The sequence below is a fragment of the Coturnix japonica genome, chromosome 1 (assembly GCF_001577835.2).
Source record: "Coturnix japonica isolate 7356 chromosome 1, Coturnix japonica 2.1, whole genome shotgun sequence".
NCBI lineage: Eukaryota > Metazoa > Chordata > Aves > Galliformes > Phasianidae > Coturnix > Coturnix japonica.
Window position 1 is genome coordinate 6,018,048 of NC_029516.1, and position 576,716 is coordinate 6,594,763.

Here is a 576,716-nt window from a genome sequence, read left to right on the forward strand (position 1 = left end):
AAATCTGAATGCCTTCAAAAACCAGTGGCAAAACTCCCAGTGCTTTAAGTAAAGGTGTACTGTGACAAGGTGTGAAGCCTAAACTGCATTCCAGTTCCTGGCTCTTGTGGCCGGCAGACCCACATTTCAATCAGCACGGAACCCATGGATGTCTGCTTTGTGGGACTATAAGAGAACACAGGTGTTCACACAAGCGGGACAAACAAGATTAGGAACCCAAAAGAAAAAGATCTCATAAGACAAAACTACAGTGTGTAGTCAGGGGGCAATATATAGGCATGATGAAGGGACAACAGCAGCAGCTTTGACAGCACACATCTCTTTACCGCAATAAAAATCAGACCTTTGACTCCTGATCTATGGTAAAACTCTTAGTCACAGCTAATCAGTCTATGCAGATACACCTTTGCAATCCAGAGCCAATCAGGAACCCAATACATCTTCATCTGTTTCAAAATACAAGTCCCATCACAGAGATAAGGCCAAACGCTGCCCACGTCAGTTATGACACACACCTGTTGTAACGCAGCTGTTTCTTCCTGGCCCACGTGCTGAACAGCATCTTATGCAAAAGTGTCTTTCACGTCTGAAAAAAAGAATAAACCAAAAAGGATGTGTGGTTAGTAACACTGCTGTGCTGATATAGGAGCTTGAAAACTAAGATGCTTTCATAGATATATAAACACATGTACAATATATACATGCATACATTGTGCATTTTTAAACTAGAATAGTTCAAGCTTCAGAAGCCCATCTCCCTGTGCTCTGATTGCAATTATTCCTTGTTAATTATTGTTTTTCTTGCTGCACAAGCCAGTGTTGTTGCATAGTGCCAGCAGCGTTAGCAACTCCCTTGTTACTGGGTCACCCTGTTACATCACATCCTGGTGTGAGTGCGGAGACCTCATCCAACTGGGCACAGGGCAATGGGTGGTTGGGGTGACCGCCCTTCGTTTGTACCATCACATTAATACAGTCCACGACCACACACGTGCTTTGATACAATAAAAGATGGATTTCAGGCATTGCCACCACTGTGACACACAACAAGACTGCTGCATTCACTCTCTGAACGAGTATCATGAACCTATGAGAAGAAACAAGGAGAGTCTCTTTGTTAAGATAACCGACGATGACATTTGTATCTTTATTAAAACCAATGGCATTTAACAGCAGCTGCGTCTTCGCAAAGTATTTTTTAGTGCTATGTCTGTCAGTTTACCAAGTTTTATAGGAGGTTTTTATACGGCTGTTTTGCATTTGGCTTTTAGCTTTAATGTTTTCACTTCATTAAATCACAAAACTAATAAAAATGAAACAATCAAGATTTCTACGGCGGTACCGAGACGGGTCTAATGCACAGCATTGTAACTTAATAAGCATCTCAACTGACTATTAAAATCCACACTAAGATCAGAACTATAATTCCAAAGATGAGGTCTTCTGAAAGCCTAGTTTACTGCAGTGGGAAGTGGCAGCTGCCGCAATTCAACTAAATGAGCCTTCTCAACTTAGACGTGAAGGAAAACAGATGTAGATTTGGTGTTGCTGTCTCATCTACCACCGACACATAAGTTCACTTTTCATTGTCAGAAGCTTCATGAAGGGCTTTTGTATACGCATTAGCAGGAGAAGGGAGACAAAGGAAAACATAGACCCTGTACAGAATAACTAGAAGGAGGCTATTAGAAAAAGGGCATGGAAAAAGTCAAGGGACTTGGTACCCTTCCTGCCTTGGACACTGCTGGTATGGTCTGTCCTCTGGGGCTTATGTATATGATGCACAAGGAAAGGCTGAGAAAATAGTTCACTTGGAAAAAGAGAAGGCTGCAGAGAGACCCTACAGTTGTCTGCAGGTACTTACTATGGGATAGAGAGAAGAAAGACAAACGCTTTCTGAAGATATGCAATAAAGCTAAGAGACAATAGGCACAAACCACAGCAAAAATTCCTATTAGATTTAAGGAGCAAAGTATGCAGAATGGGAATGGTCAAATACTATAACAGGGGGTATGGAGAGAATGAGAAATGACAATGACTGGAGATATTTCACTGCACACAGGCCAACATGACAAACAAGAGCTCAAAACAGCATAGGCTGAAAAGACAGCATCAGCTTCAACACATCTTAGGCAATCACACAGAATCACACACACAGGCAATAGAAGGAAACAACACTACCTTCTACAGAAGCAACGTCCTGCCTTCAGATCCTGGCTCCAGCTGAAACTTCAAGCTTAGGGCAACCCCTACCCACACACCGAGGCACTGCAGCCCAGCATCTCAAGTGTGAGAAATACACCCAGGATTACAGCTGGCCCCAACTTCTGCACTGTGGGTGGGCACCCATGCACACTAACTTCCATATCTCCTAAGCAGAAAACAGTTGGTCAGTCCTCAATTAACAGCAAAAATTCTGTTCTAAAGAATACCTTAAAAATCCAACTTCATGTGACATGACAGATAGTTTTGGTGTCTTATATTCCCCTTATGCAGGAGAAAAAGGAAAAGCTGAGGAAACCAACATGATAGAGGTTGTAACAGACACTAGTCTCTACAAATACATGCTACTTATCAATCCTGCTGTTCAGACCAGTCAGTTTTCCACCTATTAAAATTCTTCCTTCTTATTCTCTCCTGCTCTCACAGCTTCCACGGAGCTTTACAAGTTGCCTTCTCATCACGACTGCTATGGAAGTTGCAGATACCTGTGTACATAAATAAAAGCACATTACATTTCTGTGACTGCACAAAGCCAAACACTGGAGTTCTACTTCTCACATTGTTTTGATACCCGAATCTCAAAAAGCCCTATTTAAAAGGGTATCAAAGCACTGGAAGCATCTACTGATCGTTTAAAGCATTGAACTTGCTAGCCCTCTTCATATGCAGTACTACATATCACCCTATAGCTCAGGCCTGACTGTCTTTTATGTAGCAAACAAAAGTTCTTACACAAATCACAGCAGTCCTTATCTGATAAAGCGATGATAGCACAACACTTGGAACACATTATCATTCACTCTGAATTGACACATTCAGAAATACTCATATCGGCTCTGACTAGAGATAACACCACATCTCAGCTGCCCAGAGCAAGGAAGAACTTTAACATGCAAGTTCCTGCCATCAGAAAACAGAGAAGCTTTGGCTGGCATTTCACCTGGAAGAGCTTTTGCTCACAGCTGGATTCAACAGCTGCAATGTGAAGTTTCCTCAGAACATCCAGAAAACGCCCTGAAAAGGTTTTAGTAATACAAGAACTCGATTGATGTGAATGTTCGCTTACCTTGCTCGTGAAGCAGCCCTCCTCCACGCACCCTTCACCCCTGCAGATGAGCTTCAAAGCCATTCAAAGCATGTTTATAAGAAGAGTTGGTTTCACACCTGGTTGATTGCAATTTATCAACATAACGAGTGAAAAGCAGTTGTCTAACAACCAGTCCATTTTCCTGCCCAGTACATGCTTCTAATACATACCCAGCACCTGCTTAAAATACAGCCAGTCTTTGTAACAAATGCTTCCACACAGCACTGACCGCTCTGTACACATTTAACTCTTTAAATCTTATCAAGTAATGCATATAGTGACAGCCTTTCCCTCCATCACAAACAGAAAGCCCGACGTGACTTTATATCAGAATACAGAACTTCATAAAACCACAGGGGGATAAAAAATAATGACTTTTTTTTTGCATAGATAGCCAGTTTTGATGCTTTATTTTGGTGCTCAGAACTGCTGTGAGAACTCTCAAGTTATTGTCCTAGAGCAGCAAAGTCAAAAACTCAGTTACTGCTTCGAGGCCGTTGTGAACATCAAACTTACAGACCTGTTTTCCAGGAAAAGAAGAGTGATGTTTTAATTGCTTCACATTACCCACAAAAGGAAAAGACAATTCTAATTCTTTACAAGGTGTCTGTTGAGAATATAACTCAATGGAAAAAGATGAGCCAAGTTTTGCCCCAGGTGTCAACCATGATCAAGACTAGAAATGTAAGCCTTGCTTGATGCACAAGACAGATTCACCTGCAGTGAGTCATTATTCATAGATAGGAGCCCTCGTTATTCATGCTGGTAGCGGTATTGATTACCAAAGGTTTTCTTCTTCCTGGTTTGAATATCAAGGAGATCATTCCACAATCTGGGAAACTTTGTAAAAGAGCTGCTTCTGTGAAATGCACTCAGTTCCATCATGCTGCAGAATTGCATGGGTTGCTTTGGCTCCTGTGGGCTGGCAGAGCAGAGTTAGCAGTGAATGTGCTACAACAAACCCTCAGAGGAAGGATGGGTTTGGCACTCACTCCATTCACAGGGCTGCTCACCAACTCTTGCTTAGGTTAGAGGAGGCACAGCCAGGAGACTTGCAGAGGACACAATCCAAAATCATTGCATATTCTGTGCTGACAACCAAAATAACCAAAACGAAGTGGACAACAGACTTGGAAATAACCTGTCTGCCCCCAGTCCTGACATGCAGGAGATATTCTAGATTACCATGGGACGTCACAGCTTGCAGAATCAAGCAAAGGAGTAATAGCAACAATCAGTATCATTACACTCGCAATAATATACAAAAGTAAGGAGGATTTCTCCTCTTTCCAGTCTGTAATTCAGGCAGGAATCAAAAAAGTTCATGCTTTTATACAAGAGCAATAAAAAAAAATTAAATATTTATTTTGAATAACAAGCTAAAGTTCAAGCTGCAATGTTGGCAATGTAGATTTTAAACACAGATCACAGAAGCGTGCACAAAAATGTATTTGAGCAAAGAACAAAATAATACTAAGAATTATACTAAAACAGCTGCTGATTTTAAAGGAACAAAAAAGGCTTGTAATCACTATACAAAATATAAAATGTATTAAACACTACCATCCACAGAACAGAGGTTTATTTTAGCTTGATTATATTTAAAAATTATTTGTGAAGTTATTTATATAGTGAATTGTAAATGAATATTATACAGTAACCTCCTTTTGGTCTGCAAAACCTTTGTTGCACTATAGCACATCCAATCACATTGCAAAAAAAAAAAAGATTTTTTTTTTCCTTACCATCAATAAAGAAAATCATTGATAATACAGTAAATGTTGTCAGGTCTACAAATAATGAGATTAAAAAATGACTCCTTCGACTCTGAAGCTATTTCCATGCAAAGTCAGCACTTGATCGTTTCAACAGAGTGCACTACACCAAGCAATGTCCAGGGTCATCGATGCTCTTGGTAAGACTAAACCTTATAAAATAAAAACAAAAATCAAAGATTGAATGTAGTCATGCAACCCTCTCACTACTGGGTATACCCCCACTGTGTCGCTTATCAAATTTATTGCCTTTCTGGAATATCACTCAAGGCATCCGAATTAGACTTATGATAAATATACACATAATGAAAGGACACAAAATGCTATTTGACACTACTACTGGTAATGTCTGTGCTACGTGAAAGCACCTTTAAAAAGAGCCTATGCGGCAAGAGATAAGTGTCTAAAGATTCAAAATGAATCAACAGTATTGGATAACAATATAATTCTCAACTCAGAAGCTGCCTCAAGATTAGGTGCATCTTCAGTTAATGTAACAGGAAAAAAAGGCAATGGATTTTATTTCATTAATTGTATCCACTCATAAACTGACCTAAGGCCACCAGATGTGCAGACACAACAAATTTTCTTTTTTCTTTTTTTTTACAGTTCTTTAAGTTGTAGCATGATAAAGGAATAGATCTATTTAAAAACAAACAGCTATTTCATCTCTATTAAGAGGTGGCACCAGGCGTCGGGTTCACGTTCTGAGTGGCCACCTGTGGTGCAACTTCAATGATTCGCGGTTTGTCTATGATTCTGGCCGTGCGGTTGCCCTTCTCTACAATGCCAATAATCCATGCTTGGTGACCTTCGCCGTACTTTGGAGACTTGATCTCGGCACAGAAACGGGCTGCCTGTTCTCGTGGTAAACAGATGAGCAGACCTCCTGCAAAGAAAAAAAAAGCAGCGCCTTTAATGCCTGGTTGCAAGGAATTTCAACCTTCGTCTGCCAAACTCCTACTCAGACAAGCACTCGGTGACTTCTGTCCGACTGCAGGACTCCAAGAAAGGCCGTGGTGGATGTCTGTGAGCTTTTGCTTTACAGAAACAAGTTTGTTCCTGAGTTCTGTGTTTGGCGCGTATGTAAACCCAAGTACACACAAATGATGCTGGCAAAAAGACACCACGCTGATGCCAACAAATGACATCAACACCAGCACTGTAAACTTCCAACAGAGGACTGCAAAGTGCCTCTATAGGAAGCACACACAGAAGTGTTTTGGATAAAGGTCATATTCAGATACCTGTAACCACACACTGGCAGCAGCTGATTCTGCAAACATTCCTATTGCCTTTGATGACATCGTTCATCAAAATAGAGACTGTTACAACAGAGTGTAAAAGGCAGAAAATCAAACCCAGGCTTGATCCAGAGCCCTCTGACAGTCAGTCCCTTTGACCCCTTTTTAGAGAGTTCCCCTCCAACCTTTTTTAGCCTTTCCCATAAAATCTTTTCTTACAGAGACAACAGAAATATATCGATTTACAAATGCTTCTCAGAAGCAGCACAACTGGTTAGAAAAGCTGCTATTCAGTTAGTAAAGCAAAGAACCTCTGCGTTCTGAAATTCCCAAAGCACTGATGATTTTGCAAGTTAAGTATCACAGAATGACTTGGGTTGGAAGGGACAACGCTTCACCAAGGTCACAGCCACCAACATCCACATTTAGTACCAGACCAGGCTGGCCAGGGCCCCATCCAACCTGGCCTTCAACACCTCCACAGACAGGGCACCCGCAACCTCTCTGGGCAGCCTGTTCCAACACCTCACCACTCTCATAGTAAAGAAAACCCCCCTGATATCCAACCTAAATCTTCCCTCCTTCAACTTAAAACCATTTCCCCTTGTCCTGCTGCATGTACTAGAGTTTTGATGTCGGCTCTAGCACAGATTTGCGGCAGGTTCTGATCAAGTCATTAAATATTTTGGTGTCATCCTCTACTAAAAACGTTATATATTTTCTGTATTGCTTACCTTTCTTGCCATTTATGCTGCATTGCAAATTTATGAAGAACTGCAACACAGAGCTTCAAATTCATCTACTGGTGCCTAGTTAAACCTCCAAGATGCAGCCAATGTCTGTACAGTGCTGCATTCCAAGAGACAGCAGCCTCTTTAAGGAACATCTGATGCTTGGAGAATACAGACAACAGCTTGGATTCACCCAGTCAGGAATTTGGGCACATGCTACAACTTGCTTACTCTTAAAAACAGTGATATCACCAGAGTGCCTGTGAGCTATTTGACAGCCTTGTCCTGATGAAGGGCAGCGGATCAGCAGCACAAATCGTGCCAGCAAGCTGAGCCAATCCTGGGCACAAAGTGCCACACGCTGAGTCAGCCAGTCTGGGCTCGGTGCCACCACCTCCTCCCCTGCAGTCTTGTGCCTCAGTGGCTCTTGTCAGCAGCTCAGCACCCTGGGCACCTTTACATTTGCCTTTCCAAGCTATGGGGAAGCAGCAATTACTGAACAAGAGAATTTATAAGGATACACGGATGTGTGAAAGTTATTCTTTTGGTTCTGTAGGAAACAAATGAGGGTGCCATCGAGAAAAATACCTACCTCTCTCACAGAGATTTCTGAACCTAACATCCAGTAACAGCAAAGAGCAGAAACAGCATAGCATCACTCCATAGGTAACAGAGAAATCAATTGCAAAGAAATTATGTGTCATCCCAATGATAGGCTCTAAATCAAATTGAAGAGCGACTTCTGCCAACTTTTGCTGCAGGCAAATCAGGGAAGAGATTTATAAGTTTATAAGGGTTTATAAGCACGGTGTGCTAAGCAGTCAGAATGGAGTGGTGGAAGTATAGTGAGATAGTACCAAGAAAGAGCATGAGGATAATCTTTGTTACCTCTTTCCCATGCAGGCTTTTCTGCAATTTTGAATTGCTTGTACAACCACCCTGTTAACATTCTATGGTAAGACCAGGAAAATATACTTAATTCCAGTTGCCAGCTGTAACAGATACCTCCAATCCGCTGGCTACCCCTCACACTGATCTATATATATATATACCCCTCTGATCTATAACCCTTAAGAATGGGCCTATTAGCAGTAGGACTCTTGCCTGTAGCAACTGTAATTACTTCTCTGGCAGGCTGACCTGTCCCTATAACCCTTTGGTTAAGTTCTAAGAGCTTCCACTACATGACTGGTGCTTCCAGCTGCTTTAAGTGCTTTTTGTCCCATACAAAACTACAAGAAGCCTTCACCTGTGCAACATGAGAGCCACCAGGAGTTTAAGCTGCTGCAACACAGCTGTGGACAATGAAGCAGAGGTGCTGCTGTGCACTGAAGCATGCAGCATTTCAGGTTGTACCAGCTTTCAGAGCTCTGCATTCACCGCTCCTGAAGACAAAGCAAACGCAGACCGAACGAACAAATGGCTGCAGTGGTTTGAGAGTTCACTGCAAGCTTCTTTTTGGGAGATGGAAAGGATGGAGATACTTACTTGTTCTACTTTACCTTTCTACAAGTGTAAGGGTTTTTTTTTTGCTTGATTTTTTGCTAAGTTTTGAATATTGTTATTTTTAAACTGTTGCACTGCAAGCAGAGAACGGCCCAGAGGAAGAAAAAGGACAGACTAGACAAAGCCTTGCAATTAAGAGATGATTTATAAACAGCTCATAAATCAAAATCAAAGTTTCCTTGCTTCTGTTAACAGCTCTCTCATCGTGACACAGCCCTTTTTTTTCTACCCATTTATGTTCACAAGATGCATGGAAAGACTGCATTGTTGAGATACCTCTGCTACACTAAAAATGCTGTCTGACACCTGATACCGGCTCCAACAGCAAAACAGGACTGGCAAAAATACACACATGCCAAGAGTATCCCATGCAGAATGTTTTTCTAACTTATTTCTGCGAGCAGTCAGTCTGATAAACAGAATTAGGCTCTTTAAAATAATCACCTGACTGCAACTTTAACCATTAGCAAAGAGTTACCTAAAAGAGAGCACAAAAAACTCATGTAAAACTGGCATTTTCAGAAAGCAAACCCTAAGCCTGGAGGATAGAACTCATGACACGAGATCTTTCCATCACTGACTTTTGTCAACAGGTGCCCAGCAAATGTGCACTGGGAAAAAACCACCAAAACAACAGTCTTAAAATCCATTCAAATTGTTTTCCAGCACATTTCTCATTGCCTGCTCACTCTGCTGAAAAACAGCTGTTCACAAATGAAAAAGCTACAGCATTTCTGGAAGTTTAAGACAAGAGAACAAAAATGTACATTATATACTTCGGTATGAGCAGCCCCCCTAAAAGGCATACGGGTACAACTGGGCATAAGGGTACAAGTGGGCACACACTTGCCTCCATGAACATCAACCCCAGGACAGAAAGTATGCAACCGTGTTGGACCATCTGGAGTTAAGCACAAAGCCGACATATGCTGCATTGCCTTCAGGACACAGCTATCGAGTCCAGCTCTTATTTGGCTGACACCACCCTGTAAGAAATCCCCACAGTAATTTTTAATGTAGAAACGCGGTGCTATGATGAAATCAATAGACATGTTCTTTCGAGGTACCCAATGCTCACAAATAACCAGATGTGTCTCACTGTTTTATTCATCACCATCTATCTCTGTTGAAAGGTTAAGCCAATTCAGAGTTTCAAAGGCACCTCGTGCTCTCACTCCCAAGAAGGATTTGGAAGTTGGCTGTTTTCCTCTTCTGAGCGCTCTTGCAGCAGTGCATACATCTGCATTGGTTTTATAGTCTAGTGAAATGACAGCCTTGTCCCCACAGTGCAAACAAGTCACCACTCTTAAGATTCAGGCACTCAGTTTGCAGCTGAACGATTCCATGCCAACTGCCATTTAGCCAAAAGAGCATCTTGACTTTCCACTTCTGTGCCTAAGCTACTTTTTAACCTCTTTGTAACTGGTAACAAATGCCCTGTATCCAGGACAAGAGGCAGCATCACTTGCACACCAGTTACATGGGTTTGCAGGTAGTAAGAACCTGTGTGGTGGTACCACCTGTATTTACAGCTTGCCAAGCAGCCATCAGATATTTCTGGCCTCAGCTGACTGAAGCTGGATTAGAACTCTTCAAAGGGTTCACGTCCCATCTCCTATTACACATCATTCGAGCCACACACCCTCTGTAGGACAGAGCATCTGTTATAAACACAGATGGCTAAGGAACAATGCAGCAGATCACAGTAAGTCATGTATTCACTGGGGGAAAAGTTTATGGCTCTCGCTGTGATGCCTCTTTCCAGATCTTCAGACTGTTTTGCTTCAAGGGGCCCCCTCTGTTGTGTACTGCACAGAACTTGGATAATACTTTTGGAGAGCAGGAAGAGGGTGGGGAAAGGAGATAAGAGAAAAGACATTTGTTACTGTATCTTCTTCATTTCCCAAAGTGAACAAATAAAACTGAAGAAGAAAAACAAATGGAACAGAAGATTTGAGGTGAAAACGAAATACAGAGATGTCCAGAAGAAGAAAGTGATTATTCCACTAGGCAAAGTGGCCTACACTTACTAAGAAGACAGCATTCAAACACAGCATCAGGAGTTTTTAATAACCTGAAGACTTCAAATGAACTCGACGTTCATAGCCTGAATTTCATTTTGTCTGTATTCACTGCCACTGCCAAATGTCAGCTTTATTTAACAGAAAACTCAAGAACTGAATGGGTCAGAGACTAAATTCTTTTCTTGCTTCTGCTCACAGTCCCTAACATCAGGTTTTCTAAGCTTAAGGGCAAAACATCTGTATTCTTGATGATCATGGACTGAGGAGGCCTCCCTCAGCCTCTGAGACTGGCCCACTCAGCACTCAACTTCACACATTCATAATGAGAAACAAAAATACAACTCATTTCATGAGGAAACCTACTGCACGTGGCTTGGCTTTTTCAGAACACCATGCCAGCTGTGCTGAGATGCTCAAGCATTCACTGTTCTGGAGTTAATAATTACGAGAAAAATAGGTATCAAAAGAATTCAGAACCATCATTGACTTTCAGCTGTAAAGAGTTCCAGATGCCAAACACAGCAATGGTTTCTTTAACAGTGTTTCATAAGAACAGGATGGCAGTTTGGAAGTCTGGCTGAAGAACTTGATTATGAACAGTTCCACGACCAATACTCTTTAACTTGACTAAAACTCAAACGCAAAATACAGCATTTAAACATTTGAAATGTTCTCATATTCTAACATGGATTTAAAAGGAAAAGGGTGATATAACTGTCACCTACCTGAAGTCTCTGGACAAGTCCCATGCATAAGGCCAAACATATTGCCACAAGCCTTACTGACAGCAGCCATCTTAGCCAGAACAGGAAGGTTATGAATAACAAAGGACACCTCATTTCGTTGCTGCTTGGCAAGGTTTTGTGCATGTCCCAGGATTCCAAATCCTGTGATGTCCGTAGCTGCGTGTGCATTGAAAGTGTGCATAAGTCCAGCAGCTGCAAAAGAGGGAGAAAAAAACAAGCAAATCAGCAAAAAAGTATCAAGGAAAGCAACGTTTCAACAACTATGCAGTTTCAATGTATACCTTCAATGTGAATCAGTTCTGCTTGCTGTTGAAATAAACTATATGGGTCTCAAAATAAAAAGACCCCAAAACTGTTTGTGAAAGGAACTGGAATTTCAGCAAAACAACACGCAGCCCTTAAGAAAATTCAGTTTGCATTTAAGATATTAAATGATGCTGAAAATTCAATAAGGCAGTTATATTTATGAGCGTGCCCTATTAGACATGCTTGATGAGTTTATATTAGCAGTCCATGGTAAAGGGCTTTGCTCCAGTTTTAAGCTTTTCCAAACTGAGGGTGAGAAGTTCCAAGCTCAGCTTTGCCCTAAAGGCACGGACAAGGTTCATCTCGCATCAGTTTCCCACATCTGCATTCCCTGACAGACCAAGGAAAAAGAAATAAATCACAGCAGAACTTAAAGTTCTGGACTCTTAGCTGAAGAGCTTAACAACTCCAGAAGGTTACAAGGGAAGGAAGGGGAGCTGGTGGATGGACAGGCAGCACGAAGCCCCAGCCTCCCCACCTACACAGCCCTGGGTACCAGCAAGGCACCTCAGCAGGCAGGACAGCAGCTCCAGTTCTCAATATTTAAGCACTGTTAAAAGGGCCTGATAGAGGGGAGGGGAGAAAAACAAAACCAGGAACATTTTGCCTGTCCCAATACACGAGCAGGACTGAATGATCTTCCATAAGACAATGCTGGTTATTTATTATTCCTGGAAGATTTTGTGAAAGAATGAAAGACCAGTGGGGTGATGTAATAAATACCAAATGAAATCTGAATAAATAGAAGATAGATTTAACTATCCCCATTCGTTCAACTGAGAAGGAAACATCTAATTTTGTTCTTGGTTCATCTGAAGATACTTTGAACAAAGGGAAATCTTGCCTTAGAATCTCTATGGTAAAATATGACTCCTATCAAAATTAAAAGGAAAAAAAAAATGGTGCTACATATTCTACACTTTGGGAAACACATAATATGGCAGAGTTCCTCATCTAAAACATTAAATTGAAGCATACAATAATTAAGAGCTTTTCCTTTTTTTTTTAATTCCATTTCCATTTATTTTAAACCAACCAGGTCCTCCTGAGTTCTCTGGGCACAAAACCCAAAAATGAACAAATCCAACATAATTTCTAATTCGCTCCGATGTTACCCACAACACTCATATGAGTCAGAATCATCTCCAGCAGCATTTGTGATTTTGCTGCATAATTAAAAGAGGGCGTTTGATTTTAATTTCCTTGCTTCACAAACACTGAACAGCAGAAAGACGTGGCAGAAGGAAGGGAGAACACAGTTGTGTCACATTTCCCCCATGGCTGTAAAATGAAATTAAGTATGGAATTGGAAAAAGAAAAAGGAACAAAAAAACCCCTCCACAATCCTCCCCCTCCCACCAGACGCGTTTCTTCTTACCTGTTCGATTCAGCCTTGCCATATTCATCATTGCTTCCTGGTACGCTAGTTCTACATCTTCCTGTGTTACCACTAGTTTGATTTTGTTCCACTTTTCTGGCTAATGGATGAAACAGTGAGACAATTTTCTTAGGTTTTTTTGTCTATGTATTTTAAAACACATTCTTATCATTGAAAATTCTAATCCAAAATGCACTTTTTTTTTTTTTTTTTTAAAACCTCAGCTTAATAATACAGTGTATAAGAATAATACAGTGTTTTACTCAGTGATGCTGAAGCCCCCTTATGTGCTTTACCCTGCTTGTACCCATGTGAAGTTCATCTCAAGTTCTATGAAGCACCAAAGCACCTCAAAGATTGCTCTCACTTGCAGATTGGAGTGGAATAACCCACCCTATGCAAACAACTCCTTCAGCACAGCTCTCTGGCTTGAACTCTGCAACCAAAAAGAAACTCTTTTTGCTGGGCGTTGAAATTCTTCATCTCTCTTAAAGTTCTTCATTTCACATCTGGACCCTTTGATAAGGAAAGGACAATGATACCCTGAAGTCTATTTCTCAAGGATGTACACTGGGGCAGGATGCAATCACTCCAGTGAATTAGGATTAAGTTAGTTTCATAGCATTTATTTGCAGTTTACTATCAACACATCCTTCTGCCCCTTCTCAAATCTCACGTGGATTCATGCCTTCATCACATACTAAGCAACACTTTCTCGTCCCAAAAGGCTCTTCTGATAATTTAGGAAACGGTACCTTATAAAGAACAACCGTTTTGTTCAAAGCTGAAGTAATTCCAGAACCAGAAGGAAACAAAGCAATCATTTCACTGTTTAGATCAACACCTCACACTGGTTTGATTTCCTTCTTTTTGCAACTAAAATCAAATTAAAGGGAACCGAAATAAAAGATTTTTTTCCTACAGCCATAAAGCCTACACTGCTATTGCAAAGCATAAATGCATAAAAAATGTCTTACTTAACCAAAGGTGGAAAAACTGCTGAGAATTGTTGTATGACGCTGCACTGGCATCAAAAGAGGCTTGTCAAAGAGGATCTTATCCTTAACAAATGAGAACTGACTTCCAATGATGTAAGAAGGAATCCAGAAATGGAAAGAAGGGAAAGAGGCTGGTCAACCAAAACAAATCATGGTGGTTTTTTTAAAGACCAAGGAAGAACAGAAGTAAGATCAGGATATCTGAAATTAGGTTGAACTTGGTTTGACCAAGTAAGTAAGAAATGCATTACTATTACACACAGGACAGAATTAAGATTATTCTTACTTCTGTTAGACTGAAAAACCCAAACAGCCATTCTTTATTAGTTTTTAAAGTATGTTTTTGAGGCTGATCATGGAATGGGAACAGGTCAGGTAAGAATGGCAATCACAAATGTGGTGAAAGCAGGTAGTGACTGAACCTGAGCAACTTAGGAGCCAAATTCACAAAGCTCCATCACCTCCAGCACATCCCCGACTGTGGTCCCCCCTATGGAGCCCAGCTCCCTGCAGCCTCTTCACAGCTTCTTTCCTTTGCATCCCACCACAGCTGTTGCCAGCAACGTATCCGGGGCTTGACTGCAGCAATGCTGCCAGTAACCAAATACAGAGGAAAAGAATTTGCCCCTGTTTGGATCATGCTTCCATTAAAGCAGCTATTGCACGGTTGTTGCCATAAATCATCCTTTAACTAGTCATCAGGAACTCACTCACTCTGTGTTTATTTTTCATTCTTTCCCCTCCAAATTTGTTCTGCAACCACGTATCTGGAACAGGCTGCACAGGGGGGTTGTGGAGTCTCCTTCTCTGGAGATATTCAAGACCCGCCTGGACACCTACCTGTGTGACATGGTGTAGGGAGCCTGTTTTGGCAGGGGGGTTGGACTCGATGATCTCTAGAGGTCCCTTCCAACCGCTACAATTCTGTGATTCTATCTCCAAACGTTATTTTCCCTTCTTGGCCTGGGCATAAGCTTGCAGTACTACGTACCCTCTCTAACATACTTTTCAATACGAAGTCAAATTCCGTTCTGAAGCTTGATTTACAGGTGAGTTTGAGATGGGTAAGTCTAGTTTTATTTTCTTTACTCTTTCACAAGACAAAGCCAAAGAAAGGGCAGCAACGATACTCAGAAATTTTTCACTACAACAAAGATATATGCTGTTTACTGTAATAAGAGAATTGATTTCCTTCTGTCCCCATTTTTCAGACCAGAAAGTGCTTCTGGTTGACAGTCAAGGAAATTACAAGTACTTGAAATATGTGGAAATTCAGAGTATTGTTAATTTGCAAGTCTGTTTGTCAGTAAAATAACAGATATGTAAAGGAGTGAGATTATGGCCAGAAAACAGGCTATAAAACATGTGTCTTGCTTCATTTGATTTTCCTATCAAGATTATCTGAGGCCTTGATGCTTGTGTCTGACTGGAAAATGTAGGATTTTGCAGAGGCCAAGAAGTCAGGGCCGCACCCTGTGTATTTTAGGGGAAACATTATTTATCTGGTTGCTCACACTTCAGATTCCAGCGAAGGGTGAAGCTGGTTCTCTCCCACTTTTGCTCACACAGGCTTTGGAATTAAAATTCAGGCTAAACTGATTTCAGCTCACTCCTCTGCCTGTCTATTGGCTCAGCAGTCCCAAAAGCAGAAAAGATGCATCTTTTAAAAACATAAACTGAGCAGCTATAATTCGGAAGACATACACTGGGAGCCAGACAACATAAGCAGATGCCAATTTTGCAGTCACATTTCAGTTCAATAGTTACATTTTTGCCTGAAGTAACAGATGGAAATATGTCTGCATACATAACGCAGCTAGTATTACTCCTACTGAATGCACAGGATAATACATGTGAAAGGTGGAGATATTTCCACGTACAGAAGCAGAAAGTCTATGAACCCAGACAGCAGTCTTGGCCTAACTGACATCAATCAGCTTTTGCCAACTACTTTGGCATGTGGAATAGGGCATAATTTTACCCAGGGTGCTAATCTGTTGTACTGTTAGTCACTGACTCTGTTTGTTACAGCAATGCCAGAGAACTAGCTAAGAATTAGACCCAATTAAGATCACTAAACACAAAACGCTAAGCTGTCTCGGTTCCAAAAGAGTTTTGCACGTAAGAAGATAAGGCTGACATAACAAGGAGGAAGAAGAGGAATTAATTTCTATACGATTCCTGGCTGAGCACTCAATATACTTTTCAGTGTGAAGAGTATACGCTGCAGCTTTTCCTTCTGAGGTTTTGAGGGAATGGGGAAGGTCACCTTTACCTCCTGCCTCTTTCCCTTAATTTTGGTTTTGGCAGTGTACTCACAATATCCAGCCACTGGTGGACGGCTACAGCCACTTGTGTTCCCAAGGGTTTAGTTAATACAAGCACATCTCCTGGCACTGCATTGTCTGGCCTGAAAGCAAAGAATTCATATATTAATTACAGAGCGAGAGTCACATGTTATTAGGAATAAGTGCTGATAATTAGATTTTCACAGACCCATGTATCTTATTGTGCAGATTAAAAAAAGACTAATAGCTGAATTACCCTTTGGGATTCATTGCCAAGGGGTATCACTGAGCAAAAGCGCTGTAAACTTACTTAAAAGTACGAATCCTTTCTTGGAATAGAACAACATTTGCAATCAGACAAACAGAAAATTGCACCCTTTCTTTCAATCTACTGAAGATATAGAATAGAATAATGGAGAGAAACAAAACCACCCAAACTATTTTGCTTACTCAGGATATAAAATAAGCATCACTAGGATCACAAATTCCTTCATACAGTGTGGCATGCCACAGTGGAACATTCAAGATCAGCTACAGTTAATCAGCCAGAATGAGTAAACACAGCAATTCTCCATTTCTCTACAGCAATTAGCAGGTTAATTGGGAGGTATTGCATTTTAAACTCTGACAGAAATTTGTATCCCACAACTATCTTGAAAACGTGTAAAGGTTAGAAGCTTAACTGTCCTGTCTAAAGGAGAAGAGCAAAAGATATCAGGAGAAAAGTAAAAGCACATGCTGTTTTAAAAAGCAAAGAATGGACAGAAGAGATGTGGCAACTGCTCTGTGCTAAGGACAAATGCAAACAGGAGAAGGCACTGCTTTACTCATCAGAAGACAGATCACAACACGGTATTTAAAGGACTTTTACTGTATCCCGTCAGACCAATGCCTTTGATTGTCGAGTGATTTAACTTACATTATAAATTCATTAGGCTGACAGACTGTTGTGGCCACTCCTCCTAAAACAATCCAGGGATTTAACACTGTTTGACCACCAGTAACTGATGTTCCTGCCTCTTCTGCTGCGTCTTTGAAACCCTGGATTATTAGAGGTATCACTTTGTCTCTTTCCTAGAGATCAAAACAGAAGTCAGAGTTCCATCCACAGCAGTGCTAGTCATTTCAAGACAGGGTTATGGCTTTAATCACTCAAGTCAAATTCCCTCATGGCAAAAAGCTAATGACAGTCAGCCTGCAGAAACCACGTTATCCCATAAAGCTATGGCTTTACAGTTCCTTGTAAAATGCTGAAGAAACATTCTCCGAAAGGTCACATATAAAAGTAGAAAATTCAGAGAGTTCTGCAAACTCAGAACAACTATTCTGCTATTGTAATCAAGTACAGCCAGAAGCACAGTGCAATAAGGCAAAGTTAAATCAAGCTGAGTTCGGCCTCCACTAAACCTGTACCATTTCAACTAAGTTTCTTTTAAGAATGAACAAACCTTTTTTTTGCTAGAGAAAACAATCATACGTGCTGGTAAATTCCATCAAAAAGAAAAAAAAATAATTAAGAAAAAAGAACCTAGTTCAATTTCCTCTGCTTCAAAGAGATGCAACAAAGCTGGCATGAGGAAACCAAAAGTATCTATCCGAATTAATACATCAATTGCTAATCAAATCCTGCTTCAAAGCACAGTAAACAGGAGCAGAGACTCCATTTTTGTGGGGATCACAAAACAGAAGCAAATTATGATGCCACAGAAGACTGAAGATTTAGTGAATAATCTCACAGAGTTTATGAGGCAAGACTTGCACTATGAACTGAGGAACTGACTGAGCCATCTCTTCTTTAAAAAGACTCAAAATTTGAGGAGAAAATACACTAAAGCTGCATATGTTCTAAGTATGTATAGAGTACGTATAGTTGTTTGGGACCTTACTTCAGAAGCAAGTACCCCAAATCTTACCCTGTCTGTCATTTTATTGCTGACTCCGAGGAGCATCAACATGTTGTCACATTCTGTGACCCCCATGGCATAAAGGTCACTTAAGACATTGGCACATGCTATCCGTCCCTGAAAAAGAAAGAAGAAAGAAAGAAATCTGCATAAGTTCAGACAAACACCTGCCACACACACACAAAAATGCTTTTTTTGCATGAGTTTTGATTCAAACAGCTGCCTGTTCCACAGGTTGCTCAGCTCCTGAAATCCACCCATAGGCATGGCATGATCCATCACATGCAAAGCATCCATCTAGAAATGCAGATGGCAGCTCCTCTGACAGGAAAGAACTCATCCCAGCTGTTACACTGCATTAATTTACAGCTGTAAGGAAGCTCATCTGAGAAGTGAGAACTAGCTGCTTCAGAATTGGAGTGCACAGAAGACAGGGAGCTGGATGAGAAAGCTGTTCCCCTGCACCACCCCTGAGGCCACACTTACTCTCCAGTTTTTCTTCTTTCCAGACACATCCTGCTGGTAGCACACAGGGCCACTCAGGTGCTTTTCCTGTTAGGATGTCACTAATGAGCTGCCTACAGAAGGCACACATGGTTCAGGTCTCCCATACGTGGCCCTGACACCACTTAGGAGCATGCACAGCTGTTGAGGTGATACACCTGTCTGTCCTCCATCACTTGGATGGTGTGAGACATGCCCCTCCTCTGTTCTTTCTTCAAGCAACAGGATAATGCTGAATTTCGCTACAGCAAATATGCTTGTATTAACTTCCCTATGAGCACACATCACTAACAAAACTTTATTCAAGAGACCTTGCCTTCTGTCAAACATTGCTCTAATAAACACTGACAGGACTGAGAAGGGTTCACTTGGGTGACATGAGCTTAACTACTCTTATTTTGCTAAATTAATGGATCTGAGTTTCTCAGCGAGTCAGGTTTTGTTGAGTATAAACCCAGTAAAAATGAGACATCAAGTGTCCCGATGAAGACATAACTTTCCAACACAGGATATGTCTTCAGGGATGGGAAATGATTTTAAAACCCAAATTCTGTTTTGTTCATCTGGAAAGCTCCAAGCATTTTGTTTTAAAAGCTTTAGCTTCCCAGCTGCAAAACTGTAATTGACATCTGGTTCTACGATCTTAAACCTGTGTTTTTCATAAAGTTCAGAGGCAATGTCATCATGATAAAAGCAATGTGCTTATTCAACACTGTTTGGACTACAGAAATACACTTTAGTTGAAGACATATTTATGGAGCAGAGGGAGAAAAAGAAGAAAGACATTTAGACACATTTCTACCATCTCCAAGACATTCAAACCTAATCACACATCCAGAGTTCTCTGCAGTAATTGGTATTAGCAGGTTTCTGATGACATGAAATAACACCTCCAAATCACAATTAAACATAATCCGGTTTTCTATAAATTCAAGAGCTTCCAATGGCATCAAGGGACTCCCTTGTATACTCAGAATATGTTTTAATTTATATCTCATACCATTAAGAGAATAAGAATGAGCAGTGGACCACATAGTTTGATGGATATTTGCTATTATGCTGTTGGATGTTTACCAATATCAGAGCCCATCATTTTCCTTTTCTGGAAGGGGACTATGAAACCATCCTTCACTATTTTCAGTACTTATCAAGCCAACTGCTGGTTTACACCTTGTTAAGGAATGACAGATAAGTTTCTAAAACCACACTGACAACAGCTCTCTATTCCAGTAGTCCAAGGTCAGCACAATGTTGCTTTTGCCAGTTGGCAATGCCATTAAGGCAACACACTTGGAGAGTGCAAGTCACAAGTCTGAAGCAGCAAAGGGAACTCAATGTGGCTTATGAAACCCAATAAATGGAATGGGATTCACAGATGGGTCAGCCTAGCTGTGTCCCAAACCTCACCTAGGCTCATGACTCATTGAAACATAAGAATCCGCTGGTAATAGTGAAAACTTGAAGGCCAAAATATGGAATATCAGTCCCCTGTCCACAGTGTTCAGTGAAGGTTCTTAAAAGAGCACCAAAAGGTCCCTGTAAGAGAGAGAACCAGCCAGTTCTCTGTTCCTGTAAACCAAAATGCCTCTCCATGTACCACAAAGGGGGCCAGTACCAGCTCTACTACTGGAATCTTTCTACCACTATGCCTGGTTTCCATGGCTGTCAACTCTTCCAGCCTCAAATCACGTAAACTGAAAAGCCCCATGGGGGATACAAATTTTACAGGCATACATTGTAGTGATACTTCAGACAACACACATCAGGTGTCCTCAAGAACAGAGCTAAAGAAAAGGGGTTGGGAGAGATCTAGGAGGAGAAAGGAAGGGATCTGGGAGGGAAAGCAGCAGCTGGATGGATAGGAGGAGCCCGTCCTGAAAAGCACAGATGTGTCCAGAGCACACGGCTTTATGCAGCATGAACATGAATCATAACTCCTGATTCTCACTATTCCTCAGCTCATACAATTTGCTAAGGGCTCTATGGAAAGCTGTATTCGCCTCTCCTTCAAATCATATTGGTCTAGAAAAGAAAAAAAGCCATCATAATGAAATTAACACTGAAGAGTTAGGAAATATTGAAGTTATAGCTGATGGTGCCTGGGGATCACAGTGCAGACTGACTCACGTGCAATCACAGAAGCTGGATTAAGACCAAATTTACATTCCACTCCGATCACACTGGCCTAAACCTCGTCTGTATATAGACCCATGTCTCTACTACATCACCTCAACCCCTTTGTATCCCTGAAGGAAACAATCCATGTCCTTCACTGCAACCTTCTTATACCATCCCTTATAAATCTTCGTTACGAGGTGAGAAAAGCTTCTCAGCATGATTCAAACCTACTGAACAGGTCTAAAGAACAACCAACGAAACAACAAGAGAACATGCAAACATATAAATAGCAATAGAAACATCGTCTAGTGCAAAGAATCAAACTCAAATTACAGAAAACACATCTCTTAATGGAGATGAGACTACTCTCTTAGTAGACACTTGTTGGAGAGCTCCTTGCAGCTTTTCTAGAGCCCTTTTAAACATACACTTGTTTTCTCACTATCTTCTGTTCAAGTCAGTGCTGATCACTACCCACACCACCACAAAGGAACAAACTGCAATGAATTAAATGAAACACAGACACAGAAGGAACCAAAGTCAAACAGCATGTGACTTCTGGCAAGTAATTCAAACACATTCATCTGCAAATGGAGAGAGTACAGTGGGAAAACCAGAGTTCACAAAGCACTCTGAAGTTGCCAGGTGCTATTACCAACTCCTGTCATTGAGGCTTTTCCAGTTATAACGTTGCCAGTTAATTCAGAAGCTCAAAAAAGGCAAACTACTGCGCGGTTCTCCTAAGCGGAGCTTCTTGTCTGCTGCTCTGTAGCTCCCCTTTAGGGCTTTTTAGAGCCAAATCTTACAGAAGAGATGGAGGGAGATTTAAATTCAGCTTTCATCTACAGCAAAAGCACTGCAGCACTCGTGGCTGACATGGAAACGACTGCAGGATCAAACATCGCCCTTCCCTTTTCACTTGCATTTGGGAAAGACCCTGTATGCAGTTATCAAACAGCTACTGCTGCACATCTAGGAAAAAAAAGGTCAAAAATGCCATCAGATAAGTGAGATCAAACTGAATCAACAATATATTTAACTAACAATTCAATTTAGCCAACTTACCATCATATAAGGATCATCCACAATAGGATAAATATAATCTGTTGTCTGAACCAACGACAAACCTCCGTGTCTTAATGGAATAACACAAGTGTCCATCCCAATTCCTGCAAAGAGAGAAATTCAGCACTGAGGTGAGTGACTTTATCCTCAGTTGTCTGTTGGTCCTTACAAGAGACCTTACAGAACACTGCCGGGAAATACAGCTCTCAGTTCTGCCTGGGGAGAGGCAACAAATCCCTTCCTTGGGAAAGCAAATCACACAAGTGAGGAAGAACAGGCAAAGAATGAGAACTGACCAAAGCAGAGGTGCAAATAACTACAAGCAACAACAAAACTACAACATTTTTCAGTTTGTTGCATTACAATGAAGTACACTCCTTTTAAGAACGCCTGTGCTTGTATATTTATGTTAAAAGCCAAGAGGAACTCCGTAAATCAATGTTGACAAAAGTAAATAGGGTTTCCTGTCACTCCTAACTCAACAAAAACACGGTGATGGTTTTAAAAGGGCACAGTCTCACTTAAGGAGCACTTCCTCACTTCAGGTGAAACAAACAGCGCCGCAAACCCCACCTGCAGGCCTTGGTCAAAGAGGATTCGCCCACTTGGAGATCCTGCAATAGCGTTCCCCCTCCTTACTTCTGGGAGGCAGCAAACTCATCTGCTAGACTGGGAAACACTGGGGGAAAACAGCAATACCACAAATGCAGCCTTCTCTAACTGCAGATACTTCAAACAGAATAAGCAATATGAAAACCTCCAGGCATTTACTGTGATGCAGAAGTGTGTACAGAAGCGGCTGGTCACAAAGCAAAGCACACTAGCTGCCCATGACCCCTGTTGATTATCTCCAGCCTTGAGGCAGCAGCAGGTAGCCTGCCTCCTTCCTAGGCTGACAACAAACTGCTTGGCACCACTTTGTATACCCAACAGGGCAGGGCTCCTCAAAACAAGCACTCTTCAGGGAGCAGATGTCACACAGCAATTTTCCCCCAGGTACAAACAAAACACATTCCTACCAAGAACTACAAGCCAGCATTTGGCAGAGTCCTGCCCAGGAACACTCAGCCGCTGTCATCTGAGCTCCTGCTGAGGACACGGAGCAGAAGGCCTGAGGCAGAGGCTATAAAGGCAGAGAGCTACGGAGGCACAAGGTCTTGCCTCAGAAGAGAAGGGATACTCATAAGCAGTCATAGGGGGCTGTTCATCCTCTGCTTAAGCCAGCAAGCTGCTATGCAAAATGCTCAGCCCCTCCAGAGAAGTACATAGGAGCAGTTAAAGAGGACGGGCTCACACACAGAGGCCTCAGCTCACCTATTCATGTCATAACATTGCATGATTGACCCTTTGTTGTTTCTGACACTCAGGCACCACGGGCTTACTGAGGCTACGTTTAAGTTCCATGCAAGAAAACCCAAACAAACAAACACAACAAGAAGGGCTGATTGTAAATAAGTAACTATTCAAAGAGATGACTGGAAGCGACCTGAAGGTCTGTAACAGCTCAGGGAATTCCTACCAACCTGTAGTTTCTTACTCATGGATATAACCACAGACACAGGGTAAGGCTCTTCTGGGTATGTCCTCCTATGAGGACAGGCTGAGGGACTTGGGTTTGTTCAGCCTGGAGAAGAGAAGGTTGCGGGGTGACCTCATTGCAGCCTTTCAATACCTGAAGGGAACTTACACCCAGGAGGGGAGTAAACTCTTGGAAAGGGCTGACAATAGCAGGACACGGGGAAATGGTTTTAAGTTAAAAGAGGGAAGATTTAGGTTGGATGTTAGGGGGAAGTTCTTCACTAGGAGAGTGGTTAGGTCCTGGAACAGGCTGCCCAGGGAGGTTGTGGATGCCCCGATGTTCAAGACCAGGTTGGACGGGGCCCTGGGCAACCTGATCTAGTAAAGGTGTATGTTTGGTGGCCCTGCCAGGCAGGGGGGTTGGAACTCCATGATCCTTGAGGTCCCTTCCAACCCGGCTCATTCTGTGACTCTGTGTGTGATTCTGTGGGTAGCACCACTTGTGAAAGTGAGGGATGCTGAGCCTGGAAGGGGTAATTTCCCTTTTGACTGCATCTTAAAAGAACTGTGCATACCACAAAGGCTGTAAGGTTACCTGTCTATCCCTTTTAAGCATGAGAGGTAATTAACACCTAACTTATCTAAAGACAAACTTATTAAAGGGATTCTGTCACTGGAAGCACATATTTAAGAGATGTGATTTCTCCACTTTCCACCCTATCAGTAATTCCATTATGTAAGAGCCTTTAAGCTTATAAGGAAAAAAAGCCACAAAATTAAACCAAACTATTACTGAAATTAGAAACTTGCCAAAATGAAATGTTGCTGCAAATAACATTTAATTTAGAGAAAACACACATAAATAGCAGATTAGGAATAAAACAAACAAGAAGTGTCCCTCGTTAGGGTATATTAAATTGTAGTGCCATCCCGGTCTGACACACAATTACTGCTTATGTATTTCATACAAAGATTGCTATTGTCTAAGTAAGAGCATGGGCTCCTTACTGATCTCTTGTTGAATTCAATACTGGAATAACAGCTTGCAACCTGTTACTCTGCTAATAGATAATTAGCCATATTAAAATAATTTCAAATAATGCTGTTGGATACTAAATCGATAATTAATCAACTTCAGAATAAATACTAAACCAATATTCCTAAGCTGATGAAAAAATCCACCCTGCATTGCAAAGTGGAGATGTCCACGCAGGGCACAGTAAACATGAGGGACATGGTTTAGTGGGAGCTATTGGTAATACGTGAACGGTTGGACTGGATGATCTTTGAGGTCTTTTCCAACCTTGGTGATTCTATGATTCTAAATAAGCAAACAGAATAGAAAACGCCATTAAACACGTTACATTCATGTCTCTACATCAATATTAGGTACAGTAGCTGGTGTCAAAATACCTACATTTGCCCTGTTCCCCACGTAGGTAGCTTGTGTATATTGTTTTCCCTTATTGCTTGCATCATTGTGCAAATACCAAAGAGAAAGTGAAGGTGGCAAGAACACACATCTTGGGAAGAGCCCTTCCCTGGTGAGCAAAAGTTAAGAGTGGGGTATTACGAGAGGACTGAAAAGAATCACAGCTATGAACCAGTCTGCTCCCAGTCCCTCATGTTCTCTGCCCCAGGAATAAGGGGAAGGGAAAGGAGAAGGGAACTTCACCTTTAAGTCAGCTAAGGTCTATTCATTGCGCTACTTTAATGCTCTGGATGACAACTGATACAATTTCAGCTTGGAAAGCATCTACTGGGAAGAGGGAGGAGACCAATTCCTAAGCGTGTCCCTGTCACTCTGGCCATTCCTGACCATTTTTTGTTCATAGTTGAATGCACTGCAGGATGTTAAACAATATTGTTCTCATATCCTCGATGCCAACCAAATTAACTCTTCAGATGTCTGGGTGATGCACGCGCATTACACAGTGTACAATTCTCAAACATTAAACAAATAGCCACCACGCAGACAAAACAGATCACACACAACTAGAGGAGCAACTACTCACCCAGCCTGGGCATAACTGCCCCAAGGAACTGTTCATCTTCCTGAAAATGGTTTTCTTGTAGAGATTCGAGCAGCTTCTGTAAGACATCCTGAGGCACTTTACAGCCTGTGCCCTTCAGCTCCGTGAAGCGGGTCAAGCGGAAGCTCTTGTCCAGTTCATAGCTCTCTGGGTTAAACGTCTCTCGAACAGACATGGTTCTCTCCCACAGAGCGCTGGCCTTTCCCTCCCCAGAACAATGGTATTGGTCTCCCTGCTGATCAGTCTAATTGGAAAAAAAAAAATGGGAATGTTAGAAAGTCCCGGGGCCTGCAGTACAACGGGTTTTCCATATAGTTATAAAGAGAAAAGTGCAAGAAATGACAGTTCTCAGAGCAATGGAGTGGATTTCCAAAAGGAAACACAGCCCTCATACTGCAACACACCCAGCAGAGACATCTATTTGTACTTAACACAGTGTAGGGCCACACTTTCAGCCATTTATGTATTAATCGTGTAAGTCTTTTCAAAGCTCAGCTTCAGATGTAAGAAGCTGAAGCTCCAAAATACACTTGTTCTCCATGGGGGAAAACAGCTCTGGTGTTATGTTGGTACAGGTAGTGGAGGAACAAAGGCTGTATATAATCAGCCTTACAGACATAAGAACACTGAAATCTTCCCGGCCCCACCAGCCCTTTCTTACTTATCCAAGGATACAGAGAACACACAGAGAATTGGCCATTTGGATGGTAATGTAAAAAAGACACTGATGCAACTCATTTAATAAAATTCTTAACAATGCACGGCTAATTTTAGAACGTTTTTCCACTCTGACTCACGTACAAGCACAGTCCAAAACTAATAGAGGCCTAACAGAAAGGCTGACTTCTAAACAGCAAAGGATGGGATACAACACCATCCGTCTGCCCTGCAGAAAAAGCTTTCAAGAATCTCAAAAAGCAACCTGTGCGCTGTGGTTTCCTAGAAAGCAACGATCCTGCCTCATAACAGCAAGAGGAAGAGAGACGGTATCACAGAGAGATGATTGTGCTGATGAGCTTAAGCTGAAAGGGAGAAACTGACAGCGCTATCAGCGAGAAGGGAAGGGAGGGAAGGGAGGGAAGGGAGGGAAGGGAGGGAAGGGAGGGAAGGGAGAAGTAAACCTGCCAGCTGTGCAACCAGCTCACCCTATCCACCACTTATTACTGATTATATCACAGAATGAGCCAGGTTGGAGGGGACCTCAAGGATCATGTAGTTCCAACCCCCCTGCCTAGCAGGGCCACCAAACTTCCACATTTACTACATCAGGTTGCCCAGGGAATCACTTAGATATACCTTGAAGTCTACTAGTTTGCTGAATATGTTTTGTATGTTTGAGGTATGGAGCCCTGTGCAGGGTTTTCCCTCCTCTGAGAGGCGCGTTGCTTCGTTACAACAAATCCCACAGCCTGGGCTCGGCTGGGATCCAAACTCAGTTACCCGGACGTGTCTTGGAAGAGCAATGAGTTCAGCTCATAATTGGAAGGCAGCAGCATGAGGCACTGAGCACTTGCAATTAAAAAAAAAAAGAAAGAAAAAAAAGAAGATATACAAGCTGAAAAACAACAGAAAGCAGAGACAAGGGCTTTTCAAGTAGGGTTTTGAGTTGTGTGGGGTTTTTTTTTTTTGTTGTTTTTAAACACACCGTTCCAATGAATTCCAGCAGTGCACAAGCAGCAGCAACGTATGCATTACCCCCATAGGAAACCTCACCCCAACATTTCTGTGCTCAGCGACCCCTGCCCGCTTTCACAGGGAAGCAGCCACGTAAGGTTTGAAAGCCCACTGAGATCATCTAGTTCAACCATCTGCCAACCCCAACCACGTCCACTAATGACATCTCTGTGTCACTGCTTTCTTTGAACGCCTCCAGGGATGGTGACTCCACCAGCCCCCTGGGCAGCCTGTGCCAACACCTCACTGCTCTTCCTGAGAATTTATTCCTATTATTCAACTGGAACCTCCCCTGGTACAACTTGAGGCCCTTCCCCCTCATCCTATTGCTATTACCTGGGTGCCCCCAGCTCATCACAACCTCCTTTTAGGCAGTTGTAGAGACCAATAAGATCTTCTCCAGACTGAACAACCCCAGTTCCCTCAGCCACTCCCCATTAGACTTGTGATCCGGCTTCATTGCCTTTCTCCGGACACACTCCATTGCCTTTCACATAGAGAGGAGCCCAAACCTGAGCACAGCCCTGAGGTGCGGCCTAAACTCTCACAGCCCACCAGCAACTTCTGGCAGTCCCACAAAGATTGTGAAACCGCAAGTGAAGCTCCCCTATCTGAAAGCAAAGAGCGAATGAGCTGAGTTTATTGAAAGATTCCACGGTAAGTTTTTATTGAAGACCTGTGGAAAGCCACACGGAGCGATGCCACGGCTCCATGCAGGACCGATCTCATGGTGCAGCCCCTCCAGCACGGCTCTACACATTCATTATCATCATTCTACCTTCATTAACCCCTCGCTTCCCTATAGAGCAGAGCGGAGCCACACGGAGCGCCTCGTACCTACCGCTAAACGGGCGCCAGGCACCGAGAGAGGCCGGGGCCGGCCGGGTCCCATCGGCGGGGTCACCGCTCGGCCGAGCCCTACGGCGGGACATGGCTGAGGGATCCCTCAACCCCACGGCCGGCAGGACGAGGAGAGCGGGGCCTTCTTTGTGACGGAGGAGGAGCAGAACGAAACGCTTCTCCCCTCCGTTCAGCCCCTCGGGAGCGCGCACAACGCGGCCAAGCAAAGCGGGGAGGGGAGGGAGGGGAAATAAAAATGTCGGCGGGTGAAACGATTTAACCCATCCGCTGCCGGATCAGCTCGGATCATCCACCGCAACGCTCTGTCCCCTCAGGGCTGAGGGAAGGAGGGAGAGCGCAGGGCCCGGCGCTGCGCACCTCAGGACCCGGCCGTACGGCACCGAGCGCGGCGGAGGCGAATTCCCCTTTAAATCTCCCCCCCTTCCTTCACTCCTTCCCTCCCTCCCTCCCCAGGTCTCCCTCTTACCGGTTCTCCTCCTCCTCCTCACCCTCCTCCTCCTCCTCCCGCAAACGGGACTCCCGGCCCTTAGTCCCACAATGCACCGGGCGCCGGGCTCCCTCAGCGCCGCCTGAATAGAAATGCCGCCACCCGCCGCCGGGCACGAAGGGGTTAAACCGCCCCCCCCACAGCGGGAACGCGCCTCACCGCGAGAGCGCGCACGGCGCGCCCCCAGAGTTACAGAACGAGCCGGGTTGGAAGAGACCTCAAGGATCATGGAGTTCCAACCCCCCTGCCTGGCAGGGCCACCGAACATACACCTTTACTAGATCAGGTTGCCCAGGGCCCCGTCCAACCTGGTCTTGAACACTTCCAAGGACGGGGCATCCACAACCTGTTCCAGGAAGTAACCACCAGAACTTCCCCCTAACATCCAACCTAAATCTTCCCTCTTTTAACTTAAAACCATTTCCCCTAGTCCTGCTATTATCAGCCCTTTCGAAGAGTTTACTCCCCTCCTGGGAGTAAGTTCCCTTCAGGTATTGAAAGGCTGCAATGAGGTCACCCCGCAACCTTCTCTTCTCTAGGCTGAACAAGCCCAACTCCCTCAGCCTGTCCTCATAGGGGAGGTGCTCCAGCCCCCTGATCATCTTTGTGGCCCTCCTCTGGACCCTTTCCAAAATCTCCATGTCTTTTTTGTACTGAGGGCTCTACACCTGGACACAGTACTCCAGATGGGGCCTCACAAGAGCAGAGTAGAGAGGGACGATCACCTACCTCCCTATCCCTGCTGACCACCCCTCTCCTGATGGAGCCCAGGATCCCATTTGCTTTCCATGCTGTCATTGCACACTGCTGGCTCATGTTGAGTCTCTCGTCCATCAGGACCCCCATGTCTTTCTCTGCCCAGCTGCTCTCAAGGACCCCCCCAACCTTCCCGCTCAGCCTGACCGCGCATGCGCCTTAGCGCCCCGTGTGGTAACTGGGCGCGTATTGTGTGGAGCCAGTGTTGGGCTGTATTGTGTGGAGCTGTCATGGTTTAATGACATGGGTTAATAAATCCAGGAGTTGGGTTCTTAGAATTGAATGAGCTCTACTCAGCTCTTGTGAGGCCCCATATGGAGTTTTGTGTCCCCCCAGCACGAGAAGGATGTGGAGCTGTTGGAGCTGAGATGGTCAGAGGGCTGGAGCAGCTCTCCTGTGAGGGAAGGTTGAGGGAAATGGGCTTGTTTAGCTTGGAGAAGGCTCTGGGGAGACATCATTGCAGCCTTGAACATATTACAACATACTAATTAACATATATTAACATACGTGTTATATATATATACTCCATATTAACATATTACAACATATTAATTAACATATACAACAGGAGGGGGAATGGCTGTTTACAATGGTGGATAGTGATAGGACAAGGGGGAACGGTTTTAAACTGAGACAGGGAGGTTTAGGTGAGATATTAGGAGGAATATTTCACTCAGAGGGTGGTGATGCACTGGAACACGTTGCCCAAGGAGGCTGTGGATGCCCCATCCCTGCAGGCATTCAAGGCCAGGCTGGATGTGGCTCTGGGCAGCCTGGTCTGGTGGCTGGTTACGCTACACACAGCAGGAGGGTTGAAACTGGATGATCATTGTGGTCCTTTTCAACCCAGGCCATTCTATGATTATCATTAGTTTTTTCTTTCCCCTCCTTGAAATATTGTCGTTGTGAGGGTTTTTTTTTTGGCATACAGCTCTGCAGAAATTCCACAGTCTGGAGCGGTTGGGTCCATTGCCATGAGAACAGTCTGCTCTGTGCACCTGAGGAAGTGCAGCAAAGCACAGAAAACAAAGAAAAGGAGATAAAGAGCCCTCTGTGCTCCAAGGCGCTGCATGATGCTGTCACACCACAGCCAGCCAAGCACAGGACACCCTTTCAGCTGTACAGGTGCAGCAGATCGGCCTCTTCCCTTTGATGGCTCGAGCAAGGGCTCTGAGCAGCTCCAATGTCTTTGCACAAGTGCTGCACGAGTTAAATCTGAGCAGTGCTTCTGACTGCTGGAGGCTTCAGGTTTGGTTCTGCAGTGCCTTGCCAGATGAGCAGCACTTGAACTCTTCCCCCTTCCGTCCCTTAAATGTCAGCAGGAGTGTGTTTCAATGGAACAATACAATCTCCTCATCCATAGTTTGTAAATAAGAAACTGCGGCAGCGCAAGAGCATGAGAGAATGGAGCTGATTAAAAGCAGGGTAAGAAACAACAGCAGAAATTTCCTATTTCGCTGTAACATTGGTGGTTGAACCCCACTTGTGCTGAGCTCAATGTATTGGAGACTTGATGTGCAATGCTGGGTGTATGTTTAAACATATGCTTAACGTTGACAGAAACGAGGCCTTGACGTGTTAAACCATCTCCTAGTCTGAATGGGAATCGCTATGTTATGTGTTTATTTTTCCTGGGAGAACTTTAGCCCTGTAGCGATGACTGCGTTTCTCATGTTGGAGAACACATTTCACAACACGTCTCCTCGCCGTCGTCCCTGTTTTGACAAAGCAAAGTTGGTGCTGCTGTCAGCTCGCCTCCCTGCGCTCCTTCCTGCGTCTTATTAATATGCAGACGGCATTAAATCGTAATGATGTCAGCAGTGCTCTCTGCTGTGCCTCAGTGCTTCCTCCTCCGTGCTCCGAGGAGCAGATGTTTGTCACGTCTTTTGTTTTCTGTCGTCCAACAGGGACTTTGTCCCATTAATCTTCAATAAGGTGCTTTCATAGTCTCTGGTGGGAGCTTTTATTAAAAGGATTTGGAAAATCCGAATGAATGATAACCCTCCCGGCAGGTTTTATTTCCCATCCTGTTTAATGAATGCACAAGGAAGTGCCATTTCCTTCGTGTCGCCGTGTCCCTGCAGTCAGTATGTGTCCAATGGTGCCATCTCCCAAATCCCATTCCCAGCAGCCACATTGCAGCAGATGCTGGATTCAGAGACAAGCATTGAAACTTCCAGAACCTGATTGAGGTTCACCACAGCCTGTTTGTGAGCTGAGCACAGCGTGGTGACCATGAGGGCCAGGCTCTGCAGAACAGGATGCTCCACCTCGTGTTGATGGTGGCTTCAAGCAGCAAGTGAAGTCCCAGTAACTGCTGATATGAGGTGGGGCCTATACCCATGTGGATCATGACCTCTGAGCACGTGATCTAACTATAGATGCCCCTATTCATTGCAGGGGAGTTGGACTAGATGGTCTTTGAGGTCCCTTCCAACTCGATTCTATGAGCTATGATTCTGTGGTTCTATGAATGACAACACCGAAGGGTAAGTAGTCGTACTTTAGAAAGCATTGGAGCAGCTTTATAGAGAAGCGTCATTGCAGCTCCCATCTCATCCTGATTGCTTTTACTGTATTCCATGCCTGCACGTGGTCCTTAAATGCATTAGGTCAAGTGTTCCCAGCTTTTACTATCTTCCATTTGCTTGGTGTCACGTCTCTACTTGAACAAGGGTTGGTCCATTTGGGCCATGCAATGAAACCTTCTTTCATTTCCTCAGATGCTCCAGAAATGTACCATCCTCCCCACCACCTCCCAAGAGGTTTGGCACAGGCTCCAGCACAAAGTGGCCATCACCATCTTGGACTTCACCCTTCTTAGACCTCACTGCAGGATCCTTTTCCCTTCAAATCACGAATCCTGCAGAGCAGAGGATGTGACATCAGCTCCCGATGTGCTGGATGGCTTGGGCTCAACCCCAGCTGCTCAGGGCGCTGCTGTTTCCAAGGTGCCACACACTTGGGATGCATCCAACAATCTTGCATTGTTGTCAGCTGAAGCAGAGCTGGATTCCACTCTTGATTTTTGCCAAACTCGGGCACTTGGTTTGTACATTACGTTTCTCCAATGGGAAAGAGAGGAGATGCCAGCAAAGAGCCCATCTAGGAGTGCCCTGAAAGATGGGATGTTTATTTGATGTAACAGCTCATCTCCAAGGGAATCGGTGCTGTGTGTTGAAATATTTCGTTGTTTCATTGAAGAAAGCAAGCCCAGATTTCAAGGAGTTTTCAAGTGCATACGCAGGGTTAGGTGGTTTGCTATCCTTGAGGGGCTGAAGCTGAGCATGTTGCCATAACAATCCCACAGCACAGTGATCAGCACAAACTGAAGCATGTCTCTTGCATCCAGCTGGGTCTGCACACAGCAAGGTTTGCTGAGCCCCGGGAATTACTGGCAGGTGCCTGCTTTGAGTGCAGGAGGGATGCTAACGCTGCTTAAGGAGCTGCAATCCTCTGGTAGGGCTGGGATGTGGAAAGCACTGTAACACAGTGACACGCAACCTCCTGAAGGGCTTTGTCCTGTGCTGGGAAAGCAATGACCGCACAATGACTCCCTTCCATTTCTCCATCTCTTTCCCAATTCCCCTGCATCTGCTGGCCCCTTCTCTCCCAGTGCAGTGACTTCTGGGTGTATTTTCTCCCAGCTGCATCCAGGTAAATAACTTCTCCGATGCCTTTGCAGTACCCTACAGAGCAGCAAAAGCAGAAATCTGCTGATGGCCCCAGAAACAGGCAGCGTGGTGGGGACGGATGCTTTGATTTCCAGCAATGCAATTAACGCTGTCCCTAACAAAAATTAATCGAGTGAGATCCCTGCATGGGAGAGCAAACCTGTAGGGGAGAGATGCTGTTCCAAAAGGAAGGTGTTGCTCCTCACTGGAGCAGTTTTAATGCAGTTATCTGAACCCGCCCCGCAGAGCCAAACCTTACCATCCCAGTATTCCTTATCTGCAGCGTAACGAAAGGGTTGTGGAACAGAACTGGGATCAAGCAGATGCTTTGGTCTCTGGTTCTGGTGGCTGTGCTGTCACGTCTGTGAGTAATGCAGGGCACCAATGGGCCACGGGGTGGAGCGGAGTGGGGAAGCGCAGATTCTTCTTGCCCTGTTTGATGCAGCTCCAAAGTCCTTTGGTTGCTGTTAGAGGCAAAGATCAGCTGTTAGAGGTGGTTTCCTTGAACACGCAGCGCTATTCTGGTGGAAGACACAGCGAGGAGGCAGAGTTCAGGATGGAAAATTGCTTTTAAGTTCCGTCATTTAAGAAATCAGAGAGTTTTGCTTCTGAAACGAACCGAGCGAGAGCAGGAATCACCTCACCCACCCACACTCACTAAATATTTAGTCATTTTTAACAAGTTAAACAAAGCCCTTTGATTGGATTTATGCTAATGGCTCCTCTATAGGCTTTCTCTCTTTTTTTTTTCTGATTCATTTCCATTTCATTTTCAAACGCTGCTGCTTCTCCCCGGCACCATTAGCAGATGAAAGGAACAAGCAGCAGGTCACGGGCGCCACAAGATGGCAATAGTTGAAGAGCAATTTGTTTCTAGAGGGAGAGATCCGGATTCCCCAGCAAACCCTCGCTTGGCAAAGGGCACGGCGCAGGGTGTGCATTAACCTTTGCACTCGCGTAGCGCTGCCTGTCGGACGACAGCAAAATGATTTCCCTGTGTGTGAGGCTTCAACCTTCCACCTGCAGATGGAGAAGGATGGAGAAAATGCCAGGTTGCCCAAGGTCGCCCAGCGCCGTCCTTCTTCCTTCAGCAAATCTTGCAGTGTGAAGCATGGGTGAAACAGAAACTGGATGCAGCACTGCAGATGGGGCCTCATAAGGGCAGAGCAGAGGGGGACAATCCCCTCCCTCTCCTTGCTGCCACCCCTCTGTTGATGCAGCCCACGATCCAGTTGGCCTTCCAGGTTGCAGGAGCACAGAGCTGGCTCATGTCCTTCTTTTCATCCACCAGAACCCCAAGTCCTTCTCATAGGGCTGCTCTCTACGAGATCTGTGGACAAATCTGAGATTGCTCTAACCCAAATGCAATGCTTGGCCTTGTTATACCTCATTAGGTTCTGATGTGCCCACTCTCTGAGCCTGTCCTCTGTTTGGCATCCTTCTATTGTGTCCCTTGCATCACTCAGCTTGATGTCATCAGTATGTTTACTGAGGGTGCACTCAATCCCACTGTTTATGACATTGATAAAGATAAAGAGCACTGGTCCCCAAACAGACCCTTGGGGGACACCACTCATGACTGGACTCCGCCTGAACATGGAGCCATTGACAACAACTCTCTGGCTACCAGTTCAACCAATTCTTTATCCCCTTTATACATCTTTATGTCCTCCAGGTCTCACTGATATCCTCTTGAGCATCTCCAGCTCCCCAGTGATGGCTGTAACCAGGTACTGTTGGACAGGCTGAGGTTCCTGCCCCATCACCACTCCCATCTCCCCTGGTTGTCCTGTTTGATTTTCTGATGACTGCAGAAAGAAACGCAGTGCTTTGGCTCAGAACAGGAAGGGCGAAAAACCCTGGCCATAAAATGGGACTTTACACTTTAATATCATCAAGCAGAGTCATCAGAACTCTCCAGAAGCAGTCAGCAGCTTTAAGAGATTTTATTTCAGAGGAAGCATGCAACTGTGTTGGGTTACAGTTACAATGGATGCTGGATTTCATGGAGAATCCTATAGTGTGAGAGGAGGTTGGTGGCTTGTCTGGCTCAATTGGGATGGGAGAACAGGGGATGCTGAAGGCCTCCATCATCCCTGCCCACTCCTCTTCTACCCCAACAGATCCCAGTCTTGGAACCATTGCTGCTTTGCCCATAGAATGGCAAAGGGTTCATCCAAGAGAAAGAATTGCAGAGCTCTGATGTGGGGCACCAGGACACGCTAACACAGGAATAGTCTGTGACCTGGCTGTGGGATCCCCATCATCAGAGGCTGTTGAGAACTGACCAGCAGGGAGGTGTTGGCTCAGCTTGTTCTGACTTGGTGCCTTCAGAAGTGCTGGTTCTTACGGCCTTTGGAGCCACAGGATGCTCTGAACAAATTTTATGATCTCTATCTTGCAAGTGACTTGGCTTAGATCTAAATTAATTGGGCTCAGCATCCTCACTCTGATCCTGGTTATATTTTGATGTCTCGGCTCGGTCATCGCTGCCTCTGTGTCTTTTAATCTTGCAGCAACTTGGCCACAGCCATTGCAACCTCTGGCACCAGGACATGATTCTGGCTGGGAATCCCACTCTGCTGCCTCCATCCCATTGGATGCAAAAGATCTGGATTTAGGGTGCTGAGGTGGGTTTTGCTGGACATCAGTGAGAGCTCTCTTCATTCTCACCAGCCTAAAAGCAGGTGGGATGCAGGGCCCAGCACCACCTCAATGCAGCAGCAGGAGAAGGAATGGAAGCATCAGGTCAAGCTGGGGTCAAACTGCTTGTGCAATTTATCAAGAAAAGGGAAACAAGTCGGGAGCAGAGCAGAACAGAGCAGCTCACACACAGCCCCTGTGCCACAATGAATGGAGACATGAGATATAGTCAGTGAATCCTGAAATCTCTCGGGATTAAATGATTACATTAATCTTTGCTTTCTCTAAACTGCGGTAACAGCAACAGCCACACGCTGGTGCCAGCCCAGATCTCTATGCTGACTTCACTGTGCCTGGATGGGGACTTTGCACACCCCCCGTACCCCAAGGCCACTGTTTTCCATCCATCCATCCATTTCCAAACTCCCCAGCTATCCTTTGCCCCTGTTATGTCATACCTAACACCATATTCAAGCAGGAGAAAGAGCTGATGAAATCATTTCTTTTCTTTCCAAACCCAGTATCAATGTTTACACAACCGAGCTAAATTATTTATACACATAACGTTATAGGTTTCACATCAGTGGCTTTTATTAGCATTCAGAGGATGAGAAGTCATACCTGACCTACTTGTAGAAACTCCACTTGTCTCTCTGTGATGCAGCCGGCGGTGGGGAAGGGGTGAAGGTGCCTAATGTTAGATCTGGGGGAGGATGCGTACAAGTGCGTTGGTTCGCAAAGTCTCATGAGATGGCAGCTATAGGAGGACATGGCAGTGGGGTAGGACACCAGGACACCCCGCATCCATTAGGGCCAGCATTCCCCAAACAGAGACGGTACAACGTCGTGTGCTTCCCTGCCAGCTGCTTCTCAACTGACATGTCACAGGCACTTCAGATGACTTTCTTCTTTGCCTTGCAATTAATGCATTTTTTATAAAGCCCGGGCTTCAGTTTCCTTTCATGTCACCAGGAGGAGGATATCCTTTTCCTGTTAAGCTTTAGAAGGATATTTTATTTTCAACCAAAGCATTAATCTCTGGTGCCCTGTAAATAGGACGGGCTGCTGAAGCTCCCGGTCTTGGAGCTGCTTTAACAGATGGAGCAGCACTGCTGCAACCCGGGCAAGATTTGCTGCGTTGTGGTTCCTTGCAACGTGCAAATGAAATGATTGCTGGACTTTTCCCTATCAAGTGCTCCCCAGTGCTCCATGCTGAAACCAGAAGAGGGGCAGCAAGGCACTATTCTGCTCCACCAGCTCCTTGTAATTGCCAGGAACGTGTATCGTAATGAAACACTTTCTGAGGCTACACAACATTTGATGAGGGCTTGATAACAAATGACCAAGTGTATATCTTTGCAGGTACTCCAAATTATGAGTAGAGGTTCATCCTTCCTATGTGTTGTTTCCATAGAAGCAGAGCTTAACCTTTTAAATGAAGATTGTAAAGGCACCTAATTCAATTAAAATTAGGCTTCAAGCATATCAGCACTTAATGCTCTCACGTTATGTGATTGGATATAGCCGCTGTTCTGACTGACAGGCAGTCGTTGCCAGCAGCAGCAGAGAAATAGCATTGTGGTAGCAAACTGGGGGTTTCCACGTATTTTCTTGTATGGTCCATGACTTGGTGGGTCATTGCTTTGTGACGGGACAAGGGGAAGTGGTTTCAAACTGAAAGAGGAGAGATTTAGATTGGATATAAGGACAGAGTTGTTTTAACAACAAGGGTGAGGAGGCTACAGGTTGCCCCAAGAATGGATGCCCCATCCCCAGAGACACTCAAGGTCAGGCTGGATGGGCTCTGGGCACCTGATGGAGCTGTAGGGTTCATTGCCAATGGACCAGATGGCCTTTAAGGGTCCCTTCCAACTCAAATGATCCTACAGTTCAGTGAAGTAGGGAATCCAGCACAGAACACAGAGAGGCACGTTCAGTTAAAGTCATTTATTGTAGGGTGGTGGTTGGTTCTTTTTTGTTTCTGGATTGACAAAGAGGGTTTCCCAGAGATCGATAACACAACACGACGTTATACACCAGTTCACAACTAGTCCCTTGTCGCTTTATTAAGAACATAGTCATTTAAAAATATCTAAATATTTACATATTAATAAAACTTATATACAGAAGATTGAGACTTTTTTTTTTTACCTAAATATGGAATGATTTATTATTATTTTTTTTTCCTTTTCTAATAAACCCTATAAAAAGATTTCTGAAGAAAGTCTGCACAGTAGTCACAGTTAAGTAAACACAAACGCAATCGTACAAAAACTCAGATTCCATTGCCCAAGTGTTACGATACAGACACGACGGGGCACCAAAACCCCCCCACCCAATGCACACAACTCCAAGCCATGATGAAGGAAAGACTCCGTTAAGGTTCGCAGTGCACATTCAATATATTCCACAGTTTATTAGAGAAGACACGGCCATTCCTAAAAGGACATCATTGCGGGTGGGGAGGGCTGGGAGCCTGGCTTCTCGGGTGCTGGGAGAACGCATCACAGTGTTGTTTGTGGGCATTCAGCAGCTATGGAGAAACAGACTTAAGGGTTTCGTTACGAGAGAAAGAAATCTTTTAAATACTTTAAAAGAAAACAAACCAAAAAGCAAATTAAAAACCCAGCAACTCTGTAATAGCACTTCAGTTGAAACACTCAAAGGCCAAATAGTTTCAAAGGAGGGAAGAAAAGATGCGCCTAAAATACACAAAGGAAAATGAAACGCGATGATGAAGGCTATAGCAATCTCTCCCTCGAATCGCAGGGAACGCACTGCAATTCTCTGCTGGTCGCCAAAGACCTTTTTTGACTTTTTTTTCCCTACGATTTTAAAGTGAATTTAGTGCTGTTGAAAGGTGCAGAAGCAGCAGTTCGCACGGAGGGCTGTGTAAGATTTTAGCTTCGCCCCAACCTGAAAGGATGAACGCTTTCCACGTCTAAGAGGGCAGTGCAATTTCTTCATTGATTCAGTGATCTTGACTACCGAGATATCAACAGAGTGCCAGTCTGCAACTAGGATGTATCTGTTCTGAAATGGGTGAATAGTGTCCCAGAGGGCAGCAGTTGAAAAATCACAGTGTGCAGATTCCCTTCCTGGAAATCAGTGAAGTAGAACATGTTGAGGTTGAGGCTGTAGGGAAAGATGGTGGAGAAAGGAGGAGAGAATGGTTTCCTCCGGTAATCTGCACTACAAAACCACTCAAGAGCAACTGGGACCAACACAGGGGAACTCCAGCTTGCTTGAGGTACGACTTCTCCCTGCTGTGCACCCAGAAATGGATGCCGATGATACAGATCCTGCTCTTTTTGGTCCTAAATCCAACCGTGCCCGTTTGAATTACAGGTATATATGACTGGCCATTTGTACCACAGGTTTCTAAATGGAGAAACAGCAGACAGAAAGGAAAAGTGGGTCTGCATATGCACAAGAGCAAAGTGCTTCACCTCTTAAGTGCTCATCAAGCCCCTTGGGTTTGGGAAGGAGAGAGATGCCACCACGGTCCCAAGGGTGGAGAAGAGTCATCCAACTGTGTTTATTCACCTCTGCATAGCTTAAGATGAAACACTGCTGGCAAGCATACAGCCATGTGGAATGGTACGACGGCAAAGGGAAAACAAAGGCAAGAGAATGACTTCAGTTAGAGCGGGTACCGCACCAATTAACTAATGCATGATATGGAGAGAAATCATCTTTAATTAAGATGAAAAACAGTGAAACAATCTGGCGGTTTTGTTATTTGAAAAGACAGGGGAAAACGTGTGAGACAACACAAACGTGAAGGGAGAACGACATGGATGTCCGTGTGCTGCAGGATGCCGACGTCCCCACGCCGACCTCGCACCAACATTAGTTAAATGAGAAGAGGTTCGGATCTGCTGAAACCACTGGAGCAGGATGTACAGTTTAAACAGGAAAATCGAGGCTCGCATCTATCAGGCTGTCTGTTGTGGTGTCGAACAGGTTACCTGGAGGAAGGGAGGAAGAGTTTGAAGCAATTAGATTAAAAGTAAATACAGGTTTAATGTCGTTCATTTAAAAGCTAAGCGAAAGACAGAAATGATATATATGAATTCTAACTAGAATGCCTCCGGGGATGGGGCATCCACAACCTCCTTGGGCAACCTGTTCCAGTGCTTCACCACCCTCTGGGTGAAAAACTTCCTCCTAATATCCAACCTAAACCTCCTGTCTCAGTTTAGAACCATTCCCCCTTGTCCTATCACTGTCCACCCTAATAAACAACCATTCCCCCTCCTGTTTAAAAGCTCCCTTCAAGTACTAGAAGGCCACAATGAGATTTCTCTTCTCCAAGCTAAACAAGCCCAGTTCCCTCAACCTTTCCTCATAGGAGAGGTTCTCCAGCCCTCTGACCATCTCAGTGACCCTCCTCCAAGAGCTCCACATCCTTCCCGTACTGATGGCCCCAGGCCTGGATGCAGTACTGCAGATGGGGCCCCACAAGAGCTGAGCAGAGGGGAACATCACCTCCCTCTCCCTGCTGGCTGCCCCTTTTTACATCTGCAGTGGGGCTGAACAGACAGCGACTGCTCAACTCCTTCCAGAGTAGAACCCGACCGCCTAAGGAAAGCAAACCGAATGGGCTTCTTTGAATACCGAGCAACGTTTTGCCACTGCAAATACAGCACAGCCCACTTCAGACGTGAAGCGCTGCATTAGGCCGCGACGCAAACCACACCGCAATGCTTCCCACTTTGAAGTTACGTTTCCGAAGGGGTGAAAAAAGCACTGCATGAATTTTAAACCCGCAGTGAGTATTTCTGGATGTTCTTTGGGGAAAACAAAAAGAAAAATGAGGAAAAAAAAACAACCAAGGCCCAACAAAAAAAGCCCCCAGCACAGCAGTCCAAATGCATATGGCAGAAGGAAAGAAAAGCAGGTGCGCTGTGCGATTATAACCCATCTTTTTGATACGGCTTTAAGGATGTGTTTCTCTTTCTAAACAGAACAATGAAAGACGGACTGAAGAATTGCAACTCCGGTGCTGAGAACACAGGGCAAACAGGAGACAGACATCAATCAGCCTGAGAGGCAAATACAGCCCGGTGAAAAAGGAGCGACTTGCACAATCATGCATTGAAAGGATAAAGACTTATATTACAATAAAGGATTTATATTTGAGGTTTCAAAAAGGTGGCTTTTTTATTTTTTTTTTTGGGGGGGGAGGGAAGCTTCGTTTTCTTGATATTGTATTTCGAGAGAAAAGGAGACAACCTACATAGAATTGGATCACTGCTATTTTCTTATCATTGGTTTCTTTACCAAGAGATTGTTATCATCTTTTCACAAAGCCGTATCACCTCTGGCCCTGAGGATTGCAATGTTACTGTCTCTCATTCTTTTAGGGATATCAAAAGTATTTCTCATCTTGAAATTAACCCCAATGTGGAGAATCCATACAAAACCTTCGGCACAGCTGCAGCCCAGAAGATGGGTGTAAGGAAGCTCGTGGACTTGGGCCGCATATCTATTGCATATCTATTCCAAATGTGATTTTCAAGATGAGAGTTGATGGAAGGGGTGCTACAGCTGCCTTAAATTGGTTCCCACGTGCAGAACTCACGGTTATGCCTTTTTATTTTAACATGAAATCCAGATGCTCGATGTAAATCGCAGACCAAAAGAAGATGAGCTTTGTTTTTGCAATGACAGCTGATGCAGATGGATTCTAAAAGCCATCACATCTTCAGCCTGATAAAGAGATATCTCACACCTTCCAGGTCCCCACATCACTGAGAAGCTCATCAGTCTTCCAGTTAAACGCAGCGATACTGGGAGATGTCTGATCCACCTCAGCTCAGGTTTGGACATAGACTTCAGCTTAAGCAATAGCTGTGTCAGTATGTGCAAATGCTGGAGCTGTGGGAGACCTGAGCTTTCAGAAGGTTTGTTAGAGACAAATTCTTCTGGTATTTTCTTGAGATTTATCTGTTATTCAGCCAAAGTTCCCAGCAAGTTTCACTGCCACTGTTCTTCCAGTTTTCTTTAAACACCCTTCAATCATCAGCCTTCAAAGCAAAGGCACTCTTAGCATCTCTAGTGATTTTAAAAGGGGAGCACGATTCCTGCTCTGAAGTGCTAAAACATAATTGGGCACAAACACCTTCCCTGGTTTTGTGAGAATGCACCAGCTGTGTTTTTTACAGGGATTTCAAGTTTCAAAGGACAGTTTTGTAAACACCTCTCCCCAGAGCCCACAACTTTGCCACCTATGGGCCCAGAGGGAGCGCATTCAAAGCTGGCTATAGGCACCTGCATAAATTAACTGCATTCAGAGCACAGTCCTCCCGGTGCCAAAGCAGAGTCATTTACTTCCAAATACAAACTTAGCTCATCTGGACTTACTCCTTTCCCTACCAGCTACGAAGAGAGATGAGAACAAGCAGACTTTCAACTCCAAGTGCCAGCCATGGGCTGTGATCTGCAAACATGTGGGTTGAAGAATTGCAACACCAATAGCCCATGTATACCCAGATCCTTCTTAGAATGTTGCTGGGGTCACGGGCAGTGTTGACTGAGCAAAAAAGACAGATGAAAGACAGCCTCTTTTTCTGCACCAGCAGTTCCCATTGATTCAGTTCACACAAGGTGCTTTCACTTCACATGTTTGTCCAGTTCTTGAAGGCCAAGAGAACAAACAGACTCTTTAGCTGGGTCTGTTGTGATAGGAAAAGGGGAAATTGATTCAAACTAAAAGAGGAGAGATTTAGACTGAGTTATTAAGAAAAAGTTCTTTTCCTTAAGGGTGATGAGGTACTGGAACAGGTTGCCCAGAGAGGCGCTGGATGTCCCATCCCTGGAGGCAATCATGGTCAGGCTGGATGGGGCTCTGAGCACCCAATGGAGCTGTGGGTGTCCCATTTTACTGCAGGGGAGCTGGGCTAGAAGACCTTTAAACGTCCCTTCCAAATCAATTCCATGAGTCAAGACCACCTGATGTCTGTCACAAGCAGCCCCAACACCTCACCATTTCTCCCACTCCCTCCTTGTGCAAAACTCTCTTTGAGCAATCCGATTCAGTCTGCTTTCACCATACCACCACACCACATTAACCACTGCTTGTTCCTGATTTGTCTCATAGTAGTTCCTGGAGATGTCAACTATCAGAGCAGCCACTGCACAAACACACAAACTCTTCCCCAAAGAGTTTTCAAGCCAAACAGAGAAGTCAGCTTGAATACCTCACATTAAAGCTCTCTTTTAACGCTCTGCCAGTAACATCCTCTATAAAACCAGCTGTACTAAGACAGGGAAAGACCTCTGTAAAAGTTACATTTCACCTCTTACGTGACACTCCTAGATAGAAAGCATCTGTATTTTGGCTCTCCACTGTAATTACCACCATTAGGCTGTCTGTATATCACTTTAAATCACTTGCTTCCAAGAACAGTGTGATATTACACGGATATGTACTATAAAGAGACACTTGCACACATATAATAATGGGTGTGAGTCAAATGCCTGGCGTGCAGCCTGTGAGCATCGCCTCCCCCACCAACACGAACGGCAGTGTGGTTTATTTAGGCATGCTTCCACAGATAGTATGAAGACATAAACATGCAGAGGGACACTGCAGCTCAAGCACTGTGTGTGCACAGATGCTTAAAGGTGTATGAGCGATCAGACTGATAGCACAGTGGAAAGAGAGTCATCTTCTCGGCCACAACCATCCCATCACGCCCATTCCATTGATAGCATCAGATGCAAGTAGTAGCTACAGAAGCTGCCTCCAAAGAAAAGCACAACAATCCAATAATTCTGCTCTTTTACACGATTACACCAGCAATGAAAAGATAACGCTACGTAGCTCTACTGAGCTTTATTAGGGTTCTCTTTCAATGGAATTGCTTCCCTCCCTGATAAAAGAAACAAACAGGATGTCACTTGGAAGAGACCTTTCAAACTAGAGCTTCCTCTGTCTATGATCGCAATAGTACCCTGAAATATTCAGTGGCTGGCCAAGAAAGCAGCACGGCAGCTCACAGCGAGCGTGTGCTCCCAGCCCCCACTGGGTCTCTGCCAGCACAAGACTATAGCTGCTTGTCCTCACCACTGCTTCGCTGGTCCTATTCCTTAGTAACTGCACGTGCTCTGACAGCAGGATTTCAAGCGGCCGCGCTGGGCGGCTGGCAGCTGCTGCTCTGGCCCCAGCACGCAGCAGTGGTGGATGAAAGCTCCTTCTCCTGCCCTTATGTAAGAGAGATTAGGAAGCGATCCTGCTGAGGCAGATGCTGCACTGCTGCTCTCCCAACCACTCTGAGCCTCCGGGTCCTACGCCCTGCGCTCAGCAGCCCGATGCCAGTCACGTTCTGATCGTCACACAAATGGCACAGCTGATCTCCAGCCACCCTTTGTTGTTACACTTTCGGAATAAGATTATAATGAACTGCGATCCTTGGCCCTATTCATCTGCTAAAGGTCTTGCAGCATCTGTAGCATCTGCTGTAGCATCCCTCCTTTTTTCTTGGCTTTGTCAGCATTAAGCTGCACGCTGGTGAAATGACAGGGAAGCGATCATCTCCTTAAGACACTGCTTCCAATCAGTTCTGGGAGCTCATCTACCACCAGGGCACCTATTAATGAACTGACTCTTAATGAGAGGGTGGTTCAGATTTCAACCTCAGTGCAAAAATATTTACTCCCAAGGCCACTGCTTTTAATAACTGTCAGGCTTAGAGGCGGTGCGAACGCTCTTCAAGAAGAAGTAAAACAACACTTACCCACCATTGAATTGCCTTTGCGATCCTTCCGTAAACCTAAGATATTATTGCTAATACCATGCACAAGTGAACGGATGCTTCAACAGAAATCACTGTATCTGTCCCTACCAACACCATTAAGAATTAAAGCAAACTCACAGAAATATCAGGGGTGAGCACAAGTCCCTGTTTACAATAAGCATGGCAACTTACCGTCCTTATTAGCTTCGCTGCTATCACGAACCTTGAGGTTTTATGAATAGGAAACAGAGGGGGGAAATTGTAAGATTCTGCTGCATTTGTTTCTTAACACATGGCATTGAAAACTCAAGATAGCTGGGTCCTCTGTGCAATTACCTGACGGTCTGCGGCATGCCAGGATTATTGAAAAATGCTGCCGTGCAATAAACAAACACACGCATTGGAAGCTGATAAAAATTTTAATGCATTTTACCTGCTTGTAGTAAAGAAATGTCCGGCTTCTCATCATAGTCAATCACCTCTGCAGATTACAAAATATAAACAAGAAATCTCATTACTTTTACTGAATACAGGAACGCGATTAAAAAAGCTACACAGTATAGAATGATTTTGCATTTTCTATCTACTTTCCTCAGCTTCAATTTGCTATTGCTCAGTTAAAAACTCACCGCTTGGAGAAAAAGGTCATAAAATAAAAATGCAAACTTAGAAGAGGGAGTTTGGTATTAATAAGCAGCTGTGCCAGAAATAGGCTGGAGCAACACTGGCTTGTTTTAAGGTTTCAGGACATAAGAGGAGTTGCAATCCTTTCATAAAAGCACAGAAGTCTGTTTGTTAAGCAAACCCCAGCAGCCCTTGGAAGAAGAGCCCCCAAGGCCGGTGCTCGATCCTCCTGCAGCTGCCATCATCAGATTCCTAAGGGAAAAGTGTGAATATTCTCATTTCTGCAGCCAAACTTCCTGTGACCACAGGCAAGCTTGTTTTAGCAGGAACAGATGTGCCAGGGCAAAATGACTTCAAAGCAGGAACCCAGCATGCTTACAAAATGTAGCCATGGAGGTACACAGGCAATTACAGTGTATGCATACACACACGCTTTTAATCCATAGCTTATGCAAAAAAATGACTTAATTTAGCCCACAGTAAAAGAAGGCTAAAAGCTTAATTTGTTCATCTCATATTTGTCACTGACCAAAGCTATGCATAAGGATAGTTCAATTGGCCCGGCAGATGTGCAGCAACTTGTTAGACTGCAGTATTCTAGTGAGTGTTTGAACCCAGGGCAAATTACAGGCATCCGCCAGGAGTTAGGAGTCAAATGTACACAAGTTCTATTCTAAATCCTGTTACCTTTGTCTTTTGACAACTTACCATGATATTTTATGCCTTTAAAACATAAGGAGATTTTCAAAAGCACTTCAGCAACCCAGTGATAGTCATAAAGAAGAAGTTCTTGACATTGTACATGATCACTGTGGTGGATATACATCTTTTCACATCCATTCATTGCACATTATTCATTGACATCAGGTTTCAACCAAGGCTATACATGCACCGAGCAACTTAGTTTAGCTCCCACTTAAAACTAAGCTAACTGTCCTAGGCATCTTTATTATAGCTATACAAAAGGATATCAAGTTGTTGCTGTTATGAGGATATCATAATAAGAACTAATCTAACTGCTGAGCTACATTAGAGCTCCTTTCCTTCTGCCACCCTTTCTCACTTGTATGGATGCCAGTTTAGTTTTTAGCTATATGCCCTTTACTCAGTTCCACAAAATTAGTTGAATTACAGAATCAAAGAACCACCTGGGTTGGAAAAGATCTTCAACATCATCAAATCCCATCATCAACCTATTTGTTTGCATGTGGACTGGACTAAAAGTGATGGATGAGCATGAAAGGAGACAGTGTGGTGAACAGCTGAGAAAGGACAGGATGTATCTGACTGCAGTGGCATTCTGAGCCCAGCTTCTTGCTGTGTGATGAAGAAGCACCTGCACCAAGCAGTTCTGCAGCACGGTTACTCAGCATACAAGAGATTAAAAAACAGCACAAATGTTCATACAATCACAGAGGTCAGAACTAGTTAAAAACTGACAGTACAGCTGAATGAATGCTTTTGCCAGTGCCAGAAAGGGAGTGGAAACAAGACAGAAACACTGAGAACCTACTTAATCTCCTCAGTAGCTGTCTGCATTTGTTTTATGAAACTGGATATGTAACCACAGCTTCAAGCAAAGTATGATCAGTAAAGCTCCTGCTCACAAACGCACAACAAACACCCTGACCGCCTAACATGGATGTAAACCAGCGTCTTCTCACATTGCATTGCAAGCAGGAAAGGTTTGCCTTCAACAACCACACCCAGAGACTGCCAGCCAAAACTCAAGTGTCTTCAGCCAGCTTGCAAGACAAGGCAAGCAGGAATAGACAATTCTGAGACTCCTTTCTGTCCTCTGCATGGCCAGAGCTCAGAGGCTCCTGCAATACAATCACAGTACTTATTTCCTTAGAGGTCTTTTATTTTCTTCCCCCAAATTGTTTAGATGTACATGTCCATTAGTTGTATACTTGCTGTTTTGCTCCTTGCACTAAAGTACGTGCATGCCCAGGGCTGGAAAGATTATCAGCGCAGTAATTTATCTTTATATTGCTATCTTGACTTGAGATACTGGCCACAAAAGCACCGTACCACATCTTGGACTCACATCTGACATCCTTCCTGGTCCTGTGTCTATTGCTAAGCAAACAATCGGCGTGATCTTCCAATACAGAGATATTATATCTAAACCACAAAGCAGGGAAATCAGAAGGATGAAGGGAGATGGCAGACAAAACAAAACAGAACCCTCATACAAGGCAATGGAAGCAGCAATTTGAACAAGGATTTGGGAGAAAAGACACATTTCTTGAGTGTAAGCACTTTTTTTCTCCCTTTGTTCCTACTGTTTTACATTGCAACAAGGTAATGCTGATTCTAAACAACAGTTCAAGGATGAAATGTCATGGAATGCAATTTATTTAAATTAATTCTGCCTGAAAAGTTTCAGCATGTTTTCCAACAGTGCTAGGCTTTCCTTTATTGAGTACGGCAATCAAAAGCTTCCAGGTTGAGCACAGTGTAATCACTTTGCATGAACAGCTCTTACCCTCAGTTTCAGGAGCATTAGTCATACAACATCAGCTTTCCTGGCTATGCAATGGACAGACATTACAGCATAATGGCTTCTACTCTTCAGAACATAAAAAGGGAGGAAGAACTGACTGTAAGAGATGTGCTGCCCCTGACCTACTGCTTATTAATGGATGAAGAGTTTAGTAATCAAAAGGCTTGGATACTACGTCTGGCACAGAGCGACATGAACAGCAAGTCAGTTCCCTCTGATTCTGCCCTTAGATCTTTATGCTAATGGTCGCCTGTCTCTGCACTGACACTGGCAAGGCCACCAGTCCCCTACCCATATTCTCTCTGCAGGTGGAAAGACCACACAGTGGGAAACACACAGCGTAAATTACAAGGCAATTTGCACAGTCATTCACACTGCTTTCAAAGAGGAAATATTACACACGTGGCTTCCTTTGACTTCTTCCCTTCCAGGGCCACTTTGCATCCGATCCCAGAAGCCAAACAGGCTCAGCTTCTGTGCTGGGAGGAGACAGACGTGGCACCATGAAGCGGTGCCCCAGTAGGTTGTGCTGTTGGCGTGATATGGGCCTGATAATCAGGGCTGAAGAATATTATCATACTATTCAATTTTAATTATAACATCTGTTTGTAACATTAACCTCACAGTCTCTTCTCCCCTTTGTGACAGCCAACTTGTGAAATCTTGAACAGACTGAACAAGGCCAATAAAAATTTAATGGTAGTGACAGCTTTATTCTCAGATCTAACAAATAGAAGAAAAAAAAATCCCTACCCAAAGCCTCAGATCTCAGGCGATAACCTAAAAGAACTGAGAAAAAACCAAAGCAAAATAAATAAATTAGAAAATAATATTTCCAGCTATGAAAAATACTGTCACTGATTTAGATCTTAAATGAATTTTTATTTGCCTTAGGATAACAGCCTTGCAGAATTTACACTGGGGAACCATTTTCTAGAAAGCACAATTTTTAAGTGTTTTTTTTTTCTTTTTCCTTTATTAGCTTTTCCTGTCCCTAATTCTAGGACATGAGCAAAACATGATAAATAAGGTTGAAGCTGGACAGCATCTATCATCCAGTGATCGTGATTCCGTTTAATTTGGGAATACTCAAGAGAATATACCCTAGAGAAAGAGATACAAGAAGCAGATCCACCACACTCATTGCTAGAAAGCTAGAGCAGGACTTATGTTATCAGGCTGAAATAATGTTTCACAGGATAAAGCAGAGAGGGCTGCTCATGAATGCAGGGTCTTACTGTGTGGCTTGAAATGAAAAACTCATCAGACGACGGACTAAATGGCTCAGGGGAAGGCAAACAGAATAGAAAGGCTGTCTCTTGTCTCTTCTGCTGTCCAAATTTAGCCCAACTCGGTGCTGACTAAAAAGTTGTTTTGTGGATTCTGGGAGGTAAATAGACAAAACTGAACTTTTTCAGGTAAAACTTGTGCATCAAAACAAACTAGAAACAGATTTTGAGTCGGCTTAGAAAGTCTCATATTAATGCTGGCTCAGAATTGTTCTTCAGGCACCTGAGCCCACATCAAGTTCAGAGGGTAGGTTTCAATAAGTGAAAACAGAACAGAGAGGATGATTTGAGAGTAGGACACTTGCGTGGGCTGAAGTATCAGCTTCTACCCCACTCTCTGGTAAGACTGAAATTCTTACTTAACCCCTCAGTATTTCCCAACACTTCATTTATGGGTCTGGTTCTCAGTGATTGCTCTCCATATGTTTACTACTCATTCCCATAATGGTTGATGTGTTAGTTTCCCTCTGCAGGGATTGGAGCCTATCTTACTCAGTTCCACTGAACTCAGCTTTGTTTATTATTCTTCACAGTCTTGCTAACTTGGAGACAATATCCTTCACTTAGATGCTCCCATCCCAGGGAAGGACCAGAGCTGGAAATGCCATTTGAAAGGTAAAAGCAGAACACCACTGCCATTTTAATGAATATCCTACAGAGGCATCGAGAAGTACAAAAAAAAAAAAAAAAAAGGATGGAAGAAAATAAAAATCTAAACAAAATTAGGTCAATCCTCTTTCCTGAGGGTCTTCTGCAGGCAATCCAAAGACCCTCTATTTCCCACATCCCACACTGTGCTTTTCAGCTATCAGAGCCTAACACTGTCATGCCCAGCCATGGAAGGGGCAGAAGGCAGTTAAGTTGTACAGTATCAGTAATCTGACACTGTCTTTAACAAGGTTATCTTGTATCCCTCTCTCCTCCCTCCCCCAACATACACAAGAAACCCCTTGTTAAAGCTAGTGGTGGTTTGCTGCTTTACTCAGGGAAGCTTATGCTACTGAATAACCTGCATTTTCCTCCCAGTACTGTATCAATTCTGAAAATGCTGACTCTGACACACAGAGCTGGAGAAAAACATCCTTCTGTTTTCCTGTGCTCTAACTCACCTCTCTGTAGCCCACCATAGACCACTGGCATCCCCTGCTAAGCCACTGGGTTTTCCATTCCTTAAGCTCACAGATGCTAACAGGTGTCAGATGCTCCAAAGGAGAGATGGGCAGGAAATACGACCACAGGAGAGCCTTAAGAAACACTAGAAGGGCAAAGTGATCTACTGCCTGATTTAGTAGTTGGCAATCCTGCCCATGGCACAGGGATTGGAAGTACCTCTGAGCTCCCCTCCAACCCAAACCATTCTATGATTCTATGAAAAGTAAGTGAATGCAAAGGAAGTCCCTCATAGGATAGGAAGCATGAAGATGAGAATGAGGCTAGTTAAGCTTTATAAAGTAATTACACATCTCTTAATCAGTGATATTGCTTTCAGGTTCCTATGAACTCCACAAGGGATTTGGAGACTGCACGCTGCTGTTTGTCAGCTCACGGGCAAAGTGCTGGAACTGCAGCCCTGCTGAGCTAACAGTGCTGGGCTAGTCCCACAATCAAGTATGTACACTGTCCTACAAAGCTAAGTAACTGCTGCAAATCCCTGCTGAAATTACTTGTTACCACTAGCAAGCTCACTCCTATGCTTTGATAGATCCTCATAAACACAGTCGGTGTGGGTCATTCTTTTTTTCCTACAGTTATGTTAATTCTTTCACAAGGAATGTGAGAAAACTCATCTGTCCATCCAGACACACATAGTTATAGGGGAAAGGTAATTTAGGTTATGTCCTAACAGTACAGTAAGTGGCTTGTCAGGCCAAGTAACACAGAACTTAAAACCCTCTCCATGAAACCTGGCTGGAGGAGCTAGTTTACAACTCAGATTCCATAGAACACTAAGAAGAATGCTCTTAACTTTCAGGCTGCCCTGAGAATCAGGCATTGAACACAATAACCTTCATGGGTCCCTTCCACTGCAGGATATTCTGTGATTCTAAGAAGTTTTGGGTTGTTAATAGAAGGTGGTTGGAGACAACATTTGAGAAAGACTCTAAGCTAACCTGGCTGCCAAAGCAGCTCCTCAGCTCATTACCCTGTGCTTGACACAGAAATCTGCTACATCTGAGAGATCAAATGCAACAATTACATTTAACAAGAAAAACAATTCCGTGGACAGAAAGGCTGTAAGGTTTTAAGTTTACCCTCATATGTTTTTCCTAATACATTTATACATACCTGAGCCTCTTTTTAATCGTCTTCTTGCCAGTTTAATTTGATCCTGAAGAATCTGGACCCAGTCCCTAGGACCAGGAAGCTTATCCACATGGTTCGCAGTGCAGTATCTTTCTGTGAAGACTGAAATAAAAAGATACCGTCTTTTTTAGAAGTGCCACCACAATCGAAAAACGGAGGCTGAAGAAGATTACAAAGAAAACATATCAAAATATTGACTTAACAAAGTTAAATTGCCAAATCTGGACAATTGTGTATATAACTATCATAGTTATTACTCACAAAAGCCTATCCTAAAGAAACAGCCTATACCATCCATGTGACATCCATGAATTTCACACTAAAATATCACAAAAAATAACCCTGTACTTTGAACTGAGACTCAAGATGTGGCAGGCACTTCTAACTGCTGTTTTCCATATGGTGTAAATGGAGAACTGAGATCCACCGGACCACTTGGTGGTCTCTTAGTCTCATTTCTAAGTCTGCAGTCAAACTGATGGAAGGCACAAGTCCTACCATGGCAGAAATCTCCGCAGTTGTTGCTCTCAGACTGTGGAATAGCATTTTTATAAAGCTACTACAAGAAAGACTTTAATGAGAAAAACACCATCCATCCTACAATTGAGAGGTGTGTGAAAAGTCAACAAGAGCAAAAATACAAAGAATATTACTACTGCTAGCACTGCTATTGCAGGCTTGCTCATGGTTCTCAGAACCAACTGTCTACTACAACCAGCAGATAAAGAAAACTGGTTTCAGCTGAAGGAATCTTTAATCCTTGGGGATAAATGTTGCACAAATGGGATGAGGGAACATGTAGCAAACGTTGACCATTTGGTATCTTTTTGTACACAGACTTTTGACACAGTGCTGGCTGGTAATCACAAAGGAGTCTGAAGTAATTGCACTCTCCAAATTCTTTTCGCATTAACAATTTGACAAAATCATTGCATGAAAAGCATTAACAATACTCTTCTCTGTAGTCTGCTCAGATGAAGAATCAGCTAAGGAGCTCAGAGAAGTCAGTACAGCCTCGCATGTTGCCAGCATTCAATCTTAGAGGCTCTTTGAAGGCAGAAATGATCTTTCCCTTCTGAATCCATGTGGTCCTTAACACAATGGGAGCCTGACTGATGTCCTAAGTCTTGTACTTCAAATGTGTGACAGCAGCTTATGTTTGTGACCATGGCCTGGGGGTCGTCCTGTGATAACAGGCCACAGCCAGGTTGTCAGCTGCATGTTCCTATGGTGGAATTACAAATTTGCTTGCTGTAGTCTGCATGGGAAACTAAATCACAGCAGCCTGGGAGAGCCTGTACATCGCTTTGCTAGTTCTTCTCTTTAATGAAATTCAGAATAGCTTTGGTTGCTTGATGCGTGGTTATGAAAGCATGAGGATTGGAAAAAACTAAGTTGGAATGTAGTAGGAAGAAGGCAGAAGCGGGATCTCATCGTTCCAGTTCATCTGAGCTGTACTGGGATAACCACCCGTGCCATAAATCAGACCAAATCCCCAGCAGATCTGAAGTCGGCTCACTGACTTCTGCAGGGATGGACCTTCATGCAGAGCTGGATTTCTTGTCAAGAACGTAATGAAAAAAGCAACTACCTCTGATCTTTCTTCTCTCCCTCGCCACTCCTCTGAGATGTAAGTGAAAACTGAGGCAGTTCACAAGAGAAACTGATTGGTCAGAAGAAATGGTGCAACTGATTCAACAAGTGCCACTGAATATCCAAAGCCAGACAGAAGAATTTCTCCCTGGCTCATCATTCTGTTGCATCAGTATCAAACTACTCGTAAAGATGGCAGTGATAACGTTTCCAGACAAGGAGAATTTTCAAGCCAACAGCCTCTCCTTTAAGTTCTTTGCTCATGTCTGTCATGAATGCAGCCTTTTCTCCACTCTTGTATCTCTGTCATGGGGAAGGACTGAAGCGCCACTAAAGGATATCTTGAACACGTGGCAGAGGAAGTCCTAATGAAATAATGCAAACAACATGTTGTTGTTCTCATGGAGATTTCATACTGACTCAGTCATTTCTTGGAACAAATGAAACCACAGTGTCCGATAGCCCAAGGAAAAAGAGTGCTATTGGAGCCAGGCTGAGTAAAGATCCACAGCACATCAGCCCTTGGCATTGTATTCCATCACAGCTTTTAGGAACAGGCTCCCCTATCACAGATCATGAACTAGAGTTTGGGCTAAACTGTAAATACCAGTGGAAATTGTTATTACAGTGGTGCCCAGTAGTACCACCACAAGCGATTTTTATCAGTCAAAACTCCAACTCCTTCCTTTCTTCCCCAGTGTCACCAAGGGAAGAGGTTGAACCAGACTTGAATACCGTCTTGACTTGAACCTTCTGAATACCATCCGGAATGGAGATCCTGCAGCCCCTCTGAGCTTCTGGTCCACTGTCTGATTACTCTCACATTAAAAAAGCTTCTTAGATCAGGTTGAAATTCTCCATGTGCCCAATGCTTCTTGTGCCTCTAAAATCTGGCTCCACCTTCTCTATGTCATTCCTCTATGCAGTAATGGACCGCAATATGGTTTCTCCCGAGCATTCTCTTCTCCAGGCTGACCGATCCCAGTTCTCTCATCCTCTTCTCACAAGTCAATTCATGCACATATATCACCACTTAACTACTTCATTCCTGCAGCAGTCTTGGTGGCCATCCACTGGACTCAGTCCATATATGTCAGTGGCTTTCTTGCTTGGGGAGAGGGGGCAAAACTACACACAGCAGTGGCTGCAAAAAGTTTCCCTTTCTCTTTTAGCTGCCAATGTGCTTATGCAGGAGTTCTTCTCGTTGCTTTATGCCACCTAGGTTAGCTTGTCCTGTACCTCAGGACAAGTCAGGGGCCCTACAATAATCATGGAATCAGAGTGGTTTGGGTTGGAAGGGACCCTTAAGATCATCTAATTTTAACCCATCTGCTATAGACAAGGACCAGCTCCCACAGGACCAGGTTGTTCAAAGCCCCGTCCAGCCTGGCCTTGAATGCTTCCAGGGATGGGGCATCCACAGCCTCACTGGGGAACCTGTTCCATTGTCTCACTACCCTCACAGTAAAGAATTTCTTTCTAATTTCTAGTCTAAATCTACCACCTTTCAATTCAAAGCCATTTTCTCTCATCCTGTCTCTACATGCCCTTATAGAAAGTTCCTCCCCAGCTTATCTGTAGTCTCCCTTCTGGAAGAAGGCCTTCTCTTCTCCAGGCTGTTGGGCCCTTACTCTCTTGGCCTGTCCTGATAGGGGTGCTGCTCCAACCCTCTGATCATCTTTGTGGCCCTCCCCTGGACCCACTCCAACAGCTAGATGTCCTTCCAGTGTTGGGAGCTCCAGAACTGGATGCAATATTCCAGGTGGGGTTTCATGAGAGCAGAGCAGAGGGGCTGAATCACCTCCTTTGACCTCCCGGTCACACTTCTCTTGATGCAACCCAGAATATGGTTGGCCATCTGGGCTGCAAGCACACATTGCCAGCTATTGTTGAGGTTTTTTTTATCAGTGGACACCCCCAAATCCTTCTCAGGGCTTCTTTCAAGCCATCCTCCGTCCAGCCTGCATTTGATCTTGATCAGCCTGTATTTGTGCTTGGTCAGCTCTGCTTTGCAGTGCAGCCTGTCTTTTTATAACTTGTGTATTTTTTCTGCCATATGAGATTTCAAAACTGCAGAATCCAATTCAGAATCTCCCATGTAATGCCAGCCAGCTCTTTATATGTTGTGATCACAGTGTTTGATGGTAGATGTGTTATTCTGGAACCTGGAAAGTAGTGATCACTAGCAAAAAACCAAGCAACATAAGAAACACCCAACTAAGAAATCTGCTTCCATTAAAGGTGAACCAGCACAGTTTTTATGAGCAACAAACTCATCTCCTGGTCCCAGTAAAATCTTCCACCACATCTCCCCCATTCAGCCACCAAGTACTGAACTATTTACAGAGCAGACACGGTCAGATATAGAGCAAGCCTCAGAATTTTGATTAAAGAGGATCAGTTACAATGTCATTATGTTTTCAAGATCTCTTTGTGCCTCTGATATCCAGAAAAAAAGAAAAGAATTAACTTAAAAGAACATTGAGATTCTAACCTAAGAGCCTGACTTCAGAAACCGGAATCACTGGCTTAAACTTAACACAAGCTGTCCCTGTAGAATCTATTTTTAACACGTGAATGAAAGAGAATAAAAATAAGACTGCATATTTTAATAGACCTAATGCACGTCAGAAATTCTAATCCCTTCACGTTGTCCTCAGCTGAGAGGAGTTACACGTTCTAGTTACACGTAGGAAAGAAAGTAAAAACATACCTTTTATTGCACCCACAATGTTTTGGTCTAGTCCTTTCCGGTTGTCATTGAGCCCTCTTTTCCTTTTGCCATTTGGTAAAGAGTTTGCCAAAGTCTGGTCATCAAAAAATGCACAAACCAGCTTCCTAAATAGCAGACTTCCTGAGCGAGTATAGTTTGATAATATAGAGTCCAGCTGAGATTTCGGCATGAAGACATCAAAGCCTTCTGCAAGTTGCACGTCTGGCTACCAAAAGAACACAAATGTTTTAATTAAAATGGCATTCAAACACATTATTTTACTTCAATCATGCACCTGGTGAGATTTCTCAATCACTTAAATAATCAAACCACGAATCTTTTTCCAGCTATTCAATACCACAGCAGCCTACTTCATTGAAATCAAACTCCATCAGTGAACAAGGACTTCAAAAGGTAAATCAAATAATCATACTTACATCCAGCCACTGTAATAGTTAACAATCACTGACATTATTTCAAGGCATACAACTAACAAAAAGAAAAGAGATACCTTTCAATATTGGATAACAATTACAAACCAGATGATCGTCCTAGAGCGATATTCCTGCACAAAGCTTTTGAGCCATTTGTCTAATCATTTTTATGGACCTGTTTCCTTGGCAAACGATGCTGATTAACATGTTGTGGGGCAGCCAGGTATTTCCAGGAAGGACAACTGCTGGGCCAACAGACCCATTCCATGCAACTTCCCATGAGGGCTCTCAGTGCAAATACCATCTATATGAAATGAAGCAGAGGATGACTTGGAGGTTGTCTCTTCGCCAGGCCTTGCTGATCAGCTACTTTTCCCTTGGTTTCACATTCCCAAAATGCATCCTCAGAACAGGATGATGTTACACACATGGCTTATTTCAGCACAAAAAACATCTCAGTGGCAAATCACTTCCAGAAAGGGAGATGGAGGAGCAGAAGAGGTAAAAAAAAAACATCTTGCATTTCATTAGACTTGTTTCAAGTGCTCCATGGGCCAAAGCAGACAAAGGCCTTCAAAGAAGTCCACTTTGGGTTTTTTTGCTGCCCCTGTCTGTACAAATCAGAAATTACACAAACAATATTTACAGCATTTTCTTCTTTCCACGTCCATCACCACAAAATGCTCATACAAGGCACCTGCGTGGAATATTTATTTATACAGCTTGAAGATGCATCAAGAAAAGACGGTGCTTTTTTAAGATACTATCTGGAAGTTGGAAAGGAATAAAAGAAGAAACGCCAACAAATCTGTGGTTGTGATATGAGAAAATAAAGTAACGTTACAGCCTCGTTTTTTCCCCCCCATATGAAAATACATTCACCAGTGATGGTGCATCTTTGAAAATGTTTACAGAGCAAGAGCAAATGCCAGCCTACATCAAATCACCTGCACATTTATTGAGTCTAGCTGTAGGAAAGGGCTGCCAACTGTAGGAGGATTTGGCTGCATAACTCTTTTCCCATGGATTTTTAAGATCAATACCAAGAAAGTTACAGCAAGAAGTATCTTCAAAGCACACACTATGACTGAACATGCATGTTTACTGGGTGATGGGCACACAGAAAGTAAAGACCACGATGCTTCTGGAAGCCGGAATGAAGATTCGTTAAATATACAGATAGTAATAAAAAAATAATAAGCTGAAAAACACATTTACTTCAGTTTCTTTTGGATAAAAAGTTGTTTTTTCTGTACTGTGAGAACTGTAAAAATGCTGGATCCAGTAAAACAGAGTCACTCTGATCGACATTTGACAAACTTCTGATGTAAACAGGCTTTTAATATTTTACTTCTAAGTTTCTGGTGACAGCAACATTTTCAAATGTAAATAAATATGGGCCAAATTTACTATTTGGGAAAGAAAATCTACTTCATGTTACTCAAAAAACAGAATGTAGCTGTCACGGTGTCATAAGTATCCCATTCTGTTTTGCTTCTTTGGTCTTAAGATAGTCATCTAAGATGACCTCAATGATACAAACAGACTAGGACAGACGAATCATTCTCACTAACACAGCTATAAAATGAAACCTCACCTGCACATCAGCATGGAGAAGTCAATATTATTTTAGTTTTGAATTCCTCATATTAAATATTTTAATCAATTTCTATATCGGCTGAAGGAAAAATACTGATCTATACTTGCTCTCCTTTAGCTGAGAATTATTCTTCCATCAAAGACAATCAGTACCCAATTGAACTTTATGATCAATCTGAATGCGATTTCTCAAAAGGAAAAGCATTTGTTAACAGCTAATGATCCTGGCATAAGGAACCGGTGAGTAAACTACTCCTTTACAATGAAATAAATAAGACCTGAATGCCAAAGGTTTGCGCTGTGCTAAAATTAACAGGCGGTGAATTAATCCTAAACATTTCAGTAGGCTGCCCCGCTTAGATTAGAAATGATTAGATTATAAATGAAACATTACAACAGTAAAACAAACACAAGAAGATTTAACTAAAAGTAACAGATAATTACATTAAAAAACTGGGTTATCTGACCCAAGGCCCAGATTAAGAGTTGGTCGCACTGAGCTGAACAAAGGCTTCTTCCATGTTCATAAGCAGCACTATTTCATCTTAGCAAATCTGTATTAATTGCATTGGTTTGGGTTATGTAGCTCTAATTTTCCATAAATGAAACTGAGATCCTCAGCAGAGATGTCAATGGTGAGTTGAACATCAGTCAGCAGTGTGCCCTGGAGCCAAAAAGGCCGACAGTACCTTAGGGTGCACCAGGCCCAGCACTGCCACTGGGCAAGGAAAGGGACTGTCCCACCCTGCTCTGTGCTGTGTGGCCTCACCTCCTGGCACTGGGTGCAGTCTGGGCACCAGAGCACAAAAAGGACAGCTAACTATTAGAGGGCTACAAAGATGGTGAGGGGTCCGGGGGATAAGGTGCATTGGAGTGGTTGAGGTCTCTTGGTTTGTTCAGCCCAAAGAAGACAGAGGGGAGGACTCACAGGGCAGACACTGAGCCCTGCTCTCTGTGACAGCAACAGGACCTGAGGGAACAGCATGGAGCTGTCAGGGGAGGGGCAGGGGGTGTTAGGGAAGGGTCTGCATCAGAGGGCAGTGTGCATGGAACAGCCTGACCAGGGCAGCAGGCACAGCCCTGAGCTGAGTTCAAGGAGTGTTTGGCCAATGCTTTCAGACACTGGGTTGGGATTTGGGGTGGTTTGTGTTGAGCCGGGACTCAGTGATACTTCAAACCCATGATATCTTCCAACTCAGATTATTCTACGACCTTAAAGTTCACTGAACACTGGGAAAACTACAGTGGCAGCAGTACTGTGTATGACCCCACGACCCATGCAATATCGTAAAGAGAACATTAAATTACAGCGCTATGCAAAATGTCTTCCAGTTTCCTTAGGCACTCAGACATGCTGGTAGTGAGCACACAAGAAATCCTTATGACTAAACAGAAAAAGATAATACTGCCATTCATTCAGAAAGAAATGACTTTATTTAGCTTGCTCAAAACGTTTAAGGTCACATTTTATTTTCACTGTTAAATATATCTCTTTTCAGAACTCAATGATTTTATTTCCAAAGGCAAAACAAAAGTCAATTTGTTTGTCTTGGAGTTCTGTAACTATTCAAACAACTACTGTGGCACATGCAGTCTGAAGCACGGGAGGGCAGATGAAGATCTGATTTATGAAGCGCACGTTTGCTGTTCTTTCTTAAGTTCAAATTGGCATCTACAAAGGACTGTGCCCAGCAATGAAACACATTCATAATGTCAAATTAAATTCCATTGCAAGCACAAAACAAAAGCACTGCTTTCAAAACTATGTTTCAAGCTGAAAAGAGTGCCACGAGCAAAGACAAAGTGCAAGCAGGAAAAACACACTGGTGATAAATAATTGGCCTCACCCCAGAACATTCCCTCAAACATTGGGAAGTATCATACTACAAAAGGAACTCTGAGAAAGCCCAGTGAATGCATGGAACTAGTTACCTCGTATCACTACAGAGACCCTATGGCATCAGACTGCAACCTAATTAGTGGTGTGGCTTGCATCTGTATGACTGAATTATCACCACTGCTCTCTTACATTAGTAGCTCCCCCTTTCAGAAAGGTAGAACATTATCTGCAGAATTGTTTTCATTTACGCTTACTGATGCTGAATTTAATTACACTTTTCTATCTCACGGTATTTACAAAATTGGAAATTACCTCCTCAAAATTAAAAATATATTAGAGTAATTAATGATGGGTTTACTCATCAGTGAACTGTTCAGACAACATCTGTCTGGTCATTAAACAAGGCAAATCAGCCACCTAACACATGAAGTTTCTATTGATGCATACATGTTATGTGAATTAATAAAGCAGGCTTAGTGCAGTTTTACATGTGACAAGTACATGTTTTAAAAGCAAGAAATTTTGGCTCTTTTAGTTACAGTGAAATTATCAACAGTGCCAAGGCACTTATCTAGCAACCACAACACTGAAGACTAAAGGACCCAGTTCAGCAGACTCAGCTATGAGTTTTATGGGTGTGAGAAGACCTCTGAAGCCAGCAGAACCAGCCAGTCATAAAATAAAGTGTATGACTACATGCCAGTAGGGTAAGGGCATACAAGTGAACTACCTGAATTAGTCAATAAATGACAGAGGTTTGGAACTGGTTATACACGTAGAACTTTCCTGATCTCATGGTGGCTCTTGGGACCAGGAAAGATGAAGAACAAATTTCCATTGCAAGCTCAGACAACAGGAAGCTTTGAATTAAGACTGAACTTCATGTTTGAGAAAGCTGGAGAACAAGAACAAAACTATCCAAACTGAGGCACCTGTCTCCATTCCAACCTACCCAAGGTTTTCTTGTTTATTCAGCATGAAGACGGGATACATTTCAAGCTGACATGCGTACATGTTTTCCCAGATCAGTGCTTTAAAAACCTGTGATTCAATGTATTGAAATATAACTTACATCTGATGAAGCTGATTCAAGGATAATTCCAAATCCCGTAAGAGGGGTTTCTATGTTGAGAGAGGGTTCAATTGCTTGTAGACTGGAACTTTCAGGGGTCGCTGACAGCTTCTTATCATTCTCAGCAGCACTGGTTTTCTTATTCATAGTAAATGGCTCACCAGTTTTGAGGGGTAGTTTTTTCTTTTTATTTCTCTTTCTTGATATTGTCGACTTCTGAGCACAAATCAGAGGAACAGGAGGTTGTTGTCTGTTTTGAGTCCCAACTGAATGAGAAAAAAAGTAATGAATTGAATTTATAGACAAAGAAACGTGTATAACCACACAGACACACCATTAAACTACAGGCACACTGAACTCATCCTCTGGATAAATGGTGTAGTTTTCAGTGCTGTTTGTGCATGTGGAATAGTTACATTTTATCTCCTTTGCATAATTTTCCTGTCTGTACAATGGAGATAATGACACCGAGCTCCAGTATGAGGTATTGAAAGACACACTGATGAAAATTAGAAATACACGGCTCTTCTTCCTTCTGACCACTGGATGGTCAGTGACATGGAGGGCTTAAGTAACAATTAATTTGTATGCTCTCTTGAATGACTGAAAATCTCACTGTCTTTTGAGCATCTTCTCCAAAACAGCACAAGTGTGAATGCAATTAGTTATTTTTCTGAGCATAGTCACCAAGTTAATTAGTTCAGCAAGAACATTTCAAATATTATTATGTCAAGAATGAGTGAAAACACTTTTCAATAGTTTAATTTTTAGGAAGGAAGTCACACAGTTCTATCAGATGGGTTTTTTTTGCTCATACACAGAAGCTGACAGCTCACATCTTACAATTGAAACCTAAGTGATCATATTTTATATTTATCAATGTTTCACATTTTCTGGTACCCACCATCCACAGTCATTTGTACACATTAAGGCACCAGTCCTGAACCCACACCAATGTGACAGAACACCGCAGACACAATGACTTGTCTCCTTGAATCAGTTAATAAGATTAAAGGCAAAATGAAAAAGAAATCTGAAGCGCTATACATCTTTGTTTTACCACACTCAAATCGTTCCGAACTACAAGTGAAATACTAAACTGTCCTCATCTGCAAAGACTGAGGAAAAAAAGAAACCTTATTGCACTGGTTATTGAATGATTTCTTGCGCACTTCATTTCCAATAACAACTTACAATGCTTCAATTTTTCATTTAGCATTTGGACAGAAGGCCTTCTGAATACCAAAGGAAGCTACTACACCTTCACATACATGTTTGCATTTTTCTTTTTGTTTTTTCTATTACCAACAAAAAAGACCAAACATTTTCTTTTCTCTACAAAGCTATTTTTCCATATGTATCAGAAAATATGAACTACACCCTGGCCTTTGCATTAAGAGATTCACAAACTGTTTACAGGGTAGATATATAGTAAATCAGAACTGCTTTTGCTATCAAGGAACCAGCTCTTCAGGCTTAAAGTCCAGTCTGTACCTCTCACTCACAAGTCATTTTTAATCAGGCCCATAATATCAGTGCAATCAGTGTGCAAAGAATTCCCTGCCCCAGCCAGGACTGTAATACTGGGCCTTCGTGTCCTTTTTTTTTTGTAAATGTTTGACTTTTTGAAAGGCATTTCCAGTTGTATCAAGCGATGTTACAAAATCTGCCTGATCCTTCTCTTGGCTCACTATGATAAGCCCTTCACTCCACCCATTTCTGTGTAATTAGTCCACATTCCCTATTCTTACAGAGCTGGTACTGTACAGTTACCATAAGAGAAAAATCCCCATAGCTCCACTCCCCATCATTCACAATGGACGACAAAACCGTTGTGAATAACAGCTGACAGAGCCTCCAATCTAACTCCTCATTAATATCTACGCTAATTTTTATGAAGCACAGGGGCTGTAACTTCATTGCAGCCCGCAATGAACCACCTAATTCCCAACTGCCACAGTTTCATTATCTTAGAATCACAGAACCACACAGGTCGGAAAAGATCATCTGGTCCAACCGTCCACCAACCACCAATATTTCCCCACAAAACCACGTCCCTCAGCACAACATCTAAACATTTCTTGAACATCTGGTTCTAATGCTCTTCTGGCACTGCACAGCTCCGAACCCAACAGAAACCCAGCCCACAGAATGTTCCCCAATGAACAGATGTTCGCTAGCTCCATTAGAAGCTGAACATAGCTCAACAGAGGAGCTGATAAACCAGCCTGAAAAATGGGACATCGCATTTCCATAGAGCCTGTGCAAATTTCACTTTGAACAATTAAAGCAGGAAACAACTCAGGTTTTTCTGAGCCTCCAGGCTGACTTGTTTCTACCAGACCATTTCTCTGAACAAGGAGATGCTAATCATGGACAGGCATGGGACTGGTCATTGTACCTGACTGAATCTGGATCAGTTTCCTCATGGTCTTGAGCTCCTGAAGAATAGCCTGTAGAGTTGACTGGCAATTACATGTACAGCAGTTTGGTCCAATTGGTGAATTCACCATTGGGATTTCTCCTGAAAGAGAGAGGAAAGAAATACGGGAGAGATTATGGAATCCACAATAAAAATAAAAATGATGCACAAGCATTTGAAACTGTTATCAATACACTTGATCATGAAATTAGATCTAAAGCAAATAATTTTCTATGTGGCCCTTTAAGAGGAAGAGGTTGCTAGGCTTTATCCAATTGCTAGTATGTGCAATTATATACAGTAGGGGATGGCTCAGAGCCTGAATACAATGCACTCTTCACAGCAGGGCTCTCTATTGTCAGGCTAGTTCATCCTGAATAACAATAGCACCAAACCTCATTATAAACATACTCACTTTATCACGCACAAAAAAGCCCATCTCTCAGAACAGTCCTACAAAGAATGAAGACAGGCTGTGTAATAAAGGTTTATACTGCACATTCAATGAGGGCCTTAGAATTTTTAAACTGCTTGAATGTTACGTGTGACTCTTTACCACATGAAGAATTGAGAATGAAAATAAAATCTTCTATTCAGAGAAAAATAAAGAAAAAAAATTAAAAAAAAAGCACCACATGCAAAGAAATCTTTGAGATTTTCTCCTCTGTCGCCAATGTGGAATTGTTTCTAATGGCGCGTTTTCCATTACTGCAACCTACAAGATGGGTTTTCTGTAGCTTCTCTTTGATGATTCACATTGTGGTTGAACAGCTTCTCCTTTTGTAGTAGCTTTTACTAGTGTTTAACTGAATTTACACAGTTCTATCTCTCTGCAATGATATTGTTACTACGTTGGCTTCCAGATGTTTTGCACAGTAGGTCCTCAATTAGGACAGGCTGTAACAGCTCCAAGTTTTCAAGCTTTACCTGAACAGTTGAATCCTGTGCTTTAGCTTAAGATAACACTATCCCTGGCTTTAATATTGCAACAAACAAACAAATCCAAAATACAATGTAACTCCTAGCAATACCTGCTTGAAACTGAGGCCAGATGGACTGTACCTCCCTTCATTTCAGAACGTGCTTAGCATCATTTAAATTGATGGCTATTTTACTGCTCGTCAAAGCATGCAAGAGGAGGGATGATCACTTTATGAAGACACACAGGAATGGATGGAACAAAAATCATCTCACTTGGTGTCACATGTGGTCGACTTCAGAGGGTGTAATTCCCTTTTTCTTCCATATCCTGACAGTTATCAGGAGCCCTTTAATCATTTCTTAGCTAAAGTGAACATAAGCAACTCATTTAATCTTTGCTCATAAATCCTTCCATTTTTCATTATTACTTTTGCTTTCCTCTGAAGCCAAACCAGTTATTAATACCTTTTTAGGTTTGGTTTGCATGCTTTTCATCAGTGCTCCACTGATGTCAGACCTGCACACATTCTCTGACTTCAATTTTCATTCGCAATGGCTAATGGCAATTAGCCACAGCTGAACTGATACAACCCTTTCTCAGGTCTTCCAGTGTGCCCTATAATCCTCAAAACACCCCTTCCAGATTCTTGTTCTCTATCCACTTTCATTCAGACTGAATTTGCCTAATGCAAAGTCCATCACACCTGAGAAAAGTGATGTTTTCTCTCCCAGAAACGGGTTACTTGTGGAACTAAATATGGAAGACTCCTACTAAAACAAAACCAGATTACTGACTCAGCACAGCCCTGCCTTGTTTGAACTCTTTTTCATCAGAATCGAGTATTCACACTGGACTCTGGAAATAGTATCTGCTAGACCATAGTGGGAGACGAGGCTAATGGCTTTTGTTTTCTTCTTAACAAAAACTCTACATTGTGGTGAATTACTTGTAAAATTGGACAAAGCAAATTCCACCACTAAATACCTGTACATCTTCCTTGTCGCAATATAATACAACCCTAATGAAAGCACGCAAGCAGCCAGGCTCCCAATGGAAAACCAAAAGGTCTATTTTCCCATTGAGGAATGGAGGATTTACATTATAATCCCCATTAGCATTGATAGGAATTACCCATGTAAATCTACCATAGATACTGGAAATGGGAAAAAAGAGACCGCCAATATTTCAAATCAAAGAAGGGTTCTACTGACTTCATACATATTCATGGGGGTTTTTTATTTTATTTCTACCCTCCCTCTTCAGATCAGCTGCTGTTTTGTGAGAAACATCTTGTAGAGTGTTCTCAGTCATTGTTCTAAGCACTACCTTTATCATTTTTAGAGGACAAAAGCAACCCTTTTCAACTTGTTATAAATCAATTTTTAATTTTAAAAAGAGAACAGACTTTTTATTTTTATGAAGGAGTCTTTAAAGAGCCATCTCCTTCTCTTTTGGAAACTAGCCAGAGTGTGAATTTGATACTGGCTCGTATGATTGAGACAAGACAGAAATACATCACAGACTACACTGCTTCCCCTGTGTGAGCAGCAAGTAGCCCAGGACAGTGGTTCTTACAGCTGGATCTGCTGAGAGTAAATTCATTTAGGTTAATACTGCTGTGCAAGTTTATCTTTGAAAAGCATTCAAATGAAATCCATTGCAAACAGTCTTGGTGTAACCAAAAAAAGAAATCCAGCTGCTGCATCACTGCCAGATTGACTACAGGACAGAAGAAGTGAAACTATTTCAGACAGACTCGAGTCTGCTGGCTGTAATTGGATAGGCATGCTTAGCACTGTTTATAGCCCTAAGATGCTTCTGCTAAAATCAGCGAGTCACAGACATCTACCTGACATCCCAGCCTGCAGAACTGCTGCCTTAAGTCCAGCTTGGAACCAATCACTTTGCTTTGCCTGTTCTTCCTTATGTTGCAGCAATGCATAGTCTCTTCTCATTCCTCCTTCCTTCTTTTTGTCTGTTCTTTGCCAATATTTTTTTCACAACTGCCTTCTATACCAGCACTTATTGAACATTAACTCCAGCCTTTTCCTGAAGCACCTTCACCATGCAGGTAAATAGCTATACTAGGTGGATGCATTTAGATGCCCATTACATTCAAATTTGAGTAATTCAGGCAGCCTACAGCGAATATTCTCCAGACCCCAGCTTCCCATCCAGTATATACCCAATGGACACAAGCAGTTTCTTTACTCCTGTCACCAGCTATAGGGGCCTGGACATCTCCTCAGTCATGACCTAAGCCTGACAAGCCTAGGTAACAATCCTACTTCCTGAACAGTGCTCTTCTGCACCAAAAAACTGTGCACTGGGTGAAAAGCACTTACAGAGATCACTTGCAGCTCATGTCATTAGCTTTCCTTTGACAGACCAGGCAACAGAACCCAAGCAGAGAGATTGCCCTGCAGGATCCGGAACACCCAGCTGGAGGCAGAATCTATAATCTGCCCTCAAAGAACTGGGCAAGCCACCTCTCAAAGGTGGCCAGGGGAGAGGGCCCACACCCAGCTTTATGTAACAGCCTCAAGATTACATTCCTTTCTGCAGCAGAAGAGCTGCAAGGGAGGGGTGGAAGGTGTCTCCACCCAGGCTCCTTCAGTGCACTTTCCCAACATGCGGGAGATTTGGGCATCCATCCTGCAAGGGACAGCAAGACCATTCAACACCGAGTGACTTTCTCAGAGATTATTGGAACCTGTGGGATATCAACAGTCAGCCAACAATCTCTTCTCCTCATATAGGAAATATAGAAAACTAAAGAGCTAACATTATCTTGCAGATGGGGCCAAATCCTGTCAATATGGTTTAGTTCACATGCTGAATCAAGCCCCTGAGGGAGAAAAAGGTGCTGCTCCACCTACTTTCTGGATCCAGGAACCAGGCACCTAAGCTGTGCAGGCTCAGGCACTTCTATGCGTGCTGAGAACTGTCCCTGCAGGTGCTCAGGGAGTCTCAGGTCAAAGAAGGAGCCAGGTCCTTCCACACTTCAAATCCCACCACGCCACATATAGATCGGATTTTGCATTCAAGTCTAAAACAAGCGTTAGGTCTCCCTTTGCTCCTACATCTGATTCTATGTTATACTGTATCTTTAAATAGTGGCTTTTTTTTTTCCTTTCCCTTTTTAAAAAATAAGTGTTACAAAGCAAACAAACCTAGCATGACTTACTGCAACCTCTTTCTCCATGTCACCTGGTACAAGCTGAGTGAATCATTGTCCATAAAGAAAAACAGTCCTGTAAAACTTAAGTCTGTGTATCTTTCCATGCAGAGATGACACTTCCTATAGGACAGTAGTGAGAATAACAACAGAACTTCTTTTTTGGTATGATACAAGCAATGAGAGCATGTTTGCCTTTACATAAGGACACACAACTATATGGAAAGTCTGAGTACCTTCGGAGTCAACTAGAAACTGAAAATTGATACTGTTTTCAGGTGCAATCTGACATTTATTTTTGCCATCCAGATGACAGAACTGAGGTGCTACTTTTATATGAAAATCTTTCTAAGTGCAAGGCTGAATATCTGGAGGAAAAGCCTTAATTTAGATTGTTAAAGAAGACCTTCAGGATTCTGGCAGTAAAACCTGCATTCTCACTGGGACTGATGACAGTAAGAGAAATGCATTCAAAGGACACACCTTCCCACTTACTTTAAGATACAATTCTCTGCCAGAACAAGATGGACCACTGCCTTCTAGATGCAGCACAGGTAGTCTCCATCCTACCTTCTCTCCAGTGGTGCTGTCAGAATAAAACCCTATGGCTATACTGGGATTTTGTACCTTAAGTCCAGAAAAGAGTTGTAAACCTGATTCCATCAGCTTATGACAGCCAGTAGAATCCTGCTCCACAAGTGGTGTCACAACAGTGCTACATTACTCATTGCAAAGAGGAGTGGTAGAATTTGACATTTAATTAGCTGTGAATACGAGAACAATGGCCAAAGCTGTTTTAAGAAGTACTGTAAAGAAATTAAGCCTGTACAACAGAATTGAGTAATTCTGCCCTATCACCAGGAATCCGTTTTCAAACCTAAGACAGATGGTTGCAGAATGCACTATGCCCACTTTCACACCTTTTCAAAGTGATAACTATGTGCTCATTTTGTTGACTCCCAACTATAACTGATTTCAGTGTAGCAGCACAATAAATCATCAGAACAAAGGCAGAAACTTAGTGCAGCACAAGGAAAAAAGAAAAAAGCACTATTCTTAGTATCTAGTTTAGATCATACCATTGGATGCCATGGTTCGTGTCTGATTTTGGAACGTTTTGGATCGAGTCCCATACTGCCCTGTAAAATGGTTATCTTCAGGTGATAATTCATTCCATGCGTCGCTATCGCAAGGGTGAAGGCTCTCCTCTGGCTCTGCAGGGGGATCCAGGTGCTGGGCCCAGGCCAAGTCTAAGTCATAGGGCTCCTCCTTCAGTTTTTCTCCTTCTTTGCCAACTCGCTGATAGATTCTTCCAGTGCTGTCATTCAGTAATCTTCTCATCCCTGTAATTTGTTTTTTAATTTCCCGGCTTTCATCTCCTAGTGAAAACAGAGCCACAGTTATCACCGTAAATTAGCAAAAAGAAAAAAAAGGTAATGGGTTGAGATCAGTGATTTTAGATGCCAGTATGTTTCTAGCTGCTGAAGTACGAAACTAAATAAATAAAGAGAAAGAGGTGGTTGAACAGCAGTGGGTACATCCTGGGCTATGCTTTAACACAGCAATGGTTGAGATCTTGCATGGTTAAAAGACATGCTGAACCTGGCTTTCTTCATGCTGTTTCTAAAGCTTTGATGAGCAAGATTATTTTTCTGCAGAAGGAAATAATAATAGCTAGAGCAGTTTCAAATACTCTATCCTTTTAAGAGACTGATCCTATTCAGGCACTGACATCACTGAATATTTTCTGAGTACAGCCTAAGGAATATCAGACCTTTATGTATCAGTTTGCTATATGCTTAAGGATAGATCCTACAAAATAAAGGTACAAAGCAATCATAACACGCATAGAGTATAATGCTGCATCTCTCGATTTTAATAAACAGGATCAGTTCCTTACTCCACAGAATTTAATATTACTGGATTATACAAGAATAAATTAAAAAGCAGCTAATACACGTATAACTGTATACAGCCTTAACTGCTTGATGTCTTCAAAATGCAGATTATGGGCACAAAATGAAAATATATACAAGAAAAATGTGTCTGTTACAAATAAATCCAGGACATTTAAATAATAACAATTACATACTTTAATATTCCCAGCTCCTTTTAAGTATTAATTTTATGTAGGAAACTGCTGATCGCACAATGAATATATATGTTTTGAGCAGATAGTAGCTATTTTGCTCATAAAAACATACATTACATTTTGCTAGTAATAAGGAAGTGTTCATAACCACTGTTGAAATAGGAAGCTTCTCTTTTTTAATGGTAATAGAAAAATCAAACATCCTAAGCAAACGGAATAGCAAAGATCAAGAAATGGATGGATCAACTCTTCCTACACAACATACTTTGTACAGCAATACCTGGTATCCCTGAACCAATTTACATTCCCATTTCCCAAAATAAACCTATTTTTTGGAAAAAAAGAAGTGCAGAGAATATTACAGGAGAAATAAAAACAGAAATAAAACACTCCAAAACCCCAAATGCATTGTGCAGTGGCTCCAGTACAACAACAGGGCATATGAAAGCTTGCTAATGCCAGGCATGTCAGCTATTTTATCAATTCAACAGTGCCATTTGCTTGCCTAAACTTAGGCACATGCTTAGATAGCTGGCTAAGCCAGTGGGTTAAAAAAGCAGCAGCACACGATGGCCAAGCTCAGCACGCCCAGGGACACGTAGCACCCAGAGAACAAGCTGCTGACGGGGCCTCTAAGTGATCTGTATGGTCAGAGCATGCTCGTGCTGAATCAGTGCAGCTCCCACTTGACCTGGCGCCCTGGTTCCACTTGGTGCCGAGCCAGCTGGCTCTGGCCCACCCCAACCACAGCAGGAAAAGTGGACGGTTTTCAGGAAAGCTTCTGGTCTGAAGTTAGAAAATAGCTGTCAGCCCCATGCAGAGATACTAGAATGCTGTCTTCGCTCCAGCTGAAACACTGAGAAAAAGCCATCTGCAGGGAAGTTCCACATTACGTGTATTTTGCTATTTTGTCTGCAGCTTTATGTGTGTGTATGATTTAATTAACAAATGATGCTCGTTGGACTCAAGCCAGTCAGGGGTTCACTGTTTCACTTCCCAGCCTCAGTGGGAAATGAGAGGCCTCAGAAGACCATAGGACTGCGATTACTGCCCACTCCTTGATCTGAGCTGAGGGCTGCCCTTCCCAGCCACCCCTCAGCCCCCAGTGCTCCCATAAAATCCCCAACCATCGATGCCCTTCAACAGCACGTGCTCCTCTCAGACCTTTATGTCAGCAAATCCCATTGGTCCTTAATGGCAACACGTAGGTAGTATCAAAAAAAAGCTTCCCACCCCCTTCCTTCTATTTGATTTAGTGACTATGCTCCATTGCTGGTCAGGTGACTCATTGTCTGAAAGATTAAATTTCTCTTACCCAATTACATAAAATATTAATTGAGCCTATTCTGCCCTGATTCAGGTCACATGTTTCTTTTTATAGAGGTCTTCCTCTATAGTGACATGAGCATACTTGCCTCCAAACAGCAAAAACCCTGCATATTTATCACAACAAACACAGAACTTGCTGGAAGCTCTGGTTAAGTATATCTTTGCCTTTAGGTACATCTCTACATCCCTACTTAGAATAAGTAGACTTCCCATTTACAAACTGCTTTTTCTCCTCCTAAAAACATCATCTCATTGGAAGGAAGGTCCTTGAAAACATAATAGTGAAGAGTAGGCAAAGCCTATAGAGCTCAAGTTTATAACAACACATTCATTCCACCCGGTTATGACTTCTCCATCTCTTTGTGGATTCATTTTGTATTTGTGGATTTATTTTGTCACTGCTCAGCTACTGTAGCAGTCTTACCAACACCATCTGCCTCAGTGCACACACACTGTCATTAAAACAGATTTAACTTCTTGCTCTCCCATTACCAGTGCTACACCCATTACCAATACAAGCTGGGGGATGAAAGGATTCAGCACAGTCCTGCTGAAAAGGACTTGGGGGTAGTGGTGGATAGGAAGCTGGACACAAGACAGCAACGTGCCCTCGCAGCTCAGAAAGCCAACTGTATCCTGGGCTGCATCAAAAGAAGCATGGCCAGCAGGGCAAGGGAAGTGATCCTACCCGTCTACTCTGCCCTGGTGAGGCCTCATCTGGAGTACTGTGACCAGTTCTGGACTCCCCAGTACAAAAAAGACATGGATCTCTTGGAAAGAGTCCAGCAGAGGGCCACAGAGATGACTAAAGGGCCTGGAGTGTCTTCCCTATGAAGAAAGGCTATGTGAACTGGGTCTGTTTAGCCTTGAGAAAAGAAGACTGAGAGGGGACCTGATCCAGGTCTATAAATATCTGAGGTGTGGGGGGCAAAGTGGTGAGGCCAGACTCGTTTCAGCAGTGCGTGGAGACAGGACAAGGGGAAATGGCCAGAAACTGGAGCATACGAAGTTCTGCATGAATGTGCACAAGAACTTCTTTACGGTGATGGTGACGGAGCACTGGGACAGGCTGCCCAGGGGGTGGTAGAGTCTCCTTCTCTGGAGATATTTAAGACCCGCCTGAACACCTACCTCTGTGACCTGGTGTAGGGAACCTGCTTTGGCAGGGGGGTTGGACTCAATCTCTGGAGGTCCCTTCAAACCCCGACAATTCTGTGATTCTGTGACCAGGAAGAACAGTGTTTGGAGCGTGCAGCCCAGCCCATATGCTGGAATTCAATTTCTCTTCCCTCTTTGGGACTTTTCTATCACCCTGGTGTGTATTCTAGCCTTTTTTTGGAAGCCACATGGGGATACACTGGGGACTCCACAGCACTCCTGGGGAGGTGGGAATGCAGACTGAAAGCCAAGGTTTTGCTATTTAGATTGTCCACGTAATCCCTTTGGTTTTATTTCAAAGCAATGAGTTCATTTGCAAAGTACTGCTCAAAATAGATAAGCCTGGCAAATTACAGCCCTGTTTAGGAACTTACACGTGAACACAATATTAGTAACAGAAACGTATTAGCAATTTCTTAAAAGAAATTACTACTGTAGCAATTTCTGACAGCCCCCTAAATCCAAACTGTTGGGTTTGTTTGTTTGTTTTCAGACGACCTGACTGTGATTTTATAAAACAACGAAAGACAAAAATCTTTTCATAAATTCCGAATCAATTATTCATAAAAAGTAATCTTCCCCTAAATTAAATTCAATCGCTTTCCTTACCGAAAGTACGTGCAATGCTAAAGCTGACTGCTTGCAAAGCTGCAGGTTTCAAATGCACTCATCTGAAACAAGTGTCCTTTTAACAACTGACATCTGTTAATGGGACTGTTAACAATCTTAGTTAATAAAGTATCGTTGATAATTCATTAGTTCAGTTTTTGCCCCTAGATTTCTGAACATTTGTCACTATTATGCTTATTAAATTTAATACACAAATATGGCTAAATGCCTACAAACAGATTATAGCTTTCCAAATAACTTGCCAAATACTATCAAAGTGCTTCTTACAGTGACAAAGTGACATCCAAGCACACCCATATGTTAAAACATTAATTATATTCCAGCAAAAAACAAAACAGGGGGAACTACATACGTAATTAATGAATATCTTTTGAATGGATGTATGAATGAGTGAAGGTTGGCTGATAGACTGTATAACATCTTCCCCCCCCCTCCGATATACACAAACAACAAACATTCTCTTGGCCAAAGGATTTCAATATTCTGAATTTTCCCTATTTATTTCAACACTTACGAGAAATGTTTTGGAAAACATTCATGACTGGTTGACTTCACATAAAGTCAGATTTTATTCTGTGTGCTGGCAAACACAGCTCCTAAAGAAAGCTTCCTTCCTTGGCTACATATCAGGCTGCCCACGGAAGGAACGTTGTAGCTCGGAGATTGCCACCCTTGTGTCAAACTAGGCTGGAAATCACTGAGGGTAGGAAAAGCAGCAAGAGACTGCTAGACAAACACATGTGAGGTGACACTACGTGCCTGGTTTGTAAGGAAACAGGGCTTCAGAGGTGAGGGAAAAGAACAAGGTGGTGTGTATGGCTTGGAAGTTTCAAGAGCTCAGAACTAATTGCAACAGAGCACGCAGGTTATATAATCAAATGTATTAAATGCCGGTTTGTTAGGCACCGCTTGAATGCTGCTCTGCCTGGAGCAGGGCCAGCAAAACTCAGCTGCCCGTGTTTGAAGAACTTGGAAGGGCTAATTCAGAGTTCTGCAGGGAACGGGGGAGGCAAACGCCTTCAGTGCACTAACCAAAGCACTGCTGTGAGAATCACTTGGTATTCAAATGGCTCCTTAGAGAACAGCACTTAGCTAAGGAGAAAGTTAGGTAGCCCTTCTCAGCTAAACCACACCCGAATCAAACTCCAGCTTTCAAACACAGCTCCTGGAACTGAAAAAAGTGACGTTAAGCACAGAGAAAACAGAGGAACCACGTGCGTGCTTCCTTATCAGATCAAAGGTTTTCCTAAATCATTTGTTGTGACTGCTCTGTGGATAATGTGAATTAGGCAACGGTGTGGCCAACCTGACTGGATAAGTGCACATTTCTCAAGGAAGCGATCCCTGTGTAAGCCGGCATGTAAGAGCCTACAGTGAAGCAGCACAGGCAACAACATGCTTTACGAATTAGAAACTTAACCCAAGTCAACAGGGAGAGCAGCAGTCACGAACGCTGTCAGGGGGACAGGAAAGGAACGTGAGTTATGAGATGGAGACTTCTACTACCCCTAGCAGACAGAGGGATATTTAAGCAATCCCAGTTAAGGCATCTTACCACTGCTCTGAAATGTCATCTAGAAGCATTTACTCCTCTTCATATCATCACACAAAGCACCAAAACTATATCTTCAGGTAAAGGGAAGCACCCTCAAATTAGATGCTCTCACCCTCACTCCAAAGCTAAGCATGAAACGTGGGTTTATTGATATCTCTGCCCGCTGAAAAGCCCAGGGAGTTATTAACATCCCAAACATTATCATATGCAAATTGATCTGCAGAATCAAAGTCAAGGGTCAGAACCTGGGACCATTCAAAATTTCAGGTGCTATGCATCATTGGAGGATGAATCAGAAGTGACGCAAGAACCTCCTCAACAAAATAACTCTTTGGAAGAGACTGGTCAAACTGTTTCAGCATTGCCCAGCAAGATCCAAAGCACAAGTTGCAAACTCTGTGCCACACTGTATCAGGTAAATCAGACCTCAGGAAGCTACAAGTGAGCATTTATATACCTCTGGGGTCATATAATTAAAAATATAATCATAACAGATGTGCATCAACTTCTTGGAAATATCCTGGGTCAAGATCACGCTTCAACTCCGAAGGGAAATGCTCTGCAAGGTTGGTTTATTTTATATATGTTCTCAAATGATCTTGTATGCAGTCTTAATTATAGAAGCAATTATTGCAACAATCATACTTGGGGTATAATTCTATTAAAAGTACCAAGGAACTTCACAGCGTTAAGCCAACTTCTTCCTCTACGAATAAATCGCAAAGGATATTATTTCTGGGACAGAATAAATTCTTGGAATTAGTGAGTAACTTATGCATCATTCCCCTGCTCCGAGAACACATTCTTTATTTTATCGTGACACAGTCAAGTTATTAATCTGCTGCCTTCCATTTCAACAATGTGAAATGCTGTAAAATGCACAGACACCTGCGTTATAGCACATTTCAGTTTCACTTTATATCAGTCATAAACATCTCCGCTTTGGACATCTCTCCAAAACAAATGCTCCAAGCACACTGTGTGTAGCATTCAATTTTATGAAACTATAAAAGTTCTTCACTCTTAATTACACAGACAAATGTCTCATCACACATTTGGTTACCAGGATAATATAATTAGTTTTCTACATTAACCTTTCAAAGATAGAGCCTGAATTTCAAGTTGAAAGCATTGTAAAAACATTCAGCCTGGAGGTATATTATACTTCCGCTTCTTTTTGTGTTGATAATAAAATATTATGACTGAAAAGGAAAAAAAAAAAAAAAAACAGCAAACCAACAACAAAAAACCCAGTCCAAGGTGGTATATGCAAAAAATAATCAGAGACAAGCCAGCTTTAACCAGGGCTGTCCAGAAAGCAGGTAGTACTGTCCCCTCATGGGTCAGTATCTCCAAGTCTGAGTTAGCAGCCTTGACAGAACATCAATGCTGATCACTGGTTAAAGCTGAAAACAGGTCTGTCTTAAACCTTGAATACGACGGAGATTTAAGTGCTTCACTCTCGCTTGCCTTTTCAGTTTGAGCACCCTCCTGATTTTAGACAAATAAGCCCTTCCTTCAAATCATAAAAGATGGCAGTCCTTGCCTACAAAACACAGTAGCAATACACTGACCCTAAATTTTGCAGAGGCTGTGCATCCTTTGCTTAGAAAGCTGCAAATTCTCATTTACCGTCTTATCAGAGCAAAGGATCAGAAAAGATGACAGGTCACCACATCTCCCTCAACTTCTGCATCACACCTGCAAGCTTCAATTTCATAAGCTAACCAGGCTCTATTTAAAAGTAGCTGGGCTTTACACTCTTGCAGCTAACAGAAGTTTCTTCCAGCACCACACAAGCTCCCTCGAATTCACAGCCCCATTTACACAAAGCTGTGTTTTCCCTATGCCTGCAAGAATAAAATATCATCTAGGTTCAACACAGCTTCCCAGACAAACAGAATTCTTCAACTTACTCATTTGTGTGGGAGTCAAAAGCAAAAGGCCAACCTCTATTCAGCAGTCTGTGGGGACAGGACAAGGGGAAATGACCATAAACTTAAGCATGGGAAGTTCCACACCAATATGTGAAGGAACTTCTTCACAATAAGGATGACGGAGCACCGGAACAGGCTGCCCAGGGAGGCTGTGGATTCTCCTTCTCCAGAGATATTCAACACCCACCTGGATGTCTACCTGTGCAGCCCGCTGTAGGGGGGCCTGCTTTGCAGGGCGGTTGGACTTGGTGATCTCTAGAGGTCCCTTCCAACCCCAACAACTCTGTAATCCTGTGATTTACTTTAAACTCCCCCTCTTCTCACAGGTACATCTCCTGAGCTTGCAACCAAAACATGCACATTACATTCCAGACAAAGCTTCACTGCTTCATTTGTAAAATGACATTAACATTTCCCCTTTTCTGCAGTGAATAGTTCCAGTGACATATTTTAACAGCAATTTACATACTAAAGGCTGCATCGCATTGAGGCCTCAACAGCTGTAGTCACCCCAAGGATCAGTTAAAACACCTACATCAGAGAACAAACTTGACTCTAAAGCAACAGCAGAGCAATTGTGTGGATACACTTCCAGGTTGGTTTTTGGCATAAATCATCAAAATTAAGTGAAGCGGGGATTATAACTTCAGACTCATTTGTATTTATCCTCAGAATGAATGGTAAGGTACTGCAACTGGCCTAGAGGTGTTCAAGGAAAAGGCAGACGTGGCACTGAGGGCTGTGGTTAGTGGGCATGGGCCAGTGGTTGGACTGGATGACCTTAGTGGTCTTTCCAACCTCAGTGATTATTGGGCAGCACACCAAGCTGGAGAAAGCATCTTTTTCCTCTCATTCCTAAAGCACAATGAAAAATTATCCCATGCAACATAAAATATTTGAAAGAAAAACTGAAATGCCACGTCCAGCCACCTCAGATCTCCTCTGGAAGGTGCAAGCTCAGAACCGAAGCACTGAGTGCAGTTCCTGCCACTGCTTTGCCCGCATCTCAGATCACTGCCTTTGTCATTAAGAAACTAGATAAAAGTGGCCACCAATGTAAGCTGCTGTGGACAAAGCAGAGAAGGCTACATGAGCTCTCAGTAACCTACTGAACCCAACTTCCACAGGAAAAAAAAGTCTAGTTCACAAATCCTGCACTGCTATAAGTTGTCAAAAACCAATGGAAGGTGAAAACTCGGGACATCTCTAGAATAAGTACCTGCTTTTCACAGCAGCTGAAGGTAAGCTCCAGAACTGCAGTTCTTCTTCATGACTTAGGGTTGAAGAAAAAGCATTTAAAGTAAATCAGACCACATCAAAAGCGCTTACACAACAAAAAACCAAAACATAAAGTTCAGTGGCCATCTTCACACTTCTCCTTGGAAATGGGCTTAGGGAAGTAATATTTGCTCAAAACCCAAATGGTGAAAAGCTGAGAAGGGAATTTAACACTGCTTTCATCCTTGAGTAAATATCCGAACCATCACAAGATTCCACACTGTCCAGGATGTCCCTCTTTTCTCTATTTGCTGCTGACCCCGAGAAGAGCATATGGCGCAATGAATTAAGGAGACATAGGCATTCTACCCACAGCTCGACTTCAGCTTCACATGCTCAAGCCCAGTGCTTCTCATTGACTCTAGGGGGCAACATACACAGATGGCATAAACCTTAAATCACCCTATAAATATATTTAGGTTCCCAACACAGCTAAGGAGAGTCAGACAACCCCAAATTTCTTGCTGTGAAAGCAGCTGCTTTCTCCAAAGCCTGAGCATGGCGACCAAGAGTTTGCTTTGCATGCTAAGAGTCATTATTGTAGTTCAAAACTTTGCCCCAATTCCTCTGAATTTTGCTCACTGTCCTGTCACAAAGAGGTTCAGCACCCAGAAAAGGTCCTGATGGGATGGAGGGGGGCTGGAAGCAGGAAGACACGTTCTACAGCAGAAGAGTTATGGAGGATAACAAGCACACAGGCAGGAAAGATAAAGGTTCACAGCTAACTAGTCCTATCACGCTATACTATATATCATGCTGCAGACTATATATTACTTCTCTGTTTTCTTTACACATTTTTTAACTGTTGATTTAATTTAATTTTCCCATGGCAGGATTAGCAGGCAGGCTACAGAGGTGAAAGGACATTACATTAAGACAGCACATTAATCCTCCATCCCACCCAAGGCAGAAGCAAAACCAAACAAATAGCAGCTTCCTGGAAATTGAATTTCTGTTATCCAGATGTCAAAGATGTAATACCCCAATTACACAAACTATTGCCAGTGAAGCATGCCAGCAAATATGCAATGTAAATGGGGTGAGCACAGAGCTGCAAAACTGCAGAGTCAGCATCTGGCTCTCTGACTGAGTGATAATTAGCACTGTGTGTAGACACTAATAAACATTTACGTCTGAAATTACAACTTTTAGCAGCGTTAATAAAGGATATATTGGCAATTCGTAGAATAAAAGGGTCTTGAAAAGAACGTCATATTAAACAATGGCAGGCGCTTCCAGTGCTTGCACAGAGATTTTTTTCCTCCCTAATTGCAAATGGCTACACTACGTTGCTCTGAAATTAATCAACACAAGCACATACCTAAAGAAATGGGTTCTGTTTCTTTGGTCTCCCCATTAACATCATTGCCGTAGTCAGAGATCTTATATATCTCATGATGGTAATCTGGAATGAAAAACGATAAAAAAAATTAGAACTCAAGTGATCTGGAAAAAATGAACACTGAACACATTGCTACAGTTTTACTGCATAATTTATCAATATATCTACAGTTTATCTTGCGTACATCAAATTAACCACAGAAAATGTGCTCTGTATCAGCACCTCCTAGAAAAAAAAATAATAATAAAATCAAAATAACTTTGTTCGCACTGGAGAGCTCAGATAAAATATTTCACAGATTTCAGGGAATAGCTGCGCCTGTCCTAAATTACTGTGTTCATTTTCACAGCAAATTATCCCACCAGATGCCAATTATCTGGCTTCTTGCTTTACAGACAGAAAGCAGATCCACGGCGAAAACTCCACCTTCCTAGAAGCCAAGCGAACTTCCAAACTTCATCTCAATGAGAAAATCAGCAAGATGCATCACAGGCACATCTTACAGCCATACCTCGATGTTAACAGCCTCTGAGTTCTGAGGAAAGGAGGCTTAAGGATATTTACTTATAGAAACTAACGCCTACGACAGGCATAACGATATATATTAGCATCTTATATTCTAATCTGTGTTACAGGATAGACACGAAATTAACTGTATTTCAAATGAAATAATATTTTGCTGTGAGGGTCTCTATTTTAATCACCAGCACGTGTGCAGTAAAAACAGCTTTGTTTACACATGTGTACAGAAAGAATTGTAATTACATGGAAAAAAACCCACCATCTAAGGGCAACTCTTGGATTCTATTTCTGACACTGCTACCGGCACGCACTTTGTCCTTAGGCAAGTCACTCAAGGCTGAACAATATATGCAGCGTCTTGAAATAGCTGCCTCATCACCAAGCTCCTGGAGAGCTGAAGCCCTCCCAACACTCTGTTAGTCCCCTGAAAACCAGTTCTTACGTTTACCTGCCTCACAGAAAGCCAGGTAGGGATTAACTCCTGGAAGAGCATTTTGAAGGACTCAATTAAAAGGCACGAGAGAAAGGAAGGGCAGCAGCAGCAGCTCCTCCTCTGAAGAGGAACACACCTGCCTTTCTGACCTAACAATCAGCTTCAGAATTCTAAAGGTCTCCAACAAGTCAAACATTCTTTTTGTTACACGCTGTTTATTTGTACAGTGTGACTGTCATGATGGCTCAAGAGGAGGAACAACCCAGTAAGTAAACCAGAATCAAGCATAACGCAGCACCACAAAGGAAAGAAATGTCAGCAAGTTTTGGGGGTGGGGGGGGGTGAAAAGAACATACTGAAGTCAGCAGTGAGGTGTTAATCAAGTAAGTAGCGTTGGGGTTTTCTGAACCATGAAGTGGGAGAAAAGTATATGGGCTGCCTGACGTGTATGGGGTAAAGGTGAAATACAAGCTGCAGTATTGAGGAAGTAAATGCTGTAAGTATAGAATTTATGCAGACTGCACTCAGAGCCCATTAGCTTTTCTTTACATTTCCTTCTTTGCAAGTTCTGCTAGAGAGTGCACATAGGAACTCGGAATTAGATGACTTACAGATCTGCATACCTCAGACATACAGTTTACACGTGGTTTCTCCTCCACTTCTCTCTGTGCATCCAGCTGGGCACCATCCGTTTCTGCCCTACAGCTGCAGCCTGGAAGTCACTGCTCTGCACCCCAGAGGTGCACTCCCTCTCAATCTGCTCACCACACTGATAGGGTGCTCTGAAGCTTCTGGGGACAGACTGAGCACCTTAGATGGCAGGGTTATTAACAGATTGCATTACAGACTGATCCAGCATCCCATTTTCTCTTTGGTTTCCTTCTCATGCCTCGTGTCACAGTCCAGGCGCTGTGAAATCCATATCAATTTCACAACAGTAAACACTAAACTGTGACATTACTGAGCGACTCCAGCAAGAGGCAAAGGCCAATTACAAGAGACAACTATTTATCCATAATTAGCTTCATAATCAACTGTGATAGAAAGAGGCTACGTGAGAACAGACTCACATACAAAACGTGATGCTTATGCCCCCCACCCTCCAAGTGTGAACGCAGTCCTCCAGGATGCGTTTTTCTTTCAGCATGCCTTTCTATTTGAATCCCTACACCCAAAAGCAGACCCCAGGTAAAGTAAGAACCGCTAATAATTAACCACCATAAATGAATTTATCCAATTCAAACCAAGTTAAACAGATCACCTTACGCACTGAGGAATGTTTAATCCTGTTAGGACTGAGAATCTGCACAATATTAATACATTTGCCATAGAGCACACCTTCTTTTTGCAGCACTTTGAGGAGAGAAATAAAAACCGAGGCTTCAATTTCAGTTTTGTTCGGCTGCACGTTTCACTTTCCAGCCCTGCACAAACTGCCTCGGAACATCTGATGCTAAGAAAGCTCACAAAGCAAACCTATTCCTGATAGAAATGAACCCCCTCCGGTGGCTCTGCTGATGTTTACAAAACCTCCAATGAATTTCAGACAAGTCTGACCAGTCATTGTCCTTCTATTTTGAGCAGCAGCATGTGCAATGCTCCAAACCCTACTAGAGTTAAAGCAGTTATTTCAAGCGAGCTCGTTTCCACCTTCACGTTTCTCTGCTTCTCATCTGATTCTGCCACACTCATTTAAAGACCTCACCTCCCCCATTCAGCGAGTACCAAAAGTCACCCCCCCACACACACACACACTCACCCCTAAGCGCTGTATTATCCCAAAGCAGTCACCTGCCCTGAACTTGGCATGCACGACACACACAGCATTGCTGGCAAATATTTCAGCTCAAGACTTCAAGACACGAGAGGGGAAGGGGGGGGCAAAAAGATACATAGAGAGAGGAAAAATAAGAATTCTCCCACCAAATCAATGAGGACAAAAGAGACAATCAGCTGGAGCAGCTCGACATACCCGGCCAACACCAAGCCTGGGGCTGCGAGTCCACCTGTTAAAATGACTTCCAGCAGCTGTAGCTTTGAAAGCAAGCTCACAGAGGACTGAATCAAAGAGCTGCGTTTCATTTCCCGACATGAATCCCAAACATTTTCCCCAAGGATCCCTTTTAAAACAGTCTTCTTTTATTTATTTCCCCCCCCCTTTCAAAAAGCAAACAGGCACCAAGCGAACAAGTTACATGCCAGCAATTCCTCCTCACCCACGGACGATTAATTAGCAGCGTGGATTTTAATAAAGACACCTCGGTGGGGCTTCGCTTTGAAATACGTGCGTAGAGGAGGAAAACACACACACAACAACCCACAGGAGTTGAATACTAAAGAGCTTCGGTGCTGCCCAAGTGTCATTATTTCGCCTAATTCTCCATTTCACCTTTCCTTCCCTCCAACCCCCCCCCCCACCCCCCTCCCAAAGGAGGATTTGCAATGAAACGCGATCCAACTTTATTCGGTAGGAGATCACCCTGGAAAGAAACAAAACACGTCCACCTTTTGGGGGTGGCTTTTTCCTTCTTGTTATTTTCTTCATTTTGAGGAACGCAGAACACACACACATATATATATTTTACAAGGGAGAGAGGAGGGAGGTTAAAAAAAACACGATGAAATAAAGAAGAGCTGCAACGCTTGGGAGAGTTGATTCCAGAGTTAAATAATAAATACGAGGAGGGAGAGACACAGCCGAGCTGGAGGGAAAGGAGCACGCACATTTCATAACACCCCGATCCCAAACCCGGCCCCGTTTATGCAAAAGTCCTCTTCAGGCACAAACAAACAGACCAACGGCACAAAGCCTCCCCCCCTCCCCGCCGCCACTTTACCTTCGTTGATCAGTTTAAAGCTTTGGGATTTCCTGCTTCTCTTCCTCTCCGTAAACTCCATGGTGCGGGCGGGCGGGAGGGAGGGAGGAGGAAGAAAGGAGGGAGGAAAAAGGGGAGCGAGGAGGGCGGCCGCGCGGCGGGGAGCCGCAGGACCAAGGTCCGTCTTTTTAATCAGCAAAAATAAACGCGGCCCCGGGAGCTTTCGGCTTCAACTGCAAATAAAAGGATACGGGACAAGTTCGTTCCGTCCCCCCCGCCTCCCCGCGGCGCCGCCCGCCCTCCCAGGCCGCCCCAAACTTTGAGGGGGAAGCGGGGTGAGGCGGCGGGGGGGAGCCCGGGGCGATGCCGGCCAGCGGCGCCGCCGCCTCCCCCGCCGGGTGCGCGGCCCGCAATGGCTCTGCCGGCACCGGGACCCCGCTGCCACCTGCTGGGGAAAGGCGGCGAGCCCCACCGAGCGGGCCCCGGCTTGTTTCCGCAGGCCGCCGCCCGCCCTCCTCACAGCCGGCCCGCCCGCCGCCTCACGCCAGGCCGGGGAGGCTGTTGGCCCCGCGGGCGGCCTGGCCCCGAGGCCGGAGTGTGACCGGAGGGAGAGGGGCTGAGAGGGCAGCGCCATTTTGTGTCCCCCCCCCATCCCGCCTCCCGCCCGCCCCTGCACACCCCTGCACTCAGCCGCCTGCTGGCTCCCTCTGCCGCCGCCGCTTCCTACGAGCCACGCCGCTCCCTCAGGGCTCGGGGCCCCGGCTGCGACGGAGCGGCGGCCCTCGGTGCGGCCTGTGCAGCCTCGGGGCTCCCCGAGGGCCTGCCCAGGGCCCAAGGCTCGCTCAGGGCCGGAGGGGAACTTTGGGGGTGATAGGAGGCGATCCCAGCCGGGCCCGGGCTGAGCTCTGTGGTGGTGAGCTCTGTGGTATTGAAGTTGTTGCTCCATAACTGTGCAAAATCTAGTTCAAATACCCCAGCAGCAAGGCTGGGCTGGAGCCCACGAGCTCATCACAACCATGTGCCTGTTTGCAGAGTGCTGTCTTCTAAGCCAGGCTTCACATTCAGTAGTTAAACGTGATATCCCATAGTAAAGAGTCCCAGTCTTCTGTAGGAGTGCCACCCAGCAGGTCACCACAGCCATATGGATGATCCAGACGCAGCTGAACTTAATGCTTTATCCACCAGCTGATGCTTCCAGCCACACTCCTGGCTCGCTTATTTCCCTTACGTTACACTAAGTGCATTTCTGGTGCAGTTTTAGCTTTTACAGCATAGCGTGCCTACAGAGTACCCAGACACCGTTAACCAAAACACAGCTCCCAGTCTTCATCTTGTGTTTTACATGTAGTCAGGCTGTGTCATGACAAGGAGAGGAGTAAGTGATAGATAGCTACATGGTCACACTTGAGCAGAAGCCGATCTCTTGGTCTAATGAGAGTACCCAGGAGAATTCTATTGGCTCCAGTTGTATTGACTGACCCCATCGCTTAAGGGTTAGAAAATTGCTCAGAGGAAAACGAATGTGAATGTTAACAGTAGTTAATATTAACAATAATGATAATTAATAACATTATTTGTATCGTAGTGCTGCTTACAGACACAGACCTGAACTCACCTGTGGAAGGTGCAGTCCAAGCATCACATGGAGAGAGTATCCACAGTTCCAAAAAGGCAAATGGGCTTAATGGTGAAGCAATATCAGAAAATATGCCTAATGGTAAAAATTTATTAGACTCTGGAAAATTAAATTCATGAGGGAGGTTATGGAAACCTTGCAGATTGGGTAAGGGTGTAATTTTCTATTAAATTGCTAAGTGGAAAATCCCAGAGGCAATCAATATGCTACTTTTGGAATTTTCCTAAACTTCTCTGTAAGACTTTGTGAGAGGAAACTGGGCTAACGTACTATTTAAAATCCTGCATTGCATATTTTTGGGTGAATGCTGAAGCAGCAAAGGTAGTTGGATGTCAGACGCTGTTTCCTAAATGATGTGGGTCCAATTAATCTCTGGGCGGGCGCAGTGAAGTCAGATCAGAGATCAAGAAGCACCGCGCCTGAATTTTGTGTACAAAAAGAGTTGTTGTTCTTTTTCTTTTCTCCCCCAGTCTGCTGATTCCTGTCTGCTAACTGCTAACTCTATTTACCAGGCTTAAAGCATTTGACTCTCATCTGTACTGGGACAATAGGAGTTTTATGGGACATAAGGCCTTCGTTTACTGCTCAGCTCACATGATGGGCCTTCTCCTGTGTTTGCCATTGGAATGTGCTACCATCTTGTGGTTTTCATTTAGGAAAGTCTTAGCCAGATTGGATACCAAGGCTGTGATCCCGCAATCACATTTGCATAAAAGCAAATTAGAAACTAGGACAAGGTGACTATAGGTCAAAGCCTTCTAGTTATCGACAGAATGTGTAGGAGGATCCAATAACTGCAAAACAATTGTTCCATCCTATACTGCTAATGTTGCTCAGCCATGAAGTAATAAAATAAAATACCTCAAGGACTCAAAGGCTACTGTAGTGTCCATCTGCAGTAAGTTGCAAGCCTCTTTTGGGGGTGTTTTGGGGCTGGTAACCTACAACTAGACTGAGTTGCCATGGGCCACCGTTCCAATATAGCTTTTTATGGTGAAGTATTGGCACAGGTTGCCCAGAGAGATGGTGGATGCTCCATCCCTGGGAACATTCGAGATCACACTGGATGGGGCTCTGAGCAACCTGATCTAGTTGATTCTACCATTATTGTAGCTGGAGAAACACAGGGATGAAAGTTGCCTTAATTCCTTGATGCTTTGTGTAGTTCCAGCTCTGTGGAAGCCAAGTGACTTACGATAAAGCGTACTGGATCCAGAAAGAGCAGTTCAGTCAGCTGATGGGTTCATCTTTTATTTCATTTAATGTCTCGATATTGGATTATTATCATTACATATTAAGAAACCATAGTTCATTTTCTTTGTTTTTCCTGGTGAAAATATGGGAAATTCAGCACACTTTTACATATACATAAGAATAGTCACAAAGTGTTTCCTCAATCAGATCAGCCATTGAGTAATGTGTATTTCAAAATGCCGTGAAATTAGCTAACTAAATAAAGGCTTTGTCTTGCAACATACTTCAAGTCGTCCTGATTATCCCTGGCAATTTCCTAGTTACTATTTTATTGTTACTTTCAAAATAGCCCCTCCTCATTCTGACTGATACTAGTTGTACTGACAATCAGCTGCTTTGCGTAGTTACTAATTTATTTTACGTGTAGATCAATAACCAATCAAATATAATTATTCAGTCATATTTCAGTATTAACAACAACAGCGATCCTTTACATCAGGATGCCCTAAACTATTCCTTTGATTCCAGCCTCATCTGCAGCACAGGTGTGTGCAGTTACAACGCTTTGACTATTACTCTTAAAGTGAGATTGCATAGGACAAAACTGACTGAAGAATCCTAGACCAGAGGAGAACTGTACTGCTCTCTGAAGAGATCTTTCAGCTTTTCAGCTGAAAAATATATATATATAAATACAGAAAAAAATTGTTAAAAACTTGATCAGAGGTTTTACTTCCCGTATCAAGGAATCAACATAAGGTTGAGAGGAGTGGGAAGAGTCTGATGACTGTCCTATTTGTGACGTGATTTCTACTCCTTTTGGAATCTGAGGAAGTTCAAAGTGGCCTTGGAAAGGAAGAGGAGAGTGAAGAGGTAAACTAGAGATCATAGGTGTTGCATAGTTGCATAGGTGACAGGTTAATAGGTTAGCTATGCCACTTAGTTACATTTAATGGATATTGTTGAAGATTTTATGAAACCTAGTAGCAATTTTCCCTTGCAGGTTTCCAGTGATGTTTCTGTAGCCATGTAAAATGTCTATGCATTTCTCACCTTCCAATCTAAACTGACTCATCTTGGCGTCTCACTGTCTTACTACCAACCTTCCCTTCTAGGGGGCTTTCATGTCACCATATCTGGGTCAATACAGAAGTAGGTTTTTGGATGCCCTGATGAAGTCTGAAGCATAGAAGTGTAGTTTAACTTGTTTCCTGATCCCCAGTAAGTTCTCCTTGTAACATTTCAAGTACTTGACATCTTAGCATGCCTCTATTCTTACTTTCCTTTCCTTTGGGACACTATTTTGTAACAATTTTTTGTCTGTTCACTCTCTCATTAATCTTCCTCGCATAAATTTAAAAGAAAAAGCTACAGGACGGAGCAATGTTTTTATTTGTTTGCCAGCTCAGGCAGACTAAAGCATTCCAGAACTGGTTCAACAATAAGGAATATAACTGAGCCTATGTACAAAGTGTTCTTTGTGTGCATGTTACAAGCCCTCTATGTACTTCTGTATCAGGCTGCAAAATCAATTTCAACTGTAAAGCTAGGCTTTTCCTTCCATCATTTTACATGGACCGTGGTGTAATGTTGCAAAGAAGCTCATTATAGTCTAAAAGTCAAAGTTTGACAGCCGTGGCAGGAGTTTGGAACTAGATGATCTTTAAGGTCTGTTCCAACATAGGCCAATCTATAATTCTATAATTCTATGATTCTCTACCAACTCTTCTGTAGAGCAGATCAGCTTTCAAGTCAGAATTCTGGGATTAGTGGGTAAGAAGACCAAGGTATCCAAGCCATGTATTTGGTTGGATAACAAAGAGGTCTCAATAACTTTTCATGGAAGCTAATTGTGGAAGAATGGAGAAAACAAATGCAGAATCAGCTGAAAGAACAATAGCCTTTAGAAATGTTAATCAGGTCCTTGAGGCTGCAGGCTGAAGGAGCACAGACTACAGTTGTCCTCCTCTAGGTCCTGACTGAGACTTCTGTGGGGACATCGTGCTGTGCCTCCTAGCCCAGCCTTCTTACTGTTTCCAGCTTGCCACGGGGAGATGCTCTCCGTGTCTTGATTTTGTCTTGATCCTCCTCCATTTCTCCTGCCACACACGCATTACTAAATGCACACGCACTAAAATCAATGGGAGTTTGCAAACTAAAAGTAATGTGTGCTTTGGTATGCTACTAATCCACTTATTTGGATCCTCTTACTGCTCCTCTGGGCTGCCCTGATCCCCTCTATCAGCCCACCCAGCTGCTCTGATCTGCTCTCCACACTTCCGCAGCAGCTATATTAGCATCTCTGTCAACTTGCAGGGCTGCCGCCTCGGCTCCTTCAATCCCCGCTCCCAACGAGAGTCTCTCTACTACATTCTAATCCTTGTAGCTCAGAATACTGATGTAAGCTAAAATAAATTCAAGAAAAGTTGCTGCAGCTCCTATTAAGGCGTTCGATCTCCCTAAATGTTTTCAAATAGTACTTACTTTTCAGGTGGGGGAAATAGCTGATGACATGTTTATGACTACCTGCCTGCTGAAAGACAGTCCAAAAAATCAAGTTTTATTGCAAGGCACGACGTGGTTCAAAATCTACTCACACACGCACATTTTCAAGAGCGATTATGTGAGTTTAATATCTGTGTCAGGCCAAAGATTGACAACATCTGAGGACGATGCTTTTATTCATCAGTAAGTTGTACGCAGCGGCATTTTCATTAGTGTGGCTCCCCATGGATTTACCTTCAGAGATGTGTAAATATTGAAGACTCCGTCACCTTTCAGTCCTTGACCTCTCTACTAAGGCAGCCAATATACTGGACTGGGTGTTTTGTCAGAGATGGACAAATCCTATGGGGATCAAACTGACAGCATTGAAGTTTGATCATTTAGTAACAACACTGAGAGATTTCTTACCTGGCTTGGATCGAAACGAAAGGACTCAAACTTAGAAATATAATACACTTAAAGATTCCTCTTCTATACACACAAAAATAGAAGAAAAATAGATGACTTCTGCTGTGAGTGACTGTTCTCCATGTGGTTTGCCTTGTACTGCCAAAGCGCTATCAATAAGGATGATCTGCAGAAATATACATGTAAAAAACTGCATGGCCATTATCCTTTTAGCAGTCACAAATAGTCAGTGTCTGTGTTCAACTGCAGTCAAAAGAACGAGGTCTCCCTGGTGGAGTGTTGATCTGCCAGAGGGAAGAAGAGCACTACAGAGGGACCTGGATAGACTGGATTGATGGGCCAAGGTTAATGGCAGAGTTTCAATAGGGCCAAGTGTTGGGTGCTGCATTTTGATCACAACAACCCCAGGCAACCCTACAGCCTTGGAGAGGTGTGGCTGGAAAGCTGCATGATGGAAAGGGACCTCGGTGTGCTGATGGACAGTCGGCTGAATATGAGCTAGCAGTGTGCCCAGGGGGCCAAGAGGGCCAATGGCATCCTGGCTTGTATCAGGAATGGTGTGGTGAGCAGGACTAGGGAAGTCATCCTGCCCCTGTACTTGGCACTGGTGAGGCCTCACCTCAAGTACTGTGTTCAGTTTTGGGCACCTCAGTACAAAAAGGACATTGAGTTGCTGGAGCAGGTCCAGAAAAGGGCAACGAGGTTTGTGAAGGGCTTGGAAAATCAGCCCTATGAGGAGAGGCTAAGGAAGCTGGGGCTGTTTAGTCTGGGGAAAAGGAGGCTGAGGGGAGACCTTATCGCTCTCTTCCAGTATCTGAAAGGTGCTTAGAGTGAGAGCAGGACAGGTCTCTTCTCACTGGTGACAGGTGACAAGGGGAATGGCCTCAAGTTGCCGCAAGATAAGTTTAGGTTGGACATTAGGAAACACTTCTTTACAGCCAGGGTAGTTAAACACTGGAATAGGCTCCCCACGGAGGTGTTAGAGTCACCATCCCTGGGGGGTGGCTTTTGTACATCACTTGCTGGGTTTCTTGGCTGCCTTTCTGCTTAGACATGTGTTTAAGAGCCATTTGGATGTGGTGCTCAGAGATATGATTTAGCAGAGGGTTGTTAGAGTACTATGGTTAGGCTGCAGTTGGACTTGATGATCTTCAAGGTCTTTTCCAACCTGGGTAATTCTATGACTCTATATCCTGCCTGTGGCCAGGGGGTTGAAACTTGGTGATCCTTGAGGTCCAATCCACACCATTCTATGATTCTACGAGTCTGAGACACAGATTCACTAGGGGCTCTGATGGCACAGTGCTGTAAACTGAGTGATGGGCACGGTTACCTGAAACAACAGAATTATTGTGAGATATCTCCCATACCTGCCAGCTTGGTGATAATTAGCTGTTCTTAAATGCAATGTTTTTGAGAAGCAATAATGAGTTTTTACAACACCTCAGTTTCACAGAAAATAAAATTGCTGGGATGGGAATAGTCCTTTGGACAGACTGAGAAAGAAATACTCCTTTATCAAAACCAGAGGATAGTTATCATTCAAACAGTTATTTCAAGCATGTTTCTAAAACCCATCCTAGCTTAACTAATTAGTAACATCACGGAGTCACTGCAGAAGTCTGTCCTAGCAGAGAGGGATGGTGAGGGTTCATTTGCCATAAGACCCAACCAACTGATGCTTTAACCAGTTGAACATGGGGAACTAGATAGGTTAATCCTTTCCAAAATGTTAATGGCTGCTTTAATGAGTGAATAGAAGAGTGCGACTGGACATGGATACCTATTGCCAAAGGTGAGCATACTTGGTCATGGCACAAAACCAATTGTATAAAATGTCTTTTTTTTTGTCTTTAGAAGATGAATAAAAGGAACCACATCAGACCTATCAGAACCTATCAGAGAAAGGTTCCCGCTGTTACCTGAACTCTTTTGCAGAGCTGGTCAGCTAAAAGGCATTAATTCTGCCTCCTGCGTGTGGCTGAGCTGTGGTTTTCCCCAGCATTAATATCAAATAGAGAAGTGAAACTGGACACCCATAAAATACTGAATACAACTTGAAAACAGCTGAATATAGACCAAATATAAAGCTGAATATAAGCTGGATATAACAACCGCGTACAACCGAAATCATTCTGATCGGCTTCACCACTTTGGCAAACAGATGACATCTGGGCTGTTTGAGTGAAATGATGTATTTCTGAGCTGCCTTCAATAATCCCTCTGCAAGCTGACAGTTGGCTTGCAGCAGATAAAGCTGAGCAATCAGTTAATCATCAAGAAATTGGAATGAAACACCTCATGTATGTTTTAAGCTTGTACTTCTATTACTTACAAGGCTCTTACGAATGTTCCAAGATTTTGAGTAGCTTCTAGATTTACCTTTTCAATCTCGACTTAATATGGAATGTTGTGAAGGGAATTACTTCAAAGTAGGTTGGTGGTTAAGTCTGTGGGGTTGTTCCAGAGGTCTGCGGAAACAAGGATATAGGGAAAACATTAGTAATACTATTGCTTCCAGACTGAGCTCAGCTGCAGTGAGCTCTCGAGACTCTGCAAGTGGTTTTGAGAGAGCTTAATGGCCTGGTTGCAGCCTGACAGCAAATATAACATTTATTAATCACATATGAGATAGAAATACACAGGCATCATGGTACTAAACCAGCAGCATTGCCTTGAAAAGCAAAACATGAGCGGTAGAAAATAGTCAAGCTAAATGTTGTAGCAGTGATCTAATTGAATTTAATGAGTAGAATAATGCCATGTATGATAAATGAGAAAGACACAGTTTGCAATACATCTTGGAAAAGCACCCATTTTACGTGCTAAAAATATCTGATGCGCTGATATCGTCTGAAGCATCACTGCAGGGATGAGGGACCAGCACAGTGAAGGAATCATGAGCTTTTACAACACACTGCTAAGCAGTTTTCACAGTCTTTGGTCAGGGCTCCTCAGAGCAACGGTGCTCCTGGAGTCTTGGAGAAACCTTCCCATGCAGTGAAGGAACATCATGTCCATGCCATGCTGTCTGAGGAGCCAGGCTCATGGAGTGAACTGTCCTGAGTGCCATGACTGTGACGATGGAGGTTTCAGGTACACAACAAGGTAACACATCTGAATGGAGATAGTCAAAGGATGAGAGATAGGTAACGAAGCAGTGACAATAACAAACGATGAGCACAGATATACCCTCAGGCAGGAATGTGTTCTGTCGAACAGAGGAGCTTTGGGCCAACTCCAGCCAAGACTTGATCCAACTGTTTCAGTGATTCATGTCCCACAGAAAATGTTGCCCTGAGCCTGAGGCAAAGAGGAGCCAAACAGATTTACCCTTCTGGAAATCAGAAAGCAAGCTGGGCTGGATCTCCTTGTGTGATGCTAAAGAAAGAAAAGGAAGGAAATACTTCTTATAAGACATCAGAAGAGTTTCATATCTCTTCAGGAACAGAAGTCTTGAGGAGATGGATGACAACAAGTACGTATTTTTCCTTTCATCCTTCAGGGAGGTACTAGTGCTTCCATGAGCCCAACATACATACACATTTATATAGAGAGAGCAGCTCTTTTTGGAGATGCTTTGTTTTGCAGATAGTAACTTACCTTCTCTATTGTGTCCCAACACAACTGTGGGCACACTTCCCCAGGCTGCTCTGCTGAGACCTGCTCAGCTCCTTTCACCATCAGCTGTGAGATAATTTCCATTAAGAGAGCTATGAAAAAGCGTAGGAGGGCTGCTGCCGTTTCCTCATTGCAGAGCAATTACGTTCCAGCCTGAGGTAAAGAATCACAGAATCACAGAATCACAGAATCACAGAATGACCCGGGTTGGAAGGGACCTCAAGGATCATATAGTCCCAACCCCCCTGCCTGGCAGGGCCACCAAACATACACCTTTACTAGATCAGGTTGCCCAGGGCCCCGTCCAACCTGGTCTTGAACACCTCCAAGGACGGGGCATCCACAACCTCCCTGGGCAGCCTGTTCCAGGGCCTAACCACTCTCCTAGGGAAGAACTTCCCCCTAACATCCAACCTAAATCTTCCCTCTTTTAACTTAAAACCATTTCCCCGTGTCCTGCTATTGTCAGCCCTTTCAAAGAGTTTACTCCCCTCCTGGGAGTAAGTTCCCTTCAGGTATTGAAAGGCTGCAATGAGGTCAAAGCAGGATGAGGTAAAGCAGGATTTCTAACCCATACCCCTCCAGCCTAGGCTCCAAAATACCCTTAAACTGATCAGCTGTGCTCAATGGGGGCAGTGACAGAGGGAATTGTGTCAGCAGGGTTAGGGGGCGTTGGGAAAAGGCTGCCCAGGGCTGTGGTGATGGCTCCAAACTGCTGGAGTTTAAGCAATGCTGTCAGTTTAGGATCTGGATTTGGGATGGATTTGTGCAGAGCCACGAGTTGGGTTTGAGGATGTTTGTGGGTCCCTCCCTCGCTGCCGCCACTCCGAGCCACCAGGGGGAGCTGTGAGCGCTCTTGGCCCCTGGAACAGCGGAAATGACGATTTGTTTTCCTACACCGCTTCCGACGCGGAGGTGGCGGAGGAGGCCTTAGAGATCATGGATATCCTGAAGAAGGAGATCAGCCGCAAGAGGCAGCAGCTGGAGGACAAGGAGCTGGTGGGGGTGAGGCGGGAGGGGCGGCTCGGAGGGACTGGGGGGGCTGTGGGGACACCGCGGCCTTGGGGGCACCGCGGCCTTGGGGGCGTTTGGGGTCGAGGCCTTGCAGCACCTCAGGGTCGGAGGAAAGGCTCCAGCTGGGTATTAGGAAAAGGTTTCGCACCCCAGGGTGTCGGGCCCTGGTACAGGCTTTGCAGGGCAGTGGATCCAGGGTGCTGGAGTTTAGGAAGCATTTGGAGAACGCCTTTAGACATAAGGTTTGATTTCAGGCCGCTGCTGTGTTGAAGGGTCTGGAGCACAGGCCACATGAAGGAGCTGGGAATGTTCAGAGGAGGCTCAGGGGAGACCTTATGGCTCTCTATAACTTCCTGAAGGGGGGTTGTAGTGAGCTGGGGGTTGGCCTCTTTTCTTGTGTAATCAGTGATAGAACTAGAGGGAATGGTTTTAAGCTGTGCCAGGGGAGATTCAGGCTGGACATTAGGAAATATTACTTCTCAGAGCGGGTGGTCAGGCACTGGAATGGACTGCCCAGGGAGGTGGTGGAGTCACCAACATCACCAAGTCAGGAACGCTTGTATGTTGTGTTGAGGGACATGGTTTAGTGGGAGCTATTGGTGATAGGTGAACGGTTGGACTGGATCATCTTTTAGGTCTTTTCCAACCTTGGTGATTCTATAATTCTATGAATATGATTGAAGATGTGGCTTCTCATCACAGTGTGACAGCACAGATTATTGGCAGTGAGAATGTGCTTGAAAAAAAAGGCCTGCTGAACACACTGTGCTTTCGAGCTTACATGTTGCAAAGTCACTTGGAGGTGCTGATTTTCAGAGGTGCTCCCAACTTTTTACGTGGCACATTAGCCATATCTGTGAAGGGATGACCTCATTGCGGCCTTTCAGTACCTGAAGGGAACTTACTCCCAGGAGGGGAGTAAACTCTTCAAAAGGGCTGACAATAGCAGGACACGGGGAAATGGTTTTAAGTTAAAAGAGGAAAGATTTAGGTTGGATGTTAGGGGGAAGTGCTTTACTAGGACAGTGGTTAGGCCCTGGAACAGGCTGCCCAGGGAGGTTGTGGATGCCCCGTCCTTGGAGGTGTTCAAGACCAGGTTGGACGGGGCCCTGGGCAACCTGATCTAGTAAAGGTGTATGTTTGGTGGCCCTGCCAGGCAGGGGGGTTGGAACTACATGATCCTTGAGGTCCCTTCCAACCCAGGTCATTCTGTGATTCTGTGATTCTGGATGTAGCTGAATTCACCAGGTCAAGTAAGGGGGTGTGAGCCTTTTCTGCAGAAGTATTTGAAACTTTAAAATGTTAACAGTTTTCCTATCTCTTAGGGCAATAAGAAATACTTCAAACGCAGTGAGTTAGCTAAAAAAGAAGAGGAGGCCTACTTCCAGAGATGTGGCTACAAGGTATTGTAACTCTTCTTCCAGGAACTTGGATGTTTGCTTTGAAGTCTACATTTTATGATCAACAGTATAAATGTTGTTAATGATAATTGTTGTTCTTTGTTCAATCTGTTGATGTTGTACATAAGCCTGTAAATGAGAAGCCACCTGGAGAGGTATGAGTTTCCAAAACCATTTTCAATGCAGGAAAAGATATGCATGATATACAGCTACTTACGTTTGTGTTATGCTTTGGCTTTTCCTTTTTCTTTATTTACTTATGTTGTGGAAAGCATGAAGTGGCTTGGGATCAGAGCTTGTCTCCTTTCTTTTCAGATTGTGCTTTTAGGCTTGAACAATGGATCTGATATGGCCACCTCCCCACAATGGATACATTGTCCATTCAAAACTTTGCCAAAATATCCAGAAGAAATCAGTATCCTGTGGTGCATATTAAAGAGATCTGCCAGCTGTCGTGCTGTGTGTATTTGTCCTTTTGGCCTTCAGCCATCCAGCACTGAAAGAGTGCAATGCAGCATTTATTGTCTTGCTGGCAGAATAATTGAAAACGATTGGTAACCAAAGGTGCATTTGGAAACAAATGAGTGATCTGGAAGGCTTTGCCTGCCTTGTAACAGGGAAATAGATCCTGAAATGGAAAGAATGCCATTTTCTTTGCCGTGTGTGTATGCCTGCATGCCTGGTTATTGTATGTGTATGTGAGGGGAGATGCATTCTCTTTAGAAAGACAGAGATTCACATTCTCGTTTTACTCTCCCTGGGCACAAAGTGGAACTTTGTTTTCAATTGAACTTTACCCATTCAGTGACTTATTCTGAAACCTTGATCTGTTTGTAAAATATTCAGACATCAATGCCAAACCAACTTTTGGAATGCTGTCATATAGACATAGGAATGTGGTCTGTGTGGATGTAGTCACTCCTTTGAGTGGAAGTGACTGCCTGGTGCTTTTTGAGCATTAGCCTGAATTCAGAACTATACACAGCTGTTAAAGTGGGATACATGTGCTGCTACAAAATGAGTTTTGACTGAAAATGTAACCCTGAAAATGGTTTTAAAATAAGTTGCTTTTTTTGGTATGTCTTAGAGCCTCCCAGATTTCTGCATTTGGTCTTTACTACATTCATAAGATGTGAAATACGGGCTGATTTCTTTTTCAATTGCTCTTATGCTTTGTTGGATTTAATAATTATTTGACTTGCTTGAAAAAGGAAGCACTGAAATCAAAATAACTGTGGTAAAAATATCACTTGTGACTTGGAATCCTACTGAGAGAACGGACCAAATCTTTTTCCCTAATGCTACTCTCTCTTTATGTTTGTAAGTTACAATTTGTACACATCCTTCTGCCATGAGAGTGTATTTATATTTACACGGTTCCATATTTTCTATCCCATGTTCCATATTTTCTGTTCCCTCCCCTGCACTGATGGAAGTTTATTTTTGCCCTCCCATTATGTGTAAAGCATTGATTTGGTCATCCTTTCCTTGCTTGCTCCAAACACCTGCAACTGTAGGATTGATTTCTGTGTTTGATAGCATGACGTTGCATATAGATCTGTGGCTGAATCTTGTATCTGCAGCCATCGGGGGGATCCCTGTGTGCACATGGAGCGACGCTGGCTTGGAAGAATATAAACTAATTTTAAAAGGCTGTTTAACACAGTCAGCAGATACTTCAACCTGAATACACACTGGAAATGACGACATCCTGTCCCACGTGGGGAGAATGCTGCAGATCTGTGTCGGATTAAATAGGATTATTCCCTTTTAGGAAGAACAGAAAGGAAATAAGTTCTAATCTGGATCCTAGGAAAAAAAAACATCATGTGTTTGAGCACTGGAAATGTTTCCTATTATAGGAATGTTTGCCAATGTCTGCTCCTGCTATCAGAAGTGTCAGACTTGAGCTTACAGAGGGAACATAGTTATGTGACTGCTGTCTCAAAGTCAGTTTGATCAAAGAGGACTCTGCTTGATCCCAGTACCTTCTTTTAGGTTAAAAGAAGCTGTTAATGAGATGCTTATCTTTTTGGGAAAGTAAAGTTCTCTTTTTATTCTCTCTCTTTTTTTAACCTGCAAGAAACTGAACACATTCGGCAACCCTGGTAGGAAAGTGTTACTTTAAACAAGCATCTCTCAAAGCCCATCAGAAAACTTGCATCCTTGCTGGTAGTGCTGAGCTCACTGAAGTTCTAAGTGACAGAAGATCTCAGGTTGGCTGCATGTAGCAGCTCCCTTCTTTCTCTGCTCTTAGCTTTTCATTTCTGCCCTTGTACCCCATGTACGTATTTGTGCTACTGCCTGCTGAGCTGGATGAGGAGATTAAGTGGGCTGAGGGGAGTCTTTTAGTTTTGTTTGCTGGATTATTCTCCCTTTCAATCATTTCTCCCATCTGGTTTATCACATAGCGATGCATGTACTTTTGTATAGGTAAAGAGTGTAAGGCAGGGGCAGGAGCCAACAGGCAGAGAGGGTGAGTTTGCTGTTTTTGGCACCAGTGCTGAAACGTGTTTGACAAACCTTAGCAGTTGCCCTTTCCAGTTTCAGGTTACTTCCTGCAACCTACAGAAGTCAGTCTCTGGTAAATACTGATGCTTTTGAAAGCTTTCATTGCTCTGTGAAATGGACAAGAAAAACTCTGAAACAAAGAGACTTACAGTCATATTAGAATCTGTATTCCACAGTTCCTGTATGTTTACATTGCTATTGCTATGTAGGTTTATTTTGCTGATGAGTAACTATGTCTGTTATATATAGGTGCAGCAGCAAGAAGAGGAGGAGAAACCTCTGACTTCAACAAATCCAGTGCTGGAACTTGAACTGGCAGAAGAAAAATTACCAATGACTCTTTCCAGACAAGAGGTAAAATCAGCAGCTATAAGCAAACTACTTCAGCTTGCAGAATATGCTCTGAAATTTCTTGGTAGGTTTGTTTTATGGTGAACTGTACTTTTCACGTCAGCTTGTATCAAATAAAAACATCCATTGTGCAGTCAACAATTAGGGGCTATATTTACTCATCAGGGTAAACCAAACAAATAATGGTAAGCGTAAACAGATTTAACAAGCAGTGAATGCAGTAAGGAACTGGGAAAATAAAGTTTGCTTTTCATCTTTGCCCGTAAATTGCAAATCAACCAAGGGAGGCTGTTATACCTCAGTTACAGCCAGCCTTAAAGTAATTATCACATTAGATTATGGGACTTAATATTCACCAAATGGTAAGGATGAGAATTTCCAGCCAATCTCCCAGATGTGCTGGGACAACACGCAGCCCAGTCAGGAGAGTGCTTTATTGCCCATGACAAATGAGTGCGAGTGAGATAATTGTCAAGTACTTTAAGTCGTCACTTTGGAAATGGGATTTAAGCTCTGCCGAGGGGATGATTTTGGTGTATTTGTTTAAACAGGTCAGAGCAGGAAGAAGTTGGGATATACGAAACAGTTTGGGATTTGTGCAAGATTTGGACTGGTAATATTTGGAATGACCTTTTCTTGAAATGCCATGGGAATTTTATATTTGGATAGTAAAGCATCTAGAAACGTTTTTCTGCTGCTTAAAATATTGCCATTTCCTCTCCAGTCCAGCACAGCTTGTTATTTTAAGCTAAGTAAATAAATCCAGCCTTCGGGATTTTATTTTCCTTCCTCTATGGGTCTGTGTAAAGGAATATTTGGATTCTTCTCAGGTTATCAGGAGGTTACGGGAGAGAGGTGAACCAGTCAGACTGTTTGGAGAAACAGATTATGATGCATTTCAGCGGCTGAGGAAGATAGAAATTTTGGCACCTGAAGTGAACAAGGTAAGACCAACTGGCTCCTGGTTACTTACTTGTGTGGGGGAACCAGCAAGGAGTGCTTTTAACATTCTGTTTGTGATTGCAACCCGGTAAGTCAGACAGCTCCACCATTAACCTTTTAAGCCTTTTTGCTTGACAAAGAGGCCTCCAGGTGGCAGTGAAACCCCAGACATGCAGTTACCTGCTTTGTAACCAGCAGAATAGACAGTAATTTACTGTTAAAACCAGCCTCTTTGGGTAGGTAAGGAAGAGGGGGGGATTGCATCTTGTATTTCTGATACATAAATGAATTTTCAAATCCCTCCATTCCAGAGCTATAACTTCTCACACAAACTTCACTCCCACCGCTTCCTTGTAAGGTATTAATTGACTCCAGAAATGACTAAAATGTATATACTCTATTTTACTGATGTAATCCTTCTGGCTTAACGTTAATCGATTAAGTGAGGATTTGGGGGCTTTGTTGGGATTTGCGATTGGGATTTGTTTTGTCTTTACTATTGATGAAGTTAGCTACCCAGCTAAGAGTGTGAAGCTATTAATTTCCTTCCCTAACTTGTAACAAGCTGAATAATTTGACAAAGTGTTGCTGCGTTTCCTCCCACGCTTTGTTATATATGGTGAAATTATTGATGGCAGTTGTAAGAGTTTTAGGAGGTAGCAAGGCCATAAATTGGATTGTGATGGATTTTTGCATGATACGCTTCAGTCACTGCCATTGTTATGTGGATAATTGTTACAACCAGTTTGTGGCTCAGGCATTTTTGAGCTAGTAAGTGATTGATAAAAATGTGCCAGAAAACCATGGATGATGATGGAAGAGTGGAAATAACTGTGCCTGTGCTATTCCCAGTGGAGAGACTGAATTTATCTTAGTGTGAGAAATGTCCTTCTCCTTTATAGAGCTTAACATTTTATGGTTCCTCTAAGACAAGTTTCTCTTGCCATTTAAAAGCAGCTCTTAACTTCTAGTATCAGTTTGAAACCACACATAGAATCTCATGTTTTTATGGAATTTGGCTTTTCCTAAAGACAGCAGTTGGATGCTCACCGTGACTGTTCTGAACTGGTTTTATTTGGTTATTTTTGGTATCGTTTTTTAGGAGGGGGGGGGGGGTTGATTTTTTCTTTCTCCCCCCCTTTTTTTTTTGGTAAATGAATGATTTCTTATCTTTTCTAGGGCCTGAGGAATGACCTGAAGGCTGCCTTGGATAAGATTGATCAGCAATACTTGAATGAAATTGTAGGTGGCCAAGAAGCAGGAGATGATGACTCACAGAATGACTTGAAAGTCCACGAGGAGAATACTACTATTGAAGAACTGGAGGTATGTGGTGGGTAATTGATGTGGAGATTTTCAGTATATCATACTGTTGTACTGTTGTGAGAAAGCTTCAGTATTGTTCAAAGTTACCTGGTTTACTGCATCTAGCTTAGGCAGTCTGAAAAGTCCTTAAATACGCTGTTTGGAAATGAATTTGGCTAAGGCTCGAATTGCAGTTTAAGTGCCTAGAACCACTTGGTCTTTGCTTACAGCACCTCATCAGAAATGGGGAAAGAGTAGCAGGCAAAACAGTATTCTCCCTGCAGGGAAGTAAGAATTAAATGCAAAGCTACTGCCTGATGACAAATTCTGAATCCTTTCCAAGGAGAATTTGAGAGGGTGATGAGTTTAGGGCAGATGAATTTTCCTTATACAAGAAAGATGGCTTCTCAAAAGCAGACGCAGGGAAAGAGTGTTTAATGTAAGGACTTTTGGGGCAAAGAAGTAAAAGCTAGAAGTAGGCAGTTTTATGTACTATAAAGGTACACCCCATAAACGGTGAGGGTGACTGCTGTACTTTGGAAGAACTAAAAAGTATTTGTGTGGGTGCATTCAGCACCTGGTATTTTAGGCTGGTATTTTGAAAAGCACATTAACTTGAGCTAAAGAACTTAAATCTTCAAAACTCTTTGCTGAGGTTAATCTTCTTAATGTCCCCTCAAATCAGAAGTAATCTGATTTATAACTGAGAGTTGAAATGAATACGTTGCTATTAGGAGACGGCCTTGCCTCCCTTCTTAGGGCACTGTGGGTTCTGGTGTAAAGTGATGACAGCTTTAGAGTGGATTCCAGTTGTAATAGGGCTGCTTTTACCAAACTGGTAGTTCTCAAAGTATCCCATTTTTGGGATGGCAGCTTGATTTGAACCATGAAAGCAATACTTCATTGGGAAAGTTTGTAAGTGGTGTTCTCAATTGCAAGCTTCTTTAACTGCATTCCTTTGCACAAAAAGGATGGCATTGAATGTTCCACATCTAGGAGACTTTAAAAATACAGCATAGTTTGGAAATGGGAGGACAATGGAAAGAAATTATAAATCCAAGTTTATCTACTGGAAAATGTTTCTATAAATTGATGTTAATAGTAAGAGTTTTGGCAGGAAGCTTTGGAGCACGCTGGTGTGGTTTTCTCTTTGTTTTTTTGGATTTATTCCCTCGACGTTGCAGTTAAAATTAAATGAATGCTCAAATGCATCAGAGAAATGAAATAACTTAAAAAAAAGAAAGAAATGAGAATTAAGTACATTGGAGTATTGCATTCAGTTCTGAGGTCTCCAGCACATGAAGAACATTGAGCTGTTAGAGTGGGTCCAGAGGACTCATTAACATATATGGCTGTTTCTTTCTTTCCATTTCCCACCTAATGTTTAGGTTTGCAGGTAGGACTTAGAACAGTTCACATTACCATCTGCTGTGGTGAGGGCAAGTATCTACATAACATGGAAATCTTTGTCTTTTGACTCCTATTCCAGGCTTTGGGAGAGTCCTTAGGACGGGGCGATGATCACTATGATATGGATATCATCACAAAATTCTTGAAGGTAACCCACTCTCCTAGATGAATTATTCTGTAGCTGTGACATACTTTTTACTATCATGTGAATACATTGAGCTTCCATCTGCTTGGAGAGGTAAACTTTCATTGCGCTGAATATATTTTGGCCTTTTTGTAATGTTTGATACTCCACTGCCTTGGTTAATGGAAGTAGTGACTGCTGTGAGATGTGGGCAAGGGCTCTTGGGAGAGGACAGCAGCCTTCAAAATCCAGTTCTACTTTTCCAGACATAACAGCTTTGACTTTGACTTCCATGTGATAACTGAGGCAGTTGAATGTAGTTTCTTCTATCTACCAATGCTGCATTTAAAACTCCCAAAGAGTCTCCACCTGCTTGTTCTGAAACAACTGTTATCATCTTCATACGTTCCTGCTCTTTTAATGACCCCCTCCTCCTCGGCAGCACTGATAGGTCTGTCATTGCTTCCTTGTTTTCTATGTACGCTCTTTTTTTGCTCAAACTCCCAGCTCCTCCACAAGATTTTGTGGTAGGATAGTTATTCCTATCCCCCTCTGTGCTGCTGAAAGAGGCTTTTTTTCCTCGTGGATTCGGTTTTCTCCAGTCAAACATTCATTTTTACGTGGTGGTTTAAACCACTGTTCCACCTGCTTTGGCAATGCAGTCGCTAGGTGGCACTAGGACACAAATTTGCTTCTTCCTTGTGCAGTTTCTACTTGGAGTTTGGGCGAAGGAGCTGAATGCCAGAGAGGACTATGTGAAGCGGGGAGTGCAGGGGAAGCTGAACAGTGCCACTCAGAAGCAGACAGAATCCTACCTGAGGCCTCTCTTCAGGAAACTTCGGAAAAGGGTGAGTCTCTTTTAAATGTCTCTGTCTTCTAAAGCTTGTTTTAATTGCTGCTGTCAAAGCATCCAGTCGTTAATGTCCTTCCTTAAGGTTACGTTATTCCAGCTGAAGGTGTGAGGATGAATGAGATAGTCAGGGTTTCTATGGCCAGAGCCTGTGCTTCCCAGTTTTGACCTTTTTATCTTGATGCACGAATTATTCTGCTTACCTCCCGCTTTTCCAGGTGCTGCTTCATGTATCACCTGTTCATTGGGTTGCCAACATGATAGAAAACAGGGATTGTGTTTTGCACTTTGCCACGAGCTACAAGGTGTAACCACTGCAGCTCTCTCGCTTCAGTTCCTTCATCTAAATAAAGAAGATGTTTTCCTTCATTGAAGTCCTGAAGCTAGGGAAGGTACTTTGTATAAATGCTGAGTAGGGTGATTTTCCTGTGCTGCATATTCTGATGTAAAGCTGTTTGTTCTCCTTTTCTTTTTCTCCCGTAGACGCTTCCTGCAGACATCAAAGAATCAATAACGGATATTATTAAATTCATGTTGCAAAGAGAATATGTGAAGGTACGTTTATTTGCTCTTTTCCAGCATGTTTAGGCTGGCTGCTTCTGATAGATTGAAGTTACGCATGAACATTTTCCAGGCAATCACAGAACTGTAGGGTTTGGAAAGGACCTCCAGAGATCAGTGAGTCCAACCCCATTGCCAGTGCAGGCTCCCTACAGCAGCTTGCATGGGTAGGCATCCAGATGGGTCTTTACTGTCTCCAGAGAAGGAGTAGGATGTTGATTAATTAATTAGCTATTAGGGAAATTGAGTTACTGAATATGAGACGCTGTCCCTTTCTTTGGCAGTACTCATGTTAGCTGGTCTGTTAAGATCAAGTTAAGTTAATAAAAAGGTTTTTAGACTTAAGTTTGCTTACTGAAGGAGGCACTTGAGATGAAAGGCAGCATTAGCTTTTGTTTGTAGCTGCCTGGAGAAATGGAACTCAAATAGTGACAGTGTTTATTTAAGCAACCAGTGTATGCAGAAGTTCACCTTTGTTTTGCCTTCGGTTTTCTAGTATTTCTTATTGGACTCCTGAGGACTTGGGGAATTTATCTAGTAAGCGAACAAACCTGCTTTTGTGATTGAAAAAACTTCAGATGCCCTCAGGCATGTTTAATCTAAATCATTTTAAAGTAGAACTGAAAGTGTGGGATGTCTGATAGTGGGGTTTTGTTTGGGAGCTTTGTTTTTTCTTTGGCTATCATCGTTATGTTGAAGTTCCCTTTCCAGCGCCTTCCCAACACAGCAGTGAGTGTGCAGGAATGCAGCATATCTCCTCAGTATATCAGCTCTGCTGCTGGGTCTCACAGGTGCTTGGCTGTATGTAAACATCCCAGACTGATTTAGGGGGAAGGCTGAATACACATTTGGATGTGTATTGTGTATTTGGAGCTGTCTTGTTTTGTTGTTTGTTTTTAATGAGGCTAATGAGCCTTTTGCTTTTAAAGATCCACATACCAGTTTCCGTTTTTCTTCTGAAGAGATTTGTCTCTTTCTGCATCCTGCTGTGTTGTGTGCTTATATGTCTGTTGTTTTGCAACCTACTGAATACTGTCAGCCCCAAATTGCTACTGCTTTCTTAGATGGCATTCTTTATAAACATGAGTTTTGTAATCAACTTGTGATAGCAGGTGAAGAGCGGAATGCAAGCTTCCTACTCAGCCTTAATTAACCCTTTGGTGATGTTCTTGAAAGGGTCTTTAATTGTGTGCTCTCATGTAGCGCTTCATTGTGAACCACGTGTCAGTCAGCAAACAGATCTTTGAGGCTGCTGAGACGCTGCTTTGTGTAGGTGAAGGCAAAGTCCTGTCTCTAGTCCTGTCCCTCCTTCAGGTTTGCTCCCAGCTCTCTGCACCCTACTCTGTGACATGAGGAAGCTGCACCCACTGGTCACACTTGCTACTTCTGATTGTGTAGGCTCTGAATAGGAGATGCTGAATGAACTTTTATCAGTGAGCTTTCTAACTGCTTGCTAATAGGGGACAAATATCCTGCGCCAAGTGGTTCTTGAAGCTGTGTTTCTGTGATTGCGTGTTTTTTTTTCCCCCCTTTGTTTCCTGGCTCTCGCTCTCTTTGCTATTTTAAGCTCTATCATCTGTGTCTTTCTCCCTTTCTTTGTGTTTGTCTTCCCTTCATGTTTTATTCCCTTTCTTCCTCAGGGCCCGTGTCTGCTTCAGCTCTATATTAAGAAATGGGGTCTGCTCTCTTGATGTTGAAATTGCAGATTCATTCAGTGCTGCTGTTCCGTTCATAAGCATTGTTGTAAATGTGCTTCTTTGACCCAGTTTTGTAGGGATTTGGCTCTCAGCCTCTTTGGAAGCTGGCTGCTCTCCCTCAACACTCCCTGATTTAGTCTGTAACCAAAATAGAAAAGGTGGTACAGGTGAGCACAGCAGAACCAGCTTATGGGAACCTGAACAGCCTGCACTGAAAGCATCTGATGCCCTTCCTGTTGTTGCTAAGTGTGCCTAAACTGTATTTCTTCAGGCGAATGATGCCTACCTCCAGATGGCCATTGGGAACGCGCCGTGGCCCATCGGTGTCACCATGGTTGGCATCCACGCTCGAACGGGTCGTGAGAAGATTTTCTCCAAGCACGTTGCCCACGTTCTCAATGATGAAACTCAAAGGAAATACATTCAGGTAATGAATGACTTTGGGAATCCAACTGTTTGGGCTTGGGAACTGGGGACTCTTTGACAAATGTTAGTTTTGTAGTTGTGAGTGATGTGGTTCAAGGGTCCCAGGAACAGCTGGTTGCCTTAGTTTAAGTCAGAGTACAACGTCCATTTAATAGGTGGAGCTGGGTCTGTGTGCTCTTCAGTCTCGTGGTCTTTTTCACACCTTAGTGCTTGCGATCCTCTATTAGCACCAGCTGTGAACTCATACAGGGATTGGTTGCTTCATCTCTCCCTCACACCGTGAGCTGTGTTTGCCTTTTGCCAGTTGCACGCCCTCAGACATAAGGCCCTTCTGGCTGAACTCTGAAGCCTGAGGGCGGCATCATTGAGCTGGGAGCTGTCAGGAGAGCTTTACACAAATCCTTTCCTGCTGCAGCTCAGCGACTCACACTGCAACTTCTGCAGATGCCTGTGAGCAGATGGCTTGCAAAATACAACTTCCTCCTCCGTCTCGACTCTCTGTTGGGGATACAAGTATAACTTTTGATTTCAACTGTAGTTTTTAATATCATAACCTGAAGAAATATTGTGAAGTCAGAGGGAGCTCCAGACACTTGCAGAGCCAACAGATGTGATCATCCCATTGCAGGGTGGTACGTGGATTGCGTATCTTCAGAGACAGGTTGCACTTTTTGTTACTTGCTTGGCATTATCTGATGGATGAAGTAGTTTATGTATGGTGCCTTTTGATCTCTTAACCTACCTGGAAGATGCCACTTGTATGGATTTACCCTCTGCGAAGTGGAGGGACTTCTGAAGTACAAAACTTACTGATGGGCCAGTACAAAGTTGGCTTCAACTTCTTATTCTTCTTGATTTTAAATACAAGGTCTTCTTTAGCTGGTCTGGTTCAAACTGGAGCTTGTGAAGTATTATCTCTGCTCACGGCCTTGAAATGTGGATCACGTACAGTGAACTTGCAACCATGACGTCTCAGACAATGAGTCTTTATGGTTTTAAGGTGTATTTTCCAGTTTCCTGCTGGCACTGAAAATACCAAAGCATCTTCTGTCTAATAGTTTTCCTTTACAATTAAATGTTGAAGATCCAATGACAGATGCATCGCTCTCTGCTGTTGTGGAGTTACAATGTCATTGCCAAATTATGCTACCACACAGCAGTTTTCCTTCTTCTTTGTTAGACCTCTGAGTGTGACTTAAAGAGAATTGTGATGGTATTTCTGTCATGTTGTTTTTTGGCAATCAATGTCTTGAAAGAACTGAAGGGAAAAGATCTGCCTTTGTTTTCCTCCACTGCAGTGGGATCGAGGGGGCTAATACTGTGGGAAGGGATGACACCTCTGCTCTCCAGAAATGGACTGTTTGCTTTTTCTCTCCTCAGTTATTCAGCTTGTTTTGGTGTCACAAATCGTTTTTGGCTCTTGAGAATTACTCAACATCTTCATTTTCAGGGTTGTTGTACATAAGTTTGTTGTAGTGGCATTGCTTTGTGCCTTGGTGAAGAAGAGGGCTTGAAGTATTATTGTGGTTCTTCACCGTGAATCTATCATCAAGAATGAAACCTAAAATCCCTTCAGCTAATCCACAAACTCCTTTAATATATTGGAAATGGTAGAATCTTACAACCATCTGGGATTGAAAAGACTTCCAGGAACACCACGTCCAACCATCATCCTGAATTACTGAGTCCCATCACTGCACCCTGTCCCTTGGGGTGTGTCCACACATCTCTAAAACACATCCAAGGATGGAGACCTTGGGTAGCCACCTCCCCATGCAGCCAATGCCTGACTACCCTTTCCATAAAGGAATTCTACCTGATGTCCAGGCCAGGAGCCGTTGGCCTTCTTGGCCAACTGGGCACACTGCTGGTTGTGTGCAGCTGCTGTGACTGACACCCCCAGGTCCTGTTCTACTGGGCAGCTTCCTATGACTCTTTCCCATGCCTGTATTGCTGTGTGGGGTTGGTGGGAGTTGAATGCAGCATGTGGCATTTAGCCTTGTTGAGTAGATTTGTAATCATTAGCGCTTTTTAGAGAGAATTGTCAGTAAAACTTAAAATAATGGAGTAGCGACTCAATAAAGAAACGAAATAGCAGCCATTTGCTTTTAATTCTTCTTGTTAAGCTGAAAAGTAAAAATAGGCTGTGTGGCAGCTGCAGTTTTATGAGAGATCTGTCTTTGTTTTGTTCATTCCTAGGGGCTGAAGAGGCTGATGACCATTTGCCAGAAGCACTTCCCAACAGACCCATCAAAGTGTGTGGAGTACAATGCTTTGTAAGGCTCCCAGGGACCAAACAGGCCTCACTTATTGATCTCCAGGACTCAGAGAGCACTGAAGAGATGGAGCAGTTTGTGCTTCACACCAATGGAAACTGAGGGTGGGCTTTGCCAGAAAGCATAAAGCAGAATTTCTCTACAGCTTCCTTTGAACAAAGCCCCACTTGGGTAGATTTCTTTTTAAATCCCTGCTTTACACTGAACAGATCCCATCTCCAGCACAGGGCTTTGTGCGGGTGGGATGACCATGGTCAGGGGGCACTGACCGCGACGTTCACTTCTGCTTCAGTTTGCTGTTCACAGCACCGTGTAGCCTGATCTGAAACAATCTGTTCTATATGAGAGCTGTAGGTGAGACTCAGCCCTTTGCAGAGGGCGTGTGGGGTTTGTTGGCTGCTTTCCCACTGGAGGCTGATGTGGGAAGATGATTGGAGGGGAAGAAGTCGAACTTCAGTCTTGTTATTTCTGTAAATAGAAAGATTTTAACAGCAAGTCTTTCACGTGGTATTTATTGGGGAGGAAGAAGTTGGTCTGTTGCTCAGATGAAAAATACATCCAGTTTCAGTGGGCAGAGTTTTTTGACCTTGAGTGCATCTGATTTGGCTTTTTTTCTGTTGTTTTATAATGATATTTTTAATATAAACCTCCTGGGCTCGGGAGAAGTAATGGTAGTTTGTGGTAGCAGCGGTGATGGGAGGATGGTTGAACTACATGATCCTGTAGGTCCTTTCCAACCTCATGATTCTATGATTCTAAGTAATCTTACGGCTCTTCAGGCTTCCAAATCCTGTTATTATACATCTGGAGTAAATTCCATCTGCCAGGCGTTGCAGAGAACATCATCAGGACCCCCCATGTCCAAGTATTGTAGCAGCCACAGGTCTGTTCTGTTGGATGTTGAATTTCTTCTTGAGCTGTTGGTTCCCTCGTTTGAAGGAGTTTAGATCAGGTGTTTACAGTGAGGTACAATGCTGGGGCAGCGCGCTGACCTGGCTTATCTCAAAGAGCTTCTCCAGGTTCCTCTGGAGGCTCTGCATTCTGAAGGGCTGCTTTGGGCCTATAGGTCCTTCCTTCAGTGTCTGACCCCAGCAAATATATCAAGAGCTTCAACTGTTAAGAAGCATTAAAAACAAGGTAGATAAGATGGAAGTGGAGCCTTGGGGGGAATCCTTTGGGAAACAGAGTGGGATTTGTGGGGAGAAGATGGGCAGATGTTGAGAGCGTGGAAGAGTTTCATTAACGTTGGCACCTGGGAATTTTCTCTTGTGGTGTACAGAGAACATTTCTAACACCACAACTTCATCCCCACCCAGATGATTTCCTGAGCTGTTTCTAAATCTTTACCCTGACCTTCGTTTTGAACTCTTTAAATAATCGAGATACAGTCTTGTCTTCATGTACACGAGCTATAATCTCCCTGGAAGATGTGGTGATTGCCTGGGGGTGGTTTGGGAGCACTGTAACGTTGGCTTTAGTGGGAACTGGATTCCTTGGGGCAGCCATATTAGTGTTAGATTTTCCCCTCCCGCTTTAGAGCTAATTATTGAGGAGCCATTTAATGGTACCCTGAGTACTGTTTTGAATGGGGGTGAGCCTCCTGTGGGGATGTGAGTTTGGACTTGGTATGCTTTACTCTAATCAAGCTTGAGGAATGCAATTTAAGCAGCGTGCCTCCTTGCTGACAGTCCCTGAAATACGGCCGCCTTGGCTGAATGGCTCCCATGGCGGAAGAGCTTTATCCCCTTGTAATTCATGGAATGGTGCTGCATGTGGAACCAAGAAACCAAAGTACTTTCTCACGGCATATCTGTGTAAGAGCTTCCAGCTGCCCGGCACATGAAAGCCAGCTTTGGTCCCCAGGGGGATCACAAGAGGAACAGTGTCATGGTAACTGCTTCTCAGCGTTGCTCTGAGGCTCTGTGCAGCTGGATGGCCCCACGTTACAGCTACCAGACTGCGCTCCAACCCTTAACAACGCCTCTTATCAAAACGAAGTGTGAGGATGAGTGGGTGTGGTGCAGCTGTCCAGCTGTTGGACAGGCATCACGGGGATGGCGTGTTTCAGTTTAGAGATTCAGACTTTTCCCCCCGGCCTCGTGCAGATGTTTATTTCTGATCGATCCTGCCTTAGCCGGAAATAACACGATGTGATGGCGTGGGGTGAAATCATGCCTTCACTATCAAAATGTCAGGACTCCTGGCTGTGCAGTACAGCTCCCCACCCTGTCTGATACCATGTTCTTGTTTATGCGTGGTGGTAGTTAAATGCCTTTAATTCCTTGTCTGTTCTTGGTGGGCTGCTTGACCCTTATCCTGGGGTTTGCTACAGCAGTTTGTCTCCCACTAATGATGCTGGATGAGGGTCAGCAGAGCAGCAGCTCCTGCATCCAGCCCAGCCTGCAGGCAGCCCGAGGGGTCTGAGAAGGACTGACTGTGTTTGGGGGAGCTCAGCATGGAGGGATTCCTTGGGCCGAAAGGATCATGGCGAGGTTTCATTTTGAAAATGCTTTAATAAGGAAGTGTTGACAACACCGTTCTGCAAAATGTAAAGGTAACTATACAAATTCTTAATACAAAAAGAATAAATTAAAAGCAGATCTTTTGGAATTCTGCAACTTTTTCTACACCATACATAGCTTTTCCTTGATTACAGTTGAACAGATCCAGTAAAATCATTTTACATGCTCTAAAGTCAATTTCAGGAGAGACCTAATTATTTTTCCTTCTTTTTTCTTTTGTCTTAAACTAGAGAAGTCCATTTTACACAACCGGTAATAAAACTATTGACATGAATATATATGTCAAACTTTACATCTAGTTAACTAAGCAGTAACTTGGTCATCTGATAGCACCTGAATGGGGATCGGCTACGCCTGGAACTAAAACTAAGACAGAGTGAAAACAAAATTGGACTGATTCAACATTTCCAACACTCGACTGTATTATCACGGCGCTTAAAAGAAGAAACCCGGCCTGCAGCAGAGCACAGCGCGGGGCCGTGCCGGGGCTGCTGCCCAACCACAGGGACCTGCAGACGGGGAGACTGAGAACGTAACAGTGGCTGCACGGCAGGCGGAGCCTTGAGAAGTAGAAAAGGAAAAGGAGGGGTTACGTTGGTAGTCAAGTGGTCGGATCTGACAGCAATGGATGCACCCCTCCGTGCTACGCTGAAAAGGCGTTAATCTGGTCTGATGGACATTTTATGTACACTCGCGTTTAATTGAATTGAGCTAAACAGTAAAACCTGTTTTACTTAAATCTGTCTTTACTACCAGACTGGCTGCTCACGTGGTGCCTCGATTGCAGAATAGAAAAGCAGAACACAAAGCAAAACCCAATCCAGTTCTCGGAAGCTCCTCCTCGACTCGAGCCTGTTTGCAATTCAGGCTGACTTAGAGTGTTCAGGGTTTGTTTTTCACCCCTAACTGCAGGGCTGCCACCTTTTAACCTTTGCTGCAAAACTGCAGGTCTGGCTTGGAGGAATTGCTGCTCCTGTAGTGCCCGGAGGCCCCGCAGTGCCGCTGTTGTTGAATTGTTTTTAATTAAAGGTACACAGAAAAAGAGTAATTAAAAATAAAAGCAATCAACCCAAAGCCACTTTAGTGGGGAAATTAAAAAGAAAACAGACAGTTGCTCAGAGCCCCTAAAAAAAAACAAACCTCCATGGGCTCATCTGCTGCTTAATTTGGTCCCTATTTAAATCCTTTCACTTTAGCTACGTAATCTTAGCAGCGCGTCGCTGATCAGCGCCATCTCCCATCCACCTACAAATCCAATTAGGAGTTGAAGCCAATTCCAGCGCTCAGCAGCCCAAAGCACAGGGAGGAGCGTGGCAGAGCAGCCCCACCACTGACTGCAGGCAGCAGAGCTGCAGGCGCAGGCCCGGGGCTGAAGCAAACATCCCCCCGATGCGCGATGGGGAAAGGAATTCACACGAGCAGCTCGCGTTCGTATTTAGAAACCCCACCATCTTTCCCAGTCTAATTACAAAGAACCCCTTCTCTTTTAAAGCCTGGAATGCAGTTTTCCAGCAATCCTAATGCTGAAAGGTGTGGCAGCCCCCAAGTCACGGTGTTTCATGTTGAACGTTTCGCCCTACTCGGTCTGGTAGACGCTGTTGTTATCCTTGGAACACGCACACGCACTTGCACTTCTGTTTTGTATTCAACTAAAGCTAACTCCAGTTTCTGCTTTTCACAAAGTAACCCCCTCCAGCCATTTCTGTAATGCCTTTCCCATAGGAAATCATCGTTTGCACATGCAGATGGGGAACGGCTGGGTGCCCCCCCCATCTAGTGGCAATAAAAACAGCATAGCACCGCAATGAAGACTAGACGTGCCAGCTTCAACATCCACCGAGATTGTGCACTTGTTCATTACAAAAGTGTCTTTGAGGCCTTTGAAAGTTCCATGGCTTGACGTGTGTAAAGCATTGCTCAAAGGTAAGTGTGTAAACTTGCAGCTCCTTCCATGACTCCTCCCGTCCAGTTCTTTGTGGTAGTAGCAGGCAGCTCCTGCTCACGCTGAACGCCTCGTTTGGTGATTTCTCTTTCATGTGGTTGCTTTCCATGTGAAATTCTTGCTTGGTCTGCTGCTTGCTGAGCCCAAAAGCTGCTCCCATGCTTCCTGACAGACCGGTTCTCCCAGCCAGCGTTGCACGCTGGTGATGAGCCCTTTGCTACACTGGTGCTAACGAAGGTAAGATAATTGGACAGATATGTTAATGCGGCTTTACCGTGTCAATCAGATCGTGATGTGCTTTCCCTTTGATTTGACCTCGGCGCTTTGTGCAGAGATAGGTTAGAATTCATTGGCTGCATCTCCTTGTAGAAAGGTTTTCTGGTGATTTTTATCTTCCTCAGAGTGTGAGAAAGCCAACAGCACAACCCTCAGCTCTGTGTGTTGGTAGGCAGCAGCTTTGCCAGCCGCAGAGATGCTGTGAGGAGCAGTTCTTGCCTCTGCTGTAGATAATGCCTTTGTACACCTCGTTTGTCCAGTCCGATAGTAGCTTGTAGATGCTGTGATACCAACCCAGACCTCCAGAGTGTCTTCAGTGCGTGGGGTTCTGTTTGGATGGGCTCAAAGCAAAGAAGGAAATAATGCTGCTTTGCAGGAGGTGGTTGTGTCTGCCATTGAGCTGAACAAGAGATGCTCTTGTAGCGAGGACTCGCTGAACAAACTCCTCCCATTGACACTGGTTGGGTGACTTTGGCAGCGCTGATCTGATCGCGAGACTCTTACGCGTATTTGAAGTGAGAGGATTTGACTTCTTTTTTTTTTTTTTCATAAAAGAACAACTTTCAGTAATTCTCAGCCTCTGTACCAATTTGTGTTCCAGCCCCCCCCACCAATTAATACTCTGTTGGATCAGACTGCAGGTCATGGAAATCTGACTGCCATTACATGCCACAGAACAGTAAGATCTGATGTAAGCCTGGACAGGCTCCTGTTGTTTATAAGGAAGAAAATCATTTTTTCCATTGCCAGCTGCTGAGATGGCTGCTCAACGCACCCGCTGTGCTGCAGGCTCTGCAGGGCTCTGTGCTGGGCTGGCAATGGGACGCGCTGCCGTCCTGCACGGTCATGGTGGACGTCTCGGGGCCAATGCTCTGTAATGTCATCTTGAATTGCATCGTGAGAAAAGTGCTTAGAGTTGAAGCTGGTGCTGGGTGACAGTGCATCTGGGTAAGGCAAATGAGAGGCAGTGAGGTGATCTCAGAATGGCATTGATGTGATTAACTTGAGGTCAGGGGTTCACACTAGAGTCCCAGGCTTGGCTTTTTCCTGTCCATACCACTGGACATCTGCTAATTCTGGATAGAGGGGAGAATCCAGGAAACAGCTATCATTGTAAGTCCTGCAGGAGAAAGGAAACTTTTGTTAGGATGATTAGAATTGCTGGAGAGTTCAACCACGGGCACAAAACATGGCATTACGAACAGTCCCACTCCCTGCAGCAACCTGGAGGCAGAAGGCTGAGCTCAGAAGGGATTTTCAGGATGCTGAAGAGCTCCTGGCAATAACACCCAATGGGAAGGGGGAGGGTCAGGGTGGCCTCTTGTAGCACCTCATGGACTGTCCTTGGGATTTCTGCTCTGGGCAGAGGCTCTGCATCACCAGCAGTCCTGGGGTTACGTGGCTGTCTGGGGCTGAGGCAGCAAAACCTGGTGATGTGTGAAAGGGCATCAAGTATGCTATGGAAAGGCCCATGTTTTGTCATATACAGACTGCCCTTGGGGTGTCTTCCTTGACAAGCTACAGTTTCTTTTGCTGCCTGGCTTTTTGTTTGCTTGCACTGAGCAGATGAGGGACTTGATGGGCATTTGCCATTTACCTTAAGGCTCAGGTCAGGGTCAGCTCCTGGCTCAGTCCACTGAGCTCCTTGCCAGAAGAAATCACTGAGGTGAATCTTGTTTTTTGCAAAATGGCTTCTCTATCTGCATAGCAACATTCAGAATTGATCTCTCTCTCTTTTTCATCTGACTTCCAAATTACAGACTGTTTGGAGCCCAGAAGCAGGAAATGCACTTTGCTTCCTGTGGGATTCTCTCTCCCTGCCCTCTCTCAGGACTGAGCTCACACTGATGCAGCCCAGCAGTTCCTGCCTCCTCTCTCCTGTTTTCCACCTGGTTTCCTTGGGACTGATATCTGGGAGGAACCTGAGCGAGGCCACGACCCGGCTGCACATTAAAGAGCCTTTTGTTTGCCAGCTTTCTGCTGGAATATGGAGGTTTATGGGTTATCTCTAGAAAGCCGGCCTCGAAATACTCAACAGATGCTAGTTGTGAATGGCCGTGGATTCAAATGAGAGTGTCAGGCAGTGACTGCAGTTTAATTAAAACAGAACTATTCTAAGGGTTTTTTGTTCCCTCCACCCTTCCCCCTCCGCCTTCCCACAGGAACTGGGCCAGGGTTGCTCTGCACTCCGTGAAGCCTCACTGCTTGCCGACAGCCTGCACAGCTCTGCAGCACGAATGGAGCAGCGAGGGGCACTGGGTGCCATGGCTGTAGCGCTGCTGGAGCTCTGCCCAGCTCCCCAAAGCCCCCACCCAGCCGTGCTCATCTCCCCACTGCACTCTGCCCACACTGCTTTGAGACGTCCCTGTGCCCGTTCAGCCTTTGCAGGAACGCTCACAGCAGTGGCTGGCCCCTGGCCCACTCATGCTGAGGAAGGAGTCCTCTTTCACTGGGGAAAGCACAACAGCCACAAATGTGCTGAAAAGGCACAGAGAGGGCTCCGAGCTGCGTTCCAGTTGTTATTCCAAGGACTGAAAGAAGCCTTGTTGCCAAACGGGCACACAATCACACAGCTGCTCCTCGGGGACAGTGGGATGCCGCTTATTCGCATTGTGTTTGTGGAACGTGGGACTATAGGGCAGAAGGATGAAAGAACAAAACATCCCCTTACTATACCTCTATTCATCAGTACTTTGGTGGGTTGGAGACTGAGACTCATCCATAGTGGGTGAGTTGTCTGTTGCTTCTCTGAACAAAGGAGAGCAAAAAAGGAGGAAAGAGGAGAGAGGAAATGTTAAAGAAAAGAAATGACACAGACATTGTTATGAGCTTATTAATCCAGTGGGGAAACAAGCTGATGAATCATCTTCAGAAAGAAGAGTTAGTGACACAAAAACATGTCAGGGAGAACTGTAAATCTTTTCCTTCACACAGGGAGGGAACAACCTGTTCCTGTGATGGGGGAGTTTGTGTTGTGCTGCTGATGGCAAACTTTGTCCTCCGCCTCTACCATATTTACACGAGTGCTTGGGGCTGTGCTCAGGCATGAAACAGGCACTGATTTGCTTCTAGTTCCTTCTGTGCTGGTTGTTGGTACACAGACTAAGTTCTGAATATAGATAACTTCACGTTCACCAGCTAAGAACGTGCCTTGATGGTGTTTTGCTGTGAGAGCAGAAAGTTACCTCAACTAAGAAAAGCTGGGATTTTGGAAGCAGAGTCCTCAGCTGGCTGCTCACCACTTTTACTCCTGATTATCATAGAGATACTCGGAGGATTTGGGATTGGGATGGAGACAGACACAAAGATGTGAGTCTAGATTAAAACCGTTAATAGTGGAAATTCCAGCATGCAGTCACTACAACTGCCATTTTGCCAATATTAATGATCCCTGACTTCTTGTGAAATGGACCCTGGAAAATACTAAAGCTGGAGGCAAACACAAAGACAGTGTGAGGCTGGATGTCAAACGTGTGAATTTAAAATTCAAAGAAGGCACAAGAGGTTTGTGGTTACAGTTCCCCTCATCTCCATTTCAAAGGGCAGTCGCAAATGGAGCTGGAGTACAACCAGAGGTCAGACTTGGTCATAGGTGACCAAAGAAATTAAAGAGGATGAGATTTTCCAGTGGCTGCACAGTGAGATGTTTACAGAGTTAACTCTCCCAGTCCCTACTCACAGCTCAGGGGACTGTATCTGTTTCCTTATTCCAGGGCTGATGGGATTTCGAGACCACTGGCTGGAAACTTTCTAGTGTTGTTCACCAAACCCAACTTAATTGTAAAAATCTGGGGCACGCTGAGTTAGATGGGATCTGGAAATGATCCTTATTTCGTGTGACAGGGTAGAATTACAGCAGATTGTTAGAGAATACCCAGTGGAGCTTGCAAAAGGCTTTTTGTTTGCTCCTTGAATTCCTGGCCTCACAAGGAGGTGTGCCCAAGAACCCAATTACTATATTTACATGAATAATGGCTACCTGCACATAATGACTCACTCACGCTTTGGTGAAGCACGTTAAGTTTGTGGTAGCTGAAAAAAGTTGCACTTAATAGACATTAAGTCACATTACTGGGGAAAACCTTGAGGTAAAATGTGGTTGATGCACACACGAATATGGTAGGCACCTCATCTTGCCTTGACAACCAGAGATCTTAGTCTGGACAGCTGGCATCTGGAAAGTGTTCCCTGTACCTGTGCTCTCCCTTTGCCTTGTGCTGGGAGGCTCTTCCTGAGGCTCGCAAGCTTTCAGCTTCCTGCACTGAATGAGATGAATCCTCTCACCCGATCCCAATGACACTCACCCAGTCTGCCATGCAAGAATGTGGTGGGGACTGCCCGGCGGCGTGGCTGCAAGTTCACTCGATGGTGTTGAACTCCTCTGGCTGTGAGGTAAGGCAGCTGAAAAACAATGAAAGGGTGGAGAAAAAGAGCTGGTGAGGTGAGGGCACAAGGGCCAGGGTGGTTCAGACCTTCAGCTGATCGGACCAGCAGAAACATGTCCAGCTGTGAGTAAACACAGCCAGGGAGTCAGAACTCAACCAGCTTGAATAGGAGCAGCCAGTTTGGTACTGATGCTGCTACGTGTCATGGGCTGCATCAATCTTCAGCTCTGCAGGAATGCTGTTTCAGCCCTGCCTGTGAAATACAGCATCTCTCCCAGCATGAGAGCTGACTTGTTTTGCTCCTGTCACCATTATCTGGACATTAGAACCTGTCTGTACGTCTCCATGAGACCTCAGGCCATGTCCTGCTGCCAGGGGTGTGAGAACACAGGAGATGCTCCATTTCCTGAGGAGGCAGGGCTGGTACTGGCAAGAGCCTGGACAGGTACACTGCTTCATGTGCAAAGCAGGAAGACAGCTCTGAAGATTACAAGAGCTAACACTGCCCCTCACTGTGCATTGGTAATAAAGTTAGGTTTGGCTTTGCTGACCCCAGTACTATGGGCCCTGACTTTAATGAAGCAAGAAGCGAGATGATAGACTAGAAGTCTAACTCTGGCAGTGGTTCCCAGGGGGATTCATCACTGAAGGTCCAGCAAAGAAATCCAACTCACCCATCTTCCCTTCTCATGTCTTTGCAGTATTCACTCTCCAAATTTAATACCTGCCCAGAAGTACAATCCTCTTTAAAGGACAGTGTGAAGTCCAGTAGATAACATCGACTACAAACAATCAGCTCAATGAGAGGTGTTTCTACCCGGCATCCCCTTCTGTGCTGTCCATCGTGTGCTCAAGGCTACGAGGCGCTTGGGCAGTGGTGTAAGGCAAAAGGAAAGGAAGGGAAAAGCAGCACAGATTCTGATTAACCAGCTCTCTCATCTCCACTGGGCCTGGTCCAGGTTTTTAGCGTGCCCTTGATACTTACAGATTGGACAGTCCGATGGTGACTGATGGCCAGTAACTATTTCACCTTGGTGTGTTTTGTAACTCTTCGGTTTAATTTATTTGGCTGTTTTCTTACTGTTGAATATTAACAGCACAGAGATGTGCAAAGCTCTACATGACAGATATATTACCGCACAAACTCAAGCACTGAGTTTCAGAATATTATCAGCACAGTTACTGGAATTACATGGGAAAACCACGTATCAGCAGTGCACAGAAATGTCATCGTGCAAACATTTTTGCAGGGCTGGGACACTGTCCCCACTTAACTCTTAACCTTCCTTGTGCCTTTAATGATTCACCAAGAGCACACAGTTCTCCTGGATGGCATCGAGGCCCTGTGTGCTCCATTGGTCCCCTTGCTGTGCTTACTGAGAGCGATGACACTGTGGTTTCTCTGAGTTCAACCAAAAACCCACTGCACGCAGAGGAAACGCTCAGCAAAGGCACGGGTTTGGTTTCCTCCCTGTCTTCTAGGCCTGGCATGAAAACAGGCTGCATGAAACCCCTGGCCCCTCACCCCCTCACCCAGGACTGGCTCTCACCTGATGTTGCTTTACACATCTGAGGCATTCTCGTGACCCTGCTGTGCGCCACAAAAGTGCTTTGCGAAGATGTGCTGTACTGGGAGCTGCTGTCCGAGGAAGTGGAGCTCGTGTGCGAGAGGCGGCTGTGCTCCTTGTGGGAGGCTGTGGACCGCTGGTACCAGAGCCGCAGCTCATCCGACACGGCAGTCCTACCCGAGCCCTTCTCATGGCCCTCCCTGCCCAGAGATGGAGTCCTTATGATTTGGGAGCGGGAGGGGGTGAGTCGAACAGAATCCGCTTCATCCCCATGCCAGTTCTCCTTAAACATCCCCCCCGCTGTGTAGGAGTTGGAGGTTTTGAATTGTGCTTTCACGCTGTAATGTCCCTCCTGGTCGTTCTCTAGGCTGCGCACCACCACGGGTGTGGAGCTGCCCTCGATGTACAGGGGATACTCTTTGATCCTGTACTGGGAAGAGGGTTGGCTCTGGCTGTGCAGGTAGACCCGGTGGTGCCCTGTTCCATTCCTCGCAGCCAGGTTGGGCATGCTCCCTGAATTGGAAGAGACCAGGTTGCCTGCTGATTTGTGCCTCTGCCTCTGCCTCTCTCTGGCTTTCGATGGGGAGTCCTCTGCCAGGGTGGAGTAGTTGGGGTTCATCTGAGCAGGGTAGTAATGCTCAGAGCTGGAATGGCTGGTGCAGGATGAGCAGTCGTCCATGGGGTCAGAGCCGTTACTGCTACGAGTCCTTGGGGTGTAGAAATCGGGGCTCCCTGTCTCATTTTCTGAGCCGAGGAGCTTGCCTTGTGACTCCAAACTGGAGCTCCGGTGTCTAAAGTGCTGAGCTAGGCTGTGCAGTCTGGTCGGGCTGATGTCTACTGACCTGCAGGTACCAGGAAAACATTCAAGTTGTTAAGTCACAAAGAGAAAACACTTCTCCCCTTCTGTGCACAAGTTCATTCTCACTGGAAAGGGAATTTGTGGGCATCTCCTCCAGTACTGCATGGGGCTGCTGGCTGCAGAGCAACATATTTCCCTGCTGTTGGGTTTGGGACAATTAGGTCCAGGTCCAGCTCCTATCCATTCTCCCTGCTGGTAGTATTCACTTTACAAGCCCAATTCTTCTGTGGCTTGCCAGGATGGGTAAGACCCAACACAAAGGACAAAAACTGGTGACCTCATGGTGGAGCCATGGCAGAGCTATTTGGATCAGCACCATCCTGATACTACCAGGTTTACTTTGCTCTGCCAAATCCCATCACCTCAATGGTGGGATTCCCTTACAAGTGGCACGTTAATCCCCTGCACAGGTACAATTCAACTTGTACCTTTTCTCAAATTAGTGACAGAGATAGAAGGACAGATTGCCCATATTTAGCCCAAAACACAGTAACTCCACCCTTTCAAAAAGTCACCTCTGTGAAGCAGCTACATTTTACTGGGGCCCAGCCATGGGTTACATGTATAAGACCGTCAGTGGGTGACTGCCCTTCAGGCATCCACCCAGAATCACAAATTTACAAGGCTTGATTCATGGCCAAGCCTGGGTGGTCTCAATCAAATCACCACTACGATTTGAAGTCCTTCCTGTCAACCCTGGGATAATGTCACTGTCACCTGGATCCTTGGGTGAATTGCTTTGTTTGGCCTCTCTCCGCTTGAGAGCACACACATAAAAACATTTTATATGCCACCCTGAGAGAGTACTTCTACCTAACATTCTGTATCAAAAATGAAACAGTATGTTATCTCCAGCTGCAGCCAGAAAGGACTTGACTTTACTGCAGTTTAGCACTATCATCACATCTCTTCTAAAAGTTGTGTGTGGTTTATAGGGCCTATAAACATTAAGTGGGATGAGGAGTTCCAGTAGAAGAAAACCTTCATTACTCTGAGGGGGGAGGCAAGGGGCAAGATCACGTTTAACTGAAGTGATTTCAGTATCTCGGTTTAGGAGAGATTCTCTGATAGCAAAAGGGCTCAAGCATCTGGTATGAAAAGGCCTTGTTTGTGTCCTTTCCTTAGTGGGGAATTAATGAATGTCCTGGCGAATGGATAAAGCAAAGCACAGTTATTCCAGGGCAAGCAAAGTGAGCTCATTGTGGAGCTGGGAGAACTTACCGTGTGGAGTGGACGTAGTGAGGACTGCGTACCCGTAGATCCGGTGTCGAGGGCATGCTGGACTGGGAGTTCCAGTGGGGAAGGCTCCGGATGGGGCTGTTCTGCAGGGAGCTGCTCCCTCCTGCCTCAGCACAGCTCCCAGTGCTGGGGAACCGCTTGTGATTGCTGCAGAACAAACACCTGCCTTCAGTTCCTGGGAAGGAATTTGGGGAAGGGGCTCCCTGCCTTATTCCAGGTCTCAGGCACGTGCTTGTGATCTCAGAGTGAGTGGGGGTCAGATGCTGCTCTGAGTCACGCCATGTGAATGCAGCCTGCTTTTTATCACATCTATATTACCCCCAAAGCCTGAATGTCTCCTTTTGGTAAGAGATGGTTGTGTAACGATTCACAGACATCTTAATGTCTGTGTGATAGGGACTGGAGATAGCTGGCTCACCTGGAATGACTGTGTGAAGAGCGTTTCTTGACCTTCTCATAGGGTTCATCCAAGGATGACTCGCTCCACATCTTGGGTTTGATGGGGGACTTGTCATAGTCATTGCGGTGGTAATGCATTTGGCGGAGGCCTTCCAGTGATTGTGGAGGCGGAGGCCTGTTGTGCAAGGGTGGCCGAGGTGGGAGTCCTTTGTGTGGGGACTGGAGAGGGGATATTGTGCTGGTGACCTGAGAATCCTCTGTCAAGAGAAGAAGGGAAAGAGGTGATGGCTATGTGACCTTCAGTTCTAGCCCTACTCCAGGGGACACCTTGCTCGCAGGCAAGAATGTTTTTGGTACTAGCAAGTTTGAGCGGATCATTACAAAGACCAGGCCCCCCATTTTGAGCATCAATCAGGAATTCACACATCCCTCCCCATTTCCTTCCTGCCCTCTAGAACATACAACAGCCAACATACCATCCTCAAGAACAAGGGCATCTGAGAGGGAGCTGTCTTCACTGGCAATGTTTCCTTCTGAAGAGAAGAAAAAGATGGTCAGAAGGCCACGAGAATCACATTGACCAAATAGTGAACTGTGCCATGATCTTCCTCAACCGAGTCTTGGCCTGAAGCAGTCGCCCACACCTTCCTCCTCTCAAGGCCATGAGACAATGATATTCCTACAAACAACTGCCTCAGCCCACTCAGTCTGAGGGCAGAGCTGCAGGCCAGGCCTCTTGCTAGCAGGCTGCCTTTCAAGGAGCTGCTAACTCTTTTTCAGTTAATGGGGATTAAGGCTGAGTCACAACAGTGAGCTGAGATCCCCAGCAGATGTAAAATGGCAACCAGCCAGCAGGCAGATTTGTATCTGCTGAAGATCTTGGGCCTTAAGACCCACGCTAGGTACCAGTTCTGTGTAATCTGGGGAAAAGCTTTCTGAGCATCCTCTGTAACAGCAGATGCAGAAGCTCTCATGTTTGTGGCATGCATGAGCTGCCTCCCCCATCTGTGTCCTTACAGCTGTCTGTCATCCCTGCCTGTACCATGACTTGGTACTCAGGTCAAAAATACAGCAGCTCTAATCTCAGTTCCTGCTACATAGGCACAGAGAAAGCTCCATAAGTCAAAAAGAAAGGGCAAACTCAGCAAGGGAGAAAGAACCACAACAGAAAGTTAATGGATTTCATGAAAAACTAATCAACGACCCAGTAAACCATAAAGTGCCCTGAGAAATACACTGTAAAAATATAAAAAGAAAAAAGCATTTGAACACAGCAATAACTCTGCCACCACTCTGATTTTACAGATGCCTTTCAGCTAGAGAGCTCACCCCAATCTGCTGACGTTAATTACATTTGTATAGCACTACAAAGGTGAACAAAGGAGTCACAGTCTGCTTTCCTGATATCCTTATAATCTACAGCATGACACTGTCTTGTGCTGTGAGCCAGCACATCCCTACCACACAACACAGATCCCAGATGCCCATCTGACAGCACACTGGCACAGAGAGGATAACCCAATTTCAGTGCCTTTAAGATATGAGAGACAAGAGGGGGAGCAGAAACTCATATGTCAAATATGAGAAGGAAAAAATATTGCTTCCTGACCTCCGTGTACTCCTGCAGTGCTGTGGGTGCTGCACCCCACTTACCATCTATGATCAAGGAAGCTCTCTGGGTTGGCTTCTTCCCAGATTTGATGCGATACTCATTAATGGCGTTTTCGATCTCCTGCAGTTTCTTCAGTGCATTCAGGTAGGACGTCTTCCTCTGTTTCTTCAGCTTCTTGCTGACGTTTGGGTCACTCGCCAGGCGCCGGGCAGCCTCTGTGATCTGGGACTGAATGGCAAACTCCCTCTCCAGGCGTTCCAGCTCTGCCTCCTGGGAAAAGACAAGCAGATTCTGGCTGCCACCAAACTCTTGGCTCCGCTATAGGGAAGCTCCCCCTGAGTCTGGCCGCTGGTCTCCACCGAAGGCGATCAGGAAATCATCCACCAACGGGTTGCCCCAAGAGGTGGAGGATGCCCTGACCCCAGAGACAGACAAGGTCAGGTTGGATGGGGCTCTGAGCAACCTGACCTAGCTGTAGGTGTCCCTGTTCACTGCAGGAGTGATGGACTAGATGATCTTTAGAGGTCCGTTCCATTTCAAATGATTCTATGCTTCTATGATTCTATGCTGCTTCCCTCATCCCAGGGCCTCCCTAAGCAGACCCACCTCACCTCCCTCTGCCCACATGAATGCCTGGCAGCACAGCTGGTGGAAGGCACAACCCACACACTGATGATGTGAGTGCTTCAGCCCCAGCTCTGCCGTGCTGTCTGCCTTTTCATACAGTTGGCCCAGTTCAGTAGTGCTCTACCAGTGACTAATTCAACTTTCTACATCCACCTCCTACTCATTCCCTTTCCCTATTTCCTTGCTCCATATTTGAGCCTTATTTGATAGCAGTGTTATAGCAAGCTATAAATTCAAAGGCATTTGTTTTGTGTAGTGCATTTGACTACCTTGAAGTTTTTGGTGTTCATCATCATCAGTTTTTGTGTTTGTTTGCACCATACATTGCGTAACGGGAGAAAAGCCAAGCTCTTCTACTTCCAGTGAACTGTGGGTGTTCAGATCACACTGACAGACACACAGCCATGGAGATCCCCATTACACAAACTCACATCCTTTCTCTCCATTTAGTAGCGGTGGATGCTGCAAGAACGGATGCTGTGGGAATTAATCAAACTGAAATTGTTCTCTGAAGTTTTTATTCTGGGCTTTTGGCTTGAAAACACTTCCCAGAGTCGGGAACTCCAGACCACATAGATATGTTACCAAGAACTACAGTAGAAACCTATTCTGCAGTCAGTGCTCTGATGAAGCTCTTATTTTAAAGTTATCAGGAGTTCAGTGCAAGCTGTCGTTTCAAGCCTTCACAGATTCAGTTCTAAATCATTCACCGTATCTAAGAGAAAAACAACTTAATTTTCTTCCCAGCCCTAACAGTCTATTTTTCATTCAGTGAGGCCCCTATGAATAAAGCCTCAGAAAATGTGGACTATCACCTGCTTTCAGAGGGAAGTGCCTCGCTTCAGGTCCTTGTCATAGTTGGTAATTTCAGTCTCGGATTTATGGGACTGGAGGAGAATTTCACCTTTGTTTTAAATTGAGTTTCTAGTGCTTGCGCTTGTTGAAAAGCACATGAAAATCAACACTGGCCTCTCTGAACTTTCTCAAACTGGCAGCCAAGTAAACACAGCCCAACATTATTCTTCGAGAACAGAAATTTATGGTTTTCAACACAGTCCTAAAGTTTGACAGATGAAAAAGGGGATAGAGAAAAGCTGACTTGGCGTGTTTGGATTGCTGGTGCCAAAAGGCAGAGTGCCTGCACTGGGGTGGAACTGCTTTACCTTCATGCTTTTCCCACTGCTCAGCCTAGCTTTGCACTGCAGAGATTCCTAACAGAGTGCCCCCAAAAACTGCGTAACAGAAATGAAGAACTGGGGAAATGAGGGATCAGGTTTTAACAGAGCAGCCAACAGACTGCAGGGCTTCTAGGAGGAACTGAGTTAAGCCGTGCTTCCCTTTGAAAAGCTTAATTAAATGTGCTAGTTCATGAATATTTGACTTTGGTGGAATTCCTCTCCCAGGCTCCATTGAGAACAAAACTAAAGAGCTCCAGCTGTTTATTTTTTTTTTTTCAGCAGAAGAAAAAACGCCAACAGAACGACCAACAGTTAATTCCCTGGCTGAACTGCGCCTTAAACCACACAGTAACACCAGATCCAGACTCTCCTCTTACAGAAATGAAAAAGAAACTCAAAACTGGGATATACACAAGTGTCTTGAGACAAATGTGTCCCTGCAGACAATGGCTCTTCTGTGAATCTGGGCCCGCCTTACAGCTGCTGCAGGCCTGTTTTCACAGCCACGGTTCAGGGCACTGACCCAGCGCATTGTGAGAGCAAGGGAAAAGAACAAACACTCCCTAGCAAACTTGGAAAAAAACATAAATCCAGCTCCCTATAGGTAGGGACGGAGCCTCTTTTGTTTAAGGACTGGGGAGGTAAATGCTTTTATCTTGCTATTGCAGGGCTAAGATGTGTAATTGTGATGCTTTTCTTTCCTTCTAGGGGAGATCTGAGCTCAGATCACTGCTGAAGCAGAAAGCAAGCTGCTGTTTGTGGTAACAAGGCAGGGTAGCAGCAGGGCTCAGATGGCTTTCCATGTGCTCCCTACTCACACAGGTCATTACAGTTGGTCACCATGGCTATTCCTGTTGCTTCCAGTACAGTCAATGCTGAGCCCTGAGGGTTTAACCTTTCCTCTGGACCAAGACAAGCAATCCCCTCTCTGCTTCTCTTTTCTGATGGGAATGAACAAAAAATATATATCATAGAATCACCAAGGTTGGAAAAGACCTCCAAGATCATCCAGTGCAATCATCCACCTTCTTCTCACCAGTATCTCCCAATGAACCGTGTCCCTCAGTGCCACATCTATGTGTTTCTTGAACACCTCCAGGGACAGTGACTCCACCACCTCCCTGGACAGCCCCTTTCTAGCACCTGACCACACTTTCAGAGAAGTTTTTCCTAATGTCCAACCTGAAGCTCCCATGGTGCAACTTAAGGCCATTCCCTTTTGCCCTGCCACTATTAGCTAGGCCAACCTGCACCTCACCACAGTCACACTGCAGGCAGTTGTAGAGAGCAATAAGGTCTTCCCTGAGCCTCCTCCTCCCCAGACTGAACAATTCCAGTTCCCTCAGCCACTCCCCACAAGACTTGTGCTCCAGACCCTTCACAGCTCCACTGTCTTCCTCTGAACAAGCTCCATGGCCTCCATATCTTTCTTGTAGCAAGGAGCCCCAAACTGAACACGGTACCCAAGGAGCAGCCTCACCTGAACTGAACACAGAGGGATGATCACTTCCCTGTTCCTGCTGGGAACACTGTTTCTGCTATAAGCCCTGATGCCATTGGCCCTCTTGACTACCTGGACACACTGCCAGCTCATAAAAAAGGCACTGTGACCAACTACAGGGATTTAAAACAGGAAGATTATGGCTTCTATGCCATGTACACCAGATGTGGTAGCAACCAGAAGTGGGAACACGCAGCTGGAAGAGAAGGTCAAATCTCACCTCTCCCTTAGGCAGGATTTTCTGCTCATCCAGTTTAAAGGCAGTTCCTATTCTTCTCCTCACAATGGGTGGCTCCTCCCCAGGATCCAGGGGATATTCTCGTGGCAGCTTTCCTGTGAGCTCCTGCAAGCAGAAACACTATTAGACACCTGGGAAACGCTGCAGCAGAGTCCTGGCATGTGCAAAGCACACTGCTGCTCCTGAATTGTGACTTTAAAATGACAGGCGGTCATTAACACCAGATTCAGCTCAGGCTGATAAACACACACAGCACCCAGCCCTGAGAATGTGGTCCAGGCTCTGTTGCTGAGGGTGGGGAAGTTATTTTAACCTGAGCATGAATAGAGATTCTGTGGCCTGCCCAGCACAGGTTTGTAGGTGGTGCCCAGCCCTTGGGGCTTGGGGCTGAACAGATTGCAGCACGCACACTTTCATCTCTGCTACAGGGTGAGCAGGAAAAGAAGAGCTTCTCTCTTCTGGGCTACTTCTGCAAGGGAGATGACACACCTGAAGCCTTCACTGCGCCAGCAAGTCCCAGTGGCAACAGCCATGCAGGTTATGACCTGCACAAAGAATGTTCTCACCTGATTCATGATGTGTCTGAGAGGAATGCAGCGCAAATAGTCACTAAAACCAGTGCCTGGTACCTCATTACCTGTCTGATAACACTTTATATATCAGAGATCCTTCCAAGGCCAGGTGATGTCATGGGCAGCTTTGGAGCAATATTAGATGATGCTTTGTCAGATTGATGGGTTATTTGCAAAGATTTGTTCAAAATCTGAAACAATCCACCCCTAGAACTGAGAAATACCTGGAGCACAGGAAGCCAACATGGAAGGTAATGCTTGTCATTGTGTGGTTGGTTTTTGGGGAGTACAGAATATAGTCCTGCATATCTGAATTAAAGGCATTCAAATGCCAACAGAAAAAGACAGGAGCCTCACTCTGAGAACAGCTCAACTCCTTGTACTCAAAAGTCTCCCCATGAAGAACAAAAGGCTTTTGTGTTCTTTAGCATCAGCCTTGAGAGGATCCAGCTGGCAGAGTAACCTAAATCATCTGAATCCCAAAGAACAGCAGCTGACCTCAATGTGAGAGCACAGCTCAGCCCCTGCCTGCCCTGGCCTCTCCCCCACTCCCTAATGGGGTTTTCCTTTCTACTATTTTCAGGTCACTAGGAAACAAGGGTCTGGCCTTTTCAGATCCTTCCTCTAAGCACTTCCCAGCAAAATGGGACTGTAGCACAGTTCTGTGCAGATGTGCACAGCCCCTTTTGCAAGAGGCGCTGTTGAAGCATCTCATGTGTCCCATTCTGAGTTGCCCTTTCAGCCCTGTGGAGTTCTTTCAGCTTTTCTTCTGTAATGTATTCACCCTGCTTCAATGGGGCTCTACACACTGCATCAAGACACAGATTCATGTACCTGTTCCTGAGGATATCTCCTTTATAACCCTGAACTTAATACAAAGCAGGGCAGAAGGGAAAGGGTTAATGTCTTCTGTAAAAGCAACAAAACTGGAGCAGAACAAAATGAACGTGGGCTACCACGCAGCTTCCATAAACTGAGAAGTATTCACAGGCACAGGCCTGAAATATAATCTGAATTAATAAGTAACTGGAGAGGTGATGGCCTAAGGTAACCTGATGCCACTGCTGTGAATGGCTCTGGCCATGCTTATTTGATTATGCCCCCACTTTTAACCCCTTTTTCCCCCTTGGTTCACCTCCTTCTCCCTGTGTTTGGGCCATTCCCACAGCAAAGCAGACAGGACTAAAGGCAGCCTGAGAGGAAATGCTTCCAGCTGCAGGCTGCTGATGGATGAGCTGTAGGGTTGCAAGACTGGGTCAAACCCCAAGCGTCCATCAACTGCCTCTGTCAGATCATCCAGAGAAAGAAATAACACTTTTTAACAGCTCTCAAGGCACTGACAGATGGGCTCAGGCCAACCCTATTGCAGCACACTGAGGAAATAGCTCCCTTCTGCTGGCCCTATGCCTCAGTGAGGCATGGTGTTATTGCACAGCATTTGTGGCTGCACTGAGGATGGGGCTGGGGTTAAAGTGAAGGCACTGGGCTGTGAACTCTTGTAACTGTGGCACAAGCAAACCTTCCTTTCTGTGCATGAGACCTAAGCAGTAGCTAGCTTAGGATGGTAAAGTCCTGGATGTCATCTTTCCGATGACTGCCACCTCCAAACAAAAAGCACACTATAAGAATACACAAGCAACAAGTGTTAAGAGCTATAAAAGATCCACTGCCTACCGCTTCTCGGAGACACAGTTTCTTCAGCTCTTCCAATCGTTGGCGCAGCGTCTCTTCCAAGGCTTCTTGCCTGGATTTCAGTGCAGCCAGCATGTCTTTCTTGGCAGATTGAGAACTATCCGACTCTTGGGAACCTGTCAAGAAACAATGACTTCACTATAGCAGCTGACAGCAGAACACACATCTGGGATGCCTGTAATTGTACCAAAACCTGGATGTGGTCTGTCCAAAAAGAAATCAGGCTACGATACGAAGCAGGTGTTACACAGTCATGTTTGTTTACAGCAAATTCTTAATGCTTAAACTAACAGAGTGAGACCGGACAGAGGAATAGACGAAGATGTTCGTTATCCAGAAAAAATAAAAGCTGCAAAATTATTCTTGTAGACATCCTAAAAAATAATAATCCTAAAAATCATTCCCATGAAACTTCCCACCAGCAAATAACAGCACACTTCACAAAGCCCTGGAGAAATGTTTTAGGGAAAGAAAGCCTAGGAGAAAGCATTTTACAATGCAGATGGCTTCTTTAAGGGCTGTAATTACTCTAGTAGTAAACATTTAATTCAATCCACTTAAAGAGTCTGCTTTACAAAAAGAAACAAAAACCAACAGAGTAATGGAATAAAATTAGCCAGCCAGATTCCTGTAAAAAGCACATTAAGCTGTAAAACAAAACCAAATAACAACCCTCAGGTCTTTCCAGGATAGTAGCTGCTGCTTGGGAAGAGGTAGGTCAGAATATTTGAACTGGGTGTCCAAGTGGTTTGACTCTTCTAGTGGTGATTACCCAGCAACTTCCACCAACGTCCATGTGTATCTCTTGGTGCAAATCCAGAATTAAGTCAGACTCCTGATCAGAGGTCAGAACACAATTCATAACTTCAGCTCTTTAGGGAAACTTATTAATGGGATTCCTGACTTTCCATCTGTTTGTTTGGGATGATACATCAGTTTCCTATCCAGCTTCTTGCATCTCAAAAAAGAAGGAGCTTTGGTTGCATATAGTTGTAAGTCCCCAAGTTGAGTGGCTGACCTTTTAAGATGTGGTTAGCATTTACTCTCTTTAATGCATCTCTGGGCTTGGACATGAGTTTATGATTAACTTGTGAATTTGTCTGCATATTAGGCATCTGAGGTGCCTTCCACAGGGTACGACACAAGATGTGAGACATAAACTGTTGAACTGGCAGCTGGATACTCTCATCTAAACATAGGTAAGCAAGACACCTGTGTTTAGACAGCTGGATTGTGACCAGCTCTTCAGGGACTTCTTGTGGAGGTTTGAGCCTACAGAGAAAATGTGACACAGCAATGACTTCAAGAGGGTTCCTTCAGGTCCTCAGTGTCCCCCCCCATGTCAGTACTTGGTGTCCAAGGGTGACTCTGGGGTTGTCCCCCACCTCTCTTGAGCAACGGCACAGAGAAAGCAGGAGTGAAATACAAAAGAATGATGCTACATCAAGGTCTCTGTGTAGGATGGGAGTGAAGGGTTGCGTCTAGATGCATTTGCAGCTTGGCCTCTGAGCACACAGTGAAGATGTTCAGCAAAAGCTTGCTGAGCGTTGCTGCCATTTCACAGAGCTCTGGAAGGAAAGTGGGAACAACTCTTTGTTTTGGCAGCGAACCAGTTATGAAATTTGTGCTTTCAGCTTCATCTTTCATTGCTAATATTCCAGCAGACTGTTAAAGCAAACCCAAAAGAGGTTCAAGGCAGCCCGTGCCATGAAATAGCTCTGCAATGGCCCAGTGGGAGCAGAAAACCTCACAGATCTTTTCCATCACCATTTTCTGCAGTCTTCATACAGGATGACAGCTGGCACTTATTCTGCAAAGTGCCACCTTCCATTTGTTACAACATTTATTGGGCTGTCCTGGAGCAGAAAAGGTGAAAAAGGGGTCACTGAGGGTTAGCCAGGTTGGGCATCGCTGGGCAGAGAAGAACAATTTCACAGCAATGTGTCTGTTTAGTTGCTCTGGTCACTCTCATTTCATACGGGTTTGTTTGCAGCCACAGAGCAATAAAACTGTGAATACATCTGCACTGCAATAACTTCACAGGATCTTCTAGAGGAGCCTGTATTTACACTGGCAGGGGAAGCCCACTCTAGCATTTAGTAACTCTTAATAGCAACCCTGGTGAGCAGTTCTAGCACAGTTGAACTGCTTTATTTCTTCACTTAATTGCCAACAATCTGCTGAGTCCTGGTAAAAGAAGTTGCTCATGATTCCAGCAGATGTTTCAACCTCACTTTTTTTCTCTTTTTCTTTCTTTTTCCCTTTTAGGACAACCTCAATGATCTATGTTTTCCTTTCAACTGCTCTTCCTTTTTCCTTCCTCTCTCTGCTCCCTACCTCCATACCAGGCTCCGATTTATTTTTAAAAGCTGTTCATTTTTGCACTGCTGGTTGCCAGAGCAGCTACAAAGATGCTGAAACATTTAAAAACACATGAATAGTCAAAGTGCTGCCCAGACGCCTGATTTGGGGAGTGCTGACAAGAAGGAAATGAACAGCTTCTGCCTGAGCTGGTACGGACCCAAATCAAGCACAGACAGTTCAAGGCATCTACCCCAGCTGTGCTGACCCTGCCTGAGAACCAAGCAGCCTCAACCCTGATGTGGTCAGTGGCAATGTCAACTAAATGCACATTTGGACACTTTTCCCACTGCTCCCTGAACGCAAAGGGTTTTGGGGAGATCCGGGAGTCACAGAATCATGGAATCATTAAGGCTGGAAAAGACCACTAAGATCATCCAGTCCAACCATCAACCCATCCCCACCATGCCCACTAACCATGGCCCTCAGTGCCACATCGACACGTTTCTTGAACACCACCAGACAAAGCGACTCCATCACCTCACTGGGCAGCCTGTGCCAATACCTCACCATTCTTTCTGAGAACAATTTTCTTCCTAATATCCAACCCAAACCTCCCCTGGTTACCTGGGAGAAGAGGCCAACTCCCATCTTGCTACAGAACTACTTGAAGAGAAGGCCTGGGCTGGGGTTTCTGTCTGAACAAAGTGAAGTGGTTTGGGTTGTATTATTAGATTTTTAAGGTTAGATACTCTGTTTATTCTCAAGGTAAAAACCAAGTGCCAACTTGATCAGTCAAGAGAATCAAGCCAGAGTGAGATGTCTGCAAAGACACACAGAACAGCGCTCTTTCTACCACTAGGCTGCTTACAGCTCCCAACAAAAGCTCTTCATTTATAAAAATATATTAATCCAGCCTCAAGCAAGGCTGTGACCACAGACCCACTTCTAAACCCTGTGGTAACTGACCCCAAAATGTCAGAACAAATCAGAAGACCATAAAAACAATCAAAGAAATAATTAAAGACCAGCACAAACCAAACCAACCAAGCAGATACTACCTTACATCAGCCTTATTAAATATGATGCTCACTGAGTCACAGCTCCCAGTGCAGTCCCAGGTTTTCTCCATCAATGGAGAAAAATCAGCCTGAAAAAGAACAGTCCTGTTTGTATAGCTCCTGGCTCCTCAGCACACAGGGTGGAACATAGGTCTCGGTGACTGGAACATGCATAATATCCTATTAATTTGTGGATATGCTACACAACTTTTGATAGCCACTTGGCCTCTCTACGTGACTTCTTCCAGCAACATTCAGAAGAATACAAGCTATGAAATGGGGAGAATATGGTCCTCCCTGCTCAACTCACTCCTCCAGCAGAATACACTGCTCAGTTTCTTCACTAGAGTCAATGGACTGGTATTAGGAGATTCACGGTGCCATTGACAGGGACACACACCAACTCACATACTCAGTGGGTCTGACTAAGGTCTGCTGTGCTTATCCAGGTTTGCAGAGTTAACAGGTGTCTGCTCCAAGTCAAGCTTTGCTTTATACCTTATGAAATACAAGGAGACCAGCAACATGAGGCAGAGTTTTGGAGGTTAAAGCCCTACCAGTGACTCACTGTCTCTAATTTATTCTCTAACCTATTGCAGTGGGGTGGCATCAGTTTGGAAAAGGGTAAATGTGAATGATGAAAATGAATGAGGAAGATAAACAGAATGCTGAAGAGCAGAAGGAACTGAGGCCTGGTTCTGTTATCTGTGAGGGGAAAAGGTAGCCAAGAAGCAAGGCAGGAGAACTGAGATATCTCTTTCTTATTTTGTGAGTCTCCTCCAACAAAAACACATCTAAATATGGCAATCTCTCCACGCTACATCCTGTTGGCTTCAGTTTGCTGGCATTTCATCCAGATCCCCATAGCAAGCTGTCCCCTGAGCAGGGAGCCCCTCATTTGCTCCTTGCCAGAGCCTGGGCTGACTCACCGCACCAGGATGTCAGCATGCAGCAGCCAGCAACCTCAGACGGTTACTCTCTCCCAGCTCTGCCAGACACATAGGATATCCTGTGCAGCATGCAGGAGCCCAGCTGGTGCAGCTCAGCACAGGATGTGATCTGACATCCTGCGGGCAGCTCACGGGCTGTGCTGGGGGCTGTTTGGGTGCTGGTTATCTGTTCCGACACTCATCATCAGCTCGGCACTGCTAGGACATGGTCCTGCTGGATGGAGCAGCAAGGGCCATGTCCAGTCTACATGTTGTGGCATTTGTGAATGCAAACAGGTCCACATACAGGAAACCTCTGCTGCTGCTGGAGGAGCAGGGCCCAGGGGCCTCTATCACACCTGCCTAGTTAAAGCAGAGATTTTTGTCTGTGGCTTCTCCTCAGCCCAGTGAAATGAGAGGAAAAGAGGTTAAGGCCTTAAGTTGTGTCAGGGAAGGTTCATGTTGGATATTAGGAACAATTTCTTCTCAGAAAGAGTGGTGAGACACTGGAACAGACTGCCCAGGGAGGTGGTGGGGTCACCATCCCTGGAGGTGTTCAAGAAACGTGTATATGTAGCACTGAGGGACATGGCTGGGATGGGTTGATGCTTGGACTAGATAATCACAGAGGTCATTTACAATCATGCTGATTTTATGATTCTATTTTATGAAAGAGGCAGTTTGCAGTTCAGGCCAACAATAACCCAGCAACAACAGGATTCCTTGCTAGCTAGGAGCACTGCAAAGCTCTTATTGCGTGGACTGCTTCCTGTAAGAAAAAAATCCACAGTAGACCTTGCTTGATTTCATCCCAATAATTATCTGCTGGTTTTGATCACAGCTCATGCCAGTCTGAAAGCAGAGCTTTCATTCATGAGAAAATCTTGCTTTACATTCTCAGAGATGGCTCACAAGATCCCTGAGCTAAATCCTCGCAGCTCTCTATTTTGAGCAGTCCCTTCAAAGCTGAAATAAGGATAAAACTTAGAACTACAGTGGATGATGCTGAGGGCCTGGGAAATACAGAGGAGCTCAGGCTTTCGTCCTGAATTGCTGTGATCGCAGGAAGTCACTGCTCCAGCAGAAAGCTCCATTACCTCTCTGCTGTGTCTTGAGACTGTAAGTGATGCAGGGCAGCGACTACAACGTGGTGCACAGGAAGATTTTGGCTAGTGAGTGTGACAGCTGTAAACGACAGCCATTATTTCCTTGCAGTCTTGCTGCAAATCCAGGGGAAACATGTCAACTTTGGCATGTTCCAAACAGCAGGGACATAGCAGTGACATGGCAGGGACAGCCCCTTGCTGAAAAGGAGGAGTAAGATGAAGAGAGGAAATGCCTACAAGTGATTTCCAGGAAAAAAGGGCAGAGAACAGCAGCAAAGCGCAGGCAGGAACAGCAAACAGATTCAGCTGTGCCCTGGTGATTTTAAGTCACTCAGGGTATTTATAGCATGGAAATCCACTGTGGCCACTTAATCATTCGCAGTTATTCTCTCCAACACACAGGCTGCACCACGATAACCCACCATTGTTGTGACTTTGTGCCGATAATGTCGGCACAATGGGAGGAAACACAAGGGCTGGGATGGAGCCAGTGACTGTGTCCAGCAGGACAAGCAGTGAATGCCCCATCCCATGTAGTTGGGTAGGGCTGGGTCACTCTGCCATCCAGGCTTGAGTGAAGGAGCTCCTGGAGCAGAGGGATCTGGGTGACCATCCAGGGCCTGCAATACTCTGGGATCTGCCCTCTGACGGCAGATGGCTTCTCTCTACTCTTCCCTACCTACACAAACATTCTTCCATCTCCAAAAGGCACATAGGACCTGCAAACCTTGCAGTGCTCCTTAACACTTTAGGATCCTGCCTCCACAGCTGGTAGGACCTAGGAGGCAGCTGAATATAGGACCACGAAGTGAAACATGCCTGCCTGGTTCACTGACAACACCTCAAACAAGACAAGTTTTGCACAGTCCTAGTTAAGCACTGACATAGATTGATCCACTTACACAGGTCAGAAGAAATCACTCATTTGAGCAGTGGCAAAGCTGCATCGGCCTGGTTGTTACTGCTCTTCTACTGAGTCTCAGCCAAATTGTGTTTGAGGAGAGCAAAAAAAATACAAACAATGAAAGTAAAGGTAGCTGGCCATTTGGGATTCCTGTCTGTACAGCCCTGCTCAGGTGCTGGCCTCACAAGAGCTTTTCTGGGCCTGATTTGTTGCTGCCTTTCACTTTGCTGCTGCTCTTTCCCATTGTGAGAGCAGAAGCAGACCTCCATGTTTTGTTGTGTTTTTTTTTTCCAGGAAGGTTAAAAGTTAGTGTATAAACATGAAAACAGGATTACTACCAAGCAGCTTTCACAAAATTGGGAATGGTGCCCGGGAGGCTGAGATCTTGTAAAGACCTTAAGAACTTCCTTGGGGTACTTAACATTATTTACTTTCCTCTAGGAAACCTAGAAAAAAATGCCAAAGAGCTCCAACAACCTAACACAAGTCTGGGTGCTGCTCAGCTACTTCATCGCCCCCTGAGTGATGGGAGGTACAGATGGTGAATTGTGTGCTGTGTCAGGAAGACCTAAGGAGCAGAAAGGCATCTCTGTTGGAAGGCAAGGCAAGGAATTGCACAGCAAGCAAATCCAGAGCTCAGGAGGTGTTGAGCATTTTAACCCCTTGCTTGACATTTTCCAGGCAGGAGAAGGTGGATTGGATTTTATGAGACATGAAGGATGTACAGTGATGAAAAGCTGATCTACTGCATCAAGGTGAGTGAAGTTTTAAAGTGTGTGCATTCTTAGATGGACTCTCCCCTTGGCAAGCACAGGAAGGTTATTCTTTGCTGTTACACACCTCATCACAATTGATTTCGATAACTTGATGTAACACTTAGCAAAGGACATTTAATTGACTGGAACTGTTAATTATACTGATACCAGCACCTCTGCCCTCCTGAAGAGCTTATCACCTGGGCAGTTTCAAGCGTTGTGCAAACAATCAATCTTAGAGTGTTTAGAGCTGTTCTATACACAGCTTCACCTGTTCAGACTGACTGAAAAGTCTCAAAGAAATACAGACAAGCACCTGACTCTCCTTTCTCGTTCCTTCTATTCTGATGTTCCATCTCTCTCCCTTATCAACTTCCCTTGATTTTGTTTCACTGATTATGTCCTCCTCACACAGGATGGTGCTCTAAAGCACAAAAAGAAACCTCTAGGTCCCTGGCACTAACTTGGACAGTGCTCAGGAACAACTCTTTTGGGTCTTGGGTGCCTGGCAAATCCTGCAACAGGGAGGCAAGGAAGATGTGCACTATGTGAAGAAGCCACTCTGCCCTGACAGTGCTGAGGGATGTCACCAATTCCCAGCCTCAGCTGGGTTCAGCTGCTTGACCACTTCCCCACTGCAGACTGGGAACTGCTCCATGGACACACTGGCTTCGGGCAGCAAACAGCCTGAGATGAGCTGGGTGCCACAGGGTGATAACAGAAGAGAGACCAGATCTCAGCTAGGAAATGAGAAACTTCCTCTGTCCAAAGAGGAAACGAGCAGCTGTAATGAAGGACAGCGAGGCTGTGCCCTGTGTTGAATGTGGGACAATATGCTGAGAGATGGACTTACACCTGGACAGACAGAAAGACTAAAGGGAAATAATTTCCACTTCTGCAGTACAGCTTCTGGCAGCTCCCCATCCTGTTATGACCAGAGCCCTTCCCACCATATTCCTTCCAACTACAGGATGGAGGACCTACCTGATGACAGAAGACTCCCGCTGCTGCCGCTGATAATTTTCCCTTTACTTCCCATATTGGCCAACTTCGAGGTCTTGAGCGTTCCAGTTTCGGTCAGGTCAATTGCAATCTCACTCAGGCTTCTTGCAGCATGAATCTTGGACTGGACATGGACAAAAGAGTTAGTCATGATCTAGCACTTCTAGAAGCAAAAAGTCACATCACTGTGGCAGGAAACAAACCTCCACAGCAAACTAGGATTATATTGCAAGAATGGAAGCAATCCAGAACTGTATTCAGGACTGCACTTTTTACACTCATAAATGGGTGCAATTCTGGTACCATTTCCTGTTGTTTGTTATTTTCTCTGCTTTACCATGGATATTTTTTCCTTCTCAAAGGAACTATGTATAGACTCGCTTCGTTACCAAATACAACAAGAAACCTTTGGAAATGCTACTGCATAAGCTCAATGACCACCTCTAGTATCTGAAAGAAGCCAGGAAAGGCTTTTCCAAATCTGCTAGGAGCTCTGGACCAACAAGATGAGGACATGGTTTAAATGGGCTTTCATGAGAAGCTGGAAGAAAATACCGGCAGGAAAATGTGTTCTGGTTATGGTCCAGAGTAACAAGCAGCAGACAATGCACCTGCAGTGAGAGAACTCTCCAAAGCATTAATGTTAGTCAAGTAAGAAAACAGCCAGTCCCACCTCAATAACTGGCTGTGCCAGGACGAGAAGTCAGACTTTGCCCAGCACCACAGATGTGCTGAATCTAATCATGCTCCGGGGAAAGTAAACCTGTGTAACGCAAGAAACTAACTTAGGGGAGGAAGACTTGATCTCCTTAGATGACATCATTTTTCAGTTTGTTAAGGAAGAACTTGGGACATGATGCCCTGAAAGCTCAGGTGAGATAATCCTTGAATTTCCTTTGTTGGAGCTGTGAGCTTAGATATCATTATGCCCCACAGAGCCAATGGAGGCAGAAATCTTTCAGTGCAAGGGACTGAGCAATAAAACGAGTGTAGCAGCTGGCTGCAGGGTTGGGCTCGTCTAGTCCTAGAGACTGCCTTGCCTCTGCAATACAAACCTCAGTGTTAGCAGCTTGACCATCTAATTCCAGTTCATGTTGCTGACAGCATCTTAACACGATGCTTGCTTAACATGAGGATCAAGCACACTGACTGAGGCTGCTGGGGAATGCCCTTCAGTGACAGCCCTAGCACCACTGAAAGGGTGAACTCTACATATGATGGTGTTTTGGTTCCCACAATAGTTTTCCAGACCTTTTTTTTTCTGAACAGGTGGACCTGCAGGGACAGCTTGTTCTGATGGGGTTTTCAGCATTCCTTCACATCTTCAGCAAGGAGAGATCATTTTAACTGTAACTAAAGGTGAACTGATGGCTGCATGCTCACCACTCTCGGCTCTGTTACTGATTTGCTGTGGGGCTTTGGGAAAGACACTTCAGCTTAAGTTCCTAGCTGTTCTCTGCCTCTGTTTGCACATCAGTGAAATAATAATGGAAGTAAAATGTCTCCCTGTTGCACACTGTGTTTCTGAGATTAATTTAAGACTGCAAATGAAGACAGCACTGGGAGAGCCTCATACTGAAAGCACCCATACAAGTATTATTATAATTTGGTACTGTAGGGTATTCCTAGGCTCCGTTATTACCATTCAGAGGTACCTGAATGCCTCACAAGCTTATTTCAACAACCTTAAGAACAAAGGATGTGCACCCACTCACATGAGCACGAAGGCAGAACTACTTGCCAATGTATCACAGCAGATCAGGCAACCAGTACTGACCACCTTAAACTAATGCTACAACGAGGCAGACACCTTTCATTTCCAGCAGACTCCAGACTCAGTCCAGGGAGAAGAGTAGGATGCTTTCTGCTTCCTGAACTCAGGTTTCTGGTCAGCAATGAGATGCGACAAGGTTTGTGTACTATGTTCTCCAAATGTCTCTGGAAGAGGAAAGTCACTGCTTTTATCTAACAAGATTTCCTCCTGCTGAGTTTTGATAAGGAGCCTGAGCGTGACCTGCCTCTGTCTTGTTGCAATGCCAGATCTTTGGAGGCAATGAGTCTTCAGGCTGTTCCATGCTGGTGATTTATTCTTTGTAGATGCATATATGCTGTATAATCCTATGGCTATTTAGGGTTATGTATACTTTGTGTAACCCCAGGAATAGCCATAGTGGTCAAGCCTAACTCCTTATACTGAATATTTGCAGTAGATATCTAGGAAATAGATATCTCGGGGCTATAAACCCCAAGTCTGCACAGACAGATCCGATGCTCCCACTCCATGAAGATACAGTTTTCCTGTATTTGTAGAATAATTACAGTGGGAAGTGCTGCAGTTTATTTCCACTCATTTCCAGGCTGCAAATTAGATTACACTCAGGGCCTACCTGTTTGACCAGGCACTAACCAATTTGCCAAAGGAAGGCAATGAAGCTGCTTGCTGTGGTCCTGGTTGGCAAGCCGAGCCAGCAGCAGCTGGAAATATGCCCAAAATTGGACAAATGAAATAGCAGGGTAAGACCAAAGCCTGACAACCCTGGAGCCTGGACAGAAGAAAAGCAAACCAAAAGACAGCAGATTACGGATCAGTGGGGCAGGAACCACAGAGGGTGCAGCCCAAACCTGCTGAAGCTGACGGGATGTTTTAGAGCCCTGCCACTAAGTGGGGATGGAGCATCTCCTGAAGGAAACTAGGTGAACTTTTCATGCTGCTCAATCCCTGCAGCCTTTAGCAACACCAATCAGCATCAGGTGCTCTTGTGCTTTGGACAGCTACTCATCAACGGCAGAATCAGACCAACAGCTCATTTACTACAGGCCACTGAGCAGCAGCTTGTGCAAGGCCTGTGCAAGACTTTGTACTGACAGCACAATAGCAGAAAGCTAGATTACATCCCATTAGCACTCCCTTGGGCCTTGCAGTCCCTCAAGGCAAAAAAAAATTTAAAACACTTAGTGCAAACCTGCCAAGTCTCATTTGCACAGAGAAGACAAGCTCATTCATGAGTCATCTCAAAGCACGGGGCCAAACTGATCCCCAGTGCTGTTCTGACAGGGTCAGAGGGTGAAGGAAAATCCATCAGTGAAAAGCAAGAGTAGATGGACACCAGGGATGAATTATTCCCTTCTTGCTTGCAGTGATGGGGTTTTGCTGCAGGTGTTTCAGTGAAAGCACGGGCCTATTTTCTGACAGTTCACTGAGCCAAAGAGCCCTGTGCTTGCAGGAATGTGCTACTGGAAATTTCCATAAAAGGAGATTATCAAAACTTCTGGGCCAAACGTTTGATTGACTCAATCCAGTCAACAGAGCAAAGACACGGCTTAGAGTCCTGATACATTTGTCTACTGAGAAAAAGAAAGCTGACGGGAGTTCTGCACGGTGACATGTTCACTCAGAAAGCTGGGGATCTTTTCAGACTCTGTGTTACACTTTGACTGCAGATACTGAGCCAGCAGGGAGTGAGATGCTGGGAACTTGTCAAGTTGGCAGCAGTTCAATGCAGTGTGAAGCTGCAGAGAAAGTGGGGACCTTACTTCCTTGCAAAAGGGTCAAAATGAATGTGAGATGATTTTACTTCATTTTAAAATCGAGTGAATAGACTTTTCCAGTGGATCTGTGCAGAAGATACAAATCCAGCTGGTGCCCAGTTATATGAGCATAGATTTCAAGCTTAGAAACCTAAGCACTGAAGTAAAGGCTCAGCTGAGATCAGTTCCAGCAGACTTTTTCATCTCAGTTTGTTTTTATTGTTTTTTTTTTTTTTTCCTTTTGTCAAAACTGTGTGAAACGCCAAGTTTGGACATAAAAGCGAGGAGTATCTAAGTTGGGCTTTGAAGCTGGGAATTCATCTGAAGCGCAGACTGAGATTTAAGGGGATGCAAACCCACATGACCTGAAACTCAAATAAATGTTTGCTTGAGCCCCTAAGAGTTGAAACAAAGACATTTCACATTGCCTCACACTAGCAAATGCTTTACTGGTATTCAAAAGCAAAGCACACGTATAGTGTCCTGAAGTGACCAGAGAGATGAATTGAGCACATCACTTAAAATTGATGGATCTATCAATCTTGGCAGTGTCACGTCAAAGATGAGGACAACAGACTGAAACACCAGCTCCCTTAAGAAAAAGGGACAAAAATATTTGTGTGCCTTAACTTCAAAGCCTCAGCATGACCACGGGGATTATTGTGACAAAGCACTCTGACATAGCCACGGACGTGACAGATTGACAAAGAGGGCTGGTAGGTGGTGCTGTCTGTGTGAGTGTGAGAGAGGGGAGATGAGATTGAAACACAATCTGCCAACAACAAAGGAAGTGACTGAAGGGAAGTCCTGGGCATTTAAAAGACCCGGTTTTGTACCAAAGAAATAGGAGGAGCAGGGAATCTCCTTTTGTTTACTGGTTACTAGCGACCTAAATACCTTGCAGCTAGATCTGCCAACCCATTTGGCTAAAAGTAAAAGAAAATAAACTCCAGTTTGTTTGCAGAGTTGTTTTATTGAGAGCAACAGAGGGAGTAATATATTGCTCTGGTAGTGCTGAATAGAAATAGGAGACAGAAAATCTTATCTGCTATTGGGTGAGCTTGCAATTTTGTCCATGTTCATGGACAGGTACCCATTCAACACAATATCTTATCTGTAAAGTTTTACAACAGTATGCTCATATGAAGAGGGATGTCTGCATGAGAAGTCTCTCTTCTGTCTCAAAGTGATCTTAAAGTGATCAAAGCTATCTCCTGCTGCTCTGGGTATGCCTAAAATTACTGCTGATGAAAGGAATTTGAGGAAAAACACACACTCCTTTGGTTTCAAGGTGGTTTCTTTTGTGTATTGAGCAGCCTTTTGTATAGCACCACAGCAAGACAGTAGCTTGCAAGGCCAGGCTGTCAGCATTCTGCCCCCTCATCTGCTGTGAGATTCTATGAAGAGAGAGAAATTAATAACATCCCCTACTCTTCATTTCTGGGAAAATAAAACAGTAAAAGGCAAGGGATAGCAAGGTGATTTCAGAGACAGGTGTAGTCTGAAGCTACTCTGAACGGACTTAGAGGAGTTCAAGAACCAGAAGACATTGTGGAAATCATCCAGACAGGGACACAAACCTATCTGCCTGCAAACTTTGGCTTCTCCAATTTGGCCATAGTTCAGTACAACCTTCCCCTCAAGCCTTGCTCCCACAGACATGAATTCCCTACAAATTCCTTTAGCCTAGCAAAAGACAGCATGCATTTTGAATTATTTTGCCTTGTTTTGATCTCAAGTGGAAGCAGAGGGCAGTAGAGGAGCCACTTTAACCTTGCTGAGACCATGAGGAGTAAGAACAACCCACCCATACAATATATCTGTTTCCTCACTTCCAACATGCTTACCTTGCTTTGCTTTCTGTCCAGGTAGAACTGATGTTGACTAATGGCCATAGCCCAGATAGACTTTATCAGTGCTGGACAGGCGTACCATGTATGCACAGCAATGCCACTATGCCCAAAAGTCCTTCGGGTCACAGATGCCCTAGAGAAGAGGAAAGAATGAGTTTGGGTTACAACCACAGACCTCACAGTGAAAGGTATTATCTTCACTGAATACACCCTTGCACCGAAGGGGAAAATGCTTAGAGAACAGTGGTAAACTGCTACTCAAGTCAAGACAGCCTTTACTTTAAATAGTAAAAGTTAAAATGCTCCCAAGTCCCAGCAGTAAGGATTATCCAGTTTATCTAGTTTGAATTGGAATCCCGTATTCAGATGATCTGATGCTGGCTTGTTACGTGTCCCAAGGGAGTCACTAATGCCTGGCCAAGCCAGGATGAATCCTGTGTGTCTCATCACACGCTGAGACACCTGAGGCCAAGTCCACACACCTTCCAGCACCTCTGGCCTTGGATGGTGGGTCTCAAATATTAGAACCCTGATGACAACTAAAATGCCACAGGATCAATGGCTGCTTTAGGGAATGCAGAAGAAACTCTTGAAAAAAACTTGATTTTCTCTCTTGTAAATGGCAGGAGTAGGACTTGCCATGTGGTATTGGAAGCTGTGAGGCTCGGAGAGGGTTGCTGGTGTCCTGGAATGAAGAATGCTACTCAGCGATTAGCTGAGAGAATATAAAAACAGGAAAAATAAGAGCTAAGTGTTTCCTCTTTGGGACTCCCAATTGTCCTCAAATATTAACAAAAAATACAGGTTAGGTTTCCCCATGCTTTCACAGCTGTACATAACAGCCTGATTATTCTTTCCTATCCCTCAACTCTAACCTTGCCAGCACAGTCCTTGACACCGGCATGCTGCTGGATAAATACTGCACAAGCTCACAGCATCCACCCTGGAGGCATTCAAGGCCAGGCTGGATGTAGCTCTGGGCAGCCTGGTCTAGTGGCTGGTAACCCTGCCCATGGCAGGGGGGTTGAAATTAGATGAGTCTGCTAACAAGCACTGGTTTCCCCACTACATCTGCACTGCCCACCTATTCTCAGGCATGGCTGTCCAAAACTGGAGGTGAGGGTGGAGGTAAAAAGAAGATGGGACAGAACAAAGACTGAAAGGAAAACTGCACAGTGAACTGCTGGCCAGGATCTGCTTGGGAAATCGATGAGTTCTTGCGTCAGGGACTTTTCAGTGCAGCAAAATGTCTTATTGTATCAGCTTGCAGAGCCACAAATAGGAGTGAAATTTCTCTGAGCAAACAGCCACAGCCAATGCAAGCAAGGTCTTAAGAAATCAGGATCTCACATTTCAGCACTACCCTCAGCTAAGCCCTTTCTATGCTACCCTGCACCATGCAAACACAGCAGGAAAAGTGCCATCCTGAGTAATTGCTGTGAGAAAACTCTCCATGGGTGCAGCAGGATGGAGGCTGATGGCTGTGGTGGTGAGGATGAGAGCAGGGCTGCCTCACCCCCATTGCTGGACAGCAAATGAAGGCAGTGCTGGGATGAAGTGCTTCTGGAGCTGAGGCTGGAGAGAGTATTCTTAATGCTTTGCGTTGATTGAAGGTACACACATCACTGCAGCACATTGGCATATAAGGTTCTGAGGCACTCAGGCACATAGGCTGGAGCCTTAATTCTGGTGCCATCTCTTTCAGTCCACACAGTTACTTGTTGTGAACTCTCAGAAGCATATTCTCCAAATCATTCATTTTCTCATCTTAAAAGCAGTGATTTCTGACATTCTTTTTTCTTTCTGGGATCTCTACATGTTTCCTGTCCAATCTGTGAATCCTGTTAGGAAGTCTGCATGCTTGCTCACAGATGCTGAGCTGCTTTTCGTAGCTGGCTTTTGAGAGCCTATGAGAGATGGCTCATGGGTGCTTTTTCTGTGACTTTCCTCCAGACATGCAATGGAATTAACCCTGCTGAAACTAAAATGCACAACTACCCTCCTTTAAGGGATAAGTAGCTGAGATGAAGAGAGGTTAAGCGGCTTGCACAGGACAGGAAGCCGCAGGCTCAAAAACATGCATTGTGCTGCCCAGCCTCGGCCACAACCATGGAGCTGTGCTTGCTCTCCCATGGCTGCCAGTGTGGCTTTGCTGACTCAGGCTCTGGTTTGGCTACACGGTGAGGAATGCAGAGAGCACTGTGGTGGCTATTCCTCTGCTTCCATACACCAAACAGGAGTCCGCCCCCTCAGCCAGGAGACTGATTACAACCTAAGAGCACACTGCTGCAACGTGGCTGGCTGCAAAACAGCCAGAGTAACGGCTTGACATGAATGGTGGTACTATGCCTACAAAAACTGATGGTGAGAAAGGCAGACAACAGCTCACAGAGGACAGAGCTTTGTCCTCCTGGTGTTGATTCAAGGAAACAGAGTCGTGGAATAAAAAGCAGAAGCTCTCCAGCGTCATTAGTTCCCATCACCATAATAAACACAAATGACACACAGTTGGAAAGAGAAGTTCCTCTGCGTGGTCACAGTTTATGCATGACACAGAGCTGCAAATATCATGACTTGAACGTTGTAAGGCTGATTGCTCTCTCCTGGAATTACTGCTTACAGGAAGCGGCCAGCTCAGCGTTCAGAGGCTCCTTGCTGCTCACAGCCCACGTTCCCGATGCCTCTCTGCTACATCAAGGGAAACAGAGCACACCACCCCCAGCTCCCACTGCTGGAAGGTCTCCCGGAATATTCTCAGCGTTGGGAATTCACTTTGCTAGATTTCATGCGACTGTTTACACGCTTAATATTAAGCAGATGCTTCAAGGCTCTGCTGACCTGGAGCTGCAATCTGGTTTGAGTGGTTTACTACAGTTTGTGCTTTAAGATAACACACCTATGGTATGGATACAGGCACTGTTATAGCAGTGTGATCATGTTCACAGCAGGGTAAATACATACAGAAACTGCATGTAAAATTCCCCTAACAAAAGTACAGATACTACTATACAGGAAACAGGTGAAACAGCATCACAGCCGAGCAATCAGCAAAACACACCACGACCAGCAGTGCACCAAATCATCTAAGGAAGAGAGTTTCTGTCAGTCCTTTTGCATGTCTAATTGAAAAGCGGAATGTTGACTTTAGTGACAGTAACTCACAGAGGAATTTGTACACTGGTCACTGTCTGCAGTAACCACCCAGTGACACAAATGAGTAGGTGTGCTGACTGCAGGCACTGCGTGCAGCACAGTCACTTGAACTCGCTCTCTCCCACTTTAGGTCTCCAAACTAACAAAAATAATAGGGTCCTGTGCCAAAAAGACTGATGGGCTCGCATCCAGCCTGCCCGTCAACCTCTGGTACGGTGCCATTCCGCTGAACTCCTGAATATTTATTTACGAGGGAACTTGTGAGTACAGAATCTGGCACCCATCTCCGGTAGCCACCGTAGGACCACGGCAGCCTGCTCCCTGCGGTGGGACCACAAGGGAGAGAAGGAGAAAGCACTGCTGGGCGCCGGGGAGGGGAATTGGGGGGAACACAATGGGAATGTACCCACCCGATACAGAGGGAACGTTCCCCGTCTCGCTGCCTTGCCGAAGAGCTCCAGCCTATGGCTACAAAGCGCAGCGAGCCCCAGGTGATCCCACTGAACCCCGCAGCCCCCGGCTCGGCGCAGCACGGTACGGTTCTCACCTGCGCGGATCGTGCACCTCCACTGAGAACTTCTTCTCGCGGAAATAGAGGTTCTCCAGCTGCCTCCATTGGAAGATCTGCCGGGAGAAGGAGGGGGTGAGGCTCCTCAGCTCTAAGCCCAACCCGCTCCCTGCCCTCCGCCCCGTTCTCCCTCCCGACGCCGAGCCGGGGCTGCCCCGCTCCGCCCCGTTCCGCCCCGCCCGGCTCCACCGCAACGGAGCGAAGCGGGAGGTGGGGATGGATGCGCACATCTCTGCGTTCTCAGCTTGAGCCGCACGCTTTCACTTTGCGGATTAACTACAACGTGGAAAAGTTACGGGAAAGCGGGGATTCGGGCCGCTTTCTCCTGCTTTCGAGGGTGCTCAGTCGAGCCCTCGGGCTTTTTTTGGCGTGGTGTTGTAGGGCAGCCCCTGGGGGGCTCGCACCTCTACGCTAAGAGGAGTGTGAGGACACTCGGCGCTCCGCCCTGCTTTTACCCTGGCTTGCACTGGCAATGGGAAGCAAAGCGGTGTGAGTTTATCTCGGGTGCTGACAGCGCTCGTGTTGGCGGTGCTTGTGGGCTGAGTAAGGACAGGAAGCAGCACATCGTGTTATTGTTGCCTCCCTATAGGGATCCTGCTATAGCACGGGCTCAGACTCGATCCTCAAAGGTTCCCTTCCAATCCAATCCCTTCGACACTGTGATTCCGTGCTTTTACAGGCGCATCTCAAAGCACCACGCGGCCAAAATGGGAACCGAGGGCAGGACAGCGTAGAAGCAGCGGTAGCACGCGGTGACTGCAGCCAACACGCCCACCTTACAAAGAACTGAGCCCAAATCCAAACCCTGGCTTCCAGGTTCTTCATCCACCCGCGGGCATCCCCGCATTGCCTCTCGCTTAGGGCTGGTTACCTCTGCTGGGAGCAGAGCCAGCAGAGCACTCCCTGATTTATGCTCCCTCTCCCACTACAAGCAGCTTCTGTTGAGTTCCTGTCTGACCCCCCAAGGAAGGAGCTGAGTCCTGCCACGCTGAGATAAGCCGCTTGCCAGTGTCAGCACTCTGGAGATCGGTAAACAGGAGGCGTGATTTGATTTGCACTGATTAAGCTGCTGGCGGAGGTGAAATCTAGAAAATAAAGCAAGCCACAGCAGGGATGCAAACATTTGCTCCTTGCTAATATTCCAGGGCACCAGGATTGCATATTTCTACTGCTGCTGTTGCCTTTTTCCTTTCTACGGCTGGATGGAAGGGTGGGGGCTGTGATTGCCCCTTCAGTGCTCCAGGGCTGTCCCTGTGGTCTGAGTCCAGGAGAGAAGGAGGCCAAGAGGGATGGGCAGATCGAAGGGCTGGGTTTTAAACTCCTTAGTGGACTGATTTATTCCTTGTGTAGGAAAATTAATTGTCGCATAAATGGCGTCATTAAGAAGAAACGGAACACAGAAATACCCGTTATTTTACTCACTGAGAGAGGACAGGCTTGGGGTGAAAGGGTTAAGCTGGGAACTGCTATCTGAATGCAGAGTCTGTCTCCCCTACAGGCTCTCAGCGCACTTCAGCAGAGCTTCAAAGGCAAGAAAAGGAAGTTTGGGGCCCAAACTCCCACTGACAGCAACAGGGGTCAAGCATGAGACTGCCACGTGGGCCTCCAAAAACATCCCTCTGTGCTTCCAGATGCCCGTCCGCGGGGATGGTAACACAGTGTGTGCACAGGACGTGTCTGGGAAGCGCTCAGACATGTGGAACACATAAGCATCTAAAAAGCAGCAGTTCACACCCCTTGGAAAACATCCCTCTGTCCCTGTGTCCCCTGTTGTCATTTTGGCATGGAAAAGGAATGTGAAACCCTTTTTCTAAGCTGTTGGCAGCTGTTCTGCTTGGGGAGTTTATGCAAGAAGCAACTCAGGTAGATGAGATGCCTGTGCAACCCATTCTCCTCTGTCTGGAACTGTCCCCTATGTACTTACGCTGCTTTATTCTGTCCTCTCTGCTAACGAAGCTCGCAGTGCTCAGCTCATTAAGTGCAGCTACGTTTCCCTCCCATGATTAATTCCAACTGTCCAAACACAGCAGCTCTGGGGAAGCTTTCAGCCAGCCAAGTGCAGGCGCCGATGCTGTTTCTAGTGCCCCGGGGTGCCCCATGTGGCCCTGGCTGCTGCCCCAAGAGGGTGTAAATGTGGCTTTACAGCTCAAATTTGGGTCTTTTTAAACATAGCGCTACTCTTTAGGACATATATGTGTGTTTTAACCATTGCTGTAGTTCTCCCTTTGCTGCTCAGATATTATGCTGCAGCCTCCCACTTATTTTGCCCATATTGACCTGAGAGGTCTGACCCTCTTACACACAAGGGATACAGTCTGCAAAGAAGTGAATACCCATAAGGAAGTATCTGCTTCCTTATTAGCTGATCACAACCTCTCAGGAGAAACAGCGCCTAATTTCTCTCTTCATCCAGCCTTCCTAATGTAAGCAAGCTGTTCCCTTCAACCAGTTGCCTGGCTTACGTATGGTTTCAAATTGATGTTGTTAATTCAGTGACAGATGCACAAGGTGCCATTAGCGGGTCTTAAATGGAAGCATAATTTTTACCCATCAAGATCCTTTTACCACACTGGTGCTTACAACCTTCACTGGGGAATAAGAACCACAGCAGTGAGCTGGTCATAATTTCAGCGCTGTCTTCTGGACATGCAGCTACAACAGCTACAATAGCAGGACACGGGGAAATGGTTTTAAGTTAAAAGAGGGAAGATTTAGGTTGGATGTTAGGGGGAAGTTCTTCACTAGGAGAGTGGTTAGGCCCTGGAACAGGCTGCCCAGGGAGGTTGTGGATGCCCCGTCCTTGGAGGTGTTCAAGACCAGGTTGGAGGGGGCCCTGGGCAACCTGATCTAGTAAATGTGTATGTTCGGTGGCCCTGCCAGGCAGGGGGGGTGGAACTCCATGATCCTTGAGGTCCCTTCCAACCCGGGTCATTCTGTGATTCTTTGAACAGAAACATACAGGTGTTGGAGTGCCACTTTTGGGGTTACTTCAGCCAGAGCATCCACGCTCATGGCAGATTTGCTTTTTCCTGCACAGAGGCTGAGTTTGGTTTTGTGTGGGAGTTGTATTGTTGAGATGGACAACAACAGTTCTGTGCTTGGAAGTGTATTAGGGGTGACTTCACGTTGATACGGACAACCACAGTTCTGTCCTTCACCTGACCAAAGGGACATCACGGCAGGGACAGGGACAAGAAGTCCCCAGACACAGTGGAAATGAGGCTTAGGAGAAAGCCACTCAGTAATACAAGCACAGTTCCCCTGCCCTTTAGAAGCTGCTCTCACTTGGAGCCTGCAGACAAAGGGACAATTAGTGGTGCTTGCGGCAGAGTGAGCTTCTATGATGTGGTGACTTGTCCACTGGGATCTCTTCTGAGGTCAGCAGCTCGTTTTGGATCATGCAGCACTGGGTAGCTTTCAGATGGGAACAATTTTTGCTAGTTGCCATCATTACAAGCTGCACATGAGATCATTCAGCCTTCAACAGATGCTTAAGGAAGTCTCCCTGAGATCGGCTTCAGAGCACAGCTGCACACTCATGCATACATGCGCGTGAATGGGAAAGGGACTGCTGAAGGAGAAGAAAAGCGTTACCCTTATTTCCTCCTCCTCTGAGTCAGGGAGTCTGCACTGCAGGCTCTGATTCATCCTGCCAATAGAGCCGGAACCAGATCTATCACTTGAATTTGCAAGACTGCTTATCAAACTGCTGACATGCAAGGGAAACCAGGGGAACAATTGTTCCCTGTCAGAACATACCGTTTCAAATGTTTGGAGTGGGTGGGGGGCTACGATGCAGAAAGCAGTGCCAGAAATGCTTTTCTTTTTTTGCAAAGCTGGCAGCTGAGAAAAGGAGCCAGGGGAGGGATCAGAGTGGTATACAGCGCACTGTGGAGAATTCAGGTGCAAGCTACAGGAATTCTGTCTTTGGAAACCCCTTCCAAGAGGCAGGCAAGCTCGCCAGCCACCAGATGTTTATGACTAGTTACAAAGAGCTGCAGTCAAAGCCCTTCAGACGCAAGCTTCTTTTGTGAGCACAGTTGTGGTTTGCTAGCTGCTCCCTAATTAAGCTGAGCCTGGAGGAGAGGAGGCCCAGGGATCTGCATCCGTTTCAGCCATATGAGTCTGAAGAAGTTTTTTTTTTTACCTTTTTTATTGGCTGTGGGGTGGTGTGGTGGAGTTTGCACGCAGCAGGAGGTAGGGTCATTGTGAGAGCATTTGAGGAATGCCAGAGGCTCCTGATAAAGAAGGGAGCGTGTTTTTTGAATGAGCATAGAGGAGCCTTGCTGTGTTGGTCGCTCATGTCTGGGTGACTGTGACTTTGCTGATGTGTAGGGAGCGCAGGTAATCTGTGCTAAGCAATGGGCTGTGCTCAGGAAGCCTTGTTTGCACGCTCAAAAGGGGGACCATCCATGCAGTTGGGAATTACTAGCAGTAATGAAGCTGTTGCTGGCTCCCGTGTCACCCTGTAACTCTTGATAGTAACAAAACAGAGAGCACCACCGAAGGGCAGCAAAGGTGCTTGATGCCCATTAATCATCACATCATCACAGAATGCTTAGGTTGGTGGGGGAGCAAAAAGATCATCTAGTTCTAAGACTCCTGCCATGAGCATGATTGCCAACTGCCAGCTCAGGCTGCCCAGGGCCCCATCCAGCCTGGCCCTGAGCACCTCCAGGGATGGGGCATCCACAGCTTCTCTGGGCAGCTGTGCCAGTGCCTCACCACCTTCTGAGTAAAAAATTTCATCTTAATGTCTAACTGAAATCTTCCCTCTTTTAGTTTAAAGTCATTCCCCCTTGTCCTATCACTATCAGACCATGCAACAAGTCAGTCCCACTCCTGCTTCTAAGCTCCTTCAAGGACTGGAAGGTTGCATTGAGAATCAGATGTTAATGCCCAAATATGTGGTGTCTTTTTTCCTTTTCTATGTGTATGTTTTGCCCTGAAGCACCTGAGATAAGGCAGAAGTAGTGTGGGGTTACTCAGCTTGGTAGTTTCAGATATCAAGCCTGGTAGCTGTTTCAAATCAATTCATCTGCAGAAGTCTATGGAGGATCTATCTGCTGTTTTTCTGCTCTCTTTGGTGACTAAAGGGGAGTTACTAATGAAATGGAGCCAGACATTCGTCAGAGTTCCTCAGTGGGAAGAAAAGAGGCAACAGGCAGAGTTTGTAGCAACAGAAATTCTAACCAGATATATGAAGAAAAAAGCAAAATATGGCCAGTACTGTAGAACTGTGAGTAACTTGACCTGATTTTAAAGCTGGCCTAATTCTGAGCAGGAGGTCGAGCTCTTTGTCCTATATTTTTCTTTGATTCTAAGCATTTAATAAGTGACCAACTGTGATTGCTGTTGGTCTCATATGGCATCTCCCAGCCCTTCCAGTTTCGCAGCTTCTTGAATGATTAATTCCTTGTTAAATCATAGTATGCAGAAGGAACAAACATCCCTCTTAATGCACCTAGATGACTGGGTGCTCTGAGAGGCTTCAAGGAAAGGCAAGGAAATAACGTGACATACTTTCCAACAGCCCAAATGCAACCCCTTGACTTACCTACACTATGGGCAAGAGTCACAACCCTGGATGACATCCTGATAATAAAACTGGCACTAAACAATAACCAAACAGTGGCAGTATTTTCACACAGCTTGCATGAGTGCAGTTATAGACTCCCAAGTCTTTTTGTTGTTCAGTTTAAGGATGAAACAAACACAACAAAAAAATTCCTCTGTGGATATCTGATTTCCTCCTCTGAACAAACCAGCAACCAAAATTCTAGGGGCTGAGTTATGCGGGAGGTCAGAGTGGAGGTTATAAGCAGTCTCTTTCTGGCTTTAAACTCCACGAAAATCACAGCTCCATCAAAGTCAATGGCAGTTTTGTCCCAGTTGTTTCAGTGGGGCCATGGTTTTCATGCATGGGTTTGTGTTCTGCCAAGCCAACCCTGCTCCCATCAATCATATCTCTGTCAAACTAGTTAGTTAGAAGAAGGATTTGATACAGGCAGCACTAACTCAGCTCAAACAAATGGGATCTTGTTTCAGGGACAGATTTACCAAGAGATTTCCATGGGCTGTCACCTGTGAATTAGCCTGACCCTCTGCTGAGGGTGCCCCACAGGTCATGAGATGAGGATGCTGCTGTACTGTAACTTAGCCCTCTATCCTTCCATGCCTTCCATTCATTCCTGTATTTCAATTAGTTTAGGCCTTTTTTTTTTTTCTCTTTTTCCTAGAACAAAAAAAAATTATGAGGTTTCCTGTGTGATTTGATGTGGGAAAAAAGAACCCATCAATGATCTTTCCAGAGGCTTGCTGTCCTCCCTTTCCCCATGGAATGAGAGAGTGGCTTGGCTAAGCAGGCCTTTTGGTGGTCTGTCAACAACCCCAGCTCACTATCTAATTACTTCCCCTTTGGCTGCGGGGCTCTTTTTCTGCTGAACAGTTTCTAGTTCAGTTTGAGATCATTCTTTCTGCGTGCTGTTCTCATGGGACCACACCCCACCAACAAAAGTTTCTAGCTTGACCAAACAGAAATTGCATCTGTATCTATACAGTCACCATTCTGCATTTATTTACATTATGAAGAGACAATTCCCTATTAGATTTCAAAGTGCTTTACTGGCTCAGAGAGACAGTAAAGCATCAGCTCACAGAGGGAAGAGCTGTCATTTGGACAAAACATTATTTGTCTACATAATGGAACTCAATATTTGTGTCTATAACTGTATACAGACTGGGAAACCAGACTTTGGGTTTAGATCCGTGACTGAATCCATCTTCAATGCACATATATTTGTCAAATGCTGTTAGGTATTGCATTGCTGTCAACATTCTGGGTGCCTGAAAAATTCTAAATCAATATATATGTATTTCTGATTTTTATACATTAAATTTTCTCCTTTTTCTCCTCTACAAGCAAATCAAAGTGACAGTCATTCTGCACTGAAGATTCTAACACTGTATTTCTATGTTTTACACAAAGGATGCCCAAGTTACAGCACACGAGTCAGCTATGGCTCACTATAATGATGTATGCCACCACAAACCATTCCTGCCATTTTCTTTCCTGAAGATCCTTTTGCCTGCTGTAGTGGCATGACTGAAGCACATCTATCTTTAGACCAAAACAGGAACTCCCATCCCATGCCCAGTCATGCAATGATGATGCACATGCTTGTTGGGTTGTGTGACTGAAAACGTGCCTGTGACACAGGGTGTCTGTAAATAGGGCCACACAACATGCATGCAGCTGTGGGTTGAAATGAACAACCTTCTGAGCCTGCTGCCAAGGCCACTTATTTAAAGATGCCTCATATTCATAGCCAGTGAATAGATGGGCCCTTGCTTGGTTTCATCTGCTACTAAAAATACTCAGGCTTTTGGAGTGACAAGTCCTGGAGATGGTGGGGCACATGAGAAGCCTGCCACCACTTCAAAGCCAAGCTCATGTGGTCGAGGAAGATTCAGTCTTGCTTCAAATCTCCACCCTAAATCCAGAGTGCTGAAGTCCAATTTGTTTCACTTTGTGCCGTCAGAGTGATTCATCCTTGCATCTTGTTGAAGTTGCTGCTGTGTGCTGCAGAATCGTTCAAGACTTCGCTGCTGCTTTTATAGAGAATTATCCTTTTAAAACCTGAATGCAACCCAGCACTTAGAGCAAGCGAGTTTTATTTCGATGGGACTCCTCCTGTATTTAGTGGTAGTCATGGGCTTGACTTGGCTGCATCAAGGGATAAAGTGTCATGCTGTAGCCTGTAGTGAATGTAGATTCTTGCAGAAAACCCTGGGGCTTTATGTCTAACAGTATCACCACAGTGTATCTGTAATGAACCACCCAAAATAACACAAGATTGTGATGCCCTAGACTATGTATTAGTGTTTACAGGTGTTAAAGATGAACAAGCTACTTGTTTACCTAAATAATAGATAGATGCTGAGCTTGACTATTCTGTGATTAGTTAATGCATTTTAAAAAGTTGCTTTCCCTGCATAGTCTCCTTAACTGTCCCTGTTTGGCAGAGACTCTGAACCAAGCTTTTATTAGCTTATATGTGAAAGTAAGTGGTGATTATGACCTGTATGTAGCTGTTAGTTCATTGAGATTGAACCACGGCAAAGTCCATGGAGCCAAACTCTTCCCATCTTGTTCTGAGCTGTGAAGCCCTTATCTAGTTCCACAACATTACTGTGTAGTTTAATAGAGATTTCTTTCTCTAGTTTATGTGGCTGTGATTTGTGCAGCCTGCGCCCATACTCAGCTACTACAGTTGTGCCAGTGTTGCTTACTGTAGACCAGGCAGTGAATGAGTTTCAGAATTGATCAGTGTTAAAAGCAACCAATTTCTTTTTGGCTGAGTTACACTGAGCTTTGATCACTTCTCTGGGGCAGTCTCCTTCCTGGCCACACTATTAGACCAGCGTGACTGAAGAAGAGGAGGAAGTGAACAGTGGTAGCAGGACTGGGATAGGGTAGGAGAGCGAAGGTCACTTAAGCTAGTGCTGCTGCTAGAGAAACTCAAATGAATGAATGCCTGGTGATGTGTCTGACCAAACCCTGCCTGTCTTCTGCCTCGGGGACAAAATCCTGCTTTCCATCCCAGTGTGCTCTGATCTGATTTATTCATCTGTTCACAACTATCAGGCACAGTGGGGTGCCATGGCCAGGCTGAGGCAGGTGCTGAGGGAGGAAGAAAAGGTGGGAGCAGGAAGGAAAAAGAAGAGCCTGGTGCTGGATGGTAGGCATTCCAAAGAGAGACAAGCAGCAGCAAAAAATGTTGCTACAGAGAAAATGGTTTCCTGCATAACAGGTATGGGATAAGTCCTTCTCAGCAAGGGAAGGTCTTAAAAACTATTGCTGCTCTTCAGTGGTCGCAGGTCTGGATCTTACGTAAGGAAATGGAGTGAACAGCCTCTTCCACAAGAAGAAAGAGCAGGGTAAGGAACTTCACTTTATATATGTCTCCCTCTCCAGTGTACCACATTTCCAAACACTAAACCAAGACTGAATTACTGCACTATAAAATAAGTTGAACCCGCCATGACCTGAAGACTGGTTCAGTTTACAGCCAAGTCCATAATCCAAAAAGCATGAAGGATCAGCAAAGGGAAGAGAAATAAAAGTATTGAGCAGAAAGAGTCAGCAGGTAGTCCTTAACAGTCAGCTAATCACAGTGAATAATGTATTACAGCAATGCCACTGAGACTCCGCTAGCTTTTATAAACCATTATTTCCTGGAAATGTTTTCTGCTCCTCTTGCATCGTTTGTAAACCTGAAATCTTTTATCCCTGTCTGCAATGCAAAGATATTTCCAAAGGACTTAGGAAATGATGCTGTTCCAAGAACAGCCCAATTGTGTCTAACCCCATCAGATGCTGGATGCTCTTAAGAAAGGCCAGCCTTGGCTGACTATATGCTGAGTGGCATGGCACTGGGAGGAGTGTTATGCTCCATATCTCTGACAACTGAAACCATCTTGCTGTCAAATCAAACACCCTTCATGAACGTGAGAGCTTATAACACCTCCTGAAATCCTGTCCGAATACAACTGATTCTGTGTTGTAACTATGGATGTTTCCCATACATTCTTTAAATCTTTAACCCTTCTATGCTCTTGATCTCTAATGTATGTGCGTGATCTGAGCTCCCTTTAAACCATCTGAAAATCACATTTCTTTTGCCTTTTTTACTGTCCTGATGTTCTTTTATGATCAGTCAGGATAGAGACCAATTTGTCAGCTTCCTCCTCCCCAGCATTCATTACTTTCTATAAATTTCACATCAATCCCTGCTTTATGCTTCTTTAAGTTACTGGTCTGTCATTCCTTCACCACAGGAAGCACAAGTTTAACCACTCCATCAATGCAATTACTGACTTGACAATACTTCATTATGCCCTAGAGCAGAGGGGATTGCTATTTGTTCTGCAGTAAAAAAAGCTCTTAATTAGCTTATTGCTCCTCCTGTGTAAATATCCCATTTTGCCTCTGGAACTGGGAAACTTCATTCTATCCTTCGCTGTTTGGAAAAGGCCAAGTGACATCACACAGCAATCTTTCACTTTCTGGACAAAATTAATACACTGATTACTTCATTCCTGCTGTTGACAAGTAGGTGATTTCTCTCTGATCATTTAGAGCTACTGATTTTACCTGTGCTTTGTATTTCTTGGCAGTAGGGGCTTCAACTCAGTTCTTTTTGCATGTGAAAATTGGAAGTCAAGCTGTTGGCATTGCTTTGGACTTACAATAGTACTACATATTAAATCCTTCAGTAAGGAGAGTCCACAGAGCTTTGTGGTGGTATCACAATACAGAATAAAGTATTTTCATAGCACGCTTCATTTGATCTCAGAGAAAGGATAACACTGGAAAAAGATGGCAGAAATGAATGCTTAGCTGACACAGAAAATCTTTCTCAAGCTAAATTCATGTCTGAATTTTGGGATGTCCCACATGTTTTCTTGTTTCCAAAACTATTTATTCTTCTTGGTCTCTCTTTAGTCAACTGGAGAATGAGGACCCCGGTAATGTTTATGAGCCTGAGAAAAAAAGAAGTACCCTAAGTTTCATAAACACTGTCTTTCTGAGAAAGAAAGTCGGATTAACACCAAATAGTGGCATTTCTTGCAAAGCAACCAAACATTATCAGACTTACTTTAAGGTCATTTTATTTTAGGTGATAGGTTAAACAATTTCTGTGTCTCTTTACTGGCCATAGGGAAGTCCTTTGGTTGACTTTGTTACTTTTTCATTCTTCAGCTTGGAGTTAATTGCTTACTAGCTGTTAAGCTGTGTGCACTGAAAGATGCCCTCAGGCTCTTAAATCAGTAGGAATATCTCACTAGAACAACAGAGACATGCCTAATGCTGCTACAACTGCTTGAGCATGCAGATCTCAGCTCCAGGCTACACCGCTTCTGCTTCTTGCATGGGTCCCTTCAGATAGAGTGGAGTTACATCCCTACCCACTGGTTAAAATGAATGAATACCATACAGGGACAATATAGAGGGACTGCAGTGTCCTGCTTTTTCCAACTGCTCTGCATAACAGGGAAAAAACATCAGTGATGTTTCTCTGGTCTTGGTCATAACAGCCTCGGGGGTGATAAAGCAGTGCAGGTATGTCCTTTCTGAAGAGCTGGCTCCAAAGACTATGCTTTGGATTACCATGAATTATGGAAGGTAGATGTATCTGTGTAGAACCCAGCAGGACAGTGACTCCTTTGTGATGTGCATGCCAAGTCCTCAAGGGCCTTTTTCCCTTCACAAGGAAGAGTATGTAGAAGATAAGTCATAGAGGTAGATGATAGATGTGGAAGATAAGACAGAGGTAGATGGATTCTGTCCATCTGGAAGCTGTGCACTGCTGAGTAGTTCTATAAGCTGTTAGTAAACTTCCAGCATGCCTCAGCATACTACAGGACACGCAGGACAGCATCTAGTAGCAATTTCTCTAGCAGAACAGCAGCCATCTTTCAGCAGTTGATATTCTCTTCTTTTTCAGCTGTTATGATGGGTTTTGTGAGGTCTACTCGAGGCTGAAACTTTTGCATTTATTTAATACGTAAGAATGAACTTCTATCAGATCATAACTTAATGTGGATCAAATCTGTGTTTGAACAGGTTGCCCAGCAAGGCTGTGGATGCTCACTCCCTGAAGGCGTTCAAGGCCAGGCTGGATGGGACTTTGAGCAACCTGATCTAGAGGGATGTGTTCCTGCCTATAGCAGAGGGGTTGGAACTAGGTGATCTTAAAGGTTCCTTCCAACCCAAACCATTCTATGATTGTATGATATTCAAGAAGCCTTTGGTAGTACTTACTGAATCTGAGTTAGCCCCTCAACATATAGAAGAAAGAAAGAAGGGAGAATGACTGGCCTTAGAGTGATGACTTTGGTTAGTTTTCGGGCTTCCACAGAATCAAAGCATAGGCAGGAAGAAACAAAAATAGAAGCACAGTCACACTAGGCTCTGTGGCCCAGCACAAGCTGCATTCCAGTTTAATAGCCCCACATTCCTGACTGAACCACCTCTGACTAGGTGCCAGATACCCATCTCAACTGCATCCCTGGTAATGCTAGAGGACTTATGCCTGAGTGAGAATACTGTGAGCAATATCAGGTTCTGGCCCAACGTCAGCCCCAATTCTCTTCTCTGGACTCATCCAACTTGCTGACAAACCTAGTTAGCTTTCTAGAGACACATGGCTGATTTACTCCAGCAATTTAATAACAGCATATTTTTGACTGACTGCTAATGGGATCGCCTGAGATAGGCCCAGCTGCTTAGTGTGGGTTACAGTTTTACTTGCAAACACAATAAGCTTGAAAATCTCTCTAGGATGACGTAAGAGGAAAACATTACAGTCTCCCCTATCAGACAAGCAAAGTTTTTATATGCATTTAAAATAAATGTTTTGATTTCAGCTGGTTTCTTGCTACAGTTTTCTGCTTGTGCTTCTTCTTGGGAGATTTATTTTTCCACTGCAATTTTTCAGTTTGTTTCAGGTTTTGGCAATGTGCAGGACAAAAGTAATAAATATCAGAAAAGACATAATCTCTTCCCTCCTCCCCTCTAATTTTACTTTGCAGAAAGCTCATCAATGCTTACCCCTCCCCTTTCCACAGCAGACTTGAACCAGTTCTTGCTACTGTGAAATGAACCAGACCCTATGGTAGGCTCCCAGATACCAGGGTTATCAAATGCAATTTTACAATCTAATTAGCAGAGAATTAAACATTGCATCTCACTGAGGCAATTGGATTGCACTTGCTGGAAGGGTTTTACTACACGTGGAGGGTAAAAAGTTTTTTTTACTTGGTCCACACAGGGTAAAAGCACACTACAGAGAAATAACAAAGCCTCAGTCACTCTGCTCATGTCCTATCCTTGATATAGACTGTGCATTTTGGAATAGCCTTGCCAACAGATGAGGTCTGCAAGCATCACGTCACAGAGAATTGCTCATCTAGGCTGCCTTTTCATTGATGCCGTCTCTGGATTGTGGCAATTGACAAATTCTAGCCTGGAAATTCCTACTCTCCCCTCCCACCCAACTTTCTCTGTAAGACTTATGATCTCCTAAGCCACAGAAGCCTCAGTGGTTTGTTCATTAGGCAGCATTATTCTTTGGAGCCTCCTGGATGACATACATAATTTGCTTAGATTAAAAATAAATTCCCATTAAAGAGAAAACTCTATTTTTCAGAGATATGCTTGGACAAGAAGAGCAGGAGATGCCTACAGTCCTTCTTATTCAAGAGGCAACTGTGAGAGGTGGAAATAGGGTAACAAACAGAGAGGCCAGCCAAAATGCTTTCAAGCTCTAAATCCAATGCATCAGACTAGATCACCAAGAAAAGGTGAGAAGAAAGTAGAGGAACCAAGTAAGAAGACTTGACTCTTCCAGTAGGAGTAATTGTACCCTCTCACGCAGTCAGAGAACCTGACCTTTCTTCTTTGCTCTCCACTAACCCTTTCTTACCATCAGGGCTGATAAAAATTTCTATGGCTTCTGAATGCTTGCATCCTATCATAGCAAGGTACTGTTTTCTTCCAAAGAAATATTTCTGTCATTATGATTGACTTCTGAAAGCATGTTTTAAGGTCACATTTCCCAGGGGAGTTGGCACTATTGGAGATGTGTGGGTGCAAACACCCATCTTAGGTGTGTTTTGAACTATCATGTGTGAGTATGGCTTGCCCTGCAGGTAGTGATTGATCCTGAACATATATGTCTTTTAGAGCACAGCTGCTCTGCGAAGACCCCCTTGCTTCCCTCATCCTCATTCACATCTTCATTGAATAAAAAACCCAGTGAACAGCCTTCAGTGAATAAAAGGCTAATCAGTGTACCTATAACCTCTTGCTTCTTCCTTAGCAGTCCTAACTTCCACCACAAGCTTGATTCTGGTTTATTTTAATAGAAGATGCTATCTGAGGTCCAGTTAGTGTATAGCTTGAATGTGACCGGAGGAGGTAGAAGAGAGGGAGGTAGCACACTTTGGCAACAGAGACAAGGCAAAGAGAATGTTAATCCAGCATGGAAGCATTTACACCCACACAAGAACTGCCTAGTTGCTCCAGATCATCCATCCATTTGTGCACAGTTGCCTGCAAAAAAGTCTAAGACCTTGTTTCCTGAAATCTTCATGGGTTTGCAGTACAACAAGTACTGTTGCTAACAGACTGTACATATCAGCCTGCAGGGCATGTGCTCAGAGATGAGTTTTTTTCTGTTCTGCACTGCATCCTAGGTAGCAATATCAGAACATATGAGCCTACTTGGTAGGATGAGCTCAGGGGATCAAAACCTTTCTCCTCTCAAATGAACAGGATATTTGTTCGCTGGATTTTTCAGCTGCAATTTGGAAAGACTGAGACAAATCTTGATTTTCAGATTCACTGAAAGCCTCACAAAAAATAGCAGTAAAAAGATCAGAACAGCTGACTGTCAATGAGTAAGCTCTGATTTTATGATTGGATCTTTGCATGCCATGCATTACGTTGTGAATGGTCACAACGTGAAGTTCCTAAACAAATCAGATACTGGGCTGAAACAACTTAATGCAGTTTCTTTAAGTGTATGATAAAACTTTTTACCCCGTCAGCTTGGTATTAACTCTTCATTTGCTTGTCAAATAGAATGCTACTCTGGGGAAAATGATGCAATATTTTTTCTTTTTGTAAGGCATGAAAGAAGCTTTGCTGTCTTTCCTCTCCCTTTCTCATAATTTATGGTATGACAACAGATTATGAAGGGTTAACTGAGCACCTTCAATCCCATCACAACCACTGAAAGGTCTTCAGCATCTCTCATTTATGTCCTATGAACCACAATGTAAAGAAGCATGAGGTGCAAGATTATGTGTTGCTTATTTTCCCCCCCCATACCGCAACATTTAATAAATTAAGAGCTACTTTTGTCCATTAATTCTCTGCAGACATTCAGACACATTTGGGAGAAACTTAACATCCTTCAAAATCACATGAAACAGTGCCAGCATTTGATATACATCACACCCTCAAATCAAGATATAACATGAGAGGCAAGCCTGGACCTTGACAGAAAAGCAAACACTTACCTTTCTTGGTTTCACTTTGTCGTGGTAGTCATATTGAAAAATCCCCTTATAGCTAAGTCCTAACCACCAAGGAATTCCCTGCTTGTCCTGAAAGAAATAAACATTAAAAATTAAATTGAATGGGAGGGGAAAATTGTGGAGATTTCCTGTGTTCAAGGTAAAGGTTTGTTTCTAAGCAATGTCTTTGAATGCCATGGGTGCCATTAAATTGCCCCATCTAAATTTCCTCAAGTCACTAAACTCTTTGGTGTTAAGGAGAGATCTGTTTCACTTATAGCTATAATGTATAAAACCATTTAGAATGCATCATCTGCAGTCAAGTTACTCAAAATGCTGCCAAGGGAGGTTTGACATTGGTCCCTTGTGTAGTGGTACATCCTCTTTCTCTGCCCTTTAAATTATTCAGTCCAAACACTCAGAAATCAGGGAGGAAGGAAAGAGAATCACCCAGCTGACTTGAATTATGTGAAGGGATTTTAGCATTAATCTTGAAAATGCAGCAGTAATGGGATCTGAGAGCTACAAAGTGATAAGGTCTGACAGTCTTGGACCCAACTGCTTTGTGTCTGAGTATGCAATAAAATGTCCTTATGCTGTAATGGCTGATATCTGATACCAGCCTCTCTGCAATTACTGGACTGGAGTCCTCAATGAAATTACATCTGTTCCGTTAATGTGATAGAGCAAGGCAGAGTAAAACCAGCAAAACTAAAAGCCCTACATCAGGCAGAAGCAAAAGCTGTTATATTGCTTCTGCTGCTCATTGGCACAGACTGATCATGAAGAGTTCATTGGAACAGATCTCAAGTGTTAGCAGGCTAGAACATGCAGCCCAATCCATCCAACCTTTCTTGGACTGGAGTACTCCAAGAGATCTCAATGCAAAAGCATGAGATTGGAAAATTCAGTGATAAATCACTAAACAGAAGAAATAAGTAATTTCATGAATATTTGCATGATACAGTAAGAAGTGGAGAATGGTGTGTGTGTGAGTGCGTGTGTGGTGGAAAGTTCCATCTCTAGAGTATGCACTAATGATTTGGCATTGATATTTGGCATTGTTATGCACTATATCTGTATCCATCTATCTGTATCTCAAATGAAGGTAGTTGCAGTCTGCAGATCATGGCTGGCCCTACTTAGTTGCTCATTCATCTGCAGGCTAGGAAAAATCCAATCTCCTGGAACCACAAAAAGGGGTGAAGCACAGACTTTGCCAGCAAAATGCCTGATTTGTTCCTCTGGTGCTGGTTCACTGGCTTCACCACAGTTTGCCTCTGTATATGGCCTGAACATCTCTAGTACAGCCAAAGGACTTAGTTTTATCTTGAAGAATAGCATTTTCCTCTTTGGAGCTGTATTTACCAAGCATTCACTACACTGTTGAAATAAATTTATTCTACCACAGGAAATGAAACAAAACTTCAGTAATAGTGTATTGTACTCTGAAAGCAGTACAGTTATTTTCACCCCTTCCTCTCTAAAATCAGTATAATTCAGTAAATAACCCTTTTTTTGTAGCACATACCTTTACTGCGTAATAATGCACTCCATATGTTGGGAGGGATTCTACAATACTCATGTAACTGAAAAACAACACATAAGAGAATAACACTGAGAGGATGATCTAAAAATAAATGCTTAAATATATAATAAGTAAATACATACTTAAAGCACTAGATAAGATGGGAGATATAGCTACATATTAGATTCACAGTCCAGTATAAATATTTCCTGATAAAACAAAGGTCACCAGAAGTTGCTTTTATTTCACTTACTTCACAATTGCTTGACCTCTTGTCTGGCCATTTAGTTTCTTGTAGTGTTCAATGACTCGGTCCTCGCTGAAAAGGAAGAAATGAGTTAATGGCAGTATCGTGACCAAGAAGCATGCAGAAAGAGTAATAAATGCTCTGTTAGCACAGCTACCAACAAGAGAATTAAAAGAAAGTTTTAAAGAATCTCCCATTTCTCTGGTAAATGGGTTGCAGTGCTATTTGATGTATACAATCAGGTGTCCTAGACAAGGTCACAGTATGGCAAAACATAAATCAGTGATCTCCATTCTGAGGTTCACAGTGTACTCTGATTTCAACAGCATTCCTCTCAATCTACAGCACATCACAGCCTACAGACTTGGTGCTTTCATGCTGGTCTGACTTTGGTTCTTTAACTTCCAGCAGTGTAATGCCCACAGGATCAGCTTTGCTGCATTTGTAGAGCAGAACACTCAAGACTTCATGTTGAAACCCAAATCTCTTGTTCTTTATGTTGTAACTCCAAGAATAAGGAGTCTGTTGAGTCTCTCAGAGGTACATTACAAACATTACCAGTCTAGGAGAAAGGTAACCTGAACTCCTTCCCCACCTAGTACTGCATAAGCTTCCACTTGTACCAAATGTCTGCCTAATGCTATCAGACTGCATATGGTTTAGGCCACTGTGAACTGGAATCGCTCCTTCTCTGCATTTTCTTTGTCCAGCTGAACCCTTAAAGGCAGCCACATTGTTGCCCATGATATGATAATCCTTCTTCAGGCAGAACTGAAGCTATTTTTATTTCTGGACAGTATGAAAGAGCACAGCAGTTTGGTAAGGTAGAGGACCTTGCTGCAACTGCTCAGAGATGCTCATGGTGACATCTGTGGAAAAATGCAAGGTGTTTCACTGAGCACAGCCCACCTCATATCTTCCCATTGCTGCCTTCCCTATATGCATACTTGTGCCAAAAAGAAGTTCCCCTGTCCATGCAGGGCCCACCTCTGCTGACACCACTCCTAATGCCCTCAGTGATGCTATAGGCAGTGGCCATGCATATCCTCCTGTGACACACAGGATGCTCTGTTCTGTGATGTCACAAGGAGGACATTCCACACAGTGACATGACAAACAGGATGTTCTGTGCACAGATGGGGAGTGGGGCCCTAGCACGGGGGAGCTGAGGACTGTGTGTCTGTCCCTGGTAAAGCCAGGAAGAAAGCAGAGGAACAAAAACACCAGCGCAGACACCAAAGAGTGATTCAAAGGAGACAGTCTGTCGGTTCATCTGCAGGGCCAGCTGTTCTCCCACAAGCCTGGCATTTGTCTGAGAGTAACTGCTTTCCTCACTCACCAACTCATCCTGTGAAAATAAAAAGGTTCTTATAGGGGCAGGGTGAAGAGATGTCCCACCAGCAATTACAGGGTGCTGATGGAGTCAGTGACAAATTGCATGGGTAAAGCAATGGTCATCTCTCCCATCAAATCCCTCAGAATAATTTTAATCCTTAGAAAATAGCTGTAATGAATTTCAACAGTTATAAAACCATATTTAGCCCATGGATCTCAGTAAGTACTGTGAATGTATGGGTGTGCATATGAAGGCAAAGCTCAGCTCTCCTGCTATGATTCTCATAAACAGGATTACTTTTGGAGCAATAACTGAATTACAAGAGTGTTCAGTACTGGAAGATCTCCAATAATCATCATTCTTAATTAAAAAGATGGACAGAGAGAGCTTAGAGCCCTTTGAAATTATCTTTTAAACCCATGATTGTATGTGGATGAAATTCCTCTGTCTCACACGGCAATAAATGAGGAATGACTTTGCAAAAACTAGTGGAGTTTCTTCAGCAAAATACGCTTTTAGCTTTGGTTTCCACTCTGCACATTTTATGGTATAGATCGAGCTCTAATATTAGTGCCAGTCAAGGAATAGATAAAGGCACCTGCCTAATGTGGTTCTGGCTGTGCACTGCTTTCTTACAAATGATTATTATGACAGATATATTCCTGGACCACATCCCTTGGGTATGGAAGCCAATTGATGGCCCATTTCCTTAAAAGGATAGAGTGGACTCCAAGGAGCCTTCTTGAACAGCATTAAACTTATGTTCTCAAACCATGATGTGGGATAGCCCTCAGTTTTCCTAAAGAAATACAGGTGACATTCTCTATGCCTCCACTGCACTCTTAGAATACTGAATACATTTCTTTCTGCTGTATAATATTTTGAGATCTGCAGATGTTAAGTGCAAGAAAAAACATCTACTTTCTTTTGGATAAAAAAACCAAAGCTTGAATTATCAATCAAGGCATTAATATTTTACAGTGGGACTTACTGCCTTTCACCTTCCTATAATACTGGGCCAGTCACAAGGTGGGAAGAGGTATTTCAGAGCAGTTCATCCAATCTATTTGGGTGGCTTCCCTGGGAGGATATTACTGTTGCTTCTCTCCACTGACAGAAAAGGGAGTTGAGAGCCCCCAGTTCAGATGGAGTTGTCTGCATTGAAGAAATGTTGATGACCAGATGAATCCCACCCTAGTTGCCTGACACTGGCTTCTCAAATAGTTCTTTGGATTCCTTATTCCTTCACACAGTCCTGCAAGGAGGACCATCCAGCACAGAGGTCACTTTCTGCCTCCTCCTCTGGGATGGAGGTATAAGCCCAGTACGTGCCATGGAAAACAAGCAAAATCATTCACGGGTCAGAAGGAGGATCAGCAGAGCTTAAAGACCTTCTCCCTTGTAATTTCAGCTGTTCTACTCCAAGCAGCTGCTATGCTGTTATTGACAGCTGGGAGAGTGCTAGGACACTGCCTGGACCACCAGCTGATATCTCCTCTTGCCCAGCTCTGGCTTGTTGCTTTGTCAGCAGCACAGAAACTCATTCACAGTTAATATGGAGACATGGGGGCAGCTGAAGCGCTACTGTCTGTTTGTCAGATCATAAAATGCTCCCTCCAGAGCTGTAAAAATTAATACTTGGATGATGTCCTGTAGCAAATAACTCATAAAGATCTGAAGAATTACCAGTATATCCCTCCTGTCACAGCAGCCTACAGAACTGAATGGCAGGCAATTTGCAAATAAATGCATGGCCAGATTTTCTTACTACCAGATTCAGTTTTTCAGAGGTATTTGTTTCTCCACTCTATACCCAGCAAATTGAGCTGTTTTCAATAGCTGTCCACACATTGCTGCACCCTTCTGTATTCTGTTTCCAGCCTCATCTGTCAGTTTTGATGATATTCTCAAATTTGCTAACATAATCTCTATTTGCAGTGATCCATATGATCAAATACTGCCCCACCGAAGCCAGCAGAGCATCTCTCAGGCCATCAGGACCAACAGGAGGATCAGAGCCTGTGGTCTGTCATATATTAAGGGAAACTGAATTGTGGTTTTCAGTTGATATTTTCAGAGTGGGATTTTCTGGCAATGCTGATGCTTTAGGTTGCTAAAAACAAGCTTGCACGCAAAGTCTGTTGGAACCTGGGAAAAGTCTGGCTTCCATGTAGTTCATAAAAAATCCCATTCAGGCACCTATTTTTGTGCCATTACCTTGGCTCTTTGCTTTCTTTTGCTAACCTAGTCCCGTGCTGGCTTGCTGGGAGGATCTAGATTAAGACAAAATGCAATGACAATGACTGTGAACTAACACATTCTGTCCAGTGTCCAGTGATTATTTTTGAGTTTAAAATACTGAATACTATTAGCTGTTTCCTTGTATAGACAAGATGAATCAAAATTCAGGGCCTAAGTTCCTGGACTGTGTGGGAGTACTAGAAACTCAATTTTCATTTAAAACAAACAAAAAAAAACCCATAACACCCTACGTGCTTCAATCAGTCATGCTAGGATAGGCTTGAGCACAAGATATGCAAGTAACGCTTCTTAATCTACAAAGAGCTGTAAACAGCAACATCATGATACACAAATTACAACCTTCGTCTTTGTTGTGAGGTTGACAAATCTCCAAGAAGAGGCTGGAGAGGAAAGGCTTGAAGCAAAGGTGTGTAACCAGGAGACTCCGTGAAGGTGGAGCTGGGGGCCACAAACCATCTAAACACAGACCTCACTGAATCTAAGAATCCAGGACCCATCCTACTGGTCCTACTGCATTAGATAGGAGCAACAGGTGGTGTTTTTTCATGATGTGAGTCAGCGATGCTGTATTTTTTCATGCAGATCTGTGATAGTCACTTGTTGAAGGTATTGTAGTATATACCTGAATTTTCATTTTATCACTCTTTAGTCCATTTCGGACTATTTTGATGCAGTTGCAAATATAGCATAGGACTGTTTTGTATGTTTGTTTAAAACTAACTGGAACAATTGTTTGCCCTACCCCTGATCAATGTTCCTTTGTGGAGCTAGAAGTTCACTTGCTATTATTTTGTGTTAGTACTTTAGAACTGAAGCAAAAACTGAATGCAAATAGGAAGGGACAGGATTAAATCTGTATCCAGTATGCAACCTGTGTGAGATGCATTTTGAAGCTGTACTTCTTTGTCTGATTCACCAGTGGCCTCTTCATGAGATTATTCAGCATTTCAGAAGGTGTTTTAGAAGAAGCCACTATTAAACTGAACTAACTACCTGGTTACTGCAGTGAAATTACAGGTGAGTCACAGGACTGTAGCCACTGGTTTTATTACCCTATTGGAAACAACCATCTTCCCAACCTGTGACCTGTTCTCAGTCACACAGGAACTCCCACAGAGATAAGCACAGCTGTAAGAAGTGCTGTATCTTGTGTATAACCATAAATACTTGCATTCTCAGGCTTTCACTTGGCTCTTCTTGCTCCAGGTGACTCAACATAGCCCACAGGCAAGAGAGGACAGAGGATGTCCCAGACTTCATTGGGATTTCCCAGTAGAAATAGAGTTAATATTCTCTACTACTGGAAGTGGTCTGTTTTCTTAATGTTTGTGATTAAGGGAAGCATTAGTTTGTGTGAATGTTCCTAATCTCAGCCTAGGACTGTCTCCTCTGATGTGCTTAGAAAGTGATGAGTACCTCACAGAGTAGAGGCTGACCTATAGTTTGACACAATGTACCACTAGTTCTGGTATTACAGACATGCTATTTAAACTGAATGGACATCCTGGCAAAATGAAGACTTGAGATTATATATTATAAATTGAACTTTTTTTCCCCGTCATCCTCAGATTATCAAGATAATCAAGAAATTAGGAGAAGCAGATAAAGAAGGTCACACCCATCCTGAGGTTTGTAAGTGAATACTTTAAAGACAAACACGACAGGTAAACAAACGGAAAAATCAAGTGAGAGCATCTCCCCTTTAATTCTTTCCTATCTGCACAGATAAGAGGGATGGGCGGGGTGGTACAGAAGCTATCTGTGGGGCATACAGAGTTTAACTGTGATCCTTCTCCTAACCAGCATTTCATTTTCACTGCAGTAAAAGCTACTTGTGTTGCATCAAGCAATCAGTTGGTTTCAGATCTAGAGTTAGGAGGACAAGAATACCTGTATCCCAGCATCACTCCCAGATCACTGACTGCCACAGCCAGGCCCTGGATGAAACACTATAAAGCTACTCAACAGAATGAAACATTACCAGTAAGCAAGGGAAGGATGCTCCTTCAGTGCTGGTGTTGGAAGGGCTGGCAGCTTCTTTAATTCATTCCTTACAACTTCATTGCTGAAAGAGAATTCAAAAGGAGGATCAGGCTACAAGAAAACAACCACAGTATTTGATATGACCTGACCTAGCTGGCAGGCCGCTACAGCTCTACATCTGTTCCTCCTTAACAAACGGCAGTGGGGTTTCCTTTCCCATTCTCTTTATTTATTTTATGGCAGTATGGTTAACTTTTCCCTCTATTATCAAAATTGGAGCGAAGCTCTCTCAGATGGTTATGTTGAAGCATTTCCTACCAGTGACTCTGGACACACAAGTTACCACGCTACATTGCACTGTGCAATGTCCCAAGAACACATTCATAAAGAGAAGAAGGGGAAAAGTAAAAGAAAAAAAAAGTAAAATATATATATGTATATATAAATATTTAATGCCTACAACCTGCTGCAAAAAGTAATTATTTGCTTTCCTAGCATCATAGGTTGCTCTTAGCCTCTTGCACAAGGGAACTGGCCTTTGCACATCTTCACTGATAAGACTCCAGCCTGAATTTACATCCTGCTACACAAAACCCTCGGTAGGACCAGACCAAATTACTTTGCTAGCGCTCTCCTCCCTGCAGTCTCCAGCTATAACTCCAGCCAACCAGAGCAACAAAAGTGCACACCAACGAGCAGGAAACACTCATGAAATGGCAGACCGGTTCTCACAAATGAAATCAAACCAAGGGATTTTCTTCTAGCAGCCCCAAACGCCTTCCTTTCAGCTTCCAAATACACAAGGAATTGTGAGCACACAAAAAGAAATCTCACAAAGGCCTGGGAAGGAAAGCAGTATTGCTGCTGCTTTTTAGTATCTTAGAAATACACTGCTAAGAGGGTCAGACAGGACACAGAAGTGCCAAAATATTAATATTTATTGGCTTACTTCTTAATAGCTTTCTTTTTTCCTGCCTTCTTGCACCTGGCTCTTTATCCTGCAAAAAAGTGTTGGAATTGCCTGCCCAGGGAGGTGGAGTCACCCTCCCTGACAGTGTTCAAGAGATGCCCAGATGAGGAGCTACGAGATACGGTTTAGTGGCTTGTGGTGCCAATGGTAGTGGAAGGACAATTGGACTAGATGACCTTGTAGGTCCCTTCCAACCTTGTGATTCTTTGATTCTATCCTGGAGCTGCAGTCAGACAGCTCTTCCAGTGCTCTAGATTTCCCAGCCCTGGATTGCCCTGTAGAGCGGTAGAGCCATTAAGCAGGTAGACAGGTAGTCCTGTGATCCCCAGCTGTAGATTGGCCCTCCTGACAGGACCACCTGATCATCAGAGTCCCAAAGAGCCATAGGATGTCACCCTGAGCTTTGTTCTGGCCTCTACGACATTCTATAGGGCGGCTCACAGAGATGCTGTACTACTTCAGTTGTAAACATTTTCCCACAGCATTTGCCCATTTGTGCATCCCAGCAGAAGGTTCTGCCTGGGACCTAAGTGGGTTTGTCTTAATTGGAGTCTGCAGGTTAATTAAAGGGCTGGGACACAGGTTAAACTATTAACATAAACCTTGGAGCAGACATTTTGGTGCATCTTCAGGTATTTATTATCATGGCAGTTCCCTGACAATCACTGTAGAAGTAAAACAGGACCATGACATCTAGTCAATATAAATCTATGCCAGAGATGCCCAAGTGTCAATTAGGCTCAAATTTTGCAGAAGGAATTATGTGTAGAACAGCACCTGCAAGAAATGACTAAGGCATAATATACCAAGCACATAGTAAACAACTCAGTAACGTCTCACATGCCAAGTCAAATGGCTTGGCAAGCTGTTTTGAAGACCCACTCTTGCCTAAATTTCACAGTCATCTGAACATCAGATCTTCTTTTGCAAGTGCAAATGATTGAAAACTATTCAGATGTTTCTTTCATTTACCATGCACAGGTAAATATCTGCACAAGTCTGAACAAGAAGCTGCTCTGCTCTGCGTTATCTGCTGATCTGGCCACTGTGCTGTGTTTGACAGCTCAGAAAACAAGCTGCTGCTGTTCATAGAGTTTACAGGATCTGCTCAGAGATATCTCCTCCACAGCAGTGCACACTCAGCTCTTAATGAGTACTTTGACATTATGAAAGAAATTGGGGGGGAAAAAAACACACAAAAAAACACCACCAGAAAGAAAAAAAAGAATGATAAAAAATACCAGAATGACTGGAGCACAAGCAGCAGTTCCTGCTCTCAAGTGAAGATTTTCTGAGGCTGGCTGCTTAAAGAAGGAAGTTGAGAAACTTCCAAAACTCTTCTGGGAAGATAGAGAGTGATTTCCAAACAGGGGCTTTCTGAACTCAGACAACTGTCAAGTAGGATGAGATTAGCAGTGACTAACTATCATTGAGAGTCTGGGAAAAACCCGAAGCCAGTAACAGCTCCCATGAAAGAGAGGGCTAATACCACTCAGCTCCCTCTTTCCTGCCAGCGAGGAACAAAGCCTGCACTATGATTAAAAACAAAGTCTTTTAAAAATCAGAGGAAAATACGTTTCTTGTAATATTGTTGGATGGCATCACTATTTCTGCTCAGTACCTAGAAAATATCATAAAGGTACTACACGACTTCAAAGTAACAAATGTACTTCAGGTAATAACTTCAGAACAAAAAGATATTTAATTTCCTAGTCCATATATTCACTGAGTCTTCTGGCAAGAGTCTCAAGGCAATTGAATTTAGACTCCCAAAAGGATGTCAAATCAAGCAGACAGAAAAAAAGGATGACTCACATTGCATTTGAACTGGTGGCCATGAGGTCACTTTCCTCTTGCCTCCATTAAAGCACCAAACTCTTTAATTTTTGAAATGTTTCCAGCAGGATCACAAGTGGTTTCTTACTTAACTGTGTTTCCAAATCTTTCTAATAAAAATATCTCAGTGTGTTTATTTTATTACTGTATTTAGGAAGTGTTTAATCCAGTCACTGGTGTTGCATTTATCTTACAGTCTAAAGTGTCTCGTGTACCTCCAGGATTGGTATATACAGAAGGGTGCTTTTAATTCACGTGTATTAATATACACAGTAAAAGGCTCCAAAGAAACTTCCTCCATGTCCTCCAGACCACATTAATCCTGCCCTACGGTGGAAATTATATTATTTAGGAGACTGAATGACAAGATGAAAAATGAACTGGAAAAGCCATCTCCACAGGATCCTGGCTGCTAGTTGGGCATTCAGAAATAGAGTTGACTGGCTGGGGAACGGACCTACAAAACAGGAACACCTGAGTTCCTTGGCCCCAAAAACTGCTGTCTGCATCCCTGTAATTTGTTCTACACGTGAACATAAAGGCTTACCAAGCCAATTCATAAGCATTCCATGAAAAACAGGTGGGTTTTTTTTGCAAACTGGCTGCAATAATTCTGAGCAATATCACATATGTGGTTATGTCTCAAGAAATCCATCCATCCTCCAGTATGTGTAATAACAACGAACAGTAACAAAACAAAACTGCAGGTGAAAGCTCTCAGCCCTTCTCAGCATAGCAATTAATTCAGTTGAATGAAAAAGGAAAGAAATGCAGTCTGAAGTTCTCAGATTATGCATTGCCGTTTGAGATACAGCATGCAGGATCTCCTCCGTGTGGCTGCAAGATGGAAGAGTGCAGAATGGGTTTTGTAACCACTTAATAAATTTCAGCTGCTTAAATACCAGTTGGTTACATGGAAAGAACAGTAAGCCTGAAACTATGTTAGTTGCCATCCATCCAGATGTTGACATTATTATGAAATTCTACTTAACAGCAAACTGGCTGTTTGCTTTCCTCCCTTGTTATTTCATATTTTGATGGGAGGTACTTGGAACTGACTTGAAATATCTCTTACTGTTTAAACTGCAATTTTGAAGGAGGGTCTGCCTGAAGAACTAGCTGTAGCACTTCAGGATTTTCTTTAGTTTAGTCTAAGGGACAAATGATTGGTATATGTTATTTCTACCCGCCTTGACATAGGGACTGTTTGGGGCTCATAGAATCAAAGAATCACAAGGCTGGAAAGGACCTACAAGATCATCTAGTCCAACCGTCCTCCCATTACCATTACAGCTACAAGCACTAAACCATATCTCATAGCTCCTCATCCAGGCATCTCTTGAACACTGCCAGGGACGGCAACGCCACCACCTCCCTGGGCAGCCATTCCAGTGCCTGACCACTCTCTGAGAGAAAGTTTATCCTTATGTCTGATCTAAACCTCCTCTGGTACAACTTGTGGCCATTTCCTTGGGTCCTGTTTGTTGCCTGGGAGAAGAGGCCAAACTCCTTCTCATCACAACCTCCCTTCAGGAAGTCGTAGAGTGCAATGAGGTCTCCCCTGAGCCTCCTGTGGACTAAACAATTCCAGCTCCATGAGCTGCTCCTCATAAGACTTGTGCTCCAGACCCCTCACCAGTTTTGTTGCCCTTCCCTGGATAGATTCCAGGGCCTCAATGTCTTTCTTGTAGGGAGAGGCCCAAAACTGAATACAATACTTGAGGCTGAGAAGCTGGATTCAAAATTTTTAAAACCAAAGTTGGTGTGAGCTACCCAATTATTTTGGTCTTCATCAGATGGGATTTTAAATCTGGTAGGATTAATTAGAGGGGAAAATCTCAACAACAATGTGCTATGCCCCACACCCAAATACACCAGAGCACCACAGTTCCTACATCTCTGAGGGCCTAAAGACGGTCACACCTGTAGGATTTACATTCAGCTAAAGAAATGAAACTTGAAACTGCCTATTCTCTGCCAACCAAATGTGACTTTGTTCTCATCTAGAAACAATTTTAGCTTGAGTTAATAACCTTTACATCTGTTTGCGGTCTACTAATTTAATAGCTTTACAGAACAGGTGATTCTGTGCCAGTTTTTTTTTGGTAACAAAAAGAACAGATCGAATTTGAAGCTCCCTGTTTAACTGAGAATACACAGGGATAACAGGGATACCTGATTGCCCAAAATTCAGTTTCAAATTCAGTTTGAGTAGGGCACTAAGAGCAAACACTGAGAAACGCTTTTCTGGATTCACCTGGATTGTGGATTCACCTGGATTGTGGATTCACCTGATTCAGGAGCTCCGGGTTTCTGACGGATTTATCTTTTAAATGAAGTACATATTAGAAATGGGGGGGAAAAAACCCCAAAACCTTAGCTGAAGGAGGTAGAGGCCAAATGGATCTTTCAACTTCATTCTGGAACCTTCAGCTAGCCCATTGTGATCCACCACCTGGGTGCAGTGGGATTTGGTGACTTAGGTCACTATGGACTGGTGCCAGCCCACAGTTCAAACTGTGACAAGTTGGCCTTGGCTATCCCAGAACCCAGGGTGATGAGCAACAGCTCATAAGAAGGCTCCCCTGGGAACAACTATTCTCCCATCATTACGAATGATCCAGTGAAGCCAACTTCAGCCATTCAGTCATTACATCTATCTTCATGTGCAGTTCCTTCTGCTGGCTCCTGGCTTGATTTACCTCTCAGATTTTGCACCACTGATACAAATAACCACAGCTCTCAGCGGGCAAAGTCTTGAGCACAGTGACCTCATGTTGACTTCAGTAGCATCTGGATCTCACCCAGCACATAAACCCCTGTCAGTGCACATTATGAGGGAGACACTAGACAGATATCCCTAAAGATGTTGTCTTCTAGAATATAAAGTGTCAGGGCAGGATTTTTCATCATTTCTTCAAGAACAGCCTTTAAATTCCATTAGTATAGCAGACTGCTTTGTCTCCAAAGTCCATTTAGAAGTAAAGATCCCCAGGACTGTCAGCAAGCTCTTATTATGACATCTCTACTCTGCTAGACTTGACCATAAGGATTCCCTCTTCCACTTAAAACCTGTAAGAGGTTTGTAGTGAAAAGGAATAAAAGCTGTTTTAATAGTCATAGTGATGAAGTTTACACCAGCATGGAGAAACCATGTTTTGTGACATCTTCCGCACCCTCAAGGCCTAGAAAAACGCACTGATAATCTCAACTATGCCTTTTACAAAGGACAGCAAGGATGGAGACTGAAAGATGAAGCAAAATCGGGTTTGTGCTTCCGTGTTTTGAGAAAAGATAAGGCAGAACTTGAACTTCCTTTTAGCAAGGGTTATGTTATGTCAATCTCAGATTCTTTGATGAGCAGGCAATTATTTCCAATGCTCTTTTGCTACTTTATCTGAAATTCACTGAGCTGGAAGTCTTAGTTTACCACAAGATGGAACCTGACGTGTATCCGGCCACCATCTTTTTCAATATCTTCTATGTGCTTGCAGAGTACCATTAGTGTGCATAATGCTATCAAAAAAGACACCTCTTCAGGCTTCTCCATCAATTCAGCCTCTCACTGCCCATTCACACCTTGTTTTCTCCTCTGAAATAACTTCTGTGGATATTGTGGTTCCCCACATGAACTCAGGTTCAGGTCAGCAAAAAAAATACACGGAGTGTATGAATTATTAAGCAGACGGTTCTCTTAGGCTTTAGATGAAGAACTTTCATGTTTCTCCTATGAGGCATCAAACAGCCACCTGACCTCTGGTCGCTACTGATAGATAGAGTCACCTCTTTGAATTTCTTACAGCACTTGTAAAGATTTGGCTCAAGGGATAGCAGGAGTACAACAAAACCAGTCATTTAAATTCTGATTTTGAGAGCTCGGTCCAAATTTGAGCTGAAATATTGATCAGTGATAGAATTTTAATGTTGCCTCAGGCTAGGCCTGTGATATAAAAGTGATTGTAGAGTTATTTCCTGAGTAGCTTCCTTCCAAAGACTAGTCTATTTCCTGAACTTCATGGGCATATAAAGGGATTTGTCAGCAACAACATAACAAACAATGCTATTTGCGAGGGCACAGTCTGGTTAAAGGCTGTGTTTTGTAAAGAAACATGGCGTCTATCCTTGCAATCCATTCCTGTTGCTACACAGATACAGCTGAGTCACATCACTCACACCGTGATTTCACTTGGTTCACTCTCAAAAGACATAATGACAAAAACTTCCAATGTTACCTACCTTGAAAAATCTCCCTTTGCCTCCTGCAAAACAAGGGATAAACATAAATAATCATTAAAAAAATGCACACACACAAAAAATCCATAAAACTGCTATTAAAGATTTTCCATTTGCAAAATTCATTTAGCAGCAATTTCCTGTTGTAACTGATTCCTCGTGTAATTTCTTGAACCAGTCTCTAAAGCCAAGAGCCACACCAAGTGCAGCGAGCTGGGCAGATTAACAAACAAAAGGTTTGCCTCATAACAGTGGCCAAGTGATTCATCATTCTGCTAGTGGATTCCCAAGAAGCTACAGGAAATAATGGTACTAAGTAAGTAATTATTTTGGTCGACATGGATGGTACGTTAATAGAAAACCTCTGAAGTCTCAGTGACTTTGCAGCCTCTGAGAACCTCAGGGCTCTGTTTACAATAGTTTTGCTATCTCACCTGCAGCTTCCAAGGGAATGTAACACTCAGAATTCCCTAACACCTTGCTGGGTGTTTCTGGGAGTATTTAGCTCCCTTACTAAAATATCCAGATATTTCCATTTATTAATGTCATGGACTGATGTTAAAGGATTGGGTAATATTCTAGTGCAATACTTAGATCAGTATCTGAGTCTTACTGGATATCTGTCATACCCTCAAAATCTATTGAGTTCCCTTTTCAATAGATGCAATTTGCATTTTGCATTATCCATAGGCAATATATATTTCATTCTATGCATGCTAAGCACCTTATTTGCTGACAGCTACACACAAAACACAGTGCAATAATGTGATTTGTAACTGGCCAGTAGTGTAATTTCTAAAATGAGGGAGATTCCAGATTTTGTATTCACGTCCTTGTCTCTCCACTCACCCATCCACACTCAAAACTTGTCAGCCCATGTTCAGTGGTGCTTCACTTCTGAGGCTGGGGTAAAGCACAGTGCTTTGGTAGTACTTAAATTTGTTCTGCTAACATAGCAATTTGAAATAAGGCTGCAGACTATATCACTTGTGTTCTGACAGTCCTTTAGTATCTTCCCATCTCCCCTTGAGCAAAGTGAAGGGCAGACAAGCTCTCTGGTGGTTCAGGGAAAAGAATTCTTCAACATATCATGATTATAGTACAACACAAAGCAAAACCCAAAGGGTAAACCCTGGTTTGAACAAGGATGAGTGTACTGAAGTCAGAAAACAGTTTTGTAGGGTAGGTTCTCCATACTTCAGTTCTTTGACCTCTATGCTACAGTGAGGAATAAAACAATGCTGTGTGATCCTTCTTGTTTTGCACAGATCCTGACACAAACATGGACTGGAGCAATTTCTGGTTACAGACAGCAGAGGTGTGGCTTGTTTTGACTGTTTTCATGAAGTTACACATCAAACTACTACAGGAATACACGCAATATCCTGTGTTTGTGATGAGAAACAATCCCAGCAATCAGAGTTACAGTGGCAGATCTGGATCTGGGTGTACAGTTACTAAGTGTTCAAGTTATTCATTAGGGTGAGCAGACAAGAGATTCATAACCCTATTGCTACTTCACACAATAACCCTCTTGTTTGATGTGTATTCCCCCAACAACCAATAAGCAATTTCTTTAATGTGCTTTTAATTGAGTCCCCCATCCCGACTCTCTCCATTTTTGTTACACAAAATGTTCTTAATGAAGATTCAAATCCCTACACATTAATTGCTTCCTTAACATGAAAAGTGCTATAAAAGTGCAATGTGTTATTTGTGCATTCAGATGAGATGCCTTGTCTGCTCACAAGGATCCTCACAGCTTCATGCTTGATGGGAAAATAAAACAGAATCTACACTGTAAGAAAAGGGAACAAGAATCATTTGACAGCTCTCTCTGATCTGCTCCCATAGTTATGCTTATAAAAAGCCATCTTTCATACCAACCACCTCTGCTGCCCTGAAAAGGTTCCTCTTTAGGAACAAGAGATTTACCAAACCCTGCTGGTAATCTGAACTCTGACCCTTTCCTTCTTGCTGATGAGAGAAATGACAAGACAATTTTTGTTTCTGAAGAAGTGGCTTTGGAAAGGCTTTAAGCCCTTCTGCCCACACTGGAAAATACAGACAGTTGCATATACAGAATGTTACGGAGATCATCAGAAGGGCAAGAAACACTGGTAAAACAAATGCAACTGAAGTCATTGGAGAGGAACTCTCTGGATACGTATTTCATCCAGGAAATCTCATTTATAGCTTAGAATTCTTTCTGGCTTTACATCATACTTCAAGGCCTTGGATATCCGTATTAGAGCTGATATGACATACATTTATGTAAGCAAAATGTTGTGCAGTGGCATCTGCTTCACATGCAGAGAGCTCTGGTGTAAGGTCCTTCTGTACTTATTTTGCTTTGGTATAAGTGATGAAAGCTGTGTAAATACAACTTATCTGCTGAAAAGCGAGAGATCACTTTCAGTGCAAACCTGAAAAGAAGATGAAGGTTTACATGTATCCAAATCTCAGGCACAAGTGAGGACTCTTCCCTTTGGTCCACAGGGACTCTCAGGCTCTTGTAATTTAGGGAATCCCTGCCCTTCTATACGGCCCTTTTTGATTCAGCCAGTCAAGAGATTTGATACATGAAGCAAGAAGAGGCTGGTGCTTACCTGCAAGATGTATGCAGCCAATTCAAACACCACTTCACTGTCAACCTCAATGAGTTCCTAGAAGGGTGAGGAAAACAAAAAGAATTCAGTGACTTTAAGATCCTGCAAGAAGAAAACGCATCTCCTCCTGTCTACTGCAGAGTGAAGCTCGTGGTGCCAGTTTTCTGCCCTGGCCAGGCTTCAAAGCAGTCCCTGTGCTCCTGGAGACCAAAGTGAGTCTGAACCTGCTCACTCTGATGTGGAGAAAGCCAAATATTCAGCATGATGGCCTGGCAAATGAAGCATAACTCAGTGTGGCATAAAGGGTTCCTTGGGAGGAAGGAGGAGAAGGCAGGTGGAAGGGGGAGGATCAGGGTTATTTTTATGTTCAAGCATGATTTAGTAAAAGATAGTCTGGGAAATAAAGGTTTTTTCTCCCCTGAATTCCACCCATGCTTCAGGAGAACACAGTTTTGTCCTTGGCTCACAGATGCATGGAAATGAGAGAATTTGTCTTCACTGAAGTGATATCAAAGCCCTTGCAGAACCCCTCTGGCCCTTGTCCAGGGTAAACTCACAGGAAAATGAGCCATATTGCCTCTAACAGGATGGGAGCTCTGGTTTCAGCCCCTTTGTGTCCCTGAGCATGGGGGCTGGGGGTGCTTTGAGAATAAGCTGTGAAAGCAAATCTTTCATTAGATTTTCACTGCTCTATAGAATCTGGACCCTGACAAAAGTAATTCATGAGGTGAAACTGTGAGCGTTTTGCTTAGATGCTGCAGTCACAAGGACATTGCTGGCTGCATCCGATCCTCTCAGTGTTCTTCTGCTGCATATGAGATAGTGGTCACAGGGCTATGGGGTGTGTGCACTGTTCCACACTGAATGTGTGGGATGCAGACACAGCATCAGAAATGCTTGGGAAGGGAGGCAGGAGCCTTATGGCCAAGAGTGCTTGAGTCCCAACCAGTTTTGGCTTCTGGTGACAGTGGGCTTTTGCTGAGATACAGCTTAGATCTCAGTTATGCAACTAGACCTCCCATGTGGCGACATACACACTTAGTTTACTCCTGTGTCTCTTCTGTTGTATTTATTTAAACTGCTGTTTATAATATTTTATTTAATCTGACAAGAAATGAGTTATCTAAATATAGATTGCTGCTGTGATCTGTGCTCCAGCCAAGTCAGGGCCACACCTCATTTACAAGCCACAATTGCTTTGGCTCGTCTCTGGCAAAATCAAAAACAAAGGGAACAAAACAGAGATTAAGATCCAGGTGTCCTTGATGTTCACCAGTGCCAGCTTTTTTAAATAAGCATTTCCCTCACCTCCTTCATAACAACACCCTGGGGACCAAAGACCAGCTCTGCTAAGGGCAATAAACACACCTCCCTCAGTTCAGCTAAACTGTGACTCACACTGGCACCTGCACTAACACGTACTTGTGCCAAGGGAAGCGGCTGGTGTGAGATATCCATACAGCTGTAGGCTGGAGAGCAGTCAGGAGTGTCCCCTAGCAAGGGTTGATGTAAAGAGCCTGAATACCTTTCTCTCTGTGGGCATTGCACACATGAACCAGCCTCCACAAGCCCATGTTGATGTCGTGACAAGTCTACACTAGTGGGTAGAGCGGGCCAGAAGCCACTCTCAGACCCTAAGGGTATGCAGCACAGAAAAAGTCATGACTAAACACTCTTTCTCCCTCACTCAGCCCCAAACAGAGTTACCACAACTGTACTGCCTCTCAGAAACAGGTGCTCATCTTTGAACGTGCCTCCAGCAATGCCACAGGCCAAAACCTGTACCAAAGCATGTTACTAATGAAGCAGACTGATGGACAGTACCCAATGCCAAGTCCTGCCTGGCTAATAGTACAAATGTTGTTTGACTTTTCTGGGTAATGCTGGCTGGGATGGTGCTGTGCAAAAGTTTGAGTGTTTGGGTCAATTTCAGGGCTCGTAAGAGTGGTGCAGATGACAGGCATTGAATGCCCCCCTCTACACCTAGAGATCCTTCCATCCAAACGTACTAGCTGGGTGCTCACTTTGTGTCTGATCAGAGACCAGCTTTCAAATTCAGCATCCTTTTTAATAACACGACATGGCTTACTGTGGCTGGAATCAGACGGGAAAGGACTCAGGGAAACTGGGAATCCAGCAGGGTTTATTTATGGATAGAGCTGACAGCTTGAATGTGCAAAGTAATAGTTTTAGGAGAGGTCAGACTAAAATAGATCAACTTAGATCTGTAGGCACTTTTCCCCTTCCCTCTCCCCCCCTCTTCCCCTTTTTTTTCTTATCGAGCTTTCACTGAATAAATAAATAACTATTTAAATAAATAAAGAACAACAGTATGAGCTTTTCCTGGCAACACCCCAACAAAGAACTTTTTCCCCTGTCACCAGAATGCGATGCTCTGAGCTCAGAGTTGCACAGGGCTGACTAAGCACGTCTAATTGCAGCTCTGTCAGAGAGCAGAGCTCTGCCCTGCCCTTTCTCTGGACGCTGTTAGAATAAAACCCGGGTATCTGCCGGCTTCTCCTACCTAACCCTGCATTTTTAGGACATACAGAGTTAGTCCTGCATTTTAGGACACGTGGAGATCAGGAAGTGAGGCCTAAGATTTGTTATAAACCCGTTGTCTGTGCAGGTCCCCAACCCCCCCCCCACTCCAGAAGATGGCGCCCGTCCTCATCCCGCTCTGCCGCTGCCGCCCTCTTCGGGCTGACCTCGGCTGTTGCTCGGCTACATTACATTTTGCTTCTAATAGTCATACTGTAGGTAATCAGTTCTGCAAGCCAATCCATATTGGAGATAAATAGAGATATCTACTTATCTCAGCCCACCCCGGTGCCATCCGGAGCTCTCAGAGTCCTTACCTTGTAGATGCAGGACTTGGCATTCAAGAAAAAGAGCTCTATGGTGGCGTTGTCCTTTAGATAGGAGATGCTTTCAATGTAGAACCTGAAAAGAGAAGAAGAAGAGGTGAGATATATGGCAGAACCAGGGTAGAAAGTGGAATCGTGATGAGTATGCTTGAGGATAAAGTTTCTTTGTTTATGATGAAGATGGAGTGATGGCTGCAGAGTAATTAACCAACAATATCCAAGGAGAGTTTTGCCACCATCTCAACCCTTAATTCTGTATTGTGACCCTTGGGGTAAAAATAACAAGATAAAAGTTAAGTGCCAGGTATCATCAGAGTTAACAACTGGCCATCTCACATGAGGATGTTGTGTATTGCAAGGATTCCATTACGAGCAGAGAAAGCCTGTTCAGTGCATCATCAAGGTGAATTTTAGGTTTAGTTTTTATTTTTAGTAAGAAATACATTTATCTGCCCATTTTGTTTCAGGGCGATCTTTAAATTGCAGTACAGTGGCAGCAATGTTCCTTACATAAATTCCAGTACTATCGTGCGTTGTCAGAAGCAATTAGGATAGGGAAGGTGCCAGAGAAATGCTGTCTGCATTAGGAACTTAAAAATACAGTGAGATACCTTAGAAACCTGGGTAGAGGCACAGGGTCCAGTTACAGAGAGATCTATTCCTCTCACTCCCAGTCTCCAGTGTCTATAAGGGGAGCTGTGAGCTGCTGAAACTCCTGGGGCTTCACACGAACACTAAAGGGACTGTCCGTGTTGAGCTGTTTGCAGAACAGGGGCACTTAAACGTGACCTTCTTAGGGCTGAAGGTCAGAGCTTTGCAGTGCTCCTAAGTGTCTTCTGAAGACCCTTCAAAACAGTTTATTTCCTGACCATCTACGTATTGGAGTGAAATGTTTTGAGCTCCTGTGCTGTAAGTGTTGCTGCTATCACTTTTCCTCTTCACCCTCTGGAAAAGTTCAAATGAGAACATGAAAAATAAACAAAACAAACAAAAAAGGTATCTGAATGTAGGACCATTAGGCATGAAAAAAAAAACACCAAAAAACAACACCTTTTTTCCCCTCTAGTTTTCACTGGATTTTTGTTCTTGGCAAATAAAAATACACTTGGCCTCTGAAATGCAACAAAGATGCTGCACTAAAAAGCTGCCTTCTTGCTAGATCTGCTTTCTTGAGTGCAGCTGGCTTTCCATCTGCTGAATTCAGGGAGAAAAATGGCAATTTTACACCTACTATGATCCTTGAAGAAGCTCCTCTGCTTATCAGCACTGCCAGTGCTCTCTAAGTTATGATTCTGGAATCTTTAATTTGAGGGTCAGAAGAAAGCAGGGATATGCATTCAATTTTCAAACCCAGTGAACATTTTTTTGTTTCATCAGCAGATGGAATGAGACCATCCTCATCATCACTAGAGGGCAATATTGCATTTCTTAAGGCTGCGAGGATCTTTCCCAGGGCTTTCCACAGACACGCAGATCATTTTAGGTGCAAAATCAAGTCTCTTAGAGCTCAGGGCTTGCACAGTGTATTTCACAAAGAAAACCCAGTTCTCAAGTGACCTCTGGAGTGGAGAGAGTGCTGGGGATCTACTGGCTCTCACACATGCACCCTGGCAAATATAATGCATGTGCACCAGGAAATTGGTGATACTTAAGGAAATCCTCTCTTAAATTTACAGCCAGCACTGAAGCAACAGAAAGAAGAGGGAAATATGTTTTTTTTTGCACTGATTGTAACTCTCCATCCGACCTCCTCCTCTTAGTACACTTTCCAAACATGGTGTGGGAAACGGCACTTTAATATGGCCCAGGTCAGTGCCCAAGGAGGCAGGAAGAAGAATCTAGAAATGAATGAAGCAAGAAAACTGTGTTAAATTCCTGACTGTGACACAGGTTTATTTCATGACCTTCAGCAAATCATGTAGCTGGCTGGGGCTGCTGGGCCATGTTTAGAAGATACTCCTCCCTTCTCTGACCCCCTGTGTCTGTTTTGCCCGTTAAGATTATAAACCCATTCTTACTGCATATTTCAAGATCATCAGTTTTAAGAGGTAACTATCAGCTTTCTGTTGAGGACTCCCCAGAGAACAGCATTCCTCCACGTGTTGTGAAGCTGAAATATCCAGGAACTGATGGGTTGGGCAGAGATGCAGGCAGTGCAATGTGTCTGACATATTAGCTCTGCTACTAACATCTCCTGCAATACAACCAAGAGACAGCATTGCCTCAGACAGCTCCTAAAAGAAGTTCTCTGATAGCCAGCAACAGTTGTGATGAGAAATTAGGTGTGTGTGTGAAGGGAGAAAGCCCCACAAGATTATGTGAATATAAAAACCAGAGAAATCATTTTTGAAAAGGTTTCAGAGGTAAAGAAGGAAGCTCAGCCAATGTTAATCTATTTCTGTGCTACCCATAATCTCCCCTCTGTGGTCCCAGTCACTTACAATTCATCAAATATATTTTCTAAGCATTAATTAAATGAACCAGTGAATATTGTGCTGGGTAATGAACACAAAGTGCCTATCTTGACTGCTCCCTCTCAATGGCAGGAGGTAATGAGCACTGCAGAAGGAATCTTACAAGATTTTGGAAGCTATTGCATCTGAGACATTTAAGTCTTTCAGCTGCAAGGACATGCCTTGTACTATATTAATTATATATTAAGTGTTGGTTAACTGACAACTTGCTCTGAGACAGCTTAAGCTCCTTTATGCTGTGATGAATGGCAATTCCTGTCTCAATCAGCCGAGAACAGACATTTATGCAGTGGTGCTTGTGAGAAGCAACAGTGGAAACTTCTGATCCTTGGGTGACAGGAAGTTGGCATTGCTGCAGGTTCTTCCTTGTGCTGCATGCTTGCCCACCTTTGGCTTGCAGCAGAGAGAAATGCCCAAACTTTGACTGACCATTGGGATTGCTGGCTCTTCAGGAGCTAAGAATCCCTGCTCATCGTGCCTTGTATGCAGACCCAGCAGTCTATCTGCACAAGAACAAATTCAGCACTGGTGGGAAGGGTGCATCGCTGCTCAACAAGAACATGGGCATCTGTCACGTGGGACTGACCAGGCTCTGACTGCAAATGTAGAGTTGCAGAATGAAAGATCACAAGCCAATGTGTTTCTTTCCAAGCAGAACCAGCCAAAAGTTAACAATATTTTACCATGGTCAGAATGAGTCAGTGACCTTGACTAATAACGGTGTCACAATGCCGAACTGAAAAAGAACAAAAACTCACAAACAAACAGAATAAGTATCCCAAATATCTCTTCTCTCTTCCATTGAAAAGATTTTATTTTATTTTTCTATGACAAAATGAAAATAAAGGGTAAAGCCTGATCTCATGGAAAATGTCAAAACGAAGCAAACGGATGTTGGTTTTGATGTGTTATCACCTTAACCCCATTCTTCCTCCTGCCTTGGGTGGGATATGTGCACAAACTCAAGAGAAGTGACTGAAATGGGCAGGTGATGCTCCCATGTCCTTCCCAGCTGGCTGATTCCATTGTGGTTAGGATGCATGATGGAGCTGTCATCATTGCTCCATGACTCTGTCAATAGGCTGTCTCTTATTTCATTATTACAAAACAGTGGCTAAAGGAGAAGACCCCCTTTCTGTCTCATCCATCCTGGGGTCTGGCTCATTATCCCTCACTGTGTCATTTAAAACCTCAGAGGATAATGTGAAAAATACGAGGCCATTTGCTAACCAGGAGAAGAAAAATCACATGAATCAGTATAATGAACTTAAATGCAGATGTCATTATGTCCACTGTCTCATGCTAAATGAGTATTCTGAGCAACTCAGGCAGTAAAGCTCCTTTTATGTTTCAGTCCTGTTTGCTAATAGTCATGGGTGCATACTTTATGTGCTGACACTTAAAGCAGACAATGGTCATGCTAAATAGTTGACCTGTTAAGCAATCAGCCAAGAGTGAAAATCAGAGATGCTATAAAGCCCAGTTTACCTCCCTCCTGCATTAATTTTAATTCTGATCCCATGTTCTGCTGCCTGTGCTGGTGCCATGCTCAGATCCTCTTTGTTCAGCACCAGGGATTGGATGGGATGCAGCAAGAGTCCTATGGTGATTTCTGTCTCATTGCAGGGAATCCACAAACCCTGAAAGTGAGCGTGATTCAAAGAAGATGGAGAATTCCAGCTGACAAAGCTGTGGATGTTGTTCAACCTGGGCATGTTCTATACTTATAATGCAGTGCCTAGAGTCATGGTTTAGTGGTAGACTTAGCAATGCCAGGTCAGTGGTTGGGTTTGATGACCTTAGAGATCTTCTCTGACCAAAAACTCTGTACGATTCTCTTCTCTCTCCCTTCCACACTCACTGCACTTTTCCTGCTGTCCATCCACATTTCTCCATATTTTTAAGAGAGTAGAATCATAGAATCATAGAATCACCAAGGTTGGAAAAGACCTAAAAGATCATCCAGTCCAACCGTTCACCTATTACCAATAGCTCCTATTAAACCATGTCCCTCAACACAACATCCAATTGTTCCTTGAGGAACAAACTCCTGGAAAACTCATGAGGCATTTAACCATTCTTGTGCCTCACCTTTTCCATTTGCAAAAAACTGAGGGATCTGCTTTGGAGTGTATAAGGCTCCAGCTGCTTTTTAGGCTATATATCCTGAGAATCTCTGCAAACTGAGTGCTCCTGTATCAACACAGAAAGGGAAGGGAATCAAGGCAGCAGTACAGACACGTTCCTCCCTGATGCATGGTTATAGCATCATACATCACACAAAAAGGCACTGATGTCAGTACAACGAGTCCTGTTCATGCCTCTCAGGTGCAGACCAGACCTTACAAGAACATAAAAGCAACAGCCAGCTCAATATATTATTTTGCACATTGCTTCACCCTGAAATGTCCTATGGAGCTGAGCTTGGCAGAGAAGTTCAGCTTTGTACAAAAAGGCTGTTGCAGCTCCACTTGGCTTGGAATTATGTGGCTTTTTGCCCCAAGTGTGAGGTGAGAGCAGTGATCAAATCAGAGCAATGTTCTGCTTTCTTTCCCCTCTCTCTCTCAGCCACCAGGGAATTTTCCCCACTCTCCTGAGTTCCAGCCCAGCTCTGAGTGCTCTGTGATCCTTACCAAGAGTGACATCTTGGCTAGCAGTGGCAACTTGCTGGGTGCATTTTATTGCATAACAACATTCATCCGTATCTGTGGGCCATCTTTCATTTCAGGCTCTTGAACCATTTTAGGAGTAGAAATCTCTCCAGCCATTCCACTATGTTATCAGCAGCCCACAGAGTTATGATTTGGCTGTGAAGGTTGGCATGGAGTTTACTTACTCACTGCACCTACCCTTCCAGCACTGCGTTCAATGCCACTGTGATGGAACTTCTCATAGCAGACTTCTTGCTTCACTAATGACAGCAAATCACACCCACTAGTGTAGAGTATAAATGCACAAACTGCAGTGAAAATGGAAATGATGTCTGTATGACTTCGACCCAGTTGGAGAATCGGTGTGTAGGCATTAACATAGCTGTTGCTCCTTGATCCAAATTAGGTACAAGTCTCACATTGACACTATCCATCATTTTTTGTATTGTACCTATCATGCTGTCTAAATGCTTGCCAAAATTAGACAAGACAATGCTTCCAGCATCAATGCATTCAAAATGTAGCTCAAAACAACAAATTCTTAGCATGTTGATTTTCTTCCCCCTCGGGTGGCTGCATGCAAAGGAAAAACAGCTTATTCCCTTCTCTAAACACGGCACACTTATACAAATATATTCCTAGTTAAGCAGAAAACAGAAATAATGTTATGGGACTCAAGAGCCAGACTGCTATTAAGATGTGTGTATAATGGATGGCTTAGCTGAGAGCTGTGTGCTAAGTAGCAGAACCCCATTAGTTCCCTTCCTCAAGCAAAGGTCAGACTTCACACAAGTAAATCTTCCGACTGGACAGAAGTTTCTCATATCTCTAAAGAGACTCCAAGGAGCAAAGCCTTCCCGCAGGCAATTTATTACACCTTCCCCCTGGTGAACAGAGCAGGGGGCCACCCTGAGAAGGCTGCAATAAATTGTCTGCAGGGAGCCTTGTCTTCCAGCACAAACAAGGTCTGAGCGGCTGTATTTATACACTGCAACTGGGTGGGAGGAAGGGGTTTGCAGATCTTTCCCCTCAGCATGCATACAGCTGATGCACATCAGCCAGCCAGATTAATGCTGTGCAGAAAGATCTGGCTTATGGCTCAGCTTTGCCAGACTTTTTAGACAGAAGCCCTGAAAGCAGCTTGCTTGTGCTGGGCTGGTTATACAGAGTTAAAATTCTGCCTTTTGCTACCGTTTCTACAGTATCTCAGCAATGCACTGAGCTGCAGAAATATAATGTGAGTGGGAGATGCCTCTCTTGTCTCCTCATATATAGCATAAACTGCCTGGGAGCCTGGTGCAGTGAGTGTCCCTGTGCAGGTAATGAGAGCAGGTGGGAGAGACAGCTCAAAGGGAAGAAAACATCCCAAGGGAATTAAACATCTCAGGGCAGTTCTCTGGACACACCTGGAATGATCAAACCCCTTGGCAAAATGGTGTCCATCACTACCTTCCTTGCAGCTCTCTATGCTGAGGAGGAGACCCGGGAAGAGCGAAGTAGAGCAATTTGTGTACATATGATTTTTCCTCAGCACCTTCTGCCAAGTGCTAACAGGTGAGATGGAGCGTACCCATGGGTGACAGCAAATCTTCTCACTTCTCTCCCTCTCCTCTGCCTGCAGAATTGATGTGTTTTATAATCCCTTCAAGCCTGCCTCCCCATTTCCTGGAAAACCCTGTCTCACACCAAGGGAAGGAGAGAGAGGGAGGTAATGGAGACCCACCCTCTGGTAGGGAGAATTATAGATGGAGAAACATAGGCCATTATTGCAAGACAAATAAATTGCACTGTTTAATTTGGTGTGGTCTGTTCAGCTCTTCCTACCCCAGCAGTCTGCTGTCATCACCACCCCTTAATCTGATTTCTTGGGGTCAAGTGAAGCTGGCTGGAAGTGAGTGGCACATAAAGCATTGCTGTGTGAATGAAATGGGCACATTGTGAGCAACGTGCCATGTAACAACACCCCATACATGTCTTCATGACTTCTACCCCACCTACCTCAGACCAAGGCCATGGGTGGTGCACACAGAGCTGTATTCCTTCAGGTTAAAGTAAAGGTGAGTGTCACACCCTGTGTTCCAGTGCTGGGCCTCTTAAGGCCCACTTAGTTCTCTAGTAACTGTGGTGAAATGGCAGAGGGTCTGGGTCCAATATTAAGGGATTTGAGCCCCCATGGCTCCTATGATGACTTCAGCTTAGCCAGTTTGTATGAACACGTGCCAGATGTTGCTGGACGCAGACATTCCTCAGTGGTAATACTGCGGGGCCATAGAGACAAATACACTGCCCCACAGAGTATTTGAGTACTGAGGATTTATTTAACATTCTTTTCCATGACTTTCTGGAAGAAAAGCCATTCGACATGAGAGTAGCACTGATTCAGTGTGACGGCTTCTGCAGTGAGCTCTTACTGTCTAACTGGTGGAGCTACCCTGAGAACGGGTACGTGAATTCCTGGGAGAAGAACCACCAGTGAAGTGAATTTTATTTGCTGAGCTTGTTCATATAAAGTAACAGCATGACAAACACTCAGAAGATAAAGAGATCAGACTCATGCTGATGGTTCCCTAGCTAAGGATTGCTAATCCCACAAGGCTATTGTTTGAGGATGAGAATTCACTGCAAAGCTGGGCCAACTTTGCTTTCCATGAACAAACAGCATGTCTGTGCTCCAATCCTTTCTCACTTCAAAGACTCATACAAAAGGAGAACTTCTGCCTTTCTTCTGCCCATGTGAACGAGAGCAAAATGCCTCCTTCCCTGTCTAAAGCATAGCAACCTTTATCTGAACCCCTGCTACCTCTGCTTTCCTTTGACCTCTTTGCTGCCTGGGTCTCCACTCTTTACTTAGGTTCCTGCCTTTTGCTGTGCGGCTCATGTAGTGAGGTACAATTTCACTGTCCTCTTCTGATCTCAGAACACTTCTGTAAAACCAATCAAACAATCCTTCCTTCATTGCAAAGAGGAGGCAGGGAATGAATTTCGCTCCCAGCCAAGCGACCATTGCTTTAGAAAGTCACCCAAGAAGCTAAATCAGAGATGAGAACTAACAGCACTCCCATCTCATTGTCAGTTGTCCTACCTCCCCTGCAAGACACATGGCACTCCCTCTTGCTTTCATGTATGGCTTTAAAACCATATAAATAGATATTAGCGAAGAGTCTCATAAAGTAATAGTGCACAAGGATATTGCTCAGCAATACCAAACTCCAAGGAAGTGTGTGATGAAAGACAAAGCTTCAACAGTGCTGCAGAGATTTAAGGAAGGGAGGAGAATTTCACTCTGAAAAGCTTGCGAAACTTCCTATTTGCATCAAGGTTCTTCCAAGAAAGTGCTTTTCTTGATGCAGTTCTTGAGAGATGCAGTGCAAGAAATGTACCTACAGACAGAGGTAGCTCCTTACCACTGATGCAGTAGGTTTAATGGGCACCCAGTTCCTTAAAAAATATCACATTTCATAGAATCATAGAATTACCCAGGTTGGAAAAGACCTTGAAGATCATCAAGTCCAACCACAGCCTAACCATAGTACCCTAACTCTAACAACCCTCTGCTAAATCATTATCCCTGAGCACCGCATCCAAATGGCTCTTAAACACATCCAGGGATGGTGACTCAACCACCTCCCTGAGGAGCCTATTCCAGTGTTTAACTACCCTTTCTGGAAAGAAGCAATTTCTAACTCTTTAAGGAACAGCATTACTTATCTCTGCTTTCCACTTCATGGTGGCAGGGCATTTTTGTTTATGATCTGGGCATGGATAGTTTTGTAAGCCACTGTGCATCCCTGGACTATCAAAATTGGTTGGTCTCTTAACAACATTTTCTCCAGTCCTTACATTAGTTCTGAAGCAAGAACTCAAACCATGGGGTGAAAGATATGTGAGGCTTTTCCAATCTCATCCAGCTGGCCAGGATCAATTTCTTCTCCAAGTGCCTTCTGCTCAGATCAGATCTGGGGGTGGACATGGGAACTTATTATGTTCTTGGAAGCTTTTTCAGTGTCTTTCTAGCGTCTGACATCCTCAGGGAAGGAAAAGCAGTAGAAAAAACAATTTAAGTTAATGCCCATTCCTAACTCATGAGGCATCGGGACTTCTAATCCATTAAAAAATGTAACTGTTACAATCCCATCACTACTATCAAAAATAAGAGGATAAATCCAAGCTTGGTGTGCTGTTCACACCTTCTCCTTTCAACCACTAAATGCTGACGTTTTCCCCCTATGGTTTTCTCTTACAGATTATGATCCCGAAACAGGAGAGGTCACTCATTTTCTAACTGTTGTATGGATCCATACTTCTAAGATGTCTCTTGGCTAAGGTCCCACTAGAATGACATGCCTCCATTTTGCTGCCAGCTCTCACAGAACAATACAGATGGCAATATTTATGCCCATTGAGTGGTCTTTGAAATGAATATGAGAATAGCTCCAGAGCACTGGCTTTCACACCTCACAGCTATACTCCTCAAATCTTCACTTAGCTCTCATTCATTCGGAGACTTCTCTGCTTTCCATGAGACCAGCAATGAACTCCTCAGTTTGGCCTCTAGGCAAAATGCTTGATAACAGAGCACCTATGTCCTTTTTTTTTTTTTCTACATTTGCCTATCAAATACTCTTTCAGAAGAGCACCTTCAGTTTTGTGCAGTTCTAAACACAGGTGGATTTGGATTGTATACACTAGAAACGTTCAACTCTGGATCCACTCTTATGGTTTGAAACATCCGAAATGTAATAGAGTAACCTCTTCCCATGGGACACAACAGGCCAGTTCTGGAGTCATGGGGCTCTGTGCAAAAATGGGGATATAACAGAACAAAGTCTCTCCTCCTGTGAATCCTTTGTTGTAACTGGAGTTAAATGAATGACAATCACTGTGCAGGGAAAAAAAAAGCTGCACTTGGGGGAAGAAATTCAAAAGCAAGTCTTCATTTTTTATGGGTACGATGGAATGAATGAGAGTGATGTCAGATGTAATATAATACTGGAGTGGAAAGGCTAACAGAAAAAGACACAGTAACGCTGCATTGGCTAGTTCTAGACATGAGCTATACATTAAAAGTAAGTCAAAACTCCCAGCTTAATTTTGTACATATGCCATCCCACCCCCAGCCTCTCTCGGGGTGTTTGAAAGTTTTAAGGGCAGATTTGTCTTCTCAGAAATTACCTCCCTTGAAGGCAAAGATGTCATACACAAAAGAGCAACAACCACTTTCTAGCATCACCAAACACACACAGTTGCTCCAAAATCCCCAGATGAACAGAAATTCTCCCAAACTGGCATAATTTTCATTAAAACGTTTCTACTCCGGTCCAGTCTAGTCTACAAGTATGTTCTACATACATGCAGCAGCCAAACTGGTCACTAGAGATTATTCACTACGGCACATTGCAGTTGAACCCAGAGGCCAAACAATGCTGACGCTATAAGAGGATTTATTTGGTCCCTGACATAACGCACAGATCAGGCACAGTGCAGGAGAAATAGCTGGCTTGGTGAAGAAGCGAGTGCCCTCCCTTTGGTTGGCTGTCCCAGCAGAAGGTCTTTATTCCATGGTTCTGCCCAGCTCAGACTTTCCAAAACTCATAAATAAAATCAGCAATCCATGAAAGACATAACACCTGATCTTCACTTTATACAGGTGTTGATTTTATTACTGCTAATCTACACTTGTGTCAGAGTTTACAAGGATGAGGAGATCACGAGGAGCTTCCATAAAGTGTTTACTTGTCCACAGGGGTGACAAATGGACAAACCTGCCTCCTGGCTTCGAGGAAACAGTTCATCTATACCTACATTGATACCTGCACTGGGCTCTGAGCACCTCTTTTAGCTGTAGGTGTCCCTGTTCATTGCAAGGGAGTTGGACTAGATGACCTTTAAAGATCCCTTCCAACTCAAACAATTCTATGATTCTATATCCCATGAGAAGAGTTTGCTGTCATGCACTTACCTGACACAAAAGTGCAAAACAACCGGTCCTGACTTTTTGGGGAAGTCATGTTCCAGCACCCTGCGGTCCAGCTGAAGCCAGTTCAAGTGTCCCCTGGCAAGAGAAGAGACAGATGTGAGCCCAGCACCAGAGATGCTTCTTGCTGCTCTTTGCAATGAGGTCTAAGGTGTTACAAAAAGATGAACTGGACTGCATGCTGAATGCCCTTGGCTACTGCATGATATTTGGAAAACACACAGCAAATGTTTGAGGGATGGAGGCGATAGCATCCTGGTAACATTTCAGTCTGGGAACTGAACAGCTAAAGTTCAATCTGTCAGATTGAAAGCTGGCAGCACCAACCAGGCAGGACAGCCCAAAATGTAATGAGCTTCACCTTTTTATTACAACCCCCCGGAGCAGCTGTATCATTAAAAGTCTGTCAAGTTTTTCATTAGAAATCTTTACTGTTAAGAGTTTCCACAATGCCTGCAATATTTCACTCAAGGCTAAATCTGTCTGTATACTGACACAGCCAGTTTATTTACCACCCACATGCTTGCAGTAGCCTCTCTAGGTTTGCCCAGCTTTTGCTTTTCCTCCTTCAGAGAGCTGAAAAACAGCTGCTCCTCGAAGCATTCCGGCTCCAATTACCACATGCTGCACTTCTTTTGCCTAGATGATACCTGTCGCTGTTATTTTCTCCTACAGTCTATCCATTTGTGCCTTGCAGCTGGAAGCTTTCCTGGGCAGCAGCTCTGTTCTTCATCATGTTCCATGCATTGTAAAGTGCTGTGTGCGTGTGAGCAGTATTTTGTAAACACTGTTATTTGTATTACAGGGGCATCTCAATCTCCAGCTGAGAAAAAGACCCTCTTAAATTAGGTGCTGTGGAAATACATAGGGTGAAATTCAGGACCCACTGAAGTCAGCAGGAATTGTGCTGCTGCCTTCAGTGATGCTTGGGCTGCATCCTGCAAACATTTTGCTATTGATTTCAGTCAGACCAGGTTTCACCCACAGGGAGAGGCAGCCGATGCCTGCAGCACTCTGCTGTCTAGACAAGCGAGAGGAGAGAGAATTGAAGCAATTTTGGGGAGAATCATGCAGCAAATAAAGCAGGAAATGGAATTCAGATGTCCTGAGCTCTATTCCACTGCCTGTCTGCCAGCTCATGCTAATCCTCCAGATTAATGCTTCATTCCTCCAAAATGAAAAAAAAAAACCAAAAGAGGTTTCATTAAAAAAGAAAAAGTGTTAAATGAAGTTCTAGTGATTCCACAAGTGTTAGTAACATTCCCTGTCAGCAAACACACTCAGCTTCCCCAAGGGTCTGCTCGTTGCTGCTTAGCAGCGCGTGTACTTTGGGCAGTGAGAAACACCCTTGGAAGTTAAGCAGTGACAGCCCTTTAGCAATGCAACCAGATTGCTTCTACAAAACAAAAAGGGAAAGTAGGAGGATTTTGGATCACCTGGGTTCCATCTGAATTTATGTAAGGCTGTTCTGGCTTACGCTGATGAAGAGGGTGGGCAGTGCAGGGACCAGGCAAATCTGGGCTGGAGACCACTGGGACATCACCTGTATCCTGCTTGGTGCTGCCCTGTGGAGCCTTGTGCTATGTGCTATAATAACTGTGCTATACAGTTGATAGAGTCAATACAAAAAGAATACCTGCCTATAAATCGGCATACCAGGTTACACACATGTGTGTGTCTGCTGAGTTTTTGGATTGAAGAATTTCATTACTCTCTGCTGCATGGAGCATAAATTCAAAGCTCCTTCAGAGGAGGAAGGTCACTTAAATCACTGCCAGGAGCTAATTGCTCACTGTACTCAATTACCACTTACAAGCTTTCATCACTAAGGGCTTCTGCACTGCATACTGCCACCTAACTCCTTGTTTTGTAGCGTTCATGCATGCCACATACAGAACATCGGCAGTGAACAGTCACTGGCACCTGCCTGTGAACGTGGTCTATCAGGGAGACAAACTCCAATGCTGTAAAAGCACAAAACACTTTGCTCTGGAAGCTGTCTTGCTGTCTTCAGCAAGACTATTCATGGAGCACAACCCAAGTAAGACAGGGAAAAGTATGGCATATAACCCTAGGTATGTTGTAATCCCAGCAGTTCTCATGGACCAATATAGGCAGCTTGCATTTGGATCCCATTCATACATGCCTGTGTCTAGTTGAATTTCCCTTACAGTTCAATTTAGAGCCACAAAATAGCTTTTGTTTCATTATCTCCATTGATTTGTTCTTGTAGGTATTTATGTCAATGTATTCGCAAACAATGGTGCGAACAGTTTTGCGTGACCTACGAGGAGGTTGAATATTGGAAGCCAGATCATTTTTCTCTGTTGTTTGCACTCATCTTGGCAGTTAAACTGATGTGTCAATTACAAAAACATAATTGTTTTTAGAAACAGAAACCGGGTCCATTTAGGTTATAGACTAAGTATGGATTTTGGTGCCCAAGGTTTGTATTGTCAATTGCAAGCAATAGTTTCTGTTTTCTTTTGTCAGAGCTTTCAGAAAGGAGTAGTGCAGAAGTGAATAATTTGCCTTTGTTTATAAAGGTTTGCTGGTTCACGTCCAGTTTCCTGCACAGAGAATCTATATAAATGTGTGTTGCAAAGATTATAAAGGAATAAAGACACCAACTCACCCCCCTTCAGTGTTAAACTGAACTGAATGGATGCTGAGAAAATCCAAATCAAGTAATAGAAACCATACATGCTATTTTCCATTTCCATCGGTAACTACAGAAACAAAACTCAACAGCTATAAGCTCACAGGTTTTATCATTTAAGGTCTTAATCTTTCAACAGAAATATTTTTTTCTGAAGGAGCTGCAGAGCTCGGGGAGCTACAAGAGATTAGCTATACAGATCTGGCTAAACAACAGGCTCGGTGACAATAGAAATGGTCCCATGCCAGAGCAGGATGTTATTGCAAGGGCTCCATCACCCTCTGGGCAATCTGCTCAGCCAGGACTTGGGACACCTGCTCCCTGGTTCTTGCTTTGCCGTATCACTGGAGGGTGGTAATAGGTTTTTCCCCCAAATCCTGGAGGTGTGGTGCCCTGCCGTCTCTCTTTTCATATTCTTCCCCTGGGACATAGCATCCTCAGTGGAGTAAAGGCACTCTCTGTTACCTTATCAGGTTACTGCAGTTTCTAGCACAAGTGTAACACAAATAATTAAGGGCTCAGTCCCGTTCTCTTCTGGCAAAGGAAGGACAGGCATCAGCAGAATGGTTTCAGCAGCCTTTGCCAAATGCATAGAGAGGGGGAGCTGGTAGTTTTCCGCGATGCAGGTGACATATCTAAGGAAGAACAAAGGACATGGCAAACTTGTCCCTAGCCCAGAAGGGCCTTCTGCAGTGAACAGAAGGGGAATTTGCTGTGACTTGCTCTGGCTTGCTCTCTTGGAATGCTGGAAGAGCTGGCGCCAAGGGGAAGGGCAACTAGCAGAGATTTGCACTCAGCTGAATTAGAAAAAGGCTTGTTCCCTACTTCTTTTCACTCTTAATCAACCACTGTATAGATCTTCTGGCTTCACTAGAAGCTTGGCCCCACACACTATTCAAGGACACCCTTTTGACCTGTGTTCTCTCTCAGTTAATGGCTCATGCCATATAAAGCATTCCTACAATCATTAAAATAGGAGGCGTTATTTTCTCCTCCGTTATAGTCTGACAATCTAATTTTAGTCACACTGAACACAGTAATGACCCTATATTATCACAAGAAACTATTAAGTCGCCAACGCAAAGGTTGTTCCTATTGATTTTCTTCTCAGGTTGTCATGATAGAGCACAACTAATGAATGGAAATCCCCAGTCCAAATCATTTTTAAATAAATTACTCTTATAGAGCTTTTACTCTTAAATAGAAGAATTGATTTAATACTTTAGTGGCTTTTCTTCTTCCTAAACTCACAATTGTAGCCAGCCTCAGGCTGCATTTATGAACCAGGTCTGTCCTGTTTCAGCTGGTTATAGGTCCCTTTAAAGGAAGGCAGGTGAAAACCCAGCAGAATAGGATGAGCAAAGAGAAGGAAATCCCTGAGGGCATCCCTGCGTCACAAAGCTTTCCCTTTGTGTTTCTGATCTGCATCAGGTATAAGGCTGCATTAGGTACTCTGCAAACGAACAGTAAGAGACTGTTATCCCAATTTGGAAGGAAGGAATTTCTTTTACTTCCATTACAGACAGGGCAGTCTACTTTCTGAAGGTGATGTGGGACATTCCCACATCCTAAGTACAGTCCTACATCCTATGTACATTTTTTTTTGCTGTGTTCAAATAAAACGATTGCTATTTCTTCAAAGCTTTTTTACAGCAGATGAGGAAATATTATGCATATATGATTTGTGTAAGGTTCCTCCTGCTCCTCCTTTGAGGACAAATCTCACTGATTTGTGCTGGGTTGGAGATCTACTACAGGGCTGAGCTGCTCACATCAGTGAGATGGCACCATCTCTGGGCTCTCCTGTGATTTGGGTCCTGCTTCTGCATGTGTCTTACACCGAGCATCCTTCCACACAACAAATCATGTCCCAAGTTGGCCTCAGGCTACCCAAGGCAAGTGCTTGCCAAAGGGACTGTCTCTAGAGGGGTGATTGCTGCTGAACTCTCTGTGGGTATGTCTGTGCAATTATCCAGCAGCTGGATAATTACTCAATCCAAAATAATTATTCCAGCAGATAATTTAAATTTCTCCGCCACTTCAGCAGGAGAATGGAGGTGGTTAATGAGGGTGTTACTGCCCACACATCTGCCCCAGGAACCCAACCCCATGGGCTTGACAGTCTTGCTTTTTAAGACTGCATGAGCACGTTGGTCTTTCCTCTTCATTCATCTCACAGAAAATGCTTTTGCAGACTAAGGTGGGGGACAGCAGAATTAGAGGGCACGGCTGTCATAATGAGAAAAGTCTAACCACAGACAACAGGCAGCTGGGAAAAGGAACAGAGACTGTGCATAGCACTGAGAGGTTACGGTCTAGGACCTGTCATCGCATTTGCCAGACCTCGAATGTTTATCCAGTGCTAATTTTAGACGTGCTTTTTAAACAAAGGGTAGAAATGTCTTAAGAGAAAAGCTCAGGTTTTGTTGTAAACAGCTCTGGGAGCCAGGGTTCTAGGTGAGCAACCAGCATTGCCTGAGGTGGCTGCAGTGACAGAACCCAGTTCTGTGGCTTAGCTCAGCCATAAGGCTGTTGATCAGATTCTCTTTTTTGACGGACAACTTCTAAACATACTCATGTTAGATTTGTCAATCCCTTCCTTTCCCAATCTTTTTCCTTTCTTTCTATTGAGAAACTTTAATCTGGGATCGAAAACAAAACCAACAAGAACTCTCAAAATAATTCAGCACTACTTCTAAACCTGCTTGAGAGATCAACACTTTAACTGAAGGGTTTTGCCAATGTGGCAACAGCATAGAACTAAGTGAGGGGATCTTAGAGAGCTTAAGCTTGACTTCTACCAGTGCCAAAGGACACCAACTCTTTGGAGATGGGACTAGGAAGGGATTGTTACTGCCTCTACACACCTCCAGCAATGCTGAACTCCTGCCTTCTGAAGAGGTATCATAGGACAGACTGATTAGAGATCCATGCCTCCCTAGATCTTGGGGTGTACAGGTCTTCTACTCTGGTCATTTTGTTGAGGACTAAACAATGCTGAGATTTGCTCTGATCTGTGAGTTGCCTCTGAAGTCTTTGATTCCTTGCACTTACGTTTCATCCGTGAATGCAATTCCAAAGTATTCTTTCTCCTTCAGGTTGAAATGAGATGCCACCAAGTCAAGCAACTCCTTTGCCAAAAGCTTTGGCTGGAAAACAAAAATGAAAGAAAGTGATTAATGAAGAGAACTTTGATATAAGGTGCCATGTTTCTGGACGGACGTACTATCCTTGAAGGTACTCCAGTGCTCTTGGCTTTATGTTCTCTCTGGTGTTAAGCTAAACCTTCAAGCAACATTAACTCCTCGAAACAAGCTATAGTTTCCCTCCAAGGAAAACAGAAAACAGGTGGTTCTGACCTTGCCAGTTCTCAGTGTCTCTGCAGATAGATGACCTGCTGCCTACCAGTGTTCAGATTTACCATGACTCGCTCACACATGCCTCTCTGATAACTTCAGTAGTGAAAGCTTTTTATCAAGGACCATTGCAAACAGATTTCAAACACCCACTCCCACATGCACAGCATATATACACGCTCATAACACTAACAAAATACGTAGTGCCTAAAGATAGGATGTGACAGGACCAAATGAGAAGTAAATGACAGAACAAAATAGTTTCTCATTTGTGATCCAAACAAGATGCTGTCTGTAATCCTACAGACATGTACAAGACCTGGGTCCCAGAACTGTAATGGTCACAGCAGCACTGGCACTGCCTTCCTCACAACAGCACCCAGCCCCTAGGCATTGAGTTGGGAGCAGGAGCTGGAAGCCCCAGCCTTCAGCCAACCTTTTCAATTTACAAATGCCATGAGCTGCCCCTTCATCTCTGCTGAATGAGAGCTGGATGCTGAAAAAGCCATGGTGAGATGGTTAGCATGGCATGAGTCCCCTGTCCAGCTGCTCTTAAAATCATAGAATCATTAAGGTTGGAAAAGATCACTGAGATCATCTAGCCCAACCATCAGTTCATCACCACCACCATGCCCACTGAATCATGTCCCTCTTTTCCCAGCACAGCCTGCAGTGCCAGATAAAGGAGGATAACCCTTTACCTTGCAAGATAAAGCAGAAGAACAATAGATGCAGAGCCCGCACTGGAGTGGTGCCAGCTTAGTTATTGGGCCAGCATTCCTGAAGAGGCTTACAGTGGGGAAGTTAAGCCTGGATAGACCCCTCCAAGATTACTTTCCACTCTCTTCTTAAGCTCTGCAAGGTTATTGTCCTTTCCTGTGGGATGAGTCCTGTGTCCATTCAACACAACCTAAGTCTTAGGAGGGAGGGTGGAGGCAGGTATCTTCTCCAGCTAGCAAATACACCTCAAAACAATCCCTCACAGCAAAGGTAAGGGCAGGAAAACTCAAGCAGACACAAGGCAAGCTGCAGACAGCCACCATCTCAAAGTTAGCGGTTAATCTGCTCGCTGTTCACGGTGGGATCGGCTGAGTGATGACCTCCTTTCATGTCGGCTGCACAGACAAAGAGCTCATTAGCGATGCCTGTGGCAAGTTGTTTTAATTCATTATTAATTTCTGGACTTCATTTTCCAGGGGGATATTCATTTTGCATTAATAAAACTGCCGTCACAGACACACTGAGGAAGATGGGGTCTGGTCTCAGAAAGCAGGGAAATCAATTGGAAGTGGATGCAGGGCCTTCTGCATTCTATACATCAGGAAGGTCGCAGGCCAGATTATGTATCCTACATGCATAAATCAGGAATAATGGGTGGCTTTCAAACCAGAAGCTGAACTCTGTTCTCTGTGCTGTAGAGCTGGACCAAGGCAAAGTGACAAACTACAGTGGGCAACTCTTCTATAGAGTCCAACTTGATTTGGGAGCAGCAATTCCTGCCAGTTTTCTCCCTTTCCTCTTCAAAAGTTAAGAGATCAAAGAAATTCTTATTAGGGGCTATCTCTTTATTAGTAGAATGACCCAGTGCAATGCCTGAGAGATGGATTTGAAGTGCTGTGCAATGCTCTGCATCTAAGCCTCAGCAGCAAGGAGCTCTTCCATGTGTGTCTGGGGCTCTGCAATCACTGCTCCCACAGCCTCACAGCTGCAAAATCATTCCTTCCCTCCTCTCCAGGTTAATGTAGTTTGTGACTAATAATGTCCAAGCTTTACTGGTGGTGTGGGGAGGTGAAAAGAACTGAGCCTCAGTAGCAGCTCCATGAGTTGAACCCAGACCAAGACCTCCACAGATATTGTGAGGAGGTGCATAAGGAATCACAGCTGATGGGAACACAGCTCATGCTGCCAGAGCTGCCTCCCTGCATTTCCCTGATGCTTCAGAAGGAGCTTCCCATGTATCAGGGTTGTAGGCACAATGTGTATGGGAAAGAACTGCACTGACATAACTCTGGTGCATGCGACGCACAAGCCCTGCCTTGGTCTCCTTGGATGTTTTAAGGAGCAATGACAAATTAATTTGCTTTTCTGTGCACTGCCCTTACCTGGGAGTGATAACTCCTAGGGATGTCTCTTCCCAATTAGACATGAAAGCAACTTCCCAGGATAACAACATAGTATGTCAAGCACTAAGAGCAGATGGGGAGAGGAAGGACAGCCCCAAGGAAGGGGAAATAGAAGGTGTGTGAGGTTATTTTTATTCAATATTAGAAAGAAAAGAGTATCACTGCTCTTCCTTGTAGTTATTGGAAGAGTTCTCATCAGTGTGAGCCCTCTAACATGGGCTGCTGGACCCCTAGGGCAATGGGCTGGGGTCTGAGGGCTGAAGACTTCTGCTGTGCTGGAGGGAGGAAAAGGTGTGAGGTTCTGCTACGTGAGGTGACATGATGAACTAGGATCAACGAACCCTAATATTAACTGGTGTCACATGCGCTCACTGCTAATAATGCTGCATCTTGGGCCTGTGTTAGCCACAGGATGGAAGGAGGGGGGATTGTGGGGATAGGAATCCCTCTTGTAGCTCAGGGGAAGCTTCTGGGGATGGCTCATCTCATCCTAAAGCAGGTCTAAAGTCCAGGAGAAATTGATGGATTTCCCTGCAGCTCCAGCAGCTTGTTCTGCTGGCCATTGTGGGAAATACATCAGGAATACAAGTGCTCCAGTATTAAAGATTCAATACAGTTAAAAAGCACTGTTACTGGGATTTGAGCAGCCTGAGGAGCTCCAAAGCCGTGTGTTTCCCAAAGGGAGAAGCAGACAGCCCACTTCTGGCAAAGCAGCATGTTTTTCCCTGACAGCTTCCCATTACGTTTAGAAATGAGTGAGTTATAGAGAGAGATTATCTATCCACAGTCCAGCAGTGCCATGAATAAAAAACAGATGACAGGGTACTAGCAGCTGCTGGTATGTCCCTGGAAACGTGGGCACACACAAAGTATATTTTATTGTTTTATTAACTGTCAGAAAAGCCGATCTGTTCCCCTCCCCCGTTTCATCACTTTTCCCTAATTCTCCGTGGCAGAAGGTTTCTGGGAAATGCACAGTTTCAACATATGGGTAGATGCTCTGCCCGCATCCATCCGGCATGGAGACATACTGAGCTGTGGGAACCAGGTAACCAGATCATGCTTAGTAATGCCTTGTTTCATTAGATTAAAAAAATCTGCTGCTGCCCGCTGTCTCCTTTCGCAGTGCAATACGTAATGGGACCCAGATGCTGCAATGCTAAAGGATATCTGTAGTACCAAAAGAGCTCATGCTTAGCCCTGGGTGGAGAGCTTCCAGTGCTGCAATAAACATCTTGGCCCTTCATGGCATCCTCAAAATCCACGGAGCTGAGGAAGGCATGCATATGCCAGTGTCATCTAAAATGCTGGATTTGGTTTATGGCAGCCTGGAGACAGCTGCTGGAACAAACCTGGCATTCCCAGTGATTTTCAATTGGGCTGGGAGGGATATTTTGTGCTAATAACCTCACCGTGGTCGTGCACAGGCTCTGGGGCTACCTTGAATCAGTGGTATTAAGCTGTGAGCATGGCCCAGCAGCACCTGAACTCAAGGCTCACTCCAGAGGCAGACCCAAGAGAAGTCCCATTGTTTGGGAAGAAAGGGGAGCTGACCCCCAGGAACACATCCCGACTGTGCCATGTGGCTCCTAGCCCAGTCAATGAACCCTGGCATATATTATTTATTAGCCCAGACGTAGCAGATGCTATCTGGCAACAGGCTTGGTTTCTGCAGGACATTATCTGTTCAAAACAGCTTTTTTTTGGGTGCCAACACAGTCCCATATTGCTAACATTCAAAGGTTGGGCACTTGAAAAAAAAGCCATTTGATGGCTGGGGTTGGGGGTACAGTGCAGCCAGTCCATCATCTGGAAAGGTGAGGTGGAAAAAGGAGAGATTTGCATGAATGGTTGGAGTGGATGATCTCAGCGATCTTTTCCAACCTTAATGATTCTTTGACTCTACAACTGTATGATTCTAAGGCTTGCATGCAGCAGGGTGCCGTGCTCCATCGCCAGTCATCTCGAGCCTTGGGCAGTGCAATCAGAAGGAAACAAAAGTGCAAAACGGTGACTCACACACAGTTCTTCCCGTCTGCCAACCCTAATAATTAGCTAACGAAGCAAAGTCCAGGTGCCCTGTCTGGATTAGATCATCTACTAAAAACAGGCACAAAGCAGTGCTCTAACACTGTGGAAATAAGGGTAAAGATGCCAGTATAGACCCTTTGTGTTCCTGCTCTGTCTCTTGAGCCTTTGGTTATCCAGTGTCCATCAGCCTTATCTACTAACAGCCAACGGCGCATTTATACCCCCTGCATGAGGCAGAGCATCACCCTGTGATGGTTACAGACCATAACTCCCTCTCCTCCTGCTTCTGTGTGCATGAAGCACTGAAATCTCTCATCCAGGGGCCATTGAGCTGTCACTCACTCAATATGTCTCTTCTTGTCAAATCGACTCTGCCAGCAGCTCCATCATCCAGTTCTTTAACCTATTTTATGCACTTCGAAGACAAGAAGAATCCAAAGCTGTTCCATCGTAATGTTGTGTAAATTCTAAATAATGGTCCTTTCAGCTATTTTAGCATCTGAATGTAGAGTAATAAAATTGTGCGAATCACTCAGGCTGAAGGTTTGGGAACTTAGAATCCTTCAGCTTTGAAATGCTGCTTATGGAATAGATCTGCCTCTCCTTCGTGCTGTGTTGATATACGTAGTGCACATAATTAAAACAGAATCATAGAATCCAACTAGATCAGGTTGCCCACGGCCCCATCCAACCCAGCCCTGAAAGCCTCCAAGGGATGGGGCTGCCTCCAGGGATGGGGATTCTCTGGTTTCTCTTCAGATCATATCAGACCAAAATACAGTTATGTGAAAAATCATTCATTGAAATGCAAGATGCCTGTGGAGGGAATGCCTTATTTTTGATCACAACACAGCTGAACCCCATCAGCATCAGGGAGTGGCGATGGCAGCATTACTTGCGCTGGCACGTGCAGCACCTCATTCCCAGGGCCAGCGGCTGGCTCTAAAACCTCTTACATTCATTTATGCAGGGAAATGAGACAACTTGCCTCCAGCAACCTTCCTGGGAGCCTGGAGAGCAGCAGCAGTGCACCACTGACATTTTTCTTAGAGAGTCAACCTTCACAAGTTGTGGGAATTTAGATTTATTAGAGAAACAAAGACAAAAAAAAATCTCCAGGCTTTAAAAAAGGCCCATTTGGTAAAAGGATTAGAAACACCCCACTGACAAGATGCCTTAGAAGTACTCACAGATTTCTGTGTTTCTGGGTTCTGCTAATACCTGACACTTAGTATCTTAAGTCGGAAGCCATTGCTGACAATCTCTAATTCCCCTACATACCAGCAATGTGAATCTGCTTAAATATTTTTAGAGTCAAGGGAAAACAAAGAGCATGAGTAGGCCATGCCTGCACAACAAAATTCACATTAAAGCCCCAGTAAGAAGCAGTTAGTGGGAGGAAAAAGACACTTTGGAGTCTGTAGTGTTCTTCCTCTCCTTCTTGCCCAACACAGAGGCAGCTGCACGCTTGCCCCATTCAGCTGGAGTCTTCATGGACGCTCAGTGACCCCATTCCTCTTTGTTGTTCTCTTGTGGTCCAGCAGCTCTAACAGTATTTTCAGGTGACTGCATCTGAAAAGAGCAGCCAGCTGTCACTGGTGCTGGGATGGGAAATCTACCCGTCCTCACAGCTCCCCACTCAGACCTGTCTCTCATGCATGACAAAAGCCTCAGTGCTTCTCCTTTAGTACTCTGCCTGCTCCATCTCTTCCTTGTTCCAGCTGCCAGCAGCTCATTTCTGCCTGGGGTCCCCCAAGAATCTGCATCTCTGTGCTATGGCAGTTCATATGTGCTGACTGGGTCCACATTACCCTCATAGAACATCTCGGCCAGGTATGATATCTCACAGTGTACCTCACATATCATAGGATCATAGAATGGCTGAGGTTGGAAGAGACCTTAAAGCCTATGGAGCTCCAACTCTCTGCCACAAGGCTGTCTTTCACCAGCTCTGGCTGCCCAGGGCTGCACCCAACCTGACTTTCATCACCTCCAAGGATGGGGAATCCACAGCTACTCTGGGCAGTTTTGCCAATGCCTCACTGCCCTCTCAGTGAAAAGTTTTCCTAACATCTAATCTAAATATCCCCTCTTTTAGTGATAGATCTTTCCCCTTGCTTTCATGCAACCAGCAGAGAATATGATTTGCACAGTGGATCTGACCAACAGTGTAGCCACCTTTGAGTCCTCTGCTGCTGAATACTATCCAGAAACAGGAACAGAATGAGAAGATACAGCCAAGCTCAGAAGCACTCAGATTTTATGGGCAAGCAGCTGTTTGTTTGGGTGGGTTTTTTGGGGGGGGGGAGAGGGAGAGGTGGGTTGAAGAAAGTGTGGAATTCTTTATGCTGACTGATATCAAGACTGCTTTTGTAGCACTGCCAAGGTCACTGCCAGCTCAGCTAATCAGCCATGAAAACATCACTGAAGCAAGCTAAGAAGTTGCCTCAAGTCAATTTGTGCATAAAACTCCTATTATTCTTTATTTCAAGTTTCTACGTTTGTTTTCAGATGTTTGGAGGAAACAGATCCTTCTATTATCTCTTTGGTTTTCTCCCAAAGCATGACACAACATCAAGTTTGTTTTGTCCTTTCCTAGACAATGCTGAAGACAAACCTAACTGGCTGCTTGCCCTGCTGCACGTTAACTCTATCAAACTTTGTATTTGCAGGGCACTACCATGACCATGGCCAATAGATTAGCAGAGCAGAAGGATGATACCCACAGGTATAAAGACTTTGTTGAAGACCACCGGTTTTACACAAGTGGAAGATGGAAACCATGTTTGAGCACTATTTGCTGGACAGCTTTAGCCAGGAACAGTTTCTAGTGTGGATCCATCTACATCTTTCAAGGGGAAAAGTGTTTAGATAGGTGGATACAAGCAAAGAAGTTCTGGCTTACTTCATCTTCTAGAACAGACAAAATCATTGATTATTCTTCCCCACGTGCAAAGTCAGAGAGAGGATGTTCTCAAATTGGCCATCAATTACAACCAGGTAAATATTTGTAAGTCAAAAGAGTAGGCTTACATGGTATTCAATTTTATATAGCAATGTTTTGCACAGTTTACAAGGCAGGGTTCTTAGGATGGATTGGGGTGGATTTTCATGGTATACCCCATTCTTTCTATCACCAAACCACTGCCTACAACCCAGTGTCTGTGAGTGGACAAGAAGAAAGCCAGCTAACCAGCCAAATCTTCATTCTGTCACCCTTGCAAAAGGGCAGAAGAATCTCATTTTACATCATGAAGGCATCTAACCTGTGGAACTTGCAGGTGTGATACAGGGGAGACACTGATTGAATTTTAGGTGTCATTATCAGTAATCACTTCATGCAGGCAGAGAATTTACCAACTAAGCGTATCTGATGCCTTTACTACAGAACTGGTTCTGCAGAGGGTTTTTCACCTCCTTTTGCACATGACATACAGCACTGATGGATGCAGAGACCAGATTAGTTGAAGAGCTCCAATTGGAGATTGGGGCTAAGTTAATACAAATTGAATCAGCTCAAGATGCAAATTGCACTTGCTGTGAAGTTAAGAGGGTTTATGTACAGGGCTTTGGTTCAAACTCTTGACTGAATGCAAAAGACATGGATATAACCATCTTTGCAGCCATGCGGTGTTGAAAGTTGTATGGCCTAGTTTAAGAAAGCATTTCTGACATGACAAATTTATGCAGATAATCTGGATAATAAATAGTTGGCTTAAAGAATTTTGGGTCTTCATGTGTACTTGCCTTCAAGTTTCAGGAGATCAGTATAATTTTGCATAAGAGTAGTCAGCTGCTGCAAGAAAATCAATTGCGTTTTGAGCCGCCTGACTATATCACATGTGGCAAATCAAACTTTGAGCATGAAGCGAGTTTCAGAGCCAACTTTCAGTGGCAGGAATCCATTTCATACTCAGCTGACAGCAGGGTTTGATAAGGGCTCGGTCAGTGTGAATAACCAGCTGCCTTCTATATTTATTATGATTTGGTAGCATCTGTTGAAGTTTTATATCACCGAGAGGTTGTTGGTATTCTCTTAAAGCATTAAAGCTACCTTGACAAGGTCAACAGCAATTTTTATAGAGGTCAGCATTTTTTATTTTGAAATATTTGATCATAATTCTATCAAACATTAAAGAAAGAGTTTGGTTGGGGCACATAATGAAATTGGACAGCTCACACAATCCATTTATCTTTTCAGCTGTAAACCTCTGAAGCACTCTGGTTCATACAGTTTCAAATCAAGTGTAGAAATGTCTATCTCCCTTCATCTGGCCTACGAAAATTGGTACTTGGAAATGTTCTTGCTCTCCTGTTGCTGATGTGGAAAAGGAAGAAATAAATTCCCAAGGCATACGAGCTGAACTGCATTCATAAAATCTATTTGTTTTATAAAAATCTCTCCTGAATAAGGTAATTTGTTTCCACTGTTACTCAAAGTCACTTCTTCCTTTTTGGATGTATTTAATAAATGAAATGAATATTTACTTTCATGGCACATTTTCTAAGAATGTTAAAACCATTTATCAATAAAGCAGCAAAACCTACAAGACCGCATTATGCATCGTGACAAGCTAGTTCGGATTTTAGCAAATCCAATGGCAATGAAAAATAAAATCAATAATAATGCTACATTTGAAGCATGAAGTTTGACCTTCCCATTTTATCTTACATGCCATTTGTGAGTGCAGATACTAATTAAAGAGCCGAGTCCTGATGTGCTGAGATTTGGGGAGGGGGGAATACTTTCAGAAGCCTAATGGATGCACAGGCTTTTGAGCGTTCTTAACCCTTCTATCTATGGGTTGACTCCACTGTTGGATTCCCCAAATACAGAACAATATGAGATACCCTTCACATAACAAGCTTGGAGTTGAATGTTGGTCTTCCTAGATCCTCACATCTGTTTAATCATCTGCTCTATATACAGTTACCATATTAAGAAAATACCACAATGTTCTGAAGTTTCTGGCTTAACACTCAAATATAAAACATGCCATGAAAATACTGCACATCAGGCAGACAGTTCTTCCCCTGGGAAGGTCAGGAGAAAGAAGCTGAACATCACTTGCCAGATGTTGGTTGCATTGCTTAATGCCTGATGGCAAAGCTCAGACATGATAGGGAACCGAGTGACTGGAGACCACAAGAAATGGGATAGCTAAACAGACTGCTCTAACCTCAAAGGCAAAGAAAAGAATGATGAAATGTGTGGGTCCAGCTCCCACAGCACAGTAAATCAGTGCTGCTCCACTTACATCCCCACTGATGGTAGTCTGGTCTCTAATTTCCCTTGCATGAGCATGGTCTCTGAGTTCCCCAGTGTGAGGAATAGGACCAGCCCTGTAACTATTATGGGTTACGAGGCAGGGTCTAACACACCTGTCCTGGAAGAGAGCCTAACTCTACTGTCAGTGACTTCCAAGGCAGTCTTTACTTCTTGAGCCAGCAGAAGGTGCTGATATAAGCAAGGGCAAGGCTCGTGATAAAACCATGGTTATTTCAATTGAGGAAGCCAATGTGTTGTCATTAAGACAGAACAGAACCCCCCCATCCCTTCTTCTACTCATTTTAAGCACTACCTGCTGCCTTCCCTAATATGTCCATTCATGAAGACTGTATATGGAACCCACCGTGTGTGTCCCTGAGAAGCAGCAGTTGCTGAATCCAGCATCTCTTGGTACATAGTCCAGTTGCTGACTGGGTCCTTTGGCCTGGTCCCCTCCATCATTCAAGCATCTGGCATTGCTTGAGCCAGCAGAAGATAGATGAGGCCCTTGGTGGAGGAGATGGAATTGCAATGGAGAAAGGTAGTGCACAGGAAAGCCCAGGCTCTGCTTCTAGACATTATGAATTTTCTATGGATGTACAAAACAACCCTCTAATCCTTGAGGAAAGATGCAATTAATGCTGTTTTTATGCAGCTTTAAATGTTCAATGGTGCACCTGTGTATTCTGGGATTGTTATTAGGCTACATTGGGAACTTACTGAACTTAATGAATTTCACTACTAAGGAATTTGGTACTGAACACTATTACTTTCACACGTGCAGACCAGACAGGAGAGTGGGCAGTGTTTGCTGGAAATGAGACACCACAGGGAGGATTTTTCTATTTTATGTAGATATCACACATCTATTATAAGAAACAGTGGGTTTAGGCCTCACTGCCCACCTTAAAGCTTCCCTTAGAAATCCTCATGCATCCATTCTGGGCTTTGTACAACAGACTAGTTCCTTAGAGAAAAATCTGCAAATCAGCCCATTGACCTAATTCAGTCCACATCTAACTGTTATTTCTCCCATGATACCTGCTGAATTATCACAGGGAATGCTAACTCACACGGACATCCTGGTGCTCACTTCAGTGCTGCCTTCAGCTCAGGTAGCCCCAAGCACTGCCTTGGAAGGCACAATTTGGAGATAAACATGCAGGGAATGTGTTTCTTATTTGATGCTGGTCTTCTTTTCCTGACTACAGGCTCACTGTTGTCACACAATGACCCACATAAGTAAAGGAGAAGACAGTGGACAACCGTGATAATTGGCTGTGGGTCAAAAGGAAAGCACACAACCTAATACTTGCAGACTATAGGAATTGATGGAGGATAAGAAAGGATCATTTCCCCTGATATTTGCAAAAAGAAGTGCTGGTGATAAACCAGACCCATCAAAAAGGAGGAGGGTAAAATGAATGATGCTTCTAGAGCAGTTGAGATATTGAATTTCCTTTGTTAAAAAACCAACCAACCAACCAAACCAAACAAAAACTCTGTTTTCTGCTCAGACGGAATAAAGAAGAAATAAGATGGAGTGATTAGGAGAGAACTCAGGCAGGACAAAGACTGTTAGTGACAAACAGCTACTGAGGAAATAATTGGAAAACATAAACACATACAAATGTGGGTGATGGCCCTGGGACGATAGTGGAATTAGCCAGTAAATGAAATGAACCGTGGAAGGAGAAGCCTGGAGGCTTTGTGGAGAATTGAGGAAGGTTTTTCTGAGTGGGAGGGGTAGAAAGCAAACAAAGTCGATCTGGTTTCTGGAAAGAAGTGATCCCATCACTGGTAATGATGTGTAATATCAGCTGAAGAAAGGTATCTAGGTGTGATGCTGGTTACCAGCTCCACCCCTTCTTGTGTTTGATGATGGGGGTGCCTCCAAGCCTGGAGGAAGGGACAATGGCCAGAAATGGATATACCCACTTCACATCCCATGAGCTTCCATTTCAGGTAGAGGAAATTCTTAGCTGCCTCATTTTCTGCCCTCGGTAGAATGAAGGTTGAGAACAGGATTTGCAACTGATCCTAGTGGTCTTTACCCACTGTTTTGAGACTGGTGTAGGTTTCCAATGGCTATCTGGATTCTGAACTGAAATATCATAGAATCATTGAGGTTAGAAAGGATGACCAAGATCATCTAGTCCACCTGTCAGCCCATACCCACCATGCCCATTAACCATGGCCCTCAGTGCCACATCTACCCTTTTCTTGAACACCTCCAGGGATGGTGACTCCACCCAATCCCTGGGCAGTCTGTGCCAATGCCTCACCACTCTTTCTGAGAAGAAATTGTTCCTAATATCCAATCTGATGTGCCTGTCTGGAGGCTTCACGTCCCCACATTGACACTGGGTCGTGTTCTGTTCAGGAACACTGCAGATGAGACAACAGTGGTCTGGTGGCACAGCACAAGGAATAGCTATAGCCATGGACTGAGTCAGCTGGAGCTGTGAGATATGCAACCAAAATGAGCAGTCAGCTCTCACCCAAGGACGGCACAGCTCTTTGTCTCTTAAAATACCTAAAAGCTTTCTCAGCACTGTGGGGAATAGGGAGATGACTTGGTGTGGCACTGACCCAATGCCTATGCTGCAGCCAATGCTCTCTGCTTGCATAAGGATTCACAGTGCCTCAAGCCCTGGCACATCTCTGTGTGAGCAGACCCAGGCACTGATGTCCTCCACTACAGCTGACATTGAAGCTATGCTTCCCTTGTGGACAAGACTGAGGCTGCCTGCCCTTGAGGGATGCTGAGGAAATGTCACATCTCCCTGCCAGCATCCAGAAAGCCTTTCTCTGCACCTCACCCACACATTTCCTTGCTGAGTGGTATAAGAAACTGAGACTAGACTGATTAACCCAATGGAATAAATCAGAGAAACTGTTCCCTGCTCCAAGTGTCAGGGCCAAGTCTGAAAAGCTGGGGGAGCCCAGACATCAGAGCCTTGTCATGCTGCTGGCAAAAGATGCTGCTGGGAGCATGGCTTCCAGAAAATGGTGCTGGAGATCTTGATGACCTCTGGGAACTGAAGGTATCTTTACTGATGGGACAGTGGTCACCTTGTTTGCTTGACTGTCCTCCGTTCTTCATGACTTCCTTCCAGATGGCTGCAGATCCCACTAAACCTCATCCTACTGCAAGGAATAAATGGCCAGTGCCACACCATCATTCAGCTATTGCTGAAGATCTGCAGTTTTGGAAAAAAAAATGCACTTCTGATGAGAGGGTGCCCTGACAAACCATACTTTGTGGGATCTGTGAGAACCTAAGAAGATGAATGGAGGCAGAGGGAGGGTTGGGTTGGAAGGGACCTCAAAGGTCATCTAGTTCCATCTCCCTGCCATGGGCAGGGTTGCCAACCACTAAATCATGCACTAGATCGAGTTTCAGGGCCCATCCCTGGCCTTGAACGCCTCCAAGTAGGTGCCCTGGTTTTTCACCTTGAACATCACCTCCTATTGAGCTGACTTCAGCAAGGAGATGTTTCTACATATCCCCCCAAAACAATAACCCTTTGCCTAAACAGAACTTCCAGACCTGCCCTTTGGTCATCTTAATGCCTCATTGACTGGACTCAGACTAGACTATTAAGGACTACAGGAAAAAACACAATATTTTTAGAATGAAATTTTCCATTCCACTCACCATAGGAATATGGAAAGCATTTGCCTGCCTGCCTGCTCTCTCTAGAGTCATTAAAGAAGCAGTAGTTTGTCTTAAGAAGGAGATGCCAGTATCTCTTCAAAGAGAAAAGAATCGAACTGGCAAAAATAGTTTGCCCTGCAGTGCCTGAATCCACAAAGAGACTCTTTCTGGTAAGAAAAAGTTAAAGCCACAGCTGTAAGCCACAGAGCCAGGCAGGCAGAAGTTTCAAATGCAGATCTGGTTTTAGATGGAAAGCTGTTATATGAGAGCAAAGAGATATATTACATGTGTACAGTGCAAACCACTGCTGTTCAGTAGAGATTCATCCATCAATACCAGAAAGGAAGCTGGCCTATGGCTCTTGGCTGGTTTGCCAGAATGTTATTAAATGCACAGGAATGCCAAGTCTGTAATGTCTAAAAGTGAATTTATTTAACAATGAGCTCTTTGAAAAGGGAGTCCCAAATGCGTAATTAATAATGAATCAGTGATCTGAAATCTGATCCACAGCCTACTGAAGCTGATAGGCAGACTCTCTGACTTCAAGGAGTTTTGGATAAGGCTCTCATTAAGCAAAAGGGAAAAAATAAAAAATAAAAAGCTGAGCCAGCTGGTTAGTTATAAGAATATTATAGCCTGGATTCTGCACTTAACAGAGACATACAATGATCTGTGCCACACATAAATCCCATCTCTGCTGACGGGAGACTCACACATTTCTGTGTCTGAAGCTGCACTTGAAATCTAGGAGAGGTAAAAAAGAAGCTAAAAGAGGGTCCCCAAAGGAAAACCCCCAGTGGTTTGAAACACAACTCATTTCCTCTTGGCACAGTGTAGGAGATGGCTGTCACGCACGTGTCGTTCAGAGGCAGCAGATGCTTCTCCTCCCCACACCAAGCCCTGCTCCTCTGCTTGCCCAGCAGCTGGGGACAAAACCCACCCCAAATTCCTGCCAAGCTGAGCATAGCGTGGTGTCTGCATGGGGACATGCTGCTCATCTCCTATCTGTGCTGCTTAATTCAGCTTGTCAGCGATGCAGGCATTCAGCTGAGCCCATCCCAGCATCGGCCCAATTTTGCAGCAGTGCTGTGAGATGGAGCTGTGGCAGCCAGGGGTCCCCTATTTTTCATCTGCCCTTCAATGGAAGTGGAATAGGAAGGGGGGGGGAAGGGAAGGGGGGAGTGTTGGCCGATGAACAGCTTCGTTGTCCCATGTTGTTTACAAAAGACGTAAGTGCATCCATTAAATCATTCTCCTGAGTCAAATATTTTTTAAGTACAGTAACACAGCTCGTTTTTAAGCCATCAGATAATAATTAAAAATAATCAGCTCCCCTTTCTGTTGAAGAATCAGTGCATCTGACATTGAACTGGCTTTTTTTTCTTAATGGCAAAATGTAACTCAATCTAAATGTAAATTCCTGGAGAATCTGCTATCTAATTCTCATTATTTCCACTTGCTTAATGCAATTAGAAACATCTGCCACTGATCAACTGTCCACACAGTGAAAATAAATAATAATTCATGCTATCTGCCTCCAAAGTGCTTTTCAGGGTAAGGATTGCAAAGCGCTTTAAAGCTGTTCTCTAAAGCCCAAGAGCCAGAGCTGTGCAAAATACTTGTGACAAGCTCTGAGTCACACCCAATGTGTCTGACTGTGAGTCTCCATATCTCAGAGATGTTTGCTGAATGATACAAGAGAATACTGAAAATACATAAAAGTGACCGCCCTGGTTTCTGAAAACACTTGGCTCACATGTGCTCATCTTCATAGCATTGTAGAATCATTAAGGTCGGAAAAGACCACTAAGATCATCCAGTCCAACCATCAGCCCATCCCCACCATACCCACTGACCATGGCCCTCAGTGCCACATCTTCCTTTTTCTGACCACCTCCAGGGATGGTGACTCCACCACCAACCTGGGCAGCCTGTGCCAATGTTTCATCGCTGCTTCTCAGGGGTGCCATGAGGCTGCAAGAGGGATGTGGATATGGGAAAAGAACACCAGAGTTAGTGGGGATTGAGGGTTATCTCAGCTGTGACCCTGGTTTGACTTCACCCATGAGAGGAGTGGATGGGAGCAGCAGAATGTTTTCTAACGAGTGTCCATGAGGGGATCACCAGGTCAGGGACATGGAGCTGCCTCACCTTCCATGCTCTTTAGTGCATACAATCTCTCTGTATAAACACTAAAAAGTGGGAAGGTATCAGCACTAGGCACCTACTGCTGAGATGTCATCAAAAAGGGAGCCAAACTAATAGAAAAAAAGGTTCTTTCTGTCAACCAAGCGAATCCCATTTGCACAGTTAAATCCCTCTTCACTTAGAGGTGCCCAGCAGCAAGTGCCCATCTTGTGCAACATCCTGATTGCTCTGCATCTCTGACGCATGGGGCAGCCTTCCATGAACAGCCCAGGTGCTGAGGCATGGCCTGCAGTGGTGTTCCCACATTGCAGTATGGGTTGGGCAGACTCCATGTGTGAAATGCTTGTCCTGGTTTCAAAGTAAGGGTTGGGAATGAGGTGTAAATGGTTTGGCTGGTTTATTTTGTTCTTAAAACAGGGTAAGGCTCTTTAATTTTAATTTAATTTTATTTATTTATTTTTAATTATTATTATTTTTAATTTTTATTCTCAAGGAGGCAAGTGTAACTTAGAGACTCTATAGGTTACATTCTGGCAAGCTGATCTCTAAATGTGAGCCAGCACAGACAAGGGAAGAGTTATCGCCAAAAATAGGGATGAATCACTAACCTCAATTCTGTGTTATTAATTTTCCCAAAGGAAAACACCTCCCAGAGCTGTCGGATATGATGGTTCTACCTCCCAGCATTTGTTTTGACCTGCTACCAAGAAAGCTTCAGCACTGTCAGGACAGAGACTGAAGCTCCCTCCACTGCAGGTTTAGATCTGTGCTTTTTCCTGCCCTAATATGGGCACTTTCAGAGCAAAGGTAATATCAGAAGAGATATCATTCAAACATAATGGAGATGAACTGACTGCAAGCACAGATAGAGGGGAAAGGAAAAGACACTCTATCCGTATGAACATCCTTTCATCTGAAAGGGCTTCTCTGGAAGGGGAACGCAAGGAGGGAATGAACACGTCTTGCTTCTCATGATGAGGTCATGCATTTATTTTTTAAAACACAGCCCGATTAGAAGCCAAGAGCCATCTTCTCTGTCCTGAATACTGGAAAAGCTGATGTGTTTTCTGATGACATCCTGTCCCGCGGCTGACACGGGCGCACATGCGCATGAATGCCATGGGCAATGCTCTGTGCCGGGCTCCTTGTGTGCGTGCTGCAATCAGCAGGATGGCGCTTCCCTGGGGGAGGATGAGGAGTTTGGGCAAATAAGCCACCAAAGAGACAGACAAATCCATTTCGACATCAGATTTCCTGGGATCCCCCTCCTAGTCAAGTGGCGTGGGGCACTTTTTACCCAAATGAAGACAAAAGGGGTTGGTGGAGCACACACACTGGAAATACAGCAAATACAGGCTGGAGAATGGAGGTTTGCTCCATCACTTTGGAATAGAATTTTGCATGATTTCCTAAGATTTTGGGCCTAAAAATGGATGGCTTTGGTATGCTTCTGGATAAAAGCCCCTGTAGGATGATGGGAGGAGCTGTGGGAATGCAGATGTTTCTTCCCCCTTGTCCTCTGCATGCAGGGGCAGGTAGCACTGTGGTGCTGGATGTGGCTCCTTTCTGCCTTGCGTGGGGCTGTTTCCAGTTCCTTTCTCCAAATCAAGCACATATATGCTGCCTTAAACCAGCCCAAATGCACCTCTCTAGGCAAACCAGTTGAACCTGACACCAATGCAGCCACCTCCATTGGCCTCCTGCAGTCACCTGTGCCAAGGCAGAGGGGGAGGAAACCACTTCCCAGTGAGATGGTAACAGCTTAGGGTCTTTTTTATTCATTCTGTGCAACAGTCCTGAGCCCACAGCCACATTCATGGCCGAGGCTCTCAATGGGCTGTGCAGAAGGAAGAGCCATTTGAGAGGAAGCTGAGATCCTTTGTCTCAGCTGCATTCTTTGAGAGCTGAAAAGGAGAGGGAAAAAGAAAACAATTTTCTATGAACTGAGTAATGCAGCGTAGACAATCAAGCCTGGCGTACTTCATTCACTATCATCCTCATGTTTGTTCAACACAGTCCAGTGGCATCAGTAATGAGAAATGTTCCGTCTTAAAAGGCTAGAAATTGGAAATGAACATTTTTACCTTGGATTGAAAGAAAATCTGCTATTCTACCTCGTGTTTTCTTCTTTCTTTTGAACTACACACTTCTAGACTATTCAGTATAAACTGAAATCATCGACTATGTGCAATATTAATTTCAAAGGCTGCTCACTCAGACCGTGCTATACAGAAATAACTCTCTTTTTCTATTCCCATTGGAATGTAAGTCTCTCGGAAGGCATCTTTTGTCTTGTGCCACATTTAGCATTTTCCTATCTAAATTCTCTAACTTGTCTGGCCAGAAGGATGTGAAAGAGGAAGTGAAGCAGAAGAGGGTCTGATCTGCCCCACCACCTTGATGCTCAACCCATTTTACTCCCACTTTTATGCCTGGTGGCTAAGCCCTGCAATGGCCCAACGGGAGAGGGGAATGCTGTTGGGTGACATAGCTCTGTTCATGGCTGGAGCAGCGTTTTGGGGCAACAATGACATATTTCACAGCCACTGTGGGGCATGCACAGGTTATGAACAATAGCTCCACTGAAGTCGTGGAGCAGCTGAGCTGGGCAGAAACAATAGTGAATGTCTGAACTTCATCCAAGCAATTGTGACTAAGAGTTTTTCTCTACGATGGAGCCATTAGATGCTGCTTGTGCAATTTCTGTATGGGTGCGTGTGTGGTGGAAGGGTACCAGGACAAGTCAAACTGCTGATGCTTTACAAAACTTTAGGAGCTAACCCTTCAGAACAGGAGGAGCTTTCTCCCTTCATTGGGTGCTTCACTGGGACAGTCATCGGTGCTCCCACTGAGCATTATGAGGCTCCATAATTGCTCAGAATTAAAGGTATCTGACAAATTTTAGCAGAACAATGGAAAAAAGGATCACTGAATATTTTCACCCATATTTGGTCAGCTGTGAAAAATATCCAGCTCTCAGCACATGAAGTATAAATAAACGTATGTCTTCAGCTTATCTGCCTCCTGACAGCTCACGGATAACTCCACAGCCTGTTTTAGTTTAAATGCAATTTATTCTGGAAGGCTGATAATAGGGATATTGATTATGCAGGCCCTAGGAAATCACACCTACATTTCACTGCATGGAAGAGTGTGATTGTCATTCCCTGTTTATTTTCCTATGAGGCTGTAAGCACTTTTATGTGGGACTTTGTTCCCTGAGGCTCCTGACATGGCACCTAGCAGATGTGCAGGGCTTGTTTATGGGAGTCTTTCAATGTCCAAGGACATAACCAGTTTAGAAACCAGAATGCAGATTGGAAAGTGGGGAATGCACAGTGTTACTATGCCAGGTAAGTGCCATCCCCTCCAGTTAACCTCTTAAAGATACGGAATGCATTCTGTCCTTCTTCTTCCCCAGCTGCAAGGTGAGCCAGAATCTGACTCATTCTCCAGGGTCACTTTGCTGCTGGCAGCCATTGCCTCCCACCTCTACTTGCCCCATCTTCTGCTGATTCTCTTCCCAGAGACCTGCAGGTAGCCAAGGAGAAGATTTGGAGGAATCAAGCTATCCCTGCTGGTTTTCATTAATTCCCAATCTTGCCTTTCCTATATGCAGCTTTCCTTTCTCTAGAGCCGCTTAATTCCAATGACCTCTCCTGCATGTACAGATCCTCTTGGAGGCTTTCCAGGCTCTCTGTCCATCTGGGCTCACTGCTGATCCATGCCCTGATGCTTTGTGCCTTTCTCATTCTACAGTGCCTCTCCAAATCCTGCTTCTGTTAAACCTCACCACATAGCATGAGCTGCATTCCCAGTGTCTGAACTTACTGTGTTGCTCTCTTCCATCGGGGCCATCCTTTATGTGATTTTCATAGCACCGGGACTATTTCCATCCACCTTGAGGTGATGTGGTTACCCACAGAGAGCCTGGGGAGTGTGGAGCTCTTAACACATCTCAGATCTGCTGGCCTTGGACCAGTTGATTGGGTCTCCATAGCCACACTGGCCTTGCTGGAGCCAAGGCAGGGTGGACAGCAGAAGCTCTTCTACACCCAGGTTTCTGAGCCCTGCTCAGAATTTCCCTTCAAAGTGCTTATTTCACTTTCTCTCCCATTGCCCTTATCATAAAGACTTTCACCTTGAGAAAATCTTCTTTGCCACCTTCATCCTGCCTGAGATCCCTCTTGGCTCTTAAGCCAAATTATTCACTCCCTACTCTTCTACTCCTATGCTCTTCCATTTCCATTTCCATTTCCAAGGAAACCTTTCCTCCTTCCAGCCTGGATGTCTATAGGCTGCTGTATTCACTGGAGCCTAAGCTGAGAAATGAAACCCCCAAGCTACCAACCAGAAGTGATTTAAATCCAAGGAAATGTTCATATCTGCCTTCTACTCACTGGCAGTCTGCTGTTCCTCATTGGTTCCTTATACTGAGGAGGCACCACATGTCTCTATCAACCATCATTGTTCCCTTGGTCCCCCCATGCAGGTGCTGTGCCCCTCCAGACAGACACCAAATGCTCTGCAGACCATGGATGACAGTGGTGGATGCTTCCTGAGAGCATTTAGCAAAGCTTGCAGAGAAGATAAACAGTCACAGCTTTCAGGCTAAAAGACTCAGTTCTTTTAGGCCATTTTTCATGTAACTGTTTGGTAATGTGTTAATGCGTAGTAAACCTACTTTCCCATTGCTAAGTTTTGGTAAATAGCCAACTATTCAATTGAAAAGCTCAACTCTTCACTTAGAAGAGCACAGACTCAAATCACCAACCTTGACTCTCATCTCCCTATTTGCAGAGCAGCCTCTTTCCTACATCCCTCTCCATCCCATGGTGACTAAAGCCAGCAGGACATCTGCCCCACTTGCCATCGCTCTCACTGGACTAGAGACTATTAGACTCCTCCAATGGTGATTCAAGAGCCAGGGAAAGTCCAGGAGGAGCCTTCAGGTGGTTCATCCATCAGGAAAGACAAACTGTGATGGGGACATTGCTTGGTTTGTTGATGGTTCTCAAGTTCCAAAGCTGCAGACCTCAGTAACTTCTAGTGCCAAAGTTGCCACAAACTGCTCAACTACACTCCTGCTTTTGATGTATATTTTGTTTCTGAAATTAGACGTATCAAACTCCTAGTGCTGCAGTTTGGGAAAAGAAAGTCTCCCTTCCAGAACACAGATCTGAGCATCGCTTTGGCTCTGATCAATTTAAAATTACAGAATTTAGATCAAATTTTGGATCAAACTCTAATTGGGCTCAGATCTATTTTTCGCACATTTTCTCAGTGCAAAGGACTGCATTTAGCTAGATTCACAGCAGAAAACTCCATTTGAGCTCAGTCAGCTCTCCAGTTATTTCCCTGCCCTGCGGAAAACACACATTTTTTTCTTTCAGAGGGGTGACAGGCCACCACACGACTTCCAGAACCACTCTGAGAACCATTATGAAGCTATCCTGTAAGATGAAGGGATATTTTCTATCTTCTGTGCTGCAGTGTAGAGGCTGGGTGGGAAGAAGAGATGCAGGGAGCCTCCCTCCACTGAGAGCCAGTCCATCCCCACAACCCATGCCCTATAGGCATGCCCTATGAGAAAACCCAGCAGTATATTAATTCCTTCTGCAATGGGTTTAATACTCACCCTCACACTCTCTCCCAGAGCTGCCTCCTGCTGCAATGATGGTTACAAGTGCTCTTGGAGCAGAGCCTGCCTGCACTGCAGGGAGTCGTGCTGGCTCTCCTGCCTGACTACTGGCACCCAAACGTCTCCATTTACGGTCAGGGATGTGTGGCTTCATTTCTGCATTGGGAGATGATGTTTTTAAGGGAAGGCCAGCTCCCACGGCCCTGCCTAGAGCCAGTTTTGGCAGCAGAGAAGGGCTGGAGCCCCTCTTCTGCAATCTATGTGGCATCCCAAGGGGATTCATCCCATTCTGATGCTTGTTTTTTCTTGCTACGAAGCTGGGATATATCACTGCAATACTCAAATAAATACAGTACTCAAAATTAGGCACATTTTCCCAGTAGGTGCCATCCTCATTACCACCTGAAGGGGAACCTCTGCAGTTTTTCCACCTTGCCAACCCAGGTAGCCACCCTACTTATTGACATGCAAAAGTGAGGCAGAAGGAAACACTAGTAAGCCCCAGCTGACTGTAATCTTCTGACCATGAGTAATACTGAAAATAATGCAAAAATTCCAACAGCATCTTGGGGGGGGGGGGGGAATGCGAACATTTTATTCCTCTTTATCACAATTATTAGTGGAGACATTGCTCTCAAAAGGTGATGTACAATTCCCCAGGGCTGAGAGTGAGGCTGAGCATGGAGGAGCAAAGGTCCCTGGTGTGCTCTGACCTGAGCATCTCCTCCAGGACTCCCACACTGCTGTCACCACTCCCTGGCTCTTGGTCTGGCTTGGAAGCATCTCCAAACTTGGAAGCTTACTCCAAGCTTAATAATGACTGAAGAAGTGTTAATATGGACTTTTATGTGGATTAGCCACCCAAACACCCATGGACTAGCGTGGTGATAACTTCCACATCCCTCTCCTTGGCTCCTCCAAATTGGGCTCAGTACTCTTAGGTGAAAATCAAACTCCCAATATTCCCTCTGATCAAATTTCAGGCCCCACAGACAGCTCTGCTCCAAGCCATGAACGAGCTCTGTTCCCGCAATAACTCTTCCGGAGAGAAGGAATTAGGAGGCTTAGCACTTCTGGATGCTGATGGCTGGAACTGCAAATGGATAATGCACCAGCAGCCAGCACAGACGTAGTGAGGCTGTGGGACTCAGCCAGCATGGAAAAAGCCATGTTTACAAAAATCAAGATGAAAAGGAATGAAGAGCCAATTATGCAAAACTCTTTGAATAAAGCAGTGCAAGCTTTTCCCGTGCAACAGAAAATAATATAATGGATAGCAAGGCTGAGAGCAGGGGATGTGAGAAAATTCATCTTCTAGGAGCAAGAAAGGGGACTTGCTTGTTGAAAGCGATTAGTTGGATAAAGCCAAACACAAAAATCTCTTGCTTTAGGATCTAAACATGCATCGAACAGAAATAGGAAGAGAACTGCCTGTACGAAGATCTGAGGAGCCACGCTCTGCTCCTGCTCACAATGAAAACGCTGTCAAAAAAGTCTTATGTAAACTTGCCACACACAACACATCATCAACAGACATTTATCAAATGAAACACATACCAAATGCAACTCTTCATAATCCTAAGTCAAACAGGCTTTGAGTTTCAGACCCTCGGGAAGAGATTTCCATATGATCCTCCTCTGTTGAGTTTATGATTAAACCTTCTGAATTTCGGCATTTATCTGACAAAATGCATTGGAAAGGGCTTTCCTTTATCCTCCAAGCCTGTGTCTGTGCCTTTCCTGAGCTGCTGCTCTACCGCTCCGCAACCACCCAACTTGGGGGAAAAAAGCTGTAGTACAGACCACTTGATTGCCTAAAGCAAGGATGGCTTCGCTGGTGGTGGTAACTCAAAGCCCTTGTGCTATGTGCCATCACCCAAGCATTTGCAGCAGGGCTTATAAATGCTGCCTTTGAGCCAGAAGCTGACTTTTGGTGCTCTGCAATGCAAATAAAACAGATGTGCCCGAGGGGGTCCCACCAGAAGCATTTGTGTGGCCGGCCTCCCAGTTCTTTGTAGTTTGGGAAGAGGATCTGCGGTGTTGAAACCGTTTCGGTGTGGTCTGGAGGAGATGTCGAATGGAGCCAAGGCCGACTCCTGTGAGCAACCGCAGGATCGTTTACCACTTGCCATCCTCCTGCAGACTGAGGTATGGTCCTTGTTAACCATCCAGTCATATGTTTCAAGAGTTGTATTCATAACCCCCTGAGTCTGATCGCAGCTAATTCGCAGGCAAAAAGGAGTATATTTGCTTAATGCACTGCTCTGTGCAAACATGCTGATCGTTCCCAGATGCATCTGTTTCTGCCCAGCAGCCCTCAGGCAGCAGCAGAGGAAATCATTTCAGCTCCCTGGAGTCAGTGGCCGAAGCAGTTTCAAAATGCTCCAGAAGCCCCCCCGCATCCCTTCAAGGGTGCTGTACCCATCTCCCCCATTCCATCAGACACAGCTCCTTTCTGCTGTTTCTTGCCATCCTGAAATACAGATTCCTGTTCATGCAGCAGGATCTGCAACCTTCCTGTAACTAGAGCATGTGAGATCACACACAAGTGTTGCAAAAGCTACATAAAGCCCAAACCAGGTAAGGATGCTATTTTCATCTCACCAACAGTGAAGAGATCAATTCAGCTGATTCCCTGTCTACCTTAAATATGCCACAGCAACATGGAATTTGCTTTGGAAAAGTTTCCTGAAGAGGTTGAGGTTGGTTGGAAGGGACACATTTTGCACGGGAATTTGAGAGCTCTCCTCATGAGCAATGCAGGCCAACACAGACTGAGATGTTAAGGCCCAACACGGTGATGAAAGAATCTCTTCCATGGCATAAGCCAACAGATCATCCCCCATCAGCCTGTGGCGAGATATCCATGGATAAATACAGCTTTGAAGTGGTAGCCAGAAGACCTGGGTTGGATGAAGATTGTATTTACAGCTATAAGATAAATTGATAACCAAAGCAAAGGTGCTCAGACCTTACAAAACTTTTATTTCCAATCTCAGCACCAGTTCTGAGCTGCACAGATCAGCTGGTGAGGTTTTCCTTGGCAAAGACCGTGTCATTCTCAAGGCTGGACAATACCCACTCTGTGCTGCTGCCTGGAGCGGAGCATCCTATGACCCCCTAAAGCTGGCAGCTTTGCAGGAACACTGTTGTTTTGCCCATACTTTCAAAGAATATCAGTATTGGAGACATGAATCCAAACATCCTCTTCCTCCGTAGCCTGCTCTACCCCAGAATGCTGTATTTGCTATATCCGTGAGCTGCCTTTTCTCTAACAGCATCATTTATCCAGAAAATCACCTAAGATGCCTCAGTGGGCAATCCTGTGCACACATAGCAGGGCACTATTCAGAGCTGGGTCAAGCTGTGTGCAGCAGAGGTGACTGCATTTTCTGGACATGAATTTTTCACACTCACACCTCCTGGCTTTCCTCATTCATACATTACTTGAGAGCAGCAAAAAGAGATTTATTGTGCAAATAAAATTCAGCCATGGGTCACTTGCAGACTAGTTAGTGTGATTTACAGAGCAATTCATGTCTTATATTGATCACTAGAAATTCCCATTGAAGGTGTGATCAAATGCTTAAAAAAAAAGCATCATGTGAACAGTCCCAGTGTTTCCCAACCCATCCTCTTCCACTCTCATCACCACTGTTAAAGACTTTTTCATTTCCACTGTTCAGTCACCACAGACCCTGCTAAAGAGTCTGTCCCCTTCTTTCCTGTAGCTCCCCTTTAGATACTGAAAGGCTGCTCTCAGATCTGCCTGGAGCCTTCTCCTCTCCAAGCAGAACACCTCTCAGCCCATCCTGTTGGGGGAAGTGTTCCATCCCTTGGGTCATTTTGTGGGCCTTCTCTAAATGCAATCCAACAGGTCCATCCATGTCTCTCCTGTACTGAGGACTCAGAACATACCATGGGTATGGCATTTCACTTTAACTAATGATTTATAATTAATTATTGAGCTATTCTCCTTCCAGCCCTGGCTCATGGCTGGTACCTGGGTGCTCTCTGACCACGCAGCCCAGTGCACACCACGTGTCTCAGGGAGCTGTGGGATCCCATCTTTACAGTGATTAAGGACTCAGGACCTCACTACCCTTTTGTCTTATTTTTGTTGCAAGCATTCTGTTAACAATGTTTTTAAGCAGCTTTCCAGCAGTAGGGCTGAACATGCTTCCGGTGATTCATGGCACCTCCAGCTATCCCTGTTCAGATTTCCCCGGGTGGGATCCTGCTCTCCCCCCAGCTATCAGCTGCGTGGAGGTTCTGCAGCCATGGGAAGTTTCATTTCCTGTTTCTGGGGCTGCCCAGCAGCATTTGCAAAAAGGAAAGGCATTCTTCTCATTCTTGCTGTTAACCTGTTGGTGACCTCTGAGGAGTGAGCCAGAATTGTCAGGAAGGCTCAGGATATGGCAATGTTAATGAGCCCATGGCCAGCACCAGAATCTCATTCTCCTTCATTCTCTGTGATTGTTACTTTTTTTTTTTTTAAATACAAGGATATTTCACAAATGTATTTGAAAGCATATTTGTGTTTCATTTTCAGCTTCTGAAGTATCTTCAGTGATGTTTTCCTATGGCACCAGCACTGCATCCTGAGCATCATACACCAAGTTTAGTGGCAAGTAATGGGACGGAAACTCAGGCTGGGGTTATTGTAAGAAGATGTAATATATTCCCCATTAAATAACAGCATCAAGAACAACCTGACCTGTTTTTCTGTCCTACCAGTGGGGACTGGGACTGTTTTGGCACAAAGTAAAACAAACCATGTCATGAATTAGCACAAGCATATTATCCCTGGTACAAATACAGCTCTGCATGCAATCTGAGCGTGAAGTTGCTAAGAAAACCAAGTGAAAACCTTTCCTCCTCCCTTTTTCTCCTGGACCATTTGGAGAAAATCCTTGAATGGAGAAACATGCAGTTCCTACCTGGACGAGGAGCTCCAGCTTCCTGTCATCAAGGAGGTGCACTTGGCATCTGCGGCCCTCCGTCATCTGCAAGAGAGAAAAGACACATGGCTCAGGGCACAGGGCTTTCTACCTTGGCATGCTGTGTGACTGCTGCCCTGGGCAGGCTGTTCCATGCCCACCACCCTCTGGTGCAGACCCTTCCCTAACACCCCCTGCCCCTCCCCTGACAGCTCCATGCTGTTCCCTGTCCCTGTCACCATCACAGAGAGCAGAGCCCAGCATTGCCCTCTGCTCCCTGTGAGGAGCTGCAGCCACCATCAGGCCTCCCCTCAGCTCCTCTGCTCTGGGCTAAGCAAACCCAGAGACCTCAGCTGCTCGTCACCTTGCCCTCCAGACCCTTCTCCATCTTCATAGCCCTCCTTTGCATCCAAACAGCTCTCTAACAGCTTTATGTCCTTAATTATTATATTGGTTCATCGGTGCTTCCATATCAGTATGATTTATTCCAATTCTTAACATTATGACAACATCAATTACAGTTTTATGTTGCTTCTTCCGAGCTACTATAGATTGAAGCACTAAGAAGTAAATGAGCCATTGCCTGAGGGATCTCCTCCTACAGTCAGCCAAGGCCTTTCCCAGCTCTCTTGCGAAGAGGAACAACTTTGCTTTGCACAGCCATGGATCCAGGTTCTGCCCCTTCAGCCCTCACCCCCACACACAGTTCCACTGATGGGATAAGAGCAGCCTAAGCCCTTTCACTCTAGGAAATCTCTTCCTCAGCATGATTTGGGCAGTGTTCAGGCAGCCCCAAGGCAGTCACACATGCCTTGGTCCTGCTGTGCTCCTGGTAACCCACCACACTCCATCCAAGGCTTCTCATGTCAACCACTTACTGCGAAGGCAATCAAACGTATTCATATGGGAACTTCATCTAGTGAGGAATGCTATGCCAAATACCTCTTCGCGTAAGGCATATTTATTTGGTAAGAGATTTTCTCTGTAAACTGTGTATTAAGCAGCATTCACAGGGGTTGTGTAGGTCCTGCTGGTGTGGCTGCAGGGAGCCATAGCCCATGCTGGGCTTCCACCAAGCAGCACTGTGGACAAAGCTCTCTCTCATATCTCTCATCCTTGCTGTCAGAGACCTGCAGCATCCCCAAGATACGGGATGGAAATTTTAATGTGAGTTTACCCAAGGCAAGAATGAAAGCGGTGACTTTCTCATGGCAATGACATGTAATGGCAGGGGCAGGAGCACAGTCCAGCATTTGCATGTTGCAGTCGATCAGTTATACAAGGTGGAAATGAGAAAAAAAAAAGAATGTATAAGGAGCAAGGAGGAAAATTGACTGAGGTGATGTTTTATATTTCAGAAAATAACACTCCATGCTTTCCCAACCCAGAGTTTCATCTCCCCTCAGTGCTCCCGCTGCTTAAATAAATCCCAAATGTGAACAGCTGGTGGTAGCTGGCAGTATCCAAATGTAGTGAAACTCCGAAATGCAGCACAAATGATGGACAAACTGCAAATTCATGAGCATTTCTTGCAGAAATGGAGGGAGAAAAGAGGAGTGGAGCTGGGGAAATCACGCTGCTTTCACATCAGCTCACCCCCAGCACCTCTGTCCATCAGCAAATCCTTGGTGGCTCCCAGAGTCCATGGTGAATTTTACAGTTCGATCATGCAACATGTGAGCACACTACTTTAATTCTGTAGTGTCACATCTTTGCTGTGCCTCTTAATGCTTTGAAGGTTTGTGTTACAGGCTACTGACCCCAACCCCTTTCTTCCTTCCTCTCTGTTTTATTATTCTGCCAGGCATTTGAAGCCGACACTGCATAGTTTTTACCTTCATCGGAGCAACACAAACTCTGCTAGATTGTCAAAGTGGGATGTTTTACAGCACAGCAAGAAGGAACTGTTTTGGTACAGGCCATGCATGCGGAAGGTGGTGCTTCTGATGCTTTGCAGTTCTGTTTCTCTGTGGTATCTGTTGCACAGCAATGAGACTGAGGCCAGCTCTTAAACATGGCAAGGAATCCCTTCTGCTTCTCTGTGTAACAAGAAGGAAAGCAAACACCAGAGCCCTACAGATGGGACTGTGGGACCAGGAGGTCACTAATGATGAGCTGAGCAACACCAGAATTATATAGTGGAGTGCTGCAAGGAGAGAACTGTTGTTCACCACTCCTGAAACTGTTACCCTAAGAAAGATGGGGGAAGATGAAAGGCAAGGGTTTCCCCTCAACACAGAAAAGTAAAATCTCAGCATAGAAGAAGCAATGGTTGGACAGAGTTGTTGATAGTAGACAAGGACACTTGATGTGAAGTAGAGAGGTTTGCTCCGTTTTCACTGTGACTTCAGTGACTCAGTTTCCCGTATCAACAGCACAGTTCCACTCTGAAATTAGGAGCCATCTACTCTAACTTCAGAAAGTAAAATTTCACATGTCTAATACCTCCTGACAGTATTGATGTCTGTAATGTTCAAACATTATAGAGAGATGCATACTGGGCAGGATAGCTGACCCAGCTTCATCCTACACTTGCGTTTTCCATACCTGAAGCCATGCCCTAGTGCTAAACTCAGACAACTCTCCAACATGGGTTCCAGACTGTGGTGTCCACATTTACTCCTTGCACCCCAAGAAGTGTGAAGAGCTGGGGCTGTGCTACAAACTCAGTGCTAGCAGTTCACCCATATGGCAGAGAGCAGCATTCTTCATATGTGAAGAGGGACCAGATGCATTTTGTGGGCCAGACCAATAGCGAATTCAGATGGGAATTATTGCAGCAAAACACACAACAGCTTTTTTGTTTGTTTTCCAAAACAGATCAGTACGTCACATTCTGAAATCTGTCACTTCTTCTAGTGCCTGTACATTCAGTATGACCCCAGAGTGCTTGAAGAGCTGAACATGAGCCCTTTTGGGAAGCTGAGGATGACGCGTCTCCACACCATACAGGCACAGATGGTGGTTGTGAGGCACATGAAAATCTGAGGAAACCCATTTGTATGGATGAGGTGGTGGATGCTCAGGAGAGCCAATCACATGCAGGGCACTGTGTTCTACCTGTACCCTGGCTTTATGGAGAAGAGGAGGATCTGGGAAGACCTTATTGCTTTCTACAGCTCCCAAAAAGGAAGTTGTAGATGGGTGGGGTTGGCCTCTTCTCCCAGATAACAGCCATAGGACAAGAGATAATGGCCTTAAATTGTGGCAGAGGTGGTTCAGATTGGATATTAGGAAAGAATTATTCTCAGAAGAGTGGTGAAGCATTGGCACAGGCTGCCCAGGAAGGTGGGGAGTCACTGTCCCTGGAGGTGTTCAAGAAACATGTAGGCAGGTACATGGTTAGTGTGCATGGTGGGGGTGGGCTGATGGTTGGACTACATACATGATCTTTGTGATCTTTTCTAGCATCTGTGATTCTACAGTTCTGCACCTGGAAGATGGGAAGAATGATTCTGCCCTCCTTTGCAAGACACTTTGAGAGACGTCAGTGACAAGTTTTGACGTATGCACTTGATTATGTGAATGTGCTACAGAAAGCAAGTATCTCTTCTGGTTACTTGTGGGATCTTCTGTATCTTGGCTGCTTTTCTCAAGGAAAAGACATTTTAGTTACCTTTGTCACAAGCAACAGACTTTAAATATCATTTGGAGGCTCCTACCCAAATATTTACATGACGGTTTTCCTAAGAAAGACCATCTGGCAGCTGTTCTGCACTGCTGCACGAACCACTCTGCTGACTTCCCTCCTCCCTATTCATCTTTGCTGTAACTCCAAACACAGGTTTGGAATGTCCTATAAACTGTCTGCAGCATCTTTGTCTTTAGCTGCAGTGCGCTTTGCTAGTCCCCGTGTGTGTGTCATCTTGTCACTAAATTATCTGCAACTGTCCACAGAATCGCTGCATCCACTGCAAACAGCAAAGGCAGCAGGAAGGAATGACTCCAAAGGGAACCTTTCCCTTTCAAAGTGCAAAAATCCTCTTGGTGAAGGCACCGTCACACTAAATAACTACAATGCACCAAATGCAAATGCTATTTACAATGGCAGTTCTATAAATACTCATGGCACGTTTCATTAGCCGGTGACTACAGAAATAAAGAGGATATGGTGTATTCTTCCATGACTCAAATCAGAAATTGTAATTGGAGGCAGAAAATTTCCTAAACGCTCACTGCATCTATAGGAGGCAATTACCGTGCTGAGCACACAAAAATCAGTGTCACTCTGCCTGCCGTTTGGACAGACCCGATGAAAGGAGATAGAGAGAGATGACAGCCCGATGATTAAAATAAAGCATTAGATTAAACACCCTGCTCCCACTTGACCATTTCTTACTGCTTTCCACCCTGCTTGCTTTCCAGGTCTAAAACCCTCCTGCACACCCATTTCTCTGTTTTTCCTTTTATTAGATAGGACAGTGATGCTGCAGGCTTATTTCCACCTGAACATCACTGACTCGAAGCTCTAAGAGTGAGGAGAAATACAGGATAAACTCCAGGCAAAGATACTGCCATCCAGTCTGGATGTGTTCCTCATTTCCACCACTTATCTCCATGACTCCATCCTAAACCAAAAGTGATATGTCTGGTCTGTAAACTTTTGTTTGTAGAGGGAGAAGAGTGATTTTATTTTGGCAGAAGAGTTATGGCAAAGGGATAATCCTAAAATAAGACAAAGAAGTACAGGTGTTTCTCACTACAATGGATAGAAACCCAGCAGACAACACTTCTGCCATTCAAGTTGATTCACTGGTGATGATTTCCTATTGGAAATGCTACTTGATGTTCTGGAACAGGACAGGTCAGTTGTAAAGTGGTTGGTTTTTTCCTACAAAGGAGATCCTAATCATACCCTTGGACATTTGCCTTCTGTTCAGATCATTAAGGTTGGGAAAGACCTCTAAGATACCTAGATAAAAGCCAGGAAATATATGTCAATGACAATGCTGCATCTCCCATAGGATCTGTAGCACCAGAGGAATGTATCACAGAATCACAGAATGACCTGGGTTGGAAGGGACCTCAAGGATCATGTAGTTCCAACCCCCTGCCTGGCAGGGCCACCAAACATACACCTTTACTAGATCAGGTTGCCCAGGGCCCCGTCCAACCTGGTCTTGAACACCTCCAAGGACGGGGCATCCACAAACGCAAGTCTTCTGGATTTCCTGCAAGCATTTTGTCCTTCCCCTTAAATAATCCACGTCCATATCCCACTGAGTAGGGAATGAAGAATTATAGCATCATAGAATCATCAAGTCACAGAATCATAGATTCATAGAGCCAAATGTTCCTGGAGCAGAAGGGAAGGTGTGTTCATTGGGATGAGCTTCATGTGACCCAACCACTCTGCGAGCACTGTAGGAGAGCGACCAGATGAGCACTAAGGAGAGCTGCAGGCTGGGTGACCTGGTGACTTCCCTGTTTTGTCCTGAGAGCTGACAAAAGAGTTCCTGGCTTGCCCAGGGGCTCCATGCTTCCTGAGGGCTCCAGGCAGTGTTTCCTAGACCTGAGATCCCCCAGAGAAATCTGCACAGGTTGTTTCTCATGTTGTCTGCAAACAGCCATCAGCAAAAACGTTCTGATTCAGCAAAGCACAGAGCCGCGCACATAAATCCCTTTTATTTCAGCGTGACATAAGCAAGTGTTTAAGTGGCTTACTGTATCAGGGCTGAAATGAAAAACTGTCTCCTACGGTCCTTAAGTCCATTTACAACATCAAGCAATAACTCTCAGGCGAACTTTAAAGCTGGGAATGCCGCTTCTTAACCTCAAAACACTCAGTGCTTGAGCCGTGGAGTTAGAATTAAATGTAATTCCAACGCTGCATTTCAAACCGAGCAGGGCATTACCCAACAGACGCCTAAATCACTGCTCTGAGAGCGGCTGGCCACAGAACTCGGCTCTCAGCTATATCCTGAGATAAGAAAGCCCTTTCCTGGACTGGATGGCTTCCTCACTAGAGTGCAGGTTGTGCTGGTTTATGTCACGTATTGTTTTCTTTCTTAAAATAATACAGATCTCAATCTTCTCAAATGGAAGGAAACCAGGCCATCGTGAACCCGCTCTGCCTTCTGATGTTAATGCAGAGGAGGGCTTTCCCAGTGCATACCTCTTACCATGTTTGACTCTTTCTCCCACATATCTCTTGCTGTTCCCTTTCTTGGCGAGAAAAAACAGTTGGCAGCTTAAAAATATATCCTTCCAAGCAAGATCCTCACTGTACAAGGCAGGAGCCAAATCTAAGAGATTTGGGCAGAGCATCCTCTGAGCTCTGGAGCTCTCACCAACCTCAGAGAGATGGCACTGGTTTCAGACTAGAGGATTCACTGGCTACAAATATCTTATATTTGACAGACTTGTAACTCATCTGGTCCTCAGGAAAACTGTTCCACTCCTTTCTTGATACTGAGAAACCTCATCTCAGCTGGTCAATTGTAACAGCAGTTCAGTGTGGATGCTTGCTATGGACCAGTGTTTTTAGGTGAAGAAAATGCTAAAGCTCTTATAGTTCTTTTGTACAAGCACATTTTAAATGAGTCATATGGCAAGCTGATTGCACTGAGCATCACTGTGCATCTTTATCTGAGGAGAAACACATCGGTCCACATGACAGCATTGCAACCCAAGGGTCACGTCCTATGGGAAGTGCTGGGCTTGCAGCTCAGGCAGCTCATGGCCTCATCCCACTGAACTGACTGCGGGATGTGCTGTTCATCCCTACTCCAAAGTAATGCCCAAAGGCTGCAAAAGGGGATCAAAATGCCACTACTACAAAATCTATAGCAAAAAAACCCCTCATCCCTATGATAACATGACATGACAGTTAGAAAATCTCCCCTGCTGTAAACTTCCCAGTTAAAACCTCAGATAACTTGACCTGCATGCAAATTTTGCCTGAGCTAACTCAGCTCAGGCAGGCTGTGCAAAGAACATCATTATTCATAGAACTGTAGACTCATCTAGGTTGGATAAGACCTTGAAGATGATCAAGGCTAGTCACCAACCCGAACTAAACAGTCCCATCACTAAGCTGTGTCCCTTAGTGCCACATCCACACATCTCTTAAATACCTCCAGGGATGGGGACTCTACCATGTCTCTGGTTTGCCAATTCTAATGCCTGACCAACCCCCTCTGTGTAGAACCTTTTTTTCCCCTCCTAGGCTAAATTTATTATCTAGATAAGAAGCACTTTAAGGTACTGACTGTTGTTTCATCCCATATGTGCACAGTATACTGGAAGAGCTTCTGCTCTGCTTGCTATGCACACTGTATGTTCTAAGAGAAAAGGATCTAAATTAGCTGCTAGGACTCTCCATTACCAATAGTGGACTCCACAGCCTTTTACAAGTTGCATCAATGCCTCTTCAGGGATTCCTGGTCACTTTCCAATTCACTCCTTACTCTGAACTGTAGCAAAACCCACATGTCATCAGCATGATGATGACCATGCAGTACTAAAGTACATAGCAACTGATAATTACTATATTTCTAAGGATGTTAGGATGCCTGTTAATCTCTCCTACATCTGACTTTTCACTCCTTGTAAATATATATAAAAATGTTGGCTTTTTTTTTTCTTTTTTGGTACAGTTTCACACTTCAAACATGGCATATTTTCAGCAAACTGTTCCAGATATCACTCATTTGTGCATGCAGACAGGGTGGTAATTACATGAGAGCATCCAAGTCTCCTGGGAAAACATTTGTAGGAGGTTTGGTTTAGTTAGAAAAGAGAATAGGACAATTTATTTGCTGCTAAAATGTACGTGATTTGCTGGAGAAGAAAAAAATCAATGTAGGTTCATAGGAAGATGACCAAATTGACACAAGGCAATAGAAGCTGTAGTATGCATGAAATATTTTTAAGGGACAAATTAAGATTTAAGGCTCAAAGTGTCCTTTTAGCACTTACTGAGTCTATTGTACCGACTGTATCAGCAAGCACTTTGAGGTGTGAGTGGCGATCACCCGGATCAATTGAGCCAAGGCACGGGGTTGTGTATCACTCAGTTAGTCTGCAGCAGAGCTGGTCAATAAACTGCACTAAACAGTGTTAGGTATAACACGTAATAGAAAACACACTAGCAAAAGTCATTCCAGATGTGGAGGGAAAAAAAAAGTAAAACATTAATCTGTATACATAATTGCTTTTTTTTTTTTTTTTTTTTTTTTTTTTTAAATTCTCTTTCTTTCTTTCTTGTTTTGAATAACACTGTAAGAATTGATATGCTTCCAGTGTAAAATCATGTCATGGGGTCACTTCCAGCCATGGCTGAGCATTGGGGTTGGCATGCACTGGGTGCTCTGAGCCAGGGCTGCAGCCTGGGTCTGGGCAGCCACCAGAGATATTCAGTTGGGCTGATGAATACCAACCCCCAACAGAGCTTCCCAGGACTTAAAATCAGAATTATTAAGGTTGGAAAAGACTACTAAGATCATTCAGCCCAATCATCAACTCATCACCACCATGCCCACTAAACCATGGCCCTCAGTGTCTGTTCATCTATCTTCTCAGTGATGCCAGGACTTTGCATTGCCTTTATTGGGAATGCTTTGCCTGCTTGTGCAGAAATGCTCTAGGGATTAGAGAGCAAGATTTAAAAACCAGTTCTCTCTGCATAAAGGCAACTCATGAAAATATAAATGTGTTCCTCCTGCAACCTATGCAAAGGAGAAGTCTGGAATAAAGCTCTCTGCCTGATCTTGTCTTTGTTCTGAAAGTCTCTGCCTCTGAAGAGCCAGGAAAGGATGCTCCGTTCTGGGAGAAAGCACATCAGCTCTTCAACACTGTGCAGAATCAATGCAGAAGAGCTGAGGATGGAGACAGAGGAGAGAAAAGCCTGATGCAATGCCTACAAACTCAGTGCCTGGATCTGATACCTCAGAGCATTGCTCTCTGAGGAAATGATGCCCATTTAGGAGCAGCTTTCTGCCATGTATGCTGCTGGCTGTGCCTGCAAAGGGGCATTGAGGAAGAGAGGACGTAGCCCAGTACCTTTGCACTTACAAATTCCCCATAGAGTCTCCATTGGCAAACTTGGAGCATTTCAGAAAACATCTTCTAGGATCACAGAATCACAGAATTGTAGGACTCCAGAGATCATTGAGTCCAACCCCCCTGCCAAAGCAGGTTCCCTACACCAGGTCGCACAGCTCGGCGTCCAGGCGGGTCTTGAATATCTCCAGAGAAGGAGACTCCACAACCCCCCTGGGCAGCCTGTTCCAGTGCTCGGTCACCCTCACCGAAAGAAGTTCTTGTGCACATTCATGTGGAACTTCCTAAGCTCCAGTTTCTGTCTGTAAATGCAGCACTGAGGCCTCCATCCTCCCTGCCCTTGGTGATTCAAGATGGTGACACCACTGGCAGCAGATCCAGGGCTGCAAGGCATATCATGGAGCCCGAAACACTTCAGGCATTGATTTGTTATTTTTTTCCCCTCCAGATTTTCCTGTTGAGCATTGTGAGAGGCTATGGAAGTTGCCTTGGCAAGCTGCTTGTTTTTCAGCATGCTTCAATGCTGCAGTGTGTGCATGTGCATGAGGCACGGCCCTGTAACTCATTACACATCCCCTAAATCATCCTTGCCCCTCTGAGCGCACATTTCACTGGGAAATGAGAGCATCCAGGTTCTCCCGTGGCACACACACACATGTGGAAGCCACATGTTGTGATGATGGGCAACAGTGGACACAGCCACGAGAGAGACCATCCATGCAGAGCAAGGGCAGCGCAGAGTTTTAAATATGGAAAGACCTCAATCCACTTTATGCTCCCTAGGAGAAATGCAAAGTTTCAGCTGCAGATTTTGTGCTGACTCTCAGAGCTGCTCCCTGTGTGTGGGGGCTTTCCATTACTGGCGTGCCCTACATAAAGCCACTGTGAAAGCAGTAGGGTCATTCTCCCGCTGCTCCCCTATCTGCAAAGTAGTTCCTGCTGAAACCCGGTGTGAAATATCTCATCTCAGATGGACGGGATGCCAACAGTGCTGCAGCGTGTGTGGGATGGCTGCAGCCACGTTGGATCCCACGCGGTCAGGAAACCCAAACAAAGTTGGATTTATTTTGGTTGGGAGATCTGGGAATTTCTAAGAAGGAACAAAAATAATCCAGCCACAGAGCAGGTTGGCAAGCCCAGCAGTCATTGTTGAAATGTTATGTGTTACATGAAGAACTGCACACACAAAGGATTTCTATAGCCCAAAATGGGAGTGTTAACCTCCTTTTTTTTCCTTCTTAGCATTATAGGAGATTTTTAGCAGACATTTTAAGGTAAATTTAGATGAAAAGGGTCAATTCACTTCCCTTGTTGTGACCTCAACATCTTTTCCATAGAATCAATAAGGTTGGAAAAGACCGCTAAGTCCAACCATCAGCATATCACCATCATGACCACAAACCCTGTCCCTCAGATTATTACACTAGGCAATACCACATTCCCCAGGCAGGGGATGTAAAAGGCATCTGAGAACATCATACAACAGGTCAGGACAAGAGAAGAAGGGCAGTGTGTTGGATGGGAAAGGAAGCTGGAAGAAAACCTGAACTAGAACATCATTAACTGCACTGAGAATCAAACCATGCCTGCTCCTCTGATCTTCTTTGCAATTTAAAGCTGGGAAAAGACTGAACTATCAGCTCACAGAGATGGACCCAGCATCAGGCACAGGGCTTCGTCAACATGAAAGTGCTCCCAGAACCTCAGAGCTGATCAAACCTCTGCTCAAAGATAAGGATCAGAGAGGAAACCAGAAAAAGTCATTTTGGACTTGAATTCATCTCCAGAGCAAAAGACAGGCACTCCAGCTCATTGTGTAGCCTTGGAAAATTGTTTGTGGTTTTCTAGGAAATAGGACATATTGAGATTTATAGCAGTGTTGAGAATTAAGTTGTTAAAAGTCTGGGAGAAGGGGAAATAGAAAGGGACGTTATCAGCTGTGGTGGTCCCCAAGGCCATGCTGAGCAATCTGCTGCTGGCTTAGGAAGCCAGATTGCCTGGAAGAGCCTGGGACAGCCTGGGCAATGGAGCTGGATGGGGCTTGTAAGCAATTCAGACACAACTTAACATTATCAAACTGCTGGGCCCTGGGGCTGGGGCTGCAGGGCAAGCTCTTGGAAGGAGCAAGCCAGCAGGAACGGACAGAGGTTGGCACTGCCACTGACCTTGGGATCCAGCTGTGTCTCCAAGTACACTGCACCTGGCAGGGAAGCCTGGGGACCTCAGGGAGCCATAATCACTTGCTCTGCTTTGAATGTAAGACACCTCCAGTCCCTGAGAACTGAATTAAGGCTGCATGTTATGCTCATCCCAGCGATCTATCCCATTCCTGCTTCGCTGGTGAGAAGTGGGTCACACAGTGCCTTACTGCAGCTCCAGGGGACACTGCTGAACCTCAACCCCAAACCTGGTTGGTGCTGGATTAACACTTTCCCTCTGTACTTTTCCTGAGGGCTTCACACATGACCCTTCCTTCTCCTTTGCTCTCCTTCCACACTGATTCTTCAGGCTTCAGTCTCACCACTGCACATTTCAAGTTCTCTCTAATATAATTTTTTCCCCCCACTTATAGTTGTACTTTGCCTTTGCCACATTCGAGCCTTCTGCTGTTATACAGTAAGCAACAGCAGCAACAAGGAAGATGTGTATGACTGTAATAACCTGTGATGGTGTCGATGAGATTCCACGACTCGAAATGTCCTTCCTGGACCCATGTCCTTGGTGATATCACCCAACACACTAACTGAAGCCTTTGGCTTTGCAGAACAATACATCATGATCTCTACAGAAAATCCTCTTTGCACCATGAAGTAATACATTGCCCTATGGTCCCGAGTGACGCAACGCTGTGACCATGGTATCACCAAATACCAACTCACACTGCTAATGCAGTAATGAGTTCAGACACACAACAAGACCACCGGGAACAGTATGCCAGGAGAGAAGGGAACGTAACACCTCTCTGTGGCACAAGGCATGTCCCTACTTGACACCAGCACTTGTGGCCCTGGATAAAGGGATCCAAAGGCAAGAGCATCCCTCACAGCTTGAGGACATCCCATCCATGGTTTTCCTTAAACCAAACCCTAAATCCTCCCATGGCCTGACAGTGGGATTAAAGTTATCACACATGCACACAGAAACAGAGCTTGTATTACCTGGAAAGGACAAACCCTGAAGAACTCCTGTGCACAGAGGCCAGTGCATCAGCTACTGCAAATCATTAAGATCTCCTTAAAACACGTTTTGCTTCATCTTTTTGGAGCCTATTGGGAAGTTGCTCCAGAAAGGTGCATAAACAGCTTGGAGACACCAAAGACTGAATGATCTTTAAGGTCTCTTCCAACCCAAGATGGTTTAAGATTCTATGATTCTAAGCCAGGCAGGTGAACCACTGCCTGGTCAGGGTTCAAAGTATTGGGAATTCATAGAGGAAGAGTTATGACCATTTTAGCTCCACCGAAACCTCTCTGGTGCCGGGCAGGCAGGAAAAATGGCACAAACACCCACACTGGTGGTGACCCCCTCTGAACATGGATGGGAGATGCTCATCAGACCCTGGGGTCCAGTATGGAGGGGTGAGATAGAGACACCCCGGTGTGCAACAGCAGCAGCAGAGCTGAGATCCAACCTCTCCATAGTGCCGCCGTGTGCGGTGTGCAGACACCACACCTCCTTCCCAGCAGAAAGGGAGAGTGGTGCCGAGGTTTTATTCAGGATGAGGTTTTAAAACCCCAAACCGAAGCAGTGAGGTGGAGGGTTTGATTTCTCCGTGACCCGGCTTGCCTGATAGAACAGATCTGCCCACTCACTCCGGCATCTGCGTGGTGCTCTATTGCTAAACCGCTGCCAGGGCTATTATTAGAAACAATTGTCTCTCCTGGAAATTTAACACAGAGGCTTGAAACAACTTTTCTCATGCCCTCCCCGGCAGTGAACGCGCTAACAATGCTGCCGAGGAGCCGTCCTTCCACGGAGCGTGTCTGCAAGGCGTGCAGATACACCCAGACGGGCACAGTTCAGAAATACAGCCGTTTATTTGTCTTTTCTAACCCTGGATCTGCAGCAACTTTTCTGCTCCGATTTAGCCAAAGGTGCACAAGGGAAGGGAAAAACAAACGTGCCGGGGGGCTTTACCCCTTGTGAAGCCCCCCCAGTTCAGTGTTAAACTTGCTGCAGCCATTTGGAAAGGGAAGGAGCAGTCCATCTTAGCAGGGACAAGCATCCAGATCGGCGGGGAGGGGAGGGTCGGGAAATCGCACACCAACCCTTCTCCCCCACACCCTCAGCCCCTAAAATCCACAACCCAAGAAACCTGGTTGCCCAGCTCTTCTCCGTTACTCGGCCACCGAATTCAAGGCTGATTTGCTCTTATTTTTTTTTTTTTTTTAATTGGTGGGAGGAACGGAGAAGGAAATCAAAGGGCAGAGCATTTCTCTCCGATTCAGATAAATGGAGGGAGGGGGCGTGGAACCACTCGCACACTGCGGCTTGGGCTTCCCTGCGGGGTTTGGGGCTGGAAGGGAACCCCGGGGCCTCCCTGCTGCAGACAAAGACCCCGTTACCTTCTCCTGTCCCTCGGCGGCTCCTCAGCTCCGCTCCGGGGCTGAGAGCATCCCGATGCGGCAGCGCTGGAGGCCGCGGTGCTATCGCCTCGCATCCATCTCTCGCACCTCCTCGGCGGCTCCACGGCCCTTCCTCGCTTCCCCGCTGCCCTCCAAAGGGTCCCCGGCCTCCCTAGGAATGGGGCGGTGGGCAACTGCTTCGCCCCATGCTCTGCTTTGCGACGCTGCAGTCCGCTTTCCCCTTCCTTTCCCCGCTTGCCAGCCTCCGGCACCCGGCTCCTGCACAACCGCCACCGCGCTGCGATGTTGGAGTGGGAGAGGAGGGAGGAGGAGGAGGAGGGGGAGGAAGGAGGAGGAAGGCGGGAGGAGGGCAGCAAGCAGCAGTTGGTGCTGGGTCATGTGAAGCAGATGAACCCGGCTTGGGCCTGCCGATATCTGGGCTCCCCCTTGCTTCTGGGAGGAGAAGGAGGATGGTAGGATGGAGGGATGGAAGGATGAGAGGATAGTGAGATGAAGGAATGGAAGGGAGTGGGGGTGATTGCTTTCACCCTCAAACCCACATGTGAACACCTTGTGACGAGGGGGGTGGGGTGGGGTGAATGCTCTGAATGCACACATAGCACTGGCTGGAGGGGGGGGAAGAGAAGGGTAGTGAGGGATCGGGGTGCCACAGAGTGGGCAGGCAGTGCAGCCTTGGGGCTGGGGCATCCACTGTCTGTCACAGATTCCCCCCTGCACCCTCAGCTTGTAAAGAATGCAGCTGTGATGGGATGGAGCAGTAGAGGATGCTACCTGAAAAGCATTTGTACAGACCGCACTAGCAATGGCAAGGATCTTCATAGTCATCCAAGCCACTCTGCCCCAAGCCTATAGCGCTGCATGGGGTTATTGTGGCCAAAGTGCAGGACCCAGCCTTGTTGAACCTCATCCCATTCACCTCAGCCCAGTGATCCAGCCTATCCAGATCCCTCTGAAGGGCCTCCCTACCCTCATGCAGATGGACATTACCTCCCAACTTGCTGTCATCTGCAAACTTACCAAGGGTTCAATCAATCCCCTCATCAAGGTTATTAATGAAGATATTAAACAAGACGGGCCCCAGTACCGGCCCCTGGGGGACACCACTTGTAACAGGTCACCAGCTGGGGCTCAGCAATCACCCAGACCAGCTCCCTCAGCACCCAAGGGTGAAGCCCATCTTGTCCCATGGACCTGTGACAGTTCAGGTGGAGGAGGAGCTCTTTAACTATCTTCACCTGAATCACTGGGGGTGTATTCTGCATTCCATCCCAGACTTCCAGATCAGGGTGTAAAGTGCCCTGAGGATAACTGATCTGCCTATTAAAGGCAGATGTAAAGAAGGCACTGAAGAGGCTTGGGGGGCTACAAAGTGGTTTTGGGTGCAATAGTCAAAAACTTTAGCATCAACACAATTCTCTCCCCTTTCTTTAAGGACACGGACATGAAATGGAGCCACAAATGCAACCACAGACAGGCTCTCCTGTCCAGCTCACTCCACCCAAGGACTGGCTTTGGTTAAAAGGGCTAAATATAGAGGTAGCTCTGGCTGCTGACAGTTAAGAGCAAGTGGCTGAGGTTGCCCAGCTCTCCCTGGAGGCCATCTAAGGTCAGGACATGGTGGCAGGAGGCAGCAAAGATACCCATCTCTGCCCCAGGAAAAGCAAAGGGAGCACAGCAAGGGTAAAGCTGTGTCCTGTTGGGGATTGGATGTGGTTCAGCTCAGATCCTGAATGCTGCTTGCGACCAACAATGAAAGATCCCATTCTGAGGCTGTTTTTTTCCCCCCACAAAAACAGGAGGGAAAGTTGCTTCAAAGGAGTGCTCACCATGCAGGTGCCTGCTTGTTCTTGTTTCAGTGCAGGAATATGCCAAGGCCACCGGCTTTGCCCTTGGGATAGGAAGAACCTTCACATAGCAAAGCCCCAAGGTGATTTCCCCACCTGTCTCTGAATAACACACATTGTCCCTCCCTGACCCATTTTTCTGTGGCAGGTTCTGCCTCCAGACCCAGAGTGGAGCTGGTGTGTGGTGTAGTGTTATCCAGCTGGTGGTAAAAGAGCTCACCTGGAGGATTTAAGTAACAGCAAGAGATTGGAAGCCTCTAATCGGAAACTAATTTGCTTCATGCATAGCGTGAAATCTGGAAAGCAAGGCTTGCTCTGCCCAGAGCTTCAGTTTTCATCTTTCAGTGCACGTGTGGGGAGTTTCATTAGGCTTGGCTTGGAATTATAGGTTCCCAGCAAGAGTTCATCCTCTCCCTTCAGCACTAAGCCTGGATAAACAGGCATGAGTTTTGGGCAAGTCTGGAGGCAGCCACAGAGCATCCTTCTTTATGCCTTCTGAAGAGCTGGTTTTCTGATGGGGTTATCTGCTTGGAGGTACACAAAGTATCCCACTACACTCAAAACATATCTGTGTGATTCCAATGGATCCTCCAATAGCTTTGGGGCATTGGCACCAATATGGAAGGACCTGGGTCATGACTCAATTTCGCATTCATGATGAAACATTCGTAATAAAATTAATGTTCTGAGTAAAGATAGATAGTATCCTATGGGCCCAGCAAAGAGCCTGGAAATGTTTGTTACAGCATGGAAGAATAATAGAGCATTGTTTCTACCAAGAGTCTGTCACAAAAATGAAACTAGACAGAGTTGTTTGCTCCCCGAACAGGACAAGAAACTCTTTCTGGATCTTCTCTTAGGTTCATTGTGCGCCTTCCCATAAACACCCTGGCCAGATCTGAGCTAATTCTTTAGTAGTAAGGTGTTACCCCAAGCTACAAGGACTGCAGGGTAGAAAAGAGGGTCTGTGGAGGATGCAGACCAACACCTGCAGACATTTGTTTGTGTGTCTATAAGAGAGTTTCATCTCAGAGCAGATGGAGACCTCAAAGCCCACCCATCCTGATTAATGCCTGCAGGTTGGCTGCACTGCAGTGTAGAGGCAACACCTCCAGAGTAGTTTGCTTTCCCTTTCTTTCTCTCCTGTGATGCAGTTCAGATTTCCTCAACAGTATCTCTTCAGGAAAACAATAACAAAGAACCCAACACACACACACAAAGCTTTCACCTCCTTTAACACTGTAGCTATAATTCATCAGCAATAGGGCTTTCCTTCAAGGAGCTTCTGTAATTTCACAAGGTCTCTGGATCTGTCAATACCCAAACAATACAACCCAGTAACAAACATTTAGTCTGGAGGTAGTAGAGCTGCTGTCATTGCAATGAGTGGAAGCAGGCGATAGCTGCATCTCTTCCAAGCTGCTTTGTATCATGGCAAGACCCAAAGAGACAACAGTAACCCAAATATTTAACTTCCATATACACAGAGGGAAGCCTCCAGCAACCTATGTGCCAAAATAACAACATGCTGATCCCTTTTGTTGGTTCCTGATAACAAAGCAAGGAACAAACACCACAGCCTTGTGCTGAAGAACCACTGTTGACAATTCACTTCCACTTTCCTTAGCAAAGATTAAAGTACTGAAATATTTTACAGAGGAACAGAAAACACGGTGATGGGATTATGGTGCCTTCAAAATGTGTGAGCTGTTACATGAACATTTCTTGCGTTTTCAGGAAAGCTTAATGAATATTGTCTATCCTTGAACTGCATTAATTAGCACTAAGGAGTTGGAGGAGATGTCATGTCATGAAGTAATATTCACACTAAGACAGTGATTTGCATCCATAAGCAGCGCGGTGCTTCACAGAAGTCAGTGTTATTTCCCCGTATGGTGCATCAGAGACCCATGGAAGTTGAGAAGGATGCTTTCAAAGAACATTTAGGACATGCTGAAGGTATCTAACTGCCAGTCACCTGTGGGAGGTGTTTGAGGATCTAACTCCCTTGCATAACTTGTACTTTTTGAGTGGCAGTAGAAGGCTGGAAAACCTCCAAAACATTAAAAAAAAACCCAAAACCAACAAAACCAATGATCTTAGAGAATCATTAAGGTCAGAAAAAACCATAAAGATCCACCCACTCCCACCATGCCCACTAATCATGTCCTTCAGTGCCACATCTACACCCTTCTTGAACACCTCCAGGGATGATGAATCCACTGCATCCCTGGGCAGCCTGTGCCAATGCTTCACCACTCTTTCTAAGAAGTTTTTTCTAATATTCAACCTGAACCTCTCCTGGTACAACTTAAGGCCATTTCTATGGTCCTATTTCTGTTTCCTGGGAGAAGAGGCTGATCTCCCTCTCACCACAACCTCCTTTCAGAGCGCTGTACAGAGCAATAAGGTCTCCCCTGAGCCTCCTCTACACCAGACCAAACAATCCTGGTTCCCTCAGCTACTCCTCATAAAACTTGTGCTTCAGACTCTTCACAGCTTTGTTGCCCTTCTCTGAACACACTTCAGGCCCTCAGCATCTTTCTTGTAGTGAAGGGCCCCAAACTGAACACAGTACTGAGATGTGGCCTCCATGCAACAAACATCTCAACTCTAGGAAGCAGAATGCAGACTGATGCAACCCAGCCATTCCCCCAAGCCAATAGGCGGCTCTTTTTCACTTCCACAGACCACAGCTAGTGAGAGAGATGAAGAGCTGTCAGTTCCTCGTCCGAATCTGTCCTCCATCACCTCATTTTTCTTGCAGGATGAGTTGTGTCCTTGAGATAGTTTATGCTGACAACTTTGGAAACCAGGTCGAAACCACAGTGGAACTCATTCAGAAATGCAAAATGCCTTCACTCAGCAGCAAGACTTGACTCATATAACTGGAAGAGCAATAACAACTGTCACAGCACAGCACACTTCAAACTGGAATAGCTCCAAATTTGCTGTGTGGAGCATGAGTTGTTTCTAATTAAGCCTTCCACCGAACTGCTTCACTTCTGAGATGAACTGTGGGTGTTATTTCCCACTGCCATGCTTTCATTAATTTCCAGGACAATCCCTTAAGTAATTGGGGCACAAAGGGAGGGGGGAGTGGGAGAAACAGGAATTTAGCTTTGGACAAAATAAGCCTTTGGGGCATCTGATTAATTTTCTCACAGGCTTAAAGGATCTCTGAGAGCTGAAGAGGGAAGACGACAGACCTCACCATTTCCAAAGAGTCAGTGCAATAAATCCCCATTCATTAGGTGAAGAAAGTGCATGCTGGGAGGACACTGAGCTATTAGATAGCTCAGATGAAGCTGAGCTGGTCTATTTATAAAATTTGGTCTTCGCAAGGCAGTCAAAATGGATGGTGGGTCACAAATCCTGTCTGCTGCCTACAGCTCCAGCCTGGGGCTGAGAGAGGGACACAAGCCACATGTAGGTCATCCATGTCCCAGTTAGCTCAGGGTAATCCTGGCATCTAAGAGACCAAACAAAGTGAGCAGCTGAAGTGTGAATAAGGGAATGAAGATGACCTCCTTCTTCTGGGTTATTCAGACCTTTCTGGGGTGACAGCAGGGAGAGGGGTAGTTCTTGTGGTCCCCTCACTCTTTGCAAGCCATGAGCTTGGAGAAGACAGAAGGAAATCTACATGGGAAGTGTTGGGATCCATCCATATTCTTGCAAAAGGAATAGAAAGGATGGGGGTTTCCCCTCTGTGATAGGAACTCCTTCAAGCCAAATCTCCTCTGGGGTGGAGGAGACAGAGTATCTCCATTTTCACCTGAAATGGCCTGAAAGCAGAACAATACAGGAAGATGTGGTAGGGGCCTTTCCTGTCACTAAAATGGGCTGCATGGTGGTAGGTGAGGAGGCCTCACCCCAAGGGAGAAGAGCAGGGATTGTTGAAGATGGATAGTGGAGGCATGGAAGAAAACCAGAAACCAGTCATGACATTGGCAACTGAGATCTGAAGAGATGCTTTCAGACCACTGACATGGTACAGAAAGAAATGAAATGCATGTAATACAAGGAAATCTCATTCCTACGAAGGCAAGTGGACCACTTCCATCTGTGCAAGGGAAAACACTGAGTAAATGGCAAATAACTGAGAATAAAGCTGAATTAAGAGGAGGTTCTCCTCACCTTTCCTCAGATGTCACATCTAGTGAACAGTGGTGGGAGCCACCCAGGAACCTGCTTAGGTGACAGAAGGCAGCAAAGGTAATTGTGAAGAACACAAAATGAGTCAGCTGAGCTCTTTGGGCCCAGCAGCATTCCTCCTGTTAAGTAAAATGTACATGCAGCTCCTGGATGAGGCTGCATATTAAAGCACTTCCTTTTGCATAGAAAAGGAGAGCAAACTAATTCTTCTTTTATGTGGTATTTTATTTTGCATAGTTTCAGATAAGAATGTTTCTGTAGTTTTACACTGCCTTCTACTGTAGATCACAAAGCTTACACTGGTTGGGAAAGCCAACCTTATATTTCTAAGGGTGACACATCTTGCACAAATCCTGAGAGCATCCACAAATGACGCTGATACAATTATTGATAACTTTTGCTAAATAAATTAAAAGCAAAAAACAAACATGTATCAAAAGCCATTTAGGCAATGCTTTCAATTACAACAATTATAAAAGCTCATGACTTGCCAATTCCTATTACTTTTCAGACATAATTCTCTGTTTCTCAAAACATTTTTCTCTCCTCTATTGCTTGCCCTCAAAACAATGTAAGGAAAAGCTGATTATCATAAGTAATTACTTCTGTAGCCAAAGCTGCTGTAGGTGCTAGCAGGGGGTAGCCTAATTTCAGATGCAGGTGTGGTTTATAAGGTAACCTTTTCTCCTTATTGAAAGTTTTCACTGTCTCTGAGGCAAGATCATTACCCAGGCTGAACAGATGGGAAAATGGAGCCATAGAGAGATCAATTTACCTGGGTAAGATCCCACAGAAAAATGGAGAGAGATCTGGGAATAAATCACATACCTAGTGACACCAAAGCCTTTGTGCAAACTCAGGACCCTTCTTCTTCTCCCAGCTCGTGAATCAGTGATTAACAAAGGCTGCTCCATTTCTGACAGTTTAATCAGTGATTTCTACTTTACACTTTGGTTGGCTTTGACTTTTTTAATCTTTATGAGGCAATCCTTGCAAAGAGAGGAAGCAAACAAAATAAATCTAGGTGCAAGGGAATCCTTGTGTCATAAAAGTGCAATGAACAGATTTCATTTGCCAGAAAATATTTATCTGACCAATAGTGTTTGCATTTAGGCCCAGTCAATTGCTTTAATAGTAAGCACCCAAATTACATTTAATATGAAAACATTTAAGATGAACTGAGCATCTTCTAAATAAACACAGCAATAGTCATAATGGTGCTCTGCTAGTGCCAAAGGCTCAGTGTTACTTGATTTACTGTTTAACTTGAGTCTAATTGCTGTGTATCTGATGTCTCTGGGAGAGACGGCTCATCTGAACACAATTTCCTTTTCATTACCAAAGCACACCAGGAATAAAATCCAGCTCTTCCAATACCCTGTCCAGGGCAGTCACCACAAGACTATTAACCCTCAGCTAAGGATATTGAAAAGCTCGATTAATTCACTCCATAAATGTAGCTCATTTCCCCTTTGTAGGCAGTGGCCTGGTTTCTGAGAGCCTAGTGATCTGCACAGTTGGCTCCATGCGAGGTCTTTCCAAAGCCTAGCAGTGGTTGCATGGGTCCATAGAGACTCCAGCCATAAAGGGGCAGGAGACACTGAAAATGGCCTGTTGATGGACGGAGCAGTCCTTGCTGCTTGGTTATTATTTAGAATATGGGAGCCTTGGATTTCAGTGCCTGCTTTGAGGACACTCTCTGTTTGTAGAATCATAGAATCAAAAACTATCTTGAGTTGGAAGGGTCTTACAAGGATCACTGAGTCCAGCTCCCACCTCCACACACAGTACCACTCAAAATACAAATTCTATGTCTGAGAGCACTGTCCAAACACTTCTCGAACTTGGGGCCATGCCCACTGCCCTGTGGAGCCTGCTCCATGCCCGCAGCCCTTTGGTGAAGAACCTTTTCTCAATACCCAAAGGTGTTAGGAGGCATCTGTCTGCAGGCACTATGCCGTTCCCTAAAAAATCAGCATTAAACATTCAATCCTCACTTTGGCCAACCTAACTCAGAGCCTGAATTTGCAGGCAAGAGGTTGAAATTGCCCTGAAGCACTTCTTCACCATGACCACCTTCTCTTCCAGAAGCAAAGAGCAAGAGGGATTTTATCACTGAAGACTGATTAATGCCATCAACTACTTAACTATCAGCAAAAACATCACTTAGTGCCCTTTGTAATTTCTGCAGCTCTTTTAATGCCATTGCAGTCTTTGGGCTATAGCAAACTAGATGCATGTTTTTAGTATGGGGAAGGATGGATTTATGATGAGGTCTTCCCTCTTCCACCCATTTCTGTGATGTTTTGCCTCTTGCTATTCCACTGTCCTCATCTATAACCTGAGTTTGATCGTAACAAACTTCCCTGTCTCTTGGAAGAACTGTGAATTGTAACCCATTGGACCTTGAGAAGTTAATACAGATTTGAGCATAATGCATAAGTCAACATTTTCTAAGCTGATACTTTTAGCAATGAAGCATGGGGATTATTTTATATAGAAAACGGGGATTTATTAAAAAATACATATCTTTTTCAGATTAGCTATAGTGGCATATACCACTGGTCAGACAGGATAAATGGCAATTAAGATGTACAACAAACTGAGTAATGTTTGGGGTTTTTTTGGCTTTGCAGGAATGCTATGATGGTGACTGCAATCTTTTTTTTTATAAGACTTTGAGTACATTTAAAGCATTTTCAGATTAAGTGTGTTAGGAAGGTCATTATTACAACAATTCAGTAGGCTTTTATGCAATTAATGTTTGTTAGATGCATATTTTTGGGCACAAGAAGTCAGTGGAACCTGACAACCTTTAAGGTCTTTTGCAACCTAAGCCATTCTAAGATTCTAGGGTTCTACGACCATAGCTTGGTCATAAACCAAGTCTATCGCCACCCACTGGACACACAAGCAGAATGAACTCACCCATCCCCAGTGGGTTCAGACCATGCCAGAGGGGCAGTGATGCTATTTCCCCAGAAATGCTGATTTTCCCATTCCCCAGCTCTCTTGCAGTCATTTCTTCCTCTCCTCCTCCTTCCAGAGGCAGATGCCTTTCTGCAGTAACAGTGACTTTACACAGGAGTGCCAAATCTTATGATAGATGACGTTTCTCTGGAAATCTGCTCTTCTGGACTGACTCCAGTAAGTGAAGGAGAATGGAGCCCAATTCTATACTTTTTAATTCATTTCATTATTTTAAGGCAGGGAATTAAATGAGAGGAAAATGGACAAAGCCAATAGTTAAAAGATGACAGCATCAAGTCCTATGCAGGGAGAAGAAAAAAAGAAGTTAATTAAAGTTCCCTTTCAGTAATTTGCATGGAAACACAGAGTGAAATGCTGACCTGGTGGTCTTGTTTCAAGGGAATTAGAGGAAAGATGTTTGCTCTGTGGCATTCCTGGGGGAATAGGCTGAAGTTTTTTCCTGTTCCAAGTGGGAGAAAGGAATCAAGTGTGGAAACAAGTGCTGGGAGGCAGGGAGGTGGGCAGAGAGCAAGAAAAATGCTGCCTATAAAACTGGTTCGAGAAATTAGCAGAGCTGACATTAATAAAAAGAGTGAGTACTTAATGAATTACGTGTTGCTGATGATAGTTGAGCATAATATAAAAGTCTCTTTACCAGCACTGGGATTACACTGACAAAGCACCATGCATGCTCTCCATGCAACTTAATGCAGTTGCAATGCTGGTCAATTAACGGGATCAACTCAAGGACAGGACAAGCATGCTTGGGGCCATTGCTCATAATGGGGCTTTGGTCACCCAGCCAGAAAGAAGCAGAGAGGACGTGATCATCACGCACATCTCAAAGACCGAGTCCCATTTAATTCCAAAGGTAGCCTAAAACCAGGCCCAAAACCCAATATAAGCCTTGACCAATGCAGGGCTAAGGAGGCAGGGGCTGCCACTGCTGCTGGGACAGTCCAGCCTCACTTGTCAATCCAAGTAGACTGAATTGTGAAAACATTTTCATTAACAAAATAGTATTGCTTTTGTTGCTCTGAGAAATAATTTACATAGAAAATTCTCCCAGTGCCTCTCAATGCCCTCCTATTTGTACACATATCTTCCCCTAAGATGTAATCACCATTTACCCCCTTCTCCCTTTACATAGCTATCATTATCATTACTGGAATGACTGCTGTACAAACAGTGTGTCTTTCCATGTGAAATGATAAAGTAACGGTTTCACTCCTAGATGGCAGTATAAATTATTACATAGGCCACCCTATAATCTCTGGTCATGTAGTACAGCATAATAATTGATTCTCGAGTCACTAAAGCTAACTAACCTGACCGTAAATCTAATTCTTGAGCAGTGTTTGCTATTAAGAAGTCAACAGCTACAATAGTTACTACACTGCAGTTATGGAGAAAATGCTGATCTACTCTAGGCTTGAGGCAGGGAATAATTGTAGACTCTCTTAAGACAGGGAATGTGATCATTGGTGGTGAATGGAGACGTTTTTCCATTGGTAATCAGATAGGTTGTGTCTCTGCACAGTCAAATCCAGAGTCTTACAGCAACGCAGTTCCTATCCTACACACAGCCACCAAAGCTAGGATGGATCATTCCAACTGCATGTGGCTCAAATCAGTAAATCCTCAAGGAAGAGAACACAGATTCAGATTTCAAGACCTTTGTGGCTTCATTAATGTGTGTGTGAATATTGCACTGATAAACCCCATAGATACTTACACCTTTCTGCTCGTACGTGGGGAGTGGAGTCAAGAAATCCTACAGCATCTGAATTCAGGCCTCATGGTTAGATCCTACCCAGGAAAAATGAAGATATTTCATACCACATCACTAGGTTTTTAATTTTCAGGGCTGATACACTGGATATCACTGTACACATGCTCTGTCCTTTGATGCTTTGTAGCTGTAGAGCAGTTAGGGGAGCACACAGCAGCCACTATTTTGCTCTTCAAGTACAGTGGAGAAGTTCTGGGCATCAGAACTTGTCTGGTTTCTGCCCTGGTGGCTTTCAATGGCACCAGAAGTATGAGAGGGCTACAAGGCTCTGAGCTCCCCACAAGCCTAGTGGCAAATGTCAAGCTCAGTCTGCTTTTATTGGGGGAGGAAAGAGCAATCTTTAATTTCAATAGTAGGTTTACAAGTATCTCAAGTAGGGCTGTGTGAGAGATCTAGAGGGAAATATGGAAATCATTCCCTTCCATGGCTTTCACTAGAAGTTCCTTTTCCTGCTGATTTCCCCTTGCAAAAGAATAAGCAAGCCCAAGCAAACAAACAAGGCAATCCATAGGAAATACCCTATTTCCCTCTCATCCTTTTACTCCCCCTAAACAAAATCCTTAAGCTGTTGGACAGTTGAAGACGTCTTGCTGCTTGTGACAAAGAGAGATGAGAAGCTGCCACCTGCTTCAATGCAAAACCAACTTTATGTTTCTGATACACTGGCAAGGACAACTGATATCCACAAAACCAAGTGACTGGAGTCAAAATGACATAAACTATGGCAAATGATTGTAAATATCATTTTTACACACTACCCGGCAGAAAGAGAGAATAATAATCATAATAAAAACACTTGGAACGATTCATTTGACCTTATGGTTGAATGCTAACGAGCACGCAAGTCAAAGCTGGCATCCCGTTGGCTGCTAGCACAGCACGGGCACCCTTTGGCTGTGCCCCCCAAAGCAAAAAAAAAGGGGGGGATGGGGGGGGAAGAGGAAGGGAGAGGGGGAAATGGTGACTGTGTTGTATGGCTGTTCATACATCAGTGTGCTAACAAGGTGCCTGTATGTTACACGATGCTTTATTTACAATGAACAATTGAAATCCTAAAATGTATTAAAAATAAAAACAAGCAGCTGTGGTGCCTTAGGAATAGTGGTAGGAGAGGCAAAACAAGCAGCACTGTCCCCCTGGGCAGCGCTGGGGCTTTACCAGACTCCTTGCTCAGCTGACACATGAGCTGGCGTTTGCTTGGCTCCCGCAGAGAGCAGGAGGAAGAGGCCCCTACCCTTTTTCAGCCCCTGACTCGCTTGGGAAACAAAAGCAAAAAGCAGCTTGCTTTTAGCACCGATTACCTTGCAACAGATCCACCACCTGCTTTCTGACCACCAAAAATCCTTCCAAAATGGACTGATCTGCAGCAGGATCAATGCCCATCCGGCACATGAAGGTCTGGGTGCTTATGGCAGGACTGAAATGTTAAATACCTCCAGCATGCTCATTTATTTATGACTTCTTCAGCTTACAGTAACTACAAGCAGTAATTGAACTGTGCTCGGCAGAGCCAAATTGATTTGCTGCTTAATAATAAAACCAAGTCCTCTGTTGATAATGGCATCCCTAGAAACCATGAGGTTGGCTGAAAAATGCATTCAAGGCACAGTGCTAACCCCAGGAGCTCACGTGGCTCCCCGTGCACAGCAGGATCTTTGCCAGATGCAAATTTCATGCTGGTGACTTAAAACACACTCCTCATGGCCTCCTGTGCCTAAGCTGGACTGTTTACCAACATTGGCATTGCTGTTGCTTAGCGTTTCATCAAGGATGGCAAACAGCTCATTTTTCTATAGCTTGTGGTTTTGTGAAGGTTGTGGCTCACCCCCAGTGCAATCTGCAGCGGCCTCCAGTTGCCTCTGAGTGAAAAGTAGCATTTAGAGTTAATTACAGAGCAGATGACGAGGGAGCTGGACCACCCAAAGCCCCTTCTTCATCTTCAGCCAAGGGGACCTAAATAGATGCAAATATCACAAATCTGATCTTGGAAATGCCTTGGAAATGCCCAAGACCTCTATGCCATCCATCATTGTAATCCTGCAAAATTCTCAGAGCAATACCAGCTTTACAAGACATGCCCGAAGATAGGATACACATCCAGTACCTTTGCACTCGGCTGAAAGTCTCTTTGAGATATTAGGTATAGTAAAATCAGAATACAAGCACTGTGCAGGTACTGACCCGTGTTGAGGCTGAGGTTGTGCTCAGTACCATGGCTACAAGGGACTGTCAGCAGAGGAGCAGCTGTCAGAATCACTTTGCTGAAGCATGGGTTTAGAGAACGTGCGCACTTCCCTTTCGATTACATGACTTTGAAAAGATGCCTCACTGTACTAATTGGCTTATCATTATAATGGTGTAATTATGGTTTATAATTATCCACAGACAGCTAGAGGGGAAAGAAGGGGTAAAAGCAGGACTCCTACTGAATGTGGTAGATTCTGATTTGGAAGGTCTCAGTTCAGACCAAATTCTGATCTTGGTTGTACTGGCACTGAGGTAGATCATTCTGAGGTGATGTGCTGGTCAGTTCTAAAGATGGGAGACACAACACCTTTTTCAACTGTTTGAATCATCATTACAATAGGAGGAAATGATTTATTCAGATGGTGGTGAGGCACTGGTAAGTGTTTCCCTACAGAAGCTGTGGATGCCCCATCCCTGGAGGTGCTCAAGGCCAGGTTGGATGGGGTCCTGGGCAGCCTGAGCTGGTGGGGGGCAACCTGCCCATGGCAGGGTTTGGAGCTGGATGATCTTTAAAGTCCCTTCCAATACAAGCCATTCCATGATTCTATGATTCTGTGATTGAATGACATCTGAGAATGAGCAAATGGCTGCGTCCAAGTAATTTTGAAGGCAGTCTCAAAGCTGTTGATCTTTAGATAACATCACTGTTTTGTCAGACCTTATGCATCAGAGATAGCTGGAATTGTGTACCAGGAACTGCCCAGCTGAAACAGACTGTGCTTGGATCATTTGAAGGAGAAGATCTTCCTGATGAGATTCAAGTGGAACTTTGAGCTCATCTGGACACTCTGAGCAGCTGCCTTCACCTCCTATTCCACCTTTACCTCTGGAAAGTCCCTCTTGCTGTGAAAATCAGATTCTCCTGATCTGTACAAAGCAGGTTCTTCCATGAAGAATGACTTTGAATGCATCAGTCTAACCTCTTCATGCTGTACATACTTCTGATAAGCCCATTGGGGCTCAGATGGGCCCAACCTCTCTCTCTGGTAAGCACATACATTTAGCCTGCACAGTCAGCCCCTGGGCAAAAGCAGGGCTTTAATAAGCTATAAGAACATTGGAGAAACAGTGTCTTTTCAGCTGAGAAAGCAATCATGCCAAAATGTCCTTGTGAACTCCCAGAGTCTGAATCAAAAGCAGTTTTATTCTGCCTATTTGAATGTTTTCAAATATTTTAGATTTGATTTGTGCTCCCCCAGCCTATGCACATTACATATCATCTTTGTATAATGACATATATCCGTATCCTAATCACCATATGAGAAAATACAAGAATAATATATTCCTATTTTACATATGGGAGATGAGATTCCTGAAACCACAGCCACAGGACTCAATTTTTCAGCTCAGGTGGCAAACACAGTTGTATTACTGGGGACAATGGATGCAAGGTGCCACGTTAGCCATGTTGATGGCCATCACAACAGGAGTGCCAGCTGCATCATTACGATACCCTCTGGCAGTGGCTCAGCAGCTGCAAGAGCGTATGCGATTAGTAATAAATCAAACTCATCCTGTGAATGTTATTGCAGGATATGATTACTTTTCACATGTGCCAGTAACAAGGCGAGTCAGATCCTCTGTTAATATAAAGCTGCCTAATTCTTTTTTGGCTTGGCATACACTTGAGACTCCACCCAATTTGCCCATATCAGCATATATTAGATTAGCTTCTTGATTCAAGATCAGATCCTGGTGAAATTAGCAATTTACAGCAGGGAAAACTTTGCCTTGTAACAACAAATGGAAATTAATATGAGTTACTTTGCATACTGAGCACTGCATTTTAGGAAAGCATATAAGATTTAAAGAAAATATTGCTAGAATCTTTTCATCAGGACTTATGCTTTCCCTTCCCTTCCCTTCCCTTCCCTTCCCTTCCCTTCCCTTCCCTTCCCTTCCCTTCCCTTCCCTTCCCTTCCCTTCTCTTCCCTTCCCTTCCCTTCACTTCCCTTTTCCCCTCTTTATGACACCTTTAAGAAAGCAGCTTGATATGCCCATGGTTCCCATAAAAACATCCCGCCACTGTCTCCATTCACAGTCAGCACAATGCTCTTGTCATGGGGAATTGCACAACTTGGGGTTTTCAGATCTGAGCACTCACTGTGGGATTATGATTTACAGTATATTTCTAGATGAGATTAAAGTTCAAAGGTTCCACATAAGAAAGTAACCAAGCAACATCTGGGGATGGGCTGGTTTCTCCCAAGGTCTGATGCTAGGGTTCCTGACTGGGTACTCCATAGGGCTGGGGCACAGTGTGGGGCTCAGGACCCCACTCAGCTCCTTCCTGGGCAGAAGGGGGAGGATTTGCTTTGTTCTGGGAGGTGGGAATTAACGATGGGCTAAAGGGAGCTTTCATGGGTCCAAGGCAAATACCCAAAAGCCAGGAGACCACAGAAGACAGAACCACTAAATAAATGAGGGGACTGAAGTAAATGCAATTGTGTAATTCAAAATCTATTGCAACACGCAAGGGAAAGTGTAGGGAGTAGTGGCTCCTCTGCTCTGCTCCTCTCTCTGGTCCTTAGGAGTCTGTACACCATGCAAGAAGCCAACCTTCTCCAGACCACTCAGACCACTCTAAATCCAACATTTGTATTTACCCCAGCCTTTCCACCTTTCCCATTTATCCCAGAAGCTCCTTTACTTCAGCGTGATCAACCACTATGCTTGGCAGAAGGAAGTAAAGAGAGAAAGTGCCCTTTCTGGAGACCTGTGGAAAACCTGTTCTTTGAGGAATGACACCCCCAGACAGTGTGTTTTCCTGGGGCTTGGGAGGAGCACATCTCAAAATGACATTATTGTGTTCCCTCTGAATTGTTGGCCTTTGCAGTGTTTGGATTTCCTGGTGACTCCATTGTGAAGGGCCCTATTCACTCTGTTGTGTTTACCCAGCTGTAGGACCCTCATTGGGGCTGCCATGCACACGGATCGGATGCAGCATCATGGTTTGTGGGAAAGGGAAAAGCAGTAATTCAAGGAGGGTAAAAACCTAGAAACAAGTCCTGTTGGAAATGCTGTGTTTACCGTGCAACAGCTACATGGCTACATGTGTGAGGTGGCCTCATCCCTTGGCTGGGAAAGAGCAGGTGCTGCTTTTGGGATCAGTGCATTCAATGGTCCAGTGTTACCTTCTCAAGGCAAAAACTGGTGGAAAAAACAGGCTGGTAGCTCCAGAAAATATGTTATTGCTTCGGAATTCGGATGATTTACTAGATTTTCCTGATTGAAAGGAATGGAGCATTGGGGTTGGTATTCCCAGCCAGTGTTTAGAGGAAGATTTCTGCAGAAGCACTGAGGGGACATGGTTAATGGGCATGGTGGGGATGGGCTGATGGTTACTGTAGACGATCTTAGTGGTCTTCTCCAACCTTCACAAGTCTGTGATTCTATGAAATCAGGAACAGATATCCATCTAAACCCTCAACTTGTATGGGGCAAAATCATTGAACACTCACTTGCAGGTAAATGGCAGCTTATAAACAGGAGCAGCTTCCAGCTGAGGTCTAGGAGGAAGGCTGAAAGTCCTTTCCCTGGCTTCCCTCATGCAGAGAGACTCAAATGAGAAGGATCAAATCCATTTAAAACCCAGCTGCTTGGATTGTGGGAAAATCTGTGGGGTGGAGTATGGGGAAATCCCACAGATCTGGATTTCTTCTAATTCACTGTGCTTTATGCAGCCTCATCTTTGCCAAAAGGTGACAAAATTCCCATCTCAGCATTGTGTTCATCTCAGATAGACACAGGGAAACACCAGCAATGTACAGTAACAGCTTTCTCTTAAAAGAGAGACCAAGGGAGAGAAACAGTAGTAATAATAAAAGAGGACAAAGACACACTCAGCCTCTAAGGCTTATAAAAAGCAGCTTAGCCTTCAATAAGCAATTCTTTGAGAAGAAATTAATGGGAAAGGTTACAAACCCTCTCTTGAGCAGAGCCTGTCAGACTGCTCTTTCACATCATTACTGAGAACGGAACAAGTCTGTGGCATTTCTTTTCATTTCGGATGCCTGAAAGGTTGTGTTACTCACTGGACCTTGAATTTTTTCCTCTCCCCTTTTGCACAATGCTCTGAGAATTTCCTCACGCGTGATTCAGTGGGCAACTTGCACTAAGCCCAACTTGCACACCCTGTGGAGCAAGCAAGGCTGCTCTCCACTTCTCACCCCTAAAAGCCCTATTTCTCACAACCTGAGCTTTCTTTCCAAGAAGAAAGACAGGAAAAAAAATGGGAAAAATCAGGGCTGCTCATCAGCAGTGTGCCTTCGACCATAGTGATGTGCTCACAGCTGATGGCAGATAGGGTTAAAAACAGGATGGGGACACAGATGCCATATTTTGCAAGTGCTTTCCAAATGTGGGATTGCCCTTATGTAGCCATGCTCAGTCACTAGGTGGTACTGTGCATCATGGCTTCATGCCTGTGTCTATTTCCCAGCATCTGTGCTTGTCCATCCCCTGTGTTAGAGGTTGTGCTGGTAAATACTGTGCTTTGAAAGAGGGAGCCCATTGTCCACGTCCCCTCATGTACTCCTGGCTTCACACACAGAAAGGCTGAAGGCAATAAAACACTTCTGACCACTGGTGTTCAGTGTTGGTGCCTGATTGGAGCTTCTGCTGTCTAACAGCACATGCTCAGTGCTGCCTTGCTGAGCCCTTTGGTGATGGGCTGTAATAGCTTTCATCTCCAGATGCTTTTTCCTTTCCAGGTGTGAAAGGAAAAGAAAACCCAAACAAACCAAGGACAGTTCTATAATACAAGGAAAGAAATAAAAGATGCCTGATTCTTGTAATAAAACCTTTGGCTCTTTGAAAGATCTTGATCAGCCTGATTTCACCACAGGTCTTCAAATCTCCTCTACATGCCACTAGCCAGCACACCAGGGACACTTGTAACACTGTCCTTGCCTAGTGCAGAGTGAAAGGGGTTGAAGACCAAGGTAAACAACAAGAAGGGCTGTCATGCTTCTGGTATGTCAGCCCGTTGTGTCCAAACCTTCTCTTTCATGTGCAGGACTTGAGCCTGTGACATTATATTGCACATATGAACTGTGCTCTCACACAGAGAGCATTAATAACTCTATTATGCTTATTGTAGCAAGTATAAAAGTTTACACTGTTATAAATTCAGATAGACCTGAACAGATCCTATGAGATGAGGAAACACTGATGTGCAGGAGACAAAGATCATTTAAGACCTGAAGTTCCTACAGTCCTCCTAGTAAAGCTGGGTGAAGAGCTCACAGTAGCCTAATTTCAGGTCAAAGCAATGGACTCAAGGCAATCTCACCTGTCAGACTAAAAACATTGCTAATTTCTGCCTTTTCCCTCCTCTCTCTAAAATGAAGCAGCTTATCCAGCACTTCCCAGAATTCCATTACTCCCTAGAGGCCTCATCCAGTCCAAAAGAGCATCAGAAAAAGCCCATCTGATCTCAAGTTCCAATCTGCCTCCAAACTTCATGCTGCTGCGATGCTACTCATTTATTTTCATAGCCACAAAACTGTCAAGTGATTTGTGATTCTACAGATTTCCCAAACTGACAAATAACCCAGCAAAATTATTTTGGGATGTTTTTGTTTTTTCTTTCCGAGAGCGTTTCAATTTGCGTTAAGACCTTCTGGGTATTTCGATGTAAAAAGAGATGTGTATTATGGGTATCAAATATAGGTCAGCAAAGACTAAGATAGGAGTCTTCTTCAAAGGGTCGTGTGCTCCACAGCTGCTGGAGCACAATGCTCAATCAGCTGCACCCACTCCTAGGGTGCACCATGGACATATGAAGCAGCACTTGGCATCCTAAGTGGCATTTGGCTTTTGCCTCTGAGAAGCTAGAAGCAGTGTCATCTGCAAGCACTTCAATTTGCTTATGAACAGGAGATAGAGTGGATATAGACGTATAGCCCTATATATATATATGATCCATCCTGACAAGAACAGCTAGAACAAAAGATACTCAAAACCAAGGGAAGAAACAGAAGATGGGCTGAATTTGGTAGATGACATTTCAGGGACAGTGGAACTTTTCAGCATCAAAGTTTGGTCATCATTTTGGGTCTGTAACCCTGCCCAGATCCTATACTATATAGTCAGGAGTCTGGTGGCAACAGATGCTTTTTTTCAGGACAAAATCAAATAAGCAATAGTGTTTAAGAATGACAGAGAAAATCCCAAGAAGCCATCCAGATACAGTCAACACTAAAACACAGTGAATTTTCAAGGCACAAGGGCAAATGTACCAACTGAGAAATACTATGGTTAGACAACATTAACAACAGTGAGTCTTCGGGGATCTGCAAGGTGTTTGGAGCCCTGTCAGAGGAGGAGGAGGAGTTTCTTGAACAGCTTCCAGGATAATGAGACCCACCGAGAGTTGGGTTTGTGAAATGAAAAGGGGTGAGGTAAACCAGCGGTTATCAACTCCAACAGAAATTAGCACTGCCCACCTTTGAGCATTAGCAAGCCATTTCCATGCTATGTATGTATTCCCTGCTGCATTTTCCTGGCTGGGTTTCAGTTGCTTTCATCCCTCCCAAATCTAACAAAAAAAAAAAGAGAGGGAGTTCTAACATCTATTACTCCTTTTCTATCCATAGCTAATGGATAACACATCACTCACGTTAATAAATGATAGGTACCAGTTTAACCTGAAAGCAGAACAGGACAAAGAATCTGGGACAATCTCCTCAGACCTCTGCAAGGTAGATGAGTCCATCCCTATAGGTCACTCCTGGCTATTGCCAGCACTGGTGGTAGAGACCTGTGATCTATTTTGTGTATCAACTGTAGTGACCCAATGTGATGAGATGAATCAGAAGAACCAGGGATGGAGGTGGATAACTTTTACTTAGAGCCAGTGCTGATCACCACCGCTTGAAACAGGTCACAGCTTAACCACTCCTGGCTGGGTCAGTGCTCATCAGAACTCATGGTGGGGTTTGTTTGAGTTGGAAGGGACCCTTAAAGGCCATCAAATCTCACTCCCCTGCAATGCTATGGCTTATCACTGTGATGTGACTCCTTGGCAATATCAATGGTAATTCACACATGGACATACAACAAACTCCTCCCTGCACAGAGGTGTAAGTCAAGGGGAGGGCAGCGCCTTCAGTTCTGGGTGACTCTGAAGCACCCTTTGCTGAAGCAGACACCTGAGAATAACAAAGTGTTGGGATGGGAAAGGCTTTGGTGAGTACATCTGCACAAAGGGCTCCTCAGCCATACTGGGACATCCAGGCTCTGCAGTGTGTGATTATGTACAGAAAAAGCCCCAGGCTGCAGCCCACCCTCCGGTCCCATAGACACTGCTGTTGACACTGGCTCCCTCTCAGGAATTCAGTATTTCAGCTCTGTGCTATATTTAGACTGCTAAGCTATAGATATTTTTAAGGTCATTGGCCTTTGACATGCAAGTGTATTTTCTGGGAGGAAAAAATTCAGCTCTTTGACTAAATGGTGGGAAAATGCAACCCCCAGAAATGTGAAAGTTTCTTAAAACCAGAGCCAGGAGTTAGGAAGTGACCAGGGGAGTCTACATGATAAATGTTGTCTGATGGCTGAGCCAAATGTTGAAGGCAGCCCCATGTCAGGGACCCCGTGTCTGTGTGAGCTGCACTCAGCTGGTTCCTGACACGGTGGACGGGACGCCAGGACAGCTGTTTACATTTCAGCTTTTACCATAAGAGGAAGAGGAGCTGTTAAGAGCTGATTATCTTGGGACAAGGAGGGAAAAGGTTGAAAATGGGACACAATGCGTTACTGAAGCATATTGTCTGCAAAGCAACATCTGGAGTTTCGGGGGGAGGATGGGGGGGGAAAAAAGAATAAAAAAAAATTCCACTTCCAGATTCATGCTCTGAGTGTGTTACAGGATGGGGATCTAAGGGGAGAAGATCTCTGTGAAAACCGCTTGAATGAAAGAATCCCTTTGTAGGAGGTTGAGACTGGGAAATTACAGGAATGTTTGTGATGTGATATAATAGTGGCAATTAAGAGACGTTTCAGATGATGAATGCCTGAGAATATGCGACGCAGCGAGCTTCCCGGAACTACCCTATTCCAAGATGAACAGTGACTCTATTCTCTCTTTAACTAGAAACTTTCCAGCCCCTGTTCTGCATATCCCCCCTTCCTTCTTCCCCACTTCCTCATCCCAATGGCTGCTTGGATATAATCTGCCTGGTGTGAACCTTTGCAGTCTGGTTTTGCAAAATCCCGGACAGATTGCCCAAGGGTTTGTACAGCTGAGTGCTGGCCCTGCAGCTCTCCGGGCTGTTGTCTCAGCTGTGACCACAAGTGTGAGGACCTGCCTGACTCTCTCAGCTCCTATGGGGCTATAAAGACCATTCAAAATGTTAAAAAAATAAAGAAAAAGCAGAGGTCAACCCAAGTACAGCTGCTTGCAACAAGAATGCCCATGGTGGAAGGCTTCCTTGGCGCAGTGACCGGCACAAGTTTCTCACCCAGTGGTGCCTGCAGGTTGTGCAATGCTGCAGACCTCGTGTGACTCCCACCAGGTGCCGGATGGATGCTAAGCCCCAATGGGGTGGCAGATGGAAGTTTGCAAAGCAGAGGAATTTGACCTTGGATAACATTTTGCATTTGAGTCTTAGCACTGGCTGTCTTGTGAAGGCCTTTGCTGGGAGTGGGAGAGAAGAGTACACTTTGTCAGCTGGTTTGGAGTCCTCAGTGGACTCACATAGTTAAAATAATACCTCCCAGACTGAAAGAGGAGGGAGTTAAAAAAAGTCAGGGTTTGAAATCCCGTGATTATTTCCCTCCAGCTTGGTTCCATAAGCTTCCAATTTAGGAAAATGACAGCCCTCCTCTGCTGTGAGCCCACGTGAGCACTCACAGTGCATAGTAGATTTAATTAAAAAACATCAGAGTTTAATCAAAATGAATGGACACTAGAAACGACTCTTTAAACTACAGAAGCAATTCGTGTGCAGATGTCGGCAAAAGGGTTGCTGAAACCACTTGTGGTTAATATCTTCCTTGGCCCAAGCTGAGAGGGAGGAATGGAGAGAGTGAGGAAAGGGAAAGGAGGAGACAAACCCTGACTTCATAGTGCATTATGGAATTGATGCCACAGTGGGATTACAAGTTCTTGCTCTGTTCTTTTTTTAATTGTTATTTTTCCTTTTGCTCACCATCACAAGAGTGGCACAGTCCAGTTCCACCTTAGCTCCCTAAGAACATCCTAAAGAAATGGCACCCCACTGCACAGAGCTATGAAGGCATTTTGCAATGAGAAGGAAAAGGCAGATTTTCCCCATGATCATTTTAGTTTGCACAAGAGAAGAAGCACACAAGAACTTGATGAAAGTGGACCCTGACTCCAGTGTTCAGGAGGGATTTCTTTCTTTGGAAAAATAACACAGCAAAAGGGGTAGAACCAAACAAAATTTCTTTAGGCAAATCCCTCACTGTTCTCTTTTACTTCAGAGAAGTGAACTGTTCACAAATATGTCTCTTGGGAAGGCAACCAAAAGTGCCTGTTCCTTGGAAAAGATCACTAAGGTCGCTGAGTCCAACCACAAACCCACCACCACCATGCCCACTAACCATGTCCTTCAGTGCCCTTTTCTTGAACACCCCCAAGGGTGGTGACTCCACCACCTCCCTGGGCAGTCTATGCCAATGCCTGAACGCTCTTTTAGAGAAGAAATTTTTCATAATATTCAGAATATTTTCCTAGTATTCCTCTCAGTTTGGGTGGGTTTGTACTCCTTGCATAGAGCACAGTTTTCATCTCTTGAAGCAAAGAGCAAAGGCAGGGCAGGAACATCCATGTGAACTTTGGTTTAGATTCAAAACCATCCCTATGTGGAAATAACTCATATCACTTGTGTCTGCAGCTGAGCTGGTGTCTTGTGTAAGCTGAGTTGGTTATCTTAAACCATATGTTAGTGGGCTAGAATTAGCACCATGAAAGACTATGCCCATGTTCATAACCAGATGTGGTGAGGCTCCCTTCTCAAGAGCAGAGTAGTGCTGGAGATTGAATGTTTCTTTCAGAGGCAGGTTGGAAAAATCTATGTAGGAGCAAACCAATGCCAAGTACTTCTAATTTAAGAGACTGCTATTTCTTGAGTGAAAAACCTCAGTCATGAGATCTGACCACTCGCTCTCCTCTCACAGCAACCCCAAGGAGATTTAATGACTCAGATTCAAACATTGCCTAGCAAACCCCTGGTGTCCTGTTTCTGGACTGGACTGTTATCACTCCTTTGCATAACGCAGTGTGGGATGAAGACTGGATCTGAACAGGCTGATTTGACGTACTTGGGGTCATTAGCACTCATGACTAATTGGATGCTTTGTAGCATTAACATTTTGACCTCCTCTCCAAGGACAGCAATGGGCTTCATGGGGCTCCTATGCAGCACACAGTGGGGCTGGTGGCAGTGCCAGGGATCCTGCCAGACTGCCTCAGTCCTTGCCAGCTCTACAAGGGCAGCAGACAGCTGCATCAGATGCTGAATGTATTTTTTAATGCAGTGTAAAAATGTCTGGGATGGCAACCTGGTGAACATTTCTTGTGCTTTCTCCATACACACCTTAAGTAGAAACAGCTTGGATTTCCTCCACAGGCTGATTTCTTTTTCTTTTCCTTTTCCTTTTTTTTTTCTTTATTTTTTTCCTCTTTTTGTATATGTTTCCTGGCAAAGGTGAATTTTTAACATTTATATTTTATCTCCCCTCCGTGCCCGTCTAACCTCCTTTGCTTCTGCCTATAACAAAAATGGGGTGAGAAACTCCATAAGCCAAAAGCTCTCAGCAGCTTTCAGAAACATGTGAGTCTCATTAGCCCTTTCTGATTTCTTTTTTCCTCTCTTTGTGTGTCTCTGTGTGTGTGATTACTGTTGGTTGCTTTTGTTTTCTTTAAGGGAAGAAGTTCAAGACTCACAAATGCTTAAATATGTAGCAACAAAGTTTGAGAACTCTCAAAGGCAACTCCAAAGCCTTCACACCTGCCTCCCACTAAAACTACCCCACTGAAACCCCCCCTGCTCAGAACCAGACGAGGAAGCGTTTGGGTTTGCTGGCTTCAGAAGTGTTGCTCCCCAAAGCCTCAGCTACGAGCTGAGCCCTGCATATGGTTTTAGCTATCTAGCTGTGAATTTTGCTGGCTCTTTCCTCCTGCCCACCTAACGCTCTTGTACACCTAATCCTCTATTTCCTCAGCTTTCATCATGCTTGGAGCTGACTAGATTAATGGGAAATGCTAATATGTCAGGCCTGAAAGGAAAGCAAAGAGCCGGCTGTGTTTGAATTCCACATTAATCTACTTGGTGATGAAGCTATAAATCAGAACCTGGAAGTTTTACCAATCTGAAATGATGTGTTTAACATTTCAGCTCTTTCCTTCCTCCCTATTGCCCAGCATTGATTTGCACTGCCATTTACGGCAGCATGGCAGGCGTGCAAATGCCATCTTTGCTTCTGAATCCCTAACTGCTTACACATAGAGAGTAAGAAGTCCTCAAGGAGAGATGGATGAAAATGACACTGAAACAACTGATTTTCACAGACATTACCCATATGAGAGGAAACATCACATTCTTGATAGGACACAGGAAGTTGTCAGTTCCCAGAGAAAGGACAGAAGGGTTTTGTGCTGAAGTGCAACATCTTTCCATAGCTGGCTGCTTTAGTAGGTTCAAGTGTGCTTGCCATTTCAACTTCAGAAAGATGCCAAAACAAATGGAGTTATTCAGTGCTCCCTATAGGTCTACTATAGCTCTCCACATACGGAGGGACAGCTGAGTGAGAAGGATGCTGGTAGACACAAGCTGGGCATCCTCCACTGGTGGAGCAAGGAAAGAAGAAACATAAGTCTGTCTTCTGCGCTTTGATATCTTTCATTTCTGGTCTAAGAGGAACAGAGTGCTAAAACAATGCAAAAACGCCTTCATCTGCTCCATTTGTTCCTGCAGAACATTCTCCATCCCATTTTAGACCTTTATTCTCCTGCCAATATGGCAAAAAACAGACTCACTTTCTTATCACCTTCATTCAATCCCTGAATGCTACAGCCCATCTCCCCTCTTTATTCCATTACCTGTATGGGGAGCAGTGAGGTGTTGAAGGCAATTCTTTGCTTGTGCCTACAGCCCCAAATGAGTAATTTAGGCTACTTTTCAGATTCTACAGCAGTATTATGGACATGATGTTACTTAACTTCCTTTGCAAAGTAGTTGAAGCTGAATGATCTTTAAGGTCCCTTCCAATCTAAGCCATTCTGTGACAAAATGCACTATATAAAAATTCACAGTATTGCTGTTTGCAGCGTGTAAGGAATTAAAGGCCATGAGGTTTGGTATTGCAAGTCCTTCAGAGACTGCTCTGCACCTCAGGTCTGCCTGGGACTTGGTGGGAATGGCTTTGTGGGATTTAAAGCAGAAAGCTGCATAAACACACTTTTACTGTAGACGTGGGTCCTGCTCTGCCTAATGTTTTTTGACACTGCACAGGCACAGCCAGTAAACTAAAACATTTGTTGATGGATTTGGAGATTAAATAAATAGTGAAATATCTCCAGGATGTTAAAATATAGTACAGACTGCCTACCAAGCAACAAAACAGCCCTCCCCCAGAAGTTCCTGAAAATGGAATATTTATGCAGAATTTCCACTGTGTGAGTTCACAGGGCAATTTTTAGTAGGTCAGAGCAGTCAGACGTCTTCTGGGCACTGGTAAAAATACATCCAGCAGCTCAGAGACTTCTCGCACAACTGACAGTCTGAAAGCTTTGACTGGAAGTTTATTCTTTGCTAATCTCCTTTCTTAAATGGATTACAATCACACAGTCTGAAAGCCACGTGGCAGATCACAAAACAAAATTAAAGTACAGCAAGCATTCATTGCAACTGACGTATGGTGAATATTAGCCCAAAGGAAACAGAGTGGACTTTCAAGACTCAAGGTATTTGCTCACACAGAGTAGCCAAATGCATCCCTGGGATTGCAAGAGACTTGCAGAAGGATTTACTTGCAGGGAAGAGAAATGCAGTCTGATACAGCCGATGGTGCTTTGCCTTGGGGCTTCTAGTTCTTAGGTGTCTTGAGTACCACAGCATCACTTAAAGACAATGAGAAATGGATTTACTCAGCATCTCTGAAAGTCAAATCCAGTCTGGAGACTAAGAATGAAGGAAGAATTTTTGATCATTTCCAACTTTCTTGTAACTACTGTTCATGGCCTGAGCTTCTTCAGACTCCTGATTGCCACGTCAGTTTGGATTTTAAGGCTGAAATCTCAGGTGGAGAGGATGGAGTCCTGATCAGCATGCCCAACATCACCCCAGAATTACTATTCCATCTACCTCTGCTAATGCATCTCCACTGATTTCCCAAGGGCCGGGAAAACAAAGTCTCACCTGTCAGGAGCAAAGGAAGTTACAGTGATTATGCAGAAGTCTGGAGCTTCTTTCTTTTTCTTTTCTTTTTTTTTCCTGTCTTTTCTTTTTTTTTGCCCTCAAAAACCTTTTGTCTGCTGCATCTGGGCCATGCTCTCCATACGGTAATTGACTTTGTTTTCATGTAATTCATAGACAAGGATTAGCAACCCCATGGATATTCATGGTTTGTGTGGTTGGGGATACAGTCAAGAGAAAGGATACCAAAATTTCCTCAACTCTGCAGAAGCCCCAGGAGTCATGATCCTGTTTGGCAGTGCAAAGGATAACCGCAGTGCTCTTCAGTGCAGTGCACATACCAGTATGCATCCTGCAGTCATTTCCCCTGTGCTGCCATGAAACCCTCCAAGATCTTCAAATATTTGCAAAGAGATTGAGGGGAAAGCAAAAGTTTTAATGTTTCCCATTTCTAATGTTTCTAAACCAGCTATGACTGCTGCACATACAAGATCTTCATCATGGTCTGAATGGGTCAGTCCGAGGCATGGAAATGTGGATATTGCTCAAAGTATGGTATGAGCATCTAAGCATGGGCAGTGACTGTGAGATCTCTGGGTTTTCTCTCTTTGGGAATGATGGACAATTTGTTAGGGTGAACTTGAGCACCTGAGCTTTCTAACATCATTTGGGGTGGGAAATCCCACTTCTTTTGTGAAGATCTGCACAGTTATTCTACAGAACCTGTGCAGTAAATCTAGGTCTCATGAAGGTGCAGGAGATACAAGCTATGTATGGATGGTCTCTGACACAGATAACTGCAGATCTGTATCAGTAAAGAAAAGCACTGAAGAAGCCATCAGGACCAGATGCAGCCCCATGTCCTGCTCAGCCCCCTGCACTGCAGATCCACGCCAGTCCCAATGCTCAGATCCATATGAAGTCACACACTTTTCCCTTTTGCCTGCCCCCATCCTTAAGATCCTTTCCAACCCAAAAAGCTATTTGAAGTAAGTGACTCTGGAAGCAGAGACACACTGTTAGGTGATTAAAAAGCATAAAAAATAGTGATATACTTTCTCTCTCTCTCTCTTTTTTTTTGCATATGTGATTACTTTTCTTAATTTTACAACATTAATGTTTCTTTTAGGGACATTTTAGTTCTGGAAGAGGTCCTACAAGCAGATCTATGTTCTGCTCTCAAGATGCTGTAGCAGCAGGGATTAAAATATCACAGCGACAGGAATAGCGCAGTCAAGAGATTATTTGCTCATCTAAACAATAAACAGAGTAAGAACTCTCTGTCTCTGGGTAGGAAGTTATTAAACTGTCAGGCTGTGTCCAGTCAGTATTCAACTAAAATACTGTCAGCATTTAAACTGGAGGATGCTGGCTACTGGAGGATATGTTAGGATTAACATACAAACATTTGCTATCAGCTCATCCTGGCTGCTACTAATACTATTATTACTTCTTGCTTTCTGTGGAGATGATCTGTGAGATGCTATTCCCAAGCAAACCTTTATCCAGCAGTGACTCTCCTGCTGCCAGACCCACCATTTCTGGTCCTCTCCAAGGAGATGGAAGTTCACTGGCACTGACAAATAGGGTGACATGGTTTTAACAAGCTTTTGCAGACGTTCACTGCAATGGGAGATGAGCAGCTATTCAAGCAGGTTTTTGTCTCACCATGCCTTATGAGTGTCAGCCTGCACTGATGCTCTTATATGTGTGAGGTGAAGCCTGGTGGCTCTGGGGAAGGGGGCTAACATGCTATGAATGTGACATAATGCCATGGGGGACAGTGGAAGGCATGTGCACTTTGTAATGGAAAAAGTGCACTCAGAATCATAGAATCACAGAATCACAGACTCATTGAGATTGGAAAGATCACTAGGATCATCTAGTCCAACAATCAACCTACCCCCACCATGCCCACTAACCATGGCCCTCAGTGCCACATGTACTCTTTCCTTGAACACCTCCAGGGACAGTGACCCCACCACCTCCCTGGGCAGCCTGTTCCAATACTTGACTGCTCTTTTGGAGAAGAAATTTGTCCTCCCTTGAGGACATTACTCCTGGTTATTTGTTGACCCCATCAGGTAACAGCCCTGATCCCAGGAGAGTTAACACACTTCTATGGGCAGCAGCATCTCCAGTATACCTGTGTTCAGGGTGGATCATAGCCTGAATTTGGATGCATCATGTGGCTACTCCTTAGTTTTTGAGCAAGATTTTACACAGATAGAAGTAAAAGGGGATTCAACACTGAGCTCTCTTCCTTCCCCATTTCCGTGCCTGTGCCAGTTCTTGTGAAGCCATCATTTAATACATCCTGTGTTTTCAGTTGCAAGTTGTGCCCAGGGCCATCAGGATGAACACTGGCACAGAAGGTAGTTCTAGGTAAAGAGTTAATGCTGTTGGGAGCAGACATCTCCAGGACAAATTAATACCTAAAATAAACACACTGTCCACGCCTGCTGAACTCCAAAGATGGCGATAAAATCTATTCTTGAAGTCTGCAGTAACCAAAGTGTGTTTTGAAGCTGGTTCAAAGTTTGCTGAAATTGCTCTGAGACATCCCCTGGTCTCCCTCTATGCAACACGAACAGTTTCTCCAGGCTTTTAATCTATCCTTTTCTGTGTAACTTGGCTTTACACATGGAGACTTCCAGAGCACAGGAAAAGCAAAACACCAAGCAAATGGGAGTAGCAGAAAATGCCTTTTCCAAACGCAAACACTGATCAGTCAATCCAACATCCCACATTAGCCAAACCAGTGAAGCTGATAAATATTGTAATGGGTTTGTCCCTGCAGCAGAATACACATCTAGCCCCAGTTGTCTGAGGCTGATTAGAAAAGCAGATGAGCTGAACACTGGTTGGCTTAAAGCAAAATTTCAACCTGGGCTCACCTAGGGACTGAAATAAGAGCTGCTGTTCATCTAGGCATCCAGTTCTAACACCTTCTCTGTGATGATTATTCAAAGGATTTAACCCAGTTTAGCCAGTCACAGCAACAAGCACAGCTTATTATAGCTGCTTGGTTCTACAGAGAAGTCAGCTGAATAAACCCCAGACCTCCATGTCCATCATTCAGAGCAGCAGTGGAGAAGGCAGCCTGTGCCACGTAACACATTTACTGGGTAAAACAAAAGGGTTAGGCAATGAAACGCCTCAGACTTTGCTGACTGAAGGCATTGCATAAGTCACATAGGGATAACCAGTGCCTCTGCATTTAGAACTGTCGCGATTGCCCATTTTCCACCAGCAGATTACATGTCTCTAGGTGTGCTTTCCTTCAAACAGGTTATAAATTACTTCCTTGCCATCACAGAGGCAGCTTGAGAACACAGCACAGCTAAGGATGGTCGTATGTAGAAGCGTAAAGCTTAACAAGTATGGGAGATAAGCAGAGTGAGCCTTAATTCACAGTTTCTTCTCCACTTCAGGAAACCCCACCATCATTCTCCAACCCTACAATTCCCCTCTTGGGTCTTACCCACATGTGTCTCCTCTGCCCCATTACCTGCAGTGCTGGGAGCAAGATGAGACCCTGTGCAGCTCCCCAGGAGGTTCCCCTCTGCAGCACTAAGGTCTGAAGGTCTGGCCTGGTGTATTAAAACCCTACCTGATAAACGGCTCTGGAAATGCACCATGGCTTCAGCATGAGCTGCAGGACCCTCAGATTCCCGAAGCGGCAAGTCCTCAGAGCCCGGGATGTCAAGCTCCACACCAGGCTGTCCCAGCTGTACAGCAGATCCTCAAAGCCAAAGAGCACAGCAGCCATGCCAGCTCTCTGCAGTAAATGCCCAGCTCCCTGTTTGGAGGCAATCCCCAGGCACCTTATGAACTGCAAGGTTAAAGAGTCACTGCAATTTCCACCAAAGAAAAAGAAGAAAAGAAAGGGGGAAAAAAAAAAAGAAAAAAAGAAAAAAGGCCAACACTAAAAAATGCTCCAAAACAACCACCAAACCAAATCCAACAAAAACCAGCAGTCAAAATAAAGTGTTTAGGGATGTGCCTTTCTCTCTTCGTGCACACCCTTCAGGATGCGGTTTCTCTCTGTGTGTATCTTCTCGAGGCGAATTTTGCTGCACCGAGGGACGAGCAGGGAGGAGATAAAAACACCTCTCCTGACTTTGGAAGGCAGTTGCATTTCCCTTGCTGAGGGCTTCTTGGTTCCACGGCATCACTTCCCAGCTTTCTGCTGCAGAACCAAGAAGCAAACTCGAATCCAAAGTCATCACTTTGAAAGCTCAGTCCTGGGACTCCATCCAGAGGGAGGAAAAATGCTTGCTCTCCCTCTGCCAACATTCCCAAGACATTCCAGCATTGGGCTTAACTCTTTCAACCACTCCCAAACAACAGCTGAGAAGAACGTTTCGCCACATGCAACATTTCATCCTTTTCTTTTGCACATTGACTAACCATGGATACATTCTGGTCTTTTTTTTTTCCCACCCAACTGTCTCTTTTGGAGCATTTTTAACTCATTTGTATGAGTCCTATATATGAGACTTAGGCAATCCTCTGCAAAGCACCCAGTTTATCCAATAGACAATATCTTGGAAAGTTGCATGGATTAAACAGTATCCATTTAAAATCAGCTCATATGGGAATATTGTTAACCCTTGTTGACTTTGCATTAGTAAGGATGGGTCTCATTATGTACAAGAATGGCAGAATGTCTTTCAGTTCTCTCTGTCTGAGCTGGACAACAAAGTCTATGGATGTGAAGAGACACATCCGCCATCCCTACCTAACATAGAAGATGAGACCAGCTCCATGCTTGCTCCCACAAAGGAGCCTAGAGCAGCTTGTTTGGGTGAACACTTCAGTGCTGCTGACACTTAAGAAGTGGTGAACTGATCAGGTGAGGCTGAAAATAATTTATCAACACACAGGTTTTACAGTGCAATTAAATCATCACAAAATATGTGTGATTAAATCACAACACTTTTCCCAGCTAAATTCTCCTTCTCCCATGCTCCTTCTGCTCCTCCTTCCTATGGGTTTAATGACCAGGTGGAGAAACTAAGGCAGAAGTATTTTTTACCAAAGCCACAGTGCAAACCAACAACCTCAGTGACAGCTGCATGTTTATTTTTCACTCATTATTTCACTCTCCCTTCATAGGAATGTGCAGGAAAATGCAGCAGGATTTGCAGCGAGCAGATGGGAGTCAACTGGGGAAAGCCTACATGGAAACAGTGTTTAGAAGTGTAGGAAATCCCCACGTTGTGTTGAAATCACAGGGGGCATGCAAACAATGTGCCCCTAAAAACATCTGATGGTGATTTCTCATGTAGCAGAGCTGAGGAGTCACCCTTTAGCAAAAGCCACTTTGGTTTCTCTCCATGGGTGGGTAAGGAACAAGGGTATTCATTGCTGTTTGCTTTGCTGTAGGTGGGTCCCAACTTTCTCCCAACCATGGTTTGATCTTTGGGAACTGGAGGACACAAAGGAAGGGGTGCATGACAACCACAGAATGAGGATGCTCATCAGCTCATTGACAGGGAAGTGAAGGGCCAGGAAAACACAGCTGCAAAATTCATATTCTTAGCCTGATTGCTTTTTCAGGACAGTATTTTTAGGGTGGCATCATAAAAATAATAATATTATTTCTTTCAGCCTTGCTAGACACTATTTATTTTGCAAAGTGATATTTTCTCCAATCCCATGTATCTGTTTTCTTGGTGCTCAGCCTTTGCTTTCCCTCTCCCCCAGGTTCATGGAATGGTTTGAGTTGGAAGGGACTCACAAAGGTCATCTGGTCCAACTCCCTCACAATGAACAGGGACACCTACAGTTACATCGGGTTGCTCAGAACTCTGACCAGCCTGACCTTGTGTGTCTCTGGGGATGAAGCATCCACCACCTTTCTGAGCAACCTGTTCCAGCTCTTCACTGTCCTTACTTACAATAACTTTTTTTTGTATATGCAGTCCAAGTCTCCCTGCTTCTAGTTTGAAATCATTTCCCCTTGTCCTGTCATAAAAGAACCCCGCTAGAGAGTCTGTCCCCTTCTTTCCTATAGCCCTGACTCTTTAGATACTGAGAGGATGCTCTTAGGTATCCCCAGAGCCTTCTCTCTTCCATTCCAAACAGCCCCATCATCATCATCATCTCTTCATGATTTCTTTGCCTTCCTGTAAACTAAATAACACACTGCCTCCATAAGGGACCAGGAACTACACAGCCTCATTTGGAAGAGAGATATTTGTTTAATACAGCTTGACTATACAATATTTGCTCTAGGCTATAGCCTGGCGGCTAAGATCTCTGCCAGGGAGCACAAGAAAGAAATGTGTCTGATAAAGGAATACAGGGGGGAAGAAACCATCACAACGACTTGCTCTGGGATGTGATGTAACATCCTTGGTATTCTGAAAGGGGGAGAGCAGGGGAAATGGAGGATATGCCACAGGTTTATATTTAGCCACTCTACATGTGCATCTAGTCCTTCTGTGTGTTCAAAAGGAGCCTTTTGGCCCCTATCCCAACTCGGTAATTACTCAACAGATGAGGGCAGCTCTGAAGAAGCCTTTTCACTCTGCTGATGACATAATCAGACTTTCAGAAAACACTTTCGCCACGTATTTATTTAACTGATAGGCTGGAGCAGAATCCTTTGCAGTCACTTAAGTCTATAGCGGGCATCTGAATGTGTACATTTACCTTCATGATTAGAGCAGATTGTTTGGTTTCCTGCAAGGTTTTCCTGTTAATTAGAAACACACTGTTTTTGAGGGGGCAAAACCTGCCTGAATGTGGATAATCCAGCTGAGCTCTAGGGGAACTGCAGCCAGGGATGTTCCTCAGGCACAGATCTGTCCCCTGCAGACCCCAGCAGCTCCAGGTCTGCCAGAAGCTAAGGGAGAAATTAGTCCTGGGATATTAGACCTTCCAACCTAAGCTGTTCTATGATTCTATGAATCTATAAAATTACTCCTGGTTGCAAACTGTCTTAATGTGAATTCAGCAAAATAAGGCAGCAAAAAAAGCTATTTTTACTCTGTGTGAAGTACAGATACTTGCATTCTCCATAGATCTGTAGGTATTTGCAGGCCTTTCCAACACAGCCCCTCTAATTATGCACTATTTCCCGCTATCTCTGAGAAAACGTCAGGCAAAACAGCTACTACGAAACCTCCCACGTTTTACTGACAGTCCAAAGGCTGTTACTGGGGTGTAAAAATAGCTCCTTACTTTCCATGAAAAGGAAGATTAAAATAAATCAATGAGTAGAACCACCCTGGGCTGCTGTGTTGCACTGTGAGGATGTCACTGAAGGCTGAGGGTGGGCTTCCCAACCCAGCCCCAGCAGTGTGCTCCTTCTCACCGTGGTTCCTTGAAAGCCACCCTGCTATTGATGTAGGTAGACACTGCCTGCATTGAGAGCTCAAGAGACATCTCCATGTTTTTCCTTTAGGCAGATTTCATATTCTGGCCTTGGAAGAAGGAGCTCAGCATTACTCCCCAGTGTGCTCCCTACCCACAGCTTTCCAATGGGTGTGGATGTACTTGGGGGTGTTGACAGACAGACATGCTGGAAGGAGGGCATTTTCCTTTGAGCTTGCTGTAGACACACCAGAAACATCCTGTTTCTGCTTAACATATGGCCCCTACGGTCCCTGCAGCTCCAGGCCAATGTGGTCTTTTAAGTCTTATTTCAAATCCATTATCCTTTTTGATCTTCATTTCTCTATAATGCTAAGAGGATTCATGTTGTTAGATCTTCATGTGTAAAGTTCCCTTTCATGTTCCAGCTTCATGCTTTCTTGTGCTGGAAATGTTTTTCTGAGATGTTTAACTGGTTGCATTTTTCTCCTTGTGCCTTAACAGCACATCATTTTCTTGGCTGACCAGATGGGAACAGGAAGGGAAGATCCACTGTCTCCCAATGTCTCTGTAGGATTCCCGTGTCCTTTCAAAGAACTCTTGGTGGGAGCTTACAGAAGATCTCTTCTGTAACTGCTCTGGATCACAAACTGCAGGAATTTCTAAATAGGTGTTGAACTCCAAATCAATGTGAGAGTCTCAGCCTCTGTATTTACTCTGTCCCCACTCCAGCCACAGCGGTCTCATCTCTCATGTTGGACCTTTTAGGATTCTCCCTCTTTCCTACTACCAGTGGCCTCACTGCTACCCAAGGAGGGACAGTGGAGGGTTTCTGCATTGTGAGGGCTTCTGCACTGTGAGGTTGGTGAAGGACAGCAGGAGCTTCCAGAATGAAAAGTCTGGATAACATCACCTTTATTTCTTGTGGTTTTGCCAGATCTCATCATCTGTTTGTATAGGTAAATGTTAGAAGAATGGGTTTATAGGTATCTTGGCATGGCTTTTTAGTTGAAAGCACAGAACTTCAGGCTTTGAGGACTCTAATAGGCGATATATATAATCCAGGCAAAGGAAACTTACCTAAATTTAAAGAGGGAACGAGAATCAAGTGTGGATGTCCAGATGGGACCTGTTCACAGTTTTGATCAAGTGCCAGTGCCCATTAGAGCAATTAAAAGTAACTTGGCTGACCCTGTAATCATTCTGGGTTACCGTAAGACCTCTGTCTGAATGGGACATGAGAACTGGACAGTGATTGTGCTTGAACATTTGCAGAATTGTACAAAATCACAGAAAACCTCAAGTTGGAAGGGACCCATGAAGATCACTGAGTCCAACTCCTGGCTCCATACAAGACCACCCAACATTCAAACCCTATGTCTGAGAGCATTGTCCAAACGCTTCTCAAACTCCAGCAGCTCAGGGCTGTGCCCACTGCCTTGGGCAGCCTGTTCTATGCCCACCACCCTCTAGTGCAGAACCTTTTCCTGACACCCAACACAACCCTGCCCTGACACAGCTCCATGCCGTTCCCCCAGGTCCCATCACTGTCATAGTGCTCTTCTCTTGAGCTGCAGATCAGTAAGTGACTTGTGGGAGTATTTACCCAAAGATATCCTGCCTGATGGAAAAGTGAGCCACATCTGCACTGCACCTTCTCACCTTCACCCATCACATCCTGCCCTGAACACAAACATAAAGAGCTTCCACCCCGCAGCCCCTTGTCAATGGCAGCCCTAAATCTCTCCTGCAGAGAAAATGCCAGACGCTGAAGGCTGTTCTGCCACTTATATTTTCAGAAGAACATCACTAGCTGGAAACCCTGGCCAATTTCCTCAGATGTTCTCACGAGTCCATCTGGCCCAAAATGTTCCATAATGAAACAAACTGCTGCTTTACAGTGATAATCGAGTGAAAATTTACTATTCCAGTCATCCATCTTGATCATAATATCTCTAAAGCTCTCCGAAAATGTGAAGTGCTCTGGCAGTGCTAGGTATGATGGTTCTGTAAACAGCAGCTCCTCGTGGGTTAGACTGTACGTGTCCTCATTTTAGAGGGATTTTTATTGACTGACAGAGGAGAGTATGTCATATCCTCAAATAATACACATTTCATTTCCTAAAGTAAGCTGTGTTCATGATTTAACAAGGTTTAAAAGTAAGTGAGTCCTATGAAGCCGGGTCCATACTTGTCCCTAATGCTCAAACTGCTGAAGTGATTTCACTTCTACTAAGCAGAAACGTGAGAGAGATTGTGCAGAGATTTGCTATTAATCCTTTTTCTCTGCGAGTACTGCAGTGAATGAGTCTGCGGGAGGGGATGTAGGTCAGAGCAATGTATTAAGTAAATAGTGCAGAACAGCCATGGAAAGTGAATGGCGAGATCTTAAATACGATTATTCACTTTGGAAACCCAAAGCTTATGATTAACTCTAATCCCACTGGGGATGGTAACGTCCTGTGACTGGGGTGTCCAATCAAAGCAGCATGCATTCACACATGCCCGTCACTATAAGGTTTTTCACCATGCTGCTCACTGATCTTGTTTGCCAAAATGCTCAGGAGAGTTATTCTTGGCTGGTAGAAAGGAAAAAGAAAAAAGGAAAACCCCAGCCTGCTTGGGAGGCACATATGAACAGGGGGCAATGAAAAGCTCATCCAGGAGCTGAGCTGCTTTCCTTCCATATTATTCACCAGTGCCTAAAATAGCCTTTGGCAAGGTTCAGGGATGAAAGAATTGAACCTCAGATAAACCTATTTGTGCCCAAGGGGCAGGCACTGAATTTCAGACTAAAGATGGGACACACCTGTGTGTTCACTGGAGTCATGTACCTGTTCAGTGACATTTTTCTTGTTTCTAACTTTTCTTTATCCCTTTAGAGATTAGAACAAGTGTGTATATATATACATATAGGATCCCCTGAACCTATGCAGAATCATAGAATCATGGAACTGGAAGGCCATCTAGTCCAACTCCCCTGAAGTGAATAGGGACACCTACAGCTCCAGCTGGTGCACAGAGCCCTGTCCAGCCTGACCTTAAGTGTCTCCAGGAATGGGGCATCCATCACATCTTTGGGTTTTACTTTGGAACCATTTCTCCTTGTCCTATCACAACAGACCCCGCTAAAGTGTCTGTCCCTTTCTTTCTTACATCATTTCTAATTCACATCACTTCTAATTGTACATCTAGCATATGCTTCCCACTCCTTAGTAGCAAATACTTGACAAGCTGTCAAAAGTCCATGGCCTTGGCTGTAGTTTGGAGGACACATTGCTGCACATTGCAGGTGCTATTTGCCTGGGGGAGAGGATAAATTTGGTGGCTCATAAAAAAACAGTCTGCTATCTTGCCCTGTGGCAAGATGGATAATTTAATGAAGGGCAGTCTTGCTGTCTGTGTACATACAGCACAAATGTCCTGTTTCATTAGAACATTTTCTTACAACTTCTCCTGCAGATATATTTAAGTGGTCTGTCTGATTCAGACCCAGTGGTAACACTCACTGCATTCAGTGACTAATACAAAGTTCTTCCTGTTCACAGACAAGAGCTGAGCGTTTCATTAAAAAGGAGGAGGGCAAAGGGAACATATTTTAGAAAATCAATGGACCAGATTTCATATGTTTGATGTTGCGTGCATGTTGGAAGGCCTGTTCCTGTCTAAGATAAATCACATATATTTAATTTATTCCGAAGCTCCCCATAAATGATCATTTCAAAGAAATGCTTTCTGCTTAGGATGTAATTGTCACTAGGAGAGGACAGATATAATATAAGCTGGTCAAATTTGACCTTCTGAGTAGCAATGAGGAGGGATCTGGTCCTATTCCAGAAAAGACATCAGTTTCCTGAATAACGTAAGATAAGTCAGATCGCTTTATGAGTCTCCATTTCCTCGGCAGATTATTTAACTGACATTTTTTCAGGTGCTACGAAATCTCAGGGGAGATGCATTACATTAAAAAAATAAATATGTGTTCAGCCTGCTGGGAAGCCAAATGGTCACATTCCACAGAAATGCTTAAGGTATTTTGGATCGATAACAGAATCTATGTGTTGAAAGATCCTACGGCAATTGTCAAACCACGGGTGAATAAATGTTCCCTGAGGTGAAGAATGACTACGTACACGTATGTTCCCTGTGGGAGCAGCACTCTGTATACACAGGTGGTGCTAAAAGTGCACAGGGAGTGTGCTGTGGAGGGGCTGTGGAGTACAGAGCTCCCAGAGGAAACCATGGGCTGAGCTGTTAACACCACCAAGCACAATGCCTGCACAATCATTCACGGCATCTACGTGGGGCTGGCTCACTGGTTGTCTCTGTTACCACAGAACAATTAATCTGCAGATGGGAAACTTGAGAGTCAGCATAGGGGGATTACTATACTACAAGAGATCTCCATGCTGAGAACATTTCCCCAGCTGGGACCAGTCAGACCTTCTCAGTAGAGTATGAGAGTTGACCTCTACCCTGTTTGCTCCCAAAACACAGACCCCTGTTGCTCCCGCTAATGGAAAATCTCCATTTGCGTTGTAGGACAGCACTGGATCCATGCCACCTAAAGTGATAATGCATGCACAGTTGACAGAAGATGATAACTTGCACTTCTGCTGCTGCTCAGCTTTAAACCCTGTGCAAACAGCATTTCCTATTGTCTCATGATGCTCTGAGAGATTTGTATCTTTGATCTGCTATCACTATGGATAACTGGGCCAAGCAGGCTAAAGTGCTTCTGTTGAACAGCCAGACCCTAATGCTGGCAGTGCTGGATTTCCCTAGCTCTGGATATTTTCTGCAGCCACCATTACACCCACATACCCACCAGCACACCCAGATAGGGTGCTGATTTCCAGGACCTATTAATAGTATCCCAGACTCCATCTGAAGAGGAGGAGTTCAGTTAATAAAACTCTCTCATGTTCTGCCTTCCAACCTGATAATCTGTGACCATAGAATTCAAACTCACTGTCTAGTTTGTTTGCTATAGCTTCCAGAAAATGGATTGAAAGCGGCTGGATCGAAGCAGCAAGTCAGTCACTTTGTTGTCTCCGTGGGCAGAATACTAAAGCTGTTCAGAAGTTAAAACAAAGAGGATTTACGCTCTTCGCTTTAGAAATTTATGACTCATTCCCATTTTGACCGTTGTTAGAAGCATCTGTCATTTCCCCTGCCCCCAAAACATCCATGCCATAAAAAATAAAACCTATAAACTCGCTGCCATCCTTATCTTGATGCACAAAGTACTCAAATGTTCACTGTTGCTATCTGCATCTTGACTTCCTGTTATTAAGAAGGACATCCTAGTATTTAACGACATAAGATTTTTATTTTTTTCCTCTTCTTCATTCCAGGCAGAATGTCTAATGATTCTGGGGTTTGTTTCCTGCTTGTAATTAAGTAGGTCACAGCTGCAAAGCAAGAGAACAAGAAAATATTCAGATCACACAAAGCCAAGAATGATTAAATCATTTGCAGCTGAGGGATATGGCAGATCTTTTAATATATATATATTTTTAAAGAGGTCTCAAGTCTGAGGAAAACAAATATAGGAACTTTTATGAGAACGAAGAACTTGGAAGTTCTGCCCAAGAGCCACAGTAGCTTGGAAAGAAAGAGGGATCAAAACACAGCTGATGTTTTTCCCAAGTTGAATAGCTTTATGTGGTTGAAATAGACTCACTTCCCTGCTTAGGGCTATCCATGCAATTCTCTTTGAACCACATGCAAAATCACCCTCGTTCCTCCTGGGCAGTTCCCACCAGGCCATATGTGACCCAGCCCTGTGTGCCTGCCTGAAATGCCATGCCATGCCTTCTCCTGTAGGTCAGGCACAGCACACCCTGTGCAACTCAGCAATTCAATCACAGCACGATGCCTACTCTTTCAGGAAGCTCCCACAGGGATGAAGGACTTTTGATTTGCTCTCGTGGCTCTTGATGTTCACTGTCCTAAACACTCCATCCATGTTTAGGATGGCGAGCTGCTCTTCATCTCTGCATGACTACCTCACAGACAAGTACTGGCAGTGTGTGGTCCACTGCCCTCAATGAGAGATTCTAGCAATGAGCCACAGCCTCTGAAGAGCCCTCTCTATTAAACTACTGCATTGGTCTGAAGTGTAAAGGAGGTATGTCTCAAATACATCATAGCTCTATCAGTAGGGCTCTTATTTTGTGCTTTGAGAGCAATGTGAAGATTTACATCTGAATCCCACCAAAATCAACAAGGCAAAGGGCATGGTCCAACCAGACAAGAAGCGGCACCTTGGAAGGGAATAACCTCTCAGATTCTGATTTCAAAATACAGTGGTCAGGAGTGATTAAGATAGCACAGCATAACAAATAATGAAAACATCTTATTGCTTGTATAAGACCACGATCAGGAGAGTCATAAATCCCAGCAATTATAAATTGCTGATGACCTCATGTTTACTTAGGCTCTGACTGGGGAAGCTGTCATGGGAAAGAAAGGCCCACGTCGATGGTATTCTGGGCTCTGTCCCCATCTGACTGGACATGATCAGTTCATTCCAGGATAAAAGAACATGGGCCTTTTTATGTGAGCATTTCTTGGCTTTGCGTGCTTTGGGGTGAGAGATGGTCACTGACTCTCTGATGGGCAATAGTTACAAAACACAAACAATGAAGGGTTTCTTAGAGCCTGGTGCCTGGGGAATTTGAAGGCAGTCCTGGAGCCTGTCCTGGCGTCACTCACCTCATGGGAGAGGGACTGCATGCAAGAGCATGGTGACGTATCTGAGGCTGCAGAAGATGTCTGATCCATCTTCAAGTGATTCAGCATATCTGGATTTGTGGAATCCCTTTGGAGTTTCTTTAAAAGATGTCGACTTTCAGAAAAGCTTTGCTTCCTTTAATTGTAACAGAATCTTTTCACACCGAGCCCTTAAATGGAGGGCACTGGCACTGCTGCCCAGAGGAGCTGTGGATGCCTCATCCCTAGAGGTGTTCAAGGCCAGACTGAATGTGGCCCTGGGCAGCCTGATCTGCTGGGGGGCAAACAGACCACAGCAGGGACTGGAATTTGATCTTTAAGATCCCTTCCAATCCAAGCCATTCTATGATTCTATACTTCTGTGACTCTTGGGGAAGGGATGTTGCTGGCTCCAGAGAAAACATCAGTGCTTGGCTCTGAAATAAGTGCTCAGAGACCTCACAGCATCTCTCGGCCCTCGCAGAAAAACATTCACACTGACTACACCCTTGCCCTGAATCTTTCAGCAATTTCACTTCAAAACAAGTTTGGATAGCAGACCCTGAGGATTAATACAACAAACAAAGCTCAGGAGTGAAAAACTTTCAACATGCTGCCGCAGCCCTGGACCTGGGCGGTGTTGCTGTGACTGATTTTAAGGAAAAGGGGCTAGATTATCAGCTGGCATCAGCCTACTTATCTATTCCCTGATAGCAACCCCAGAAGCTGGAGGTCGGCCCCAAGGCCATTTTAACTGCTCTCCAGTGGCTGATTACATGTGTTGGAATGCAGTAACGTAACTGCATTGACTGTGCTTTTAAAAATCAACGTCCTCTGTTTTTATGACTCTTCTTGGCCAGGTTCCCTCTTGCTGTAAGTGAAGTAAATCCTTTTTCATCTGCAGGAAACTGCCACTATTGGTGCATTTGAAAGTTTACAGGAAGATATTAAGATGGCTGCATGACAGCAAAGTTCAGGACAGAAAAAGAAAGGAAGCTTTCCAACAATTCAGTGTGGAAATTATGAAAATTTGAAAAGTCTCCTCCCAGTCCCTTGTGTGGTTTGCAGCATGGGCTGCGTGGAGAGATTTTGGAGGCAGAATGAGAGCGGATGTACAGCTCCAACTATCAGGAGCCCTGAAGATTGACCCTGCTTGGAACACACCCAGATACAGTGCTGACAATTCACCTTGGCTCTTGCTCTGAGAACATCCTGGCTGCCAAGCAGGAACAACAGCACTGTCTGGGTCTTGTAAAGTTCTGTTGAGGACTACTGTCTATAGAGCCCTTATAAAATGTAATATAATGCGTATTATAAGGAATCACTTTAAAGAGTGGCCTGGGATGGCCAAGCTTCCCTCTTGCAATATCCTGTACATCATGTGAGCCTTGACAGGTTTTCTTGGATGATATTTTCAAATACAAGGAACTCCAAGCTCTGCTTTCAGGAAATGGTAACAGCACTGAGCTCTGTTTTGGGGAAAGGAGCCCCTGGACCAGCCCAGATGCCTCATCTGCTTCTGGTCTCCAGGAGTAAGTATGTAGTGCAGAAATAGTAGCTGGTGTTCATCTTCTCTAGCTGGAGATGGCTTCGTTCCCTCTGAAGCTGCAAGACGGCTGTCAACACAGAGAGCAATTCATCCCATCTTAATTTGGTTTTGAACATATGAGGATGAGTTGTCATCAAGAGACACAAATTGCTCTCTCTTTTTTTCTACTAACAAGACCTAAAGGGATAGTAGAAACTAGTATAGTTGTATGAGATAAATGTGTAAAAGTAGGCCGGACAAAGTTACAAGTTGAAGGTAGTTGACATGGGGAATACAAGCCAGCAAACAAGAATGTAAACTCCCATCTTAAATATATTTTTGATGAGCTTCTCCAAAATGCATAGTATAAGTCATCTATTGGGAGTTAGCAGAATGAAAACTCCCTATGGCAGAAACTTTTGAGGTCAGAGGGATTCATTCTTGCAGCAATTTCTGTTCTGAACTACAGTCTAAAATGGTAGTTATTCTGCATGTAGATCTACAGTGGATGGATGGATCCGTAGCTGACAATAGCTGTGGATCGGTCCTTAGCTACTGTTTCACATTGAGTTCACCTAATGTAAAACTTGGAGAGAAAATAGACATAGTTGGTCACATCCCATCAAGTCTTGATGATTTTATAGAGGCAGCGTTGGAAGCTGAGATGATTTTCAACCTCATTTAAGAAAGTGGCTCACCTATTTCAAAGCCTGCACAACCCTAATTACACCTTAATACATTCCGGGAGTACAGATGGACTGTAGAGTGTGTGAGGGTGACTAAAACACATCATTCGCAGACCATTATCTTTTCAAAAGTTTTTCGTGGGATATTGTTGGGAAACAGCTTAATTGTATTCCTTGCCTGTGCAATCTGGAGAGTTTGATGTTTTGGTCAATGAGGAAAACTGAAGTGCAAGACTCACTCAGATACATCTGTTGGTAGAATGAAAGCCCACCATTTCTTGGATGCTCTCAGAAAAGACTGAAACAACAAGGTTATAAATTCCTGCTTTTTGGGCTGTGAAACACTACCTTGGGGCAACCTGGTTTGGTGCTAAACCACTACATCTCCTGAGCTTTGGGCTGTTGGTGAGCCGTGTGATCCAGGCATGGTGCTAGTTGCCCAAGAAAGCCCTGAGCAGGATTGTTAGCTGGATGTCTAAAAGGTTCCACGAGCTGCTGGAGCAACTCTCCTGCTCCAGATCCATATAACCAAATTCATATGACCTCTCCACACAGCTCAAAAACTTTAATCTCATTTCTGGCTCTGACCTCTGTTGCCTGGCCTGCTCTTGTACCCCTAACTGCCATTGCTCTCCCAGGGCCTGGCCAACAAAAAGACAACAAATGCCAAGATGTAATGAAAAAAAATCTCTTCATTTTCTATTAAAAACAAGATTACAAAGTAATGGAAAATTCAAAGAAGAGCCTCTGCTCATGAGGTCTCCAGACCTTGAGTGCTTCCAATAATTGAATTAATCTCCAACCATTTGAAGCCCATTTGAGCAGTATCCTGGTTCCCAACTCAGTAGAGTTCACTAGTCACTATCTATTAACCTCTGCTGTGCTCTCACCTCTTGCACTGTTAACCTGAATGGATTTTGGGAGAACAAAGTCTGGCACAACTCCTGATCCATTTCACGAAAAGTCTGTTTTGATTTGTTACATCTCTTAGGAGTGTCAGAAAATATTACAACTTCCAGACACCCGAGAGGCTGTGCCAAGCATTTGTCTGTCTAGGTAGAGTTCAAATTAAACCAATTCCCCCCAAATACTTGTGAACAGGTCAGAAAAGATAAAGCTCAGATGAAGCAGATAAAATTGATGTTTCAGCAGTCACATGTGATTATATCAGAGCATTATACAGGTGACAGTTTTGCTGCTTAAGCTTATCCTCTTACTCAGTTTTTATATTTTGACACACAATTACTTATCTATAGGGCTGGTGATTAATTCATCGCAAATGAACTGTGTTGCTGAATGTTGCTTCCTATTTTTCTGCTGGTCCAAGTTTGTACACTGAATTCATTACTTTAAGAGTTGAGAAACTTGCCAAAAAATGCTAAGACAATAGGAGTTCCTTGCTTCAAGGTCTCTCTTCTCTCTTGGGCACCTTCTCCACACTCAATTATCTACTTCTCTTCTGTTATCCACAGTATGTGAATAACTCTGCTCTCACCTTGACAGTCCATCAGATTAGCAGTGATGCTGTCAAAGTAAGAGGCGTACTGAAAAATGGCATGGAAGCAAAGGTCTGCAGCGCCTGCATGCCAGCATACCAGTCTGCAGAGAGTATGAACTAGGCAGATCAACTTCCCTTGGAGCCCTTGCTTCGTTGTGGTGTCAGAGAGAGCAACTGCAGAACTGCTTAGACTTTTGCATGAGCGAATTTAACAAATGAAGACCACTCAGCCACGAACGCTGTGAGGTCTGCCTTATTCTACCCTGTCACAACCCTCACTACAGACCAGGCTGTGAGAGGTTTTCCAACCACTTTCCTCTTAAACGCACACTGGAAAATGATTAATAACAAGGCAAAGGCTGAATTATGCTTTGTCCAGTGGAGATAGAAAATCAATAACTCAGTAATAATTTGTGCAGTAGCAATACATGCCCCAACTCTTTTGCTGGGTTTGCTTGAAGGCGTCCTATTCTCTTGCTGAAAGCAAAGGTCGCCAAGAGCTGCAGAACAGCGTGGGAAAACCTGCCTCAGACTTGGCCTGCAGAGCTGATAGACTGATTTTTTTTTCAACTCTGGGTTCTCTCTTCTCAAGAGAAATTTATTTATAGGAAAAATGACGTTTCCTGCTGCATTCTTAACATGCTTGCAGCTTGGGATAAGAACATGGGAGCTTTGTCTTCTGCCATCTGTTTTCTGTGGCAGTAAATACCCATTTAAAGATTTATCCCCGCTTGATCTGTTTTAAAGTCATGATATCAATGAATGTTCATGGATATCCATTCGGCACAGAAGTGTTATTGGTAAATACCAGTCCCAGCTCTGTGCTGGAGTAGATTTGCACAGATGTACTGGATAGAGTAGTTCTGGTTTGGAGCTCTGGGTGCATTTTTAATCTTAGCTTACTTTCTTCAGAGGCACAAGAAACAAAAAAAATGATTGAGACTGAAGTCCTGCTGAGCTGCAAACACCCATTAACAGAACTGGGCACAGGGCTTTTGACTATTGCCGAGACCTGGAACTTAAAGCTAGGGTGCAGACTGTAGGACCTAATTTAAAACAACCTTTCTAGCTATAGCATACCTATTTTGGTTTGTTTCTCACAGCACTTCATTCATTCTGGAGCTGGCCTTCCTTTTCGCACAGCATCTTTACTGTCCTTTAAGCCTTAGAGGCAGAAGAGAGGGCAGACTTGTTCTTTCTTAATGCAAGAAAGCTGCGTGTTTTCTCTCAGCCTTCTAACTTGAAAAACAATGTCTTGTGTTTCTGGTGAGAAATGTTCCCATGGCTGGAAAATAGCCAGTGAGGTCTTGAGAGGGAATAAGTATGTGCTCGTCTTTGCCAGTGCCTTGCAACAGCAGACAGAGGTCTCTGAATGGTACCAGGCATTTGTTAGGCATTAGCAGGACTCCATTCATCTTCCTCTCACACACATCCGCACCACATGGATGTAATAAAGATAGCTTGCAGGCATAAACGGTCTCACATTAATAATGCAAAGGGAGAGAAGACTACATATTTAACGTGCATGCTTACTGGTGGGGGAAGGAGAGTCAGAGACGGATGATCTGGTGGGGAAGGCTCTGTGTTAAGAGAAAGCGTGTGAGGGAGTTTGGGGTGTCCCCTTCTGACCACAGGGTTATTGTAACCTGACTAACAAAGAGCAAATTGGAGTTTAAGGAGTAGTTAATTCAAGCAAACATAGGTCATCAGGGAACCACTGCATCCTCTGCAGTGATCCCTGAGGTGCTGGCTGAGATGGAGATGTCTCATAGACATCCACATGGACTTAGGTGAGCCCAGCCAATGTCTCAGTCCTGACACCAGCTTCTGCTGTGCTCCAAGGCACAGAACTTAATTTCTTCTTAGTTAACACATTTAGTGGTATTTCATTGGATTCTGAGCTGGGAAACATAGGATCTGTGTGACTTCAAGACCCTGAAACAGGGGGTTGTTTCCTTCCAGCTCACCTTGTTGGGAGCTCAATGGCATGCTTTAATGAAATTGACTACAATCAACCTCAAGCACCATTTGCCCATGGGTAGCTCTGTGACAAGGCAGAGAGATTAAAGACAAGAACAGCGATTTAGAAGACACACAGAAAAAGAAATGGTTGCAAAGATCACTGTACCAAATTCCCTAGCATAACTCAAAGGAAGGCTTCAGTATTTGCCTGACAAGAAGCCTAAACCATTCCAGTCTTAGGTCAGAGAGTAGGAAGGAGAGAAATAAACTGTGAATGTGAGTGAAAATAAAACAACACATAACTCTCTGACAGCAGCTGGTCTCTGAACCGGGGCCATGTGCCTCTGCACACCCACTCACCGTGCCCCTGCTTTTGCTGATAAGGTTCCAGCCAACTCAAAACCTCTGTGTATGGTATGAGACACAGTGATGGGATCTATGGCACACTGTCCCTTCTCATTCATAAAGTACAGTTAAGATAAGCAATGAGTTGATACATGTCAGTGCTTGCTGTCCTCTGCATGAGTTACAAGTGTTGCCCGTGTTTTGGCACTTGTGATTAATGCCCCTCACTTCCTACACCCACACCCCAGTTCTTGGCACTTGTGATTAATGTCTCTCACTTCCTATACACACATCCACGTACAATGTGGATTCCCCATTCCTGGAGGTATTCAGGGCCAGGCTGGATGGGGCTCTGGGCAGCCTGATCTGGTGGGTAGCAACCAGCCCACAGCAGGGGCTTGGAACTGAATGATCTCTAAGGTCCCTTCCAACCTAAGCCATTCTATGAGCTTATGATTCTGTTATCTACGTATAGCTGTATCCGCATATCCATAAATATAAATTATGTGTGTTTCTCCCCCACAATGTGTGCATGCAGCATGCATTGCTGCTATACAAACCACAACTATGGTAGTGTACCATTTGCAGTCTGTTCTTGCTTTTGCTTCCTACATAACTACTGATCTTTTCCAGTGACTTCCCTACGGGTATTTCCATGGTCTCTTGTAATTCCCACCATGGGGCTGTCTCATAAATTAGCTGTGATTGTACTGCTCTCTTTCTAAACTCTCCATGAGAAAACTAATACTCATGGTCAAGCCAGAGAATGTGGGCAGCTGTTGCTCAGGTGGGTCACTATGGGCAGCTCTCTCCAAATCCAGTGTATATTTCCTCTTTTCCACACTGTCATATGACTTTTCTCTGGGCTCAGTGGTCTCAGATGGAGTATCGTAGAATTACAGAATCCTGTATGCTTCAAGATCTTCAAGCACATCAAGTCCAGCCATTAACCTGACCTACAGAGTCCCAACACTAAACCATTTCCCTTAATGCCTCATCCACGTGCCTCTTAAATATCTTGGTGAATGGGAACCCCACCACCTCTTTGGAAAGCCTGTTTCAATGACTTACCACTCCCTCCAAGAAGAAATTCTTCCTAATGTCCAGCCTAAACTTTGCCCTCATGCAACTTGAGTCTGGTCTGCAAGAGAGCATGCTCAGCCACCAACATCCCTGCACTGGCTGTGATGCTGGAAGCCCTTCCAGCCAGCAAGAGAGGAGTCTCAAGGATGCTGTCCCCACAGCACTGTAAAGTTTGCACCCTGTGAAAAGCCCCTTTGGCGAAGAAAGCAAATGCTCCAGCCCCCCATGCTTGCAAGAGCATCCTCAAAGTCAGCCAATTCTGATCCATATATGTTCCTCTGGGACAGCAAAAGCAGTGCCTCTATGGAGCAGCAAACCCAGACCAATGTTAGTTACAACAGTAATGGGGAAACACAAATAAAGCCCTGTTCCCAAGGCAGGTTGAGCCTCCAGGCAGGACAGCCTGCCCTGACCCTTTTCAGAATCATCATCTTGAACTGCAAAGCCCAAATTTACCAGGAGGAACATTTCTGAATGTGCTCCAGAGCACTAAGCAACAATCAGACAATAGAAGACCAAAGCTGTGTGAGTAATCAGTTGCTTTCTGTTTGCTTGATGGACTGGAAAGGCAAGGAAAATATGTTTCATGTCGACACAAAGTGATTCTGCTTTCCCTTCTGCGAAAGGAAGAATTAAAGAATGGCTTTGCATGTAACTGAAACAGCTTTTGACCTGCAATGAAATACTGAGTTGGTTTTTTTCTTCAGATTCCTTTAAAAAAAGATATTTGTGCAAATGAAAGAAAAAAAAAATGAAAGAGAATTTGTTTTGATATACTCCAAACCATATGCACCAAACTCAGAGTAAGCTCACAAGTGGCTTTGGCCACCATAGAATTCCTTTTCAGCAGGTAAGTGCCAGCCCCACTGTGTCACTGCCTGGTACCAGCTGAAGTAACACATCACACACCATACAGCCCATCCTGCATTGAGTCGCCTTGTTGTATATCTCTGCTGGGACAGACCTGCATCTGTGTTCACTTGCACAGAGTCCTTCTGCATCACCCTGAGCTTTCTACTGGTGTTATTTGACATTATCGTTTACTCCCCACTGGTTGTTACTGCCACACGCCATCACACTTTCTCAAGTACTGATTACTAGAAACAACTCTTTTCAGCATCAGTTACCTCCAAAGATCATCACAGAGCCTCTGACTGGTTATAATGACTGCATGTTATCATATCATTCCTGCTGACACCAATTAATGCCCTAAATTACCACACAGCCTCTGACCAGTGCTGATTCCCATACATCCCCACACAAGTCCCACCAGCAGAAATTTCTGCACACCGTGGCATAACCCCTATTAGTTCTGTCTGCTAGCAGTGCAGACAATTTCTATCACATGGCACCCTCCTCATCCTCTGGGCATGCATTCAGTACAAAGAAATCACGGCTTACCCTCTCCACACTGCGTCTCCTCAGTGATCCATATGGTATTTTGAACAAAAGTCTTCGGGTCCTACCCGGAGTCACAGCAGTCTGTACTACCATAGTGCAGAGCTAACTCGTGTGTGTGTGCGTGTGTGTGTGTGTAAGAGAGAGGGAGTTCACGGCACACACACAGGCTTCCTTTGAAACAACTTACAGGCTCACTGAGATTTCCCAAATATCAAATAGCTGAGTTGGGTTTTCTCATCAGGCTGTATGAGTCAAGATGTGGTTTGTTTGAAAGAAAAGTGGAGGGAGGGGAGGAGGGGGAAAAAAAAAAAAAGGAAAGGAAAGCCCAAGTCTCGTAACCTTAACAACATGCTTCAAGCAGCGTATCTTTAGCTTCCTTCTGTTTCTCGGTGTGGTTTGCTCAGCAGGATTGCTGTGCCACAGAGGTGGAAGAATTAAGCTTCTGGGGAGAATGTTCCAAAAATGTCAAGCTTGCTTCTTGTTGCTACAGATGGTAACCAGGTCAGTTGTCTCATCAAAGCTCTATCAGACTTATTATACGCTTTGTCATGTGACTGCAGACCCCTCCGGTTTGCTGTACAGTAGATCACATGTTCACCTTAAAAAAAATATCTGGTGTATCACCATCTGGTGTCGAGATTAATGTTAAATCCTACGTTCAGATATTCCTTCCTCTGAGAGGATGGAAAGCACAGGCACAGAGCAATTGGGCTTTAACAGAGCCTCTGGGCTGCTCAGTTAAACACGGGCACTCAGGGGTTAAGGCTGCGTGCTGGGTATGGTACAGCACAGCACATGCGTTAAGTGCAAGGAGCACACATTGCCACTCACATTCCCCTCTGTACACATAAATGTCAGTGAAACCTGCTCGGTGCTATCTACAACTTGTATGTGTGCTTAGAGAAATAACTGCACTGGGGTTATCTGTAACTGGAGCTGTCTAGCTAGGAGACCAAATTCTGCTGAGCTGTGGAGCCAGTCCCTTCCTTCATGTATTGTTATTAATGCAAAACTAAAAATACTTTGTTTTGATTGAGTTCCAAAAGCGAGGATGGAGGTGTTGGGGACATGACATTAAAGCAACTGTTTAGAATAGAGAAGAGGAACTCTGTATCTGCTCAACATATGCACATACATTAAAACCAGCCAAGGAAAGAAACCAGCAGCTTGATGTGGGAAACTCTAAATATTAAAACAATCGGCCTTTGTTCATAATTAGTTCCATATGGCTCTTGCCAAAGAGAATGAGAGGGACAGGAAAAGATGGAAATATCTTAGGCATGACTGACTTATATAGATTCTTTATATGGAAAAGGTGCAGAGTTACAGTCTTTGCCTCTTGCAGTTTTTAAATGAATGTTAACCCCCTTACCATCTCACAGGCTGTTTAAGAATGAGGTACTTGACATTTCTCAGCTGGCCACGGGGAGCCCTCACTGGGTACCAGCAGAGCCACTAGGGATCTACTGGTGGTTTGGGGAACTGCTCACACCAGAGCCTTTCCCAGAAGGGTCTTATTCCTGTAAGCAGGGCCTCCTGCAGCTTTGGAGAGGCATTGGCACAGGGAGGTGGTGAAGTCACCTCCCCTGGAGGTGTTCAAGAAAAGGATGGATGTGGCACTGAGGGACATGGTTAGTGGGCATGGTGGGGATGGGTTGATAGTTGGACTGGGTGATCTCAGTGGTCTTTTACAACCTTAATGATTCTCTCCTTCTGTGATTCAATTCTTAGAAATGCCAGCCTTACACGTAGACCTTTATCCACTAAGGAGATAAAGATCCATAATATGAATCTCCACCAGGATCTATGATTTTGGGTCAGGAAGCAGGCAATCTCATTGTATCAGTATGAGACAGCATATGGGCACATTTTCTTCATGAGGGAGTCGTTTGCACAATCTACATATTCCTTCTGTAGGTTTTTAGGTCTTGTAAATGAAATGAAAATCTGCATATTGCTCAAGGCAGATGAATAGTAACACAAATATTCATCTTTGCAGGAAACTGATGGTGCATTTGAGAAGCCTATCCATATGTATGACATGGGAGTCAGCTCCAACAAGATCTCTGCATAACATACCATGAGACTGACCTCCACCTCACCTCCTGCACTGCATTCTAGGCAAAATCCCATGGGTATCCTCCACATAAATACAGAAAACTGGAAACACAAAACCACTGTGACACTTTCTTCTGTGTCATTCCTCACTTCCCAGTTGACATAAATGTGGAAGCAGGAAGCCAAACCAGAGTCATCTGAACTGTGGAAAATATTGGTAGGCATGAATGGTGTTTAAAGCTATTCAAGGTACATTTGCAGGCAAGTAGACAGGGTAGTCTACTATGATTAGACTGCTAGATTTCCTATAGGACAGGCAGTATAAAATTGTCTCTGAAGATGGTGTTTCATGGGGATGCAGCATAATTGGAAGATGCCATTTTGGGGAATTTAGTCTTGACCATGTTCTCCTCAGAGCCATATAAACTAATGGCAGCCCCTCTGGTCTCTACTACTGTTAGGATGCTGTTATTATTATTATTTGCCTAAGCTTTTCAGATCCAAGTGCCAAAGTAATGTGAATGTGGTGCAGTTGTATTTTTATGGTATGAATCTGAAGAGATGTGCTATTTGCCCCAGAATGTAACGTGAGGACATGGGGAAAAAAAAGACCCGGAGCTGCTACACAGATGTCTGGGATGGTGTTGGATGACCAGCTGGGTGTAGGGATTCAAACCTCCATATTGCATGGGGTCCTGAAAGAGGTTAATTCCCTAAGCTCCTGTTGGAATTTGATTACAAAAGAAAGAGTTGATTCTAGATGAGAGGCTGAAAGTGAACTAGCACACATAGTGTGACCAAAAGGCCAGGAGCTGGGTATGACCTAAAGCACTTATGCTTGCTGTTCCAAGAGAGGCATTTTAGGTGTTTGTGCCAAATATAGGTATGCTCAAGGGTGCTTCAGCTCATCCAATACTGTTTTCCTCTGCCAAAATCTGGCTTCTCATGTTGGCTGCAGGGGCAGATTGAGGTGACCAGACTCATCACTGAGGCTCCATTCAGCTCTGCTTGTCTGCAGAGACAATCTCTGAACAGCATAGTAGGAAATAAAAGCCAAATTATTGCAAGGAAACATCCTGGCCTTGTCACCACAGACCCTCAACAGAGGCATGCTATATTTACTAACTGCTGAAAGATGAAACTCTTTTAAGCAGTGGATGTTTTTCAGTACTAATTGCATGCTGCCAGGAGCAGTGGTTTGTGGTAACAATGCATCAGAGGAAACTACATTCCAATGCATTGCTATTTAGACTAGATTCTTTTTTCTCTTTCAATAAAAAGGATAGAAAAATCGTTTTCTGATGCAAAGTGTGTCTTACATTTGCAATGGAAGAGTCATGTTTCAGTGCCTGCCCAGCAAGACTGGCAAATAGAAATCAGTGGCAGCGGTGGCACGGACTGAAGTGCATCATGCTGTACCTATTAGATCTATCTACGAGACACTGCTTTGTAAATCTGAAAAGTCATTCAGTACAGAATTATCCCCTTTGGAGCTGCACTCTGTGAAGACACGGATATGGCAACAGAGTAAGAGGAGAACACTGATAACTGCAGCTCCTGACAGTATTTTCTATCCTGGATGATATCCATAGTTTCTATCCATAGCAAATCCAAATTCTTCCTTGGAGTCCCTATAAGGAAACCACTTGTATCTGAGCTCTTCAGCAGCTCCTATTAATCTTAGTGGAATTTTTTCTCACTGTAAGAAATCCTCCTGAGCTTATACTCTGGGGCATGGCAAAGATTTGCAAGACAATAACAACAGGGTAATGCCTCGGGGGTTTCAGTGACTTATGTTTTATTGCACCCAGAATCAAGACTGTAGAGGAAACAGCCACTTTGAGAGTGAAAGATAAGCACTGCTTGTCACTGCAAACCCAGCTTGTCTTAAAATTAACACAAAACAAAATACAGAAAAAACAATCTTGGACATTGTTACAGAGAATGTTATCATGATATATGTACCACTCTAGTCTGGGAAGAAATGTGCAAAAACACAGCCAGTGTGTTCCCTTCCTGTATCAGCTTTTTCCATCAGAGTTGGAAATAACCCAGCAGCCTGCTAAGGTGAGAGGGACTGCTTGTGGTCTCCAGCCACTAAAAGCCACAGGTTTCCTTTGCATGCAGCAAGCCTTCATCACAGCTGGCGGGCACAAAGCCCTTCACACCTCCCCATACCACTGGACAAGAAGTGCTACAGCATGGCATATGTGGGTTCATGAACTCCTGACTCAGATAAGTCCATCTCTGATATGTATTACAACCATAGGATTGTTAAGGTTGGAGTAAACCTCTAAGATCATCTAGTCCAGCTGTCCACCTACCACCAATACTGCACACTAACCGTGTCCTTCAGTGCCACATCTACATGGTTAGTAGATGTAGAAGATCTCCTCTTCCCCTATTGCTTCAGGTGCCGCCTCTGCCCCTCCTGCTCCCCGTGTCCTACACATGGTCCTTACTGGGAAAATGTTCCAGCCTCTGCATCCAGAAGGATGGGCTGCTGGCAAACCCTGGCCAGAAGAACAGCAGCAGAGGGCAAATGAGGCCTCAGCTGGATGGAAGGACATTTCCCCTGAGTTTTGGTGTGCCGGTAGGTCGACTCTTTTCCCACATAACTCAGAGAGAAAGTAATTAATTAGGGAGGGAACTTGCCTGACCCCATTGCCCTTGAGACACGCCCCTGTAAACATCACCAATGGACTGGAGAGGCCGCCTCTGACTTCCAGGGTTTATATAAACAAAAGAAGAGATATTTGGCAACAGCACCACATTCCCACATCTTGCATGTGTAGCGGAGGCTGAATGAGATGTGTAGGATAGCAGTCATGCAGTCAGCTGGGAGATGACTGTTGTATTCTGTAAGGGATCTGGGGTCTTGCAGAGGGGAACGGGTGTCTACTCAGTGAGTTCTCAGTACCAACTACTAAAATGTTAGCGAGTTATTCTTGTGTAATACTCAGTAATGCCAATTTGCTTCAGTTCCTGAAGAAATTAAGGTTTGCTCAGAACGGCATGGAAGGTTCTCAGCCTTGAGCTAATGTAAGCCTTAAACAGGATACGCCACATCTGGACTGTGTCAAACACGGTGAAGATAAATGCCTCTTTGTGCTGTGTAATTTTCTCTCTTTTCAAACTTTATCTTTGTTACACTGTTTTGATTAATCTTAATATATTGCAGGAAAGTGGATGTAAAGGAAGGAGAGAGAGTTATGGTACCTTTAGTACAGAAAGCCACGTTGGTAGCAGAGAGGCCATCACATTCCTTAAGAAAGGAGGGAAATAGAAGACTCCCAAGAGACATTTGGAGGTTTTTAAGCCTTATCAGAACAGGTAAGCAGCCTCTCAGCTGAATTTTCTTTGCAGCTGTATGGAATATAGATGATTTTTCTCCAAGTAAGGACAAAACTGTCTTTGCAGAAAACTGAAGGAGGAACAGCTAACATTGGCAAAGTACAAAAAGAATTTGTTACATTCTGAGCTGCGTAGATCGATGTGAACAGATGAAGAAATGTGATAAGTTTGTCTGCCTTTCTGGATCTCTGTCTTGGGGTCTCTCTGTAATTCTTTTCAGCTTGCAGTTTTTTTTTGCTTCAGCTCTCCGCTGCCTACCAAGTTGCATCAACACCGTACCTCAGTTGTAAGGAGCTTCTGGAGCAACATTTACCTCCTCTGACTTTGGCTGTCTTCATGTGACCTTGTCATCTGCACTTCTTTTGTCATTGGTGAAAAGACATGGGTACCTGCAGGGTTTGAAGTACCAAGCCTACTCCAGCTGCCTACATGAGTCGGAATGGATGATATCTGTAAGTGTCAATGTGTCCTCACTGGCTATAAAATATGCTTGAGAAATGGCCACTCTTGGTCCATCTCTCCCAGTTATTAGACGTAGTGCTGTATTTATTTACTGTGCCTTTACCATTGTCCTTGTTGGCATTCACACACTTTTACTCCCAGCTCATCATTCTCTATTTCTGCATTTTTCAGTGTCGGCAAGGAAGCCTGGACTTCTCCACAAAGCAGTTCTGTTCCAGAAAGACTGAGGGTCAACAGCGTGACCTGACTTACATAAGAGAAGTTAGGAGTTATCTGTAGTTGACTGCACTGTGCACAACACTGTGGCTGTTCTGTTCCAGAACTCTTCATGGCAGCTGTACACTCAGGTCCCTCCATTGGGTTCAAAGAATTCCTCTATGAGCTCATAAAATAGCATATGAATCCAAAGACAACATTTCTGGGTTAGGAAACCCCTGAGTGCAGATAACTGGTAGTTGGAAGATAGTATTTGCCCTGTTATTCCATTGTTCCTTAGGCACCTGATGTTGGCTGCTGCCCAACGCGATGCTGCACTGGTGATTCGCTGGAAAGACCTGTTATGACCATTTTTATGTTCTCATTTTCAAAAGCATCTCTCTGAACAAAACCTCAGGTATAGTTACCTAATGGGATCTCCTTCATCTCTTCTACTTCTAAGAATCCTCAGCTGTGACTGTAGGTTAAGGTATCTGATTCTACTACTCGCTCTACTGGCAATATTCAGGCTTCCTAACTTCTGCAAGTCATATGCTGAGGATAAACTGGAGGATTCTGCTTTTGCTTGAGAGAAATACCTATTATACTGCAGAGGATGGGTTCAGTACTCACAGGTTTTCTTTATTCATGATTTATGACTGCTCCAAGTACAGACTTCCTTCTTGCTCTTTGATTAGCAAGTTCTAGCAGCCGAGCAAAGTCACACAATTTATTGCTGCTATAGAGGTTAATGGATCAATTTACATGTTGATAATGTCTTATTATTGCCTTGGTATTAAAATGAATGTAGCCCAGACACCAGGACTCGGCAGTAACTTCAAGCATGTTTGTTTGATTACAGCAAGGATGCAAAATGCAGCGTGCAGAGTACACTTGGTGGTTAAAACAAATTCATCACAACCAAGTTTTACACCCAACCATCTTTTTACTCCCTGCAAATTACCCTTCTTTTCCCCACATTGCCTGCATTGACCATGAGAATGGCTATTGCTTATCAGTATTGAAGGTGTGAGAAAATAACAAGGTTAATGGTGTGACTGCTGCAAGATAGGACCAGAAATAACACCTATCTGTGCTAGAGTGTGTCAGGAGTAGATGCAAAGGTACCCTTGGCACTGAAAATCTGCATCCTAAACAGTCATAGTCTGAATTATTCAGCTGCTGTGTTGAAGTACTATATTTAGAATGGAATAAATCACCATGTTGGAATTACAAAAGTTAGATTTCTACTCTTTTTTATGCAGAATGGTGCCACTCAATTTTCTTCATGTTCTTTTTGTCCATTTCCCTGTCTGCAAAATGATGAGGAAAAGTGTTGTATCATATCACATCTGCTTTTGTTGCCACTTCTCTGTTATTACTGAAAATCAGGTTACTCAACTGTTCCTCCCTTGACAGTTCACCTTCAGGGGCTGCAATACATGGGCATCACTTCAAATCCTTATGGGAACAAGGTGGCCTTGTTTGCCTTGGAGTGCCAAGGTGTTCATGGAGCCCTGACCCCTTGTGCCACCTTCTGATCAAGGGATCAGTTTTGAAGTCTCACAGGGTAGAGTCCGATACCTGCTCCTTCGGAGACTCATCTTGAGATTGGTCTGGGCACAAGTCTGAGTCAGACCTTATTTCCTGTTCATAATGAGCTGGCAGAAGAAGTATGTGCAGCATCCCAGCCAAAGTACGTGCAGCATCCCAGGTATTTTCCTCTGACATTCTTTGACTAAGTTATGATATTACAAACAGAGATTAAGTTTCATGTCCTTGTTATTTTGCTGCTAACTCTGCCAGGACTTGGCAGTGTGGGAAGGGAGAAGAGCAGCTGTTTCTCAGGGTGATGAAGGAGGCTGGAGCATCACTAATCTGTTGTTTTCTTTCAGCCTTGACTGCAGTATTCACCCAAAGCAAAGTAAGCAAGTCCTCATGAATGTCACTTTTATCGAATAGGCTCCTGAATATTTAAGCACTTGTATGTGTATATGTATATATTTATACATATATTTATTTACTGGGGGAGATGGCTATAAGGGGACAAACTCTCTAGCAGGGTCTCTTGTGATAGGATAAGGGAAAATGATTCCAAACCTAAAAAGGAGATTAGGGTTGGATATATGGAAGAAGTTTTTTACAATAAGGGTGGTGAGGCACTGGCACAGGTTGCCCATAGATTTGATGGATGCTGATCTAGCTGTAGGTGTCCCTGTTCATTACATACCCGAAGACTCTGCTGTGTCTGTCCGCACACAGCTTCCCTACTTTGGCCCCATGTCTCTGCCTGGGTTTGCAGAGGCAGCCAAGTCCCACCTCACTCAGCAGCTTGGTGGCAGCCTGCTGGTGATGACAGCTAATTAAGAAATGTCATGTCAGAGGCTTCCCTTTTATCTTGTCTCATAGAAACCAGAAAAGCTCTCCAACACTTTTTGATACTGGGGGGAAAGGAAGCATTAGTGTATCAACTGCAGCTTTTCTGATAGCAAGCTGACAATGTGGTGAGTACAGGATGTCCTGGAAGGATGTGGCAGCTCATGCCATGGGGATGCAAATCTTTACACAAGCACATACGCACACATAGGGCTGAATTCACTCCAGATGAGTTTTCGCAGGACCAACTAACTAAAATCCTTGTCAAGTGAAAAACTGGCCAAACCCTATAGTCTTCAGTCAATATTCCTGCTAAAGACAAATGGTATCAAGGTAGGTTAGCTTAAGTCGCAGAAGGATTTTTTCTTTAGAAACAAATGGTTTCTTCTCATCTGTTGTTTCCTGTAGCCTTTCTCTCTTTACTCTGTTACAGTGGGCTTGCTGGTTTGGTACAAGATGTTAAATCAGGTGTTTGCTGATCTGGGAGTCGATTACTGGTCCTGCAGTCCAACATACATTAAAACTAGGTTTCTTCAAAGGAAAAAAAAAGACAAGACAAGGCTCCACAGACCACAGATTCCCACTTTTATAAGTAATTGAATGGTTTGGAGCAATGGAAAGCACCAAAGACTTGGAAAGAGGAACATTACCATGACAGATCACACATTCAGCAATAAACCTGACACAGATGAAGGTACATGGGCTAGAACAACCTTTGAGATCATTCCCAGGAGGGTCCTGTCACCTGGCAGCCTACCTGCTTGTAGCCTGTTCAACCCTGTTGGTCTGCCCCCATTCTCTTAACCCAAATATCAGTCTTACTCGTAATGGCAAAATCCTTGGTAATGAGTTAACAACCTCCGACAGACATGGTGACTAGAATGATCCATAACAGACAGGGCTTTATATTTTGCCCTTCCTTCATACTGAGTTGTAGATATTATTTTAGCATCATTCAATGGGCAGGTGGTTTAAGATGAAACATTGCCACAAGGCAAGGCAGTGTATGAGTAAAGCCTGAAAATCATGCCTGACAGAATGATCCCCCATTTGGGATATTAGTTCTCACTTATCCAGAATTCTTTCTGCTTTAGTTCTTAGGGAGTAGATAGATTTTAGAAGAATCCAGCCAGTGGAAAACTTGATTGCTCATCAGGGAATAGTTATTTCTTTGATTTGCTGTAGACTGGATTAGATTCACAGCCCTGATAGTGAGCCATGGAGCCCAGATGAGCTATCACAGCTGAACGTTAAAGCATCAGTCTCTGCAGAGGAAGAAGAGGGATGAGGAAGCACAGAGCCCACACTGTGGCTCTGTGTCCCTGCACAATGCTGTACAGACACCCAGCTCTTCCAGAGCCAGCTGGGGGTCTGACACAGCATGGCACTGCATGATGCATGGCACACACATGTCCCTTCATAGCAGTTTTAGCCGTGACTGCAATGTCCCAGCTGGGGAAGTGTCATTGGGTTTCTGGAATTATACGTTTGAGAGACTAGCTCAAAACAACCTGAGAAAAAAGGCATTCATTTCATAGACTGAGGCCACTTGCAGCTGTGAAGACTTTTAGCCTTTCAGCTTCTAAAGGGGGGATACAGCAAAGACAGAAACAGACTCTTCAGCAGGGTAGGCCAAAGGGAAATGGTTTCAAACTAAAAGATGGGAGTCTGAGATTGGATATGAGAAAAAAGTTTGTTACCGTAAGAGTACTGAAACACTGGCACGGGTTGCCCCAAGAGGTGGCAGATGTCCCATCCCTGCAGACACTCAAAGCCAGGCTGGTCTGGGCACTGAGCATCTGATCTAACTGTTGGCATCCTTGTTCATTGCAAGGGAGATGGACTAGATGATCTTTAAAAGTCCCCTCCTGACTACTGTCCTATTTCATGATTTAGCCCATATCTTATTTTTTCTATTGTACCTTCATTACAAGAAAAAAACAAACTAAACTAAAAATCCCCACCAGAAGAAAGACTCTTGGGTGGAAGTAAGACATGGAAATAAGAATGGACAAAGACTAGACATAGATCTGATACTGTGTGCATGATGGGACATAACAAGCCAGAGAAGGAATGATTCCCTATGACTTCCTTGGTGGCTCCCAGCAGAGCAGGAGGCTTTTCCAGCCCTTCAAACACAACCATATGCGTGTAGGAATGCAGCTTTGGCTCACAATGGCCTCAGACAACTCAGACATCCCTAGGTTTCTAAACCCTGGCAGTCTCTCAGATACTGACTGGAGTGATGAAATCCCTTTAACCACCCACTGTTTGGTGGCACCTGCCCCAAGGAGGAGGGGGCTTTTGGTCTCCTCAGCTTCAAGCACCCAGCTTGACAAAGTGATGCCAGGCTACAAATAGCACAAGAGGCCTCATGGTGCCAAGCTTATTCTGAAAGCAACTGCAGTAGCCCAAAGGAAGACCCATCCACTTCCCACACACAATAACTTTCACAGTGTGCTGCTGCCACGAGGTGCAGACATTGCAGCTTTTCTTGCCACAGAGCCTGACACTCTAGTTTTTCTGTAAACAGGGGTTTATACCAGCTTTTTCTCTAGAGTGCATGGTGTCCACAGATGGGGAGAGCAGCTGAATGCACAAAGGTAATAGGTTTCTGCTGTATTCATATCTTACTGCCCTGAGAGCATTTTAGTATTTCATCCTCAACAAAGAGGCTTTGACAGTCCCCAGGTGTTTCCCCTACTCCCATCTCAGCAACCTGTAGGAAAGGGGATAGAGCACCTCCCAAAGGGCTGTGTGGGGACAGCAGCATAGAGCAGCCTGTATCCCTACCTTCCCCAGCACAGATGGGCACCTCTGTACCAGCACCACAGGCTGCAAAGCTTCCAAGCTCTCCAGCTCTTTGCTTTTGCGTTTGATGCCTGAGATTCCTCATCAGTAGACCTTGAAATCTGAAGCGTTTCATTTAAAGGATGATTAAACGAGCTCTGTTGAAAATTCAGAATGTCACTTGCCGTCTTATAATAGCTCAAATTAACTAAATGTGTAGAATACCTTGGAATGACCTTTTCTGAAAGAGATAAATTGCCTGATGAGCCCCTCATCATCGTCTTTCTCCCACAAAACCCCCAAAAGTTCCCAAACACAGCTGTCTCTGGCTATGGCAAAGAACGCCAGGCTGTGTCTGAAAAATCAGGAGTCTGTTTTGAAATGTTTCAGAAATCTTAAGGAACTTCCTTAATGATTGCAAAGAAGCAATTCCAGATTAGCAATACTTTAAAGCATGTGACATAGCCAGGAGGAACAACCTTTGTGTTTTGAAAACACTTATTGTGCTCGTTCCTTCATCTCTAACTAACCCAAAACTCAGACTACTAAAAAACCATAACCTCACTGCTATCAAAATCCTCAAGCCAGACACTTGATGCTAAGCAATTACACATCTTAACACTTCTGTCAGTGCACTCCTTTTGTTTCTCCAACTGTTCTGACCCAAACTCTCCCCCTTTACACATGCTTCACCAACACTGCAGGTGATATACAAAACCAGAGCAAAGCATATCCTGCCCTGAATTCATGCTATTCCAGTTTACATGTTGATACTTGCAGTCAAGGCTTTGCTGTACCACAAGTCTTCTAGCGCTGCATCCATTGCTAATCAGGAGATGTGAAGGAATTAAGCCAATGCAACCTTAGCACACACCATTAACTTTGTATACTGCCTTCTGGGTTGCTAGCATCCTGCTTTAAATAGGAAATTGTAGCTTACTTACGAACACATCCATTAGTAGGTGCTCCAGCGTCACTTCAATATCCTCTAATTTAGCTGCTAAAGTCATTGTGAAGTCAGAAAAGAGCCCTCAGGAGTCCCAGTCCAAGCTGTGTGTGGCCACAGCTAATTCTTAAGCTGCAGCAAATGAGTTTCGCACAGATAAAGAAAACCCGAGCAATCAAAACACAGCATCTGAGTGCAGATGATGCCTGGACTCAGTGCCGGCTGTCAGTCCTGCTTGCGGGACTGAGGATTATTCCATGTGTGCAAAATGGAAGCAGAAGCTGCAGTGTGTGTGCTGCTTCCTTTTCAGAGCTTCACAGTCAGAAACATGGAGTTATATCTGGGAAACCACAACAGAGGGAGGGAGAGACACACAGAGGGAGAGAGAGGGGAGGAATGGAATAAACCGCTTTTGACGATGACTGATATTTATAGGACTACTTGTTTTTGACTCCAGTCCATTTCTCTGTTCATTTCTGACCTTTCACAAATGGCTCGGCACACTGGAGTGTATTGTAGAGAGGGGGCAGCAGGTCCCGCAGAAGTTGGCTGTGACCAGCACTGGGCCAATTCACACAAGCGCATCATCAATGGCTCTTTGTCAGAGCATATCAGGCTCTGCTCTGTAGCAAGTGACAGGGGAGAGCACAGACGTGTAAAAAACAAGGAAACAAAAGTTGTTTGGATGCTAATTTTTTTTTTTTTTCCTTAAGGGTATTAATAGATTCCTTTACCCACTCCCCAAGGCGTCAGCTACAGTAAGTGCTGGGTGACTGCTGGGGTTGCGTACAAAGGGGAATAACCTCACATAATCCTACAGGGTTGGACCCCATGGACTCCCTGGCACCCCTCTGAGACATCTTCGCACTGGTCAGCCCCTCAGCTCTGCAGCATCCCCATAGAGGTTGCCGAGCTCTTCTCAGGGCAAGACCCTTCCTTTTATACATTTGTGGAAAATTTAAAGCCTTATCCTATGTATTTAGTTGTCTTGCACACATCTGCTCCTACTTAAGTCACTGGAGGAAAGGTGACATTGCTGTTTGCTGAGCATTTCTCGGCTGCAGCTCTCATTGTACGTGGAGTAGCAGTAAAGTATGGATGGATCTGGATCCCATCGAAGCTAAATCCAGTGGAAATGCTTCAAGGATTTTCATTAATGATGGCTTACAACCAAATAGAACAGAAACCAAGGCAAAAACAAGACAAATACTGGAGGACTTGCTATGGTAAGAAGTGGCACTGAAGTCTCCTAGGATCCTAGACAGGGCCAGCTTCACCAAAGTACCTTCCATGGTATCTGCTTTACTCTGCCAAAGTCTTTTGTATTTGTATAATAAGTACTTGCAGTATGAAATTTCAGAGTGAAATTGTGCGTGTGATGGATTCCAGACACCAGGAAAGAAATCCAAACAACCCACAGAAGGCTGCCCTACAGAATTCAGAAACTGAAGATGAGTATTATTTACAAAGGTGTTAGACGGATGGAGTTGGTGGAGCTTAGGGGGACCTCAAGTCATAAATTCTAACTAAATGTCCTTAGAGTTATAGCTGAAATTACATTTTCAAACATCCAGCATCAGCATCTGAACAGTAGCTGTCTTTGATGGCAGAGTTTTACTAGACAACAACGTGACAGACCATTTGGGACAGGATATGATGGATAGTTCCAATAGCAAAGAAGAGCATGTAATTCATTTTCTGGGTAGACCAGCTTTCATCTACACAAGGCCCTGCATCAGATAATAGGTTGGTTGCTCCAGAAATAAACCTGGTACAGAATATGTGCTTGCTGCAGAGCAAGACAGTTCATCATGCACATGCCACCCTTTCATTAAAGATTTGACAAAGTGTCTGTGCTCACCAGTTGGAGCAGAGGGTTGTCTTAATGAGCATGAGATATGTTGGATGGGTGTAACACTGGAGGTGGTCAAAACTCAGGGAACCGTAATCAGAGAGTCATAGAATCATTAAAGTTGGAAAGACCAATAAGGTCATCTAGTCTAACCACCAGAAGAAGACCTGACTGCTGGTGAACTTTCATCTCCTCCGACTCATGGAAATTCAGCTATCCTAGGAAGCATCTACAGCTTACACAAAAACCTGCTGGGTGTAAGAACAGTTGGCTGTAATTTAGCAATTCTCCCATCTCTGCCCCACAGCAAGCAGTGCTCAAGCTGCGTAAATATGAGTTAACAGAGGTCCACTAGGACTTAATTATGCATTTATCTGGCCCTAACTGACACTACTGTCCAACCAGTCTGATCACAACAAGAACTGTACTGGAACTGAGGAGTGAGCGATCACTTCTTCCCTTTACACACCCAGCATTGATTGCACAAAGGCTGTGTGTTAAACGCTGAAGTATGAGATTAAATATCTTTTTCTATGGGAACTCTCTGGGCAATAACTCAGAGTGGCCACGTCACTTGTTCCCTTGACTATCCCTGTATCTGTATTGCATTGGTCACAGAGATAAACAGGAGACATCTTCCAGGGTCAGAACACTGTGTGCACATGACAGATTCTTTGATACCAACACAGGCTCATTTTTCTCCTCACAAAGATGAATTTTAATATTTCAAAACCAATGGAGAAGATAGTGTCAGGCACAAGAAAACATCTTTGGAGGATACATAATGGCTTCCCTGATTGCCAATCTAGAAACGCTTGGCCCTAAAGGCAGCACTGGTGATGACAAGGAGGTAGAAGGGTTTGCAGATTCTTGTCCAGATTAAGATTTAAATGGCCTGTGATTCCCATTATCATACAAGTAAATATCAGACAGATGATTCTCTCTGAGACATACCAGCTCTTAAGCTCTTCCACTCTTAATATTCAGCATAGCAATTCTTTTGCTGATGAGTATTAACTGTCTTTAGAGATGGTCAGAAAATGTGTAGAAGATGAGAAAAAAAGGGATGCTACTCCTCATTCTCATGGATAGCACAAATGAGAACTGGGTCTAAACAGAATGTTTTCACATATAACAAGGATCAGGGACATCTGAATCTATGCTGTTGACTCTCTTCCAACTCTCATTTTAACCTGGCTTACCCCACATGACCTCTCTTATGGAAACAGCCACCAAAATACAATAAACTGAATTTAGCTGAGCTCTCCAGGGATTATTCCTAAACCCTCTGTGCATGCGTGCATGTGTATTATAGGCACACAAAAATGAGATTGTGTGTAATAGTGAGAAGCTCTGACTTAGTCAACTCTTTAATGCAGTAAACCCAAACAGTTTATTAGATAAATCATTATTTCCATCTTTGCTAATTCCTGAGAATTTATTATGTTGCCCTTTGCAAGAATGAGACCTCTTCTATTTAAAGCAGAGTATCCATCTGACAACACATCAGTGTATTTCTGCAGAACAGGATGTTCTTCTCCACCCACATTTTTCTCCTCACTTCCTTCCTAGTTTTCTTCTGCCTTTTGGGAATAAGATACCAGAAAAGAGCTGAAAAACGAAGGCTTTTGGAATATTTTTGCTAAAATGAGATTTTTTTTTCAAAAGTCTTTCAGAATTTTTTCAAAGATGAAATGTTATTCAGGGACACACTGGGGTCCAGAATTGTTTTCCTAGGACAATTTCAGGGATGGTGTAGTTGGTTGGTAGGAAGAAGTCATAGTCTTTCAGAGCAAATAGGAGTGATATGCAATGGAAAGTCAGACACAGGCAGGCAAACCATGTTTCTAACTGAAAAGTAAAGAACTTTTTTGAACTCTGCTGTAAATAATCAAGTTTGAAAAAGTCATTTTGGGCTACTACACTTTTCTTTCTCCCCCCCTGTGTTCTCTTCTGTTCAGATCAAATAATATATCTGATGCAACAAAGCATGAATCTATTCTTTCTGGGAATGGTGAAGGCAGAGGTCTTGTCCTCTTGGTAAACTTGGAAGACACAGAAACATCAAACTTCTGAAAACCTCCTTCCAGCTTCATCTTTCCTCCCACACAAAACCCTGGGCATAGGAATGCATCCACCTGATCCTCCAGGTGGACTGCAGTAATTCTCTGGCTCTGTAGCTGATGGTGAATCATAGTATCTTCCAGCTGGCCAAGAGTGCCACCACCTGCCTTCATCATGGTTCAGGGAGCTGTAAGTCAACCTCAACATCCTTCAGTAATTTTCAGTGTCAGCTGAAGATCTGGGTAATAATTTTTGCAAGGAATGTGTTAACTTAATGCTGCACCAAGGGCTAAAAATCAGCTTCTGGTCCAACCTCAAAGCCATGTCCAGGGTGAAATGCAACGAATTCATGTAAAGAAGGAATCTAGCTCTGACTATAATGGTTGGACTAGGTGATATGATGGTCAGACTAGATGATCTTAGTGGTCTGACCTTACTGATTCTTTGATTTATCACTCACTATCTCCAGAAGAGGATTCCTGTGATCCTCAAAACTGTGCAATTAAGACACCAAGGACATGTCCTTTTGTGTTTTTGCAGGCATCTGAGATGGAATACACGCTTCTTTATCTGAGCAATGAGGGAGCACAGTTTTCAGGTGATACGATGATATTCAAGGACAAAGGCCTGCAGCAAGGCATGATGAGTCTAAGCGAATGAGCAATAAGGCAGCAAATTAAATTTAATGTAGCCAAACTTGAAGTAATGTTCTTGGCAGGAAAAATGTACTGAACTTCACGTATAAAATTATGGGTTCTGGGCTCACTCAGGAGAAAGATATTGAGATTATAGTAGTTCTATGAAATGTCAGTTCATTGCTCAGTAGTGGTGGAATAAGCAAATTAAATATTAACAGTTACCAAGGGGCAAACAGAAGAGGGAATTTTATCATGCCACTGAATAAAACCAGTGTTCACTCACATCTTGAAGAGTATCTACTGATCCCTTTACTCCAGAAATAACACAGTGTTGATAGCGAGAACTCAAGGAAGGGTAATAACCATAATTGAAAGTTAAAAAGAAAAAAGAAAAAAAGAAGTCCATATAGAGAAGTTACTAAGTAAGTAAGATGAACTTTGGTCTGGGAAAACAGAGATACTTGAAGGATAACTGAAGGAGATCTACAGAATGATGGTGAGTGAGGTTCAACATGAGCAAGTGCAGAGTCTTGCAACTGAAACTCTTCTTTAAAAAGTTCTCCATAAATACCTTTGATCCCAGGAATACAGCAGTGATGCAGATTCCATGATGATGCCAGATATTTAGATATTACTGACAGACTTGCATGGAAGGTCTATGCATGCTCAAGTGGTAGAAGTGGTGGTAACTGGTTGCTGATTAATAGCTTAAGCAACTTACAATTGTGACCTACTGACCAAGAGCTGCTTGTCTCTCTTGTAGCACGTATGGTATTTTAAAAATAAATTATTTCTAAAGAGAGATTTATGCACCTTTATTTCCCTTTATAAGTCTTCTCTTTTTCCTAAAGGGATGGAACTCCATGGAGAGGAATGTACCTTGACTTGTAGCAGTACTGATTCTGTCCATCCTCTCACTCTTAATGGGATGGAGAAGTTATTTCTTGCAGCGGACAGCTTTGCCAGGCCAGGGCTGGCCAGCACCATCAGATGAAGAATGAGTGTGGGAGTCCCATTCCTGACCTCCTGCCTGCAGTGGGATTGACATAACTCCATAACACAGGAAAAATGCCTCTTCCACATGACAACAAGATAAACGTTTTGATAAGAAAGTCCCCAGATGGGAAACACCAGCAGCCCTGAGGTATTAAAAAGAAAGGAAAAGATGACTGTAGTCAAGCTGCCCTGGCAGGTTTAGCATCAAGACTCACTCCAACCCATTTACAGCCTTGAGCATGGATGTATATGTTTGTTTTATGAAGCAAGCTTAGTGTCAGTGAGATGGAGTCTGCCTCTGAAGAGTCCCAGGTGCCGTGCAGTGCTCAGCTTTCGTGTTTAAAAATCACAGCTATAATTTCTGTTTTATTGTTGGTGTATTCAACCAGCATCCCATCTCCTTCCTGGGCATGGCTGCTGCTCTCTGTTTTTACTGTCCCCTTCACATTGCTCTCTCCTCTTTGGGTGGTCCTGCTTTCCCTGGAGGCCCACTTTAGCAGAAGTGTAGCAAAGAAGACATTGTTTTGCTTTCATGATCTGAGAGCCCTGAAAGCCATCCTTTGGCTGGAAGGCATCTGTCTCCTGCCCTTCTCACATCCACTCTCATTTGAAGGCTACTTTTGGGAAGAGAAGGGAAACCTCAGCTTTTCTCTCCGACTTCCCCCAGGGACAAACAAGGCACTGAAGATGGATGACGGTGGTGTCCTTTTATCTTCTACAATTACAAGCTGTGCGAGTGGTACTCATATGGGTCGGGGTTGTGTAAGCCATAGAAATAGGGCTGTGGCCAAAGAGAATGTGGAGAAATGAAGACTCCCATACATACTCAAATCTGTCTCCAGGCCAGCAATGTATGCAACACAATTCATGTAAAACACGAAGAAAATGTCTTCTTTTCTGATTGTACTTATCTCAGCCTCATCGTTCAATGTCCCAATGGATTTTGCCCATAGAGATTGTGGATGCCCCATCTCTGGAGATGTTCAGGGCCAGACTGGAAAACCTAATCTAACACTTGATCTACTGGTTGGAAACCCTGCCCATGGCAGAGAGATTGGAACTGATCTTTGAGGTTCTTTCTGACTCAAGCCATTCTGTGATTCTAGAATCTGCCTTCACTTCACTAAAGCATCACCCATTTGTCTTTGGGCCCTTCCATTTCTGAAGGTGACCTGCTGGGTAAGGCTTCCACAATGATGCCAGTTTCTTAGGAGATTGCTGTGCTATGCATGTGGCCAGAGATGTCCAGATGCCACTGAGTCACAAGATACCATTATTCAGCTTGCTGGGATCCCACTTCAAGTTCTCTCCTTGATGCAGCAAATCAGCTGCATTATTAAAATGATTAAAAATAGACTGAGCTCACTCGAGCCTGCATCTATAATGGATCAATTGCTTTTTATACATTTTTGTCTCCCTACAGTGCTGCTTTGTCTTGTCACTTGCACTCGTTTGGGTGAGATCTTGAAATAATAGGCACATTCAAGAGATATAAATATAGCTGTTTATTGCCTTAAAATGGGTCTGCAGACAGATCGCAGCCCTGGCTTCAGGTACTTGGCAGTTAAATCTTCTCCCTCTGTCCTCTCTTTCACAGACCTGGATCACATGCTGGACTTTGCATCTTGCTTTATCTTAAGATATAGGCTGTATATCTGCTGCATAAAATTTAGTGCCTTCTAGGCCACTGACTTAATCAGTCTTTGGTGTTAGCTTGGATTTGATTCCAGTATGAAATAGTACAGAGTTAACATTGAAAAGCAGCAGTACAATGAAATAAAAATAAATGTGCTGCATTGTGCAGCTTAACAGGGTGTTAATTTCTTCAGAGCGCATAAATAGGAGGCACAGAGCACATCTGTTTGCTGGCATTGCATTGGGGAAGGGGAAATTTGGAGTTTTGTAACAGGGACAGGCTGAACTTTGTTCCATGTTTTGCAGTGCTTCACAAAGTCTCCTCTGTAGAAAAGCCAGTTAATTACAAACGATATTTACAGTCCCCTTGTGATGCATGCCCATATTTCTGCTGTTAGGATTTCTTCAAAACCTGGCACCACATGAGGCCTTGGGCCCCAGTGAATTATTGTGGTTGGGTTGGAAGGGACCTTAAAGCTCATCCAATTCCCATCACTTGCTGTGGGTTGCTTGCCACCCACCAGCTTAGGCTGCCCAGGGCCTCACCCAACCTGGCCTTGAGCACCTCCAGGAATGGGGCATCCCATCACCATAACTACCCTCTGAGTAAAGAATTTCTCCCTCCTATATAATCTAAATGTGCCCTCTTTCTGTGGTCTTAACAGCTGTCCTCTCCATGCCATTGGTGTCCACACAATGCCCTGATGTTTGCAGAGGGATTATATCACCCACCCACCTTTCTGCATGCCCAGGTCTCAACAAGTGATCATGGCACCCAGTGTCCTGTTCTCATTGCCTTCCCTCCTTCCTCCTCCATCTCAGTTTGCACAGGGCTCATAGAAATCACCTCCAGGCAGTGACAGGACACCACCAGTACGACAGCGCATTTAGCAACGTTTGCAGTGTTTCCTGCTACATGACATATTTATTTCAGCTTGTAAAGGCTTGATGACTCCAAAAGAACCAATGTCCTCTACTTCTAAAGCATGCACAACATAAAATGTTGTAGAGATGTCTAGAGATGAAGTAGAGCAGGGATTTTAACCCTCTTATTTATGAGACTGCACAGTAAACAGCCAGCGGGTGGGAGAACTTCTCCAGATACAGAATGGGGCATAAACCTGCACTCCTGACCACCATTAGGGATCAGAGAGGACATCTTACAAACCTATTCCTGACAGCTCTCAGCACCCCACTTGAATTTGAAAAGACTTTGTGCATAGAATCATAGGATCACCTAGATTGGAAAAGACCTTCAGCATCAAGTCCAAGCATCATCCTGACCTACAGAATCTCATGACAAAAGCATGTCCACATCCACACGTCTCTTAAATACACCCAGGGATGGAGACTCCACCACCTCCCTGGGCAGCCCACTCCAATGCCTGACCACACAGTCTGTGAAGAAGAGAATGTTCAATATAAACCTCTCCCTGTCACAACTTGAGGCCATTTCTTCACATCCTATCACCTGAGAAAAAGAGACCAACAGCCTCCACACTGCAACCTCCTTTTGGGTAGTTACAGGGAGTGATGGAGTTTCCTTTCAACTCCCTCTCCTCCAGAATAAATAACCCCAGTTCTCAGCTGCAAAGCAACCTCAAAGCAATCATAGCAAAGCAATTTTTCACTTAACCTGGCCAGAGAATGCCTCAGAGGTCTCTACCTCTCTTGGAAGAGGTTCTCACCTCCCCATCCCTCTCTATCCCCTTCCTTCATCCTCAGAGCATTTCAACTTTGGGAGAGTCCACCCACAATTCCAGAACTGAACCCTCTCCCAATTACCCCCAGCACCAGCATCCACCTTCACCCCCACACTCCCAGCTCACCTTGGGTAGGGGTGCACAGCCCCTGAGCTCAGCTGGCACCCGTGAATGTCTGCAGAGCCGCGGGAGCTTGCGCCGCATCCTCATGTACTTTTTCATTTCAAACATTTTATCCTCAAACCCTTCCCTCTATTCTTTCTTACATATTGCTACTCAGTGGAAAAAGGACGGCATCTGCTCACAGGAAAAAAAAGATGATGAAAGCTAGAGAAACTCCTTGACACACTCCTTTTGGCTTTATGTGTTTCACTTTGAATTACGGTGCCAAACTAGGAGAATGACACTGCAGACTTCTGAGGCATTAAAAAAACATGAATCAGACCTCAGCAGGATTTTTTTTTTTTTTCCCTAAAAAAACTAGAAAGTCTCCAAATACAGAATTAAAAAAAAAAAGAAAAGAATACTTTTTGGGTTCTTTCTCTTTGCTCCTAGTCTTGCTATAGTTCTTCATACTCCTTTTCCCAATAATTGTGAAGGACAAAAAATCTTCTGTTTTCTTGCCAAGTCTGGTATTGTCAGGTAATGACATAGTTGGGGGAATCAGGTCTTTAGGAAAGTCTCAGGGACTGTGATACTCCTAGGAATTCCCTTCTCCAAACCATGGCTGGCATCCGTAAATGGTCGCTCATTGAGCATCGTGCAGGGGGTTATTTTGGCTTAAGGAGATCTTGTTTTGTTCTCCATGGTCAACAGAGATCAACAAGGACTTCTAAAACAAGGCCATTCATCCTGTGGGCATTCAGACATTCTCTCCATGGACTGCTGGAGAGAGCCTCAGCAACTCAGTAGGGTGAATCCCCTCCTCAAAGATTTGGTGAGTGCCAGTTACAAGAGGGAGATGGGAAGGAACACTTTGGCTCTGCCACTCTGCTGTCCTGCCACTGCAGATAGTCCTAAGAAGAGATTTAGTTTTGGAGGAGCCAGAGGACATATTTTTCACGTCCTCTACCATCACAAAATTCACCAGTTGCAGACCAAAGTGTTGCCAGCGCTTCTATACAACCAAAAGATGCGTTAGTTGAATTTCCCATGTTGGTCCAGGAGGAAAACTGGAAGCAACAGAACACTATGATATGGGAAAATGATTTTCTGTTGCAAAGTCTAGAGTTTGGTTTACCACTGGAGATATTATCAGATCATACAAGATAGGCAATGGGGAGATAGTAACACCTCACCTCCAAAAGTGCTTCTGCACTACTGCATGTCCTCCTCTTACCCAAGTGAGATCTCCAAAATGACCCCAAGGAACAAATAACAGATGAAAAAAACCAAGTTTCTCCTCTCCTCTCTCAGTATTGAAGCGTGGCATAACATGACATAGAAATAGCTTGAAGAGACAACAGTCTCCGTTACGGCAGTGCTCTGCTGAAACAATCAGCAGCAATTCCTCCCCATGCCACAGCTCTATGGGGTGGAATAGAGATGATAAATCTGTCACTGATTATGCTCCATTACATCCTCACAGCACTTCTATGCTGCCTGCAGAGTAGATATTCTTGCTTTGTTTTTAAAGGATTTCAGGTAAAACAGGCAGCCAACATTGCTGGCAGCAGCAGCAACCTGGTGCTTCAGTATTTGATCTTTCCCCTATCCACGTACAAATGCTTAGAGGACCAAGAAATCACCACTTTTCTGGTACCTATTAAAAGTACATGGTGCCTGTGCCCTATGCTCCTTAACAAGAATTTTGCTGCAAAAACAGGATCCAAACCCTGTGGATCAGTGAGTACCTAGTGGAGCCCATCTACTATTTCAGATGAATTCTGGGAGCTCGGCAGTTTGGATATCACATGTTTCTCTGCAAATTGATGTATCTTCTTCCCTCTTTCCCATGTGAAGCAGCACTCAGACCAAAGGCTCCAACCAAAGTTTTCTGTCCCATAGCTGTCTGCCTGCATGCCAGCGCTGCCTCACTCTCTAAATGTCCTCTAACCACCCAAGAGGAGCCTGAATGCTCCTTGATGAGTTCAACAGGGGACAAATGGAAAGCACTTGCAGGGAGTGCCTCTGGAAATATAGCTAATGCTCGCTCCAGGGTGACAGGTTTTGCTCTCCCGGGTAATTCTGACAGATCCATCAGGAGGCACTTAGTTATAAAACCCCAAGACCTCTGCAAAGGAACCCCTGTGTTTTTTGCTGCTCAGAAATGTCTAGTTAATGTAAAAGTGGGGAGAAAAAAAAAAGGCAAAAAAAAAAAAAAAAAAGGCACCATAATGGGCCTCTTTAGAGGGGTTTTAGGCACTTAGTGGAAAGCAGGAAGCCAAGGTCTGTATAATTAAATTGCTAATCTCTCACCAGATCTGACAGGCTACGTTCACTTGTTAAAAACAGGTTTGAGCCCCACAGCAATCTTTGTTTCAATGCTGGGCACAAGCCAATGTCCTTAATTCCTTCAGCCTTGAAGCACTTCCAGTAGTGCTATACTCTTCATCAGACAGCTGCCCTGTAGTAAAACCCAGACACCAAGTAGAGTCAAGATGACCAACCCATTTGTTAATAAAGAGGCTGCTAAAATGACACACGTGCTATGCCCTCTGGTGTGGTCCCTCTGTGTGAGGATCCCCACCAAACTCAACAGAGAAGCCCAATACATGTGAGGTGCCGTGCACATACCCGTGGAAGGATTGTCTTGCTGTATCCCTACTTTTGCACAGTTTCTACACTGTAAAATAAATACCAAGAGCCAAATGGAATAGGCTGCCCAGGGGAGTGATGGAGTCACCATCACTAGAGGTGTTCAAGAAAAGAGTAGTTATGACACTGAGGGACGTGGCTCTGTGAACACGGTGGTGATGGGTCAATGGTTGGACCAGATGATACTGGAGGTCTTTCCAAACATTAGTGATTCAATGAAATCATAGAATCACAGAATGGTTTGTGTTGAAAGGGATGTTTAAGATCACTTAGCTCCAAACCTCTGCTACTCCCTCTTGGGAGGGATGTCCCAAGAAGCACAGGCTCACATCACTCACAATTGCTTTTCTGCTCAGGTCTGAGTCCTTGAGAGCTCAGAAAGGCAGAGGGGAAGGCAGGTTACATGGGGTGATTAGAGACCTCTAACAAAAAACATGCAGCAAACAGATGGTGCATGAATAAAACTTGAGAGAAAAACACTCAAAAAACCCAACCTAAGGGTTGGGACTGCATCCTAGGAGGTCCCTGCTGCTTTGGATTGTATCACAAAAGACTTCAGTGCCACCTGAGCCTTCAGCTGAAGCAGTGAGAATCCTGCTTGATGGCTGCAGTGGATGGTTTGGGCTGCAGTAAAACTACTCAGTCTTTCTTGAAGGCATACGAGACCCTCAAGGACAGTCTCTGTGGTGGTCTTGATATTTGCATCTCCATTGGACTGGCCCTGTGTGTGAATGGAAGGAAACACAAGGAGCATTGCACTTCAGGAAAGAAAATCACCCGTTTGTTCTTCTAAACATCTTCCATGTTTCTGATGGCTGTGAACATTAAAATATATATATGTTCTAATTCATTTCATAAGAATGTTTTGGTTTGCTTTGAGTCAAGCACCAAGAACATTCAGATGTTATTTATGTCACTGAAGCAGTCACCTGTCACTGTCTGAAACAGCATCAAATATTACAGTTTTTCCTCAAAAAGAGGATGGCGACAAGATGACCGCAAGAAATGAAGCTATTGTGGCTTAGCAAATTGCTATTCATTAGCCTGAAATGAAGATACTTGCATGCTTCCAGCACATTTCAATATAAAATAAAACATAGTAATTTTAATTAATTTAATGGCAGTAACTTGCTAATCTGTGATAATTCAGTCATTTGCCTACTGCTCTGTTTATGTAACTGGTTTCACTGGCTGGAGGAATGGACACTCGCACACATGGGCCATTTCCTTTGTAGGTCACCTAGAAAACCACCTTTATGATGTTCTTTAATGCATATATTCTGTAAAAAGGAGATTTACAGGTTTGTGTTTTTTTGGAAGAATAGGCCAGTTTTGATGAATGTTTAATGTGGAGACATTTATGACTTTTTAGTTAAAATCAGGAAGAAAACTTTTCCTTAGCACCTCAGTAGGTAGAGTGCTTAGTGATTGGAGAACAGCAGAAGACACCTTCAGCATTGCTCTCCCACATCTCCAAGGACATACTTCACCACTCACTATTATAGTCTATCTTTTTTCCCCTTGTTCTTTCTCCCCTTTTCAACACTTATCTCTCCAGGCTCAAAAAGTCTTTATTATTCCCCTCTAGTTGGAAAGGCAATTTCAAAAAATGAAATAGGTTGGGAAAAGACAGCATGTAAGATTGCTCAAGGAAGTTCTTCTCAAGCAGCTTTACACACTCAGCTTCTGAGAACAGCACCAGAGCATAGGGGAGCAACTGGGAAACATGCCCCCACTGTGGAAGCAGGTGCCAGCCTTGGGTTATTTTAACTCTGTCATGTATTTTTGGACAGATCGCACAAAAAGCTGAGAATCTACATTTCCTAAGGACCTCTTTGAGAGCTACGATCACTAAGGACATCGTGAACTGAGACCTGAATGCATTAACAAACCTTCTGGTCTAAAAGGCTTCAAAGAAAGTACATGATCTGTGTCTTCCCCTGAAAAATCTACAGAGTTTTTGTGATCTGTGAGTTCCAGATAGGCAGCTGCACCTCATCCAAAGAAGCACAGCCAGAAGAGTTTCTCAAAGGCAGATTAGGTTTCAGCAACTCAGTCAGGCCCTTGGACTGGGTCATCTAAATCACCATTCACACACTTTAGGCATCAAATCAAATACAGACAACTACAGCTGTAGGAACTCTGCATTTGGTAGCTAGAGAAAAATCTCATTGCAGGCTCCAAACCTCATTTTTTGACAGCTGCTGCTCGGAGTTGGTAGTGAAACAGCAACAATAGCCACGTTGGACATGAGCAAGTCAATGTATGTGTGCACAAAGAGATATCTGGCTATTCAGCAATGCTCATTATGTCCCTGTGAAGCTGTCTGTGTGTCCTTGGGGGCAGCTGTTTCTCAGCTGGGGTGTTCTTGCCTGAGAAGCCAACGGCAGCCTGTGGGTGCTCATGGGGGAGCACTGATTTTCCTGGGTTGTCCATGAACCACAGACAGAGGGTGCCAGGGAAGGGCCACATGTGCTACTTTAACAGCTGAGATGTTAAAATCATAGTATAACCAAATTGTGGACCTGAAAAACCTCTGAATTATTTCAGATAATAATTGGAATCAACTTCAGTATACTTGAATTTACTTATTATTTTTTGCCTATTTCCTCCTCAGAACTAGCTGAGTAAAACACTTCATGTTCCCCTCCCTGCTCAATCCTGGCACTAGGCACAATTCAGTACCTACTGTGTACCATTTCAAAGGTGGTTGTACTTCAGAACTAGGGAAGGAGAATGTATCCTCACTGACAAATACAGCATCTTGCATTAAGCCTTAACCACCTGTTCCCTATATGTGCAGGAAGCAATTTCGTACATTGCAGGACTAAATAGATATGGAACATTTAGACTGGGAAAGATGACAAAGGGAAGGTATGATCAAAGAGTACAAAATCACGAAGGGCACAGAGATGGTGAGTAAAGAAGGATTATTATGGTTCTTTTTATTTTTGTTGTTATTTTATTGTATAACACCAGGACTTAGGACTATGCAATGACACTAGGAGCCTGCAGATATAGAAGGAGAAACAGCTTTATATTACAAAAATAGGGAAAGGATCACCAGAGGAAGCAACTGAAGCCAATGAAGTATATAGGTTGGAAGTGGAGTTCGGCAAATTGACATAGGAAAAGTCCATAAAGGGTTGTTAAGCATGACAAAGTCAGGAAGTGGCTGAAATAGTGATCCTTGGCTAGGAGATGATGTGCTGGGGAAGCAGCTCTCCAGACTTGCCTTGTCTTCTCCTTCTTTTACGTGCCTGTGGCTGGATGTTGGGGCAGGTGAACCTTGGTTTGATCAGCAGAGCTGTAACATTACAATACTGGCCATACTATCAGAGAAAGTCCTCTTGAGAGTGATTCAGAGCATGGCTGTAATTCAGCTTCTTCCCTCCCACACCCTCCATGGACTGTAGAGCAATGCAGGTGCAGCATAAAGTACATCAGACACCTGAAATTGCTTAGTTCAAATTTATTATTTTTTTTTTGACTGATTTGTAAAATGCAATAGCAAGTCAGGTGTCTGAACCCCACTGCTGTTAAAACTCTTAATTTACTTTGATGTTTTTTACAGTCTCTCCAGGCACCTCCATGAAACCTCTATGAAAATCAGGCCTGAAGTAATCTCTTCCCTTTTATCTCCTGAAGCTCAGATTGTGCTTGCAAAATGCCTTGTGACCCACAGACAGATGCTTCTCCATGCTTGGCAACCACTATTAGCAAGGCCTCTCAAACGTTAGATTGCCTGAAAAATGCATATTTTGTCTGTTGCCAAGAATTATTTCAGTAAGTTTTCGTGTGACAGATCACAGACAGTGAATGCAGACACACTGGTCGCAGCTCCATCAATCTCTGACTTCTAAAGCTGATCCCTATTCCTCTTACCTTCCCCATATCACACAAGCAAGATGATAAAAGAGGAGTCTTCAAGCCTGGCTGGGCAGCTTATGTGTAACCATGCCAGTTTGCAGGCTGAACCACATGCACCAAAACCATAAATCAGCTCCGCAGTGTGAGACTGCTGGAGGAGAACTCTGCTATGTGTATTTGTCACATATCCATGGCTCATTTCAGAGAGACCCTGGTGCAACTGGATTTATCAGACAAGCTTGCTGGCTGCACACTTTGGTCACACACCAAAGCGGTAGAAAAAACAAGCAAAGTCCCAGATCAGATCTATGTGCAAAGTCTAAATAAGTCTTCTCTACATTTTTTAATACCCCTGTTACAAAGGTGGAAGAATTTATCTGGTCCAGACAGAAAATGACATATTTTGCTTAGTTTGGGGCTATGCTTTTCAAAATAAAGAAATAAAATCAAGCTGAATTTTATGACACAGTGGTTTCTTGAGCAATTTAAATGTTGAAATGATGAAAACAAGCTTTTCTGGTTTGTCAAGAAAGAGTGGCTCCCCTTTATGTGTAGCAGAAAATGCTGAATTCACCCTGAGTCTGTGGATAGTGTCAGCCTGAAACTGCATTTATTAGCAGAGAAGCTATCCATCTGAAAAATGTTATCTAGTTCTACCCCAAATATTCTTCCTGTGGCTTAAAAATGTCCTACTTCTAGACAAAGCTATTGTTCAGCATAGATTTAAACCATTAGGGTTCACTGTCTGGCATAGCATCTCCCAGGGAAAGCAAACCAATTAAGCTGTTCTATTTTGGAGCCTCAGTGCCTGTTTGCGCAGTTATTATGTCATGTGAGAGAATACAGTCTCATAGCCTTTGACAGATATGACTGCACTTCTTATAAGCAAATACCTTGTGTTCAGCATCTTTGAGATAGAAATAGCCACAACAGAGTTTAAGAAAGCAGGAAAAGCCATTTGAAACCAATGGAGCATCTTTCATCCAGGTCTATGTCAAGCGCCTGTATCAAAAGCTCCACCAAAACCTGTCAGGTAGTAAAATATAAGCATGGTTCCTTAGTCCTGTTAATAAGAGGTGACTTCTGGGTTGAAGCACAGGGAACTATGTCCTTTTCAAACTTTTTATTATACAGTACCTCCCTCCATGGGCTGCCCATGGAGCTTATGGATATCCATCCTCAGACATTTCAGAGCCCGACTAGACATGACTCTGAGCATCCTGCCATAGATGACCCTGCTTTGAGCAGGTGGTTGGAAGAGATGATCACCAGAGGTCCCTTCCAGCCTCAGCCATCCTGTGGTTTTGTGATTACATGCACATGTCCTGACCGTGGCTCACAATGACTGTAAGTCACTGTGTGTACAGCTGGTCTCTTAACACATCTGCTCCTGGACCTGTACTTACCCTCGCAGAACCGACAGCTTTCATTTTGCAGGCTGCAAGCTGAGTACATCTATTCATTTTATATTTATTATACCAAGCAGACACAAATACACTGGTCAGATTTACAGATTCAGTGCTTTCCCTTTACCCAGCAAGGCAGATGGACCAGGTTCCCAGCTGCCTCATGCCCCTAGGTGACTCATCTGCATCTGTTAGCTGCTACTGACTCAGATAGAACTTAGGGTGTTGACCTGTACAGTAGAAACCTCTCATTTTCTTAGTCTGCTTCCTCTCAGGGCTATTTTCCAACCATCATCTCAGGAATGAGGTTAAAAAGGCATGTGCAGGAGCACAAATTTGTAAATATTGACTTCCATATACATTATTTGATTGGCCCTTACAGCAGGGTTGATCTGACTCTCTGGTTGTGGGAACAGCAGGTGGCCTGGCTCAGGCCAGTCTGCACTGAATCTTGGGGATTTATCAGTATTTATTGACTGTACATTATTTATGGAGCTCATATTTTTTTCAGCTTTCCAAGACATGTCCTGCAGTGCATGCTCTATGACTCTGAATTATGTTCCCATTATCCTTGTGTGGTTAAGGCAAGCGAGTTGTTTGGTTCTGCCTGAAAAAATAGTTCACATCCCAGCACTTGCTTCTTACTAGAGAAAACTGTCCCTGCGCATGCTTTATAGAACCCGAACCAAAGGTTACGCCACCAAAAATATCCAAACTGTACTACAGGAGGAAGAGCTGCAGAAAATCCATGAACAACTCAAAAAAGGAATCATAGAATCACAGAATCACCAAGGATTGGAAAAGACCTACAAGATGACCCAGTCCAACTGTCCACCTATCACCAACTGTTCCCACTAAACCATGTCCCTCAATAAAACATCTAAATGTCCCTCGAACACCTCCAGGATTAGTGACTCCACCAGCTCCCTGGGCAGCCCATTCCACTGCCTGAGCACTCTTTGGGAAAAGTAGTATTTCCTAATGTGAACATGAGTTCTTGTTTAGGCAAGAAATTGGACAAGAAATGTCCCTGTTGTAGGTGTTCATTGCAGTGGAGATGGACTAGATGACCTTTAAGACTTCTTTCCAATTCAAACAACTCTACGATTGCATGATTCTCTAAGATGCTCAGGATAGTTCCAGTTTGTATGGAGCTGGATTAACTGGACCAGACTGGCGTGATGGGACAGTACACAGACACAGTGCAGCTATAGCCAAGCTTAAAAGCATCAGATAGCCCTGGCTGCTGCTTTCAGTCATTTCCCTCCACAGCTTAACAATGCCATGGCCTTGTGTTCATCAGGTGCAGAAGCAGTGTATAGAACGCTCTTTGAAGTGCCACAGCAGCTGCAACAGCTTCCTGATAAATTAAAGGAAAATACTTCAATCTCCTGTGTGCTGCTCAAGTGCATACACAGCAATGAATTTTACAGAGCTCAAAATCCCCACACAGATTTCGTGTATTCATTCAAAAAGCCTTAGGGAGCACGAGCCCTGCTTTAACAGCATGAACACAAAGAACCTCTTCTTTGGGATGGAGAGTTTCCTTTAACGTGTGAGGGAAACAAAGCCAACACACCACTCATTTGAGCTCTTTCCCTACTGGGACACAGGATTACTCCGCAGCAGTTCGCTAAGTGCTCAGCCTTAAGGTAGAGTGAATTTGAGTATTCAAGGCAATTCAATAGAGATGGGTAGGCAGCCTCCTCCCTGTACCCAGATGGTACCCATTTGTCCTAGTATCAGCCCTCAGCTGAGTTTGTACCCTAAGATAATTCCATTTTATTTTCCTCTCTTGATGAACCTAGCAGGAAGGCTAATTAAACCCTCTGAACTGTTGCCGTTATTCATCGTTCCCTATAATATAAGCGAACTCACTCTTGCATTTAAGATCAGGTTCCCTACAAATATCTACCCCGTGCCTTCGCCTTCGTGCTCAAAACATTTCACGCAGAAAATGCAATTAATTTCCTTGCAAGAACATCCGAACAGTGCGGTCAAAGTTCTCTGTTAATCCCTGACAGAAATCAACCCTCAGTCTGTGAGCAGAATGTGCACCAGAATTTGGGGAAACAGCACGACCTAGTGTTCCTTCTGCTTCTCGCTGCCTCCTGATGCTGAACGGCACATCTCTACCAATGCTACCCCTGCTGAGCTCCCAGGAACACAAGATTTCTTTCTCCATTCTCAGTTTCTTCTCCCCACTGAAAATCACTACAGTTGGAAAAGACCTCCAAGATCATCTAGTCAAATGATCGACCCAGCCCCACCATGCTCACTGACCCATCCCTCAGTGCCACATCTATCCTTCTCTTGGACACCTCCAGGGATGGTGACTCCACCACCTCCCTGAGCCAATACTGCACCACTCTTTCTGAGTTTTTCCTAACATCCAACCAGATTGTCCTCTATGAGTTTATGCCTCTCCACCTCTGGCATATCCTGCTTCTTTGTCCAAACAAGAAAGGTGTTACACAACACTGTGTAGCTTGAACAAATTCAAGATCAACATGGATGTAGGAATGTCCTCTCGCATTTTGATATTGCCAACCTTGTCTTAAACACTGGTACCAGGGATGTACCAGGGATGTCATATATAAAACGGTCCTTTTCTATACAATGAATTCTACTGAAAGTTGCTTCTCTAGCAAGCCAGTTTAGCTCAGCATCCTTTCAGCTAGAGCCCATCAGCCTAAAACTTCGTACACTGGTAGTACATATTTGTAGAGATAGAACTGCCCATGCACCTTCTGTTATGAGCATGACCTCAGGGAAATGATCCAAGCACAAATACCTTGAGGTGAACATGCAAGACTAAGTCTGGATCTGCTCTGCTCTGCTATCACTTATATAGCCAGAAAAAAATAAATAAATAAAAATTGAGTAGTGTACTGAGTAGTTCACAGACCTTAAGACATGCATCTGTTTTTGACCAGGCCTGTTTTTCATCTGTTCTCAAAGATCTGTCCTTCTTAATGCATATCTCCGTGCTGGAACAGCCCACCCAACTGCTGGAGGCTCACGGCTGTGTGCTTTAACTGAAAGGTGTTGTATTTGCAAAGCAGCTCTAGCTGTGCAATGCTGCCCTGAGGAAAAGAGTTTCTTTCTGACCTCAGAGGTGATCACTTCTTTATTCCCTGGAGCTGAAGGTGCCCTAGAGTTTTTTGTTGCAGTCAGTGTAATTGTAAATATTATTCAAGGAACTCACACAACAAAGGATGCTCCTTCTAGATGCTCCCTGACCAACATCTTGATTGGACATGCCATTAGTGAAAAGCCAGATCTCTCTACTGAACGAATTCAGATACACAGGGGGCTGTAAGAAACTGCTTGTGATTTTCTCTCTGGGCAAACTGTATATGGTTTGTGGGCACTGGCAGACCTGGGAAGAAAAGGTCGGGTTGGTTTGCAAATCATCATGGACGTAATGATTGCTGTGTTCGTTATTTGGAGAAGGAGCAAACAAGGATAGAGCTAGTATCTGGGCAGGGCTCGCTCAAATACCCTCCAGGGCCACAGGTTTGGCACAGGATATCCCTGCTACACCTTGCATGGCATGGGAGTTGTGAATGATGTAGCTGTGTTATCCAACCCAGCTGCCAATCCTCTGGAAAGGGATGCCAACCCATCTTTGTAGTGGCAAGACTTCATCCTCCATTGTATAAACACAGGAGTGCATAATCAGACCTCAAAGCAAGACACAGCTTGTCCAACCTTTCATCCAGGCTGGAAGCATCAGTGCTCTGACAGCTCCACAGCACAGAGCCCCGGATGCTGGAGATCTGAGTCAGCCACCAAACTGGAATAGCGGATGGCCTGGCAGCAGATAAAACACTGACTCCTTATCTGTTGCCCACACCATCTGGGAACCTCTCTCCTCGCCTTCCCAACCCTAATTATTTTTACTGCTTGATCTCAAGAGGTGTTCATGGCATGAACCACAACCAGGAAAGCCTGCTGTTTCTTGCCCTCTTGCTGGCAGCTGTATTTCAGCCACTTTATTACCATCTTCACCTGTGAATCAGATGATTGCTCATGTGATCCCAGAGTATTAATCCTGCTTGCATCGTTGCAAACATTTGGACATTCCAATTTTAAGGGGATTATATGCAAAGCAGCACAGACATCAACCGTGCCTTTAATGCTTTTCCCTGGTCTCTCATTTCCCTGGGGACAGCTCTTTTATCTCAGGATGCCTTGAAGAGAAATCAGCAATTCAACTACACTATTTTTTTGGCCTTTAATTTCAGATACTTATTCCTGTTTGATCACGTCATGCAGCAACTCACAGGAAAAGAATGAAATTGCTCCCAGTTTCAAATGCCAATTTCTTGCTAAAGCGAAAGCAGGCTGCACTCTTTTGTTTGCTCTATCCTTATTTCACTCACTGCTTCAACCTGTCAGTCTTGAGGTCTGTCCCTCTGAAATACAGACTTCAAGCTATTTTAGCTGTGAGTTCACAGATTCTGACCTGGTTTAGCTTTAATCTCATGCTGAAATCCAACTGATGGGCTTCATTGTAAGAAAGAGCAGAAGAATAAGTCTAGAAGGCAACTTGAGCCTGGTGCTCTAAGCATCCTTCCTGCAGGCCAGACCCTTTGGTACAGATCTTTTCTTATGTTGGTGATGCAGGAATGAGGCTGTAGATCCATGCTATGATAATTAATCCTAAATTAATAAATCTGGAATACTAAATACAAATCAGCTCAAACTTGCCCTCAGCACAAACTGCAGACAAGCATGGAGTCCAGCCATATTCCATCCATCCACATCCTCTAGGGATGGTGATCTGTAAATGCTGAAACCATGTGTTCCCTGAGTCCAAGAAGTTGGCTTTGACTGTTCCAGTGTGAGTCTTAATGTGTGGAGGGAAGGTAGGGGTATGGGTACATAGTTCTGGGCTGGGAGGATGCTCGTGACATATGCTCTGCTCCGTGAGAGAAGCTTAGCCAAGTACAAACCCCATCAAAAGTCTCTGCTGAATCAGGGTCTCAATACTGGAAAAAAACCAAGTTTGTTAATTACTGCTGTTACTGATAAATCTCTAAATGAAGTGAAAATTATAAGGCAAGTAATTTATTTTATGTGCAGATTGTATCTATTTTAATGAGTTCCAAAATTAGAGCTTTAAAGCGGTGGCTTTAAGCTCTGACGTTGCACAGGGTTTTTTCCATGTGAAATTTTCCAGGGTGCTTAGTGACGCTTTCCTTCCCTAGAGATAGAGAATTTTTTTGTGTGTTGCCATGCACTGAAGTGTACCCATGGGTTGAAGCTCACTTGACTGGCCAATCAAGAACTTGGGTTGTTCATCGTGGTTCTTCTGATTCAAGTCTACATCCTGCATTGCTAGGAAAAGGGATCGAGTCAGGGTGCAGAGGCACCTGCAGGATGTGAGGCAATTCCATCCCCATCATCAGTTTTCATGCTCTTAAACAGGAGACATACTGCCTCAGTTCCTCAAGCATAAGAAATGGTAAAACACATGACTATGTGACTTGGGCCATTCCCTGACAAAGCACTCAGCTGTACCAGCAATGCTTTGTGCTGCTGATCTGCAGGAGTATGCTCAGTGCAAACTGGTGCAGAATCAGAATAGAATCACAGAATCATTGAATCAACAAGGTTGGAAAAGACCTCTGAAGATCATTCAGTCCACCTGTCACCAATACCTGTCACTTAACTGGAATCATAGAATGTTATGGGCTGGAAAGGACCATAAGGATCATCAAGTCCAACTCCTGGCTCCACACAGGACCACCCAAAAGTCAGAAACCACAAGACTCCCATTAACACTGCCACTTTACAAGGGGCATGGAGATATGTTCAGCCTCAGAGACAGAGCCACTGCTGCCCTGACCCCGCAAGAGAAGACAGCTGTGTAGTTGTAAGGTTGAAGGTTGCTTCTCTATCTCTTGGTGGAAGCTCCCATCAGGTTTGATCCTCAAGAGCTGTCAATACCCTTCTGGAATCAAAGTTCTTGTTGCTGGAAGAGATTATAGGCAATTTCCTTGGGGCCAGGGGAAGGGGGAAGGGATGCTGTGAGTACTCAGACTGCTGTATCTGCATGGTGCCTGGGGATTTCTGGATGGGCATTCCCCGTGCAACTTCATTAATATAATCAAGGCCAGGACTTATTTTGTGCTCATCCAGTCACTGCAAAGGGACTGATTACAGCCTGCTCTCCTGGGGCACTATTTCAGTCTGGGACTTGATGGTGGAGTATAAATAGCATGTCAGCTTCACTGAGGAGGTATTCCTATGTGACAAAGAAGTTAAAGCCCATGTCGAGGCCTCATTAATTGCTCAAATTATTGCAACTGTTAACAGGGCAGCAAATTATGTCAGAGAGCCTTTTAGTAATCATGCTACTCCTGCTACAAATGATAAAGTCCTGGATTAATACTGACAAAAATAATAACAAGGGGACACATTAATAAAATCGGAATGCTGAGAATAAACACTGAATTAAAAGCAAACAACACCTGAAATATTGACTTTGGCAAAATAAAGTGACTCTAAAAGGAAGCTCAAAACATTACAGAGAGGAGATCAAGAATGGAATTATGCACAGGGCAACTTTGCCAGGCACACTAAGAAGAGAGTTCAGCCCCAGCCATTTGCAGACAAGTTCTGGTGTGCACCAATTCAGCTGCAAAAGTTCTCTCCTGACAGAGCCTATGGAAGGTGAAGGAGAAGAGATCCCAAGAGGAAGACCCCAAGACTTGACTGCTGGAAATACCTTCTCTTGATGATACTCGAATACTAAATATCACCAGCCCATCTATTTCCCCTTGTTGGATGGAATTCTCCTTGTGTTTTCCAGTGGATCAGGACAGTGACAAAGATATTTAGTAACAGTAATACAGTCATTCCCCTTTGGAGGAGCAGGATGGTTTCCCCATTTTATAGTCTTGTAACTGGGATTGTGGGATGAGGAGAGCTCTGCCTGGAAAAACAAGGTTGGAGACAACAACAGGAACCATTCCTGTCAAACTCTATCACTTCTTTTTCCATGGGACAGCCACGTGCTTCTCCATATTCAGCCAATGATGAATTAAGGTTGGTGTATACACTATGGATACAAAGGGCCTGGCTGATTTCTCTTTCACTGCAGTAAAATCAGGACTAACTTAACAATAGCAACAACAAGTTCTGACTTATAGTGTATTAGGTCCAATCCAAGTAGAGATTCAACTTCATATTTGCAGTTTCTCCTCTCTTAGCACTAGAAGGACTGAATTTCCACATCTCATCCCAGGAAGTCTGTCACGAGTGATGAATCCTCTTTTTCCAATTCCCTTCACTGCTGGTGCCATAAAACACCGGCAGCTCTCCTAATTACATTGTTTTCTTTCATCTCCTTTATGTAATCAGAGATTCCTAATATAAAAGATATCAACAGTAACTTCATCCCCACACAGATACATAGAATATCCAAAGTTGGTAAGGACCCATAGGGATCATAGAGTTGAACTTTGGTCTCCACACAGGACAACCCAAAATTCAAATGCATGCCTGAGAGCAGTATACAAATGCAATTCTCTCAGTTCCTGTCACTGTCAATGGGAAGAAGTGATCAGCACTTGCCTCTCTATTCCGCTCATGAGGAAGCTGTAGGGTAGGATTGCTGGGTAGCCCTAGTGGGTGTGCAGAGCATAATGCCAGTTCTGGTTGGAATGCTGTGGGGCTGGACAGGCTTTCCCATGGTGACAGCACTAAGCAACAGGTTCTGATGTCACAAACCACCTCATGATCCTCCATTGCAATGCCCACAGCAGCAGCACCAGAGAGGGGATCAGCTCTTCATCTTCAACTACCCCCCGCTCACTGCAGTGTGAAGAACATGACCATGGAGGAAGCATGGTCAAGTGCCATCTGACACAACGTGAGATCTGTTGTGGTCTATGTGATTCCCTGTAAACACATATTCTGCCTCAGCTGCTTCCTTCGCTGGACCAGAAGGGAACTCATCTCCTTGCTCTGTTGAAGGCTTATGAGTTCCATCAAATCTTCAGTGCAGGTAGATGACTCCCAGCATTTTGAGAATATTGCTAAAACAACTTGAGTTGAGAGTACTGTAGGAAGTGTGATCTTACACTTGACCACATCTAGCTTGATCACATGTATGTGAGTAGTAAATGCAAGTAAACCAGCATGGATTGGGAAAATGACCCCTTTGCAAACACTGCAAACTCTTGCTCCAGGACAAACAGACTTGTCTCTTCAGTGATGCTCATGGGAGGTATAAGGTAAGATAGACTGAACTGATATGAAGATCAAGTAGAAGTTCAGGTTGCTTTGTGTTGCTCTCACACATTCCTGTAGTGTCACAGCAGGGATAAATCAGAACCTGAGCAATCATCTGGTAGTGAATTCCACTACCAAATCAAGGTGAAAAGCTTTCTTCCACTAAGAAATGCCTCTTTGAGCATTAATCAGGTGAGAAGTCTGTCTTTACTTGTTTTGTGCCACCAAGAGACTTGGATCTGGGCTACCAAACATATATGAACATACTGCCCTAAAGACATTATTACCCAAAGCACAAGTGGCACACGGGATGCACAAGGGATCCAGAGTCTGGGAGAGTCTTTTCATAAACTTACTACTTTGAGGACTCCATCACTTGTTTATCTATCTATTTATTTATTTATAGGAATTGGAAAGCAGGGACTTCTGGTTTTGATTTATCCCAAAGCTCTACATGAAATCCAACTTAGTGCCGTGAGTGATATGTTCCCATCCTCTGATAGATGACCTCATCCCAAGAACCAGTAGTAACAAATGTATTCTCAAGAGTTAGAGTAAATCAGAGGCTGACCATATTGGGATGAGGGAGTTTGTAGGTATTCCTTTGGTATGCGCTGGGGCGATAGACACTGTGATGATATCCTTGTGTACGAACTCACATCTAATAACCTGTGCTCTATTTTATAAATCCTCTACCAAATGGTGATTTTTGGTCTCTCTGGAAGACACTGGAGTCTATAATCTCATTAGCAAGTAGCAGGCTGTGTTTTTGTCTTCCTACATGGCAACCTGAAAGCATTTAGAAAACTGCTGTTCGTAAAGAGGAAAATGAATAGAAGGAAAAAGCTGATATTATCCATTTCCGGATGGTATTCTCAGTTCTCTGCTAGTTTTCCATGGATTCCTTTTTAATTGGGATATTGAAATGCACCACACATCTCTTTGCTTCCTAAACCAGTGCAATCAACATTTGAAACAATCCTTGCAGCAAAGACCAGTGGATTTGCAATAATTAGCAGCAGAGTCTGCAGAAGATGCAACAGTCCACTGCTTGCAGTAACCTTATTTTAACTTACTTAATCTTCTTAGTGAGGTGTAGATTACATTACCTCAAACCAACCTTGAAAGCTCCTAATCAGCCACATCAATAACACAAACATTGCAGGCAATTCACTGCTCTGGTTTTAGTAAGCTCTGTAGTAGTAAATGAACATGGCACAGCTGGTGCTTTCAAAAGCCTTACATTTCAAGTAACTGATACAGATTTGGAGTCCCTGCTGGGTTGAGCAGAAGATGTCTGTTCATGCCCAGGAGTAGAGAATCTGATATTATCAACACTGATGTCATTGCTGGAAGTTCATTTTTAGCTCTTTAAACAAATCCAAGCGCTGGTGTTACTTGTTTGTACTAATTTTAAGAGGCTTAATAGCAATGCGATTGAAAGATTGCTGGGGCCTTCTGGGAAAACACCTCATGGTTTCACAACAAGTGTACATAAGGAATTGCTAGGACTAAAACATTTATTTCATTATCACAACTTCAATTTAAGTAGGCAGAGCAAAAGGGAAAAAATTCCCATTCCCCATACTTGCCATGGAAAATTATGGGAGCATCTTCCTTGACGTTAATGAGGCTCTATGAACCTTGCACAGCCAACCTCTAAAAAGACCCAAAAAGCATTTGGAGGCTGTTACCTCCATTAAACTGAGGCTGATTTCCTGCAACTGAAAATGACATTGTGCTGTTCTTCTGTATGACACTTCAATATCCCACAGAAAGGGAAGGTAATGAAAGGTGATAAAATCTGTGCTCAGATGCTACCTAACTTGTAAATCTATTCAAGCAGCAAATATTGCATTCGAAACCACGCTTTAAAAGGGACTTTCCATTCTAAACAACTTCCAAGGGCTACAATGAAACCAGAGATAATTGGACCTTGCCAGGCTATTTCTGTTGGTAAGAGGAATTGATATGAGACACACAGCCCTGGATCTTGGATCCATTCAACCTCACTCAGGCATTCTATCCCCCAAATGTGAAATGATTAGCTCTGGGAAGATCACCCTGTCCTGATCAAATAGAAATTCAGGTTTCCCTCAAGAGGCAGTGGAGCAGGGCCTCTCCTGAGACATCTGTAGGTAGCACCCTCCAAGTAAATGAATTCCTCTTACAGTTTTAACCCTTCTCCATCTGTTATGGACACTGGTCGTGATATGAGAGAACCCTCTCTACTCCCTTGGAAGATGGATTTTCCCTTAGCCATGAAGAAAGAATTGTGAATATAGCAAGATCTTAAGAAAGAGTTTTTCCTTTAATTTGGAAACACAGGAGACAGACCCACGTTGTATTTCAGACTTTGGTCCTTTGAATACATATTGGATCATCATTAAATTGGATTTTAATGACAGCAGGTGGTTATCTGCAGCTCAGCAGACCTCCTTTTCTTCTGCTTCAGTGAGTCCTGTGTTGACACAGCCTTATCTCATTTTCCTTTGGCTTTTTCTTCTAGACACTAAAATGTGAAATGGCATTCAAGTCTCATGTTTACATCTGGAAGACCCTGTTGTGTTCTGTGGGTACCTCTGGTGATTATGGCATAGAGAGGTTGGATTGCCCATTTGTAAGACCTGACCTGAGAGCTGGGTAGAAAAAAAGTCCCTTTTCAGAGAGAATGTTGAGGGTTTAGTTTAGATTCTGTTGTATTTCTGCAGGAAATGAAACTTACTTATGAAATCTCTGGCTCTTTCTACAGGAGCCTAGAGAGGAAGAGTCCCCAGGTCAGCACTGCAAGGCCTGTCTGTGCTTTCAGCTAATCCTCAGGCCCTAATCCCCCTGTCACTCTCTTCCCTACTGCCTGGCCTGGGAAACCTCCTGAGGAGATTTTTGTTAAAACAAGCATACACTGACAAATTCTGGCCTTGACAACCTGCCATTTCTGACAGCACATCCCATGGTGACCTCCTGCTCAGCTTACTCAGCCTACTTTGACAGTGTCTATGGGGAACTGGCAGGGAAATGTCTCCTTGCAGTTATTAGCAACTTCTAGTCCAACACAGAGAGCAGTCAGCTTTGTCCCAGACATCTCTGCATGCTGTCTGACAGAGCATTGCATTCCCCAGGCACAGTGCCTTGGATCACAAGCACTGCCACCAGCCATTGTACCACCAGGGAAGGGAAGGACAGGAGGAAGTCTAGTGCTTGTCTTCAAATGCCTCCTGTCCTTGGAGACAATGATGGTCAATCTTGTCAGGGCTCTGAGCACCCTGGTCTAGCTGTACGTGTCCCTGTTCATTGCAGGGAAGTTGAACTAGATCGCCTTTAAGGATCCCTTCTAACTCAAACAATCCTACGATTCTATGAAATTGAGTGACTACAGACCCTGAGCTGAAGACATCGCAGCCTATCCAAGAAGCAGATGCTGAATGTCTGGCATGCAGCAGGAAAGCTGAACTACTTCTCCTCTTGTGCTCTGGGCAAAGCTGGACCTCCAAATAAATTAAAAACAGAGCAATGACCCTACAAACTGAGCAAGTAGAGGTAGAAGCAAGCTTTTTATCCCTGCAGAAGAGCTGGCAAAAGCAAGGGTGGTCCAGCTGAGCTTTAGCCTTCAGACATGCTGGAGAGGCACTGGCTGTAAACAAACTGTGGTCTCTATTAGATAGATGTTCCTTTACTGGAATTGCCTTTTACTTTCGGGTGTAATTCTGGCATAAGCAGCTTGATCACTGATTTTTCACCAAGTCCTCCCAAAATGTGGTTTCTACCTAATTTCCCTTTACTTACTGCCATCTAGTGAAGCTTGCTGGAAAAACAATTAAGACTTAAAAAACTCCCCCAAAACAATAATAAAAACCCAAACAATCCAATTCAAAACCAAACCAAACCAACCAAAGAAATTAAAACAAACCCAGCCCAACCAGCCAACCTACCAACCAACCAAATAATAATAATCCAGATTAAAATGAGATTAAATTTCTTTTAGGCTGTTCCAGATGGCTCCTGAGTGTAAAGCCGCAGGAAAGAAAGAGAGATGGGAGGACGCTCTGTAGTTCACATCTGAAACTTTAAAGTTTCTGAAAATGCTAGAAACTCAGCAGATAATATTTTAGAACAAAGAGTGGTGTAAGCAGATACCCTGCATGGTTTTAGCTTGTGTGATCATCTGTGGGCATCCCAACAGTACAGTCAACATCAGGTTGGACGATTGGAAGTACTTCTACTCTTAGAGAGTAGTCAGGCACTGGAAGGGGCTGCTGAGGGAGGTGATGGAGTCACCAACCCTGGAGGTGTTCAGGAAATGTTTAGATGTTGTACAGGGGGACGTGGTTTAGTGGGAACTATTGGTGAGAGGTGAACAGTTGCACTGGATGATCTTGGCAGTCTTTTCCAACCTTGGTGATTCTATGATTCTAAGAAGGTCCTGGGCAGCTAAAAGCACAAACAATCGTGTGCTGAAATAAAGGGTTGCTCAAGCCAGGCCCACAGAAGTGAATGGCAGGCTGGAAACAATAGTCCTTTCTGAAGAAAGTAGTGATGGTAGCCTGCTAAGGGCTAGAACACATCCAGAATGTAAGTGTCTCAGACGCATAAAAGATGTTTGCTATGCAGAGCTCTTAATCAGAAAGCTTTTATTATTAATGAAGAGCTTAGAAAGCTGCATTAAATCATTCAGAGTGTTTTGCTTCTGATATATAAAAAGATATTTTTTTTTTACCGCACTTCACAAAGAAATAGCTAATTGTTGAAGAAACAGGACATTTCTAACCAGCACTTGCACTGAATTCAGTGTATCTTGAGATTCAAGCTGCAAATGTAGCAAGAGCCCCCTCCTTGCACTCTGATTGAGGAGTACTGTAGCACCCAAGCAATGCAACTAGTACGAGTTTATTTGCTTGAAATATATACAACCAGTAATATTGTGCCACAAATATTGGTCAGGCTCTTGTTTGGCATATTATGCAACTGTCCAGACTGCAGCAGAGTTATCACAGAATCATAGAATCATAGAACTGCTTGAGGTGAAAGGGACCTGAAACATCATTTGAGTGCAAAGACCCCTGTCCTGGGCAGCCAACCACTAAATCAGGCACTAGATCAAGTTGCCCAGGGCCCCGTGCAACCTGGCATATTATACGACATATAATTCCAAAGCAATGGGACAGATGAACTTCAAGCATAGATGAAAAAGCCAACCAGAAGCAACCTAGTCCCCAAAAAGTCAAGATAGAGTTAAAGGTACCTAGGACCTTCCAGGAGATATCTGTGTGTCCAGATCATGGCAGAACTGATTGGGAGGCTGGTAGGAGCTCCATGAGAGGGACCAGACTGTTGAAGTGTTCCCCTTTTAGCTCTTAGATTTGAGGACAGGCTCAAGTCTTGAAGTCTTGATACTGAATGCTGTGGAGTCAAGCTCTATCTTTTGTCATGGTCAAGTCAAAAGAAGGGATGATTGTTTAGGTGGAAGGGTGGACCTTCTTTGATTGTTTTGCCAATTGGACTGAAGCATTCTAGCATTTTTGTTGCTGATTTTGCTTTGTAGTGTTATTTTTAGCAAAGTCAAATGCACTCAGGTGCGAGGGCTCACAATAGGTGAACACATAGGAAAATGTGGTCAATGCAAGACAAATGTTCTATGCTGTTTCTACAAAAGAGGATAGTTAATATTTCTCTAAACCTAGCAGCTATCAGAAATATCATCAGTTAGTGAATGGGTTTTTAAGCTCACTCTATATTAGCACATACACAGAGTCCAGCTGTAGCCAAATGCTATAAACATGGGCTGAGTCCCATAACTCCATCCTGTTACTTTTCACCGTGGTGTGGTTTTCACATTACAGAACCACTCAGGACTGAGTCCTTATAGCACTGTTAACATCACCAGACAGACTGGGGGGGAAACAAACTACTTTTTCAGATGCAGAGCCTCAACACCTGAAGTCCCATTTTGCATGAAGAGTAACCATTCGGTTACTGTGTGTGTGTACCAAGCATGATATCCAATTAGGTGCATATAATGCAGTCTCCAGCTTACTGACTTGTGCTTCAGGTCCTTAATTACACCAGACTTGATTCCAGTGGTTGAAAATATTGCCCTTTGGTGGGGCCTAAAAGCACCAAAGGGAGCTGCTGCAGCCTATGCTTCATCTAGATCAATACAGAGGGAATGGATAATACAATTACTGGTGGATTAAATTGGAGACAATAGCAATATCATGATGTATTGGGAATTTGGAGCATTTCATCATGAGAGAGGAAAAAACAACGTGATAAAATTGCTTTTGAGAGAAGAGGAATGCCTGCATTCCTGAGATACCTTACAGATACTTTCTCATAGGTTATTAAGGGCACAGTTCAACAACTTTCATTGCTCAGTCTGAACTATCCATGACAGTCTATAGGATTTCACCTCATCATTTTTTTGCTTTGGGAGAGTATTTCCATTTTTTAAATTAACTTAGAGGTAGGGCTTCAGTTAATTAGAAAATTTTCCTATTCCCACTGCAACATTTTGAACTGTTCTCTAGGAAATATGTTATAGAAGCTTTCCAAGAGGTTTTCTGTTCCAGAAGCACTTAAAATATGACCTTTCTGTAAAGCCCCATCCTGGAAATAAAACAACACCACATACTTATATCAAAAAAGTAGCTAGATCTATTGGCAATTTTGTATAGATTTAAATGAACACTTTCTCTAGAAAGGTAGAAAAAAATAGTAAACATGCTAAAAGGTTTTGCCAGTATAAACAAGATGTATTTTTAAGGCTCACTGCTGCCTCAGCACCAGTGATATTTTAATAGCTTCTCAGTATTCCTTTACATGGAAGTTGTTACAATGTTTGGAATAACCATCTTTAGTTAAATGGAAGGTCATTGTGTTTTCTAATGTGCCAAAAGTTTTCCAAACATTCCCTTCTATGGTCAGTCCAGTCTGTTTCCTTTGATCTGACCAGTCCCTTACAGGTATGCTTTAACAGGTAATTCATCAGTGGACTTAACTGTACATAAGAGCAAAAAAAACATATCATAAAGGGATTTATTAAGGAATAGTGGCTGTCTCTTTCAGTTTCACTCCTGAATTTCTTGACAGAGTGTATATATATAATATATATATATATATATATATATATATTTTGCTGCTGCTACAGCTCTAAAGGCAACATCCTTAATGAATTAACAATATTTTTATTATCTGGAGCTATTCTGGGAGCGTGTTCTTTAGAAAATAGCCTGAAGAAATGTCATCTCTCTTCTCTACAGTGCTTCAACCTCTTTTTGGCAAGCCACAGCATTTTCAAGGGAAGGAACTGACCCCACTAACCCCTGCAGATCTGTTGGGGAGTTGGTGTAGGGGAGAAAGATGTTATTTCATAGACTGCGATGAGGCGAACAGCTTCATCAGTGCTGTAGTCATCTTCCATCATTTGCTTTTGGAAGCACTGTTGCGGGGTGCAGAGCCTGACATCTCATCCTGTGGCTCATCTCCATCCCCGCTGCTCTTCGCCCTCCGCTGGGAGCAGCCCTCTGTCTCTGCTAACCTTGAGAAAGCCGACTCAGCACAAATTCTCCTCGTCCATTTCACTGAGAAAAGGCAATACCAAACACAGATAATAGCCCATTTATGTTGACTCTTGTTTTCCCATCTTGTAAACACCTTCTGAATTTATATTCCCGTCATTTTTGCTATAATACTGTTCCCTACGCCATAAAAAGAACAATTCTAAGCTTCTTGACAGCTAATATTTCTGCTGAGCAATATTAATGCATTGTGAGTCTGACCTTAATACTGATGCACTGCAGTCTGCTCCTACTCGGTACTAAGTTCCCACTGTGCATCTTAACGTACTCTGAGGTGCGTGGAAGGGAAGATGCTCAGCAACCAGCAGGATCAGACCCCTGAGAAGAGGTAATGGCACAAAACAGACCTGAGACGCTCACTGGCAACTCTAATGTAAAGGTGAGACATGCACTTGCAGGAGCTGAACTTGGCAATGTATCCTCTTGGGATAGATCTCAGCAAGAAAATAAAAAGCTTTACACCTTCGTGCTGCTTTGGGGGCAAGCAGGGGTCAGAAGAGAGATCTATGCAAGGCGTAATTCTAACTGATCACACACAGCATCTGTGAGCTGTGAACTCCTTTGGCTGTATGATTCATTTTCACGTTAATCATTGCATCTGCAAGAACAGTGTTCCTAATAACTTTGCAATGTTAGCGCTACGGGAAAGCCATGATGATATTTGGTAAAACTGCCTTAAAGAGCAACAGGCATCTGTTAAACAAAAGCAGCAATTAGGAGCCATAAGCACATACGCCCCTCCAACGTCTGCTGTATTACATTTGTTTCTCCAGTCATACAGCAGACATCTCAAACCCCAAACTGTAATTTGCACAGGCACATCCCAGCCTGGTTTCATTTCAGTGCCTCTTGGGTTAGCAGAGGAACAAAATCATCAGAAAGAAAACCAGAGAGCTCCACTGGCTGACAATATATAACATTCATCTCTGATTATTCTTGCTTTGTTCAGCTTGGTGCCAAGATGCTTTGAAGCACCTTAGGGGAATGGCTTTAAACTAAAAGAGGGGATATTTAGGTTAAATGTTAGGATGCAATTCTTTACTCAGAGGGTGGTGAGGCACTGGCACTGCTGCCCAGAGAAGCTGTGGGTGCTCCATCCCTAGAGGTACTCAAGGCCTGGTGGGATGGGGCCCTGGGCAGCCTGAGCTGGTGGGGAGCAGCAGCCCATGGCAGGGGTTGGAATTTGATCTTTAAGACCCCTTCCAACCTAAGCCATTCTACGATCCTATGATACTTCTAGTGCTGTGTACTGTCTACAAGTAATGATCCTGGAGAGGTTCAAATGCTGTGCTTTGCCTCTGCCCTATCCTTTTCTTACCTTTTTGTTTTGGGTTTTTTTTGGTTAAAGGTTAGCATACATACTTCAAGCTCTGAAGACTCAAGTTAGGAAGGCAGAGCCGATCAAGAGTTTTCTGGAGGATTTCTCCTTCCTTCTAAAGGTTCTTAATGGAATCAAAGCCATTTAAAGCAGCTTTGCTTCCTGGCTACTTAGCACTGACTGATGAAAGTCAGTGAGGTAACGAGAAGTTCAGCCAAATGAGAATAAAGATTTCCAGAGTTGCTTTGCATCAGTAAGGTTGGCTCTGCTCTGTCTGCTGCAAAGCTTGTCCACAGTGGTCACCAGGACTGGGAGAGCAGAGGTCAGCCTCCCCAGAGTAGCTCCTTTGCCAACCAGATTCTGGGTGCCCCCAAATTGTGCAAAAGATTAATATTAAAACCTGTATTTCCTGCAATAAGCTGCTTGGTTGTTTAGCCCATCTTACCATCTCCTATTTAAGGTAACACCCAAGCTGTCTGCCTGAACAATCCATTAGAAAGTGCAAGCTGCAGGCAGAGTTGAACACGTTTGGGTACTTCAGAATCATAGAATCATTTGAGTTTGGTTTCTGGAGTTTGCTGCAACTTCTTCTAGAGAAAAGAGCACAATCTCAGGATGGATATGCTTATACTTGAGCTACACAGGAACTTATCTTCACTGCCCCATATCTGACCTTGCTGAGCAAGTGACACACTGGGGAAATATTTCCTTTTACCCCTTTAACTTCAGCCACAGCATTGCCCACTGCTTGCTGACGGCAAAGCCCGGGGCTGCTCACCTTGCTTTTCATAACAGAGCTTTTAGCATTAAAAATCTGTGCCTCCGTAGTAAGAGTGGCAGCAAAGGGAAGGGCTGGATGCAAACAAATTGGTTCACGCCATCATACTTGAGTTTTGGGCACATAGCAGCAGTGCTGACACGAGGTGTCCTGGATATTATCACATGCAGGCTACATAAAAGGTGCCAAGGCAAGAAGGGAGTATGCGTAGTCCTTTTCATTTGGGTGCAGACACCTCCCCATTCACACAGAAGTTAAGGTTCATGCCTTAGGCTAGAAATTGGAATATATCAACAGTGATCTGCCTGGCAAATGTGTGCACACTTGATTCAGGTGGAAAAAAGGTGACACCCTCCTTTGAGAGTGACCTTTCTGAGCTTCTGGCTTGTGCAAAAGACTTTCTTTAACATTTCTCAAGCACTTTGGAAAACCTTTGCGCCAATGGCTGCCATTTTTCTGCTGAGTTTGGAGACTTCTGCTTGGTCTTCATTTCTTACTTTGTACCCTTACTGTATCAGCGAGTGCTCTGGATCAGGTTACCTGCAACTTTCTCTGCTTTCACTGCTTATTCATTAGGATCTTCAACCGGGAAGTACAATTAAAGTCGTAATAGTAGCAGGTAAAATTGTAAATGCTGAAATGTCAGCTGTCATCATAGAATCAGAGTCATCTGGGTTGCAAGAGACTATTGTAAATCAATTGTAAGTTTAAGGTTTGCTTAAATGTATTCAGATCTTTGCACCCAAGAGCTGTGCAGCACTCTACTGTCCTGAAATGGCATAGGACTGTTGGCTTTCTGCCTCACAGCTGGAGGCAGAGCCTTATACTCAGCCTGGATGATCCCCAGAGCTCTCCCAGGGCCAGGAAGGGGTGTCCCATTTGTCCTTCACCCTACAAGAATGAGGATGTCAATGCTGCTAGCCTTGTGCAAAATGAATATGAAAATTACTTGGCTGTGTTTTTTAATGCTGAGGTGGCTCCATTATGGCATCATCTGATTTGTATGTGTGCTGAAACCTTTTTGTGTCATTTCTCCAAGCTAGAAACACTCATAACTGCAGAGCTGAAGCCTGGGATACAGGAACTGAAGGTTGTTGTAAAAGAAATATCTAAAGGTGCCAACATTCACATCACACCATCGCCAGGCTGACAGATAGAGACAGTAACACTCTCTGTGGCAGTTACTTCTGAAATGCATCTCATGGACAGAAAGAGAGACAATGAGGAAACAGGAAAGCGATGGAAAATGTATGGATGAAAGCCTCCATTAAACCCACTGTGGAGACACACTGTGTCCTGCATTTAACTGAAAAGCTCTCTTCGACTTTCCTATGTACCATGTTAGAAAATAAAGCTGTCAGATCTGCTTATGAACTACATGCTGTCCTATGAGACACACTTTCTCTGTTCACCAGGATGCTGCAATGTAGCAAGTCCTTGTTCTACCATCCTCTCAATTTTATTGACATTTCTAGAGTAAAACCCACCATAATTGGGTGGGGTTTTGAGGTCTCACAGCTGATAGGTAGGGAGAATGCTGAGGGTCTGAAGGAGTAGAGGAGAGGTCCTTTGTGATAGCAGCAAGACAACAAAGCTCCAACCTCCTTATGAAGCCTCACCATATCATAGCTCAGCTGAGAGCACAGAGGCAGGATGAACGTGGACAGAAATCTAGTAAAGGCACAACCTACTAGGAATTGATTTAGATTTCTATTTTGTCATTCCAAAGAAAGGAAAATTACTGTGCAAAACAACCTCCCAACCAGCAGGTTAAATAAACTAGTCAGGGGTAAAGGGCTGTTGATGAATAACTTCAAAGACATTTTTGCTGGGAGAAATTTGATATCAGAGGAAATCATTTTTTGGAGCAGAATGGATTGCAGGAGGGTAAGCTGAAGGACTCAGCATCACATTATGAGATGCATTTCAAAAGCTAACGAGTGTTTATGAATATGCTGAATATCTAAAAGCTTTAAAGTTTGTCATGACTAATTCTGAATCACGTTACTTGCTCTTTGCTGAATTTCCTTTTTAGAAGGAGAAAATTAGAAGATCATCACAACTAATCAGAGATGTCAGCATTTTTAAGGTAGGTCCTCGACTGCTCTAAAATCGCTGTGCATCCTGTGGCTGCAGTGGGATCTGTGATGGAAGGAAGGCCCCTTACAAACTGACCCACTGAAGTTTGTTAGCATAATGTGTCTGTTGAATAATTGGGTGTAATGCTGCAGGGAAGAGCAGATGATAATGCCCTGACCATGGCCAGCATCCACCTGGCACAGTGCTGAGCAAGATCTCTGCAAGATTTGGCACTATAAACAACATAAGAGGTGATGGATGGCACTTTGACTCAGTCAGAAGCCTCTGCCATAGCCTTTACAGTAAACGAGTGCAGTGCCTCAGTGACAGAATCATAGAATCACAGAATATCCTGAGTTGGAATGGACCTACAAGGGTCATCAAATCCAAATCCTGTGTAAGATAATGCTGACTTTGGTCATGGGCAAAGCTATGAAGAATACATCCGTTGGTGTTTTTCAGTCCAGACTTATCCTTATTAATGGACAGTAATCAAAGATGGCAATGATGGCTGTCCTTCCTAAACACTCTGCTGCAATTTTTCACCTGTCCAAGCACTGCTTTCTTCAAGGAAAACATTACAGGTCTTAGAAACAGGAATATGCAGATCATGTTATGAAGAAGCTGAGGGCTTGGGAGAAGTGTAATTTTCACATAGGCTTACAGAGCTTTGGAGGCTTTGAGCTTGATTTCTTGGATTTTCCTAACTTGAAAATCGTCTTGATGAGAAATAATATTTTTATTAAGTACATTCCTGTCTTGTCCTTCTTTGGATCAAATGTCACTGGACCATCTGGTAGAATGTAGTTTGCAGAGAAGTCCATAATGAATTGGAGGAATTTCAAGCTAATTTTAATGCCTGAAGGCGCGTGAGGATCTATTCACTCAGAGATTTTACTTACCCGCAATCCTTTGCAGAACTCTCTGTGCCAGGAACTGTTTGCAGTTTGTTGGCAATATGTGGAAAGTCAATAAGAGGGGAAACATTCAAACTAAACTTTCTTTCAGGAGAGCAAGCATTAGATTTTATCCACAGCTGACTCAGCTAGAAAATAATATCGTGCACAGTTCCTTTTGTTGGCTTGGTCCAAGACTTCCTGAAGTAAGCGTAAATATTCTCGTTACTTAAGTGACTTTGGATCAAATCTGTAATTACTTATAGACATGAAATATAAAATATAAAATAAAATATAAAATGAAGACACGAAGACATCTTGCGTCCTTTTTATGGATTTTGGAGATGCTGTTACCATGTGCCTCCAATCCCTACTTATGACTCCTAACTCAGAGCAGGAGAAGACTGAGATTTCAGTCAGATCTTACAAAGACTTTTATTTCCAGGTGTGGTTGAATGTTGTGTGGCTCATGTAGGCATCTTGATAGCCATTAAGTGGAATTTCCAGCCCAAACCTAGGTGAGAAATTGATTAAATTTCATGGCATACTATATCACAAGGGCATTGTATTGGGTGCTCTGGTTCTGTGATGTCACTGGCTTAATTATAATCATTACAAAGAACTCACAGAGGAGTTATTGAATAACCATACTGTTTAAGTATGCACTAATTATATGAAGCACTGTACAAGGACAGCATGGAATGTCTCCAGTAAGAGTTGCCTGCATCCATCTAAATTAAAAACCTTCTCCAAATGATAACCTTAAGTAACTAGGCACTTCAGAGGCAGCTGTGAAAGAGTTACAACTAAATCAACTAAATTATGTGTAAATGGCTCAATTTTTATTAGCAGTCTCCAGTGTACACAAATTCCAGTGGTAAAGAAGCCACAACAAATGGATCAGTGCATTATCTATTATCATCCCTTCCCTCTGTCAAAACATTTCTCCAGCCCTGAAGACTAGCTTACAAATTAGAAAACAACCAAACAACAACAGCAAACCAAACAGAAAACAAACAAATAAACAAAAAACCCAGCTTAAAATTCCATCCCTTAGTTGGCTTTCAGGAAGATAAAAGATGCACTCTGCATTAAGATATCTGCAAATGCTGTGCAGGGGAAAGCAGAAGGTCATTTTTGCAAGGCACACTGTGGTAAAAGCACTCTAGACAATTATGATACTTGTAAATATAATCTACTCTAACCACTGTTTGCATAAAAAATACATGGGAAATAGAAATCCCTCATCAGCTTATTTTCTCTCTTTAAATTCTGGCCTCTGTGCCTCTGCACGGAAAAAAAATCAATATAAAAGAAATTGTCTTTGATTTGATTTGGACCTTCATCTGTCTGGACAAACTGCTGTATGACACATAGCCAAGGATGGAGAATGGTAAGTCGCTCTATGGTTACTGTATGCTCTAATGGGGTGATTTGGATGTAACATAAATATGCATGTGTTACTAGGAGAGGAAGAGTATCATAGAAGAGAACAAATGTATGATAGGTCCAAAGCTTTTTTTGAATGATGCAAGAGAAGAAGAAAGTTGTCTGACAAACTCAATTAGAAAGCTTAGCCAAAACTGGATCAGCAGTTTCCCGAGACTGGTCCCATAGTATAGCACTGCTGTAGAGCTCTCCTGTAGTCAGTAAAGATTGTCAAGACAAGCCAAACCTATGACTCCTCTGAAGCACTGAGAAGTTCTTACCCATAGTAAATGCATGGTGTTTCTTCTCACACCTTAGGCCTTTGAAGCCAAATTTAGCTCCAGAATATCTACTTGTATCTCCCAAAGTGTAGGGGACGCCCTGACACAGCCATGGCTTTTATCCTGCAGCTATTTCATGATTCTGGGAGAAGCACATTTGGGATGTCCCAGAGATGAGCCTGTAATGTGAAAAAGCAGAGTTCAGTTCTCTTGGCATTCATGTGCTTGCAGTGGAAGATGCCACAAACATCTTTGAATGAAGGTTTTACAGCTCACAATATACCTGATGAATGGGTTCCAGGCTTTGTGCCTGGAAGAACGTATTTGCATACACAAAAGTGCATTCATAACTATTTCCTCCAAAGCTTCCACTGCCAGCGAAGGTCAAGGGGCTGAAGTTGTAAATGAAGGCAGCCTGAGAAAAATCAGCACAGGATGTAGGCTCCAGTCCTTGGTAGACCTTGTAGGCTGCATTTATAAGTGCTTCCTTCTTCTTTGCTTTTCTTAGCGCAGCAAACCCTCTGAATCGTTCATTAACTAACTCCAAAAGAAAACAAAAAGGAGTGCAAAGAGCAAGGAAGTTACTGCTGAGTTCAGTAAGACCAAGGGAACAAAAAAAAGCAAAGTGTTGGTCGCGATTTGCAGGTGGATTATAGCAGGGTGAAGGATAGAGAAAATCTCCCAGTGGGGGCTAAACACACTTTTGCTGCATGCCACTCTAATGTCTGGGAATATACATCTCAACAGCTGTACTTCAAAACACCCAGATTAGCTGCATTGTACACTGAACAACACTGGATAAAATAATGGTGTTTGCCACTATTATCTTTGTCAAAGATTCACTTAGTAACCTTGGATGGTATCTTTCTGTGCTGATCTCCACCTGGAAAACACAGATAATAATTCTTCCTGTATATCATATGGTTGTTGTGATGCTTAATTAAAGCGTTTAGAAAGTCTTTCAGGAGCAGCACTCTATAAATACTAAACGAGGCTGTTATTCCACTTCTCCCTTGGTTGCCATCAATTGTTTTATTGATCCAGTCCATTATAGACCTGGAAAAGAGTTGTTTACAACAGTGAGAACTTAGAGCTGGAATATTTATCTCTTCCTCACTAGGCTCAAAACTTGCTCCAATGTATATTTTTTAATCAACAAACAAACTGACTTAAGTCTACAAAAAAAGGGGAGGAAAATACAGCATATCATCCCCCACTAACCAAAAGACTTCTTTGTGTCTTTCCAGAGCTGTTATGCTCAATTGGTTGGCATCTATTGGCACTTTAATATAAAAGAACTTAGAGCTTCAGTAGAAAAAATACATTTGCTTTTCAATGGCATCTGGATGAAAAATTAGTTGAGATCAAGAGGAGATTTCCCATTATTACACAAAGCTTTGAATCAGATTATTGATGTCCTGCAAACCAATGGTACATAAAATCCAAAATGATTCACTGAGAGTTTTCTATGCAAAGAAATTGCAAATTTAGTCATCAGTACTAAAACACTTTGAGGAAAAGTGAATTGATGCATGTGTAAAGGAATGATTAATAGTAGCAGATAATTTAGCTACATGCACTAGCAAATTTTCTTCCTCATTACTCGGAATGTATTCATGTTAAAAATCTTAACTGTACTGTACTATCATCTCCATGCAAAAGCAGCTTTTCCAAGATGTCAAAGTATCTTGGCAGTCCAGTTATTATTTAAAGAAACCCTGAGAATATAACGTACTTGTGACACTCAAAGAACTATTTTTAATTAATTCATAAATTAGGTAGCAGTTGATAACATAGCATTTCACATTTCAGAGCAAAACTGAGCTATAAACAGATGCTTGTTACTATGCTCCTTTCTTTTTCATCTACAAAGAGAATAATGTAAAAACAATGACTCCAACAAAGGCTTACTTGCAATTTGAGTTTTATTATGGGAAGAGGATCTGTTGGTGAGTCCTATGACACATTAATCCATCACTGACACACAGAAGGTAAGCAGAGATCAAAAACACTCCACAGATATGTTCTGATACTTGTCTATTGGTGAACTGTTCCCAGCTCAGATTAGGTTCTGTTGGTGAGGCACAAAGCATGTACAACAGAGGTGGACTCTGCAGTGAAAATGAAAATGTACCCAAATAAAATAGGAGAATCATAGAATCATTAAGTCTGGAAAGACCATTAGGATCATCTAGTCCAACTATCACCTTATGCCTGTGACTACTCTAGACAATGTCCCTCAGCGTCACATCTACATATTTCTTGATGTGATGGTAACTCCACCACCTCCCTGGGCAGCCCGTGCCAATGCATCTCTATTCCTTCTGAGAAGGTTTTCCTAAAATCCAACCAGAACCTCCCCTGGTTTAATTTAGGGCCGTTACCTTTCATCCTATTACTGTAACTCAGGAAAAGAAGCTGAAAAACAGTATTATTACTGCTTGATAGATATGGGAGATAAGGTAGTTGCCCAACAGTTGCATCATTAAGCAGTAATGCCTAATGCTCAGTCAGTCAGCTGTGTGCAGGGGAAAGGGGAGAGTCATAATAGGAAGTTAAGGTGCAGGATACTGTTATGGATAATTGCTGTGGCATTCCTTTCTTTTCTCTAATAACAACAGTCTGTGTGTGAGAAAGCAGAGCCAGCATATTTCAGATGATGGATAAGTCTGTATTTTGCCATCCAGGGCTGGAACAAGGATTAGGAGATTAATTAGCCACCAATTGCCTTTTTCACACTAAAAACTGAGCAGACCTGTAAGACTTCCTTGTTATTCAACTATATTTTTTGTATGATGATTTCAATATAAGCCAAGGCACATATTTTAGTGAAACACAGGCAAATTGGGGTACTGTTTCTTTTCTTCTAACCAGTTCTTGAGTTGCACAAACAAAAATAGCTAGCAAAGTTTGGCACAGCCAGCACCAGGCATGGCCGTGCAGTGGTAAGCAATCCAAAGACATAGCACATATGGGGATATGTAATCTTGGAGATGGAAAACTTCTGCCATGAAAAAGGCAGACTCAATTGCTCATGACTATTTCTGTATACTCTAAAACACTGAGATTTATTTTTTTAATGGGAAAAAATAGTACACGAAACATAAAAATTAAAGTTTTTATATGCCATCTGACTTTCAAGTCTGTAAGAATCCTTTGGATTTCACTGTTAAGCTTCTCTTAGCAATCACAAAACATTAAGTGTGCTTTAAAAAGAAATCTGTCAGTGACATCCACTCTAACCTGACTCCGGGAACTAAGGATCTAAAAACAAATCTAACAGCATAAGGTTCACTCTAAATTTATTCTAAAATTCTGGGAGCTGGCAACTAAAAGTCTGATAAACCAACATATTCCAAGTTATAAGCAGAAGGTGGGGAGAAAGAAAGGAAAAAAACAGTCTGCACCCAGGTTGGATCTAGCATCCGCTTCCCCCTTCCTCCCCCCTCACACCACCTTGCACCTCAGAAAAGAAAGCTGTCTTATGGCCCATGCATGCTTATGTCTCACCTTCAGAATCCCAAGGCTGTGCCTATTGCTAGGAGCTTAAAGAAGGCAGTGAAACAACTTCTGTTTGGCTGTGTAATCTGGGAGCTGAGTAGATACAATCAGCCTTGTGGCAGCATGACAAATCACCGAGCTTCTCCTGTGCGTGTAGCTGACTGTGTCTGCAAGCTTGCCCTGCTCTAGAGGTAATGAACCATGGTAGAGGAGATTTAAGTGTAGTCACTTGTCCTGGGCTCCCAGAGTGTGCAGAAGGATGAGGGTCAGACTCTTTTCCCAAGTAGCAGAGAGAGGATGAAAGGTAATGGCCTTAATTGTGCCAGGGAAAGTTCAGGTTGAATATTAGGAACAATTTCTTCTCAGAAAGAATGGTGAGGCATTGGCACAGGCTGCCTAGGGAGGTGGTGAAGTCACCGTCCCATGTTCAAGAAAAAGGCAGATGTGGCACTGAGGGATGTGGTTTAGGGCAGTCACAGGTATAGGCTAGATGATGCAAGTGGTCTTTCCAACCTTAATGATTCTATGATTCCATTCTATGGGGTGTGGTTAGAGCTGAAGTGGGTCTACTTTCCTTTCACTTCCCTAAAGTCAACCCTCACTTGCTGTCCAGATGGTGCAAAAACCATGGTGGGTTTCAAACCCAAAGCAAAGCACAGTGCTTAATGCGTTTGGGATGCACTACCAGTGCTCATGGTGATTGATGGCCCTGGCGTGGGGAGGGGTCAGTGTGGAGCAGCACCTTAAATCAACCTGTCTTCCTTCCCGTTTAAAACTTCCCCTGATTAATGGTGCTGAAAGCCTGATAAATGAGAGCGAGCCAAGTTGTGCATACAGATATCTGGGCAGATTAAATAATTAATCATCCTGTAATTAATAAAGACAGATCCTGGCTTTTTTTAAACTTTCCCTCCTCTACTCGCAAAGGCTTTCAAAAGATTTTTGACAAAAAGAACTACAGACCCGAGCAGCTAATCCTGCTTTGTGGGGAAGGGGAGGGGAACTGCTTCGTTAATGTAGCAAAATCGGTGCATACATTTGAGCAGTAATGAGATCTCCAGGGCAAAGTATGACATCTGTTCAGAAACTTCTAAAATACAGGTTAATTTACACCATCCAAACCTCTCTGAAGCCAAGCAGTTTGATTTTCGCTTGTAAACTTAATGTAGTAGCAACTGACGAGCATCCAGGCCTCAAAGGCCTTGCCATTACTTAGCTCCTGGTAAACGAGCCTATCAAAGCACTTGATAAATACTACAACCAAATAGTGCATTGGTGGAGGAACAGCAGAGTTCTTGGGCATCACACGAGTGGTCACTTGATCCAAATGTGACTGTTGTGATCTGGCCCGAATAATCCAACACTGACAGCTTTTCCATTACAGTAATCAAGGAACTTCAACACATGAGGAATGTAATTAACAAAAGAGAAAGGGAGGCAATTATAGAGATAAGAATTACAACAGAAGGTAAAATTGGATGTTGGAATTTTTACTTCTTCCACAGTAGACCAGTCTACTTTCTTTCTTTGCTTTCCTAAACAAATAGTGTTTTTGTTTGTTTGTTTGTTTGTTTGTTTTTCCCTGAAGAAAACCAGCAAGGGTATTACAACAACATTATCAAATTATTTAAGTAATTTTAATACATTCATTAGGTAGATTGAGCCAAAACATTCTCATCAAGGAGGATTGGTTTTGATGGGTGGTGGATGAACTGGCATGTTGGTTCAAGTGCAATAAAGGAACACTTGTAAGTCCACTTACAAAGTGATGTCTTTGCCACTTTGCACTTTTTTGTCAGAGTATTCTCATTGAAAACCTTGCAGTCCTGGTCCTGGAGGGATTAGAAATGGTCCTTAGGTGAAACAGAGAAGAACTCACGCTGGACACAGAAGGACGTCAAATCCCATCAGAATTGCTCATTTTTGTTAAGCCAGTTCATCTGAAGTAGACTGTGGTGGGGAGGTTAAGAGAGAACTTGATTACAATCTATTAGCACTTGCATTAGAAGACTTTGCAGAGGATTCAGCTCTTCAAGATAAACTAAAAGTCATAATGAGATCTAAGGGGTGACCGCTGAGCAATTTTAGACTGCAAATAAGGATCGCAGGCATCTCCTTGTTTCTTTTTTTGTTTAGTTGGTTGTTGTGTCTTTTATAAAAGGATTTTTTTTTGTTTGTTTGAGAAGAATGATGACTAACATCTAGAACAACATAGTAGAGAATGCCATTAGCTTACTAACCAGCTGGAGTCCTGCAAGCAGCTCTTTCTAAATATACACAGCACGGCCCATTGAAGATTTGATGCAGAAATTAATAGGCGAGTTTCTAATGCAGAAGACTGCATGCCTATCATGTTCTGGCCTTTAGGAGCCATAAACTCCCGGTGTGAATGAGAAAACTGAAATTGAAAAATGCAGACTGCTAAGACTAAGAGAGAATGAGGCTGGACCAGATGTGTCTTAGACAAATCAATTTATTTCCCCCTTGCCTCAAAAGCCTTTCCAACAAATTATTTAATGAGATTATTCTAAGTCTTTTTCACAAAAGTCACCCTCAAATCTGATTTCAGAGATTACCTGCTGCACTAATCCAGACGTAATTCCTAAAATACACTCAGGAATGCTGTGGGCTTATATAGGATGTATCTAGAAGAGCAGCCCAAGAGGTTCTGCTCACTGGGAGTCTCTGAGGAAAGGTGCTGGATTATTTTGTCTACTTGCCAAACACAAATGAGATTTAGAATAGATAAAGAGCAAAATTAATGGAGCAATATGGACACTATCAGGAATGCAGCAGGAAGTAATCAAGTACAAGATCACGTTGCTTGTGTGACTGTTGCCATGACATTCAGAAAGCACTTGCTTTTATCACAGGCTATGAATATTCTGTCAGCTGATTGATTGTCTGTGCCTTCTTTTCCTTGTAAGCAAATGCAACGACAATATTAAGCAATTACTGATAATGTCACCCAGCTGCTTTCCTACTGCCTGGGTGATGGGATTTCTGAGCTGTAGAAATAACAACAAATTTATTAAAGCAAGGTATGCTTGCTCTCCCCCCCTGCTCAGTGGCGTTGCACGTTGACTGGTGAAAGTGCAGCAGAAGGTTTCATTACAGCAAACTGAAGAACCGCGTCCTCAGTAAACTTTACTATGGGAAATACCAAGGGGCTTATTTAGCTCTGATTAGATCAATGAGACTCTCTAAACACAGCAATTAAAAATACAATTGGTAGCAATGAAGCTTGCTTTAAGGCATCTGCATGCCTGAGAAGTTTATGCAGGAATAAACTTGATAAAGCACATTTCCAGGTAAATAATCAACATAGAATCATAGAATCCTTAGAGTTGGAAGGGACCTCTGAAGGCCATCTAGTCCAACTCCCCTGCAATGAACAGGGACAGCACAGCTAGATCAGGCTGCCCAGGGCCTGATCCAGCCTCACCTTGAAAGTCTCCAGGGACGACATGTGAGGTACCTCATAGATTCACACAGAACGATGATGAGGGCTGAATTTCCTTCAGTTCAATCTGACAAGAGCTATTGTGATAATTTATTTACCAAACTGTGTCCATCTTTTTCCTTAATTATCCAGCAAGTACACTTCCCATGCAATGACTTCCCCTGAGCAAAGCAGAGGGTTGGGATTATCTCAACGAGTGAACATTGTCTCCTGCTGTTCTTGGGTGCAATGGGGCCACTGGGAACATAATGAGGTCCTCCCATTACCTATGCTGCTCCCTCCTCTCTTGAAATTTGAGAAGGTTTCTTCCAAAGAGTCAGAACACTTTGGGGAAACACTTGGTCTTGGTTGCGTATGGTATAGCTCAGGGCACCCCCAAGAAGCACAGTCTCTACAGCTTGCATTAAAGCTGTCTTCTCACTTCCTGTGAATTACTGTGGCTATAACAAAGTCAAAGCAGATACGGCAAGCTACACAAGCTAAAGATCCAACCCTAAATTCATGAGGTTTTGTTGGAACCACTCTAAAAACCTATAAAATATATAACAGAGATGAATATTCTGCTCATGGGATTTTAAAGTGTTTTACAGCAGAGCTTTTATTTTATATTAATTTTTTATGGATGGTTAAAGTAAACCTGTACCAATAGTAGCATTTTCTGTTAAATTTTATGCCGCATTTCCACTAAAAATTGACGTGGGGGAATGTACAGAAAGAAAGAAATCGGAGGCTGGAAAATCAGAAAATATATGGAAGATTTCACAACAATAAAGGTCAGCCATTTACCAATAGGGTAACTCTTCACGACATGGATAATGTAATTTAGATTGCAGCGTTTTAAATCGCAAGTTTCGTGTGGCGACAAAACCAAAGAACAAAATAATAATGCAGATGTCATCTGAGGGATGTATTCAAGATGTAGCAGACATCTACTTGACCTGAAGATGGTTTTACTTGTATTTCCATACCATCTCCTCAAAAATTATTGAACAGTTTCTGGAAGGCCACAATCAGAATGATTATGGTTCAGAAAATGTGAGCAGTGAAGAAGGGGTAAATGATGTGGGTTTCTATGGAAGAGCAACCCAAGGGGCTTTGAAACAGTTTGTCATAAAACAGTCATGGATGGAGAAGGGATTAATTACAGGACACTCTGGCTTACTCTGCAGCAAGAAATGAAGAGGGCATTAGAAAAGTCTCTTTTGCCACATGACTAATTAAGCACTGGACAAGGAGCTGATGACCTGAGGAGTCAAATCTCCCATGCTGGAAGCCTTGAGAACAGTTTGGGCACATTCCTACTGCAAGCAGTGCAAACGTGGCTGTATTGTCTCCAAGTCTGAGTGCCTTCCAGTATTATGTTTAATAATTTCACTGTATAATAAGAGTGTTTGGCATTTGCTGTTTCCTGAGCAGTCTGCAAACAAATAGATGCTCATTATAGTCTTTTGAAAGGTGAGTAGGTGGGCAGGTATCACAACTTCAATTTAGAAAACTGGAGGGAGATAAAGACAGAGATTTAAATAGTTTCCCTAAGGCCAGGGAAGAAGCTAATACATGAGGTGAGCTTCAGTGACAAACATTCCTGAATGAATCCTGCAGTTTTCAGATCACACCCACCCTTTCCCTCGCAGAGTGACTGCCTTTTGGGGTTTGATTTTCATCTGGCTCTGTGTCCATGCAATTGCCTGGTACCTTCCTTGTTTGTTTTCTCCTGAACACTTTTCTAGCAACCACATCAGGAGTTGTGTACCATGGTTTTGTATCTGCCTTACTAGAGGTGAATGCAGATGCTAACCAGATTTCATCCCTATTATCGATGCTCTGGGGAGCAGCATAAAGCAGGTGAGTGACCCATGCTGCTTTCCCAATGGGCAAAAGATCATCTCACCAGCATAAAAAGAGCTCGTGTATCAGGGCTCACCATTTCCCTGAACTGTTCCCTTAACAAACACTTGGAAAAACTCCTGGCCAGCTCAGAATTTCTAAGAGGAATATAAAATTCTTAGGATTTATCTTTCATATGTCTTTGGGATAAGGTGAAGACTGGTGCTCTGTGCTTTTGCTGGTGAATGAGGTTGCTTTCTCTGAGCATGCCACAAGTGCATTTACCAAAGCAGCAAGAACAGCAGTGGCATTGCTTCAGACCTTAACCTTCACTGTGGGGTTTTGGTGCTCTTTATGTCTTTTTCCATGGATTAATACCAAACCATGTTGAACTTCTCTATGGAATTACTTCTTGTATTTGGGCTAATACTGGTAGAGAACTTCCTAAGCAGCACTATCACTGAACATACGGCAGTTGCAGCTAATTTGTACATATGCTGCCATTGGACAGATGCCATGCAGCTAAGAGGATGCCCTTAAGGCGCTAACACTCTCTTCTCACAGTAAGTACAGTGGGAGAAGTCAGCAGGAGTTTATGGGGTGCTGTCAATGAGAGTATGTTATTTCATCAGTTTTTCCTTGAATCTCTGAGGCTGTTTCAGGGCTCTGCAGGGAGCCAGCAGAAAGATTTCTGAGGACACTGTGAAAATCCCCTTGTTTGCTGCAAGAAGATGAGGCATCATGGGACACTTGTGGTGGTGGACTTCAAAACATCTATTTCTATAGTGGCCTGTGATCTGGAGTCTTCCCTGTTCTCTTCTGACTGTAACTCCTCAGTTTCCCTCTAGTCCTAGAAAAAAGCCCGTCAGCTACATCCTTATAGAGTCAACTGGAATCACCTTGCATTAGACCAGGATTAACATGCCTGTTGGGCACTTCTGACCCTGGTTTACCAGCTGAGTGCTTTGGGATGCTACTGAAATCTTAGTGTAGATTTGGAGTAAGTCTGAAACTAACTATGTTTTAACCAAAATATCTGGAAAATGAGCAATCTGAAAGTGCTTTGACTGGCAAGTTTCAAGCCAGATCTTCATCCTGTGCAACTTTTAGGTGCTCAGTGAATCCCATTACTACCTGGCAGAGGGATCCTGGCACCATGATGCATTCCAAGCTGTGTCCAGACGGTTGATCTCTATGACCACCTGGGAATGATAAAAATATGCCTCCACAAGTCTGGCATGAGCAGGACTGTGTTTGTCCTCCCAGTCAATGTATTTTAGTGAGAAAAGCACAGATCTCAATTTGATGTCCCTGACTCTTTCCTACACTTTAAACACACAAAATATACGGAATAAATTTGTTCAAAATATTACACTTACAAATCCACTGATTTTAAGAGAATGACATTCACCTCCATTATCAGTGCTGTTTTTCCCCAGGTGCTAAAATGATGTATGTTGAAGCTTCAGTGCCACCAGCCAATTTAGGAGTGTTGTCATCATCATAAAAGGAAGAAAATCGATTCAAATCAAAAGCACGCAAAAAAACTATGACCTTATTCGAATCAGAAAAAAAACCAATCCCAACATCTGACAGCTATGGTAGGATGCCAGAGAAGCCAAGAAGCTATGTAAGATGCATGGTATTGATTACTATGTAATAATGATTTCCCTTCAGCCCACAGCCCCTGCAATATACTTCATTCTGCATTCCAGAGCACGTCTCTGAGCATCATAGGGGCTGGAAAGTAACACACACCAGATATCGCGGGGGGTTGCAGGTTAAGTGCTGCACTTAGGTTATATGGAGCAGAAGAGTAGATAAATTCTGTCAAATGAATATAAATGCTCGGCGTTAATTTTTGCTGCTGGGAAGATTTAACCATTTCCTTAATTTTTTTTTTTTTTTAGAAGTATTTCTGAGATTTCTCATTTTCATGATTGTCACAGATCTTTCCTTGGTTATGAGCCTTGGTTTAGTTTAATTTTAGTTTTGCTTGTTTTAACCGGTGAAAATCTTCCTGTTTCTTAGCTAAAAGTTTCTGTGGTTTATCTACAAAGAAGAGTTTGGCAGTTAATCTGTAGCAGAAGCACAACTTTTAAATAATTCCTAATTATCGTCTCCTGTTCTGAGCTGCCGGGAGCACCACGAAGAGCAAGGAGTAACCACATTCCTGCCTGAATCCCAACTGGAAGAGTTCATTCAAGGCTGGTGGCATAACATGAACTTCTGCCCTGTGCTTCATTCCCTTTAGGTTTGGTCTTTCCTCCACTGATGCTAATTCTTCTGCAGTGTATGTAGTACATAACATAGCTTTCTTTCATCTCCCTGTTAATGTTGTGGATGATATCTTCCAGGGATTAATGGCTAAGGATTATTTAATGGTGGATATATTTATCACATTAAAAAATAATAATAATAAGAGGGAAAACAGCCTCTTTTTCTGTCCTGATTGAAAAATGTTCTTTTCTCTTTTCTTATTTTCTGTCTCATCTTTGTTGTCTTCCAGCCTCTGATAACCTCCCAGACAACTTTACCATCTCTCCGTGCATCTGCGATGTTCCCATATTAATATGAGTCATTTTCATGATTAAACCTAGGAACTGGTTGTGTGTACAAGAAATTAAAGTTTATCTCCACAAGATTCAGGAATTTTGCCAGTAGAGAATCTGACTGCATGAAATACAGCCTCAGAAAATTTGTTCCACCACCTCCTATTTTTTATTATTATTATTTATTTATTTTTTTCCTGTATTGAGAAGAAATGGCAGCTCACTTTGTGAAGGAGCTTTGTGACATTTGGGATAGAGGCCTGAAACTTTGGGATAGAGGCTGATGTTTCCCCCTCAATCTGCTAAAGCACCAGAATGTTGTTATCACTGATTTAAGAGGATCATTGATAAAACCTCAAACCAAGGTATATTTCTCCAAACTGTGGTCTTAGGAAAACATGTAGCACATTGTAGGTTTAAAGATATGCCCCAATAAATTTACGTTTTCTGCTTAAGCCTACCTGACAATCTCCCTTGGTATCAAAATGGTGCTTGCTAATTAGAAAATCTACCCTCAACAAGAAAGCAAACACCAACAGTAAATGTGCAGGAAAGCTTCAACACCAAGTAGCTGCTGGCGTACGCAAATACGTTTCAAAAAGCTGAGTTGCAACACATGCTGAAAGTCACACCCGCTTTATATTGCCTTCTTTACTGCCCTATCAAGTGAGTGCAAATTACCACATACAGCTTTTCATGTGTAATAAGCACAGCATTTATTCCAGGCAAAATGGTTTGTAGAGAGATACAAGGGAAATAATAGATTCGCACTCTGCCTTCAGTGCATGGTTTTGCCTCACTTGTATTTTGTACTTTCAAAAATGGTCCTTTTCTTAGAATCATGAGATTATCACTAAGATCTCCCAGTCCAACCATCAACCCATCCCCGCCATGCCCACTAACCATGTCCCTCAGTGCCACATCTGCCCTGTTCTTGAACACCTCCAGGGATGGTGACTCCATCACCTCCCTGGGCAGCCTGTGCCAGTGCCTCACCACCACTCCTCCTGAGAAGAAATTATTCCTCATATCCAACCCATCATACAATACTTTCATCTCTGTTGACATCTCACATGACTATCTGCTGTGTCACTCTGGGTTACTCCAGAAAGGAACAAGGAGGGACAGTGATTTGCAGTCATTTTATCTTGAGCACTTTAGAAATAATAGCATGAGGTTAAATTAAAATTAGTCATATGACAACAGCCCTGTATGTGTGTTGGCCTTTTGCACATGGAAATTGCTTTGGGTGAGTACTGGGGCAAAAAGATAGAAAATGCCATGCATTTTCTTCATGATGCTTCACGATGTGATTTTTAATTAGACGATGATATGTTTCTTTCAACCTGGCCTCTGCCCTGGTGGTTTCCTTCTTCCTCGTGTGGGGTGAAGCTGTCAGAAGGATGATTCAGTGAAGGCATCTTCTTTCTAAAGGGCTCTTTGGCATTTGTGTATGACAGGTGTACAGGGATCGAGGCTGAGGGACACCGCAGGAGATGGAATAAGTCTTTGAATGAAGATTGCTAGTGATGGGTGACTCATGCATCCTAAACTTTTAATAATGACCACTGACACCTGAGCTTTATTGTCAGGTTTGTGAGAGTGCCCACACAAGGTTGGAAGAAAGTCGGGACTCTGACAGAGGAAAGTGGCGAAGGGTGTAAAGAATAAAGAAAGCCCTGTTAGAAGTTAAGGATGTGAAAAACTCAGCAATGGCTGCAAACTGGGCTCCTTCATGGCTCAGTTCTAACAGACAGAAACTTGGTGCATAATGCCAAGTGTTGATGAACTTTGATATTGTAGCCATTAGTGACACAGAAGCAAAAATGTAATGCATGAGAAAATGAATAATTCTGTTAGGGAAGTAGTTAGTAAATAATAAGACCCAGGGTTATTCACTGAGAAAAAGGAAGAATACAAAATAATGAATGGTCGTTCATTATCCAAGCACCATCCATCTTAAGTGTAAGATGAAAAGAAACCTGTAGAAAAAAAACAGTATGGGACTGCATAATTAAACAAGTTGGAGCTGCATGGCTGCTCCTTGCTCTGTTGTTCCCAGCCTTGTGTCTTGATGGCATTCCCTCCTTACAAATCAGCTATGAACACATATGTTTTACCACCTGGACAGGACATTCCCACACTATGGACTGCTGTCATCATTCATCCCCATCCCTTCATCCCTCATCCTCTCCCAGATTGGATTTTTTTCCACACTTTTCCATTTCTGACTTATTTTCCATGCTGCTGTGGGCATTAGCAGAGCTCTCAGGGATCCAAAACAGGCTCCCTTCCCATAACACTGGGAACCAATAATCCAATACAGAGGGACAGATACTGAAGAGATGGCTTCCATCTGTGCTTCCAGTCAGTCTGGTACCCCAACAACCCAGCTACCAGCAAAAGTGAGAGTAAGTGTTGAGGCACTGGCACCATGGGGAGCTCTCTGACAACACAGAGATATTTTCAGTCTCATCTCTCTCATCACAAGGAGTATGTAGAGCTGTTCAAGTGGGTTTCAAGGAGGGTCATGAAGATGATCAAAAGGCGGGAGCACCCCTCTTATGAAGAAAGGTTGAGGGAGCTGGGCTCTTTTAGCCTGGAGAAAAGAAGGCTCCAGGGAGACCTCATTTTGGCTTTCCAGTACTTCAAGGGATCTTACAAGCAGAAGGGGGATCAACTTTTTATACAATCTGAATTTGCTAGGATGAGGATGCCTTTAACTAAAAGAGCGGAGATTAAGGTTAAATGTTGGGCAAAAATTCTTCACTTGGAGGGTGGTGAGGCACTGGCACAGTTGCCCGGAGAAGTGCGGGTGCCCTGTCCCTGGACACGCTCAAGGCCAGGCTGGATGAGGCACTGGGCAGCCTGCACTGGTGGAAAGCATCCCACTCCATGGCAGGGAGTAGGAGCTGAATGGCATTTAAGGTTCCTTCCAACCTAAGCCATTCTATGATTCTGTGATTCTACTCTTCTATGACCTCAGCTTCTCACTCTCTCAAGAGCATTATAAGCCAAGGGAAGGATTGTACCATTCTCTCAGGCTGGATATCACTTTATATGTACAATATATTTCTTGGGCCAGACCACAGAATATTTACTAAAAAGCACAGTTCTGCAAGTAATTGGTCTTGCTGGAAAAGTGTTTCAGTGGCATTAGATAATACTCTAATTCCCTCTAGCCAGAATAATTTCATCTCTGTTAAATGAAACTCATCTTCCTAAAGAAAAATGACTCCAAACCTGACCACTGAGAGATCCAGCTTTAGATGAAGCAGTAATAATTTCACCTTACTTCTTTGCTCAGCTCCTCAGCTACTAGAATTAATTGAGTGTGTAATTAAGGAAGGGTTTTCCTACCAATATGATCATGCTTATAATTAAAATCTCACAAAAAAAAAAAGTGTGTATGTGGAAAAATAGGGCAGGGCAGAGCAGGGATGAGACAAAAGTGTCTGACAGGTTTACATCAAAGGACCTGAGCTCCTACCGCTCTATGCCAGAGGGAGGGGAGGAAGGGAAGACAGGACTGGTTGATAACTGACTTGATATTTTGTTTTTGACCTCCTGTCTACAAAGCCCCAAGTGGTTTGAGTGTTGTGCACCCAGGAGATTGCTTCTACCTTTCATGTTACCTCAGCAGGTTCAAGCTTTGCAAGCGTTTGTGCTACCAGGCCCCACATGATCAGAGGAACGATGATATCTGCATGACTGGAATGGGTTTGGCTGCTGCACTGGGTTGTGCCTCATCATCAATGTAACCCAGGGGACACCATGATATGCCACCAGATCTACTTTGCTTTTTGGTGCATTGGAGACCTGAGATTGAGCTTTTGTAAAAAGAAGAACCAGTGGATTTTTATTTCTGCTATTTATACTGCATTTGGCCTTTAATAGCAGTGTTTAACATGTGATATGTGACCAAAGTCAACATCTGTGCCTAGGGATGGCTGCACCTTTGGAGATTTCTGGTGTTCTGGAGGTGGAGAGGGGCTGAGTGCCACCGATCTGCAACACAACCCAAACCCCTGCATAAAAGGGACTAGGAATCTCCCTAAAAAATGTGGGCCTGAACAAAAGAAGGCACTGACTCCATTAGTTGTCTTCCATGTGTTTCAACAGTTTGTGACTGTATTAGGGAGAGAAAACTAGTTCCCATGTAGTATTGCCAAGCTAAGGAGCAAGGCATCAAGTTAAAACATGGGTGTGTGTAGATATTACATGAGGGAAGGCACCTTGACAAGGAAGAGGCCCTCTCATTTGTTTGTTTCCTACCATGCTTAGGGAAATAGAACTTTGTATGTTTATTGACATTGTTGTGTGTTTATAAATGGCAGCAAAGAGACACCTGTATCTATCCTCAGGTCTCCTCTGAACTGGAACAACCTGAAGGGCCTGAGACTTCTGCCTTGATGGCTGGATCCCAAATGGAGTCACGTGTTTGTTGTGTTGGTATGATGGGGTTTGTGTTGCCACATAGACAAGGAGTATAGAAGGGAAAGTTCAAATACATTAGGTGTGCATTCTCAGGAAGAAAGCCCACATACACCACCATTCATTTAAACACAGTAAAATATGATGAGGAAGAGCTGATCACTATTGAAGTGTGTGCTGAGGGTCAAGCTAGGCATGTATGCACTCTACAAGGATCACAATTCATGTAGGTGAAATATGTACTTTGCAAGAGCTTTATTGCACTCTAGATAGCCCCAAACATTAAACAGCCAGTAACTCCTGTCAGAGCAATGTGTATCAGGCTGCCATGCAGGGGAGCTGCTTTCCTCCATAGGTAACTACTACACTGGCATTTTGGGAGGGCCATCGTTTTCATTTCATAACCTTCCTTGCAACTTTCCCATTTCTATAGCAGTTATGGCTTTACGACTTCCCTGGTGGATACCTGCACGACTTGTGATTCACAGCTAGCAGCAGGCAGCCCTGCCTGAATCATGCTTTTGAAAGAGATGGCAAATTGCCTCACCAACAGCTGCCCATTAAGCAAACTGCTTAATGAAATGACTAGAAAGATAGGTGTTCACCAGTATGTCTTATTAAAAACCTGAAGCCTATAACCCACTCATTGGGATAGTGAGCTTTGTGCTTTTAGTAGTTAAATTGTCAGTGTTCTTTTTTCGTTCATTCCATGCCTTGTCCTACTGCATTCTAAAGCTTAATATCACTACAGTATTGTTTTTATTGTTATTATTATGAATAATAATTTCAATTTGGTATCGGCTTCATAATCTTTTAGTGCCTTTGCTTTTCTATGAGGTCACAAGGAACTAAAGGAAGATTCTTGGAGACTTTCAGGTAACCTCGACTGCAGCAAGATTTGAGGGGACCTGAGAAGTTCTTGGGAATCTCTGTGGTTACCTGGGCTTTGTGCCCAAATAAGCCATGGAGAACTGAGGTCAAAGTGCAAGTTGGCTTTAAGGGAGACATGGCACATGGACAGTGAGGAGGCAGGATCATAGAATGGCCTGTGTTGAAAAGGACCACAGTGATCATCGAGTTTCAACCCCCCTGCTATGTGCAGGGCCACCAACCACCAGACCAGGCTGGCCAGAGCCACATCCAGCCTGGCCTTGAATGCCTGCAGGGATGGAGCATCCACAGCCTCCTTGGGCAAACTGTTCCAGTAAATCACCACCCTCTGAGTGAGGCTGGCAGGTTACCTTTCAATTTCCAGCCCCTGAAAGGACCCAGAGACACGATACACATATATGAAAGCTTTGTCAGCAAGACATATCATGATCATCCCAGACTCCAACGTAACAGGATGCAAAACCAATTTGTGCCTCCCATCAGTACAGGTTCTGATGCCTGACTGACAGTGGCAGAGGCCCCCACCAGATGACTCTGCTCTCTGTGAAAGGCAAAGAAGCTCTAGCATTGTGTCCATCCTGGACCATCTCAGGGGCTGTTTGATGGTCAGCATGAGAGTGCTCAGCAAGAACAGAACCTGTTCATACTAGCATGCATCCAAGGGTGCACAGGGTCAAGAAGTTTAGCCTGGATTCAGCTGTGCCACTGAGGGTGATGAGAAAGAATCAGTCCTCAGATTAGAATCATCATACTGTAGAATCAGTAAGGTTGACAAAGGCCACTAAGGTCATCTAATCCAACCATCAACCCATCACCACCATGCCCACTAACCCACATCCCTCAAAATTATGGGTGAAATATCAGAATCTTAATAAACAGAAACAACATAACACACTTTTCTCCTAGCCTTCTATAGGGAGCATTGCATGTTTGCTACTATGCATACGAGCTTCCATGCTGGTGTGCCTTGCCAGAGCTATTGCAATGCAGTTCTTACTGACAGCAGAGTCCACATCCTACCCAGGGTTGTGCTTGCTCGCCTGTGGTAAATAAACAAGCACGGCTGTGGCTGTGCATGAGGGTCCATTCAGGCATAGCAGCTCACTGTGCTGATACAAAGTACAGCCGGGGAGGAAAAATAACCTTTTGGGTTTATGTTCAGTGATATATTGTTTTTAAATCATGATGGATTTAGGAAATGTTATGGAAGAAGAAAAGAGGATCTGCTCCTCCAGAAGCATGACATTATGTAATAGTTATTCTGAAGCAAAATTCTGCTCTGAGTTATGCTTCTACAGCCCTCTTCCAGGTATTTGTAAAATTATGATTAACAGGAACAGATACAGGACTTAATCATTTCTTGAATTGCCTTTCTTTTTCACTGTCTAAAAGCTTGGAGAATTACATATAGCCTCATTAACCTCTGAGTAAAGCTGCTAACAAGACAGGGAAAGAGGAACCCTGCTCAGCTCCATGGCAGATGTGAGCACCCCATGGAGGGGCAGCTGAGGCAGTTGCAGTGCTTCACACCCATGCCATGGGCTTCATGTCACCAGCTTATGGGTGGTGACACAGGAACTCAGAAGATTTGGATTCTCACTGTCCACTGAGAATTACTCCAGGGTGGAGGTCAGAGCGTCCCAAGTGACATTGCAAATCCCAATCTCTAAGTGTCATTGGTGCTGCTCGAGAGTGCCATAAGGTGACTTTCAGGTGCACGGCCCTCCATACAGTGCAGGATACTTTAACTTCCAGAGGATCACATGTGAGCTAAGAGCATGTTCAAGTACTTTGCAAGATGCAGGATCACAACAGGATACAACAACTGCTTATGTAAATCTCTTCAGTTACCAGGCAGGGGGATGAAAAACAGCAGCAATCCCATCACACCCCACACTTTACTTTCTCTGGAGCATTTTTGCTTCCTCTTTCCACTGCTGGCAGACTCAAAGGTCAGAATCTCAGGCCTTTTCTGCTTACAACTCATAGTGGATATAGCAGTTCCCAAAGTTTCTCTGCTTCAGTCCACTGTGAACTTTTCCAAACCAGGCACAAAGGACAAATTAACTGTTCTTTTTGGGAGATCTAGCAGTCAGAAACTCAACTGCTTTGAAAACGGAGCCAAAGCAGTTTAGCAAGTAAATAGTAACACCATGGGAGCCCGCTAATCCCCCAAATCCATAATAAACAGATAAAGTTAATAAGATCCAATAATAGAGAACAGCCCCATTAAAGTTTTAAAAGCACTATCTAAACATTGCACACATTATTTACTGAGTTCCTCGCTGAATTCTCTGTATGGAGGAACACCAAAATTCATTATCTTTGGTTGCAAAGCTTAGTAAATCCAATGGTAATTAATCTCCATTTACCCTCCGTGTCTGTTTGTGAACAGACGAAAAGTTCATTGAAAAAGTTCTTTCCGGAGGTCTGAAAGAAAAGCAGAGCTTTGATAAACAAACAACAACAACAAAAAAGCCCCAATCACAGCTCTCCCAAAGGAAAAGAGAACCGGCAGCCAGCGCTGTGTGGTGCAAGCCAGGTGCTCATTGCAAATTCAGTAGCATGCACTGGCAAGTGTCAACGGCAGAGAAACCGAAATTACTGAAATTCTTATGCCAGTGTAATTTGCTGAAGGCAATGCACCGAGGGTTAAGGAAAATTGTGCATGTGTTGAGGATTATAAAACAAATTAAAATGGAGGCTAACAAAAGGATTGCAATATTTATGCATTTCTTCATTCTTTTCATTTTGTGGTGCTCAATCAACTTCAGAGTCTCTTCAGGCGGTGTGGGGACATCGCTATTGTGTGCATTCATTTGCTCTTTAAAAAAGGGCTTAGGCATATTCAGCCACAGAATTCAACTGCTTCTAATAATAATTAGCTGCGTAATAATTAAACCACTGAATAGTTACATCCCACTATTACTTCTAGTCGTGTGAACTTTGATCACTGATGCAAAAAGTTCTGACGAATGCACTGCATTTATCTTCTTCAATTTTGATATACCAGCCCATTTTACTACATATTCCTCCACTTTCCTTTAAATTTCTACATCTGTGTATCCTGCTTGTGTACAAGTAGAAATGTCCTAACCATCCATGACTTACTGCAGTAGAGTCCATTACATGCTATAACGCACTTAATGTTTGATATCCAATTTAACTCAACAAATATTTGAAAGAGTTTCTAAGTTATTAAGCACCTCACTCTGTGATCATCCAGCATGGCCCAGTAACCAAATGGGTTATCATTTTGTGAAGTGGGAAATGAGTCCCCTATGAGATATTCTGCTGGCTCTGTATTACAGAATCACAGAATCACAGAATTACCCGGGTTGGAAGGGACCTCAAGGATCATGTAGTTCCAGCCCCCCTGCCTAAATTATATATATAATTATATATAATTATATATATTATATAAATAATACACCTGCTGTATTCCCAGCCTGGTGTTAGTAAGCTCTGATGTGAAGCTGGCTACAGAAACAAATGCATGTGTACATGCACTTCTGGACCAGAGCAAACAGACTGAGCTGTAGGTGTCCTTGTTCATCACAGGGGAGTAGCACTAGATGGCCTTTAAAGGTCCCTACCAACTCAAATGACTCTATGGTTCTATTCAATGTCTCTGCCCCACTGCACTGTGGCTAATGGCTGGGCTCCAGCCCTTGAAGATCATACACTATCTGTCTGCAGAAGGGAAGGGAGGTTGGAGCCTCAAGAAGCAAAAGGCACTGAAGACTTGATTGCAACCATATTTCCTATTGCCACCACAAGATTCTCCCAAGTCCATCTGCATGGACTTCAGACCTCTGAGATGCTCCAGGCTTGCTCGAGAGATGACCAGGATGACCACTGTCCTTCAAGTCACTACATAAACCAAAGGACAAAAAGCTTCCAACTCACCTCAAAGACTTGCAACCAAAATGTAAAACAAATGACAGATGGGAGCAGACAGACGGTGGAGTGGAGGGTAAAAAAGGAGGCAATATTAGTGACTGACAGGCAGGGGGCTCAGCCCATTGGTAGCCTCACTGCTGTCATGTTGGTGTTTTTTTTTTTTTTGTTGGTTGGTTTTTTTTACATATTAAGGTTGTGTTTGGAGAGCTTTAGATTTTACATTCAATTTTTTGGCATGTAAGCAGGGAGTCACTGACAGCTGTGAAGGAGCTTGGGAATGAATCATCAAATAGAATCATGGAATCATTGGAGGTTGGAAAAGACCTCCAAGATCATCCAGTCCAACCATCCACCCACCCCGCACCATGCCCACTAACTGTGTCCCTCAGTGCCACATCTACATGTTCCTTAACACCTCCAAGGATGGTGACACCACCACCTCCCTGGGCAGCCTGTTCTCTTTCTGAGAAGAAATGTTTCCCAGCATATAACTTGAACTCCCCTGGCATAACTTTAGGCCATTATCTCTTGTCTTAAATGAGATCAGTTTTCAACCCTCTTCAAGTAATCTCATTACTTTCTTTTGGAAGGTAAAAATGTAAGGGCCCAATTCTGATTGTTATTACACACATCTGTTTGTTTGAATACCTCCGTCATCTGCCACAGAGCAGCACCAGATTAACATCAGTGTCAAGATCAGGATCACATCAGTTTTACACCACTGAAACCGATGATTTAAAATCTCATTGTTTTGCCTTGAGAAGAATTTCGTGTACACAAAAAGGTCAGAATCTCTCTCTTTCTCTGCTGTAAGAGCAGGTCAGGATCTGAAGGATTAAGTCTGTATTCCCAAGCAGATCCCTCTGCAGGATCAATAAGTAACCTGACAGTGGTAATTGAGATTACACTTTATGAATGGCATTATTAGGATTTACATTCCAGCTGCAGCTATGAAGCAAGTCAGATGAACAAACATAATACCCAGTCCCGGTCCGCTTCCCTTACTCTGTCATTTTTATAGCTCTGTGCACGCTGCAGGTGCTGATAGCACACACATCTAACTTAATCCACGCGCCAACCTGATAGCACCAGTGCTGGGAGACACTGCCTCCAGCCATCATTTCAAGCCTGGTTAGAGGAGCAGAATGGAAACATCAGCTAAAATCCTGAAAGTTGCATTTTCTAAAGCTGGAAACAAAGTCTGTTTTTGTTTTGTTTTCTACGCTGTGATTTTCCTTTAAAAGTAGCATTGAGAAATGCCTTAGAAAGACCAACAGTAATGCATGTGTTCCTCAGTGATGAGAAGCATGAATGGATGTCCACTGTCCCTCATGAATCTTTCATTCTATAAACTGCCCATTAGCAGTTTAGTGTAATGAGGAGACATATGAAGTAGGTAGATCCTTCTTTTTTTAATGCCCAACTTATTAGGCAAGACAGAAAAGAACTGAATGAAGGTGGAAAAAAAAAAAGTCACTGCCCTGGAGAATTACAGCAGAGTCATTTGCTGGCAAATTATTATTTAAATCGCTTTCCTAGCTTTTAATATTGAAAATACTTTCAATCACCGGAGAGCCTTTAATTTAAGATAGTAGATGGCAGGGATGTGCTTGAGGAGACCAGACCAGCTGATCTGCCCAGCACTGGGGACAGACCAGATGATTTCTCAGAATCTTTTCTAGTTTTGCATTTATATGCAACAACTCTGGTCTGACTACACCTTTAAAACCGCATACATTTGAGATAAATGAAGATGCCACTAAGAACTGCCATTGAATTCCAGTTCTTCCAGTCCTGCGATACAGTACAATGGGTCTGCGTGTGGTGGTGATGGACTGAAATCAGAAGGATTTACCCAAGCTGGTTACCACATGGGATGGAGGAGCGACCAAATGAAACACAATCAGGATTCAGTCTATCCCTCAGGACCACGCAGAAATAACAGCACAGAAAGAGATTTTGCAAACAGAACCATCACCGTATTTCTCAGCCTGTGGCTCTTCCCCACAGGAATTTAAGTTTCTTTCATAATGAGGATTAATGGCAAAACCTCTACAGAGAGCTCGGAGCAGGAGAGGCCAGCAGACAAGTGCAGCCGTCACTGAGCTCTGAACACTCACTTTCTCTTTTACAGCTTTTTGTCTCGGTCCGCACCGAGAGGTCTCCCACCCTGGTGGGGCTGTGGGGCACAAAAGCCCCTCTTTGCTTGTCCATGTACCCCTTGTTGCTGACAGCACCGTGCCGGGGTACCCACCGGCAGCATCCCCCCCTGTGCTGCAGGTACGCCTTCCAACAGCCTCTCCCCAGGGATCACACACAGGCACACAGACACAATGAGAGCCTCTGACTGGAAATCCAAACAGAAATATGGCTGTCTGCTCCAAAAAGGCAAACTCATTGACAAAAGTCATCTCTGTCGAGGAAGAGCGATGGGTTACTCCCCTCTCAGAGGCGACCGCTGTCGCTCCACTGCTGAGTTGCATTCATGAGTTTTGAGAAAGAGAGAGAAAAGAAAGAGACAAAAGCATGGCAAGCCCCCTATTCACAGAGCTAGCCCCGCACCTCCCCTTCCTTTCCGTGGGTAAAAGCGGCTTTAAAAGACATTAACATCTTCCCCTACCTTCGTCCTCATCGGAGACAGAAGCCCTTCCATGTTGTTCCAATCCTCATGCCAATCCTCGTCTCCTAGCTCAGCCTTGTGGTGCCGTCCTCAAGCATCCCACATGAACAAGAGCATCTCAGGGGCTCCAGCCACCCCCTGACGGCAGCTCGTCCGTCCGCTCACCAACTTGCAGCCCTCGGTCGCGTGGAGTGGGGTTCCCGGTGAGACCTTCCTCCCTCTCTCCCTCGCTCTCCTCTCTCCCTCCCTCTCTGCATAATCTGCCTGCAGCTATGTTTGTACCATCGCGGCTGACAAACGAGCCCAAGCCTTACGTAATGCATTCAGGACAAGCCATCCCAGCCCAGCCACTGGGATCGGGTCGGGCGGGAGGGGAATGGGACCAGCGCTGCCTATTGTGCCTGCCGGCTTTTGAAGCCGGGCTTAATTTGGCAGCATCTCCACGCGGGGCTGACACTAGCTGGGAAATCACTGCTGAAACTTCGTCATCGTGGAAGGGCTATGGATTCCCTGGGATTTACTTTTCAAAGGTGGTATTCCTCATCCCCAGCACTGCTCGGGGATGCCAATGGTTGGAGCGTTTTCTATTGGGAGTGTTTGCTGTCAGCGAGTGACCAAACCCATACTGAAAAGGGAGTTCCCATCAATTGTCAGCCAGGGAATGAGAGGAAGAAAGGAGAGGGAAACAAAAGAAATATCGTCCTGCAAAGTTGCTCCGTGAAAGATGTTTGCTGAATGCCTTTCTATTAACATTTTAATCCAGATCAGAGCATGCCTTTGTGGACAATACTTAATTGCCCCTCCCAGCTGCATTTTGGTTTCCATCTCAGGGTGATGCAGAGACTGAATCTCTTATGGGGAACAGCCTTCAGACCCACACCTTACACACTCCAAACACACAGGCTGGAGCACAGCACCCCATCCCTGCAGGTGTTCAAAGCCAGGTTGGATGGTGCCCTGGGCAGCAGGATCTGGTGGATAACAACCAAACCATGGCAGTGGGGTTGGAGCTGGATGGGCTATAAGGTCCTTTCCAACACAAGCTATTCTATGATGCTATGCATCTAAGGTAAAACCCGTCTGAACCATTGCTCAGGGCACACCAGCTGCTTCCCCAGAGCCACCCACTTCCTCATACAGATGGAAATGAGGTTTCCCTTTTCTGAACTAGAGAATAACTTTCCGCATAGCAATTGCTGTTTGAAAATGAAATAAAAACATCTTGTTCCACCACTAGAACCTGGTTCTTGGTGCTAGAAAATGACTGCAAGGCTGACAGATAGAAATTTCTAATGCCCTCTAACACTGACTCTTCTTTGAGGTCCCAAAGTGGCACAGTGAAGAAGAGGTGCCATATGATGAAGGCAGTGGGCTGAGATCCAGCAGATCCAGTTAGACTCCTGACAGTACAACCTATTCTTTGAATGACTATAAGGATTCACTTCATTCAGTGAATGCCATCTAACACTCTCAAGTCCAAACCAGAAACCTGCAAAGCAAACCAAAGACAGGCTCCTTCCCATGCTACTTCACCCCAAATTTCCAAAGGCCAAGGAACATTTTGTCCTGAAGTCCTGCATGGCTCCTCATCACCATAAGGCTCTCATTTTGCCATGGTTTCATGCTTTTGGGGGCAGAGATCATCTGTGATCTTCACACTCTGCTTTGGCTTCTAGAGGCTACACCCAAATGAAGAGTGTGCAAAGATTGTGCTCATGGTTGTGTACATGAATGCAAATGCTGTGATGAACACTGAGAAATAAATAACTTCTGCCCTGGGAAACCCTAGTAGAAGTTGGATTAGATGATCTTTGTGGCCTATTCCCACCTTAATGATTCTATGATTCTAAGTGCACTCAGATGGATGAGAATGTCCAGCTCCATACAACCCTCTTCCTCTCTATCTCTCCCTTCCCATTTTTTCAACCTTATAGATCTCACAGTTTGAGCACTTTTCTCTTATTATGCATTATGAGGTAATAATGGGGAGGTGGGGAGGGAGGGGAAGTGCCCCTTTTTTATCATTATTATTAATTTCAAAGTAATTATCTGTCCTTGGACAAACTCTGCTCTTTATTAAATGTGAAGGAATTTGATCATATAACACTGAAGGCAGTGATAAGTTTTCCTGAGCTAAAGAGCCACTGCACAATTCTGGCAGGCTCATCTATTTCTTGCTGGGTGCATACAGGTGTATTTTGCTATTGTTATTTACAGGACTTTAATGAGTAGCCAAATAAATGGCTGCAGGAATTGTAGGCTCTGGGAAAATAGAATGGTTGTGTTTTTTCCTGGTGTACAGTGTGGTGTCAGATGCTGGTGTGAGGTTCACAGGTCTGTGCACCTGTAAAACAGCCTCATCTCCAAAACGTCAGAGGAATCTGACACTCAAAAGTGTCAAAAGGAGCATAACAGAAGTGGAGCATTTGGGAATCTGGGATATCTTAGGCCACATGGGCACTCAATAATGCAATATAATAACATGGATGGTGCATCCATGACAACATGAATGCCCAATTCTTTGCTAAAGATTGGTTCTGCTTTCAAACCAGGCTAACCCATGGTGCCTCATGAGACTTCTGTGTTATCTCTGTTTACAAGCAAAAAAATAGATGATTTTCCTGAGGGCCAGAAGGGTAATTCTGCCAGAGACCAGAAAAGCAAGCCAGGGCCTTTCTGGTTCAGCAGCACTCAAAGACTCTGATGTGAATGGATCAGGCATTTGTGCTGATAGTGCATGAGTCAGAGCAGAGCCCAGCTCAGCAGGATGGGCAGGAACAGGGAGGAGGATGGAGGAGGCTGTTGGAGCAGCATCCCTGCTGAGTGTGCACACCTGGGGACAACCACCCCTTGTTCTGCCTCCCTGTTGCACTTCTGAAGGATGCTCAGGGTTCCTGGGATGGTTGTTAGACCCCAAATGCGACCATAGAATCATAGAATCATTTGAGTTGGAAAGGACCCTTAAAAGGCATCTAGTCCAACTCCCCTGCAATGAATATGGACACCATGTTACCTTTCAGCAGTGGAGCCACAAAACCCAACTGGTTCTTCCTGGGCACATTTCACTGTGGCTCCTCAGAAAGCAGTGGTGCTGATCAGATCCAGCAGGTGGAAGAGCTGATGTGACAGCAGGTGGATGGGGCCATGCGGAACATTTCATGCTCCTTCCAGTCTCCAAGAACAAGGCAGAACTTGAGTTCACTGCAGCCACCACAAGAGCAGGACCACCACCCTCTCTGCATGCACCCAACCTGTTTCATGTTCAGGGCAGCATCTTTGCTGCTCTGAGAGCTGGAGATATGCTTGCTTGCTTTGAAATGAAAGCTTCATCTGCTGCAGCTGGCAACAGAGGTGCCATGATAGCATGTGCCATGGCTTGGTAGTTAGTTCCTCCCCTGGGATGCCAAACACGGCAATGCTCAGATTACCATGGACTTGTTCTACAGCCTCTGCTCCAGTGATTTTCAGATCAAAGGTACTGCAGAGGCAAAAGGAGCATGTGAACACTTGCGTTCCCATCCTCTCTCTGGGGAGGAGAGCATTGCTTGACTCAGAGCCTGGTCAGAAACACCCAGTGTATCTCGAATTATCTATCTAAAAAAGAGAGGGCCCACTTATCTGGTTTGCATAGACATTGCAGAGGTTCATTCTGTAATGGATTCAATCCACCTCATGCTAGAAGAGGTGTGCAAACTGAGAATATAATTGTGTAAACTAGGAGTACAATTGTTCTTGGCTCCTTAGCTAATCTGGAGACTGATATGTGCCTTGAAAATCCCTCATACTGTCATAATTTGAATGTCTGCTGGTATCCAGATAGCTGACCATGGTAGATGCCTACCTTAAAACTGGAACTCTTTCTAGGCTCTGCTGGTTGCATGGCCTCACCTCCATGGACTAGAATGAGAGAAGAGATACTGGTATTTAGTCAAGTAGATGTGTCAGATTTTCCATGTCTGATTCTGGAGCTGAACTTTGCTCCAGGTTCCCAGTAGTGGGAAAAAATGGTCAAAATTGTTATAATCAGTGCTAGGGTCTTGGTCAAGGGGTCTAGAAGCAGCCAAACCCCATGGTGTATAACCTGCAGCTTTCCTCCTGTTCAGCTGCTGTGGATGCATCCAAATCTGAATAAAACTTTGGTAAATTGAAACCTCTCCTACACTTTGGGGTGGGGATCCCAACACTGATACACTGCCTGTAGCCATCCTGAAGAGCAGAGGGAGTCTGGATTCAAACTCAACCTCCATTTCTTTCAGATGCAAACTACAGCCATCTCCTCCTGCCTACTCACCTCCAAAGCTGCTGCTGGCCAAGATCTCTCAACCGATGGTCCCATTTCCCTTTCAGGGCACTAATGTCCCATTTGGGGTTACCAAAGTCTATTGTTGCCTCACTGACCTCAAGCTGGTTAAGCAGTTATCACTCAAAAGAGGCAATTGAGGGGAAAGAAGCAGGACACTGCCTGTTTTTGACCCCTGCCCCGTCTGCAGGTAATGTCCATGACACCAGTCAGGACTAAGGGTGTTGCCCTGGCTAAGCCACAGCCCTGTAGTCTGACCTCACAACCGGCCACTCCATCCGATGAACAAAAGGGAGCATCACAATGTTGCCATGGCGACTTCCCCACCATCCAAATCACTATGGCATCATTTAGGGGAGGGGGGAAACATCCCAGGCATACACAGGGGCTCTGCTGAAAATATCTTATATTTAGAACACGCAGTGTAGGGAATACTAATGAATATTTAATATTCGGAATGCCTTCCATGCTCGCTTCACTTTTGTTGCAGACTTTCCGTAAGTGCAACATTTGCCTCTGAATGTTATGAATATTGTTTCTTCTCTCATCAGCTATTCTCCAGATTTACCCTTCTTTTCTCTTCTATGAATAAAAGTCAAAAGCAGCAGACAGGTCTGAAAAAAAGTTGCATGGGTAACTAACTGGGAGGGTTGCTTTTACATTGTGGCTTTTATAAGGCCATGGATAGAATAACAAAAGCAAATCTTTCCGGGGTTGCTTAAAACAGTTAAAAATAGCTGCTTTCAGCAATTAATTCTCTGTGCTGTGAAAGGAAAAACAACACACCACTCCTAACTGTGCTTCATTCATCTAGGCAATACTCACATGTGAAAACGAAAAAGAAAAAAAGAAGCAAAACCACCCAGACTCCAAAATTCCGAACGTTTTTTGGGGGTGTTTGTTTTATATGGCACACTGCAAACAAATACAAAGGTGTTGGGCATGGCGGTGACTGGCGCTCACCACTGCCAGAGCTGCGCCCCCTGCTTACCTCTGGGTGATGAGCACACTGATTGCAAGGGGATGTGCTGGGAGACAGCAAAACCTTCTCTGGTTGGGGTGGAATGGATGTTAGGTGCTTGCAGGTGCTGCTTGCATGTATATCCCTGTACTCAAAGTGTGCATGGGTACATTTTGATGGTTGGGTGCTTCCTGCCTCAGATGGCAGTCTCCTTTTCAGCTACAGATTACATTATAATTGGATTTTACAAAGTCATCTTTCAATTCTCACTCTGAGCTCATTTCCCAGCATATATCAAGCTTCGTTCTCATAAAGACCATCTAATCAACAGCAATTTTTGGAGTCAAATATGATCTTCTTGCTAGATGGTGGAGAGGCGCAGGGGTAAAAGCTGCCTGGTTCCTGACAGCTGATCTGTGGGTTCCTGCAAACAGTGTCAGAATTGTTTGCCAGCTTACCCTCCGATGGCTCCAGTTGTAGTGAGAGCTGGAAACACCAATTACTTTTTTACAAAGCTCATCTTTAAGGCTTTTGTGACCTACTTTTTCTGGGACAGTTATGCCCTTTCCACAAAAGCAAAGCAGAATGATGAACATGAAGGTCTCAAGGCACGATTCAGATTACTTAAGCTGCCTTTCAGATCTGGAAGGCAGACACAAAGATCACATCTGGATATCTTTGGTCTCTGTACAAAATTGAGAGAGAAACTGACAAAGCCAGTAGTATTCTGCCCTGCTTAGCACTGCTGCCAGGCTCTGCCCATCGTCCTCCAACAACTGGGAGGCATTTATGATGTAACAATGTCCTCAACTATTATTATTTTTATTCCTGTTGAGTCAGTGTTGTAGTTAAAGAAGGAAAAGCCGCTTCTTGCCCATGTGAGTAGCTCACCCCAATCCCCATGCATAAGGGACCCCAATCCCTTGCCACCAACTCAGTGGGGTCAGCAGAGCCAAGCTCTGGTTTGTTGACATGGACAAGGTTCTGACCATTCCATTTCCCCTTTCCATCCCAGCGCACCAGTTCTTTGAAGACCTACAGATGAAAGAATAGAGCTATGAAAATGGCTTAGAGATTAAAGTAATGGCTGCTGTACAGAACTTCTGCCCCATCAGGAGAAATGGCCTCTGGCTCTCCTGGCTCCCAGTGTGCCCAACCACCAGACTGAGCTTCGTGCTTCATCTTCTGACAAAACATGCTCTAAACGTACAGTGGAGCTTTCCTCCCCAGGCAGTAACCTGTGCTGTATTTTCTTTTCTCTGCTAGGTGTATTTGCTGTTCTGGGTGTTAACAGCCAAAACACATACAAAGCCTTTTACTAGAGCATTAGGTCTGTGCATGCATTTTCAGCAGTCAGATAGATGATTTATTCATCCACTTCAGTAACCATTCAAACAGGGCACAGCGTTCACTACAGTGTAGACAGCAACAAACACTGTGTTTGGTTTGCAAGAACAAATAAGCAGAACAAGATAACAGAAGTGATTTTTCCAACGTAAAGGACTCTACTGCCATCCCTGTGAAAATCTCTCTGTCAAATTAAACACTGTTTCCCCAAGCTGTAACTCTGGAAAAGCATGGCTGTTATGTTCTTGGTTAGAAACCTGATAATAGCCACTTTGTGCCTGCAAAAGCACAACCCCTGATGGAAGGTGACTCCCAGATACTCTGCAGACACACATAAGCAGCTCTATAGATGTCTCTGTGTGTATGGGGAGAGGAGTACCCAGGGAAACAAGGGAGACTATTTTCTCCCATGGCGATCCCATGCTTTCTTCCTTTTTGTGTATTTTTATCTTGATTTATTCAAATCTTGCTAAGCTCCATTGCCTTATGGCCCATACGCTATTTGTAAGTTTGGAGTCATCCCCATCCCTGGAAGATCCATCTTCTGGGGGAGGTGATACCCATCCCTCTTACAGCCCAAGTGGGGCCCTGCCAAGCCCTCCAAATAAAAGCTCAGTTTTTCTGATGCCAACAGCACGTGACTGCTCTATTCTGCAATGAATAATTCTTGCTGCACACATCCACCTCCTTCATTAAACACCTGTAAGCCCCTCTTTAAGTAAGTTCTCATCTGTGAGCTCCCAAGCTCTGTGAGGACTCCCAGTAGCTCACCAGCTATCACCTGTCATAATTTCTGAGCAAATTTCGTGGGCTTTGGGAAGATGAAGGCTACCAGGTAAAGACATGCAGATGTCAGGAATTGACTTTTGCTTTTTTGCTCTACATTCCAGAGTCCATTCAGGTGATTTAACTTTTTGGTCCTCTCAAGCCTTTTCACGCCTTAGACTCATCTCTTTGGGAAAAGGGACCTGTGTATATGAATAGGTGCTGGCCCTTTTTGGGTGCTCCTCTCACTGAAAAAAGCCACAGTCACACAGATGTTCTTTTATTAATGCTTCTCATTCCAGGTCTCCCTGCTGTCTCATTTCTCCATCTTTACTGGGTTAGTGGGACATTTATCTATCTCTCAGAATGTCAATAAAGATGTAAAATAATGATGCAGGCACAGCATCCCCAGCCAGGCACAGGAGAGCTTCTACATATAATGAATACTTATCACCAGCCTGTTTTCAGCCCAACCAACAATCCCCACTTACATCAAAGCCTCATCTCAATTAATATTTGATGCTGGGATTCATTCCACTATTACATGCTGTTAAAATTCAGGGACCCCAGTTTTTCTTCAGCTGGAGACAACAACAAACCGCGCAGAGCAGGGTCAGCCTTCAGAGGGGGGATTTGTCTCAGCCAACTTCAAATGTCTGCACTACGGCTGCCTCCAGCTCAGCTGGTTCATTATCATTTCTTTATAGTATGTGGAGTGAACTGGCACTTCTAAGGCTCCATTTTCCCTTGACCTGTGTTAGGGTAAGGTGATGCGTGTCCTGGCTGCCTAACAGAAATGCATTTTTTATGTTTCCCATGTCACAATCCTGACAGAAATAAGGATGAAAATGTCTCATTATGCTTCCTGCTCATTATCACACGTTAACCCTGTGATTGCTTGTCTGAGTTCCTTTGCGCAGCATGGAAGGTAGTTACTGGGCTAATGGATCCAAACTTCTTAAATAAAAGCAGACTATGTGTGCATCTTGCTGCAAAAGACAGAAACTGTAGTTTGAGGAGATGGTCTCAAAACCAAACAAGTTGCCTGAATCCTGCTTACTGTACATGATGTGTTCAGAGATAATGCACAGCAGTTCAGTAAGTCGATCAGCTAATTCACTTCATACTGAAGTCTTAATATCACCTGGGCATAATGACTGCCAGCCACCTCATTTTTCTGAGTGTTTGCTCACCTGCTTTTTATCTGCTATTACATTTGCAAGGTCATTGCCACTTTTTAACAATCCTTTTCTCTTTACCTTACTGTGCTTCTTAAAAACAATATAAAAGGTAATTCAGCATCCTTTAGCAAACACAATTCAAGATTTAAGGAAGGATCAAATCTAGTCAAAGAGAGAATTCCACTGTGGGGTGTTATCTCCTATTAACTTGATATAGATTAATGTTTGTATTCTATTTGCTCTCACAGGAGCTATACAGGTGTAACCCAAAGTATGTATCATGTGTCTTCCTCTAACCACTAACAGGTAAAAATCTCCCACAGCTCCCAGGGGTTTGAAATTCCTCAGACCAGAAGACTGAGCTTGGATACCCTCAAAGCGCTGTGGCTGGGATTGCTACAGATGTTGATCTTCAAAGCATCATCACAATCGATACAGCCGGTGCTGGTGGTGAAGTCATTGATGATGGAAAACAAAAGCCAACCTTGTGACAGTATTATGGCATTTCTTCTGTGTGACTTGTGCCCTAACACACATCCATGGGGCAGGGGCATGTTTTGTGCCTTGGCCAGACCCAGAAATTCCTGCTGAACATCGGGGGCAGTGCTGTGGCCCATTGGGTGTAGCACACGGTAGCTTTTACCACCTTAGGATGTGATTTTTGTGCATCTCCACAAGGAGAGGAAGCCCACCTTGGGGATGAAGAGCAGGGAACTGGGGGGTCCCGGGTCTCCTCTGCCTTTTAATCCCTTGAGGATTTAGGGCAAGTTGAAATGCAAACCCCTACGCACTCAGTTTTACCGCTCTATAAGTGAAGATAATCTATATTTCACAGGAACATTGCATGGATAAATCAATTAGCCATGAAATCACAGATGGAAGATGCAGAAGAAATGTAAAAGATTAGTTCTGCAGAGCACCCCTTCCAGGCACAAGTACATTTTTAGATCATTTTTTTCATCCCCAACTAAAAATTACTACCAAGCTGCTCTTTACAGCCCTGCTCAGCTTGTTAACGTAGCACATGCTGCACAGGTAGATGACCGTATCAAGATGGGAGTGAGGCCATCCGGGATCTGCACCCTCACTTGGAGACCTTGTCCTGGCACCAGGTCTATGTTGGGTCATGGAGCCCACTGCTCTGTGCTATTTGCCTAGTGAAATGCCACAGGTCTAGGGGAAAAAAACTACTACTCTCCTTATCTACATGGATATAAAACAGGGAAAATGAAAACAAACCAGGATGCAAACAGCTTGCTGCTGGGTTCGAGGGTGAACTGAGACAAAGAGTTCTCCACGTTCATAAGTCCCTCACTATTCTGGGGTCCCAGGACAAGATCACGTATGGTCAAGGTCTTGCTAAGAAGCCAGGTAATGCTGCTAGGCTCAGTGACCTGAGCAGATCAATTAAAGAAAAAAACAAACAAAAAACCCCCAAAAAACTATCACCAGCAATAAACTTTTAATGACAATGAAATAGCAAAAGCGAGGAGTCTATTTTAAGGACCATAATCAACAAAGGCATTTTCTTCAGATGTCTGCTGACTCTGCTTTCCCTGAGGGCACTCTGTTTTGTGGCAGTGGTCTCCACTAAGATCACCACCAACTATGAAATGTCGTCTCCAGTCTGGTACTGTGCTTGATGTTGCCTTTGCAGAGTCAGAAGAGGGGGTATATTCCTGCCCTGGCATTGCTCTTTCCTGCTGTGAATCTTGCTTCTGCTTCTATTCATTCAGCCACAATCCTTTGGACCCATCTTCTTGATATGGTCCTGCTGGAGGTGATCCTGGTCTATGCAGTGGTTGGGCTTGGGGACCCTTCTCAGGGCTATCCTTTGTTCTCATCTCCATGTTGTATTTGCTTGCCAGAGCTGACCACTACTGAACTGCTGTAGCTTCTCCTCAGTGTGCAATGCTGACAAAGGTAATGTAGAAATACATTATTACTTTTAATGAAGCTGAATAATATCTTTAACATCTGGAGTTTTGAAAGACTGTACGGACTATGTAGATTTTCTCAGAATCAGTGTCCTGGAGATGATTAAGCAGTCCTCATTTTAAAAAGCTACTTAGAAACATCAGTGCATTTACTATCAAAAAAGTGATAGACACCCAGAAGGTAAAACTGTCTCACCCAAGGAAAGACTGCCAAGCAAGACAGACTGTAAGCACAAGCATCTCACTTGCACATCCCACATGGTTTTGTGTGATGCTTTATCTAGAAAAAGCAAGTCAGTGGGCCCATACAGCTTCCCCAAGCCCAAGATTCCTATTCCATCCCCAGTTACCTAAAATCTCAACATCACTCTATCTTCTGTTTGTGCTTAGTATATGTATTTGCAGTAGGAAAATAGGAAAATACTCCAGACTGAGCAGTGTACAGGCTAAGCTCATCCCTACTTGTCTTTCTGAGCTTGTTGGCAACATTTTCAACAGGCATGAATAGCCCCTCTGATCTCAATGACATTAGCTTAGACCTGATGACATTTCCCAGGTACATCTGCATTCTTCTGGCAGAAATATCACAATTTCCTTGTCAAATCCATGTTGCTGCAAAGATGAGAGAGTGATCATGGTGCAGAGAACAGAACCAGAAATGGTCCTTAGAGGAGATTTAGACTGGATATGAGGAAAAAGTTTTTTGCAGTAAGTGTGATGAGGCACTGGCACAGGTTGCCGAGATAGGAGGTGGATGCCCCATCCCTTGCCTCAAGTTCAGGCAACATGGGGCTCTGAGCACCTGATCTAGCTGTAGGTATCCCTGTTCATTGCAGGGGAGTTGGACTAGATGGCCTTAAGGGTCCTTTCCAACTCAAATGATTCTATGATTCTATGACTCAGATATTCAACTACAGTACAACCCGAGCACTGATGGCATCGCTGGCAGCGGGACCAACCTGGGTACAAATTTATTGTTTCCTCTTTTTGATCCCTTCAGAAGAAAAAGAACAATAAAAACTTAAGGGTTTTTCTCTGCCCTATTGAGATTCAGAGCAAAGAGTCTTCCACTGGATCATTCCATCCTCCCAAACAGTTTTCCTCCCCTTTCTTTCCTCCCTTGCTGGTACTTCAGTAATACCAGCAAGCGCTCTATAAAATCAAGACCCTATCATGCTGAGGGAGGGTTTCTCTACATAATAAATGTTAACAGGACAGAAAAAGAAAGGGATAATCAACAACCTTGTCTCTCATAAGTTATTCTTCCAGAAGCCAAATGATCAGATACATGCATTAATCCTAATTGTGTGTTACAGTCATTTGAAAAGCACCTATGGCCCAGCTCTGCATATCTCAGCTCTTTTCAGTTCCCTTGTCTCCTGTGGATAAATAAGGTTAGGCTGCAATTATGTTTTAGACCAATCTGAAAAAAAAGTACATATTCCTAAGGAAAAATGTAATTGGCGTGTGATCATGGCAGGACTTTTATAATTTAAAAGCAGCGTCTTTTGGCCTATCTATTATTTTGACAATTAGATTTTTAGAAAACAAATTTAAACCCAAATATTTTTCTACATACGGGTATTGTTGGAACTGTCACACCTAATAAGAGCACAAAAAGAAAGATGAAAGCACCGTGCTCATTTCTGAGCAGCTGGGAACGGCACTGAGAAAAGCACAGCACAGGGAGAGCCTTTACAGTGCAAGATAACCCAGCTGCTTGGAAAATCAAATCTATTGAACATACAGATTTCATGCAACAAAACAATGCCTTGCTGGGAAAGGAAAATAACAATGCTCAGATGGAGTTGTATAGTTGTCGATTCAATTTAGAGATAAATGGGCAGCCTCGTATTTTTCCTCTTTAGAAAAAAGTCAGAGTTAGCTTTATAATTGCGACCACTTATTATCTCTTTTTGCCAACTCTGGAAGATGGGCTCAGAGATGTTCCTGTGATAATAATGTACATTGTGAGTTACTCGAAAGGGCGGTTGCATGGTAAGTTGGGATGTACAACTTCCAAGTTGGGAAGGCTCCCTTCCAGGGTCTTCCACTGACTTTTAGCACCTCCCTCAGCTCTCCTTACCCTCAGTCTTTCTATGCCAAGAAGACAGCAGCACCTTTGTGACATGTTTTGACTTCTCTAGAAGAAAAGTGTTATAACCCATAATTTCTGTACTCCTCCCTAATTCATAGCAAGAACTCAGGACAAACACAATCTACAAAGCTGATCACAGAATGTTTTTCCCTGTGTTGTAAGTTGTGTGCATTATAGGTCGTTACAAATATATTTGAAAAATCCTATCTGAGCCCAAATGTTTTTGCTTTTTGAGGGGAAAAAAAAAAAAGAAAAAAATATTTTTTCAATGTAAGTCATTTTTACATGATTCAAACCTACAGCTAAAACCTTATTTTCCCTCAAAAATTGATTTTATGGGATCATTTTTGATCATCTTCAAAAGAGAAAGCTACTCTATTGGGAGAGTAAATTTCACTGGAATTCAATTGTGATCTAAACAGAGTGTTTTGCCTACAGTGAATTTTTACTCCAGGTGCAAAGTGTTGATCAGTTCCACCCATTCTCCATTCTTCTGTTTTTCACTATGGAAGCTATGAACCCAAAATAACTTTTCCAAAATCAAGATCCAGCCTTCCTTCTCATTCTACAGAAATACACCAAACACTGGAAAGGGCATCACTAAAACTATTTTTCTTTACCTTGAAGAGACCATATTTTCAGTAACCTTCTGATAACCTATGAACGTCTAAGATTCTTACTGAGAAATATAATGCTTTTGAGTTCTAGTTGGATATCAAAGAGATATAATAGTTCTATTTCCTCTAAGCAAAGTCTTTCATTTATTCATGAAAAGATGGCTAAGAAGTTCCCTCTGGAAGTCTTTTATCAGACTTTTCGCATTGTAATAGCTGACTAGTCACTTCTGTTGTCTGTTGTCCTGGCTGGTTTTTAAATCAATGACACAATTCTTTACCTTTCACCAAACGACTCTTGTTTCCTCAACAGCCTTTGTGAGAAACTTCATCAAAGGGCTTGCAAAGTCCAAGGGAACCATTGCTGACTAGTCTTCTTTCAACCCATTATTGTGTTGGTGATGAAAGAGTTCAGGTATGTTGGGAAAAAGATATCACATTTCCCACAAAAGTCTGTTTGAGTTACAAGAACTTATTTCCAGTAGAGTCCCCTACAGAATGGTACTGAAAGTACCCACAGTCAGAGCTGCTCCCTGCTCTTGCTTGGACCTGCAATAATACACATTGCAACTTGTAGTCCTGAAATTACCCTCCTGGGATGAATTCCTAGCACCAGAAGTCCTTTCTTGAGAGGATATAATTAACAATGTTTTGATTCTCCCTGCTTTCTTCCTGGCTGATCTGGACTCAGGCATTTACATCTTTGCCTTGGTGTCCTCCAGCTCTTGTGAAAATGGTGTGAGTTTTGGCCTTAATAACAAGCCATGCAAAATCCACATAATTGACCCCTTTTCTGAAAATAATTCAAAGCTTTCTCTTTAATCTTTGAATATGTATGTGTGAAAGGAATGCCCTCATTTCGGTGGAACACTGTTGCATTCAGCAGAATTCTTACTATCATACAAAAAGTACAACCAGGGAATAGTAAGAAATGGAGGAGTTTTCTTCCCTGATGCCCTACTTTTTTTTTTTTTTCCCTTCCCCATTTTATGTGATTTTGTGTAAAGGAGATAAATCTCTTTTATTTCTGTGCAAGGAACCCATGGCACAGCTGACCTTTTGTAATCCCCACATCCATTCAGGGTGAATGGATCCCATGTGGGGATCCATAGATGGCTGCGAAACTCTGGGGCTTGAGTGAGTGGTCTGAAGCTGACTGCTAGCACTGCTCAGGACAGGAATGCTTCTAGGCCTATACTCTTGTACAGAGAGGTGCCCTGAGATAGTCTCATGGTTGAAAGCTGAATCCTTAATCTGAGGATCTGGAAACCGCTCATCAAGAAATAGGATATATTAAGGCACTTCTGCCTTGATCCAAAGCATAAGCTGTCAACATGACCATTTTCCCCCATGTATCATTTGATTTGACTAGTTTCAGTGCTACCTGGACAAATTCACAGCTAAGTTCAATGTCCACTTGTATGTGGGCCTCCGCATATTGTTTTAGCTCAATCTAAACCAGGGTATTTGCAAATCTGGTCACTCCTTCCACCCACTTACAGGCAGAATGTGAGAACTCATGGCAGTGGCCCTCCATTCTGTTTTCTGTTGAAATTTGGGGATATCTACAAACATTTCCTCCACAACCCATTTCCAGGGATGGTGTCACCATAGGAATCCCCTGGGAATCACAGAATTGTAGAATGGCTTAGGTTGGAAGGGACCAAAAAGTTTATCTTGTTCCAACCCCTCTGCTATGGAATCCAGTCATAAAGTGAATCAACTGCTGGGGACAAAATGGCAGTCCTAAATTTTCAGTGCTCATTTTTCACACTTTACACAGCCACGCTTCACCAAAACTTTTCTTCTCTTTTCTCTTAACATCTCTTCCTCACTGAGACATCTCAGAATTGTGGAATCATAGAATTATTTGAGTTGGAAGGGAATTCTGAAGGCCATGTAGTCCCCTGCACTGAATGGAGATGTCTACAATTAGATCAGCTTCCTTCCAAGCACTGGATTATCTCTCACCTGCCACTTTTTCACATTCACATCAACCTTCTTCTATCTATCCACCTAGAACACTCCCTTTATACATTCACTTACAAAGCCCCATGGTTCTTTTTCTTTTATCTGCCAAGAGGACTAAGAAAAATGACACTGAAAACAGATTGTATTTTAATATCTGTGATTAAAACTCATCTCACCTCCTTCCAGAAAGAAACATCCACATCTCCATCCACTTGCTACAAGACAGCTTCTCCAAGTCAATAGTACTCGCGTGTTTATTCAAAATCAATAGCTCTTATTACAGCTTCTGCAATTGTGCCTCACTATCTCTGCCACCTAGTTAACTCACAGCCTTCCTGGCAGACACCGAGCTCACTGTGAAGTCTTGGAGCTACGAGATTGAGAAAAAGAGATCATAAAGTCAGCCGGAAATTGAGACCTACTGACAGGGGATGTCACATCAGATGGGTTGCCAAGAATTCCCTTGCCTGCTTCTCATTCTCTTTATTCAGGCACATATGGCCAGATGAGAGACAGCCACAATCTTTGAAATCTCTACATTACGCTCAGTTTCTTCTACTGAAGAACAGAGTGATAACTCATACCCAGTGCTAGGGTCAAGGCAAAGATCAGCCAGTGGAATATCATCTTGGAGAAAAGCACTACGTAACAGTGTGTAATGTTTTTACACCTTAATGCCGCCCCTGCTGAAGCAGATGGCAGGCTCCCATTGACTTTAATGAGGCCATAAAAAGCCCGTCGTGTGCATGCAATATGTAACAGCTACTCTCCTCTCACAGCCCACATGCCGCGAGTGCTGCTTTCCCTTTTGTTGTTTCCACGTGCCAAGCAAGACCCCACCAACCCCCTGCAGAAACCAGGCATCCCCTGCATAAAGCTGAGCGAGAGCAACTGGAGAAGTGAAGAAGAGGAGCAAAAGATAAATGTCTTTTAAATCATATATAGTACAGCAAAGAGGAATAGAAAAAGAAAACTGATTTGTTTCTCGTAGTGTAAGAACTGGTAGGTGTGCAATGATATCATCAAACATTAGTTTAAAATGGACCTGAGAGAGCACTTCTCTTATGGTACATAATTAAACAGGAATCTATTGCACAGAGATGCTGAGGAGTCTGAGGTATGAATGATTCAGAAGGAAATAGATAATTTTTGAGTGGTTTTAGCTTTTTCCTGGCTATTAAACACAAGGGTCCAAGAGAAACTTCTGACTCAGGAATCAACTTATTGCTGGGAAGCAGGATGAAACACATTCTTTATTCTTCTTTCTGTATCCATTAGACCAAACACTGGGCTAGATGACTATTTGTCCCATGGCTGTGGGGTGCCTTGTGCATCTACACACACCACAGGCCCTGTCCTATAGAGGCAGCACAGCTGCAAAGCACAGTTCTCCACGATGAAATAATAAAGTCTGGCATAAGAAGGCAGCTTTTCTGCCACAGACCCTTACAGCAGCTGAGGACTTGGCTCATGGATAGCTCATGACACTAACTGCTCTGTCTAGAAGTTTCTGTTGAAGACTGTTTTAACAAGTGTGTACAAGATGCAGGAATATATACACACGTGTAACCTTTCAGACTTTGATTCTCATTTTTCCTCTGATTAAGTAAAAAAATCAGAGGCTATTTATAACATTACAGTCTATAACTGTCAGGTTCGTGACAAATCACCCACCCAGCACCCTGTCAATGATGTGGAAAATAGTGGCCACATAAACAGACCAAATGAAGTGGAAGTTAGAGTGTACGATGGTGTTGGATTGTGGCCTTTGATCTCTGAAGGCCAGAGGTCAAATTTGTCTGCACTGAGAAGAAAAATAGCTCAGAGAGCCCAGCCTGGTACCTGGGGAACGAGGAAGCAGCAGCTCTGCTCAGGAGAGGTGCAGAAGTAGAGCTGAAGCCTGGGGCACATCTGAGGTTTTGGGCTGGGACTGATGGAGACTGCGGTTAGGGAAGAGTCATTGGTGGTGCTATAAGAGTACGTGATCAGGAGGAAGCTCTGTGAAGAAATCTGAATCTCCACAGTAAGACATGCCAGACTTCAAAGAGGATCATGGGGAAAGGTGCTCCTCTGTATGGCATGTTTCAGTGACTGGGTGACAGCATCCAGAGTTACGATGGAAGTGTACTGTGGTGCACTACACAGGGAGCAACCTCAGCTTGACTTCCTTCACTACTGCTTCACCTATGATTTTGTATATGACAAAATGCCTTTGATTACTGGGAAGAAATAAGTTACATTCAGACTAAACAAAGCACTGGGTCCCCACCCAGGGGACTATTCCTCGTATTTGTTTTTATTGACCCACTCTGCTTTTCCAATTTGATTTACAGTCTAACAGTTGCCTCTAACTGCACCCTGAACAGTTTTCCTTGGCTGCTTTCAATGCATGAAAGTTAAATATTGGGACAAGAAATACATTAAAAGCCATTGCAGTTTTAACCCCTGGCAAGCATATGACATTGCTTTTGGGTTTTTTTTTGTTTGTTTTTTATTTTTTTTTTTTCCCTGCAAATCTACCTGACCTCATTCACACTATTTTCAACCCTTGCATTGGATAACAATCTATTTGCACATACTGTATAGAGGAAAGACAGACAGGCAAAACAGTTCTCACCCACCCACACCTGCCACTGTTGGTGTGAATGGCGGAGCTGCCACTGCTGCCCTGGAACATCGACCAGTGGTTGTATTCTGAGCTGCATGGGGCATCAGGGGTGCAAAGAACCCTAGTGTTCCCTGATTTTGAACTCCCTAGGGACAATCAGAAAATCTATTGTTCTGTTGGAGTAGCCAAATGAAAAGATATATACATAAGGCATGTTTTTGGATGCCAGACTCCATAGGGGTAAAGCACTTGTCCTTCTGCCTGACAGCAGGCCACCTGTTCTGCTACAGGCAGTGAATAATCAGCTCCGCACGATGTACATTCACTGTCTGAGATTAATTCTTCTGTGGTCACGTGTGCTCAGACCCAGCAATTGGGTCCAGCTGCCTCCTCACCTATGCTGTCATCGTTGCTTATCAGGTAGGAAGCTCACAGCCTCTGATGACAGCCCAGGGGGTCCCAGCAAACTGTGCTTTCAGAGATGCTGAAGTTGATCTACAGTGCCAACATGGAGCGGTGTGAAACCATCTGGCAGTACAGATGCAGCGGAGCAGAAAGTAACACCTCGTGTCACCAGAGACCTTACAGTTTATCCCAAGTAAGGACCTGCCTTTCCCATGGGATGCAGACCAATCTGTCAGACCCTCAGCCCTACAGTCCACTGTGGCCACTGGTGGGAATTGCTGCTCCCCTGCTCAGTCCACCAGGGCAGCACAAAGCTCTGACACAAATCATAGCTCTGATACAAATGGGTGAGGACAGCTACCCTACAAATATATATATATATAAGGGACAGTCATTGTTTAGCTCTGCAAAAAATTCATATGCTCTGAGAATACCTCAGACATCCAAGAGAGAGCCTACCCAAGTCCAACCTGAAGGTGGGAATTAGGCTTACTCTGTACAAATAATCATTAAGGAAAGAATTTCTCCTGTCTGAATTCAAGCACGTTGAAGCCGGAAGGATAATTTTAAGCTAGTCACCCTAGACTGAGCTTCCCTCTAGCCACAGGTGTCCAGAGGCAACTTGCCTCATCACAGATGTCAATTTTTGTGCTGAGATGAATGGCCTGTTAGAGTAGCCTACTACTTTTCTTCACCTATAAGAAGAGACTAAGGTGATTAGCCCAGAATTAGATGTCTACTTTCTAGATGTCCTAAACTGGGACAGAAAAGTCACCTCTTGTCCTTATGGGTAGGGCTGAACTGCTGGGGCCAACACTCGTGGGACTGAGACAATGCGGGTGGTGACAAGCTGAAGTGCTCAGCCCTGTGTGAGATGAAGGGAAGTCAGACCTAGAGTGATGTTGTCTGTTAGCAATGCAACAAGAAATGCATCAAAGACATTTCAAAGGAAATGGGTAGACATGAAGGACTACATTACATTGGAGCAGTATAACAAAATTCATTGTCATTACTAAATTTCTCTTTAGTATATTGTGTTCTATGTAGAAATAAATATGCATATTTATGTGTCCAAAGAGCAACAGCAGCCATTTCAACATCATGTCAGCTCCTTGGTGACTCGTAATGGTTAACATATGAGGAACAACAGCTTATAGAGAGCACCATTCAACCAGCAAGCCCTCGCAAATATGCAAGAACAGAAAAGAAACCCACCCTAACATCCACCATTGGGAAAGGGCTTGCAACAGCCACAGAGCCACATTATAAGTCAGAGTAAACCAGGGCTCACAGGAGTTCATTCATCTACACTTTTCCAATCAATTGCTTGAGTGAGATTATCACAAGAATGATGAATTAGATCACTTAATCCAGTTGGATGGCAGCTCAAGCGGATGGGTAAACAAGGGGAGCTGGAATTCTGTTGGCCTTTACTGACCCGGAATAGCAGCTGATCAAGGCAGCATCTTTCAATGCTGATCTTGAACAGCTACTGAGGACTCACACTGTCAACACGATGCTTATGAGTGCCACTAAAGCTATGTGTAAATTCAGAAAGCGTATTTGCCATTAGGAGGCCAAGAGCTAGAAGAAGAAGTATTAGTTATTTCTTCCTTATTTTGCTTCTTTAGGAACAAATAAAATAGTCCTCATTCAGAAGATAGCAACAAAGGCAAGATGAGGCATGAATACTTGTTTAGCTGCTCCTGAGCAAGGCAGAAGACAGAGTTTTGAATTCAGGACAAATTTGTGTCCACAAGGCTGGAAGTGGTGATGGTGATTGCAACACTGGATTCTGGGGGGTAGGGCAGCACACCTGAGCTACACTTGATGAGGGTGCTCTGATAGCACTAGATTTCCACAGCAGCCAGACTGTCATGTGTAAAGTGCAGTCATTCCTGCCTGGTGATATTTGGTATTAATCAGCACACTGTTGTAATTAAAATTTAACACCTGAATTAGAAAGATTTTGATCATTAATGATTGCACACAGAGCCACCCTCAGCACGAACTACCAGATAAGCATTTTCATGTTGTGCATGCAAACACTGTAGCTGGAAAAAGTAGTATTTAAGAATTTTTCCTTTTAATTCAAACAAATCCACTCTTCTGTTAAGACCAACAAGCACTTTATCCTCTCTTCTAAGGAGGAAAAATAAATGATCATAGCGAAATAAAAACATGAGTGTGTTAATATAATATATGCAATTCATTATGGTCTGATGAATGATTAGAAGTGACATTCAACTCTGCCCTCTTACTAAGTTTTATTAAATAAATGCTTGAGCTGGCAAATGGAAGGGGGCTGAGATCTAGAGCTCTGTATCTGCGTACTGAGTAAGCGGACATCAAAGGACTTCTCAAGTCAGTTATGGGTGAGGATTTTGTTTTGGGAGGGAGAGAACAAATCTTCCTTCAAAAGCCAAAAAAAAAGGCAGAGAAAGAATATGCATTTTGCTGACATCACACATTTAACTGCTGCAGCCAGAAAATCCAACCAGGGCCAAAAAAGAGAAAGGAGGAAACAGTAGAAATGAATAGCAAATGTCCACGCTTGCATAATGAACACATGTAAGTGCATATAAATATACAAATACATATTCAAATGCACTTAGCTTACAGATGTTTTCAAAACTTGAAAAAAATAAATAGCAGGTTTTTATGCTCTGGCAAAAGCCTGCATTTACAGATAATTAAGCCTGATTGCTTTCAGAACAGCCTGTTAATAGACTTTCTTTACTTATCAGGGGTCATTTAACATTTGCAGTGCACAAAACATTACCCCACATCATCAAGTCACTTTCCATGAACAAGTCTGCTAAAATGGATGATGTTATGGGTCTGCATTGAACCACTCCATGGCTCACACTGCCTGGTTCCAACAGCACCATTTACCCAGCAGTTTTCACCTTCAACACCCTGAATCTCTTTACGGTTGCCTTGAGCTGTCCCAGTGCCCATGTGAGGATCCTTCACCTCTGAGGAATTCAAAGATTAGCCAAGGCTGTTGTCCCAGATACTTACAGAAGGACCCATGACTACAGTGTGCTTAGGTAACATGGGCAGAGTCACTTGGTGAAATCAAATCTAGGATCTTTCTATACAAGTGAGGTAGAGCTTGGTCTGTTCTACTAGGTAATAATGATAGGATGAGAGGGAATGGCCAGAGCTGTGCTCGAATCCATGGGGATGACATGATGGGCGGGGGCTGCACTTTGTAGTACCTAAGCAGATGATGTTCCCAAGGGCAGATGCCTGCTTGCAATATGAAATGGCCACACTGTGTCTTCACAGCGTATTGTGGGTACGAAGGTGTGTGATTTCACAAAGACCCTCTCTTGTGAATAGGTGAACAGCGGTAATTAAATGACTCCATATTGTTTCCTGGAGGGGAAAAACGAAATATTGACAGACGTGAGTTTGCAACAGTTTGCTTCCTCTCTCACAACCACTTTCTTCTCTAATATTCTTGCAACAGTGGCTGCAGCAACATGTGAATTTCATGTTGTTTGGAGGTTTTGTCTGAAAATAGCACAAAATTCCATCAGTTTTCTGAAATCAGCTCATGTTTTAAGTACTTTAATTTGCCAGCTCAGCTCAACACTATGGCTTGATTGCACTCGTCAAGTGGAGATCAAAAGTGTCACAGGAATATTAGAAAAAGAAAGAGGTAATGCTTGACTCTAAGGGAGGGCTGTTAAATGAGTAAAGATGGGAGAGGAAGGAGACTAAACTGCAGTCATTTCATGCTATTTGAGAACTGCCAACTTTCATCTACAGATCTCATAGCATTTTGTAGTATGTTTTTTTTTTCTGGAAGCATCAGAAAATACCAGGTTCACTTTTATAGGCAGAAAAGTCTCTCTCTTACAAGAAAAACAATGAAAATTGATGCATAAATAGAAAACAAAACAAAAACAAACAGAAGGTTAGAAGAAAAGAGACCAAACCCCCCTTCAAATGAACCCAATGAAACTTTATATGTGGAGTTTGGCAGCTTGAAATACGTGACAGTGAAATTAAAATGCCAGCTTGGAATCCTATGGAAATGTGGGATTGATGGCAAATTAAACTTTAAGTACTTCTTACACTGATATTTGAGGAAGTTTGAGAGCGTTTATTTAGTGCAGTTAAAATGCCAAAGTCTGAGAGCCAATCCAGCTGATGAAACCTTTAAAGTCTGGTTTAATGCATGCAAAACCAAAACTGAGGAAATGCAATCATGCTTTATTTAAAAACACACACACTGCACTCTCTGGTGAATAAAATAAGCTTCGTGCAAATTGCTTACTTTCGCCACTACAGCATTGAGTATGTGCATTGATCTTTGATCCCTCATTCTCACAGAAGGCTGTCAGTTCTAGAATCTCACTTTGGGTGCTTGCAGATGTTTTCAGTGTTTCTGAACATCAGCATCTCCTGGTGTTTCCCTCCCACACCACTCAGGAGCCAACAGTCCCAGAATGGCTGTAATTCCGTCCCTTAAAAGACAGGTAGCAATTAAAGTGTCATTAAGCTTCAGAGCTAAATCTCTTTGAGTTAAAGGGGTCAGACTACCTATTCCATGATACTGTGTCTCTCCAGATGCTGTAACACATGAGATCAACTCCCATCCAGAAGATTTTCTTCATAAGGAGACGGGCATGGTATCATTTAAAGGAAGATCATTCTGAGAGAGCTGATGAGGTCACTGAAGAAATACTGACACAGTGCATTAGCGAGGGCCAGCCTGATCTGACCTAAGCTGTACCACTGGATATTGTGGGATTGCTTTAAATATCGACCGTTCTTCAGAGAGCAGGAGGTCATGTGTATGTGAGTGGTTTGTGGATGACTGATGCCTGTTGATTTTTGGGGCTGCATGGATCACTTGCAGTGAAAGGCACCATGTGTGATTAAAAGTAACTCCTGGGTAATTCAGGATTGCTATGGGGTAAAAGGTTATTCAGCTTGACTGAGATTGTCTAGGTGCATTCACATGATTTGTGAAGGCAATGGGGTTTGAGAGGAAGAGCACAACAACAGCAAGAGCAACTTTAAGTTGCCTTAATCACATTTCTTGGAGTGTGTCTATATTTTAGTTATTTAGTTTATTTAGTTATTTAGTTTAGGTTAGATGTTGGGAAGAAATTCTTCACTGGCACTGCTGCCCAGACAACCTGTGGGTGCCCCATCTCTGGAGGTGATCAAGGCCAGGTGGGATGGGGCTCTGGGCAGCCTGAGCTGGTGGGGTCAAGCAATCCATGGCAGGGGTTGGAGCTGGATGGACTTTAAGGTACCTTCCAACCTAAGCAATTCTATGATGCTATGATTGTATGTTATCTCAAAATCATCTTGAAGGACCGTAAAGAGAAATATGCAGAGGTGCCAAGATCTGTAACAACACCTGGAGAGCAGCCAGTGTGTAAGTAGGGTCCCAACCCCATCTGTTTCACTAAGATTTGCTGATGTTGTGACACACTATTTGCTAGGAAGACATGGCCAAAACATCAAGCACTTCAATTCCACCATAAATTCCATATTTGTATGATATAGCAGTATAAAATGGTTTAAGTACAAGACAATTTTTGCCCTGGAAAAGACCCAGGTCTTCCAAGTCAAGGCACAGGTGTAATAATAGAAGACAACATAAAGAATCCTCAGGGATCTGGTGATGGCCCCACACTGAAGTTCAAGGTCCATTTGGACAGTGCTCTCAGACATAGGATTTGAATTTCAAATGGTCTTGTGTGAAGTCAGAAGTTGGGCTTGGTGATCCTTGATCATGATTCTGAGATTCGTGTGGATCTGTTCCAACGTGGGTAGTCTATGAATCTATAATTTGTACCTATGAATCTATAGATCAGACTAAGAGATTCCCAGAAGGTGTTCATGAGCTCAGCATGGCAGGAGCCCAGATTCATAGGCTGGCAAATGTTAAAATCATTTTTTACTGCACTTTCTCTGATATCGTTTTTTCCCCAGTTATTACCTAAGTGGTGCACAATCGCTCCCTTTCCTTACTTTATATAACATTTAATGTGGGCAAGAACTTTCCAAAGGATTCAAAGGTTGGATTAGACAATCAGGTCTGAATGTGAAGAGATGAAAGTATTCTTGACTGGTGAACAGGAAAAAAAAAAAAAAAAAAAGCCAAATTAGTACCTGATAAACTAGAATAAGTATGGGCTGGTGAAGAGGGATTCAGGCTAGAATGTGGTAGTATAAAACTTGCTGTGGAGTTGAGAGCTTTCCTTTGCCCTACACAGCTGTGATAGCTCCATATGGTCTGTTATGGAACAGAGTAACATAAACAGAGCGTGGGCTACATACATCACAAATCAGACATTTTCTTTGGTGAAAGCAGGAAGGAATTGCGCTTATTTTTTGACACATCGCCTCCATGACTCTTTTATTTTTTCATAACCTCAGCTCTGGGAGAAGTGGGATTGAAGTTCCCAAACTTTGATCTTGAAGAATAAGGTTTCAAATGTGAACTTCCAAAAATCTGAGGGAAAAAAAAAAAAAGAAAAAGAAAAAGAAAAAGAAAAAGCAAGACAAAAAGAACGAAACAAAACAAAACAAAAACCAACCAACCACCACCAACAAAAACAACAACAACAAAACAAATACCAAAACCTTTTAAAAAACCTTTTTAGTAATGTATATTTTAAACCGGTATCATTAGGGAAGGAAACTGACTCATAGTTTTGACTGTTTGGAGTTGGTACTCCATGAGAGCGCAAACTTTAAATCGACCTTTTCTCACATGGTACCTCTTATGTCTGCAAATGGAAGTGCAGTCATTGTAGATGCAGTGTTAGAGTCTGTATGAACCTTGGTAGAAACACAACTTAAATGCAATTGAGATCTGCAGAAAAAAAGAAGAAAGTGGTAATTCAGAGGAAAAATTCAATTTCACGCTGATCGTGGTCCATGTCTGACCCCAGATGTCAAACTGGTTGTGTAACAAAACCCAACATTCAGTGGGCTGTCTGCACCCACAAGGGACTCATGGTGGAGAGAGTTGGAAAATTTAATTCTATCTGCCTCTATGAAAGGGAAATGCCACCGAGTCAGACACAGCAGAGAAAGGGTCATCACTTATGTCTCTATGCATGCTGTCTAACCAGTGCACTTTAGGGCAGGAATCACAGATGTGAATGCACCAAGACCTTTCCTGCATCTTTTCTAAGGAAAGATAAACAAATGCGCAGCTCCTGCATATCCTGTTCAATTTAGATCATACCTATTTTCTTATTGTAAACGCCTGCTTTCTTGTGGTTTTTAGTGATGACTGATGGAAATGGATTAGGCGCACTTTCCCAGGCTGGGTGGCTGAGCTCAGCACTGGGATATGAGAGCTTGGTGTCTTCATAGACTCACTAAGGTTGGAAAGGATCACTAAGATCATCTAGTCCAACCATGAACCTATTATGATCGTTCCCACTAACCATGTCCCTACATGGGGGCATCTCACCACAGATGGTTTGGTGCAACTTTGAACAGCATAGCACTGGTAACTTCATCACTGGTAATTGAATTCATGTCCCAATAAGGGTTTCAGCCAAGGAGCCCAAATGGCGAACTGCTCAAAGAAAAAAAAACACACTTTAAATGCTGGGAAAGGTGGTTCACATCTCCCCCTGGAGACATCCAAAGGCACCTACCTTTCAACTGATCATTAAAGGGATGTTCAGCCCTCCTTCTCAGGATGAAGTTGCTAAGCTTTTAAATTATAGATACAAATTGGGAGCTTAAATTAGGCAGGCTCAGTTCCACACCTGGTACTTATATATTATGAAACAGCCTTTCATTACACGTTCACGTATGTTTTTTTCTCCCTGGAGGACAGTTGCCTCCTTTAAGATGCAGGATGGTCGATCGCTAAGAATGAATGGAAGCTGAGCAATCTGGGAGGGCAATGCTGCAGGACTACTAAGCCTGGGAAGTCCACAGAGAGTGTGCCAGTGAAATACGTGGAGAAAGAAAAATATTGTTGAAGGGAGTTAAATACAGAGCTGAAGAAAGGCTGCTCTATCTTACAAAAGTTCAGAATCTGGATTTTTTCCATCCTAGCACAGGATGGAGACACAGATTCTTTGGGTAATTCAAACACCACTTTTTTTGCTTGGCCACTCCAGTTTGCTTTTAAACTTTGCTAGAAATGGCAAACTAATTCCAAGCAAAACAACAACAACAAACAGTTGACAATGGAAAATAAAACATTCAACTAAAAAATTCACAGATGCCTACCTCATTTATTTACACTGTTCCCATAACTCTTTTCCATGATAAACTCTATTTTCATAGAATCATAAAATACCCTGATTTGGAAGCGGGCCATAGAGGTCATTGAGTCCAGCTTAGCTCTTTCAGCTAAGCACCATCCCCCTGACCATGACACAAACAATCAGTGATGTTAAGTATTCCTGCTGAGCACCCTGGGGACACCTGGACACTGCCTGTACATCTCCCTATGTGGCACAGGACACTTCACTTCTTACTTTCCTCTTTCTCCAGGCTGAAATCAAAAGGAAAATCTGGAATTTGTTCTGGCATAATACTGAGCATGGGAATCTATTTTCATAATGCTCTGCATATATGTCATGTTGTACAATGCTTTGAAAAATCAGGTTCTATGTGTTTTCAATAATGTAGCTAAATTGAATGGACACTTTTGACCTTAAACTTTCTTGTACTGCAGCTTCTCATCTGTAAAATGATGGTAACAGCATCTTCCATTCTTATAGAGTTGTGTTTGAATAGTACTCAAAAACAGTGTGAAGTATTTTATGCATAGTTTTGCTTGTTTATTGCTTACACCTCATATTTGATTGTTCAGTGTCAGTCAAACAACAAAGTATAAAAGTTTTTCTAAATAAGTGACATTTTCTATATCCAAATGAGAAGCAAACTGGCAAGGAAATTACAGGATCCTAATTATGCTTTATGCATATAAATCAGCTGTGAAATCATTTGAAACTCTTGTGTGTTTGGGATCTTTGTCAATGAGGCAGAATAATTATCAACAAGCCTCCATTAAGCCTCACTTTAGAAAGATCTCATTATTAAAAATGAAAACAATTCTGCACTTCAAAGTCAAAATGACTCCCCAGCGGACTGGGCAGATATTAAGGCTTGTAAGCATCAATGTGCATATCTCAAAAAATTAAACTATAATTATTTTGTGTTTAAAATAGGAATTCCCCCTTTTACCTTTTATCAAGACAAGGAATTGCTGTGACCTAGAAACAAAGTTAAGCTTGGTCAAGTGAGACACAGCACTCAAATAGCCAGTTTAAATGCAATGCCAATAAGCAGAAAACAAGTGTTGAGACAGTTCTCAATAATGGGTATTTACAGTAAGCATGGCATATTTTATCTTCTCAAGTACCACACCATGCAGAGGTCAAGTGATAAAAGTTATCAATTTCAGGGCAATCATAGAATCATAGAATCAATCATAGAATCACAGAATCACAGAATGGCCTGGGTTGAAAAGGACCACAATGATTATCCAGTTTCAACCCCCTGCTATGTGCAGGGCCACCAACCACCAGCCCAGGCTGCCCAGAGCCACATCCAGCCTGGCCTTGAATGCCTGCAGGGATGGGGCATCCACAGCCTCCTTGGGCAACCTGTCACCACCCTCTGTGTGAAAAACTTCCCTCTAATCTCTAACCTAAACCTCCTGTCTCAGTTTAAAACCTTTCCCCCTTGTCCTATCAGTGTCCACCCTTGTAATACCCCCTCCTGTTTATACACTCCCTTCAAGTACTGGAAGGCCACAATGAGGTCTCCCCAGAGCCTTCTCTTCTCCAGGCTAAAATAGGGGCATGGTTACTGGACATGGTGGTGATGGGTTGACAGTTGGACTTGTTGGCCTCAGTGGTCTTTTCAAATCTTGATGGTTCTATGATTCCATCATGACAAAGTCAGAAATCAGAAGCCCCTGCTGCTCGCTGATTGCTGTATGTGTGCTGGCCTTAATAGATAGTTTAGGGTGACACATCCTCACTCTTACTTTACTTATCCCTATAAACTGACCATCAGAATGAGGAGGCACTGCAAGAGCTGCCCCTATAGACACTCAGCGGAGGCAGTGAGACACCACACCGAAGCCTGCGTGTGTTAATCTGTTTCCTTCTAACTTTTTGAAACTCATCACCCATTTCATAGACAAACACCAGAGTCCCCCAGAGATCAACACATCCAACACGGGGCTGCAGGTGCAAGACGGACAGGGCCTGCTCCTGGTTCACAGAGCTCCATGGGGAACAGCTGGTATCACAGCTCCCTCTGTGGGCTCATCATCAGATTGGTTACCAGCATCCTCCCTTGGGGGATCCAGCACGCTTTCCAAACACAAACCAAACTGTATGCGTGGTGTGGCAGTTTCCCCAGACACATCTTAAGATGGAAGCAGTGTTCCTACACCAAGCAGCTGCAGACACAACCCGCAGGAATTGACTGATGGTTAGAAGAGAGACTGTGGCACCATGTCTCTTTTTCTATGAGTTTTTTGCTTGGTTGTGACAGTAACAACATCCACCCCTCCCCCTCACCCACAGTGGAGGTATTACACAAAACTTTGCTCTTTCTGTAGAAAATAAAGTGATGGTGGAAATAAGGGGTGGTTATAAATAGGTATTTGAAGTCAAATATAGGTGCATATAGGCACTTCCTTTTAGACAAATTCCACCTCGTATTCCTCAGCCACCTTCTTGTGTTCCCTTGAGGGTTGGTTAAAGCAGTGTTTCACCCAGAGACAACATTTGTGGATACGAATGGAGAGGTTTCTGATACAGAGACTTTGTGCTATGTAAATCACTGCTGAACTGAGCCTGTTCCAGCACCGTTCCGCTGCTCTGCCAAACTCAGCAGTCCTTGTGCTCTTGCTGTGACAGATACTGGGACTTAGGCTGAGTATAAGAAAGAAGCTTTTTACAGTAAGGGTGGTGAAGCACTGGCACAGGCTGCCCAGAGAGGTGATGGATGCCCAGTCCCAGAAACACTCAAGGCCAGGCTGGATGGGGTTCTGAGCAACCAGATCAAGCTGTAGGTGTCCCTGTTCATGGCAGGGGAGTTGGAGTACATGGCTTTAAGGGTCCCTTCCGATTCCAGTGATTCAATGATCAGTTCTCTCCCATGGCAGACCTGTACCTTTGCTATAATGACTTGATGATGCCTGTTAACACACCATCTGGAGGTGGTGTAAGCTCTGACACTGCCCTTCTTGCAGACAGCTCAGAGTAGTGGTGCCACTCAACCATGCCAGGCACATCCCTCCTCCTGGGCAGAGGAATGGGTAAAAAAGAAGCTGTAGTCCATCTGGAGAACATGCATCATGAAGTGATTGTGTTCCTCTACAAACAGTTCTTAAGGGATGGGTAAGTGAATACACCAGATACTATGGCCCTGAACTCCACAGTGTGAGATGGACACATTGCTGAGACAAAGAAACCAGACACAGTATTTAAACCCTATCCTGAAACAGCTGTAGCCTCTTTTCTCTGGATCCCACTGTCATCTGCTTGCGCAGAGAGAGGCATGTGGAGTAGAAATGCTGATGGCTCTGTCACTGATTTGTAAGCCCATGCCTGTGACACATGCTGGCTCCTGACAGCAGAACAGCCCAAAGGGATTCATCATTCCCCTACAGTGCTCTCATGTCCCAGGAAGCCTCACCTGATGCAAGGAGCCAGCTCTTCAGAGGAAACAGATGCAAGATCAGACTCTCAGCAACTGTGTTACCACAGCCTCTCCTTCAGAGCTCAGACCATATAAAACCCCTACTCGTTTACTGTTTAACGTCTTTAAGTTTGGAGGCATCTTCACACTCCCATTGCAAAGATCTTTGGCAGCTGCAGCAATCACATTTTAAGCACTTAATTTCATTACTGAATCTAGCCCAAGGGTCTTCTGACTGCGCTCTCTGCCTTGCAAAAAATTGATCTGAGATCTTCCTTCCTATCTTGAAGTCAATGTAATTGAGATTTGAAACAACCGGGATGAGCCTATTAAGAAGCATTAATGCTCTTTGAGGATGAAAGTTCCATTACCTTAACATCTCACAGCTAAAAAAATTCCCTTGTAGCTGTTTATTGACCTGTAAATATGTGGTATAAATGCATCCTTGACATGAAGAAAACAGAAAGGCAGGTATGACATTTCTCCCCGGGGCAGCCACCGCAGCTTAAAATATCTTATCTGCAGGAAAAGCAGCTAGAGAAACCTAATCACTGCTTAATTTACTTATAGCCAACCAAAAACAGACCACTCAGCAACTGTACTTGGCATTCTATCCTTAACGTCTGCCCAGCAAGAGCTGCAATTGATTATCATTATCAGGTGCACTAACAACCCTTGCACAACTAAGAAGGAAGTAATTGGGTATGGTCAATTACTGTCAATTGGGTATGGTCATTTCTGTCAAGTTGGTGTTGTTTTCTAATCAAAAAACCCTGTGCTAAATAAAACATTTGGGAAAAAAAAAATCCATCACCAGCAACAGCTAACAAAAAAAAAAAAAAAAAAAAAAAAAAAGGCCTTACAAAGGTGATAATGTTTCTTTTAGTCCTGAATTAACCTGCAGTCTAACACAACATATGAGCCCTGACTTGAATGCAGAGATTATATTGATTAGCCAGATTGGAAAGGGTAATAGGAAGTGGGAAATTAACATTCAGACAGTAGTTAAAGCAAAGAGCTGGAGGAGAAAGTAGAGATGCAGAGATGCACTCCCTCTCCCTGACATATCCCTCTTCTAATTACATTTAGCTAATCCGTTCAATTAACATTGATGAATTTTATGATGAAAAGCATAATGAATCCATTAAACACAAAACAAGTATTGGCACAAACCCTTTTCACCCCAGGAAGTGAATTATATCAGGAGGTCTACAGCAATTTACTAATAAAGTGATCTAATGATGAAAAGAAGCCATTCATTTTGTGGCCAGTTAAGATTCAGCCTCCAGACTCAGTGCTGATGCTAAGGGATTCGCTCCTCTCCTAAACTGCAGCAACTGGCAGTGAAATTGGGCCAACAGAACACATCCCTTGCTGCTACCTAATCAAAGCACTTTACTTTGCCGGTATCCCTCACCCCCTGCCAGACTCTTCTATAAAAAGCCGATTTCTTAAGCAGTTACTCACTGCTTTATAATTCATAGACTCTCCCAAAAGTTTTAACGTTCTCCCTATGAAAGCAGTGAGGGGGAAGTACGGATGGAGACAACTACTTACGAGCCACAAATATCCTGCTCTAACACCGTCTCCTCTTGCGATGTGCGCGTTACATTTCTATCATGCGTGCACTAAATTTATATGTCATGCATTCCCTTAACAAGACTATTCATACAACTATGATAAATAGGGCCATAATCTGCAGCGATTTCAATCCTTCTGTATGCCAGCAGGAGTCTCTTAGCAACCGTTGCTAGGAGCAACGCCAGCATCCCGCATCTTTTGTCGGATTCGATGGCAACCAAGCTTCCAGGCTTACAGCGGAGTCTCCAACTATACCCTGGAGAGCACAAAACCTCCCTTCCCCCTCCCACCAACCTGTGCTATGGGGAGAGACACTGCACGGTGCGTAAGACTCAGCAGTTATTAAAAAATATCAATTCAGCACAATCCAAACGTGGACACAATTGGTATCCCTTAGTCTGTCACACGAAAGGGCTATTCGTTTTGTGAGAGCCCAGCAGTCCTGCTCTCTCCCCAGCCTGCTTACCATTCACAACATTGTCTTTAAAGTGGGTTAGGGAACCTCCATAGAGTGGGACAAAGAAAGCAAGAAATCCCGTTATATGTTCCCTGAGGAGATGTGTCACCAAGGCATTCCCAGAGCCACATGCAGTGTGTGTGCCTGCAGAGTACAGCCACAGTCTTAACACTCCTTTAAATTTTTATTGTGGTGATAGCCTCATGTCATCTCCTAATTGCTTAGCTTCCCTCGCAAGAGGAGCTGATACCTTTGAGGTTTTTTTACAGGATGCTGTGATTTCCAGTCCTTTTCAAGCAGGACTGTCCAGATCATACAGTGTTTTTCAATGGTCTTCTGGATTAAGGGAGAAAAGGAAAACCTGGTAAAATCCCTCTGAAAAAAAAAAAAAAAAAAAAAAAAAGATGGGAGCCCTATGCAAATCGAATCAAGGTGTATTGAGAAATGCCAGCTTTAATGATGACATCTGTGATACAGGCTGAGAAGGGTACTGGGCTGCTTCTTCCTCAGGGAATATATGAATTTTTCATCCCAAATCAATTACTAGGTTTCTCTTCCCATTGCTGTCCTTAAGGCTGTCAGACACCTCAGCCTAAAACCCTTGTTCTTAGGCCATTGACACCTCAGTCTTAAAAAAAAAACACCCTGAAAATAGATTTACCTCTTGTCTGAAATTTAGCATCAGAAGGGATTACCCTGGCATCACATCATATTTTGATCAATGGCAAACTTTTCTTCTTTAAAAAATAATTCCAGCACTTTTCACATACCTTTTCCTCATTTGCATTTAAATTGCTTCATTAGGTGGCATGCCATTTTCACTGTGTTCTATTTGTCTTCTAGGAATAATTTCTCCCTTTTCCCTTTTAAACTTGCAAAATGTGCAAGTTTAACCCAAGGCCCACATTGGAGCAGTACTTAGATACTGGCCTAAAAGAGAAAGACAAGTTAAAACATGGGTGACACTGTCTCCCCTGTAAGCAGCAGCACGGCTGTCAGATCAGTAGAGGAGATGAAATATTATTTGCCATAATACTTTGGCACCAGCAGTTGATTTATGGATCCTGTGTCAGACGTAGATTTAAATTTCCTTGTTTATCCTACGGTTGAATCATGATTGTCTTGTTGCTCCTTCCCATGAGAGCCAGTCAAGTATTTCAAGCTTATATTATATTTGCTGGACCAGGGCTCATTCTGTTCAGCTTGAAATTAGCATTGCTTACACAGCTTTATCTGTCTCAGCCTTATAGCCCTGATCAGACCTTCAGGATACAGCAGGGAGCCTAAAAGCTCCTCTTCACAGCTTTCAGAGGCTTTTGGGTGAGGAATCTACTCGATTCTTCTCATTTTAGAGTACTGTAATATAGAGGTTATAGCCTTGCTCTGAGCCAGATATTTGACCCCCTTCTAAGAGGTGATAGAAGGAAATCCAGCAACCTTTGAGTGAGCAGGGTGTAAAGGGAGCTGGTGGGTCCCTCCAGAGCTGCAGGTGTCAAAATTTAGACCTTTAAAGATAAGAGGAAGTGTAGGACTATAAAGTAGAAGATACCAATTCAACTCTTATTTATACCACAACCTTATGCAATCATCTTAGCGTTAGCCGCACTTCTTGTTGGAACTCAGATCCCTTCTCACCCAAGTAATTCTGTGATTCCCATTTGGATAATGGGATAGTTCATCTCTTTCCCCAGTGTGTGCCTTGCCTTGCAATTCTCTGTGAACCAGGTTGTGCATTGGACATCTTTGCCCAGTACCCAGCCCTGTGCAGACTGCCCTCGGGAAGGATTTTGGCATGATGCTCCAATATAGCTGGGGGCCAAGCCCACCCCTCACAGTAACAGCCCCTGTGCAAATCAGGGTGAGAAATTATCTGAGAAAAAACAACAGCTTGTTTCAGCAGGGTACTTCCGACACAAACGTCAGTGTGGAGGTGATGGGGACAGAAGAAGCAGCCTATTAACCCCTTGTTCCCTGAATGTTATGAGCAGCTGAAGGGAGCAGGAGGAGATGCTGCCTTCAGCTTAGAGATATGAGGATCGTTCAGTTATTCACAGGGGGATCACAGATGGGTTCAGCCCTTCTTGCAAAAACATTCAAGTCCTGGGAACTAATGGGATGGAAAGAAGGAATAAAAAGAATGAGAAGAGAGAAAGGAGGAATTAAAAGGAAAAAGACAAAGAAAAAAAGACTGTTCTTAACAACACAATGACGCTGTGTGAGTCAGATATAATAACAGCAAAGGACCACAGGAATGAAGTCCAGGGCAAAAGGTTCAGGCTGGATCTTAGCAAACATCTCTTGTCAGAAAGAGTGGTGAGACATTGGCACAGGCTGCCCAGGGGGTTGGTGGAATCTCCATCCCTATTCAAGTAAAGGAAAGCACTGAGGGACATGGTTAGTGGGCAGGGCGGTGATGGGTTGATGGCTGCACTAGATGAACCTAGTGGTCTTTTCCAGCTGTAATGATTCAATGATTCTATGAATCTGAAAAGAACTGACTTAACCAGCTTTACAGGGAGATGTCCTGTCTCAGGTAGATGAGGCTCTTTCAACAGTTTACCAGAATTCTGTCTCTAGGTATAATGGGATCCCTGGTATTTTACATACCCTGGTAGTTAAACATCCATACAAACAGAATTCTACTGTAAGGATATTTTTTGCTAAGTATGAATAAATTTGAGAAGGCAACAGGTGATATAGTTTACTACACTTTATACTTACTGAAACCCCCAGGGCTCATTGGTACCACCTCTTCTTGGTCATGTGTGCTCCCAGTTGTGTTTGACTTCCTGCATTTGACATGACAAAGTAGCCTTCAGGAAACCATTGCCTGTAGGTTTGCATTATCTGTAGAACAGACACAATTTCTTTTGTGACTGGAACTAATGCAATCTGCAAGAAAATCAATGCAGGTTCACAGGGAAATAACCAGACAGTTCTGAGAGTGCACTGTAGTCTAGCGGAGACAAGGCTTGCTAACACTGAAAAATGCTCAATAGCCATGCTTTGATCTTGCTTCCCCCACATTACAGTAAAGCCTTCCAGACTATCAGAAGTGTATCACACAACTTCCAAACATATCAATCTTGCACTCATTGTTACTGCCTGTACTGATGTTTGCATTATGAAGACCAATCTTATTATTCAGTGCTGGAGCCAGAAGTGAATATTCTGTGCTCATGTGGAGACAAAGCCCATCAGGAGAAGACAACATGGAGGTGGCAGAAAGAGATGTGTCTAGGAGAAAGCAAGGAGAGCTCTGGTCAGCTGAGGATCCTGGAGAATGCCTGGAACCACTGAAGAAAAGGTTTGGAGGGCAAAAATATGTTTAGCTGGACAAGGAATATCAGTAAGGGCACAACAGGAGGAGAAAACTGAGGTGTGATTAGACAGTTACTGATGGAGAGAGAAAGGAGAGGAGGATAAGGATCAGTAGGGTATGGCTGAGAATCAGCGTGAATGAGGAGTGGGAGAACACAGTGGTGGGAATAGCTGGGGACAGCTGCATAGGTGAAGTGCTCTGCTGAAGTTGCACAAAGAAGTTTGAAGCATTTCTTCCAAATGCAAGAAATGCGTGACTGTGATATTAACACTGCAACATCTTCTTTTTTTTTTTTAATTACAGTATTAAAAGCCAAAGAACAAAAGAGTTTCTTCAGGCAAGAGTGAAATCTTTCGAAGAAATCTCCCAGGGATTTTTTGCAGGAAGCTGTATTTAATACTGTGATTACTGATGTGCAATGATGGGTCAGCAGCAGAACAAGACTCAGCATACACTGTATATGGCACAGAGGGCTTGCCATACAGAAACACGCAGTGTATTTGGCATCAGAGACCACTACTGGCCACAACCTCACAGTAGACTTCTAGAGATGCAGATATATCCTGGTATAAAGTGAACTCTGAGCTGGTTGGGTTTATCCTCTTTGGTGCTTGCTATGAAGGTGCTGAGCCCTTGTCCTGTCACAGCAGGAGGTGATATGCTGACTGATTGTCTTTAGAAGGTCCAAGAAATATGATGAAGACCATGCAGACAATCACTGCTTTTTCTCCTGCTGGAACAGTAGCTGGATGAGTAGTTTGTAAGACAAAACAGAACACGGACTGGGGTCCAACAGACCTCAGCATGGCAGTCTGCTCCCAGCTGTAGGCTTTATAAACATGATAAAGCAAGCTCCTTACCAGTTCATTGCCCACCTGGGCATGGTACTAGTATGAGTGAGCAGTCTGCATGCAGACACCTTCTGGAGTCCTTCTGGCTTTGGGCACAAAGCATGACTATGAACAGAGTGATGTACTGAGGGCATCCTAGTTCCCAAAACAGGATTTGAGAGCTAGACAAAGACTATTCATTGATGGTTATGGATTTCAATTCTGAGAACGTTAACTAAGTGGTACAGATTTTCCCAGGAGTGAAGAAGTGCTGGAGCCTGATCTGAATCCCAAATAGGATACATTTACTCTCACAGAATTACTTGAGGAAACTTTAAACTAAATGCAGATGAAAGATAATATCAGCAGGGTCAATTGCATGAATATCTACCAGATCTCTACCAGGAGGGATCCATGGTCCCCCCAAGATCACACAAGGTTATTACTGCCAGTGTAAAACTGGTTAGCTCTGAGCTACCCATGCTGTCAACTGAGTTTGCAGTCACACTTCCCTCAGCAGTGACCATGAGCTCCAACCAGCAACACCTGAGTTGGCAAAAAAGGAAACAAGAATTGATGATAGCTCTGACCCAAGGAAAAGACAAGCAGATACACAAAAGCAAATCAAAACCCAAAGCTCAACATACAAACAGGTATAGGAGCAAGCAGATACAGATGTCTTTTAGCAACAACAGCTGTAGCAACAACAGCTCAAGGAAATCCATTTTAAAAGCTGAAACTGGTGACTGAAAAGGGGTTGCAGCCACTAACCTGGGTGTCTTAATATCTGAGGAAAGGAATGGAAAACCCTTAGCCACCGACAGCCTTAGCCTCTCTGCCTTCTTGTCTGGGAGAGCCTGGATAGGGATGCAGACAGTTTCTGCCATCAGAGGAGTCCCTGACTCCCAGCTGTGTCTGGCTGCTTGGTTCAGATTGTAAATTCTGTCATGAAACACAGCTGACCTTTAATGAACATGTCTTCTCCATATGCATAGGGTCAATCACAGTGAACACGAACACCCTTCCTGGGGCCTGGTTGGTCTCCAGCTATTGCAGTAGTAAACGTGATTAACTGCAGCCATAAAAAGCAATTTCGTTCTGACTGGTAACCTCACAAAAGGAAAGAAAGTTAAATAAACCAAAGCATGGGCTGCAATATGACATTTTTACATCCGTGTTCAGAATCATAGCATTTTTTGATGGAGAATCTAATGGTTTCTGTAGGGAACAACAGCTGCGTTTGCATAGTTAGCATTTGCCACTGCTGTTCTGTGGGATAGAAGTATTGTAGCTAATTTCCACTACAACAAAGGAGGGAACTGCAGGCTTTCCCCAAGACTGCTGTAACCATTGACAAACATTGGTGTCAATCATTTGTTGTGTAGTGAGACGGTCAAGTGCTTTACCGAAAGTGCTAAAACCACTCCTGCAACCTCAGATGACCAGTAAACTCTGCTGAATGAACAAAGTTGCAAAGGATAGGGCTAGAATTAATCTTGAATTCATTTACTGTAATGTATTTAATCTAAAATACATTAGAGGAGTCTGTTGCCATGGCTCGGAGCATAGAATGTCATGAACATCCATCCAACGGGAATGTATTGAGAACAGAGCCCTGTGGAAGCAGTTCAGTTTTCAGAAAACTTGGAGTAAAGTGGAGTGTCAAACATGTTATTTGTTGTTTTCCCTTCTTTGTAGACTTTTAATCATCAAGAGAATACGATATATCTCTTTGATCATCTTGAAGAATTCACTTAACATAAATCGTATTATTCTGAAGCTTTTTTGATTTACCAGGAATGACTGTAACAATATCCAGTGGCTGAAAGCTGAGGTTTGCAAAATTTTGATACAGAGATGTACGTTTTTAACAACAGGAACAGTTCATCACTGGAACAAATAATCTGAGGATACTGTGGGTTATTCATCATCCATACCCTTTATATAATATCACATTTTTTTTCTGAAGGATTGGACACTTCCATGTCCAACTCCTGGAGTAAAGACAGGCACTGAGATCTAATTTGCACAGGCTATGCTCGAGTTATTTCCTATGACCTAAGTCTTTTCACTGCAGATGGTGTTTTCCCCGTGCTTTTTGTAATTTTATAGCCAAACTCTGTGTGCCATTCTCTTAATTTTGTACACAAAGCTCCTTTTATCATGTTTTAAATTAAAGGGGAACTTGAATAGAAATTCATACAAAACATTCACAGCTACATAAATCAACTCAAAGAGGAGATTAGGTGTTTATTAGCAAGAAAGCATAAGGCATAAGAGCATGCTTTGTACCTTCTTTTCTTTGTGCTTCTGTTGTCAAACATTAAGGATGTCCTAGGATGTGAGGTAATTAGGTAGACAGTGTATTACAGGCAAATAAATGCCACACAGTCCATCCTCCCTGGACAGCCTGTAACTCACTGTTTATTTCCTCACAACAATATAGGTGTTTTTGGAAAGGCTGCACTACCCTGATATGGAAATTGTAAAAATATTTAATTGTCAGAGTTTATTCTGTGAAGACACTTGAAATGCACACGAAGGGATGCAATCAGAATTTAATACGCACAGGAAACAAGGAGAAAATGAAAGGGGAGCCAGGCAGTCTTGTCAATGCTCAGCACGCCCTCCCGCTGCCAAGTTAAAAGCAGTGGGAAATAGCCACACGCAGCAGCATGAGTTTCACTGTCTGCATGGGGGAACATGAGCTTGCACCCTTGGACATGTTGAGCCATAAGACTTGAAGTCTACATTGCGCACCCCAGCCTGGAATTGTGGTCTGTGCCTGTCTCATGTAGTCTTGCTGCCTCTAACGCCCACCCCAGATTTGAGGTTGAGAACGCACAGATATGTACCCATGTCCAAGCTCTGTGGTCATCACCATGGCCTAGAAATCCCCTCTGTAAACTCTCTTCCCCCATTTTCTCTCTCATTCTTCTCCCATCAGCCCAGAAGGGGTTTTTTTAAGGGGCGTTTGTTTCAGCTGATGCTGCAGTGAAACCTTTCAGGTGCTTCCATATCAACGCTTGTTAAAAGACAGCAGACCCTGCCAAGTGGATTATGTTGTCAAGGTAACGTGTTCCCTGAAAAACTGGACAACAGGAGAGATCTTATCATTTAGTGAGATTGCATTTCCTTAAGTGGTCCTCTATCATTATTTCTGCATTGTACTACTTAAGAAATTGAGCACTGAACATCTGCAGGCAGAATTTTGTTGCTCACTGCAGATCTTCCCCATGGCTTCCACCCTCTCAGACAGGATAGCTGCAGCAATTTCAGTTTTCCTTACTTCTCCCATCCATCCAAACCTCCTACAGAGCTCACAGTTACTCAAAATAGGTGGGACAGGGATGACTTTGGCCATCCTCGCAAGGCTCCTCTTTCAGATCCAATGCAAGGTACCTGTTAGACCAACTTGGAGGTGGAAAGACCTAAAGAGAACCCCAACAGCTAAATATCTGAACTAGAATCCTGTTCACTGTAGATGAACAGGATGTTCATCCTGTAGAAACTTACAGATAGACCTGGCCTCCCACACTGCTACGAGTATATCTACTTGTGCACTCAAGTTTTTAAGACAATTCCATCTAATCAATATGTAAACACAGCTTAATTGATTAAAAGGGAGTTATATGTAAAACCTTCTCTTTTGTTTTTAATCACATTACATTCAGACCATCTGGATTTCAAGACTGGCTACAGCACAGAATTTCAATGAATATCTTAAAATTAATTACACATTAGTCTCACAAACACTGGCTCAACATCACAAATGAGAGGGTGCACCCTCATGTGAGGAGGAAAGAAGTTTGTCCCATTGTGGGTCCTTATGTCCAAGCATTTTAAGTTCAGAAAAGTGTGTGCTTGATCAGCCACACAAGCAGTGGGGAAGGCATCTGACCTTCCCAATAAATAATTCTGAAATCTTATTTAAGTGCTGAAAGCACACACACATTACAAGTCCAAGTCTGCATCCTTTGTCTTCATCCTATGGCATGTACTACTCTCCTATGTCATCAGAAGAGTCCAGAATTAGCTGCTAGAAAGTCAGAAATAATACAGTGCTTAGAAGACCCTTGGTGCCCTCCTAGGGGGCACCTTAGTCCCCTGCTACCAACTGATAGAACCAATCACCTGCATTGCTGGCCTCTACAGGGGCTTCCCAGTGCCATGGGGCTCCAGGCATCTTTCAGCCTCTCACCCCAAAGCCTTCAAGAACTTCATCCAAAGAGCTCAGACTCTCTTGGAACAATTTCACCCCAATAAAACTTTTTTTTTTTTAATTTCATTTATTTTATTTTATTTTATTTTATTTTATTTTATTTTATTTTATTTTATTTCTAATTATTTCTTCTCTTTGCAAAATGTTTTAAATATAGGAAAACAGAGAAGAATTTCAAGGGAGCTGTCAGAGTGTTGTATCCTAAGACGCAGCCCTCTGTGTATAATTTCAGCTGTAAACACGCAGTGACCCCTTCTTCCAAGTTTACAGCATTGAGTGCTTTGTGTCTTTCCAGTAAAACACATTTACTTTAACAGTCCTATTGTGGTTTTATCTTTTTTCTCTTCCTCTGAGGATTCTTTGCCCTGCCAAAAAACTGCAGCTGCCCCACATCAGCCCATGGTCTAAAACCCATCTCTGACTGTCCTCCTGGGCAATCCCAAAGGTAAAAAGCTGTTGGCAAACCCCAGAGTCCATACATCACATCTCTACAGGACACAGCAGATGAGTTTGATGAGCGCAACAGTGAATTTTGCCAGCAAATTCAGGGCTTTTGAGATGTCAGTCATCAAGACTTCCTCACTGATATCTGCCTTTGCAATTTGCTCTGCACACATTCACTTGCAGCTTCCTTTGTTTTGCTTTTGCATCCAGGACAACATAGAAAACAACTTTGATCTAAAAGGTAACCTTGCATAGGCAGGCCTGAGGCCACTGGAGTCAAGGCTGAGGTCTCAGTAGGCTCCAGCTTAGAAACCTTCTCAGCCGTATTGCAGGCTGACCCAACATTTATTTTTCCAAAGATTTCTTTCCCCCTCCAGTCTGTTTGTTCCACCTGTATTCTGAACAGGTTGTTGCTTGCCCTCGTGCAGACTAATAAGGCAGAATTCACTCTCTGTGGCAAAGTAATTTGGCAGTCAGGGACAGTCCAGGTTTCTCTGACAGATGCAAATATTTACACCAGACAGCAAACATGCCACCAGGTCAAGCAGCAGAGCAGCTGCAATACCAGCATAAAGCCACAAAGTGTTCTCTTTGGCTCCAGGTTCACATAATTGATTGAATCAGCAGATAATCAGTTGTGCTAAACAGCCACTAAATTTTCTCTCTGTCAGCAAAGATGCAGCTTTGTACAGAGACAAACATTTAAAGCATTAGGTAAAGCTATTTCCCTTAGTTGTGTGTAAATACAAGCATCATTATTCAAAGTACACAGTGTACCCATTTAAACTACCCACCATGGCCTGTGGAACAAGCCAGCATACTCATCGTCTGATTTTCTCCTTGATTTTCATTAAATAAAGATAATTTTGTACTGAAAATCTAAAAGGGGATGTTCCCAGCTGGGACACTTGAGCCCAGCCAGCTGCATAGGCTCCCTGTTGTGATAATGGAAACAGGTGTGTTCTGGTCATGAACCATCTCACCCTATTTTAGCTAAATTGAGACAAGATGAGTCAAGTCCTCCAAACATCTGTTTCTCTCCTCTGATAATATGATAATACAAGGTGTGGAGATAGACAGCTCACATGTAAGGATGTACAATGGAGAGACAATATTGCATCCGATGATTTCCCTGCTCAGCATCAAAATTAGCCTCACTAGGCAGCGGTAATAAAAATCTAACAGAGAAGTTACCAGTCTTCAGAGGGAGGTGTTGAGTCTAACTACAGCTGCTCCAAAGCTTTCTGGCACTCCCAGATGCATTTCGTATGGCCCTGGAGCACAGTTAAATGCTGGACTTTGTTTTAATCATCTGAAATGGTTTTGCACAAATTGTAAAAATGGAGCATGAAAAAATCCTCCAAAACCATCTGACTGGGGTGTATTGGTGGGAGGAAAGTGTGCTGGAATTGGACTTTGCATGAAGATCAGGGAAACTCAAAAGCTATGCAGTTACACCTTTATATATGTATATAAACACCTTTATGTATTCAGTTATTGATTTATATTCAAACATATCTCCTGATTGTCTCTCCTCTTCAGAATTTGTTCCACTCTTTCTGTTGAAGGGATGTATTCCTCTGGAAGCAAACATCTATGTGAGCAATGAGAGAGGAGAGCTTGGATGGAAGGAAAAGGGGATGAAAGATTTTCACTTTGTGAAGATAAAGGAGGCCTTAAAGTTGCTTTTGAGCCTGTATCCTTGTCTGCACAACCCTTTTCCTTACCCACAGTATCCATGGTAGTAAGAAAAGCACCCTCTGAAATCAGCTGAGAGCATCCTAGTGATGTTGGCATGCATCTATCTTTTAGAGATTTGAGGGCAGCTTTTCAGGATGTGCTTCCCCTTAAATGTACTCCAGCCTCCCCACCAATGATGACAGTTTCCTCCCTGGAGAGCTAAGGAACAGAAAGAAATGCAAACTGTGAAGTCCTTTCATTGAGTTTCAGTGAAAGAAAGAGGAACCTCAGCTGATGCTGTCCCACAACATTTGTCTTTTGCTGGTTAATCAACCGAGCAACTCCACCAGGAACGATTGTGTAAAAGGACATCATGTTTAAAAAACGAAATCTCAGAGTTTAAACACGTGGCTCAACATAAATAAATCATGAGTAGAGGAGCTCATTTCAAATTCACAGAGAAGTAAATGAAAGGGAGACAGAAAAAAAAAGCCTGCCTTTATGCAATATACTTTACATCTCTCTCAGGTGTGAAACCCTGGTGACTTCAACAGAATTGCACAAGGGATGGATTTAGTCCCATATATTTGCCTTAAAGAGTTTCTCTGCCCCAAAGCAATAGGTTGTCCCTGAGGAAGCAATCACAACTCTGATGTGCAGAACAGGGGAGGGTCAGTATCTTGCTGCCTGAATTTAGCAGTAGCAGAATGCATTAGTGTGAAGGAGAGAGCTCAGGTGGAGGCAGGTTTGCAGAGGGATGTTCCATTAAATATAGGAGCAGTGTGCATCCAACTGCAGGCATGAGCTGCACACATTGCCTGTCTTACTATCCTCTCTGCCCCTGGAGATGATATAAGGACGACTAAAATTGAACAGTTTGCCAAATTGAGCCTGGAACTCAGATGAAACCTACGTCTGCTCCTGGAAGAAGAGTGAGTGCCTCATGGGGCCACAGAGCCTCCAATTGCCTGCAGTCTTTATCTGGAGCAATCTGACCAGCCTCTCCTACTTATTCTGTTGTTGTCTCCCACATCTCATATACTCAGCTTTTTCAGCTGTTATTTCAGTTTATCAAAGTTCCCCTTAATTGCTTTGTTGTTTTATTTTCCCCCTTTTAAAGTGCCTTCACTTTAATTACTTGTAGCTTAATGATTTGCTGGGAAATTTAGTTACACAGTGACTAATGTAAATTAGGGGAAATGATAAAGGCAAATCTGAATCTGTTATGTGCTTGTTGTAGGATGCCAAAGCCATGACTGAGACCTGTGTGTACAAGGTACTCAAAGAGGTGTGAGCAATTGTGTCTCTCCACCAGTATTACAATATAAGCAGAAAGAGATTAAACAGTGCTAAGAAATGCCAAGAATAAGGACACAGCTAGTGTAAATTTGACATAAACCACAGAAGCATACAATGGCAGAAATAGGAGTTCACACAAACCACATTCACATTGTCCAAAATGGCGAGTCCAGTGGCAAATCACAGAAGTACAAATGACTGTAGAGCTGAATGGTGATCCTTAGTTCATCGGGTGGTACCAGAGAACAGAAGGAAAAGGGCAATTCCTTGACAGGAAAAGACTGCAGTGAGTGTTTTGGGCAAATATAAACCTAATGAAGGAGGATGTGAGTACTGAGCTTAGTCTCTGGATGAGCAAAATTTCCTGCCACGAGAATCAAAGCTTGATTGTCTTTGTCCACTTCATCTTCTAAGTTCCCTCATACACTGCTTGGAAGCAAAGTGTCTTATTCCTTATCCCATAGAAAAAAAAAAAACAAAAAACAAACACATGTGAGAAAGGGGAAAAAAAAAAAAAAAAAAGTAGAAATCAACTACACAATCCTATTATTTAAAGTAAGGAGAACATCTTCCAAGTGGCACTTTTCAATCATCCTGAGCAGAAGGATCAATAACACCCAAACAAGAGGTGAGAGGAGAAACATAACCCAGGCAAATCAGAAAATGGTCTGTACAGTGATTGCCTTGTGAAAATACAGCAAGTTTAATGAATTCACTTGCTGCCTCTCCAAAGAACATCTTTGTCTCCATAAAAGCATTGAACTACTTTAATGGTATTGATTTTGGTCAGAGTTTACAGGGCCTCCAATCTGGATACAATTACATTGGCCTTATTTCAGATACAAGAATTCAGAAAGGAGAGTAAGTAAATTTGTAGTATAGGTACATTCACTCCAGAGATTATTTTGGTATTGATATTTAGATTAAACATTTTGTGTATTAAAAAAAAAAAGAAAGAAAAAACAAAAAAAAAAAAGCTAAACTGAATTTGTTAAAACGCTAACCCCAAATCTCAACCCCTACAGGACTGGAACAAAACACAGATATTCTGCTGTTTCTTGAAATGTCATTTCAGGTAGTGTTCAATAGATATTGAGTTGTGGCAATTTTGGAGTGAATATGTCTTCCATTGGGATATCCCACTGGGAAGGTCTCCCAACAGCAGCCATACAACCGTTCCAGTTCCATCTACTTACAGGTGGGAATGGGGTCCTTCATTTTTGGTCAGTAATTTAGAAGAGACTTTAAGAAGTGATTTCAGGAGTAATGGTTTACCTTACACCACAAATGAGAAGATTATCCATCACATATTTTAAATCAGTTTTCCTCTGCCTTTGTTGTACAGATTACACACAAGGGGCTTTTCCCCTCAGCTGATGAAGGTAATTTGCAACAGTGGGAGCTGCTCTTGTAAGAACAACAGCTGGGTCAGGCCACAGTACACTTACAGAAGGAGATTAGTGCTTAATGGGTAGGACTTTATCTTTGAGACCTGGGAAAAATAGAATAAATAATACATCCCTTAACCAAAATCTTCTTTTCAGCTCAAGAGCCGCTAAACTGTTTCATAGGACTCTCTAGGAATATAATAAGTGAGATTCAGAATACATCCAAGGGACTCTTCCTTGCAAATAAATAAACCAAATGAGCGTGCTGTGCCACACTCCAATTCATAAAGAGAACCAGAGGGCAGACTGCAAACAGAAGGAAATTGCAAGAAGACCAATAAAATACAATCCTGATCTCATGCCATCAGCCGGACTAGGCAACAGGGATAAATAAAGTTGCAAACTTCCATATTTATGATTCCTCATTGTTGCAGAACTCCTCTCAGAGCAAAAGTGAGCCTGGAAGGGAGATGGTCATGTTGCTTTCAAATGGCAGCGTTTAAGAAAGGAGAACCATATGGTTTTGAGTTGGCTCAACTGCCGCAGTCAGGAAACTAATCCGCAGATTTATTAGAGCTGGCATACATAACAGAGTGGCAATGCTCCTTTCATTTGCTGCCAAGAAATTCTCTGTGGCGATGAGCTTTACCTTGAACAGCAAGTGCTTACTGGGCATATGGGCCTTATTTCTGCAAATGGGAGTGGAAGAGACTCAATTTGCAAATCAAATTGGAATCCTCTTCCTCCTGCCGCTCCAATTTACTACGCAGACTTTAGTCATAGCTGAAGGAGCCCAGATTTCTGCCTCTTTTTCTCTCTAATTATCTTGCTCTCTTGATTTAGGACATCTAAACTGGAGAAATGTGATGAAGAGAGAAGAAACCATTTATATCATTGCCACTGACCAGATAAAAGTTATTGCAATAAGTACTTTACCTAATAGCTCATTACACTGTGCCCAATGGCTAGGAGACCCCTGGCTATTATCATTAGAGTCCCTGACATCCTGATTTTTCTTGAAAAGGTCATACAAGAACAGTGAATGGCAGATCAGTCAGTAAGCTGTCTAAGGTATATGATCAGCTGTTCAAGTGGTTTCTTCATCTAGGGTACGAAGCACGATAAAGAATACCCAAGTGTTCTTTGGGGATATGCAAAGAAAGGTTCTCAGAGATCTCTTAGGGCTCCCTTGGAAAAGGTATCAAAGGCTTGGCTTCTGAGGAGAGGCAAGGTGGCAGGGAATGATTGATAGGTGAGCTGCAACTCCTTACAAGTGCAAATGCAAGCACGGTTGAGTTTGGAATCAGCATTGCTCGTTTGGGAGATGTGCAGTGCTGTGTCTGAGGTCTGAAGCAAAGCACTGGGTTTTTCAGGGAGGGAGATGCACTAACGCAGTGCTAAATCGCTGTCAGAGATTTGCTATAAGCAGCAACTAGAGATATCATGAAATGTATATAATTTCTCTGGGAAGCTATTCCTGAAAGCCATGCTGATTTACTTTACAGTATTTATAGCACTGTTTTCTCCAGCAAAAGAAGAGAATAACAAAGGAAACTAAAAATGCTTTTCCCAGTAAGACTGATCATCAATCCAACCACAAACCCACTGTCTTCACTGCACTCAGTACAGACACGTCTGAGAAAGGTAGGAATGGCTGCAATGACCACACATGGGTAGTTCAGTAATACACCTCTCTCTTCATGCCCAGTTCCCAGAATACATGTCTGGAAACATTGGTGTACCCAGAAGGAGCAATAACTTATAAAAAACAGCAGCTCCATCAGCCCCTGATACTAATCAGCTGAAGTCTGCAATGAATTAGGGGAATAAATCATTTTGGTTTTAAAGGTTAACATTTGCCATCTCTGTCTGCAAGATAACTCCTCTGTAAAACTGAACATTGCTCCGAGCACAAAAATATTATTGAAGAAGTTAAACCATCTCCTCAAGACTATGCTAAATTTGAAGGTGGCATTCAAATCAATTAAGCATGGGTTCAGAGCAGTCAGTAAAGATGGACGAAACTACAAGGATTGCCACAGGTCTCTGAAGCCCTTTGTGACTTTATTTTGGATAAGTCTCTGACAAAATGAGTTGGAACAATGCATTACTTTGGCAAACAATTCAGATACTCACAGTTCTCTCTGTTTATTATTTGCCATAGGTAAGAGGGCAGAAACAGGGACCGGAATATAGAACTGTGTATTTTTCATTCTGCCTACTGAAAAGGTTTTAGAGCACATACATGCACATACAGACAATGAAAAATTAATTACATGGCAATAATTCCATATTTTACGACCTTAACTTATCACTTTGCTACAGTTGGTGGTAGAAATTCTTCATTCTGAATAAGCATCCATACACACAAATATATTAGCCTATACATTCGCATCATTGAACTAAAGTGCCATTAAGGAAGATTTCAATCATCCACCTTGTGAAATTAATGCTTCTTTGACCATATAAATGATTTTATTCTAAGAGGCGATTTTTGAGAGTAAGTATAACAGTCATAACCATAAAAATCTGAATTTGTTTGCAGTCCCTACCATGAGCATTGTGAATGCAAAATGATTAAAAAAATGGTATATCTGTCAGAATAACTCTGCCCACTATGCAGATAAGGTAAACAAAAACCAGCCAGTTATTTCTGCACCACAGTACTGAAAAGCAGCACATGAGCTAACACTGACCCACAGAGCCTTTAATACCATGTCCTCATCTGAAAGATGGAGAACAAAACCAGCCTGATATATTCATGAGAAAGGAGCATCTATTTGCCAGAGAAAGCTGATACAGGCACTGCTACGTGTCCTTTGAAATTGCTTTAAAGATGATGTGAACAGACAAGAAGCCTTCACATTCCCAAGCATCAGTTAGTATGCCTTCTCTCTCTGAACTAATGGATTAAATCATTTGGAATTCAAAATGTGATTCCACCAAAATAAGATCAAGGTCTGATGAAAGGAACAAATTGCTTTGTGCATGCACGTGGTGGGAGTCTCATTCCTTCTGCTGCAGAAGAGTTGCCTTCAAAGCAGTGACTATCTGCTTTCTCCTGGCCTACATATGGGGTGAAAAAACAGAGCCCATCTACTTATGTGGGTACTTGGGAAGCAGTCAACACTTTGCACTGACTCTACACGGACTTCTTGCTGTCCACACTGCTGCTGTGAACCACAGAAATTTAAGCTATGATCCCACTGCATCTACCAAGGAGTACATCAGGCCTAGAGAGCACTGACATAATGGAAACATGCTGCCCTGGTACCCAGGAGAAGTCCTGTATCCCTGAACCATGACCTCCTGCCTACCTGTGTGTTTGGACATAAAGACCTCTGGGATGTGGCTGCTGCTACAAGCATGTCAGTGAGAAGCAGAAAGCAGGGCAACCTCTGGAGGTAGCCATAAAGCACTACTGCCAAGAACACAAATTTGCATTAGATCTCTTTATCATGACATTATACCAGCATCTTTAGCTGTAACTTGGTTCTGTCAGCAATTAAACACGCATCTTGCAAACAGCTAAGTGAAAAATTCAACATCTGAAACACGTGTTATTCTAATTGCAACCTTTTAGCTCTCCCAAAATGTCAGATATTGGTCTTGTGGATATTATTTCAAGCAGTTTGCTTGGCAGCATGAATAAACAATTCAGCTATTTCTTGTAAGCAAGATTTAAAAGAAAATAGCTCACCAAGAATTTCTAAATTAAAGGGATTTTCAAAAATAACTCCAAGCCTTTGAGCTTCCAGAAGAATCCTCTCCACTCCTCAGTCTACATTTAAGAAGAAACAGCTTGTTTTAGTCCACAGAGTCTGTTTTCACACTGTCAGTAACAGAGAGCAGTTCCTTGCAGTGCCCTCCAAAGATGTCTCCCATTGCTGTCCGTAATCAAGATGAGTGGCAGATCACACAGTGGGATTTTTGTTTGCAGATCCCTGAAATCAGTGAGTGCATCTAAACACCTCTCATCTGTATCACTTTGTCCCCGCTCCTATTTGTTCCTTACAAACAGGCCTGCGCACTCTCATTTAATAGATTGCTGAGCTCTCCTGCTCACTCCTCTGTTCATTAATCTTCATAAAATAATATGGCACCGAGAATTGCTAGAGTTCTCCCTGCACTACCTGCTGTTCTCTGAGCTCAGGTGAATTAGCAGAGAGAGACTAAAATAGGGAGAGAAAGGTCTAATTCTGTGTTCCTTTATGTACTGGAATATCTACAGCCTCTGTCCCTATGGAAATGCAAAGATTTGTATAGGCTGATTTGCTTTGCAGTGCCATGCAGCAGGACTTCTGAAGGCACATTCCAGAGAAGCTAAAACAGTGAAACGAGTTCCAGGTAGCACAGTGCTTTGTGCAGTACATAAATCAACATATGCCACATGATGAAATTCTTTTCTGTAGGCAGTGGTTGCTTTAAATGTATTTCCAAAGGAATTCTACAAAAGAAAATATTTTCAGAGCAGCAAAAAGGGAATTGCATTCTGTCTTTTGGTGCAGGAAAGGAATCTGCAGATAACAAAACTTGCTCCTGAACACAGAACCACAGAACTGTAGGGGTTGGAAGGGACCTCTGGGGGTCATCAAGTCCAATCCCTCTGATAAAGCATGTTCCCTACAGTAGGTTACATGTCACATGTGACACCTGTTGGTAGTTTCACCCACAGCTAGAAGGATCTGACATCCTACATTTTAGACTTGCAGAATACTAGTGCAAGCCTCAAAAAGAGAAAAATACCATCAGTGTATGCTCTCAGCAGGATGACAAAGGTATTACTTGAGCTCTGCATTTGCAACACAAGGTTGTTGGCCTCAACATGTCACCTCAAGCTTTGCTTACCAAATCACAGGATGCTTTGGAGGGAAAATAACCTCTGGAGGTCATGTTTTCCACCCCCTGCTCAAAGTAAGGCCACCTCCAGCAGGTTGTTGAGGGATGTATCTTGTTGGACTTTCAGTGTCTCCAAGTGGTGTTCAACCACCATTCACAGTAAAAAGTCATTTCCTGCATTTAAATGGAAGTTCCTGCATTTCAGTTTCTTCCTATGTCCTGCCTTTGGGCATCACCGTAAAGATCCTGGCTCCCTTTTCTTTATTCCATCATTTCAGGTATTTACATACACTGATAAGATCTCCCTTCTCTTCTCCAGACTGAGCAATCCCATCTTTCTCAGCCTCTCCTTGTATAAAAATTGCTCTAATGCCTTGACCACTCTACAACCTCCTGAAGAGAGGTTGTGATGAGGAGGGGTTCGGCCTCTTCTCCCAGGCAACAAACTGAACCCAAGGAAATGACCGCAAGTTGTACCAGAAGAGGTTTAGGATGGACATAAGAAGGAACTTTTTCTCTCAGAGAGTGGTCAGGCACTGGAATTGCTGCCCAGATTTTGTACTGTTTCATCTTGAACGTTTTTACCTGAGTAGTGCCAAATTAAGCAGCATTGCTCTCTTGCAAGAAAAATACTTCTCATTCTCGGTACTATCTGATGCATTCTGCATTTTTAGAGTGGGAAAAAGCCAGTTTGTACAGGATGTGGCAGCAAATTCTTGATCTTAGAGAACTCAAACTAAACAAGTGTAATAAAACAAACACTACAGATGGTGAGGATGTTTCAACAATATATCAGCAATAAAACTGTAACATACCTTTTGTTCTAGTTTAGGGAGAGCCGTCTTCACAGTCTAAGTCAGATTACAGACCTTTTCCCATAGGGAATTTTTGCTCTGGGACATAAATAACATTGATTGTCCATATTGATAGGAGGCAACAAGAGACTTGAGAAAGTACTGATGAGCAGTGCTTAGTTCAAAATAAATGACATTTTGACCTATATTGGACATGCCCTAGATAGTAGTGAGATAAAGATTTGTGTCAGAAATAGTGCAGTTAAAGGCTTTAGGGAGGTGCTCATCTCTCCCTGTTTGGCACTGATGAGGCCACAGATCAAGTGCTGTGTTCAGTTTTGGGCTTCTCACTACAAGAAAGACCTTGAGGCCCTGGATTATGTCTAGAGAAGGGCAGCAAAGCTGTGAGGGGTCTGTAATACAGGTCTTATAAGGAGTGGCTGAGGGAACTGGGATTGTTCAGTCTGGAGAAGAAAAGGCTTAGGGGAGACATTATTGCTCTCTATAACTACCTGAAAGGAGATTGTGGTGTGATGGATCTCAGTTAGAAGAACTAAAGGAGAGAAGAGGAGGTAAACATGAATACTTGGAAATATTTGGAGAAGTATACTTGGAAGTACTGGAGAGGATTTGTGCATATATAAGTGTTATGGTGTAGCTCCCAGACGAGTGTCACATCAGAGGAAGTTTTCACCTCTTATGGAAATACTGAGATGAGATATTTCAGTGCTTTTGCAATTTGAATACAAGAAATGAAAAAAATGAAAGAACACAAGAAATGAAAACAACCTTTGATTTTTGTAGCTTCACTGTAAACTGATTTGATAAGAAATTCCTGGTCAATACTAACATCACAAGAATAGGGATCTTTCCAGCTGGGCACTTACTGTGAAAGACGATATAAACTGATTCCACTTGCTGTTATCAATATATATATTACATCTGCATCCAAGATGAAATTTAGATACCCTGTGGCTTGAACCTTTCAGGATACACAAACCCAGAATTCTCCTGCTTGCTTAATGTAGAACTTAGGCTACTGATACGGTGACATTTTGCATTTCAAAGCCTTCTTATTTTTATTTCTTTTTCTTTTTGCCATTTAAACAGCTCAGAAAAAAAAGCAAATAATGATTTTTTTTCCCCTCCAAAAATTCTCTTCCTCTCAAGCTCTCATTTACTCTGCACCTTCTTCAGGGTAAGCCTTGTTTGTCTGAACAAATCTAATTAGCAAATGTCAGTAAGTATACATGTGCTCACTGCAACAATGCGCTGTGACTTCCTTGGAGCATGAATGTACTTGGGATGACAATAAAAAGAATTTTGCTCTTAAATGCAGCAATTTGGAAAACAAGCCCTTAGAAAAAAAATGGATGAATTCTAGGAAACATGAAGGTTATGTTTCCAGGAAAACTGAAGTTTTATGAAATCTCTGTTTCAGTCTTTGTGCACTTTTACTGACAAGGCGTTGTGTAGTTCTAAAGCGGAACTGGACAGGAATGCAATTTTCATGGATGTGCTGAAACAAGAGCAACAATGAGCATGTTTGGAAGAGTCCACATATTAGAATGTATGGTTGCTTTCTATCTCCACCCCCTGCCCTATGAAGTAATCTGAGGAACAGAAATTCATATACAAAGCAAAGGAATGGATATGACAGAGGGTTTAGAAAGGACTCACAAAAGCTGAAATGGAAAGCAGAAGAACATGAGGCTTTGAGCAGAAGATGGAACAAGCCTTAAGGTTGTGTAACCAAAATGTAGACTGGAGAGTCAGAGCGGATGTGAATGTACCGAAACTAAATCTTGTCCCACCAAATGGGATCAAAAACAAACTGCCAAAACATGCAAGAAGAGGAGGAGGAAATAAACAAAGTAAGTGGAAGGTCTCTTTCTTTATATCCACACTGCCTTGCACCTGTGGTGTGCTCTTGAGGTGTTAAATTGCCATCCAGATTAGCACAGAGAGCAACTAGATCTCAATGTCACCTTTTATAAGCAGATACTGATAGAGGATTTCTGCCATCAAAATAGGGTTCCAACCACCTAAACAAGAAATATCGTTGAGGTGCTAACCAAAGGAGCACTTGAAGCATCTCCATGCCACCAGGACTGGCCATTATGGTACCCAAGTAATTATTTTGGTGACTGCTAGCTAAGAACATGAGTAAATTCTTGAAAGGAGTAAATTACACTTTGAATGTATAGCAAGATATAGGTGAGCTGTCTATAAATTAAGACACTTTCTCACAACTCACAAACAGAACAAATCTTTTATAAAGTGTTAAAAATTAATAAGGAGAACAGAGAAGGAGTTCAAAGCTAAAGCAGAGGCTTCAGCAAACTGTCAAAGAATTGACAGAAGAAATCTTTCAGATTTAGCTCATAAGAAGAGACCAGAAAAACATTTCCCCTTTGGTGAAATGAAGCAGGTTTCAATCGAATAGAAGAGAATTTGAAATGAAGTGACTATAGGGGAATAAGTCTCTTAATTCCCCTCTTGATGGGGAAAACTTGCTTGATCTGAAATCAAAAGTTGAGAACTGATTTTTCACTTTCTCACATGAAATATATCCAATTGCCCTCAATGATGAAGAAAAAGGACGTGTGAAATCCTTTAGACCATGAAGCACACACACACTCAGAACAGACCCTTACAGCTCCAGTGTTATCCTGCAGGGATCAAATGATTTTATTAAGAAGTTTAGTTCCAGATCCCACATTTTGATCTCCATAAGGCAGATTTTCACTGTGTTCGTTTCAGAATGAACTCATTCTGCTGCACTTGGCTCCTGACACTGTTGGGTGATGGCTGCTGTGAACCATACTCTAGCACTCCAATGCTGCAGCTTTCCTTCTAAGAAAAGCATCCCCAGAGAGAGTTAAGTCAGCAAGCTTTGGTAATAAGGACCACACGTGGCCATGAAATACCTTCAATAGTATAGATGTCAGCTTCTTCTTCCATATAACAGCAATAGGATGAGAGCTAATGGCCTTAAGATGTGAGAGGAAAGGTTCAGGTTGGATATGAGGCATCGACACAGGCTGCCCAGGGATGTGGAGGAGGCACCATTCCTGGAGGTGTTCAGGGAATGGGCAGATGTGGCACTGAGGGGCATGGTTAGTGGGCATGGTGGTTTGACTACATGATCTTAAAGGTCTCTTCCAACATTAATAATTCTATGATTATATGATTCCATTGTGTAACAACAAATAGGGAGTAGAACTTTTGAGATAACCCTGGAGACCTCAGACATTATGTCTGGATCAGGTGGGTATTAACACACAGTTCAAAGACTTCATTTGGTCCCGCAGAAGTCCAAACCTTAGGTACAGTTTTCAGAGAGCCATCTGGGCTCATTCTGTAGCTGGAGAGAAGCAGCAGTCCCCAGTGGGAAGTTAGTCCCATTCTTAGACAATCCTGGAGATTAGGAGACCAGTTTCCCTCTCTCACTCCATTAACCCGAAGTTGGAGAGCCTGGTATAGGAAGAGAGGAATCATAACCCACAGAAATTACTACCCAGGTTGGATAAGCAACTCATTTCAAAGACAGCTCCTAAATTTGAGTTTAGGGTTGGCATTTTTTCAATGCTGTTCCCTGGCAACAAGACAGGACCCAGCTTCAGAGCTTGCATTTAGCCTTGCAGCCTTTGCATGTATGGCTGGCAGAAAGGCCCACGCAGTGTGTGACAAAGCCTTGCAATGTGCAGACAAACCAGAGAAAGATAAGGGCAGGTGACAGAATACATCTATAATTGCTTTAAGTAAAAAAACAAAAAACGAAACAAAACAAAAAAATCAAGTTGTTCATCTAAAACTTTCACAGCTCTCAGTAAATCAAAAGGACTTTATTTTAGATTTATCTCCCTACACGTATCATTTTGATTTATATGAGCAGAACAAAGACAATTAAGCTGCAAAATGAAAACAAACAAACACACAGAAATCCCTAAAAATAGCCATGAATTTATTTTAACAACATAAGGTACATTTAAAGCGGTGTTTTATCTTCCATCATCCAACCATGGGCACATTTCTTTCTGCCAGAGCTATTTGCTTTACTCTATTTTAAGACTACTGGACAAAAACAAATGACAGGGAGCTAAAAGTTGTCTAGCAGCTTTCAGGACCTGCTGAAAAGGTAAGAGTTACTGTCCCCTTCCAAGCAAGTACCAGTAATATACTGCACAGCCTATGCCTCTCAGACAGCCTGACAGTCTTTCCAGCTCCACTGAACACCTTCTGTTTTTCACCAGTGCTAAAGAGGGGAGGGAGAAGTCAGATATTATAAATCTTTTCAATGAGTGACATTTTGAAGGGCTCATATATCACTTTGAAACTAAGGTCTAAACTCTCAGTACAGATGACCTAAAGAATGGCTTATAAGCCCCAAAGACTCTGTTTTTCTCCTCTGATAGCATTTGCTTCAGAAGATATTAATTCTACCTACAAAGCCTGTCTTGCTGGACTCTCGATAGCATTAAGAATCCTAAGATCCATTGATTGTAAGGATAACACCTTCAGGTCATTTACTTAATATCATCCACTAATATTAAAAAGCCAACAACATTTTCTTAAGCTATTCAGTGATTTAATAGCCTGATTTGAGCATCAAAGGGATAAGGTTTCTAAATGATCTGTGAAAAGTGCAACCTTTATAGCTCATTAGACATCCTGCAGGAAAGAAGCCAGTGCTGGCAGTCCCTGACCTGACCATGCAATGACACAACTGTGGAACATTACAAGACATGTTCATTACCATGTAGTCAGTGGCTCTGCGAAGAATTCTGAACAAGGGACAAGACAAAGCTGTCTTTGCCTTGTATTGGAGATAGTGTTAAAACAGAATCCACTGCAGTTTGCGCAGTAGGATCTGTGTCACCTATGATCACACATCCAAACTATGGGCCTGAGCATCTGAACAAATGGTCTGAAGCACCAACTGTAGCATATGAAGTCAAACCAATGGAGTTTAGTGTGTGACTCATGTAACCAAAATTAGGCAGTACTGACCAGAGTCTGCACTTGGATATAAATTATATTATAAAGCAACCCTAGTCTCACTTAGATCTGTATTCAGTAGACTCTAATTTTTCAGATGAATTCCAAATAATTGTCTCAAACAACTAGTTTGACTTTAGGAAAAGATCAAAGTTACCCAACTTGAAAGACCAAGTATAAAATCAAGTTGAGGAAAGTGGCATGTCCTCAGCCACACACTGCTTTAAACCCCCAGATTTCACCAGCTCACAAGCACCAACGTGAGCATCAGAGAACATGAATATATTCCTGCATGAACACTGAAACTTGAAATATTAAAAATGAGGCTAGAATATTTTTTATCCCCAACTCAAACACAAGGCTGACACACTGTACTTGACCAGATGTCAAACTCGAGCTGTAGGAGCTGTATCTCTTGGTGATGATGAAACTAATGATCAGTTGGTGACAACTCTACTGGGCCTTAAAACTGCATTAGCAATTAGCCTGCTGAAATATTAAAGATAATAGTTCCAACTCTAACAACATACCATTATATGGTGATTCACAGTCTGAAAGCATAACTAATTATAGACTGGGTTTTGCAGCAAATATATTGGTGGGGCTGGAGATAATATTTAAATGTGTGTGTGGGCAGTTATAACATACTTCCAGAAATCTGAACAAAGACTTTTGCAGAAGATTATAAAACTAAATCTTTGAAGAGCAGAAGTAGTGTGCAAGCCGTGTCCTTTACACAAACCGTATTACTACGCTGCCACTCACTTAGCAATGGATTAAAGTGCTTTGTACTGGAATCCTATTAGTGGCTAACACCAACATAATACAAATTCTGGGTCTTGAAGGAGCAGTGTTGCAGTTACGTCCTGCTTGTAGCACTGTTGTAGAGAAAAAATGTTGTTAAAAGTACAGCAAAGTTGAAATACGTCAGCACAGGTCTGAAAGAATGTGTCTGTTGCTACAATTTTCCTATCACAGATTTTCTTGTTACTGATTTTAAAGCTAATATACACGCTTATCTAAAAAATTTAATAATACCAGGGAGGAGGGCAGTGAGGGTCACCTCTGCTTGTTCACACAGTCTGGGTTGTGTCATTAGGCACAACCTACTTCCATCCTCCCCAGGGGAGAATGAACACTCAGCTGCCATAATGGAGACAGGGATTGAGCCTTAGAAACACTGCTGTATTCACTGCTTTTATCCTGAGGTGAAAATTGCATCTTTTACCCTCACAGATAATTTCCCTCACTCACTTATACACATAGTAGAATGGGAAGAGATGTCAGCAAAATAGTCTTTGATCTAGTCAAATCTAATCTAATTTATGTCCCTGTATGCTTGCATAGAACCAGGATGCAATGTTGCTTTGGGTTAGGATTCAGAGATGTGAGTGTCTGAAGGTTTTATTCTGGAAACATTTGGGTCACCACCACCAGAAATTCATATATGAATGTCTTAAGACATCTCAAATGGAACTCAGGGCCTTTGACAGAGTTATGGAATCTCATTCCCTGCACATCAGTCAACACCATCACTGGCAGAATTTAGCTCTTCCTAAAGCAGGTATCTCATGTTGCAGCAATGTCTCAACTCCACTGACTGTATCTCCATGGATGGTAATAGAATAAACTCTTTCTCTGTGTATAGGCACTTTAGCTGTGCTTTTGAATCTGAAAGCTGTATCCTAGGGGACATGGATCTCAGCCTAAGGGACATAAGATGATGTCAGAAAAGTGAATTTTCAAATTTCTTTAGATTTCAGTATTCTGAAAAAGCAGATTTTGATTGGATTTGCCTAGCATTTGGATGTTCACTTGATCCCATTTTTTATTACTTTCTCCTTTAACGCCATTAAGACTATTGCAAGCTAGAGAAGTGTGGTTTTTATGCACAGACCTGAAGTCAGGTTGATCCACCCATGATGGCTGTGCACTTCAGATGCACCTTCTTCATGCTGCCTACTCACACTTCTGTGCAGAGTGAGGGCCACAGGCTCATCCCTTACAAATCTGAGCTGAGACAAACAAGTCCCATTGAAGAGGAGCCAACCTCAGGGACAGAAGGATGAAGCCCTTCATATCTCAGTAGGTGAAACCAATTGCTCCAAAATGTGCTACATCTTTTAACACTTTACCATATGAAAGCTGCAGTCTGACACAAGAACTTTACTACAACTCAACGAAGCATCTTGCTGACTGAAATATGGATCATATTGATACCCAGATTCCTTTGCAAGTGCATATTTGAGAATCCCACTTTAAACATTTGAAGAAAATTCTAATCTACGGTCCTTATTTTCATTTTTGGTGCCATTTGTCTGTCTCTGTTTCACATTTAAAAGAAAACCCTCCAAGAATCAAGTAAAATCTGATGGCATTTTCAAGCAGCAGCCACCCAGATTACTGTTTAATTTTAGCCAGAAAATAGATTTCACTGTGCATTTCTCAGTGGCCTTGTGAAAGATTCAAAGTACACAATCTTTTGTAATTTGGCTGTCTGCCATTACACTTTTTCTGCTCCACTTTCTATTTATTAATGTTTATTGTTGCCATTTTTTAGCTTCTTCATAGCAAAATACAGTGTTATAAGGAGATTGAAAGTGTCATGAGAGACAAAGGCAACATTATGAAGAGCAAAATGACTCTAAATTCACAGGTAAGATTCTGCATTGTACAAAAAAAAAAAAAAAAAGTGATGCAGTTGCATTTCTCAAGTAATAGCATCAGTACTTACAGTCCCAAGTGTCATTATTTTAATTATTTCATATCAGCTATACAATACTGTTTGTAAAAACTCTAAACAAGCAGCTCAGGGGATAAAGCTTTCCTTTGTTTGATATTGTAAACTTCAATTAGGTTGGCAAATATGACCTGGCCGAGTCATCAAGATCTACTGATCAGTCTTTTTATTGGGCTTTAAAATCAGATATTTCTTCTTTGCCTTTTAAAATTCATGTCTTATCTCAATGAAGTTTCTTCTCTTCCTAATTATTCACAGGGCCACCATTTTTGTATACACAGACCAATGAATCAGTCTACTAAAGTTCCTTGTAAACTAGAGAGGACATATTTTAGACTGGCCGCTTTCTGAGCAGTAAATACTGGAATTGTTGATTAAAAACTCCATTGCCTAAATTGTTCAGAAGGTCAAACTGCACTGCCATGCCAATAGTTAGCCTTGTATTGCAGGAAGGGATATGTGAACTGCTTGTAGACAAGATGGGGAACTGAATGTCTGATTTTTCCAGAGAATTAGGTTTCTCCTTAAACTCAGAACAAAAAGGCACTTTTGTTTATGTACTTCTCCTGGGCTGCATCAAAAGAAGCGTGGCCAGCAGGGCAAGGGAGATGATCCTGTTCTTCTGCTCTGTGCTGGTGAGGCCTCACTTGGATTACTGCATCCAGATGGGGAGTCCTCAGTACAGGAGAGACATGGAGCTGTTGGAGTGCATCCAGAGAAGGGCCACAAAAGTGATCCATGGGATGGAACACCTCTCCTATGAGGACAGGCTGAGAGAGCTGGGTTTGTTAAAGGTCCCTTCCAACTATAAGGATTCTATGATTTATTTTAAATATTGACAAGAACCTTCCACCAGGCAAACAAACAGTTTAATGGAAACCTGCATGAAAATGCTATTAAACATAAAGAATTTCACTTTGTTTTTTCATGTAATGAGACATGAGAGCTCTTTCTTAGAGTAGGAGGCTTATCTCCTGTCTTTCACCTTCAGAGAGCTCTGGTTGTGAGGATGTGCAGAAAAGGTAGTTCATACCATGAGTTTATAGGTGAACTACATGTTCCAGGCATAAACAAAATAGGAGTGCATGCACTGATCCTGTAGCATGAATCCAAAGCTAAGATCTGTGACAACTGTGCAGTAAAATTCAGGATGGGAATTTACGACTAGATAAACATGTTTAGTGTTTTAATTCTGTTAAAAAACTAGAGACTAACTCATCAGTTGGTAAATCTCATTTTGATCCCTCCTAATTTTTGGCTTTTTAGATATTTGATCAAGGCTGAATTTGATAAACAAAATAAAAAGCAATATACTGCATGACAAACAAAATAAAAAGCTATGTGCAACAAACATTTCTTCATTTACTTTTGGTGTGGTACATGAAAATAGTCTCCATTTTGGAAAGATTTTCTTTCCTGAATCACCATCATTAGCAATCAAAGAAACAGCTTTGAGCTCTAAATGCAAATGTTTGAACTTTATAATTTGCATGTCATTCAGAGGGGGCCTGGAACAGCTTGGTCAGAAAGTTTTCTTTGAAAGTTCCCATCACTGCTACAGCTTGTGTCAAGGTAGCATTCACTGTGAGATTCCTAATGATGTCTAATTTAGTTTCTAGGAAGCTAGAAGTCACATCTAGCACCTCAGGCTTGTGCATTGAAGCATGAACCTCTGCTTGTGCAAATACCCCTTGGTTAGGAGGAAGAGTTTGAAACCACTCCAGCAACGTTGCTTTTTAATTCACTGTATTTTCATCTTTGTGCATAGGTCATGAACCTGCTTAATTGCTCCCCTCTATTGCTATTGGATTGTTGGACTGCCAAAATAGCACACTGTAGACATGCAAAAATGTCTTATTAAAAAGAAAATGTTGACCCCATTTAGAAAAATGTAAATACCAAGAGGTGAAGAAGCCTGCTGAAGGGCACAGAGGAAATCACTGCTTATGCTTGAAATCTAGTCCTTGAAATTCAGATCTAGTATTTTGAGGCTTAGAAGCTGAGGATTAAAAACAGGCAGCTACCACTGAATTATTGGTAGATTGCTACCAGATAACAAAAATAAAACTCTTTGTACCATAAAGGTACATAGGGACAAAGATGAAAAAGAAAATCAAATACCAAATGAAACAAAGCTAGTTGACTTGACTAGCCAAGTTTTCCCTCTTCTACCTCTAAAATTCATGATAAAGGTGGGCATTTTCATCACCTCAGTGACTTGCAACAACCAGCAGAGTGATACGGAACAAGCCAACAAGTGGAGAAAATAACTCTTTTTTTTTATTAAGAATAATCAATAATGCAGCACAGATGTGTTCAGTAGGTGGAAAGAGCTGGGAACTCGGACAGTGAGATGGGTAAGATGGAGTGGGTGAAGCACAGAGCTGAGCTCCCCTCCTCTCCTGTGACTGTAGGAGGGAGAGTAGATACACGGCTGCGATCCATGTGCGAATGCAATAACTCTGCCGAATATTGCAATCCACAGCTGGCTGACCCAGAATGATTACTGCACACATCTCATACCTGCAGTAATTTTATGTCCTGATTCAGCAGGATTCCAAGGGTTGACCCAAAGATACAAAACCCTTTGGCACTGCTCAGAAAAACAAATGAAAATATAACATTATAGCCCTTGTTTTCCCCCATAAGAGGGTTTTAAGATCACCTTCAGATATACAGCGATCATCTCACCCATTCACTGTGAAATGGCCTCATCTTTAGAGAGGCAGTTTGAGACAACATCCAAAGAAGTCTGCACACACTTCTGTCCCAGCTCAGACCCGTCACTGTCTCTTGCAGTAGGACAGCAGATAAGACAAAGAACTCTGTAGACTTGGGCTGTTTGCTATGCAACTTGCCCCAAAATGACAGAAACTATTCAATCTCTGGGTGCATTGGTTGCTTCAAAGCTGCTGACTTGTCCTCTAATCTAGGTGGTCTGCCTGCCTCTTCCAGTATGATTCCATAGGTACCATTAAGCTGGCAGGCTACAAGAACGCCATCCTCAACCAGCCCCTAGCTTAGCCCTGGGCCAGAAAGGGGCTGCAGACTGACCCATAATAGTCCATATATTCACTTCACTAAGCAAATTTCATACAGACAATTTTCAGAGAAGAGAAGCTATTTAGTTAAATTTACTCCACCCAAAAGTTGCCACCTGTGTAGGCCACTAGAAATTATGAAAATAACACTGGTCTTCCCAACACAAGGTGGATGCTTTATCTGCAGTTTAATATTCTCTCCTGATATTACTGCAGGCCACAGCGATTTTAGTTGTTGACACTGCAGTCAGATGAATTTTAATTCTGTTCAGCTACACATACATACATGTGTTCCTCTAACAGTCAGCAACAAAAGTGAAGTGGACTCAATTTTTATGAACATCAAACACAGCCCACATACTTGAGTTACATAAAAATGTTTGGCACAGTGCAAAATTTATAGCAACCCTTTTAGTGCAAGATGCATCACAGCAAAATCTTGATTTGAGTAAGTGTTTGATATTCTTATGCAGCCATTCCTGCTAACAGGATTCATAAGTCACATTCCTCTAGCATATGTAACTTTAAAGAGGACCATTCACATTGTATTTAAATCTCACTGTAAATTTCCCTAGAGGAAAACTTATAAAGAATGCAGTCATCCTTACCAGCCAAGTGAGACAAATGTCCAATTTACAATGATCTAAAAGATTTGGAAGCAAAAATGAAAAGGAATATATATATATAAGTATAAATATTTATTTATATATTATTATTTTACAATATTTGTGGAGTTTCTGTTACAGTAAAGCCCCTGCCTCCAACAATAATCTGGGAACCATACTAAATCAAACACACGGTGGCATATAGAGGTATGACTGGGAGCAAGGGAATAAGTTTAGGGTGGTCCTGGCTGACTGCTGGTATGGAGGGAGGGAGATAGGAGCAATGAATTCCTAGCAGGAGGTTCACTCTTCTTTCTAAGGGGAAAAAAGCACATCCATCTACCACTGCCAATACTGTTCTATCCTGTGCTAAAAATGTAGGCTAATCTTCAAAAAACATGACTTTTCTTCTTTCTTATACAGTGGCACAAATAGTACAATAGGGAATGATAACCTCACCATATCTGCCACAGCTGAGATGCAGTTGCAGTTACTGCTCCCCAGCATACATATAAAAGTTAGATTTTATTTGTTGCAGAGTAATGGAAAATAAATTCACCCAAAATGTCATGGAAGAGAACAAAGTGCAAAAGGACATATGGAGCATCCACGTGGCCACATACATCTCAGCTGGGATGTAAGTACAACTCACACTCAGGTTGGATATTAGGATGAATTTCTTCTCAGAAAGAGTGGTGAGGCATCAGAACAGACTGCTCAGGGAAGTGGCAGAGTCACCATCCGTGGAGGTGCTTACGGAAAGGGTTGATGTAGCTCCTAGGGATATGATCTAGTGGGCATATTGGTGATAGTTGGATGGTTGGACTGGATGACCTTAGTGGTCTTTTCCAACTGTAGTAGTTCTATGATATGATTCTATGACTGGGTTGGTTCTTTGGATGGCAAAGATCATTCCACAGGCTAACATTTAACATTCCCTGCAAGCTTAACTTTCAGCTACAGTTGCCTCAACTTCTGTCCTGCGAAGTCTGTTGCCCTGCAAGGTCCTTCACATTAATGAGGGAATATTCCAGAAGGAAAAATTACCCAGTGGGATGAAATATTAACATGTAGGACCACAGACAAAGTTTGTTTCAGAGGAGGACTGCATTTTGAGGTACTTCACAGTGGGTCTTTGATAAGAATATTGACAAACCCAATGTGACCCAAGGAGGTAGTAGAATGGTACCTCTCTTGTACTGTGTAGGACACAGTGCAGCTGACACTTACTGCTTACCAGAAGGACACCTCCAGACAATCTGATTCTGGCAATGACACTTTTTCTGATTACAGCAGATTTCCCCTCCAGATGTTGTTGTGCTCTGGATGTCCTTGCTGTGGTTTCTCACACTGTAGTGCCTTTGTAAATGCTGCAGTTCAAAGATGTTTCATACAGAAGATGTTTTCTCATTTACACTGGCAGAACTAGAGTTGAAACTGATAAAAATGAGGTACAAGGAAAGACAAGAAGCAAGTGGAGAGGAGAAAAACCTTGTTGGATGAGGTCCTGGGCAGCCTGATCTGGTAGGTAGACACCAACCTACCAGCAGGGGTTGGAAGTGGATGGGCTTAAAGGTCCCTTCCAACCTAAGTCATTCTTTTGTTCTTGGATTCTATGATTCTGTGACCCAGAAGGCAAACTTACCCGCTGAACATACCCCTGAGTGTCCTGGTTCTGGAAGCATTCAGAAGTCCATATCCCTGCTCCTTGGGTGAGTTCTCAGTCTTCCCTAGAACCTGTTTTATGCAAACACACCAGCAGTGTGGAACTGGGACAGATTTCCCCTGCATTCCACTCCATAAAGTGTACTGTACCCTCTCATCTCCACTGCTATCCTCAATTAGTCCTCTGTGCTGCTGGAATGAAATCAGATCCACACATTCAAGTCATTTTTATGAGTTGTGAAGCTGATAAATATCCAGCAAAAATTCACTTTGAGACTTTTTAATTATAATAAAATGTAAAATTTATTGCTGAAGTATCGTTTTTTAAGCAGACAAATTATAGCGACAAAACCCACATTTTGTTGACAGTTTGTGCTAATAGGAACTGAACATTCAGGCAGTTGGTGACTAATATTCCAAACCATTTTCTCTATGGCTGATTTGCTCATCTGAGTATTGCTCTTCTGAGTACCCTAAGAGGGTAGCTGAGTTAGAACACTAGGAGATACTGGACCTGCCCTTTCCAACATCCCAGCTTTAGGCTTCCAGCTTCCAGCAAGCTTCCATCTCCCTTTAATCATGGCTGAGTCTCTTCTGCATATCCTTCTCTATCAGGCAGTCTCCTAATTTCTTGTGTGCTTCCCAACATGCTCCAGGCTCAGCCCAAGCACTTCCTTACCCATGCCATGACACCTTGTCCTTCCTCTCCTCAGGGCACTTTCCACTAAGTATGAACCTTGGCATGTAAAGATGAGCTTTTATGCTACCAGATACATCCAAAGGCTTGTTACAGAAGTTAGAGAAAGATACTGCATGGCAATAAAAAATGCACACAGGCAACAGTATGAAGTTTATCTCCTTCAGATGTCACTGCTTTACATTCAGGAGTCCAAGGAGACCTTAAAAAGGAACTACATGGGAAATATTAAGCATACTGGTTATGGCTACCTTCCCACATTAATGTTTAAGAGCCCTATTATTTCCACTATTATAGTTTCTTTTAGGTTGCTTCTCTGTTGTTCATTAACTTGACAGGTTTCTTTAGACAGCAAGAGACTTGAAGGACTAATTTGCAATGCTCCACAGCCCCATTTCCTTATTTCATACCACCTCCCAACCCCAAATCCTTCCTCACATTCCTGTCTTTTCCTTCTGCAGCATCCCTAGACCCTCACTTGGCCATCCACTTACGCTACCACCTGAGTTAAGGTCATTTCATGGCATAACGACCAGCCACAATGTCCTTCAGGCACAATCAGACTGTTATTACCACTGAATGCACTGAAATATGAGAGCAAATGTTCAGCCTTCAGAAGACACAGGGGACTCTTTTACATCATGCTGGGTGCCATGTACAGACAATGGTTTGTGAAAAGGGTACAAGCTGCAAGAAAATAGACCCTGGTTTCTCTGGGCATTTGGAGAACTGACTTGAGATTTTTTCCTGCTTGAGAAACGATTACATACAACATCACTTGCAGTGCAGTCAGATTCAGACTCCATATCATGAATTCTTCCTTCCTTTGAAGCTGAATGCAAAGCCCTGCACAATCGCTGCTGCTCCACAGTGAGTTTAAGTGACGTGAGTAAAAGCCACTGCTGTCAAAAAGAAGGGCAGCAGCTTAAAACAGGGCTGCTAACCTTCTGCCCTTGAAGTTACTGGCAACATTTCTCTTCCTTTCAGCATGAACAGATTTAGACCTCGAGTATTTTCAGATGGAACATCTTAGAAGCCACTCATGGAGTAAAATTAAAATCAGAATTTGAGAAATTGCATTCCCTGTAAGTAATGACAGCACAAAAAATAAAGTAACACATCTCTTTTTTTCCATGCGTTTAGAACTGACTGCTGTGGTTTTTATCTCTGTTTTTTTTTTTATTAAATGGTCATCACCCTGGAGAAAAGAGCTCCTCTGATGTCTCTGTTGACCTTTTGGGTTTATTTGACATCATTTTTTCCCCCTCAGAATGTTCTCACCTCTGCCAAAGACAAAAAAATAAACTCTTTTTCTTTAATCTAGAAGAATTCCACATCAACCACAGTGTAACCAGGTTTCAGATCAGCATTTTAATTTTTCCCAACAAGCTTTTCTATACTAAACCATGCAGGAATAAGACACTCCCTTTGAAAACTCCCTCCTAACTTATTTACAAGGCTACTGTAAGATTTTGGGTTAGCTAATGGTAAGTTATCTTTTAATGAATCCACCTTCTGAGTATTCAGGATGTAGTTATACTTCTGGTAGGGAACATATGAGGACAAAAATTCTCACATGGGTATTTAGGATCATACTGTATAAACAATTACAGCATTCAGTGTCTGCAAAAAATCAAGTGGTAAATCAGCAGTGAATATCAATTATACATCTGCTGCATCACAGAGGCAGATGGCACTTTAATTGTACATCAGAAACATTATAGACCATTTTCCATACCCCAGCCTCATTGAAATTGTAGCCTCAGCACCCCAAAATATCAAGGTAGTGAATGCATGCAGTGACTCATCAGCAAGAATTCCTTTCTATTTGAAAATAAATATTCCACCAGTAAACCAATAATAATCTCTAAGATTCGTAGCTTTCATACAGCAAATCCTGCTATCTTGATCAAGGTAAGGACTTCTGTCAGTGAAAAGAAATAGACTGACTGCATGGGTCACAGCATTCAGCTCAGAGTGTGAAATTCTCTAAGACTTCGGAGATCAATGAGCCAAATTCTTTTGATGGCATCCTTAGAAATTGGAAGAAATGTCACAGAGATAAATAGAATTATATGGATTTACACTCCCTTCCCCACTTGATTCTAAGAGAACAAAGATCAAACCCTCCTCCTTCAGACAGGAATGTTTTTTGCAGTGGTTCAGGTTTCATGGAACTTAAACAGACTCGATACTACAACTATTGACCATGGAGAAATCAATTGACACTGAACTACGAATGGAAATAATGACTCTGGCTAGCCAGAGGCAGTTATGCTAATGCACTGATACCCAAAATGTTGTGAATGCTTACTTAATTAAAGATTATTAAAAATTAAAACTGACCATTTTCTTACTCTGATATGACTATTTATTATTCTGTGTGTATAGACTTTGGCAATAAAGCCTCTCCTACTCTATCATACCTTCAATCGAGCACATTTCAGAAAGGATTTGCTTTCCTTTACTTCCATTATGCACGAAACTTCCCTGCTTTGTTTCTTTGTCGGCTGGGTTTTTTACTTGTTGTTGGGGGTGATGATGGTGGTTGCTTGGATATTTATTTTGCTGTCACCTATTCAGTCTCATTTCTCTGTGTGGTCATACAGCCTTAAAAATGTCTGATAAATCTCAGTATACATTTAATTGCACAAATTAATTACACTCATTCACTCCTCTCCTCCCCAAATACATTTAGGGTTAGCCACAACAAACACTTTTGTTCCACAGTGAGAGAACAATCACCTTTTTTGGAGAGAAATAAAGAAATGCTAGGGTAAAATCTCTACTTGGAAGTGGTATTTCCCATAAACCTCTAACAACAGACAGACCAAACCAGAACGTTCAAATAGGATCCATCTCCAAGACACTAGATACCCTCTGGACTTCACAACAAAGGTTTAATTCCTATTGGTGAATCAAAGGGAAACTTCTCACAGATGATTATCTAACCATTCAAATGTAGATGATGCATCCAAAATCCAGAAATTCCCTAAACTGACCTAAGCACTCCTTTTCCAAAGTAGTAAAATAAATTAAATAATTGGATTAAGAGCCCCTATAATGCAAAAACCATTTGTGTTCATACTAATGCAAACAGTATGTTTTGCTTTTTCCCTCTTGGAAGGCGCTGGACAACAAAGGGGCTGTTATCTAATATAAAATACAGAGGATGAAGAGAATTCGAGAGGAGAAATCCATCAGAAGTAAATGACTCTGAACAAATAAGCCTTTGCTTGTATGTCTCAGTGAGGATGATGAAAAAATAAGTCTCTATAGTGATGAAGAGGGTAATACAAGCCTCTTCATAAGGAATTGCCTAATTCCTGACTCCAAAACAAAATTTCAAGGAGGGGAAAGGACACTGCTAGAAACTCTGGGAAAGTACAAAATTTCCCCATCGTTTTTGTCATACCATTGCTGTGTCTTTTGCTGTCTCTAGTTCTGTTTCCTTAGAGATGATTTGCTTCCTCACAATCTCATGAAAGCCAGTGAATTGATTCAAGGATCTGGGTCTGCATGAAAGACTCACCCAATATAAAACCATATTTAATGTAGCAAATAAGTGCTTGTATTACCGTCTCTTTAAACAAAGACATGTTTGGTTTTGTTAGCAGTTTTTTTGTCTTTAACCAGAAACTAAGGAATTTCTAACCACACCAGTCTGCCAGAGGAAGAAACATTATTCATCATTTTCAGAACTGCGATTTCAGAGTTTTAGTTGTCAGTAGAAATATCAGCCTCCTGCTCTGGGTGCTCTGACATACAGAGCAGTCTGAGGGGCTGCAAAGTACACAGAATTCCTGGTAGTTTCTGCTTGAGATGGAAGTAAGAAGCCCTTCTGTGGGCAGTAGGATAACAGGAATGAGGGTTGTTTTTTGTGATTTTGGTCGATCGCCAAATGAACTAAACAAGAATCAAACCGAGCCTGAGTTATCACAACACCAATACCAGTAATCCAATAAGAAGCCACACCTTCTCTGACAACTAACGTGAGTGGTAGGGCTTTTGCTCAGCCTTCATCCAGTCCCTTGGGAATGGCCATAAAGCACAACCTGCTCTAATCCGCTGGGAATGCCAGCACTTTTAGCTTTGTAAAGCTAGATGACCATTCTCTCCAACACTCCAGCTATTTGGTCCCTGCTTTTAAGAATGAGGGCAAACTCTAATCTTCCAAAAAAATCAATTTCAGTACAGAATAATTGAGAACAGGCTTTGCTCCTCGATCTCTGCAAAGAGAACAGAATGGGGAAAATGGGTTTTTGAAGAGCTCGTGCCAACTTTTTTTTTTCTATTTCAATAGCTTATATAACGGCAGCAATAATGACCTTCACTAGACATTTCCTTGAGTACTAATGACCTGAGGTTAATAGCCCAAAGCATAGTTTTATGCAGTCAGCTATCACAGCCAGCAATTAATTACCAGGAAACACAATGTGCTTTGACCGCTGTGGCTCAGTTAGCCTCATATTACTCAAAAATGAAAAACATATCAATCTTATTTACTGTGGAGATGCCCCAGATTTTACTTCAATATATTAATGTAAATATATATATATACATATATATATAAATAATAATAAAAAAATAAAAGGGAAATCAAACCTATATTAAGCCAAACATATGTTCTACAACATTCCTCCTTTAACTTCGCACAAATTACATGAAGCCAAACCAGAAAACCAGAGTGTCTTGCAATACAATGATCATCACAGTCTACCCACAGATGGAAAAATATTGTAGAGCAAAGCTCTGTGTGAATTCTGCTTCTGTACTAGTAAAGCCTCCCCCAAGATAATCTACAGCTCTCTGGTGGCTGTCAGTGGGTGGAGAGAAGGGAAGACAGAGGGGAATGCTCTGTAGAGAACAAACTATTGTTAGCAAGTGGGCACTCTGTGTGAAGATATAAAAGAGAAGGGATATTCTGCTTTACCAAGTTGTACGATGCTTCAGAATCTCTGTGCCTGAAATAGATCTACAGAGAATATCAGGGTATATGGCTGCTGTCATTTCTTACATTTTATTTGAGCATCATATCCTGAAAACAAATGGGCTCAAATCTCATTGTTCCTGATCACTTGTTGACATTTTGATATTGTCACTAACTTTTGGAATCTCATAGGGCTAAAGCCAAGCACAAGACTAACACTAACTGGTGATGGTTTTCATCTAGGGATTACTAGTTTTAATGCTATGAAGGATGTAAGAAAGTGCTAACGTTTTGTGTGTAGGTCCATTCCTCTCAATAAGTTTACTAATTTGGCATTCACTACTGTTTTTATTTCTCTGAAATATAAGCAGACACTTCTATGGATCTCTTTATATCTAGGGGACATTTTGAGGATGACTTCAACACACACACTAGCTTCCACCAAGAGATTCAGAATACCTGCCTGGTCACAGGAATTGCTGATGAACAAGTATATGTTAATTGGGCTCTCAGTAGGACTGTGATGGGACCCTCAAAAGGAAAGGAGGAGGAGCCTCTTGTCATAGACTTTTAGAGTTTCATCTCCAGGCAAACCAAACATTCATCTAAACAAGAGAATGAACATCACTTGAAGGAGGTGATGTGTTCAGGTTAGTTTGTTACTCACTAACATTAAAACCTCATGATGAAAGAGAACTTCCATTTGAACTTCCAGGAAGTTCCATCTGAACATGAGAAAGAAGTTCTTTAGTTTGATGGTGGCAAAGCACTGAAACAGGCTGCCCAGAGAGGCCGTAGAGTGTCCTTCTCTGGAGATGTTCGGAATTCACCTGGACCTTATCCATTGAATCTTACTGTAGGGAAGCTGCTTTAGCACTGGGGTTGGACTAAATGATTTACCAAGGTTCCAACTGTTATGATTCTGTGATTCTGTTAAATGACTAATTTCAACTTCTTTCTACAAATTTCCATACTTGTTGATATTTTTTAAAGGGAGAATAAAGAGATATGGGGTAAAAATGGATGTATGTCCATTTACCTGAAATTTGTCATTGATGGCAAGCGTGGAACACTGATGCCCCGTCAGCAATTACAGTGGCTATGTAGGCTTGGATTCAGCACATTGGACAGAGAGAGCCTAAATCTGGTCCAGTCCCATTCACCAACCCTACATACAGTTGGGGTGTTCTGTTTTCAGGAAAACACATGAAAAGAAGCAGTTGTTGCAGTTGTTGGTAGACTCAATGAGCACACCTAATCAGCCACCTGAGCACAACAGCTATGGGCACCAAATCTTGAAAATTTACATTTTCATGGGATTTAATGAGAAAGGAACCACGTGGGATTTGTGTAAGTCTCTGAGCCATGATGACTAACCACATTAGCCTGTCAGAGGGCTGGATCTATGCCACACTGAGAACTTAAGAGTTCGGTAATTATGGAAGTATGACATTCGTAACCAGAAGGCAAAGAGCTGAATAATTGCAGTCACCCAATGTTACAAGCCCTTCCCTTGTATGAGTAGCTATTCATAGCATTGCATTTTAACTGTGGTAATTACAACATTTTATTTTGTTTTAGTGATATCAGTCAACTTTTCTACTACTTTTTATTGTAAGAAAATAAGTGACACTATTCTTTCATCTATTGACAAGAGGAGTTGTCATCCTTAGCGATCTATTCAAACCATTGATATGTTGCACTTCCCCAATTGTAGAAAGGCTCTAATTACTCATAATGAACATTTACTGAAATGCACACTAATTCACTTCCACAAATAGCCATGCTCTGCGCTATGATACAAAAATAATAATAAAAGTCAATGGCTGTGCATCTCTGAAAAGAACATTTTGTCAGTCGATCAGAATGAGAAGCTGAAATAAAAGGCACAGTCATATCCGCAATGAAAAAAAGAAAAAAAAAAAAAAAGAGAGAGAGAGAGATAATAAACCTGTAAACATTCTTACTCTTGTTTTAAAGTGCAGTAATGAATGGGAGAATTCAGATTTGCAAGCATTATGTCCCGATTCTCCTTCAAGAATGTAGGAAAACTTAAGTGTAGAGGAACAGGGATAAAGAAAACTGATGGCAGGTGCTGCAGTGGAATCGAAGGGATAGTGATTTTGTAGGTGGGTGAAAAGTGAAACATCCAACGCAGGGAAACCAAGAGTAATCCCAGATGCTGTTTAATCTCTTTCAGATGAATTAAATCTCTGTGTTTGAAGTCTTATTTTGAGTTTATGGAAGCTTGTAGTACTGCTCATGTACAATTCAGAGTATCTTATCATTAAGAAATAGCTAAATTATCAGGCTGAGGTAGCAGGTTGTGCTACACTGAGTAGGAATTCACTCTCATTCCATCCCCCAAAAGAACAACCAGCTCAGCTCAGCTATTTGCTGCTCATGAAGCCCATTAGCAAATGAGTTCCCAGGTGGCAGGGAACATCCAGCAGGCAGGGTTCACCCCAAGCATCCCTGAGTGCCACCACACACCACTGCCTCCTGCCTGGGCTTCTGTGAGGCTAAGAATGAAGCCCACACACCTGCACAGCAGAAACATCTGCAAAAGGAGCACAGAGAGGGCTGCATAATCACCACTTCTCACTGTTCAGTCCTCCCCACAGACCTCATTTCAGATGTCGAGCTGGAGAGAGCCAGACATCAGCTGTGCAGCCAGTTCCTTAGGGAAGGTGTTGCTCATTCCCAAGCAGCCGAGCCCTGTGGCTGGAGCACAAGCAGCTGACACATCACCCCCCTCAGTGTCAAACAAAGGCTGCAACAACTCCTACCCCATGCAAGGGTGACAAAGAAGCAGGGGTTGCTTTCATGGAAGGAGCATTGCCAGCTGCAGCTTGTCTCCCAGGTCAGTGCAGTCTGAAGATGAGGCTGCAGATAGGAGGTTTGAATGTCAAGGGCTTTTGCATACTGTCAACACAAAGATAATTTAAGGCTGAGGTGAGGAAGGCAGGAAAAAAATGACCTCATCCCTCTAGTGAAACTTTGCTGATCCCAAAGGTTTCAGTGTGATCCTCCAAGCCAAGCTGCATTGCTGCAGATCTGTCCAGAGATCTGAGTGGGAGAGAGCAGAGGTTTGGGTTGTCTGTATGAGGGTTAGGGGGGTTGGGGGAGGAAGGGGTGATCCTCAGTTCTGTCTTTAAAATATGTAGAGCTTCTTAGCCCTGTTTATCCAGTTTCCCAATTTGCCAATTGACTACGATGTCCAACAGCTTAGAAGTCAACAAATGAAGGCATGGACTTCACGGGATTTAGTAGTAATACAGTTAGTATGTATGAACGTTTTTAGGGGAGATCCTGAAGAATTTAGTGCTGTACTTCAAGAGAATGTTCAGATTAACATGATTCATGTTATTATAAAGATTTTAGTTTAGCTTTGATTGAGAAATGGAAGACCAACCCAGGAAAATCCCTACTGAGAGGGGAACCAGAAGCACAGTGCTAAGCTGAGATATTCAGTGGACAATGACACTGGGATGGCAAGTGTTTCTCCAAGGTGTAATTATTGGTCAGTTTTCACATGGCCTCCTGCTGCAGGTTAGAATCATAAAATAAGGCAACAATGTGAACACACAGCTTGAATTCATGCTCTGAATTCCCTGCTGGAAGCCTTTTTTCCCCTGTAACTCCAGAGTTAGCTGACTCCCGCCTCGTTAGGGTCATCTAGAATATCTCAGATCCACTCATATCCTAACATAGGCTTTTAATGTAACTCAGGCACAAAGAATAATTTTCAGAGAGTGGAAGAGTGTCACAGGGTGCTCTGAAACAAAAGACAGTCCTCCAAACACAAGCAATCACCATTACTTTACTAAGAGCACTTGTTTCCTAAATGGTATGGTGTTATTTGTCGAAGGAAAAATGTCGTGTATACAGACCAGGGAGAGCAAGGCTGGGTTATAAACACAAGAAAGCTTCAATTTGATGGAGAGGGTGAGAGAAGCTGCCTTGAACTACAATTTCTAGAAACAGAAAACTGTGTTGCTCTTATGTACCATTTTAAGAATGTTTTGGACTAATTGGTATATGCCAAGCCATATATCTTGTTCATCTGAACCTCTGTTGTCACTTAACGCTCATTAATTAGCATTATTGCTACAACCTACAGCAGTTTGAAGGGAAGGACCTTAAGAGATATTTTCGTGACAAGCAGTAATGTTGTCTCGAGAGACACCAGGAATCATAACTTACTGTGCTGTTAAAATTTATGCAATCAATATGTCTGTCGCTTTAAAATTTTACAGCAGACTAATAAGATAGACATAAAATGCAACTAGAATTGCACTGATTCCCATCAGCATTAATGATCTTAACAGAGCAGGTGTTATCGTTCCTAACAAGACAGAGTATTTGCTATTTCATGCTTCACAGGAGCTGAGGAAGCCCCATTTTATGCATTAGATAACGCTACAGGCAGAGGCTCTTAGCGCACAGCTCTGCCCAATTTCCCCCATGATGAACCAACCTGTGCCCTCTGATCACTGCAGCAAGTTAGAGGCAGGGGTCCCACATGGCCAGGCACAATCCAGAGTTAATTGCAGTAAATTTCAGACACCAGAAGAAACAAAATGTAGTTCTACTGTCAGATTGCAGTCTGTGCATAAGAAGAATATGTTCGGAAAATACATGTTTAAGATTAAAACTTTCCTCTAAAGAGAATTTTCTCTGGTCTAGGAGAAAAAAAGCTCATAAAGAAAAAAGAGAGAATCATCCAAGTATTAAACAAGCTAGAAAACAAGACCAAAATAAAAACAGATACAATCCAGATAAATCAAGGTCTTTGGTACATCAGCGTTTATGTTACCACACCACAGTCAGACCTATCCACTTAGGGCTACTGGTATAATGGGATTCTCCCGTGTGCTTCTGTCTGCACCTGGCAGCAGCTGGTCTAGGAGCTGCTTTAGGCCCTGTTAGCTCCATGTGCTGGGTAACATAAACCAGGCAAGGTGCTGTGAGCTACTGTCATGGCCGAGACTCAGCAATGCCATGTGCAGCCCACCTGGGACATTTTGATGCTGGATACCTGTGCTTTAACTGATGCTGGACACCTTTGTCCTATACATGGTTCTTCTATTTAAAGGAAACCTCATCTCCTGGAGATGACTTTCTCTCTTAATTGACCAAAAAGGAGTTCGGAATGATCAAACTCCTAATTTAGGTTACACTTCTGTGCATCTAATTCTGGTATAAAGTCAATTAATGGCCCTGAACCTTAGTTCTTTTTTTAACCTGCAAATTGCTTTTCAGTACCCATCAAGAAGGGGATATTTTCAGACTGAATGTGACTGTCAAATGCTGCTGCCAAATATGTCTTAGAAAAATTAGAGTGTTGGATGCATGTTCTGCATGGTATTGCAAGGGAAATGCTGTACTGAAATATTCCTTGTTGCTAAAGCAGAGCTCTCAATGGAGAAAGCCCATCAGCATATTAACAGCTACCTCTCTGGACTTCCCTAAGACATCTAATTCTTTGATCTCTAGAGAGGGGCAGTTCTGGAAGAGACACCATTATAGCTGCTCATCATGGGATGAATTATGCAAGAATTTATTATTGATTCTAGGGAAGCCTGTTCAATCATGCAACCAAAGCCACGTGGAGAGGACCAGGTTTCTTCAGTTAACTTAAATGACTGATAGCTCAAGAAAATCTAAGGAGTAAATAAAACAAATAGATGGAAAGATAAAGCATTTTAAGTCCCAAACGATCTTTTTTCACACCCATTATGAACTTAAAGTGCCAGGTGATTCCAAAGTAAGTTGTTACACAAGTCCTCTCCAGGTCCAGAAGTACATTCCTTCCACCACCATTCCAACCATCCATGAGGAACCTCTCACCCAGTGCATCCACACGGGGCTGGCACACCTCAGTAATCCTGCCCAGGTCTGTTCCCAAGATGAAAAGATCCAAAGGATCCAGGCCGGAGCTGTAGAAACACCCTAAGCACCACAAAATGCCATTGGCACAAGGCCGTTCATTACAGAAAGTTAAATTTAAGGAGAAAAATATTGTGGGCACGTTAGTACTGATGGACAGCCAGCTCCAGGAATACATATGGGGGATGGAGAGAGAGAGGTTGAACTTGAAATTAAGAGCACGGTGAAACTAAAAGCCTATATGGCAAGGGATGGCAGGCACCCAACAATTTCTCCTTGAATGAGGAAAAGATGGAGGGTACTTAAAAAGGCAGGAAGGCCAGAAGTAAGCAAGAGGGAGTTAAATGAGCTTACACAGCACATTAGTCCCTAGGAAATACAAAACTAACCGTGGTGTGGTTTAATAGCATGTTTAACGTTTTGAGTAATGGACATAAAATTTGCTTTTCTCTACCTGACCTTTGTTACCAGCCCTGAGCACTACAGATCCTGCAGTGTGCCCTTGAAAAACTCATCATGTCTTTGAGTGCTGGGGATCGTTTCCTACTGCCACCGGAAAAGAGATCCATAATAATTATATATGGAATACACATATACGCATTTGTGTGCACACACACACATGCTCTTTGCTTATAACAGCTCTCCAGCAGGAACATTACAGTGACATTTCAGCAGAAAAAATATCCAGCAGAGATCTTACACTAAAATTGTTCCTGATGCTAGTACATAGAAAATGGCAACAGGAGTAAAGGAGGAAAGAAACCTCGTAACAGTGAAACTAAACAACTCTCTAACACACCACCAAAAGGGTTTTATTTCAATTGCAGAAGAACAAGAGGATGTATCTGGACTCAGCCACGTGTTATGCTAAATAATCTTCTTTGAATTATTATTAATATGCAGAAGTTGGGGAAGTAGGTCAGTAGCTCAACACGTTGCAGCAAATAGCTCAGATAAATGCCAGTCATCGCCAGGTCTGCAGTCTGACATGGGCTGCAGTGAGTCGAATGGCGACAGAGGCACAGAGCAGCGGTCCCCCAGTGACACAGCACCCCAGCACCTGGTTGCAGGCACAAACCCAGCTCCCCCCTGCATTTCAGTGATATCAGGAGCAAAAGGAAACCTCTACAGCGCAGTGTAAATCTAGCATGCAAACACCGGTCAGAAAGGTGACTTCTTCAGATCCCTGCAATTAGGATGCACTATAAATACCATGGGATGAGCACTTCCACCTCAGCTCCAGATGAACCCCTTGCAAAGTTCCCCAGGACCTGCACAAGCCCCAGTGGAGGCTCAGGCAGAACTCTGAGGATGCTGTGCCCTGCGGCTCAGCATCCCTCACCCCCCTTCCATCCCCACCGGCTCGCAGCAGGCACTCACCATCAGCAGGCTGAGAGCAGCCTCGGGTGCACGCTGCACGGCCATCGCCTCTCCTCCTACATGCAAATCCTCGGCTCAGCCCTCGGCCCTCCGTCACGGCACGGCATCCACAGAGCCCACGACTGGCTGCAGGGAGAGAAACCCCAAATCGGGGTCGGAGAGCGTTGGCAGGAGGAGGGGAGGATGGGCGAGGGGGTGGGGAGGAGGGGAGGGAAGGGAATAACCTTCTCAGTCAGGGAAAGAGGCTTAAGCTAGGCCAAATTTTACACCGGAGAGAAGAGGAGAATGAAAACGCAGAGCTTGCTGCAGAGAAGGAGATACGGGAGCTGCAGGGTATTTAAAGCTCGCATGCACGCCGCCACGGCGAGGACACATCAAACACCTACGTGACAAGTTAGGTCCCAGCCATCCTCCCCCTGCCCCGCACGCAGCAATTAACTGCTTTTTAATTGCTGTTCTTCTTCTATCTACATACATGCTTAGATCGGATATAACTGCTGTGCCCTTGTATCTTCTTCTCTGCCCTGGAAATGCTAGCACAGAAACAGCATCAAACATCGTAACGTACCACTTCCCACACGGGTAAACTGCTTCTCTCTTCTTGCAAAGCCCTGCTTTGCCCGTTTGTGAAAGCAGTCGCATGCATAATACAGACCAGAGCAAGAGGAGCCCGAACCAGGGAGCAGCGGTGCTTACTTGACAGCAGTGATTACTGTCAGCATACTGCAGCAGGAGCTGGGTTACACACTGACCCTTTTCACCTCATCCAGAAAAAAAAGAAGTCTCTTCCTCCTCCTCCTTTTCAAATGGACTCAGCTCCCCATGGAGCTAACACACTTCCTAGAAATGTGATTACACAGCCCAGTCTGCCAGCACTCTGATCAAGCTGCCTGCACTGCGTGTAAGCAGCAGCCAGGAAAGAGCAGTTCCCTTCCCTTCCCTTCCCTTCCCTTCCCTTCCCTTCCCTTCCCTTCCCTTCCCTTCCCGGATTCCCTTACCTTTCCTTCCTTCCTTCCTTCCCTTCCCTTCCCTTCCCTTCCCTTCCCTTCCCTTCCTTCACTCAGGAGCCCAGTGATGGATAATTGTGGAGACATAGCTGGTTAAGTCTAGTTAGCTCTGAATGTAAGACCCTGGTTGAACAGTTCATTGGAAATGCAATACGATTTTTTTAAAGCTTTTAGGAAAAATAAGCAGTACTCTGGTATGAAGACAGCTCTGGCTCATAGGCATGGCAGAGCATCTGGGGATTCAGGAGAGCTAAAGCATCTGCAACACCTGTCAGATCCATAGGACCTTTGTTTTTATAGAGCTCAAAAGCATCCTGTGCTTCAATGCAGCAGCTCTCACATCTTCCTTATGAAAGAAGACAATTTTGATATTATTTCTTAAAATATTAGATCTCACACAACTTCAGCGTCTGTTCAGTTTCCAGCTCCCACCTGCACACTCCTCCCCACCCCCACCATCATTTTGGAACTCAAAACTTGCTGGCAAATTCAATCAGAGATAAGAATGACACACATCATTCTTGCGAGTGCCATAGAAATCGGCACCACTGTAGAAAAGAAAATCAAATTATTATCATCACAAAGGCGTTTAGCAGCAACCTTGTGTTCTGAGAGCCACATATGGCAGGTCAGTTGGGGTCAGTAGCATCCTAGAACACTCATTTGCCCAAGCCTCCCATCACTCGCTGGTCAACATGTTTACCAAAAAAGACACAATATATAAAGGGGAGCTATAAGGAAGCAGGGAATGGATTCCATAGCAGTAGGTATGGTGGTAGGAAAAGGATTTCAAAATGAAAGAGGGGAAATTTAGATTGGATGTAAGGAAAAGAAAAAAACTACATTAAGGGTAATGAGGCACTGGCACAGGTTGCCCAGAGATGTGATGGATGCATCATTCTGGAAGACATTCAAAGTCAGGCTGGACCTGGCTCTGAGCAACTTGATCTAGCTGTAGGTATCCCTGTTTAATGCAGGAGAGTTGGACTACTTGATGTTTAAGGGTCCCTTCCAACTCAATTGATTCCATGATCCTATGATGTGCAGACACTGCTCTAGGAAGGCCACTAAATACACCTACTGTATACCTTTGCACCCAAAAAACTGTTCTGTGAGCCAGGAGAGGGAAGGGAGGTGATTTGGTGATACACAGGAAGGTGGGTTTGGAGTCTTTTCTCCTAGTTTTGGGTTACAGACATCTGTTTCCAAGGCTCTTTGTATCACACCTGGAAGGACGGAGCTCCCATTTCAAGTCCCCAGTTCTCAAGTGCACCAAGGTACTCAAGCAGCAGGAAGCTCGGGGCATCAAACACTTATTTCAACTAAACAGAGAGCTGAAACAGTTTCCCCGTGCTTTCTACCCACAAAGCCCATCCTGGCTGCCTGCACTCAGTTATTCTTCACCTCACACTCATCTGAATCTACCAGAGTTCATACAACACAATCCACTCCCTTCCCTCCAAAGAGATTAATCTCCCTTCTGAAGATAAGCAGGTTGCTGACTGCTATAGAGGAATAGAGAAGCAGCTACTTAAATGTCTCCTGAAAGGGGAAAATAGGCATAATAAAAGATAAAGGCAGGTTTTAGAAAACATCTCAAGGCATCAAATTAAAAAACATGTAACTAAACCTTTTTTCCGCAGTACCATGACAAATATCCTCAGGCTAATAAGCTTTTTTCTGCACTAACCCAAGCTGAAGTACTGCGAGGAGGTGGCTACAGAAAAGAGGCATTCATTAACTCATGTGTCTGGCAACAAAACTTCTTCCTTCCAAGTGATTTTGTGGGACCAGTCTATCCCTGTGTTTTGATTTCAGCTAAAGCTCAATGAATTTTCCATCTGTAGCTCCTGAGTTCATTACGCCACTGTTCAGGCAAAAATCCATGTCAAACACTGGGATCTAGTCATGATTTGTGGTGTCCTTGAAAAAGTGAAGGCTTGTCCCGAGCTCTGCAAGTCTCAGGATAATGATCATGTGTAGGGAACCATCTGTGCACAAGTATATGATCTATGACTTCAAGGCACATTTGCAAACTTCCTCACAGGTTTGCTGCTTCCTACTATTTAGGTGAATAAATTTCATAGCACATGAACGAAAATTAGATCATTATTCACTTCGAGTTGTCCAGAGATCAGAAAAAAATCTTAAAATTGAACTTAAAGGGTAGATGGTGAGAGCTGCAGCCCTGTGATTTTGTTTCAGAACTTACAACCGTAGCATTAAAAATAAATAAATAAATAAATAAATAAATGGCTTAAAATTTCTCAAAGAAAAGTAATTATAACAAACAGTGGATTAATAGAATAATTCATACCTGTAAGTAGACATAAAGCACTTGCAGACTAGTGTACAGAGAGGAATCCTGTTATCGCAGGCATCCATTTGAAATTTACACTATAAGCATGGATTTATCTTGCTGTGCCATGCCTTGGCAGGTCAGCGTCATTAGAGCTGGTGGTTACTTGGGTTGGGGTTTGAGGATCTGATACTACAGCACAGTAAGAAAGCCCTCTGCTAAGAGTAATTATAGTGAGCTCTCATAGACAGACAGAACCTCACAGGTACCCACCGTCTTCAGTAGGAGACACTAGATATGGGTTGTACCAGGGAAGGTTCAGGTTGGATGTTAGGAGGAGTTTCTTCTTAGAAAGAGCAGTGAGGCATTGGCACAGGCTGCCCAAGAGTGTGGAGGAGTCCTGGAGTCCTGGAGGTATTCAGGGAAAGGGCAGATGTGGCATTGAAGGCCAAGGTTAGTGTGAAGGTTGGGAATGGGTTTGTGATTGGATTAGATGATCCCAGTGGTCTTATCCAACCTTAATGGGCAGTTAAGGTTGACGGTACTACCAGAAGTATAATTGTGACCAGAGGTCACAACCTTGCGCACCCAAGCAACCAGTGGAGAATCTATGAAGCATTCCTGGAACTTAACGTATATCACAATTTATGCCACATTTTTAGAAGTTTTTTACTTTTAAATTTAAAAGATACTAATCTTTCAGTGGTGTGAAAAGAACTGGCACTGCAAAAGCATGGAAAGCTGACAGAGTTTATTGAATTTCCCTTGGCCATTCACATGTTCCTTTCCTGCTGGAATTTAAGTCATTAGTTCCATGTTAGTTCCAGGAGCCAAATTTGCATTGAATGACCAGGCTGTGCTCCTGCTTTAATCCACAAAGGAGGAACCACTTCATACAACAAACCACAACAAAGCAGCACAGCTGGGATGTCTAAGATGCCTTACCAAGCTGCAGAGGATTGCACTAAAATAAATGTAATTCAAACAGACAAATTTGTGGACCTACATTTTGCTTGTAGCATGTCCCCAAAGAAGATAAAAGGCTGATGCCAGCAAGTAAATTATTCATTGTGAATCATTCACTCAGCTTTAATAAGAATCTGGAAGCAGTTTAATGCATTAACTCTTCTTCTTACCTTCCTGTGCTCCCTTCTGTCACTCCAGTTGCTCTAAAAAACACTTGTCATGCCCTACAAAGAGATCTCACCGGGGCAGGGGCTGTTCCTCTTGAAAACTCTTTTTAAAGCTTTTGATACAATACTGCCGAAGAAGTACTATGTAAGAGCTATACAGGGGGAGGAATGTCATTTCTGCCACTAGCAGACAGTTGAAAAAGCCACCAGATGTGGATATTTGAGGGAAGGGTTTGTGGTTAACTGTTTCTTCCTGTAGCACTTTCTGGAGAGAGAAGTTAGTGAAGAGTTGCTGACCAAGTGTTTGGGAAAATATTTCTTTGCTTTCTTACATGAAATATTACATCAAATATTGTAAGAAATCTTACCAAGTTAGATGGAAAAATGGGTTACAGGATCATAGGAACATGTAGGAAGGAAAAGACCTTCAACATCATGAAGTCCAGCCGTCAGTTTAACCTACTGAGTTCCATCACTAAAACATGTCTCCTAGTGCATTATATTCAACCTTTTGTTTTGTCTGGGCTGCACTGAGTGAAGAGGAGATGTCTTGAACTGTGTTTGGTCTCCATAAACATTCAGCAAGCATCAATGAATGTCAATGGATGGAATTCAGTGACATACTTTTGCTTATCCCACATTTCCATGTCAGATACCATTTTGTCAGACTGTTGCATGGCAACAAAATGTAATAGAATATTGGTGGGAAAATTCATCCTCTGCTGTTAAATCCCCAACGTAAAATAGCAGGCATTACTTCTGGAGCAGCCCTCATGAAAAATGTGATGTAGTTCGTGAGTAAGAGTAACAAAACTCATTGTAGTCTTTAATATTTTTCATTCAAACAAATTAAAAGAGGTCAACAGAAGCATAAAACTAAAGGGATTGTTGTCCTTGTTTTTGTGAAGCTAATGCATCAGTCTGGTTTGATGGAAGCAGTTGCCATTCCAAGCAGAGTCTTAAGGTTCTCGTCACAGTTTTGATGAAATATTACTCTTCCTTTGTTTCATCCTTGAAAACAGTTGTTCATAAATGTTCTTATGGACGAGAAGTGATGACATGAATAAGGTGTTATTGTGAAGTGAGGGATATTTTTCTCTTGTAAGACAGCTACAAAAGTCTGCTTGTCTTAGTTTCAGTTTGGATAATACTGTTTTGTTGTTTTTTTTTTTCAGGGTATCTGGTATGGTTCTATGTTTTGGTCCTAGCAGAAAAACAATGTTGATAACACACTGATGTTTACAGTTGCCTTGTAAGCCGAGGCCATTTACAGCAATGGGCCCAAAGAACTGGGAGGGAGCAGAATTAAAACAGCTGACTTAAACTGGCCAAAGGGATATTCCATACCACATGATATCGTGTGGGACTTTTGAAAAGGGTGCGAGTTCATCTCTTTCTTCTACTGCTCAAGATCCTAATAGTCTACACTTGATATTTGGAAGGCAAAGTGGAGCTCTGATCAGTGGGAAATGACATCCAATAACATCTCCTTCATCTCCAGTCGTTGCTACCTTTCCATTCTTAACACAGCCCAGAAGGACAACACATTGGTGTTTTGAATGAGGTGGGTGTGGCAACTCCTTTAGTCAGACCCAAGCAAAACTCTGAACTTTCTCTACTGGATGAAAGAGCCCATAGCATCTAAACCTGTTTTTCATGCTATTCCATTCCATTCCATTCCATTCCATTCCATTCTATCCACGCTATTCTACTCTATTCTGCCCTACTCTATTCTGGAGTGGCAAAGTGGGATAGATAAAAAGAAAAACTTAGCATAAGGATGGATTCCAAAACTTGACCTCTAAAGTTCTTCCAGCCTATTTTCTATTTAATTTAGCATGCAAGAACTTAACATTAATGGTGCATTGGGGCAATTTTAAATTAAAACACCTGAAAGTTAATAACTAGAAAATAAACATGCCATAACTTAAAGTATGACTTAATAATGGCATAGTAATTGACATTCAATAACCATCTAACTCAATTTAAAAACTCTGGGTTTCATATTATGATTGTTTAATATTAATTTGACATTTAAAAGATGATGATCTCAGCAGACTGGGATATTACAAGACATTAAACCTAGCGACCAATACAGAATATGGGAGCCCACAAGTGTGCATCACTATTGCAGTTAAATTTGTCTTCCAAGAATTCATTCACAGTTTGGATTGCAAGGGATTTTTAACATCACCCAGTTCCAACCCCCTTGCTACAGGTAATGACATCTCCCACAAGACCAGGTTGTCCAGAGCCCCATCCAGCCTGGCCTTGGACGCTTCCAGGGATGGGGCATCTACAACCTCTCTGGGCAGCCTGTTCCTGTGTCTCACCACACTCGCAGTAAAGAATGTATTCCTAATATCTAGTCTAGATCTACCCTTTTCCACTTTAAAACCATTTCCCCTCATCCTGTCTTTACATGCCCTTGTAAAAAGTCCCTCCCCAGCTTTCCTGTAGGCTCCCTTCAAGTACTGAAAGGCTGCTATAAGGTCCTCCCAGAGCCTTCTTTTCTCCAAGCTGAAGAGCTCCAGCTCTCCATCCTGTCTCCACAGGGGGGCTGCTTTAGCCCTCTGATCATATCCATGGCCCTCCTCTGGACCTGCTCCAATGCCTTGATATCCTTCTTGTGTTGGGGGCCGCAGAGATATGATTGGCATTCTGGGCTGAAAGAACACACTGGTAGATCATGTTGAGTCCTTCATCAACCAATACCCACAAATCCTTCACCTCAAGGCTGCTTTCAAGCCATTCTCTGCTCAACTTTTTTCTGTACTTGGGATTGCCTTGACCCAGGTACAGGGCCTTGACATGGGCCCATCTCTCAAGTCTGTCCAGTTCCCTCTGGATGGCATTCTTTCATTCTAGTATGCCAACTTCTTCACTCAGATTGGTGTCATCTGTAAACTTGCTGAGGGTGCACTCGATCCCACTGTTCATGTTGCCTACAAAGATGTTAAATAACTTGTGCTGCTGGATCTGATTTGCACACGTGCTTGTACAATTTTAGTGAATTTAAACAGCAATTTTAACCAGTTCCATCTCCTAAGTAATTTCATTCCGTTTAGGAGAACTTGGCTGCAAAACAGGGGAGTGGTTTTAGGCATCATGTGTGTACAACATAATATGTGCATGACATAATATGTGCACATAACACATGTACTGGAGCAGGGATGTTATCATGAACCATTTGTTACTATCCCACATCAGAACAAATCATGAGAATTAGGTTACATGCTGGGAAGCAATGTTTTACTCAGAGGGCAGTGAGGCACCGGCACATAGGTCCAGGGAAGCTGTGGATGCCTCAGCCCTGGAGCCCTGTGCAGCCTGATCTGGTGGCAAAAAGCTCATGGCAAGGAGCTGGAACTGGGTGGGCTTTAAGGTCCCTCCCAGTCCAAGCCATTCTATGACTCTATGATTCTATGTGAACTTACCTGCTTCAGAACAAACACAGGCCTTAAACAAAGAAACAAATAAAAGGAAAGGGGAAAGTAATGAATACTTGCACAATCTATTCACCTGGCTTCCAGCAGTGTCCTATAACCTCTCAAAGTACTGTGGCCATTCCAGCAGTGATTACTGTAGCATGACCTGAGTAAGATGCATTTCTCACCCTGAAGAGTTAAAAATCCACAGTGAGATGGAGGGGACACTGGCTTAAGAGGTGGAGGTGGAATACTGTACTCACAGCAGTAAGAAGCAAAGGTCTTATTCATCCAGGATATTTACAGCAATCTGTATATTGATGATTGCCAGAGCAAGTTATTCAAAGCATTAAGATTTTAGCATTCAGTTGCCACCTCATAAATTAAACGGAGTGACACTGTCATATTTAACAGGAGTCAGCTTTAAAATAAAAAGGAAAATTACTTTTATTCACTTAGAAATTACTGCTACAAGAAACGAATGTATAGAACTAGAAATAAAAACGTGACTGTGTTCACAAGGTAACAACAATTATGGAAGTGTATGACCATTACAAATAGGAGCAAGTGCAGAATTTTAAGTACCCTTCTTCAGCCTGGAAACACGTTCCATGGAAACCTCACATAAGGGAGTGAACAATTCAGTTCAGTCCATTAATTGCCTTAAATATCATGACTGGTAATCTGCAAATTAGATTATAAAACCTCACTGCTTATAAACAAATGCCAAGATAGACTGCCTCTGCCTTCTCGGCAATTAGTTTGCAAAACAGTTACTGTATTTTATGTTTAACTGCATTAGAGAGCCAGCGGTGATTTCACAGTAAGGCAGCTTCATAATGAATATTGTTTTTATGAATCCTAAGTCCAGTCGTTAATTTTTTATGGTTTCTCATATAACTTAATTTTTTATTTATTTTTTTTAAAGGTATTTCTGATCTCCACTTAATCTAATCAGCCCTGGGTAACCAGAAGCTACGCTTCAAAGCCTGTATAGCACATTCTGTGTCCAGAATTCCCCTAGATGTGTCCTCTTTTTCTTTCCCAGGAATATCATCTGGTGGGATATTGAGAAGCTACCATGACAGCCTAGGATTTCTAGACATCTGGTGTCTCTGACATGTGAGGTAGATGATGGGGATGGTTTTCAGTGCCCCTGGAGGTGTAGATGTGGCACTGAAGGACATGGTTAGTGGGCATTGAGGGATGCATTGATGGTTGGACTGGATGATCCTAGTGGTCTTTCCCAGCATTCATGATTCTATGATTCACCTAGAAATTAAAGGTGCCTTTTTACACCAAAGCAATTAACAACTTGGTCCATAGACTGATCATCCCTTCTAATGGTCTGTAGATGTGAAGGCGGAAATATGGGACTGCATTCAGAGCTGTTCCTCGCCACTTCTCATTTCTTGGTCATAAAGAAATTTATCTCCATCTTAAAAATGAGTCAAAGAGATCAAGTTTAAACCAGTGTAGAAGAGTTTATCAAGCTTTTCTTTCTCACCTTCTCACAGCCACAAGTTACTGAACTGTCTTAGGACCAGGTCAGGTACAGGCTGCAGCTACCAACATCTAGTATAGGGCACGGGGATGCCAACATTTTCAGCTATGCTGGGTGTAAAATTTAGAGTCTGCAGAACTCAATACATTCTCCTACTGCAATTAAGAAGTATTTACATCAACTTCTCACTGAGAAAATATAGTATCATAGTATCATAGGATGGTTTGGGTTGGGAGGGACCTTTAAGATCACCTAGTTCCAACCTCCCTGCTATAGGCAGGGACACCTCCCACTAGATCAGGTTGCCCAAAGCCCCATCTAGCCCGGCTTTGAGTGCCTCCACAACCTCCCTTCAGCTCTTCTAATACACACAAACAGCTGGAAGTTTGACAGATGCTGCTTTCATTCCCCCCAGCAGGTCAGTAAAGTCACTGAGGAAAATAAGGAATTTCTCTGCTTTGCATAAGCAAATAAACATTACCAGTAAGGGATAAGTTTTCAAGCTAAGAGCCAGTGAACTTGGGCTGTATACCACCTGGATGTTCACTTGCAGAGGCTGAAATCAATGTCCTGCAAAGTCACATCTAAGCTTTGTGTAAAGACAGCAACAAGTCTGTGGGGATGGCCCATGTCTCCTTCCTCCCATTATAAGAGCATCCCTGTCAATGAGACCAAAAACCTACAGATCCAGAATGACTGAAGACAGTTACAGGTCACAGTTACATTTGGCATGCAGTCTCCAAGTCTCCAGGAGAAAATTAATGGAAAGGAAATAAAACTGAAACAAACGATTTCATTCTAGTAATTCCTACACTGTGGTGTGAGATTATATTTAGAGTTATAGCTAATTATAAAGCTATTTGTGGTTTTGGGGGGAAAATAAACGGCTTATGTTTTCTTTCCATCCTCTCCTTCTTCAGAGACAAAGAACTGTGACTATTTCCATTAACATTTAGTTTAATAATTCTACTACTGCCAATTTTCCAAGTATATTTTGTAATGTGAGCGGGTCTCCTTTGCAGTGTGTGACCTTTTGCAGTGCTGGATCTAAGCAAAGCGAAAACATTTTTCTTAGCATTCATCCCAGATAGTGTTTTTTGAATTAGATAATGACAATTTCCTTTAAAATGTCAGATTAACTCAAGTCAATTTAGTTCTCTCTGCCTGCATTATAACTCAAGTATTCTGAAGAAGGATTCTTATTGAGACAACGCATTTAATGCTATGTTTATTACTAATGGCACAAATAGAAGGCTGTGTAGCTCATATTAGTAGTGATGTTTGTTAAACAAAAATGTGATGTATTTGTTTTACGTTATGGGAATACATCTACAGAGCAATTTGTAGCCTTGTTATTACCAATAGCTGAATGATTGCTGTGCAAGTGTAAGTGCCATGTGCCTTTTAAAAAATAATGAGCCAGAATGTCTTTATTGCTTTCCTAATTAATACAAAGTTTAGTTCAGGGCTCTAAATTAACATGAAATGTCACGTCTTTCCTTAGCACAGGAGTGTCTGAGTTTCCCTTATTGAGTTGTAAATAGAGGAAAATCAGTTCTGTGGCATTTGCAGGGTACTCAATGGACATCAACTGCTCAGCTAAAATTTTCTGTTGGGGGCTGTGAAATGATAAAAGTGAAATGGGAATTCATGTCATTATGTCACTGCTATTGCACTTCAGTGGTATGCTACAAGGTTCCCAACGTTGACTATTACTGGAGCCGCCTAATAAGAAAGCAAACATGAACAATAAAAAACCAGCACCACAAAGTCACCTGGACTCGGCTGGTGGTGATCAGGGGGTGCTCTGAAGGTTTTCTGGCAACGTTCGTGTTTGTGTGTGTCAGAAATGCAGTAAGAGGGATGTGAGGAAAAATAATAAAATGAACTCTAAGAGATCAATAAAGTGTGGCCTTCTGACCTTGTGGCTGATCCTTGTCCATTTGTCAGAGTTAGGTGATAAAATCAGTACAGGATAGGGTTTTAATCTTCCCATTACTGCTATCTTGTGTCTGTGAACGTGAACATTCATTGGCCACGGCGATCTATTTTGGGATGTAGATACAGTGCCCCTAAAGATGAAACTACATTTCTGATTGGTATTAAAAGAGGCTTTGTTAAAATTAACATTTGTACTGAAACCATTTCAGCTTTCAAAGCTTATCTCGGGAACAGAGAGGGCACCATCTTCTCTGCTAGGAGGGGGAAAAAAAGGCAAGATAATAAGAAATTGAGCAGATGGAGTAAATTTTTGAAAGCTGTGTGTGGGTGTCAAGCATTCAAATTCCATTAACCAATAACAGTCAGAGGAACAGACTCCTACTCACCAGGCTCTGAAAACAAGTTTGCATATCTCCAGTTTCCCTTGCTCTTATATGTCCCTGATGCTGCCCTGGCTCCTTTTGAGCAGGCTGACATTTACACAACACCATAGGGGCAAATATGCCTTTACATTTGGAGCAAAGCTCCTTATCAACAGATAGAAATAGAAATGAAAGAAGTATAGAGGGGAAATTATGTGTACACCACATTTGCTCATGGGTATGGTATAGAGAAGGGACAGAAATAATATGTAAGGAAATATACGTAATAACATGTAAGGAAAAAGTTTTTTACAACAGGGCTACTGAAGCACTGGAACAGCTTCCCCAGAGGGGTGGTGGATGCCCCATCCCTGGCATTCAGACCAGACAGGGCTCTGAGCACCCTGATCTAGCTGTGGGTGTTCCTGTTCATTGCAGGGGAGTTGGACTAATTGGCCTTTAAGGATCCCTTCCAACTCAAATGGTTGTATGATTCTATGGAATGATGTGTGGCTGCATCTGATGATCTGTAGCAAACCACATTTCATCAGCAGCTTGGCGTGGATGAAGGATGAAAAGCAGATAGATGCAGCCAGGCTGGGTGTTCAGCAATGCTCCACAGTCTGCTAATGAATGTGTGGTTGCATACATCAGCTTTGTAGCTCCTTAATCATGAGAAATACTCTGTTCAGGCCAATGCAATGACCTCCAGGGGAAAATATTTCTACTGCCAACCCCCTTGCACAGGAGATGATAATGAGCACAGCTTTTGACTCTCTTGCACTCTGAACAAAGAACTTTGTGTTCATTTGGGTCTGGCGTATGTTGCCCGAGACTCAGCTTCTCACTGGGATCATCTCCACAGTTTTCTTCTATGTAACAAAATACCTCTTCTGCAAAATCAGGTTCTCTGTCCGGGAGAGCTGATGGTAAGTGACTGTCTTCAGCTCTGCTGTATTTTATCACGGTAGCTTTATTTTTAACAGACATTAATCACCCAATTATTAAGAGTGACACAGCACTTACAGTCTTATCTCTGCAATCTAATTAACTTCTGATCCTATAAATCAGTCTTGTACATCAAATATGTAGTATCTGTGGACTGAATCCCTTATCTGCTCCACGGGAACATTTAGCAGTGCCAGTTACGAGTGAAACGTGGTGTAAAAGAGGAGAATGCAATTTTTGCAATGGGCATAAAAGTATATACTTTAGTCCTTCTGCTTAAAGCACTCCTTCCCCACAGATCATAGAGTAGCCCAAGTTGAACAGGACTCATAAGGTTCACTGAGTTCAAATCCCAGCTCCACACAGGACCACTCAAAACCCAAACCCCATGTGTAAGAGCATTGCCTAAACTCTCCTCGAGCTCTGGCAGTTCAGGGCTGTGATCCTGGGCAGCCTCTTCCCCAGGAAGCAGTGAGATTGTAGCAATGAGCAAAGAATACTGGACAATTTGACTGTAGGGAGGTTAGTTCTGCCTGGTGTCAGTCTTTCTTCTACTGCATTCTAATGACTGCTGCACACAGCATCCTGATGTACCCTTTATCAGCTGCTCAGTCCAGGCTGAGTTCTTCGGAGCACATCCTCATGGTAGATGGCACTAGATTTTATAGATAATTTCCCTTTTCAAGCCCTCAGAAGTGTCTGGCCAGATTTAATCCTTTTGAAAGATATTTCTTTCTAACCTCTTCAGAAGAAAAGCTTGATGTGACTTTAATAATAACAAGCATTGTTCCACTCCCTCAGAAATGCAAGTACAGTGTTGCTAGTGCAGATGTCACATCCTTAACAGTCCTTGACTCACTGAGGGGGAAAATTTCCCCTCCCTCCTCTCAGTATGAAGTCTCTCCATAGTCTGATCCTCACATTTTGATATTCATTGGCGCAGCAGTAAACACAATTTCAACATTTAAATGCAGTGGCAACGGTGACTGACTACATACATTCTTCCAGGACTTGAGAGCAGTTGACAATCCCTGCATTAAAATGGGGGGAGAGGAAATGAGGAGGGGTCTTTGACTCAGGCTGAAAAGGCAGCCAGGTGCCATGGGGGGTGTGACAGATGCTGTGTTCCCAAGGTCACGTACTACTCCAGAAGGACCCAGACTTTAATCCTCTCCCTGGAGAAAGGTTGTCATTTGAGATTACAAGCAGAGCATTAACAGCAGACGGGGAACCTGTCTGAAAAGTGAGGCTGAGATATTGCTCCATGTGACTGTAGCCACACAGTGTGGGATTTCAGGTTGTATATTAGGGAAAAAAAAGATTCTTAGAAAGAATAGCGAGGTTCTGGGAGTGGTGGAGTCACCATCCCTGGAGGTGTTCAAGAAAGGGGCAAATGTGGCACTGAGGGACGTGGTTAGTGGGCAAGGTGGGGATGAGCTGATGGTTGGACTGGGTGATCTTAGTGATCTTTTACAAACATAATGATTCCACGATTATGCGATTGAAATCTGCTGTATTCCAAAACCAGAAAAAAATGCAGTCGTTCCTCTTTTCATGTCAGTCTTACAAAAACATTACATCTCAATAATAGGAACCTAACAGGAGACTCACCTGGTATAGAATTTCTTCCTCTCAAAGTAGTCAGGCTGCCTGTTGAAAGCTATTCTCTAAATGCAATGATATAACCAATATGCTTTTGCTCTTTATAGATTTGGGTTCATAGCAGACCAGAGTGAAGTCACTGAAGCATTGCCGCTGCCTGCAGAAATACCCAGATCCGCTGGTGCTTGTGGAGAGTCATTGCTCCCCAGCTCCTTGAGTTCTTCCGTGCAGGCTCTGATGCTGCTCATCATAAGAGCAGATGGGCTTTGTGAGATGACTGAGCACAAGCTGCCTGCCAGGCACAATACTGATGAGTGTTACATCTCCATCCTACTTGTCTGTGGAGAGGAAGGACAGAGTGGCTGAAGCTGCAGGATCCCCACTCCTCACCATGCAGACAGGCACCATGCACAAACAAGCCCTCCTTCCCAGGCAGGAGAATTAGACCTTTGCCATGAGCACTGCATAGAGGTGGAGGGTAGATGAAGAACTGTTATCTCCCAGCACATAACTAGCAGGCAATTCCCTGCTTCCCCACATCTGCATCCACTGTAGTTAACCATGACTGCAAGGCCAGGAGATGTGTCAAGCCCTGAGAGGATACTGTGCTTGTAGACAGCAGCGTATTAAGATTTTCTGCCATCGCAATTCCTATGTGGGAAGCAATAAGGCTTCACTCTTGGAAAATAAATATTTGTTCATGTCAAACAAAAAGAAATCAATGAAAACACCGAGTCAGAATATATACAGAGATCCGAAGCCTCAGCTGCTAGGTTGAGCTGAATTAGGCACCAGAAGGCCTGGGCTTGTATTCTGAGAGAGTCACTGGTTTCTGAGTGGCCTGCACCAGGTTGTTTGCTTGCTTTGTGCCTCTATTTCTCCTCCTGAGAAATGGGGCCAGTTGTGCTGATCTGATGTAACATCTATTTGTGCCATGGAGTCTCATTTGTGCCATGAAAGATGAAAACAAAACAGCTCTTGAAGCTATAACTGCCTCCTTGGAAGTGCCTTTCAATAGCATTATCTGCAGCTCATACGTAGATCCAAACCTGCTATCACCAGGGATCCTTAAACACTCTGATTAAGATTGGTGTCGAGTTTTGCATGGGGGACTATCTACCAAACATTGCAAAGCTAGATAATTACACAGCCTCAAGCTTTGGGATGCTCGGGGGTCTGAACTTGTCTCTCAGCCTATGTTATCTCTTCCTGCTGTAAGAGGCTACAGGTTTGTCTGACGCATGCAGAGCAGAAAGCAGTCCATGATTTCTAGGCCTTCCACCAGCCCATAACTCTCCATATAAACTAATCACTGTGCAATATTATTCCACTTGTCAACAGTTCAGGAGGAACTGACAGATCCTGGTTTAACTATTTAGCTCTGCCAGGGGTAATGAGCTCTCTCATGCATTAAATTAAAAATGACACTTGAAAATAAGTACATTATGGACCAAACACAGCACACAAATAGGGGGCAAAGATTTAAACTGCTGCCTGGTGGAGAATTGCCAATGAAGCAAAGTGCATCTCATTATCCACACTTGCACTGAACACATCCACTGCAAAGCCCTTTGCATATGGATGCATTTGCAGTGGGCAATGCCTGCTCTCAGCATAGACAAGCATGGCTGTTTTCAAACCCACTGCCCTCCTGCATGGCAATGTCTACTCCTTTTCATCCCTTGCAATTTTGGTGTTGTGCCTCATGGTCTGTTTGCAAAACTCCCAGCTATTATCTGATGACCAAAGGTGACTGAGATGATAAGATACACTTACATGCTAGCAGTAATAACCATCTGTGAGGTGGTTGCCACCCAACAGATCAGGATGCTCAGATCCCCACCCAACCTGACCTTTATCATCTGAAGGTTATCAAGCCCAACTCCTGGCTCTACACTGAGCTACCTAAAAATTAATCCATGTTTGAGAGTGTTGTCCAAATGTTTCTTGAACTCAAGGTGATTTTTGTGCCCCTTAATCCAAAACTTTAGTCAGCTATGTGAGCTGATCTCCTTTTGCAGTTAATGGAGAGTAACTGGAATTTATGAGGAACAACAAATCTGGTCCTCTTGAATGAACAAATCTGCCCTGTTAGTATGTCTTAGTTATAAACTGAGTCAACCCATGTTTTTCCAGAGCATCAAATAACGCTGGGAAGGGAAGATTGCAACAGAAAAGACTACTGGCAGCCCAGCTAGCTGGCTTAGGTTTAGTATGCAGGCATCTGAAGTTAGGAAACAGGAATCTCCCCACGGATGTTGTGCTTTTAAGTGAGATGACACCTCAGAAAGGAAACTTTGAATGAAGAACACATGTAATACTCAGAGCCATTAGTACGAGTTGAAAAGGAATAAGCAAAAGGAGATGTAATGAAGCTTGAAGTTCTCCAAGGCTGAGAGCCACAGACTGAAGCTGTGAGCATGAAAAGACCAGCTTCCATAGCCAGGCTGGCAGCTGTAACAGCTGACACAGGTATATACCTGCCAAGGCAGGATATAGATGTACTCCAACACTGCAGGAAGCTATGAGAGCGTGTCTGTGCCAGAGAACAGCCCAAGTTGGATATAGGACCCACGCTGTGCCCATCTGTCCCAGGAGAAAAGTAAAAATGTGAACAAGTTACTCTTCTAATTGCTGCTAGCACTGTATTCTGCATGTCCTCCCATTGTATAGAAAGTGCTCTCAAAAAGAGACACATTTTCAGTGAATTTACAGGCTGCCAATTTGCTAAATGTATACAAACTGGTTTACAAATTCTATCAAAACTGTATCCTCTGGAGTATGGATATGGAAGATTTTCTGTTGAAAATCAGTTATCTGGTATATGGTGATGTTTTTAACAGTGAAATTCTTACTAGCTGGATGCCCTTTCAATTCTGTGTGAAATACGAGGGCAGCTCCAGAAGTAATGCCTCCTGTTTTATTATATTGGCCCATGACATCAAAGGTGGATGTTGGTGGTCTGGCAGTAGAGGCTGAACTTTTCCATCAATGTCCTGCTACATTTTGATGCCCTACAACAGATGGCAGCAGAGGGGCAGACTGACAAAATGATGCCTGACATAGTAGTGCAGATGAAGCAAAAGTGTTTCATTGAACTCCTCTATGCAGAAAAAAAAAAAATTATATCCACTGGTCCCAAGACAGATCCCTGCAGGACACCACTCATTACCAGCCTCCTTTTATCAAAAAGCCACTGCAAGTAGGAGAGCCATACATGAACACTGTAGTGACAAGCCCTACATGCTAACAGTTAAGCCAGATGTGTGAAGATATCCATCTAGAGCAGAAATAGGGACATTCCTTCCCACATTCAAATCATTTGTGGGTTTAATCAGAGGCCACCTCTGTGTTTAGTAGTCTTCTTCCTGAGACTGTAAGAAGTATTCTGCCAAAGGAATGTTTCTCTAGGAGAAAAAAGTGAGTGGCCCCATTTGTTTTGCCAAAACACACTGAAAACTCAGTTCTCTCACTCCAGAAACCTGGGTGGCAACCGATCACCCCTTCTCAGCTGCACCATGACTACATTTGTTAAGTTGGTTTGTGCTCATTCCATCAGAGCATCCCTGGTGCCTGGTACCAGCCTCATCCCGCAGTGATGAGCTGTGCCTCAGCTGGAAGGACTCAGAGCTGGGATCTGGAGGGGTTGCTGGGATGGGAAGAACTCCCCGAGAGGGAGAATCACCTTATGTGACCTAACGGGAGGAATCAAAATCAATCTCTTCTCAGCAGCCCTGTGTGTCATAGCTTAGCTGACTCGCTGCCTTGAACAACGCCTGAGGAGCAAACAAAATTCTCAGAAATCCTTTCCTGGATTGCTCATAGTCATTCATATTCATTAGTGGTTATCAGCACGCAAGCAAGACCCACATTAATTAAATATCTTTGGCATTTGGGAATTGTGGAGTTTGTTCTTGTTTTGTGTGAGTTTGCTTATTTATTAGGAGAATTAACTTATTCTGATCTAACTTTCTCTGACAATCTTTTCCACTTGCTGGCAGACAGGATTATAAGCAAGGTATTGGAAAATGCATTCACTAAGATGGAGAGAGCACATCAGGCATGTTGGAACCATACAGTCCAACCTCCATTTTATGAAGTGCTTTTTAAGGCATCATATGAGAAAAACATGGGACAAGTTCTTCCTTTCTTGGCTCTTTCTCAAGAAATCATTCTACCAAGAATTTTAATTACCTCTGAACTTGAATCTAAATAAATTGCTTCCATTACCGAAACAACACGTGCATGTGTAGTTATTTCCAGTTCTTCAAAAATCAATTCACAACATCAACACATGGCAGTTAAAAGCGCTGCGGTCAGAGATGTGAATGTGCTGACAGTCCCATTGTAAAAGGCAAGATACCTTCATTCAAAACCACCATGTTCACAAAGTTCATTGCCTGATATTATTTATTTTTGATAGCATCACTCTTTGTTGTAGGTAACACAATATCATTACCACGGTGGCCTGCAGGGTCACATTTCAGCAGCAATCCTGCAGTGACTCCATCTGAGCGCTGATTTATTCCTTCATTTTTATCAGACAGAAAACCTTCCTATTGTACCACTTTCCCTGTTAACTGAAGGATGGAAATAAAAACATCTTAACTACTTCAAAAGCATGAGGTAATTTATAACAGGTGTTATTTTACTGATATGAACAACTGCTCCAAGGGGGAATAAACTTCAAAAAATAATAATAAATAAATGGATGTACGGTTTTGCGTCACAAATAAAACACCATAGAAATCCTTCCAGTAGAAAGAAGACTAGGAAGTGTTGAAGAAAAGGATAGATGTGTTACTTAGGGACACAATTCAGTAGTCAGTCTTGATAGTAGGTGGAAGGTTGGACTAAATGATCATAGAAGTCTTTTCCATTCTTAATGATTCTATGATTCCATCTCTGCTGCTGCTATATTAACAGCACATGACACTTCAGGCTAAGCCAGGAGAGTTACAGATGTTTTATGCATATATTCATAATGAGGTGAAATTCTTATTAAACTTCCCCGTAGAAGCTATTGTAGAGCTTGAATTATATTTACTACAATATAATAAATTTTCAAAGCAGTGGTGACACCATGGTAACAATATTGATAATGTAATTATTCATGCCTCTAAAATAGAGTCAAGTCTTTGTAACATGTAGCAACACTGTGCAATAATTGAACACAATTAGGGTTCTTTTTTTTTTTCTAAGCAGAAGATGAGGAATTGAAAATACACTTCTTGGTGGTAATTTGAATCAGTAACTATTTACAGAGATCCATGGGAGGATTTAACCCCCTGTTTTGTTGTTTTTACTTTTGGAGAAGATCATTGAGATCATCCAGTACAACCATCAGCCCATCCCCACCATGTGCACTAACCATGGCCCTCAGTGCCACATTTACCTTTTCCTGAACACCTCCAGGTAATGTGACTCCACCACCTCCTTGGGCAACCTGTGCCAATGCCTCAATGCTCTTTATGAGAAGTTTTTCCTAATATCCAACCTGAACCTCTTTTGGTGCAATTTAAGACCATTGCCTGTTCATTACCTATTGTTAGTGCTAGCACAACGTATACAGCTCCCAAATGAAGGCCGGAGCTGCTATGCTGTGACATATATTGTTGTAACACAGATGAAGCAACTTAAACTCTACTATATTCTGCACTAAAAGCTGCATTTCCCTCCTAGGTTTAGAAGTCATTCCAAAATTATTCTTGTTAAAATTAAGTTTCTTTTTTCAGTTTCCCCTGTATAATGAGAAAGTATTTGATGAGGTGGAATGGAAAATCTCATGGAAAAGGACTTAGGATGTGAAATTCAGACTGTTTCATTCACTTCCACTTAATTCATACTTCAGCATCAGAAAAAAAAGTAGGAGAACAAGCCCATTACTATGACTGCGAGAAAAGGAAGGAACACTGTCCTGTCTTGCATAGGAGAAACCTGTTTCCTTGAATTTGCTGAAGATATTGGCTGCATTTTAGCAGGTGTATTCAGCAGTCACTGTACTCTGTGCCCATCACAAAGACTGCTCAGCATTTTTCACACTATGGGAAGTATGATCAGGAAACACCTGACGGGAGTTAATGAAGAGATCTCTACCAAAGGAGGGTGTTTTTACCAAAAGCCCATTGCAGTCAATAGCATTGCCCTCACGCTTAGTATTAAACATGTGCTTAAGTGCTTTGCTGGACAGAGGCCATATGGCTCAACACTATGCAAAACTGAGCTGTAAGTGGAGCTCCCTGAGGTCTGGCTGTACTTCAGCGTGGCCATCCTTGGTCTCACCATGGCTCTCTAGGTAAGTAAGGCAGGCTTATTTCCCATTTATATGTATCAGTTCAGAAATGACCCACTGTCTTTTCTGTTGTGACAATGGATTCTCTAGAAATTCCTAAAATAAAGAAATTCAGTTAATGCATTTGTTAAGAGAAACTTAAATTTGGGCTGTTCTGATTGTAGAGTTGGACTCTACAGAAACTGAGCTGCAGAAATGTTGGCAATACAGTTCCCTCTTCAGTGAATGGAGTGGATCGTGTTAATCAAAAGACCTGTGCTAGGAGGAGATGGCATTTGGAACAGAAAGCTTCTTACATGTAGACAGTGAAAACACTGAAGATGGGGCTGCTTCCAGGCCCTGAAAACAGGAGCTGGATCTAGCTTAGCATCACTTCTCAAGCCTTAGAGGCCCTCATTTATTAAAAGGACCAAGCACATTTCAGTCTTTGCTTTTTGAGACACAGATGCTGATGCAGTCCATCCTCTTGGTTTATGCTCTGGCCAGCATGGACCATATGAGACTTACAGTGAATGTATTTACAGCCAGTTTCATGGGTCAATGGTTGGACTTGATGGTTTCAGTAATCTTTTCCAGCCTTGATTCTGTGATTCTATGATTCTGGAAAGGAAATGAGTTCCCTGCACAACACACTGCGCTGAGATATAAGAAGGGTTAAACAAAAACTTGCTTGCAACTGAAATTGGGAGGGGAGGGGGACAGGTGTTGTTTCTTACCTTAAAGCCCTGTCCTTTCATTTCTAGCCCTATTGCTAGAGTGACTCAGACAGGGGGCTGTCTGGCTACAAAGATAAGGGCAGATGTGATGACTGGTCTGTACAGTTAATGATATATGCTTTATTGTCAAGCTTCGTGTTGTGTAAAGTCAATAAACCTCATAGCTATCGATCATGTTGGAAAAGGAAATTAATTTGGACATGGCTTGTTTTTGCAATATGATAGGTATGTCTGCACATCATCACCCGACAGCCCTGAGCTATTGTGCTTCCTTGATTTTGATGGGAAGCATCTATCCAAAATCTGGATAAATAATAAAAACCGGTGGTGACCTTTGTGAAACTTCAGAGCTGTAATCATGAATAGAGGGCAGTAGCTAGGAAATGACTTACAGGATCTCTTCAGATTTTATCAATGTGGCATAAAAATCAGTGTTAGAATAAGCACAATTCTACCAAGCCTCATACAGACAACTATTTTTACTCAGAAGCAGATCTATAGATATCAGAGTCAGCTGGAGATGTAAGGTTTGCAGGTCATAATCCTTACTTTGCTGGTTGTGATTTTATTTAAAAGAAATAAATGAATAAATTACGGTTATTACTACAAAGTTCCTCTCTGCTTTTACACTTTTGTCCATTTCTCCATTAATCCATCATGAGCTACGCCAGAGAAAAACCCACAGAACTTCATCAGGTGGAAGTGGTTTGTTTTTTTGAAGGAAGAAATTCCCCCTGAACCACGCTGCGTTATGAATTTTCCATCCCTGAACGATATTTGAGTCACAGTGAGGAACGGAGCTGCATGGTTGGATGAAAGCAGTAGAAATAATCAGGTGCCTTGCTGAGCACGCAGTGTTGCTACTCTGCTTTGCTCCATCTCTTCATGAGTTACTATCAGTTTTACTGCATCAAATGAGGGAAGACACTATGGAAAACCTCACAGGAAGATACAAACCCTACATAGGTGTTTCGGCTTCTTTTGTGGGTAATTTAGATGCAAAACTAATAAACAAACAGACAGAAAACTTTTCTTCTAAGAATTTTTAAGTCTATTGGCTTGCAGTTTCTGGTTCATATCACACAACCTGCAGAGAGTCAGTATATACACATACAAACCAAATTGGTTCAAAGAAGTTCTTCTATCAGTGCTAGTTGTTTGCCTGGAGTTTTGCTTGCCTATGTTTATAGCTGTGGATGGCATTAGAAAAGCCAGAAGTAATAAAAGACCCTGTCCTTGCTCCCTACCGGTTTCCTGCTACCCCAAGGCAGGATCCCTGCACCCTTTTATCTGCCTTTTCAGGCCTGACGATTTTCAGGACCTCATAGAATGGAATCATAATGTGCAGATAATTCTCATTTACTGCCCTTATAGCAAGCTTTAATCTTTTCTAAACAGCTCTCTATGGCTCCAAGGGGACACATCTGAATGGCCCTGATAGGTTGTCATCATTTCACTAATGGGTGTTTATCATTTGACTAATGGACAGAGATTTAATTCCACTTCTCACTGATGCCCTGCAGAAAGTATGGTTCTTCTTCACTCCCACCTGCCAGGACACCTCTGCAAGACAGGTGTGACATTAAAAACAGAAGTGCAGAAGGATCCAACATGAAAAAATCCATTTGGTTATTAAATATATACATTTATAGTTAATTACTGGAGCAGAATTCCCGGACAATCTGTGTAATCACCACCACTGGAAATTTTCAGAACTCATCTGGACAAAAAGCCCCAGGCAGCCTGACCTGACTTACAAGTTAGACCTGTTGTGTACAGGAGGTTGGAACACAGACCCCCCCACTTGGGCTTGCTTCAGCCTGTGTTATTCAATGAGCCTGTGGCTCCATAGACAGTTCAGAAACTGGGCTGCCAACATGAACACACTGAGACTTACAGAACATCCAGATGTTAGCTTGTTCTCTTAAAACCACCCTGAACTCAAGATAGACGAAGCTTAATCACAGATCTTAAAATAAACCAAGAAAAACAAACCATCTACTTACTGAAAGAGTAAAGTCATTCTTTTATTCTCTATGTCCATTTGGAAAGCTGAAGGTGTAACTCAGATAGTGAGGTCCCCCAGTCTCCATGCACATAGTGTGTAATTCAGGGTGTAATTGTAAGTGAAAGTTCGTTTTTGACAGAAGATCTGTATATTCAGTTATTTTCCTGCAGTCCCCAATGTTTTCAGACTCATCACCTTGGTCCCAAAGCACTTCAGCAGGCAAGTTCAGCATTTCCCATTCCAAACTCCAGTCTTCGCTTTGAGAACACCTCTGCTGCTTTGGGCGGCTTAGATCTTGTGAACTTCATCTGGTCCTAATGAGGATTCAAACCTATTTACTTGGGAAACCATGTAAATATCTCAGTGCAAACCTTTTCTGTGCATGATAGTTTAAACCAAATTACAAAACAGTTGCACTTGAACAAGGAATTACGTTGTGCATCTCGTTGCTGACTCTCATTTAAACCAAGTCACAATAACAGTTGGAGGCCCTATTGCATTAGGCATACCTAAACCCACTGTAGTCTGCAGACCTATCTTCGAAGAATGTTTTGATTGAATTCTTTATTTAGATTATGTGAAACATCCCTCAAGCAAAACCTGTAACTATCCTAGAATCATAGAAGAGTAGAAACAAAGAACAGCTTAGGCTGGAAGATCATCCAGCTCCAACCCCCTGCATTTCTAACTGCAAAAGGGAGCGAGAGGCAGAGAGAGGAGGTAAGGTTTATACAAACATCAATAAATTAAGAGGCTGAGGGTGTTAGTGTCTGAGATGGCAGCGCACGGCTCAGCACAGACTAATTGACCTAGTTTTTCACTATCACGTGATTACATTACCCCAGAAAGAATGCCCTGACCTCACACCTTCTGCTGGAAGAGAAGTCCTACATCAACCCCACATCCTGCCTTGAAACCACCAGGGGCTCTTAGAACAGTGCAAAACATATTAACATTAAACAATGCTAATGCACATACGTTAACCCAACAGTGGGGATCAGGTGTTGAAATGTGAGCCCAGTACGTGAGATGTAATTGCCAAGTCCTGCCTCTGCCTCTGATTATCCCAGGTCAAATCACTCCTTAGGCTTCCACCTGTAATTTTATCTCAGGTTTCCTAGCTACATTTTTTTTCCCAGCAGAAATGTGAGAGGTTTCTACCCTGTGGAACAAGTGGGGCAAGTCGTAGTTAACACATGAGCTGAGATTATTTGTTCCACCGGTTCCACGATCCTTTTAGTTCACTCTGGTATCACGTTTTTCAGCTGTACGTATTGTGTTGTGCACAATTGCTGGGAAAGCACATTAATTTTCTTTAAGGTGCTATGCACCATGTAACACATGTATCAGTAAAGTAAGCAATTTCACTGTAAAATCTATGTGTTTCATTATATGCTCCATATGATGTATATATTCTGTTGTGAAATGTTGCCCTCTGTTTGCTACTTTATGTTACGGTCCTCAGGAGGTTACCTTGACTTTCATGTCTGCTATACTGGATTTTTTTTATACCCACATAACCTTTTAAGACATACATGGTTTTTTGTTACAGGTACAAAAGGAGTTAGGTTCACATATTGCAGCTTTTATTAGTGCTCACGGAGAGGTCTCATTACTCTGAGGGAAGCAATAATACCTGTTTTAAGGCAAGGCTTCATCTTTTCAATGGCCACATACGTTCCTATTGTCTGCACAGTAATTTTTTTTCTTTTGATACTAAAACAGGAAATACTCTGAAAAAAGAACACAAAAAAGGGGGTTTATTCTTTATTGACATCACATAGACTTTTTAATATCAGTCCAAGGGACGTAAACCATTGCAAACGCAGGCATTGCAATGATGGCGAGAGCGGCAGCTTATACAGACAGCAGTCCTGAAACTAGTGTCAAAAAATCAATTCTGGTCCATTGGAGTCAAAAGACAACAGGGTATAAATGAGAGGGGCAACTGACCTATTTTCTTACAGTGAGTTTTCTAAGAAGACTAATTAATTGGCTCTTGGACACCCTTTGAAGTCACAGCCCTACGTTATCCATCACCTTGTCCCACTTTTACCCAGTTACACCACCACAAATGTCACACCAGCTGAAATAGGAGCAATGAAGCGATGAACTGCTGTCACAAAGTCCATAACACAGTCTTGGAAGTGATGTTTGAAATGAGACACAGTTTTCTTGGCATGGAGGAAAAGTGTGATCAAACTTGAAATCAGTGACAGGTTGCTTTGTGCACTGAGTAGCATTGTGCACTGGGTAACAAGAGGTGGCTGGGATGCGTAATGTGCCTGATAGTGAACAGACAGGATGATTCTGGGCCACCTTCCTCAAAGTCAAATATAGTGTGACAGGCAGAAATCACAACTCAAAAAAGGAGTTTTCAATGTATGTATTGACAGTAAAGGGTGGAAGCTATGTGTTACCAACTGAAGGCACACAATCTGCACCTGAATTTTAGGTGCCAGTGAAGCTGCTCTGCTAATATAAGCACCTGTGTAGGACTGATGAAAGAAAACCAAGTCCTCTACAGGCATTAGAATGATAGAACATCCCAAGTTGTAGGTACAACCAGGAATACCCCATGACACGTGCAAAATCTGGCAGTTGCTCTTGTTAAACTACACTCAGTTGGTGATTGGCCAAGCATCTAATTTGTCAGAATCTCTCTGCAAGGCCTCTCTACCCTTGAGGGAGTCAACAGCTCCTCCTAATTTAGTATCATCTGCAAACTTACTTAGTATGCACATCAGTCCTGCGTCAAGATCAGAACTGGCCCTAAAATGGCCATCTGAGGCAGAAGTATGCCGCATTTCATACACAGAGTATTAAAGACCTGAAGGAATGCAAAAGCACTTCACTGAACAGCAAAAGTGTGTGTTTGAGAAGATAAACAAATTCAGGTGGAATAAGAAGGGGTTGAAATGTTGGTGTTCAGATAATACATCTCAAACACAGGCTTCAGACCCTGGGCTGTGATTTAACACTGTTTTTCATACAAAGGGAGCATAGCAGACTTGATGTCCCCTTGTTTTTTACCTTCTGTACTGTACAGTCACAGAAATGCTGCCATTCTTATAACTTGTTTTATGCTGATTTCATCAAAGGCAGCTACAGGAGAACAATGAGAAACAGCAAATCTTCTAGGATTAAGGACAGATTTCACATCTCTGCATTGATAGTTAAACCCATGGAGAAGTTTAGTCTTAAAAAACATTCAGAGGTAAACTACTGCAAGCAGTTTAAAGTTTGTGTTGCTGAAATTGCCTTTTGTATAAAATTCCTGTCATGTATTTACAAAACCCCTGCCTCTACTAGATAATAACACATTACAAATTACAAATGAATGCAGCTGTATTTCATTATTAATTGTTACATATTCCCAAGCTGTTAAGTCTCATGGTCTGCTGATCATGCCTGACCCACAAATGGAAGTACTCAGAGCAATAAAATTTCATCACACACTCTCTGTGTCCTTTCTAATTAGCGAATGAGTCATGCCCTATATCTACAGAGCAGAACTGCACTGCCTGGGTTCCAAGAGCATCGATAGATGGGTGTGTAGATGTCAGCTCAGATTGCACTGCGTACCAGTTTTGAAAGGATCAGAAGACTGGGAGTTAAGTTTTACACCAGAATTACAGGCACCTACAGGAGTCTGTTTGGGGAGCTGGCTCTTCTGAAAAATGATTAGGGGTTTTATTTGATTTTCTCTCTTGGTTATACTTGGGAGGTTTGGATTAGATTCACAATAGATTAATTCTAACTCTGTGTTTTTGCTCCTGTGTGCCACGGTACAGTGTCCTTCAGATGGAAGGGGATGCAGGGAGGCTGTTTCCATGGGTATTGTCAGGACATCTCCACATGGTGTTCACAATTAGTTGTGATGTACAAATTGCTGCTCAGCTAAAGGGCTCTCTGCTGACAGCAAAGCTTGCTCTCTGACTGAAGTGACTTGCTGCCAAGCGGTTCTGCTGATCAGGAAGAAGAATGGGCTAGTTTAAATGAGGTCATTAAGTCACTTGGCCAAATTCCTACCCCAGGCGTTTATCCTGTATGCCTTGTCTGATTCTGTAACACAGCTGTTAATTGAAAGCTGGATTTTGCCCAAGAGTGATGCAAATCTCATCCCCCCCAAGCTCTCTGAACCACCAGGAAACTTGTAATTCTCATGGACACCAAAGTGACCCTTTTTCCCAAACTTTGAGGTATTGCCTAAATGTCCAATAAGTTATTCTAGCAAAAGTCAAACTGCTTTCTCTATCAAACCCTTCCAGACAGGATTCACCGGACACCTGATGAAAAGGATGGATGTATTTCTTACCAGCTGGCTGTCCTTTCTCTCTTTGTGCCCTCCCCCAGCCTGCCACATGGATTAGAGGACAGTGACAAGGGCAAAATAGAAAGGGAAAATAGCCCCAAATGACAGATTTACTCTGCTCTGATTTGCTGGACAACAGAAGTTAAACTGTCCAAATTTGTACAGGAGAAGCACAGTTATTCAGAGTAACACCAGCTGTGTATAAACACCATCACTCTGCCCAGCACATGGATTTTGCTATTGGCCATTCCCACAGCACCCAAGCTCTGTGAGGAAACACTGAATCTTAGAATCATTAAGGTTGGAAAAGACCTGTAAGATCATCCTGTCCAACCATCCACCTGCCACCAAGGTTGCCCACCAAACCATGTTCCTTCAGCGCCACACCTACACATTTCTTGAGCAGCTCTAGGGACGGCTACTCCAGTTGTGCTCCAGTTACATGAACTATCTTCTTCTGAGCACAGCTGTATACGCACACAGCAGCTTCATATCTTGGCCAAATGGATAGCTTGACCATCGTGAAATCTTCACTCAAGTTCAGAGAGCTCAGCTGTTTTGCTCCAAAGAGACTTGACTCTATGATCTTTGTGTCAGGCCACAGAAATAATTACCAAAGAAATACATTTACTGGCATACTGAGGTCGTGCAAAGAGAAACAGAAATTAGGCTGTCTAATGGCTCTAGCGTAGATTAAAATGTTAATTTGCCATCAGTCCTTTTCTTCCTACATTATTATTTTCTAATGGATCTCTAACAAAATTCCTTTTTAATCTAGTTGTACTTCTTCCAGATCAGTAAATTTATTTCTGTGTTGAAATTATTAGTCTCATTACTAATAGCATGTGCGGGATGAAAGAATGAAAGAACAGCAGAAATTCACATGCTTACATAAGGCTGAAGTGAGTGTTCACATGAGGCTACCAAGCAGCATCCCAACCCCTGGTGGATCTATAGTGACCCACAAATGATTCAGACTTGGCTGTTCACTAGTGACAGACCACAGACAGAGCACAAACTGCAGAGTTGTGTTGTCTGTGCAGTTCCTATAGGCATTGACTGAATGGAAGGGAAAAGAAGTTATAGAGTTCTTGATATGGAAGGAAGAAATTTTTCACTTGCCTGAGTTATTGTCCATTGCTGTCCTCTACTAAACCCTTCTTCATGCCAGAATTTCCTAAGAATAGTCTAATTCGTATATGTAAAACACACCTGAAAGTCATCTCTATGGACTTAGAGACACAAATGAGGGCTTTCTGGAACCACTGTCTTCTCTACACTATCCACGTCTCATTGTAAGCAAGAGCTTCCCAGGGCATTTTATTTGTCATCCTCTTTGTACCCCCTCCCAGAAAAACAAACAAGCAAGCAAAAACAGGGAAATCCACAAATATTTTCATGGTTTCACATCACATCTACTAAAATGCTTTGTCTGTACATACAAGCAATGCAACTAACCAATTTCTCATTGTGTGAGAACACAATATAGGACAGAGGAAACAGCTGGTTCCCAGAATGAAGAGGGACAGATGCATGAAGCTACAGCTATTATGCTGCAGTTCGTCAAACCCAGAAGCAATTAAAGGCTGCCAAATCTGAATAGCCAATTCTCAAAAGATGTTCCTGGAAGCAGATACCTGTCACTTCTGCCAGGCTTCTACTAACTGACTGAAACCTCCAGTAAGACCAGCAGGAGCCCAGCTTATAGCTGGGGACATCAGGCTCAGCACATAGTAACTCTAAAGGTGGATAATATCCTACTAACAAGTACAAATTCCAAAGTTTTAACATTTCAAGAATGGGAAGAAGTGTGGAATTTGATATGAACTTGGAAGATCCTTTCATAAATATATACATGAAATGAATTCACTCCTCAAAGCCACCAAGAAAGGTAGCAGCCCCAAATGTCTTCTGAAAGTTGGTAGTGATTAATGAGACGAGTCCATGAATAAGTCTTTTATTTCCTGCTCAGGATTTTTTGTTTGGCATTAAAGGGATGGAAAGTTGGCTTTGATATCTCCTATACTCAGTCCTGGATGAGGAGCTGATTTTGTGCAGATAAGGTTTGCTTTGGGGTCATTAGTTAAGCAACAATTCAATCAGACTCCTAATGAAAGGATAAAGGTGTCCATAATGAATTCCCCTTTTAAAAAAAGATGGACATGAATTCCTCATTTTTTCCTAATGAAATAACAGCGCTGCCCCTCCCTGTCAGGTGCTGTGAGGTATAATAAGCATTTTGAGATATTCAGTTGTTCTGGCAGCCAGAATCAGCTGTGCATGAGAAATAAGCATCGTATATACCAATGAGAAACAGGAGCTTCATATCACAAAAGCACAGACCTACTGGACTTTTTATATTGAAGAGACTTTCAGAGGTCTCTAGGTACCCTGTACAAAGCTGGGTTAGATACCTAATCAAATCATCTTGCTCTGTTGCCCTGTTTTGAAAGTTTCCAAGGATTTTCTTACATTCAAATGTGTGACCATTGCACCTCTGAGAACAGTATGGCTTTATCTTCTGTATATGCCAACGTGAGAATCAGAAAGCTGATATCACATCCTTGTTAAACTCCTGGAAGACAAACAAGGCTAGTCCCCGCTGCTTCTCTCCTACAACACGCACTTGAGCCCTCTAAATTTAATCTTCATCGCCCTTAACTCTCTCCAGATTTACCAATAGATCATTATCCTAGTATAGAAATACAAGGTTTCTAGATACATGCAAGACACGGGACGTACAGTTATGTGATATATGTCTATATAAAATGATATATGTCTATATGAAAGCTAGTTTAAGCGTGTTCATCAGCTTCCATATGTTTTGGCTCTATACATTTCTGTTTTAGTCCTCTTAAGTCATACAGTTTGGACACCTGGTTTTGCAGATGGCCAGACAATAAAAATACAAATATATTCCTGGTACATCTGTTTAAACATTTACAAAATAGCATCTTATTTAAATTTTCAACATATGCAGGCTAATACTAATATTCCTAATTCACAATAGTATCCAATGGCACCACATATTCAACAGTGATGCTTTATGGTGCAGCACTTCCCTGCGGGAGGAAACCAAGTAGTCTCAAAGAGCTCAGACCAAGGACTTTTCAAACAATGCTATTCAAATTATGGGACACAAAGAAGAGGCAATGGAGTGTTGGTGTGTATTGTTTGCACAAGTTGTCAGCAGAACAGCCAGAAATAAGTAAGTCTTCAGACTGGCAGACAGTTCTACAGTTCTACTGCCTTTCTTGCAGGAACACAAAACTACAGGGGCTCCGATGGACAACAGCGTCAAATCATCTCATTCACAAGTTCAGAATTTTTCTTCATCTTCTATTACTGTCTCTGTTTTGGGCAACTAAATTGGGTGGAGGAAAGAAGCCCTCCTAAGAAACATAAATGGGATCACCAGTTATGAACAATAGGAGTGACTGTGTGGCTTTCTCCTGTGCCTGTCTGCACAGTGAATCTGTTGGTTATCTCTTGACATATTCAAGGGGTCTATTTGTAACACAGCAGTCCCTCCAGCCCACCTTCATGTAATCTCTTCATCCCCTGAGAAAGTCTGACATATTTAATCTAAATACATCTTCCCCTAGCAGAGGAGAGCTTCACACACAGATGGCTGCTCAAATGCGCATCATCTGCTGATGTTTCAGCAGTTTCAGTATGTGAGCTAAAGATGTTCCTGTATATCTCCTGACATTCACTCGCATTGCATGGCTCCCACCTTTTGCAATCACTGGGCTCCCATTGAGCCCCTTAGAGGTGAACTGTCCTATCTTGTCATGCAAGGAGCCCAGCAGTAATTAGAAAAGCTGTTATAGCTCTTATAGGCAAGTGGCAGGCTGGGAAAGACCTGCTAAAGATGTGGTGTATTTTAATAACTTTCTCTCCTACCCACAGTGCCTACAGTAGAAACACAGCTAGCTTAATGGGAAGGCAAACCACAGGCAGAGTGAGCAGAGACCAAAGAAATGAATCTAATACATAAAACAAAGCTTTTGATATTGTGGTACCAAATGGATTACCCAGAAGAATGTGCTGAAATGTAACGAGCATCTCCCATTCAATATTTATATATCCCTAGATAACAGCCTTCATTGAGATGGATTTGTCAGAGTTACAGTGCTGAGCATCCTTTTATGGTTAGTTTCTCAATTTTATGCCCAGCAATAAATGGAAGTGATGCTTTCTATTAGCAATGCACAACAGCTGGATTTGGCAGGAAGTTCAAAATCTGATCCCAAAATGGCAGCAATTTATGAGACTTTGACAAAAATACAAAAATGCAATAAGAAAATATCGATTCCTCTGACTTCCACTTTACAGATTTGACACATGCACTTATGGCCCAATAGAAACAAATAATAACAATAATAGGAGTGATTAATTTCCTTCTGAGCTTTCAGACCTCATGCTTGAAATTCTGCATGGTTTTGTCTTATTTCTGTGGCTGTTCAAATTCATTCACGTTAATCTGACTTCTAATAACTGTTTGCTATAATGCAGCATCTCCACAGGCTTAAGCAGTTTAAAACTCCATTCTAAAAAATGGGACCTAATTTTTCAGATGTCAACACATATTGTGTTCCTGCTGAAGGGTTGATGAGATATTATCACAGGTAGGACAGAAGCAGTGAAATATATAAAATATGAGAACATCTCCTATTGTCTATTGAAACCTGTCTTAATCCCTCATTTCTCCCATTCACTCACCTTGTCAGAATTTGTATGGGTTATCTTCCCATTGCTGGTGTCCATGATCTGTGTTGGCTGAACTCAGAGCTTTGTTTAAAACACTGTACTGTATGAAGCTCTTCATTGCCAGTCCAACAAAGATGCATTTCATCCTTACAAAAACATCTCTGCTAGGATCTTGGATCTGGGGCAACAATGAGCATGATCCCCAGGATATGTTCATGATGGCTGGTATCTATCTTAGCATTATGGTGCTCAGGGATATGATTTAGCAGAGGGTTGTTAGAGTTAGGGTACTATGGTTAGGCTGTGGTTGGACTTGATGATCTTCAAGGTCTTTTCCAACCTGGGTAATTCTATGATTCTATGGACATAACCTGAGAGAAGAGGCCAACCCGCACCTCAGAAACAATGGTACATAGGATGTTGTAGAGCAGCGCTAAAACCAGGGGTGGGCATTCCCAGGAGAACTGTTTACAGAATGCACAAAGAGCTCTTTCCAACCACAGCTGAAGAGTTTGGAACAAAGTCTTGCCCTTTTTAGCTAGAAATCATGGACTCTCATAAGCTGCATTTCATTTTATTCATTTCATTCAAAGCCTGGAAAATTGACATCAAAGACAACAAGCAAATGAAATGCCCAAAAGGGAAGACAATTTTTAGCTTTTTAAAACGCTGCTGAAATTCAACACACTGAAGACAAATCGTGCCATGAGGCTCAGAAATTCTGTAGGTTTCTTTTTCATTTGATTCACTGAATTTCCATGCAAACACCTGAGGAGACATTGCCCAGAAAAAGCCTTTGTTAGAACGTCATTATGGCCCAGCCTTTTTAACAAAGGTTTAGGTATAGCAAATTTTGCTATATAAATCAGAGATCACCGAACCACTCCCCAGAATAAGAGAACACAAATCCTATCTTAATATATTAAACTGACCAGAAAAAAAAAGGGCTTCCTTTTGAAGACAAGTGTGACAAAAGAACTTCCAGATCTATTTTTATGCAAGGAGGAAAGCAAAAGATGGGAAAATGTCTTGGTTATTTTCTTCCTTTGTGAATTAAATTTGATTATTGTAGAACGTCATTACTGAGGCATGAGAGAAAACTGCATCATGCAGTGTGTGCTTTGCTGATCTTAATGTTTTCTTACAGCTCCATATTTTCTTCTTGTTCCCCATTAAATGGGAGAGCAGGAGACAAGAACCTGTAGGTCAGCAGATTTGTTGTGTGTCTTTGGGCTTCAATCCTAAGTCATTCTCATGCACCTCAAAGTAGCTCTGCTGATTTCACCCAAAGCCTTGGGGATTATCTGTAAGGTACTTTGAGCTTCTCCAACTGAAACTGCTTCTGGAGAGCATAATATTATTGGATTGCCTTTTGGGGGCAGGTAGCTACAAAAATCTATGTTTTAAACTATGACTTTAGGAAATAAAGACAAGAGTCTGACAGGTATGTTCATCATGCAACTCTCAGCAACAGGGCTTTTTTCACGCATCAGGTCTTTTTGGATATTTGTGATGGTTCAGTCTACTCATTGGTATTCTGAAGGGGGTCTACAGGAGTTCAACTCATATTTCTTCTGTCAACACATTTGTCGGCAACTTCTTAGCATGTCTGACATGCTATGAATGTATGGTTCTGGAGTCAAAAATACATCAGGACTGAGACATACACTTCTGACACTCGCTGTATGGACTAAAGGTGTTTTTCTCCCATAGGAATCCTGGCATTCTTTTTAGAAATGTCAGTCATAAGAGAGCACTGTAAGTTACCTCGAAAGCCTTTTAAATATTAAAACTAACAGTTAAACACATATTTAATTTTTTCTCCATTCCAGTAGCTCATAAAATGCCCATTTTAATTAGAAAAATTGTATTATCTCACTATAGGAATGACGTTTGCAGTGCTGCAGAAAGGAAAATAAAACTTTCCGTTTCTATTTTCATTCCACTGCTTTCTAGAAAGCTCACCTCTAGGTAGAGCCCTTCCTCACTTTCTTTCCCTAGATTAGTTTAAGGTGGAGAGGAAGGTGATTGTCCATTGGAATAACATCTTCAGGTAAATGATGCATCTATACAAGCCTGTAACACAGTAGTATCTTCATAATACCAAGACATCTTTAAAACAATCTTTGTAACAAGATCTTCTTGTCTAGTGATCACAGATTTTGGTGTAGCCTGCAGAAACACCAATGGTTTTATAAGGGAAAATAAAATTATTTGCAATGTTACAGGCTCAGTTTGAGTAACATTTCCATTCCAGTGTGTTCCTTCCTTCCTCACGCAGGCTGCTGTTTTGGGTCAGCTCCAAAATTGAACAGAGCAGTTTAGCTTAAACGGGATGCTCAGGGTTTTGCTCACACCACGTTCAGTCAATAATCACTAGCATGACCACACCTGTGTCAACACATCATTCCCTTCCCTGCATATTTATGCTGTAATAATTCTGCATCATGATAAAAGCTTGGTGTTGATACAAGGAGGATCTCACACCAGCGTTGTTGCAGCAGCTGTCTTTGTGAACTTGTGTAGTTTAAAATAAAACCATCTGATGTGGTCTGTTGAAATGGGCATTAGAGATTGGAACAGCCCTGATAGTCTGGACAAAAGTTTGTCTGCTTTACCTCCTGGAAACAGCTAAAACCGGTTACCAGGAGAGGAGATAGATAAGAATCTGAATGATCCTTACCCATGGCACTCCACTTCTATCCTTGAAATCTGTGTCTGAAAGGCTCAGTGAGTTTGTATTTAACCACATTTATTGGTTTTTCTTTTATCGTTTTACCCAATTTCTGCTTGAAACCTTTTAGATTTTCAAGACCATCCTGTGACAAGGAGTCCCATAATTTTAAGCTTATGTTGTATGGAAACCAGTCACTCTGCGGTCATCGCTCTCACTGTACAGCTGTTCATCTCTTCTTTCAGATGTTTTCTAAAGCCTTCTGCCTGTGTGTTTCTGTTGGTGCAGTTCTTGATAGTGAAAGAAATAGGAGCTGGACCTTTGGCATCTTCTGACCTGGAGACTTGCAAGGTCAGGCTGGACAGGCTCTGGGCACCTGATCTAGCTATAGGTTTCCCTGAACATTGCAGGGAAGTTAGACTAGATGACCTTTAAAGATCAGTTCCAAACCAAATTATTCTATGATTCTATGATTCTGCTCTTCCCTTGGTCCCCAAGGCATTTCTCTTTCATTCAGGACTGTTCAGTTCAGCCCACTCTCTCTGAGAACACAATCACACTTGTGATTCATGGTTTCTCTTTACAAAAGCTTATTTTCCCAATGTATTCTTTCATGTGTCTGCTGATTATTTTATACTATGGTTACAGAAGATTTTCTTGGTATAGATGTCAAATATACTCATTAGATACACTGGCAAACCAAAATACTTACAAGGGCATAGTAAATAACTGTTTCAACCCAAGTAATATTTCTGTAGACTCCCCAGAGTCCTTTTTAATGCACAACTGATTTTTAACAGAATTTCTCTGCTAGTGTAATTGATTGCAGTGATGGGTTACACACCAGTGCAGGTAGTTCAGCGAATTCCTACATGTGTTCATTTAAATTGAAAGCCTCCTTTGGCTCACTCCCACCCAAATAACGTTCAGAAGGACTGTAAATCAAGAACTTGAGGCTAACTAAAGAGTGTGGGGTCTTTTTCCTCATGCTAAGCACACAGTGGACCTCCTTAGATCAAGACAGCTGCAATTAGTGTAAAGCAGAATAGTCAGGAAGCACCTATGTTCGTTTACAAAAACATTGCAGGTAATTAGGACCCAATTACTGCCCTTTTCCCACTTAACACTTCATTTTCCCTGGCAAATAATTCAGCATGGTGGATACGGATGAGAAGATCTAAATGGTCGATGATGAAATCCCTCCAGCTGCTCTACAGGCATTTCAGAGGAGTTTGATTTAGTTTGTTGCCTTGCACGGAGGACAACCATTTGTCTTATTGGAGCTATATGTCCCTGTGAGGGGATGGAGAGCATTAGTAGAGGTTGCTCATGTTTCAGAAAGAATTTAATCAGTGCACACCAAACCGCCCTGAAACCCAGACCAAATATTTCATGAGAACTGCTGGGGGATTTGTTTCAAAATCTCACCAAGGCTCTGAACCAATTGGCTGTTGTGGATGAAGCTTTAGACTACAAGGCTTTTGAAATGCCAACCTGCCCTTCAGGAACAAAGCACAGACATAGTTTTACTGCCGTTTATGTAAGCTGAAATAGTAAGAGCTCAGTTTCCAGGGTCAGAAAGGGTTATCAAATCTCCATCTATGAAGCTGGAAGTTTAGGGGATTTCAATGTGGCTTGCTATAAGCATTCCTCAAACTCCGGTCCTAATTCTACGTGCTGGTTCACAACAGTGTCTTTATCTTGCCCAGAGAAGCATGGGTCACCAGGGTTCTCACGTGCACCCATGCTTCCCTGTTAGAAAACCAGCCCTCTCCTGTCCTTCAGTGGTTTGCATCTTAGGGATTTGCTCAGCTACCATGATAGAATCAGAGAATAGCCCAAGCATGAGGGGACCCGTAAGGTTTATCGAGTCACTATCCCAGCTCCTCACAGCACCATCCAAAATTCAAACCCAGTGTCTGAGAATGCAGTGTCTCAGAAAGCAATGTGAGACTACCAGGTCCTTCACAGTCCCAGTTCACATTCACAGGCCATTTGTTGCTATACTGTTGAACAGCTTTGGCCATGCCTCTTAGAATCAACTTGCTCTGGTCAAATAAAGTATTGCACTGTGTGGTAGTTATTCATAGAAGTTAAACTGATGTTTCTGTATAGATAAACCAGTATGTGGCTAAAAGATAAACCTGGTGCTGAGAGGAAATATTTGGTGAATGAAATGGGTCCTGTCCTGAAATGGGTTCCTGCTGGGAACACTGGCTAGGATGACAAAGAAGTAGCAAAAGAGCTGAGCCATCCTCTCCTGTCAGAGCAGTCCCCCCTCATCAAGGAGCCCTGAATAACTCCCAAGGATGAAGCAGATGGGGCTGCCTCTTTCAGACCCAATGTGATGCTTCTGTCCTCTTAAGAGTAAGATGTTTGTAGATAACAAATAGGAGAGGGAGAAAGGGAGCATAATGGGGGAGGAGGTGCTGGAGGAAAAAAGAAGGCAGCACTGCTCATTAGAGGCATGGGGAAGTGATGCCTTTCATACCTGCTCTGCTCCCTTTTACTCCTTCCATTCTTCAGACAAACGAGATACCCACGGTGCAGGCAGTGTGTCGGTGTGCTTCCTCAATTATTAATGGGCGATGCTTTGTTTTGTTTAATGCCACAGTTTTGATTAGTTTATTCCCCTGGGGCATGCTTTTTTTCCCCTCTTCTTTCTTCCTCCTTTCTCTAGTCAACCATTAATCCAATTTCCCCCTCGTAGCACCACTGAGCCTTTGCTGTGCTCCTGCCACCTGGCATTCTGCTGACCCCGGCTCAGGTGAGCCAGGCAGGAATGATGTTTCCCCAAAAGGCCATACACTGCCAGAGCCCCTTCTTGGGAGAGAGTGAGGCTTGCTCAAAAATAATGAGAACTGGCAGCTCTGATGATCCAAAGCCGAGAAACATATGCCTGGCCTGCCTCTTTCATCTCTGTAATTGGGTTTTCCCACTCCTGTCAATTAGGGCTTTTTTCTCTTCCTTCTGCCCCAGCATTTCTCCTTTGGCAGAGCAACGCATGCGTGTCTGAATGGCTGATCACAAGGACAGCCCTGTGAGCAGGAATGGGGCAGTGCACAGAAAGAATCTTGTATGGGATCATGGGAGCTCTCCATAGAACTTTGCTAAAACCTTTAAGCTATGTCATGGCAAACCAGTTGCTGATCATGTTGATCCCACTACCCAGCCAGCAGAAACCCAAAGCATGAGCCAAAAATTTGAGTTTTAACCTGAACCTTCACAGCTGCTAGAAAACTGTGGCTTGAACTGTAAACTCAGCCTTAAGGCCTCAAATGGTGCCACACTGCCAACCCATTCTTCATAAAGGTGACTTGCATAATTGACTTTAATGATTTGGCAACAAAACAGGTATATCGGTTGAAAATTTATCCTTACATTTTATTTGAAAGTAACTGAGGGCAAAATATGATCTGTATTTAAAGCATTGGGCCTGTAGATTGTTTGAACCTTTTAAAATACACGCAATAACTTTATGTCTTTCATTTGTAGCTCCTTCCAAGCTTCCTTGTTTATGTTCTCTTCCATCATCTCACTGCCATAAAATTGACTATACAAAGTCTATGCAAAGACATTTGACTATGCAAAGGCAGACACAGCTTGAAACATCTCTGCATGTCCAGGGGAGATGGGAGCATCAGGGTCAATGAATTTCCAGGGTGAGGAAGGACCAGCACCTGGCTCTTTCACACTTGAGAGGATGAGCTCATTGCTGGCTATTAGTCCTCTATATGGCTTGAAAGTCTGGCTGTGCCAGGACCTCTTCCTCTTACCAAATCTAAACCTGGAATCAAATCACTGGTAATTGACATGAGGTGCCTATATAGTGCTGTAGATATGGCTATAAGCAGTAAGCCAGGGAAGGAGATGTAGCCTTGCTCTTATCCTGTACCTCAGTTATATGTGTGCAATACAGGAACACCAGTTATGTTTATCTGGGCACACAATCTTGGGACTTTCTAAGTACATAGAACTTTGCTTTGGGATGTAGATCTGTCACCCACTAGAGATGTTACCACCCCTCTGGAGACTACAAATGTTTGCATCCAAGTCCAATTTCTGTTTTCCAGGCTCCGAGCAACCTAATCTACCTGTAGATGTCCCTGTTCATTGCAAGGAAGATGGATCAGACGACCTTTAAAGGTCCTTCCCACTAAGATGAATCTGTGATTCCTTTCTGAGGGCACTCAGTAGGGTAAAACACAGAGAGCTCTTCCAACACGTTCCCCAGCATTTGGACTCATCACAGTTGGTAGATATTCCATGGTAATTTGGGAAAGAAGAAAAAGAAGCAGGAAAAAAAAAGCAGTAGGACGAAAGAGATTCTTGCCCTGTTCCATAAGCAAGGAAAATAAGGTGCTGAGTTACTTAAAACTAACTGAGAAATGTATGGCTGAGATAATTCAGCGCTGCAATAGACACAGTACTTATACTTTTCCATTTTCTCCTTTCAGCTTAGAGACCAGTGAAGGAAAAATCCTCATTAGGTGATGAAGGGTAAATCACAGCTGTTCAGCTTGATGTGTTCCGTAAGAATTTGAGGTCATCGTGCTACACAGAGGAGGAAATGATGGCAGGAAATATTGAGCTTCGTGCGTCTGCAGCTGGATTAAGTGTTTTATTACTTACCGCTGAGGACACTTCTGTTTGACACAAATATATTTGTTAGGGTATTTTATTAAATTACGCCAAGCATCTGAATTCAGAGTGGAGCTATTGAGGAGGTAAATGTAAAAAGAATTGATGCTACAGCGTCTTATCAGCAGTAAAGCTGTAATCAGTTCTGACAGATATTACTCATGTGCTTGAGGCTTGGCGAGAAGTTGTGCAGATACCACCACGGTGAAGCAGAAAGGAAGGAAATACCAGCACTGTGGAAAAGGGCTCTCCAGAGTTGCTTCACTCTATTTTTCATTGACCAAACTACAAAATGGAGATAAATCAGGAAAATACACTATTTGGGGGGTGGGGAATGGCATGTTTGTTAACAGCTCTGCCTGCAACAGGGAACGTTTCTCACAGCCACAGTCCATAGAAGGCATTTGCTGGAGTTCTTGCTCATCGCAACACAGTGACTGTCCCAGAGGAATATTCTCAGGTTCGTACCTTATTCCTTTCAATCACCTGCTTTATAATCCTGAGAGTTATTTGAGCACAGGTACATCCTGAGTCGCTTTTGAAATACCAAAGGAATTGCACAGCAGAAATTACTTCCTTCTTCTAGCACGCAAATCATCCTCAAAAGACTTTGCCTGGAAAATAATTCCATGCATTTTTTCCCAAGGGTATGTGCTCTTTTATTTGTCAGGGATCAAAATGCTCAGGTGAAGACTGATAAGGAGCTATTTAGATACAGAGTATTTTGAGATGGCATGCACATTTGTGCAGAACTTCCTGTGCTTCAGTTTGTGGCCTGTTCCCCTCATCCTACTGCCGCACACCGCTGAAAAGAGTCTGACTTCACCCCTTTGCCTCCTGCACCTTAGATCTAATCAGATCCCCTCTGAGTCTTCTTTTCTCAAGGCTGAACAGACCCAGGTCGCTCAGCCTTTCCTCATAAGAGAGGTGCTCCAGGCCCTTTATCATCTTTGTGGCCCTCCGCTGGACTCTTTCCAAGAGATCCCTGTCTTTTTTGTTCTGGGGAGGCCAGAACTGGACACAGTACTCCAGATGAGGCCTCACCAGGGCAGAGTAGAGGGGGGCGATCACCTCCCTTGACCTGCTGGCCACACTTGTTTTAATGCAGTCCATGATGCCATTGGCCTTCTTGGCCATGAGGGCACACTGCTGGCTCATGGCCAACCTGTTGTCCACCAGGACGCCCAAGTTCCTCTCAGCAGAGCTTCTCTCCAGAGCATCATCCCCCAACCTGTACTGGTGCATACAATTACTCCTCCCTAGGTGTATGACTCTACACTTGCTCTTGTTAAACTTCAAGTTTCCTGTCTCCCAGCTCTTCAGCCTGTCCAGGTCTTGCTGAATGGCAGCACAGCTTTCTGGGTTGTCAGCTATTCCTCCCAGCTTTGTATAATCAGCAAACTTGCTGAGGGTAGACAATATCCCCTCATCAAGGTCCCCATGGTCAGGTGTTCCCCTGAATGTCAATGCTAATTGTATACTCATCTTTCAGTGATTTCAGTAGAAACTAAAGGTGTGGTCCTATGTCACAAATGATCTGCACAGAGCAAGAGTGAGATTTACATCACTAGGAAAGTGCACTGCTGTCCATACGCACAACACATTTCATACGTTTCATTGTGTCTGAATGCAAGCAGCCCTCCTGCAGCCCATCTACACTTTGTGTTGGGTCCTCTGACCAGAGCCAAATGCACAGGCAGGGAACGAGCATTTCCATTGACTTAACACCACAGGGAGTCCTTCCACCAAACTTGGCGTTTCTTCTCAAAAATAAAACCATTAACAGCTCAGGGAGAATTTCTATCTTCTGGAAGACCCCTTCAAACTAAAGCTGACCGATAAATTGTGTGCTGTTTTTCCTTGCATTAGCCATTGTCAGCCAAAACCACTGGAAGTGGCAGTATCTTGTAGGGAGCTCAGGGTTCAAACGCAACAAAGGCCTCGTGTGTTCAGCTCTTTTCCTCCTCAAAGGAGCAAACTCATTCTTTTTCAGTTTCCTCTCCAGAGAGAGCTTTATTTAACATTCTGTTTTTACATCTTTTTTTTCTTCCTCAGTGCCTCTGGGCCTTGAGAAATCTGGAAGCTGATGAATTCAGGCTCAAAGGAGGGTGTTTAGAAAAACTTCAGCGTGCTACAGCCTTTCATACAGCCCAGATGCAGGCTGGTGCCTTTGATTATCGATACACACCATTCTCTGTCAAGAATCTTTATTTGAGTGCTATTGGGTGAAAAAAATCCCCTTCTAGCAGTTGCCTTATGAGGCAGAAAATGCTAACGTTTGTGTCTGCTGTAATTCACTTCTGGTAGAAAAAGAGGCTCTGTGCAGAGATCTTTGTGTTGGCAATCCCTCCTTTTCAGGTGGAGTCTGTATCTATATCACATCTGTATATAATCACTGTGGGTTGGTTTCAGCAGAGAACAAAGCGCTTAAATTTACGGCTGGTCTGACTGTGATGGCATCCTGCATCTCATTTGACTACTTATCACCATCTCCCAAGGGCTGAACCCAAGCCCAGTGTTACCCACATGGCTAAGGCAGTGCAGCTCATCAGATGTAGAAGGATGTTTGATTCTTGCTGGGCGTGGAAGCTGCAAGGCCACAAACGTGTTGACCTGGCTGCAGACACAGAAGATGCAATACCACTTTGACTCCACTTTTTGTTCGTGCTCTCCTGTTGCATGTCTTGAACACCTGTGTGATGCCATCAACACCCAACAGCTGCAGATACTTTTGGGCTACCGTCTCCTTTGCAGTGTACTGCTTTTTCCTGCTGTGGCTCTTCTGGCCATACTCCAAGCTTCACTCCTTCACATGCTTTCTCTGTACAAAACCATTTCCAGAACCTTAGAGATACTCAAAATTCAGATGGATGAAGCCAAAGGTAACCTGTTTTAAGCTTATAGAATCATAGCATCATTAATGTTGGAAAGACCACTGAGATCATCAAGTCCAACCATCTGTGACTGGAAGTTGGCCCTGATCTAAGCAAGGGTTGGACCAGAGGCACCTGAAGGTTCCTTCCAATCCAGAATCCTCATTGCACAGACCTATGGTCTTCATGATCTTCATGAGCTAGGCATACAAATAATCCATGCCACCGGAACTCTCCCCTTGCTTTCCAATTTTACATATTTTTTTCCTCAGAAAAATACTGAAATTTAGAAATATTTCCAGGCACCCTTCCAAAAATCAGAAAGTAGATTTTATCAAATACCACTTTTCCTCTTCTAGACTTTCTGATCAATTTTAATCACAGGAGGATACATCTTCAAAGTGGCACTTAGAGGCAGACAATTCATGTTAAATAGTACTGGGATTTCTAAATCACCACAACCAATGTTAAGTAATGACCTGAAGGCAGCTCAGTTTTCTGTCCAGGCAAAACATGAGACAGAGGAAATAGCTGTGGGTGTAGGAATAAGCCTGAAGCTCTCTTGCATAAGAAACTCTCTTTCATGGCACACGTCTCAAGAAGATCCCAGGAGTGGCTGGGAGCTGTGTCCTGTGTCCTATATCCTCCTCCTCCTGTGTGCCAGCTTGTTTTTGGTCATCATAGAATCACAGAATTAAGGAATATCCCAAGTTGGAAGGGATCCACAAAGATCATTGAGTCCAACTCCTGGCTGCAGACAGGACCACCCAAAATTCAGACCACGTTTCTATCCAGATGTCACCCATCCCCACTGCACCCCATGCACTACCCCCAGACAAAGGCCCAAATGCAGACACTTTTAGACATGACATGGAGTGTCCTACCGAACCCAGCGGGATGTTGAGAGTTTACAGAGTGAGGAGCTGCCATGGTTGGGTTGGAGCAGGAGGTGCCCAAGACCACACAGTGAGCTGAACAGAGCGCCAGGAACACAGCCCAGCAGCTTTTTGGCTCCTTGTTCCTCATTCAGACCTCAGGATCAGGTTCACTCTCTCCATTAATTTCATGTAAAAAGAGTAAGGGAAAGCAGGGGTCAATGGTAGGAGGCTGCTTCCAAGGAGCTGTGCATTGTTTGGAGATGGTTCTGTGCTTCTTTGTGTTCACAGCAAAGTGATGCTGCAGATAACAAGATACTTGGGGGGGGGGGGGAGGGTAGGTAACTACATCTGAACATAGCTAATGGTTGACAAGAGCAAAATAGAGCTGCACAAAGAGCAGGGCTGAAAGCTGAGGTCTAAAAATAATCAAATACATCATTCACAACATTATTTTGTACAGCAACATCTGAACAAAACAGTGGACTTCAGGGCATGTGGCATTTGTGGGACTTGCAGGAACACAAACAGTTCTGTATGAGGCTTGAGGCCACGCTTCCCCCACACTCCTTCCAACAGGAAGAAAGGTCTACCGCCATAAGAAGATTCAAACACCACTCTGCTTTTTGTTTTTCTTTATGAGCAGTTTGAAGGCAGTTTTCCCCTGGCACACACACACACACAGCCCTGCCCACATTGTGTTTGTCCTGCAATGGACTCAAACCACATTTAAACACTATGAGGAGCGGCAGAGCCGCGTGTGCTCACAGCACAGCCACGAACATCTCCAGCCCTGCTCCTAGCACTGATGTTGGCTCTGCCTGCCCCATACAGGGATATCTGTGACCCAACACACTGATCTTTCCATTAGCTAACCACTGCCTCACAGGAGATGGAACACAGTGACTGGAGTCATGTATCTTCACTTAGGATAACCGTGACATCTGCAAGACAGCAAGTGATTTTTGAAGCTTCCTTGGCTCAGTCCTTGCCTTTATGAGGACAGCTGCTGTGGAGGAGTTGTTATTCAAAATGTTTTCAGTGAATAGCATCATTTAACCATGCAGGCCTTTTCTTAGATGCTTTCCTCTTATTTGGAAGCTCAGACATCCAAAATATGATCGGTTTTAAATTAATCTAAGCATAAGGATGCCACCATTGGTACACTTGTCCAGGCGGGTGACAACCATGCCTGGGTTGGAACTGGATGATCTTTAAGGTCCTCTCCCACTCAACCCATACTTAAGGAAGCCAGTCGCTGTCTGGCAAAAGAACCCACAGCATGGACTGGTTTCATTAAAGACATCCTGACTTCTTCCTCATAGGATGGAAGCACCGCACAAAGGGGCACTGACCCCCGTGGTCCCATTTAGAACATATGCTTCCTCACAATGTCGGAGGGGCTGCAGCATCTCAAATCTGTCTTGAGCCTTCTCTCAGTTATCAGAACCAGGCTGTGTGAAAAGCCCATCTGTGTGCTCAGCCAAAAGCATTTTGTACCTAAGAGCTGTTTTACAAAGAATAAGCTCAGTTGCTTTGGAATGAGGGTGCTTTTCAATGCAGCAATCTGTGCCGAATCAAAAGAAGCGTGTTTTTAAATCCAAAGCTACATATATAAAGAAGCAAAGTTATATTGAGGTCAACAGCACCAAAGCACCAAAAATATCAGTAGCTGATATTCAAGATGCAAGCAAAGCTGCAAAAACGGTGCAGGGTCAGGTCAGATGGGGCTCTGAACATCTGATCTAGATGTAGGTATCCCTGTTCATTGCCAAATGTCACCTACAGGTCTTAACCCCAACACAGGAGCAGGGCTGGCTGTGCCTTACATATATGATCTTACAGGGCACAGGCGTGTCTGTGTAAGAGGAGGAAGGCGCACACATGGCTGTGCAGGGGGCCAGCAGCCCCCAAATGGAGCACTCCCCCCTGTAGACAGACGGTGAAGGCTGGAGGAGGAAGTGAGAGTGTTCACACGTTGGGATATGGTTTGATGCAGGCAGGGAAGTGTGGCTGGGTCTGGCTGATTTGGCCGGGCTGATGCTCGTTGTTATGGCAACAGGAGGATGCTGCTGGCACTGAGAGCATGGAGAGCGGGGATGGGGAAGGGGAAAACTTTAGGGAGAACAGGAAGGGTTCAGAAGGGGGGAAAAGAGGGAGAAGAGGTTTGTAGACCAAGATGGAAACTGAAGAGGGATGAGTAGGAACCTGGGATCTTAATGGTGTCCCACTGAGCCCCTTTGTGAGTCAGAGCAATCACAGAATCATAGAATTGCTTGAATGAGAAGGGACCCTAAAAGGCCATCTAACATCATCCCCTGCAATGAACAGGGACACCTACAGCCAGATCAGGTGCTCAGAGCTGCCCAGCCTGACCCTGAATGATTCCAATTCTCTGGCGAGGTCTGTGCCCTGCCCAACCCATGAGGAAAGATACAGCAATGCTCTCCAACAGGGCCAGCACCGCTGCTGATGGCTGGAGGTGTCTCCACGGGCTGATATCAGGACCTGGGGTGAGGATGAACCCTGGAGGTGTGCCCCAGCCCCAGCACACCTGGGGGCTTAAATGCCTTCTGACAACGTTCCGGGGCTCTGCAGGGATCCACCACTGCAACAACACCTTCATGTCATTGGCAAAGCATCCCTATGGCCCACAGTGAACACATCTGTGGGGACTGCAACCCCATAAAGCATTTGTAAACCCATCTCATGAATCACTGAAATCAACCCCCCCCGAACCGCCCAACATCGCTCCGCTCCCCGTGTCCAGGAGATGGCAGCAGCGGGTGCAGCCCGGAGCCGCACGCAGCGCAATGCTGCTCAGCAATGAATGCTGCTCTCGGTTCTGTCTGCTCTTTATGCCTGAACGTTCCCCGTTTTCACACCCTGTGTGAAAACAGGGTGTGAAATGGTGTGGGATGCACCAGGCTGCTGTGCTCCGAGCCCAGAGCTGATGAAGTCCCACTGTTGCAAAGGGACTGCTCTGCAGGCAGTGTCCTCTGCCCCTTCATACCCAGTGGCACATGATCCCAGTCAATCCCCTGTAAAGGGTTGAAGCTCAATGGCTGCTTTTTAATTTTCAAGCCCGATGAAGTAGACTTGGCATTTCAATTGCGTTACGAAAGGTTGCTTTCAGAACAGCTGAAGAGGAGGAAAGAAGTACATTTCTTCTTCCCATCTAATCAGACTGAAGTTTCATGGTGCCAACCTCAATCTGTGTTAAATTGCTCATGCCATCCTCCAGAGAGATCGGGCTTGGGTACGTAATAGAAGCTAATTCCGAATATGATGACTCGGATAATTAAGTGCTACAGCTGTAGAAGGGGGGATTGTGGTGCCTGGATCCCCTCTCAGGTGTTCCATCATCCTCGTCACAACTGTAGAGATACCACCTCCCCTTGCTGCTTGAACCAGGGCACATTGCTTGTCCCCAGCCCTTTTCAGAAGGGATGGCAACACGGAACCCCTCAGTAACCAGTCAGTGGGATAGAAAATCCCTGTCTTGGTCAGAGAGGGAATGTAGGCAGCAAGTGATGGTGCCATGGCCTGACCCCAACCATTCCATACTACAGGAACAGCACCACTGAAGCTGGTTCATCTCCAGCCATTTTGCTCAGTTCTTTTGCACCTCTGGTCACCGTGCCATCAGCCATTTTAAGGCATGAATGACACCTACAGCTCCTGCATCTGCAACCAAGAAAACTTGGTTTGGAGAGTACTTCTCTCCATATAGCTATGGCACGGCACAGCCAAGTTGCACATGGCCACAGGAGCACAAGCAGAGCCCTCGCTGTGAGTAGAACAGACCTATGCTTGCAAAGCCACACGACAAAATGCATTAGCTCAGTGTGATCCAAAAAGGCGTGCAAAAGGAAGATCAGCTTTTCCGCTGGACTTGCTGCAAAAGAAATATCAAATGTCCTCCACTTTGTTTTCATTCTGGAGCTGGAGTGAAATATCAAAGGATAATTCAAAACACATTTGGATATGCTTGAGGTAGGAGAGCAGTATCTCCACCAGACCATAGAAATCTACTCTGTATTAACTCTATTCTTTCTTACCTCCCCCACGTTTGACAGCTCCTGGAGCAGGCCCAGCACCATTGCATCAGCATTACTGCCAGGATCCATTCCACATGCCGAGCAGTTTCTGAAGGAAAAAGCATTTCCTGACATCTGTTCTGAATTCATCACTCTGCTCCTCCTCCCCCACTTCATTTCACCGCACTCTGCTCTGTCTCCCCATCCACCAACACCTGTCCCCTGCTACTTGGGGATGAGCTCCAGGATCAGCTGAGGTTCTTTGGGGTGAGCTGATCACTCACACCTGTTTCAACCATGTTTCCACTGCCCTGCCTGCTTCCTCTCCTTCTATTAACATAAGATTTTGCTTTCAAAGGCACAGAACAATCTGACCTTAAGCCAGCAAATCTGTGCATGTACTTTCTTCCACCTTACCATCTTTCTCATATAAGAAACACAGGGTTGAGCGGTAGCTAAATTAAAAGCACCTTTGCAAGACTGAACGCAGGAGCAGACTCGTTACTGCTTCCTCACTGCCTTTTTCAGTGGAGCAATAGTAATGCTTGTGGTTCCAAGGCTGAATTCTGCCTTGATAAACTTAGAAGGAATGACTGCCAAAAATTGTTTGGTTTCCCCTCATTGTCTCACCTTACACTAGCTAAAAAACCCTCTTTAAAGACATGGGGAGATAACAGGACTAAGAGACACAACTTACCTTTCTCCTGCAAATTACCTTACCAGCAATGTTGCAAATATGAACACGGACTGGGGTTGGAACTACATGATCCTTGAGGTCCCTTCCAACCCGGGTCATTCTGTGATTCTGTGGATGCAGTTTTAAGGACCCAGAAGTCACCACAGCCTTGATGCTTCACGATTTTCTATCAGCTGGATATTTCAGTGCTGACCCCACAGTTTTGATTCCAACAGGACGTGACAGACACCGCTGCATACTCCAAGCATGTAGAAGATTTTATTAAGCATAACTTTGGTTCTAAGTATTCCTCCTTTTTGTAATACCTTTAGTTAAAAACAATTGTACAAGAGCAAATACAAAAAATATTAAATTATGAAAACAAATCCTTTAAGGCTCCCTTTTTTTATATTTATATATATTTATATATGTACACTCAAACAAGTGCAGATATTAACAGAAGGTTAAAGCCACAAAAATGCTAAAAAAGTTTACTGCTATACTATCAAAAGCAAGAATTTTTATGAAGTACTGCCTTATTAGAGGCGGAAGGGGTCAAAGTAAGAAAGCCATTTTCAAATCACTGCAGTGTTTGCAGGACTGCTTCAGATCCCCAGGAGCTGAAGGGCAGATCAGGAATAGCTCACCTCCATCAGCAAGCAGTGTCTAACGTGGGTAGCCACCCATGCTCTGATAGCTGAGGAGCCATGTAAGAGCTACCCAGCCCAGCCCAATCCTGACATTAAAGACAGGCTTTTGCTTGTCAAATCAATAGGAGAGTGATTCGGATTCCTAGACTAAAAGGTCAGCAGGATTCAAAGATGTGCTAATGAACACGCTGATATTCTGCTCGTATGCAGAATGAACTCCAAATGGAAGAAAAACAAACCTACTTCACACTGTATGTACAAGGGGTTTTTCTGGCTGCCTGTGTTTAGTAACAAGAAACTACCCTGAATCACAAGCTGATATGGAGAGGAAGCAACATACTTTCCACTTTCAAGGGCCCAATCCAATGCTTACAGAAGTCCAGGAGAAACTGTTGTCCCTACCGACTCTGGTGCCATTTGGATTGCACCCAACTCCATTCACCTTGCTGCGCCTGCACAGTAGGATTGCTACGTTCACTGAAGACAAAGGGCTGCAAAGAAATAGCCTGCTGAAGCCAGAGGAGGGTTTCCTCACCGATTCTCAGACATTTCCATGCTGAACAGAAGGTTAATTGTAGAGTAGAAGCCAACAGACATAAAGTTTGGTAGGCTGGGGACGGTTAAGGTAAAATGTGTGGCATGGAACTCTGGTATGTAACACTGTCCCAACAATCAACAATATGGAACAACTCTAAACAGTGCAAATGCCAGAAATGAAGGTTCTCTCCTTATAGAGGAAGGAAGAGTAAGGAAGAATCTGCAGCACTGAGTGTTCCTCTTCTGAGAAAATACTAAGAGTCATATTTGGCCTTTGTCCTTTGTAACTCCATAATCAGAACGGTCTGGCAGACCATCTTCACATTTAATCATCTAGATATGAGTCACACTGCAAATCTAAATCAATGGCAACACACTTATCGCAATTCAATTTACTCTTGATCTGATTATGTCCTCATAATAAATGCCTGGATCTTGAGAAACTGAAGTCTGTCTCTAGGAAACATTGCTAATTGGGAGCATTTTGTCCCAAGCGCTATGCTGAAATTGTGTTTAAAACATCTGATACTTACAGGAAAGGCAAAAGAAACTAAAAAAGCAAACCAACAAACCCTCCCCCACAATACAAACACGCCACTGTTGATATTAGTAAAAAAGTATTCTCAAACAGTTATGTCCTTTATAAATACAGAGTCAAAATCGTTTCATTTAGCATCCTAAGGCAAAGACTATGATTAGATCCTCAGCTGATACGGATGAGCACAGCTTTAGTGAGAGCTAGGAATATGCTAAGCAAAGAAGATGAGGATTCCTCCCCACTTTCCGAAGACAAAATATCTGCACCTACTCACACCAGGTAAGAATCCAACCCTATAAGCCTACAAGAGTAATCTGTTCCCCCCTTTCCCCCTCCGCATCCCAGGCTTTCCTGGATAACTAGTAGTCATAAGCATGAAGGATCAGATTCTGCCATCCCTATAAAACTCAACAGTATTTTATTTAATGGCAAGTCATGGAATAACTTGCAGAAAGGCAGAAGGTGATGGAATTGGACCTGAAGAGTCAGTGGTAACACATTTCCCCTCTGATGAGACTAAAGGAAGGACGGGATAAAATGAATGTCATTTTATGCCTCACTTCAGGGAAGAGTTCTCCATTTTGGTAGATTCCAACCATCAGTTGGACTCTGTTGCAGGAGCTACATAAAATCCCTGCAAGAGCTGAGCAGGAACTGATGGCAGAAAAGACTCCTGATTTCAGTTCCAGCAAATGAGTCATGTGCTAACACTGCACTCAGACCAGTATGTTCTTGGAGGAGAAAGGCCACAGCAGTAAAGTAGGTAGGATTTCAAAATACAAAGATTAGAAAACAGGTCATTTTGCATTGAGAGGTAAGAGAGGTAAATACACAGGTAGCACTGTACAGACCTTCAAACAACATTTTAAGGGAGAGGTTTAAAGACAGAGATAAATCAGCTTCTTGATTCTCTGGTAAGAGGATCACCAGATTTCTGCTCTTTCTTAGCCCACATTCTGCACGCTAAACAGGGAGAACTGGGCTTTAAGGCTGCTCACCTGTTCGCTGCTGGTGAATTTTAAGCATTCCCATTCTGCCTGCAAGTGCCCATCCCTGTGGGGATGGCCATCAGTGATTAACACCCCTCCTGTCATCCCATATTTGATAAAAGTTCCAAATGAACACAAATATATTGTGAGATATAAACAGGCTTTAGGTCTAGATGGAGAAAACTTATCTGCACAGTAAAGTTTCCTAAGATATCACAGGAGGAGTTTGTTTTGATTTAAAGCAAAATATCATCTGTGTACCTCCACTAAACTAGAATCACAAGAGAAAAAGCAGTGCAACACTGAAGAAGCTTCCCTACTATCCCTGGTTAAAATCTCTGAGTAAGCACTTCAGACTGGTCCATGACACTGATGCCACGCATCAATCCCAGAACTGCATTTGGCAAGTCGATCTGTTACAGTCTTTATAATCCACACATCCTAGGAAACAAAAATCTCATCTTCAATAAGTGTCAGGTGGATGCTGTTCCTTTCCCTCCTGACGGGGCAAATCTGAGACAACTTGCAAAAGTCTCTCTGCAGCCACAGCAGGAAAGCTGGAAGTCTTAGTGGGCGCTGCCTCTATGAGTCTGGCGCTTCTGTAGCTTCCTGGACCGTCCTCCTCAAGTTACCCTTGACTTTGACAAATTCAGGTGCATTTTCCTGCTCTTCTTGTATCTTCTGTTGCTCCAGTTCCAGCTTAAAAGAGATTCAGGTGTTAAATAAAAGCATATAAAAGGGATGATCAAAGTAAAAGACAAAAATGTAACAGTTCCAATAACTGGCCATGCAAAACAATTTAAATTGCTTCCTTTCTTTCTCTCATAGAAAAGTTCAAGTTGAATTTCTTTGGGACTATCTGTTCTCACAAACTACCAGCCTTTTCAAACCTTTGGCTCTAGCTCATTCCAGCAGGCTGCAAAAACCTGCACTACGTGCTAATGCAGAACCTTACTTACATACTGTGCAAAATAAGGACTGCTTAGCAACCCACAGTGAAGGCAGACAGGTCACATCACCAGAAAGAAGGAAACAACCCTTCAGAAAACTAACAAAAGCTCCCGAAAGGATCTTTCTCTTAGAACACACACCATGGTCTCTCTGATTAATGGGGACCACACTGTTGGTCTTATTTAGCTCACCTCAGTGATGTCTCCTTTGTCACTGGTTCACTGATGAGGAACATGCCCTATTACAGTAAATCATGACACAATTCCTCCATGTGTCATTCTGTCAATTAATGACATACCTACGATGCTTACAAAGTGACAACATTACTTGCAGTGGGCAGGCTTTTCCTCTTCTAAGGGAATTTTCTATTCTATGTGTGTCCTTGAGTGGCTGAATTCCAAACCAGGCATCTTCCCACAGACTAAGCCACCTGAAGCTGACCATATCTCTCTGAGGGCTGATGTGACTAAACCTCATTTTCAAGGGAGTTATTTGATTTAATTGATTTCTGTTGAGAAATTTGTTTCTGTAAATACATGAGGTATTTAACTGAAGAAATTTTGCCTCTAAGGTACACAGAGTGCCTTAAGAGGCCCAGATTCATTTCGCTGTCACTTTGCCTAGCAGTTATGTGTCCCAGCAAAAGACTGCAACTCCATATAATTCTGTACTTAGGGTATGAGAATGCTTTCCTTCATTTGAAAAAGCCAATGGGCTCATTCATTAAAAAGACCCTCCATAGCCTCAGAAAGTCACCTAGTTTTCTGCACAGACCAGAAGAAACGACTGAGGTTTTTATTCATCGAGTGTCTAGTTTTAATGCACTGCAGTCTAACATCTGTTCTTACTGTAAACAATTTATCTGCATTTTGTCAGAGGAACTGTGACAAAAATCATCTGCTGTTTCTTCCTTAGAAAGGAAATACCAGGTGTTGAGCTCAGAGATTGATATGTAAAGTCAGTGTTAGATCCCATCTTACCTGCTCCAGTTTCTGCTGCCGTTTCAGTAGCTCTATTTCCAGGTCTGACTTCTTCTTTTGTGCCTCCTCTTCTTTTTGCTGTTTAATAACTTGATCTCTTTTTCTTTTCTCCATCACCTTTTGTAACTCCGGTTTGTTCTGAGGTGCAAGACCCCTTCAAATTAAACAGGAGTAGAGGGGAGAAGGAAGAAAGATCATTTTTTAATAAGCTGACATTCACAGTGAACCATAGGCAGGTTTTCTCAAGTCAACTGGCTGCCCATTTGGGTACTTTGAAATACAAATATTTAATTAAAAGAAAAAAAATGGACAGAAGATGTATCGGTCTCTATCAGCTGGAAATGAAGCCATATTATTACTGAGAATATTTGCCACATACTAGTGTTTCTCCTGAATAATTCGCTGTTACGGCTTCCACCTTCAGCCTTCCCTCTCTTTTCTCCATTCCAGAAGAACCAACTTGAAAAACATCAAAAATCAAGAGCTGAAAACTAATTTTGGAAAACAGAGAAAGCTAGCTGGTAATTCAGAGCAATTGCATTTGCACAGTCCTGCACTGGGCACAAAGTCTGCACAGACAGAACAAAAACACATTGTCCCTCCGGATTTTGTCATGTTGCTCCTGGAAATCATTAATTCAGTCCTTCCTTGACAATATGGCAGCTTTAGGCACGCCTGGTGCTACACTATTTCCATTGAGAACAGAGAGAGTTCCCAGGCTATGTTGAAAATCACACAGAAAGGGGCTAAAACAACAAAAAGAACCCCCAAAAAAACTCGCAGTCACCTTGGAGATTGGACAAAGGGGGAAGGGATGCTCCCTCTGATGAGATTTTAGTTAGGGCAAAATATTTTCCAAGCCCACTACTCTAAAATGAAAAAGTGTTTGCAGTTGGACTCAATGATCCTTTTGAGTCCCTTCCAACTCGAGATATTCTCGGGTTCTATTTGGAATATCCTCATCATTCCATTATTAGTTGGAGCAGAAAGATCCAAACGATGCCTTTGTTACTGTAGCCTTCACTGGGAGGATGATGGTATGAGTGTAACATCAGCCATTTTTAACTGCAGTTACAAGAAATTCAATAATCTGAAGAAGCTTTCCAAAAAAGCTTATTTTCACCACCTCTCACTGTATATTATCTGTGGTTGCTTAATTCTTCCATGTGTATCTGACAGCACGTCTAAAAATATATTAAAAAGCCATTTTAAAGTGGCATCTATGAGCGACTCCATATATTATGCAACATTCTATCAGTGTACATACCCTGGCAGCAAAATCAAATATTTAGCAACACCACATGCTGCTCCATACTTCTCATAATGTATCTCATGGCCTGAATGCAACGAGCTACAAGACTGTATTAATATTTTATGTTTCACGCTATTTTAATTACATTTCAGCAGTTAAAAATTAAGTCAGGCAGAGAAAAAGCTGAGGTAATATTTTATTATAATGACTACTGCTACTACTATTAATGACTACTACTACATCTGGGTCAGTGAGAGCTGAATCAATGGTAACTTCTATACTGATGAGCAATGAAGGTCGCCATGAATCAGATGCAAGCTGTTAAGTAACAATACACATTGCTGATTTAGATGTCCCATTTATCCCAACTACAGCATAACTAACACCTGCAGAAGATCTCTCCATCTAATCAAAAGGGATCAGTAGTCAGGCTGTGGAATAACACTTGTAACATCAATCCTGTTCTCCTGCATTTAGAGAGGGAAAGCAACAAACAGGCTGCTACTGGATTAAGCAGGTGTCTTGTATCACCTCTTCATGATTTTTCTAGATAAATATGACTTAAAAACTTTAGCATGGAGCAAGCAAACTGTGCTTAACCACTTCTATCGGAGCACTGAAATTCCTCTGTATACATGGCAACTTGCAGTAACAGAGCATAATGCAAAAATAATACCTACATCAAGGAAAAGCCTCGTACCAGAGAATAAAGCACAGAGCCCTAAACACCTCTTCAAAGATTTTCTGCTGCTGAAACCCTCAAAGTATTTCATTTCTGCACCAATAAGGCTCTAAAATTAACAGCTGCAACTAATCAAAATCACAATAAGAGAAGAAGGGGGTATTGAGGGCAGCACAACTGTTTTGTGTAATAGGATATTCTTCAGAAAGAAAAGAGCTTCATACTGGTTTCAAGTGCTTTATGCTTTCATAAACTTTAAAAGGAAAAAAAAAATAGACTTAATTTAGTGCAGTCTCCACATCCTTTACAATAAAATTGTAAGTTGAGAAACTTCAACTATCTTCTATTCAATGCCTTTAAACTCTGTGGTGCTGGGAACTGACTTTGATGTTTAATCCCGTCAGCAACAAAAAAAATAGGACAAACACCTATTTAGGCCGGTTTCTTCCAATTCACTTGGCATTCTGTAAAACATTTCTACTTCTTCATCACTAAAGAGATGCTGCATTGTGTAAGCAGTTCATTTAGAATTAAGTATCTAAGCTTAGCATTTGTGAGGATTTTGCTTTTCCACACAGAAAAGGCCCTTTTCTCCCCTCAAAATACCACCCTGCCAGAAAGGGAAAAAAGATAAACTCTTCCACCAAATACACAAATCCAGCTGAACTGAAGTAGTTCTTCCTCCACTTTATTAAGGTTCTGGATCTCAGAAAGCCTGAATGGGTGTTAACAGCAATTTTTATTCTCAAATGCACTCTGAAATAGTTCTTTCACTTCTGCTTTGGGGATCCTCACACCCTTGCCTATGTAATATCTCTTTTGAGTGGTTCTCTGTTTTGTAGACAGTCTGTAGAGAAGACACTCAGGGTGTTACTGCAGCGCTAAGTTAATAACTGCACAGGCAGCAGATAAATGAGGGCAAAAGACAAAGGAGCAAATCAAGTCCAAACCACTTCCTGATACAGTAGCATCCACACTGCAATCCCTGCATTTGAGTTATCGGAAGAGATGTGAAGATAATGATTAAAGATTAACAGATCTACTATCATGCCAATTGCAAGTGGCCGAGGAATGTATGAGTTCCATGGCCAGTATCAGGACTAAAATTATGTATCTTATTAAAGGACTACATAAGAGTCCTGAATTGCAAGTCCTAATTAATCTGTGAGGAGGCAGGAAGACAACATGTCTTCACTTACTCCTGCTAGGACAGCCGTGCAGGATTACACTCCTGACATCAAAGTAACATTGGATATCTTCCATCAAATCATGAATCTATACAGATGTTAATTTCCACTCGTTTAAATGGTGGAGTCCCAAAAGCTTGGAGGCTTTTTTTCTCCTCTGTGTAGTTAGGCAGCTATTTTTTAATGTTTTCTCTTTTTAAAAGGAGTTCTTTGTTGTTGAAGAGATTTAACAACAGACCCTCGTCTACCCCTGGGCCAAGCCCCCCGTGTCTCAGCACAGCTGATGAAATCAAGTTCCAGTTCTTTACATCTTCAAAAGCAACAGATAAAGCAACAGCTGTGCAATCCTGTCCCAGGAAGAAGGAAGCAGAAATTGCAAAAGAAACACTTGTGCAGCAGCAGAGCAGGCATCAGGTTATCACTGCGTCATAAGGAAGATCAAGTAACCACAGAACAACTTCTGAAACAAAATACACTGTTTCTTTAACCTAAAAGTGCTGGGAATGGTGAGAATCCACAGATTTGATGGTATTGTTGGTGACTATCGAATATCTGACAAAATCCATTCAAGTTGAGAGCTGAAGACAAAATAAAGCGCTGAAATAACAAATATGAGATGGGAGAACAAACACCAAGAGGCAAGTCTGATTTACAGAAGCTTTTACAGACCAACAACTGATCTTGCGTTTGACATCCTCAGTGTAGTTTTTGACTAGCATTGAAACAGACATGAAAGACCTTCAGTTAGATTAAGACTCAGATGAAATAGTGAGGCAGCCTATAGCTTTCTTATACAACTACTGTGTCAGCATTTGTTTGTAGGTTATGCACGGGTTTTTTAAGTATCCCACCTGCAGCTGGTGTAGGCAGCACCACTGATTATACAACACGTAAACAGTGGGTAACACGGCAAAGTCTTCGTAATGGAAATAATGATTTAATACTAAAAACATATGTCTACTGGGTGTGGGGTGAAACATCGTTTTGATGCAACTAAAACTCAGCTGTGTGTTTGGGGTCAGGGAATAGCACATGTCATTGTCAGACTTTTACCTTTTCTGATTCATGAGCAGCTCTCTATGGAGATCCTGATGATTCCGGGATGACTTCACAGGATTAATTAATTTCTGAGGTCTAATTAACTCAGGATTGTCATCGTCTATGTAGTCTGGTTCAGCCATAATCTTTCTTGGAATGGGAAATGGATCTTTGGGTTCGGTGTCCTTACTCACAGTATCTGGAAAACAATAGAGATGGGGAAAGACTATGGTAAATCAACATTTTCAAAAGGCTTTTCAGTGTATTAAGACACAGAGTGGCACACTTCACCATGTTAATAACATTTAAGCTTTTCTGGATAGATTTTGACTGAGTAAATTAATGTGCTCAGTGCAAACATCAGTACCATTTTTTTTAGTAGATATTTCAAAACCCTTCATCCCTTCATGTGGGTTTTACAAAGGAAAAAGACAGAGACCTCCATCAGCCTGACTGACAAAACAGCCGAATGCTGCGTGCTGTAGAGTACGGAGCTCTGAGATGAGTCAGGGAACCACTGGGGTTTGCCACATATTTCCCATTAGAAGCTAAATCTGCATTTTAATTCAGATCCCACTGTAACCAGGGCATACCTCTTGGCACAGTGAAAAGATGTGTAATAAGTTGTGGATACCTTCATACAGAACATCACCAGCAAGCAGCAGGGCTGCAAGTGGGCTTACGGATGAAGAAGGGAAACTACAGCACTGGTTTGTCACTGGATGCAGGGAAGCCATGCTGGATGTGAATGTGTCTAACGTACCCTGTAAAGCCCTTTCAGTGTCTTCATTTGAAAGCACGATGGGGGTTTTCTAGTCTAACCTCCTGCTGAAGGCAATATTAACTATGGGTCAAACCAGGATGCTCAAGGCTTTATCCAGCAAGGTCCTACATCCCCCAAGGCTGCACAGCTTCTACGGGCAACCTGTTCCCAGGCTCACTGAGCTTCATGATGAACTGTGTTCCAGCTTCTGCCATGCACTGCTGGAAAGACCATGGTAATGTATAATTGCATGTCCTATAGAAAGGCCAAAAAACTACCCCAAACAGAGCCTATTTCTCAACGCAGGTCACTTAGAAGTGTTGAAGATTATCTTCTTTATGAATGACTGAATAAACTGGTTTTTTTTTCCCCTTTTATTTATTTGAAGTAAGAATGCAGCAATTCGTACTTCCTTGGTGTTCACGTCAGGCCTACCACAACTAAAACAAATCTGGTATCTACAGGTTTCTTTTGGTCAGAGGATGGATATAAACTTCTGTTCTTCCATCCTCTCAGCTCTGTTGTTCTGGTAGGGCTGTCAGTCTCTTGGAAGGCATTTATCATCCACAGCTCTCTATAAAAGTACCGTATAATCAGAAAAGTATAGTTTTCTATATACAGAATAACTGTGTAATCAGCCAGAAAATGACCTGCTGCTTCTTTAAGACAAGTTTCCCATCTGCATAGGCAAAGATGAAAAATGCAGAATCACCCACAACTGTTTGTCATGAACAACATATTGATCTTCTAACACAAGCCCCTAAAAAACAATTGGATTCAATCATTTCTCAGAAAGTTTGTTGCAATATTTTGCAACTTGCACATTTGCTTTTGGCAAAGAACTTAAAGTGGAGTCTATTCTTCTTTCTTCTGGCCCATTTCTATTTTTAAGAACAAAACTCCAAGGTCAGAAATAGTGGTTTCTTAATGTAACATGAGCTCTACCAGTAGCAAGCGTGAATGAATGGAATTCCCTTGGGAACTGAAGACGCTTTCCACGTGTGATTAAGCTGCAATTGATTTCAGCTTGGATTTCCAAACAGAGCTGGCACTGTAGGGCACCCAGCTCCTGCTTACTGAATCCCCTCCTAACCATTGCAAATCTGGGCTGGCCACCATCCCAGTCCTGCAATACACAACCAACACAATTAACACAGTGTGATTTCTACCCACACCCTTTCAAAGCAAACATTTAGGGAAACATAGGTAGATTTCACAAAAGGAAAGAGACTGAGGCACCAAGAGTTCAGCACAATAGACAGGAACTGTGCTGGATGTGTAACCACTGAGTTTCATTCTGATATTCAAACAACAAGTTGGTACATCAGCCAAGAACAATAACAGAATCCCTTAAGTTCAAAAACAAAGTTTAATACAATGACAATGAAAATTATAATAATTTATTCAATGAGTCCCTGCTATTCATCACTGCACAAGCCACAAGACATAGAGTAGCTCTCAGATCATCACAGGGGAACATGAAGCACATTATTGTGTTATTAGTAATGCTCCAGCATTCCTGGCAAGACAGGGAAGGTTTAGGTGAGATATTAGGAGGAAGTTTTTCACACAGAGGCTGGTGATGCACTGGAACACGTTGCCCAAGGAGGCTGTGGATGCCCCACCCCTGCAGGCATTCAAGGCCAGGCTGGATGTGGCTCTGGGCAGCCTGGTCTGCTGGTTGCTGATCCTACACATAGCAGGGGGTTGAAACTGGATGATCATTGTGGTCCTTTTCAACCCAGGCCATTCTATGATTCTATGAATGGTCTCTGCACAATTCTGTCTTCTGAATCTACACAAAGTATTCTACATTTTTCCAAGCTTTAATCCAAATAATCACTTGGCAGGAATATGCTGCCTTCATAGCACTGGAGAGGCTCCTTTCAATCATCCAAACATCCACAGAGCAAGCACAATCCATTTCTGCATTTCACTGTTACCTTACAACAAAACTGAGATAAAGAGATTGGGATTGGCAGGATGTTCAAGCTGAGCTTGTTCTCAGTGTAATAATTGCATGCTGGAGGAATGAAAGTAACATTTAGGAGGAAGATCTCCAAGAGACATCCATTTCTGGTGTTCTTCATTTTTTTTTCCATCTATAGAGGTTTGTCCAGCAGAACTCCCTGCAAGACATGTGCCAAGATTGTTATGGACAGCCACTGGCATTTTCAGCAGATTCAATGTAGATCTTAACAACACTTGGTGAAGGATTCTCCAGATGCCAGTTTGCAGCAACAGAGCTCATAAGGCTTCAGAGAAGGAAGTTCATGCTAAAAAAAGCTCGTGTTTACATGGTATTCAGGGAACTGCATTTATTTTCTCTCTGGTATTCATCATATCAGAAATCACCCTACACACATGGAATCTGAACATAAAAATTCCTGCGAGACACCAGACATTTATATGACTGTACATATATGAGGCATTTTCACCCTTCAAATGGTTCCCACAATTATTTGCAGCTGTGGAAGCGGAGGTAGACTTGAGGCCCCTTAAAAAACAGACAATTAAATGCCTAAGAGTACTGATGAACATCCAAATAAGACTAGTCTAGGATCCAAAAATTACATTAACGCTAAATTCATATCATTTCCTCTTTGCCTTATTAAATTATTGAATTAATATCTTCCCCAGAAGCATCAGCCCAAACACTGGATGCCTCTTGAAATCAGATTTTACTCTGGAAAAAGCCTGAACATCTGTTCTGAGCTGCACTGCAAACCATCAAGCACTGTTTTTTAAGACTTACATTTTTAGATCTTTACACTGCTTCACAGACATGCGGTTTGTTACAAGTAACCCAAAGGCATTCTTTAGGAAGAAATATGGTTTTACTCTCCTCCTTCCCACTTGGAGAAGAATTGGAATAAGAAGTGTTCACTGTGCCAGCTCAAACAGCCAGTGCTGCCTTACGCAGTCCAGCCTGGATAGAAACCTAAAGAGCTACTTCTATACACACTGAACCTTCCAATCACCTTCTCAACACTGTACATCAAAGCCCTTCACCATTATCATTTTCATCTAAATGCACTCAGTGCAGCAAGAGGCACTTGACTACAAAGATATACTTGATTAATCCATGATTACAGATATCATTAATAACTTCCCACAGTTCACCCTTTCGTTCTTAAAGTTAGAGCTGCTGAAAATAGAATGCAAAGTACTCTTCCCAAGCAAGATGCTAATGCCAGCCCATGTCCAAGCAGTTTGGCTTCTATCCATGCAGGCTTCCGCAGCTCAGAACAACAGCGAGGTCTGGATCACAGTAGGCTAAATGAAGCAGCAAGCCTGAAATTTTGCTGTCAGTACAATGCCAGAACAGTGTGACTAACAGCACCTTTCTTACAGGCAGATTTTATAAACTCTCTGTAGGTATGTAACCTTTCTCCTTTGCAATAATGTTGGGATTACGTCACAGGAATACGGCAGTAAGAAAGACCTCCTAAACTACTATTAAATGCAAATAGAAATGGTTCATTTACCCTTCTCCTTTCATTCACCGCGGTCTGATGGCACATCTTATAGCAACACTCTTAAGGAATGTGTGAGGCTGATAGATGACATTGCAATTAGGCCCACATAAACACAATCAGATTAACTCAGAACACCCTCCTGATTGCAATGGCACTGAACAGGGTCCATCCAGCCTCAGACCTAGGGAACAAGGTATTGGTACCAGAAGCTGAGGGCTTCATTAGTCACATGGCTGCCAAAAGACTGAAGGACCATGGATACTCCTTGCAGTAACTGTGGTGTTGCACCTGATTACTTGACCAGAGCAGCCATAAGCAATTTCAGTGATGCCATGAGTCTGGAAAAAAGCAGGGCTCACCAGCTACTGAAACTATTCCCACTGTCATATTAATATGAACTAAAGCACTCCAAACCTTAAGGATATCCAGTTAACATTCATTTTCTTCCATTAAGTACTGCTGAGAATGTAATGTCAACACAGCACAGATAAAACATCCACTAGATGAGAAACCAGAAGAAAAAGGGTCATTTTAAAGATGTTTGCATTGGCACTGACACCTAAAGGGGAAGGCAATGCAAGATCTGGGCCAGTGTTCCATACTACCACAGTTCTCTTAAATGCAAAGCATTGCTCATGGCTCTAATACAGCTTAAACACTACCAGGCAATCTCTGTTCCTGCGCTTTGAAGTTCAGTCAAGCCTTGGGTGCTAAGAGAAGAGCCTACATCCCCAGTGAGTCTAATGGCTAAAGGGTGATGCTGGTAAGGGCACAATGACTGTTCCCTCTTAGTTTGCAGTCTATCTGGAAAAAAGAAAGAGAGACAAGAGACTTGAAGAGTGTTTTCACTTTACACTGAAATCATGAGAACCAATGAACACGAATTTATTGTAATCCAAACCAATTTCACCTCTGTGCTACACGGTAATTATTACACACCATAGTAAACACAATGTTCAGGAGAAGTAGGTCAATCTACATTTTATATAAAAACAGAGTGTTAATTCAAAACCAGAAATTCCAAGAGTCAGAGGACAGTTTCTTCCAGGACTTTATTACAAATCTGAAGAACTATCAAACAGTGTCACCCAGTGGTAAAGGACTTCCTAGAGACAGGAACAGGAGCTTTTGGCACAGAGAGCAGTCAAAGCAGGGGGAAGTGGAAAGGCTGACCAAAATCAGTGTTTTTGTACAAAACTTATGAGTAAACAAGTAAAAAATCCCACGGCCTTTTAGCAGGAGGTCCTGCTTTTGAGACGGTCTGTTTGTGAAGCCATCAGCATTACAAGTCAGACATTTCTCAGTCACAGGAAGGTTTAACATTAAAGAGGGGTATTTCTGCTGGGGGAAAAACATCCAGAGCAGCCAGCAGCATCTCATTAACATGGGGAATGGAAACATTTCAAACATCTGACATCAGCTGCCAAAAAGAGACTGGTGAGTCTTGAATGCTCTTAAAATCTTGTTCACACACTTCAGCAAGATTCTTCCACACAAGAAAGGAACAGACAGTGATGGTTGTTTCTGTATGTTTTTATTTTGCCCACCAAGAACTGATGAGAGAGGTGAGAGAGCAATACGTGTCTCTATGCAGGGTCCAGGAACATGAGAAGGGAAGCACTGGAACAAGCTGTCCAGAGAGGTGGTGGGTGCCCCATCACTGGAGACATTCAAGGTGTGGCTGGATGGGGCCCTGCACACCTGATCTAGCTGTGGATGTCCATGTTCACTGCAGGAAAGTTCATCTAGATGGCTTGTAAAGGTATCTTCCATCACAGTTTGATTCTATGGTTCTAAGTTAAATCCTGCTCTCTAAATCAGAATCCTCTTCTGGATGCTACAACGATGGCAACAACGATGATCAAGAAAGACCTGAGCGCTTGATTCATTTGAGAATAAGTCTATGCCACTTAAAAGCCAAAACAGATAAACCTACCTTTATAAGTATATATAACAAAATTTTGGACTGAGAGAGGTTATAGGTACCTTGAGACCTTCAAGGCCAGGATGGATCAGGCCCTGGGCAACCTGATCTAGCTGTGGCTGTGTGCAGGGGGGGTTGAACTAGATGGCCTTCAGAAATCCTTTCCAACTCTAAGGATTCTATGATTCTACAAAATACAAAAGCAGTAATGCTAAGAACTGGAGAATACATCGTATATTGGTATGATCCAAAGAGCTCAGTCCACTTGGCTTTAAAAATGTGCAGTTTAAGACCAGCTTGTTTATCCTACAAACAGCCAACCTGAAGATGGTTGGAGACAGGGATTAGACCCAGGTCATTCTATGATTCTATAGTAAAGTGACTGAAAGACTTGTAGTACGAAGTGAAAGGAAGTTCAATCACATGGAGAGATTAAATTACAGGATAATTATCCCTTCTAATTTTAGAAATGTGTAAGTCTATGAATGCAATTAATAAGCATTTAAAATGATATCTGAAAATTAGAATCTTTACATTAATCAGGTTTACATTAAGTAGGAACAGCAGCAAAAATGAGACCAAGTGAGCTGAGTAGTTTACATGCTGCTTAAGCTACACCAGTGCTGTAAATCCTCAACTCTTGCCTTTTGGAGTGTGAGGGTTTAGTGAAGCTCCAGATCTTGCTTCGTGCCTCATGCTGATATCTGGGATAGACCAGCACTCTGTTTGGAGTTATGGCACAGCACGATCTGCTGCGCTGTCATGCCTCCCCTCGTTAATAATGGGTGTACATTGTTTCTGAATGACAACTTAAAAGAAATTCGACATAAAAGATTACTATTTTCAACACATTTAGAAACACTGGCATAATGAAAAACACGCGGCGTTTTTCAGTGCAATTTGCCCATTTCCTAAGTATATTTCTAGGTAGTTAGAGAAAAACCAAGTACTTCCTCAGACCAGGCAGATACAAATCGATTACTGGCCAACTCAACCTCTCAAGTTCTCTCCTTTTTCCAGGAAGAAAATCCTTTCCTGGCTTGAAGGGAAAAAAAACCAAAACATCTGTGCTAGTAAAATTGTTTTTTCCAAGTTCTCTCTTTGCTGACAAGTTGGATGTGATGATCCTTATGGGTCCCTTCCAACACACGACAGTCTATGATTGTATGATTTCCATTTCTTAACACAAAGAATATCTTTTCTTAGAAACAGAGAAAAGGAAACAAAAAGGAACAGTTTTTGTATACATATCACTACTCCAAGATAATACATTCCCAGCTTACTCATAGGAAAGAAATAAAGCCTTCACCTCTGCAAGTTGATTTTGGCTCTGGCAACTACATCCACATTCCAGACTGTGCTGTGTCCACAAAGAGACACCCTTCCTTGCCCAGACCTGTTTTATCTGCTCTCAGCACTCCGAGATGTATTTCAGGTATGTGGCTCCTCACTTCAACTCAGTCCAAAAGGGCACCACTACAAAGGCAAGGAAGAAAGACCTAAAAGAAAAGGCCTGAGTAAAACTGATGACCTGATCTTCCAAATGGGAGGCAGAGCAAGAAATTAACAGAATAGGTTGTTCCACACCCTCCCCGTGACCTTAACCAAATGTACCATAATGGATTTACAAGGAAACTGTGGGTGTAAGAATGCATGTCAGTCAGAACAAGCCTTCAGAAGATGTATGACATAGGAGCCATGGCACACATAGATGGCTTTCAGACAGCCAAGCTTGATACATATGAAGTTACAAAACTGCAAAGGCGATTAACAGGGGACCTGAAAGAACACAATGTGCCACAATGCATCTACAGAAACATCACCTCTTCACTGTTTAATGAAAAGACTCAGAGCCCTCAAAAACAGGAAATTATAGAAAGCAAAACTATTGACTCTGGGTCACATCTGTCAAAGCTGTTGACTTTCACATGCTCTTTAAGAGCAGCTACAGCCAGCAGCTTTTACTGCAACCCCATAAACCAGGAAGCTTGGAAACCAGGGCAGCGCTGCATATCAGTTGGTACACAGCAAGTGAAAGGGCAGCACAGCCTGCCTTGCTCGCAGAGGAAGGGCGTTGTTTTCTGAAGAAACAAGCCTCCATCCGAACACCACGTCGATGTGCTCCTCACAGAGCTGAGCTGCCCTGCTTGAAAGAAGAACCCACAATGTCAACATCTAAACCAAAAGCAGTCACACCAGCTTAGCAAGCACGTAGGTGAGATTTTAGCTTATACTCTGGCAGTACAAATCCCCCCATAAAGGAACTGCTCATCAAATTCCCAACAGCTCATGAAGAAAAATAAATAAGAAATCGGAGGGACGACCCCAGTCTCTCACAAAGGGATTGTTTGTTAAGCTTGAGTTGGTGACAGGAATTTCCTACAATTGTTACCTTTCTGCTTGACAGACCACCTGGAGGGAAATCATAGCCTGTCCTCCCTTTGCAGCACTGATGAAGGGGCCCAGCCGTGCCACCAGCATCAGTAGGAGCCCCTCAGCTCTGCCCCTTGCTTCCTTCCTTTGGGGTTTCAGTAGGACAGATCACTTGCTCTATGTGCTGCGGAAGAAATGGGCCAGCAAGCTACTAAAACAAACTACCCACATCCCGGAGTCACATGCTAATTCACAGAGGTCCTGTCTCCTCACGTTTGCAGGAGAAAATAAAGATAAACCTCAAAGAAAAAGAAGCCAAAGAAGAAAGGGTTGCACAAGATTCATACAGAGCAAAGAATGGACCTAAACACACTGGCTGGGGAATAAAACCAGTGTTAGGTCACAACTTGGCTCTCTTGCTGGTTAAGGTCTGAGGAAGCAGCAAGTCTACATGATTGTGGTTTTTAAGCATGTCTCTGTTTTGGAATCAAAAGAGACTAAACAAATGGTCATTGGTGAATGCTGAGAGCACTTCAGTGAGCTCAACGTGCTCGGTCAGGGCAGCAAGCATTGCCACTGCTAGTGTTCTCCATGGCTCAAGTTTCTACATCTAACAGACCTGGTCCGTTCTCTTGCAATAGAATGACTTCCTCGACCTCCTTGCTTAACAAATATTGCTAAAGCATAAATTCAGCATTTCCTTTTTTTAATTATTATTTTTATTAGACCTTTATTTTACTACGTTTCACTGACGAAGTAAGTTTCAAAACTGCAGAAGAATCACTAAGGAAGGAGAACTCATCAAAAAATAAAGTGGGACCTGTTCATTATAGCAGGCTTGGTCATGACAGAAGGAGAGCTGCCCCGTAATTACAGTGAGGAACTGAGTCATGACAGAAGAGAGAGACTCTATTCTCAGCCCTACCAAGTACTGGATTTGTGATGCTAAGCAGGACACTTGGGCCTAAATTAATCTGGAACAGGCTGTGGTTGTCAGCACAAGACAATATGTTGGATACCAAACGCACAGAGCAAAAAACATGCTTTTTTGGGTGAGCAGATCGGTAAGAGACATCATAAATTATGACAATGCTATGCTTTGTTCTATTATAGGCAGCGCTTTGTACAAAAAATTGGAGACGTTTCATGTTAAGCAGACTTTTATGATGGAAAAAACGCTTGTTTTAGAGTCAAAAGGCATAATTCAAACAGGTAACTGGCTGCCTGAAGCTTAGGAAACGAAACCGATGATGTTTAAAATAAGCTGCTAAGTTATGGGTTAGCACATACACAGAAGAAAGCTTAGAAAGAGATTAAAACTAATAACACACCAGCTGGGAATTTTCTCTTGGTGTAACAACAGAATTGCATGGGATTTTTAATTCTTATGCCTTAAGGACCATCACTGCCATTTTCACTCCACGCCTGTTTCTATGAATTTCTTCCTTCCCTAGTTATTAGCAGTCACAAGATTTTGCGTTTTGGTTGTTGTTTGTCTATTGATTTCTCATTTAAGCAACAAACCCAGACACATAAAAAGCATGCTTTCCTAATTTGCACTGGGAAATATTGTCCTCAGAAGCGTCTCCAGGATGAGGGGCCAGAATAAGAGCTGGGAGCCTCAGGGCTTTCCTACCCGCTGGTGAATACAGCACTTTCTTCTCAAGCGTGTCAGTAATAAGATGGAGACTCATTTATCAAAACCTGTCCTCCTTAAAGCAGCGTGCACTCCTCAGTCATCTCAGCGCTCAGCAGGGCGCAAGTTTTGCATCTTCAGACACTTCATCAAAGCAAGTTTAACATCTACGTTACCATCTGAATTACAGGAACCGTTTGTGGCAATTAAGTCTTGTTTCATCACAACAATGTTAATCTTTCAACACCAATGTCAAAAACCTTTTATTTTTGTTCCATATCTTCTATATATACAATATAATAAGCACAGAATTCCTCCACAGCCTGCTTAGCCAACAGCCAGTTTGCACAGGGTATGGTGTCCCACGTGCCTTAATACTGATCCAAAATAAAACAATCCCATAAGCTGTGCAGAAATGCAACAAAGGATCCATTAGCAGATCTTCAGTGCATTCGGCTATCAAAGCAAACAGGCCATCAAAACTTACCCAGCAGCCTTCCCCTATACAGATCATAGAATCATAGGATCATTAAGGTTGGAAAAGACCACTAAGATCATCTAGTCCAACTGCTGACCCATCTCCACCATGTAACTCAGTGCCACATCTGCCCTTTTCTTGAACACCTCCAGGGCATTTTCTTGAACACCTCCAGGGCATCTCCCTGGGCAGCCGGTGCCAATGCCTCACCATCCTTCCTGAGAAGAAATTCCTCCTAGTATCCAACCTGAGTGCTGTGTTTTGCTTCTTGTCTCACCTATAAGTCTCCAGGGCTGCCAAAGGCAACAGCACAGGCACAGGCTATAGGGAATCGTGTGCGGCTACAGCATTGTAACCAAAGCAATGCAATCTGTAGGAAGAGGTTGGAATTTCAGTAACAGCTAACATCAGATTAGAAAGCATAGGCAGAAAAATACAATCATCTCCCTATTTAATAACATAATCAGGAAAGAAAAAACAACCCAGCTTCCTCATTGTTCATGATGTACGCAGGCGATGAGGAACGGGTCACAGAAAGCTGATTGAAATGACTTTTCAATCATTATTATTTGAGTTTCATTAGAGCTCATGTTATAAATGTACTTTACAAAGGTAAGTGGGCACCTCCATCACCAGAACTCACCTTGCCAGCACTACAAGTCCAGTGCTACAAAGCAGGCAGTGCAAGATGGAATCTTCCATGTGTCTGAGCAGAACTATCACCTCCCTCACAACACACTATTGTGGCATTGCTCTGTATGCAGCTCGGCTCACAACTGCACCATTTCAAGCTCAATACCCTCTTTCAAGAGTCACTTCCTTCTCACAATTAAACATACACCTTAGGACCTAGTGAAAAAACAATAAATCTTTGCTGCTCTACAGTGGTCCGCATTTTGAGACAGGAAATGTATGTCTGCAAATTGATTTTGATTCACGTCCTACTGTGCTCTGTGTTTTCCTATGGCTTCTATTCAGCATAAACATTTACTGCCGTTGAAAAAAGCAGTACTTCCAGGAAAGCAATGCTTACAGTGATAAAAACGACCGTGTGAATGTTAAAAGTTGGAAGTAAATGGATGAACTTTGAGAGTCAGCAGCAGGGGTTTATGTGAACACACACCGGCTGATGTGCCTGTCCAGCAGCAGAAATGCTGGTCTCACTGCTGGGGAGATCAGCACGTTTGTTGGTTGTTTCCAGCATAGTCCTAAATGAGAAGTTTGTAGAGGCTACAGCAATTTAAAGGAGACTTATGCAGAATTTCAGAGTTCTTTAAGCTCAGGTTACTTCCAGTGCTAGAGAATGGTGACATCCATTTTAGAGGGGAAAAAAATCCCTTCCCCCCAAAATCCCACAGGACAGCTGCATTACGTCAATAAATGGTTTGAGAAACAGGAGGAGATAGTATGGTACTTGAGTAAGGCAGATACATGAAAGACCAAGAAGAACGTCATTTGAATTCTCACATCTCATTCTCTCCTTCTTTACATCAGGGATATAAATACTTCAGACTATTCAGCATAGTTAAGATGTCTACATCTTCTATTTCTCTTACCCAAGACCTCAGTTAAAAACTGATGACAACAACCACTTGTCACAGCCATCTTCAACATCTTTTATATATCCCCCTCTTACCTCTGTTTATACCATTATTATATTATCTAAATATAAACAAAGACTTGATTAAAACTATACATATTTATAGAAGCATTCATGTCACCTACCTTTAGGCCTTCAACTGCTGTAGCTAAAATAGGCAAGCAAGCTCCTTATAGCATTAGCATGGTGATCCCGGGGGCAAATGAGAGCAGCTACCCTGATCACTAATGTCAGTTATCATCGCCCTCAATCAGTTTCCAGAGATGTTCACCTTCTTCCTCTGGGATTACATGAAGCCCATGGGGCCTGGGCTCCCCCGCCTGCTTTTTGGCAGCACTGGGAAAGGTCTCTTAGAGTAAAAAGTGCAAATAGTGAAAAATTCCACCCCAACTTTTCATAAACTACAATAACACTGAACACATCAACCTGTCACTGCTTTCTGTTCTATCTCCTGTGTGCCGGATATTTCAGGCTTCACACGCTATATAAACATAAAACCGTGGAAAGTAAGCAGTTTAATCATTTCCTGTATTATTCACCACATTGTCTGCAATACCTTGTGGATTAATTATCTAGATAAGAAATGCCCGCATGGGACAAGCAAGCTGTAGGTCTAAAGCAGTCATCTAAAACCGTGTGCTCAAGCAAACTGCTGCATTAAGAAGGAAGCTGAATCAGGGAGAACCCATCCTACCTGCTCCCCCTCTCCCCCTGTACAGGAAGGTAATCAAACCATGATGCAACTGCAGAAAGTCCCAGTGATTGGGAAAAGAGAGGAAATTTATGCCTGGAAATCAATTCAAAAGGGAGGAAGGACAGGTCACTGAGTCTGACACATCTTTTTTTTTCATTTGAAATCTAATGAGGAGTCAAAAAATCTCACCAATCACTGCATTAAATTACCATGTCATAAGTGCTTGCATGCTATAAATAATCTTTCTGTCCCTCACGTAGGAGGCCAAAGAGTAGTGCAGTACCAACGTTTCAACTTGCTGCTGAGCCCAGAAAATCCTCAGTACCAAAAGTAAAAGGATGTTCCTTCTTCCAGCTCCCAAGTACTCAAACCTGGCCAGAAACTGCATCAGAGCAAGAGCAAGTTGGTGATTAGGAAAAGGTTTTTAACTGGAGGGCGATGGGGCATGGAACTGGCTCCCAGGGGCAGTGGTTGTGGCCCTGAGCTGCCAAAATGTTTGAACAATGCTCTTGGACATATGGTCTAATTTTTGGGTGGTCCTGTGTGGAACCAAGGGTCAGATTCGATGATGGTTGTGGCTCCCTTCCACCTGAAAACAGCCTATGAAGCACCAAGTTCGTATCATGGAAGTGGCTACTCAAAAAGTGGAACCAGGGCACGAAGGAAGGGGGGAGAAGGACAAAAAACAGCTACTGAGTGTGATCCTTGTCAATCAACACTGACATCTAAAAGATGTAACATCTCTACATTGCTGCTTTGAGCTGGTTTATGCCTGTTTAGGCTTTATTTGTAGGAGAAAAGAAAAAAAAGAGAGAGAGAGATAAAGATAAGCACTTCCAGGAAGTGACCAACTCCATTTATCTTAGTATTGGGTAAAAACTTCCTTTAGAGAGTGGTTGTTCTGATTTGCCCAAGTCAGCCCAATGTTGAGATACCACAGCCAAGACAACTGAGCCCTGCTGGACCACAGAGCCCTGCAGCTCTGCCAACCACTGCAGCAGCCACAGGAAGCCCTCGGGCAGAACTTCTGCTCCCCTAAGAGAACCCATGGGCATCCACCCCCACACAGCTGGAAACGTCTCATTTCTGAGCATCCTGATTAAGCAGGAGGCAGAGATTTCTGTTTGAAGGCAGCATAAATCACAGGAGTGGAAACAGCAATGGAAATATTTCTGTTATTTCCAGGCCACCAAACACAAGTAACACTTACTAGTTTACTACTCTGGTTTCCAATATGAGAGACGCCTTGAAGAGAAGTGCTTTCTTAAACACACCCCAAATGCCACCGATCACAAATGTGCCTAAACTGTGTCTGAGAGAGCTGTGCTTTTAAATTAGCTTTGAGCATTTTCTAACTTAAAAGTAAGGGGGGAAAAAAAGAGCACAGGAGGAAATAGTTGTTGGTACGAGCAGCAAGAAAGACAGATTTACATCTCGTTTCAAAACAAAGTGCTAGCAGCAAGAAGGTTACATTATTGATGCAGAGAGAGAGAGGAAGTTGCAAAGCTGCTCAGCTGCTCAAGGTTTCAAGAAGCTGTGAGGTTTATTGCGCTGTAGCTGGGGGAAATCAAAACATGCTTTGAGTAGGATTTAGGAACTCAATAACAAAAGTCAAATAGATTAAATGCCGCATCTGCTGTTATAATTAAATTAACGAAGTAATGATATAATCCTGAGTGTTTTTTCCCCTGTGAAATATACCTTGTGTAAAGACGGGTTGTAGTTATACATGTTTCCCATTTTATAAATGGAAGCACAAGCCAAAATCACCCTTCCTGCAATGCTATTAACATGAAAGAAAATTACCCCAGGGATAAATCTGGCCCAGAGATGTTTTTATACCAGAGATGAATTTCAGAAGAAATTCTCCAGAAATTGGGCTGCATGGAAATACTTGAAACGTTTTCACTGCCATTCCCAGACCGCTTCTTTAAAAATATATTGGAACAGAGATTTCCCACTATTAAACAGGCGGAAGACAGAGTCTTACACCACTCTTTTTCCAGGGAATCAACTTAATATTCTTAAGGTCTGGATATGGGTCTTATTTGGGAGGGTTTTTTGTTGTTATCTTTGTTTGGGCAGGGTTATTTTTTGTTGTTAGTTTGTTTTAAAATAGCCCAGCCAATCTGTACTCTTAAATAAAAGCCACTTGATGTGCAGCTCAACTCCGGGTACTGAGAATTGAGGAGTTTGAAATTACAGGTCTGCCAGGAGACCGAGAGCCACACACTCACAAAATGTCATGTTTTTACACTGAGATTCCACGATCAGATTAAGAACTACTATAAATAATGTGAGGTTCTACACTGAGCTGGAATGAGCTGGAGGTAGTCTATTAAAATCAATTAATCTTCCTCAGCTTATCCAACTCACTCTGGAACGTGCTCAATTGTTGATATTACAGTTCTCCATAGGCTGACATATGCAGAACTACTGCCAAGGGCAATGGCCTGGGTTCACCTTCATGTGTGGCAGCGCTGGAGACCTGCAGCAACGCATCCATGACACCTCACCAACTAAAACGATTCAAGCAGACACCAAGCACATCCAGGTTGCTGAAAGCAATGTTTCTATAGCATTTTGCACAGTTAACAAGCACTGCAATCATGTTTTTGCAGAATCACAGAAAATGGGGCTGGAAGGAACTTCAAGAGGCTGCTCACAGCAGCCCTGCCCCACAGCAAGCTGCTGCAGCACCTCAGCATTCCTCATGTCTCCATCCTCTGACGGTCCCGAGCCAAAATGTTTCATTCTTGATCTCAGTCCAAAACAAGAACTGACTTAAACCCGGTTACTCAGCTTGTTTTAAGCTCCAGGGGCTTGATTGTTAGTGCTGATGTATATACAGAACATCAAACTAGCCAGCCAGTTCCTAAACAGTAGTGAATACAGACCTGGGCCTTTGCTAACTTGGGGATACTAGAAAATATATTCAGGGAGAATTAATTATTTTTTAGAGCAAGAGTTGACCATATCAGAAACAAAATCATAATGAAAAGTCTGTTTCCCCTTCTGTTTATTTCTTTTCACTCAATTATTCAAACAAATTCCACTCATCCATCTCCTGAGAGTCAGTTTTTTCCCCAATAATTATGAGTATTTTCCCCTTCTCTGATGTTCTGCAGGATAACATCATTTGGGATTGACTGATGTTCTTTCAGGGTTGCATGGTTTGGGTTCTTTTTTTTGGGGGGGGAGGGAGGTGGTATATGATCCCTTTTCAACATCATAAAAGGCAGAGTGTAACAAAAACAAGTGACAACTCCATCGCTTATTTTTGCAATCTGACATTTTCATTTCATGTCATAATGAGTCTAATCAGTCTCTCCTACATCACACACGTATCACATTCCAAACTGCTCACAATTAGAAATAGCTATCCGATTGCTTTCTTCCACGACTGCATGAAAATTAATGTCTCTTGTCACAAAGAGTTCAGACTACAAAAAGCAGCTCGAAATACTGAGTACTTTAATTCTGCATCGCTCTTTATGCAGTTCTCAAATCAAAAGCAACAGTGTTAAACACTATTATTAGTTCCCCTGCTTGGATCATCACTCTGAATAGAGGCACTAATGAGATGGAGCCCTGCAAAGCATTTCCTTAGAAGCAATAAAAATCAAAACTAAATTGGAACAACTCGGTTCTCTGGATTATAAACCCTCTGCAAGTTACATCGTTACCAAGAAAAGTACGAAATGAGGAGTGTTTCTGGTGGCTCTGCTCCTTCTGCACAGCTGGAAGGTGGGTACCTGCAGTGACCCATGTAGGAGCCTCTCAGTGACCCTGTTAGCAATGTGGTTGTGCTCAGGGCTCCAATTCTCGACAGCTGCCTACTCATGGTACTTGCTTGCTCTGCTCCAACACATTTGATCCATTCTCTGAGATGCAGCAAGGACAGTTGTTCCAGTAAAGCAGGAGGAGTCCTGTCTCAGCTCATGCCATCACCAAGGTCCAACCCTTTAACACTGGCAGCTGCAGTAGAAGCAACTGCTCCACTCCTGCAAGGAACGGCCAGTTGCTGCTGCAGCCACATCTCCCCCAGCTGATGCAAGTGAGAAGCGGGGACATTTCTTCACGTTGCTTACAGAAGCCCTGACTTCTGTGTCACTTCAGACAGAGCTCATTCCTTGTGTATCAGGTTCACTCACTTGGTGCGCCTGAATATTTTATGGAGCAATTGGCAAACTGGAAAAACAAAAACAAAGACCCAGAAGCTGGAGTAACACAGCCCCCCTCTAACAACAGCTCCTGCATCCAGCACTAAAAGCAATGATACCAGGTGACCTCTTATTAGGTCTTGACTTCCCACTGAATGCAGTAACAACACAGGCAGAATGCAAGGACCCTCCTTTATTTGGGCAGGTCCCCTGAGGCCCAGTTCCTCCAAAACAGAGGACAATTACAAAGCTTTCTGTCACGAACCATTAACCTCTCCACTGCCAAAACCTTAGGATTCCTAAAGTTTCATTTCACACATGAAATGCTTCCATACTCTTCCAAATCCTTTATTCAATCCACACATATGAATGGATATTACCTTTATTTAGCTACCAGCAAACTAAATATAACCCTGCTGGCTTTAAGTGAAGTAAAGAATTGAGTGCAGATTCTGAAGCCTGATGGTTACATAATTTGCCCACAAATATTTATGTGCATCTTCCAACTGCTGACTAAATCAAAAACCACAGAGAGACATAAACTGTGGGGCAAATCTTTCAGCAGGTACAAGGAGGAGGAACAACCTGACATACATCATTACACTGCCAAATACTTGATCAAAAGAACGGAGTAGATGCCAGCATATGCTTCATGTATAACAGACAAGAGGGTCTTTGTTGGACAAGAGTTAATTTAAGACTCGTAAGAGGAACTGTATCATATAGTTTAAAAGAAAATCACACTCCCAACATTTGTGCAGGCCTGAAAAAGAGACAGTAAAAAATGTAAGAAATTACCAGTGAGGTCTGCTGTGACACATTTGTTCTGTACTCTGAGATGCAGCAAGGACAGTTGTCACAGTAAAGCAGGAGGTGTCCTGCTCCAGCTTGTGCCATCGCAAGGAAGAGATCCAATGGCAAGGGATACTATTATCTGCTGCACACAGAGAACAAATGTTAGAGCAGGCAGCCCACATGCTGCCCCAAAGCAGCTGCTTCAGCAGCGAGGCTGATTGTTCTTTTATTTGGTGCATCATGAAGCAAAACTGCTTTGCTGACCCAACAGTGCCAGATGGCCACAACGTTCCATAGCGGAGCAGAAGGCCTTTGGGCTGAATTAGTGCCTGGTAAGAAGTGCACGTGGTTTGTATTGCTCTGAAGCAGAGAGCACAGCACCCTACTGATGCCAGAAGCATGTAGAAGCTGCTGTAGTTTGAGGATACAGCTCAGTATACTGACAGCAGAGTTATGTCTGCAAGTCACTTCCAATGAAGGCTAAAATTGCAATGCAATGGGATGTTTCCTGTCTTGTCTATTCCCACACCTTTATCATAAAGGAGCACCAAATAGGAAGCCATTAGTTAATGCACAAAAGCCTTGTGTACCTGGGTGAGCAGCAAATGACTCTGTGCTGTAGATACGCACACAAGATCAGCCCATGCTAGTCAGAGTTGTGTATTGTGAATAAAAACTCAAGCATCTTGCATTGTAGAAGTGCCACATTTGCAGCCTACTTGTCTGCCAGTTTTCTTGCACACATCCAGTCACCCACCAGCAACAGTTCCCTTTCTTACTTTAGTCTTGCTGTGTGGGTTCATCAGATCCACAAGACTTGAAAAACACAAGCTGCATATTTTTGCTTTCTGTTGGAAGAAAAACAACCGATAAACTGAAACTTTAAAAAGAGACCATAAAATCGATGTTCACCAACCACAAACCGTTTCCAAAGACACGGCTCATTTCAGTTCTATATCACACATTCACACACACAGAGTTTTTGCACTACTACTGAGAACAAAAGATGTGTTCAGTTGTGCTCTGAAAAGCCCATCACGCGAGTAGGTATCTCATAAATACAAATAAGAGGCAGTTCTAGTCTGATACAATACAGCAGTTTCAATCCAACGCAAAATCTTGTTGGCTCTGTGGCTCGAGCCACACAATTCCAAGCAAAGCCATCAGACCTTCTCAGATGTGAATACTTAATGTTCAGAGAGAAGAGGGAATTTTGTGCCGAGAAGCTGTTCCATCAGAAGCACATGCTGTTCTCTTAAACACTGCATGTTTTCTATTAAGGTTAACCAACTTGGAAGCTTGCTCACAAGATCTCCAGACCCCAAACAAAACCAGAGGAACTCGGTCAGAAAAGCTGTGGACAAACAAGATAACCACCCTGCCATACTAGTGAGAAAAGCCTGTCAAAAAGAGAAGAATCGCATCGCCAAATGGAAAACGTTTAAGTAATCATGACCAAATATAACATCTTGGTGGTGATTTTAGTGTCTTGTTCTTTTTTACAATAAAAATATACATTTCTGTGTGTTCCATTAGATAATAAAAGGCAGCAAAGTCTTCTTCAGACTTTTTACACCTCAGGTCCAATGCGATGGCACCCATAGGGGTGAGTTGGGGCTTTTCCTTTCAGGTTCTACAGGATAGAAGCAGCAGTACTAAAGCCAGGGAATAGGGCCAGCAAGTGAAGGGGAAGGCAGAGGAAATACCTTCCCAGTCCCATCTTCTTCACATGTCAAAATATCCGCAAGGCAGCCAGGATTCCCAAGCAGATTAGAGGGAGGAAGACTCATGCATTCACATCCAGAAGCGTCACTGAGAATTACCATTTTGAGCTAATTACAAAAGGGCACCAGAAATCAAGCAGAGGGTCCTTTTCACATTGAACCTTGACGGCAAGGCAAAAAAGTGTTTGTTCTACTACAGCGAAATATTTTATATTCACAGTCATCCCCACAGAGTTGAATAAAGCGAAGGAAAAGTGTTGTTGCTTCTTCCTTTTAGCATCCTCTGCTGTCGCACCCTCTGCCATCCACATTCCCACTTCCTCTCACACCTTCCTGAAATGTCAGTGCAGTGATTTTCTAGGAATTTGATCCGAGTTCAAAAATCCCCATCTGTTCCCACTGGAGGAGAATGAGATCAGACTGTAAATGCGTGACAGTCTCCTCGCAAGTAGACACGTGAGCACAATTTGGTCACATATAAAAGTCAGTCCCAGTTTATTTAAATTAAAAACTACAGGCTCATCTCAGTCTCTCTGTAATAAAGTATTCAGATCATAGAATCATGGAACTGTAGAATGATAGAATCCTTAGAGTTGAAAGGGACCTCCACCACAGCTAGATTAGGTTGCCCAGGTCCTGATCCAGCCTCACGTTAAAAGTCTCCAGGGATGGGATATCCATCACACCTCTGGACAACCTGTTCCAGTGCCTCATCATACTCACTGTAAGTGATTTTTTTCCTTATATCCAATCTAAATCTCCCCTCTTTAAGCTTGGAGCCATTTCCCCTTGTTCTGTCACCACAGACCCTGTTCAAGAGTCCGTCCCCTTCTTTCCTGTAGCCCCTCTGTAGATACTGAAAGGCCTCTCTCAGGTCACATCACAGCCTTCCTTCTCCAGGCTGAACAGCCCCAGCTCTCAGCCTGTCCTTGTAATCACCATCCGCTTAGGTTAAGTGCACGTATAGACAAGCACTCTCAAGGCACTTCATTAATCTAGATTTATATGAAAGATGTTTAGAGTTACAGACGTGCATGCACACAAGGAGTTCTTCAAGACCTAAAAGCCACTGTGGGTCTTGAGAAACGTGGCCCTGGTTGTACTTATTTAAATAAATTCAAAATAAATGTGTGTTTAAATTAGCATGAGACTCATCATTAGACACCAGTATAATCACCATCCCCTCCCTTATCATTTTAAGAGCTTTTCTGAATAACTTGATTCTATACTTTGAAGCATAGGATGGGTACAAAAGGAAAACATGTTCAAAAAAGGAAATCATCTGAGTTTGTCATGTAGCATGTAGCACTACAGTCAGCCTCCAGGACATAAATGCTACAAAAGATGCCCTTCATATGAGCACATCCATCTTGCAAGTGACTTGCAAGAGAGAGAGCAAGAGAAGGACCAGCATGAGGACATCAGAGGAGCACACCCACTGGGATCAGGCACATGCCTCAGTCAGGGATTCCTTGATTGCCTGCAAAGAACTTTGTGCCCTTTGAGCCATTTTGCAAAGAAATTAAAGAAATATATAATACCTTGTAATACATTTTAGAAGGCAAGGTTGAAATCTGTTTCAAATCAGTTTACCAGCGCCAACACCCAGAGGCAGTCATGGTACCACTACATGCAGCTGGTCACCCATGGTAGAGAAAAGCCATTAATTGATAAAAGAAAGGCAGGACACACCACAGCTCCTGGGAAACTCACATTTGTGTGTTCATTTATCATCTGAAATGCATGAAGTTGCCTTCTTGAGATGTTTCTCCCTACCTCACTGCCTCCACAACTGGACCAGAGCTAATGGTAGGAGTAGGAGCCTGCATTCATCCACTGTGTATTTCCCAGTTTGACTTCTTGGCACTCTGTGGAGCGCCAGTAAGATGAGGACTGTAAAAAAGAAATCAAGTTATCTGTCCAAAGCTCTGTAGGAACTTAGGGAACTAAAGGCAGATCCTGTGAGTCCCAGCTGAGTACCTTAAGGTTAACTCTGCTGCATCTGACCATCTGTTCCACTTCCAGATGCACAGTAACTTCCAATTCAGTCTAGTTAAGCACTCACTGAACACTGCTGAATTTTCCCTCTCTGGAAAAAGATGACCCAAACTCTGGCAGGGAAGATTAGACAATCCCAGTCATCCTTCTTGTTTGCATCTGTTTGCACTTCTTTTAAGTCCAGTATGTTTGCAGCAAAAAAAAAGCAATGTGTTTGCATTGTGCATGTGGTTAAAGCCACACAAGTGAAGTCTTCAGTTCTATGATATACAAATACACACAAACATATCCTTTGTCATTCATTGAAACAATTTTTAGTAATATCTTACTCGAGTGGAGCTCAGCACACCAGCAGTGAACTGCAGCTTCACCAGCTTTTGTATGGTTTGTGGGCTCAGTGTCAGAGCTGTGTCCATCTCCTTGCTGATAAAGGAGTGTCAGAGGATGATAAAGATCTGCACTACATTAGAATTTAGTTTCGGGACTGCAAAAAGAATAGGCAGGATGGATAAAAGTGAGTGCATGAAGGTTACTCGCACTATGAGTCCTTTATATGTTTAGTTCTTCTGTGCCAAGCCTTAACATCTACCTACTTCTCTAAACCAGTCAATCTCATCACCATCCTTGTTTCTTTGTCATTATCAAACTAACCCTCCATGGGGAAGGAGTTTGGGCTTGAGAGCCAAAGAGCCAATGTACTTGATTGCTAAATTTCAGGTTAAGGCAGTAAATCACCACTGCTCTCAATGTACAAGAGACAGTGGGTATGGCAAAAATAAGAAAACCCTCTTCCCATTCAAAAAAAAAAACCCAACAAATAGTAAGAAAATGATTCTTAAAGACATTACTTGCTGAGCTGTTCTGAAACTATTAGTCCCCAATTCCCTATCATATTACTGCGTGCGCCGCAGATGAAACAAAGCAAGGGAGAGTAACAAGGCCACTTCTGAAAGGAAAATACCATCATGAAAAGCTCATACAGTGAATATAACAAAAGCAACAGGCAAAACTGAGAAGGCAGAGAACGAAAAGCAATAATATTGATTTAAGGAGTTCATGGATTTCTTTTTAAAGGAGATAAAAGAAGCATTTTATGCCTAATAGGTGCTATCATTGTGCAAATGTTTCTAAAATAAAGACAGATTTATTCATATCTACAGGAAAAATATATATATCTGTACCAAGACATAAATGAGTTCTTTCTCTGATCAGATGCCTGCACAAAGGTGAGAAGGAGCAGAAAGATGCACAAGTCCTTTACAAAAGAGATCATCATGGGAGAAAGGTATATACAGATTTCAAGAACCAAAGTGACATACAGACCATGTAAAACAAAAAGAAACCTTATCCTCAGTGAGAGCTCTTTGATATTGAAACAGTTCAATAGGAGGTGGGTGCTACGGACACTGAACTGCTCTGCTGTCTTAATTTCCAAAGCAAATTAAAATGTTTTCATTTGGTAAGCCTGGATAATTTGGTGATCTCTAACCTCTAAGAGAAGGCGTATTTATTATTAAGTACCCTTTAAAGGGCTTCAATTAAAAATAAGTAAATAAGTAAATAAATAAATAAATAAATGCATTCTGTGTCCTCGAAGGGCAATTGAGAGCTTTATCCAAAGCTGTTCTAGGAACTGCCCTGAAAAGCAGATGGCATCTCCATGAGTTCTTCCCACCTGGCCAGACACCTCATGTGCCAGGGAGTCTGGTCACCAGTTTCACTACAGACAACAAAGAGCTCTTGTGCTCCAGAGATGCGGCTCTGGCTCAGCTTTGTTCCATATCACCTTCTACAAACATTTCTTGCTGGAAGGAAGACAGAGACATTGCAGTTATAATGGCAGATGGGATGAAGACAAGTCTCTATAAACTCTAAAAGACACTATCCAGCACTGAAGTGATATGATATTAACGCATTAAAACTTTGACAGTTCTTTTAGTTCTTTTATTATTGCATAAACATGTCTTTCTTTCCTCTCCCACCACTATTTACTGCTTTATTTGGTCACTATAGTTGATATATGGACTACAGCCTTGAACAGCAGCACAACTGACCCACACTGGTTCTGTGTCCTCAAAACTACTCCATAATAAGGCCTCTGCTCCCGCATCTTAATGCATTTTGGTTCTATTCTAATTCAGGTTTTCTGATACAGCTTTATTTTGGGTATAGCTTTAACGACATAAGCACATCTCTGTTGTTTATTTAATTGCCCACCATGCCAGACAAACCAGTTTCACTGCATTTACCAAAAGATGCAGTGCTTTAAAAGCCTTTAGATCGTTCTATTTAGCTTTCAGCTTAACCCCTTCTGATCAACTGCATTAACTTCACATCAGATTATGATGAGAAATCTTCACTTCCTTAATTAGACTTACGTTTGCATTACAATGCCATTTTGCCATACGTGAGGAAGCAGGATTATAACCTTAAGCATATACAGAAAAATAGCACCTCTTCCCATTCCTCTTTTTGCATCTGGCTTAAACGCTTTCAATATTTGTGTTTTGAACATTTAAGTCTATTTCACATATGTTAACAATAGAACTGTAATTCTGCTAACTGATCAAGTCCCATCGCTTAAAGTACAAATTCTAATCCTCAATTAATTTGCAAAACCAAGGCCTCTTTTCATTTATCTTGCATAAATTGCTCTCCTCCTTTCCCAGTCTCCACAACAGAGAATTTCATTTGTTGATATTTCCCCCTGTAATCTCATTAGCAGACTCTCTCCCTCTGCCACTGGTTAGGTTTTGTACTTAGATAGAATGGCTTTAAATAACGCCAGACAACAATTGCAGCAATCATACCCAGATGGAATTGAATGTGCTTTTTAGTCTACTGTGATTTTGATAATAACAAATATTCAGATAAATAGTAAGGGTTTAAAAAAAAAAAAAAACCTTACAGATCTCCAAGGAGGAAAACATACTTGATACATATTTCTTTTATTTATTGAGCAAACATGCAAAGAAGCACATGTTCTTCTCCAGAAAGCCAAGAAGCACGTGAGAGGGTCACAGAGACTGAAGAAGGAGACTGTGCAAAGTCACCGTCTTCCTGATTGTCTTTTGCACAGGACACCAGCTGGCAACGACATGGGAAAGCACAGACTCAAAGCCTCCCTTCTGCTTACCTCAGTGGTTCCATCTTCTATGTTAATGGGTAATAAGTCTTCAGAACCAAAGGGAAGCAGGGACAAACTTTTAAAGCAATCAAAACGGCACTGAAGAGAGGCACTGGGACACGACCAGCAATTACCTTTCAGAAACCAGAGCTTTACTGGGGCAGCTGGTGGACATCCTCCACCTCAGCCCAGAAGGATGAGCAGCCAAAACCTGCATATCTGATGGGCCCATGTCAGCCAAACCTACAACAATCCTGTGCTGAGGAACACCCATCATCTCTTCTACCTCCATAGGCAGACACAGGCGCACAGTGGAAACCTGGTAAATCTGCTTCAAACATCTGCTTCACCATGCACACAGCCTTTAACAGACCAGCCAGTAACTTGCAGAACCTCATGTTAGATTACCACTCATTGACTGTGGTGGTGGAGAGAAACCTGAAGCTGTAAATCACTACCATAACCATCATCTTTGAAATCTAATTGAAACCAGCTTTAAGAGTTCCTCCTTATTACTAACTCCCTTTACCCAGGCATCTGTTAGATCTAAGAAAGAAGTCATAACAAGCTTCCATTTCCAAACATGCTTTTACCTGAAGTAGTCCTCCCTTGAAAGGCTACAAAGGTTCTTCACAATGCACACTGAAATGTACTCATGTGTGTCTAGGAGCTATCTCTGTATATTCAAAGCTTGCAGTCTGTGGGTTCAGTGCTTTAGAACAGAGCAAGGAACAGCCACAAAATAATCCTACGCTTCCATTATTCACTTCAACTAAAAAGGATTCAAGACGACATCAGGGGGAAAAAATATGTGTTGATTTGTATTCTGGGAGTGAATGGATGCTAAAATCAAAATGATTTAAGCACAAGTCTTGACTGTGAAGTATTTGTAGCTTTTTCTATGACTCCAGCTGCACTCTGCAGAAGGGCTGTTGTAATATGAGCATTTTATTTGCTTAACAGGCAGGTAAGATGCACTAATTGGTTGGATACCATAGTTATTCAAAATCTTACTGCAGCACTGAAAATGATTCAGTTTCAGCATTCAAAGCAAATACATCTTCAGCAGCTACTCATATCAAAGTTGCACTAAAACAAGTGAAGACAGCAAAATCAGCACTGCAAAAGTGACTTTGATTACTTAAATGCAATCACTTGAAGCAGGTTGGATGTATGTTGGTGACAGATCAAATTTATTTTAAAGAAGCAATTATCATCTGAAGTTAACAATTTGATCTTTTTTGGTCACTATTCCAGTTTTAAAACTAGTACACTTAACCTTCTCTGGCTTTGAGTATGTATTTCTAATCCAGTTTAAACACAAAGTTTCAATGTATGGTATTTAAGAGACCTATCCCCACACACACATTCACCCTACAACAGGCCCTTTGTCAGTCCTGAATGTACAGACAGTGTTTGCATCTCAGAACCCAACAGAGGATCCTGGTCAGGACGTGCTTCAGTATCACAACGTTGGCAGGATGCCTACACAGCAACGCTAAGGCACAAACAGCAGCTGCTTCCATTCTCCATTTGGTTCCCAGTTAAAGAGCAAAGCAGAGGAGACCACAGCAGAGATAAGCACCCACAATGAGATGCATATAGAGTTTGCTACTGGAACCATCACCTCTAAAACATCGTCTTAAAAACTTCTATGCTCAGTAGAAAGTCAAGTAAGAAGAAGCTGCCCTGACAGCCTACAGTAGCTACCACCCTCTCTCCCCTATCTTTTCATGCCTCGTGGCTCTCAGGGCTGGCACATGATGCTGCCACGTTACCCAAAAGCCAAAGATGAGGGCAGCACACCACCAGATTTGGGAATTTTCAGTGTCAGGAACAGTCTGGCATACAGATGTGGAACCACCTAATAATGTAGGCCTGTTTGTTAAATGCACAGACCAAACACTGGATTATGTGCTCGTGTGTACAAGCCAGGATAAAAGGAGGCATAGATGGTCAAAAAGATACTGCTGTATAAATGGTTGCCGAAGCTTCCAGTGCAAACATAAGAGTGCAGGGGGAACATGCCAGAGGCTCACAAAGCACAGCAGAGAGCCAGGGCAGGTTTGTTACAATGAGGGACAGGATAACAGCACTGAAACAGAGAAACCTGAACTTCTTTAATTGGGTCCTTCTCCTTATAAAATAGTTATAAAAAGAAACGTGAGATTACGGGACCAGCTGAAACTGGAGTGCTAATAAAACACAGGAAACCATTGATCTCAACAAGAGTCATTTACTGCACGCATGCAGAGTGCTGGGTCGAAATACCCTCTTTTAAAAGAAAGAAAGGAAAGGCAAAAAGGCAACATGGGCAGTGCCTTGAGAAAGGAAAAACATCATCACAGCAACTGGAGAGAACTCACACACTGCAGCGGCCACAGGTTTGCTGGAATCATGGAGACAGAAGATAAAACTTTTTTTGCTGCCAAAACACCAGAATGACCCTTTTAAAAAAAGCTTTTCACAACCTGCCAAAGTAACTTGGACAACATCACACTGCTTCCAAAACTGGAGGAAACATACGGAGTGCAGAGAAAAGCTCGGAAGCAGATAGAGTGTTTTTTTTCCACATCACTGACTGTGCAGCTGAGATCTTTGTACCCTGAAGTACAAGATCAGCCCGTAGCCAAAAAGCAAACCAAGAACACAAAAGGAGAGATGGAATGCACGTAAGATATACAGCTGATGCTGGCACACCTCAGCCTCAGGAAAAGAAAACAAACTGAAAGACACTTAGCAGAGGATTTTGTAAATACAGGTTGATGCTCACCTACCTCTCAGTGTTAAACACAGTTGCAAAGAGTTGTTGTCTCATAAGATCGTATGTATACACCCCAAGTTACAAACTGACACAAGTTTTTGCCAGAATCAGTCAGTCATTCTCCTTTATTTTCCACAGCTGCTGAAATCTATTATCGCTTCCATACCCTATCATGTCCAAATGGCTTTTAAGATGATCCATGCTTTCTATTTAAGGCTTGAGCTGGAATGGATGCTGAACTCGTTTCGCAAAGAGTTTGGTTTACATTGCCCTTTATGAAAGATTTAAGTCATTTCGATGAGAAGCAGCGTCTTTTTACCCTGAGCAGCTACTCCAGCAGCAATGCAGTAAATAATACAAAACAAAAACAGGGGAAAGAACCAGAGTTGTTCTCTAACTAACACAGAAGAGGATCTGGGTTTGTTTTCACGAAGGACAAACACATGAAGTTTTATGGCTTAATTAAAATGAGTGCAAAATGGTTGAGAGAAGGAAGGTTTCCATTAAGGAGATCTGAACTAGTTCAGTAGTCATTTGAGCTCTGTCTGAACTCATTTTTTGTCTGGTCACAATAGCAGCAGAATTCAGCAGCAAAGCAAAAGTTCACAAAACTTTTGTAAGTTTTTTTTGGTAAGTAATCAGAGTGAGCTGATTCTACATAAGAGGGCAAGAGGCAAAGCAGAGGTCATCTCTAAAATAATGACCAGCACTGTATTGCAGCCTGCCATAGGACAGCTTATCCTATTTTTAAAGCTGCAAATGTAAATAACACTTACGAGGAAATGTAACTTGAATGGTGAGCCAGGAAATGAAAAAGTGGGCTGGAAAAAATGATGGATTTTCCTGTGACCCACGGAGCAGCCTTGGGAAGTCCCTGCTCTCAGAGAATTTCACCTACTGGTCATTGGGATTCTCTGTCTGCAGGGAATAAGCTTTCAAGATGTTGTTTCCTCTCCCTCCCTTTGCTGGCCATTACCAGAGGCTGCCATCCATGGCTTTAAACGTTCCTGTGGGACCTGGAAGGAGCTGTAATGAAGCTCAGGACAGTTAACGCACAGTGGACTTCAGCTGCTTTAAGAGTCTGGGAGAGTCACTTTCGTTTAGGGAGGAGTCATCCTTCATCTGCACTTTTCAGATAGCAAAGGAGTAATTTGATGACAAAAAAGATGCTCCTAAAATGCTTTCTTGCTGCAGTGACTCCAGCAAAAAAGCAGAGCTGGGAAACTTGACAGCATCTGTAATTTACTGGATATGGCCAACTAGCTGCAGCCAGCCAGAGCAGTGCATGGGCAAGGATGCTCGAGCTGTGGCCATCAGCATCCTGAGCATGATCCTTGGATAAAGGCCACCACAACCAGAGAACATCACTCTGCAAAAGGACAAGTTGAAGAAGCTGTGTGTGCCAGCTCACACCAAGCCCATAGCTGAGGGCAAGTCTGCACCCACAATGTCAGCCTCAACTCACACTCAGGGAGCCAGGCTTGAAACAGGGTGTGGATGGTATCAGTGCATCCTTCCTTTGTGCACTGTTGGGTTGTGTCCAGGGATCCCCATTAAGGTGACAGAGCTGACACTGCAAATGCATGGATATCACAGCCCTGGCTCCAGCACACTGTGCTCCAGAGGGATGTAACACTCTGGAATTGAAGCTCCCTCCTGTAACACAATGTCATTCTGACAAGGAGCTAACAAAATGTCCTTTCATCTCAGACAGCTCAGCCAGGACCCAAATGCACGTCTCCCTTTTGACAGTTTAACATTTCATCTGCAGATCTCTGCCTAATCAGCTCAGCATTAGGATCTGCAGTTAAACCTCATTTGCTGGAGCTGAAGATTAGAGATAAGAAATGGGAGATTCGAGAACAAAAAGTAAACAAAGACGATAGGAGCTCTTATTTCCTTCCTCATTAATTCCTCATTGCAACTGCTCTCAAAGGGCAATCACCTGACAGTATTTATATCAACTCACTCTCTTTCAGAGGGTAGGTCAGGCAGGTATAAGACCGCCCAAAAAGCAAGTCAGAACTACAAACACCTTATAGAGGTTGGGAGCAGGGAGACTCATTCCTCTAGGAACACAACCTGCTGTCTGCTCTGGGAAGCCAAGCTGCCCAACACTGGCTCAGACAGCTTTAATCCTGACTTACTGGGTTGAAGAGGCCTTGCCCATAGTGGATAACTTTTTGCAAGGTAGAAGTTGTGCTGAACAGGAATTTTCCTCTCCAAGGAACTCTGCAGAGGACAAACACATATTGCGGTCACTCAGGTAGACAAAGTCAACAGGAATCCTACCACATATTTCCTATGTTGTATATACAAAGGCGACTTTGAATATAGATCGGCTTGATACAGGTGACCCTTCAGGACAGCAGCACAAACACACAGATGTAGGGAACCAGGTAAGCTGAGTAGGCAAGATTTCTTTGCATATAAATACTCGCTAGCCAGATTTCCTCAGCTCCAATGTGGGATGGGAATGGAAACATTTTTGATAACAGATAATAATGACTTAGGCAAGTCTCTCTAGTTTGTATTTATTATGTAGGCAAGAGGCCAGACAGAACATTTAGTTAATTAAAGTTTTATTGAAAGTAGAAAGTGGTATGTTTCTAACAGGCCCTCATTTCTCCCCAGTAGAATATGGCCCTTAGCCTTCCTTTAATATACCAACATAAAAGAAAATTACAAACATATACCCATGCAGATCCAAATAAAAAGCTACTGCTACAACAAGAAGTTAAATTCATCATTCAACACAGCATCCCCACAGAATAAATAAATAATTGGAACATGCAGGAGAAATAGGCAAGGGAAAAGATACATTAAAAAGGTAAAATGCGGAATAAAAAAGCAAAGGCAAGAAATAGGACAAAAACCAACAAGATCCTTATGCTCTACGAGTTGGCCGAACATATCAAGCCTCGTTCTGTTTGTTTTTCATGCATTACTCACCAGGCGTGTTCATGCTCTGGGAAGGATACCAGCTAAAACATGTGGTTAGCGGCCAGCAGAGATAACACAGTTAGAAGACACTCAGGTCTGCAGCAGTTTTCCTTTCCAACTATTTCCTATTGAAGCAAAGATCGATCCTGCATGATGTGACAAGCAACTGCCTCACCACGCAGTCCTTTGTGAACGTATTCTCACTGTGTGCTTACTGAGTTTCAGACTTACTTAAGTTTCCATTTCACGCAAAAGCAAGTTGTGCTTTTCTGTGGCATGACCCTGCTGCAGGTTCAACTCAATGGTTGCTCGCTCAGCTCAGAGGCCTGAAATAAGCTTACAGATACATAACAGTTTGAGATAACGAGGTTACTCTCTGCTCTAATTTTCAAGACTTTGCAATACAGGAACTGAATTACAGGAATTGTCCGTTTGGTTACACTCAGTTTCTAGAAAGAAGTGAGAAGTAAGCATTACAGTTATACCGCAGTGACAGAATGAGGGGGCAGAAATACACAGGGTTTTTCCCCCCACCTTCAGCCTCACAGAGTTTTTATATGGTTCACTGGTCTGACAGTGAGAATGAAAGTGCAGCCAGCACTCCCCATCGCAGCTACCCACAAAATGACAGTTGAAATCGAGCTGAAGGAAATCAGTGTGGTCTGCTTCCACAACAAGCTTCTACAGGGGTAGCAACCAGGCTGTAAAGCATTTAGACACGTGGAAAGAAGTCAGAATGCTGCTGTGATATGAGAGGTGAAGCATCAGAAGAGAAAACCAGGGCTTAACAGGAGGCAAGACCTGAGAGTCTGCACATTGCCTGCATGTGAACTGGATGACAACGGGGATTTCCTTATGCAGCACAAAAGAGCTCAAGCTTGTGATTCCGGTGCAAAAGGCTCATGCAAGCTTATCTCACACTGCTCAGCTAGAAAGCTGACAGCTCCAGCTCAGAGTGCAAGTACAAACAGATAAACCTCAAAGACTTTTTTTTCTCGAATTCTCTCGTTTCCTTTTCTTTCCAGCCTACTGTAACCACATGGTATCATAATCCAATCCACCTTTTTCCTCCTGTACAGAAACTGGCTCAAAATTTATCTAACAGTGATGAGGAAAAGATTAACCATAATGTGCCTAGATGCCCACGTTCCATCTGAAAGGAGATGGTTTGCAAGGTTGGTATCTCTGGATTCTGTGGCACGTTTGGAATAATAAAAACAAAATCCCCATCTATTCCAGCTTTAAGTACAAAGAACTTATAGGGAAAAGCAAAGAAACACACCATCGTCATATTGCACATTATTAACATCTACTAACATCCTCTCTTTGTTCTCACTACATGCTGCCTCAGTGACCTCCATTCATATCCTTGCAAGAAGCAATCTGGGTCACTTTACAGCTGTTGCCATTTGTCTATCACATAACTGACATCTATATTCCAAAGCAACTTTCACTTTAAAAAGAAATTTGAGCAAACTGCCATATACTGGATAATGCTAAAGGTTCAGCCCTCCTGCAATAAGAATGACCCCAGGCTAGTTACTCAGCTGAGGATAAGCTATATCACTAGAAGTCTTACTCCAAGTAATGCCTGATATGCCTTTACATCTCTTCCTTACTTTGTTCATGCCTAGAACAGAATCAGGCAGAGACCCAACTACAATCCAGCATCATTATGTCAGACATTATATATGTCTGGAAGACATACACAGCCCTGTACCAAAGCATGTAGCTCCGCACATGTAGTTCTAAGTCAGAGCATTTAAGCTGACCACACTACACTTGAACAGTATGATGACATTCCTTCGCCAACAGGAAAGTGATTCTATATACTTCAAGTTCTAGCTTCAATTATAAACCCTAAGCAAAGGAAAAGGACACTTCAGATAAGCTGTTCTACACATTAAGGGCTTCAAAATAAGAGCACTTAAATCTAGTCTAAGCTTTAAATGTCCCGATCTGTAATGATTCAAGCCTTTAAGCTTCCAGCCATCCACCCACTTCTCATTCAACAGCTGGTTTGCAGAAATATCTTTAGATTGTTTATAAGATCACTGTAGGACCTTCTGATAGTCCATCATGCACCCTCATGTATTTACCTTAGGTTTTCCTTCAGTTAAGTGCTGGCTATTTCACATTCCAATGAACCGAGGTAGTGCAACAAGCAACGTTCATCCTTTGGCTCAGCCCAAATTCTAATGTCATTTCACATTTGAACAAGATAGGGAGGAAATTACAACGTAGCTCAGCTGTAGCTGATGACATCCCACCAAAGAATGGCAACCACTTGTCTCTGAGTCAGCTACGTTTCCACATTTAGTGCTGTTGCTTCAGGCGACTCGCACAGCCTGGGAGGTGAGCACAGAAAATCTCTTAGCAGAATTCTGTAGCATCTTCTCCCAGATGAAGCCCGATTTGCCTGGTGCTCCTTATTTGAACTTCAATTGTTTGGAAATTTAATTTCAACTTCAATTTGTCTGAAGGAATTTCCTGTGAAGCACCAAACTTAATAAAGGTAACATCAGAGGCACTGAATTGTCACGTAAGGAAATGACCATGGCCTAACCAGATCCTGTTTTCACCACACAGCAGTTTCTTAAGCTGCCTATTTGCCTGCAGGCCTTTATGGGAAGATGACTTCTATACTGGTGCAGTAAGTTCATGCTTGAAATCCGAAGTTCAACATGTTTATCTTTTCATTAGCTCTGTTTGCAATATTTCATCCTGTTTATTTTCTCTTCTTGGTTCAAAGTCCCAAGTTAAAATTCTATCCTTTGCTAATTTGTTAAAGCTGTAGTCAAATCGTTTCAGCCTTTGTTTCCCAATTAGTAAAAAAGGACAACAACAAATATTTATCTATTCAAATACGTATTTGCTTACCCCAACATTTTGGCTTTCAAATACACAATGACTGCAGAACTCTAAACAGAAATTACCTAGTTTCATCTCCTATTGACTGGGTTGCAAGCCTGGTGGATGAGGGAAAGGCTGTCAACATAATCCACCTAGACTATAAGCAAAGCCTTTGACACTGCCTCCCACATTATTTACCTGGAGAAGCTGACAGCCTGTGTCTGGACAGGTACACTCTTTGCTGGGTAAAGAACTGGCTGGAGGGCTGGGCCCAGAGAGTGGTGGTGAATGGAGTTAAATCCAGATGGCAACCGGACAGGAGTGGTGTTCCCCAGGGGTTGTACTGGAGCCTGTTCTCTTCAGTATCTTCATTAATGACCTGGGTGAGAGCATTGAGTGCACCCTTACTAAGTTTGTAGATGACACCAAGTTGGAAGGAAATGCCTGGAGGTAGGAAGGCCCTACAGAGGGATGTGGCCAGGCAGCATTGCTGGGCTGAGGCCAATGGGATGAAGTTCAACAAGCCCAAGTGCTGGGTCCTGCACTTTGGCCACAACAACCCTACAGGTTTGGGGCAGAGTGGCTGGAAGACACTGGCAAAGGAAAAGGATCCAGGGCTGTTAGCTGACACTCACCTAAATGTGAGCCAGCAGTGTGTCCAGGTGGCCAAGCTGGCCAGTGGTATCCTGGCTTGTATCAAAAATACAAGGAAAATATTCAACAGGAAGGGGACTAGAGCTCCTTATTTCATTGCTTTCAGAATAATGAGTTATCTTTCTTATTCAACATTCTGTTGACTAAATAGGTATCACCTTTGACAACACATACTCCTTCACCTTAAAGTTCATTACCAGTCTCTTGCCTTCCAGTGCACAGAACAGTTGATTACAAATGCAGCCCTCTGCCTATGTGCTACCAGATATGGCAGTCAAATGAATTAAGCATTAAAACAAAGCCATCCAAAGACACAGTGAAACAAAGATAAGTAAAACAAGACAGCATTGTGCTTCAGCAGCCAGAACTTTTTTTCTTCCATCATTCTGAAGGAGGAAAAAGTTCTACTCAAAACTGATACTGGGACAATTAAGAATTTCACACAGCAGACACTAAGAGACTAAGAGCATAACATTATAGTATCTGGTGGAAAGCTCCGTACCCCACAGAGCTGAGTACAGCCTCAGTGTCATAAAAACAGGAACCCTCCCGTTGCCATCTGTAGTCATGCTATGCCAGAAACACCATGGCAGTTCTGAAGAAAGGAAATAAAATGACTTAGCTGCAGGATATTGAGGCAGTGAATTAGGAAGAGATGAAATGCACTTGAATTGTAATTCAGGCAGAAAATCTAGCTACCTATGTGGACCACAGCTATAGCATCCAAGCGGCCTCCCAAGACTTAAATACTTCGCTTTCTTTAAAAGCTCCTTTCATTTAGAAAGTTATCCCAGCACCACTGGCCAGACCAGTCTTTGACTGCACCTACAACCGACCTCCATTACTTGAGGAATCAACGATAGCATTTCACAGTAAAAGTGACATCTGTTGCAGAGATTCTCAAGAGACAAGTTTTGCTTTAGGGTTCTTTCAGTCCTATTTTCCTGGACAACGAGACTTGCTGTATCTACCAGTATTTCTCCTCCTTATTGTTACCTTCAGCAGACACTGGGAAATGGATTACACTAAACTGCAGAATCACAGAATGACCCGGGTTGGAAGGGACGTCAAGGATCATGTAGTTCCAACCCCCCTGCCTGGCAGGGCCACCAAACATACACCTTTACTACATCAGGTTGCCCAGGGCCCCGTCCAACCTGGTCTTGAACACCTCCAAGGACGGGGCATCCACAACCTCCCTGGGCAGCCTGTTCCAGGGCCTAACCACTCTCCTAGTGAAGAACTTCCCCCTAACATCCAACCTAAATCTTCCCTCTTTTAACTTAAAACCATTTCCCCATGTCCTGCTATTGTCAGCCCTTTCGAAGAGTTTACTCCCCTCCTGGGAGTAAGTTCCCTTCAGGTATTGAAAGGCTGCAATGAGGTCACCCCGCAACCTTCTCTTCTCCAGGCTGAACAAACCCAACTCCCTCAGCCTGTACTTGGAAAAAGACACAGGTAAATGAAGAAAACAATGGGCATGCTTAGATTGTCTTTGGAGAGTCAGCAGCAGTAACAGTACCATACAGCCAGGGCTTCGCTCCAGAACACACACAACTCCCTGTGCCTGAGCGTTTCAGGTCAGAGTGTCCTTGTGCAGCTGTGTGTGACAAGAAGTACCTGGAAAGGTGCTCACAGGAGAGTCACAGGGCAAGCAAGCCAGGCTGCCTACCTGCTCTTACCAAAAGTCATCTCTTTGGCTTGCAAAGCCGACTGCCAGCACAACCAGGAAGTCAATTACAATGCACGATGCTCTGATTTGCTTCTTTGTATTACAAGTATTTCTGAGCCTTGGAAAGAAGAAAAATGGATTACTTTTCAAAATAGCCCCCAAATCCCTTTTTTCCTCTCCCTCCCCTCAAAAAAACACAAACACCGCTACTCTATCCCTGCCCTTTTCTCCATCATTTACAAAATAAAAACAAAAAATTAGGCTATAAATTTTTACCAGGCTACTTTCAGGGATCAGTGATGATGTGTAACACATCATCTTTGTCCCCGGTGATACCTGCAAGGAAACCGAGGTAGCAGGGATGTCGTTCATATGAAACAAAGCAGTGAACGTATTTAAAGGGCTGCTCAGCAACTCATCCAGCCAGTAAGAAGGAAATTTCCTCTGGCTCAAACTAAATTCCTTGCTCTCCAGGAGCACCAAACAGCAAAGTTTCTCCTTTAGTCGCATTAACATGCAAAATGACTGAAGACCGTGCATTTGGATCCTGAACTTTAAGTGCTCTGCTCAGCAAGAGGTGCACTTCATGCATCTGACAGCTAAACTCCAGCCCCTCTGAAATCTTTTTAGCTTGTTTAGAAACACCCAGCACAGCCATTGGCCTAGATTAGGAGCACATTTACGCACACATGAACAATCTTGACCCAGTTCTTGTCACACTGTCTCCCAACACTCGGAGCTGTGAACTCCATTTTATTATTAGCACAAGAACAAAGGCCCGTGTATATACACGAGGTGTTATGAATGCCCATTCACTGCACACACGAGAAATGAAATGGAAAGAATCATTCCATTATTTCCCATCATCATCCTCCTCTAACCAGCACACAGGAAGACCCACAGAAGGCCATCGCTATAGAAATCCATCTGACTGGCAGTGTTTGGTTCTGATTCAGAACAGATGCCACAGGACCCTGTGAGTTACCCAGCACCAGCTGGCACAGTGAACAGAATGTCCTTCTAACACAGGCAGAACTCTCAACAATCAAATACAAAAAAGCAGCTTAATGTGGGTTTCACTTTATGGTTTCAAGACTCAAGTTTCCCTCTCTAAAGTAGACTACTCTGCAAAGCAGAGGGACAGCTTCAACCAGTGCCAAACATGAGGGCATTTTCTCCTCCAGAAGCCTTCATGGGTTGTACCTTTCTAGCTTACAGGACAGATGACTAATTCCTGGCTGAAGGATCAAACTAAGATCCATCCCACCACAACAAACAGCAAAGTGGTTGCTGTCCAGGTCATTAAAGCGCTCTGCATAGCAGAAAGCACATTTCGTGCTTGATCATCCTAAAGATAGTTCTCCACAGGATTCTTAATGAACTTCTAAATGTCATGGGCTGAGATCTGCTAGAGGACAACACAGGTTTCACATTTTATCCCGCAAGCACATACACTACCTGAAGTTTCAGTGTAAGAGTAAAAAAGAAGGAAACAGATCTCATCTGAAAGAAAGGAATTTGTTCTTCTATTCCTAGCAGACTGAGCTATTCCTCTCTTTGATAGTCATAACTTGGAAACACTGATTTCTCACCTGTGATCTTCCTGCCCTTCATCAATGAAACATTATAAACTAAACACAAAGCAGACTGCAAGCTCAAAACGTTCTGAAACTAAACGTTAGACCATAAGAAATCACAATTCTGACAGCCAACAAAACCTTAGTTCCAACTTCTGTATTCCCAGTGCCATGAGACACAAACACAGCAGGTATCCTGTAGTGTTTTCAGGTTCTGTTAGACCACATCCTTTCCTCACAGATGTCAGCACTCCCTGCTCACAGAATCACTATGAGAACTCTGCTACAAGAGAATCACCCCAACTGCCCCTGCTGCCACACACTGCACACAACCCCTGGCACTAAGACCAGCAAAATGTGTGACTGCACATAGCAGAGAAGCAGCAGGACCTACAGAAAGTACCTTTAGGGAGGGTCGGGAGCCTCGTCTCTCATGGTAGGATCTGCACTCACATCATCTAACCGAGTCAGAGAGGCCACAGAGAGGCAGTCATGGTCTCACCGGAACATTCCTGGCTCTGCAGGGCTCCCACTTCTCCCCTGTTGGCTCTTGCTCACCTGCAATGGGCTGGAGGAGCACCCTAGAAATCCAGCCAGAGAAATGTCTGTAAAAACCACTCCCACCATTTAAAGGAAGGTGCAGAAAGGAGAAGAAAAGTGTTTGTTTTCTCTCTCCTGTACGTGCTGAATGTCCTTGTTTAAAGACTCAGTACAAACACCTCCTGTTTGCCTTGATCTAACAACAAGCAATATGCACGCTGGTAGTGGCTAAACTTCTTCTTCAACCAACTGCATCACAGACACAAAACCAAACTGATTTTCACACCTCTACGTTCAGATAGTTTGTACTGCACTTCTCCACACTCTACTCGCTTTGTGTGGTGGGAGGAAGCTCTTTCATGTTAGCACCAAACAGCTGTTCAAGGCATGAGTTTGAGCTCTGACACCACTGCACATTGCCTGTGCAATCCCAGAAAAGCCATTTACTTGTTTGTGTGCTTTTATTACCCACCAGCAAAGGAAAAGTGCCTTCCTCATTGCGGAAGGACACAACACCTTTCTGCTTCAGCATGGTTTTAGAAGGGTTAATATAACTGAGGTACAGGGACAAAAACATGCAAGACACTGAAAGAGGAAACACCATAGAGAAATGTGGTTCTAGCCGGATGATTTATCCTTCTCTTTCATACCAAACTCACACCACTTTGTTCAGGTTGTTATACAACCAATTCTCTTTCTACAGACGAACCATTCTGTTGGCTTGCATTAGAAATAAACATTATAGCTTCAACTTGTTGTTGTAGCCAAAGGGCAGGACCCAGCACTTGGTCTTGTTGAGCCCACTGGCCTCAGCCCAGTGATCCAGCCTGTCCAAATCCCTCTGTAGGACCTTCCTACCCTCAGGCAGATCAACACTTCCTCCCAGCTTGTTGTCATCTGCAAACTTACTGAGGATGTATTTAATGCTCTCATACAGGCCATCAATAAAGATACTGGACAGGACAGGCCTAGTACTGACCCCCTGGAAAATGCTACTCATGACCAGTTGCCAGCTGGATTTAACTCCATTCACCATCACTCTATGAGCCCAGCCCTCCAGCCAGTTCTTTACCCAGCAAAGAGTGTACCTGTCCAAGCCATGGGCTTCCCACTGAGCTTTGACAGTATGTGCAAGTATATTGCTGACAATAGCAGGACACGGGGAAATGGTTTTAAGTTAAAAGAGGGAAGATTTAGGTTGGATGTTAGGGGGAAGTTCTTCACTAGGAGAGTGGTTAGGCCCTGGAACAGGCTGCCCAGGGAGGTTGTGGATGCCCCGTCCTTGGAGGTGTTCAAGACCAGGTTGGACAGGGCTCTGGGCAACCTGATCTAGTAAAGGTGTATGTTTGGTGGCCCTGCCAGGCAGGGGGGTTGGAACTACATGATCCTTGAGGTCCCTTCCAACCCGGCTCATTCTGTGATTCTGTGATTCTGTGTGCAACTTGCTCTTTAATGCTCGTTTTTTCCAAATACATCTGAATAGCATCAGCTGGAAGTTGTGTCTGACGTGCTCTTTTTTTTGTACTTACGCTGTGAAAACAGACAGATCCAAAGTTGAACTGTATAAAACTGTCAGATATAAAAATGAATCAAAGATTCTGTAAAGCTGAGCACTGAAACTCACTGTCCTTCAAACCACCACCATAGTGCCAGACAGCTTAGAGTCAGACGAACGTATTTAGTAGGGTTACATGCACACAAAAATAACATAATTCTGTTTGATTAAATCATGTTTTGAAGTTTTGTTGGATCCAAACACCTATCAGGGCCAATTTCTAGTTTAACAGTTCCATTCTTCTTCCCACAACTATTAAACAAGAACCTTTGCTTCTCTCCCTTCTACTTTTCTCTTTTGCTCCAATTTTTAGATGATTTTTCTTTCCTTCCTAACATTATGTTACTGATGTCTAGATGTGGTGCTGAGAAAACAGAACTGGTTTTGATTAACATACACGGCACTGAGTAAAAACGCAGTGAATTCCCCCCACACACCCTGATCCGCTCACTCAGTCTATCACAAGCCTGGCTGTTACACTATGTGACTCTGGCAAACAATCTGCCACTTCAGCAAATGCATTGACCATAACTACCACACAAATCAGCTTGTAAAGAAGAGGCATGTACACGTGTGAATAATGAAAGATGTCCAAACTGCAGCTGCCATGCAGTGTGTCACTTACCTAGTAGGGCAGTGTTACTGTAGGACAGCTCAATACAGCTGCTCTCAAAACCCTCCTGTGCTCACGGTTCAGAGAAACTCCTTAATTTTGAAGAGAGGAAAAAAAGGGGCCAAGACTGAAAAGGAAGATTATAAACCAAGGGACATAATATCTGCAGCAGAAAGGGGAAAGCGAATGGGAGACTATTTAGATCTGATTATAAGTGGGTCCCCACCTTCACCCCTAACTCTCAGGGAGAACCAGCCTAACGCTTTAATTACTGATGCTTAATGACACTTAAATGCTGGAAGCAAAATAGCAACATTACTCACAGGCATTTTAGACCCTGAAAAATACCAGTGACACTTCACCTGCCAAAATCATCCCTGGCAAAACTCCACTGACATCAGCGGAGCTTCACGAACCATGAAACTGGCTCAGAGTTGCTGTAAGACAATGAAAGCTTTGTCCTAGGAGATATAGGGTATTCGTGTTGTTCTTAATAAAGCCTGGCAAACAATCACTTATTGTTAGTGAGCAAACATCAGTGACAATAAGCAAGCAGCAACCAGATTCATTGTATACACTGCCTGTCCATATACTGCTGGGAAAACAGCCATAAATAAGAGATTCTCACTCAATTCGTGTCAGGCTGAGACTGAAGACTATCAGCTTCTCCAGTTGCCCACAAGATCCACAAGTTACTTCCACTTTAACAACGTTCTTCCATGCTCCCACCTCACTGCTAAGCCAAAGGAAGTTAAATATCCTGATCAGCGCTGCAGGATTTAATACACACATATCTATCCCACAGCGCAGAACAGACTGCTGCCTGCCATGAACTATATACAACAACCACACTGTGCTCGTTCAAAAGGTTTCTTCCTCATTTTGATGCGATTTTGCTGCACTTTGTAAATTCTCAATGAAAAACAAAAGTTCCCACATTCCCACTGTCTAATAGTATCACAGAATGGAATCACTGAACTGTTTGAGTTGGAAGAAACCCTTAAAGCTCATCTGCTCCAACTCCCCTGCAATGAACAGGGACACCTACAGCCAGACCGGGTGCTCAGAGCCCTGTCCAGCCTTACACCGAATGTCTCCATGGACAGAACATCCACCACCTCTCTATGCAACCTGTTCCAGGGCCTCACTGCCCACATTGTAAAGCAACTTCTTCCCTGTATCCAATCTAAACCTCCCCTCTTTGGGCATGAAACCCTTTCCCCTTGTCCTACCACAACAGACCCTGCTAATGAGACTGTCCCCTTCGCTCTCATAGCCTCCCAAGCGTCCAACAAACATGCCCTGAACTTGCAGAACCAGCTCCAACCAAGACAGTACACAGCGCTGACATACAGCTTAATGAGACCTGGCAGAAGGAAACAAATAATGAAGTAACACAGACCTCCATACCACCCCTTACTCATATGAACACAACTGTAGGGACTGGAAGGGACCTGTTGAGATGGAGTCCATCCTCCCTCCTAAAGTGGGGTCACACAGGAAGGCATCCAGATGGCTCTGGAATATCTCCAGAGATCCCACAACCTCTCTGGGCAGCCCGTTCTCCTCCATCTACCCTTGCATCCAAATAAAGATCGGTAGGGATGCGGCCACTCTGCACACTTCGGACATGAAAGGACAAAAGTTGTTTCACAGAGGAAAGCCTTCCATTAAACCCAAACCAGGAGGAAATTTCCCGTTAAGGGTAAAACCACCATCTAGGAGCTCTCCCAGCCCTCTGTGTGCCCCAAAAGCCGTCGGGCATCTTCTATTCCCGCTCAGCTCCGCGTTCCCGATCACACCTACGGGCGGGCAGACGGAGCTCCCTCAGGAGCGCCTCCCCCAGCTCATCCAACCCGCCTTTGTGTGCTGACAGACGCTACACCTACCTCAGCCTCACCGGGGCGGCTCTCCGCCGGGGAACGAGGGGAAACAGACCCCGAGACGGGAGGACGGATGGAAGGAGGCCTCGCAATACTCGGGCTCGCTGAGTGCCGGCTCAACCCCAACACACACACGGCTCCGTCCCGGCCTCGCCTGAAGGAGCGGCGGGGCGGGGCGGGCCGGGGGCGGGTCTGCCGCTGAGTCACCGCCGGGGCGGCCCCGGGCTCGAGCCCCGCGTTGTCTTTGTTGTCAGGAAGAGGAACGAGGGGGAAACGGCGAAAGAAAGGGATAAAAGGGTTGGAAGAGACAGAAGGGAGGGGGCAGGACTCCCACTAGAGAGGAATTAGGACCCTCACTCTACGAGCAGACACATCCATGCACCACCCAAGTACAGAAGACAGGCTCTGCAGTTCATCCCTATGGTGCTCTGTGCCTCAAAGTCTGTCTTATAGCAAGAAATAAGTGACAGAGACAGGACAGTCTGGAACACAGCACAGTGTGTGGATGTTTGGAGTACGAACCCCTCAAAAATGACCTTTGGGGGTGAAATGTATGTTTATATATTGCTGTATGTACTTGGATTAAATCAGCTTCTGTTGTATATTATTATATCACCAGGATTATATTGAGTTTCTTCAGAGCGGATGACTTGCATCATGAAGCATCTTGAATCATCCCAGGGATGGAAAAGCCGATGGGCCCGTCAGGCTGCTTGAGGAGCTGAGTAATGTTGAGCATCTAATGTCATGGGCTCTCTAGAAACCCCAGCCCCAAGAAGTCTCTGTTGGAAGGATACTGGGCACTCAGCAGGTGGTGCTGTTTCCACTGAGTCTGTCCTAAATGATCCACTGCCCCTGTACATCCAAGGGAAATCAGTGGGGTAGGGAGAAGTGTTTTCTGTGGGGAAAGGCTTAAAACGTATTAAAAGATGTATTAAAAGACTACTCAGGTCTTTGTGTGCAGCTGCTCTATCACTAGGAAAAAAAGAAATGGCAGCCACAAAGTACCTGTGTGAAACAGTGGATGAAAACCAGCATGTGTGTGTTGATGCTCTGGTGCTATGGAAGTCTGTTGTCAAGTGCCAACTTTTGCAATCAGAGCTATGCTGAGGAAATGTCATGAAGTCAATATCAGCACTGCAAGCTGAGCACTCGTTTGTCTTGTCTGTGTTCATAGTTTTGAGCCCTGACTTTGACCTGACTCATACCCCAGATGTATATTTCATCACAGGAGTGATATGTGAGAGGCACATTTCTTCCTGTATGTAGAGCCCATGGTTACTATAGAGAGAAGAACCTCATAAAAATTGATTCTTTTTAATTAAATGCAGTAAAGTGATGTGCCTAGACAGATGAGAGTATCAGTATTGAATACTGAGCTCCTTGTTCTGTGAACTGCCTTCTCTTTGGAACGTGCAAGGAAGGTGTATTACCAGAGACATGCAAACAGTGAGGAAAGAAAATGAACAGCAAAGGCAGCTGGAATGCTGGATTTCCCTATCTTTTGCATTCTTGACCTTACTGACCTCTCCATATCATTTTTGTATTTAAGCATTAACCATTCGTATTCTAAGGACTCTTTGTAGTCCTCATCAAGTTTTATCTCTGTTGCTTTAGACACTGCACAGGCAGTTGTCCCTGCTCTGAAATCTGGCACTTTACATCAATGTTTTCCAGCCCTTTCTGAGCTCAGACAGCTGTTTTTGCTGCAATATGTACAATTTCCCCAACATATACTGCATATCCACACCTTTAAACACAATATAAGACACTTTGCTGATGCTACCAACAATTTCTGTGTACTTTGCCACAGGCATTTTGCACGGTGATAGCCAGCTTGTTCCAGTGATACATTCAGTTTGAAGAGTGTGGTTATGTTTCACATACTATCAGCTTGTGCTCCATTAAATGACTGTAATGTCACACAGCTATATGGTTATATCCAGGTTGAAAAACATTGCTGTACACACACAAGAAAGGCAGAACATTGGGAAAGAGAGGCAGAAAGTTGAAAGTGCTCACCAAGCATCTGGGCACCAATGATGCCAGAGATCAACAGGTTATCTTAGTTTCTTACTCGGTGCCTTATACAAGACACTGTCAGTTGATAAGCCTTGAGTCAGACATCTCGCAAGTAATTTAAGGGACAGGTCTGTGTCATGTGGTTGTCTGGTTTTGGTGGAGTAGCTGCTTGGGGTCTGGAGAAGCTGAATCACTTTAGCTCTGTTCCAGCCCATAACTGAGGAAGAAGGACTTGTGAGGAGTTAGTATTGTCTCCCAGCCACCAGCCACTCAGGTTCCTAGTTTCCCTTCTTTCATTAAAGCACACACTGTGTGCCTCATGGCCCTTGACCACAAGAAAATCACAGAGCATGGTCCATGTGATGAGGAAATTTAACCACAACTGTGTTTTGCTCACAACAAGCCTTCCACCAGCACTGACTGCTATTATAATACTATTATATTTTAAATGAAAAGCGCTGTACTGGAATCCAAACCATGAATAAACTTGCTGCACTTTAGAACAACTCTCAGAGAGGACGAGGCTCTGGAAAAGCTCAACAAGATAAATCCCCTTTTTATTAATATCATAGCAAAAAATATATAGTTGTTCTATTATATAAGTTTCAAATAATTGTTTTTGGCATTTTGGTACCTTATGTATGAAATCTATTTTGTATTTTAGTTGCCTGTTGCTGTTTATATTTCTTTTCAGCCAAACTTCAGAATTAAAAGCAAAATCAGCCTTTTACTACTAGAGTTCTCCTCTTTGTAGAGCAGGGACTGCATCTTCCTCCATGCTTGCACCGTACCTGGCCTCTGAGTGTTACCATAATGTAATCTGAAATAACAATAGTAGCTTTTTCGTGTATGGCAGAAGCAAAGTGGATTAGAGCCGTCTGCTGTGGGATTCCCCTTGCTTAATTTTAGCTGTCTGAAAGCAGACGTCTGGTCTAAGCAGGTCATATAGGGTAGGTGAGAGATGGGGGAGAGAGATTCGTGCCTCCTACCTTAGGTGTCTATTCCAGAACTGGATAAATTCCTTCTGGAAGTGCATCTGCTGCTTTACAAAAGGCAGCAGCTCGACAAGCTTCAGCTAGTTGCCTTCCTCATAAATTCTTTAGTTACATGTAATTGCTTTCCCCCAAAATGGCAAAACACTTCTCCATTACCTACTTTCATTTATAAATATGAGATGAGCGCTGCTCATCTAGATAACAAGGAGAAGCACCGATTGTACGAGAAAGTGATTCTCTGTGCTGAAAATTATTCATTTACAGTGTTGTTTATTTTCTTCCTAGAGTTTTTCCTTTAATTTAAACAAAGTAAACCAACCAGAATGCAGGTTGCCGTAAAGACTTTTGGAGAACGTTTGAAGAAACATCTGCTATATGCAGAGATGTGTAAATACATATGGGAGCTGAACAATACGATGTTCAGTTTGCAGTTCTCTTTACGCAAAACCACGGGCACAAAAGGGATTTCCTCCAAGTTTTCCTGTGTGTTAATAATGAAGATCAGGATGCCACCTTTGTTTCCTCCTCTTCTGAATACACAGTGAAAGGAAATGATTCTGGATCGAATCACAGGGAGCAGTGGAAAAAAAGCAGTACTTTCCACACTGGCACTCGGGAGTTTAATTATCCAGCGTGCTGCATCTTTATGGAAGGAGGAGGCAGATAAATCCCATATGTTAATAGCTGCCCCCCTGTGGCTGACCCCTGGCTCAAATATTCCATATTGTGATTAATGTGGCACGGTTGGATCCAAAGTATGCTCATTCCCCAGGCTGTAGAGGGGGGAAAGGAGGATTTTATTTACCTTCCAACCACAGAATTTCATTTGATCACTCTTGGAGACTGTTTTCTCCCTGCCTTTGTATCGGCTGCCTCTGAAGATCTGTTCTGCTCTCCCTCAACTAGGACTCTTGATTTCTACCTTCTCCTCCAGCCTCTGCTACTGGCTGGGCAGCTTGTGATAAATCATTTTACCTCATGTTCTGATCTAGCAGAGCAACAAAAATCACCGACTCGTTTGATGACACAGCTTGAAATCTGCAGATGGGAAACCATAAAGAAGTTCATCTCTAAATGAAATCGAGTACTGACCTTTAGAATCTGGAGCTAGGTCAGAAACTCATTGCTGCGCATGGATCATGGCTTTCTGGGCACCTTCACCCCTTAGGGATGATGGAAAGGTCTATAAAAATACAGCTGTAAAAACTGGAAAGACAGGAAAACATGACACAAAGTCCATGAGAAGATCTGTCTCCAGTTAGGACACATCTGGATTGATACACGGGCTGTATTTTTATTGTTTTATTTTACATTCCCAAGCTGTTTTATTTAGTGAATATGACAGGCTACTAACAGACTGTACTCAGGGTGCCCTTACAGAGACAACCTTGTGTCATTTCCCACATAAAGCAAGTAAGTCTTTTTTCCTCCATGACAGGAAAGACAGACAGATGTCCTCCATCCTCTGAATCATAAAGCAGAAACACAGAATCATGAAGGTTGGAAATGACCACTAAGATCATTTAGTCCAACCATCAACCCATCAAGTACACGTAAGTAGCTTTTTTCTGTATTTTATGTAATAACGATTAAACTCCAAAGACTTTCCATCAACCTCACACACACTTAGGGAACACATAAAGTCAGTGTATGCTCGTGCAGCATCCAAGGAGTTCTGAGTGCATGCAGCTCCCTGTGTACACCGATTAGTTCTACTTGTCATGCCTTAGCTGAGCTGCCAAGCACCCAGAAACCCTTTATGTGAGAGTTACAATAATGAAGCTTAACTGTTTTTCCATAAAGTCATAGAAATAGAGAAAAAGCCAAGGGATGACAGATGACTTGGAGTGATAGAGCTGGCAGACACCCATGTCAACACACTGAGTTTACAACAGTATTGGCAGTACAGAGCTCCGACTGCTGACTATCCAAGTCACACAAAGGTTGCACACTACAGTCCATGTCCATCACAGAACTGGTTCAGATTAGTGACCTGCATACGGCAGCTGTCTGGCTTGGGTGAGTTTCAGGCACTCATGCTGAAATTCTGCCTGCATTATCTCTGCCACTGCATTCTATCAGTGCAGCCTGATGTAGTGGTTGGTCAGCCCTGCCCAAGGCATGGGGATTGCAGCTCAATGATCTTTAAGTCCCTTCCAACCTAAGCCATTCTGTGATTCTACAATTCTATGATTCTGCTAATTCTAGGGTCATACTTTCAGGGGAATTTGTGCTAAAACGAGTTAAAATTCTCTCTGATTCTTTCTCGGTGAGTCATTAATCAGGGGAATACTTGTCTTGTTCTTCTAGACACATGGGAAAGACTGTGGGAAGAAACTGAAGGACAGAGTAAATGTATTAGCATCCCAAGGGAAAGCAGAGCCTTGGCCATAACCTGCACTTCCACCCATGGCTTCAAAGTCACGCAACAGTGGGTTGTGTACGATCAAGAAAGAAACTATGGGAAACATTGCCTCAGAGCCTTCCACAGTGGATTGTGAAGACACAGTGTGAACACATTCCAGCTTAGTCAGCTTCTGTTCTCAGCTGAGTCCGTAGTCACCAATTCCAATACAAATAATAATAAAAAATTATGACAGGGACATAAGCAATTAATAGAAATAGGTTGTCGGCATTGTTCTGCCTTCCTACTTAAAATTATTCCATGCTTAACTTTTTATTTTTTTTCCACCCCCTGTGGTTTAGCAGCCAGCTGGCATTCCTTATAATGAAACCTGCAGGTTGATTGAGGCTGTGGCTACCCTGATGTCCTCTGAGGCTTTCTTATTGACTGGCCATACCTTAGATAAGGGTGCCAGTAAACTATAGCTCTGCTTGAGAGCATCTGCCTCAGGGCTGTTCTCCCCTCATTATAAAACCTGATCTAATCCTGCGTGTCTCTTCAATTACTGGAGAGCTCAATTCAAGAAGTGGCTTCCCTGGTGAACATGAAATGAGATAAGCTATTCCTAAGTAGGGTAAACATGAATACCCAAGAGTGAAGCTAAGCATTTCCAGGGCAGTCTTCTTCAGATTTCTATGTGCTTTCCAACTAAATAACATATCACCACTCCTGTTAGTGTTGACTTATTTCACCACAGAAAAGTACGTTCCATATTGGATGTCTTTACACTTGTCAGTGGAACTACTTGTAAGTATTTCTTACTGCAAGAGCTACATTTGTGACAACTCAGGTGATAGGAAATGTACTAAATAAGCCACTTGCTTTACAGCCTCCAATCTGCCACGAAAAGCCTTGGGAGATGCTTAATCTCTGTGCCAGGATACGGGAAAGACATTTCATTTGGGGGATCGATGAATGTCAGATAGCAAATGGAAAAGGAAGAAGCTTATCTTGCTATTTTAGGCAGATGAATGATGTCCGGGACTGGAGGATGGGTTCAACACCTCAGTGCTGATGGAGACAAGTCGTTCTGTTTATAGCTCAAGTACCTGATGCAAGTTCCAGCCATTGAGACAGCTGCCATCGCTGTCTGTGACCATCCACACATGTAATAACATGAATGGACGGCTTTGCAGGTCCTGCCTGAGCTTCAGCCCATCTTGAATCTCACCACTGTGAGGACCCTTCCTCTGGTGATAGCGATAAGTAGCGTGTTGTGTTAATACAAATCTAACAGGTGTGCTTCATCACTAGTAGATAGCCGTTCTTTACTTACAGCTTTGTATTTTCTTCTGGATAAACAGAAACAGAAGAATTTCTTTCATTCAAGGGGCAAATGTGCATCTACCAACAAGGGAAACAGTGAAGCCTGACCAAGGTCATGTGCCAATTTGACCCAATATAACATTAGTGAATTAGTGCATTAGAAATCCAGTTTCTAAAGTTCTGTGTTCACTGCACAGCATTTATTTCTGTCTAAAGGAAGTTGGTTATTCTACCTCAAAATACAGGACAAATTTTGACATATGGTGGGAAACAAATATGTAGTCTCATTGCTGCCAACATCTATGTCTGCTATTTATTAGATCACAAATTACTGCTGAGGAGAGTAAGACTGTTTGGGATGCCAGATGATAGACGGAGGAGCACACGTGGGGATATGGTGAGACTCTTAGACCACCCTTTCTCAACCAGAGACTACATAGCCAGCACAGAAGTGTTCTCTGTTCTCTTAGAAACTTCTTTTCTTGCCATTTCATCGCAACTGATGTAGTATAAGGATACAAAGGACTGCAAGAGTGGCCATAGCATTCAGACTGCAGATCTATCAAGACACCTAGTAAAATCTTTCTTATGGGAAACACTATCCTACAATCAAGGAAGGCAACCTTTTCAGGCTTCTCAGCAATGTGGCCTAACCCAGGGCCCTTCAGAATCAGTGAGAGTCATCTTACTCGGGTCCACAATTCCCATCATCCAAAATAAATAAACAAAAAGACTCAAAATACATAGTGTGTCTTTCAAAATAGCGACCAAAGTGAGGTTTCACTTCCCCTAAGTAACCCAGTCAATGCACTGGGTTTGTATTCTCCAGCTTTGTAATGCTGCCTTTGGCTTGTAGCAGAATGTACCCAAGCCTTGATGTTGTTTCAAAACACCTACAGAGTGTTTGTTAAGGAAAGGTGAAAGGATGAATGCTAATGAATGGCGAGTGGGGCTGTTGCCTTACAAACAATTGCTGAAACAAATGGGTTCAGTGAAAAGCTCTGCTCTGATTTGCACGGCTATAGCACCCATCTAGCTAAATCGTGGCCCTTTATATCAAAGGATTAAATCTGGCTGATCTCCTTGTAATTCCCTCAAGTTTATACCCCATGTATTCCATTCTTTTATCAGCTATTACCTGTTTTGCTATTAATTAATGTCAAGGTGCTCTGTACCTGCAGTAGGCTTTGGTGAAGAGGGCTCTGTTATTTACGCGTTTATAGGCAATATAAATATTTCCCCAAATAGATGTGACCCATGTAGGCAGTGTGTGCTGCATTTGCATTCTTTTATAATGCAAGGCAGTCCTAATGTTGCACACAAGGAGATCCCAGGAGGCCCCAGCCTCCCAGCTGCATTAAATAAATCCCCGTAAGCACAAAAGAGGAAAAAAAAGGAAACAAAAAACTTCCTGCCAGCTTTTCCTGGAAGTGCACAAGTGAAATATTTCACTTCTTTGGTGCCCTGCGATGTTCAAGCATAGTTAGAAAACATCAGAAATGAAGCTCCATAAAAATACGGTCCTAGAAGGGGAGCAGCGAACATCTTGCCTTTAGAAATAGATGGCTTTGTCTCTGTGTATTTGATCCTCATTCCAGCCCTGTTGAAAACACTTGGTCCTCTGCTTGTACTTACAGGGTGCTTTTCTGCCAGTCATCTACATAAACTCTTCTTCTCTGTTTTACTGAACTGCAAGTTTATGTCTTTATTGATGCACGTGTAATCCTCCAGCTGATCCCGTTCTGAAGAAAGGAGCTGTTCAGACATAAGTTCTGTTTTGTTTTGGTGGGTTTTTTGTCTTGCATTATTGACATGAATATTTGAAAACAATCTTGTTTTGGTTTAAAGTCAAACATTCGTCACATTTAGTTCAGACATGAATTAAACAAAACACGCCTTCCTAAAACTTCTGAGTCTAAAAATCCGTTTCTTGGTGGGGCAGGAGAACAGCAGAGAAATGCTTTTTGGAGATACCAATTCTTCTTCCAGAGCTGACGTTGGACATCCTGTGATCCTAAGAAAGACCCAATCATGTTGAAAGTTATCAGTGCTTCCTTGTGAGCAGCTTATAGTGCCAGCCTATGCGTTAAGCCCTACACAAATGGCATATCCATGCCTTTAACACTGAGACCCTCGCTGCATGCACCCCATTGTCTGTGTTCCCTGGGTGTAATGGGCAGTGGAGGGATCTTTCATTCGGCTCCTATGATGAGCAGGTTTTTTCCATATGTCCCCTCCCCAGAGAGACAGAATGGAAAATCATTGGGGCTTTGTTTGTGTGTATGTTGCAGGATGGGCTTTGGAGGGGGGAGCTCTGTGGGGTTTAGTTATGGCACTTTGGTTTTGTCCACTAATTTCATTGTCCTGGTTTCACAGTATCCACAGTAGAGATACGTGTTTGTTTAGTTATAAAGTGAATGGAAAAATGACGACAGAGGTTTGGCTTATGGCACATGTCATCTCAGGGACTGTACGATCAAGTGTTGGAAGAGAGCAAGTCTAATCTCACCATGTGTCCCCAGCTCTCTCAGGACCTGCCATGTCTTGCATATAAATATGATTTTACCAGTCCTAGCACTGTGTCAGAAGCCTCATTTGAATATGATAATCTATGCCAAATGAGTTTTGTTTTGTAAAACCCGAAGTGGGAATGACTGGGATGTAATCAAAACTCCCTAACTGGGAAGAGTTAGATAAATGGTTCTGGTTTCAGCCTATCTCATTTGTTAATCTTATTAGAGCCATCTCATGCTCATTTAAACTAAATATATAACCCAATTAAAACAATCCTGAGCTATTACATCTACAGAAGCAGACTAAATTTCAGTGCTTCTGACATTTTAGATCATCCAAACCTCCAGAGCATGAATATCAGTATTGTCACTTCGGTTTCTTCCATCTCACCCATCGTGAATACATTATACATATGGGTAAGGGGGTTGGTGTGTTTCAGATAGATACGATGCAATAGCCCAAACTTCTTTAATAACCAGCATCTAAAGAAGTTATTGGGCATAGAAATTCCTTTGCATGGCTCTACAGGACACAGGAAAAAATTGCTTGGGTCCAGGGATCATCAGGGATCAGGATGGAGCTGGAAGCTTCTGGTCTATCAGCACAATGGCTTTCCTAGCAGAGCTGGAGCCTCACCAGGTTCTCTCTTTTGCTGCAGGAAATAATCTGTGAGCTAGAGACCTCGCAGTGGAAGGAAGCAAAGAGAAGGGAGGAGTGAGACTGAAACAATGAAGTGCTTTTCTGGTCAGCTCCTTTTATACCCAGCTGCAAGATGATCTGTTTGCTAGGGACAGGCAAGCAAGGTCTTCCCAGGGGATTCTCATAAGGTTGCAATTCGAAACAAGACACACACAAGAAATTATAATGAGAATTCAGCTAAAACAAGAGCAAGGAAGTCACAGCCAACTTAAAGCTGTGCAAGTAACTTCAAGTATATAATTTGTTCTGTGGATTTGTACAAATTAAGCTCACAAACTGTTTGCAAACAAGTTGCAAGATTAAAACCAACAAATAAACAAATAAGAAAACATGAATTCATTCTTTGAATGATTGGTTTAATGAACTAGAGATAATTCTTTGTCTCTAAATTGTATTAACTAGGACTGTGTCACAGCTGTAATTCAGACAGTGTAACCCTGACATGTGGGTTGAATGGCTTTTCAGGACTTAAAAGCAGCACAATTCCATCTCAAGAGTGACTGGAAGTGACTGGAAATCAGCAGAAGACCTGGTGGAGCTGGGGAGGCACAGACAGATGGATCCGCAGCCTTACAGGAGGAGATAAGGGAGGCTGGGACTCTTCACTTTGGAGAAAAGGCACCTGAGAAGGGGTATAACTCAGGTTTACCAGCTCACAGAGGTAGAAGTAAAGTCCAAAGACTTTATCCAGTTATCTACAGTGCCACAGCTAACATAGCCCCCCATTGATGCCTGTTCATGGGGGCACCCATAGAGCTGTTTCATGACTGCCAAGAGGTGTCCAGCAGCAGCAGGGAAGGTACAAGCAGGCCTTTCCACCAACAATTCAGGTTAGACTCCACATCCTCGTTCACATACATGTACCAGAACACGGCTTCCCACAGTCAGAAGTTAAAAGGGATGGAAACTTTAGCAGAGGGAAGAAACTCATCACGACATTTAACAGCTGGGTGCACACTGGCTCAGCTATAGGACACTCCTGTGACTTGCTTTTGGTCAGTAGCAGATGCTAAGGCCAAGAAGACCATTAATCAGCATGTGGCCTCACACTGTTTTAACTTCTCAGCTTGCTTTCCTGTTGTTCTGCTTTCCTGCCATGCCTTTACATTCTTCCCTTTACATTCTTCCCTGTCCTAATGAGGCTGGTGGTTCTCTTTCCCATCCATATCTCCTTTCGCTCCGTTGTGCCCTTTCGCACTCTGAATACACATTTGAACCTGGTAGAAACATAGGGGCTGACCCAGCTGCACAGCAGTGACATGATGTGCTCAGAGGGCTTAGCAAAACTGCAGGCATTGCTTCTTTTGTGCCCAGTTCCAGAAGAAAAAAGAACACACCTGCAATTACATGGACGTGGGTGCAAATTGCAGGGATAATACTTAAACAAGACTTGGAGTTTTCCAGTGAGGTTGCATTTGGCTGGGAAACAAAGATATTAAAACTGATGTACCTGAGCTGAGTTTTTTGCTGGTAATGTTCACACCCATCTCAATAGTGGTGACATCACAGTATGGTTTGGCTTGGAAGGGACCTTAAAGCTCATTTGGTTCCAGCCCCCTGCCATGGGCTGGTTGCCACCCACCAGCTCAGCCTGCCCAGGGTCCCATCCAATCTGACCTTGAATGAGAGACTCCAAGCAAAGCTGAGGCAGGTGACATCAGAACAAACTCTTCAAATCACCCTTTGAATCATCGTCATAGAGGTTGTGGAGCCTCCTTGGAGATCTTCAGGAGCCATCTGATGTGTCCCTGAGCACTCTGCTCTGGGTGTCCCTGCTTGAGCAGGGGTTGGGCCATATGTGCCCAGAGGTCTCTGCTGACCTCAGCCATCCAGTGACTTTTTTATGTGTAGAGCTGCTTTCATCTTGAGAACTAATCTAATCAGAATGAATCTAAACTCAGAGAGTGCTGAATCCTCCAAGTTTCATCTCAGTGAAATACAACATTTATCCTCCAGCTTTGCTGAAAAAGAACAGACATCGGAGCTCCTGCTTCATTAGAGCATAATGAGGCAAAATTGTGGGGCTTGCTGGCGCCACTCAGCAATTCAACACCATGATTGTCCTCAAAGCCAGCAAAGCAGGAGAGCTGCCAGCCCCTGGCATTGGCTCAGGGTCAGCACAAAACATCCACTGGGGTTTTACTAAGGAGCCTGCTATCGCAGTAGCATCTGGTGTAGTAACTGAGTCAGAAGTAGCCCCAGTGAGAGCAGGGACACAGGGCAGGAGTAGCAGCTGAAAGGCACTGGGGCAGAGCTGCTCCGGAATCACCATTCCTAAGGGCTGCAGGGAGTGTTAATGGGCCCCATGTGCTGCAGGAATGCAAAGCTCTGCGTGGGCTGGGAGAATTATGCTCTTGACACTGGGAGAACTTCCTGACTGAGAGCTAATTGCTTTGGCCTGTGAGTGTCTCTGCTCCGGATTAATATTATTGAATGGTAAACCTAAAGGAGCAGCAAAACCAAAGGCAGATAGTTGGCCTGTATGAGGTGCTGCTGGTTTCACTTCACATTTCTGAGGATATGGAGCATGCTTTAATTCAGTTCATGTTTGTCATTTAACTGTTATACAAAGATAAGTCTGGTCCCATATGGTTATTTCATGGTGCACGTCTCCAACAAGGGCCAATGGTGAAGGCATGCAGTCAACCTGTCCCCACCATGCCACTAACCATGTCCCTCAGTGCCACTTTCTTTCTGAACACCTCCGGGGATGGTGACTCCCCCACCTCCCTGGGCACTCTGTGCCAATGCCTCACTGCTCAGCATCCAACCTTCACCTCCTCTGGTGCAACTTAAGGCCATTCCCTCTCACTGTTACCCCGAAGAACATGAGATCAGACTCAGAGATCCAGCTGTCCCACTTTTTATTCTCTCTCATTGCCAGCCAAAAGGAAACAGCCCTGAGAGAGAAAAAAATGAGTGGCTCTGAGATGATCTGGAGAAGGCAGATGCACAGAGGTTCAGTAGTAGATAGAGATGTCATCGGGTTGGAAGGAGAAAAACAGATGCTCTGGAGTTTATGTTGGTTTGAGCCCAGTTTGCATTGGTTTTGTTCCTGTGTATGGGCAGAACTGACAAAAGTCACAGACCACAGAAACACCAGAAACTGAGGGAAACGAGGTTCCTTTCTAAGAAAGGACACCCCCACCACCATACAATGTACTGAATCCTTATTCCCCGGCTCCTTGTTAACACAGTGCTGTCAGGCTCCGCTGCCAACCTTGAATATTTCTGATTCATTCCTGTGGTTCCCAGAGTATCCAAAGGAGGCAGAAATTTACTTGGCTAACTTATTTAGGAATGCCTTCTCCCCTTTCTTTTACTGCTCACATTGCAGTATGTTGCTGGCATTGTTTAAACTGTTACTGGCAAACAGTATTGCTCCGTACATTATAAATAGAAAGCAGGCAGCAAATGGAGTTAAATGTGAACCAAGAGGCACAAATTCCTAAGCAAACAGTCTGTGTGTCTGACAGGAAATAGAAGCACGTTGTTAAATTTGCCCGTGGCCGGCCTAATCTAATCTATTCCTTTTAAAAGAATGTGATATTGTATGTCCACCAAATAACAGCTTCTTAAAACCAAAATAAAACCACTAATATAAGATCTCCCCAGAGCATCCGAATTATTTAAACCCACTCAGAGCTCTGAATTCTGCTTTTCCAGTGTTCTTGGGTAGCAGATAGTGGTAAACAACAGCTTACACAAACGCACTGTGAGTTACATGAGCAATAAGCTGCCAAGCATGTCTACGAAGAACAGGCTGATAACAAATCCCCCACCTTGCTCAGAAATGCCCTTCATCTGTAGGAAAGATCTGTGCTGCAATCCAAGATGCCCTGCAGTGCGATGGTGGTGAAGTGCCCCCATCTGTTGTGATTTCTACTTGCCATCAGGTTCTGTGTGACACAGGAATCTTCTGCATGAAATACAGCACAGATGTCAGACTTCCCACTGGACTTCTCAGAGTCTTTATCTTATTTCTGTATATATGGATCGGTTTTATGGGTTGTTTGGTTTTTTCTTTGAGTTTTCCATTCCAGGTTTAAGTTTTGTAAGAACATTACGGACTCTTCTGGTGGCAACTGGAGTGAAGAATGCTGAGTTTGCAGCAGTTTCTATCATTTTCTGCTGGGGTGGCAAAGACTTCTGGAAGATTAAGATTAATCTTTCCTGCTTCCTGGCTCCTAAAGATAGTGGGAGGCTCTTCCCTAACTGCACCGCAAGCTCATTTCACAGCTAAAAGCTCTTAATTAAGAATTATCTATTCCTACTTCCCCTCACTTCTTCCTCAGCTTGCTTCATCTTCCTCATTTGAGAGGATTTTGCCACCCTGACAGTTTCCATTCTACACTCGATATGAGTTGCAAGAATCCGGTGTGTTCAGTGTTCACTGAATATTCTTCAATAGATATATTTGGGGGTTTACTGTAGACCTGGAAAATCCTTGGACAAGCAGATCATTTTCAGTTTTGCGTTGCAAACCTTGAAACATTTTCATTTTTTAATGAGATTTACATCAAAAATTCATAAAGGTTGGAAAAGATCTCTAAGGTCTTTTCAACCATCAACCCATGCCCATCATACCCACTAACCATGGCCCTCAGTGCCACATCTACACATTTACTGAACACCTCCAGGGATGGTGACACCACCACCTCCCTGGGCAGCCTGTGCCAATGCCTCACCACTCTTTCAAAGAAGAAATTTGCCTAATAAACAACTTGAGCCCCCTTTAGTGCAGCTTAAAGCCAATCCCTGTCCTTCTATTACCTGGAAGCAGAAGCTGACCCTCACCTCACCACAACCTCCTGCTAGGGGATGAAGAGCTGTATGTATCCCCAGCACTCAAGAAGAGGTTCATGGAGGTCTGGATGCTTCTTGACCTTCCCTTCATGTGAAAGTCAAAGAGCCTAATGTCATGGTTTTCTAATGTTGCTGTCAATATTCCACATCATAATATCATGTGCCGTATGGATCATTGGAACATTACAAAACCATGACACCGAACATCCCCAAACTCTCCATCTCTGCAAGCCAGGTGCTCCTACTTCCCCACTTAGTGTAAGGAAAGAAGAACTGAGTGCAGACAGGCATTACAAAACAAAGGCTGAACCATGCCTGGGGCTTTACTGAGGTCAAAGAGGATCCTATGCAGACCCAGAGACCCGGACTTTGATTCACGATGGGTGTGCGTGATCCTACATGCACGGCACAGCTCCCGTTGATCCTTGTTCTGTAGGATGAGGACATGAATGAGCTGGCACTGAGCAAACACCTAATACACAACAGAGCTTTATGAGTATTTTAATTACAGCCTCTTGCTTGAAAAACATAACCATGTTCTACAGTGTTAATTTATAATGCAAATTCGTAGTAGTATTATTTACTTATCTTCAGACAGACAACGAAATATGGCAAATGGGAGCTTAATAACTTGTTGATTACTTTAGGAATGTCTTATAAAAAGTATGCAGGAATAAGTGATAATAAAGGAGGAAAGGATTAGTGCTGCTGATTTAAAACTTTATGAGGCAGATTCTAAATCCTGAAGCTGGAGCATTTGTTTTAGCATATAAAAATGCACAGAACAGACTGGCGGGCTCCTTGTTCGTACAACTGGCGGGCAAGCAGCAATAAATCATGAAAATTACATTTCCTAAACTTTACCTTTTAATAAATGAGGTGCTGTTCGTAAAATAGCCTGGGAGAACATGTTCATACAGCACTGCTCGCTCGGTAACGAGCCAAATCCAGCTCTGCATTTTGGCCGAGCTGCACCAGAGATAGATTTGGCTCCGTCCCTTTATAAACATGAATCAAGCTGTTTGCATTTTGTCATTACACTATCCTGGCCCAGGAGGATACATTTCCTTGGCAACTACAATTAAGGAGCTGACAAAAATACTACATATTATCTACATCATTTTTTCTTCCTTAACGAAAGCTGCATTTCCCCAGCCCTACTCCTCCCTGAGTGAGGAAGATTAAGGGGCCCATCCAGCTTCCTGTGACACCAGAGATAACATTTCCAGTGGTTTCGATAGCTACAGCAGAACTCACTTTGTTTTGCCATTATTTATCAGATTGATAGGCTGAGCCAGGCAGCACTTCCCCATTGGCTCTGCTGCCTACACTTCAGTTTAGAAAACTTTTTCTGTCCGGGGTGAAGGCAAAGAGAAGCAGAAGGAGGCTGCAATGATGGCTACACTGAGAACACTTTGAGTTTGCAGGTGTTTGAGCAAGGTTACACCACTAACACTTTGGGAAATCACCAAGAGCATGAGCTGAACAGGTGCTTCAGGACCACTCACACATTTAACCAAAGAATGGAATCATAGAATGTCTTGGGTTGGAAGGAACCTCAAGGATCATGAAGCTCCAACACCCTTACTGCAGGCAGGGCCACCAGCCTCCACATTTAATACTAGACCAGGCTGCCCAGGGCCCCGTCCAACCTGGCCTTGAACACCTCCAGGGATGGGGCATCCACAACCTCTCTGGGCAGCCTGTTCCAGCACCTCACCACTCTCATAGTAAAGAACTTCCCCCTGACATCCAGCCTAAATCTTCCCTCCTTCAACTTAAAACCATTTCCCCTTTTCCTGCTGTTGTCTGCTCTTCCAAAGAGTTGACTCCTCTCCTGTTTGTAGGCTCTCTTCAGGTATTGAAAGGCTGCAATGAGGTCATCCCACAACCTTCTCTTCTCCAGGCTCAATTGACTCACATAATGCTTTTCTACACTTTAAGGCTTTCATCCAACTGGCCAAATGGATCCAAGTGACATCAAAGCAAAGCAGCAGGGTTTGAGGTCCTACTCCTTTAGACGCTCCCTTGGATACAAAATGCTCTTATATCTCATAGGCATTGCTTGAAGGAGTGTTACACTTTGTGGATATCTCTAACTGAATGTGCCATTGGGAAAACGGGGTTGCAGCTCCTTCCTTTTACTACAGTGGGACCTTTTGCCTTGGCTCCCTCTTGGTTTCTTTCTCTATAAAGGAGCTTGGATCCTGGCTCACCCTTTAGGAGCAGCTGTAATCTTCACCTTCTTTCTGATATGTCAAATAAATGATCAGTACACATAGTCCCACATGATTTTATGCTCTATAAAATATTCTGATGAACGTAAACCCCTCTCCCTTATCAGACTTCTATTCCTGATCCAATCAAATCAAGACTGAATATAAGAGAAGAACTAATAATTCCAGGAATTTCCATCATGACTCTTCCCTGACTGCACCCCGCAGTCCCACCTTGGTGACCTGTGAAGCTGGTTTTCACCTGGCTGGTGGCAAGAGAGGAAAACAGCAAGGGAACAAAACAAAATCTGTTTTCCTCCTCTGTTGCTTGCTTGCGTGGCAACATGATAACACCACTATCAGGATCAGCAGCCCTTTTCCGTTCTCATAACAAATCAGCCATTGCCATCACATAGTTGCTTTTGAGTATTGGTTTGGGGGGATTTCCACATCTGTTTCCTGTGCTTGTGGCTGTAGAGCAGGAAGAGCATTGCTTTGCACAGCAGCTGCTAAGCCTTGGGGGAGCCGGCCTGTGAGCATGCCTGGAAGTCCTTCACACTTCATCTCCTGTAGCTTTGAAAACACAGATTGCTATTGAACCGACACAATGTGCTGTGTCAGGGCAGGAGCCTGAATAGGGAGGGAGTTTGCTCTGGTTATAGGAAAAAAAGGGGGGGTGGGGGAGGGGGAAGAGAAAAGCAGTCAGTGAAGGGAAGGAAATAATGAAAGATGGCCATAGCAGGAATATTTCAATTACTGAGCATGCCAGCATGAGAATTCAGCTCCTCCCATGGCATACCCTGGCTGTATCTTCATGCTCTGATACAGACAATTGCTGTGAAGATTTCCCTAATTGCACTCCTTTGCTTCATTAATCTACTCCAGGATGTCCTTCCTGTAGGAGATGTATTTTGAGTCAGTCTTGCTATTGATCTGGGTACAATGTCTAAAACACCTTCCTTGTCATACCCGTCTTCTCCCAGCCCTCTCCCCTCTACTCCACGGAGCTGCAAGAAGATCCTGATCAACCTTCACTTGCTTAGGAGAGCCACCTCTTCCAGTGCTACCAGTCAGCATCATCCACTGAGGTTCTCTCCAATCTCTCCAATCACAGCAGCCAAGAACCCTTTCCCCTGCCTTGATCCATCTTCTTCGTCAGTGCTTCTTCACTGTGTGTGGCTGTCACGTCTTGCACATTTATTTGCTGTAGCAAGGCTGTTTGTCTCTTTCTTGGGCTTCAAAGGACATCAAAACATGTTGCTCTTCCCCACTCATTCCCTCCTCACAAAGAAAGCTTATGAGCAATGAAAGATAAACACCTGTCATTCAAAACCTCTTTCCCCAGTAACCTCTGGCCATCTGGCCCCTGTCTCTTATTCCAAAGCCAGATAAGTTGTCTGCCTGATTTCCTTCAGCTCGTTTTCACACTTTCCAAAACTTGAAACTTGCTCACTGCCGAGGGCTTGAGACTGATTAAAAATAGCTTGTATTGAGCACAACAGACACTGAGTTTTCCAGTGCCCCAAATGCAACAGCTTGCCCCATGCAAGGATCTCTTGTAGCACCTTGTTGAATGCTAATCACAGAATCACAGAATGGCTTGAGTTGGGAGGGACCTTAAAGTCCATCCAATTCCACCCCCCTCCTGTGGGCTGGTTGTTCCCACCAGCTCAGGCTGCCCAGGGCTCCATCCAACCTGGCCTCGAACACCTCCAGGAATGGGGCATCCACAGCTCCCCTGGTTCCAGGTGCCAGTGTCTCACTGCCATGATTTGAGGGAAGATGTTACTGCAGAGGTCATCTCTTCAGCTTGTCCCAGCAAGACTGATGAGGGCCTCCTGAAGGCAGTCTGCCCTCATCATGAAGAAGTAGGGAACAAAAGAGGAAAAAATGCTTAATTTTAAAAGAATTCTGCTTCCTATAGCAGTAAAAGAGGACACTGAGTGGTGTCCACAAAGCAGTCAATGGCAGCCCCAAAGGCTGGCAGAGCATACAGAGAGACCTTTAAGGTCTTCCTGACTGCATTGTGTCTGCAAATTCAAGACCTGCAGCACAACAAAAGCACAGCAATGTACTCTAGATAGCATCGTGCCTCTCTTCAACATAAGCTTCCTAAGTAAAAACCAGTGCAAGGCAGCAAACTTATCAAACGCTTATCAAAAATGCTTATCAAACGCCAATGTAGTGCGATTTCACCTTTATCCTCACCTTCACCTTTTAATCCTTAACTAAACGTGCTCTGAATGTGCAGAAAAGATGAGTGTTAATGAATCCCCAGCGTGCACAGAACTGCAGGGCTCAATGTGGAGTGTTCAATACAACTTTGGGATTATATACAATTACAGCGTCTAGACCACATTCAGCAGGGATGTGGATGGGGTGAGGATTACAGCTGAGAAGTCAGACAGATTTAGTGAGAGTGTGAGGGGCTGGTTTGTGTGGGAGAGAAAGCCAAGTGGAAATGCAAGAATGGACCAGACAAATTATCACTGGGCCTGACTGTACACTTCCAGCTTCCTTGAATCATGGAATCATGGTAGTTGGAAAGGACCTCTAAAGGTCATCTAGTCCAAATCCCCTCCATGAGCACAGACATCTACAGCTAGATAAGGTTGCTCAAAACTCAGGTTCAGGTAGACTGAGCTTTACCACCCATCTGCTCTCTATATGTGGCCTAGTGCTTTGCAAACGCCAAGCTTGGGTATCTCTTGGACACAGAAAACCTTTTATGTGGTCCTATCAGGTCCACCTGGTTCATATAGAGTCCTGAGTAGACCAAACCCTGATCCCAGGTCCTCAGGCTCTTCTAATCTCCAGACCATGCTGCCAATCATGTCTCTTCCTTTATAGAATCACAGAAACATTAAGGTTGACCTCCTAGGCCAACCATCAACCTGTCACCACCACCATAATCACTAAACTATGTCCCTCAGTGTCACATCTATCCTTCCCATCTAGGACATTGCTGCCATATATGGGAATATTCCTAAAGAAATCAGCGCACAGTCACAATCTATTTGGCAAGTGAAGGTGGCAAGGCACTGGAAAGGGCTGCCCAGAGGTGTTCTGAATGCCCCGTCCCTGGAGGCTTTCAAAGCAAGGCCAGGCTTGATCAGGCCCTGGGCAACCTGCTCTAGTTGTGGTGTCCCTGTTCACTGCAGGGGAGATTGACTAGATGGCTTTCAGAGGTCCCTTTCAACTCTAAGAATTCTATGATTCTATTCTTATTTGTGTCCTGAGCTTTGGCACCCCAGCAGTACCCACTTCATCAACTCATCCCCACCATGCCCACTAGCCATGTTCCTCAGTGCCACGTCTACTCTTTTACCCATACTAGTGTTTTTACCCAATGCTATGTACATCATGCTTCATACATCCCCTTTAGGCTATATTCATATCTGTTTTGCTTCACACACTCTTGGTTGAGTGACTGAAGTTTTAAGACTAGAGAGGCAGATCCAATGGAAGTACAAACCTGACTCATGGGTTTACTTGTAGAGTCTGTGGTATGCAAATGGAAGAAAAGGAACATGAGAATCACTGAACCTGATCTAACCTAAAGTCCAGTTAGCTCAGTATCCAATCTCCAAGGCCAAATAAGTGATTTCAGGAGCTGATAAGTATGTATCTTCAGCCATGAGGTTTATATTTCTCATTCAGAAGTGCTGATAACTTAAAAATCCTTAATTTGGGTCTTTTTCCAGCCCTTCTGCCCTGAATGGCCTTTTTCAAGCCCTAAATCTCCTGGTAAAAAAAATAGGCTCCTGAGAGATAATTTAAGATGTGTGAACATAATGTAAACCCAATATCTCAATATATTGTACTACATGGTCTAGAGTTAAAAGAGCTCGTTAGAGGAATAGGTAAAACACTGATAATGGATCTTGGTAGAGTAAATTCCAAAGGGAATTGTAATGGTGCATTTGCTGGGATGTGGCCATCGCTGTGTGCATCCTCAAGCAGACACAAAGATTATGCCCTAAATCCCACCCTGCAGATCAACAGCAGCATAGAAGTCTCTCCTTTCACAGGCAGACTGAGAGAAAGAAAGTCCACCTGAACCTTGCACACACACTTTCTGCTACTAAGAATGGCGACAGACCTGGTCCTGGAGAGGATAAATCTGTGCAGTACAAGAAGCTGGAGGAAGGCTCCTTGATTTCTACCCAGGAGGTCTGCCAAAGGTTCAGTACTACCTAAAGGCCACATCAACAAGATTGCTTCTCTGGAATTTGCCGTGGAAAATGACTGTTATGATTAAAGGAAAGGTTTTAAATGATTAGAAGTTTTGCTGACTTGGTTTCATGTGTTTCAACTAAGTGCCAGATACTCCAGCAAAACGTTTTTGATGTGTAGGGATCCGTGGTGGTCCAAAAGGAATTTCAAAAGAAGCGATTTACACTTTTCTATAAAAGAGCAGGAGGTGAGGAAAGCTTCACTGAGCACAATGAAAGAGCTCTGGATTTATCTGGAATAAAATAATAACTAGGCTGAACTGCCAGACCTCTCAATGACCACATTCTGTTTCCAGAGATGGTCAAATGATGGGCCAGCAGTAGTTAAAAGGGCCTTATATTTCCAGGAATCAATTCACTTCTTTTTCTTTTTTTACCATGGGATTAGAAGAGATAGTGTTAAGATACCGAGATAAAGGTTATCCTTTAGTATATTTAGCCTGACTGGAAATAAGAAACATCACAAACCCCTCAAGATTTCCAGCTCCATTTGCCCATTTTAGGAAATACAAATCCACTTGCATGCATCACACAGAATCACAGATCTGTTTGAGTTGGAAGGAACTCTTAGAGATCATCTAGTCCAACTCCCCTGTAGTGAACATGGACACCTACAGCTAGATCAAGACACTCATAGCCCTGATCAACCTAACCCTGAATGTCTCCAGGGATGGGATCTCCACCATCTCTCTGGGCAACCTGTGCCAGAGCCTCACTGTGCTTGGTGGAAACAGAAGGGAAATAAATATGAAACATGGAGTGCTTTGACATTTGCAAGACCCAAATCCATCTCTGGTATAACTCTGTTTGGCACTATTGAGTTCCTTCAGCAATACCTTTTTTGGACACTGTTTTATTTGTCATTTGTTAACCTGATGCGAAAGCAGCTTTTTCGCTGCTGAGGAAATAAACATCTTGGCCAGTTCAGGCTTTCCTTGTGTAAGTTGCTACCTCAGGAAGAGAAGTCTGAGATAGCAAAATGTTTCGTTCTTCAGTAGCTGAATAAGGAAGGTGGGGTTTAATGGAGAAGTACTGCAAAGCTGTGAGCTAAGGACAGACAGAGGAACATGCTGAACTGCAGCTGCCAGCAGAAGAGGTTGGAAGGGTCCTTAAAGGTCAGGCCATTGGTTAAGAATACTGGTGACCTGATCCTGCACTTAAGGAAGGCTGTAAAGAGAAATCATGGTGCCCAGGTTTCACCACTCAATGCTGGTATTCCTGTCCTGTCAATCATTAAATATAGTGATAAAGTTAATTTAAGCATCCTTACTCTCCAATCCAGATACAGGGGATTGATGTGTCCAGTTGATGTCCATCACATTTTAAACCACTCCAGCTACATCCACCCTGAGCTACCTGCAAACATTCTGAGTCTGGCACCAAAACAAGATTTTTGCTTTGCTTGGGTAGCAGCCAGCTCACTTGTGGTACAGCACATAATCACACCATGGCAGCAAGAAGAGAGCAGCCATCCTGTGGGTTTTCTTTAGCAAGAAGCCAGAACACTGTTTTTCCTTCATTTCCCCTGGTTTCCTACTCCAGCTTTGCTTTCAGGTTCTGCAGTGGCAGGATGGGTGGTTTGAGGATGCTCCGTGGTGTTTATCTTTCCCCAGCACTGTGGTATTGATGGCTGGTGCCAGGAAAAGTGCCCAACGATGGGCTTGGTGAAGGAAGTGCAGCAGCAAAACAGCACAGAGAAGGTGGCAGAAACTTCATGTTTGTATGACACAGCCTTATCCCAGAGCTGTTAGCATGGATCCCTGTGCCACTTCATCTTTAAGCAGAGATCTGCCAACTGGAGAGCAGTGGGACAGCCTGCCCTGATCCTGCAAGTGAATAGAGGGCAAGAGGTAATGGATTAAAGTTGCACCAAGGGAGGTTCAAGGTGGGTATTAGGAAAAATTTCTTCTCAGGAGTGGTGAGGTGTTGGAACAGGCTGCCCAGGGAGGTGGTGGAGTCACTGTCCCTGGTGTTCAAGAAACATGTAGATATGGTACTAAGGAACATGGTTTAGTGGGCAATATTGGTGGTAGGTAGATGGTTGGACTGGATGATCTTAGAGGTCTTTTCCAACCTTGGTGATTCTATAATTCCATGATTCTAAGGTTAGGAAGACCAACAAAATCATCTCTACCAACCATGAGAGAGTTCCTGAAGCATCAGTCTTTCCTCCAAGTTCTTCTTTGTATCTTTCTGCTCATTAACAGGGTTTAGCTCAGATATTTATGACAAATAACCCTTTTGTTGTGTGTTTCGTTTTAAGACTCTTCACCGATTTTCATTTCATTTGGCGTCATTCTGCTTTTAGCCAGGAAAACACAGATCTTCATTTTACTAAACTGACACACAATCCTGTCTGCAACGTTTAAAGTATTTCACATGTTTTCTGATCTTTTCAGATTTGAGATGGAAAATATTCGCTGCTCTTTTTCCCAGAAAATCAACTAAATGTTGCTTCCATTCTCTCTCCAGTGGAATCGAGATAAATCACAATCCAGAGGGCATCTCTTCAGCTCAGTATTGATCTCCATCTACTCTCCATCTCTGCTCATTAGTGTTTCTGTTGGATTGCAAATGCAAGAGCCAGGAGCTTTGCTTTCGTTTGTCTGCCACAGAAAATAAAAGCTACCTCACAGCTGATTCTAACCGACAAAGGGTGAAAAATACGTCGGCGAAACATTTCATTTCACTGCTGCTGCCTTACAATGCTGCCTCCGGGACATGGCACAGACATGGCACACAAAGCCCTTCTTGTCCAAGCAGGGAAGATTCAGCTCTGACATGAACAAGGAAGACAGAAATACCTTTTTTCTCCCACCCGCTTTCCATCGGTGCAGTGACAACCCTTTGCAGCTCCATCCTGCTGTGCAGCACTACCCCTGGGCCCAACCTCACAGGCAGAGCTCCGCTGCCATCAGTGCATGCTCAGCAATTGTAAAGGTTGTGCACATCTGTGATTCTGTGTGTCTGTGGGTGAAACGTGGATGTTCTAATGCGCATTTATCTGGGATTACTTTTTGTAGGATCTCAACCCTTCTTGCTGAATGCAGATGGAGCCCATGCCCCAGGGGAGGGCTTTGAATTGGAATTCCTTCCACCCAACAAGCTGTTCCATCAAGTATGACTAACAGAACCCAAACTGTTTTACCAAATTGCCCCAGATTTAAATGCTCTCTGGCCTGTATTATTCACAGGGCCAAATTAATCAGTCCTCTGCTTTCTTTCTGAGTTTACAAAGCAGGAGCAGGAGCGAGACCCAATGAGTGACAATGATGTTTATGATGAAGGATGTCTTATCAGGGCTGAGGTCTTCTCAGGGAATATCTGTTGGCCAGTCCTCCCAATGCATTTCTAGAAGCAGGAGGTCTGCAGGACTGCCAGAAACAAGTCTGGGCAGCCATGGGTAGGATAAGGAGCAATTTCCCACCAAAACAAGCTCAGAATGGCAGGGAACAGACATCACTGATACCTTTTTAACAGATGCTCTGGGAGCTGCCAATGATTTTCACAGCCAGCTCTGCCAAACAGGAGTGAGCAACCTGCAGCCTGGATGTGACTCACATCCAGAACTTTATAGATAAATTTCACAGCCCAGCATTTCTTGTTAGGGAAAAGAGAATGACATTTCTAGATGTGGAGATGGACAAATTCCTCTCCACTCTCCCTGTAAGGACATGTGTCTGTGCCATACAGACTGCAGGAGAGAACATGACTCTGCTGCTATATGCATATACCCATGGTCATTATCTTTTGCAAGGGATGAGGTTGAAGACTTTTAAAATTGCATTAGCTTCAAATGCTTGTCCTGTCTTTATACAGGCATAGACAGTGTGCTAAAAAGCTTGCAGGATCACAATCAGGCTGTAATGGACATATAACAAGTCCCAGGGCTGTTATCTCAGATGTATCTGTGTTTCACTTGCTGCTATCTGAATGTCATCAAGTCATCATCCTGGATCAGATCCATTTATAAAAAGACAAGTTTAAATTGGCACCACCAACAAGAAGCAAACTCCATGCACCACGTCTACCTGCTGAGGGCTCATTCTCCAAGACTGGCAAATCCAGCTCCTTCTGTGACTTCTCCTCCTCCTCCTCCTCTTCTTCCTTTTATGTTGCATTTCCAAAGAGAAAGCAGAGAAAACAGAGAAAGTACACATGATTAAAATGTTTGTCAAAAAGAGACAAAAGATTTTCAGTGGTACCAATAACAAATAGAAACACAAATTGTATCAGAAGCATCTTTCATCTAACAGTTTTGTAATTCATGCCTACCATGAGAGCAAACTTCCCAACAGCTCTGTGCCAGACTTCACTTCCCCATGATACCACTAATGTTCATGGAGGGTCTGAAGCCCAGAAATGAAGCCTCGTAAAGCCAACCCAAAACTGGAGTGGTAGTCGGCTGGAGATGAAAACACAAGACTTAATTTTGGCGTAAAAAACCCACATTGCTCATCTCGTTTCAGCTGAAGACACAGAGATTCTCTATACATTTCAGAAAAGAAACAAAATTTTACTAGAATTATTCAACTCTGCCTTATTAAAATACTAACTCCAGTCATCTGAAAATCCCAGTGGTGCCAAAGCAAAAGGCAGAGTCGTTTTTTCTTCAGAATTTGTCCCTCAGGAAGGGAATGTTCTCAACATTCAGAAGGAAAGATCTGGTCACAGATAAACATCTGCCTTGTCATCTCAAGTTTAGTTAAGAGAAGGAATCCAGTATTTCCCATAACTGCGTTACTGTTAGCAATGGAGTAACCTGGTTGCCTCTACTGCTGTCTGTCCATTACACGTGGCTATATTCAACATGGTGGAAATAGCTTTCTTATATTGCTTGGCAGAGGTGGGATTTGTCTGCCTTAAGTCTACACTAAGCTTGCCCTGTAGGCTTTAGAGATGCTCCTCCAGGTGGTGACCTGTCCTATCTGAAAGATTCACTTCAGACAGGTGAGTCTGGAGACAGCTTAGGATGAACAGCAAAGACTGCCATGGGCCAGACATAAAGCTGTCAGATGACTTGAGTGACAGAAGGTGGGCTCTGCTCTCTACCAGGATATAAATCAGCGCTGGGCAATAAGCAGATGATACATGGATGGAGCTTCACAGCTTGCTAGGACTGCAGCCAGATACAGGGAAGGCTTGTCTACAATTACCTTAGTGAAATGTAATTGAAAACTAGCAGATGTCAAGATTGTTCTCTCAGCACTTTCAAGTCAGTTCGACTAATGCCTTGCTAGAAGTGCCCATGTGATTTAAAAGAGGAAAAAGAGAGGCACATTCAACAGATCTGGGCAAGCGATGGCTGCAGGTTTTGTGGTGCTAACCTGAGATTAATTTTATTCTGGGTAACTCAGAGCAGCTTTGACCACAGAGCCTGCAACCCTGCCTCGCTGTAAATCACTTGTATCTAAAATAAGGTATGAACTTTTTGCTTTATTGTTTTTCAAAACAGCCCATGGCACCAACAGGTTGACAAAGAATCATTAAGACTGGAAAAGACCACTAAGAACATAGAATCATCCTCTCGTTCGGAGAAGTTGTTCCTAATAGACAACCTAAACCTACCCTGGCACAACTTGAGGCCATACCCTCTCCCCACTTCCCTCAGTCTCTCCCCATAAGACTTATGCTCCAGATCCCTCACAGCTTCATTGCCCATCCATGGACATCCTCCATGTCTTTCTCATAGCGAGGGTCTCAAAACTGAACATGGTACTGAAGGTGTGTATGGTCCAACATACAGCCTGCTGGTCAGGTTCACCCTCTCCTCCCCACACATTTCCTGCACAATGTCAGGCCAAACCACTTCATCTCTCCAGACCTTGGTTTTCCACCCACAAGCAAATAACTACAGCCTTCCTGCAGGTTGTAAACCACAAATGTATCACTAGATAGACCTCTGTCTGGTGGGATATTTAGCAATGAGCTGGCCATGGAAATGAATGTGAGTGATCCAGCCTTGAGGACTCTGCCCCGGGAATGACACGAGGCAGGAGCTGCTAGAGCATAAAGCAAGGAGATCACATTCAGCTTTCAGAGTACTATTTCCAGATTAAATATAAGAGGGAAGCTCAGAAAGGTCAGAGGGGCTGAGCTTCACTTTCAGAATGACTCCTTTGACGGCCAAAGAGGCTTATTAAAAATGCAGTGTGGATTGCAAATCTGTCACACACCCAAGCTACCAAGTGGAGTAGGAGGATGGATGAGGTGGTTATGGAGAACCTGTTGACAACAACAACCTCTCAAGTGACAAGTCTGAGAACAGTTTGCTGTTATCCAGCATTGTTTTGACAGAAATTACACAAAGGAGCTGCGTGGAGGGCAAGGAATGAACATTCACATCCGCTCGGAGGTTTGTTTACAATCTCACAGTAGGGAAGCATGGCTGTGAATGAGAATTAAACCAGTTTAGCAAGGCTGAGTTGGAAGGGGAGAGACATCAGAGAGGAAATCATGGGGGTGAAGAGGAGGAAATGGAAAAGAAATGGCTGTGGGAGAGTAGGTGACGCAACTGGGATACACTGGGTGAAGGCTCAGCCTGGTCTGCTCTGGAGAGAACTTTTGTTAAGTATCTCCCTGGCTTTCCACAGCTGCATCTGCTATGGAGCACGCTGGATTTCACCTTCTGTAACATATATTGCCTGTAGAGACATTAATAGGGTAAAGCTGACAGTGATCAGCGCAATGGCAAGCAGGAAGCTTCATAATCTCCAAGCAAAGATCTTGCACCCAGTGTATGCAGCCCTGTTCATCTTTCATCCCCAGAGCAGCTGCCTGATAGCTGCTTTGCCACCTCAGTAACAGCACCATTCACTTGTTGCAATTTGAACTTAACCCATAGAAAGATCCTTAATGGAAAATTTTAATGTCTGATAAAATAAAACAAAATGACACAACAACACAACAGTATTCATGACACTCTGCAGTGGCAGGTCTGGAAATGTTGCCAAGATGTCTCTTGGAGATTTGATTGGATTTGAGCTTATAAATGATTAGGTTATGATATTAATGCTCTATTCTCAGCCTCCAAAACTATTTCACTTGCAGTAAGTGCATGTGGAAGTTTCAGGCTGTGAAGCATTCAGGGAGACAGTGTCTAGATATACTGGAAGATGCAGATCATGACACAGTGGTGCCTGAGATAAGGGCACTGTATTCTAAGAATTTTCATTTTAGGATATTAAAAATGAATTTTTGTAAGAGAGGCATTTCTTGTAAAATAGAAGGAGACATAGAATCCTTGGAGTTGGAAGGAACCTTTAAGGGTCATCTAGTCCAACCCCCCTGCAATGAGCTCAAGGAATTAAGTACAGGAACTGCTGCTGAACTGTGCTGCCAGACATACAAACTGCTCTGAGTGGGAAGAAAGTAAAAACGAGGTCACAAGATGTGACATTTTTTATCAGAAGCTGATGCCATATCCAAGGCATCTGAAAAATGTGGCTCATCGCTAAATAGAGCCAGGATATTCGGGCCATGTTTAAGCAGATTTCATCTGAAGGAATGTCTCCTTTTTCCGAGGGAACTGAAGAACATTTCCCCAGTGTAGGAATATGGGGACAAGGGTCCTGTTCAAACTGACCAGAAAATGGAGTGGGACAAAAAGCACAAGCATTCCTTCCTGCTGGAGCTACTGAAGATGAGAATGGCTTTGTTAATGATATGCTAAGGGGATGAAATAATGTCTTGAATGAAAGCGTGGTGATAGGCAAGAGAGATATTTATGAGTGCACAGGGCAAGGAATGCTTCATACATATTTCAACACTTCAAAGATAAAAAGAAGGTTTTCTTATAAACTTTGTGGGATAGATAAGAGGATTTATAATAGCTACATTTCTGGCCCATAAGCCTTAGAAATGCATGTATTTGGTTCATGTGCCAGCTATGACATCAGAGACAAGCTACATGATCAGCTTATTCCATTGTGTAATTTGGGTTGTAACAATTACAGCTGATCTTTTGTGTTTCTCTTTGGCTCAGCAGAGTGGTCAGCTGTACCACCCTGTGTACTCCAGCAGCACAATGTGGCTGAGGTGGGACCCCTCTTCTGGTGGTGAGATGCACATTTGTGACATCAGGAATTGGCCATGTATCTTTCCCTGCTCCACTCCTGACCTCTTCATAAATCACATCTGGTTTCCCACCACCTCAACTGGTTTAAATCCAGCTCAGATCAGTGGCACCTTCCTCATACAAGAATTATTTGGGGATCTATCCAAAAGACACTCATCATCTTCATCCCTTTCTTAAGGGCTGCAGTACAGCTGCAGCTCATTGGAAATTTGGGCAGAGATTTGAAGCAAGGCGAGAGCCCTGGGGACTACCCGGACCCACAGAGAGCCAGGGCCATGAAGTGCCATGCCTGGGGAAGCATCTTCAGCTGCATCTCAGAACCATGGTTTATATCCAAGCTGGCAGTCAAGGAAGACCTTCCAGCAGCACAGACAGGGGACATCTTTTGCTATCAACAGTTAATTTGAGACTCAGGCATGAGCTAAAGGACTTACCTGTGTATTAGCACAGGTGTATTATATTGTATTGGTATATATGCTTCCACAAAACCCAACGCAGAGGAGAATACAGGTCAGAGAGGCAAATGCATGGGAAAAATTAGATTTTCATAGTGTTAGGAGGTTGGGAGCACTAGAGAGTCTTACCTGCCACCCCCATCATTCCCTTGCTCCACTGAGGCTGCTCCTTGGCACTGTGTGAGGTAGCCACAGCATCCACTGCTTCCCCTAGTTGGATGGGGTCTGTGCCCCTCTTCTCAGCTCAGGTTTGGGGTGTTTAACTCTCAATAAGATGCTGAGGCTAGAAGCTGGGTCTGGGCACATTCCATCTTAGGAAATGTGAGGGAATTAGACTTTAGGGGTTTGTTTCTCCCATGCCTGTGACTTCTTGGGAAGCATCTTTTGTTACTGTCACCTGAGTCATGCAGGGAGCTGGGGGAGATGGATGGTAGGGATGTTGTGTGTGAAACACAGCCTTGTTGTGTATCATCACTCAGTGGCCCACGAACATCTCCTTAGGAAATAGGACCTCATTATGTATACCAGAACTTGTGAGTCCAGTATGGTCCTCAGATATGGTCCAACTGGAAGGGACACCAAGGTGACACGCAAGGAAGAGAGAGCACAAGGATGTGGTCAGTGGTAGATGAATAGACACCTGTAGAGCTTCAATGAATGACTACTAAACCTTCCTAATTCACCTCTCCAAGCCTAGGCCAGGGGAATCAGACAGAAGATATGAGGCATGAAATTTACAGCTCTGGTTGGATTTCCAGCTTCTATCACCAGCTCTTTCTCAGGTACTGCTGCTGCTCAGCAGTTTCCCCTTGGTAAAATCTGCCATTGTTTCTAACAGATACTTTGGGTTTTGACACAGATCTCCAGGAAGAAGAGAAAAGCATGGAGAAAGCTGTGATGTGCTGAAAAGGGCACTGATAAAAGGAAGCACAAAAAGGCTGGAGTTTTGAGTTGTCTGTTTGTCTGCTCTGACAGCTGTCTGTGCTGACCACCAGGCTGCCAATGAGCACTTGGTCTGACAGCTGGTTTTCTTCAGCACAGACAAGCCACGGGGGATATCACACCCACCCACTCTTCCCAGCTTCCGCTCCCATGCTCTTGCAAATCCCAGTAAGGAACCAAGCTGCCCTTTCACACAAACGCCTGGAGATTAGTAGCTGCCCTCAATGTCCACATCCTCCTCCGAAAACTGCTACAATTACTCCCCTAAGAAGAAAAGACTTCCTGGCTCATCCTGACCAAAAGCCCTGAAACGTGACATAGACAGGCTCTGAGCATCCCCTTCACGGATGTTCCTTGGAATGGCAGGAAGATGGCACTGCAAAAATGATTTTGGATCCCTTGTTTATGGAGCATGGACCCTCACCGCACTGACTTCCAGCTAATTCAGAATACTCTGAGTTGCTTAAGCAAAACTGAGTTTGCCCCAAAAGAACTGCAAAAGAGGTGTCAAAAGCTGTGCTCCCTGACTCCGGACCCAATAGGTGAGGCTCAACACCAGCCACCTACACAGCACAGCATCCAAACAGTTCTCCACAAAGAATGAGAGGAAGGAAACCAACCTAACCAGGTTGTAATACCCACCAGACCAGCAGTACCACCAGCTGTCTAAACAAGAACAAATAGTGCTCTGTCTGGTCACACACCTCCTCCAATCCATTGTGAAACAGAACAAGTCCCAAAGTCTTGTTTGGCCTTGGCTTTCCTGCAGAGGCAATTGATGCCAGCAGTGACTTCTCCTTGCACATCTGTTTTTAAGGGATACTTTGTCCCTTCATCCATAACTCACGTGGCCATCCTGACTCTTACACACAGCCTTTGTATCCTGCCGACCACGCAGCGCTGCAATGGGACAAAGCGCTATGAAGGGCAATACGTTTGTGGTTTGCCACCAACACCGTCTCCCATGTACCAAAATCTTCATTCTCTCCTCAGAAAACAGCTCCTGGCCCACACAGCCACCCATCTCCGCCAGGTCAGAGGTCCTTGAAAAGTAGATTCCCCTTGTGTTTAATTTAGAGTGTGAGTCTAAGGCAGACGTATTTCTCTTTGAACAACACAAGTCACACAGCCCAAAGCACATGGAAGTCAGAGGTTGTTCTTGGCTTGAGGCTTTCGGTTCCATAAGAAGCTTCCAGATGTGCTCTGGGTTGTGAATATGCTGCCCATTGATAAGGGATCTGAGGTCTTTCTGCATAAAGTTGACGGCAAGTAATTGCATAATTTCTTGGGCTCTTAGTAGTTTGTCTTTTAATATATGTGTGTATATAAATATATATGTGTGCATATGTGCGTGTATATAAATTATACATAAATTATATGTGTGTGTATAAATATATAATATGTTTCAAAACTACATTTAGAAAAAGTTTCCTGACTTTGAGGGGATTCACTTCTCACCTCGTCTGTTTTCTTGGATGGCAGAGTTATGAGCTTAGCTGGAACATCAGCATTGCAAAGTGTCATCTTTATGATAGAAAGGCTTTTTATAAAGAGGGGAGGCATTTTCAGGGATTCAAAAGGTGGTCAGACTGGAATTGCCTGATCTCTTTCTGTCCTTCGCTCCCTCCCTGGTTCTCCTCAAGCAAGAATGCTTTGTCATTGGCTCTCTCCTGGGCTCTGTGATCAAATGCTCAAGCTCCTATAAACAGCTTTTGCATTTTCTGCCTGGAAAACCTTTTTGTCTCCATGCACAAACATTACAGAAGTGACAGAAACCACTTTCCAGTTGAAATAAAACCTCAATTTGGCTGCCTTTAAGCCTCTTGATTGTATTAAAATGCACTGAGTACATCAATAAATCTTAATTACGCCTCAAGATAAAACAGGGTTCTCAAACACATAGCATTAATGTCTCAGCTATGGATCATATTCTTGCCTCTGTCCTTCTTATCAAAATAGACATTCAAAAACCATTCCTAATCTTCCATCCTTCAGGTCTCAAAGATGTCCCTTGGGAGTAGGCAGATGTGTCACTGAGGGCCATGGTTAGTGTGCGTGGTGGGGGAGCATTGCTGGTTGGCCTAAATCAAACCCACGGTCTCCCCATATCCTTCTCTCTCTCTTCTCTCATATCCTTCACATATTTGCAGTTGAGGCAATCTCCTTTGGAAGGCCCAAGGCACAAGAAATTACCACCATGCTGGTGTCCTGCTCATGGCCAAGCTTTATATCACCAGGTGACCTGGGTTTGTTGGAGGTGCTTGGACACTGGTTGCATCCAGACAGCTCCAGGCACCAAGCAGCTTCCAGAAAGCCTTTAGTGAGGTGCCATCATCAAGCAAGCTGACCTGGAGTAAGCAACAGGGTTGAAAGCTAAAACAGAAGAGCAGTGAAAGAAAGGAACTTCCTCATTAAATCCTTTTACATATATCTGCACTTCATGTAGCAACACTGGCAGATGACTGAGCCGTGAGGCAGTTGTGCAATCCTGCAAGGGGCTTTGCAATAAAGATTGAGAAAGCTGAAGCTTCTTGTTTTTGTGGCTAAAGCTGAGCACCCAGGACTAGGACAGGACCCCTGTCAGGGCTGTACCTGCCTGATCTCAGGCTTCTGACACCCTGGCACAGATTCTCTGCAGAGATGAACCCTCCTTCAGGGGGGTTTCCTCCTTCCTGACCTGTTCCATGCCCACACCCACACCCACTCCCACTTCTGGTTTCTCTAAAAAGCCCCCTTTGCTGCAGCCCTGTTGCAGGAGGTAGGGTGACATTTCTTGGACTCGTATGGGCTGCAGACACAAGGTCACACCACTGTAGGCACAGCAGGGAAGTGGAAGAAAATGAAAGGGGGTTCTGTCTCCTCCTGTGCTTATTAATTGATGTAGGAAGCATAGAGGATTTGTGACAAAGGGACAGCCCTACAGCCTGCTAACATACCCTGCCAATGGGCAGCAAACCACCTTCATCCCCATTATGTGATCGGATTGACTGGGTTAGCAGAGCTGGTGTTGGGTAAGAGCGATCCCCGCAAGCAGAGCTGAAGGGGCAGGGAAGAGGTGGTGACAAAGCTGTGGTTCTCTCTTATTTCTTAATTGAAGTTTATTTTAAGGGCAAACAAATTCCTTCCTTCTTCTTCCTGTGCTTCACATTGCTATGAAAGGGGAGGAAATGGGTGGAGGGGAGCATCATTTCACTTCTCCCTGCGGTCACTGACTGACATGTTTCAGAGATGGGTGACTCCCAGCAGGTGAGTTGGGGTAACTTGCTCCAAAAAATACAGTTTCTTGTTAGAAAAGTCAAATCAGAAGCGTTGCCATTGTCAGGAATTAAGCTGCTGCAGGACCTCACAAAGACAAGTGTCCATGTAAAGAGCACATGGGACTGAGTTAGCTAAGAACGTGACAATCCTGCCTTTTGGTTGCTTTTCTTAGAGAATCTTAGAGAATATTTCTTGGATATTACGACAAATGTCTTCTCAGAAGTGATGAGGCACTGGCACCGGCTGCCCAGGGAGGTTGTGGAGTCACCATCCCTGGAGGTGTCTGAGAAAGAAAGTGGCACTAATGGATGTGGTTAGTGGCATGGTGGGGACAGGCTGACTGCATGCCTTCACCACTGCCCCCATTTCCCTAACATCGAGATGTACCTCTTCACAACTACAGACTCCATCTGTCCTTTGTGTCTCTCAGCCCCACTCTTGACATCTTTGCTTCTGAACACCTCATTTGGAACTTTCCAAGGTCCAAAGTTGAGCTGCAAGGGATCACTGCAAGTGTCACTGCATTGCCCTAACACACTCTTCTGCTTGTTTTTGTGCTCAAGGCTTAGAGGTAGGGGATGCATCCAGTGATGTGCTATTCTTAAAATACTACAGAAATCAGAGCAAGAGATTCTTGAAAAAGTAGCCACCAGAATCAACCTTTAAAAGTCTCCGGTTAGTTTTGTCTCAGAGCTTCCACATCTCACAAGCTATCTGTGAGCTAAAAATATGTGACCTCTGCAAGGGGAAATACATACATCTGTCTGGTCTGTGCGAGTCACCAGACTTGCAGGGTAAAGAGAATTCTGCAGTCGCTGGTCATTCTTCAACTTCACTTCTGCAGTCGTTAATGTCTAGCAGTGCCGAAACACTGGGATTGAACTGCACTGTGGAGAAAGTGCTGCATGCCATAAACTTGACTCAGATGGATGTCCAGTGTGGTCTGCTCAAAAGAACAAATTAGTTGCGTGACTTTGAAACATACAGAGAAATGTCTCTGAAAGACAAGTATTTTTCTTTCACAAGTGGTACTTGGCTATTAATAAAATAATAAATATAATAACTTATTGGCCATAAATCAGTCATACAGAAGAAGTTCCCTGTGCTTTTGTCCCCAGGGTGACTTGCTTTAGATCTATTATTCTGTTACGCATTAAACCTTTTCTAGTCTGCTCTGTTCTCCTTGTTAATGCTGGGAACCAAAACCATTTCTGTAAGTGTCCCTACAAAGTGAATTCCCCACTGCTGACAAAGAGCAGGGGATGAGCTGATCTTGTATGACTGGTCATAGGTAGGATGCAGAAGGACCTTCCAGACCAAATCCCTGCACATAGCAGTGGCATGAGCGTATGCTGAGCTGGAAAGATTCTCTTGAACCACAGAGGAATCACTACAACCATTCCCTGCAACTCCAACCATAGAATGGGCCAGCCAGGAGAAAAATGGTCTCTTTGCTCTTGTTTCTGATGGAGCTTGGTAGAGCTTCCAGGGGAGGAGGGATGAGATCTTTATCAGCAGGGCAGCTTTAACAATTCAGACAATAAATACACTGTCTAGTGAAAAATTCTTATGGAAAGCTTGCAGTAGGGCTTTCTGAACAGGATAGAGGAAAACCTGATCTGAATTAGCTTTGTGCTGAATTCAGAACAACAATAAAAGGTGTGTGGAAGAGGTCTCAACCTGCTCTCTATGAATGTGGACTGATGCGATTTTACTGCAGAAAGGTGGTCTTTGTAGCAGCATTCAACATAAAAGCATTGAAATCAGCTTCCATGCTGTGCCTTACAGTTCAGGCCAGTGCTCATTTCTGAGCAACAAGAGCTTCATGGTAGACACAAACAGACCTCAAGCACTCTGTCTGCTCTTTTGCAATGCCATCTCTAGCAGAGGTAGTTACTGCAGTAAAACAGCTCCTCACTGAAGGACGTGATTTAATGGGCATGGATGATGGTTTGACAGTTGGACTAGATGATCTTAATGGTCTTTTCCAGCCTTAATGATTCTATGATTCACCTCCCCATAATCTTTTCCAAACTTAATGAATCTGTGATTCTAAGGAAGCCTAAGTGAAGCCAAAATCCTACTACAGTTTGGTAGATCTGTTAAGCTGCTCCTTATTGTACCACGTACAAATAGAAGTGCAGTATAATTGTTTTGGGTACATGCCCTCCAGTTCTACCTACACAGAGCAGGCTGGCAAAATGAGTGAAGTACAGCAATGGAAAATACATCTCCATTATCTCATTACCCTTTGCCATCTCCAGAAATCCATAATGACTGAGGTCCTAACTGCACTAAAAGCCTTCAGAACAATCATTTACAGAAAATCACCAGCATCACTGCAATTGGCTATTTCTAGAGGTTAGCAGGTGCCACACTGCATTTTATGATACAAACAAGAGATGTTAGAAAGGAACTTAAATATTCGTACTGGTATCAAACAATAATACTGCTGGAAACTGGGTTATGGATTAGAATTTGTGGATGTACATATGACTATTAATAATTCTAGTAGGGCTAAACAAAGTTTTCTATCTATCTCAGTGAATTGAAATTGCAAAGTACGTATTCAGGTCTCCATGCTGCTTCTGTCCAAGTGTCTTTGGAAGGACTAGGAGAGGAAGCAGAATCAGGACAGGTTTTGGTCATCTCCCTTCCCTTCCTACAAGAGCATTCTGTCATCATGGTTGAGCCAACTACCACTGACCTTAGAGCCACAAGCTAAAACACTTCCTGGAGCTCATCAACCCTGAATGTGCATTTTTTTAATGCTGATTTTATGCTGATTAAGCATAACATAGAATTATAGAATCATTAAGGTTGGGAAAGACCACTAAGATCATCAAATCCAAACATCAGCCCACCACCACGCCCACTAACCATGTCCCTCAGTGCCACATCTGCCCTCAGCATTTCCCGTTACATATTACATAGCTTTGCTAAAGGGCAGGTTTAGTTTTACAGCTATTGTGAAACAGTTAAAAGAAAAATATTAAGAAATAAAAGATAAAATGCAGGCTCAGAGGAGAGGAAGGCAAGGTGTGTGGGAAAGTACTAAGGGGCCAGACCCACCTACTGCAGGAGGTATAAGAGTTAAAATCAGGAATACTACATTAGAAAATAAACTCATTATGTTAGATTGTATAGATTTAGTTCCTCTAATGCCTTGCTCTGGCATAGCTCCTCTCGTTTATGTGCCCATATGGGCTTAGTGAGACACTGCTTTGTAATGTCAGTGCAAACTACAGAAATCATCTTAGCTCTGTCTAGCACCCAGCACAAGTCTCCTAGGAACAGCACTAAAGCAAGCTGGGCTCCAGATGCTCCTTTATATATGAATACATGCACTCCTCCCTCTTGGGGTTTCAGCCCTAACCAGGCAGATCTTACTGAGAAATTATCCCATGCTCCACACATGTGATTCTGCTGACTTTGCTGGAAAATCATGCTCCTCTCTGTTGCTAGTAACGTTTGTTAATAAAGTGATGGTAAAGGGAACAAATCAATGGGATTCAACCAGCACTTGCATCCAGGGGGTTCTCTGCAAAGCAATTTCACAAGCAAAACAAATGATGATGAAAAATGATATAAGTATTAATGTTCTGAGAAAATGCTAAATTACAGTAGCCTGGGGAGCTGCAAGAATGGTTTGATAGAAATCTCTTCATTTCAGCTTTCTTCCCAACATGTGCAAGTGAAGCCCACTGGGAAAATCCTCCTGTGGAGAAGACAAATCCTCCTGGAAAAAGGAAAGCTCTCCAGAAATAAAAGCTTCAGGAGCAGGTTCTTGGTGGGCAGTTGTTGAAAATCACCAGCTTCAGAAATGGCCCCGAAAACTGAATCTGGCCCCTGCTATCCCTGGAGATGCATCAGAAACAGGGCAGCAGGATAGTACAGTGCAGCCTGACTTCCCTTCCTGAGAAGTCTCCTGAGGCACACAAGCCCTCTCCTGTCCTTACTCATCGTCATAGAAGCAGCTTTGATTTCATCCCACTGAGGGCAGGCCAAATAAAGCATCAGCAATCACAACCAGGAACCAAAGAGGAATACCTAGAACATGGACATTTCTATTAATGATTATTCCCTCTGGAGAAAGTAATGCTAAAATATATAAGGAGAAAAGGGAAAACAAAAAGCAATCCAGAGATTAAGAGAAGGAACAGAAGAGGTTTATTGTTTGATCTTCAAGAGAGAAGGATCTGCCGCTGCTTCCTCTCTGAAGTTGTGCATGACTTCAGACCAGAAAGGATCTCAAGATTTAGTACTTAATTTCACATGCTTTTCTGTTGAGCAAGCCAGATGATATAGTACGGAATCCTTGTGCAATGGAAGGAGACTTGTCTTGAAAATGATTGCAACATTCCAAATATTGTGCATTATTATATTTGGATGAAACAAGAACAATCTCTTCTGGTTTTCTTTTCTTTTTTTGTGTGACTTTCTGTTGTTTCTTTTTGTAGTAGCAGTTGTTTTGTTTCTAGTTGCTCATTTGCAAATGCCGCAATTAAGAAAAGCTGCTACAGGTTGAGGCTGTATGTAACAGCATCAGCGTAATGAATATTAGATGCTTCTGTCAAAGAGATAAATGTCTTTGGAACGCCTGATTGAATAATTGCATTCAAACTGGAATAAAAAGAATCTTATGTATGTACCCCAGAGAGTGGAGAAATAGGCTACGTGAAGGACTGAAGTTCACTCTGGTTTTAAGGTTCAATAGAGAAAGCAGAACTGAAACTATTTTTGCTGTACAATATTTACATTTGCTTTTAACCTTTCGAAGGCCACGTAACTTCCCAGCAGAGGCAGCTGGTACCAAGAAGCTTTGGCCTCTAAAGGGAAGCAAGCCCACAAAGGAAGATGGCAGCAGACAGAAGAGCTTTCAGACAGGTTTGTGGAAGCAGTGGAAGAGTTGGGCTTAACACTGGAACAAGATCTGCCCAGGAAGACTTCCAGAATAGGAACAACCTATGGGGTTGGTTCCTTTGAACGGTGAATTTGTTGGCTCTCTCATCTTTGCTTAGTTTCTCTTCTCAGAGCTTGTAAGATGTCAGGACTAGAGGCAGCTATTGATGTGAACAGGTGAAAAGGATGCGCTGTTCTCAGAGAAGGCAACATTTAGTTGGTGCTTTGTTTCAGGGCAGCACAGCTAAGGGTCCCTTCTGCTATTGCTGCAGCATTCTTCTCCATAATTAAAGTTACCAAAAAAGCACTAATTCAAGCAGAGCAGCTGGAAAGCTGTGGCTGCTGGTGTTTGGAAAAGAAGGTGAAAAGGGCTACATTCAAAATGCATAGCTGGGCCCAAATTACAGGAACCTGCCATTATTCCTGGAGGGGGTTTAGTCTTTGTGTGTATCCCTAACCTAAAATAAAGTTCCCCGTGCCTATTCTGAAGCTTTCTGAGGCCTGTGAATTTCAAACAGCGTTTTGAGTCTGATTCTCAGGCACTGAAATCAATGACAAAGCCTCTTGGGATGAACCAACCTCATCAACCACTTAGGTCCGGCTGTGCCTAGTTGTTTCATTAGAGGAACTAATGGCCCAGAAGAGCTGTTTATTTTTGCCACTGTTGGCACACTTATTCTGCGGTCTTAATGCTTCCATTAAGTAATCTTTTGCAAACATCACTATTTAGGCATATTGTTTGGAGGGAAGATGAATGCTTGCATCATTGTTGAGCTGCTACCAAGCTATTGCCATTCATTTGTATGTTTTGTGTTATCACCTAGCCCTAGTATGTTAAGTATAGTACTTTTAGGTAGGATAGTTCTTAACCTGTAGCTACAGGACGAATAAGAAAAGCAGAAGTAAAAACAAACATTTTCATGTCAGAAGCATTTGGTGCCACAAGGCATAGTCTCAGAAGGTCTCAAAAATGTCATAGAATCATTTGAGTTGAAAAGGAATTTAAAGGTCAGCTAGTCCAACTCCCCTGCAATGAAAGGACATCTACAGCTACATCAGGTTGCTCAGAGCCTGGTTCAGTCTATTCTATCTGGATACAATTGTTTATCGTTAATGATACACACAATAGATTATCTATTAAGTTCTGGATTTATTGAGCTCTTTGTCTCTGGGTCAATGTACAATCATGTTCATGGAAAACTTGGTCTTTTTACATATGCAAAGTTCATAGAGTCATATTATAAAGTCATAGAATGGCTCAAGTTGGAAGGGACCTTAAGGCCCATCCAGTTTCAGCCCCTGCCCTGGGCTGGGTACCCCTAACCAGGTTGTCCATTGCCCCATTCAATCTGGCCTTGATCACCTCAGGGATGGGGCATCCATTCTCTGGGCAGCTGAGCCAATGCTTCACTACCCAAAGTCCTGCAGATACAAAGCGACTCCTGATGGGCTGATGAGCAGTTAGTTGCTTCATCAGGCTCTTCAGAGACAAGCTCTTTGGCTCTTAACCCAAAGACCAATACAGCACAGAGGAGCCTCGGTGAAAACAATGGTCCCAAGAGGCAATCAAAACTGAGCTAGAATTTTTTAATCTTTTTAATCTTCTGTGCTCAGCTGCTGTAAGAACCTGGAGCAGAAGGCTGCCAAGGTTGATTGATGAGGTACAAACAGCCTTGTGGTTGGAGGTAGCCACCCAGGCTCCTGTGCAAGCTTCGCATGTGTCTAGTCTCCCTGGCTGGGTTTATCTTACCTCAGCTCTATGACAGAAAGAGTCAAGACTTGCATGATTCTAAACTCTTACATGGTCCCCGGGAAGCCATGTGCCCTTTTAGGTATCCTGAGCTCAGCCCTTCTTCTTTATTAAGGTAAGATGCCCCCCTAAATGTCAACTTGTCTCTTTTCTTTCTGCTGCCAGGGAGTGATGACTGTGGCTTCAGCAAGGGGGAAAGCTGCTTAGCAGCCAAGTCTGGATCAGTAAGAACACACAATATTGACAGAGTTTGCTTTATCAGTGACACAAACGCTGCTGAGCCACAAAACAGCTGAGCAACGATGTGTCAAGTCATAAATAACTCATAATGAGGAAAGTGTGCACTGTCTGGGCATAGAGCCATAGCATTCATCCTTAGATACGCATTCAAATCAGCTCCATTAGTATCATATTCTTCTGTAATTACTCCATTGATTCAAACTGCATCTTATCTCCTCTCCAAGAGCCGCTGACACCCTACTGGGATGCAGGACGAAAGAGAGTGCTGACGTAACAGCCATGTGTGTTCAGTGCAAGGCTAGGGACCACATGCAAATGGGCTACGAAAGCCTACGAATGCTGAGCAATATTAATTCTCCAGGTGCTAAACCTTGTAAAAGCAAAAGCAATGCTAATGAGATGTGCTTATTCCCATTGCAGCATCCCAGGACCCTCATCCTAAGAGGAGAAGGGGTATGAACTCCTCAGTGACCCTGTGCCTGTGATGAAACCCAAAACCTGTCAAGTTTCATGTGGTCTCCAGTTTCCTCGCGGAAGTTTCAAAGCGCTCGTGTTACGTTACCTTGTTTTCAGAAGTTCTTTTCATGGAACTTCACAAATTCTGCTCCGTAATCCCCTTTAAAAGAGGCTCTTGTGACTTCTAAGATCTCCCTGAAAGCTTTGCTATTGCTGTTGTTAGTGCTGGCACACAGGAGGCTCATTACTACCCAGAGCTGCTGGAGTAGGTTTCAGGGTGAGAGGGGGCATGTAGGAAGCTCTTAGGCTGTCTCTCATCACTCCAGTATGCAGGAGCTGTCACAGAACAGCAGCTGAAAGCTGCATGACCCTCCTGCAAAAATAACCCAGCTGATGGAAGCTGAGAAATGAGGGGGTAGGAACCAGATATAGAGAGAGTAAACTGCACCATTTTGGTCAGTCACATCTGGAATAGCAATTTCCTGTGAAAGATGAAGGGGGGTTGGTAGGATGGAGGATCCTGCAGGCAGAAGAGGGGTAGTGGTGCAGTGAGGTACCAACTCAGGGTCCCTTTGATTAGAACTTGCTTCTATCAGCAAGATGGATTTTGTGTATGCTCAGACCATGGAAGTAATCAAGTTGTATGTTGGCCAGGATGAAAGGCTCTGTGCTGCACAATGCCATTACCTCCGTATTTATGTGGGAGTGGAGAACAGAGAAAAATGTAATGAGAAAGTCTGGTTTCATTTAGGTGTTGTTTATATTAAGAGTGAAGAATTCCCAGCCCACACACACTCTTCCCATACACTGGAGCTAAAGAAACAAGATTAAGAGAAGAGATGAAAGGAAAACATTACAGTGCTGTGTGCTAGTAAGAGGTTTTGGTGGTAAAGCACAAGAAATCAGAGTCACAAAACTGAATCTAGTCCAGTGATTCTCTCAGGCTTCTTGGAGGGCTCTGGCCAAG

General features: G+C 43.4%; 5 protein-coding genes and 3 long non-coding RNA genes across 24 annotated transcripts; 3 read left to right on the top strand and 5 right to left on the bottom strand.

Annotated features, from left to right (window-relative positions):
- Positions 1 to 3,833: 3,833 nt before the first annotated feature.
- SEPHS1 (selenophosphate synthetase 1) lies at positions 3,834 to 28,567 on the bottom strand. 2 transcript variants are annotated; one of them, XM_015872021.2, is made up of 9 exons: positions 28,450 to 28,567; positions 25,431 to 25,692; positions 21,898 to 22,001; positions 18,220 to 18,327; positions 17,226 to 17,380; positions 16,338 to 16,428; positions 13,021 to 13,120; positions 11,316 to 11,528; positions 3,834 to 5,974 (listed from the first exon to the last, which is right to left on the bottom strand). In XM_015872021.2, the coding sequence occupies exons 2-9, from the start codon at positions 25,621 to 25,623 to the stop codon at positions 5,760 to 5,762; spliced, it is 1,179 nt and encodes a 392-aa protein (XP_015727507.1). In that variant the 5' UTR covers positions 25,624 to 25,692; positions 28,450 to 28,567; the 3' UTR covers positions 3,834 to 5,759. The 2 variants fall into 2 exon arrangements, with proteins under 2 accessions (XP_015727507.1, XP_015727436.1); XM_015871950.2 differs by lacking the exon at positions 28,450 to 28,567 and adding an exon at positions 27,964 to 28,351.
- Positions 27,508 to 28,234, top strand: LOC116652759. The gene is made up of 2 exons (XR_004305941.1): positions 27,508 to 27,779; positions 27,928 to 28,234. It is a non-coding gene; the product is annotated as an uncharacterized LOC116652759 (long non-coding RNA).
- An 8,908-nt stretch (positions 28,568 to 37,475) lies between the features above and the next one.
- Positions 37,476 to 82,233, bottom strand: BEND7 (BEN domain containing 7). Of its 2 annotated transcripts, none has more exons than XM_015872150.2 (9): positions 81,900 to 82,233; positions 78,087 to 78,170; positions 67,866 to 68,165; positions 62,666 to 62,788; positions 60,265 to 60,530; positions 55,320 to 55,545; positions 50,996 to 51,115; positions 44,721 to 44,768; positions 37,476 to 39,514 (listed from the first exon to the last, which is right to left on the bottom strand). In XM_015872150.2, the coding sequence occupies exons 1-9, from the start codon at positions 81,958 to 81,960 to the stop codon at positions 39,453 to 39,455; spliced, it is 1,290 nt and encodes a 429-aa protein (XP_015727636.1). In that variant the 5' UTR covers positions 81,961 to 82,233; the 3' UTR covers positions 37,476 to 39,452. The 2 variants fall into 2 exon arrangements, with proteins under 2 accessions (XP_015727636.1, XP_015727721.1); XM_015872235.2 differs by lacking the exon at positions 81,900 to 82,233 and adding an exon at positions 79,078 to 79,163.
- Positions 82,234 to 92,107: 9,874 nt separating this feature from the next.
- On the top strand, positions 92,108 to 106,694 carry PRPF18 (pre-mRNA processing factor 18). Of its 2 annotated transcripts, XM_015873248.2 has the most exons (11): positions 92,108 to 92,247; positions 93,582 to 93,659; positions 93,785 to 93,811; positions 96,417 to 96,521; positions 97,349 to 97,462; positions 98,640 to 98,786; positions 100,255 to 100,323; positions 101,007 to 101,147; positions 101,633 to 101,704; positions 103,679 to 103,834; positions 106,033 to 106,694. In XM_015873248.2, the coding sequence occupies exons 1-11, from the start codon at positions 92,182 to 92,184 to the stop codon at positions 106,111 to 106,113; spliced, it is 1,056 nt and encodes a 351-aa protein (XP_015728734.1). In that variant the 5' UTR covers positions 92,108 to 92,181; the 3' UTR covers positions 106,114 to 106,694. The 2 variants fall into 2 exon arrangements, with proteins under 2 accessions (XP_015728734.1, XP_015728821.1); XM_015873335.2 differs by lacking the exon at positions 93,785 to 93,811 and having other exon boundaries at positions 92,109 to 92,247.
- Positions 106,695 to 108,602: 1,908 nt separating this feature from the next.
- FRMD4A (FERM domain containing 4A) lies at positions 108,603 to 436,147 on the bottom strand. Of its 8 annotated transcripts, none has more exons than XM_015872977.2 (24): positions 436,078 to 436,147; positions 435,854 to 435,979; positions 221,765 to 221,830; positions 195,650 to 195,744; positions 189,922 to 190,014; positions 178,829 to 178,913; positions 175,971 to 176,027; positions 173,365 to 173,387; positions 166,321 to 166,404; positions 160,748 to 160,813; positions 160,498 to 160,555; positions 158,970 to 159,056; positions 143,859 to 143,935; positions 140,153 to 140,291; positions 134,760 to 134,901; positions 126,702 to 126,835; positions 124,438 to 124,560; positions 120,953 to 121,181; positions 119,776 to 119,832; positions 119,319 to 119,556; positions 118,883 to 119,047; positions 116,785 to 117,644; positions 115,154 to 115,250; positions 108,603 to 111,969 (listed from the first exon to the last, which is right to left on the bottom strand). In XM_015872977.2, exons 2-24 carry the CDS (start codon positions 435,896 to 435,898, stop codon positions 111,867 to 111,869), a joined length of 3,123 nt encoding a protein of 1,040 aa, XP_015728463.1. In that variant the 5' UTR covers positions 435,899 to 435,979; positions 436,078 to 436,147; the 3' UTR covers positions 108,603 to 111,866. The 8 variants fall into 8 exon arrangements, with proteins under 8 accessions (XP_015728463.1, XP_015728539.1, XP_015728301.1 ...); XM_015872897.2 differs by lacking the exons at positions 435,854 to 435,979; positions 436,078 to 436,147 and adding exons at positions 113,526 to 113,597; positions 284,293 to 284,508 and having other exon boundaries at positions 111,857 to 111,969; XM_015872657.2 differs by lacking the exons at positions 435,854 to 435,979; positions 436,078 to 436,147 and adding exons at positions 113,526 to 113,597; positions 265,360 to 265,919 and having other exon boundaries at positions 111,857 to 111,969.
- On the top strand, positions 288,954 to 291,710 carry LOC107318967. 2 transcript variants are annotated; one of them, XR_001557589.2, is made up of 3 exons: positions 288,954 to 289,438; positions 289,532 to 289,683; positions 289,771 to 291,710. It is a non-coding gene; the product is annotated as an uncharacterized LOC107318967 (long non-coding RNA). The 2 variants fall into 2 exon arrangements; XR_004305953.1 differs by having other exon boundaries at positions 288,954 to 289,683.
- On the bottom strand, positions 383,460 to 391,155 carry LOC116652762. Its single transcript, XR_004305952.1, has 3 exons — positions 390,604 to 391,155; positions 384,129 to 384,223; positions 383,460 to 383,860 (listed from the first exon to the last, which is right to left on the bottom strand). It is a non-coding gene; the product is annotated as an uncharacterized LOC116652762 (long non-coding RNA).
- Positions 436,148 to 484,153: 48,006 nt separating the features above from the next.
- Positions 484,154 to 559,754, bottom strand: FAM107B (family with sequence similarity 107 member B). 6 transcript variants are annotated; one of them, XM_032442114.1, is made up of 5 exons: positions 534,519 to 534,691; positions 532,642 to 532,756; positions 492,720 to 492,903; positions 488,546 to 488,699; positions 484,154 to 487,313 (listed from the first exon to the last, which is right to left on the bottom strand). In XM_032442114.1, exons 3-5 carry the CDS (start codon positions 492,845 to 492,847, stop codon positions 487,197 to 487,199), a joined length of 399 nt encoding a protein of 132 aa, XP_032298005.1. In that variant the 5' UTR covers positions 492,848 to 492,903; positions 532,642 to 532,756; positions 534,519 to 534,691; the 3' UTR covers positions 484,154 to 487,196. The 6 variants fall into 6 exon arrangements, with proteins under 6 accessions (XP_032298005.1, XP_015729280.1, XP_032297998.1 ...); XM_015873794.2 differs by lacking the exon at positions 532,642 to 532,756 and adding an exon at positions 533,258 to 533,362; XM_032442107.1 differs by lacking the exons at positions 532,642 to 532,756; positions 534,519 to 534,691 and adding an exon at positions 559,701 to 559,754.
- Between the last annotated feature and the right edge of the window lie 16,962 nt (positions 559,755 to 576,716).

Coding starts and splice junctions, on each gene's coding strand:
- SEPHS1 (XM_015871950.2), bottom strand. CDS start 28,014: ATGGGACCCGGCCGGCCCCGGCCTCTCTCGGTGCCTGGCGCCCGTTTA. Junction 22,002..25,430: donor GGCAGTTATGCCCAGGCTGG/GTGAGTAGTTGC, acceptor CTCTCTTTGCAG/GAATTGGGATGGACACTTGT. Junction 16,429..17,225: donor CAGCCTAATGAATTTATAAT/GTAAGTTAAATC, acceptor CTTTGCTTTCAG/GCCAGACAATGCAGTGCCAG.
- BEND7 (XM_015872150.2), bottom strand. CDS start 81,960: ATGGAGTTTACGGAGAGGAAGAGAAGCAGGAAATCCCAAAGCTTTAAA. Junction 68,166..78,086: donor AACAGAACCCATTTCTTTAG/GTATGTGCTTGT, acceptor TGTTTTCACTAG/GAGATGAAAGCCGGGAAATT. Junction 55,546..60,264: donor TTGAATCAGCTTCATCAGAT/GTAAGTTATATT, acceptor TTCTTTTGGTAG/CCAGACGTGCAACTTGCAGA.
- PRPF18 (XM_015873248.2), top strand. CDS start 92,182: ATGGATATCCTGAAGAAGGAGATCAGCCGCAAGAGGCAGCAGCTGGAG. Junction 93,812..96,416: donor ATGAGAAGCCACCTGGAGAG/GTATGAGTTTCC, acceptor TGTTATATATAG/GTGCAGCAGCAAGAAGAGGA. Junction 101,148..101,632: donor TCAGGAAACTTCGGAAAAGG/GTGAGTCTCTTT, acceptor TTTCTCCCGTAG/ACGCTTCCTGCAGACATCAA.
- FRMD4A (XM_015872566.2), bottom strand. CDS start 265,518: ATGGCTGCTGTGCTCTTTGGCTTTGAGGATCTGCTGTACAGCTGGGAC. Junction 159,057..160,497: donor TGCATTATTACGCAGTAAAG/GTATGTGCTACA, acceptor TATTTCTTTCAG/GACAAGCAGGGAATTCCTTG. Junction 119,833..120,952: donor AGCTTCCTTGATCATAGATG/GTAAGTGGGGTG, acceptor TCTTCTCTTCAG/AAGGAAACATTGCCAGTGAA.
- FAM107B (XM_032442107.1), bottom strand. CDS start 492,847: ATGGCTGAACCAGACTACATAGACGATGACAATCCTGAGTTAATTAGA. Junction 488,700..492,719: donor CTGCTCATGAATCAGAAAAG/GTAAAAGTCTGA, acceptor TTTAATTTGAAG/GGGTCTTGCACCTCAGAACA. Junction 487,314..488,545: donor GGCAGCAGAAACTGGAGCAG/GTAAGATGGGAT, acceptor ATCTCTTTTAAG/CTGGAACTGGAGCAACAGAA.